Here is a 576,716-nt window from a genome sequence, read left to right on the forward strand (position 1 = left end):
ACTCCTTGCTACTTATCCAGTTTTATGCTTTTCTTCCCTCCAGGTACTGTACAATTTAGGAACTTAAACCACTTAAAGTTTGTTGAGTGTACCTCTGCATTTTCTGTCTTCATATCTTTGCACTGATTGTCCCTCAGGCTTAGCAGGTTCTGCATCATTACCCCCTTAGTTTCTCTGCTTTCTTTCAAGACTCAGCTTAAATCTCACCTTCCACAAGGAATCTCTCCAGGTTCCCTCAGCTGCTAGTACTTTCATCTCTCAGATTACACATCAATGAACTCCATTTATATTTTTCATATATCTAGTTATTGGCATGTTTTCTCTCCTATTATAATGTAAGCTCTTTGAAGACAGAAAACTTTTTCTCCATCACTTAACATAGTGCCTGCTATATAGTAGTAACTTAATAAATCCTTGTATGTGGTTTGTCATCCTAAGGTATCAGTCAACTAATTATCATGAAACAATTCCAGTCACTAAGAAGAACTCACTGTGTCCTCCCAGCAAAGTCCATGTACCTCATAAAAGCACCATGTACAGATATTCAACTTTATGGGCAGCAAATCCCTATCCCATGTAGTCTCCTCATGCATATGGGGAAATTACATCAAACAAATAAGAGTTTCCAATTATTTACCCTACTATATAAGGAAGAAGAACTAACACATATTATCCCAATGCACATTTTATTTTACAGCTAATACTGAAATGTGTTAAAATAAACCCAGAAGTGAAATACAGTTTTCAAATATTATTTATTTAAGATTCTTTTATTGGGTCCTCAGATTCTTCAGAGAAGAAGAAATGTAAAGTGATGAGGTTGGATTAGATGAACACTAAGTCCTCTGTGTCACCATGGGTTATTTCCTTACCTCTCCACTGCCAAGAGTCTCAGTATCTTTGTATGCAAAATGAAGATATGGGACTGATTGTGTGTATGTGTGTGCGTGTGTGTGTGTGTATGCGTGCAGAAAAATTAGAGATATCAAAAGAAATTTTCCTACAAAAAAAGGACATGTCAAAAGACAAAAATGGTAGGGATTTAACAGCAGCAGAAAAGATTAAGAAGAGGTGACAAGAATCCACAAAAAAACTATACAAGAAAAACCTCAATATCACTAAATATTACTAACCAGAATATGTGGTTGCTGATCTACAGCCAGTTAAATGGGCCTTAGGTAGCATTGTTAGCAATGTTAGTGGAAGTGATGGAATACCAGTTAAGCAATTTAAAATTCTAAGAGGCAACTCTGTGGTATATTCGATATTTCAGCAAATTTGGAAAACTCAACAGTGTTCCCTGGATTGAAAAAAGACCAGTTTATATCCTAATCCTAAAGAAGGACAAAGCCAAAGAATGTTCAAATTATTGAACAACTGCACTCAATTCACAAACTATTGAAGTTATGCTTAAAATTCTGTAAGCCTGGCTCCAGCAATATGTAAACCAAAAATTCCTAGAAGAGCTGGTTTTGAAAGAGGCAGAAGAACTAGAGATTCCATTGAGACATTGCTAACATTCACTGAATTACGAAGAAAGCAATGGCATTCCAGAAGAAAACATTTTCTGCTTTATTGCCTATCCTAAAGTCTTTGATTGTATGGATTACAGCAAAATATAGCAAATCCTTAAAGAGATGGGATTACCAGATCATTTTACCGTTCTCCTGAGGAACCTGTATATGGACCAAGAAGCAACAGTTACAACCAGATGTGGAAAAATTGATTTGTTTGAGATGGGAAAAGGAGTATGACAAAGTTGCATATTCTCACCTTATTTATTTAACCTATATGCAGAGTATATCATGTGAAATTCCTAATCAATGAATCAAAAACCAGAATTAAGATTAGTATGAGAAATATCGACAGTCTCAGATATGCAAATGATACCACTCTGGGAGCAAAAAAGTGATGAAGATGAAATAGGAAAGCTAAAAGCTTCTTTGAAATTTAACATTAAAACAAAAACAAATTAAAAAAAGAATTCTAGCATCTTGGCATCTGGTCTCATCACTACCTGGAAAATAGAGGGAGAAGAAATGGAAACAGTATGAGATTTCATATTCCTAAGGTAAAAGATCATTGCAGATGATGACTGCATGACTGCAAATCATGACTGATGAAAGATGCTTGCTCCTTAAAAGGAAAGCTATGACAAATCTGCATAGCATACTAAAAAGCAGATATATCACCTTTCAAACAAAGGTCCATAGAGTCAAAGCCATGGTTTTTCCAAAAGCAATATATGGCTGTGAGAATTGAGATCTGTTGATCTCAATTCTCAAAGTTGAGTGTCACAGAACTGACACTTCATTGTTAGTTTTGCTAGAGAAGATTTTTGAGAGTCTTTTGGACAGCAAGCTCAAATCAATCAATACTTAAAGAAATTAATTCAGACTATTCACTGTAAGACTAAATACTGAAGCTGAAGCTTAAATACTTCAGCCACATAACGAGAAGATGGGACTCATTGGAAAAAATCTCTCATGTTGGGAAGCCCATATGTTCCTCCTGTAGAGACTGTGGCATGCGCAGCATGCATTGTACATCCCTCGCACTTGTCTGCTGTGGTGGCTTCTGTTACTTTACAAGGCTGCGGACTGTCAGTTCTCCATCTTCTGCATCTCTTTCCCTTCCCCACAGCATACACCCTAGCCTGGAAACTCACCTCACCTCCTTATTGCCTCACATTCTATCTCTGCTGCCTCAGCCCAGTGCTGGAAGTGTGCATTGCTAATGTGAGTTTAGGTTGAACATCATTACTGGTCTGATTTTGCCATAACTTGGCGGGCCATATAAACATCCTCAGTGGGCCACATCTGGCCCACGGGCCGTAGTTTGAGGACCCCTGCTATATATCTTGTATATACCTATTGCTATGTGTGTCAGCCCTTCTTATAAAATGTGAGGGCATATGATGCCTTATTTAATAAAGATCATGAAACCAATATAAAACCATGCATACACTTTGACACAGAAATACCTAGGCTAGGTCTATATTCCCAAAGAGATAAAAAATAAAAAAGAAATTAGTTAGAACATCAATAAACTCAGTTGTCTAGTAGAAGTTAAAGAGGATGGAGCTGGACCCAGATGTTATGTTCATTCAAATCAAAAGACATTTATCCTTGAGAAAAGAAGACTTGGACTGGGGGTGGGAGAAGGGAAGTAATAGCTGTCTTTAAGTATTTGAAGAACTATCACGTGGAAGAAAATATAGTCTTACTCTTCATGGTCCTAGGGAGCAGAATTGGAATCAATGGGCAGAAATATTAAATTTTGGGTTTAATAAGGAAATACTTCATAATAATTAGAGCTATCCAAAAGCAGGATCATTTTCTATAGGAGGCAATGAATTCTCTCTTACTGAGGGCTTTCAAGTAGGTGCTGCATAACCACTTGTTGGGATGTTGTAGAGAGAATTCTTGGTCAGATACTGTTTAGAGCAGATATTTCTTGAGGTCCATGACACCTTGGAAGTTCTACCACTTAGTGATTCTTACTTGGCTATCATTAACACAGGGGTCATTCTACTACTCCTCTATTCTCGTTCTTTGGATATGGCAAATTCTTGAGAAGAGTCTATGATTATCTTGAGCTTCTTTTTGACCACTTATCCTAAGGGATCCATGTGATTCATGGTCTGCTAAAGTGCAGAGAATTCCAACATGAAGTAAGACAACCTGAAAGTAAAACTCTTCTTGGATTTGTCCTACAGCCTTCTCTGAAGAGCCAATGGAGAGTAACCTCCATACCCTGAATTTCAATTCTAATTCCTCTGCATATTTTTATATCTAGATGAGTTGGAAGGAAGAAAATTAGGCTAGACATTATGAAAGTTATCAATGGGCAATTCAGGCTTTCAACATTTTCTTTCACTCATTGAGCCGGCTGTTTCACTTGGGACTAACTTCAGTTGTTTCTGTGATTCTGAAGGAATTCAGTAGTTGTCCTCAACCTTTAAAGTTCCCTGCCCTGGAACAAAGCTTCAATTGCAATGGTTTAGTGATAGCTCTAGTAAAAACTAAGTGGAGTTGGAGGTAATTTGCAATGGCATATCTTTAAGAAATTTCAGAAAATTGAAAGTAACAGTGGAACTAGTATATCACCTATCAGCTTATATATAATGAAGCACAGAGATTGGGGAAAGCATATGCAGAGAGTCTGGGGGGGAAAGGGCTGCAATATCAGGCCCATGGTAAAGGCACAAGACTATTTTTTTTTCTCTTTCATTACTGGGGAATTGGAGGTTAAAAGAAGAAAAAGAAAGGTCACCTTCTGGAAGATGGTTTCGATTATTCCTCTAGCTCAGTCTGTGAAATACAATTGGTGCTGGTTCCAGCAGTGTTATACATGCACGAAATCTAAATTTTACATAACTGTGAAAATAAATTAGGACCTTCTCACGGTAATGTTCTCTGAACTATAAATCTCCTAAGCAGTTACAAGTTCCATCTAAACAACTCAGCATTAAAATTTGTTCAAGAAGAGTATCTGAACTATAGCAAGCAAGCATAGGCATGATCACAGTTGAAATAAACAAGCAGATAAGAGAGAAAGAAAGAAAAGTAGAGAGGGAGGGGAAAAGGGAGAAACAGAAAGATAGATAGGCAGAAAGGGAGAGACAAAAACAGAGAGAGTCAAAGACAGACAGAGATACAAAGATATAGAAAGAGAAAGAGACAGGGAAAGAGATACAGAGAAACAAAGGCAGAGACAGAAAGAGAGAGAAAGAGAGACAGACTGATAGACATACACAGAGAGACATGAATAAAGACACAGAGAGACACAGATAGAGACAGAGAAAAACAGACAGAGAAAGAGGAAAGCCAGACATATACAGACATATAAAAATGCAGAGAAATGCACCAGGGATGGGGAGAAGGAAGGGAGAAGAATAGAAGAAATTATCATAAGTACAATGAGGGGTCTCTAGAGACCTAGAAGTCAAGATGGACATAGTCCAAGCAAAAGATTTATAACAAGAATTTAGTGAAATAAAAAGTTAGGATTTGCTATTGTTATAACCAGGCCCCTTATAAATTTATAAGTGAAAAATGGTTGTACCATTTTCTGGGTGACCTCGGTGCCTCTACTCTCAAAGGGTATTTGTCATTCGCATCAACATTATTTTCATTGTTATCACTATCAACATATTCTGTATTGAATGCTACATGCCTTCAGTATTGTAGGATTGAGAGAATATAACTTTCCTATATTTAGTCATATAAAAAAATGCTCTTAAAATCACAACTGATTAGAGAAATGCAAATTAAAACAACTCTGAGGTACTGCCTCACACCTATTAGAGTGGCTAATATGACAAAAAAGGGAAATGTTAGATGTTGGAGGAGATGTGGGAAAACTAGAACACTAATGCAATCTTGTTGGACTTGTGAACTGATCCAATCATTTTGAAGAGTAATTTGGAACTATGCCCAAAGGACTATAAAACTGTGCATATCCTTTAATCCAGCAATACCACTGCTAGATCTATATCCTACAAAAAAGAGAAAATGACCTATCTGTAAAAAAATATTTATAACAGCTTTTATAGTGACAAAGAACTGTAAATTGAGGGAATGTTTAATTGGGGAATATTTAAACAAGCTGTGGTATATAATTGTAATGAAATATTATTGTTCTGTGAGAAATGACAAGCAGGATAATTTCAGAAAAAAAACCCTGAATTGATGCATAGTGAAGTGAATATAACAAGGAGAACATTGTACTATGTAACAGCAATATTATTCGATAAAGAACTGTGAATAGCTTAGCTATTCTCAGCAATACAATGATCTAAAACAATCCCAAAGGACTGATAAAGCATACTATCTGTCTCCAGAGGAAGATATGATACTGATTGAATACAGCTTGAAGCATGTTTTTTTCCTACTTCATTTTTCTTTTATTCATCTTCTTGTACAGAATGCCTAATATGGAAATATCATACATAATTGTACATGTCTAATGTATATCTGATAATTTACCATCTCAAGGAGGAGGGAGAGAAGGAGAAAGGTATAGAATTGGAGCTCAAAACTTTAAATAAAAATTTTTAAAATTACACAAAAAAGAAAATTTAATTTTCAAATTATTATTAAATAAATATAATGAAGAAAACAGACAACCTTGGTTCTGACCATCATTTAACTTAATGATAAAATTATCTAAAGTCTATCATCAATAATTATGATATTTGTTAAATGATTCTAGTAATGTCTGGATACCTGAAAGGGATCAAAGATCTATAGCTGGAGGGCACTTTAAATCTAACAACATTTTTTAAATTCATAGTTGAAGCATAGGGAAGTTCAATGACTTGCTTAGAATCACATAGGAAGTGAGCATCAGCTGTAGGATTTGAACCCATTTCTTATTCTAAAGAGAATTCCTTCTCCCCTTTACTATGCTAGTTGTTGTGAAGATCAAATATAATTATATATAACTATATATATATATTTATACACATATAGTTTTTTATATATATATGTGTGTGTGTGTGTGTGTGTGTGTGTGTAGATCTAAAACTATATGTATATAAGTAACTTCAAAACTACAAGGGATAGAGAGCTGGACCAGAAATCAGGAAGGCTCATCTTCCTAAATTCAAATCTGGCTTCTGACACTTACAAATTGCTTGCCTCAGTTTCTTCACCTATAAAATGATCTGGAAAAGGAAATGGCAAACCACTCCAACATTTTTGCCAAAAAAACCCCCCAAAAACAACCCAAGTGGGGTCAGGATGAGTCAGGCATAACTAAAAATGACCAAATACCAACAATAAAACTAGAAAACTATAAAATACTAACATGTAATTGAAAGCAATTATTCTGTCTGTCTCTCCCCACAATTTTCACTTCTTGTCCTGGAGGTAGTGATTTCTTTTTTTTTGGTCAGCATTATTATGACAAGACTGAAGTTGCTGGGCAGAAAGGGTCAGTATTCTTTAGTCCCCTCAGTAGATGGCAGGACTATGTTTCTGCAGGCTAAGTATTATAGTAGTTCAACTCATAAAGTCTGTGGTAGGGCAGTAGCATTGGGAATAGAAAAGAGAACTCCTCTGAAAGACATTTGAGAGGGCAACTTGATGGATTTTTAACAAAAGAAGGATCAAATATGTATATGTCTATTGTGTATGTATACACACATATATTTTTTTTCTTCTTTTGTTATAATAATTATTTTATAGTCTATTAAAAAGCAGCTGTACTGAAGTAGTAGTATCTAGAGAGCTGCTTTCAGAATATAAAAAAACCGGGGATCAAGTCTCACTTCTGACACATGCGGGACATTTTTCAAGTCACTTATTTAATGCCCTAGATAGCCACAGACTGTAAGGTGGACCTGCTTTTATAGTGGAAGTTTCCTCCATTGGAATTTTTTATCCCAATAAAATTGCATTCAATTGATAAGGATGAAAAATCTGATTAAAAATAAGTATACAACACCTTCTCCTAATGAGAAAGCTCTGTCAATTCCACCTTCCCAACATGTCTCACAAATCCCTTTCTCTATAATCCACTATGAACCTTCCATAGACTTTCATTATGTAGATTATTAGTGCAATAGCCTTCTAATAGGTTTTCCTACCTCCATCTGTCTTTGCTACTATGATATGACTGTTAACAAATCACTTAAACTCTCTGTTTTAAGTTTCCTCATCTGTATAATGGGGTTAATGATATCTGTGATATATGCCTCACAAAATTGTTTATGAAGTTTGAATGAAATGAAATTTATACACACACACACACACACACACAACAGGGCATTTCTTTGTGCATTCTCAGATCACAAAACATGGAGACACCCACATTTGAAATTTTTGGGACCTGCTTCTGGGAGAATATATTTTGTGTTCCTCTACCATGATAGTGGTGGAAACCTTTGCATTGGCCATGTTCTATGATTCTAAAACTGCCAGAGAAAGACAGTCTTTCTCTCTCTCTCCACTTACATCTAGACAGAGTAAATTTCTTGTTTTCTTCTAAGATGAACACCATGAAATGATCTAGGTGGGAGGAAGAGCCCCAGGAAACAGGGATAAATTGTGTTCTCATTACTTTTGTGTGTTCTTTTCAGTTTTATGAACATCTATCATCATGATCTTAAGGCAATGTTTAATGTTGTAGTCCTGTAGATTATATAAATGTGTGTATATAAACATGTGTGTGAATATATGTAGGGTATAATTTGGAAGTGCTACTAATTCCTAACTAGTAAGAGAACCTTCTCATTAATAAAAACTGCATGAAGTCATGCAAAGAAAACAAAGGCTAGAAGTCCCAAGGGCACACACACACACACCATCTGTGATCTAGGGTTGCTGCGGAAAAGAGGTCATAAGGTATCTTGCCTCCAATATCTTCTATATTGTGATAATAAGAAATAAAGATGGTGGCTTTAGCAGGGGCAGGAGGAACTCTAACACATAGAGTTCCTGATATGCACTGGGGGCTCTTAAAGTTGTAATAATAACAGTTGTGTATATGATGTTCATCTAGAAAACTGGGAACTAAAAGACATAATATAAAAGGGGCTTTCTTGTGAGTAGCTATCCTATTTACAAACAAGAGAAAAGAGAGACTAGAATGTTGCCTCCATTAGAGCCCCTAACTCCATTAATGCTCCTGTTATTGCCCCTATTATTGAGAGTTCCCCCTACTTTGGGGATGGGAACTGAACCTATGTTGAAGTAAGAAGAGAAATGACATTGTTCTCTTGCTACTAACCTAAGATGTGAATCCCTTTTCTGTTCTTTACATGTTTTATAATTGGTCTGCTCTTTGTTCAAATATTTATTGGAACCTTGTTACTTGAATCAGTCAGGAGTAGAATATCTCTAAAAATAAAGTTAAAAACGAAGAGCTAAATTTAGATATTTTTAGGGTTTCTTTGAGCAGAGCCAAAGTGTATTAGAAGGAAATCTTCAAATTAAACTAATTTATCCAAAACTGAAGAGGTGTTTGGCCCCTTCAACTGACATATTGATTATAGGTGCTATCTTAAGACAGCTCCTGGTCTTTGTTAGAAGATATAATTAGGATACTGTTACATAACAAGTAGAAACAGAATTATAAAATAATTTGAGTAGGATAGCATGTTGGCTATTTGTTTTTTAAAATGTTTCATATTGCATCCTTTGCGTAACCACTGGTTCATGGGATATTTTAAGTTGCTTTGCTTGAACACACTCCTTAAATTCATGTACTGTGACTAATCCAGACATAGCACCTATCAAATCCTTTTCATTAAGAAAAGATTAGGTGGAGAATCAGAAAATTTCCCCTGACACTTTGATGTACAATTTATGCCTTAATTAAAAGTAAACACTCCTGCTTTGGGGGTGCATGTTAACTGGCTAAGAAGGGAGGGTGAATATGCTAATGTAAAGTGGGTATAAGCAAAAAGTAAAGAACATAAGTTTAAGGTATGTGAATTTTAGATAGCATGAAGTGAGACTAAGAATTATCAGAATTCCTCTACTAACCTGTAATCCAAAAATCCTGTATTCACCCATTGTATAAGGTCCAGAAAAGACAAATAAAAAAATTAAACCGTTATAATCTATAAAATATGAATTTTGTCTCTGAGAAGTAAATGATTTTCTAGAAGTTAAATAGGTAACTGGGGCTGAGCTTTGATAACTTAAATTTTTATTTTTATTACATTCTATCACCACAGGTAAATGAATTAATCTTTCTATGAATCCATTTATATCTATATAATATCTATTATATCTATATAATATCTATCTATTATAATAATATCTATTTCATAAGAGTGTTCAGAAGTTTAATTAAATTAAAGCTTTGAACTTATCAGATGAAAGTTGTTATAGAAATGCAAAGTACTGATTGGAGTAATTTCCCCCTTCCCAGTATGACAAAATGATTGACTCTTTCTTTTATTTTAATTGGAAAAGTGACTAATTGTCTAATGAAGACGTTATTCCTGATATATTGGAACATGGGCCAAGTGTCCAAAGTCTATTGCAATGGATGTAATACAACATACACTTCTCTCTAACAATTAAATATAACAAGCATTTATTAAGTGCCTACTATCTACCAGTTATTACTTGTATTTTGTCAAAACCAAAATAACCCTTATGTTCAAAAAAAGAAATAATTGGATCTACAGAATCAGAGAACCTCATGGTGGGGAGGGATCTAATCTTAGTGGTCATCTAATTCAGTGTTAAACTGAGCATCATCTTCTAGACTTTGTTGTGGGAGTTCACATTATGTAGAAATCATTACCTCTACAAGGTATTGAGATGCCAAATTAGGATATACTTCATTCAGATCTGGTGACTTAATCTGATCCAAAGCAAATAGGGACATTTTGTGTGTGTGTGTGTGTGTGTGTGTGTGTGTGTGTGTGTGTGTGTGTGTGCGCGCGGCCCGCATGTGCGTTTCTGTCTCATTTTCTTTCTTTGTCTCTCTGTCTTTCTGTTTCTCTGTGTCTGTGTCTGTCTGTCTGTCTATCTAATATTTCTGTTCTTTCTTATCCAACGATCATTTCACTTAGAATATAAAATAGAAGCAAATAAGAGGAAGATAGTTTCATCATTTGTCCTTCATTTTGTTTTTATCTCACCCACTGTAAACAATAGTATTATTCTTTTTTCCCTCCTCTTTCCCTCCAAATAACTAAACAACAACTATAGTGTTTATTTGTCCTTAAGTTTCTTTGCCAGACTTGGATCCTTGTGAGTTTTAGCATTCCTGATACTATTCTTTGTTTTTCATTGTTGTTCATCCTTTCTTTTCTTTTCTTTTCTTTTTTATTTTGGATGTATATGTATATGTATATGTGTATATATCTATATCTATATCTATATCTATATCTATATCTATATCTATCTATCTATCTATATATATATATACATACACACACACACACACACACACATATATATATATATATATATATATATATATATATATATACACCTTTTCATTTACAAGGTATATATATGAGTAATTTTTCAGCTTTGACAATTGCAAAACATTTTGTTCTGATTTTTCACCTCCTTTCCCCCACCCCTTCTCTCAGATGGCAGGTTAACATATTAAATATGTTAAAGTATAAGTTAAATACAATATACATATACATGTCCAAACAATTATTTTGCTGTACAAAAAGAATTGGACTTTGAAATAGTGTACAATTAGCCTGTGAAGGAAATAAAAAATGCAAGCAGACAAAAACAGAGTGATTGGAAATGCTATGTAGTGGTTCACACTCATTTCCCAGAGTTTTTTTGCTGGGTATAGCTGGTTCTATTCATTTTTGAACAAATGGAACTGATTTGGATCATCTCATTTTTGAAGAAAGCCATGTCCATCAGAATTGATCATCATATGGTATTATTGTTGAAGTATATAATGATCTCCTGATCCTGCTCACTTTATTCATAATCAGTTCATGTAAGTCTCTCCAGGCCTTTCTGAAATCATCCTGCTGGTCATTTCTTATAGAAGAATAATATTCAATAGCATTTACATACCACAATTTATTCAACCATTCTCCAATTGATGAGCAGACACTCAGTTTTCAGTTTCTGGCTACTACAAAAAGAGGGCTGCCACAAACATTCTTGCACATACAGGTCCTTTTCCTTTCTTTAAGGATATAAAGCCTTTGGGATATAAGCCCAGTAGTAACACTGCTGGATCAAAGGGTATGAACAGTTTAATAATTTTTGAGCATAGTTCCAAATCGCTCTCCAGAATGTTGGATGTATTCACAATCCCACCAACAATGTATCAGTGTGCCAGTTTTCCCACATCCACACCAACATTCAACATTATCTTTTCCTATCATCCTAGCCAATCTGACAGGTGTGTAGTGGCATCTCAGAGTTGTCTTAAATTGCATTTCTCTGATTTATAATGAATTGGAGCATCTTTTCATATGGCTAGAAATAGAAACTATTTCTGTTTCTGAAAAATATCTGTTCATATACTTTGACCATTTATCAATTGGAGAATGGCTTGATTTCTTATAAATTAGAGTCAGTTCTCTATATATTTTGGAAATGAGGCCTTAATCAAAACCTTTGACTGTAAAAATGTTTTCCTTCTAATTTTGTCTGCATTAATTTTGTTTGTACTAAAACTTTTCAATTTGTTATAATCAAATTTCTATTTTGTGATAAATAATGATCTCTAGTTCTTCTTTGGTCACAAATTCCTTCCTCCTCCACAGGTCTGAGAGGTAAACTATCCTATGTTCCTCTAATTTATTTATAATCTCATTCTTTTTGCCTAGATCATGAGCCCATTTTGATCTTATCTTGGTGTATGGTGTTGAGTGTGGGTCAATCTTTAAATGTGAATCAATTAAATGATCTAATAAAATGAGAAAGTAATGAATTAGATGAAAAAGAATCCTAGAATTTGTTAAACCTAAAAAAGCCAAGTTACACCTAAAATATAATTGAGGGACCAAAATTTATTTTGCAAGTGATAATCAAAAAATGGAGCAGAAATTACAATTATACTATTAGCAAAGTAAAAGTAAACATCCACAACACAAAAATTAAGATAAGCAAGGATGTACATGAGGGCAAAAGAAGCCATAGCAGGAAAAAAACCTTCAACATCAGTATAAAATTATATGCTACAAATAGAATAGCATTTAAAGTTAAAAAGGAAAAATTCACTGAATTACAAGAAGACATACAATAGCAGTAAAGTTTAATGTCTGTTCTTAATGAAAAGCTCCATTAGAAATACAAGTTTTAAAAAGAATAATAAAAAATTGGATAAATCATTAGAAAAACAAATACTAGGGGATTTATGGTATATGCTAAGTTGGATTGCTAAAATATACATATTTCTTATGAAATAAAACTTTTACAAAAATTGTTTATGTATTGAAGCAGAAAGTACAAAAAAGTATAAAAGAAGAAATAATAAATATCCTTTATAGACCATAAAACAATAAAAATAATTATGTATTCAGGGAGCACAAACAGATGGTACATACTTAAATGGGGACTTAATCAAATTGTAATTTCATTAAGTGATTCGAATAAAAAAATCATAAAATAATAATTAATGGAAGAAAATGATAATGACAAAATAATGTACCAAGGTTTCTGAAATGCAGCTAAAACAGAGGAAAACTATACCTCTAAAAACATACATTGACAAGATTGAAGAAAAATGGATTGGTGATCTCAGATTGCTTAAGGTGACAGGAAAAGATAATGACAATTATTGGAGAGGATGTGGGAAAACTGAGACACTGATACGTTGTTGGTAGAACTGTGAAGGATCCAGCCATTCCAGAGAGCAATTTGGAACTCTGTTAAAAAAAATGTCAAACTATGCATAAATACCCTTTGATCTAGCAGTGTTTCTTCTGGATCTATATCCCAAAGAGATTTTAAAGGAGAGAAAAGGACCGACATGTGCAAAAATGTTTGTGGCAGCCCTTTTTATAAAGGCAAGAAACTGGAAACTAAGTGGATACCCATCAGTTGGAGGATGGCTGAATAAGTTATGGTATATAAATGTTATGGAATATTACTGTTCTACAAGAAATGATCAGCAGGATGATTTCAGAGAGCTCTGGGGAGACTTACATGAAGTGATGCTAAGTGAAATCAGTAGAACCAGGAGATACATGGCAACAACAAGATTATTCAAGGATCAATACTGATGGGTGTGACTCTTTCCAACCATGAGATGATTGAAGCCAGTTTCAATGATCTTGTAATGAATAGAGCCATCTACACCCAAAGAAAGGGATGAGGGAACTGAGTGTGGATCATAACATAACATCCTCACTTTTTGTTGTTGTTAGTTTGCACTTTGTTTTCTTATTCATTTTCTTTCCTTTGTGATCTGTTCTTTTTTGTACAGAAAGATAATTGGACAAATATGTTTACATATATTGGATTTAACATATATTTTAACATGTATAACATATACTGAATTACTTCCCATCTAGGGGAGGGGGGGAAGAGGGGAAAATTTGGAACACAAGGTTATGCAAGGATCAATGTTGAAAAATTATCCACTCATATGCTTTGAAAATAAAAAGCTTTAATAACAAAAAATATATTAGTTAGCTGAATATATATTTTTAAAATATAAAACCAACAAATTAAAAAAATTAGGAGAGAAACAGATGAATTGGACATCAAAAGAACCATAGAAATTATAAAATGAAAAGCTTATTCTTTGCGAAGATTAATAATATTGATAAACTTTTAGTCAAAGTGATAAACAAAATCAATCCAGCAATAACAAATGAACAAAGTAAAATTACAACAAAACCAAAAGTTAAAAAATATTACCAGACCTATTATGTATAGTTTAATGCTAATAAAACTGAGGCCACAAAAGTAAAGGAAGATTTTCAAATATATAAAACGTCAGAATAATAAAAGATCAAATATAAATTTTTGAATCTAATCTAAGAAAAAGAAATAAAATTAGCTGTAATGGAACTATGACAGGGATAGAAGGGAACTGATTCTGATGAATTAGTTTCACAAAATTCAATCAAATTCATAAAGAAAATTAGTAACAATATTTTTATAAGTTATTCTCAATAATTGAGAAAGAATGCTTCCTACCAATATATTTTTATGAGGAAATTTTCTGATATTTAAACCAGAGAAGGATAAAGCTCAAAAGGAGCATTACAATCTTATATAATTAGTGAATATCAATACAAAATTTTTAATCATGTTCTGTTAGTCTACAATAATACATCTAAGAAATCCATTATATAGAAAATCACGAATTTCTATGTCTCCATTACAAATTCTCTCTCCATCTTTTGGAGACAGTGGAAGTTAGATATCAGAGATCAAATCTTCCTCCTTCACCATTTAAGTAGAACACCCAGGGAATTTATATGAAATTCAAAAGCTGCTGTACAAACAAAACTAGTTTATCTAGGATAAGAAAATAATTTTAAAAGTAAAAATTCTTTACCAAATTTAAACTAGGATTTGGCATTTAAGAAACTTTTTTTTCCCCTAGATTGTCAAAATAGTTTTTGGGGAATCTGATTGGTATAGCACACAATAAATAGATTAGTTTAGATAGTATTGTCACCTTTATTATATTTACTTGACCTATCTAAGAGCACTTAATATTTTTTTTCAATTAGTTAGATATGACTTTATTTGTGTGGAAAGGTTTTTGTAGTTTTGCTCATGTAGTTCCTGACTTTCCCTTGTCAGATAGATTCCCAAATATTTTATGCTATTGATAGTTACTTTAAATGGAATTTCTCTTTGTAACTCTAACTATTGGATTTGTTAGTGATATGTAAGAATGCTGATGACTTATGTAGATTTATTTTGTATCCTTCAACTTTGCTAAAGGTATGGGTTATTTCTAATAGCTTTTTAGTGGAATCTCTGGGTTTCTCTAAGTATACCATCATATCATCAGCAAAGAATGATAATCTGGTTTCCTCATTACCTACTCTAATTCCTTTAATCTCTTTCTCAACTCTTATTGCTGAAGCTAGCATTTCTAATACAATATTGAATAGTAATAGTGATAGTGGGCAATCTTGTTTCACTCCTGATCTTATTGGGAAAGGTTCCAGTTTATGCCCATTACATATGATGGTTACTGATGGTTTTAAATAGATGCTACTGATTATTTTATTTTATTTTATTTTATCTTAATAGTTTTTATTTACCAGATATATGCATGGGTAATTTTACAACATTGACAATTGTCAAACCTTTTGTTCTAATTTTTCCCCTCCTTCCCCCCCAGATGGCAGGTTAACCAATACATGTTAAATATGTTAGAGTATAAATTAAATACAATATATGTATACATGTCCAAACAGTTGTTTTGCTGTACAAAAAGAATCAGACTTTGAAATAGTGTACAATTAGTCTGTGAAGGAAATCCAAAATGCAGGCAGACAAAATTAGAGGGATTGGGAATTCTATGTAGTGGTTCATAATCATCTCCTAGAGTTCTTTTGCTGGGTGTAGCTGGTTCAGTTCATTACTGCTCTATTGGAACTGATTTGGTTCATCTCATTGTTGAAAATGGCCACATCCATCAGAATTGATCATCATATAGTATTGTTGTTGAAGTATGCAAAGATGTCCTGGTCCTGCTCATTTCATTCAGCATCGGTTCATGTAAGTCTTTCCAGGCCTTTCTGAAATCATCCAGCTGGTCATTTTTTACAGAAGAATAATATTCCATAATATTCATATACCACAATTTATTCAGCCAATCTCCAAATGATGGACATCCACATGGTTTCCAGTTTCTGGCCACCACAAAGAGGGCTGCCACAAACATTCTTGCACATACAGGTCCCTTTCCATTATTTAAGATCTCTTTGGGATACAAGCCCAATAGCAATACTGCTGGGTCAAAGGGTATGCACAGTTTGATAACTTTTTGAGCATAGATCCAAATTGCTCTTCAGAATATCTGGATGTATTCACAATTCCACCAACAATGTATCAGTGTCCCTGTTTTTCCACATCCCCTCCAACATTCTGCATATCCTTTCCCTGTCATTCTAGCCAATCTGACAGATGTGTAGTGTACTACCGATGATTTTAAGGAGAAGTCATTTATTCCTATACTCTCAAGTGTTTTTTTAATTGTACAACTAACAAGAGGAGATAGGTATGAGTTATGCTCATAATTTCACATCACAAGGTCCAGATGAACTATATCTCAGAGTACTCAAAGAAATTATTGATATTATTGCTGAACTGTTATTGATAATCTTATAAAGATAGATTCCTAAAATATAGATTAATTGCCTTAATTCCATTTGTTAGCTTAAAAAAAAAAAAGAAAAGAAAAGAAAGAAAAAACAAAAACACCCCTCTTGTCCTTCCAAAATAAAGCAACAACAAAGGGAAAAAAAAAAAAAACCCTATTCTTAATTATTGTGAGCATTTACAAAAAGAAAGTGGTATTTGACTTTTGGGAGGCAGGAGGGGTGTTACCCAAATCTCCCTCTTTTGCCCAGGCTAGAGGTTCAGTGGCCCTTAATCCTATGGCAATATGGAAGCTTCTACCTAATTTGTTTCCAATGTGGGCCAATTTTACCCATTGTTTTTAGTCATCTTTGTCCTACTCTCTTCCTTGTGTTTAAGGGATTAACCATTAGCTGAGATTATAGATTTAGGCCATATCTCACAGCTCAAAAGCCATGAAAGCTTCCATGGATTAATCAAGAACAACTAATGTTAAATTTGATTTATTTTTTTAGAAAAATGTGTAAAAATATCATAAGATTGTATCACATGTGATTTCCATGTGAGAAGTGAAGAAAAAGGAATCACATAAGAGAGACTGGATCAGAAAAGGAGCCAGATAAGTTAACTAACAAAAAATGAAAGATCACAGACAGACAACTGAAAGCTGACCTGTTAACCCTAGGATATAAAAAAAAAAAAAATTATGAGAGGAAGAACTTAAGCATTTTAGGAGGATCTTCTATGAATGACTTGTGGAAATACCTAAAGAAAGTTGGTAAGTATTTTGGGGAATTGTGAAAAGAATATTCCTTTAATTGGTAAGATCAATGCTACAGATGGATGGCATTGTAGTTAGAGTACTTTTTCTGGACTTAGAAAACCTGAGGTCAAACCTTCACTTAGGCATTTATTAGCTGTGTGATTCTGAGTAAGTCACTTAACTCCCATCTACCTTGGTTTCTTAATCTATGAAATGAAGATAATAATGTACTTTCTAGTATTGTTGAAAAGATAAAATGAGATAACATTTGAAAGTTATAAGCACATATTAAAGCATTTATAAATGCTTATCATAATTATTATTATCTTAGGATCATAGCTTTAGAACTAGAAGAGTACCTAGATATATCTATCTAGTCCAACCTCCTAATTTTTTTAAATAAAAACAAAACAAAAAAAAAACAAAAACAAAAAACAAAAACAAAAACAAACAAACAAAAAAACAACAGCAGTTCCATTAAGGAATAGACTGGTAGTTAGTTCATAGTAAGATTATCTCAGATTATTAACTAAATATTTTATATGACTTAACATGGTACTATCATTGACAGACTGGAAAACTAAAAGCCATTATTAAGTAGCACTTAATTAAAAGTGATTCATAGAGTCATAGATTTAGGGAGGGACCTTAGAGGCTATCTAGTCTAACCCTTTCAGTTTGAAAGTGACAAAAATCAGAGTTAGAAAGCAATGATCTGCCATTAATTGATTAATATTGTTGTTATTGTTTGCTTTTATACTTTGAAGCAGATCAAAAGTGATGTCTTGAGTTTAAGTGAAGCAAAGTTGGCAAAGTGGTCAGCCTCACTCCTCAAGTCATTGAAGATGTTCTAATTTGCCATTGCAAAAAATATCAGAGAAGAGAAAACCTTCAAAGTTTTCTATAAGAACAGAAAACAATTACTATTACTATTTACTTATTCCAAATTATCAAACTCTAAACAAGGAACTACTCTGGCTTTCATTGAATGGCCAATTGATTAATATTATCTTAGAGGGTGATATCTAGTGAAATCACCCAGGTACTTGCCCTCATCCTGTGGTGTTAATCCTATTCATCAATACTTTATATGAAGTAATAGAAGTCATCCTTTTGAAATTCATGCTTAACAAGCTGGGGGAGATGTCTAAGCCACTGGATAAAAGAATTGGAATCCCAGAAAATTCTGACATACTGGTATAAGACATAGAATGACTGAATTGGGAATTCAGTTTGGAAATAGTCCTCAAGGATTTAAGTTTTGGCTGAATGACAATTCTTTCTTTGGCAAATTTTTGGGCAAATGGTCATTCAACCTTTGTCTACAAAGACCTATCATAAGGGGCACTCATTACCTGCTGTAGCAATCCACTCCATTTTTCCCTTTAATGGATAGTACACTTTTACTCCGATGGAAGTTGAACACTGCATTTTATCAATTTATAACTGTCCCTGGTTTGGTCCTTTACAGGTAAGCAGAAGAGTCTTTTTTTGTCTTATGCATGTGCATGGCAAATGTCAAAAATGTAAACATAGATTTCACCTCCCCTCTAAATCTTCTTTTTTCTGGGATAAATATTCCCAGTTCCAGCACCAAGCAGTAGATTTGGAGGAATCCATTGTTCTTTTAGATAATTTATTAAACATTTCCTGTGCATCATGCCCTGAGTACACAAAAGCAAATAACAAAACAATTACTGCTTAAAAGAAAATAACATTTTAAGGAGGAAGACAAGAAGCACATATAATTATATAAGTATAAAAGGGATGTTCATTGAGACTGAACTATGCAGGAAAGATGCCAACCTGATTGGGAAGAGGTAATACCTTCACGTTGAAGTTTTCTAGAGTGAAGATCTGAGTTTAAATCTTGCTTTAGACACTTAATAGCTGTCTCACTTAAATAAAGTCTGTCTTAGTTTCTTTAGCTGTGAAATAGGGCTATTAATAGCATGTGTCTCACAGAGTCATTGTGTGTATCAAATTAGATACTATTTGTACAGTGCAAACATGATTGAGACATAGTAGGTGTAAAATAAAAGCTTCATCCTCTAAGTCCTTATATGAATGAAATAACAGACTAAATTCTAATTCCAATTTCATGCAGACTAAGTATAAAAAGAACAAAATTAATACAAAGTAAAAATAAATATAATGTAGTTAAATATAAAATGATAACAATCATGTTTAAGTACCAAGCTTAGAGAAGGATGCTAGAGTTAAGGAGATTAGAAAAGAATTTGTATAGAAGCTAATACTTGAGCTTTAGTATGAAAGAATAGAGGCATGCATTCCAGGAATGGAGATGACAAATGAAATGCCATGCATGAGAAAAAGAAGAGAAGGCCAATTGGTGGAATCACAGAGCAAAGGAAGGGGGAATAATGCACGAGTCTAGAAAAAAAAAAACAACTCAGTTCTTAGTTGTGAAGGGCTTTAAAAACTAAACAAAGTTGTTCATTTGATTCTAAAGGAAATAGAAAATCACTGATTATTGTTGAGTAGGGGAGTGATGCAAGTTTGCACTTAAGGAAAACCATTTATCAGCATGAAGGATGAAGTGAAATAGTAACAGACTTGAGGAAAGGGGGGAAAGGGAGGCTTTTGCAATAATGTAAGTAAGAGGCAATGAGATCAGAATATAGATGCTAGCTGCATGAGTAGAGAGAAAATACTAGTTTTGAGAGATGTAGAAATAGAAAAAAACAACAACAAACAAACAAGATTTGATGATTGACTGGATTTGTGAGGTGAGGGAAAGTAAGAAGTTGAAAAAAGTGCCAAAGTTATGAACTTGGAAGACTGAAAAGATGTTAGTGTCTCTGGCAGAAATAGGCTGGTTGCTTAACCTTTGGGAGCCACAGGCTTCTTCATCTATAAGATGAATATATTACCAAACTTACAGAGATATGAGGAACAAATGAGAAATGTATTTAACTGCTATGGAAACTCTCAACTCTATGTACCTATCAATAGCTTATAGAAAAATCAATTAAAAATCAAAATCCATATTGTAACATTTTATTTTAATAGATTCAGCCCATCATTCTAGACTAGAGGTTATGAATTTTTTGTGTGTATATACATATATATCCATCTATGTTTATATTTCAGTATATTATTTTTATTTTTAATCCAGTGTATTCTAAATTCATTATTCTGAAAAGAGATCCAGAGGCTTCACCAAAACTCCTTTTCTAAATTGTTGCAGTTTGATAATTCTATTAAAATGTCATAAACTCATATCATGGAAGTAAGGCATGATGATATGGTGAATATGAAACTATGTTGAGTATAAAGAACTGAAATCAAGTCCCACTCCTGACGCATAATGACTGTTGCCTTAGAAAAATTACTTTATTTCTAAATTCTTCATTTAACACTTAGAATATAAATTGCAGAGCAATGTATTGGTAGAGGGAGGCTTTTCACTGGGAGTCACTTGTACCAAGGAAATAGGTTTAGTAAAATATTATATTTAAACACACTCACACAATACATATATACACATATGTATATTTCTACATACAATATATGTACATGTATATAACACATATGCATGTGTATGTATGCATATACAGAGAAACAGACACATATATGTTATATAATCATAAGTGAGATTTTACTTATAATCTCACCTTTGACTTTTTGACTGCCACTTTGTAGAGTCAGGTTTTTTGGCAAAGTCTAAAACAGAGTATAAATCTTCTGAGGTTCAGTCTGCCATGCAGGGTCACTTGAATAGATCCACATTGCTAGTGAGATGAGACTTTACGACTCCTGCTAGCTTTGAGGGTGTCACTTACAGAAAAGACAAATGTGCAACATCAGCAGGAATTGAATATTTTATGTAGCATGATTTAAGAACAGAGGATCCAAATAAAAATGGAAGCAGCATTTGGATAAAGAAGATAACCTTCTGGCACGTTGCCTTTTGTTTGGCATTCTTCTTTTTATGATATGGCATTTCTGTGATATTGAGGGAAAACAGAGCTGATATGGGTCCAGAACTAGAGGAAATAGTTCAGTACATCTAATTTAATCAGAATAAATGCTTTTGTCTTGCAGTATTTCAAAGTTGATGCCTTCTTTACTCAACTGTATCCCATTTACTTTAAGCCATTAAATGACTCTTGCAAGAAGAATTTTTTTATTGGACTGAAACAATTGTATGGGCAAAACCCTGCAGGACCCATTGAGGAAACTCAGATGACTTACTGAGGACTGCAACAGATGTTGCTGAATTTTAGTGAAATGCTGATTTTATATCATGCATTTTTCTCCCTCTGAGGAGAAATATAAGGAAGCCCATATTACCTATTACACATTTGGAACAGAAGGGCTAAAGAGCTTAGTGGTAAAATAATAATGAAAACTAATGTTTACATAGTGTTTAAGGTATACAAAGTACTTTGGAATATATTATCTCATTTGATTTTCACAGTCATCCTATGAGAAAGGTGCTATTTAGATATTTATTTAAATGGACAATGACTAATCTAAGATCACAAATAAGTGTCTCAGAAAATAGAGAATTAAACTCTTGAGCCTTTTTGTATTGTAGGTGGGAGAAGAATTCCTTCTTGAGAGACTGTCTGATGACCTCTGCTCCTCTGCACTCAGGGATGTTTTTAGTAATAGGCTAAAGAAACAGTGAGATCAAAAGATATTAATAAAGTGCTAATCAGGGTACTTGACACATAGTAGGTACTATATGATTGCTTATTCCCTTTGCTTTCCTCCTGAAATGTAAACTAATAATGTAGATATTTATTAAGGGTATCTACCAATCCATGGTCAGGGATTCAGTTGATGGTGACAGGGACAAGTTACAGATCAGGAAGATTTCCTAAATGGCATGGTGCTTTGTGCAGGGGTATTGTTCTGTTTGGCAAAAATTTATATGAAGTAAAATTCTTATATTGTCCTAGATAGAATAATTGCTATTTTAATTGGGATAACACATTCTCATAAACACAATCACATTTCACTCAAGGTTACAAATTATTTTCTAAAGCACTTTAGGTTTAAGTTCTCAAGCACTTGGAGTCCTCCAATGAATGGCATTTCATCCCCAACCTTTTTGGGTTTTGCATTGTCTGTCAAGACTATAATACAAGCCCTTTTCATTTCTGCTTCTTGGAAGCTAAAGCTTCCTTAAAGGTTCAATTGAAGTGTTGTGTTCTTTAAAAGACTTCGCTTAATTCTCCCAGTTGATAGGATACTGCTCTTTGGAGGAACTATGCATTTTTTTCATTTTTTATATGCATATTTTCTCCTCCTTTCTCTTTCCCTAACTCTAGACTGTAAGTTCCTCAAGGACTCAAATTGTTTAATTTTTGTTTTTGCATCCTGAGCATTTAGCACAATGGTTGACTCACAGTAGACTCTTAATAAATGATGTTAAATTAAACTGAACTGATTCACAACAATAAGCAAAGAATCACAGTAGTTATCCAGCTAATGGTTGATATACAGGATAGGATGATAAGTGATTGCTAGCATATAATGTCTTGTGAAAAAGATAGAAAAGATAATAGCAACATAACAAATACCTTCTTGCTTCTGACTGGGGAAAAAAACATTCCACCTTCTCTACCCCCAGGCATTCTTGTTTTGTGGCTTTAAAAGGAAACAAAGCTGGGGAACTAAGACAAGAATTTATGGTAACATTAATTCAAAATACTTATCTCCTGACCAACTATGATAAATGTATGTCTTCCCAGCAATGCACTGATCTAAAACAATTGCAATAGACTTGTGATGGGAAATGTCACCCACATTCAAAAAGAACTATGGAGACTGAATGCAGATTGAAGCATACTATTTTCAGTCTTTTTTTTTTTTTTTCTTTCTTTCTTGTGGTTTTCCCCTTTTGTTCTGATTTTTCTTTCACAGCATGACTAATATTGATAAGGTTTAGATTTAGGAAACCAAAGTGAGATTAGGGTTTCTGGTGGTCAGAGAGTTAAGTGACAAGGTCTAGTGGCAGGTTTGGAGTTCAGGGAATCAAATGAAGAGTTTTGGCTCTTCTGCAACCCCTTGGGACTCAGCGCAAGAATAAGGAGTTTTGGGGACTCCTGGCTGCCCGAGATTCACTGTACAAGAATTTACAGACCTGAAAACCTAGATTGATAAAAGAGGTTTATTGTGGGGATTGGAAGTAAGGTTAGAAATCCTGACAGAAGCATAATGTCTGACTAGGGAAATAGGTGAGGGTAAAGAGAGAGTGACACTGGAAAGAATATTCTAGTGGACAGAGGCTCCTTGGCATCCCAAGCATGGCATAGCTGGCATGTTTGGAACCATTACAAAGAAAAGGTTTGGGTTTCACTCTTTTATATTGAATGTCTTAGTGGGGGCTGGGACAGGCAAGTTGCCTATAATCTGGGGGTTGCTCTTGATAGGTCTAAGTACAGCTTGAGTTGAATTGAATGGAAGATCTACTTTTGAATAGGGCTGGAATTCTCTAGCTCAAGACTCAAGCAACCCCACCTAGGTAAATCACTTTAATCTGATTCCCTGGGGCAGTCTCTCACAGAGATTTTCTCCTTCAAGGATTTTTAGAAAATTGGGGTCCCCTCTTCAATATGGAAATATCTTCAAAAAGATTGCATGTATATACTCTGTATCAGATTATTTGCTGGCTTGGGGAAGGGGAAAGTAAAGGAGAAAGGGAGGAAAAAAAATAGGAATTTGAAATCTTATAGAAATGCATATTGAAAACTATCTTTACTTGCAATAAGAAAAAAAAGTACTATTAAGCAAAAAATAAAAACAACAATACCCCCCAAAATACTGATTCCTATTATTGTGTTCAAACAGATAGAATTGATGATGTAAGCATAAACATAATCTAATAATCACCTGCTTGACCCTGCTTTTTCATCTCTATCTGATCCAACTTAAATTTAAAAAAAAAACAAATATCTAATTCAAAGTAAATTTCTTGAGTGCAAGGGGAATGAGAGTACTCATAAGATTGTGTAAAAATCTGTAGAAGAATTGCACATGTTTAACATATTGGATTACTTGTTGTCTAAGGGAGGATGATGTAATAGGACTTTGTGTTCCCCTGATCTTGGGGGGGGGGGGGCGTTTGGTCTGAGTTGGAAAAACCCTGAATCTCAACCCCTCCCAGCCTCTGGGAGCATCCCTACCCTCCTACTGGTTCCTATGGGAAACTCCCACCTTCAACAATCACTACTTTTATCAATTTGTAAGTTAGAATCTCAAATCACTCCCTGGTTCCAAGCCATAAAAGGCTAAATAAATTCAAAACTCTGTATTCCAATCTTTGCTATCTTCCTAATCAGGAATTAGCCCACTGAGAGAGCTTCTCAGTGAAAATAAACCTATTTTTGCTAAACCTCACTTGGAGACTGGGACTGCGAATTCTTTCATAAAACCTGACACACAGGCCTGGGGACCCCCCTCCATGTCAGGGTATTGCATGTCTCAACAAGGAAGTGGGAGGAAAAGAAATAGAAAAAAAATGAAACACAAGATTTTGCAAGGGTGAATGTTGAAAACTATCTCTGCATATATTCTGAAAATAAAAAAAAAGCTAAAAAAAAAAGAAGAGAAGAAATTTTTAAAAAGGTAAAAGAAAATACTCCATCAGGGTTCAACAAAGCTTTCATTGGACTAGAAGAACTTCAAAATCAACCAGAGGCAAGCTCTGGGGAGGGACTGAACTCCAAGGAAGAATTTCAACGCAACTCAAACTTGTTTTTACTGTAATAAACATCCTTCTTCCCTTTGGGGATTCATTAGAGGAGAGCTTCACTGTATTTCTTACAACCACAAGAAATTGTATCATTCCTCCAGTGTAACATAAGCAATGTGAGTTGAGCCTAGTGAAATGATGGTTCAAACGTGGAGTTTCATTTATGGAGGTTTTATGTTATCATTAATCAGTCCCTGACAGAGGTTGATGTAACATAAAGACTAGGGAGCATTTTGGGAAGTAATTAGTCAATATATGTAGGTGAGGGCAATGGTGTTTTGTTGCTTCTGTCGTCTTTATTGGGGAATAAGTCTGTTTTCTACACATATAATCCAGATGTTTGGTTTCAATCATTGTATTCTTCCAAACTAAAAGTCATATACAAGAACATTTCAGTTACCACACCCATAAATGCAGAGCAAGTATGCCAATTTCATCAATATTTTTCTTTTAATATTTTTCATAAACCATAATAGTCAGTTATTAAGCATATTCCAGGGACTGTATTAACTACTAGGCATATAATGAAAGTTTTTAAAAACATTCACAAGGAACTTAAAATCAAATGGAGGAGAAAACATGCAAAAATGAAATATGTACCCAAAAAATACAGTCTGGAGACAATCTCAGATGTAAGGTAGTAATATTAAGGGGAAAAGAGAATGACTTCTTATAAAAGGTTAGATTTTAAGTGAGTCTTGACATAATGCAGGAGATAAAGACTAGAAAGGAGAAAATTCCAGGTATTTGGAATGGCAAGTCAGGAAATGCAAGTCAGGGAATGAAGCATCTCATGCAATAACAATAAGGAGGTCAGTATCACTGAATTATAGATGTTGAAATTAGTATAAGACATTGGAAAAGTAAGAAGTAGCCAGGGCATGGGGACTTTAAATACTATGCAGAGCACTTTATATTTGATTTGATTTTTCATTTGATTTGAGGTGAAAGGGAGCCATTGAAGTTTACTTGAATGAAGTGATGACATGATCAGACCTGGGATTTAAGAAAATCTCTTTGGTATCTGAGTGAAAGATCTGCTTCAGTAAGGAGAGACTTGAGATAGGAAGACCAATTAGAAGACTTACAATAGTCCTGATGAAGTGCAAATGATGAGGTGAATGGTAGTGAAGAGGTGTGAGAATTGGCGTGAGGAATCCCTTCTGGTCAAAGAATTCTCTAAAGAATTTGCAAACCCAAAATCTTTATGGCAAAAGGGATCAGAGTTGTCTTTTATTAGTTTGGGCTTCCATTCAAAATTGAATAAGATTCCCTCAATTGTTGACAATGCCCCAGGCTTAGATCTCTAATTGAAAAGAGATTACTTATATTGGGAATTTTCAGCTACTGGGAGTGGTTCTAGACTAATCTTCAACTCAACAGAGGGTGCAATCATATCTCTGGCCAGATCTCCAATTTAAAATCTTAAGATTCCACTTAACTGGGCTCCTTGAGGGGTGGGCGTCTTTCAGAGGAGAGGTTTACCCCCCATCATTTTCCCCCCCCAGTTAAGAGATCCTGTCCTGAGTTAAGAAAAGCCTGTACCACAGTGGTGACAGGCCTGGGAGAGAACTTTTGGTGGCAGTATTATAAAAAAGGATATTAAAGATATTATCCTAAGTAGAAATTGATAAGGTTTAGATTTAGGGAACCAAAATGATATTAGGGTTTCTGGTAGTCAGGGAGTTAAATGATATGGTCTAGTGGCAGGTCCTGGATTCAGGGAACCAAAGGAAGAGGTTTGGCTCCCCTGTACCCCCTTGGGATTCGGCACAAGGGTAGGGAGTTCTGGGGACTCCATTCTGGTGGCACAGAGGTTCTCTGTGAAGGAATTTACAGACCCGAAAACCTAGACTGATAAAAGAGGTTTATTATGGGGATTGGGAAATTAGGTTAAAAAGCCTGATAGAGAGGAATAAAGTCTTGTTAGGAAAATAGGTGAGAATAAACAGAGAATGGCACTGGAAAAGAATATTCCAGTGGACAGATCTATGGAAAATGATGTTTTCCACTCAGAATGCAGTTCTCAGTGGACAGAAGATTCTTGCAGAAAAGGAAGCTGCCAAGGTCCAGCTACAAAGACTTTAGTTGATGGAAGCTTATTATATTGGGTGACTTAGTGGGGGTTTGGGAGAGTTGGCTCAGACCTAGTGGGAGCTGGGAGAGCCTGGATCTCCTATTGGAATTCAAAGGGATGCTTTTTGATCAGGATTTGTAATTGAATCAAAGGCTCTGGCAAGGTAGAAAGCTATCTTGTCTGGGGAGGATATGCCTCAGCCAGGAGGGGCTGGGAATATGAAAGGAAGCACAGATCAATAGGAAATAGTTTCTTAAAGGGACCACAACCCGCTTCAGAAATCATATACCCTCACAATAGATTATATATGAAGGAAGCAATAAGAGAAAAAATAAGAAGAGGAGAGGGGAATTGGGGAGAAAAATAATGAGTAGATATTGGGCATTTTAAGATATCTATAGAATATACAGTTCTATATATCCAAGACACCACTGGAGATCTGAGACAAAATCAGAAGAGAGTTTAGGACTGGATAAGTAGATCTCTGAGAACTGTTTGTATAGAGATGATAACTGAATCGATGGGTACTGATCAGATATCCAAATGAAATAAAATAAATGAAAAGAAGCAGGCCTGGAAGAGAACTTTTGGGAACATCCAAGATTAATGAGGGCATCTGTAATGCTGGAGAAACTGAAAAAGAATAGAAATTAGAGAAAAACTTAGTATTTCATTTGAAAGGGAGAGATTTGCTGAGACTAAATGGATCCATGGTTTGGTCCCAGGGCTGAAAGAGACTATCATTTCCAAGATCCTTTTATAGAGTAACTAGAACAGTGACATAATGGGGGAGGTACCTGAGATGGGGATGATCTAATGGGGGGGAGGCACCTAGGATCACATAATGATGGGAGGTACCAGAGAGGCTCCTGATATTCTAATGATGTCTAAAATGGATAGACCTTTATCCCATCAAACATTAAGAAGGAATGATTATATAAAATATAAGACCTTTATCCCATCAAACATTAAGAAGGAATGATTATATAAGATATAAAACCTTTATCCTATCAAACATTAAGAGGGAATGGTTATAATCTGAGGCAGAGTAACAATTAGAGAAACTGGGTCAGGACATTAAAAGGGAACTATGGCACAACACCTCAAGGAAGATCCAGAAAAGCAGAATAAAAAGGAATTATAAGACTAGTAGGAGAAGAAGCAAATGAGAAGAGTATCATGAAAATGTAGAGAGAAGAATGTATGAGGTAATCAGTAATATAGGTTCTCAATGAGAATTTGTTTTAAGAAGTTAGAGAAAATTCATAAAACTTAAGAAGTCAATGGAAAGAGGACATTCATGGAGGGGAAGGCAGCCTACATAAAAATTTTTGAACAAATCCTTTTTTGAGAGAGATTGAAAGTTGTGAGAGTAGTAGAAAAGGAGGAAACGAAAAATAAAGGGGAATAGTGAATGGGAGAGAGCTTTGTAATTATAAAGGAGTTGAAGGATTGAATTGTGGAGGAGAAATTTGAGAGGAAAAAAAAGTTGAAGATTTGAAATTGAGGACACAAAATGTTTGTGGCAGCCCTTTTTGTAGTAGCTAGAAATTGGAAAATGAATGGATGCCCATCAATTGGAGAATGGTTGAGTAAATTATGGTATATGAATGTTATGGAATATTATTGTTCTGTAAGAAATGACCAGCAGGGTGAATACAGAGAGACTTGGAGAGACTTACATGAACTGATGCTGAGTGAAATGAGCAGAACCAGGAAATCATTATACACTTCAACAACAATACTATATGAGGATGTATTCTGATGGAAGTGGATATCTTCAACAAAGAGAAGATCTAACCCAGATCCAATTGATCAATGATGGACAGAAACAACTACACCCAGAGAAGGAACACTGGGAAATGAGTGTAAACTGTTTACAATTTTGTTTTTCTTCCCAGGTTATTTTTACCTTCTGAATCCAATTCTTCCTTTACAACAACAACAACAACAAAAAAATATTCAGTTCTGCACACATATATTGTATATAGAATATACTATAACATATTTAATATGCATGGGAATGCCTGTCATCTAGAGGAAGGGGTAGAGGGAAGGAGGGGAAAATTCGGAACAGAAGGGAGTCCAAGGGATAATGTTGTAAATAATTACCCATGCATATGTACTGTCAAAAAAAAAAAAGTTATAATTATAAAATTAATTAAAAAAAAAAAAAAGAAAGAAATTGAGAACACAGCTCCCATTGAAGAAAAAGAAGGGATTGAAGTAAAGGACCTGAGGGAGAAAAGCAAAAAGAATAAATAGTAGTTAAAATGAAGAAGGAATAATTGGTGAAAAGAAGAGAAGAGGGAAGGAAGCATTAGGAGCATTGTTTGGTAAAACAATGTATGAGAATAGTGAATGAAAGGAATGAAGCTGGGAGTGTTTCAAGAAGTTAATTCCTTTTATTCACTAATCTCATTGCTTTTTCAATTCTACTTCTCCTCTTTACAACTAACTCTTTTAGGGTGTTAAATATTTTTCAGGATTTAGCCTGCCAACTAAGGGCTTGACCCAATCTCATTCTTCCTTTCCACTGGGTAATTGTGAGTTCCATTGAGGAACTTATCTTTCATATGCTCTCCACTCTATTTCGTAGTTACCATTTCCATTGTCTATTGTAACCCTTCATTTTGTCTGTAATCTAATCCCCTAAATAAATCTACCTTTTGCCAAAGGGAATGAATGGCTACTGTGAAATTTCACATGACCGAACTCCAACTTTTGGTGCCTGCCATCATTTGGTGACAAACCCCACATCATAAATCATACCAATTATTATATTATTTTGATGTAAATTGTGTCCCCTTTGGGGGGAAGGATGTTCCTGACTCTCAAATCCTGGGAGGCACACACCTTTCCCAGATAACTCCCATCTAAGTAATCTCATTCAGATGGAAATCTCATTCTGGGGCACAGTCAACATCCTCTATTGAGTGGCTGAAACTTCTCCCCAGCTCCTGGGCAAGACTGACCTGATATAAGGAGGGATTTGTTAACCACCTTTGCTAATTCCTAATCAGGAAGGCCTGCTAAATTGTTTTTTTCTCAGTGTAAACCCATTTTAGCTAAAATGTCCTTCTGAACTTAGCCCATTGATAAAGGTATTTTTCTTCTCAGTGCAAACCCATCTTGACAATAGTCCTAACAGGACTTTGCCTGCTAAGAAAGATGTCTTCTTAGTGTACTGCTTTCTAGTGAAAATAAACCCATTCTTTGCCACAAACCTCGTGCCTGTGTTTATTGGGATTTGTGGATTCTTTCACCAAACCTGCACAACTGGCCAAGGGGATCCTATTGCTGTTAAGGGATTTCTTACCCTCAATTCTTGCACCTCATCAATTTGATCTTCACAATATCCCTGGGAGGTAGGTATTATTATTAGTTTAGGATACTGAGGCTAAAACTTGCCAAGGGTCAAATAGCTAGCAAGTGTGTGAGGCTGGATTTTGAGAATTTCTGACCTCTAGGCCCAGCACTTTATGCACTGCCCCATTTAGCTACCTCTATTTGCAGGCTACCACTATAGTTCTCCTAGAAAATTCCCAGGAAGAAAGATAAGTATCTAGAATCTTACTTGTATTAATTACTAATAGCTGGGTGAATTTTAAAGAGATGTTCATGAAATGTACAGAGTCTATATTTTTGTCACAGTCAAGAGAATGCTATATATACTCAAATATTAGGCTGGTTTATTTCCCACCAAAAAACATAAAGGGGCCTGAGGAATTACTCAGGAATCCTCTTACTGGATTATCTGAAAGACTGAAAAACAACTTTGAATGAAAAACCAAAACCAGACCAACCATATTTAATATGAAAACAAGAACATTAGGTACCAAAGAGAAAGCTTGATATATCAGGAGGTTGGGAAGTGGGGGGAAAATAGATCATCCACAGGAGAAAAAAAAAAAACAAAAAACCAAAACAGCAACATTTGGTTTTATCAACTAAATAATATCGGATTCTTTTATGAAAAGACACTCAAGAGGTACTAATTGCTGTTCTTCTGGCTTTTTCTAAACCACTGATATAAGTATTAATAATAAATGATTCTTTTAATTTTTCTCTATTTATCTTGTATGTAGCTTGCTTAGTTCGCATGTTGTTCTCCATTAAACTGTAAGTTTCTAGAGTGCAGGATCAGCCTTTTGTCTCCTTTTGGATACTGAGCCCTGAGCACAGTGTCAGGCACATAATAGGCAATTAATGAATATTTATTGAATAAAATTAATAACAATAATAGCTGACATTTACAAAGTGCTCACTATGAACTTTACAATTATCAATTATAAATTATGTCATCATAACACAATTCTCTGAGGTAATGCTATTATTATCCCCATTTTACAGATGAAGAAACTGAGGCAGGTGGAAGTTGAGTGACTTGACAGGAGTCACACAGCTTTCATTGTATGAATCCAGATTTGAACTCAGGTTTTCCTGATTCCAAGGCTAGTCCAGTGTTACCAGGTGCATCTAGGATAAATGCATAGATAACATTTGTTGTTCAATTGTCCAGTACTTTATTTCATTATCCCCTTTGATATTATCTTAATAATGGTATTGGAATTGCTTGTCATTCCTTCTCCAGCTCATTTATAGATAAGGAAACTGAGGCAAACAGGGTTAAGTAACCAACCAACCAATCAATCAACTAACTGACTTCTTGCCTAGGATGACATTGTTAATATATTTCTGAGGTCAGAATGGAACTCAGGAAATCTTCCTGACTCAAGGCCTAGTACTTTATGTACTATGGGGTCACCTAGCAGCCCAATAAATAGCATACTTATTTAGTTTGCAGATGAAACAAAGTTGGGAAAGATCATAATCTCTGGAGAACAGAGCCAATATTCAAAAAACATCTTGACAGGCTAAACTATTCTTGGTAAACAAGTAATATTTGACTTTAGGGAAATTACTTAAACTTTCTCAGCTTTAGATCTATCTTTTATAAGATGAAGACATTGGAACATATTTGCTTTTTTGTGATAGCAAAGAACTGGATTCAAAATAAATATGCATCATTTGTGGATTGGCAAAATAAATTATTTGATGCTGTTCTATAATAGATATTACTAGGCTTTAAGAAATGATGAATATTAGCAATACAAAGAAGACTGAAAAAACTAATATGAACTGCTACAAAGGAAAAGTAAGCAAAGCCAAGAAAACAATGTTTAAAATCATTTAAATGGAAACAAAAATGATCTTATATTTGTCAGGCCAGATATAATTTTCTGTAAGTTATAAGTACTTTTGGAATATTTATTCAAGTAGTTTAATAATTATCGTGTGTTTTTTTTTTCTCATTTTTCTCCTGAAAGTTGGCAGAGATAAGACAAACCTATAGAGTTAAATAGATATCTAAATAACTAAAACATACGAATAATATTTTGAATCTCATAAAAAAGAACAGTGACTAATCCAACTATAAATGGTAAATCATTGCTGTTTCAAATGTTGATTCCCTATTCTTTCTTCTCTTTCAGTAATTGATAGAAAAAAAGACAATGATAATGAGGATTGGAGGTGGGCTATAGATGGGTAAGAATGGAGAATCCAGAGCTCTAGCAATGGAATACCCAGTCAGTAATAGAGACTGTTTCTTTAATTGAACCTTTGTCTAACTGTAGCATGTACAAATCACATTTATAGGTAATTGCAGGAAGGCAAATTTCATTTCAGGTAGTTACTAAGTGTGTGATTTTAGGTCTCTACATTTTACTTCTGACATCTTATAAAATGAAGTGTTCAATTCAATAGTCTTTAAGGTAACTTCCACCTTTAAACCTATTATTTATGATTTAGAGAAACAGCAGACAATTTGAATGTAATTTTAAGTCAGAAAGAAAAAAAAAAGAATGTGAGAGAAGGAATTATGTATGAGAAATGTTTAGCTTTTTTTTCTTTTCAGAATGGGTTTGGAGAAAAGTAATAATAAGGAAGGAGGGATACTAGGAAGCCATGCATTATTTTTGTTGTTATTATTGAGTTTAAGTCATTTCTGACTCTTTGTGACTCCATTTGAGGTTTTCATGGTAGAGATAATTGGGGTGATATACCATTTCCTTCTTCAGCTCATTTTACCAATGAGGAAACCGAGATAATCAGGATTAAATTGCTTGTTTCAAGTCACAAAGTTACTAAGTGTCTCAGGCTGTATTTGTACTCAGTTCTTCCTGACTCTAGGTGTATCTACTGTGCCTCCTAACTACCCTTTACAAAACCATATAAGCAACTCTTCCCCTCCTGAATGGCATAGAATGTATTATAAAGAGGCTAACATTCCCTTGGAGTAAATTGAATGCGGTTTTGTTTTCTTAAAAGTTTGCTATTCAGAAATTTTACTTTTATAAAAGATGAACAATTCTTTCTCAAAGTAGAATAATAAGATCACAAGTTGGCCTATTTCTTTAAAGATTTCCAGAACACACTGTAGAAAGTTGTTGGATTGTCACTTGTTCTCTCAACTTTTCACCTATAGAACATGTTGGTTTATCATTTTACCTGATATAGTAGTTTACATAACATCAAACTCTTTGGAGAATTCTAATCCTAGTTCTTATGATATCAAAATTACCTTAGTTAAGCCATTGAAATGTTTTATCTCCCAACTTGCTTATTTGCAAAAAATGAAGCTTAATAAGAACTGATCAATATATATCAAAACTCCAAATGACTAATTTGCTAATGACAAACTCCATCTTACTTAATCTTCAAAGTAGACTCAACTTGATGTTAGAACATATTTGAAGCATTTCTCCCATAGCAGAATCTGTCAGAGTTTACTTTCTGGTTGCATAAGCTTTGAGAAATCGAGGTCATATCCACACCATGATGAGATGTCCAAGCAGGAGGATAAAATAAGGAAATAGATATGAAAGTTCTCTGAAGATCATAAAGCACTATCAAAACATAAGGTATCTAAATAGAGTCATATGTAGTTAAAAAAATACTTGTAACAGTAATAGAATAAAGGCACCACAAAGGATATATTTAGGTCAAAAAGGGGAGAATCACTCTGTGAGAATGAGAACAACAAAACAAAAAAATGCTATATGATACATTGGTATGCTTGAGATGAAAAAGGGGGTTGAGAAAGTCTATCAGCTTTCTGAAAAATCTCTCTTTGGAGATTTTAGGATAAAAAAGATTTTCAAATAGAAGATGCAAGGTTTCTAATTTGCATCATTGGAGGTAATACTCATGGATGAGATCATGGCTTACTAAAAGTATCAAAGAAATTCTTAACCACATGCCAAATATAAGAAAGTATCCTTGGCACAAGAAATTGTGGCCTCCATTTTCAATTTTTGTTCAGTCATGTCTGATTCTTCATGACCCTATGAACTATAATGTCCATAGGGTTTTCTTTACAAATTCTAGAGAGGTTTGTCATTTTCTTCTCCAGTGGATCAAGGAAACAGAGACTAATGCCTTGTCCAAGCTCATTCAAGTATTTGAGGGGGATTTGAATTCAGATTTTCCTAACTCCTGACTCCAGGCCCAGCATTCTATTCAGATGTCCCTTTTCAGTACATGTACCATATTTCAAAATCAACTGCTAATGAAGGTTAATGAAGAGTTCTCTTTAAAAGAAACTGTTTATTTGCATTTGTTATTTGGATTTCAAAATAGAATGAGAGCCTGGAGGAATATTTTAAAAAAAAAACACAATTTTTAAAAATTTAAAAAACAAAAATTACCATCCCATGCTGGAAGCAGCCACAATTTAATAGTAACCATTGCAGCTCAGTCTATAATAATTTCTGGAGATTTTTTTTTTTAAATAGAAACAAAACCAAATCACTTTTTATTTATTTTCTTCTTCTGGAGATTGTATATGTCAAATGTAATCACATCTAAGATAAAGAAGCATTCTAGGAATCTTTGTTGCTTGTGGGTCTATATAGCAGCTAATTTCAGAAGTTTGGAGTTAAATTTGATGGGGCACATCCCATCTGCTCAGCACCAGTCAGTGTTTAATGGTGCTGCCAAAGACTAACACAGAATTTCAAAAGACTACTTCTGAAATCCAGCTAGATGGAGGCCAGACTTCATATTGATAAGTCGAGGTCAATCTATTCTATAGAAAACAGAATCCTGCTGTCTCTTTTATATCATCACTAGTTCTATTCTAAATACTGAGAACCTCTAGAAGGGCCCCTTTTCAGAGAACTATTAAAGGGAGAAAATTCTTATTTCTAGAAGTTACATCATCGAAGAAGGGCTAAAACTATTAAATCTGTCCTTTTTTTCTCTGTTGAAGCAAGCTGATATTCTAGGAGATTACTGGGCAGAGTACAGGAGTGTTACTGGGAGGGATGAGGTGATCTTGGGATGAACTGATAGTCATAGACAGAAATAGAAAGATAAATTTATTGTATAGATTAGATGAGCATTTATTTAGAGGGTATATGGTATAGAGATGGATTGCTGGATTTGAAGTCAGAAAATATGGGTTAAAAACCTAACAGTAGCTTTTACTTGTTTATCCTTAGGCAAGTCACTTAATTTTACTGTCTCAATTTCTTCATATGTAATAGAGGGAAGCTAATACCCATGGTGCATACCTTAAAAAAAATGTGAGTTTTAAATGACAGTATATTTTTAGAACTCCTTACAAATCTTAAGGTATGCTATAAATGACAGTCATTATTGTTATTCTTTGAATGGCCTTCCCATTTGCCCAATATCATTCCCAATATCATTTGAAAGTTGTTAAGGTGGCCTTGAAAGCCTATATATATATACATATATATATATGTATATATATATATATCATGTGATGAATGATTTGGAGTTGGAGACTTGATTTCACATTACTATTATTTAGGTTGGTTTAAAAAACTCCAGTCTTAAAGACATAGGACTTTTGTTTTCATTAATGGAATTTAAATTTGTAAAATCTATGATATATGATATTTTAATTTCTAGAAATGTGTAATGATATGCATTGTTTTGAATACACACTGAATATTTGCTATAAATAAGATAGCATTACCATTTTGGATGATATTGATCCACCCTTTACATTATGTGGGTAATTATCTCCTTAAAATGGCAATGAATACCTCTGACCATCTTCTAGCATCAAAGCATGGAAACCAAGAACATACCAAGTTGGATGTATTTTATATATTTGTCAGGATATACACTCACACATATAATATCTTTGTATACATAATATAAATATAATGTGCATATGCATATATAATGCATACATATGTATACATATATACATTCTCTTTATATATATGTATATACACATATTTATATGTACATGTATGTATGTAAATATTAGTCTAAAGGAGAAGAGTCCAGCCAAATGATTTCTTCTTCTTCATTATCATAATTATCAGCACACTTTTTCCAATTTGTTTATTTCTTTGTCTAATTTTTGATTTGAGATAGTTGCCTCTGGGAACTTCAAAGTTAAGTGTCTTGGATTGATGACACAGGTAACAAGTATCAAAAGCTGGACTGGAATGGAAGTACTTTCTGACTCAAAGATCAGCTGCCTAGCCTTTTTGCCAGATACTCTTTTTTTTTTTCCCCTGAGAATTCTCTTATGCTGATCTCTAATTCTCTAATGCAAATCTAGTCTATCCCTGATTAGTTCCAAAATGATTACAACATTTATGATTTAATAAACAAGATTTAGGGTAGGTGTTCTTAACTGGGGGTGAGACTGGGTTTTGTATGTGAATTTATTTTTATTTTTAAATTATTATTTTGATTACTCTACTTCAACAAAATTCTCTCACTTTATAATTCTACATATTTTATGCTTTTAAAACATTAGTCTATGAAGGAGGTCATTATCCTTACCAAAATTCCAAAGGGCTCCATCTTACACACTTACACATACATCCACACATACCCCCACTCCCCATATAGTTTGAGGTTAAGAATTGTTTGTCTAGAATATTGTCTAAGATACAGAGAAGTTGAATTACTTCCTCAGTTAGTATAAGAGGTGGAAATTGACTCTAGTGTCCTTTATTCCAAGTTTACCCTAACAGCCATCATTCCATACTTTCTCTAAATTTGGACAGGAGGGAATTAATGGAATTAGGGCAGCAAATGATTAATTGTAGGAATTCAGTGAAACAACTGACTTCATCTTGTGATTCAATTCTGCTTCTAGCGCAATTTTTGTTCTATTCAATTATAGGTATAGTTCAACTTATATCTTATGAAAAGAAAACCTTTTTGTATTCTTTAAATGTAGTCCTTTATGGCTAGCAAGTTAGATCATCTCTACCTGCTGCTTAGAGACCTCAACCAAGACTCAGGTTATGCTGGCCAGAAATTTAGTTCCAAAAACTAATCCAAAGAATTTTCTCATAATTGTGTACCTCAAGCAATTTATATGTCTTATTTATAACTGGAATCATCTTGACAAGTCAGTTATTATTTCCATGTTTCCTTAAATGTTAGTAGATACTTAGCAAGGGGGAAACATCTCTTTTTCCGAATTCAGGGAATGACACTTGTTGCTCTCTCTTTCCCAAGTTGGAAAGTCCTTAATCATTCATCCAAATATAAATCAGATCACCAAATCTTGTATTGTTTCTTTTTAATTAATTTGTCTTCTCTGATTGATTTTTTTACTCCTGATCTTATTGGGAATGGTTCCAGTTTATCCCCATTACATATGATGCTTACTGATGGTTTTAAATAGATGCTACTGATTATTTTAATGAAAAGTCCATTTATTCCTATACTCTCAAGTGTTTTTAATACGAATGCATGTTGGATTTTATCAAATGCTTTTTCTGAATCTATTGAGATGATCATATGATTTTTGTTAATTTGGTTATTGATATGGTCAATTATGCTAATAGTTTTCCTAATATTGAACCAGACCTGCATTCCTGGTATAAATCCTACTTGGTCATGGTATATTATCCTGAGGATGATTTTCTGTAATCTTTTTGCTAATATTTTATTTAAGATTTTAGCATCAATATTCATTAGGGAGATTGGTCTTTAATTTTCTTTTTCTGTTTTCAACCTACTTGATTTAGGTATCAGTACCATGTCTGTGTCATAAAAGGAATGTGGTAGGAGTCCTTCATTCCCTATTTTTTCAAATAGTTTATATAACATTGGAGTTAATTGTTCTTTAAATGTTTGGTAGAATTCACATGTAAATTCATCTGGTCCTGGGAATTTTTTCTTAGGGAGTTGATTAATAGCTTGTTCTATTTCTTTTTCTTAAATGGGCCTATATTTTTGAAGGTAGTCATCTGATTGATTTTTTTAAAAATATAAAAGTCTGTCTCCTCCTATATTTAAGATACTGCCCTAAACTGAGGAAGAGTCCTGGTCCTAATTTGATAGGCAATTGTCATGCATTGCTTAGTAAACTGATAGGGTCAGAAATTCAAATCTTTATTTCTTTAATAATTTCATCTTTCAGCCATCACAAGCAGTGATTTTATCTGGTGCTTAAGATTTGGATCTGATTGTGCTTGCCAAAATGGAGACCATATTAATTCAGGACATCTCATTTTGTTGAGTCCCAAAATTATTTTGAGTAGCTATTGATCATAACAAATAATTACCTACTATATTTCAATTGAATATAGACAAGAGTTACAAAAAGCTTTCATATCACAAATTTAGCTTCATTGTGAATAGAACTTACTGAGCTAAATGCCATTTAGTGACTTCAGGTTTCTATGGAAAGAATATCCCCAGCTATAAACAGTTAGCAATTAATACATTTTATCATTCTGTCTCATCATACTTTTATTTGACTATTATATAGAATTGAGAAATAGCCAGAATTTCAAGAGACTCCCCTCTGTGGTTCTTCTCATAGTCTGCTTAACTGGCTACAATGGAGAAGATGAAATAAATTCAGTCTATGGTAGTGTTACTAAAACATGTATTAGGAATACTAGAAGGATAATTAACTAGGAGGATGAATCAAATACAACTTTAGCAATTGCTTGAATATCGCTTACAGATGTATTGACTTCAAAAATATCTAGATCATAAGCAGACATGTTGAAATTCTCTTTGCCATGGTGGGTCTCTCTTGAGTGACAGATTTGAATTTGCCATGAATAACATTCACAGTAGTGTTCTTGCAAGGACAATTTAATATTTCTGTTTTACATGGAGGACAGGGAAACTTTATTTTAAAACTTATCTTTCAAGTGTGCAAAATGATGGGATCTTACTAGGCAGCTAGGTACTGAAGTAGATACAAGTTAGGACTTGGAATTGGGAAAATGAGTTCAAATACTGACTCTTATATTTATTGACTATGTGACCCTGAGAAAGCTGCTTAAACTCATTGTTTCTTTATCAGAAAAAAAATGGGGATAATAAATAGTATCTCCCTCACAGAGTGTGTATAAGTTTTAAATAAGTTAGCACATATAAAGTGTTTTTCAAAAATGTAAAGCAATATATGAATGGTACCTATTACTATTATTATTAATAGTAAGAGTCAAACTTACCTTTATCAAAGTGCAGGAACATAAAAAGCCATCAAACTAACATTTTTAAGTTGTAAAAGAATCTTCTGCTTAAATCATATATTTCCATTTTAATAAACTTATTTTGCATGTTGAGTGGTTACTCATGACTTTCAGGAATGTAGAGTTTTTTCTTAATAGGAAAGGAAGAATAAAAATTGGAACTCTGATTTTCATTGATCAAACGAAGTCTTGTAAGAGTTGATTGCCTATAGAGGGTGTCTTTTCTTTAGCTTATAGGTTTGGAGAGTTATCCATAGCACTGAGATGTTATACTATTTGCTCAAAGTCATCAAGACACTACTTGACAGATGAGGACCTTGAACCCAAATACTTCCAACTACCAGGCCAGATTTCTATTACTGCCTTTGGGAAAAGGAACTAGAAAGACATTGCCATCTTTTCCCTTTCTTCTAAAAACAAACATGGATTCATCATTAAGAATGTTATTGTTATTATAATTAAGAGAAATTGGATACAATTTGATTAAATAAACAGATTGACTTTTATGAATAGGTATGAACTTTGGTATAAAACATCTTGGGTTATTAAAATTTTTTTTTTTTTACCATTTTTATATTACTTCTATGTAATTATTATTTTATTTCCATTTTGGTCTACATGTTGGGAATACATTGCAAGATGAAAATCTATTTCACAGATATCTTTTGTGTGAACTAATAACTCATCAAACACAAAATAGTCATTTTACCACTGGTCTATTTTTGCTTGAGAGGCATGTTAGAATTGGAGGGAAGAAGACATAGATTTTAATCATTACTTTTTGTTCTAAGTCATTATAAATGTGACCTTGGACAAAATGTGACTTTTGTGAATCTCAGTTTCCTTAAAGGAACAAAAATTATTGTACTTATATCACAAGGTTATTACAAACTCCAAAACCAAGCCTACATTTAAAATGTTTTGCACACTTTGAAATATTATATAAGTGGCAAGATAAGACAGGAAACCAGCTTGTGGAGTTCAATATTACCTCTGATACATATTGACTGTATAACCTTAAGCAAATTATTTAACCTTCTGATATTCTGGGATATTCTCTAAGACTGTAAGTTGCAAAGAAGGTATCGATGTAAATTGATAAAAGAGCTTTCCTTATCCAGGAGTCTTTTATACAAATATGTCAAATGTTCAAGCTTGCATTGCTCACAACACCCTTGAGAGCTAGAAATATAATTGGGAAATATTTAATAAACAAAAATGTAACAGGACATAAATAATGTTGACATGTGGTTTTCTAAGTTAATATGTAGTCCACAGGGGTCTAGTAATCCCCAATTCTATTTAAAACTGATACCTCTGTCCTATAGTGGTGAAATGATAGGTCTATCCAAGAGGAATATAGGTTGTTTTTTAAAATTATCACTTATTAAATAGTGATTGCTATTGTCACTTGGCTAAATAGCACATTATGACATAGATATTTTTCCAATTAAGTAGCTAATTTAATATCAACGGGGACATAAGTGAAGAGAGAATTAAAAGGAATCATGGTAGGCTAGGAGTCACCTGGTGAGTGGATCAAGTCCTGAACTTGGAATCAGGAAGACTGATACTAGCTAGCTGACCATGTGCAAGTCACATCATATCTCTCAGCTATAAAATGGGGATAATATACAGATTTATTGTGAAGATTAAATGAAGTAACTTACCTCTTCTTCTAAACATGTATGTAAAGTGTTTAACAAACTTTAAAATGTTATATAAATTAGGTATTGCTAAATATCCATTTCTATCAGCTCAACTTTCAGAAATGTTATGTCATTTTCTATAGTTTATTATCCTGGATAAAGGCTTGAGACTACCAGGTTTTTGAGTAAGTTGCATTTTATCTCAGGTATTAACATGACAATCACTGATTAATAAAAAACTGAATTTCTTTTTGTGCTTAATACAAATCACACAAAAGTTCATGTTGTCTTACTTACTGTAATAATGAAGAAATCTTAAATTGAGATACTAAGTTCTTTAAGAACTGTGCACTTGGCAAATAAACTGTAATCATCTTGGGGTTAAATGTACCACATGATAGTAATTGTAGAAAAGGAAATGAATAATCATGTATCTAATTGAAGCCACCCACTTAGAAAACTATTGTTTAAGAATTTAATGGAGCTTTCTTCTTTCCTGATACAAAGGTTTACTATTCCAAGTTATGTATATCTGATGAATTTTTTTTTTAATTGGGCTAATATAAATGCCTTGGTTGTTTGAATCTTCCAGGATTTTTCAAGTTTTACTACCAGAATTATCCAAACTATTAGAATAAATCTTTGAAATGATTTAAAAATCATTGATTTTCTCTTGTGTAAATGGAAAAGATAGTTTTCAAGTGCAAGTAATCAGAGTTGTCCCAAATTGAAAATTATAGACTCTTTTTTTACTGAAATTTATGTTTACCCTCATGTAAGTATGGATATAATCTTCATTGAGGAATGAAAAATGAGTTGAATACAAGCAAAAAGATTTACATCTATAATTTTCTAGGTCAAAATGTCATAAATGATTGTTTTGCTGATGAAGTTTGATAAGTTGTTACCTTTAAAAAATTAACATTTATATTTTTTAAACTTTGCATGATTCACTATTTGTTAGTATAAATATGACCTTATATTTGCCATTAGCAATATATGTCAGTTTTCCAAAACTGTATTTTTGAAAATGGCTGATTGTTATAAGGAGGTATGGTAGCTATCTTAAAGTATGTATGGGGCTTATTACCCAGAAAGAAGATTAGATTTTTTTTCTTCTTGATTCCAAAAGACAGAATTAGTAATGATATGTAGTTCAAAGATTTTCACAATTACATCTGTCACATACTGGAATAAAAGATTGCCTTTAAAAGTAGCGACTTTCCCCAAAAGGTAGATTTTCCAGTAAAGGTTAAATGACCATTTATCATATGTTATAGAAGAGATTCTTGGTCAGATATGAATTGGGTAAAATGGACCCAAAGAGCCCTGGAAATTTCAAATTTCTATGATTCTATGGTCTTTGAAATTATAGAATTTTAGTTAAAATTTAGTTATTCTGTTTACATTAATTGCAAGTTTTGAGTTTTAGCACAGGAAAATAGCACTGAAGTTGTGGTTTTTTGTTTGTTTGTTTGTTTTCCTTCTCTTGAGAGGGGTAAATTCTCTTAGCAAAGACAATGGGTTATATATAAGATATGCAGATGATTCTATACTCCTCTACTCATTCTTTATTAGACTGGATAGATTCTTCCGACAACTACAATGAATAATATGCAATAGATTTTGTATCAAACCAACTGTACTGGACTACTTTTGATATTTAGTTGCCAATGATCCATTATACATAGGGAGGTAAAATTCCAACTTTGAGATTATTTTTTTCCCTCTGTATATATTTCTCTAATAGATTGTAAGCTCTTTGAGGCTAGGGGTATTTTTTCATTTTTGCTTTTGAATCTCTTGGACAGTGACTAGCATGTGTTACATAATTAGGTGATACTTCTTGAATCCATTTGAATTGAAATGAATTAATGAGAAGCTGCTTTTCCCATTATCTTTTAAAGATTTACAGTGCTTACAGAAAAGGCCCAAAATGAGAGCATTATCCCTTCTTGATTCCTTTCAAGTCCATCCCATAGTCATCACTGAAATTCGACTTCAATGTATTTTATAAAAAATAGTACTTAGTTTACTTTCACAGAAGTGAAGAGATACAATTGCACAATGGTGGTTACAATGGTAGAAATACATATTGCCAGTAAAATGTTAGCAAGAGGTTTAAAAATGTACTTTACAGCACCGCATCAGAGAATTAGGTAACAGCAAAATGATGGATATTAGTTTTCCCAAGTAAACCAGATCCTTGAATTTTTTTTTTTTTTATCTTTTAAGAAATAAATGGGAGGGAAAAGTACTCTTTTTGCTTCCAATTACTACCAAAATATTTCCTGATGTGGAGCAACAAATTGACAGATTAAAAAAAGGACAGAAGTAAAAAAAGACATTCATGCACTTAAGCCACCATTAGTCTCTGACTCAAATATAAGGCAGATCATTAATCTTTTGGAAACCTTGACTTTAGTCACTCAAACTCTCTTTAGTGCTTTTCACACAAGGTCATGATTCGCCTTGCAGATCCAATAATTAAGATGCATTTCCAATGGGTCATCTTAGGACAGTCTCGGGTGTTTTTGTGACACACTCTAATAGTATAAAATGCTTTTTGGCAAATGATGAAAAAAAAACACATACTACAGAAAAAAAATATGAGATGCTTTAGAGTTTATCACAAATGACACTAAGATAATTGAAAAATTAAAAAATAAATAAAAAATAAAGCAACACTTATGTGTCATCCTCCGTTTTAATGATGTGGAAAAGGGTGACATTGAACAGGACCTGATGTCCGTTGTTCCAGGCATACAGAGCTCTATCTCTTGCATTGTAGTCAAGCATGGATATGTGAAAATATTGGTTATGGAACGGGATGTCTGTGTACTCATATGTGGAGGTTTTGGTAGAATAAGAATAATAAACCTTGGCTCCAGTTAAATGAGAGTTGGTGACATATAGGGTCCCACAGATCATGAAAGATTCTCCAGCACTCCTCTTGGGATAGCCAGTACTCCAGCTCTTCATCACCTCCAAGGTATCTTGATTAAGCTGGCTGATGACAATGTTGCCTGCATTCTGATTGGTTGCGTATACTGCCCATAGTCCAATCTCATCAGCCATCAAATCGATGTCAGAGAAACCACCCCATGTGTAAGGGTAAACATTATGAAAGCCAGCATATTCCAGGCTCCTCTGAGCCAAGACTCTTCCTGTGTCAAAACTGTACTTGATGATGATATTACTCTGATACTTGTTAAAATAGAGGGAGCCATTATAGACCACATGGTTAGTCCCTGCCCATTTGAAAGGGAGGTTATATGTCCTTGATTCAGCTCCACTGACAAAGTCTGCAATTGATTTATATTCACGAACAATCTTATTATTAGTGTAACTATCCATGTACCAAACCTGGAGGGAATAAAAAAAAAAATCAGCTCAACTTATTTGCATTCTTATTAAAGAATCTAAAACCATGCAAACTAGCAGATATCAATACAGATATGTATATATATATATATATATATATATGTATATATATATATATATATATGAAAATTTTGAAAGCAAAATTATTTTCATGCTTTGATCTGTTATTTTATCTCCCCTCCCCACCCCAAGCTCCCCCATCAAAGTCAGGAAGTATCTTGATTTTTGTGTATCCTTGCTATCTAGGCAGTAACTGCTTAATAAAATTTGTTGAAATAATTCAATTTAAATATTATGTCATAAGAAGTATCTAAGAGATAGTGAAGCTCAGTAGATAGTCTGCATTGGCATCAGAAAGACCTGGATTCAAATCTTCTCATAATTCATGTTGGCTATGATCTTGGGTAAGGCATATGACTTTCAGTTCTCTAAGAAACAATCAATAATCTGCAATGGTATAGAGCTTAGTTTCCTTCATTCTTAACCCAATAAAATTACAATTCTTGACTCTCTTCCTAAAAACACAATTAAAAGAAAGATCTAAAGCATTTATAGACAATTTAGTTCTCCTTATATTGGGGAAAGAGACAAGTGTTGGGAAGGGAAACAAATACTTATTAAATTTCCTGTGTCAAGTACTGTGCAAACTGTTTTCAAGGAAAATTACCTTAAATGATTTATATTTTATTCTATCTCCCCAACTGGAGAAAGAATCTATATTTTTACAGAAATGTCTTAAGATTTCATAGTCTAGGGTCTATTTTTCTAAGTATCTTGTTTGGATTATGATTATATTGAATCATCACTTTAATACTAACTTTAGAATTCATAGGATGAATTTATTATGAGAAAATTACCCACAATGAATTCTTTGTTTCCTTTTACAGCAATACCTGAACCACCTTAGGTCAGGTGCCCAAAGGGCCAAATTATACTGAATTTGAAAATTCATATAGCATTTTCCCAAAGTTCTATTGTAGTAGTTTGCCCCAATTCATGAAAACATCAGAGGGAAGACAAGAAGATTTTAAATACTGCTGAATTTAATACCTTGAACATTTTCCCTGGGATCCTCTCATAGCTTTAGAGCTATAAGCTACCTCATAGGTAAGCTAGTGCATCCCTCTCATTTTATAGGGGAGAAAACAGAGATCTATTGATCTTAAAATACTTAATCAAGATCATTCAGATAGTGGGTGGCACAACCAGTATTTATACCCAGATGCTTGATTCTACATTTGCCACACTTCTCATTGTATCCCTTTTTCCTTTTTCTCACTTGCTGAGTTTTCTGTCTTCTGCTTTCCTGTCATTCCCTCACTGCAAGAATGCATAGAAGTTTCTAGCATTTAATAAGAAATATATTGCTGGAAAAGAGCTGAGAAGTCATCCTTATCAACCCCATTATTTCAAAGATAGAGAAATTGAGGTCCCAAGTGACTTGCCAAAAGCAAGTGCAGAACCTGGCTTTGAAGCTAGATCCTGACTCTACTTTATTTTCTACATCATGGAAATATTTTCTTCAATGAATACATTTTAAAATATAAATATAAAAAAATCTATATAACTTCAATGAACTATTTCCTATGATTTTTCATGAAAATAAGATGAATGAAGATTATGATTGATGGGATTGAAATATTTTAGTGAGGAATAATGTATCACAGTGATTTTGATATACTCTTTTTCAGTGGCTTAATTAAGCAAAATACGCAAAAATATAAGCAATATATAGCCCAGATGAAAGTTTATATCTTTCTAAAGAAAACTTCAAAGAAAGGCAAAGATATTTGGGGCAACAACATACTCGATTATTTTTTTCTGATGCTAAAGGATCTGTCATCCAAGCTCCAAATCGAGTTCCAGATGTCTTGACTGTAATAGGACCTGTGATTTTCATCAACTTGCCACATGCTGAAATGAGAAAAAAAAAAAAAAGTAAATTCCATGGATATGGAACAGTTCATACTTACATACAGACTAGGAAAAAATGAAAAATGTCCAGATATAATCATGAGTTTATCATAGAGATATTATATATGACAAAACACATGGAGCTTTCAGATGAGGAGTTTACATTTTACCATTTTGGTCCTTGGACATTTATATTTTCTTTGCTCAAGGAGTTATAGTTGACTTTAGACTGAGAAGACTTGAAAGTAATTTATTATACTTTCTGAGTAAATAAAAGAGACAGCTCAGCAGCTGTTCTCTTCTGATGTGTTTGATTCAAAAAGTATTCTTCAATAGTGAGCATCTTTCCTATTCCTTACCATTCCATTAACCACTGATCATTACTACAAAAGGTCATGACCGCGATTTTCAGTTAGAAAATATGTGTTTCCTCAGAAAGGCATCCTTGAAATACAATTCCATGCAAATTCCCTTCAACAGTACTTGAAATAGGCATTAGGTTTTTGTAATACAAAGACGTCTAAACAGAATAGTACAGAATAAGCAAGAAAACTCTCAAAGTTCAAGACTTCTGACTTTATAGAGTGCATCACAGTGTATTGGATTGCCAGAAGATGCTGAAAGGTAAAAATGTAATGACTTGGCTGGAACCATATACTGCCATCCAGGAAGAAATTCAAGGAAAAAGACCCTCCTTAAAAATATTGAAGTCTAAGAAAAAGGAAAGAAAACAAAAGAGAAATCTAAAATATTTATTGTCAGACTAAAGAAATGATTTTAATAAAACCTGTAGTGAATATATTTATTCAGTGGTATGTGGCAGTAAATGTTGACTTTTCAAAACTGTCCAAAGATTGCCCACAACTCAGGCAATTTAAGATGTGCCATTTCTCTTTTATTCTCCTGTACCATCTTATCTGCATCTGGCCTTTTTATTTCTTGTTTTCCACTCCTTTCACCAAATAATGCTTCTTTCTTCTTCATTACTATAGCAAGAAGCTTATATATTTATCACAACTTGAGAAGTGAAATGATCAGATTCTAAAAACAAAGGAGGGGCAGTGGATAGAGCACCAGCTCTGAAGTCAGGAGAATCTGAGTTCAAATCTGTTCTCAGACACTTAACACATCCTAGCTGTGTGACCCTGGGCAAGTCAATTGCCTCAGCAAAAAACAAAAACAAACAAAAAACAAAACAAAACAAACAAACAAACAAAAAAAAAAAAAAACAAAGGAGGGGGGAATTACTTTACTTAGCATGATATTATATATCATGCTGTGCATTTCTCAAGCATTCTTTTCCCAAAAGGTAGAGTCTGGAGTTGTTAATTCTTCAGTCTTATGTAAAAGCATTATATCTTTCCTGATTCACACACATGTACACATAAACATGTAGAGTAGGAATAAAGGACAACATTTAGATATAATTATGAGTTTTCCATGAAATAAATGAAACATTAATATGAGGAGTTCAATGTGTAATGCTTTGGGCCTTAAGCATTTATATTTCATTTGCTCAAGGGGTTACAAAGTTCACTTTGGGTTGGTGTAAATTTTACTCTCATTGTTTTGCCGAAAGAATCAATTTCTTACTGGGAGAATCTTAAGTTGTGTGATGTAGAAATGTTATGTTTTTTGACACATTACTTTTGTCACAGTTGATGAATTTGGTCTTTTCTAGTAACTCAAAATAACTGAAGTTCTAAAAGAGTACTTATTATTCTAATGAAATAACTACTTATATTGGCATCTTTTAAAAATCATTTTTTTCTAGTTTCCTTGAATCTGATATACCAATTTAGAGATTCTATAAAATCTGACCATTTCTTCCTCAGAACATTCCTAAGACTGTATTTTTCTTATCATTTATTGTAAACACTGCTGAGACTTCTTGGCAGATCACTGCTGGGTAGGCCTAGCAAGCTTGAAATAGCTGTTTACTCACAGCACAAGTTGATTGTCTAAATTGTTAACTATAGCTGCCAATTCTGAAAAATACCTAAAAATCCTACTGATTTTTTATGTTTATAAAACTGGTTGATACTTGCTTGACTCATCTCACTGTGTTCAATTCCCCATAACATACACACACACATACACACACAACACTGTAGTGATGAATCACCTCCATATAAGTTAATACTGTTCTGCATTCCAGTTTCACTCAGATTTTCCTCCCTGTGACAAAAACTTGATTTCTTGACAAAGATCTGGCTCCATAGCAATAGGTTAAATCACTTTATGACCATTAAAAGACACTATATAGGGCCAAATTTTTATGCCTATAATTTAAAATTTTTCTTTTGGAAGTATTTATGTACATATTTAATCTGTGTGAGAAAGCATATGTTCTGTATTTTTTATCCTTTTTGGATGTCTTGGCACTATACATTTTATATAATAGCTAATATGTTGAAATGAGTTGAAGTAAGTATTGATTATTGAGTTTATTAATAATGATAATAATAGCTGGCATTTATATAGTCTTTTAAGGTTTGCAAGGTGCTTCATGTACATTATCTTTTATGTAGCTCTACAATAACCCTTTGGATTAGGTGCTATTATTATTTTTAAAATTAAAAGCCTTTCTCTCTCTCTGTCTCTCTGTCTCTCTCCCTTTTTACATGTTTTTCCTGAAAGTTTTGTACACATAATTTCCTTGTAATTTTTAATAGATAAAATATAAATATTAAAATGGGATTCTAAAAAGCTGCCAATGATTCACTCATACTTATTCAATGGATATAGGAATTTCCTTCAGATGTGCTGTACAGAAAGTACTTATTTCTTTTTTAACTAATGAGCCAGAAGTCTGCAGCTTTTGCATTTGTTCTGTTCTATATAAATAGTCCAGGCTACCTACAATTCTTCAGGATCCATATCTTAAATAGAGACAGAGCCTAGAGCCAAGTCTAGAGCTAAAGACAGAATATCTTCAGTCATTGCTGTTTTGAAGGCTATTGGGATATGAGAATCAGGTTAGATTGCAAAATCTGTCCCTGGGCCTGTATCCAAAGCTCTTATAGCATGGTAGACAGAAACTATTGACATAGCTTTCAAGGTCCCTGGATTATCTCCTTATCATAATAAAATTAGCATAATATTTCTGTTAAGAATTCTATAAATAATTACTTTACACGGAGAATAATTTACTGGCCATAGGGACGTTCTTGATAAGGGAACTCTTTCTTGCAATGAAACCAGATACCTTCTTTGCAACTTAAAGAGTTGGCCAGAGTACTAAGCAATTAAATTGTTTTTTCTCAGGGCCACATCTCTAACCTGTGACATACTTGAACTCTAGTTTTCCTTTCTCTGAAGCTGCTCTGTTATTCCCATGCAACTCTACTTTTCATGATGGCCATTTAACAAATGCTTATCCAAAATGAAGTTTAAAGGAATGATGGTTAGATCCAAGAAGCAGAGCTCTAGCTCCGGCAATCTGTAGTTATTGCTGACTTTGTTACCCTATTTGGGATTTTCTTATAAAGATACTGGAGTGATTATTATTTTCTTTTTAAGCTCATTTTACAGATAAGAAAGCTGTGACAAATAGGGTTAACTGATATGTCTAAGTTTACACAACTGGTATGTGTCTGAGGATAGATTTGAATTCAGGAAGAAGAGTTTTCCCTAACTCCAGGTGTAGCACTATATCTACTGTGCCACCTTGTTGCTCTTCAAGCTTGATTACTTCTGTTTTTTCTGTTTTCCCTTCAGTTTCCTTATAAAAGTTCTTTTAGAAAAAATTTAATTCTATCTTCCCATCTTATGCACATTCATTGAAAGAACTTGGGAGACTAAAATTAGAGAAGAAAGGACTCAGAATAGAAGAATATATTTGTGTTAAAATATTTAAGGGTATTCTCATGAAAGAAAGAAAACTTATTTTGATTGGCCAGAAGGCAGACTAATAGAACTAATGGATAAAAGCCTCACAGTGACTGTTTCTGATTCTGTATGTATGTATGCATGAACTTTCCAAGAGTAAACATTGTTCTAAAATGCAAAGTGCTGTCTTAAAGGTAGTGACATCTCTCTAAGGAGAGGTCTACTAGCAGAGATTCTTAAATGTAATTTTAAAAAAAGGTCTACTATAATTTTTAGTTTTAGGATCAGCCAAGAAAACCAGTTATATGTTACTTTTCTTTCTTTTTTATGTATAATTTTTCTAAATTACTTTAAAATATTTACAGAATCACAGAATCTTGAAGTTGTAAGAGAAACTAGAGGAAATATAGTTCCAATGTGTCCAAGAATAATCTCCTCTACAATATTCTCAAAAAGTGGCCATTCCATTTCCAACTGAATAAGTTCAATAAATAGGAAATCATTACCTTCACTGGTAGCTCATGCTAATTTTGGGCTGTACTTACTGTCTGGAAATTTTCTAAATATTGAGATAAAGCTTAAATTTTTCTTTTTGACATTTCTATCCATCATTGCTAATTCTGTCTTCTGGAGTCATGCAGAATAAGCCTAATCTCAGTTTTATAGGTGTTGTTGTTTAGAAGGTGTTGAAAACAATTATCATGCCCCTCTCCAAATATTATCTTCTTCAAGTTATAATCTCTAGTTAATTCATATAAATATCATGTGACAGTATATCCTATTCACTTACTGTCTTGGGTAACTTAAGCATATGTTCATATTGTTATTATCACCATTATCATCATTATTTATTATCCTAATCATGTGTTGAGTGCTTTTTCATTTTCAGACACTACTGGAAACCATAGATCCAGAGAAGCCAAATTTATTTTTTCATCATATCATATCATATGACATATGAAGCATTTATTTTAAAACAAAACCAAGGCTAAGTGTCCAGTGAATGATTCAGGGTTGAGGGTCAGAGGATCTGACATCATATAAAAGAACCACTATGTACTCGAGACTTTGATAATATTTGATTCAGAGGTGGAAAGGGTCTTTGAGATTACCTAATTTAGTGTTCACTTTACACATGAAGAAATTGAGATATAAGAAACTTAGCTAACTCTATACAGGTTATAAATAGTAGAGCCAGGCTTTAGGCCTGAATTCTCTGATTTACATCCAGAGGTATTTCCATTGTACCTTAATTGTAAAGTCCCGGAATAAAGAGCAGAATAAGATTCTCACATTTTAAAGATTTTTTTGCAAAACAAAAACTTTTGCCTTACATTTATGGCTAAAAGAGGAACTCATTTTCCTTCTTTAATTTGAGGATTTTCTAAATTTTCTTTCTTTTACAATATTGGCTAACTGATCTTTTGCTTCATTCTTTGATTCTTATATTTCTTCTTCCTCCTGAGACTTTGAGGAATTCTTGATTAGAATGGCTTGACTCTATCTAGTATCAGGTAACTTGGCAAGACCTATCAGAGCCCCATAGTAGGGAAGAAGGAATAGATCCCATAAAAATAGAATAGATAGAAAGCTTGTATTTCCAAACTTCTTTAGGTTTAAAAAATATTTGTGCAGTTTTGGACATTTATTACATATTGCTTTGCTGACTCAGAAATGACAATAAATGTTTTATTTGAAAATAAGATTATTGTTTGTCTTATTCACAAGAATAAGGTCATTACCATATATAACATTTAGGTCATTTACTATATTTGATTACTGGCTACAAATAGAAATGACAGGATTACAAATCATTCCACTAAGCATAAGCCTTTTTAATTTCTAATAATTCTGTAATTACTAATTATTACTTATATTCCTATCAAATATTGACTCTCACGAACCTCTATGTAAATGGAAATATTTGGGGATTCACTAGATGGCACCAAACCATTGCCCTAGCACAGTACTGTGACTTGCAAGTTATTGGAGAGATTTTTAAAAAGTGAAGTAGAAAGCTTTAAGAGTCACAAATTTTAAACACACACACACACACACACACACACACACACACACACACACACACACACACACACACACACTTACATATCAGAAGGGGAACCAGAACCAAAAACCTTAATTATTGTGTTTTAACTAAAGTTTGGGAAAAAAACAACATGTAATTATAGTGTTTGTTTGAAAAAAAATCTTATACTGTTGAATTAATCATAATTCTTCTATTAAGCTCAGCCCATCTATAGCAGTAAGCTGGCCACTTAAAGAATCACAGTGACAATATAGTTAGAGTTCAAAAGAACTCTGTGTTTTAAAGGTTAGGGAAATGAGTCATACACAGTTTAAAGAATGAATCCAAGATCACACAAGTAGAAAGAGATAGAGGTAGGAATTAAATCTAGGTTTCTGTCTCCAAATCTGTCATTCTGCATATTCCATTATGATGCCTTCTTATGTTCTCTTTTTAGGGCCAATAGGTAATATTGCTAAAGTATTTATTTTGTGTTTTCCCAAAAAATCTTTAATTTAATAACAAAAATGAACATGAATGGTTATGTTTTTACCTGAATGTCATCCATAAGCATGCTCATCACAATGAACATGTTAAGTACACAATACAAATATCATATTTCTTTCAAATGAGGAAACTGAAGTTGAGAACAATTCAGTGACATAGCTACTAAGCATGGGATCTGGGATTTGAACCCTTACTTCAAGTGTAGTACAACTCCCACTCATCTACAGTGAATCTCAATAAAAATCAATAAAATTCTGGCTTTTAAATTTACAACCAGGGTGATTTTGGCCAAGTGGAGTGAATTGTTCCATCTCCCCATCTCTACCTATTGGCCTCCTTGAATTCCTTTAAGTTCTTTCTAAAATCTCTCTTCTACAGGAAATCTTTCCCAAACACTCTTAATTCCAATTTCTTTTCTCTCAATTATTTTCTATTTATTATGTTTATAGCTTGTTTGTATGTTTGCTTTTGTGTTGTCTTCTCCATTAGATGGTGATATCCTTGAGGGTATCAACTGAGCTTTTCTTTTTCACAAATATCCTTAGTGCTTACCAGGGTACCTGGTACACAATAGGTACTAAATAAATGTTTATTGATTGACAATAATATGGTTCTAACAATATTAAACTCTCTGATGACTCTTGGTTATACAGTACAAATTATGGGTGAAACAGATGATGCGTAGAAACCCGCTTGTATTTTTTTATACATCCAACTTTGTGTTTCTGGGAGATTCCTAACAGTATACAGTATTCCAGCTGGCATCTACCAAGTTAATTGGGTCTCATTTGGTTATCTGCCCAGTGAGAGGTAAAATAGGTTATAAAATGGGACCATGAATATAGCATGGAACAAAAGTTAACATCTCTATGTATTTAAACAGGGTCATTCTCTCATTCCTGGAGGTATATATTTAGTTTCTTACATTGTTATCTATACTCTCCACATTGTAATGTTTTCTCTTTTGTCAGGGAAGGGATTCATTTGGTTAGTGGTTATTGGGAAGATACTTTCCAACTCTAGTCTCTTGGGACATGCACAGCTGTTTTCTGAAATTATACAAGAACATATTTATATTTGACTATGTTTTGCATCCTATAGGTATGTTCTATACTTAGAGGGTGTTCTGTACATGCTTAAAATTGACATACAGAGTAAGTCATATGAAGAGAAATATTTGAATAGTTCTACTTCTTTTTATAAAGCAGACTTGAATCAAATGCTAATGGACTCTATTAACCTAATGACTATATAATTATACAATATAAAGATCCAACTGAAACACTGTCCCAAGAAAAAAAAAAATTAAATTATTACCTTTTACATTTAAAACCCTTCACAATGTAAATCACATCTACCTTTCTGATGTATTTTATAGTGCTCCCCTTCACATACTTTGTATTCCAGTCACATTGGCCTTCTGATGACTGAATAGATTGACTTTATGAGTAATCATCAAGCTTTTGCAAAGGCTAGGCTCTGAATTTAGAAACTACTCTCTTTTTGCCTTCATCTCTTAAAATCCTTAATTTTCTTCAAAGTTTAGTTGAGGTATTACTGAGATCCTTCTGATTTTCCTCAGTTGCTAGTATTCTTTTATTACTTTTATTATATTTTCTATTTGTGTACTTTTTATATTGCCAAAAAAAATTGTTGGTGACATGTTGAGTAAGAAATACTTGGATGGCCTGAACCTTTACAGTATTAGCACAACACAAATAATGACTTCAGCATGCTTTATGATAACTTTATCGGGGATATGGAAAAAGAATTACAGAGGATAGAGGATTCATCATGGATGAATTATAATCATTATCAAAGAAAACATTTACATCATTGGAACCACAGCATCATATATAAGAAGTCTAGAGGTTAAAATGACTTTAGAAGCAACTGAATCTTTTGATTGATGAAGAAACTGAGGATCATAGATGTTAAATGGTTTGGCATCCTTAATCCAGAGTTGGAAAGTCTGTCAGCTACTGGAGCTCCAGTTTAAAGTTTTGGAAACTGAGAAAGAGGGAGATTTACTGACTTTTTCAGTGTTTGCACAGATATTAATGTTAAAAGTGAGATTTGACTCTAGTTCTGTGGATCCAAGAACTCTTAACTGTATTCAAATACCTATCTATTTAGTATTTGAGTACTACATTCTCTATTCTCTCCATAAGGAAGAATCAAAGCTTCATAAAGGCAAGGATCATTTCATTTTTTTTCTTTATGTCCCCAGTACCTGGCAGAATGCTTGCCACCCAATGGATGCTTAATCAGTAGTTGAATTATTGAACTGAAGAGCCTCAATTCCAATAATAATCAAAACAGCTTGGAATTAATTGGTGACTATATAGGCTATCCCTTTCATATCTAAATACCAAATGCACCTACTAAATACCAGAGCACAGGCATGGGAGTAGAACTACATTCTCTTGAGCCCATGATGCTGAGAGGGGTGCCAGATGAATAAACAAATAAAAAAGATGCAGGATTTCCAGCCCTATAAGGCTAGAGTATTCCAAAATAAAATGTTAGAATTCAGTCCTATACTCACACTAAAATGTGAGACTCCCACTCTAACATCACACTAACTCTCACATAGCTCCTTCTAAAATTCAGGATCTTTCTAGGTTAGAGCATTCTATTGTCTGCCACACTGTTTTAGGAGAGTCCATCTGTCCATAACAGATGCCTAGACTGTAAATAGTGGGAGGGGCTGTGGGCTAGAATTTATGATATAAATCCAGGAAACAAACAATGAACTCATTCCCAGAACCTGGAGCCTTACATTGGTGACAACAAATCCATGGGAGGCAAAAAGAGGTTCTAATAAGGTAAGCCAACAAGGACAAAGCCAATAAGGACCAAAAAGCTGCACTAGTATTATCTGAAAATATAACCAGATATCTTAGCCTGTAATAATTTTATGATAATATCCACAACATTGGATAGGGACTTGTTCACACTAGGCATTCCATGTAATTTTCTAAAAATTTGTTTATTTGAACTGAGTCTTCCCTTTCCCTCTTAGTTTGATGCCAGTTACATTGGAACAAAAACAAAAAGATCCAAACTAGGTGGTAGGCATAGGTCATCTCAGGACATTTTCCTGTGCTTCAAAAGGGAAGATGATTTAAATCTGTTTAGCTAGCATTGAAAGGTAGAATTGAGAACAAAAGCCAGATGTTACAAAGAGGCAGATTTTAAGATTTTATCATAATGTAAAGATAAACTCCCTAATGATTAGATCTAAAATTAATTAAAATAAAGTTCTTTATCACTGAAGATCTTCAAATTGAGATTGAATGAACTTATTCTTGATTTTATAGAATGGGATTGCTATTCAGTCAACTAGAAAACTTTTGAGGCTCTTTCTGATCCTTAAGTGGATTTTTTCTTTTTAAAAACTTGAATCTGTGATCTTATTGGTGTAGAAAAACCATGGTGAGGAGTCTCCCTGTACCAATGAAGATTGGTACTGGATTTTCAATTTCTAGCCTTAGAGAGAGATACTGAGTAATTAATAGATATCCATAAATGGAGATGGAACAAAAACTAACATCTCTATGTGTTTGAACAGGGACAGTCTCCCATTCCTGGAAGGCATATAATTAGTTTCTTCCACTGTTATCTATACTCTGAATATTGCAGTGTTTCTCTTTTTGCAAAAAAGGTATTTATTTATTTGTTTGGAGGTTAATGCAAAGATGCATTCCAAATCTAGTTTTTTGGGACATGCACCTATTTCATATAGCCATATGTCAGAAGCAGGACAGAGGGGAAACAACACTCATCCTAGAGACAGAGAATTTGGCTTCAAATCTTATCACTGACCCCCCAATACTTATGGGATTTTTAGGTAAGTGCTTTAATATTTCTGCGTCTATTTCCTCATTTGTAAAATGTGGGGATTGTAATAAATATCCTTAAAGGTTCTTTCTATCTACATATACTAACTCAAGTCTTCTCATGTGTGAGCTGACATGATGATTCTTAAATTTTTCTTTATTCTGACCAAAGATAGCATAACCTATGAAATAACCCAAACTATTCTTATTATGAAAGCAGAATATAACAAGGAATTATTTAATTTAAATAAAAGTGACAGACACAGCATTCTCATGTTTTCTCCAACCACATCATTTCTAGTGAAAATGAAGTGAACTCATATTTACATACCTATATGTACATAAACATATCTACATACACATATATGTATGCAAATGATACATAAATGTGGCAACTGCTCCCTTATCTCTGTAAACAACAATTATGAAAATGAATCCACATAGGCTTTCCCTTCAGAATGATGACTACTAATGAATTGGATGACTTTTTGCTTTTAGTTTAGGGTTTCTTTTTATATTTTTAATTTCAGTGATGTTATTTTTCATGATTTATAAAGGAAATAATGTTTTTCAATGGCTTTGATAGAATGTGTTATTCTTTGATTTCTATAGTAGAGGTCAGCATAAAGTAGAGCATTCAGATTTCATTCCATTGTTGAGAAAGAGTAAAATATATGTAACATCTCAGATGATTCTGCAATTGTCTCTTTCTATGGTAACACTACATTTTATTTACAAGACAATTTGCCTGGATCTTTATCAGTGAGGTGTTATGGATGCTTCCTTGGATTTGGAATCAGGAATATCTGGGTTTGAAATTTCTTCAGACATTTACTAGTTGTACGACCCTGGGAAAACCATGTTTTTCTCCTATGTCTAATACCCTCATCATCAAAATAAAGTTATCAGACTTGATGAAATCTTGATGAGAAGACAAAGATCTAAATTTGTCCTCTTATTACTACAAACTACAAATTTGTTAAAGTTGAAATAATTCATATATATATATATATATATATACATAAAATTTACCTGAAACACTGCCATCTAAGTCTTAAGAGGAATATTTCTATACAGATTTAAGCAAGGGCATTACAAAAAATCCACATCTAGTAGGGTAAAAGGTGTCTAGTTCATGTTTATTAGGATCAGTAGAAGGGACTGGGGAAAAGAAGATTCATAGAGAACATGACAACTATCATAAAATGTTTTAAGTTTTGCAATATGGAAAAATAATTAGTCATATTTTGCTTAACTGAGGAGGTAATAGAGTGCTGGATCTAGTCAAGAAGACTCATCTTTTTGAGTCTAAATCTGGCCTCAGGCATTCCATAGCTTTGTTATGCAGAAAAAAATCACTTAATCTGTTTCCAATTTTCTCATCTGTAAAATGACCTGGATAAGGGAATGGTAATTCAATTCCAGTATCTTTGCTAAGCCAATCCTGATAGGGTAGGAAGAGTTAACATTACTGAAAATAGCTGAAAACAACAACAAAAAAAGGGAAGAATGAAATAGGAGGAAGTTGCAAAGAGGCAAATTTTGAGGGCAGATTTGAAATTAGGTTTTCCTGACTCCAGACCCAGTATTTTATCAATTGGGCCATGTATTTTTTCCAAACTTTTACTACTTTCTTTTCCTCACTCCCTTTTCTAACACATAATCTTACTCTACTCAAGGGAAACATTTTTCTGAAGTTAATGAGGAACCAAGTGCTCCCTGGAGTATCTTCTATGTGCAAGCATTGTTTTTTTCTTAACAACATAGAGTTAGTTCCTGAAAGAGCTTCACCTTCCTTCCCATTTCAGTTCATGGCCAATTGCTCATTTTATATCTATGTTGTAGTCATGAATCCCAGGAGGACCTAAGTAAAATCACCAACTCATAAAGTTTATGAAGTAGTAGATATAGATACCAACAAAATTCAAGCCATATCCTACAATAGAAGAGAGCAATGATTTTGCAGTCAACTCATGGACAAACAGTATAAATTCTATCTATGAATCAGGAATATTGTCTTTGGCTTTTATCTGCCAAAAGACAGATTTTGGCAAATGGATTTTAACCACTGACACCGTCATTCTGGAGAATACTGAATAACTTTGGTGGAGTTTTGCCCACTGCTATTTTCCAGAAAGTTCTAGGATATTGTCTTTGATTCTCCACATGGTATTTTTCCCACTATTTTAGTAACCTTATAGCCAATGGGTCATTGGTCATTTCTATGATATTCTTTTTCATTTACAAGGCTATTAGAGAACAGTAGTAACAGTTTCTGCTTTATTTGTGGAATCATTAAACGAGTCCTGGCACTAACATTTTCAATCTGTGTGATTACTTATCTGAATCTTGGTTTTCTCTTTGGTAAAGGAGTATATAGAATAATAGAATCTGAGGGGTAATAGATTTCAAAAACCACCTAGGCCAATCCCTTCATTTTATAAATTAGGACAGTAGGATTCAGGGAGGATAGATGATTTGCAAAATCATAGTAATATATATATATATATATATATATATATATATGATTTTAATTCAGACCTCTGAGTCAATGCTCTTTTTCCTGTGTAAGTTGATATTTTCACTCTTTACTTCCCAGAGAACTGTGAAGAAAACATTTTCTAAAGCTTAAATCATTGCATACATTTATTATAGCTATATTATTAAAGATATTTAGAGATGGAAGAGACTTTAAAGATTATATAATGGAAGCATGGATCTTCACCTTATTCTGTATTTAGTTGTATTTCTGCTCTTATGATTTTCATCTTACTAAAATGGTACCCAGTTTCCCAGGAAGTCAGTCATTTTTAAATCCAATATCTTTTAGTACTACTGAAAGAACCTCCCCTTATACTAGCTAATGAGACAAATATTAGATGCATCTTTGTGGAGTATAATGATTGCAATGGTTATTGAATCTAATCTTGTGTCTTTTTTTGTTTCTCCCAAATATATTTATCAAGATATTTATCAAGACATGATAAATCATCTTGTCAAGGTCAATCAATCCGTATGTATCAAAGACAATATTTGAACTCAAGACTTTCTCACACAGAGGTTGGATTTCTATCCACTCTTCCAGAATGACTCTCATGATGCATTTGAGAACTAATAATGGTACATCATTGTTATTAAAAGTAAAACCAAACCATTTGCTTTTGAAAATATATTCAAATCAAAAGGACTTCTGAAATAGCTGGTTAGTACAGTGGATAGAGAACTTACCTTGAAGCAGGAGGTCTAGAATTCAAATCAGACCTCAGACAAGTAAGAGCTTTATGATCATGGGCAAGACATTTAACCCTGACTTCCTCAAAGAAAAAAGTCAAAGGATTTTTTTCCCAATCATATAGACCCTGCATGTGATGAGTAAATAATTTTATCATCTCAAATATGAGATTAAAAAGGCTTGCGTGGGAACAGCTAAATGGATAGAACACCATCTCTGAAGTCAGCAGGACCTGAGTTCAAATCTGATCTCAGACACTTAACATTTCCTGGCTATCTGACTTTGGGCAAGTCACTTAACCCCAATTGCCTTCAACAGCAACAACAACAACAAAAATGATTGTTTGGCTTCTAAGAACAGCCATCTTGGATATAACAAAAGCAAAAGATTAGTTTTTAGTAAAGATAAATATACAACTCAGAAAAGTAAATAAAATAATTTAACTTACTTAGTTTCTTCATGCAGTCTCGAAGTCTGGTTTCTAAGCTGAGTACTCTCTGATGCAGTTCCTCATAGTCATAGGCCCCAATTTCTTCCTGAATTCCTGTGAGGACTGCAGACAGATTCCTAATTTCCTCTTTGAACTGGGTGATTAACTTGGCATCCGTTTTGTACTGTTCCAGGACTGGGATCAAGGGCAAGAGCTCATCCATCTTTTCTTTCAACTCCTGTGAAAAGCAGCCAATTGTTCCTGAGAGCAGTTTAAAACATACAGCTAAATCCCTTTAATATGATACTTAAGGGTGATTATTGGAATGGCTTCAGAATTTCTTATTGATTTTAAATAGAAATTGGTATTTAGGGAAAAATGCAAGTGACCCCCAGTATTATGCGCCATCAATCCAATTATCCCAGTATGTCAGTATAAGAAGCCTCTATTTTGTTTTTTTAAATAAGGTAAAATAAAAGTTTCTTGAAAATAAACTAATCTTTAGCATGAATAGAAAAAATGTGGTGGTACAAATTAAGGGTTTATGTATTAGTTCCAAATGTTTCTAATGTTTTTGTGTTCATGCTTTATTAAATGAAGGCTGTGAGAAAACATAGTGAAGTAGCTAAAGGGTGGGCTTTGAAACAGGAAGACCAGGATTGATGGTTTGCTTCTATCAATGACTAGGTATGTAACACTGGTCAAGTCATTGAACTGATTAGTACCCCCAGGAAGCATTTTAAGTTGTGTTTGTGTGTGTGTGTGTGTGTGTGTGTGTGTGTGCACGTGCACTTTGTGTCTTAGAAAAACATTTCTATACTAGGTATTTCTCACACTGATGAAATCATAGGTGGGCTAAACATTACTCATTCTTTTTTTAAAAAGGCAAAACACCTACAACAAAAACCCAAACCAAAGTTCTTTCATTTTCATTCTTGTTTTTCTTTGAATTTATGATTTGGGAAGACTTTTGGCATAAAGTATTCCTAAATGCAAAAAATGTTTCTTCCCCTCCCAACACACGTACACATATGTGCTGTCAAACTGTGTTATTAATGTATGTGTTCAGATAATAAACATTTAATATCAGGTTAAGTGAAATGTCAGCAGTAAAGAATGAAGTCTGCCACAAACACATTAAAAAAAAAAAATACAATACTTCCCAAGGGGAGAAAACATGGCTTGGTGCATAGAGGGCCTCCTATATAGAGGGCCTTAGGGTGAGGAAGACCTTAGTTCAAATAATATTTTTTGATAGAATTAATTGTGTGATCACAGGCAAATCACTTAACAGCAAATTAGGCAATTTTATAAAGATTATAAATTACAGTCTAATTCCTCCCCCCCCAAAAAAATATAGTTATTCCTTTCTCCAGATTGCTCCTTATTTTCTTACAAAATCTTACCCCACTCTGGGGAAGTTTTATGAAATTATTGAACACCCACATTCTTCCTGGATTATCCCCTGTGCAAAAGCAGTTATTATTGTTTGTATTATTATTAACAATTTAAAAGTAGTTCCTAAAGCCATTTCACCATCTTTTTCATTTTAATGCTTGAATTTTTCAGTGTATTTTTCTGTTACAGATAAGAATTCTAGGAGGGCTTAAATTTTACAAGTCATGTCTTATTAATCATGACTAGAGCCTAATGAAGATGTCAACAAAATCTAACAGAAGAGAGAAATGGTTCTATAGTCAACTTGTGACTCAGTGCTTGTAGAATGCTACACATTATGCCTTTATTCTAAGAACATCTCTTTTACTCATTGGATCTGAAGTACTGACATCCTCATTCCCCAAGGGACTCAGAATGCTTTTTTAGAGCATTTGGAAGGGAGATAGGGAAGGAGTGAATGAGAGAGACAGAGAGAGACAGAGACAGAGAGATACAGTGAAACACCCACAGAGGGGGAAAGAAAAGGGGAGAGGGAGAGAGAAAAAAAGAGAGAACAAAAGAAAAAGGAAGGAAGAAAAAAATGATGAAAAGGAAGGAAAAAATGGAAAAAAGACAAAGGAAAGAAACAAAGAAAGAATTGGTTTTTGTACTCATTTGGATTACTTGGAATAAATTTCCCCCATTACCATGGAGAATTGAGAATTGAATGCATTTAAAATGACTGCTTGCCCATGTGAGATAAATTAACTTTCAGAACACTTGTTTACTACTATGTCTAATGAATATTATTTTAGCCAACTGAGCACTCTGTACTTTAAAAATGTTGATTTGCCTTCCTATATCAAGATACTTTTTTGGTGAAAAAACTTCACTCCCTTTGCCATATTGCAAAGGTCAGTCCCAATGAATTCTCTCAACAAGTATTTATTATGGGTTGTCTTTGTGTCAGGTAATTTATTATACTCTGGAAGTACAAAGTTAATTATAAATTAGTCACTGCTCTTAAAATGCTTATATTTTACTGGGGAGAGGGGTTGAAGAGATGAACATGTAAATGATTAAGTGCATACAAAGTATGTACAGTAAATTGAAAGGTATCTTTTTTGGGAGGAGATAGGAGTAGTGACAGCAAAGAACTGTTTATAAGAAGGATCTAGAAAGACCTCATATAAGAGCACATACTTGAGCTGAACATTGAAGGAAGTTTAGGTTTCTAAAAGGTGTAGATGTGACAGCATTGTGTGTGAAACAGCCTGTGCAAAAATGTGGTGGTGAACCTTAGAAATGTATTTTGGACAGCATTTAGAAGGCCAGCCTTTATGGCAGATTGACTGTGTGATATGAAAATAGTGAGAAATCACTCCAGGAAAATAGTTAGAAACCATATTATGAAAGATTTAAAATTTAAAACAGAGGTATTTGTATTTTTATCATGGATAAAATGGGGAACTTCACAATACCCATAATTTTTCAATGGCGTTTCTGGAGAAAGAAAAGCAGAGTAAGTCTTTGCTTTCATGAAACTCCATCTTTTTCACCCTAACTTTCAAAAAGTGGGTGATTGTCAGTTTTCATACAATCTAACAATTTCAACTCAGTTTTACGTTTAACGCAGAACGATATCATTTGGGGCAACAAATCCCCATTTTTATGATCAATTGAGAATAATCCATAGGTGCCATCAGAATGCATATTGTACAGCTGGCTAATTTAAGCAGTAGAAAATTGCATTTTTAAATTACATTTAGAAACTGTTATTACGATAAATGCACTAGAATAGCAGGGGATCCCAGGCTGTCCTGATTTATGGACTGATGTTTCTTGTGGGAAAATTTCCACTTACTGTATAGGCTTGGAAATTCTTGAATTTAGGGCATGTGTGCAAAATGCGAGGAAGGAAGGAGTCTGCATTATGAGTGAGATTTCTCAAAAAATCAGAGTTAAAAGGCCTGAAATGCAGAGCTAGCCTCATTTGGAAATATATTTATCCGTTAGAGCATCATGTCATTCCTAAAGGATAGCAAGATTGCTCATTATGATTTTAATGAAAATACTTCTGTTAGTATCATTCAGTCCACATTATAAGCACTACTAAGAAGATAGTATTTACTTGTAATGTGAAAATGACCAAACTCTAAAGAAGGTAGGAACCTGGAAATGATATGTCACAGTTTCAACAATTCTGTTTCTTTCTGAAAGAAAGCAGGATATTTGTATTATTTTGACCTTTTAAATATTCCATTATTTGATTGTTATCAATCCATTTTCCAGCTTTGGGAACTTCTCTGAGATTTCAATGAGAATAAAATAGAATATTAAAAAGGTTGAAGTAAAACAACACAGAGCTGGGCTTAATGACTTATGCTGGACTTTTCCTTCCTGAAATTTTGCTATTCTGATGACAGGTGTTATATGAATGATTAATCTATAATTGTGTAGCAGAAACCCTCCTGCCTAAAAATAATGACTACTTGAATGGGCAAGGGTATAATTTTTCAGTTTTAAGTTTAGGAGCACAAATCCCATTAGTCTTTTTCATGAGTTAAAAGTAGTGTGCAAGATATTGTCCACATCAGCTGATTGGGGAAATAAATTTATTTTGCTTCAAAAGTACTTTTAAAAGCAATGTTTTTTCCCTTCATCATTTAACCAGGATATACAGGGACATGCTGATAAATGTTTAATAACCAATTCTCAAAAAAACCCTGTACCCACAATATGCTTTAAAGTTTTAATTGCATTACTAACATTTTCTTCATCATTTTCTTATCTGGATAATCAATACAATACTAAATCAAGCATTAATTTTTATAACTTTTCTCAAGTATTCACATTTAAAATTTCCACCATAAGAATATCCCCAGGAAGACGATTCATTGGTTAGAATATTGAGCCTGGAATCAGGAAGTCCTGAGTTCAAATCTGATCTCACACACTTACGATGTGAAACTGGGCAAGTCACTTACCCTCTATTAACCTTAATCCACTGGAGAAGGAAATGACAAACCATTTCAGTATCTTTGCTTAGAAAACCCCATCTGTAGCCACAAAGAGTGAGATCCAATTGAACAACAACAAATGTTCACTTAAAATTTGACAATTGATTCTCATAAGCTAATTCAAACTTGCTGTAACACATTTGAAGGGATAACCTGTCTTTTTCTTCAAATACATCACAAGAGTCAGGATGACAAATTGAACAGAAAATTCCCCTTGGAGCCAAGGAAGACCTTGTTTAAGGGCCTGTTTGTAACACAAAAGAGCTGTGTGATCCTAGGGAAATCAATCAGCCCATCATTTCTCCAGGAAGTTATGGAGTATCATAGAATTGGAGCTTTGAAAAGGAATTTAGTGCTTATCTGCTTTAACCCAAACTTGAAAGATTCTTCCTCTCTAAAATATCAAATAAGTGGTCATCTAGCATCTGCTTTATAACTCCCAGGATGGGGATATTTCTGCTGATTGAGGGAGCCCATGGCATTTTTGAACAGATTGAATTAGTAGAATGATATTTTGAAATGGAGTCTACATTAACCCCTTTTCAACTTCAACCCATTTTTCCTGCTCCTATTTTTGAGAGTCCAGCAGAATTCATTCTAATCTTTCCTCTGCATCACAACCTTTCAAATGCTTGGAGGTAGTTAGCATGTTCTCTTTGACGCTTCTTTTCTTTGGCCTTAGTGTCTCTAGTTTCTTCACTCATTCTTTATATGATATAATCTCAAGGCCCTTTGTAATCCTGGTTATTACTCTCTGGACAATTGAGACTTATCAATATCCTCTTTACACCATCTTTTCTAGAACTGAACACAGTACTCCAGATGAAGAATGATGAAGGTGGAACACAATGGAACCTCCCTATTCCTGGAAGACTTAATACAGTCTCAAAGCACATTAAATGGGTTTTTTTGATTATTGTTTGTTTTAGTTTTAGTTTTTTTTTTCTTTTTGGTTGTTGTTGCTACATTTGTTTTTAAACATGTACAGATCTGTATTGTTAGAGCTCCTTGTAACTTTTATTCTGCAACATTCTTTCATTTCAACACTAATCATATTTGACAAAGTATGTGACACATAGTAAAGACTTTTTTTATAATAATAAAGTGACAGATCATGCTTAGAGATCTAGAGTTGGAAGGACCTTAGGAGTCTATCAATTTAACAATAAGTGGAGAGTTAGAATTGAATTCATTTATCCACTGTCACACAGAGAGTGTCAAGATTTGAACTTAGATACTGGGTCTTCAGTCCCACTTTTCACTGCATTGCACTTCTATGCTCAAATAAGACGAAACCAAAAAGGAGGCATTTTTCCAAATTTATAATTTTATCAGACGGTGAAACTCCTATCACAGAAACACATTCCACAAATAAAGATTCCTGACACTGAAACTAATTGCCATAGATATGAATGCTGGGACTTATCAAGAGATTAATTGAGTTGCCCATATTCTATGTCAGGATATCTATCTCGCAGACAGGATTTGAACCCATATTATTATAGTATTAGCCACTGAAAACATTCAAAGTACATAGATTACCTCATGTGTCCAAAAGATGATTTGCTTTACTTTTTTTAGGGGATCCTATTCTATATTTTGGAATGAGAGAAAGTTTTGCATAGTAGAAAGTATCAGTCAGTGAGGTCAAGTGAACGGTATTCAAGTGACAACCATGCCATTCACCAATTATCTGACCTTGGATAAATTTGTTAAACAGTCTCTCATGATCTCTGTAAACAAGGGCACTCTCAAGGGTTTCTCTGAAGAACATGAAGACTGCCAGCATGAAGTGCCTTGGCAAAGAAGGAACCATGAATTATGAAGAAAGCAGAATTGCAGTAGCTCTAAAGAAAAGGGAAAGATAAAAATTTAAACATCTGCATTTCTAAGGTTCATGTGAACAATCTATGCCCCAACTGGGGCACAGCATTCTCAACTCATATTGGTCTAAATGGTCACATTTAGACACATTGTGACTTAACTCCAATAGAGTAATGTCGTTTTGGTTCTTTTTAAGAATGACAGAAAACAATCAACCAACCAACCAACCAAACAGCTATACTCTCTATTGTTCTTTTATCTCATTTATAAAATGAGAGGATTATGATAGGTGATCTTTATAGTTTCAGCTTCTATGATTTTCTATGATATGGAAACTTTAGATTTATAAAGTTGGTTTTATTATATCAACGTGCCACCAAATCAGTCAGTCAGTAATCAGAAGTGCCTACTATGTGCTGGCCATTGTGTCAGACAAAGTACTGAAATGGAAGGCCATCTGGGAATAAAAGTTGCTTCAGACCTTTGTTTTGAGATATTGCATGACATTAGATTAGTGCCTGGTCCTGCAGTCAGAAACACCTAGTTCAAAATTGTTTCTGATAACACTGTTTGCATGATTAGAGGGAAATTCTAGATGTCTCAGTGCCACAGCCTGGTCTCAATGACTGAAAGCTCCACGAGTTGCCAATCTCTTTTAGTGGGGGAAGTTTCCACAATGGGTTTTCCCCACACAAGGAATCACAGATTCCAATTTTAAAATATATGGGATACACTGGTGTTAGCTGGAATTATCTTGGGAGACTGTTAAATGTTCTGTGTGAGTATTTAAACCTTAGATGTTGGCAAACACTACACATCAGCACTTGATTTATTATTTTGTTGAATGTCTAGACTTGAGAAAGTGAAGAACAAAGTGTTAATGATATAGATAAGAGCGGGTTGTGTATAATTTTCCCCCTATAGAAACTGTTGTTTGATATTTATGAGCATTCTACTAAATCTTAGTGAAAATGAAATTTAGTTAATTATTGTATTTGACTATTCTATATGTATATGATCACTGCTTATTTGTGGATCAAAATGATGCTTTCAGCATCAATATCATTCTCCCAGAGTGAAATTTTTTTCTTGTGTTTGTTAGCTTTTAAATCATTTTAAAGGTATTCAAAGAATGACAGAGAAACTAATAGAATGTACATAATGTTCTAATGTTCTCTCACTTTCTTATTTCTCTTTGTCGCTATCTTTTTCTCTTTCATTTTCTCTTTGCTCTATCATCCTTTCCTTCAGGGTCTCATTTTATCCTTCTCTTTTTGCTGCTGCTTTCTCTGTCTCTTTGTTTCTGCCTCAGAATTTTTAGACAGTGTTTGGGATTCATTTTAGAAACAGATGTAATTCTTTGTTGTGTGTATGACTATGTGTTTTATTTAGCATTGAGAATTAACACTGAAAACCACATTCTCAATTTATAGAGGAAATTTTCAATAGATATGTTTTTCACTGAACCAGAAATTTCCCAGAAAAATCTGTTTGCTAACCCTGTGACTCATAAATATCTTTGTTGTTCAGAAAGTTATCTGCATTCTTAGTCCAGTTACACAACTCCTGTTCATGTGTAGGCAGATCAGTAGAAGGGATTGGCAAAAAGAAGATTTAGGGGGAACATGGAAGCTACCATGAAATACTTGTAAAATTGTCATAAAAAATGCTTCATCTGGAAACAGAATTGAGGACCACACTGGGAAGAGGAAAACTGACTGAATCTCTGAAACATCCCTTCTCCCACCACAAAATGATGAGGGACATATTTTTCCTGTTATTTTGAAAGGATATTTTCTGGGAAATTAAGATGTTGGAAAGCATTCCTTAAATCTTTTTGATCCATAAAGGAAGTGAGGCAACACCAAGTTCTTCAACAGGAAGCTTCTGTCAAAATGATTTCAAAAGCCAATGAGGGAGAGGAGGCTGCTTCAAGTGGAATTGCAACATTCTGACACCCCAGAATAATATTTGCACTAAAGGCTTCATTCTGGTAGAATATAATACCAGAGGCCTCACAATGTAACAGCAAGATATCAGTCTTGGGAGTGGGCTTCATTGAAAGGTAAGTTACCCTTCAAGGAGAAGATCGATCAACAGTGTGTGCTATTACCACTTCACAAATGATTTAAAATGCAGTGCTATGAAAAGATTTAATCAATTTCTATTGGCATGGTTGTCTGGGTTTTTTTTCCCTTTATGATTGACTAAAATGCCTCATTTAAAGGAGAAATGTTTTATTCTTGGGAAGTATTGTCAGTGGACAAAGGATTGTACTTTTTTTTTTCTATGAATGGAAAACAAACAAACAACAATGAAAAAAAAATCAAAAAAACAACCATCTACCAAAAATAACAGTTGTTCTTTAGTTATGGTAATGCTCAAAATGACAGTTCCTTAATTTAAAAAAATACATTTTCAAAGACTCCTTAATGGTTCTAATGAGATGTTCCAAGATGTTCTGGTGACTGCTTTCCTTTTATATATCTTAATAAATAACAGCTATTACTGAGGCTGTTTTCTTCTGTCACATTTTTGCTTTGAAATTGGCATATGGAATCAAGGGACATGTTTTATATTCCCAACTTTGCTATTATCTTGTTCCATGATTTTAGCCAGTTCATGTAATCCATCTAAGCCTTGATCCTTTTTTTGTAGAATTGGTTTAGTGGATTTTATATAAATATATCTATAACTATACATGCATACTGCTATTGTTATTTATTCATTTTTTTTTTGTTTTTGGTTAGACTCAGAGGAGAAAACAAATAATTCTAGTGTTATCTCCTCATATCAAAATGAATTCAATCTACAAAATCTTTAAAGAATAGTTATCTATCATCTGCTTAATGACTTCTGAGATAAAATCATGATTTACCAAGGAAACTCACTCAATTTTTGGACCATTTATAATTGCGAGTATGTTTTTCTTATATTGAGTCAAATATATGTCTATGCAATTTGACCCATTGAACTCTGCCCCCTAGTAGTAAATAGAACAGTGAAAGAGTTTAATTCTCTCTACTACATGGCAGCTGGTCAGATATTTAAAGAATGTTTGTTTTTTTTTCAGACTAAATATTCCCTGATCCCTTAAGCTATTCTCATATGGCAAAATGGTCTTCATAACATCTAGATGTTCTTTTTCTAACATGCCCTCACTTATCTTTGCTAAAGCAAAGTCAGCAGAACTGGACATAATAAAAATATGTACACCCCACATTTTAAGATAAAAAATTTTTAAAAATATTTTTTATTTTAACTTATAGACTGATTTTATGTAATGTCTAAGGCTGTTTTGAATATAATATATATATATATATATACATATATTATATATATATATATAAATTACATATATATACATATATGTGTGTGTATGTGTGTGTGTGTGTACACATGTACATATGTAGACAGATGGAGAAAGACAAAGAAAAATATTGGGGCAGATGCACCTGAAAACTGATTGGAACTGAACCAACACCAACAACAGAAATTTTGCAGACCCATATGGTCATAAAAGTTATTGAGATGGAACTCCAGAATTCTGAATGTTAATTTTTGGTGACACAATCATGATTTTTCTCTTATTTTGTGTTTTATGTGTTATATTTTGTTCCTCTTATGTTTTGTAGTGGTATGAAAAATTGCAAGACTTTTTTTCACTCTTATCCTTAGAAGTCACTGACTATATTTAGTACTCAGATTCTTTTCATGGTATTCTCTTGCAATATTATACATGAAGGCCAGCAAACAACTTTAAACTTCCTTCAAAGAAGCTCAATTGTGACCACTAAACCATTAGAAACTTGGACATCAGTATCTGATGATATTGGCATTTGCTCATGTTATTATTATAATAAACTTAATTGCCAATTTTAATATTTTATATCCAATACACCAGGAATAAAAGACCTCAGGTGGCATAGGAAGTTTGTTGAAGCAACACTAGGGATACTTAGTTTAAAAAAAATATATATATATATATATATATATATATATATATATATATATATATATATATATATTGTCCTATTGAAATATTGGAAAATTAGTACGGTTATTTTTTAAAGTGGATTCCAGAGAGAATAGTGAGGATGAAGATATTGAGAGGAAAGATCATTATGGAAAAACTCTAAATTATGAAAAAGAAAAATGCAGATATACTTCTTACTGACCATAAAACAGATGAATGATTTAGAGATGTCATACAGAGCTGAGGGGAAAAAAATGTCCTCTGGATCACTGATCTAATTGAACTCTAAATCTAACTGAACATCTAAAGATGATCTAATTGAACTCTCCCATAACCAAAAACTCTGAATTGATTCACAATCTATAGAGTTGCAAAATTTGGAGAGTAATCGTGGAGAAACATTCTGTTTTTACCTAGACTGTTCCGAAGATTTTAATTCCATTTATAATGGCTTATCTCTGTGAACCAGTATTCTCAGACTTTTCTCAATCAAATTCCAAAGTATAAACAAATCAGAAACTAAACTTGATAATTTAGCATCACTTTCAAACACTGAACTGAAAATAAATTATTAGTCAATAAGACAATTAGGAAGTGCAGTGAGAAGAGTGATGGGCCTGGAGTCAAGAAGACCTAAATTCAAATCCTGACTCTGATATTTACTAGCTAAGTGAACTTGAACAAATCATTTATCCTCTGTTTATCTCATTTTCTTATAAAATGGGAGAATAATAGCACCTACTGGATAGGTTTACTTTGAAAGTCAAATGAGGTAATTTTATAAAACACATAGAATAATGCCTGCCACATACTGGGTACTATATTTAAATACTAACTGTTCATTATTCAATAAGGAAAAGAATCAAATATCTCACTAATTTAGTAGACATTCTCTTGACATTTAATCAACTTATAATACTAGAAAATGTTGTTGTATAGTGAATAAATTTTTCATTATGAAAGATAATCTATTTTGTTTCTGTTCATATTCATAGTAAAATCTAGAATTAATTTCTCTTCATTTTGAATATAGGGCATAAAGATTGAAAGCCTTCAGTAAGTTTAACTTTTAAGTTAAGGAGTACATGGAATTAAAAAATCTAGGAACCTTTTTTCCACAACCACCTTATAGTTTAATTCAATTTAATTTAATAATAAATCTCTGCTATGAGAAGACTTCTCCAAACAATTATTCATAGTGGTGAGACATCCAATGATATTACACATTATTGCAGACTTTTTTCAGTAGTTGTGTAGTTATAATGATTTTTTCCTCTTTTTCTTTTTGTCTTCAAAAATTTTTATATGGATTGGCTCTATGGGAGAAGACATACTGGGGGAAAGAAACGAGTTGTGCAAATTTAGAGATATCTCCATTCCAAATGTTCATATAGATTATTTGTACTTTATCTCTGGTGTAGTCTTTCAAGTTGATTGATATGATTCATAGATACATTATATCTTGACCTTGACATAGTAACATTTTGATCCACTTTAAGCAAAAGGGACATTAACCAACTAATTGGAAAAAACTATGATAGTGTAAAAACGTAAGCAGTAAAAACTTATTTAAAAAGACAAAAATAAATATTACCTATGAGCAAGGTAGTATGCTAGGTTCTTTGGCCACAAAGAGGAAAAATAATACTATCCTTCATCTTATAGTCTATGAGGGGAAAGCAAATATCTCTTCAAAGAAGAATGATGTGAGGTAGAATGTGGTAATGGAAAAACTTTAGATACAAGTAAAATGTTATAAGAAGTGAGAGCAACAGAGACAGACACAAACTCAGAATCACAGAGACAAAGATAGTGAGATAGTGAGACAAAAAGACAGAGACACACAGAGAGATTCAGAGAGAGAGTGACATGGAGAGAGGCAGAGAGAAAAACAAGAGAGAGGGGGCAGACAGAGAAAAAGAGAGACAGATCAAGAGAGAAGGAGAGAAAGAGAAACAGAGAGAGTGAAAGAGAGAGAGACAGAGAATGAAAGAGAGAGAGACAGACAGAGACAGAGAGAGAGATAGAGAGACACACACACACACACACAGAGAGAGAGAGAGAGAGAGAGAGAGAGAGAGAGAGAGAGAGAGAGAGAGAGAGAGAGAGAGAGAGAGAGAGAGAGAGAAGATAACTTCTAGGGGATATAGGAAAGTTTATTTTTAAAAGTGGCAAATGAATTTGAACATTGAAGAAAGAAGATTTCAACAGAGGGTTGAGTAGGGATTACATGTGGGATAAAATCTGAGAATAGTCAGTGGTCCTGTTCAATTGACAGGAAGAGAAATGGTATGAAATAAAGGTAGCCTTTACTAATACAGACTACCATTAGACTTATGGAAATTAGTCAGCATTGGGCCATAGGGTTTTTAATTTTATCCCAAAGTGATTCAGGAGCCAAAAAAGGCTTACTCAAAGAGTAAGGGAGGGAAATGATTCAGTTAGAAAAAAGTTATGTGAAGAAGTTTTGGAAGGGGGAGAGATTGGAGGTAAAGAGACCAATTAGAGACCAGTAGAATTTAGGTAAAAGTTAAAGGAAGCTTGGTCTAAGACATTGGTGCATCAATAGAAAGGAAGAGATAGATGGGTAAGGTAAGAAGATATGAGCTAGGACTATGGGCACAGTGAGAGAAAAAGAAAAGTCAAAGATGCCTCTGGGCTTAAGAACTTAGGTCTTTGACAGGGAGGTGGTACCATATGCAGAAATAGAAAAGCTGGCAGTTAGTGAGAAAAAGAAAAAAAATAGCATTCGAGTTATCATCACATATATTCAAATAAATTTAAAGCATGACATACTCTCTACATTTCCATAATGGTTCTATTAATAGAGAATCTTCCCCACCATTTTACAACTAATGGTCACTCAGTGTTTAAGTGGAAATTTTCTCAAATGTGTCTTTAACATTGTATGAGCACTTATTTCTAGTGGAGATATAAGCAGTGAATACATCATGGTACAATGCTTTGCCCCCACTTGTTTTCCCAAAGACTACATGTAAAACCTACTTGAAAATGCTTTGTCATTAATGTCTTCCGGTCATCTTCAATCTGCCGAAACTTGACCTTCAGTCCTTTCATTTGGGTTTCCATTTTTAAAACATATTGGAAATCCCTCTGAGTTCGTAAGTTTAAGACTTCAATGGACTGGGACATATTCTGAACCTGGTGAGAGAAGAAAATTGGCTATAGAAATATTGTTCACTAAAATACACTTTGAAATTACTAAATTTTATAATTACACTCATTCTAAACTTGTTAGCAATGATTTCCTGTGATAAAAGTTAATATCAATGGCTACAAAAGACAGGTTAATGAATAATAACTTCACATTATAAATATTTAGAAAGTCCAGTCATAGAAAAATCACATATAGGTAAGAATTTATAAAAAGTTTTAGGGATTAGCTCCAACATCCCAAATAAGCCTTCAGTCAATCAAAATGGTAAATAAATTGGTTAACTCACTGAACCTGTCAAACTTGGTACTAAATTGAGAGACATCAAATCATACTTTGCTGTAATTTAGTGTTTTAAAGTTTAGAAACTTTATTTTTCTTTTATTTTTATATTACATATTATGCTTGGAAAATAAGGTTATGTCACAATTCTCTTTTATTGTCCTGACTCAGTTTCTCTAATTATCCTGACCCAGTTTTGATTCAGTTTCTCTGCTTCTCAAAGCTCAGTTCTGCAAAACCTCTCCTCCCTCTTTATCAGAATATTTGATAAGGATAAAAGATCTTATGTTTTAGAATATCAAAATGCCTCTCCCCATCCCAAGCTATTGGAATGTTACAGTCTTATCAAGATGCCTCTTCCCATCTCTGAGGTTCCCTCCCCCCATCTCCAGAGGCTCCCCCAACCCTGTAAAAGTCCCATTCCTGCTTTCAGCACCCTGACTCCGCCTCTGCCTCAAACTACTCCCTGAGTCTGTCATGTGTGTATAGGTCATTGAGAACTCATATTGTTTGCTGGATTCTTGGAGATGACAGTCTCGTTCAGCCCTGGGACCAAACCATAGATTCATTTGGTCCCAGTAAATCTCTCCCCTTAAATAAGTTATTAAATACTCTCTAATCTTTATCTTGCCTCAGTTTCTCTGGCATTACAATACTAAAGCATCTTAATAGAAAGAAATACGGTTGCTTAAGAGTGTGGGTGGTATTTAGGCATTCAATTAAGTTGAAACCCATTTTAAGCAATATATTCAATCCATGACACTCAAAGAGGGAAGAATGAATTGTCTAGAGGTTAAATGTGATGTTTGATAGTGAAACACAATAGTCTATTAAACTGACCAGCTTAACCAAATAGTATGATTGGACATTGCTTTAAAAATTAGTAAATGTAATCTGTTCATTAGAGACATTGAAAAATGTATTCCAAGCAAATATTAAACCTCTATAGGAAACTAAGACTTACCACATTGAGTGCAAAGAATCATTTGAGGGCTGTGGCATAGACATAAAAATTATGAGCAGGAAAGGCTTATATCATGACTATGACATGTGATCTTTGTGGCAAAGAGACAAATAGCACATACTAGGCACATGGATAACAAAATTAGTGGGATTTAGGCAGAAGGGTCCTGAGTACTGCTAATACATCCTTTCCTAGCTTCTTCCTTAGCCCCTTGTCAATCAGCTATATAGTCCACAAACACATATATCTTCTTCAAATACTTGAAAATGAGATCCTGATGTAGTTAAGCCCTATTATGTAGTTTTGTTACAAAAAACTGATAATGAAAAATTAACTTCTTTTAAAGAGGAATGTTTTTCCTTGTTAATATTAAATAATTGACTTTTCTTCATGGTTCTATATTGTTTCTTCATTTGACATGATGGCCATAGTAAAAATTATTTGTTTTTCTTTAGTAAAAGGCAAATTTGAGAGATAGTTTGGTATAGTGGATAGATGACTGACCTGAGTCAAGAACTGTGTTCAAGGTCCTATCTCTCATATGGACTGTACTATCTTGGGCAAATCACTTATGCCCTTAGTACCTCCAGGATAATTATTTAAGACAAGGAAATGAAAGGTCTAGACCTTTCATTTCCCCCCACCAAAGCAAAATCACAGAAACAAATTTGAAAGTATGTTAACAGTACTGGGATAAATGTTATAATTTATAAATTTCCCCTAAATTTTGGTTATGATTAGTTATTAATATTTCTTTAAGAAAGATTCAATGACATATTCTCTGAAGTCTGAAGTAGTCTGATTCATCTTATGAATAGTCATGTTCTTAATAATGATGCCATTTGGCTTTCCTGATAATTTCAGAAAATAACTGATTTTCATTGTACTTCATTAGAAAACAAAACCAAAGGCAGAATTGCTCTGAAAGAATTTTACTATCAGTAATGTACATTCAAGTGTAGTTAGTAAGGACTATATGTTAGCAAATAAGCAGAGATAGAATTGCTAATTCAAAACACTTTGGGTTCCATTTTGCTTTTGCTATTAGTCATGACTGGATCTGATTCATGTGTGGAAATTAACAGACTAGTGACCATTAATAAAAGTATAAAGGAATTCACTCGAATCTCAACAAAATCAATTTTAAGCTAGAATAGTTATAGATATTTGTTTAGTTTGGGGATAGTTTATGATGATCATTTGCTCATTATGGTTATCTCATATAAAAATATATTTCTTAAACCTGTCCATGTGATAACTTTCCATTTACTTCATTATGTTCAGAACTTTTAGACTAAGCTGGCATACTTATTCGTTTTTATTTTTGGATAAATTATTTTCATTTCACAATAAATTCAACCCTGTCTCTTTGCCTAGATAATACAAATTTAAATTTCCTAAATTTAAACTCACACCCTTTTAGATTAACTCTGTCATCCATAAATGGTAAAATATGGAAGACACTTGGTTTCCTAAATGCTTTACAGAAACTATAAGTATTTGACTTTTCTGGGAGAATATTTTGAGATTCCTGTAAAATGAGGTGGTGGGAAGAGATGGCCTGTCTGGGTGTTACTTTTTGTGAAATTTTGCCACTAGAGCACTTTTATTATCGCTTCAGATCCAATTTATGATGCTTTGATTTTACGGATTAGTCTCTGCTCTGCTACCATATGTGGGAACAGCTAGAATATTATTAAAATGTCAGATTAAAATCTATCTTATGACTAAAATTGAACTTGTTGAATAAAAAGTCAAATTCTTGGTTATCTCTTATCTTCATGACCTCATATGACTATTTTGCTCTGATGACATCAGAGAATAACACTTCTTCTTAGGATCAGAAACATATTAAGAACTGTATCTTTTTTCAATTTACCATTAGATAATTATAGTATTTATTATTCTAGTGGCCAAAGCTGAGGTTGTTATAAGCAATATATTCCTGAACATCTTTCTTTTTATTTTTGAAAACAGCAGTTAAATACTTTTTTCTTGAATAATATCTTGGATATTCAAAAGAATCACATATTCTTAGACCTAGACAGAACTTTGGAGTTCACCACCTTAACCTATACCTGAATGGGAATCTCTTCTACAGCTTCTACAAGGAAAGAATCATTTAACCTGTGCCTGAAGATCTTCAGTAACAAGGAACACCTCACTTTACAAATCAGCTCATTCCACTAAATCTATTCTATTTTTTTAAGGAAGTTTTTCCTTACAAAGAGATAAAATATCTTTCTGCATTTTCCATGTATCTCTTCTATTTATGCCTTAAGGACCCAAAAGAAACAAATCTAACCCTTCTTACAAATAGCAATTCTTTAAATACTGGAAGACAGCTATCAAGTACTCTCCCTCTCCCCAAGGCTTTTCTTTATTTAAACTAAACAGTCCTAGTTCTGTCAATCAATCTTTATCTTCAAATATCCTCACTTTAGTGGTGACCTTCTATATGGACTCCAGATTGTCAAAATGTAGCATCTGAAGATGAACACAAGCAACTTAATGCAATCTAATCAGAACAGAATACCTCAAAAAACGATGCCCCTCATCCCAGATGCTATATTTTTCTTAATACACCCTAAAGATCATTTTACATATCTTTTTGGCTGTCATGTTATATGCTTCATAAATTATTCCTATAAATCCAAATGTAATTAAGGAATCTGTGACAATTAGAATATACAATATTTGCCATCATTAACAGTTATTTATTATTATGCTCTCATAATTAAAATTTGTTTTCTTCTATCTATTGAGATGGCAGTATTTGAAATCAAACCATAATCAGCAGATTTTTTTTTTTTCACCCAGGATTAACCAACCAAAATGACATCCTTTACTCAGTTAGGAATAGATAAGAATCCCGGGATATAATTTGGGAGGGAAGATGCTGAGGTAGAGACCCTGAGGATATTTCTAGGTAAGTCACAATGGGGAGGTGAGTAGGAAGGAGGGGCATGGTGAATATACTATAATATGGCAGAAAAAGTTGCTAAAGGAGAGTACAGACACCAAGGAAAGAAAATGGGCCCTGAAGCTTTCTCTTTTAGCTAATTCTTCTTTGCACTTATATGCTTAATTCTGTTGTTTTTGCATTGCAGAAAGATTGTGAGTCCCCTCTAAATTCCAAGATTCTCCCAGAGGCAAAATCCCAGTTACTTTTCTTAGTTATATCTCTCTATGAGGGTTTAATAGTGCTGCCCTCTTGTGCAACTTGGGCAAAACTGAAACTCAATTCCAAAGTATGACAGTGAAAGGAATGACTTTGTCCAAAGTTAGCTATGCTGAAGAAATAAAAGAAGCAGTAAAATGATCAAAATGTCATTTTGGCAAAAAATAAAAGTTAAATTCCAGAGTGAGAAGTCTAGAAGTCTTAATAAGTGGACAAAGAAATGAACCAGCTTAGAATATATTACTATTTTGTAACTACACAATGAAAATATAGTAAGACAAAAGATCATCGATATGTGTATGCACATAAATATGTATCTATATAATATGTGTGTGTGTGTATATATACACACACACATATTAGTTCACCAATATTTTGGGTTGATTGCTACAACAAATAGTCAAAATACATCAGAATATAAGAGGACTATTTTAAAAGGAAACTCATGATTCAAGAAAGACAATATAGTGTATTGGATTTGGTCAGAGCTCTGGAGCAATACCTGGTTCAGGCCTCTCTCAGATATTTACTGAGGATATGACCTTGATCAAGTGACTTAAAGTCCTTGAACTGTAGTTGTAAATGGGGATAACAATAGCACCTTTAGTGAAAAATTGTTGGAATATGTAACTCAAGAGATAAAATTTATGAAAAGTGCTTTGCAAATTAATACTATTAAGTTCAAAATAATATGATTAATGATGATAAATATTAAACTTTTATTTTCTTTATCTTTACCTCTAAACTTATATAAAAAAATCCCTTGGCTCTTCCTTAACAAACTCTCTGTTTTCCACTACAATTTGTACCAGGAGTGCCAATTTACTCTCTTTTTGGCCAGTGCTTCACAAAATAGGTTGTCAGCTTCCTTTTTCAAGTATTTTTTTTTTTTAATTTTAAAATCTCCTTGTATATTTCTTCATAAAAATATAAGGAAGTACCCACTGTTCCTGTTCTCTAATTTTCTGAGCCATAGGAGTTTCTGATCAAGGTGATTTTTAGGAGGCATATTCCTTCCCAGTCCTGCATTCCCACTATTGGTCTAAGCTGAAGTCCAAATACCCAGCCAAGAAACTATATAAGAAAAAGGAGAAAAAGGAAAAATGAAAGATAAGAGAGGAGAAAGAAAGAAGAGGAAGAGCAAAAGAAAATAAGAGAAAAATAAGAAGGGAAATGAAGATGAATAAATGATATGATGATACTGAATGAATGATGTAGATACTGAGAGTGAAGAGGTAAAATGATGTACACATTTTCTAATGTTTGTTCAGCAGTGAGAAAAGAGAAGAAAAGAGTTATGGACTTACTATATAAGTTTTTTGAGATAACACCTATTGGGACTTTCTCCTTTATATATTGGGACTTTGGCAGAAATGGATTAATTTGTAGAATAAATGAGGTTCATCTTGGGGATTAAAAAGAAGCAATAAATGATTGTTGAATTGATTTGAAGTCAGAAACAGGAGAGATGACCCAAACACTGCTTGTGGTAGATGAGATAATAATAGTTCATGATAAGGAAAAGAAAGGGCTACTCAATTCTAATTTTGATTTTCTTTTCTCTAACAAAAATAATCATCTTTAAACTGGAAGGACTAGAACATAAAAAGTTAAGAAAGCCAGGATAATGGAGAGATTAACTCTGCATGATGATACTAAATTTATTCAATAAATGCTTATTAATGAGTGATTGAAAAAAGAAAAACTGTGCTAAGTGCTAAAATGCAAATATAAAAAGCAAAGCAACTCATTTTCAAGAAGCTTATACTATAATTGGGGGAGGCAATACTAAAATAAATTGCATTTATTATTTATTTATTATTATGAGACAAAAAATCTTGTCTCATCTTAATCTTTTGGTTTTAGGAACAGACTGAATGAGCTACTAAGATTTGAAACTCATAGAAGGAGATCAGATGGCAAAACCTAGAGTATCTTAGGAAAACTAAAGGATAGATAACTAGAAGTAGTAGATTTGTAATTCCCATCTCATCTGAATTGATACAGAATGAAGTAGGTAGAGCTAAGGAAACAATTTATACAAGGGCATAAAAATCACTACTTTGAAAGATTCAGAACAGAGATCAATGCAATATAAACCTTGATGACAGAGGATTATGCGTGAGTACATTACTCACATTCTGCCAGCAAGTGATGGATTTAAAATGCAGAACAGGATAAACATTTTTTTTTTGATATGGTCAATATGGGGATTGTTTTTGTTTCCCTAAGTATGCATATTGGTTATAAGGACTATAGGTTTACTTTATTGTTAAATTGGAGAGAGGGGAAGTAAATTCTTGTAAACATACAATATAAACATAAAAAGGAATAAAATACAAAAAATATAAACAGATAAGAAAATGCAAATGTTTATAACAATTTTGTATATGTAAATTATATGCTTCTGAATAAAAAAAACAAATATTTTTATATTTTTCATTTGAAATCTCAATGAACTTTATTAATATCAACCTACTATTTTTCTTGGGAGGCAACAGTGGATAGATTGGTAAGCCTGGAATCAAGAAGAACAGAATTTAAAGCTGGCTTAAGACACTAGCTATATGACCTTGTCACAGCAAGTCAATCTTTTTTTGCCTCAGTTTCATAATTTAAAATGCAGATAATAATAGCACTTACTTCCCTGGTTGGTTTTGAAGATCAAATGAAATAATAGTTATAAAGTGCTTAGCACAGTATCTGGCACATAGTAAGTGCTCTAGAAATGCTTTTAAAAGACTTAAAAAAAACTTTAGCATAATGCATTGTGATCTTATGGACAAGATCAAACTTCAGTAAATGTATTGGAGATAGCAGATCTTATACTACACATATCACAGGGTTAATTAAAAAGCTTAATGTGGAAATGAATTTGGGCTATTTTTGTTGAGGCATTTTGCTGGTACAGTAGATAAAGTATAAGATCTAAAGTTCAAATCCTGCCCAAGACATCTAACTATATAACCCTGGGCAAATCACAACCACTAGGCAAATCACAGACACTGTATACCTGAGTTTGCTTATCTGTAAAACGAGGATAATATTAGTATCTATCTCCCAAGAGTTGTGTTAAATAAGATAATACTTGTAAAGTTCTTTCCAAATCTCAAAGCACTATATAAATGCTAGCTAGCTCTTGTTATAATTTACCCTTCATTTAAAGAAAAAAAAAATAAAAGCAGAAGCAGTTCAATAGTAAATCACCACCCTGCCTACTATATGAGGGCATGAGTTCCTCTTAACTGGAAGTGTTCACACAGAGAGGCTGGAGAACCATCTGTTAGAGATGCTACAGAAGGAATTCCTCATTGAAGGGTGGCTTGGATGAGTCTCTCTCTTAGGTCCCTGCCAACTGTAAAATATTATGATTCTTTGATTTTTTCTGTAACTAAAATTAGTTCCATCAAACATCAGGTCAAATAAATATTAGGATAATTTTATATTCCTGATGTATGCCTTAACTCCTAGTGCCTATCAAAGTGATGGGCAAAGGAGTAATTACTAATTAGATGAAGCTGGGAGTTAGGTGGCACTATGAGTAGAGTCCAGGGCATGAAGTTGGGGAAACCTGAATTGAAATTCAACATAAGGCACTCATTAGCCATATGGCATTGGGCAAGTAAGTGAGTCAAAAATATTTATTGAGTACCTAATATATGCTCGGTGTTGTGCTGAGCACAAGGTCATCTAACTTACATCAAACTAGCTTCCTCATATGAAAAATGAAGATAATAATAGTACAGGTCTCCCAAGATTGTTGTAAAGATAAAATATATAATATTTATAAAGTACTTTGCAAACTCTAAAGCACTGTATAGTTGCTTTGTTTATGATCAGTAATGCCACTATTGCACAATTCTTAATGACCCCTATTTGGAATTTTCTTGGCAAAGATATTGGAGTGGTTTGCCATTTCCCTCTCCAGTTATTTTACAGAGGAGAAAACTGAGGCAAACAGTAAGTCATTTATCCAGGACCGTACAGCAAAGATGTGTCTAAGTTGGATTTGAATTTAGATCTTCATGATATCAGGCTCAGTACTCTATACACCATGCCATTTTGCAGCCTCATATTGATAATAGCTATTCATGAAATCCTATTGACTGACATATTGATTGATTAAGTATCCAATAAAGACCTGTTCTAATGATGTCTCAGGGAGTATAGCTATGCTCCCAGGATGATGAAGGTAAATAATGGAAGAAGTAGTAATGATCATGAATGAAAAACATCATCATACAATTTATATAAATTAAAAAACATTTTGGGAAGCCATGAATAGTTAAGAAAATAGAAACTACATAATAACACAATACTCCTGAGATAAAGATTCCTAAAAAGATGGATAATCTTATTATCTCAAGTGTTTATAAAAATATAGAGCAAGAAATGCCCTTGGAAATTATTTAGACCAATTGAACAATGAGAGTAATTTATTATATTTCAGATAGGTGATCATAGGACCTCTGCTTGAAAGCATCCAGGACCTCTCTTCTAGTTTTAGACCAAATGCCTTCCTCATGTAATGGAACGAACCGAACAACCTTCACACGTCTCCTTTTCAACCATCCCTTTAAAAAAGAATGTATTCATCATCTACTATGGCTAGACATTATGCTAGATTAAGGAAAACAAAGTTAAAAGTCAGCACCATTGTGCACCTATATCTCCATGGAAGGAAGTGTTGGAGACGTAGCAAGTGAATAACACCAAGAAATAGGAGCAGATAAAAAAATATAAATCATGAATTTTCCAAATTGAAAGATTTTGGTCAATATAGTTGACATTCTTAAAACTGAAACTTAATATATACTTCTTAATGAGATTTTAGAAGATGCCAAAGACTTCAAGAACCTTCAAGCAGATTGCTAACTTTTGCTGTACTTTAAAGATATCTCTATGCTGAATTAAAAAAAAAAAAAAAAAAAAAAAAAAAAAAAAACCTACTGAAAACTTGAAAGTTTGCAGTGCTCTCTTCTGAGATCAATAAAATGTTTTTTTTTTTGGTTGTTGTTGTTTTGTTTATTTTGATGTTCTCATCTAGCATTTCAATGTTTTGTGTCACAAAATATAACACTTTGGCACTTTCTGAACTTTTGGGACTCTTATCCTTTATGAGTTTCCATAAACCTTCAATAAAGTTGTATCATCCAAAATAATAGTCATAATAATTATCCTTGCCTTCAAAGAGCTTATATTCTATTGGGGAGAAAACAATACATATACATAAAATTAAATTTAAAGAAACATACATTAAAATGTAAAAAAAGGAATAGGAATTTCTATCCCACACCACTTTAAAAAAAAATTCTAAGAGACAAGATACTGATAATTTGATTGGGGAGAATAAAGAGAAACTTCTGCTGGGAGAAGGCCCTCAAGCTGAACTTTGAATAAACATTATGGATCTTAGAAGGTACAAGTAATGAATGGGTAATTTAGGCACTTGGGAAAGCCTGGAAAAAAAACATAGAAGCAAGAGATAGTATATACAAAGAATAGAGAATAGGATTGTTTAGATGAAACACTGAATGTCAGTGGGGAACTTAGAAATGGAGACAGATTGGGAAGGGCTCTAAAAGTCAAACGGAATAGTTGGTTTTTTATTCCAGAAGAAAGTGGGGCTCATTAGATTTTCTGGAGTAGTGAGTGAAGTGACATAGATAGATCTATTTTTAGGGAAATTCTTTTGACAAGTGTGGTAGATGGGTTGGAGAGAGAAGAGAATAGAGGCAGGAAGACTAATTAGAAAGTCCAGTAATTCAGCTGGGGATGAGGTTTTTGAAGTAGAATATTTAGTGTGAGTTCAAAGAAAAGGACCAAAGTGAGAGATATTAAAGAGGGAAAATCAATGCAATTTAGCAAGTATTTGGATAAAAAAGATAAGGGAGACAGAGAAGTCCAGAATGAATGAGGTTGTGAATCCCAGAGATTAAAAGGATATGGTGGTATCAACAGAATTAGGGATTTTAGGAAGAGAGGATGTTTTGGGGGAAAAGATAATGAATTAATGAATTCTCTTTTGTAAATGATGAATGGGATGCCACTAGCATGTCTAGTTAGGGATGAACTATTTGTAGTTGATGATAAGAGATTAGAGTTAAGCATAGATTAGGATTACATATATATATATATATATATATATATATATATATATATAACCTGAGAGTGATTGTATAGACATAATTGTTGAATATACAGGAAAAGTGATTATTGTCAAAAGGAAAATAATGTAGAGAAGAACATTTTAACACAGACATCAGGTCCTGCCAGTTCCTCTCTTCTTGTGGAAATGATTTAACTCTTCTTTATCATTCTGGTTACCTTCCCCTGAATACTTGAGCTTGTCAAGGTACATTTTCTTTGTATGTTTCTATAGCTCTCTGTCTCTCTCTCTTTCTCTGCTTTGGTATTATCCCAAGCAGTCAAAACATCTGACTAAGCAACTCAAATATTATTTAATTGCAGAGATGTTTATTCTTATTGATAGAGGTAGTTTCCTCACTTGGAGGAATACTATACTAAATAAATGAGATATGCATCCAATCATTATCAAAATGCTTAAATAGAAACTGTCCAGAAGAAAATACTCAGTGTTTGCAACAATTATATAGTTATTAAAATTTGTTTTTCTGAAAATAAAAATAAAATCAAAGAACAGAATGATTGGCTTTCAAAATAATCAACATAAAATGAATCATCTTGAAAGAGTAAAAGGTCTGCCTATAATGAAAATTGACATAAATTAGAAATTCTGGGTACATGTATGGGAACCCTCCAAATATTCAAATATGTTAATATTGTTGGTATGAAATAAAATCCTTTATAGAGGAACTATGGAAACTATCATGTAGGTGATATTGAAACAAAGGTTTATTAGATCAATCAAAACTATGACTAGAAAGTAAAGAACTATTATTTATAGCATAAATCGCACAAAAAGCTCTTAATAACACACATACATGACAAAGATGTTTCATGAAAATACGTAGTCTGAGCCAGCAGTATTGCCTACCTTGATGACAAGTATATGTTAAACTTTTCAACTCTGCTAGATATTTAAAAAAAACATATAAAATAATCTATTTTGATATATACACTCTCTATTTTTATAAGAAAACTATGATAATAGTTCTATGATAATAGAACAGAAAGAAGGCAAATATCATCCTATGATTAGAAGATATCACACATTAATAGCTTTGTTGATATCTGCTCTCCATTAAATAACCAAGTCTTAGTCTGAACTATATGAATTAGCCCAAACTTTTTATGAGCCTTTCCCCATTTCTTTTCTATAAAGCATTATTTTACCTGCATATTATTTGTTGCTTCAATTCTTGTGATATAATAAATTATTTAGGGAAGCAGCCCTGCTATAAAGAAAAAGACCTGGCTTCAAGGCCTGCCAATATACAAAGACAAGTCACTATTTTAGGGAAAATTCTTTAGATTTAGAGATGCCACTAATCTGTATTTGTGGAGTTTCTACACTAACAGGTCCCTGTACCAAAGAAGCCATATAGGTTGGGCTTCTCTGTCTTTTCCCTAATTTCAGTCCACAAAATTATTACATTTTTATAAATTCAAAAATATTTAAATTACTGCATGTAATATTTTATTACATATGAATTATTGTGCATTCATGTCTGAATGCTAATTGATTATTAATAGATAATATTAAAAATAACATTATATTTTCTCAAAATAGCGAAGTACACAAATCAGGACCTATAAATATAAAGTGGGAAAGATTTCAAAGTCGTTTAGTCCTCCCTGGTTCTGAAAGGAAGGAACTAAATCAGAAAAGTTAATTCTAGCTGCAATTTTCACATAGTAGTTGGAGGAAAAAAAATTATAATTATGGAAACATGGCTTTTCATTTCTGTAGTTACTCCTTCCATTTATATAAATGTTTGCTTTTCATGCTGTGTCATCCTTTGTGAGTTTTGTCCATGCTTTTCCATTTATCTTCTGCAGAGCATCCATCAAACATGCTTGAGACCTTCATCATATCTTGGGATGATAATTAGCCTGTTTCTTGTCATTCCCATTAAATGAGGTCACAACATACTTTTCTAGTTGTACATGTTCAAGAAAATGCTATTTACCCTATTTTTTTTCATACAAGAAATGGTAGCATGTTACAATCCTAATATGCTTACTTTTTCATTGTCCTTCAGATTATTTAATAAATTTGATTTTTCCAAGGTCATGGTGTTTTATGATTTGAAGCCATAAAGCATCATCAGGAGAATACTTACACTAAAGTGATGGAGATGGGATTGTATAGCAATTAGCATTAAGAAATCATTGAAATTATTGCACAGTTCCCCATGTGCAATTGAACACAATTGTTTCTTCCTACTGGATTTGTAGCCCAGCTCATTATCCATCTGTAAAGCTTGTCTAAGACATACATATTGATGGGCCAACTTGATGAGCTGCCTTCCCAACTGCCTGTCATAGAATGAAAAATATACATTTTTCATTTTCTCTGTGGCATTATAATACTGTTGATATTGTTTGTTGAGATTTAACTCTCAATTTTCAAGGGTAAAGGAATTATTAAATGTGTAACAAAATAACCATAATTACTAAAATGTACTGCATTAGAGGAACAAAAACCAATAAACAAATCAGAAAGGATGCTATTCAATATGCAAGCTTTACCCTAGCATAGTTCATCAGATATTGAGGATAGAATAAGGTATATCTGGATACAAATCTTATTTCTGATATTTGCTAAATATATGTGACTCTTGGCAAATCATATAACCACTATCAACCTCAATTTCCTTAACCAGAAACCAGAAACAATATTAATGCCTACCTCCCAGAATTGTTGTAAAGACAAATAATACAGTATTTTTAAAGTGCTTAATGAAGTGCCTGGCACCCCACAGCAGACACTTAATTAGTGCTTGTTTTCTTCCTTCTTATTTTTCCTTCCTTCCTCCCTCATCTTCTTTCTTAATTCTTTCTTTTTCTCCTTCCTTTTTTTTTATTTCCTCCCTCCATCCCTTCCCCATTCCTTCCTTTTCTTCCTTCTTTCCTATACCTCAGATATCTTCCTAGGACTTATCTACCTGTATGGACATGGATAAATCACAACTCCTCTAAAAGTTAATTTCCTCATCTGTAAAATGAGGAGATTGGGCTAGACAGTCCTTAAGGTCATTTCTAATTCTAATTTTGCATCCTATGACCTACTAAGTAAAGGATGTGCTGTATTTTATTGGAAGAACTTTTTATAGTGGACATTTCCCCATGCTGATGAAATTACAGAACTTTCTCAAAATTTTGTCATCAAAATAATAACCCCAAAGTCTCCTACTTATCAAAAACATGACAAAAATTAAAGGAGGAATTTAGCTGGAATGGCCAATAATTTAAACAAAGTAGTGGAAATTAGCATGTCTAGGGGTTTGAGACTAATAATTGAGGTTGAGTTCAAAGTGGACAGAATAATGGGCTCCAGGTGTTGATTGAAGAGGATACAATATTAGAGTGGATATGCAATAGAACTGACCCAGAAAGGTATAACTCATGTTCTTTATATAGAAAAAGAAATAAAATTGATTATTCTATTAGAAGAGTAAAATAAAAAAGGAATATGGAGGAATATCAAAGTTTACCCACTTAACACTGGGATGATTCTGAAGATTCTTGATGCAGCTGGATATTTAATACATTCTAGAATAATCTGAAAATGATCCTCCTGATAATTTGCTACATCATCAGTGATGGGGGCTGTAGCCCCTTTAAGATTCCTTTTCTGATCTCCAACTTCTTTTGGGACTGACCTTTGATTCACAAATGCTGGTCAAAACCACCCTTTTGTATTCCAAGGGGAGAGATCCATATCTGAGCTAATTTGGGCTGTACCCAACCCTCATTCTAATGATCTGCTCAGGTTTCCCAACCCCCACCTGGTGGGTTCTGGCCCTCGAGGAATCATCCTGGAACTCTACCCTATGCCCCTTCAAGCAAATAAAGGAGCCAAGCTGGAATCATCTCTTGGCAGAGAGTTGAAACATGCAAGCAACATGCTTTGCATCACAGACTCTCTACCGCTTTTTGGTATATTTCTTCCTCTATCTAATGCCTTTTACTAACCAGACTTTAATCTGACTTCCAAACCCTACAATAAATCTCTTTTCATCAATCTAGGTTTTCGGGCCTATAAATTCTTTTACAGGGGACTCTTGCCGCCACTGGACCTCATTTAACTTTGTATCCTTGCACCGAATCCAAAGAGGTTGCAGGGGAGCTCCATTTGACTCCCTGTACCCCAAAACTTGCCACTAGATCTTAATTAATCATAATTAAATTTATTTAGGTGTCCCTTATCTTGACCTCATCATTTGGTTATACCTCATCAACCAGAAGAATTCTATATCCCAAATTGCTAATTTTAAAGGTTTTTTTTTTTTTTTTTTTTTTTTTTTTGCCAATTGAAGCTATACTGTTGTAATGAGATTCTATTGGATTTGTTGAGTAATAAAAACAAAAGTACAACTATACTAAAAGCTGACATTTGTATAGGGTTTAAGTTTTGTAAAACACAAATAAGCAACTTTAACTGCTTTGTAAGCATTTACCAAGTTATTTTCTATGTCAATTCTTTTCAAACTCTTTTAAAAGTTTTGTAGATTTAAAAAGCTTGGGATCCCAATTTCTTTCATAGATGTATAAGGATGAAAGCTGGAAATGTCTGTAGAGGCTATCTAATCCAAAACATTTTATACATAAGAAAACCGAATCTCAACAGACTTAGCTGACTTGACCAATGTCACAAAATAGAATATATCAAAGTTAAATTATGAAATCATATCTTCTGCCTCTAGATGCAATGCTATTTTAATGACATTGCCTTGCTCCTCATGGGATATGATATGCTGTATGCAAGACCTCAGAAGGAAGAGAGTGGCCCCCACACTACAGACAATTTGGTGTCATTTTTCAGAGAATAGGAGGGTTTTTGAATGTTGCAGTATCTAGGAGTAGGAAGGCTGTAGGGGTGTTCTTCAGCCATTAAAGAAGGCTATTATTTTGCAAATGATGCTAAAGGCAATGATAATTCAGTGTGGCAGTGCTATGCAGGTGAGGAGAAAATGTATTGATTAGTTAGTTACAGGAAGAGTCAATGTTGAGAGAGAGAGTGAGTGGGAGAGAAGTGATTTAGTTATACAGAGGACTGGTCTTCATTATCTTTTTTTGTTGGGCGCTGGAATAATGGATATTGATATTGGCTGGATCTTGTTTTGTTGAGATGATAAAGCAGGGCTATGAGATCCAGTTCTAGAATTGCCTTTTGGACAAAATCAACTGAAATTGTTACTGCTTTATTCTTTAGAGCAGGATATCACCATCTCCAACACTGGATATTTGCAACTTGAACAATCTAATGCTAAACAAATTTGGACATTGTCTACTGATAATAGAAGAAGTACAAGGTTATAGTATATTTTAGCACCAAGGTCTTTCATCTCCCACTCCCTTCTTCCACCAAACTTTGAAGGTTTCTTTTGGTACTCCAAAGTTCTGGAGGATATAATTTTGAAACTAGTAGACTAGATTATGGACAGCAATTTGACCCAGACATGTTATTGTCCCTAGATTCAAATGTGAATAATTTACCAGAGCATTTATCCTTGAATAATGTTGAGGAGAATATTTTTTTTCTATTGCCATGTGAAAAACTAGGCATAGATTTATATTGTGTAACTATACAATACAGTACAGAAATGAGCCCACATGGTAGAACTAGAGGCAATACACACACACACACACACACACACACACACACACACACACACACACACACACACAAGAGTTTTGGGATTAGTTGAAATGTCAAAACAAGAATACTTGTGTTCAAACTCTAGCATTGCTCAGAGCAAGGCATTTAACCTCTCTGACACTTTTTTCCCCTCAGGAGATAGGATTAGAGCATTTTATGATTCTACTCTCCTGCCTTTATGAATTCCTAGGAAGAAAAATTTTAACAAGTATAAGTACTAATTAAAAATAGATTTTTTACAAGTATCAATCATCCTACCATGGCCAATATTAAAAAAACGGTATGACTATCTGTTGATGAAATTATAGAGGTTATTCTTCTTGTAGAGTAGGTAGGACGCAATGACCTTTATAGTATTTTCCAATTTGATGATCCTTATAGGTGCAGCTAGATGAAATATTAGATTGAGTATTGAATTGGAGTAAGGAAAATGAGTTGAAATACTCCCCCAAACACTCACTGATGTTGTTATTCAGTCCTTTTCAGTCTTATCCAACCATTTCTTTCTCCAACTCATTTTACAGATGAAGAGACTGAGGTTTTCAAAAGGATTAAGAGACTTGTCTGAGGCCAGATTCTATCCTCTGTACCACCTAGTTTCCCCACACTTATTAACTCTATTTGGATAGGTCACTTGACTTCTTTGTACCTCAGTTCCTCTTTAAAATGTGGAAAATTAAGATATATAATTCCCAATGCTGTTGTAAGGCTCAAATGAGATGATTATGTAGATGATTTCATCCACATATATAAATATATATGTGTATATATATAGTATATGTAATCTCTTTGCAAATCTAAAATTATATGTAAATGTTAGCTATTATTTTCCTAAATGTTATATATCCATATAAATATTTTTAAAAATTCAAATAAAAATGACTTCAGTTGTAACTTTACTGGAAAAATTTCTATTTCTTAACAAAAGAACAGGAAAATTATTATATTTTCATTTAGTAGGAAAAGAAAAAAAAAATAAAATGTTCTGAACTCGACTTTTAGGATTCGAGGATTTAAGGTGTTTGTAGATATTACTTTGCTTCTTCCACTCCTAAAATTTCAGAGTTCAGGATAGTCATGGTGACACTGGGCTGTCTGGATCAGTTAAGTCATGTGATGCTATTTGACTTCTTGCCAGACTCTCAATGAAGATCATGTCCTCCAAGGTCACAGAGTATATATCTTCTTTGAGAAACTTTACTCATCCCTTTTCTTTGATCACCTACAGTTCTACTGTACCCAAAGCCTATGGCAGTATAAACTGTTAAAAGGGAAAACATGTTTAGCCCAAGTTCTTGTCTTTATAACTGAGGGAATATTTCACTTTTTTTTCCCCCTAGCACAAATAGCCTTTTATAAGATTTTTTTTTTAATCTGTAAAGAGAAATAAATCACAGGTTCAAGGGAGGTTTGACATCTAATTGTTTTGGTTCTGATTTAAGCAAATTAGAAGAAGAGAAAAACTATTGACTGAAACTGAAGAGTCCTAATGTTCAAAAGAATGACTTAGAGGAAGATGGTAAATACTTGGAATTATTCATTATCTTCCAATAGCTTGCACACTGAAGGCCATAATTTTATCTCCCTTGCCGGGCTGTTAATATGAATCAAAAGAATGAGCTCAAGGGACCTACTATGATCAGAGGAGGAGAATGAATTCCCGGTGTTAAGTCAGACTTGCAGCTCACTACCCTCCCCTCCTTTTCTTCTTTTTAAGGAACAACTGCTTAAATATTAAGACAAAAGGTTGAAAAAAATCATTCTCATTAAGGAAAAGAATTCAGAGATTGAGAGAAAGGAAAAAAAATTGATGTGATTACTTTCCTGGAACACTGAAAAGCATTTTAATTTAATTTTTTTTTTTAAAGAAATAGGCTGCTCTGTTTGGGAGGGTGATAGAAACTTAGTAGTAAATGTTAACAGAAAACCAACTTTTCTCTTTCATCTTGGACAAAAGAGTCTCAGTTGTGTGGGAGGTACAGAGGATCATCCAGAGCTATTATTAGTCACTCTGGCAAGAATCTTTAAGTGACATCTATTTTTTTTTAAATATATAATTTAATACTATATTTTATTTTTATATCTAATATGACCTGCCCCTGTTGACTCAGAGAGTAATTGGTTGTTACAAAAATTAAAAAAAAAGAAAAAAAATCAGCAAAATTAACCAAGCACAACAGTAAATATAACATTTCATAGCCATAGTTCTCCCTTAGAAAAAATAGTCTATTTTAGCTCTTTCTTAGAGTTTGGCTTACTCATAAAATGATTTTTTAAGAAACATTTTTAAATGAGGAAGGAGGATGAAAGATCTTATCTGGAGAAACTTCTAAACTCTGGATATAAAAACAGGCTAAAAAAAACATTGGGAAAAAAAAAGGAAAAACCTTTGGAAAGAAAAATTCCTTGTAGTGTATAATAGAAAGTCTAGTTCATCCAAGCTCTTTTTGGGAAGCTCCAGAGTAGTGAGGAGATCAAGCAAGGTCTAGAAAATCATCAGCTAGAGTGAAGTCACTAGGAGAAAGAAGTTTAACTAGGTAGCATTCTACTTTTATTCACTCATCTAAGTAACTTGTTTCCTCCTCACTCCCTATCCTCTCTCTTTGTAGACCTAGATGTACCATTTAACTTGTAATTGCCTCAGAGTACTCTCTAAGACTTCAAGATCATAAGTTGCTGAGAAGGTATTGATATAAATCGGTGAGAAAGTTCTTCTCAAGAAGCTCCTGACACTGAGAAATTACAAGTCTAGTTAAAAACAAACAAGTATATACATTCTCACATACACGTGTATGCACAATTTAGGGAGAGAAGAAAAGAGAAGAGAGGAGAGGATAGAAAAGAGAAAAGAGGAAAGGGGAGGGGATAAGACCAAGGAAAGGGGAGGGGAGAGGAGGGAAGAAGAAGAAAGAGAAAAGGGAAGGAGAAGGGAATGGAGGGGAAGGTAGGGGAAGAGAGAGAAGAAGAAAGAAGAGGGGAGGGAAGGGGAGGGGTGGAGAGAACTAGAAAAGAAAAGAAAGGAGAGAAGTGGAGAAAGGAGAAGCAAGAAAGAGAGGGAAAGGGTAAAAAAGAGGGAAAGGAAGAGGGAAATGGAAAAAGAACTTGATTGTTTCCATTGGTTGAAGGCCTTCACCCTTTTTGGCACCACTAAGTAACAGTTTTGTTTGTTTCATTCAAGTTAAAGATTCAAATATACCTACCTTTTCTAAGAGTTGTCGAAGCTGCCTGCTTTTTGCATCCCGAGAACATAGATTTTGTTCTGGTGCAACCACTGTACAAATGCATCGTCCATCAGGATCTTGGGCTGAGCTATAAACTTGCCACCCTTCTTTTGGGCTAATTTGAGTCTGAGAAAACCAAAGACAAACACAAGAAACATACCACTCAGTTGATATGATAAAGAAAAGACAAAGGTTCTAAAGAATAATCAAAAACTAAATTGTCATTCTTTATATCAGGCAGGATTGTTGCAATAAGAGCCCAAAAAGATTTAAGATCCCAACAGATTGGATTTTTCCTTTTGGACTTAGACTTGCCACTCAACATGATGTAAACTGTTTCCTGATTTCAGAGAATTCCCTCTGTTTTTTTCTTTTGGTTTTTTTTTTTGTTTGTTTGTTTTCTTTTTTTTTTTTTTTTTTTAACCACATCTTTGACAAGTTTCAGAATTTTGCTAAAGCAAACACACACATCATCAATACTTTTACACAAGGTATTATGTTGGCCAAGGCTTTTAAGTGTATCAATTAATAGTAATGATTTCTGAGTGGGGTAAATATATAAAATCTTCTACAATCCTTAATTTTTTGCCAAAAATCTCACAGTTTCAATATGTTTTGTTTTGTTTTGATTTTCCTTCTTTAGCTAGCTAGACAGCACCAGCTGAGTATATAGAATCACCTGGGATTTTGTTATATCAGTGAAATCACAGATCAATTTCCTATTATTTTTTTTGTTTGTTTTTCTACTATCTTCATTTAACGAATTAATGTTTTCTCCTCCTCTTTCTAGGGAACTAACCCTTATTACAAAGAGTTAAAAAAAGAGGGAAGGTAGTGATCAAAATTTATAAACACATCACTCTCTCCAGGGCCAGATGGATTCATGTCAATTTTACTAAATATTTTAAAAACAATTTACAATAGTAAACTATTTGGAAAAATAAGTAAAGGAGTCCTGCCAAATTCCTTCTTTGATACAAATATGGCACTGATACATAAACTAGGCAGAAGCAAAACAGAGGAAGAAAATTACAGACAAATCTCGTTAATGAATATTAAAATATTAGCAAAGAGATTACAGCAACTTAACAGCAAAATAATACACTATGACTAAATGGGATTTATACTAGTAATTCAGGGCTTTTTCAATATTGACCATGTCAATAACAAAACCAACAGAAATCGTATAATAATCTCAGGAGATGCAGAAAAAGCTTTTGACAAAATACAGCACCCATTCCTATTAAAAACACTAGAGAGCATAGGAATGAAGGGAGCTTTCCTTAAAATAATAAGCAATATCTATTTAAAACCTATAGTAAGCATTATTTGGAATAGAGAAAAGCTGTACATATTTCTAATAACATCAGGGGTAAAACAAGGATGCACATTATAAGTACTATTATTCAATATTGTACTAGAAATGTTGGCTTTAGGAATAAGAAAAGAAAAAAAAATAAAAGAATTAGAATAGGCAATGAGGGAATTAAACTATCACTCTTTGCAGATGATATACTTAGAGAATCCTAGACAATCATCCAAAAACATACTAGAAACAATTCACAGATTTCGCAAAGTTGCAGAATATAAAATAAATCCAGACAAATCATTGGTATTTCTATGTACTGCTGACAAAGCCAATCAGCAAGAGATAGAAAGAGAAATCCCAATTAAAATTACAGTAGGTAAAATAAAATACTTGGGGGAGGTTCTACCTGCCAAGATAAACCCAAGAACTATATGAATACTATTACAAAACACTTCTCACACAAATAAAATCAGATCTAAACAACTGGAAAATATGAATTCTTCATGGCTAGGTTGAGCTAATATAATAAATATAATAAATAATAAAATATAATAAATAATAAAAATGACAATTCTGCCTAAGTTGGTTTACTTGTTCAGTACAATATCAGTCAAACTACCAAAATAGTATTTTATACAACTAGAAAAATAATTACAAAATTCATCTGGAAGAACAAAAAAAGATCAAAAATATCAAAGGGAATTAATGAAAAAAATACAAGGGATGGTGGCTTAGCAGCACCAAATCTAACACTATATGATAAAGCAGCAGTAATCAAAACCATTTGGTACTGGCTAAGAAATAAAGTGGTAAATCAGTGGAATAGATTATAGACATATGACACAATAATCAAGGACTATAGCAATGTATTATTTAAAAAAAAAAAAACTCTAGCCTTTAGAATAAGAGCTTATTATTTCAAAAACTGTTGGGAAAACTGGAAAATAATATGTCAATAGACTTACATCTCACATCCCACAATAAAATAAGTTCAAAATTAGTACATGATTTGGGCATAAAGGATGATACCATAAACAAATTAGGAAAGCAAGGGATAAGATCTTTGGAGAAAAGAGGAATTTATGACCAAAGAAGAGCTAGAGATTGTTATGAAAGGCAAAATGGACAACTTTGATTACATTAAGTCAAAAACAAGTTTTTGCACAAAAAAACCCAACAGAAATAAGATTGAAAGGGAAGTATGAAGCTGAGAAAAATTTTTACAGCCAGTGTTTTTCATAAAGGTCTTCCTGCTCTCAATCAGCTTATATAATAAAAAGAGAAAAAACAAAAACAAAAAACATGTGTATATATAAGTACAAATAAAATATATACAGAAAATGAATACTAAATAATTTGAGAAAAGAGGCCACAAGAAGACAGGGGATCAGGAAAAACTTCATGGAAAAAAGAAACATTTCAATAAATCTCTGAAGGATACAAGTTGTTATAAGAGGAGAAAGGAAAGAGGAATAGAATCCTAGGCATGGTATCTACAAGGGTCTATACACTTAAACTAGACAATTTGTGGGGAGTGCAATGGTTTTTCCATTCTTGAACCATGCACAATGGGTTATAAATCTGTGCATACCCTTTGACACAGTGCCATTACTGGATCTGTATCCCAAGGAAATAAAAGAGGGAAAAGGACCACATATGGAAAAATGTTTGTAGCAGCTCTTTTTGTGGTAGCAAAAAATTGGAAAATTAATAGATGCCTATCATTTGGGGAATGGCTGAACAAATTGTGCTTTATGAAGGTAATTGAATATTATTGTTCCACAAAAAATGAACAAAATGATTTTACAAAGGCTTGGAAAGGTTTACATGAACTGATGCTGAATGAGACAAGCAGAACCAGGAATACGTTGTACACAATAACAGTAAGAATGTGTGATAATCAACTATGAAAGACTTGGTTCTCCATAGTTCAGTGAGCTAAAACAATCTCAATAGACTTTGGACAGAAAATGCCATCTGCATCCAGAAAAAGAACTAAAATAACTAAGAACTAAGGAGACTGAACATAAATCAAACCATACAATATTCACTTTTTTCTGTTTTTTTTTTGTTGTTGTTGTTGTTGTTGTTGTTGTTGTTGTTGTTGTTTTTAATCTCAGCCATGGTTTTTCTCTTTTGCTCTTATTTATCCCTACTAACATAATTTGTTAAAAATAATTAAACAAACAAAAAGAACATTTTAAAAACACATCCATCTTGTCTGATTGTATATTTGATTTTTTGCTTAGATACTTTCAGTAACTCCCCAACAAAAACAAAATAAAACCCAAATTCCTTGTTCTTTTGTCCATATCACCTTCACAGCTTAGTTCTACGTAATTCCCCACTTCTCTTACTTTCTACTAACTCCATAAAGAATCCATTGTTTTAAACACAAAATTAGTACACTCATTGTTTCTATGTGTGTCACCCTCTCTGGATGATATTTCTTGCTCTTAAAATGTCCTCCTAACCTTTAGCTAACATCCTTTCCTCATTTTGAATTTTAATTTTTTTTGAAGATTCAGCCAAAATCCCTCCTGTCCCAGGACCCCCAGCCCTCAAAATCTCTAATATTTATGGACCACCACTTATTTGGACCTTGTATTAACTTGTATTAAACCATTTAATTAATATGCATTAAGTGTCTACCATGGGCCAAAGCACTGGTCCATAGAGCAGATGATGAAATGAAAAAGTAAACCAGTTCCTGCTCTCAATCAGCTTATATAATAAAAAGAGAAAAAACATGTGTGTATATATATATATGTGTATATATATATATAAAGTACAAATAAAATATATACCGAAAATGAATACTAAATAGTTTGAGAAAAGAGGCCACGAGAAGACGGGGGATCAAGGAAAACGTCATGGAATAGAAAACATTTAAATAAAAACCTGAAGGATACAAGTTGTTATAAGAGGAGAAAGGAAAGAGGAATCGAATCCTAGGCATGGTATCTTAAAAGGAGATGGAATATTGTATCCAAGGGTCTATACATTTAGACTAGAAAATTTGTGGGGAGTGCAATGTAAAAGAAAATACTGATCTTTTTATATAAGTGGTTAATCTTCCACAATATAGTTTTAAGTCCCTTAAGGATAGGTGCCTAGCTTACAGCTTTTTGTTTCTGGCACACATAATCCTATTCCTTATGTATGATTAAGGAATAAGATTGTCATTTTTCTTCAGCATCATGGATAGGTACCTTGTTGAATTGAATTTGTTCATTTGATGATGATGCTGACATTCTGATGATAGATATCCTAATGTAGAATGTGAACACTCATTTTATTCAGCATGTAGTCACTTTTATATATTGGCTTCCCTAGGGTTCTAGTAAGCATGGATTTTGTTTTTCTCTGCTTCTGGACTCACAGGTAAACTAAAACAATCTTCATTTCTTCCTGAACTTAAATATAAAATGATTATTTATGTTACAAATTCTTTAAGAGTAAAAATATAATGCTTTCATAGTCTATAAAATCCATAACAGTGCTACTTTTATGACAACTTTTTGATGCTGATATGTGTATGAGGGAAGATGGAAATTTTTTCCTGGAGTCTTTTAGTTTTTTCTTGGTGAGATATGTAGGGTAAAGGTAGTAATGGTGGAAATTTATTTACCTGCAATAATATCTATATAATTTTAAACATCAACATTTTTTCACTCCAAATCAAAATGAAACAAATTTAAAACAAACAACAACCTTATGCAATCATCTGTGTATTTCAAGTACATAAAAAACAGCATCCAGAAGACATTTCACTTTTCATTTTGATACTTTGGTTCCTTGCAGACATAGCCATTGCTTCTATGCTTTTTTCATGTAGTCCTAACATACATAGTAATTTGTATATAATAGATGGATGAATGATAAAATGAACATAATGTGGAAATACCTCAAGCTTAAAAAATACATTGGCTTTTGCATTTGCTGGATTTCTGTCCTTTTGCCTCTTAGAGGAGAACTCATTTAAATGATTTGAATATACTGTAAGTTATGTACTAATGTTGGCTAGCTATTATAAAGATATATAAAGGTTATATCTCTGTTTTCATAAATTTTAATGAATTACATTTGTCATATGAGTCAATTTGAGGAAATAGAAAGATCAATAGCCAGAAAGCCTGGTTCCAAATTCTAGTTCTACCATTTCTAGCTTTGTGATTTTGGTTTTAAAAAATTCATCATAACTTTAGAAAATAGAATTTAAATTATCTAGTTCTTACCAGGATTGTAACAGATTATATGATAAATTTATTTCTTTATTATTTACTTACTGGGCATATATAATAACTTTGTAGTCACCATATACATGTCAAATCTTATACTAAATATACTAATGTGATGCCTGTTTGAACTAAATAAACCATATATGGACATTGGCCTGAGGTTATAGAATTACAGAATCATTGTTGGAAAGGAACTTCAGAGGTCATTTAATCTATCTCTTACTGAAAAAATGAATCATCTCCTCAACATCACCGACAAATGTTTATTAACCTCCACCTTAATCTCCAATATTAGAGAATAAACCATCTTTCAAAGTTGCTCATCCATTTTTTTTAATTGTTGATAGTTCTAATTATTAAGAGATATTCACTTATATTTAGTCAATAATTTTCTCTCTTTACCCCACACTGATCCTAGTTTTTGCTTTCTGGGATGAAGCAAAACAGATCTAATATCTCACATAAATTAAGTCAAAAATCATGTCCATAAATGCTTATCAAGCACATGTTTTTTGCCAGGCATTGTGCTAAGCACAATATATGATACCATACGTTACGATATTACTTTTTGTTCTAGTTTTATCTAAAAACTGTAATATGCAAACTGTTCTCCATAGTGTCAATCAAAGGACAGGAGCCAGAAATTGTTAAAAAGACTTTTTCTTATTTTCCATTTATGGAATCAGTAACAGAATATCCAGAAACACATAATTTAATTATCACACAGATTGCAATAATAATGTAAATGATAATGCTATAGATTGATATGGTACAAATAAATACATATATATTTGTATATATATATACATATATAAACATGTAAACACACGCAAAAATAACCATTTTTTCTGACAAAAAAAGCAAAATTTTATAATTCTTTCCCAGCTTGTTTTGCATGATCAGTCTTCTATTGTTTAATTTAAAGAGAAAAGGATATGAAAAAAGTCACACTATAGGCATAAAACTGGGTTTACAGTATAGTTTTTTTTTGTTTTTTTTGTTTTTTTATAGGCAATTGGGGTTAAGTGACTTGCCCAAGGTCACACAGCCAGGAAGTGTTAAGTATCTGAGACCAGATTTGAACTCAGGTTGTCCTGACTTCAGGGCTGGTGCTCTATCCACTGCGCCACCTGGCTGCTCCTACAGTGCAGTTTTAATGAGGTAATTGAAAAAAAAAACTCAATAGAAATACTTTTATTTCTGTAAATGCATATTAATATAATCTGTTGAGGCAAACAAGAATAATTTTCCTTGAATGCAAAAACATATTTTAAGAGCTTACAATGTACCAGGTATGGTGTACTTTTGGTTACAGACAGAAAACAGACAGATAGTGTCCTTAAGGAGCTTAAATTGTAATAGCAAAAGATAGTATATATAGGGAAGAGTGTCTTGGAAAAGTATAATCTGGAGAATGCAGGGATAGGAAGTCAATGTCTAGGGCATTCAAATGATAATCACTTTCTAGAAACGGTACCATTGATTTCTTTATTGCTTCAAGAGAAAGGGAAAACATGGATCGTGTGACAGAAAGCAGATGTCCAGGTTATCCAAAAGGCTGACTGGAATGGCTATGAGAGTGTAGCATTATCTGGAGCTTATGGCAGCTACTAGATAGACTAGGTTAAATAGACTAGCACATAATCAATCAAAGTAGTTGGGTCCTAGGAAGGGATCTTCAAACATGAATGAGGATAGGAGAATGAATTTTGGGGGTCCAAAGGTTTGTTATAGAGGGAATTCATTCATGGAGGGTAAAGAAGAATAGCAACTGCAAATACATGAAAATATGGTCTAAGCATATGGCTAGATGCCTAGTAGGAATATGAGGGTGTAGGTATAGTTTCCTATGATTAGATACAATATCTAAAAACCCTCAGAAACAATGAACAGTTGTTTGAATATATTTCCTTTGTGAGGAATGGATAAGAATCTCCTAATTATAAATATATAGGTTAGTCTACTTGGCAACCATGAATTCCAATGATCACTTGCCAAGTTTTACATCCTTTAGAACATCCCGTGTTATCCCAAGGGAAAGTGGTAGTTCCTCTCAAGACTGAGGAATGTGGAAATGATAAACAATGTTCATGTTCATTAATCATTCTTTCAAATGTCTGCTGAAGAAAGTAATGACTTCATTGGTTCTCCTAAATATCCAACTGTAAAAGTAATTAGTGAAACAGTGGCCCTGCTTTTAGTTAGCTGAATGATTTAAACCAGGTGCCTGCAAATTATGGTCCCCCCTGTAGTTGTTTGCCAATCTCTATTCTAGACCAGACTATCAAAAGAAACCCTTTCTACTGAGGAGGGGGGGGGAACTAAGAGAAACAAAAGTGTAGGAAAGAAAATATCTGATAGTGCTCTGATTTAGTGAAAGGGACATGCATGACTAGGAGCCACCAATAAATAATGTTACTCTTATGACTACATGTAGTCTCCTTTTTTACTTACACTGAAAAGGGGAGAATTAAATGAAATCCTGACAAGATTCCAGCTTTAAAGACTCATCCCATGGCCTTTGAAGAACCAGTAAAATTCTAAGCTCAGCTCAGTTTATCTGATGTCAACAAAACTAGAAACAAGGCCTGTAGGGTCCCTTTTAGGAGGGAGGGAAAGACCTGTAACTTTCTTAGGCATTCTTCAAGTGCTTGAGAACTTTTATTATCTGTGGATGATGAAATATAATAGTAGTTTCTATTCTTAGGAGGAGCTGGGCACATTATCTTCACATATATTTAATCTTTGTTACTGCTGATGCTGCTCCCCTCAAACCTTATGTGTTAATTAGAAGAACCAATGAACAATTCAATAGTTTTTAATATTAAGAAACTCATAAAATATTTAAATGGGTTCTAAGCAGAATTAAAATGATATTTTCAACAACTGAATTTTGGGCTTGGATTCTTTGCTTGCAGCTTAATTATAAAACTATACTACTCAATTCTTAGATTTAGGTGCCTCAAAGTAACTTAGAGGATTAATTGACAGTGGACCTGAAGCCCCCCAAAGGGTGGCATAGGTGAACTCAAGTCAATTCAAGATGACTGCACCAAGTAAAGAAATCAGAAATGTGTTCAATATACATTCATCAGGAAATATACATAAACATTGTTGGTGTTATGAGCTTTGCTATTTTGAGCGGTGTTATCATACAAATCATCGGGGGTATCCACAACAAATCATTCAATCCTTTAGGAAAATTCAGATTTATACTTCTTTCAAAAAAATCATATTAATATTTTAGTGAGTATTTTCCTGTGCTTCTTAATTCTGAGATTTTTTTTTCTTCCTAGCTTACATTTCTCATTTTAGCATATCAGTATGCTTTTTAGTCTGGATATTTTGTAGTCTGAAAAATCTGACAATTGTAACTTTGAAAATCTGAGAAATTAAAAAATATTAATAATACTTTTAAGTTTTAAAATCAATAATAATCTTAACTTTAAAAATAGTTTTAAGTTTAAAAAAGTTTTACAAAGAACAGTACATGGATTTCATATGATCCTCACAACTGTGTAAGTGTGACATAATGGATATCATTTTATTTCTTTTACAGATGACAAAACTGACACCAAGAGAAATAAAGTGACCAACCAATTATCATTCATCTAGGAAGTCACTAAGGCAGGATTTGAAGTTTGTTCTTCTTGACTTGAAGTCTAATAAACAAAAATAAATTTATTTTACAGAAATTCATTCACAAAGAAAAATAAAAGAACAGTCTAAGATATAGATTCCATTCTGAGGTTCTTCCCTCTAAGTAACATAGACTATGACTCCTTTTTCTTCTTGTGTAACTAGATGGTGCAATGGATAGAGCACTTGACTGGTAATCAGTTAGCCTTATCTCCCAAAGTTCACATATGGTCCTCAGACAGTTTCCAGATGCAAGTCATTTAACCTTGTTTGCCTCTCTTACTTATTTATAAAATGAGCTAAAGAAGGAAATAGCAAAGCACTCCAGTGTCTTTGCCAAGAAAACTCCAAAATGGGGTCATGAAGAATGAGACATGATTGAAAAGACTGAACAATGGTAATCTTGTCCTTGTCCTACATGAGATGTTTACACCTGTCTTGTGTAAACTTGTGTACACTCCTGCCCAGTGATGCTGAAAGTACACATGACTATAAGTGGGTATTTCCTTATTCATTTCCAGGTTACCCTATTCATGGGAACCCAAGGACTGATGCCCTTATATAAGTGGTGCCAAGTTCAAAAATAAATGGAGGCCACTACTTCATACAAAAGGATTCTGAAGGATACTCTTTTGGCTTAGTTTTAAAATATATTTATCTAGGTTTTATTATATTTTAATAAATTTTATTCAATATTTCCCAATGATATTTTATTCCATTTTGGCCTGGGACTATGGGCCACATAGCATTCATGTGTTTTGAGTGTTTTTGGCTGCGTTTTTGACACTTCTGCCTTACATCAACTTTATCTGGGCCATGGCCTATCCAAGATTGGTCATTAGCAGAGAATAAATAACTACTGGCTCCTCATTCATTATCACCACTCAAGTAGCCAGGAGGAGACTGAACTTTCCTCATTGTTATTCTTATTCATGTTAACTTGATTAAGGTAGAATTTGCTCTAAGAGAAAATAATGAGAAAGTGTGTGAGCATCAGAGCATATACTAGCCTTGGAATCTGCCAGGATTTAGCATCATATTTTGTCTTTGTTCTTTATAACATGTATGATTACTAAGTCATATGTTAGCTTTAGTTTTCTGATCTGGAACACCTAGATATATGTAACAACTGATTTACCCAGCGGTGAGGATCAATGAGATGATGATCTGTAACTCTTAAAATAAATACTGCTTATCTGTCAGTCAAGATGTTTTGCTACTTAACACTTTGTCTTCTGTTGTTTTTAGACCACTTCAACATCAATGAGAATGTGGACATTTATCATACACTTTAATAAAAATAATTCACATTTGTCTGGTCCCTTGTGCTTTACAAACACCAAAAAAAGATATATTTCCTTTTGTCCTCAAAACAGTTTTGAGGGAAATGAAATGTATACTTCTGGCTGTGAGACCTTAAACAAGACATAACCTCTGTTGGTCTGTAATCAGTAATGTGAAGCAGTTCTCTGGGTAGTATAATGGAAAGAACATGGCTCTGAAAACAGAGGACCTGGCAGAGTCAGGAGCAGCATTCCCCTGATGACTATTACTCATGTGACCTTGGGCAAAACAACTCTTCTCTCTGCACAAAGGTCTTCTTATCTGTACAATGAGCAGATCAGCTTGACAGCTTTCCAGATCCATTCCATCCCTGGATGTTTGAACCTCTGACTAAATGATGTCTAGTTTGCCTTCCAACTCCTTATAATTAATAACAATTCAAATTTACCTCACATTTTGCACAAACTTCTGTATTCAGAGTATCTTGGTTCAAATATCATTTTTGATCCTTATTACCTATTTGACCTTAGTAACTCACCTGTCCTTTCTGGGGCTCAGTTTCTTGATTTATAAATAGAAGGGATGGCAACCCAGTTTCCTTCCTGTTGTATATGATGGAGCCTTCCTGAATTCTATCATTCCAGGGCTGTTTATATTATACTAACACTGGCTCTTGTATTCTTCTCTAAAAAAATACTCAGTAGTGGAGAGAAATACACCCACCATATGTGCAAATAAAAATTAAGGGATATTCCCCATTAACATTCATTGCTTCTATCTTCACAGGATTTTTCTAATAATTTGAAAAACAAAAGAGTTTCACTATACATGACAAAAATGGTAAAGATATGCCTGGTGATGTTGGATTTGAGGACAATTAATGGAAGAAATGAGAGAGAGGGAGGTTTTCTTAGGTTGGTTCCTGGCCACCCTCAACTATTTCCTAACTGGGAAAGTTGCTAAATTCATTAGCATAGAATTGTTTTGAAGTGAAAAGGGGTGAAATTTATTAAAAAGGGCAAAATAAATAGAGTTTGCTATTAGGTTTCTCTGCAGACTCTCCTCTCCACAGTGGTATAGCCAGCTTCCTGAAAACAGCTGGCTTCTGCTGAATGTTTGCTCTCTTTTTAATTGCTCTTTGCCGGTTCTTTCCCTGTGAGGAGAGCCCAGCGTGGGAGCTGGCACTGAGGCCCCGCCTCGAGAGGAAGTTACTCTGCCTTCTGCATGATCACAGACCAGAGCTAGAAGGCATAGGAACTGAAGGGTAGCTGCTGAGTCCTCCCTTCTAACTAACCTCTCTCCCCCCCAACATAGATAGAATGCTGATGTACAGAGTATATAGATGGAAAGATGAATACTTAGAGCCCAATGGAAGGAAAAACTGGCAAACTTTTCAAGATTCTGAGAAAATTAAGAGATGGAGAGAGAGAGAGAGAAAGAGAAGAGAGAGAGGGAGAGGAGGAAAAGAGATTGAGAGAAGGTAAAAAGAAGAGGAAGGGGAGAAAGAGGGAGGAAGAAGGCAGAGAGAGAAGAGAAGGAGAAAGAGAAGCTCAGAGAATGAGAAAAAGGGAGGGAGGGAGAAAAAGGAGAGAGGGAGAGAAAGAATGAAGACAGAAGGAGAGAAGTGAAACAAAGGGAGGGGAGGGAGACTGAGAGAGAGAAGTACCAAGGGAAACTGACGATTGAGAGAAGGGGGGAAGAAGGGAGAGAGGAAGAGAAAGAAGAGAAAATAAAGGAGGCAGGAAGAGAGTTTGAGAGAGCAGGAAAGGAGGAAGGAGGGAAAGTGGGGGAGGGAGAGAGACACACACACAGAGACATAATAGAGAGAGACAGAGGGAGATACACAGAGGGAGATACACAGAAGAGGGAAACACACAGAGATGAAGAGACAGTGACACCACAAAGAGACACAGAGAGACAGAGAGAGAGAGAGAAACAAGAGACATAGCAAGATAGACACACAAAGAGACCTATAGAGAAAGACACAGAGAGAGAACATTTACCTTAAAAGATTTTACATTCTACTGGAAGTTTACACTGTTGCTTGGAAATTCCATCACCACAGAGATTCATCCCTCTTTTATAAGGCAGTTATCAGAAGATATTGCATATTAAATTGTTTTCAGTCAATTCATGTCAGCTGAATGACTATAGGCTTAAAAAGCAAAGCATTATTTCAAAATTCTCAAATTCTCAATTTACAGATGGCCACACGGAGGCACTGAAAGGTGAAGTAACTTGCCCAACATTCCATAGGTCTCAGAACTGGGATTTGAACTGGGGTCTTCTGACTCCTATTCTAGCATATTTTATACAACACAAATCTGTTTTTTATGTGATGTAGAAATTTGTTTGGGGAGAAATAGGGTTTAAAAAGAAAGGAAGAAACAAAGGAACAAATATATATTGCACAGAGCACTACAGGAGGAGCACAGATGATGAGTAAGTAGACTTTAGCACAAGATCATTTGACTCCTGCCTAAGAGGAAAAGCGGGAGGAAACAGTGTTCATGAAGAGACTATGAAAGACAAACTCTCTAACTTGCAATTTTAGATAGGGCAACATGGTACCGTGAAGAGAATACTAACTCTGTCAGGAAATTTGTGTTCTGCAATTAACTAGTTAGCTGTGGGGTCTGAGGTAAGATAATTCATTTGAAGTCTCCATTTTCTGGTTTCCAAATTGAAGGAAACAGATTTCTCAACTTCTCACCCGTCTCTAGCACCCTGATTTCATGATTAGAATTATAAAATGAATTCCTAAATCCTTTCACCATATAACTCCAAAGATATTTTCTGGCTTGGCCAAAATAATTCAACTTCATAGATGACTTGTTTTCATAAGTGGTATATAACAGAATACTTTTCCAATATGGCATCCCACCCTGACTCTAACTACTATACAATATGCCATACTTAAATGACTTCAGAATCAAATGTCCTAGTTCTAAATCATCACCAATCTTTTCTTATTTTCTATTTTTCTTATATATAGCTTCCTTGTACAGAATTGCATACTTGTCTAGATTGTGAGCTCCTTGAAGACAAGGGACTGTCTTATGCCTTTCTTATATTTTTAGCGCATAGCATAGTGCCTGACCCATAGGAGGTACTTAATAAACTTATTGACTAACTGACTGCCTGAATCTCACCCCTAACCATACATGCTGAAAAATCAATTATGCTTCCTGGCTCTCAGTTTTTTTTTTCCATGTGAAAATGAGGAGGTTGGGCTATACTTTATGTAAAGTACCATTCACTACTCAATCTATGGATCTATAATTCATATGTTATTGCTGTTTTATGGTTAGAAGGACTGTCATAATTCAAAATTACAGAAATAATACATTGCTTCTTATCTTTCAATCTAAAAGTGAACTAATGAAAATGAGAAAGAGAGAGAGAGAAAGAGATAGAGATAGAGAGAGAGAGAGAGAGAGAGAGAGAGAGAGAGAGAGAGAGAGAGAGAGAGAGAGAGAGAGAAACAATTCCATGGTACTTACAAAAATCCTGAGATTCTAATCAACTAATGACAGTTAAACATTTTAGAAATTCACTTTTTCTCCTTCCTTTGTAGTTTAAATTTTTATCCTATCTTTTCTATCCCATAATTAGTCTCCCCCAAAACATCCAAGCAAAATTAATACACACATATGTACGTACACATTTACCCCCCAAACTTAGCTTTCAGTTTAAAACAGTAGGAAAAATATATGGATCATTTAAATATTTACTACATTATAGACAGCTTGTTAGAATAAGCTGATGCAGTTTTAATTAATCTTAAGATTTAGTGCTTTGGGAAGGGAATCTGGTTTGATAAGTTTTAAATTTTCTTGTCTTGATTTTAAAATTGTAGTTACCTATGATTTAGATCTCTAGTCATTTGGGTCCAAAAACTGTTTCAGTTCTAGCCCTCCTTACTTCACACATCTTTTATGGAGGTAAAACTAGCTCTGTTTACCCTAAGTGACTTGAATGAGAAAATTAAAAGCCCAACGTCCACTAGATATTCAGATTGTACGTCAAACACCAGGGGAATCTGACATATTATGCAATTAGTTTGGTCTGACTACACTCAATTTGTTAATTAAATATTGATTGATAAATTTATCATCATTAAGAGCTGCCATTAAATTTTGGAAACTATAGATCACTTTTTGTTTAATATTTAACTTTTTCTGACAAACTAGAATGCCAGAATGGGAACAAAATTCAGAAAGCTTTCACTGCTTTTTTAGCCTTCATTCAATAAATGGTCAATTGTCTATCCAAAATTTTTGTGTTTATGTGGTTGAGCAATGGGGATGGAGGAAGACTCTCTAAGTGATCTTGTTTAAATAAGCTATGATTTTCATTTTTCTTCTCTGATTTACAGTGAAGTTAACTGAATATTAAAGCATGTTGTCAGTTTTTCCAGGAATACTGAAAGTATTTAAAAAAAAACACTTTCCCTTTCATTTTAGGTGAATGGAAACAAGATTATAGATGTAAAGGTATTTTTAAAGAGTCAAACATTCAAAGAAGATCTCCTAAAAATTGAATAAGATCTCATTTGTATTATTATTGAGTCTGCTTAAAGATCTTAAAGACAGGCTAAAAATTGTTCAGGTTTTTTATATTTTATATTTATGGTTATTACTGTTATTATTATTATTTACCATGAGGTTGATTAGCTTGAGATCTTTGCAAAGGAATTCAAACATTACCTCTTGTGAAGGAACTTGCTGCAAATGAAAAAAAACTACATAAAGCAGGAGGCTGAAAAAAAAGTCTTAAACTATTATACTACATCTCATACTCAAAGAAAAGAACATATATTTTAATAGTTTGATTTTTGATTAAACATATAGTTTGAAGAAAAAAAATGAAGTTAAACAATACCAAATACTATTTCTTTAAAAAAAGCAAAAAAAAAAAATCCTAACTTCTAATCAATATTGTTAAAGTTTTTCACTTTTAAGAATTTAATGAGTCTAGTTTAATATTATCTTTTACAATAAAAGAGCCATTTATGTGTGTGTAAGTATAAAACTATATACAAAGTGGTCACGGAAAAAAAAAATGCATGAATAGAGTTACAATCCAGAAATTACCAGCTAGAAAGCAGATCTACAAATAGAGAACCTCAATCTTTGTGGTTTACCACAAATAGCAAGAGTTGAACAACCAGAAACCCCCTGAGATCATTAAACGCGGCCGAGTTACTTACTAGAGTGTCTGGTGTGGAAAGCCTGGTAGTGTTCAGTCCCACTAAAGATGGGAGAGTTTGGGACATCCAGTTTGAGATCATGGCCATGGTGCTGAGGACAGCCCCCAGCTTCAGCAGTGGAGGACTCATGGCTGTGGAGCTAATGAGTTTTCATAGTGACTGATTATGATCCTGGTGCGGGGCTGGCAGTGAGAGGCGTGACTGCAGCACACCACATCTCTAGAATGAAAACAGATCCACTTCCCCAGATCTAATCACCCGGGAAAGCACGCCCCCTCACCCCCCGAGTAGAGTAGACCGCTCCCTCCCTTGCCTAAGAAATTTGGCTTGACCACCAAAGCACTCCTAATATAGATTGGTAATTATCAACACTTGGGTGGAGGGAGGAGAAAAAATATTTCCCAAGCTGCACTATCTAGTAAGTTACCACCAACAGAGTATGTCCACACTGGGGTTATGTGAATATAATCAGCTGCTCTTTACCCTTAAAAAAAAAAAGTCCACATTTATGGAAGACCGCCAAAGTGCACATTTCATGCAGCAAACTTAATATCTACATTTTGTCTTTGGGGACATAACAAACAGCTTTTAGGCAGAGCAGGAAAACAAAAGCTGGAAAAAATGTTTAGGGTAGATGGATGTAAGATATTATTTGGCTATAGAAAGATAGTTTTGTATGCTAATCGAAACTTCCTATAGTTTTGAGTCTTTTAAAAAATTCAATAGGCAAAGATTATAGAATAAAAGTCAATTCTGCCTGGTTAATTGTTCTAGTTATGTAAATTGTTTAGTTCTGAAATGCTAACAAAAATAATAGCTATGTATGCAACAGCTCAAGAGAATGGTGACTCCTGTTTAAACATATATGGTCCTTGGAAAAGATGTCCTAAATTGTTTAATTTATGTAGTGTCAGCAGAATTTATGACATCTAGAGTCAAATTCAATCAATCAAGTTCCAAGCATTTATTAAGCATCTACTATATGCAAGTCACTGGGGTAAGACAGAAATGAAACTCTTTCCCCTTTAAGGACCAATCTTGTAGTCTATGGAAGGAGATAGTATATATGTTTATAAGTATACACCAAGTATATACAAAGTAAATTTGTGGTAATTTTTTGAGGGGGGTCACTAGCAGCTGAATGAAGATGGGGAAATATTTTTTAAATAGGAGAAAGTATGTGGGTTACCCTTTGGAGAAAAATGGGGATTTAAGAGTCAGAGATGAATAATAAATTCCTATAAGATAATAAAGTAATTAGCTTGGTTCTGGATACACTTTGTCATTACTGTTCAGTTGTTTTGGTCACATTCAACTCTTCAAACCCTTTTTGGGGTTTTCTTGGCAAAGTTAGTAGTTTGCCATTTCTTTCTCTAGCTCATTTACAAATGAGGAAACTGAGGTCAACTAAGTAAATTGTCCAGGGTAGTGTCTGAGGACACATTTGAACTCAGGTCTTCCTAACCAGCCTGAGCACTCACTCTATCCATTGTCACTTAATTGCCCCTTTGGCATATAATAGACCCTACATAACTACTTATTCCTTTCTTCCTTCCAAGTATGAAGAAAAATGTGTGCAAATACTAAAGATGTAAAAAATGAAGTGCCATGTATAAAGAAAATCAAGAAAAGCACTTTGGCTGGACCAAAGTATGCATAAAGGAGATTAATATATAACATGATTAGAAAGATAGGGTGGGGTCAATTTGTAAATGACTTAAAATGCCAAAAGAAGAGTTTATATTTGATTCTAGAGCTAATAGGGAGTTACTGAAGTTTATAGAGAAGCAGCATGATAGATCCCTGGATTTGGAGTCTCTGTGTCCAGAAACAAGTGAGTTCCTGGCTCAGATATTCACTTTGTGATTTGGGGCAAACTTCTTGACATCTAGAAACCTGTTTACTCATCAATAAAATAAAGACATTGGACTTCACTGAGGATCTCAAATATGTCTCCCAAGTCTAAATTTCTATTATCTATTTCATAGGATTCCATTTATAAGAGTCTAAATTTACAACTAAAAGGGGCCTTAGAGATTATGTAGTCCATCACCTCTCATTTTACAGATAAAGAAATAGAGACCCAAAGAAATTGTTATCTATCCAAAATCACACAGGTAATTGGACAACTAGTTGTTACATGGATAGAGTCTGGAGTCAGGAAGACTTTTCTTTCTGAGTTCAAATCTGACCTCAGACACTGACTCCAGACAAACCACTTAAACTAGTTTGCCTCAGTTTCTTCATCTGTAAAATGAGCTGGAGAAGGAAATGGCAAACCACTCCAGTATCTCTGCCAAGAAAATCCCAAATGGGATCACAAAGAGTTAGACAAGACTGAAAATGACTGAACAACAATAACGCACAAGTAATATATGAGAACCAGGAACCCAATTCATGTTTCTGACTTTAAAAATCTAACACTTTTTCTATCATACTGCATTGTTCTTTCATGTATTAGAATAATTAGTATACAATCATTTTACAACAATGTTGCAAAAAATCTTCATGAAAATATTTCCCTTTACCTAAAACTTGGGTCCCAAATAAAAGCAGTTCTATTCCATTTCCCTTCGGTACAATATGCATATTTTTAAATAAGAATTCAAACGGAGTACAAGGCATGTATTAATGATATTCATATGGAAAGAAAACTGGTTACACGAAGATAGAATATTGTTTTAGTCCCAAAGGAATGTGAAGAAGTTGTTTGTTTTAGGAGTTTGCTGCCAAAGACATAGATTTTTCTTAAGCATCTCTGGCAGGAGATATGGACAGAAATCTTTGATGAAATTGAAAGAGATACATATTTATAGACAAGTAGGTGCCACTGACTTTTGCAAACAGAATTAAGCTAGGGTGACTACTGAAATACTTTTAAATCCTCTCCACTTTTATTCAGAATCTAGGGTACATCAAACAAAAATCTCCAAAACCACATCAAACTAAATTCAATTGTTCATGTTTTTTTTTTTTTTTATTTTAAGCAAAGATGGAAAGAAAGCCAGTTATTAATCCTTTCCTTCCACTCCACAATTCAAGCAACAAACTCAGTAAAGATTAGTAAGTCCTCTAGATCTTTAAACAAGTAACAATACTTTCTTAGAGCTAAATAGTTTTTCATTTGTGTCCCAGTATAAATCAAAGTGAGTTCAGAGTCTGAGTGATTAAAGATTACACTTGAAACTCTACCTGACAATAAAGGGGACATTTTTTGAAAGTTTAATTTCTAAAATGGCAAATGACTACACAAAGTAATTACTGCATAATTTAGGATGCAACAAGGCAGATAGCAATTACACTTATTAATGAACTATCAGTCCGAAAAAGAATAGCTTCTTCAGAAGGATATAAAATTGAATGTCAGGGGAAAATAGCAATATCATTAGCAATGATAAAAACAACAAAAACAGCAATAATAAGCAAGAGCTTAGTGAAATGTCATCAAATTTCACTGAGTTGTCAGTGACACCAAAGCAAACTAAAAAGCCAATGACCCTAATCTCTGAATGACACTGATTATGTACAACACAGTAACTGGAATGCAGGTTTACAACATCCAAATGATCATCTATATAGTCAAAATTTATAATACTTTCCAGTCCTCTGCTTTAGTAAGTGGACAGATTAGAAACTCTCCTCAATTTAGACTGTGTAGATAAGATACACAGTTAGTTCAGTACCATACCACTTTATAATTACCAAATATTTTGTTTGGGACTTAAATCAATTTCTCCCCTTTATTTAGCTACTTCTATATCCATATAAATATATAAATATATAAATATATATACACACATATATATATATATATATATATATATATATATATATATATAATTTCTTTTCCATAAAAACTCAAGGCCTAGAGAGAACAATAAACTGCTACACCTAATAACATGGTAGACCTTTTCCTAAAACTTAAATTGTACCAGACTTGTATTCTCTTTTTTAGAGTCTCCACCCAGATCAATAGACATACAACCTATTATACAATGCATTATTGCTCTTAAACTGCTAAAATATATTGATTAATATATTTCCTCATTAGATTTTTTAGAGTAGTCTTCTTTTATTACCACAATTTTTTTTTTTAATGGAACTCTCCAATAAATAATTAACAAGTAAATAAAATTGATTGGGAGGGATTAATAGATAAATATGCATAATATTGGCATGTCAAAGGAATTCTCTTTCTCCTGAATTTGTCACACAACAGAGCTGCGCAATTTTATGTTACAATAAATATTTTACAATAATTTTCTGTGTATGTGTGTGCATGTATGTTTATACCGGAGGGCTTGAAGAAAATTAACTTTTGCAATCCTGAAGCCTAGATTATAAAATGTAATGAAGGAATCTGATACATAGAAGATTCATTTGAAAGATTGGCAAAAGACTATATACCTAATGTTATAGAGGAGACTCTGTAGGTTGGACTGTATAACCTCTGAGTTTGCTTACAACTCTAATATGTTATATGTTTATATAACATAAAAACACTCATTGTTCAAAATGGAACTTAAGGTGGCAGAGTGATAGTATTTCCATAATCAGAGAGTGAGGGTTATACCCTGTTCTGCTGCACAGCAGGATCCATGCAGGAAATTCAAATTCTTAGGTGATTTTTCTATTATTCTCTAATGACTATTACTACATATCCAAAATAAATTAAAAAGGACTCAGAAAACTAGTAAGATGAGAACTGTACTAAAAAATGGAATTAGGATTTGTTAGGATGGATGATAGTCTTGAACTGGATTGAACAATGAACCATTTATTGACAAAAAGTGATTGACTCAAGGTGCATAATAAGGCATCTATATTTTTATATGGCCAATGGGAAAATTAATTATATTTGCATATTTTACAATGGTTTTTAAAATCATTTTTCAGTAGTCAAGGGAGATTGGCAGGAGGGAACAAACCAAATGCTTGCCAATTTAAAAAGTGTACATGAGATCTTTCATAAGAATAACTATGTGTATATCTCTAACAAAACATGGAATAATATAAACATGGGTATGAGGAAAGAGGAACAACAAATGTAAGAAAAATATGACTCAGAGCCATAAAACAAAAGCTAAAGTATTATGGAGAACACAAAAAATTTACACCTGCAGATCAGGAAAAATTTGAACAAAATATGAGATAATAGAAATAGGAAACATAAGAATATGCAAAAGGATGAAATAAACTATCTTAATATACAGGTATCTAATGGTTACTAGTATTGAAATAATTTCTGAATAAACTGTGTATACTTGAAAATAGACTTGTGAAAGTAAAGATAAAAAAATAACACCAAGGTAAAAAAAATAAAATGAGAAGATATAGTCTATATTGAATACAACTCAAACTAGACTTCTTTAAGGAATTTATTAATCTTGAAAATGTGAAATAGATAAAAAGAATATACATTAATTTATTACTATTTCCTAAGGAAGTTTATCTAATCTAAGGCAATTCCCACAATAAGAAATAAGAAAAGTTTAAAAAACATGTTAAACGGGAAGAAATAACACACAAAAACCCCCCTTAATTTTTGACAAAAGAAACTAATACCCCTATGGTAGCTAATGGAAATAAAAGGTTAGAAAATAAATTCAGTTGTGAAATCTTATGAAAAAAGGGAGTAGATATGATTTCATAGAACAATGAGAAATAGAAAAGAATAAAAACAAGTTTATGGAAAGTGGTAATACATAGTTATACATGTATTGAGAGCAAATTTCATGAAAAGATAAGGGAATAGGCAGATCTTAGAGAATTATTGACAAAATTGACATACAATTGAATGGATAGTCCATAGAAAGTGTCATGCCATTGTACTTGTTTGTTGACTACAAAAACAAATGATTTAATTTGATAGAATAAGTCACAAGCCTAAAATATATCCTCCAATAGTGCTCCTCCTCAATATAGTAAGAATATAAAAGATTTCTTGATAAATTCAAAAACAGAAATTACTTTGTTCAATGATCCTCTGATTATTAGTGTCATGCTGTTATGACAGATTTGTGTTAAATAAAATCATTTGCTTATGCCCTGTAAGATACCCCTGTTTGAAAATAGCACCATGCTGATGGCATCAAGCCCTAAAATTTTGTAGTCTCTAAATAATATCCATAATCATTTATGAGAGTATAGGCATTTAATAACAGCTAATATTCATATAATGCTTTAAGATTTGAAAATAACTTTACAGACACCATCTCATTTAATGCTTACAACCACCCTGTGAGGTAGGAATTATTATCCCCATTTTACAATAAGGACAGATATGTTTTTAAACATTACATCTTTCCCCATGTCTACCACTATACTATATATTTCTCACACACTTACTTGATCCATTTATAAATTTTTTTCCTTATGTTTGAGGCAGTTGTGGACAGTTACTAGCTGTGTGACCCTAGATAATATTTTCCAGACCCAGTTTTCTTATTTGTAAAATGAGTGAGAAGTGAATATGTTATTGTTTGCATGTAAACTTTTTTGGGGAAGAAGAGATGGAAAAAGACAAATAGAGACAGAGTTAAGCACCTTCATATACCAGAATTGGACAATTATTAAAATTTCAACTCCCTGTTGTCTTTTTTAAGTGCTTGAAGATCATTAGGACCTCAAATGAGTATTCTGGCTAAGCCTTCTTGGGAAAAAGTTAACCATTTAGTTCAATTCATCAAATATTATTAAAATCTCCTATTGCATATAGAACATTGCTAGACATGGGAAAAGATAGAATGTTTAGAAAACATATTTGCCACTAAAAAGGCTAATATGACTACCATTTAAATACTCCTGCTATACCTAAAGAATCTGTGATTTCACGCAATCAACAATGTAAAAAAAGCTATATACAGGAGACATTGAAAATAGGTTTCAAATATAAAATATTCCATTTGGCATTTACAGCCTTTTATAATCTTTCTCCAGATTCACTTTTTAGATTTATTTCACATTCTTCTTTTCATGAATATTACAAACAGTTCAGCCAAATTTGCTCACTTGATCCTTCACACAGAACTTTTTATGTCCTTTCTCAATGCCTTTGTGTTGGCTAAATCCTCTGCTTGAAATTCCCTCCCTCCCTCCCTAATTCTGTCTTTTAGAATTGCTACTCTTCTTCAAAATTCACCCTAAATGTCACCTCTTATATTCATCTTTCCTGATGACCACAAGTTACTAATAACTCCTCCATTTGTTTTCTTTCACATATACACTTACTCTCTCCTTCCCTTTCTTCCTCCCTTCCTCTTCTTATACCTCCCTCCTTCTCTTTCCCTAATATTTATAAACATCATATATATACTTTATATTATATATAAACATAGTATAACATATGTGCAATATAGTATAGAAACTGTATTGTGTATATAACATATAATTTATATATTATATATGTGTATGTGTATATATATATATATAATGTATACTTTCTCTTTTTCTCCTATAGAATATAAATTATTTGAGGGAATTTTTTTCAAAGCATGAGTGCTTAATAAGTGTTTGCTATTTGGTTGAGTGATTGAAGGGAATGACAAATGAAAGTACCTGGCTGGAGTAAGACTACTAATATGCAAACTTATTGCACCTATTTATGTTGGCAACCAGGAAGGTGCTGTTCAATGAGCCTTGAATTTAACCCTTCTCAGGTTTTTAACTTTACAGAGGAAAGAAGTGTCCCTAATGTAAAAGAACAAAGTTATAATGAAAAGAAATAGGACAGTACATTAAAGGAAGGATTTTTGTACTCTTTATCTCTGCTTTTTGCTAAAAAACTGATTGATGCTCTTAAGGCCTCAGAGGACTCTCCCAGAGCAGCTGTTACTCCATTTCAAAGTAATAGAGAAAGTAGCAAGGGAAGAGAATTATATAGGGAAATAATTTTCTTGGTTTTTCAAGTGATATTGGAAACTGGGAAACATAGAAATAAACATAGTATCCTGACTATTGTTTGGATGAAGAAGGGGCAGCATAATGGACTGGGAGTCACAATGAACTGGGAATGGGGAATAGTTTCTGGATCCTGCTCTGTCATTACTTGAATGGTATAAGGCATGCCTGCCATACATCCACTTTGAGCTTCATCCTATATATGGAGATTTAACCATCTGTAAAGTCTGTTTCAACTTTAAAATTATCTTTATTTGTTTTCTATATTCATAGTAGAAACAAAATGAGGCAGTATTAAAGTTAGAAATGTGAGGAAGAATTCAATGAGAAATTGTACCAGACATCCTCTTTTGGAGGGGAAGAAGAGGATTCCAGATTCTACCTTCGCTCTGGCTAGAGGCTCCAGAAGCCTCCCAAGAAATCTGCTCACAGAGAAAAAGATTTACAGAAAAGAGACCTCCTCCAAGAGAAGCATTATAATTGAGAGACAACAGAAAATAACAACATTATATAGTGTTTTATTTTGCTAGTATTTTAATCCCTAATGGACTACAAATTTTAGGGGGGAAGTACCCACTCATAGTTTTATACTCCCCACTAGCTAGTTCACAATATGCAATTAATGCATATTTTAATTGAATTTATGGTTTATGAGGAAACATCATGACTTTCACCAAGGAGAAAATAAAAGATAACATTTATGCATCTCACATTTTTACCACATCTCTTCCTCTCCATGTTTTTTATAAAATTTTTATATTGCCTTCAATAATCTCTTACACTTATATATAATACTTGAAAGCTTGGATAGCTTTTTACACATTATTACATTTGGCATTTACACATCAAATGCAATGGGGAGGTGCCATTATTGTCCCATATTTTCAGGTGAGAAAAATGATGGTATGGCAAAATGAGGGTCACACAGCAAGTAGTTTAGGATTGGAACTCAGGTCTTCCTTGCTCTAATCTATATTCTTACCTCATATGATTTCACATGCAGGTATTTCATTATGGAATCTAATTCATTTGTTTCTGAAGATAAAGTGGGTGAGAGATCTTTAATTATTTCCTTTATGTTTGAATGGCTCCCAGATTTTCCACCTAGGATACTGGTCCCAAATGTATCTTCTGGGTTTTTCTTTGACCCAAGTATTATTACAAATTTCAGTCTGCAGTCCATCTTGATGCTGCCTAAAGACCTTATTAAGCCCAATACTTCCCATATTCAAATTAGGTTCCTATTATTGCTGTAACTAATTTTAATAATGGGAGTAGGTAAGAAGAAGAGGTAGAGATCATCACCTGAGGTTATATGAAAGGGAGGGGAAAGAGACATAAATAGAGGAGAAGAAGAAAGATCTGCTTTCATTTTCTGATCTCCAACTGTTGGTGTCCAATGTCAGGAAATCATAGAGTTGGTAGCTTTTCTCACTCTGGGCTCCTGTGGAGAACTTGCTCCACAGTGATGAGGTTCCCTGCAGCTTTGCTAGGGTCCAATTATGTCCTTGGTATTGATGCTAAAGATTTTTTTAAAAAATATTTAGTCAAAATAGCATTTAAATTTTCCCTGGGAAGTATGTCTCTTATGGATAGTTCTTAGGATGGAGGGCTAAGTTGTGTCCAGCTATGAAATCAGTTACAATTTCCTCATGCTGATATTCAAAGTTCTGTTCTAAAAATTTCAGTCCAAACTATCTGTGCTTATTTCCCATTATCAAACTATAAATCCTCTGGTCACAATTTAGATACTGCCTCCTCAATGAAGCTTTCCACTCCTACTCAGTGCATAGCATTCTATATACTTTCTTTCTCTGTTACTCATTAAGAGTTTACTATCAGTCAGAGACTGTGTTAAGCACAGGTGATTAAAAAACAAAAATAAAAATAAATAGTCCTTGATCCCAAAGAACTCTAACTCTAACGGGGAAAACAACATGCAGTTAATAACTATGTAAAATATGACATATACTGGATATGTTGGAGATAATCATAGAAGGAAGACTTTAGCATTCAAGGGGCTAAGGAAAGTATTCCTATAGAAGATGATATGTTGTCTATAATTTGAAGGAATCCAGGAAAGCCATGAGTCAAAGAATAAATGACAGAGAATTCTGGGCATGGGACACAGCCAACACAAATGAAAAAAATAAAAACAGTGGAAGATGGTGTGTCTTATTTAGGAAAAGCAAGGTGGCCAGTGTATGTGGGGAAGAAAACGATGTAAAAAGATTGGAAAGGTCCAAAGGGACCATGTTATGGGCAGCTTTAACATCGAAAATATTTTGTATTTCATTCTGTCAATAAGGAGCAGTTTGAATTTAATAAGAGAAGACATGGCCAGTCTTATTTTTTAAAAAGATCACTTAGTCAGTTGAGTGGAGGATGGACTGGTGTAGGGAGAAAAATGAGATGAGAAGATACAACAAAAATTACCTGCACAAGGATAGCTGAATTTTTCAGTGGAGAGAAGGGACTATATACAGGAGATGCTATCAAGTTAGAATCAATAGGCAATGGAAACTTATTTGATATATATGTGAGAAAAAATAGAGAACTGAGGATTGTACCTAGGTTTTGATCCTATGTGATTTTGCTTATGTATAATTTTTAAAATACATTAATAATTCAATATAATAATAACAAAATTTTTCTGCTTCTCTATTGTTCTTCTAAACTTCTTTTTCTCTTTTCTTTTTGTTTAACATTTCATTAATAATTTCTCTTCTTATAATCTTTGTATTACTATAACTATCTACCAAGTCTCCTCTCTACCCTTTCCCCCCTAAAAGAATTTCTCACTTGAAAAAGAAGAAACATATTAAAAACAACCAAAAAATTAATATATTGGCAGTATGTGTATATGTATATATATATATATATATATATATATATATATATATATAATTTTTTTTGCATTTTCAGCCCATCAGTTCTCTGCTGAGAGATAGGAAGCATGCTTCATATCAGCCTTTAGTTATTGCATCTGTAAGAGTTTTAAAACATTTTAAAGATTTAAAAAAAATTTACATATCTTTTATTTTATCAAACAGTCCCGCTATCAACTCATATCTATGAAAAATATTGCCTTCACTTTTCTTCTAAATTATTACTAATGTAACATTTCATATTTGGGTCAAATGTTGATTTGGAACTTGTAGTGATATATACTATAAAGATACTGTTCTTGGAACTTATAGTGGTATATACTTTAAGATAATGTTCTAAACTTAATTTCTGACAACTACTTTCTAGGCCTCTCTGATGTTTATGAATAGTGAATTCTTAATTCAATAATTGGTATCCTTTAATTTTTTTCAAAAAAATTTCAAACATTATATTAATATGTTTGTTTTATGTTGGTTCTTATTTAATGTCTTTAATTTCAATACTATTTAAAATATTTGTGTTATTTATTATTAATTTAATATTTTTTCATTAATCACCCTTTTTGTTGTTTAATCAGGATTAATTCATTTTGGCAATTGTTAAATTTGTAACTTATTTCATATTTGGGTATCTTGAAGTCCATTTTATTGCTATTTTTTCCATTTTTTCTTGAAGTTAGTGATTTTTTTTTCTCGAGGTAAATTTTAAATGCATAAATGAATAAAGAATCTCTTACATGACTTTTTTACATGTTAAGAACAATATTGAGTGTTGGGGAAACAAATACAGGCAAAAGAGACAGTCCTTATACTAAGAGAACTAACAATGGGGAAGGGTAAGACATAAAACATAAATGAAAAGTCAGAATATAAGAGGAGATGAAATCAGAAGGAATGAGGTCTCCATGAGGACAAAGCTCATGACAAAAAGGTGAAAAGGTCTGGACAGTGAGGAGTAGGGAGAACAGTGAATAATATTATTTTGATTCATTTAAGTAACCATCTCTTGTTACTTTCTAAGAGATAATTTGGATTATATAGTCAGAATTTCATATTTTGGGAAACATTTTTACATTAAAATGTTTTCTTTAAATTTTTCATAGTTATTCTTAATTTTTTTGAATTCTAGGTTCTCTCCCTTATCCCCACACAAAAATTAAGAAACCACATATGAAGTTATGCAAAACATTTCCATGAAAGTCCAAGTGAAGGACAAAAAAACCATCAATCAATCTCCCAACCTAATGAAAATAAGTTCAAGAAAATAAGTTAGAGAGAAAGAGAGAGAGAGAGAGAGAGAGAGAGAAGAGAGAGAGAGAGAGAGAGAGAGAGAGAGAAAGAGAAGAGAGAGAGAGAGAAGAGAGAGAGAGAGAAAGAGAGAGAGAGAGAGAGAGAGAGAGAGAGAGAGAGAGAGAGAGAGAGAGAGAGAGAGAGAGAGAGAGAGAATGTTTTAATCTATATTCAGACTCAATAAGTTCTTTCTCTGGGTATGGATAGGAATTTTCATCAAAAATCCTACAGAGTAAGTGTGAATGGTTATACAATTAAAAACAGCAAAGTCGTTTACAACTGGTCCTCCCAGAACATTGCTATGACTTTGTATATAGTACATTTCACTTTGCTTAAGTTCACAGAGTACTCTCCAGGTGTATTTTTCTCCTCTGAGGGCATCCTGCTCATCATTTCCCAATCAGCAATAATATCTTAGGAAACTTATTGTTAGTACAACAAAAATGTTGGGGCAGTCAAGCTATGGGAGCGTGAAGGCAGCTACTCCTAGTCATGTAGTTTGATGAAGAAGGTATCTATCATTTCTCTTATTCTAAGTGTACCTGTAGGTGATACATTAAAGAATTAAAAAAAATATTGCTCCTCTCAGTGATACTAGGATTATAGATTTAGAATCTTAGATGTCACTGAGTCCAAAAGTCCTCATTTTAAAAATGAAAAAACTGAGACCTTAAGATTTTATTTTGTCCAGAGTCATAGAGCTGATAAGTGGAATGGGTGTTGAAACCAAGATCTTTCTAAGTATTTCCTGTTCAAAATGTGACCAATCATGAGAGGAGAAAAAAGGGAGGATGGCCAAGTGGAGGAAGGATATTCCTGGCTGAGTTTCTCTTTGGCCTGTGATTGTGTTTCCTCATGCTGTGAGTAGTTAGCTATTAGGTCTTTTGGGTCAAAAGTTAGGAATAAAGAATTCTCAGAGAACCTGGCCATGATGATCATGCATCATTAGTTCAGGAAAATCAGCCTTTTTTCCACCACCTTCTAAGCCTTTTTCCTTTCCTTAGTTCATGTTTGGGTCACTCATAGTTCAATGTCTTTCCCTTTTAAGTTTCAGTATTTTAGCTCCTATTCATATCTTTTCTGAATTTTTCAAAATCTGTTTCCCTAAGATCTGGAGAGTGATATCCTTACAACTTCAATTGTTAGGGAAAGGTATGGAATATTATTTATAAGGCTTTTCAGCACAGTGCTCTTGTCTGATTAATGAAAGTTATCATACACTTGAAAATGTTATCCCATCCTTAAGTGATTACAAGTCTGATGAGAAAAAAAAATTAACCATCAGTGTTATTTGTTAAAGTCAGATTGATGTACAGTGCATGAGAATTTTGTAGCTACTCAGTCATGATGACATATATTTGAATACAGAGATAAAGGTGGATTTTTCTGATGTGCACAAATAAGATTACAAAATGCATTGTGTTTTTAGAACCCAGAAAAGATGTCTTAGTCAGAAGTCTCTCACAAGTGAATCATAACCCACAAATAAATGTTACCATCTTATATGATGTATTCCAAGTCCTTTTCTGATAGCATCTTTCCTTTTCCATGACATTCCTGTGATTGTTGATAAACTTCTCAGTGAGTAGATAAATATAAATGACACTGATGCTCACACATTGATGTATAGCCATCACTACACACACACACACACACACACACACACACACAAGACATACACACACAACCTCCCTTATTCTTGGTTTATATGACATTAGGAACATTCAACAAGTTAAATGTATTCTATGGTTAATGACCTTCAAATATTCTAAGTTTGTATTTTTCTTCTACTGTAGATTGTTGTCCCATTAAGATTGATCTTCATGATCAAAATGGGTCCATGATTTAGGCATAAAGAGGGAGATAATAAATAGATTAGAGGAACAGAGGATAATCTACCTCTCAGACTTGTGGAGGAGGAAGGAATTTATGACCAGAGGAGAACTAGAGATCATTATTGATCACAAAATAGAAGATTTTGATTACATCAAACTAAAAAGTTTCTGTACAAATAATACTAATGCAAACAAGATTAGAAGGGAAGTAACAAATTGGGAAAATATTTTTAAAAACAAAGGTTCTGACAAAGGTCTCATTTCCAAAATATATAGAGAACTGACCCTAATTTATAAGAAACCGAACCATTCTCCAATTGATAAATGGTCAAAGGATATGAACAGACAATTCTCAGAGGAAGAAATTGAAACTATATCCACTCACATGAAAGAGTGTTCCAAATCACTACTGATCAGAGAAATGCAAATTAAGACCACTCTGAGATACCACTACACACCTGTCAGATTGGCTAAGATGACAGGAACAAATAATGACAAATGTTGGAGGGGATGTGGGGAAATTGGGACACTAATACATTGCTGGTGGAGTTGTGAAAGAATCCAGCCATTCTGGAGAGCAATCTGGAATTATGCCCAAAAAGTTATCAAACTGTGCATACCCTTTGACCCAGCAGCGCTACTACTGGGATTATATCCCAAAGAAATACTAAAGAGCGGAAAGAGACATATATGTGCCAAAATGTTTGTGGCAGCTCTTTTTGTTGTAGCTAGAAACTGGAAGATGAATGGATGTCCATCAGTTGGAGAATGGTTGGGTAAATTGTGGTATATGAAGGTTATGGAATATTATTGCTCGGTAAGAAATGACCAGCAGGAGGAATATAGAGAGGCCTGGAGAGACTTAAATCAACTGATGCTGAGTGAAATGAGCAGAACCAGAAGATCACTGTACACTTCAACAACAATACTGTATGAGGATGTATTCTGATGGAAGTGGAAATCTTCAACATAAAGAAGATCCAACTCACTTCCAGTTGATCAATGATGGACAGAGGTAGCTACACCCAGAGAAGAAACACTGGGAGGGGAATGAAAATTGTTAGCACTAATATCTGTCTGCCCAGGTTGCATGTACCTTCGGATTCTAATGTTTATTGTGCAACAAGAAAATGATATTCACACACATGTATTGTATCTAGACTATATTGTAACACATGTAAAATGTATGGTATTGCCTGTCGTCGGGGGGAGGGAATAGAGGGAGGGGGGGGTAATTTGGAAAAATGAATACAAGGGATAATATTATAAAATATATATATATATATATATATAATAAAAAAAAATTAAAAAAAAAAAAAGATTGATCTTCATGGAGAACTATCTTTTCCCTTTCCCTGTATTCCTAGCATGGCACACAGTAAGTACTTAATAAATTCTTACTACCTATGTATACTTGGACATCACATTGACTATAGAATTGAAAATTACTTCTTTTCACCAGATCTGGTATTTGCATATGTATTCCCTGAATGACTTTCTAAGATTGCATGTAAGAAAGAACATGTCTATACCAGCCACAGCCTTGTTCTTAATTTGCTCTCAACTCTTTCTGTGAAAGGAAACAATGTAGGGGCATAGATAAGTTTCAGCAATCAAACCATCAAACTTCCAAGAATAATCATATCCACCTTGATGTGCTAGATAAAACAAAGAGGATTGGTGAAAAAGGAAGGGTAGGAGGGAGAAAGAGGAAAGGGAGAGGGAAAAAGGGAGAAGGAAGAGAGAGAGAGAGAGAGAGAGAGAGAGAGAGAGAGAGAGAGAGAGAGAGAGAGAGAGAGAGAGAGAGAGAGAGAGAGAGAGAGAGAGAGGGAGAGAGAGAGCCAGAAACAGAGATGGAAACAAAGACAGCATAGAGAAAGAGATAGGCAAACTAGGAGGCAGAGAAAAAGGCAGAAACAGGAAACAAAGCTGCTCTAGCTCCCTCCCCCAACCCCTCCCCCAAGTCTGTGCAATTTATCTCAAATCCTTTTGATTAACAGTAATTGGAAGTGTATGCTATTCTAGACACTATACAAAAAACTAGGGTAAAATATAAAATCATAATAGTCAATACTTTCAAGAAGCTTACATTCTTCCACGGAAAATAATATGTGCACTGATAAGTTACAAAAAAACATACAGAGGAAATATTAAGTAATTTGGGAAGAAGCATAGACTACCAATCATCAGTGAGATCCAGAAAAGCCTCTTGTAGGGGACAGAATTTGTCTTATTCTTTTAGAGGAATCTGATTATCCTTTGTGGCAGAGATGAAGGTGGTTAGCATAAGAGAGAGTCTGTACAAATACACAGACAAAACAGATGGACTGGCATGTAAGGGAAAGAATAATTAACCCAAATTGATTGGTACTTATGGGGAAACTTAGGTCATTCTGGAAGAAAAAGTTTGAGCCAGGTTGTACAGTCAGCCAACAGGTATTTAATAAGCACTCACTAAATGCTGGATCTGAAATCAGGAAAACCTGCATTCAAATTTAGCTTCAAAAAATTGCTAACTGCATGATCTTGGACAAGTTATTTAACCTTTGTTTATCTTAATTGCATCATCCATAAAATAGGTATAATAATAGCACATAGCTCCCAAGGACATTGTGAAAATCAAATAAGATCTTTTTATACCACATTGCAAATCTAAAAGTGCTATGTAGTTATTATTATGATTATATTCTAGTCTGTGTTAAAGAACTTGTATTTTATTTCCGAGGAAATGGGGAGCTACTGAAATTTCTTGAACTGGGGAATGACACAGTCATATTTTTGCTTTAGGTATATCAATTTGACAGCTTTGTGAAGTATGGATTGGAGAGAGGGGGAAAGGTTGATGTAAAACAGCCAATTAGTAAGCTGCTGTAATAGTCTAGATTTGAGGTCATGCTGACTTTAACTAGGGTAGTGGCTGTGAGAGTATAGAGAAGTAAATGGATATAATATTACTGTCAAATTAGCACAATGAACATCTATATAGATTGTATAAATTTAACTCTGCTTTTTTGCTGAGGTTATTGTTCCATATCCAATGGTGGCTATTCCTTTCTTACAAAGATTTGTTTTTTAATAAACATTCTCTAGTATTTTTTCAATATTACATTATACATGTACATAAATCTATACCCATACCCATATAGGCTAGTTACAATTAATAGAAATGAGGTTAGAATGGAAAAATAACTATAAGAAAACTTTACATATTTTTTATTATTTTAATCTTTATTGGTGAGAGGACATTGTATAATTTATCATACATTCAAATGCAGAAAATATATTCCATAGTAACCATAGTAGATTGAGTTCTAGCACTCAAGTGCACATTGATTCTTGCACATCCTTTGTATATCTTAGAGTTGTCTTTTTTTTTTTTTGAGTGTAAGAAAGAGTATAATTTTGCTTCCTATTATTATAATCCTCCTAATATACCTAACATTCTGATGGACTAATCTTTTTATTAGGAGACATTACTTGCTGCTTTTAGTTGCCATTGAGTTTAGTTCAATGAAAGAGTGCTCTTACCATTGGCATGAGTTTGTGCTACAATTTCCTCATTTACAAAAGTGTAGAATTGCACTAAATAATCCCAGGAGTCACTACCAGCTATAAATAAATGATTCTACCCAGGATGCTAATGTAAGCTAAGAGTTAACAAGTTCATCTAATTTCAAGATTTAATTTCAGAGGATCCTAATAAACCTTCCTAAAGTCATTCATACTTAGAATGATCTACATATCTCTTAAGTATAATAGGCATTTTTGAAAGAAAGGGAGAGGAGAAGGGAAAGGGAGAGACACACAAAAACAGAGAAAGTCAGAGATAGAGAAACAAACATAGAGAAAGAAAAGAGGAAGAAGGTGAATGAAGATGATGAGGATAATGAGGAAGACTAGAAAGGAAAGAGGAGAAAGAGGAAGAAGCAGAGGATAAAGAAGAAAAAAGTAAGGAATAAATAAAAATGGAAAATAAGCAAAGGAAGTAAGAAGAATGGAAAAAAAGAAGAAAGAATCAGAAAGACAGAAATAAGGAAGAAGAAAGAAACAAGGAAGGAAGGGGGGGAAAAGGAAGGAAAGTAGGAAGAAAAATAAATGCTTTTCGTTGTGACTTTACTTCATATGTCATTTGTTGTTTTATAATGTTCCTATTATTTATGAATGACTTTGTTGAAAAGAGTCAATTCAATGATCACCACTATATTCAACAAAGCTGGTTACATTTCAGCTTCCATGCAAAAGGAGAAACAGCAATCATATTTCATCAACCATCAACATTTATCAATATTTATAATAATAATAACTTTATTCCTATACTGAAAATATTGTCAAATAAAACAAAATGCCTCTGATTTCCAGAAAGCTAATTTTAAGAAATATTAAGTATGTAATAAATTAAAATGAAGATAACAAAATTAGTTCTACTTATAAAAAACTATTGTTGGAAGTAGAAAGCTCTGATACTTTCCTAACTTTATCAAATGAATCAATGATTTAGGTGAAATATATTTTGATGTGTAAGAATTAATGATAAAAGGGAAACTGTTTATTCAAATGGGTCTATTCTATAAATTTTCTGTCAAAAGAAAAGACTTGCATTAAGCTTTTTAAACCATAATTTAAATATGAAATCAATAGGTATTACAAGAGAGAAAATGTGCAATGACATAGATTTAGGTTATAGATTAGTACCTTTTGAAATGCTTTGCTTTGGCTTCGTAAAAATCATATATAGTTGGTTAAATGTCATAGTATGTTAGGAATGCAATTTGCATTATAAAATATGGTAAATATTCATTAAATATAGTTGCTATAACAAACTTCAAAAAATGAAATGCACTTAATAGTATTTAACTTAAAATCCATACATTATATAAATAAAAATTCTTCCATTCAGATTATTCATATGTATGTACCCTATGTAACCATTATTACAGGTTCAATAGTAACAGATAATTATCACTTAGACTTTATTCTAGTTTTAAAGTTATTTTCAATAATGATCTCAACTGAACACTTGAATGTTAGTGACTGCACTTGCTTCATTTATTTTTCTTCTTGACTTAAAGACCTCACTAAAGACCACGTATATGCATTTCATAGGAGAGCAGGGTTATTATATTTTAATAAGTTTAAAGGATAATGTAAAATCAACTCACTTTGTCCTGATGGAGCTAATGACTTGGACATCTGAATCTATAGGGAGTCAGGGAGCCAGGGGAAGGACATGAGGAGGAAGCATATGAATTATATTAACTTGTAATATTCTCTCAGGTTTGAATATAAGACATTTAGTTCAACTTTAGATTTTTGGATCCAAGAAATTAAATTATGTTGCTTAATAGAGTATTTTGAATATGTCCAGTATATACTGAAGCATATTTTATGAAGATGACATAAAAAAGGCCAAAAATCTTCCTTGGACATAAAAATAAACAAAACACTACTTTAGTTTTGCCATGTGAATATTAGTGCTAGAAGGACTGGAATTAAAGCATATTTTGAAAGATCAGGCAAACTAAATTTTTAATCTGATTCCATCAGGCATTTTTGCAAAGGAAGTGAATAAAGGGATCTATTGAACACTATAGACAGCCTCACCAAATACTCCTGAGTTCATATTAAACATTATCTGTTTTGATAGAGTGCCAATTTGAATATGATTATTCATTATTAATTAAGTCATTGATTCTTCTTTAAAACTGATTTGGATTGATCAGTCAACAGTGAAATCCAGATCAGTCAATTGTGGATTGCTAATCTCTAGTATCTCTTCCCTGATTGTTGCTGGCATTTCAAATAGCAAAATGAAGTTGGGAGAATTTTACCCTCCCAACATGTTTCCCTCTGATCCCCAATATTTTTTTTTTTGAGGCTGGGGTTAAGTGACTTGCCCAGGGTCACACAGCTAGGAAGTTTTAAGTGTCTGACACCAGATTTGAACTCTGATCCTCCTGAATTCAAGGCTGGTGCTCTATCCACTGTGCCACCTAACTGCCCCATCCCCAATCATTTTTTATTGCTGTTTCAATATAGTTGAATTTTTAAAATACTCAAGTTAATCATGCAGACATTAAGGAGAGATTGATTAACCAAGGGTATGAAAGAAGCAGATTTGTTTGAATCACAACTCAGTATCTTATTAGTTGTGTAATTCTGGGCAAATCACTTACCATCTTTGAGCCTAAGACAGAGATAGTGATACCAATAATAATTCCCTCGTACTATATTATAATAAGATTCAAAGGAATTAATGTACATAAAGTGCTTTAGAAACCTTAAAGTAATATATAAAAGCCAGTTATTAGCAGTGCTGTTATGACTTCCACATAACTCCATTTTAAATGCTAGTGAGAGTTGCTGAGGGCTTCGGGAAATCACAATATGCAAATATGCAACCCATGCTTCAAATGACCCTCTGCAATCATCTATCATTACCTAATTATGAGCAATCATCCCTCCTTTAATAATCATTCAGCACTAAACCCTTTTTTCGCCCAGGGGATTCTGAGTCTTCAAGGAAAAATCACAGTAACTCCTCTAGACAAATCACTGGTGACCCATGACTAAAGATATTTGTTTTCTTAGCTATTACTGTCAGTGATCAATATGAAACTATCTGCCCTTAGGTGATTTGTGGCCACCACAAACATCACTCTACGTTTATTGGCTTCCTGACTTTAACATCCTGTGATGGACTAGATTATATAACTACATAAATACTTACTGAGCACACAGTACCTTTAACCTATCAGGAAACCACTTGTGAGGTAAGCTCAATAATCTTGAACACACACAAAAAATTTGGAAATGGGGAAAAATAGGTGTGTGTATGTATGTGTGTAAGATGATTTGAAATATAATATATAATTCTTACTTTAAAATTCTTTAAACTTCCCTAGCCCTCTTAATAAGAACCTATTTAGTTTAATTTTAAACATAATTTTCCTCATATTTCCTCAGAGAAAAAAAGTTCATCATATTTTATGGACTTATATTTGATAGTTTATAAACTAAATCCTCCTGAAGCCAATATTATAAACACAATAGATAACACCTCTCTGTTTTTTTATTAAAAATAGCAAAATAAAAAGTCTCTATGTGGGAGACTGTTGAAGGTAAGCACATTGACAAGAAGTGACAACTGAATGAATGAACACATGTACTGTGTGTGTGTAATCTGCATGGCATATAGTAGGAAGAGGGCTATCCTTAAAGTTTAGAATACCTGGGTTTACAACCTATATTTGAAAAATATTAATTTGAGTGTGGAAAATAATTTAATTTCTCTTTAACTCTTCATGTCTAAGTTATGACTAATATTCAAGCTTATAATCAGGGATATCATTTATGCCATATTTGTCCACTTGATTAAATTTATGCAAGTGTACAAGGGTCAGTTTTCTTCCCACCTTTCAAAAAAACCTGCCAAAACAACTTTGCTGCAATGAAGTCTTAAGAATCTGTAATTCTATGCACTGTGCTTAATATATATATTCACATATATATATATATATATATGTATATATATATATACATACATACATAAAATATTCTAACTACAAATCCCAACAAACTTTCCAAGTGAACTAATATTTCTATAGAATGAATATGTACATAAATACTTAACTATATTCATAAACTGAAGAGCTTATCTCCCTCATGTTAGAATCCATTTTAAGGTCTCATGAAAACTGGAAAGCTTTGACTCTGCCAAGCCTGAGCATAAACCACTGTTGTCTGACAATAAGCTTAGTTAAATAGAGAGACATCTGAGTGGCCATAGGATCCTGGATTTGTCTGCCATAGCAACTTTTGAAGACCATTAATTAAGTCCTAGAAGGCGTTCAATCTGTATGTATGAAAAGTATATCTACCAAATGTTAAAATATTGAGAATAAGGCCTCAGGGTATTGACGCTATCCTGTAAGAGCAGAAGTTCTTATTTGAGTCATAGATTCCTTAGTAATTTGATGAAAACTATAAACTCAGAATATTTTTAAATGTATAAAATAAAATACAGTTTCAAAATAAATGAATTATATTGAAAAAACATTTATCAAGAGTTTTTAACCAAGTTCATAGTCCCAGTTTAAGAACACTTGCATAGGAGAAATTATGGGAGGACTTAGACAAAGGTTCCAGACAATAAGAAATTCATTGAGGTACATTGTTGGATGAAGTACCTGCATGAAAAAAATCATTATTAAATTGAAGTATGTAAAAAAGGTTCCTCACTGGATCCAAACTTGAAGTCAAATCATGTCATCTACTTCAGCTAGTCTGTGAAAATCCCATATCATCTCTATATAACAAAATAGGATATTAATGGAGAGACATTTTTAATCTCTATCTGTAGTATCATATAGCCAACAAAAGAGAATGCTGTGGTTTAGATTTAGGCAAAGGAAAGATTACATAGCTGAAGGAAAAAAGAAAACAACTTGAATAAAGACATTTCTTTGACCTCAAGAAGCAAAAACACTTATTTCATTTCATCCTGTTAGGAAAGAAATAAAGCCTAAAGTATACTTGGGAAAATCTATACAAATTTCCAACTTTGGTATGTAGTGTCAGATGGTCCTGATTACCATAGTAGAATGTCTTTGTAAATTTATCTCAAAAAATAGTATATTCTAACTTTAAAAGCTACATGCATGCCTTCCCAAAGCATGACAAATAAATGTGAATATTAAAAATGTAGAAGTATATATAAAGAGTCATATTTTCCTTTCCTTTTCTTTTCCATATTATTTCCCATGATAGAAAAAACAGTTTGAACTAATGTATTATGTTTGTCATAAATAATCATCAGGCACAATAAGTACTTTGCTTCTAAATGTTAAGTTTTTTGAATACTTGTGGAGACAGCATCATTTAAAAAGAGACCTCTGTAAGTTGACTCAGTAAATTCAATTGGACTGGGTGATGCTAAGATGTTCTTCCTGTAGTCAGAACAGACATGAAGACCAGGTAAGCCAAAAGGTTTATCTATTATAAAAAAAAATTATAAAAAGAGTTCTTACTTGTGGAGTCCATCTCTCTCCCCAAGAAGAGCTGCACTCCTGCCATTTTCTCAGTTGTAATAGATAAAAATCTGCTTGAAGAAAGTACTATTCTCTCTTTGAACAGTACAATTTTTAAAAATGGTAAATTAAGCTTATTTTCACTCTTCTTTGTATGGCAAGTGTCAGCATGAGCTGTTCATCCCTGCTTCCCCTAAAAGCCTTCCATATTCTAATTTAACCTTAATCTAGTCATAACCACAGTTCTCAGTGTACGATAATGATGAATTATAATTATTCTGTGAAAAAAGCTCAACCTGGCATATCCCAATTAGTCAGCATGAGGCAAGGAGGTTATTTTTGTTTAAAACCCTTGCCTTTATTTTCAGGAAGGAAGGATCTATTAATTTCAAGACCACAAGAGCTTTATTCTATCCCCACTATTTTTGCTTGAAATCACTCAAACTATTAAATGTGTCTCTTGGTCTATAATCTTGATGGACACAATGCTGAAAATACATATGTTACCAAGTTAATGAGCACAGCAGTGATATTCAGAGTGATTTTTTTGAGAGAACACATTTTAATGACTCCAGAGCCATAAAATTCAGGCAGCTGGGTGGCCATATGGGTTAGGTAATAGCAGAGATCTTAAAAGTCTAATGTCATATGAATAGGTATGCTACTAAGAATATACAAACTTCTGAATATAAGTAGACACCCCACAATTTTTGGGCCCTGTTCCCTGTAATGTTGCAGTATTATTTATGACTATATATTTTCTATTGTGAATAAATTAGTTTCAAGGCTTTGTGGAATATAGCCAATTTATAGACCGTAGAAGGATTACTTCTTAAATAATAATAAATATGATTGTGTTTGTGTGTGTGTGTTTGTATATGTTGCCATCAGGGGTTAGGGTAGACTAAACTTCTGTGATCCTTATTTTTCACTGGTTTGTACTATCTTGAAGCTTTGACTGACTTCTCTGTGTCCCAGAAAACTCATTACTGGTTTAACTTCATTGTCCTGTAATAGCTCTTTAGTCTTGGGCCCATATCTTATTATAATCTCCTACTTCTCTATGAGCTTCAAATATCCATTTAAGGGGAGAGTCCAGCTCAGATATCTTCTCATTTCTCATCTGTTTGTACTATCTTGGAACTCTGTTAATTGATTTTGCCACTATACTTCCTCTTTGAGTACCTTCCCCAGCCACCAATTCCATCTAATACTTTACCTCCTTTTCAGCTTCTTTTTGTATATTGAATAATTTGTATATTGTACCTTTGTATATTGAAGGCAGAGACTATCTTTTTCACACTTACATCCCAATTTTTAGCTTATTGACCAAGATATATTTAGTTTAGTGCCTGGGATATAGCAACATTTAATAATTGTTGTTGATTTATTGATTTAATTATTTTATAATTATAAAATTTTTGACAGTATATATGCATGAGTAATTTTTTTATAACATTATCCCTTGTATTCATTTTCCAAATTATCTCCTCTCTCCCTCTACTCCCTCCCCTAGATGACAGGCAATCCCATACATTTTACATGTGTTACAGTATGACTTAGATACAATATATGTGTGTAAATCTAATTTTCTTGTTGCACTTTAAGTATTAGATTCCGAAGGTAACCTGGGTAGATAAATAGTAGTGCTAACAATTTACATTCGCTTCCCAGTGTTACTTCTCTGGGTGTAGTTATTTCTGACCATCATTGATCAACTGGAAGTGAGTTGGATCTTCTTTATATTGAAGATATCCACTTCCATCAGAATACATCTTCATACAGCATTGAAGTGTACAGCGATCTTCTGGTTCTACTCATTTCACTCAGCATCAGTTGATGTAAGTCTTTCCAAACCTCTCTGTATTCGTCATGCTGGTCATTTCTTAAAGAGCAATAATATTCCATAACCATCATATTCCATAATTTACCCAACCATTCTCTAATTGATGGACATCCATTCATCTTACAGTTTCTAGACACTACAAAAAGAGCTGCCACAAACATTTTGGCAATACAGGTCCCTTTCCCCTCTTTAGTATTTCTTTGGGATATAAGCCCAATAGCAGCAATGCTGGGTCAAAGGGTATGTACAGTTTGATAACTTTTTGGGCATAATTCCAAATTGCTCTCCAGAATGGCTGGATTCTTTCACAACTCCACCAACAATGCATTAGTGTCCCAGTTTTCCCACATCCCCTCCAACATTCATCATTATTTGTTCCTATCATCTTAGCCAATCTGACAGGTGTGTAGTGGTATCTCAGAGTTGTCTTAATTTGCATTTCTCTGATCAGTAGTGATTTGGAATGTTGGTGATTTATATATCTAACATTAGAATTGCTACTTAGACCAAAATGAGGATAATGAAACTACCTTTTTCCCCAATAAGGAACCCTTCTGTTCTAGATCCATATATATCTTTCACATTAAAGTTAGCTTTGTTTCTACAGAGAGAAGAAGGATCATTTAAAAAAAAATATTTCAGGTTACCATATTTGCTCCCCACTCCCATCAATTGCTTCCAACAATTATTAAATTAAATTTTAGGTTTGGGGTCTCTCTACAAAAAAGTAGTTAAATGTATGATGTATAATTAATATACACACAAAAAATACTAAACACAGAGCATTCACTTTCAAAATATGCTTTGGTAGTATTTAAAACAGTATTTAGTGTCATAACATCATTTTTATAGCATTTGTATAATGCCTACTATGTGCCACTGTAGAAAGTATTTAAAAAATTTTTTTTTTCTCATAAGGTCATTGGGAAGTAGGTACTAACTTCATCTCTATCTTATAGACGATGAATGAGACAAACAATAAGCTAAAAGATTTATCCAGGATTATGAACTAATAATTGAGATTGGATTTTAATTCAGGTATTCTTGACTCCAGGCCAAGGACTCTAACTACTGTACCAACTAGCTTCTGAGAAGAAAACTAATATTTTGAAGTCCCACAGCACTTATGTTTGATTATTAAACAGTGGCCAGTATGTAAAACAAACTTTAAAAATTATTACTCACTGTTTACAAACTATTTTTCTTGCAACTCCATAAAAACCTAGTATCAGTACAAATTTCACAATCTCAATTTTAGATGTGAAGAAATGGAAGCTCAAAGAAATCTAGGTTATGTGGATATCTACTGTCAACCAACCAATCCACAAACCTTTATAAGTACTTGATGTGTGTCAGACAGTAGGTATACAAATATTAATGAGTTACCTCTTGAAGTCATATTACTAGTAAGTAGGAGTGATGGGATTTGAACCTAGACCTATAATTCTAATCCAAGGATTTATTCTTCTTTACAATCCTGAATCTCCTTTTATGTGGAATTATGGGATTCATCTCTTCTTAGTAGTGAGTTTAGTACTTTAGATGGAGAATGGAAGAAGGGGATCAGTAGTCTCATTCTTCCTCTGCCACATTTTATTTTGCATTATTTTCTGTGAGCAAATAGAAAATACTTTAATTACCTCCTCCCTTTTAAATAAGTCTCTCTTACTTTCCTATTTTCCACCTATTCTCAGTTCTCCAAATTTATCCATTTCAAAACATAAAAGAAAGAAAGAATAATGTTTATATGCCCCCCCCCAACTCAGCCCTGTCCGTCCTTTGGCAACATGTAGTCAGGTTATACTCCACCATTTCGTTGTTTAAGTACCCAAGCATTTGATACTCAAAACACTTTCTTTTCACATAGTACCAGTTGAGCACAAACTTGCTCCTCTCTCTTATTTCTCTATCTTCTGGTATGTTAAAAAAAAAAAAACAAATAAGCAAAAATTTCTTAAAATGGTAAACTACTGAAAATAACAAAGCTCTGAAATAATGAAAAAACAATAGAAATTATGAAAGTAAATCATAATGAAATTGTGTAGGTATTTTGTGAACTTCTACCCTGCACAGCAAGATTGTTAATGATGAATGGCAAACTGGAAATTTCCCAAGCCTTTTATCTATTTATATTCATGTTCAAAAGGATTAATTCTTAGAGGCAAATGTGTCTTTTCACATACAGAGATACAGCTTGTAATAATTATAAAGCTCTTTATATTTTGTAATACAGACACTCACAAACACACATATCAGACTAACCCAGAGAAAAATTAGGAAGAGCAATTCCATAGTCCTACATGACTACTTTTCAAGTTGTACTTTCTTCTCTAATAATACAGATGAATTCTATTTTCCAACATGTCATGTTCAACATCAGAAGCCTAGAATAGGATATGCTAATATTTGATATAATGGTCCAAACCTTAAGTATTCACAACATGCAAACATCTATGCCTAGATGCATGTATTATAGAGAAGAAAAACTCAATCAGAAGATACAATTTTGAGTTTTAGCATAGATAATCCCTAGCTGAATTGCTGTGATCAATTAATTTTATTTTGGGGGAACCTTGGTTTTATTTCAACTATAAAATATTTGGAGCACCGACATCTTATATTATTGTGAAAAGGATCCTTAGTCAACTTTGATGTTTATAAATAGGAAACATTTAAAATATTAAGGGAAAATCTACCTTCTTTCTTTGATGGATCTGTGATGTGGACTACCATTAATTTTACAATCAATATATTACATAACAGGCATATATTAAGCATTTACTATGTTATAGACTCTGGAACTCATCCATGCCACTAGTTCTATGTAAATCTTTCACAAAAAAGTGATGAAGTTGAACTAGATAGCCACTAAGGACCCATAGAGCTCTAAATCTGTAAAGCTATTATTCAATTTATTTAGGGAGGAAGATGAAGAAGATATAAAATAGAGTTTCTATATGTATGTCATATCATTCCAGTCTTCTTTGTACACGTGTAGTGAGTTATTCCTTTTTTTAATTTGCTGTTTGGTATTATGATACAGTGAAAAGTTTGAAATTGGAGAAATGGGTTCAAGGAGGAGACTCACCTCATTCTTTATGATGACATAAAAAGCTAACTGAAACAATTAGAAAACAGAGTCTATTTTAAAGAAATCCCCTAAGAGCAATTTTCAAGAGAATATATGTTTTAAAATTCACATATTACAATTATATTTCATTAATTCTTAATAATAGCTTAAAATTTATGTTGTCTTAATATCATAATGCATTTACATATATCATTTATTCCTTGAAAACCACCCTATTAGTGAAGTAGTATTATAAATACTGTTACCCTTATCTTAGAAATAAGAAAAATGAGATTTGTTCTCATTTTATAGATGAGTTTCAGCAAGCAAATTAGAGAGGTTAATTGATTTGGTCAAAGCCATACAGATAGTAAAGATGAAAGATGGAAGAGCAATGAGGAAGAGAATGAGGTGATCCTTCTAAACTATTCTTCCCAGTATAAAGTATTGATGAGAATAAAGAACGAATGTATTCCTTGACTCTGTGGAAAGTAAATAATGAACCTTGGAAAACAAATATTTGGTAATACAGAGAATCATTTATGAAGTCCAAGGAGAAATTTTTTCTGAGTTCTAAATAGACTTTGATAGCAATTATTTAGAAAATTGAAAAGTTATTAGTGTCATTTACTATATGATAATTGGACCATAGAGAACAAAAAAAAAAAAAAGGATTAAAGAGAAAATGAATATCTGCTGAACATGAGAAAATCAGCTGAGATAGGAGTTGATTTGAGTAGCTACACTAATAAATGAAGATCTAGATTCAGAAGTAGAAGGAAACTGTGAGATCTTTGTATAATACCATTTTATAGATATTGAAATCAAGAGTCAACCAGGTTAAGTTGTTTGACTAAATCGAAAAGGATTTGAAGTGGTAGAACTTATATTTAAAACCAAACATCCTGATTTTAAGTCTATTATCTTTCTATAATATGCTGCTGTAGGATCATGGGCTATGGAGAATGGTAGATATGTTGGTAATGAGATGATCTCAACCTGCTATGAGCAATGGGGCAAAGGAGAAAGTGAAAGGGAGCAACATTGAAGAATGGGGGGCCAATAAATAACTTCTGAGAGTGCCAAGAGGGGAAAGTGTCTAGATAAAAGCAATGAAGCATGTTTAATGGAAGACAAAAGGTGGTGAGAATTTGAGAGAACAAATCCTTACCACTCCATACTAAAATCACACCCAAAGCAAAACTGCAGGTCATTGAGACTGGCAGATATCTGGACATAGGCTTTTTTATGTTTTATGGATTCAGATGCAAGTTATCCCTGTTTATAATAACTTATAAATATGACTTTTAAAATTTCTCAATCTGTGATTGCTAGCAAGCTATAATTGCTATCAGCAGAATGTCCAATAAGGATTTTCTAGCTTTGGAAAGAATTTGGATGATGCTAAACACCTGGGAATTATCTCTAATATTGTAGAGTTCTTTAAAGTGCATCTATACTATTTACAATGGGAAGGTTCCTCTGACACAAATGCATAACAATTTATTGTGCTGTTCACAGTGAATTTTATTGAATATTGGACTGAGTTGTAGCGAGCTGTCGTCTCCAGAAGCTGCCGGATTGCTCTCTGGGAAGAGATCTGCTGTGTCTACTCAAATCTTTCAGACAGATTCTTCTTCCTGTAGCGAACCGTTGTCTCCAGGCAGTTGCTGTTAACTCTTGTCCTTAGAAGTGACTTCCCTTCCTGCAGAGAGCCCCGTCAAGCCTGATGCAATGCAGAGTCTTTTTCTTGAATCCTGGCTCTGAATCTCCTCCAGCTCTTATCCTTCTCCAGGCCGATCTGCTTTCCAGGCCCACTGTTCTCTCTTTTATTCTCCCAGAGAATGGGCGTGGGATAATGCAAGGGCTTCTGGGAAGAACCACCTCAGCCAATGAGCCTGCTCCTTCCATCAAGTCAACCTGAGTTCTCACCTTGTAATTGTCCAACCTGAATTCTCACCTTGTAACTATCCAGACAACCTCAGTTCTCACCTAGTAATCCTAACATCTTCCCCTTTCTTTTGATTTAGAACATAGGACAGTCATGATCTTGAAACATAAATCCATCAATATGGGAAGTATTACACATAATTACATAAATTACATAAGCACATAGTAACATAGTAACATAATACATGCTAGAAGTATATGACAAATAACATAATCAAATAATCATAAATTGAAAATTTATAAATGTCCATAAGTCCATTGTCCATTAGTCTCATCTTGTGTGAGGAAGTCCAATGATTCCTGCTGGTTTTTAAAGTTCTTTAACAGTCTTCTTATTATCCATGCTCTTTCAGTGTCAGATGTTTCTTAGATCTTCTCCTTTATTTTGAGGTCTTTCTCTTTTTCTGTCTCTCTCTGATGGACAAGGCGAATATGACTCGTTGGCACCCATCTGATTCCTTCTCCTGCTGAAGAAATACAAGCAAACCCTCTCCCCCAGGCAGTTAACCTATCTGGTCCCTTCCATTCACCACTTTCTGGATCTCTCCACATCACCTGGCGATTATCTAAGGACAGTGGAGATGCTCTCACTGGACACTGCCCTTCTGGTGGGTTATAAAACCTGTCTGCTGGAGCCAGTGCATCTTTGTCAAAAATTAGAAAATTAATGGTATAGAGAACTAAATTTAGAAGTTCCCTAGGGCTACCTGTGGCTCCCCCTTTCTTTTGTTTTTGGAGGAGTGTCTTAATATCTCTGTTTCTTCTCTCTACTATTGCCTGCCCTTGAGGATTAAAGGGTATGCCCGTGGTATGTAAAATCTTATACTGTGCACAAAAGTGTGTAAAATGTTTGGACGTATATGCAGGTCCATTGTCTGTTTTTATTGATTGTGGCACACCCATAATTGCAAAAGCTTGTATAAGGAATTCAGTGACCACTCGGGCTGTCTCTTTTGCTGCTGGCATTGCAAATGTGAATCCTGAAAAGGTGTCTACCATGACATGAATAAAAGATAGACGACCAAAAGATTTATAATGGGTCACATCCATTTGCCAGATTTCATTGGGTCTCAAACCACGAGGATTCTTCCCTGGAGGGAGTGTAGGAGCATGGAAAGGAAGACAAGCTGTACAGCTTTTTACTATGCTCCTAGCTTCCTCTCTTGTGATTCCAAATTGTAAACGTAAAGCTCGAGCAGCCTGATGATATTTAGAATGAGATTCTTGTGCTTCCTGAAATAAAGGACTACTGGCTAACATGGTTAGAAGGCTATCTGCCTTTGAATTTCCATCAAAAATGGGACCTGGAAGTCCACTATGTGAGTGGACATGCAAGATATAAATCTTGCCTGGATGTTTTCTCACTTGCTCTTGAAGTTCCTTAAAGAGCTGATAAATATTGGAGGCTGCAAATTTTATTTGGGCTGTGGCAATTCTTTGTACTACACCTACTGAATAGGCTGAATCAGTAATTATATTTACGTCTCCTGGGTAATAAGTGAGAGCTAGCATGATAGCAAATAATTCATTCTGTTGAGTGGATTGAAAAGGAGTCCTGATTACTCTCTTTATGGTTAAATCATGAGAGTATATGGCACAAATATTTTCTTTGGAGGCATCTGTAAAGATTGTTGGTCCTTTAAGAGGAACCTTAGAAACCTTTTCTTCAAAAATCCATCGCCAATTATGTAGTAGCCGGGTAATCTTTAATGGAGATCCATGTGCAAAATTTGGAGCGGTGGCCAATAAAATTTGCCATTCTGGGATGGTCTCACAGCATACATTAATTTGTGCATTAGTATAGAATGTGTATATTTTTTCAGGACTTATTCCAGATAATTGTGGAATCCGGAGTGGCGGAGACGGGCGCCGCGAGGCATCCAGTGCGGTAACGCGACCGATCCCGGAGAAGCCGGCGGGAGCCCCGGGGAAGCAAAGGCCTGCAGAAAGGAGATGGGACTGTTGAGTGTGAGAAATAGAAAAGCCAGTTTGCTTAGGTCTCCGAGTGTAGAAGAGAGTATAGTAATGCTCAGTGAGTTGGAAAGGTAGGTTGAGATCTGGTTGTGAAGGACTTTAAAAGGTAGAGAAAATAGTCCATGGGAGTTGGTTGAGTAGGATAATTATGCAGTCAGGTGCAAAGGTCTGGTCTAGCTCCTCTTGTCAGGATAAGCAAAAGTCCTTGCCCCACGTTGGGCGCCAATTGTAGTGAGCTGTCGTCTCCAGAAGCTGCCGGATCGCTCTCTGGGAAGAGATCTGCTGTGTCTACTCAAATCTTTCAGACAGATTCTTCTTCCTGTAGCGAACCGTTGTCTCCAGGCAGTTGCTGTTAACTCTTGTCCTTAGAAGTGACTTCCCTTCCTGCAGAGAGCCCCGTCAAGCCTGATGCAATGCAGAGTCTTTTTCTTGAATCCTGGCTCTGAATCTCCTCCAGCTCTTATCCTTCTCCAGGCCGATCTGCTTTCCAGGCCCACTGTTCTCTCTTTTATTCTCCCAGAGAATGGGCGTGGGATAATGCAAGGGCTTCTGGGAAGAACCACCTCAGCCAATGAGCCTGCTCCTTCCATCAAGTCAACCTGAGTTCTCACCTTGTAATTGTCCAACCTGAATTCTCACCTTGTCACTATCCAGACAACCTCAGTTCTCACCTAGTAATCCTAACACTGAGTTACCAAGGGAGTTCATAAAATCTCTTTTCTAGATGATCTTTAAAATTTGAATGGAATGGTTATAGTGGCCTTTTTTGAAGGCAGGAAAGTAGACCAGATTCTCTTTAGATCAATTATAAATTTCATAAGTGTAATCAGTCAGAAAAACTTTGATTGAATCTCACCTCACAGTTATATTGGATTTTCTTGGGAAAGTCTTAACCTCACTCTTATCTTTAGTTTCCTCTTCTATAAAATGGGAAATAATAATAATAGCAAGCATTTCACAAGACTGAACTTTAAATAAAACAATTCATGAAAAAACTACTTTGAAAGCTTTGAGTGTTATGAATGTTGGCTACTTAGTATCATTTAATCTTCCAACTAACAGATGAGACTTCTTATTGTATGGCTTTTAAGAGTTAAAGCAACACAGATCTATGCTGGGCCCTCATTTTTCTTCTTTTTGAATTGTATCCTTTGGTGATATCATGTACTATGATGAGTTCAATTATATGTGATTTAGCCATATGATTATTAGATCTTTGTATCTAGTTTTCATTTCACCACAAACTCTGGTCCTTCTTTTGCACAGCACACTGAACATTAGCAATCCTGGCTGCTTTTCCTGTGGTTGCTGCTGACAATCTCTTAATAAAATTCCAATTCATTTCAACAAACATTTATTCAACATTTATGGAGTTGCTAGTGGGTGGAAAAGGGAACACAAAAATCTACTTCAAAGCCTGACCTAAAAAAGAGCAAAGAAATGAAGAGGCATATGGGACTGCCCCCTACTCCCATCTGCCATGCTAATTTTTCAAATAAGCAGCACAAGTTGGTGATTTTCAAGTCTAGTTCAAGTAACTCAAAGACATTCTACAAAATAGTTAGAGTAAAAGTAAGATCACAATGACTTATTTCCCCAAACACCCTACTTTTAAATTTTCTCCTGACCAATAAAAAATCATTAAACAATGTTATATCCTGTCTTTAAAAGTCCATAATAAAATGCATTTGAAAAACAGTTTTTTGGCAATAGCAATAATGTCAATAACGTCAGACATTGAACTGTTAAGTATCACAATGTAACTATATATATTCAGAAGGTTGGTATCTTCAAATAAAAACATTTAAAACATGCAATATCTTTCTTTATTTATACTTTTGGAACTTAATAATGAATATGTTTAGAAACTATTCAAATAAAACTCAGTTAAACAAAGACAGGAAGGTCTTGAATTACTTCCATCTAGGCCTGAGGGGAGCTGATGGTCAATATGTTGGTAGTGGCATGAATAGCCTATGTTCCCTCCTATCTTTCCCCAAGAAGATCTTATGCTGTCTTACTTGTCCTTTGGCATTTATGGAAACAGTCAGCATTTTCTTCACAGGAAATCATGAATAGGAGAGATAATCTGGAAGTAGTCTGGAATTTACTTTCACTTCTAGGCCCCTCTGAAATATCTAATACAAAGTTCATGATTTTGGATTATAACTCAAGATAGAGATGAAGACTGCAATAGCTTTGGTTGTCATCTGCATGAAAATTATAATTGAACCTACACAAGCTGATAAGCTGAGAGAATATAGAGAAATAAAAGAAGGTCCAGGACAAATTGATGGGGTACAACCACATTTAGGGAGTGTTATACAAATGAAGAGCCAGCAAAGGAGACTAAGAAATGGTCAGATAGGAAAGAGAAGAAAGAATTGAGAGAGTAGTATGAAAATTTAAAGAGAGGAACAGAATATCTAAAATGACAGCAGTCAAAGGCATAAATTGTTTCTGAGAAGTCAAGAGTAAGGCCTCCTAAGAAAAACACACAGATTGAGTACTGAAAAGATGACTGCTAATGTTGAAATAGAAGTTTCAATTGTACATTTCTGTTGCATCTGATTAAAATTCAGATTATAAATGATTGCAAAAGAAATGAGGAGAGAAAATAAAGACAATAGGTAAAAAAAAAAAGAATGATCTAGGATAATGGATGGGACATGGAAATTTTTTGTTTTGTTTTATTTTTTAGTATGGCAGAGACTTGAACACATTTGAGGGCAACTAGGAAAAACAATTTATAGAAAAGGATTATTAAAGTGAAAAGACTGAAGATTCATCTGCTGGTAAAGAAGGGAGAGTTGAGGTCTAATGGGTTTGTCTTTGGCAATGAAAATTAATGATTCATTAGCAGAAAGTTGAGGAAAGGAAGAAAAATTAGGTGATAATGTCAAAAGGTGTTGAGATGAAGAGAAGAAAAATAGGTGCTTACCATGAATTGCTTTAATGATCATAGTTCAATAAAAGCAAGGGCTTCAACTGACAGGGTGGGTATGATGAAAGTGGAAGTGAGGAGGGAAAATTTAGAAGAGTCTTTATTCTAAGTGGGGTGAGGAATAAATTAGGGAGAGTAAAAAGAATGCTTTGCTTTAGTTGAAGGTCCAGTTATGATTAGATTTAATATACGTTTGTGGTAAATCTCCTAAGTTTGGTTAATGAGACATTACAACTTTATTCAATTACACATGAATAGGAAAGAAGAAGTGAATAATTCAATTTTGGGATTTGGGGAGATATTAGTAAACATAGGATAAAGGAGCAATAATTAAAAATGAAAGGCAATGTAGAATTAATATGAAGGTGCAAAGAATAGCATTTAATGAGGGATAAATGGATTAGACTTCATGATGAGTGATAAAATTGGGTTTAATAAAGGGGAATCTAGGGATAACTAGGGAGAAATTATGTAATCTATTCTGATCAATCAAGGAAATGATATGGGAGTCTACAGAAATTTGGCACCTACCAAATGAATATCTAACAATAAATAAACTGGTGGTTATAATTAGACATCAAAAGTGTGCTATTTTTTCATGAAGTAAAATATTTCAAATCCCAATACAACAAATTTAGATTTCCAAATATTCTTTTAAATATTCCTTGAGACTTAAAGAAACTAACTGGAATAGGAACATTATCAGAGAAAGAATTGGTGCTCACAATCACTTAGGAAAAAAACATTGATTCATAGATACTGAAAAGAACATTTTGAAGAGGTACTTCACATAAAAAACTAAAAATCTCTTTTATTGAATAGACTGAAAAACTTTCAAAATTCAGAGACAAAGCAGAAGAAAAAAATCCCATGGGAACAAAATAAGGTACAGAATATCCTCATGATCCTGCCTTCTAATAGAGGTGTCCCAAAGTTATTTTTAATGAACCTAGACAAAATAAGCTTATATTCCCATATTTTTATTCAGTTACAAAGAGCAGTTATTTTTTTTTCTGACTGTGAAATGGTTGAAATAATATTAAGCATATGTATAAATATGACTACCTGCCATCTAAGGGAGTGGGTGGAGGAAGGTCTTGCAAGGTCAATGTTAAAAAATTATCCATGTACATGTTTTGTAAATAAAAAGCTATAATAGTTAAAAAAAGAACATTAAGTATAAAGGAATAATAGAAAGAACTTATCCCAGAACAAATTCCATGAAATAAGATGGAAATTATTATTGTAATAACAACTTTAGTAAAAATATTCATATTTTGAATTGGGTTTTACAAGCACTTGATGTATATTTCTTCATTTGAACCTAACCACATATCCATAAAGATTGATACTTTTAAATATTATTATCTTTGTTTTACAGATAAGGAAAATGAAATTTAATACAATTAAGTGATTATGATGTTAGGTAGTCTTTAATCAAAAGATTGGCCCCAAAAGCAGAATTTGAAAGTAGCTTTTTGGGGGATTTGTCTTCCAGGACCAACATTTATCCATAACAATAGGTAAACCAAGTAAAAATAAATTAATGCAATTATGGCTGAATTTTAAAATTGATGACACCTTTTACATTGAAAGATAAGGCAGTTAAGTGATTCAGCCATCATTCAAATAATTGCTGATTTTAAAATCCCTATTTTGGGACTCAGAAAAAATCAACAAGGAGAAATATCATATATTTGGAAAGAAGTTCTTCAAGCTTACAGTGAACCTCCAATGGTTTGCCTATTGTAGCTTTTCCATTATGTAAATATCTTCGCTACATACAATAGGCAAATGTGGTGCTTCATTTAAATAAGTGTCACAAATTTGATTTTACCTGAATAAGAAAATGATTTAATCTTTATTTGAAAAATAATTTGCACAAAATTGAGGAAACTATTCCATTAATGTCTATTATGCTTCTTCTTTAAACACTCTTCCTCTGGCAAGTATTATTCCAGTCTTAATTTATTTACTGGTATTTGAGAATAAAGAATTTCAAACATAACACAATATGGCTATAAATATTTAAAAGTATGATAAATCAAAAAGAATTTTATATTTTTATTTTATTTTTCACTTTGGTTAGAAATGAGAACTTGAATCAAGGCTTTTAGGACCAAATTTCATAGTTTCTAACAATTTATTTCATATCAAGACCCTTTTGCCTGGCTATATTCAGAGACACCTAAATCTTTGGAAAGTAGAGTAGATCACAGAGATGCCTTGTGAATGAGATTGGTCTATAAAATGCATTTCCCTTAATTCTCTCCTTTTCTGAATTTCCTTATTCCTTATTGTTTTTTTGCTGTTTCTGCTTATGAAACATCCCTTGTATATACCACTTTCTGATATCATCACTATTATTGTTCAGTCCCTCATGACCTCACATCTAAGCTACTTCTTCTTCAATAGCTTTCTGGTTGCTCTCTTTGCCTCACTTAATTCATCCTCCATATAGCTACTAAATTTATCTTCCTGAAATGGAAGTCTGATGAAATAATCCTAACTCCACATTCAATAAACTCCAGTGGCTCCTTTCATTCTAGGTTTGATTGTGACATTCTCTGTTTGGTTTGAAAAGCCTTCCATTACATAACATAGCCCCTTCCTGATTCTCCAGGCTTTTTTAAAAACTGATTTACATATATTTTTTGGTTGAGCAGCACTATTTTAAATAGTCCCTAATCCCCAATGTGCTTACTCGGCACCTTTTCTCTCACCAACTTCAACTCCCTGGCATGGCCTCACAACCTGATTCATGTGTGCTCAAATTTTACTCAACTATTTTGTAGCTGCTGCTGCAATATACAGACAACACAACCTGTCCCTACATTCATGCCACATTTTTGTAGTAACAAGCAGCAGAATTCAGCTCTGCCCATTCACGTGGCAGTGGATAGGAAAGTGAAAATATGCTTTTCTTAAATGATAATATACTACAACAGTTCTTATTCACTGACCTAAAGAACACAGGAACTGGATCAGAATGTCAGATTCACTAGGACATTACACCAAGTCTGAATTTCTTCCTTTTTAGAAGTCTCTTGGGGCAGGGACTGAGGTAGATGAAAAGTGAATTTCTCAATTTGAAGGACAGTTTTGGAACTAGCCCTTAGGGCATCTGCTATCAAGGCAGAAAGAACCAGAAATGATTGAAATTACCGAAGATCTCAGGAGGAAAAAATACTTAGTTAAAAACCCTTATGCACAAATGGATATATTAATAGGGAAGACATTAATAACAAAAGGGAACATGACCACCAAGACATGTAAATGAGTCTGAAATTTATTAAAAAATATTGTAAAAGAAATTAAAATACCATCTGATGAAATGGAAGACCTTGTAGATTTTCCAGGAGATTTATAGCACAATATCCCCAAATGGTTCAAGAGAGAAATTAGAATCATAAAAGCATATTTTATGGCCCACACAGCAGAAGTAATTGAAAGACTAGAGAGTTCAAGCCATGATGGCAAGTCTCTCCAAAGAATAGCAACTGACTGAGAATACAAATATAATGGAAGTGGAAGAAAATCTGGAAGAAGAGAAACAATACAATAATGTTAAAAGATTACACTCTCTAGATCAATTCTGATGGATGTGGTTCTCAGCAATGAGATGATTCAAGCCAATTTCAATAGATATGTTATGGAGAGAACCATCTATATACAGAAAGAGGACTGAATGTGGATCATAATCTATTTTTTTCACCTTTTTGTTGTGTGCTTGCTTTTCACTTTTCCTCATATTTCTTTTATAATTTGATTTTTCTTGTGCAGCATGATGAATATGGAAATATATAATATATATACATATATATGTATAAATAATTTTATATGTTTAACATAGATTGGAGTACTTGTCTGGGGGGGTTGGGGAAGGGAGGGAGAAAAATTGGAGACACAAGGTTTTGCAAGGGTGAATGTTGAAAACTATCTTTTCATGTATTTTAAAAATAAAAATTATTTAAAAAATTGAATGTTCTGCCATTTGGCTCATAAAAAATTAAAATCTCTGTACAAGCAAAATAAAATGATATTATAGATAGGAATATAGAGACAATTTATAAGTGTATCAAAAGAGAACAACTAAAGAATCTAAATATCATTAAGCAAGAAATAATACAAGAAAACTGTTTAGAACTTTTAAATCCATGAAACAGATTATCAATTTAAATAATTCACAAATTGCTTCATGTAAAACAAAACAAGAAAACAAGTTTTGTACTGCAAAATACCAGATATATGTTATTTAAATTTACAATCTCCAATGATAACAAATTTTGCAGATAGGAAGAAAGAAATTTAAAGAAAACAAAGAATATACTATATCAATCAGAAACTGTAGAATAGAAAGAATGGAAGTGTTACAAAGAGCCAGAGAAACTGAACAGGATAGAGATTAGAGAGTATTTAATAGTTTATTAAATGGAGAGATACACTTGAACCAAATGGATCCATGGTTTGGTCCCAGAACTGAATGAGACTATCATCTACTAGAATCCAGCAAACAATGAGAGTTCTCAATGACATATATACACATGGCTCAGATACAGGGGACAGACTGAGGCAGGGGAGGAGTCAGGGTGCTGAGACTGGGAACCGGACTCTAACAATCAGTTTCTGACAAGTTGAGGGGAGGCATGGGGGATGGTACAACCTAAGGAAGGAGGAACCCAGGAGATGGGGAGAGGCATCTTGATAAGATAGTATCTGACATTCTTCTAGCTTGGGATGGGGAGAGGCATTCTGATATTCTAAAACATAAGATCTTTTATCCTTATCAATTATTTTGATAAAGAGGGAGGGGAGGTTTTGTAGGACAGAGTTTTAGAAGCAGGGAAGCTGAATCAGGACTGGGTCAAGATAATTATGGAAACTGAGAATTGTGGCATAACAGTTTGAAGTGATATTCCTTACAAATGATCATAATAATCAATGAAAAAACATAGATATTTAAAAGAAATTTGAAGAATTTAAAAAAGGGAAAAAAAAAACAACTAAAAATGGGCGGATTAATTGCCTTGTTCCAGATAAAAAAGCACAAGAGAAATAAATATAAAAAAAACAGTAATTATGGAAGGAACAATTATAAAAATAAATTACTCCAGAATAGAAAAGAAAGGAAAATGGAAAGAAAAAGATACTTATGAGGTCAATAACAAAGACAAGAGCAAAATCAACATCAACTTATCAATGAAAATACCTTTAGGAAATTTCTTTCCCGAAGTGCACTAAGAACAAGAGTGAAAACAGAAGATAAAATGAAGCATTGGATGAGAAACAAGTTTGAAATAGCATAGACCAAACCTCACAATGTCTTACTTTTAGGTGAATCTTTTTTATGGTACTAAATTTCAGAATGAGAGGGTACACAAAAGCAGAGAGAAGAGAAAAAGTAAGCAATGAAGAAGTTAATCTTGTAGTCTCTCAAAAAGAAGATAAGATTCCAAAGTTATTTTTTGAAATAGGAGGTAAGTATTCTAAATTCAGAGAGGGTCTCATTGAACAATACTCTAATGATGGGGAGAGAGAGATTTTTATAATAGGAGATAAGTACCTTTTAGTAAATATTATCAAAAAGGATTTGGTGTTTCATGAGATCATTGACTTTGAAAAATTATACCTTCATGTAAAGCATTTTGCCTCAGGAAAAAAAAAAAAAAGATTAATAGTTTGTTGGTTAGCTGATACTCAAACCCAGAAGGATGGGAGGGCATAGTTCTGGAAAGGATTTTTCATGTTAAATGGAGAAAAATGATCATAGAAAAGGAAGAGGTTGACAATGAACCATATAATCAAGGATCCATGACAATTTATAACATGGGATGCTATGTCTCTCCCTCACAGGAAATTCCATTTCTAAGAACCAGGAACAGCAGAATAAGATCTGTAATTGTTTAGAAGATAGATGTACCATACAATCTTTAATTTCTAGAGAAATACAAACACTAGAGGAGAAAGATATAAGAATTAGGACTGTGAATAAAGAAAGAAGAAAATAATGATAAAAATGAGAGAAACAAATTTGATACTTAAATGATATAAAAATAAAGAGAAGATAAAATTAGATAATTGGATAAAATGAATAGAGAAAAAAAATCAGTAAGCTAAATAAACTCCAAACTTAGATAAGAAGGTTGACAAGCAAGAAAAAAAGTACCTTTTCAGTGAAGGGAAAAGATGCAATAGGGAGAGGAAGTGTTTTAAAGTAGATTAAGCAAAAATAACTTAAAAATTCAAACTATTGTCTTTGTAGATAAAGATTAACCAAAAAGAATTTTAATTTTGAGGAAAATGTAACAGAGACAATTTTAGATTTCTAATAATTATAAATGAAATTGGACTAAATAATAAAAAAAATGAAAGTGATAAGAAAACAAAATCCCCCAAATTGCTACATATGTATTTCTTAAAATTACCTAGAAACCAAAGATACATATAAAAATAGAAAGCTATCACAAAATTTAATATTTATCAAAAATTCCGTGCAGGTAATTTTTTTTTTTAAATGAAGTCGCAATTATATTGTCAGAAAAAAAAAAAAAACAAAGCAAAAATTATAGCATGAATAAATGAAACTATGTTATTCTGAAAGAGGGTATTAAAAAACAAATAAGTATCAAAATTAAACTATCATGCTCCAAATACTTTAGTAGCTAAACTTGTAAAGGAAAAAAATAGGCCTAAGTCCAATAATAATAAAATTTAATATTCCTCTTACTTTTTGACAAAACTAATAAGGATAAAAAAAGGAAAATGTAATATCAAGTTATGAAAATTAAGAGTTAAAAGATGTTTAACATTTTCTAAATGGGATTACTAAAAATATATATGTATTTTTCAGTACTAAATAGAAATTAACCACATATTAGGGAAAAGAGATACTGCAAATCTAAGAGACAGTAATCACAGCCACACTGTATATAGATCATAATGTAATAAAAAATTGAGGATCAGCTCAGGAAGCATAAAGAAAAAGCACAGATATAAAAGGAGGCAAAAATGAAATCGTAAATAATGCCTGGTTCAAAGAACAAATCATGAAAACAGATAATAAGTACATGAAAGTTACATTAATGAAAAAACATAACAAAGTTTCTATGTTCAGCTAATAATTAGATTCCTAAGTACACAAATTTATAAAATACAAAAAGAGAAGGTCATGTCATATGAATATTCATGTATTAAAATAGAAAGACATCTTAAAAGGCAGCAATCATAAATACACTGTTCACGGACCACAATACAATAAAAAATAACAATCAGTTCAGGGAGCAGTAACAAAAAGCATAGATACAAAAAGAGACAAAATTGAAATCCTAAAAATATTACTGGTTCAAAGATTAAATCATAAAAACAATAATTATGTAAAATTATATGAAAAAACATAACAAAGTTTCTGGGGCCCAGATAATAATTATATTTCTAAGAACACAAATCTTTAAATCACAAAAAGATACTATTATATTATGCATATTCACTTATTAAAATAGAAAGACAAAATAACTGCAGTCTTAATAAGCACAGAAAAAAGAGATATTGGAAATGAGAGGAGAAATAAAGAGGAAGTCAAATAGACAATAAACAAAATTAAAAGTTGGTAAGTTGAAAATGCTAACAAAATTGATAAAAATATAGCCTACCTAATTAAAAAAAGAAAAAGCCAAAAATATAAAAGCAAATGAACAAAGTAAAACATAAAAACCAAAGTTAGAAGAAATACCCCAAAAAATATATTGTGTATAATTCATATGTTAGAAAATTTGGGGTATCATCCAATGTCAGAAAATGAAATAAAACTTAGCTACAAAAGGAGCTACAGAGTTAGAGAAAAAAATAAAACTACTATCTCTAATGGATTCCTAAAAGAATTCTATCATCCTTTTAAGGAATAATTAATGTCAAGACTATACAAGTTATTATCAAAAATTTTGAGAAAGAAAACATTTTTATCACAATCCTTTTAGTGAGATAAATATAGTTTTAACATTAATACCAGAGAAGGCAAGCAAAATACTATATAGTTCAATATTATTAATGAATAGCAATTCAAAAACACTTTCAATCCTATAAAACAGACTATAGCAATTAAATAAAAACAAACAAACAAGCATTCATTCTAACCACATTGAATTTAGACCAAGAATTCAAGGATTGTTCATCACTAGAAAAACAAATTAACATAATTATTCTAATTAAAACCCAAAACATCCCAAATAACATGATTCTACCTATATAGTTATCTTTTAAATATCTACAGAAAAATCTGTGGACAAGGTACAGAACTCATTTATGCTGAAAATCTTATAAACTATAGATATAAAGGCTCTTCTGTGAAGTTGTCTAAAATAAAAAATAAGCTTTGTATGCAATGGGAATAGACTAGAAGTCTTCCCATGAAATAGAAGAACAAAACAAGAACACCAACTCTTCGGCTATTACTTGAGATAGTTCCAGAAACGCTAATGATATCAATTAGACAATTAAATGTCAAACATTTAATAATGGCTAAAAGATAGAAAAATAGATCACTATAACAACCTAGGTAAGGTAGAATCAGAAACAATGGAACTTCATATCCCAATGTTCAATAAACACCAAAACATAAATTATTTAGCAAAAACAACAACAACAACAACAACAACAACAACAACAACAAAAACCTACTACTTGCAAAATCTTCTTGGAGAACTAAAAAACAGTGTAAAAATATTACTAAGACCAGCTACTCATATTCTACCACACACTGGAATTAGATATATTGTTTTTATAACAAAGATCAGATGATCAAAATTTAGGAGAACCTGTTACATTTTTTTCCTTACAGATCTGGGTAGAAGAGGTAGAAACTATTCTAAAAAACAAACACTGGTTATTTTGTGGGCATAGTAACAAGATGCTTCTACACAGACAAATTTAGTAATTTTAGTTCTAAGAAAGGAAGTAGTTAAATGAGGGGTAAAGCTCAATTTCAAATTTCTTAGATAAGAATTTAATATTCATGTATATAATAAATACTCCACACATATATGATCCAAAGTAATTTGCCAAAAATAAATATTTAAAGAATGTGAACAAAAAGTACTCAAAAGAATAATTATAAACTATCAATAATCACATGAATAAATGTTCCAGTAATGAGAGAAATGCAATTCAGAATTCATCTGATATCTTACTTCACAAACAACAAATTAAGAAATAAAAAATGCTATAAATTGTCAGTGTTAGAAGACTTATGGGAAGATAAGACATATTAATACATGGATGAAGAATATATGAATCATTTTAGAAAACAATTTGGGATTATGAAGATAAAGTGATCATATCCATATCTTTTATCAGAGAGATTCCACTATTAGGTACAACCTCAAGGAAGTCATTGAGAAGTAGAAAGCTTTTATATAAACTGAAATCTCTACCATAGAACTTTTTGTGGTAGCAAAGAACTGGAATCAAAGTCATCAAGAGGTAAATTACCAAACAAATGCAGTTAGGGATTACTGTGCTGTTTTCCCTAAATAGAATGTAAGTTTCTTGGGAGCAGAGTATCTCACTTTTTAAATATGTATCCCTATTGCTTAGCACAATATAATATTTTAAGAAATGAATTTTTAATGCTAAGGGAAGTGAGAAGAACCAAAAAAAAAAAACCCAAAAAAAACCACACATTGTACATAGCAAGAAGAAGTGTATGTGATGATCAACTATGAAGGACCTTTCAATAAAGAGTTGATTCAGGCCAATTCCAATAGAAAGACTTGTGATGGAGAAATCCATCCGCATGCAGAGAGAGTACTATGGGGATTTAATGTGAATCACAACATAGTATTTTCACCTTTTGCTGTTGTTATTGTTGTTTGCTTATTTGTTTTCCTTTCGTTTTCCTTCTTGATCTGATTATTCTTGTGCACCATAAAAAATGTGGAAATATGTTTAGGAGAATTGAACATGTTTAACCAATATTGGATTATTTGCTGTCTCTGGGAGGGGGAAGGTGGAGAAGGAAGGAGAAAATATGGAACATAAGGCTTTGCAAGTATGAATGTTGGAAAGTATCTTTGCATATATTTTGAAAAATAAAAAGATATAAAAATAAATGTTTTTTTAAAATTCATTCATTCATTCATTCATTGCACCATGAAATTAAATGCTATAATTTTATCCCTTCTTTTCAAATGATGACATATACTGTGGTATTCCCATAGTAAAACCTAATAAAATTTAAATGTAATTGTATGGAATCATATGTATTTTTATATATTTGAGAGGCATATTTTAAATTCTGTGGGGAAAGAATTTAATGAATGAAAAGCAGGACAGGAAAGTTTCCATGAACTGATGCCAAATGAAGTAAACAGAGTCAGGTAAATTACATATATAATGAATATATTAATATAAATGGAAAGAATTATAAGAAAGAAATAATTTAATGTCAATATTGCAAAATTAAAAATGATTCCAAATAAAAAAAATTCTCAAGGAAATTTACAAAATGTAAAAAATAAAAGATATCAAGAAAATTTATTCTTAATAATCTATATTTTTCATGGAATTTAGATATCTTTTGGGGGACAAGTATGACTTATTAGAAATAGGTAAACTTATTTGAAATACATTAAATAACTCCTGATTTTCTCCATAGAATATTTCCTAAAATTTTAATGTACAGACTAATAAGCAAGTTTCCAGCATTATGACTGATAACCTTTTAACTGTCAATTTTTAAATGATATGATTTGAAGGGACTAAACACCCAAGTTGAATCCTGTTATCTGCACATTTGTTTCAGTGTATGTAAACCATCACTCTTCTGGCAAGGGCTGATTAACCTGAATCTCTGTGTTGACTACATTAATTAAAATATTGACAAAAATATATTTTTTTTATTTTAATGGCTAAACAAGAAATGGTGTGCCCCTGAATTTGAGTTATGTTTATTTTCATTTTGTTGATACTTGAAATTGAATCTGATTTATCCACAATTGACAACTCTCTAAGAAATTCTAATAACATTAAGTACAACCTGGAAGTGCGTGTCTACCATTCCTGGATGTTGACCTACCTCATTGACACAGATTTCTGATGTAAAATGAATCAATAGAAATTTGAGAAACTTCCAGGTAAGGAACCAACATCAACTTGTAATGTTTCAAATAGCATAATTAGCTCAATTTTGTTTTTACTTTTTAGTTGCATTTAGTGAAGTTAAATTTGAGCTGTAACCTCATAATTTGATTTTTTTCCAACTTGTATTTTTAAATTATTTTTTTTAGGTTTCATTGTTTTATTCATTCATTGTTTTATTTCCATGTAAAATCATGTTGGGACATGAAAAATTAAAACGCAAAGGAAAAAGGATGAAAAAAAGAAGAAAAATAACATTCAAAATAGTATGTGCTGGTCCACATTCAATATCCATAGTTCTCTCTCTGGATGCAGATGGCATTTTCCATCCCAAAGTTTATTGGAATTGCCTTGGATCATTGAACTGCTGAAATGAACCAAGTCTGTCATAGTTGATAATCACATGTGTTATTGTTATGTACAATGTTTTCCTGGTTTTGAAGTTTCAGCATCAGTTCATGTAAATCTTTTCAGGCATTTATAAAATCAATCTGTTCATCATTCTTTTATAGAACTACAATATTCCATTACTTTCATATATGATAATTTATTCAGCCATTCCCAAATTGATGGATATCCACTCATTTTCCAGTTCTTTGCCACCACAAAAAAAAAAAAAAAAAAAAAAAAAAAAAGCTGATACAAATATTTTTGCCCATTTGGGTCCTTTCCCCTCTTTGATGATTACTTTGGGCTATAGATCCATGACACTGTTGGATTAAAAGATATGAATAGTTTTATAGCCTGTTGGGCATAGGATACCCTAATTTTAGGTAAGAACTTTACTCCTCCTCCCCGCTATTATCCAACCACAAAATAATCCTTCACTCCTTATCTATTTGTCTCCCAATATCCTCTACCAATGAGAAACAATGAGTGTCATAATAGCTGTTCATTTGATTTATTTTTATTATTTATGAAGCACAAGCCTATGGAACTACATTGATAGGAGATGATGATGGTAATGGTTTGGCAGAAGGCACATGGAAAGTTAATAAAATCAGTTCTGGCTTGTTCTCTGTGTGTGTATTCTTTTGCATTTTGGTCAGTGATATGGTTTAGGTTTTCTCCCATATTCTTCTTCAAGAGTCAAGACCCAAGTTCAGACTCAAAATCCTCTGGTATTATTTTAGGTGTGTGATCATCTTAGTTTTCTGAGCCTCCACTTTCTCACTCCATAAAATGAGGATAATAATGCCATCTGCCTAGCATGCTTATTGTGAAGTTCAAATGAGGTTTTACACACACATACAGACACACACACACACACACATTTGTTAAAAAAATTAAAAGCAAAACAATTCACCAATCTTTAGACACATGTATGATATATGTTTGTGCTTTATTATTATTTCCCTACACATTAAAAAGTTATGGGCCTTTATTTTGACTATTACCAGTCTAGATTTGTAAGCTCTCTCTACCATTATTTGCACATGATTAATTACCTCCCCTGATGGGTGAATCATAGCTTTCTAGCCTTATTTCAGTTGCTTCCTTAAGGCCTTTTCACTTGACACAAATGAAAGGGAAGTTATCCTTTAAAGCTAATGCCTAAGGTGAATTCTGAGCATCTATTTCCATGTAACTTAAACTCCATAGTATTTCAATCTCTTTTGCCTAAAGGACTATGTTTGTTCTTTGTTAGAGGTGTGATAGCTCTGTCCAAGATTTAATGGAATATTTTGTATGTTAAAGTACTAAGAATATGATTCTAAAATCCATTCTTTATATTACTATTAATGGCTGAAAAAAATCACAATTTTTTATGATAAAAATGAGCTGGCATCATTAATAGTACTGGGAACCAAAATGGGTAGGGTACAGGGGAAAGAATATTGGACTTGGAGGTAGGATTTTTGGCTTCTGGCATTCAGAACTTGGGATCAGTTGTGTTCTCAGGTTTTCAGTTTATCTATAAAAAAGAGGGATTTCACTGAATGATATCTATCTAAGGTTCTATCCAGCTTTAACATGTTCCGTATCTTGATTTTTTTTCTCTGAGTTGATATTATAAAGCAAGAGTTTAGATTTCCAGAATATTGCTATTGTTTTTCCTATAATTGTTATATTGGTCCAGAATCACAGTATATGGGCAATCAGAGAGGGGTTACTGATGGGAATAACCACAGAGGTACATTGTTTTATTAAATTTTATAATGTTGGCTTTTACCCATTCACTTAGTTTTAACCTAAAAGATCATACCAAGTTTCTCCTTAGCCATATTTCTAAGTAAGGAAAGAAACTTGTAGGAGTTCATGAATCATACTGACTGTCTAGAATCTGGGCTTAGCAAAGAGCAGTCGATAGCAACAGAGAGGCATTTTGTTTTCAACAAGACCATCTGTTTGTTCTGTACTCACACCTAAATATTTAACTCCCCCTTTTATCCTTTTCTCAAAAAAGCAGGAACTACTTAGCTATTTCTTCACTGGTCAATGTTAAAGGACAGACTGAATTACTCTGCAAAATTAATTATCTGAGTCATATGTAAATCACTAATCAACAAACATTTGGTGCTTACTAGTGCAAGGATAGATACTGGAGAGGCAAAGTCAACATTGAAAAGAGTTTCTGCTTTTAAAGAATTTAGATTCTATTGGAAGAGATACAAAGTTATATAAGACAAATGTTAGGTCCTTTTTTTGGAAGAAAGTAGCTGGGAGTAGACAATGTTAAGAGAAGGAAAGAAGGGAACAAGCAATTATTAAACAGCTATTATATAAGATAAATATTATCTTATCTGATTCGCACATCAGCCTTGGAAGACAGATGCTATTGTTATCCCCTTTCTTCATAGGAAAAAACTGAAGCAAATAGGTCACATAACTAGAAAGCATCTGGAACTAAATTTGAACTCAAGTCTTCTTGAGTCCAAGATCATTGCTCTATCTCCTGTATCAGCTAGTTACCTCCATCTATTCTAGAGGGTTAAGGCCAGAACTATGAGGTGACATTTAAGTCAATGGAAATTTGAATGGAAACTAAGAATTCTAAAAGTTGAAGGTGAAGAAGGAATGCATTACAGATATGAAAGACCGTTGATATAAAAAGAAAGACAATCCCTCTTTTATAAAATAGCTCTATTGCAATAACTTCTTACTTGCTCTTCCTATCCTAAGATCCTTCTCACGCCAACATGTCCTCTATTCAGCTTCCAAGGTATTTTTCCTATATTAACTCTTTCAGCATCCTATTACCTATGGGATCAAATATAATCTCTTGCTGGTATTTGGTCCTCTTTGGAAACTTTCTACTTTCCTTATACATTACTCTCCTCTAGGCATTCTATGGTTCCACCACAGTAGCTTAATAAGTCACTTGCATAAATCAGTGAACCTCCCTCCCAGTTTCTTCTGTAAAATTTAGAAGTTGGACTAGAATTAAAAAAACAACTACAACAACAACTTTAGTTATATACGATTTTATAAATCATCTAGGACAAACCCTTAATTTTACAAATGAGAAAGTTAAAGTAAGGAAGATTGAATTCCAGATCACAAAAGTATATGTAACAATAGGTAAGAATTTACCCTAGGTGGTCTGATTCTATATCGAGTGCTGCACTATATTGCAATGCCTCAATTACCTTTAAAGGCCCTTTCCTCCAATTGAAGGTAAGGTTCTTCAAGTCAAGATCATTTTGTCTTTGTATACCCAGTAGAAAATATTTACATATATGTGCATGGGATCCCATCTCTAAAATGATAATCCAGGGACAGCTAAGTGGTGCAGTGGATAGAACACTAGCCCTGAAGTCCTGAGTTCAAATTTGGTCTCAGACACTTAACCCCAATTGCCTCAGCAAAAAAAAAAAAAAAAAAAAAAAAAAAAAAAAAAAAAAAAAAAAAAATTATAATCCATTGAAATTATTTACTCATTCTTTTTTTTTTTTTTTTTTTTTTTTTTTAGGCTGGGGTTAAGTGACTTGCCCAAGGTCACACAGCTCGGAAGTGTTAAGTGTCTGAGATCAAATTTGAACTTGGGTCCTCCTGAATTCAAGGCTGGTGCTCTATCCACTGCACCACCTAGCTGTCCCTATTTACTCAAATTCTAGCTAAATAGTTTTCAAAAAATGTCCTGTGGAACTTACAAACTATTGGCTTTTACTACCACCATAATTTCAACTCCTTTTGAAATTAAAATAACTATCATGAATCATAAAGAAAAAAGTAAAAATGGTCCTCCTGAATGTCAATTTTTTTTATAAACCTTTATTTTGTATCAGGTTTTAAATTTATTTTAAATAAAAAAATAAATAATTTTATTTCTATTAAAATTTTATTTTCACTCATTCCTATCTTTTCCCTTTTATATTATAATCATTACCATTACACTAAAGGGGAAAAAAAAGCAAACAAAAATAAAACATATAAAAATAGGGAGAATATATCAGCAAACAGAAATCTCCACAATTTCCAGGTTAAAAGGTTGTTGTTGTTGTTGTTGTTGTTGTTGTTGTTGTTGTTGTTGTTGTTGTTTTAAGTCTCTTTTGTACTCAAGTCCATCAACTCTGTCAGGATAGAGGTGACATGTATCATCCATACAAAAGAAGCATTTCTGGTCATTGCATTGTCAAAGTTCTTAAGTCTTGGGAAATTATCTCTTTGATGATATTGCACAAATTGTTATCCTGATTTTGCATACTCATTCTATATCAGTTCATAAGTCTTTCCAGATTTCTCTGGAGTCATTTAAAAAAAGTTATAGACAATAGCATTTAAGTGTTCCACCTCAATGCCTGGTTCTTTACACCTACACATACACACATATGTGTATATATAGACATAAGTACTTATATACACATATACATATATTTACATATAGATCTTTTTTCCTTTTTAATATCCTTGGGATTATAGGCAGACCTATTAGTGATATTTCTGAGTCAAAGGATTTGTACTACTTAGTGACTTTTTGATAATATTTCCATTTTTTTCATAAAAAGGATGAATCAATTCATAACTCCATCAACTGTGCAACACTGTGCCCATTTTCTTGCAGTTTCTATTGTGATTCAGTCATTTCATTTGTGTCTCACTTTTTGTGACCCCATTAGAGTTTTATTTTTGGCAAAGATACTAGAGTGATTTGCCATTTCTTTCTCCAGCTCATTTTACAGATAAGGAAACTGAGACAAACAGGATTAAATGAATTGCTCAGGGATGCACAGATAATAAGCATCTGAAGACTGATTTGAACTCAGGGCCTCCAGAGTCCAGGACCACCTGAGTCCAGGACCACTGTTCTAGCCATTGTACTATCACACTGCCCTAAAAGTTATACATTTTACAACATTTGTAATTTTTCTTTTTAAAAAAAATTGCCAATCAAATATTTTTTTACAATCAGAATTACTTTAAGTTGCTTCCCCCCCTAATTATTAGCATTTTGGAACATTTATATTTTGCACATGGCTATTTATGGCTTGTACTTTTCCCTTGAGAATTGTCTGCTCAAATTCTTTGCCCACTTTTAAATTGGGAGATGGCTTTTATTCTTATAAAATTCAATCTATTTCATACACACACACACACACACACACACACATATCTTGAAAATTAGATCCTAATCAGAAAAAAATGTTGGAATAGTTATCAATTTTAAGTGTCATCTTATCTTGCCTGACCCTAATTATGAAACAAAATTCTATATTCTCCCTCCCTATGCAGAAATACCTACATTACCTGGATCTTTTTCCCAGCTTCAATTTTTTGCCTTCTTTTCTGGGTTTGGCATAAGGAAGGTCACTATAGCCACACTATTCCTACAGGCAAAATGGTATTTTTTCTGCAACATGGTTAATGGGACTAAGAGCCTATTTTTCCTGGGTTTCATTTTAACTACCAATTTAAATGTTCCTCTTTACAAAGAATATTACACCATGAGTAAAAAAAGATTTGAGGATTGTTGTCCTAGTTGCTCCATAATTATTCACTATCCTTTTCGTGTTTCATCAATTTTCATGTGGAGTTTTTATATTTTACTTAGGCCAAAATCACACTGTGTTGCACAATGTAAAAATTATACAGGCTATTGGCTTTATGCTTCAGATAAACTCCATAATCACTAATTTTACCTTAGGAAAGCCCCACATGCTGTTCAGATATTATAGAGAGATAATAGATTCATATGGCCACATTTGAAATGGGCAGACACACAAAGGAGCTTATATTGAATAGGCACGGTTAGTTTTTAAAATTTAGCATTTGCCTTTCATATTGTTTTATATTGCAATTATTTCCTCCAGTGTACTGGTCCTTTGCTTGCTCAAAGCACTCAACTTGCCTTAAAAGGCTCAGCTAACAGTAGAACCCTACTCCTTATTAGCCATCTCATTAATTCTGGTGAAAGCCTGGGAGCAATGCTAATCATGGGAATGTTTGCAGTTCCTTTCTGCCTGTTTGCCCATGCTCAAGAATGAAATAAATCATTTGAGTCAGAAGTCTGGAGTCCATGACTGATAATAAAGGAATTTTCAATTTATCTATCTATCTATCTATCTATCTATCTATCTATCTATCTATCTCTATCTATCTATCTCTATCTATCTATCTATCTATCTATCTATATATCTATATATATATATCTATATCTATATCTATATCTATCTATATATATATAGATAGATAGATATAGATATAGATATAGATATATATATATATATATAGATATATAGGCTATTTCCAAAAGAGGTGAAAATACAAGAAAAATGGCTATCTCCATAGTAGTGTTTGCACCAGTCCACTTCTCACCACTCTTTTATCTAATACCCTAATTTAAACCCTGTTAGCATTTCACCAAGATTATTACCATTGTCCTCTGTTTGGATTCCTTTCCTCAAAGTTTTCTCTCCCTAATACATCCTTCACCTAATTGCCAAAATTATTTCCTAAAACATAGGTCTGATTATGTCACTCACCTGAGTTTTAGGGGTTCCTTATTACTTCTAAAATATACATTGTTGAAGGCAGCAAGATGGTACAGAAGGTAGTATGCATCAAAAAGACTGAATCTTGAGAGGTCCAGTCTGGTTTCAGTCACTTATTAGAAGTGTCACATACTCTTGTTTCACTCAGTTTCCTCAAATGTAAAATGAACAGTAAAAGGAAATTTCAAACTTCTCCAGGATCTTTGCTAAGAAAATTCAAAATGGGATCACAAAGACTCAGACATGAGTGAATCTACTCAATAACAGCATGTGTTGTTAACCTGGTTGGAGGCAGAAGGGAGAAAGGGGAAGTTTTATTGAACATAATTTTATTTAATATATTTTAATAATTGTGGTTCAGTATAATTGATTTTCCTCCAGATTGCCAAATATTTTTTAAATCAGCACATACACATACATACACAGATTAAGAACCCTTGCTCTAGAATCATAAACTCCTTGGTTTGGCATATAAATTCTTTTACAATTTGGCTATAATCTTTGCCTCCAGGATTATGTTTCATTTTTCCTTTTCATGTATTTCTTAGTCCAGCCAAAGTGGTTTTCTTGCTCACAGCTGGCATTCTATCTTCCAGAGTATGGTTCATTCCTGAAATGTACTCTTTCCTCATCTCTGCCTCCAATCCCTAGTTTTCTAAAAAAAGTTCACTCAGATGCCATCTTCTACCTTAGATCTTTCCTAATTCTTGTACCTTTTAGTGGCTAATCTCCTTATGTTTTATATGTTATACATGATTGTTCACATATAAATATACATGCTGTATATGTTGTCTTTTCCCATAGAAAGTAAGTTTTAGCATAGAATTTCTTTCTTTTTTTTTTTTTTTTTTTTTTGCTATCCCTAGCAACTACCATCATATTGGAGAACTTCCAGGGGGTAGAGTCAAGATGACAGAATAAAGCCAGGAAACTGTTTGAACTCTCTGTTTCCCTAAAATTAGAATAGGGCAAATGGAAGCTAATGACTCTGTGAGACAGAAAGAATCAGGCAAGCAAACTAAAAGAAAAAATGAAAAAAGGGAAGAAAATGCAAAATACATCATTTGAGAAACAACCAACTTGGAAAATAAATCCCAGAAGAGACAATTTAAAAATTATTGACCTACATGAAGGCTGTGACCAACAAAAGAGCCTGTATAGCATTCTATAAGAGATCATTAAGGAAAAGTGCCCCAAAATTCTAGAAACAGAGGAGAAAATACTCATTGAAAGAATCCATCAATCATCTTTGGAAAGAGATCCCATAACGAAAATCCCAAGGAACTTTGTTGTGAAACTCCAAAACTACAATTTCAAAGGAAAAATACTGCAAGCTGCCAGACAAAAACAATTAAATATTAAGGAGCAACAGTTAGAATTACCCAGGATCTGGGTGCTTCTACAATAAAGGATTTGTGTGCCTAAAATATCATACTTTGGAAGGCAAAGATCCTAGGGTTACAACCAAGAATTAGCTACCTAGAGAGATACAGCATCATCTGTCATCTGTCAAGGGATGAGATAGAGCTTCAATGAAGTAAGAGACTTTCAACCATTTCTATTGAAAAAAAAAAAACAGAACTAAACAGGAAAGTTAATCTACATAGGACTCAAAAGAACCATAGAAAGGTAAACAGGGGAAATATCTATATATCTATATCTTTATCTATCTATCATCTAAAAGTTAAACTGTTTACATCCCTATATAGGAAAACACTATCTGTAACTCTTCCAAACTATATCTGACACTAGGACAGACAAGGGGGAGCAGCACAGGGACTGAGGGTGTGGATGTGAATGGACTCTGATATGATGACATCAAGGGGTGGGAAAAGATCTGCAATGGAAAAAAAAGAGTAAAGGGAAGATATATTGGGACAATTAGTTCACATGAAGAGGTGCAGAAGACCTATTACATCAGAGGGAGAGAAAGGAGTGGGGTAAACATTGTTTGAAGCTTGATCTCATCAGCCTTGGTTTTAAGAAGCAATAATTTATTCATTTAGTTGGGTATAGAAATATATCTAATCCTACAAAAAAAAGTAGGACAAGAAAGAGAAAAAGAAAGGGCAGAAAATAAGAGAGGGCTGAAACACTAGGGACAAAAGTAAAAAAAGGGAGGAAGGGTTGATAGAATACAAGGTAGTGGGTGGAGTGGGTAAATAAAATACCATTAAGGACAGGGTGGAAAGAAAGAACAAAAGTATATAAATGGGAGAAAATAGGATGGAAGGAAATACAGACCTGGTAATCATAACTGTTAATGTGAATTGGATGAACTCTCCCATAAAATGGAAGTGAATAGCAGAGTGGATTAAAAAATAGAATCCTACCATATGTTGCTTTTAGGAAACACATTTGACACAAAGAGACACATACAGTGTAAAGTAAAAGGCTGGAACAGAATGTATTATGCTTCAGTTGAAGTAAAAAAAAAAAACACAGGCATTGCAATTTCAAATCTCAGATAAAGAAAAAGTAAAATTGATCTTATTAAAAGAGAACAAGAGGGAAAGTACACTTTGATAAAGGGTATCATAAATAATGAAGTAATAACACTAATAAATGTGTATGCACCATTTGGTAGAGCAGGCAATTCCTAGAGAAGATTTTTAAGCCAGTTACAGTAAGAAATAGACAGCAAAGCTACTCTACTGGGGGACCTCAACCTTTCCCTATCAGAATCAGACAAATCTAACTACAAAATAAACAATAAAGAAATTAGGGAGGTTGATAGGATCCTACAAAAGCCAGATATGATAGACCTCTGGAGAAAATTGAATAGGGACAGAAAGGATTACACCTTTTTCTTGCCAGGCCATGGCACCTATACGAGGTTGACCATGTATTTGGGTATAAAAACCTCACAATCAAACACAGAAATGCAGATGCAGCAAATGCTTCCTTTTCAGACCACAATGCAATAAAAATTATATTCAATAAAGGAACAGGGAAAGATAAATTAAAAACCAATTGGAAATTAATTAATCTAATTGTAAAAAATGAACAGGTCAAACAACAAATCACTGAAACAATACATAATTTTATCCAAGAAAATGACAGTAATGAGACAACATACCAAAACCTATGGGATACAATCAAAACAGTTCTTAAGGGAAATTTTATATCTCTAAATAGCTACATATATAAGAGAAAGAGGAGATCAAGGAATTAAGCATGCAACTAAAAAAAGAAAAATAACAAATTAAAAACACCCAATTGAATACTAAATTAGAAATAATGAAACTCAAAGGAGAGCTTAATACATAATTAATTTAAACACCAACACATTTAATTTAAATAAATAATTAATTCAATTATTATTTAATAATAAAGTGATAACAATTAATAAAATAAAAAGATAATAGAATAGAATAAAATAGAAAAACATTGAGCTAATAAAAAATCAGAGTTGGAATTATGACAAAAAACTGACAAAATAGATAAACATTTGGTTAATTTGATAAGAAAAAGGAATGAAAACAAATCACTAGCAACAAAAATAAAAGAGAGGAACTTACTAACAGTTAAGAAGAAATTAAAGTAATAATTAGGAGATATTTTGCCCAACTCTATGACAGCAAATCTGACAATCTAACTGAAGTGGATGCATACTTACAAAATTATAAACTGCTAAGGTTAACAAAAGAATAAATAAAATACTTAAATTGTCCAATTTTTAAAAAAGAAATTGAACAAGTCATCAATGAACTCCCTAAGAAAAAAAATTTCCAGCACCAGATGGATTCACAAGTGAATTCTAAATTTAAAGAATAGAGAAACAAAATTGCAGACCAAACTCCCTAATGATTATTGATGCAAAAAATTAAATAAAATATTAGCAAAGAAATTACAGCAATGTATTAGCAGAATAATACACTATGACTAAGTGAGATTTATACCAGGAATGCAGGGCTGGTTCAGTATCAGAAAAAAACTGTTATCATAATTGACTATAATCATAATAATAGCAAAACCAACAGATATCATATGATAATCTCAATATCTAAAGAAAAGGCTTTTGACAAAATACAATTTTCATTCCTATTAAAAACACAAAAGGGCATAGAGATAAAGGGAACTTTCTTTAAAATAATAAGCAGTATCTATCTAAAACCTACAGCAAGAATTATTTCTAATGGAGAGACACCTTCCCAATAAGATCAGAGGTGAAACATGGATGTCTATTATCACCACTATTATTTCACATTGTGTTTAAAATGTTGTTGGTTTTAGCAATAAGAAAATAAAAAAGAAATTAAATTAATTAGAATAGGCAATAAGGAAATAAAATTATCACTCTTTGCAGGATATGATGATATAATTATAGAAAATCCTAGAAAATCATCCAAAAATTTATTGGAAACAATTCACAGCTTTTGCAAAATTGCAGGATATAAAATGAACCACACAAATCATCAGCATTTCTCTAAATTATTGCCAAAGTCCATTAGCAAAAGATAAGAAGAGAAATTTCATTTAAAATTACTATAGCCAAAATAAAATATTTGGGTCTATCTGCTAAAACAAACCCAAGAACTATATGTACACAATTACAAAATACTTCTCACACAAATAAAATCAAATATTGACAATTAGAAAAATATAAATTGTTCATGACAAGGTTGAACTAATATAATAAAAATGTCCATTCTGTCTAAATTGGTCTACTTGTTCAGTGCCATACCCATCAAACTACTAAAACATTATTTTATAGAACTAAAAAAATAACAAAATTCATCTGGAAGAACCAAAAGTCAAGAATATTAAGGAAATTAATGAAAAATTCAAAGTATGGTGGCTTAGCAGTACCCAAACTAAAACTACATTATAAAGCAGCAGTCATCAAAATCATTTGCTAGTGGCTAGATACTCACAGTGGAATAGATTAGATATTCACAATACAATAATCAAGGCTTATCTAGTATTTGATATAGCAATCTCTTATTTGATAAACCCCAAACTCTAGCTTCTGGAATAAGAACCCACTATTTGACAAAAGTTGTCCATCAATTAGGGCATGGCTGAACAAACTGTGGTATATGAAGGTAATGAAATATAATTGTTCTATAAAAATATGAACAAGCTGATTATAGAAAGACCTGGAAAGATTTACATGAACAGATACTGAGTGAAAAAAGCAAAATCAGAAAAATCTTTTATACAATAACAATGATCAACTATGAAAAACTTGGTTCTTCTCAGTGGTTCAGTGCTCCAAAGCAATTCCAGTAGACTTTGGATAGAAAATGCCAACTGCATTCAGAAAAAGAACTAAGAAAAAGAACTTTTTTCCTCCTTGCATGATTCCTAATGCAATGTATATTTAAATGGTAATAAACTTACTAGGGAAAAAAAGCTACTATTATATTGGACACTAAGACCTGTTTTACTAAGTGTTTGTTAATTGATCCATGGATTGGTTTTCTTGCTCTGCTGCTTCTATAGCAGAATTCTTTGAATTACAGATCACAGTAGGATTAGTAGCATCCATCCCCAGAAGCATTCCTGGCAGACAGTTACCTGATGGATGGCTATATTGCTATAAAGGACCCCAGGACCCCATTGCACACTCCTTTACCAGCAGTAATCACATTAAAAGAAACAGGTTTTCTGAATCAACAGTAACTTGAAAAAATAAATAATTAGCATTGAGATAAAAATGAGCTTTTGAATTTTATATTTTAAAAATATCATTCTAAAGTCTTCTATTAAAAAGAAATAGACTTTGAAGGAAAGCATGTGCTCTATATACTTTTTCAGGATCTTTACCATAAATACCAGGTAGCAAAATGAAAACTATATTTTCATAAAATTTTCTTAATTTTTCTTTCCCCTATTTAAAAATAGTCTCCAAGGCTACTGATTTGAGATGTACAAGATCATGGACAGCACATATTTGTTTAAAATGTCAAATAATATAAATCGCCTGAAAAGAATGAAGGGGTTTATGTGGTTTGTGTTGGTTGTTTTTTTTTTTTTTTGTTTTGTTTTGTTTTTGATTGCTACCTAATCCTTCATTTTAAACATCAATTAGTTACTCTGAAGACAAGAGTTTTTTCAGGAAAGTAACAAACAGCAGGAACTAGATAATTCTTGAGGGACACAAAGTCTATTCCTGACCAAATATTAGTTTCTTTCAAATCTCAGAATCCATAGGATAAGAAAAGAATTATCTACATGCATGTTGTTATTTTTTGAGTTGCTTCACTTATGTCTGACTCTTTATGATTCCATTTGGAATTTTCTTGGCAAACATATTGAAGTAATTTGCCATTCCTTTTCTAGATTATTTTAGAGATGAGAAAGTTAAGGTAAACAGGGCTGAGTATTTGCCCATGGTCACACAATAAGTGTCTGAAATTGAATTTGAACTCATGGAGCTGAGTTTTCCTGATTCTAAGCCAAGTACTCTACTTGCATTATTTTTCTTCTTTCTGTTTCTTGGTAAGGAAGAGAGTTTGATGATTTGGTGGAAGAAGTTACTGGCTTTGGAGTCTTGCCTTTTATAGGCTTGAGTTTTGCCTTTTATAATCATGTTAGTTGTATTATAGTGCACATCCAATGACCTGAACCTCAATTTTCTAATATATAAAATGTGAGTGACAATGTTATCCATCAAAGTGAATTGTTGAAAGAAACATTTATAATAAATCTCAAAACATAATGCAAATATAATCATGGATTGAGGAAGAGATTTTACTAATATAGAGAACAATTGATAGAAGAGATCCCTTCGGTTAATATAGGGCAGGACTTCATCTTTAAAAAGCTAGCTAGAGAAGAGCTGTTTTCTGCCCTTGGTGGCATGCCAGGTCCACAACACTCCTCAGTGCACCTGAACTAGATTAAATATAGTTAGGAAATACTTAACAAAATAAACAAAAATATTGATTAATAACAAATAAAAATAAATTTGTTCCATACATAGCTTGAATCATTGCCCTAGTTATTCTAATTACCCACTGATCTTTTCATGTTTAGACCATTTTAATAAGGAGTTTTCATCTTTTATTTAGGCCAAAATCATAGTGTATTTTGTAGGTAATATTAATGTTATTTTCTAAGTCAATATATTGCCTATATGACTTCTAATAAATGGTTCAGAAGATATCATTTCCATTTGAGTTGACCTATCCCAAACTCCACTCCAACTTAGAGCACAGAGAGCTTAACTAACTTGCCCAGAATCATTGAGATTTGTGTGAGAGGAATCAGTCAGTGAACAAGCATTTGTCATATACTTATGCGCCCAACATTGCCCTACATATTGGGAATTAAAAAAAGGCAAAAACACAGTATTTGACCTATACCAGGATAGATTACATGGATGCAACTTTGCATATTAAAATAAAGATGATCAAAATGGAAGGCAATCTCTGAGGGAAGGCAGTAACATGGAAGGAACTAGGAAAATCCTTTTGTAGGGAGTGGGATTTGAGCTCTCTAAATAAGCTAGGGAATCTAGGAAATATTAGAAAGAAGGTATCACATTGAAGATATGGTGAGCAGCCAGTGAAAAGGCACATTATATAGGATCTTGTGTAAGAAACACTAAATAGGATGATAATGCTAGATTGCTGAGTACAAAGCTGGTACAAAAATGTAAAAAATGAGAAAGGTGGAAAGAGGCTAAGTTGTCAAGAACTCTTAAAGGGAAACAGAAGATTTTATATTTCATCCTAATAATCAGGAGGCTTTGAGGTTTTATAGTGTAAGAGGAGGGTACCATGATAAAATTTATGCTTTGGGAAGATCACTTAGCAGCTGAGTAGAGGATGCCAACTTCAATTCTAACCCCAACCTAAGAATACCAACCAGAAGGCTATTGAAGTAGTGCCAGCATGAGATGATGGTGAAGACTTGGATCTGGATCCAAGTTTTGGAGACATGAATGTAAAGGAGGCATATTTAAATACACATTTTTTTTTTAGCTTCAAGGCTATCTCTCTATATACTATCCTATGCTGATATCCGAATGTTCAAGAGATGATATGTTGGTAAATACTGAGTTTATAGTAATAAAAACTAACAAAATCTTTTGTTGTAGTATTCAAATTAATGCTTATAATTTTGAAATTTCTATGGATAGCATCAGAAAATAATATTTCATTTGTTCCTATTTCTTTTTAGAGACAATGTGATATAATAATATATTGATGCTTAAAAGAGGAATATCTGAGTTCCAGTCCTGCATCTAGTACTTACAGGATGAATCACCATGTACAAGCTCTAAAATCCCTCTGAGTTTCAGTTTTGTCATTTGTAAAATGGTGTTATAATAATACCCTTAATCCTTATCATACAAATGTCATTATAAAGTTCAAATGTTTAGAAACTTGTAGAATTTATAACATGTTAGGTGGTTTTTGTTTATTCTCTATAAAGCTCTATACTTACTTTTCCTAAAGAGTAGATTAGATTGTCTGGATCTCAGAGTCTAGGAAAGGTTGTTTGTTAGGATTCTTACAGATGTTATGGGTCAGAACTTGAGACAAGGCCTTGTCTCAAGTTCTGGCCCATAACATCTGCAAGAATCCTAACAGTTGTTGGGCTATGTAGTTCATAGTGCTGAACGTGGAGTCAGAAATATCTTAGTGCTTATTATATCCTAGGCGATCAATTTAACTTAATCAAGCTTTAGTTTCTTCATTTGTAAAATGAGGATAATAATGGCAACTATAAGATATGCAAAGTATTTGGCAAGCTCTGAAATGCTAGTGGTGATGATGATGATGATGATGATGATGATAAATCATGAGCTGTAAAATGAGGAACTCGTAAAACAAATTTATGATGCTATCCATAGACTCTACAAGATTATAAAATGATGATTTCTAAGATGTCTTCTCATTCAAAATTTATGATTACATGTTTTTTGACCCTATGAAATAAATTAATACAATCAATCCCTTATTGTACAGACTCAATTTCAGTCCATTCTACACTTAAGGACAGTGATACTGCTGCTGCTGCTGCTAATTTTTATTTATTACTTAGTTTTCTTTTTCTTCTCTTTTTTTATTTAGCACTTTATCATTTTCAAATGCTTTTCCCATTTTTCCACTTGATGTTTAACAAGGTACCCATAAAGTAGATAAGACAAGTTTCTCTCATTTTGGCCAAGAACATAGTTATTTAGTAACTGAATCATTCTGGTCCCATGTTTATGTGCCTTAAACTCAGTCAAATTCTTAGGATAGGAACCATGATCCTCTGCTTAACTTTCTCCCTATTGTAGCCTAGACCTTTCTCAAAAGTCAAGGAAGTTGTTACAAGAATTTGATTGACCCAAACAGTAAAGCCTATATGTTGTGGCTGCTGGTCCCCTGAGGGTGTTAAAAAAAGATCATTCTAAATGGAGTCAGTTCATTTCAAACTAAGCATATGAACCATGGCCCTAAAAATGACGACAGTTTGACTTACAGACCAGATGAGTTCTATATGAAGACAAGGGTAAGTTGCCTTTATTGGAAGGAAAGGTATTTTTTAAAATATTCCTTTCATGTTATGGTTCAGTAAACATTCTTTATTTAGTTGCTTATATGTTACATGAGTATTTCATTTTCTTCCAATCTCAAATTTAAATTATCAAATTGAGTTATGTCAGGCCTGGCCTATTAAACTTTCCAAAAAACTAGAAAATTTATGTTTTTTGGTAACATAAATTACAATATACATCCAAATATTTCTGTTTATTTTAGTTTCACTGTTACTTTGTTCCTGTGGAATCTATGAGTTCATGATGAATAATCATGACAATTTTATTCTTAAGATTGTAAGACAAGTGCAAATAATATTAAAAAAACAAATAAACTTCATTTTTGCAAAAAGAATTCTGCTTTCTTTGACCTCATAAATATGTTATCTGGAGTTGAGAATCATAGAGTAATATTCCTGAAGATATTGGCAAAGCAATTCTTGAGAGTTTTCTCCTCCAATAATTTTTAAAATCCTGGATGGCTGCTCTTAATATTGAACCACATGTGAAAAACAGGCATAGGGAAAGGGAGTATCTCTGCTTGCTTCCAAGTCAGGTAAAGAAGGAGTGAGTAACCAGGGAAATCATTCCCATTCAACAATCTTTCATAGTGAAAGTATGGGCAGATGACCAAAGTAGAGCCTTTTTCTGATCCTATGGAATGAGATTTATACCTTCTATAGTTGCAAGGGAATTTAAGAAGTCTTGCTTTGTCATTCAGATTTCAAATGATTATAAGAGTATAATATTCCTAAAGGTTTTGTTTTTCACATAGTAAAATTAGATCAAACCTCTGGTGGATTATGTCTAATAGATAAAGCTGAGACAATATGTAGTTGAAATCTCCCAAAAAATGGTCATATGCCAGAGAAGAACTCACTATTTGCAGGAAAAATGACAACTTTTAAGATTATGATTAGGCAGCAAAACTTTCAAGATGATTTAAAAAACAACAACAACAACAAAACACTTCTGTTTCTATGGCAACTTTCCAGCATATTCTTTATGAGAGAAATCAGGTTAATAATGGCTATGTCCAACAGGTTCTCAATATTTGACAGAAGGAACATAGTATGTGTATGTAAACCAAATTCATTTATTATTCCTTCCATCGTTGCCTCTAGCTCTCCTTTTCTATCTCTTCTCTGTTTTCTTGCCTTTTACCTTTTTTCTCTTGTTAGTCTAAAACAGAATAAAAACCCCCACCTTTATTGATATATTTTATTTTTATATCATCTTTATTTCTGAATATATTGCCTCATTCCCTCCAGCCACTTCAACTCTGAAGAAAAAAGAATGAGAGAGGAGAATGAAACAATTCAGCAAAACAAACCAACACATCAAGCAGCCATGCCTGAAAATATTCTATACCCATAGTCCTCCATCTCTGTAAAGAAGGGACCCTCATTCTTTTTTTTTTTTCAAAAGAAAAAAGAGTAATAGAATTTTAGGTGATAGAAAAAACCTCAAAAGCCATCAAGTATTATCCATAATTTAAAAGAATAAGTAACCATAATATATGTTATAAAGGACCATTTAGTATTTGTGTGAAGACTGTCTGGAAAAGGGATGAATTCACTGCTACTTATGGCAGCCCCCTTTTTTTTTTTTTTTTTTTTTTTTTGAATGCTTTCAATTATACTGATTCATTTCCTTATAACAAGAGAAAACTTTGGTTGTTTTGTTCTTGGTTCTGCCCTGTAGGGCCAAACAAAACAAACTTAATCCCTCTTCCACAAGATTACCCTTCATTATTTGGCCATTATTATTTTATGCCTCTCCTTGCTTCCCTTTCCCATTTTCCCCTTAGTCTTCTCTAAACTAAATCCACTTCTTTATTTTTTTTTTTGTATTTTATATTATGCTTTTTATTATAGATAATAAAAGTTGTCAGTGATATAAATTATATAAGATACATGTTTCCCAAAATATGATTTATACCTAGCAGAGCACCAATACTATGAAATAGACACTAGATTTAGAACTTATCTCCACTCTCCTTCCATCTCCATATACATTTTTATAAGTTTTTTTTCTGATTTTAGCCCCCTTTTATTTAAAGTGTTTTCCTTTTTTTTAATTTAATAGTTTTTATTTACCAGATATATGCATGGGTAATTTTACAACACTGACAATTGTCAAACCCCTCCTTCCCCCCTTCCCCAGATGGCAGGTTGACTAATACATGTTCAATATGTTAAAGTATAAATTAAATACAATATATGTATACATGTCCAAGCAGTTGTTTTGCTGTACAAAAAGAATCGGACTTTGAAATAGTGTACAATTAGCCTGTGAAGGAAATCCAAAATGCAAGGGGACAAAATTAGAGGGACTGGGAATTCTATGTAGTGGTTCATAGTCGTCTCCCAGAATTCTTTTGCTGGCTGTAACTGGTTCAGTTCATTATTGCTCTATTGGAACTGTAAATCCACTTCTTTCAATAGATTCTTGTGTATTATAGACTACTATTTTGGTAACCCTCCCACTTACCATTGTCCTTCTAGTGTTGCCCAGAACTGAACATAGTAGTTCACAGGTGGTTTAAGGAATAGGTAGAATATAAAGTGCAAATAATCTAAGTGTACCTGTGAAGAACTTAGCTCACTAAATAATTTTTAAAAGATACACATATTTGAATTACATGAAAAGAAAGTATTTTGAACAACTTTTTTTATACTTGTGATTTTAGACCTGGTCCCAAAGGATATATAAATTATTTAATGCTCAAGGATTTAAAAATTCACATATTGAATATTTTCCCATTGTTTCTGTGGTGTATTTTTTTCCCATAAAGAGGATAGCTTTTATATGGCTAGTATTTTTTTAAAATAGATAATAATGGCTTGGGACTAACTGATCTTTGACCAATAGAAGTAGACTTTGGAATTATACTGTGCATTTCTAAAGTTCTCCATGACTAAGATCTTAAAATCTAAAGATGTTAGAAACAAAACAGTCATTTGACATTTTCAAGATGTATTACTGTTGTAAAAGGACACTTTAAGAAATGTAAGAGCTCTTAGCACTCCATTTGGACAAATGAATGTCAATGCAATGCTTCTTGGAACATATACAGCCTATAAAGAAAGCAATTCAGTTTTTTATATTTTGAAAATATCAAGAATTAAGGAAACACATTTGAATTTTGCCCTTTATAGTACTCCCACTTTCTTCTACTATGGCCATTGGGATGATTAAGCTATAATTTTAAGGATGCTTATTTGACCTAGAGTGACCTTTCTTTCTTTTGCCATACACCTTGTAGAGGTTCTTTGTTGGAATTTATACTTTCTTGTCATGTTCAAATTTATCCGGTGAATGTCTCAATATTCTGCAGCAACATTATAGATCACAGATTTGGAGGCAGAAGTTTTTTTTTTTTTTTTTTTTTTAATAGGGCATAAAGTAATCCCCTCTTATTTTATAGTTATCTGTAAAATATATCTTTATAGAAACTGACACTTGAGTCTTTAAATAACTTACCCAAAGTCACACAAGTAGACAACAGAAAATTGATACTTATCCAAGTTCTTTGACTCAGAAGACAGTGAGAGGAATTTTGTAAATTACTAAAAACTCTTTGATCTAAAAATGACAGCTGCTTTTCAAATCCCCTGATAAGATCATCATAAAGATCTAGAAACTCTAGATTATTTACTCTTAAATTAAAAGATGAAAGACAAATATCCCTTAAAACTAAGCCCTTCAATAATTCCACAGTTATGATTTTGGGTCAGTTTTGGCATTTGCTTTCCTATTTCAGATTTTAGTACAACAATGAGATGGTAGGTGATCTGAAAATTTCCTGTTCTAAAAAATTCGGCACCATGTGGCCACCCCTAAAGCTCTACACAATACATGACTAATTTTGTACCTGAGAAAACAATAGAAAACTGTGCTTCTTATTTAATGGCAAGGCATTCTTGGATAGATAATAGATGGTTCATATGTTTGTCTGTACCACTTAGCTTTGCATGCCTAAGGCAAACGCTCACTTGCCTAATTTTTATCACAGCCCTCCTCAATCAAAATTTTATTTTGAAATGAACTGCTTTCATTTAGAAATGAAATGATATAAAATTTAAGCAAACATGTTTTAAAATGTTGAAAATTAGAAACAATTAAGTAATAAGTGTTTATTAAAATCTATAGTGTGCTACCCCTCCTGGAGCACTGCCTTGTTACAGCAGAGGGGTTTGCATATCTCAATGAAATTCAGTTATGTCATGTAGGGTTACCCAAAAAGGATAGGTCACAGTGGAGAGTTCTAACAAAAGGTGATCTACTAGAGAAAGAAATGGCAAACAACTCCAGTGTCTTTGCCAAAAAAACTCCATATATTCTTTAGTTCAACGATGACTGTAGACATTGAGTATAGTCAAGACACTAAAAGATGTTTGCTCCTTGTAAGGAAAGCTATGGCAAATCTGGACAGCGTATTAAAAAGCTATCATTTTGCTGACAAAGGTCCATATAGTCAAAAATATGTTTTTTTTCAGTAGTAATTGAGGGTGTAAGAGTTTGACCATAAGGAAAGCTGAGCACTGCAAAATTGATAGTTTCAAATTGTGATACTAGAGAAGACTTTTGAGAATCCCTTAGAGATCAAGGAGATCAAAATAGTCAATATTTAAAGAAATTATTTTAACTATTCTTTGGAAGGACAAATACTGAAGCTGAAGATTAAATACTTTGGACATATAATGAGAATACAAGACATTAGAAAAAATGATGTTGCAAAAGATTGAAGACTAAAGGAAAAGGGAACAACAAAAAATGAGATGGATAGATGGTGTCATAGAAGCAATGAACATGAGCTTGGGCAGACTTTGAGAGATGACAGAGAATCAAAGGGCCTGGCATATTTTGGTTCATGAAATCACAAAGAGATGGGCACAACTAAATAACTGAATAATAGACAGAAATTATATCCTGGACATTAAACCAAGAACTGGGACTACAAAGATAAAAATAAAATAGTCAATACTCTCTAAGAGTTTACATTCTATCCATAATGTTGTAGAATAGTAACTAAAGGATCAAGAATATCCCACTGGTCACATGATAGACAAGTCATTTAACGTTTCTGTCTTAAGTAACCTTAAGTACCTTTAAGTTCATTGATTATATATGGAGTGCTGATCTGCCTAATTTGAAAGATTTTTTCAAAATACATTTTTCACACTTATTAAATAACATATCTAGACCAAAAGAACAATTAAATATCCAGATATTTTTAAAAGTTGGTTTAAAATGATGAATCCTTGAGTAAATATAAAAAAATAATGGGAACTAATGTCTTAATAATATGGTTATTTTAAAAATTATATATTCAGTAGATTTCAGGATATTTCTCTATGAATAGATGATAACCTCTAGAATTATTATTAAATGAATCTGTTTTTAGTCAATGACTGTAATACAACCAGCTCTTAGCTACTCAGTTATTCAAACCTAGTTTGAGGAATTTTGATGCCAGATGATTTTTTTAAAATACTATGAAACTTTTTTTCATTTAAAAAAATATGACTATTGGAAAGTATTATAAAAATTAACCATTTAATTGTTCATTAATGCACAACTATGGGAGGGTGACCAGGATATTGGAACAATTTTATAGCTTTTCATTTACAAGGCACATTTTTCACAGTATTCCTGTGAGGTAGCTTGTATAGGTCTCATCCTATTCATTTTACAAATGATTTGCTCAGTGTCACACAGAGCAGAGACTCAAACCTGGCTCTTGTGATTCCACTTTTTTATATCTGTATAATCCTCCAAAGGTGCAAATTAACCCCTCACTAATCTTGATGGTTGAAAAAACATTGATCACCCAGTAGCCAAACTGATTAAGAGACTCCTCAAACGTAGCTGACTTGATTCTGGAACAATAGACATAACAGTCCATCAGTAGACCTATGCATATATAGCCTTACTGGTTTGATAGGACCTACCAGAATTTGTACTTTACTGGCATAAGATTAGATGATTCAGATTAATACTATGCCATAATGAAGTATTGGAGGACTTCAAAAATGCCCTCCTCTTAATCTCCTCTATCTTTGCATTATACATTCTAGGATTTCATTTTTGTTTTAATTAATGATATTCTTTTTTTAGTGACTCAGAGCTTCCTATAACTTTGCTACTTTTTTATGTTCAGATAGAATGGTTAAAAAATAACTATGATATTTAATATTCCTTATCAACTGAATTTTAAAAAGCTTCTTATTTCTTCCTATGTACTTGCCTTGTGATTTGAGCAAGCTGTCTCTAATGGAGATTTAGGTATGGCCTCATGATTAGAATAGATTTCTCTAATAGGTGGTTATATGAGTCATGTATCATTCTTTCTCACTCATAATGCTTTCAAAACATTAAAACAATACATTTGAAAAACAAATAAACATAATGAACACTATTTTACTGAGAGGCAGATGGAGAAGGAGCTTTGAAATTAAGAAATATGGGACTTCCGGCCAAGATGGCGGCGTGGAGGCAGACAGCTGCTTGAGCTCCTCGTTTTCTCTCAGAACTTACTTCATGACAAGCCTCTGACTTAATGCTTGACCCAGAAAGAAATCCACAAATTATCACCAAGAGAAGACATCCTTGAAAGTCGCCAGAAAAGGTCTGTGTTTGTTCGGGGGAGGGTCAATCAGACTGGGCGCAGACTGAGGGCAGACAGCCAGAGCAAGACAGGCAGCACACACAGCTCAGACCGGAGGGGGAGGGGTGTGATCTCTGTCGTTTTTGTGAAAGGGCTTTTGCCCCAGTGTGGATGCTCCGTCTTGGCAGCAAGCCAGGAGCGGTGGAGAGGGTGTAAACACTGGAGGTGAAGATTAAAACCCCAGAAAGCCAGCGTCTCTCAGAGCCCGGCCACCCCCAACCCCCACCTGGACTGACTCGGTGCGTTCTCGGAGCCTCAGAGCGCAGACTCAGTACAGTCATTGCTGTTCTGTTAGTGGCTCTCTGCTGCCCTACCCCCAGTCTGTAGAGGAAGCCCATTAATACCATCCAGCCCTATCCCCCGCAAAACAGACCAATTGTTTCTCTTGTCAGTTTGTTTTCTTTGATTCCTACTCTGACAAAATGAACAAAAAATTCAAAAGGGCTCTAACCATTGACAGCTTCTGTGTGGAGAGGGAGCAGACTTCAAATGCTGAAGAGACTAGGAACAGAATGTCCCCAGATGTATCCCCTGGGAGGGATATAAGCTGCTCCTCAATACAAAAGAACCTCATAGAGGAAATCAAAAAGGCTCTCACAAGAGAGCTGGAAGAGAAATGGGAAAAGGAAAGGGAAGCTTGGCAAGAGAGCCTGGAGAAGTCATCCCATGCATTCAAAGACAGAATGGATAAAGAAATCAAATCATTGAGAAACAAGATTAGTGAGCTGGAAAAGGTAAACAACTCCAAGGAAAACAGGATTAGAGAGCTGGAAAAAGAAATCAGCTCTCTAAAAAATACAATGGAAAAAAATTCCATAGAAGATAAAAACTCAATTGGACAATTACAAAGAGATATAAAAAAAGTGAGTGAAGAAAATACATCATTGAAAATTAGACTGGAACAAGTAGAAATGAATGACTCAAGGAGAAACCAAGAGGGAGTCAAGCAAAACCAGAGAAATGAGACAATTGAAAAGACTGTCAAGTACCTTACCAGAAAGACAACAGACCTGGAAAACAGATCCAGGAGAGACAATTTGAGAATAATCGGACTCCCTGAAAAATGGGAGGAAAAAAAGAGCTTGGACACCATTTTCGAGGAAATTATCAAAGAGAACTGCCCAGACGTTTTGGAAACAGAGGGTAAAATAGACATTGAGAAAATTCATCGATCACCTACTGAAAGGGACCCTAAAATCAAAACGCCAAGAAATATAGTGGCCAAGTTCAAGAACCATCAGACAAAGGAAAAGATATTGGAAGCTGCTAGAAAAAAACAATTCAGATATGGAGGATCCACAATAAGGATAACACAGGATCTAGCAGCGTCCACATTAAAAGAACGCAGGGCCTGGAACATGATATTCCGAAAGGCTAAGGAACTTGGTATGCAGCCAAGAGTGACTTACCCAGCAAGAATGAGCATCATTTTCCAGGGAAGAAGATGGACATTTAACGAAATAAATGAATTCCATCTATTTTTGATGAAAAAGCCAGACCTACATAAAAGGTTTGATCTTCAAATACAGAACTCAAGAGACTTCTAAAAAAGGTAAAAAGAAATCTTGAGAACTATACTTCTGTCAAAAAAATATGTAAAGAACATATGTACAATTTGTCTTAGAAACTAGAGGTGGAAAGGAGATTATATCATAAAAAAGTATAAAGTGGTGGTACTACATCTCATGAAGAGGCAAAGGTAACCTATTATATCTGAGAGAAAGAAAGGAGGGAGATGAACATAGCGTGTATCAATAGACATATTCGATTTATGGTGAAACTTCTTCCACTTCATTGAAAAGTGAAAGGGAAGGAGTAAGCTAAGGGGAAGGGAATACAGTAATTTCGAGGAAAAGGGATAAAATAAGGGGAGGATCTTTAAGGTGGGGGAGGGATCCTAAAAAGGGAGGGCTGTGAAAAGCAAGTGGTGTTTACCAGTTTAATACTGGATAGGAGGGTAAAAGGGAAGGAAAGGGGAAAAGCATAAGCAGGGGTTAATAGGATGGCAAGCAATATAGAATTAGTCCTTCTAACCATAAATGTGAATGGGGCAAACTGCCTCATAAAGAGGAAGCAGTTAGCAGACTGGATTAAAAGTCAGAATCCTACTATATGTTGTTTACAGGAAACACACCTGAAACAGGATGAGACATTCAAACTAAAAGTAAAAGGGTGGAGCAGAATCTATTATGCTTCAGGCAAAACCAAAAAAGCAGGAGTAGCCATCCTCATCTCAGATCAAGCAAAAACAAAAATTGATCTAATTAAAAGAGATAAGGAAGGGCATTATATCCTGCTAAAGGGAAGCATCAATAGTGAAGCCGTATCAATATTAAACATGTATGCACCAAGTGGTGCAGCATCTAAATTCTTAAAAGAGAAATTAAGAGAGCTGCAAGAGGAAATAGATAGCAAAACTATAATAGCGGGAGATCTCAACCTTGCACTATCAGAATTAGATAAATCAAACCACAAAATAAATAAGAAAGAAGTCAAAGAGGTAAATAGAATACTAGAAAAGTTTGATATGATAGATCTTTGGCGAAAGCTAAATGGAGACAGAAAGGAATATACTTTCTTCTCAGCAGTTCATGGAACCTATACAAAAATTGATCATATACTAGGGCATAAAAACCTCAAAATCAAATGCAGTAAGGCAGAAATAGTAAATGCATCCTTTTCAGACCATAATGCAATCAAAATAACATTTAATAAAAAGCCAGGGGAAAACAGACCAAAAAATAATTGGAAACTAAATAATCTTATACTAAAGAATGATTGGGTAAAACAGCAAATCATAGACATAATTAATAACTTCACCCAAGAAAATGACAATAATGAGACATCATACCAAAATGTGTGGGATACAGCCAAAGCAGTAATTAGGGGAAGTTTTATATCTCTACAGGCCTACTTGCATAAAATAGAGAAAGAGAGGGCCAACGAATTGGGTTTACAACTAAAATTGCTAGAAAAGGAACAAATTAAAAACCCCCAGACAAACACAAAACTTGAAATTCAAAAAATAAAAGGTGAGATTAATAAAATTGAAAGTAAAAAAACTATTGAATTAATTAATAAAACTAAGAGTTGGTTTTATGAAAAAACCAACAAAATAGACAAACCCTTAGTAAACCTGATTAAAAAAAGGAAAGAGAAAAAGCAAATTGATAGTCTTGAAAATGAAAAGGGTGAACTCACCACTAATGAAGAGGAAATTAGAACAATAGTTAGGAGCTACTTTGCTCAACTTTATGCCGATAAATTTGATAACTTAAATGAAATGGAAGAATACCTTCAAAAATATAGCTTGCCCAGATTAACAGAGGAAGAAGTAAGTAGTCTAAATAGTCCCATCTCAGAAAAAGAAATAGACCAAGCTATTAACCAACTTCCTAAGAAAAAGTCCCCAGGACCAGATGGATTTACAGGTGAATTCTACCAAACATTTAAAGAACAACTAACTCCAATGCTATGTAAACTATTTGAAAAAATAGGGATTGAAGGAGTCCTACCAAATTCCTTCTATGACACAGACATGGTACTGATACTTAAACCAGGTAGATCGAAAACTGAGAAAGAAAACTATAGACCAATTTCCTTAATGAATATTGATGCTAAAATCTTAAATAAGATATTAGCAAATAGACTTCAGAAAATCATCCCCAGAATAATACACTATGACCAAGTGGGATTTATACCAGGAATGCAGGGCTGGTTTAATATTAGGAAAACTATTAGTATAATTGACCATATTAATAATCAAATTAATAAAAACCATATGATCATCTCAATAGATGCAGAAAAGGCATTTGATAAAATCCAACATCCATTCCTACTAAAAACGCTTGAGAGTATAGGAATAAATGGACTATTCCTTAAAATAATAAGGAGCATATATTTAAAACCTTCAGTAAACATCATATGTAATGGTGATAAACTAGAACCTTTCCCTGTTAGATCAGGAGTGAAACAAGGTTGCCCACTATCACCATTACTATTCAATATAGTACTAGAAACTCTAGCCTTGGCAATAAGAGCCGAGAAAGAGATCCAAGGAATTAGAGTAGGAAATGAAGAAATCAAATTGTCACTTTTCGCAGATGACATGATGGTATACTTAGAGAACCCCAAAGACTCTGCTAAAAAGCTATTAGAAATAATTCAGAATTTTAGCAAAGTCGCAGGATACAAAATAAATCCACATAAATCCTCAGGATTTTTATACATTACCAACACAATCCAACAGCAAGAGATACAAAGAGAAATTCCATTCAAAATAACAGTCGATAGTATCAAATATTTGGGAATATATCTACCAAAGGAGAGTCAGGAATTATATGAGCAAAATTACAAAACACTTGCCACAAAAATAAAGTCAGATTTAAATAATTGGAAAGACATTCAATGTTCTTGGATAGGCCGAGCGAATATAATAAAGATGACAATACTCCCCAAACTAATCTATTTATTTAGTGCTATACCAATCAGACTCCCAAGAAACTATTTTAATGACCTAGAAAAAATAACAACAAAATTCATATGGAAGAATAAAAGGTCGAGAATTGCAAGGGAACTAATGAAAAAAAAGTCAGAGGAAGGTGGTCTAAGTGTACCTGATTTAAAGCTATATTATAAAGCAACAGTCACCAAAACCATTTGGTATTGGCTAAGAAATAGACTAGTTGATCAGTGGCATAGGTTAGGTTCACAGGACAAGATAGTGAATAAAAATAGCAATCTAATCTTTGACAAACCCAAAGATCCCAAATTTTGGGATAAAAATTCATTATTTGACAAAAACTGCTGGGAAAACTGGAAATTAGTATGGCAGAAACTAGGCATGGACCCACATTTAACACCACATACTAAGATTAGATCAAAATGGGTCCAAGATTTAGGCATAAAGAACGAAATCATAAATAAATTGGAGGAACATGGGATGGTTCACCTCTCAGACTTGTGGAGGAGGAAGGAGTTTGTGTCCAAGGGAGAACTAGAGACCATTATTGATCACAAAATAGAACATTTTGATTACACCAAATTAAAAAGTTTCTGCACAAACAAAACTAATGCAAACAAGATTAGAAGGGAAGTAACAAATTGGGAAAAAATTTTTACAGTTAAAGGTTCTGATAAAGGCCTCATCTCCAAAATATACAGAGAATTGACTTTAATCTATAAGAAATCAAGCCATTCTCCAATTGATAAATGGTCAAAGGATATGAACAGACAATTTTCAGATGATGAAATTAAAACTATTTCCACTCATATGAAAGAGTGTTCCAAATCACTATTGATCAGAGAAATGCAAATTAAGACAACTCTGAGGTATCATTACACACCTGTCAGATTGGCTAAGATGACAGGAACAAATAACGATGAATGTTGGAGGGGCTGTGGGAAAACTGGGACACTGATGCATTGTTGGTGGAGTTGTGAAAGAATCCAACCATTCTGGAGAGCAATCTGGAATTATGCCCAAAAAGTTATCAAAATGTGCATACCCTTTGACCCAGCCATACTACTACTGGGCTTATACCCCAAGGAACTACTAGAGAAGGGAAAGGGTCCTGTATGTGCCAAAATGTTTGTGGCAGCCCTTTTCATAGTGGCTAGAAGCTGGAAGATGAATGGATGTCCATCAATTGGAGAATGGTTGGGTAAACTATGGTATATGAATGTTATGGAATATTATTGTTCTATAAGAAATGACCAACAGGAGAAATATAGAGAGGCTTGGAGAGACTTACATCAACTGATGCTGAGTGAAACGAGCAGAACCAGAAGATCATTATACACTTCAACAATGATACTGTACGAGGATGTATGCTGATGGAAGTGGATTTCTTCAACATAGAGAAGAGCTAATCCAATTCCAATTGATTAATGATGGAAAGAACCAGCTACATCCAGAAAAGGAACAATGGGAAATGAATGTAAACTGTTATTTTTACCTTCTGAATCCAATTCTTCCTGTGCAACAAAAAAATCGGTTCTACACACATATATTGTATCTAAATTATACTGTAATATATTTAACATATATAAGACTGCTTGCCATCTGGGGGAGGGGTTTGGGGGAGGAAGGGAAAAAATCTGAATAGAAGTAAGTGCAAGGGATAATGTTATTAAAAAATTACCCATGCATATGTATTGTCAAAAAATGTTATAATTATAAAATAAAATAAAAAATAAATTAAAAAAAAAAAAAAAAAAAAAAAAGAAATTAAGAAATATGGGTTCAAATCCCTTTGAAATATAGTGTTTATATAACTCTAGGCAAATTACTTAAACTTTCAAGACTCTGGGGAATTCTTTAAGATTAAAAATTGCAGAAACATTGCCTACATTTGGTAAAAAGTATTTCCTTATCTAAGAACCCCTATACTAATTAAATAATAAATCTAGTCATATCTTCTATTTAAATCATTAATAAAATATAAAAACAAGATAAAAAATTAAACTCAACTATAGCTTGATACTTAATTTTCTAATTCTTAATAGTTGTTGATCACTGGTTTATTTATTTTTTATTTTTTTCTTCATGCAAAAAATTTTAGATCTTAGATATTTCCTAGTCAAGTACTCTCATTTTATAGAGGAAGTGGAAACTAAATCCTAGAGAGAAAAGAGTATCTACAAAGGTCATGTGATTAGTTAAATGTAGAGTTGGGTCTAGTATAATCCTCTCCCCACTATCTAATACTGCCTCTGATATACAATACCTTTTTTGGAATTAAAATACACTGTTATAAGCATTCCTTTCATTTGGATATACCTATCATTGGTATCAATGGTATACCTTTTGGCAAGACTGAAGGTGGCTGATATGTAAATTGATATTGTAAATTGTCTGGATCTGACTAGATATCAGTGGTTCAAGTGAGGCACACTGATCAACAGTCAGAGGAACACATGTCCAAGGGAAGTGTTTCAGAACAGAAAGGGTAAAGTCTTTCTAATATATTGTTTCAGGTATAAAAAATCAGCTACAGGATGGTAGAAGAAGATAGGGGAGCAGTTTAAAATCAGAGGTCTTGTCTCTTATGACATATTTGATTGTGGACAGGTTGCTTAAGTTCTGTGTACCCCATTTTCATCCATGAAACAAAAGGTTGAACTAAATGATCTCTAAAGTATAAATTCCTTTAAGTTCAAAATCCGCAATCCTAAATTTTATATGCTATTTGCTAAATCATTGTTTTGACATTATTCTCCCTCACTACCCTCAACTTAATTACAATCCAAATTCTTTAGATACTTGCTACTATGAAGAGTTGAGAATATCTGTCCATTTCCCCCCAGTTACCGCCCTTTTCCTACTCCTCCTCCTTCTCCCTCCCCCCATTTAATTGCCTCCATTAGTCAGAAATCTATGAATTCAAGAATTGTATTCCCTTTCATTTCAACAAAAAAGCAGCATTTTAAAGATTTCTATCTTTATAATATCAATTCTTGGTTATTGAAGAAAGAGGATTTTTAGGGACATTGTTCCCATTTGACTTGGGCTTAATTCTTATTAGGTAATTATAGCTGTTCATACTCTTTCATATCATATCATCATATGATTGTAGAGGAACCTATTGAAACTCATGAAAAAATAAATGGAATAAGTTAAAAGTAATTATTCTAGAATGATTGAATATGGGAGAGGAATTACTCATAGAAAAATAAAGTAATAACTTCAAACCTTATCATGTTGAATAAAAGGAAATAGTTTTGATAGTGTTTCAGAAACAAATGAAAAATTCCTATAAAAAAAGATAGATCTTTCATTGTTCATGTGAGAAAATACTGGTGTGAATTAGATATCTGTAAATATGTTGCAATTGTGTCCTGGCTATAATTATAACAAATACTATTAGAATAATCTTTTCCTTAACTTATTCCCACAGTTATTTCCCACAGAATAATAACAATCAGCTGCATTATAAATAAACTCATCACCCTTTTAGACTACAGACCAAAATTATCTTCCTTAGTTATTTATCTCTTCATATGTTTTTTTCCCATTTGAATTTAAATTTTTTAGAACAAGAATCGTTGCTCTTTTGGTTTTGTATATCCAATTGTTAATACAGTGGATGGCATATAACAAATGCTTAATAAATTCATTTGTTCTTTTCTTAACTTTTCATGACATTAGGAGAGTTTTTTTTTTTTACTTTTTCTTTTTTTGTGAGATAATCAGGGTGAAGAATCATCCAGTGTCTGAGGCCAGATTAGAATTCAATTCTGACTCCAGATCAAGTACTCTATCCACTATGCAACCTAGTTCCTCCTAAGATGATTGTTTCTTTAATGAGTGGAACTTAAACTGGAAATAGTTCCAATTGTTTTCATAAATGGCCAAGATTAAAAAGTTTTCATTCAATAAAGTTATGAAAAAAAAATGGTTCTTAGAAATGCATATCAGTACTTAAGTATAACTTCAATACAAGAAAAAATTCTTTCTAAGGAAAGCAAAAATTGATGGAAAATAGAAAAATGGAAAAAATTTTTTCTTACAGCAATTTTTTACATTACCAAAACAAACAATGATCCAGCTGTTTATTCCCCATGCATGATTCTACTTTCCATGTCTATGTGTTTGCAATGATTTTCCCCTTTACCTGGTATATATTCTTTCCTTACTCTTACCTACTTAGCTGGCATAGCAGATAGAGTATTAGGAATCAGAAATACCTAGCCTAAAGAATTTATTAGATATATTACCCTGGGCAAAATGTTTAACTTCTTCCTGCTCAGTTGTAAAATAGGGATAATTTTAATACCTTCTAATAGGGTCATAAGGATCAAATAGTATAGAATTTGTAAAGTATTGGGTACCTAGTAAGCTATTCCTTACCTTCCTCTTTGCTTCTTTGATTTAACATTCCTAGGTTCTAAAACAATGACTTGCCTAGAATAAACATTTAAAAAACTTTTTGATGGTTTTATTACTATTACAAATAATGGAGTAATTTTTCCTCAAGTCTTATTAATAGGGAATCTGAGTCTTTGCCACAGTTGTGTATATCCCTCAATCTACATGCCACAATTTTTATTGCACTTTCATGAGTTTTGTACCTACCTTCTGTTCCAAAGTTATCTGAAGTCATTATTTATTAGCATTTTTAAAAACAGTTTTGGATCCCTAGTTTTCTGCCTGGACTACTGATGGCCCTCAATCCCTCAAAGCTAGGTGGTACAGAATTATATTTATCAATCCCTTAAAGGTGCAGAAAGCTTCGTATTCAAAAGATTAATGGAAAGCAAATAAAGCTTCCTAGAATTCTGAAGATATTAAAATCTTATTCAAAGCCACAGTTGACTAAAGAATATTGTTTCTTACATATTCAATAATGGACAGAGACCAAACATAACATAATCCTCCCTATCTAGGTTCAAAAAAGGAAATAATTTGCTGTGCTTATATTATATTGTCCCAAATGTTGTGTTTTTTTAAGTAGCTCAGATGTATTTTTTTCTTGGGAGAATCTACATTTTTCTCTGAAAGGGGTCTCCTGTAGATATAAGGAAATGGTAGAGTAAATTTGTCAGTGGGGAGTGATAATAAAGCTAACAAGCATTTTCCAGAGTGTAAATAAACCCTGGAAAATGGCTATGATTGCATCCTGAGTGGAGGAGGCAGTGGTATTGTAAAAATTGCCATCAACCACCTTTTGCTTTTGATTAGCCATTAATACTAGTCATCACAACAGGATGAAAGGTACTTAGGTAGAGTTATGTCTGGAGAGCCTTCACAAGTGGACATCAGAGATAGCTTTTGGCAATTATCTCAAACTTACCTTGGAGGTTTATGAATAATTCAGAAGTTAGAATGATCTACATCAAATTCAGGGCAAAGGAGCTGAAAAGTCATGCAGACAACTGGGAGAAATCTGTTTTTGTCAAATTAACTTTTTATGGACTTCCTATCCCTTCACTGTCTAAGTATATTGCCATAACAATGGAGAAAATAAAAGGAGAGGGATTCTCCAACCTCACTTCTAACTTTCATGGAAAAGAGATAAAAGTGGGGCAGAGAGAAAAATATTCATTCATGTCCCAGGAAAGGTTGTTGGCTCTTTGAATGTGAAGTTAGCTCAAAAAAAGCTTTTAACATCAGATTTCTTTGTAAAGATGATGTTATGAGTAAAAGTCTTTGAGTGATTGGTTCAGTTAATTTGAAAAAAAAAAAAAATCCTGTATCATCACTATGGAGCACTAGGTAACATAAAGAGTACCAGGCCAGGAGTCAGGAAATCATCTCCCTGACTTCAAAGCTGGCCTCAAACACTTACTAGTTACATGTAAATCATTTAATTTTTTGCCTCAGTTTCTTCATTTGGAAAATGAGCTGGAGAAGGAAATGGTGAGCCACTCCAGTACCTCTGCCAAGAAAACCCCAAATGGGACTACAGATTTGGAAATGACTTTAAACAACCAAACAACCAAAATTATCAAGCAAATATTAGAAAGGTTGGTGGTATACTGGGTGGATCATCCTTAGAAAACTTTTCAAATTGTGGGTCATGCTCCTGTAACTTAATGTGGGGTTGTGAAATATTTGGCAACAATAAAAAGTTCCTGATTGCATATCAAAAATTAAACCAAGATTTAATTCTTTATGTAAAAATATACAAGTACATTCATCTCATTAGTATGTAAATTTGCTTTCATCTTTAATATATGGTAAAATTATATGTATACCAATGAATTTTTAAAAAATAAATTTCTTTATGGTTACTATCAGTAAATATTTACTTTGTATATTTTGATACACCCAGCATCAAGTAAAATTTTCTTGGGAAAAAATGGGGTCGAGTGGAAAAAGTTTAAGAAGCCCTGCCCTATAGCAAACTTTTGGGGCTATAAAGAGTAAACAAGGATAGATAGGCCAAGTTAGGTAACAATGTGCACCATGGAATGTAATATTCACATCAATCATATCACTTACTCAGTAATATAGAGAAAAACTGTAAAAGAAATAAATTAGAAAATACATGGGGGTAAGTTTGATTCAAAACCTATTAAATTATAGAAAAATGATATTATATCACATAAGATCATTGTACAAGAATTAGGCTGATGCATCATTTATTCTGACTACTTCATTTTACAATTGCATAATCCAGAGAGGTTAAGCAATTTGTCTAAAGTCACACAGGCAGGTTTTATTGACAATAAAACACAGGTCTTTTGACACTAAATCCTGTGCTCTTTGTGTGCACCATGATGTTTTGATGCAGGATAGTGTGAGAGTCATAGTTCATAGTTAAAAGAATTCAAAGAGATTATCTCATAACCACAAAAGAATTTATTTATGTCATAGCTGATGGACTAATGTTTTAATTAAAGCTTTTAATTTTCAAAATATATACGTGGATAATTTTCAATATTCACCCTTACAAAATCTTATGTTCTGATTTTTCCCTCTCTTCCCCCTATCCCTTTCTCTAGATGGCAAGTGATCCAAAATGTAAATCATGGGCAATTCTTATACATATATATATATGTATATATATATATATATATATACATATATATGTATATATATATATATATCCACAAATATAATGCTGCACAAGAAAAATCATATCCAAAAGGAAAAAAAAACTGAGAAATAAAACAAAAAGCAAGCAAACCACAATAAAAAAAGTAAAAATACTATGTTGTGGTCCACATTCAGTTCCCATGTAGGTGTAGATGGCTTTCTTCATAATAAGACCATTGGAACTGTGAACTACTCTTTAAAAGAATCTAGCAATTGGAGAAAATTTGGAAGCATTTTTATATACTGAAATCTGGGGTTCAGGTAGCAGGCTAACAGTCTAGATGGAGAGAGGAAGGTGGAGATAAGGGAGGAGCCAAGATGTCTTTTCATCCAGGTAAAGAGATAGGATGTCTTTTTAGCAAGGTATTATCAATCAGACAAGATGGGTCTTTCAGGGGAGCAATAGATAAGAGATTTTATTGATCCACATTCCTCAGCTAGATCTGCAGTTTGAGTAGACCCTGTTATCTTCCCCCACAGTGTTTTGGACAAAGGAAATTCTGGAAACAAGGCTTAGGATAAGTATATATATATATATATATATATATATATATATATATATATATATATATATATATATATATATCACTTTGTTTTTTTTTTTTTTTTAAACAGTCATTTGGTAATTATTCTCTTATTTTATGTACAAATGTTCTTTAATTCTAAATAGACCACAACTTCCTTGAGGAAAAGAATTCTTTTTCTAATTTTCTTTGGAACTCTTTCTCATACATAATTGATGCCCACTGAATATCTCTGGGCATGTTCTTTTGTTTTATTTGTTTGTTACTTTCCAGGCAAGAATTTCCCTCTCTTTTGACACCATTCCCTGTAATATGTTGCTTCCCCTATTAAAAATACTCTTCTTGAGCACAGGAATTAAGTGCTTAATAAGCATTTTTCATACATTCATTTTTTAGAATCTCTAAATACAACTTTAAATATTTCACTTCAAGTTAAGATTTGTGATTTTTCCATTGGGTATATTCCTCTACCTAGGGAAATACTACTAATACCATTCACATATCCCTAACCCTCAAATTTAGATCACTGCTACCATTTTTTTCCACCTGTGCTTCTGAATCCCTGTGGAGATAATTATGCATCCAGGTCCATGGAGTCCAATAAAAAATTCATTTTATCTGATCCCAACTGAACCCTTACTACTGCATACCAAACCTTTTATTTTTTTTCATTATTACTCCCTACTATGCTCCCATAGCAGCTATTCCAAAACTTCACTTCTCTCTTAAATGTAGAATTATGCTAAAATCACCTTGCACTGGTTCAAGAGAGATGATTGTTAAATTTTCAGTGTGAAAATGTTTTCAGTGTGAAACTGGAAAGCCTATTTCACTAGAAACCAAGTCATGATTTATTTTTTTATTAATTATCTGGGCTTAACAGAATGATTGACATAATGTTAATAATGAAAATTAAACTTAAAATGATTTATATATGCAACATACTCTTTATAAATATGTATGTGCATTTGCTTATATATTTATGTATGCATATGTATATGTAAATATGTATATATAGAGATAGATACATATATGCATATAATAGAAAGTGTTTATATATTGTTTTAATCAATGTTTTTCAAATACTATATCATTTGATCTTCAAAACAATCTTCTTCTCCCTATTTTATAGGTGAGGACAATGAGGGAGACAAATGGTAAGAGTCTTGTTCAGAGTCACACAGATAATAAGTTGTATTTTATCTTAGGGCTTCTTGAGTTCTAAGTTCAGCTCTTTCTGTGTGTGTGTATTTAAATATGCCTGAATGTATCTCCATCTGGAGCAACTTTCCCAATGACTTCCCAATAGATATTTAGTAAATTTTTATTGAATTGAATTGGAGTTCATGGCCAGACTTGTGGCTGTGGTAGTTTGCAGGTATTATAAGATAAAACTGCTCTAGTACTGGGAGTGTCAATAATGGGGGAATGAACCAAGACAGCAAACCTGAGGGAGCAGACTGGACTGGATATCAGAATATAAGTGAGTCAGCTAAGATGCAGAATCAATAAACAAATATTATTCTAGCACTTACTATATACCAAACATTGTATTAGGGCTGTGATAAAACAAGCAAACTAACCACTGCACAAAACCAGTCTCTTCTTTTAAGAAGTAAACATTCTATCATATTCACATAGGGGACAATGGAAGAATAAGGGTGCAGTCAGTCAGTAATGCATGAGAAAAAAAAAGGCATATAGCCACGTAATAGCATGTACTTCTCCATAGCTCTTCTGGCACTAATTTGGGAAGTGCTGATTATGTTTCCTTCTATTCCTTACATCAAAAAGGTTATATAGACTTCTGGAAGCAAGGGATTGAAATCCTTCCAATTTTTTGGATACATTTCCTGGCTGTGTGATGACTCTAGGGAAGTCATTTAATCTCTTTAAATTTCAGTTTCCATGACTGTAAAAAGGCATAGTAATACTGTATTACATTATCTGCTTTAAAGAATTGTTTAAAATACTTTTTTAAACTTTAAGATGCTATTGACATTTGGATTTTTTCTCTTTTCTTTCAATGTGAAAGTCCTTTAATGAGTTGCCACATTTGCTTCCATTCCATTCTCCTCATTACCTTTTTGAAATCTTTCAATCTGACTTCTGCCCTTGCAATTTGACTGAAATTACACTTTTGAAGGTCCCTAATTACCTTCTTACCAAATCTAATTGCTTTTCCCACAGTTCTTATTTTCTTTGATATCTCTAGGACATATGGAACTGTTGAATTCCTTAATACTAGGTTCCTTTGGCTTCCAACATGCTGCACTTATCTATCTCTCTACCTATTCCTTCTCTATCATTTGTTTGTATGTCATCTCCCTCATTTTTTTTAAACCTCAGCCCTTCTCCCTTTCTTTCCCTGTCTTAAAGTTTTACCTCATCTACTCTATTTGAAGTAATATTAATAGAGTTCTAGATCTTAATCCAGGCTATAGTTTTGTATGTATATATATATATATATATATATATATATATATATATATATATATATATATATATATATATATTTTTTTTTTTTTTTTGCTTTTGCTTTTATCCCCATTATACATGACTCATTTTTAAAATGTCTATGAATTAAAGGGGAAAAGATGTTAAACAATTTCTAAAGTTATTTGCGACTTCCAGATTCTATAGTTCCAGGTCCGACAGCTCATTGAAAGTGGAGATTCAGATTTCCAAATACCATTTTTATTATGTCTCACCTATCAGCTTTCTATTCTAATATGGTTGGCCTATTTACTGTCCCCTACACATGATGTTTATTTCTGTTTACATTATTTTGCTTACTCTTTTCCTCCACACCAACCCCAACTTGTGTTCTATTCCCCTTTTGCTTATTCAGCTATTGTTTTCATTCTACATTATCCATTTGAAGTACCTCTTCTTTCATGAGATTTATCATTTGTTCCTGCACATTAGTTTCTTCCTTCTTTGTATTCAACTAATTTATTTTTATTTGTATCTTTGCCCATTTTTCAAGATCCCCCTGAAATATAACTTTTTTCATGAAATTTTCCCAGGTATTCTTGCCTACATTTATTCCTCCCTTTTGGACTTCAATTTCCTCTGTCACTCCATGAATTGTAACTTTTGATGAAGGCTTGAGCCCAAATCCATTTAGAAAACTTCTGAAATAATTGACAAAATTCTAGCATTGTTAATGACAAGTAAAACAGATATCTCTTCACATCTGTGGCATATTTCCATGGAGTAAGAATAATTCTCTCATCAATAGCAATGGCAGCTTGCAGATGGACATTACATGGTCCTTGTTAATGACACTTTAGACTCTTGACAGATGAAATGGAAATCTGTCTTACTCAGTGGGAAATCTGACATCCATTCATTTTCACTGGTTCTCAAACAATTTCTTGCTCAGCACTAGGTGCTATGTTTCTCCACTGTTAGTGTGAAAGATTTTCAATGGACATTCACTGGGTAATTTTGGACTTTGTAGAAATTTTCTTTGATTATTAATATTTGAAATTTGGCAATTGCTTTATTGAATCAAATTATATTATTAAAATTTGTGATAGTTCATATATACATATGTATACATATATGTACACATTCACATATGAACTCAGATGTTCCTGACTCCAAATTCAGCATTCTTATCTTCTGTTTTACTTCTCTGCCTTAGTATTGGTTCTAAACAATAACAAGATTTCTTTCTAGAGCTATAGTTGCTGTTGTTGTAAGTAAGGATCATTATTTAATACCTCTTATCAATGCTTCCACTGTATTTTGTATGCATCAGGCAACTAACCACAATTCTTGTCCAATATGCTTTTCAATTCTAGATATGTGACATATAACTCCCTATCCTCATTTTGGTCAAATGTAATTATCATACATATTTACATATACATACACACAGAGAGAAGGAGAGAAAGAGAGAATAGTGAATATTTTAAAAAGCTAGGGATAGTTTTATGTTCAATTGCAGACTTAATGAGAAATATAAGGAAGCTGAATGCAAAGGATAGAAAGAAACAGGAAATATGATATATGTTTGGAAATTTCTGTGTAACCCTGCAAAACACACATTAACATGTCAATATGTCTAATCATTATGTTTGACCAAAATTTGGGTAGGGAATTATTTGTCATATATCTAGAACTGAAAAGCATTTTGGACAACAATGGTTGTTACTTGCTTGATAAGTATGAGATACAGTGAAAGCATGAATAAGAGGCATGAAATAATGGTTCTTAGTTATAACAGTAGCACAAATAGTGCTAGAGGAAAATCTTGTTATTGTTTAGAATCAATATTAAGGCAGATAAGTAAAACAGAAAATAAGAATGTTGGATTTGGAGTTCAAATCTGAGTTCAAAATCTGAGTTCAAATTCTGTCACTGACATTTAGTTGTGGGAATCTGAACAAGTCACTTACTTTCTCTCAACCTCAGTTTCCTCATTTAGAAAATTGAGACAAAAATAGCACCTACAAAAATAAAATGGGATAACATGTATATTCTCTGGAATTCTTTCAATTGTGTCTGACACTTCATGATGTCATTTGGGTTTTTCATTGAGCACAAATTCTGAAGTGGTTTGCTGTTTCCTTCTCCAGCTCATTTTACAGATGAATAAACTGAGGTAAACAGGGTTAAGTGATTTTTCCAGAAATATAAAACAGCAAGTAAGTGTCCAAGGACTGATTTGAACTCAGGAACATGAGTCTTCCTGATTCCAGAACTGAAGCCACTGAGTTTCTTAGCTATCCCCAATATATAAAGTACTTTATAAAACATAATGATCTATATTTTGCTATTATTAATCTTACTAGAGAAGGTAATGCAAGCCATAATTAATTAATACCTGATCAGGGATATGTTCAGATCCATAAAAGGCAAAACAAAAGCATAAAAAGGTAGGTTTCTATTTAGGCCCATGGACAGATTTGGTAGCCCAAATGGGTCATAACAATGTTTGTATTCCTTCTCAAAGAACAGACAGATATAAAGGTTGAACTATTGCCCTTAAAGGATGGAGGAGAGTGGAAGAAGTGCCATAAAATTAGAGATGGAAAAATGTTGAACAATTTTAAGGAAAAAAGAGATAATGTCTGCAAACTAAAATTTGGTGTTTGATTTTAATTTCTAGCAAAATTCTATTATGTATCATTAAAATGGTTATTAGTGACATCTAGCAAAGTGAGAAATTATCAAAAGGAGTTAGCATGGATATAAAAAAAACAGATCATGTTAAATTAACTTCATGAGCTGTTGAACTGGTAGATCAGAGGAGTATGATAAATATAAATTTTATCAACATATCTGTCAATGTCCTCATGTTACATATTTGTGATGGATTAGAAAATAAAAGAACGTGAAAATTTCTACATACAAATAAACAAGAAAAAATAAATAAGAAAACATCCACTTATGACATGGATTATTTTTGTTAAATATATATTAAATTTATTGTGGTAATGCTAATATCATCTTGTGTATTTTGTCTGCTTTCTGAACTTTCTTCCATTTTCTTGTGTGCATTTTAAAAATGTTTCATTAATAGTCTTTTAAAACTTAAATCACTATAAATGTTCCTTCTTAAATAATAAAAAAACATTTTCTCTTTTAATAAATAAATATAGTCCTCACAAAACAAATTGTGTTGTATTGATTGATCATTCTTATTGTGTACCTCTCTTTCATTGACTTTCTTCCAGAAGACAGAATGCACTATTTATCATACGTTTTTTGAAATTGTTATTGGTCATTATATTTATCAGAATTCATAAATTATATAATTTTATTTTAACAATGTGACAGTTATTGGGTAAATAGTTTCTGTTCATTTTCTGTTCATTTTACTCTGCAACAATTGATACCCATTTTTTCAGAATCTCTTATTTCTTAAGATACAATGATATTCCATGATATCTACAGTGTATTATTTATTCCACCATTGTCTAAATAGTGGCAAGTAACTTTGTTTCTATTACTTTACTATAATAACAAGAAGTAACACTATATTTTTGTATATATGAGTCATTTTATTCTTTCTATAACTTATCTAAGGGATAAAGAAACCATTAGTAGTATAATAGAGTAAGAGGCATGCACAGTTCATTGATTTTTGGGTGAAATGGTATGGTTCCAACCTATTTTAAGAATGGTTGACCCAATTTATAGTTCTATTAATAACATATAAATGGTGAATGTCCATAGAACCTCCAATATTTGCTATTTCCTATAAAATATTTGTCAATTTAAGGGATAAGAGACAGAATCTCAATCATTTTAGTATGTATATCTCTTCTTATTAATGATCTGTACCCTTTTTCATATCATTATTGAATTTCTACCCGTGAGAACTGTTTCTATTTTAAAAAATAGAATCTCTAGCATTCTTCAAATAAATAATTATATCATCTGCACCATTAAGTAAACATAATATTTTGGATATGGTCTGACCAAAGCATTATTTTCTTTCTCATTCTCATTCTAGGCAGTATGGCTCCCAATGCCTTCTAAGAGACTAAGATTCCATCCATTTTTCTTTTATTTTTCCTCTTTTTCTGGAGGAGAGGGAAATATAATATTTACTAATACTGTGTTTTTATTCCACTAAATCTGTGATTTTATTCAGACAAAGTAATATCTAGCCATTCTTCTATTTTCTACTTATGAAGCTGATTTATGAGCCTGTGTTAGATTTTATATTTATCCTTAATGAATTTCCTCTTCTTAGATTCATCACAATTTTCTATTACGTCTTACTAGTTTTGGCCCAGTGTTCATAGGTTTATAGACAGATCATGAGGATATTTTTTTCTAAAACTTCAAGTCCAACTGCCTTATTTTATAGAGGAGGCAGTGGCCCAAAGAGTTTAACAGACTTATTCAAGGTCAGACTAGACATTAGGCAATGACTTTTTTTTCCCCTCATTGGAACAATTGTCCAATGTATTATTTTTAGATTTTCATTCTTTTTTCTTCTGCACTGGCTTTTCCATAAGACTTTTGCCTTCCTTATCCCATTTTGAAGTCTGATCTTTGTGTTCTTGAGATATAGAGTACATATCAGACTATGTCTACCATATATTCCATTTTCTATTATAAAATGACTTAGAGGGATCTCTTTGTCCTCGATGATTCCCTCATTTTTATTTCAGCAACAAGTTTTTCCTTGTTGGTCAGAACCAGGTGCAGTATAGCTTTTTTTCTACTGTTTGAAGGATTAAATTAATTAAGCCAAGTCAAGCTGCTCTGCTTTTGGCAAAGGGTAAGCTCTGGAAGATGTCCAGTTAATTGAAGTTCTCATATTTACTATGTAATATCTTTATGCCAAGTTTGTGATGTTACCTTAAATCTCATCAATTTCTGGCTTCTATACTGGTGCTCTATAGTTTGCTCCCCTGATGTTATTTGTGTTTTTTTCCTTCTTTTGCTCATCTCCACTTAAATGTTCTTTTTCATGGTTTATTATTTCATTGATTTTTTTCACATTAAATATATTGTCTTGATATAGGATGATATCCATTTTGAAAAAAAAAATAAAAAATCCATATTCCAATCTTTATTCCCATCTCAAGTCTCAATATTATCTCTGATGTCAAATTTATTTGTTTTCATAGTTTAAAAGTAGTAGGACCAGGATTGAAACCCTAGTTCTCTGGTTCTTGAACTTTCCACAATATTGCCTCTTAATTCAAAGACTTTGTTTTTATTTTTTGTGAAGACTGAGTTTTACCATTCATTGTTTTTATTCTTTTATTTATTTTTAGTTTATATTTTTGTTACTGTTGCCCTTACCAATATTGTCTTAGATAATGAAGTCCATCCTGGGGAGGAACTACATTTGAATAATTCTCTTTGTGTAGCCAGAAAAATTGGCACTACATAAGTTAGCTTCTCAAAAATTCTTTTTGATGATGATGTTTATAGCAACTGCTGTGGATAGAAAACTATCTATAAAATCTTCACATGACAAAAGGGCTAAAAACTGGACTTTTAAAAACTGTATTTTTAAACAGTACAGCAATAGAATAATTGTTGTTTTAAAAAAGTGAATTAACAGAGATGTTTCAACAGCTTTATCCTGGAATCTCAATGAGTAAGTAGGTTTTTTGATGGAATGTCTTTTCATTGTAAGATGTTCATTTATTGTAGTTAGTATAGATATTTGTCTTTTTGGTTTTAAAATATCAAAAGGGAAAACAACTCAATGTATGACACTCATCCCATAAAAGTAATATTTTATGAATCTAGTTATTATTTCATATGTAGCTGCCTTGGACAGATTGACATACTAAATCTAGTCGATGATTTAAAAGGGAACTCAGTAGGAAATCTATGAACAAAATGGGAATAGATAACTGGAGGCTCCAAAGGCATAAATCATATAATTTAAAATGAACTGGGCTATCCTTAGTAAGCTACAAAATATAAGCAAGAAAATATGGGAGCTGTATGTATGTGTGTTTTTGTCATCAACATTTATAGATGCAATTCTCCATATTGGTGGTATACACATAAAGTAGAGGAATAAATATAAGACACTAGCCTTCTACTTTACAGCTATAAGTATAAACTCTAATTCAAAAATTGAGGTAAAAGAATATGGTGGAGCAAGGGATTAACTTGGACTCAAACATATGGTTTCAGATTATACTACTGTCAATTATTTTCCTTTTGACATATGGCAAATAACTTAATCTCATTGCTTTGGTTTCCTTATATGTAAAAAGAAGATATTAGTAGCAATTACATTATAGGATTGTTATAATATATGTAAAGTTCTTTGAAAACATTAAAGCACTATTAAAATATTTCTTATATAAACTTTTATTGCTATTGTTATTATTACTATTATTCTATCAACAGCAACATCATTATAATCTTTATTTATTAGGAATCAGTTTCCTTACCCATAAATTAAAGGGTTAGGCCTCATGACCTCATTTTATATAAGAGGAATATAATCCCAGAAATATTAAATTATTTGTTCAGGTACACTCAAGTTGGTAACTATTTGTGACAGGAATAGAATCCAGCTTTTCTTGACTCCAACTACTGTTCCATTCTGTACTCTGAGGCTTATCAGAATTATAAGTGAAATGTAGGATTTTATTATAGAAATAAAGGTACATAAATCTCCTGAAACTCATTCTTTGTTAAAACTTTGTACCAAATGACTCTGTGCTTCTTATTTCCCATCTGCAATATCAAGAGGAGAATGCAGTGAAATTCTATTTTCAATGAAATTAAAAATACCCCCAGGGGCGGAGCCAAGATGGCGGAGAGGAAACACACTACTCAGTGAACATCCTCACTCCCTCACAACCAATTAGATAAATTAAGTCTCAAAATTAGCTCAGGACTGATAGATACCACAAGGACTGGAAGCACGACTTACCAGCTGAAGAGAATCTGGAGTTTCAACAGGAAAGGTCAGTTCTCAGGGGAGGAATAAGAAAGACCAGCACAGACGGTGGGGTAGGGGCACACTGCGCCCATTGCGCTGGGAGGGGCTCTGGGATCAGAGAAGCCACTGAGGTAAAGGAATCTGGCACAGGCTGTTAGCTCTTCTCTGCTAATTATTTAGCAGTTCAGAAGAGAAAGCCAAAATATTTTAAAACTCAGATTAGATTCCCCCCCCACACACACCCTGGGGGTGACTCCGCAGAGACTCGGCACCAGGGGGTGTGGCCTCAGCTACCTCCTGAGAATAGTTAAGAGACTGACAAGTGGGTGGATACGGCCCAAGGCAACACACACTGCCTAGCTTAGCTGGAGGGAGTGGAACTCAGCTCCAGGAAGTCCCAGAGAAGCGGAACCTTTGAACTAGGGACCGCGGTTTCTGGCAGACACTTCCAGTTTGAGCGCAGGGGCTTCTTACGTCACCTGCTGCAGACATCCACTCCCCACCCGGACACATAGGCTGAGCTTCTTGCTGTCTTCACTATTCTACGCCCTCAAAGCACAGCAGTGCTAATCACCTCTGAGGCGCTTCCAGGGAGGGGGTGGGGAACTCTCTCCCAGAGCTCTCTCTTAGCGTGGGCGCAGGGGCCGCTGCATCCATCCGGTCTGGGAGGAAGCTGGTAAAGAAGTAAATAATTTCCTACCCCAGGGACAGACCCCAAAACATTTTTTAAGTATGAGCAAAAAAGCTAGAAAAACTATAGATTCCTTCTATACAGAGAAAGAGCGGGTACCCAACCCCGAGGAAGTTAACAGCAAAGATTCAGAAGATAACAACCTAAAGGGGAACGATTCCTGCCCCCCATCACATAACTCTCTCCTAGAAGAAGCTCTTAAGAAATTGAGGGAGATCGAAGAAAAATGGGGCAAGGAAAGGGAAGTTATGATAGAGAATAACAACGTCCTGAAATTGGAGTTGGAAAAAATAAAGAATTCACAGGAGATGCAGGGAAACAAAATTAGTGAATTAGAAAAGGTTAAAAAAACACAGGAAAGTAGGATTTCTGAATTGGAAAAGATAAAAAAGTCTCAAGAAAATAGAATTTCTGAATTGGAAAAAGAAAATAATTCTCAAAAAAAAAAAATTAGGGAAATGGAAAAAAATTCAATAGAGCAAAATAATTCATTTAAAAACGAAATTGGGCATTTACAAAAAGAACTAAAAACTGTGAAAGAAGAAAATAACTCCTTAAAAGTCAGGATGGAACAAATAGAAATGAATGATTCACAGAGAACCCAAGAATCAGTCAAACAAAACAAAAAAAATGAGAAGCTGGAGAACAACGTCAAATACTTACTGGGAAAATCTATAGACCTGGAAAATAGATCTAGGAGAGATAATCTGCGGATTATTGGACTTCCAGAAAACTATGACCAAAAAAAGAGCCTAGATTCTATTTTACAGGAAATTATCAAAGAGAACTGTCCAGAGATAATAGAAACAGAAGGGAAAGTAGATGTGGAAAGAATTCATCGAACTCCTTCTGAAATAGACCCTAAAAAAAGAACACCACGGAATATTGTGGCTAAGCTGCAGAATTACCACACAAAGGAGAAAATCCTGCAAGCAGCTAGAAAAAAACAATTTAAATACCAAGGTGCCACAATAAGGGTCACCCAAGATCTGGCTGCCTCCACATTAAAAGATAGAAGGGCCTGGAACCTGATATTCCGTAAGGCAAAAGATCAAGGACTGCAACCAAGAATGAACTACCCAGCTAAGTTTAGCATCTTTTTCCACGGAAGAAGATGGTCATTCAATGAAACAGAGGAATTCTATATGTTTCTAAGAAAAAAACCAGACTTAAACAAAAAATTTGATCTACATCCACAAGACTGAAGAGAAACAGAAAAAGGTACACAGAACCCTTGAGAACTGTAACTCTGTTGTGGGTATATAAAAAATACTCAAGGATAATTTGATTTTACTGATATAAAAGAAAAAAAGGGGGGTGTAGTAAAGGGAAGGAGGTCGGTTCAGAAAAAGGGGAAGGAGTGATAAAAAGAGGGAAACTACATCCCAGGAAGAGACATAGAAAATACACCATATCTGAGGGAACTTAGTGAGGGGGAGAATCATTGTGTGAATCTTACTCTCATCAGAAGAGGCTCAAAGAGTAAATAATTAACATATTTGTTTTTCAGAGAATTTTCTCTCACCTCATTAAAAGGGGGGAGAGGAAAAGGGAAAAGGAAAAGGGGAATAAGTGAAGGGACTTGGAGGGAGGGGGGAGGGATCCTAAAAAAAAAAAAAAAAAAAAAAAAAAAGAGGGAGGGAGGGTTGCGCGTCACAAGGGGGGTCTGTAAATTAAATATCGGGGAGGGGGATCAGGGGGGTCAAGGGAAAAAAGCATAATCTGGGGATAATACGATGGCAGGAAATACAGAATTAGTAATTTTAACTGTAAATGTAAATGGGATGAACGATCCCATCAAACGGAGACGGATAGTAGATTGGATCAAAAAGCAGAACCCTACAATATGTTGCCTACAGGAAACACACTTAAAGCAGGGAGATACATACAGAGTAAAGGTAAAAGGTTGGAACAGAGCCTATTATGCTTCAGGTAAAGCCAAAAAAGCAGGGGTAGCTATCCTTATCTCAGATCAAGCAAAAGCAGAAGTAGATCTCGTTAAAAAAGATAAGGAAGGAAACTATATCCTGCTGAAAGGTAGCATAAATAATGAAGCCATATCAATACTAAACATATATGCACCAAGTGGTATAGCATCTAACTTTCTAAAGGAAAAGTTAAGAGAACTGCAAGAAGAAATAGACAGTAAAACTATAATAGTGGGAGATCTCAACCTTGCACTCTCAGATTTAGACAAATCAAACCACAAAACAAACAAGAAAGAAATTAAAAAAGTAAATAGAACATTAGAAAAACTAGGTATGATAGACCTTTGGAGAAAACTGAATGGCAATAGGAAGGAATATACTTTCTTCTCAGCAGTTCATGGATCCTATACAAAAATTGACCATATACTAGGACATAAAGATCTCAAAATTAAATGTAGGAAGGCAGAAATAATAAATGCCTTCTTCTCAGATCACAATGCAATAAAAGCTACATTCAGTAAAAAGTTAGGGGTAAATAGACCAAAAAGTAATTGGAAACTAAATAATCTCATCTTAAAGAATGACTGGGTGAAAGAGCAAATTATAGAAACAATTAACAATTTCACCCAAGATAATGATAATGATGAGACATCATATCAAAATCTTTGGGATGCAGCTAAAGCGGTAATAAGGGGAAATTTTATATCTTTAGAGGCTTATTTGAAGAAAATTGAGAAAGAGAAGATTAACGAATTGGGCTTACAACTTAAAAGGCTAGAAAAAGACCAAATTATAAACCCCCAACCAAAAATTAAACTCGAAATACAAAAATTAAAAGGAGAAATCAATAAAATTGAAAGTAAAAAAACTATTGAATTAATAAATAAAACCAAGAGTTGGTTTTATGAAAAAGCCAATAAAATAGATAAACCTTTGGTAAATTTGATCAAAAAAAAGAAAGAGGAAAATCAAATTGATAGTCTTACAAATGAAAAGGGGGATCTTTCCACCAATGAAGAGGAAATTAGAGAAATAATAAGGAGTTACTTTGCCCAACTTTATGCCAATAAATTTGATAACTTAAGTGAAATGGATGACTTCCTCCAAAAATATAGGCTCCCTAGATTAACAGAGGAGGAGATAAATTGCTTAAATAGTCCCATTTCAGAAAAAGAAATAGAACAAGCTATTAATCAACTCCCCAGGAAAAAATCCCCAGGGCCAGATGGATTCACATGTGAATTCTACCAAACATTTAAAGAACAATTAGCCCCAATGTTATATAAATTATTTGAAAAAATAGGGGATGAAGGAGTCCTACCAAATTCCTTTTATGACACAGACATGGTACTGATACCTAAACCTGGTAGATCGAAAACTGAGAAAGAAAATTATAGACCAATCTCCTTAATGAATATTGATGCTAAAATCTTAAATAAGATATTAGCAAAAAGACTTCAGAAAATCATCTCCAAGATAATACACTATGATCAAGTAGGATTTATTCCAGGAATGCAGGGCTGGTTTAATATTAGGAAAACTATTAATATAATTGACCATATTAATAATCAAATTAATAAGAACCATATGATCATCTCAATAGATGCAGAAAAAGCATTTGACAAAATCCAACATCCATTCCTACTAAAAACTCTTGAGAGTATAGGAATAAATGGATTATTCCTTAGAATAATCAGGAGTATATATTTAAGACCGTCAGTAAGCATAATATGCAATAGAAATAAACTGCAACCTTTCCCAGTAAGATCAGGAGTGAAACAAGGTTGCCCACTATCACCATTACTATTCAATATAGTACTAGAAACGCTAGCCTCGGCAATAAGAGCCGAGAAAGAGATTCAAGGAATTAGAGTAGGAAATGAGGAAATTAAACTATCACTTTTTGCAGATGACATGATGGTATACTTAGAGAACCCCAAAGACTCTGCTAAAAAGCTACTAGAAATAATTCAAAATTTCAGCAAAGTGGCAGGATACAAAATAAATCCACATAAATCCTCAGCATTTTTATATATCACTAACAAAATGCAACAGCAAGAGATACAAAGAGAAATTCCATTCCAAACAAATGTTGAGAGTATAAAATATTTGGGAATCCATCTACCAAAGAAAAGTCAGGAATTATATGAAAAAAATTACAAAACACTTGCCACAAAAATAAAATCAGATTTAAATAATTGGAAAGACATTCAGTGCTCTTGGATAGGCCGAGCGAATATAATAAAGATGACAATACTCCCCAAACTAATCTATTTATTTAGTGCTATACCAATCAGACTCCCAAGAAACTATTTTAATGACCTAGAAAAAATAACAACAAAATTCATATGGAAGAATAAAAGGTCAAGAATTGCAAGGGAACTAATGAAAAAAAACTCAGAGGAAGGTGGTCTAAGTGTACCTGATCTAAAGCTATATTATATAGCAGCAGTCACCAAAACCATTTGGTATTGGCTAAGAAATAGACCGGTAGATCAGTGGAACAGATTAGATACAAAGGACAAAAAAGGGTACATCTATAGCAATCTAATCTTTGACAAACCCAAAGATTCCAACATTAGGGATAAAAATTCATTATTCGGAAAAAACTGTTGGGAAAACTGGAAATTAGTATGGCAGAAATTAGATATGGATCCACACTTAACACCATATACCAAGATAAGATCAAAATGGGTCCATGATTTAGGCATAAAGAGGGAGATAATAAATAGATTAGAGGAACAGAGGATAATCTACCTCTCAGACTTGTGGAGGAGGAAGGAATTTATGACCAGAGGAGAACTAGAGATCATTATTGATCACAAAATAGAAGATTTTGATTACATCAAACTAAAAAGTTTCTGTACAAATAATACTAATGCAAACAAGATTAGAAGGGAAGTAACAAATTGGGAAAATATTTTTAAAAACAAAGGTTCTGACAAAGGTCTCATTTCCAAAATATATAGAGAACTGACCATAATTTATAAGAAACCGAACCATTCTCCAATTGATAAATGGTCAAAGGATATGAACAGACAATTCTCAGAGGAAGAAATTGAAACTATATCCACTCACATGAAAGAGTGTTCCAAATCACTACTGATCAGAGAAATGCAAATTAAGACCACTCTGAGATACCACTACACACCTGTCAGATTGGCTAAGATGACAGGAACAAATAATGACAAATGTTGGAGGGGATGTGGGGAAATTGGGACACTAATACATTGCTGGTGGAGTTGTGAAAGAATCCAGCCATTCTGGAGAGCAATCTGGAATTATGCCCAAAAAGTTATCAAACTGTGCATACCCTTTGACCCAGCAGCGCTACTACTGGGATTATATCCCAAAGAAATACTAAAGAGCGGAAAGAGACATATATGTGCCAAAATGTTTGTGGCAGCTCTTTTTGTTGTAGCTAGAAACTGGAAGATGAATGGATGTCCATCAGTTGGAGAATGGTTGGGTAAATTGTGGTATATGAAAGTTATGGAATATTATTGCTCAGTAAGAAATGACCAGCAGGAGGAATACAGAGAGGGTTGGAGAGACTTAAATCAACTGATGCTGAGTGAAATGAGCAGAACCAGAAGATCACTGTACACTTCAACAACAATACTGTATGAGGATGTATTCTGATGGAAGTGGAAATCTTCAACATAAAGAAGATCCAACTCACTTCCAGTTGATCAATGATGGACAGAGGTAGATACACCCAGAGAAGAAACACTGGGAGGGGAATGTAAATTGTTAGCACTAATATCTGTCTGCCCAGGTTGCATGTACCTTCGGATTCTAATGTTTATTGTGCAACAAGAAAATGATATTCACACACATGTATTGTACTTAGACTATATTGTAACACATGTAAAATGTATGGTATTGCCTGTCGTCGGGGGGAGGGAATAAAGGGAGGGGGGGTAATTTGGAAAAATGAATAATAAAAAAAAAAAAAAAAAAAAAGAAATTAAAAATACCCTAACCCCTGTTTTGTCTCTCTGATCACTTGCTTTTATTTTTCTTTCTTTTTTTTGTTTATGGAGGCAACTGGGGTAAAGTGATTTGTCTAGAGTCATACAGCTAGCAAATATTTGAGGCTGTATTTAAGGATTTAGGTCCTCCTGACTTCAGGACCAATGCTCTGTAACATCTGACCACCATAATTAAGCCCTTTTTAAAATGCTCTTTTAAGATATATTATAAATTTAAAGAATCTGAAAATGTTTTGTTCAAAAAGAGAAAAAGATATGATCACCTGAAGGAAAGTGAGAACCAGGAGATAAGCAATGAGCAGAAAAGCAGGTTTTCTTTTTGTGGAGATATTCCTGAATGGACCAATAACATCAATACTTTTGGTTCAGAGTTGTGTTATCCTAAGCTCATGCTCTTTTCTCCCTCTTGTACCAGGCTTACTGTCAGGCTCCAATAAGTAATTATTAAATCAATGGAAGAACATGATTTAGATTTATATGTAAACTGCAATATATTTTTATTTATGTATTTGTTTTAATATTTCAATGTTTACGGTTTTAATAATAATAACCTATTATGTAACTAGCTAAATTTAAAATATAAAATTGTTATTATTTTGTCTAGTTGTTTGAACTATGTGATGTGTTTCAGTATGAGAGAATATAGCTTCTTATAGAGAAAAAGCATCAAATAGGGGATCACAGTGAAAATGATAAGCTGAATATACTTTTCCTTAATATAGCACCATGAGAAAATTAACATGTTATCACATAGTTGTGATCTGAGAAACTAGAAATGCCAGGTTGAGAGCAGATTGAAGAGAATAAAACAACTCAGCAAGTGAGTGGGAATAGATATGCTATATGTGAGAGAGGATAGTTATTTTATGCTATATTGATGTGACTAGATCACATTTTTGCCATGCTTTGAAAATTGGTATTATATTTTGGGAGTGGTGGTCTTACAATCAACTTATTTATATTTGGGGGATATGAATATTTTTTAATCTGCTATAGCCATCAGCACACACTGTTATAAGAGATGGAAAATGGTAGAAAGGGCTGTGGATTTCAATCAGAGAATTTGTTTGTGAGGCCTTGTTTTGATGCTTACTAGTTATATGCCAAGTCAATTAAGCTCTTATTTTCAGTTTCCTCATATATAAAGTCTTCCTGATAGTATTCAGTATATCTTCCTCACAGGAAGAGTAAAGACCTGATTAAGTTTTAAAGATATAAATATATATAATATACACACACGTATACACATATGAATACACATACATACACACATGCATATATATGTGTAGGTGTGTAGGTATATATATATATATATATATATATATATATATATATATATATATATATATACACCTATTTTTGTACACATATATACGTGTGTGCATTTTAATATAGTTTATATTTATACACAAGTATGCGTGTGCATCTTGAACCCTATCCACATATCTGTTATCTCAAAAATCACTATCTCTCCTTTCATAATGTCTGAAATTCCACTAATAAAAAATTAATTCCTTTGAGTTTATCTCATTTTTTTTTTTTGTATCTCATTCAATCACTTTCTATTCAATGGAATGTAATCTCTTTGAGACTGGAGACTGTTCAGATTTTTAGTCTTTGTTTTCCTAGTGCCTGCCTGGTACATAATAGCCTTAATAATTGGTTATTGAATTGAAGTTCCTTAAAAAAAAAGTGAATATGCTTAGAATAGAAAACACTTAATATTCATTAATGAACACTGGAATCTGAATTAATTGAAAGGTAACTGATACTAAAATGAAATTAGTAGAGGAAAAATAGGGTATGGAGAGTGGGGAGGATAACACTGACAAAGGCAATTTTAGGTTACTTCATAATTATGTCCAGGGCTGGTTCTATAAGCACCCACGAGGGATCAGAAATTCAGAAATTTCAAAGCAGTAGGCTCTACTAAAAATGGCCAGCCTCCTTTCTTTTCTTGACCTAGAATGCTAATTTGAAGACTAATTAGCAGAAAGACCTTCTGATTTGAAAAGTCTTCAGAGTGTTTCAGCAGCAAGATGATTTCTAAAGTAGGACTCTATCCCAAGATTTCTAACTTTACATAGTATATAAAAATAATTATACATCTGGCTTAGTCATGATTGCACTGCATTCCCCCACATTAAAGTCTATGGATTATGTAACTGATGCTATTGATTCTCCACATTAGACACTCTAAATGAAAGGTTAAAAAGGAGCTTGGATCAGCAAATTTTGAGGGTTACTAATTTGGCTTTGGATAATTTGGAAGTTTAAGCTTTTTTAATAAAAAAAAAATAGGCAAGTCATTTCATAAAGTAGATTCCCATTTCGAGAGAAGAGTATATTTATTGCAACCAATACAGGGGGGAAAAGGGGAAGTTAAAATTTGTCTCCAAAAATAAGAACAGAGTATGTGTCACATGATTTTTAGAAAATACATGAAAAATCTCACTACAGGTGGATTTAGGCTGGGGACTAAATTCAATGCAGACCAGCTCTTTCTCTGTAATATATAGTCTTGAGAGTGTTGCCTAGGAACATAGAGAGACTCAATAATTTGATCAGGATTAAACACTCAATATGTATTGGAGACATGATTTGAATGCAGTCTTACTGATTCTGAGGCATGGTTCTAACAATGACATAATACCTCTTTGAATTGAAAAATAAGATTGGTAAAAAAAAAAAAAAAAAAAAAAAAAGACGATATTCCCAACTCCCTCCAAATCCAAAATTCTTTGGCTTCTGTTTTTTTTTTTTTTTTTTTTTTTTTTTCATTAACTTCCCCCACCTTCAGTATTTCCATTTGAGATCTTCCAGGAAAGAACAAGCTTTTCAAATTTACATTTGGATGTGAAAAGAGTAAAATTTGGAGGATTAGAGATTAAAGGCCAACATTTTATTTCAGTGTGATCCACATAAACATTCAATATAATACTCACCAATTTGTGAAAAGGACTTATGCTCTTCATTCACAAAACATAACAGAGAGCAGTAGCAGCAATCACTACTAGCATTCTTTTAATGGAAGGAATCAGGAATCAGGTAAAGAGAGAAATAAGATGCTGACAATGCTACAATTAGTGTGGGATAATTATTGCATTGTCCCAAGAAATAGCAGTATTTCTTTCTTATGTTAATTCTTCAGCCTATTGATCCCAAGAAACAAATAAGACTACCTGGCCTCAGATTATCACTCACCTGTGAACAGTCATTATAATGCTACTGCCATAGGGCTTAACTTCATCCCATATCATTTCTCACTTTCTATCTCACCTCCTTTAATTATATTACAAGTCTAGGGATGGGACATCATACATGGTTTGTGCCATCAGAGTGGAAACAGGACTCTCTGGAACAGACTATCCTTCTCTCACTGCCCTACATCTCACAAGTGGCTTAAATGGAAGCCAACTGTAGGGAAATTAAGGGATTCTGACACTTGCTTGTGCTCCTGATCATCTGTCATTGTCTCAATCCTCCCCAGCAGCTGTCAGATTTGACCTTGAGCTCTTCTTTTCTTCCTGCAGTGTTGTGTCCAGGGGTCTTTCTCTTCACCATGTTTTGTGCCCAAATATTTGAGTTTTCTCCTCAGCACTTTCCACCCTTCTCCAACTCCAAATAAACTTTTTTCAGGTACCAGAATTACAGATTTGACTGACTGTTGATATTGTTTCATGGCCACAGAACATTATTGCATGTCACCTATGTGTCTTGACAAAAGGTGAAAACTTTAAAGTTTCTGCATTCAATTTATGACTAAATCTGGATAAATTGAAATACATATAAAGAGAGTTTCACAAAAGATAAATATTTTTAGATGAATTTTGTGAGGGGCCAAGGAGAAAGAAATTGGAATCCAGAAGATCTGTAGTTCATCCCTATAAAGCTGATTAGCTAGGAGTCCCTGGACATGTATTTTGAATGATCTGAGCCTCAGTTTCATTACCTGCAGTTGGAAATAATAATACTTATGGGTTAAGATTCCTTTCTAATTCCCAACCCCCATGGGAGATATCCGGGCTCTCATAGCCCCCATTGGATCTGAGCTAACTTGAGCTGTCCCGTCCCAGCCCCCAATTCTGATGATCTGCTCAGGTTTCCCAACCTCCACTCCAAGCACAAACAATTCCTTATCTAAAAACCCATTGAATTCTATTCAAATTCTAACCCTGGCTGAAACCCAGCCAGGAGCCAACCTGGGACTCCACCCACAAGCCTTTTCTGATAAAAAGGAAACCCTGGAGTCCCCTCTTTGTAGGAGTCCCAAATATGACATCCTTGCACAAGCCATGTCAGGGGTTTCTATCCACTGGTGCCCGCCCTGGCCCTGATGTCTTTCTACCTTCTAACCTTACTTCCAAACCCCACAATAAACCTCTTTTATTAATCTAGGTCTTCGGGTTTGTAAATTCCTTTACAAAGAACTCTTGTGCTGCTACTAAACCTCATTTAACTTTGTATCCTTGCACCAAATCCATAGGGGTTGCAGGAAAGCTCTATTTCACTCCCTGTACCCCAAACCTGCCACTAAACCTCAATTAAACCTAATTTCATTTAGATACTCCTTATCTAATTCTCACCAATACTAATACTATAATATATCAATAATATATAATATGATATATAATAATAATAATATGTCACAGGGTAGTTTTGAGGATCAGATGAAATAATACATTTGAAATGCTTTACCTACTTCAATGTATTGTGGAAATATAAGCAGTGATGAGCATAAAAACAGTGTTGATAATAATTTCTAATTGAAATAATTGAAGAATACATACAATGCCCTCAAAATTATTTAGGAAGAGGAAAAGAACATGGAAAAGCATCCCTCTTTTGTGAACAATTAAATTAAAATCCTATAGGTTCAGAGAACATCAATTAGTCTTTTTGTTTTTGTTGCTGTTCAGTATCCTCAAATAAGTCAATACTATTCAACCTTTTGAAATGTTGATAATGGATTGACTGTTTCATTAGCATGAATCCACAGGGATAGAACTATCAAAAAAGAGTAATAATAGAATAAATTATTTATATAAATAATTTATCATATCAATAAAGAAAGAGTCTATATTTTAGAGGCAAATGATTCAGACTACTTTGGAGTATATCTCAAACAGTGATTAATTTGGGAAAATAAAAATAACAATTGATATTTATAGAATATTTTAAAGATTTGCAAAAGACTTTATGTATATTATATAGTTTGGTCTTCCCAATAACTAAGATATGCATACTGCTGTTGTTATTATATTTTTTTTCTTTAGAAAAGTGAAGTTCAGAGAGATTAAATAAATTACTTGCAGTGATATAGCTGATAAATATCAGAGAAAGATTTTGAATACAAGGCTTCTTCACTTTAGGTGCAGAACTCTATTTTACTATTCTATGGAATCTTTCCTATACAATGGACTCTTCATATCAATTAATCAATTTATCCATCAGTCATTATTTATTAAGAAGCCATCATTTGCCAAACACATTGCTAGGTATTGTACTAGTAATACAAAACAAGAAAATGCAACATTTCCTGCCCTTAAAAATATGTAGCTGAGGACAATATATACATGGAAGTATATAATAATAAACAAATCAAATTTTGTGTGGAGGAGCTAAGACTTAAAAACATTGGAAAAAATAAATAAGCAAACCTCCTGTTGTCTGTGGACTTTGAAGTGAAGTTTGAATTGAACCAGGAATTCTAAATTTTAAATAAAATAAATACATGGAAAAATAGACAGAGAGAGAGAGAGAGAGAGAGAGAGAGAGAGAGAGAGAGAGAGAGAGACAATTGATAAAGGAATATTTTCTAGACATGGTCAGCTCAAGTAGGTTAATTGTCTAGAACACAAAGTGAATGAAGAGGGAATAATGTATAAGACTGAAAAAGTAGATTGGAGCCAGGTTGTGAAGTGAGCTTTCAAACAAAAGAATTTATATTCTTCTAATAGTGAGTCATTGAAACTTACTGAGCAGATGAGGAGGTGGTCAGACCCACTTTTCAGAAATGTCATTATAACAGTTGTGTATAAAATGGATTGGAGAGGTTATGGCAACATTTCTCATTATGAGGTTCTGAAATGGGATCTTTGGAAAGTGGACAAAAGAGGAGAAACGAGAGACATTATGGAGGAAGAATCAAGAAAACAACTAATAAAAACAATGATAACAATTACACATTGTAATAATTTCATAAAATAATGATAGATCAGAAAAATAATTATTCACATTTGAAGAGTGTTTCTACATACAAGCCTTTACCTTCTTATTCTGTTTCCCTATTTCTAATTTTCTACAGTACAATGAGAATAATGATTCCTATCTTGCCTCCCTCACAATGTTCTTGATAGGATCAGATGAAACAATGTAAAGGAGAACATTCTTTGAAAAGTTTTTTTTTTTTTAATCTAATGAAAGAAAAGTTATAATTAATAGAATTATACAATTAATAAAATTATACAAAGTCTTTTCTTTCAAAAGGTTGAATACTGAAAGTATCAATATGCCAGCTTTAAAGTTCAATTAAAAACATTTATTTAGTGCTTATTATATTCTAAGAATTATGGAAAGTCCCGAGTATAAAAAGGGAAAAGCAAAGCTGCCCTCAGGAGTTGTACATGTTAATATGAGATGTAGATAAAAATGTATATAAATATCAAAATATATGATATATACAGAGTGAATGGAAGATAAGCTTAAAAGTTTCTATGGTGGTCTAGTTGTTAGTATTCAACATTCTCACCACTATCTGGATTTGATTCCTGGTAGGGAAAGATATTTGATGTAATTAGATAGCACAGTGGATAAGAGTGCCTGAACTAGAGTTCAAATTCAGCTTCAGATATTTACTGTTTGGACAAGCCACTTAACCATGTTTATCATCTGTAAAATGAGTCAGTGAAGGAAATGGCAAATGACTCCAGTATCTTTGTCAAGAAAACCTCAAATGAAGTGATAAAGAATCAAATATGACCAAAAAGATTGAACAACAAAACTTAAGGGGAAAGCCACTAGTAGCTGAAGGAACTAGTATAGGTCTCCTACAGAAGGTAATTCTTGAGAAAGTAGAAGTCTACTGAAAGTTGATAAGCAACTGTTAAGGCATGGAGAAAGATTGTACAAAGTATGAAAATGGGAAGTGAAATATTGTATATGAGTAACAGGTTACTACAAGTAGATTACAGAATTTGTGGTGGTATGATAGGTAAGGAACCTGGAGATGTAGAAAGGGGCTAGATGCTAAACAGCTAAATGTAAACAAGGTGTTTACATTTCATCATTGGTGTAATAGGAAGTCCCCAAACTTTAGAACAAAAAGGCTTTGGGGAAGATAGGTGATACTACTATTGAGCATGAGAATTCAAACTCAGGTTTTCTGATTCAAAATTATTGTGACAATAGCTTGCTCACTGTCATGCTATGGAATATCTTTCAAGCCTAGTGAAAAACAAAACAAACAAATAAATAAAGAAGAAATAATAAATAAATAAATACACTAAGTAGAATTTGAACAATTAAGAAAACTGAGTAAGGTCAAACTTAAATGAAATAATTATCTTCCAGCTATAAAAATTCTATGATCCCTAAGAAAATCCCATGATCTCAAGAGCTAGACTGCTTTCATGTATCTTGGTTGTCCATCTTATAGAACTGAGGACTATTTTACTTTGGGATACAGCCAGAAGGCTGTTTCTAGATGTTTGCCAAGTCATTAGGAGATTTCTATCCTGATAATAGATCATTGTAATGTCCTTGGTAAACTCTACATGATTATAATAAATTAGCAGCAGATTCATTTGATCCATTAAAAATCATGATGATTATTAACACTACTATTAGTAATAACTTATCTTTCATTGGGCAGATTAAAAAAAACCAAACAAACGTTTTTTTCAAAGAATGCTCTCCTTTACATTGTTTCATTTGATCCTATCAAGAACATTGAGGAAGGCAAGACAGGGATAATTATTCTCATGGTACAAGAGAGGAAGAGAAATAGGGAAATAGAATCATAAAGTAAAGTATATGAGCACACAGTATTATGATTTCTAGATTAATGTTTTTTTGTGTTTTTTCCCCCCCTGGGAAGGTGGGGGAAAATGGATGAAAGAACTTGTCAGACTAATTCTGAGGCAGTAGTGATGTGTTGTTTATGTCAGCAATTACACTGAGTTGTTATAAATTTATCACATTTAAAATTAGACTATTTAAATTAAATTACATTGGCAGATAATTTATGCTATCATTAAATGAACACTTGATTTGAATCTAGAAGAGTTAAATTTAAATAGATTTTCATTGCCTGTGTGACCTTAGGTAAGCCACCCCTCTATAAGACCTAGTTTCTTTATTTTAAAAATGGAAACAATAATAACTATAAGGAGATGCAACCTGATTTGGAGCAAAGCAGAAGTTCTTAATCTTGTATGTATGTTGTATGGGAAAGAAAGAGATGGACTCCTTTTGGTAAGGATAGTTTGGAACTGATAGATTCCTCAAAATAATGTTTTTATTTTTATTTTTTTTATTTTTCCAATAATCCAATTATATGTAAAGATAATTTTTGAAATTCATTTTTAAATAAGATTTTTCAGTTCTATTTTTCTCTCTTCCTACATTTTTTTCCTCTCCCAAGACAATATGTAATCTTGTATAAAGTATACATAGGCAATCATGTTAAAAATATTTCCACCAGAATAGTTCTTTTAAATTAAAAAAAAAAAAAAAGAAAAACTATAGAGTAAACCAAGTATTATCAAAATGCATTGATTGTGTATACAATGCACATATATACATCTTATAGGAAAGAGGGTTGACTTTGCAGTCAGGAAGATCTGAATTTAGGTTTGGTGAATTACTTTCTTAAATGCTAAAACTGAAATTAATAAACCACAGCCTTATGAAAAATAATTTTCTGGGAGGAATAACTACAGACCACAAAATAAACTTAACTACTTTCCAAGATTAACAAAAGCATTAGTTCATAGTATCTCAGTATCTATCATATATCCATGTTTATCTGCCTATCCCTTTATTGAGAGTGAATCTAGTTACATATAATTAGTGATCCAGTTAGGCTTACAGTTTCTCTTCTGGATCTATGGATTCCTAAATAAAATGCTGTAAACCTTAAGATACATATATCTAAATGTACATAGAAAAATGTATTATATATAAATATATGTATATATATATGTGTGTGTATGTGTGTGTGTATGTGTAAATAAATACATATGTTTGTATGTAAACTGTCTCTGTTACTGACTTCCTCAGAATTTGTAAGAGAACTTCTGATACCAGTAGTAACACTTAAGTACAATATTTGGAAAATCTGTTTGATATTGTTGTAGTTGTTTTTTGCCAGATATATACATATATATATATATATATATATATATATATATGTGAGTGTGTGTGTGTGTGTGTGTGTGTGTGTATATGTGTGTATGTGTGTGTGTATAATCACAGAATAAGTTAATAAGAAGTAAAGTAGAAAGTATTCATTTTTCCCCTTTGTGCTCCTGGAACCCAGCACAGTACTTTGCAGATTTCCTCCCTGTGTGGAATTCTGCATGGAAACTATTTTCACCAAAGTCCATCATGAACTCATTTCTAACTTATAATCTTAGAGAAATGTCTGAGGAACCAAGAAGTTAAATTATCTCTTGCTCATGGTCAAAATATTACCATGTCTTAGAGGCAGGTCTTGAATTCAGGTTATCTTGCCTCCAAGTGTGGACATCTTTTTATCACCCCACCCCATCACATGATTACTTTTCACAATGTCAGTGCTGAAACTGGTAGAATTTAATAAATATTTGTTACATAATAAATGATATTTCTATGCAAAAATATGTAGGACATTTAACTTAATGAGGCATCAAACAGGAAAAAAAAATGTTCAGTATGTTTGACTCCTTGTTAAAAAATAATTCTCTAACCAATTTTGTATGATGTTATTAATTTGTTTTGAATCTAGTGATGCACTGCTCTATTATCTGAGCTAATGGAAGAGCAAAATTGGTGGGCCTGATACTGCTTCATGGGTCATATTAACACTGTAAGCCTAACACTTTTTGAAGACTACTGACTAGCATGTAAAATCACTTGCCCATTTGCTAGCCTTTCATGCTAAAGATTTGACCCAAGAGAGATTGGTTTTATTCTCTGAATATAAAACATAAAAATTCACTCTTCTCAACATTTTGTTATGCAGGATAGGGTTTTGGGGAGGATGGGAGGGATAAAAAATATTATTTTTTAAATAAATTAATAATATTATACATTTTTACAACAATATTGAATACAGTCAGTGCTATGCCATACATATACCAATTATTATGACTATATCTTTGGAAGCATTATCATTTAAATGATAGCACCTTGTGGTTTTCAGGGAAAAAAATAGAAACAATAGAATGCTTTATACAGCAAAAGCTGAGAAATAATGTGTATGGCTACAAAAGGACATAAATAGGAACTATTTGCCTTCTTTCCCACATTGAGAAATTACAATAGCAACCTCCTGAGTCAGGAAAGGTCACATAAATTATAATTTCTCACAAATGTCTCTAACTTAGGCTGATAAATTCATATATATTTTAGAGAGAACTTTAAAACATATCAAATATTCTAATTTTTCTCTTTCCTTACCACTGGCCTATATATGCAGCATTATTCCTGTATGCATCTGTTCCAGTGATAAATTTTTTGTTAACCTTTTCCATATCATGGTATCATTATTTTTATTTTAAAGATGATGATGAACCTGGATGTTTACACAAATGGTCATCCTTGAGAGTTACAGTTCCAAGTTCTTAGCTTAGTCTCTCAAAGAAATCAATTGTGATAGAAACAAGATAAAATATTTATGGCATATAAATAAAAACTACATTGCAAGCATAAATTCTTGACATTATTATTTAAAACAAACAAAGTATATTGAATCTTTCAAGGACAACATATCAATTTGTAATTTGGAAGCTATTTCAAAGCTATTGATATTGTCCAATAAGTGGATTCATATAAGATAGCCTGGCTTTTTTAATTAATAAAATTAAGCTTAACTTGCAAGTAGCAAATTGATTGGGGGTAAAACCTGGAGGCAGGCCTGTTTAAGAAAGGACAAAACCATGATCAAAATTCCTGGCATCTTTATATCTTAAAGGCCTCATGGTATCAAAGTGAAGAGTAAATTATACCTGAAGTCAAAGAGACTTGGGTTCAAATCTCAAATCAATACTTTCTATCCCTGATCTTGAGTAAGTTACATAATCTTTCTGTGCCTTGGTTTCCTCATTTTTAAAATGAGATGATTAGAATATTATAATTCTCCTGGATTTTTCTCTGAGTGAAATTTTAAATCACTAAATCTTAGTATTGAGAGGGACTTTAGAATTTAGAAGCCACTTGGTTAAACTTCCTACTCTGTTCATAAATCTCTATAATATCACTGAGAAGCAGTCATGTAGGTACCTCTTGGAGTAGGAGGTTTAATGATATTATAAATTTCTTGAAAGCAAGAATTGTGTCATTCCTTCCAATTTGTATGCCCAGCACCTTGCACAGTGCCAGGCACAAAGCTTGCTGATTGATGGTGATTTCACTAATTAATAAGATATCCTGTGCTATTAATATTGGAGAGCTGAAATTGTTAGCAAGTTGTTCCTTTTATTGAACTAAAATGTGGTGTCCCCTATAAGTCATATCTGTAGGTCTTCATTCTTCCTTATGAAGCCACTTGGAATATTTCATTTCTTTCACATAATAGAAATTCAAATGTTAGACATTTCCACATGTGAAATTATTCTGGAGTTACATCTGGGATAGACTAAAATAATTCTCTAAATAACTAAATAGACCCCTCATTTTATAAGGAACACCAACATGCAGTACTTAACAAAATGGTTGGCACATACTAGTTGCTTAATAAATAACTATTGACTAAATTCCCAAAGGACAAATTATATCATAAATCATAAAGTAATAACATTTATATTGTGAAGGGAATTTAATGAACAATTCTCAAAATGTGTTCCAGGGTGTCCTGGGAATCTCTATGATACTTTTGGTCCAGGAAGTCAAAACTATTTTCATGCTAATATTAAAATATTTTAATTAGAATATGGTAAATATCAAGAGATAACTTTTAATGTGACAATTAAGCCACGTAAAGCTTTCGAGTGGATCTTAAAACTTTTAAAAATAATACAACTATAATAAAAAACATAGAGGAACTGAGACCAAAAAGTTTGAGAACTGGTGATCAAATGCAATCCCTTTATTTTATACATGAGGAAACTGAGACTTGTCTAAGTGAAATGATTTTCCCAAGGTCACAAAGACAATGACAGCAATAACAAGAAATTCCTACTTATCAGCTTTCTAAAGTTTTCAAAACATTCACATTTATCTCATTCAACAGTAAAACTAGAATTAAGTCTTTGTCCTTTAACTCCAAATTTGGTGATTTTTCTCCTTTATTTTAGTGTAGATCATATAATTAGTGCATGGGCAACATACATTGATCACATCTTTGATTTTTTCCTTTTCTGAAGCCTTCCTTTCTTTGGGCTAATTATATCCATTTTCAAAATAAACAAGCCATTTGGAATTGAGAAGTCAACCCACAGTTTGTAACAGACAGAATAAGAGGCATAACCATCAATATTTTTGAATCTCAATAATGTTGAATGGCCAAGCAAATTATCCAGTGTGGATAGATTTATATACTTTACAATGCCATTTCCCCAAACCAAAGGTAATATGTGATACATAAAAATGTCACCTGGTCCAGAGATTAGAAAAGAGTTAAAGAGAAGGAAAAATATAGTTGGGGAAGAATAGCTTGGGAAGAGAAAACATCACTCAGTTGAGCAGACACCTTTGCTAAAGCATGAATCTACATTTCATCAGAAATTGGGATGTGTTGAAACAGTGCACCAGTCATACATAATTGATATACTGAGGAGTAAAGGACATAATAGAAAACATCTGATAAAAAATAAAATACTAGAATGTAAGGCTTTGGGGAAAGGGAGAAAAATCAACAAACAATGAAAGAGAAACAAGCTGGCATGCATCTGCATGCAAAGACATTCCTATGACCATATGAAGTAAAATAAATGAACACTTGATCACAATTTCAACTACTGATCTAGAATATAAAGCTCTTGGCAAAAATAATTAGTAAACCATGGACATATTTTGCATAACAATGAAGAGATTAGGAACAGGTAGAAGAATTTTACTTGCTTAGGGAAATCAACATTGAAAAAGTGACAAATTAATGAATTGCTTGCAATGTTCTGAAACCCTCTGATTATAGGTATTAGAGATCCAGAATATATTTCTAATGTATAAACCAAGTGCATTTTTTATCAGTGTAATTAATGTCAAGATAGAAATAATGCTGATATATGGGAAGACACTTTTAATGATCAAATAAGGAAATAAGAGTTAGGGGAGGTGGATTCTTTGAAACCTTACCTAAGTTGCTGATGTCTTAACCTCCACTATTGAAATAGCTGCTAAATTGTCACTTTACTTCAAATCTCTCCTCTCTCCAATCCATCTTCCACAGAATTGCAAATGATCCTCCAAAGAACAGATCTAGCTATATTACTTTACTACTTATCATATTCCAGAAGCTTCTTATAACCCCTCTGGTCAGATATAAACTTCTCTGTTTGATATTTAAAATTCTTCATATACTGACTCCAACTACCTTTTAAGTATTATTTTCCATTTATTCTCCTTTATGCACATTTAAACTTCTCTTGCCATTGCTGATATACAATCTTTTAACTACTCTCTTGGACTCTTTGCAAAGACTTTGCCTTATACCTGTACTACATCCTTGCCTTCCTTCTGCCTCTTATAATTTCTATCCCAGTTGATAGTGACCCCCCTGACAGTTTGCTTTGTATTTATTTTTTATAAACTTATGTGTATTATTTCTGCCAAAAGAATATTAGCTCTTTGAGGTCATATCGTGCTTAATTTTTTTTGTATCCCCAACCACCAGTATAGTATCTGATGCTTAATAAATATGAATTGATTTTTGATAATATTTTATATTTCCAAAAACATGCAAAGATAGTTTTCAACATTCACCTTTGCAAAACCTTGTGTTCCAAATTTTTTTTTTCCTTCTCTCTCCCCTCTCCCCTTCTCAAGACAGCAACTAATCTGATACAGGTTAAATATGTGCAATTCTTCTAAAATGTATTTCCATATTCATCATGCTATACAAGAAAAATCAAGTCCAAAAGGGAAAAATGAGAAAAAAAAAACATGAAAATGCTGTGCTTCAATCTATATTCTGTCACCATAATTATCTCTCTGGAAGCATATGTCACTTTCCATTCCAGGTCTTATTGGAATTGCCTTGAACTACCTCATTGTTAAAAAGAGTCAAGTCAGGGGCAGCTAGGTGGTGCAGTGGATAGAGCACCAGCTTTGAATTCAGGAGGACCTGAGTTCAAATCTGCTCTTAGACACCACTTCCTAGCTGTATGACCCTGAGCAAGTCACTTAATCCCAGCCTCAAAAAAAAAAAAAAAAAAAGTCAAGTCCATGCAGTTAATCATCACATAATCTTTTTCATATCTTCTTGTAAACAATGTTCACTTGGGTCTGCTTACTTCACTCAGTATCTGTTCATGCAGACTCTTTCCAGACATTTTTGAAATCAGCCTACTAAACATAATAATATTCTATTACCTTCAGATATCATAATTTATTCAGCCATTCCCCAACTGTTAGGCATCCACTTAATTTCGGTCCTTACCATTATAAAAAGGATTGCTACAAACTAATATACACTGATTGATTGGTTGATTAATAGCCATGAAAACTGGGATTGATAATAATAATAACTAACATTTATATAGTGTTTATTATGTGCCAGACACTATGCTAAACCCTTTATAACTATTATATCATTTGATTCCCGCAACAATCTTAGGAGGTAGATGCTATTATTATCCCCATTTTAAAAATGAATATATTAAAACAAAAGGAAGTGTGTTAATCAAAACTTTAAGATTAGTGTCACACAGCTAGTAGGTGTCTGATGATATTTGAACATACATCTTCCCAAGGCCCAGTTCTCTATCCACTATACCTCTCAGCTGCCCCAAGGACAAATAGAAAGATGGATAATAATAGGTAATTTCAAAGTATGTAAGGTGTTTTTCTACACAGTACTATGAGTTAGGTAGGGCAAATAACCTCAAATGGTAAGGGCATTGAGACTCAGAGGGTTAAAGCAATTTTCTCAGGCCAAAATGAGAATTGGCAACAACTAAGATTATATTATTCTGTTCAGGTTCTTATCCCATTTTTATGTCATGAATGCTTTGGATAATCTAAGAAAGCCTATGGAAACTTTCTTAGAATAATATTTTAAATAATTGAAAGAGATGTTAAATTTCAGTTATTGAATAATGAAAATAAAATGCATTTTTCTCCATGCAAAGTTCAAGAGTCCCCTAAAATCTATCCATCAACCCCTTTAAGGAATGAAACAACATATGCAGATATATACATTATGCTTAGAGGTAGTGTTGTATCATTAGCTATGTTTTTCCTTCCTGGAAAGGGGCAAAAATGTTTGTATTAGGGCCTTTCCTATGTTAAAGGACCCTGTTATAGTAAGCCAGCTTACTTTTAGGTTGGGGATAAAATAATGATGATTGAGTTCAGGTGGTCCATTTCTCTAATGTTTTATAGAATATTTGTTGGACAAAAGCAAAATTACAAGTGTGGCCATAATAGCTCAGAGTCCCCAGTTAGGAAAACTACTAACATTCACATAAAGATTTGTTGTTGTTTTTTTGGGTTTTTTTTTTTTGTTTGTTTGTTTGTTTGTTTTTACTTAATGAAAATCTTTGTGTATCTTCAGCTAATTTGTTTCTTTATATTTGAAGAAAATTCAGTATTCAGGAGACATATGGGTAAATGGATCAAAGTACATTAAAATTTCTGTTACTGAACAAAGGAGCAGAAGAAGTTGAGGAAAGAGCAGACTATTTTTAGAACTTTCCCCAGTTCTCAAAAAGGTATACTTGAAGAGTATAAACCTTGAAGAGGTTTATACTGTTCCCCAGTATAAACATTATCTTGAGTCCACATTTTCTGCAAGATGCTTGCCGGAATTCAATGGCCCATTTTGATCTTTATTCTCTGCTACAATTCAACTCTCCTTGCAGTTTCTACTTTCACTTATGCTGCCAATTCTTTTCATTTCAACTTATTAAAACTTAGGTGAAGTTGAAGATACCATCTTTTTGCTCCTTCTTTTACTCTGCTCTCCTGTAGGCTATGCCTAGCTATTCTTAAATATCCCATGCATTACTCAAATGCCTCTCCTGGCTCGGCATTATCACAATCCAAATCACTCTAATAGTGAGAAAATATTTTCCCTATAAACAAAAAATTCTAGGATCCAAGTTAGTTTCTCATCCTAGTGTTGCATATAAAAAATAAAAGGCTTTTTTTTTTTTTTTTTTTTTTTTAAAAGAAAGGCATTAGAAACTAGAGGAGTAAGAGAAGGCTACTTTTAGACTTGAGGCTTAAAGCTAGGAATTCTCAATCAGAAGTGAAGAGAGAGGTATTAAGCAGAATGTTATATAAAAGGAAAAAAATAGTTAAGTTTGACTAGAATTTTCCAAAGAAAGAAGTTTCTGGAGGCAAAAAGAAACCTCTGGAGCTTAAGGAGGATGTATGTGAAATGGTCAAAACAGTCCTTTAGGAAAATCACCTTGGCAACTGTGTGGAGGTAGAATTGGAGTAGGAAATGATGATGCATTGAGAATAAAAAAGAGACCACTACAAAAATTCAGGTAAGAGGCCATGAAGTTATAACTAGGCAGATTACTGTGAAATTAGAGAAAGAGAATGTATGTGGAAACTGTTATGTAAGTGGAATTGACAAGATTTAGTGACTAGTTGGTTATAGGAATTGATATGGAATGCAGCTGAAAATAAGTGAGGTTTGGGGCAGCTAGGTGGCTCAGTGAATAGAGCATCATCCCTGAAGACAGGAGGACCTGAGTTCAAATCTAAACCTCACACACATAACACTTCCTAGTTGTGGGATCAAAGTATTGCCTCAGCAATAACAAAAAAGAAAAAAAAAATAAGTGAGGTTCAAATCCTAGTTGACTGGAAGATACTTTGAAGAGAAACAAGAATATTTGGAATAAAGAAGGGTGTCTTTAGAGGGGGAAGATAATCCTGAAATGCCTGTGACATCACATGAAAGATCTAATATATAGTGGTGATATGGTACTGGGCATCAGAAGAGATACTCTCTCTCTTCACACACACACACACACACACACACACACACACATATATATATATATATATATATATATATATATATATAAAATCCTATTGCAAATAATACATTTGAATCCAATGCTGTTAATATCTGTGGAAAAGAATAGAAAAATTGCTGGTAGATTAGATATGATCAAAATCTATCCCAATTTTCAAAAAGAAGATGAAAATGAATCACAAAACCCATAACTGGTAAGTATGATATCAAATTAAAGCAAAATTCTGTTAACATTAAATAGAAAGTTTAGGATTATTTAAAAAGAAAGGAGTGATCCCTGAGAGTTAAACTATTCATTCCATTTTTTAAAAAAGCCATCCCAAATTATTCTTTCTCTGTGTGTGTCTTTGTGTGCCTCTCTGCCTCTTCCTCTGTCTTTCTCTGTGTCTGCCTCTCTCGGTGTGTCCCTCTCTCTGTGTGTGTCTGTATCTCTCTCATTTCTGATTCTGGTAGTTAAATGAAATGTAGACATAATATATGTGGATTTTAGCCAATGGTATGAGAGTATGTCATGATATCTTTGTAGATAATATGGAGAATGCAGACAAGATGTTAACATAGGTACATATATTCATAACTATATATTAGTAACAAAAAATGCTGCTAATACATGGATGTGAACCTCAGAAAAACTACAAATGTAGCACTCTCTGTCCTTATTCTGTTATTCAAAGTTGATTTTATCAGCAATTTGGATGACTTGTTTATACAAAATTAGGTATGTCAGAAAACACAGAGGGATAACTAATATTTATTATGACTATAAGTTTACAAAGTAGTATTGTAGGAATGTAACAGCAATCAATAAAAAATGGTTAAGCACCTAGTATGTGGCAGACATTGTGGTAAATGCCAGGAATACAAAGAGGAAAAAGATTCCTGCTCTTAAGAAGCTCACTTACTAAAGGGGAAAAAAAGTGTACACACAAGTTAATTACAAAATAAATAAGAAATAATTGACAGAAGGAAGGCACTAGAATTATGAGGGATTGGTAAAATCTTTCAATAGAAGTTAAAATTTCAGCTTCCAAATGAAGGAAGCCAAAGAAGCCAGAAATATCTAAACTATAAAGTTTCACAAAACATTAACTTGTGCAAGACTTCTGGACCATATATGTCAAGTTGATAACAAGCAGATAGAGGCACACATGGATAGCATTTTGCTCAACAACATTGTCAAAGCATTCCATATCTGTGAAAAGGGAATGATTTAGAAGATGGAGTATCTTGTTTTTGGAAAAGCCAGGAGTCATTAGATCAAAGAACAGGAGGATTGGAGGTGAAAGATGCAGTACAATACCATAAATGTTGATTGTGGTAAGTTAAGAAGGACTTAGAGGAAGCATAGCATTTTGGATAAAGGAACATTAAAATCAGGTATATTTGGGCCTCTACTCCCACTTTTTTCTTAACACATACTGGCTATATATGAGACTTGACATTTCATAACTCACCTAATCCCTTAGTGTTCCAAGCAACTGGTTAAAACTATCAGTTAAAGCAGATGTCCATATTCATTAGTAGAGGGAGTTTTCTATGTCAATAAAATGACATATCCTCTCCAAAAATAACAAACAAATAAACAAAATGCCATACTATGGCTATCATCTGTCTTCACTTATGATCAACCTGATAAATGTTAGCTTTTGGACAAGCTGGTGTTTTGTGATAGTTTATAGTTTAAATGCATGGGGAAATTATGTATACTACACATGCTTTGATGGATGCTTTGTTTTCATTTTGGAACAATTGAATTTAAATATGAATGAAAAGTTCAAGACCTATTCCCTGTTGAAACTATTTCATTGTGACCAGCAATTATAGAGAAATTCCTGCTGTGATTTGACTGCATTCCATTAAACAAATTAGGATAAGAAAACATCTCTTTCACCATATGGAGGTACCGGTTATTACTTAGCCACATTACTGTCTCCCAGTACAGCTTCTCTGGGTAGAATGTAAGCAGAAGGAATATATTAGAATTGAAGTTTGTGCAGAAAGAATGCTAATGGCTGATTTTTCCCTCAGAGAAATAAAATGACAGAAAATGAGAAATATTCCTGAAAAGTCAGTCAAATCCTTAACTTGCTGGAATCCAGCCAGGGAGAAGAGAGGGAAAAATAAAAACAAATGATAGAAGGGACTAAATACAGGCAGGAAGCAAAAGGAATAGAAGAGAAAAAAAAAAAAAAAAGACAAAGGCTTAGTCTATTGAAGCCTGGAGAGATTTGCCTGGAGAGGTGGACAGTGGAAAAGTATCTTGCAGTTTATAATCCTACTCCTATTATCCTCTAAACTGCTGTGTGACCTTTTGGTAGGAGGCACTCTTTGGTCTTTGTGTAATTGTGTTCCTGCTGCCTACACTATTAATTTGTGTGTCAAGAAGAAAGATTTGAATTCATAATGGAATAAAAGAGAGCCAGGAAAACAATCTACACAATGACTATGACAATGTAAATGACAAGATCAATAAAACAAAGCCTACTCTGTGAAATGGCAGTGACCAAAGATAAAAAACTGCATTTCTCTACTTTTAATGGTGAAAGAAGGGACTATGGGGGCACAATATTAAAATATGCTGGCAGAAATAATTGTTGGGATTTTTGGTTTTGCTTAACTCTTTGTTCTCTATTACTTGTTGTTTGTTCATAATAATGATAGTGGTGGTAGAGGTAGAGGTGTGTGTTTGGGAACAGGGGAAGGATTATACCTGAAAAATTACTACTATAATGGAAAAGTATCAATAATACTTTTATAATCTTAAATTAAAATTAGTAAAAAATTCTTTTCCTTCTTGTCTTCACTTATAGGGTTTTAAAACTGAATTTATCTAACACATTTAAAACTGGTAATGTTCTCAGATAATTTACATGCACTTAAATAATTTAGGGAGTCTTATATGGCCTGAACTTGGTGAATATGTTTGGCATTTATGATGGGATTTGATCCTTTAAAGAATAAATATGTTATTTCCAATCTAGATGGGGAGAATAGGAGGTCCAGGATTGAGAAGAGAAAAGACAAGGAGCAGGGTCCTATTAAATAGCTCCACAAAACCTCAAGGACAGCTTCCATTTCCTGATTTGGTAGAAAATTTACTCTCAAAATTTGGAACACTATCATAAAGAGATTTTTGGCAATGTGATGAATGTAATAGAAATTTAAAAAAAAATTTGATATCCCAACATCTTTTCCCTAGTGTATAATATTGAACATAACCAAAAAGAAGACAAACTTATAGTATTTCAGTATATCTAAGAAATTAAAGCAAGTTAAATGACCAGCTGTGTAAATAAGACTTTAACAAAGGTCAAATGAAATAATCCAGAGCTAAAATTGAATCATGCTGGTTTTTTATGTAGTCACTAAGCAACTTATAGACAAGAATTACATCTCTAGGTTTATTTTTTTTTAGCAATTCCAGCAATTCCATATAAATTACTATTTTCTTAGATTAATAAAAGGAGAAACAATAAACATAAAAAGGTAATTTTTTGTCTTTTTATCTTAAATTTAAGGAATGCCAACTCCTCCAAGTTATTTATACTAGAAGATAAAATTTTTACTATTTAGCAGAATGACTCAGTCTTACAGATTTGAATCATTATAACTTTTCTAATACTCTCATGTTTTAGAATTGTTTTCAACTGCCATTTTGGTATTTAAATCCTTTTCACTTACTTGTCAGATTTGTTTTCACAAAAGAAAACAAATATGACTACTAACTTAAAAACATCCAATCATTGTTTTTCAATAGAAAAAGGCAAAACTGCATGTTATTTAATATGGAAAAGTCAATTTCTGGTCCCTCTACCTTCCTCAATGCTCATCCATTAAGAGAATATTAAAAAGAGTTTCAAAGAGCATTTTATGGCAGCATTTAGCTTTCCTATCAAATATGGAGCATCTTAAATATTAAATATAATATTTTTAGTGAGATAGACAATGCCTTCAATGTTGGCTGAAATGGAGGGGAAAAATGAAAACAAACAAACTCATTTAAAATCATTCTAGGAATTGTCTTTTGGCAGGATAACAAGCCTTCAAGTGAAATAAAGGTCATTTTGTTTTCTTTTCCATGCAAATTATCAGTCCTGCTTGAGAATGTTGGAGTCACCATTCCTCCTGATTTCAGACAGGCAGAAATTCTGGTCCCTCTTTCTCTGTTTTTTCTGCAACTGCTTTCTTATTTTCATAACAGGATTTGAATAGATGTGTGTCTAATAGAACTTCCCAGAAAAGCCCTTTGTAGACAATCCCACAGCATACTTTCTGCCTTTTCCATCCAATATGTGAGATCTAAAAAGAAAAAGACTGGTGTTCTGCTAGACTCAGAGCCAATCTCCATATCTGAGCCATTATCAGATTGATTACTGTAACAAGGGGATTGAGCTGCAGAGACACTTCAGGTGCTACTTTGAGCATTAGAACTGTGGTGTTTGATTTCTTTTGCGATTTGTTGATCTGGTTGCTCTTTATTCTGCTTCCAGAAAAAAGTTTTCACTTTCTTTGGATTTAATGTGGTCTTTTGACTAGGTCCAGGCCTTGCATCTACCATATGATTTCAACTTTCTTTTTTATTTTATTTTAATTTTTGATCCTGCCACTAGTTTTTCCCATCTTTTCAACAGAAGCACACAGATATTACAGATGCTTCCTGAATGAGTCTCATGAAACCCAAAGCAATTCTGGAAATCCTTCTCACAGCATTTACTTTCAGTGAAACAAGAACAGGAAGACTTAGCTGTGCAAATACAGCATCCCTCTATACTTCTATAAATTTTTGGTTTATGGAAAGCAAACATTTTGTCTTCTTGGCAGTAACCTTCCTAGAGCAACCCTCCATGGTAGTAATGAGCAATGCCCTACAACCAACTGGGCTCATAACTTCCTAGGCTTGTTCCTCCTGGACTTTGAAATTCTTTTTAAACTAAAAATCCACATACAATTTTCATCTAATCTTATATATAAAGGTTTTACTTTGACCAAATATTATCTGTGAGATTTGCTGGTGTGGATATGTGTTGAATTCCTCTCCAAATAAGTGACTTATGTTTGGATCCCAGCTCAGACACTTTCTGGTTGTATAACCAGGGAAAAGTCATTTGATATTTCTAAATGTAATTGCCAACTGAGGTAATTTCTGCTTTTATCTTGATACTTTCATTGCCCCCTTAATTTTCATAATTTAGGTATCTAAAAAGCCAGGAAATGCTAGGCTATACATGTTTTGGTCTCCCTATCACTCCCTATCAGCTATCATTTTATATGTGTATTATTCCAAGGAGCTGTCTTTAGGTGGTGCTATTTAATGCAAAACAATGAGGTTAAGAGTTGGTTGAAATATAGTCTCATCTCCATTTTGTACATGAAATAATTGAAGCATAGAAAAAGCCTGCTTCATAGACTCTGTAGACGTATGTGTGTGTATGTAGATGTTTGTGTGTATATGTATAGAGTAAATTCTAGTTTCAAGATTAATGAGCAAAATTCACAGGCTAAAATTTATTACATATGATGAAGAAAATAAGAACAGTTATCAGGATAACTCAAACCCCTTAGTTAATATGACCTAGTTTCTCTTTGATTTTACTCCCTATTGTTATGGGTATTTTGTTAATAGGATTAAGGGGGAAAAAAGACTACAGCACATAATAAAGGAATATTGTTGTGGTTTGTCTTGCTAACTTGAGATTTTTCTCTTTAAATACATTATGTCTGTATTGCCAGTGTGACAAGCCTCTGGGTAGATATTAAGTGGCAAAATTGTTGTGTGTGTATGTATGAATGCATATGTTTGTGTGTATTTATGGTTCACTGTGACATTGATTTATATTTCTTTATGTTGCTAATATATGGTACAGTACCTGAAGTAGGAGCTTAATATATGTTTATTGACAGTCTATAAGCCTGTCCAACATTAACTTCTGCTAGGGAAATGTTGTTGGGATATCAAATGAGTTTGTTTTTTGTTTATAATTCAAATTTTCCAAACATTAAGATATTAAGCATAAAATAAATGCTGTTCTTCAGTTCTAAAATGATTCCAAGTAAAACATTTATGTTTGAATATATTGTGCATTCATCACACTGCCAAAAACCTCTTTATGAGAATGTTCCAAATTTTAGGGGTAGATCTGTTTGATCTAGTAGAAACTGATTTTATCTTTACCTTTATCTATAATCTCTTTGCCTTTAGTCCTATTAATGAAGCCTGGTTACTTGATCTGAAATCATCACAAATTTGAACATCTAAGATACTTTGGAGTATCAAAAATATTCCACCTTCATTGATAACCATGTTATTAGTGTGTAGTCAAATGGAGAGAATACTAGAAACTTGCTTACCCTCCCTATATCTCTGACTCACTAGCAATATGACTCTGCACTATTCATTAAATGTTCTATGGTCTTAGTTTCCTTAAAATAAACAAAGAACAAGATGTGGTTTTGGAAGCAGGTTTGAACAAATGTTTCAACTCAAGAGGACAAAATCAAGACTTCAAAAGCTGCAGTTTTAGCTATTGAAATTCTTATAATGTTGACTTTGGTTTAAATTATGAATTCTGATGTACCCTATTAGCATTATCAGTGGAAATGTACTGTAGCTATAAGCTTATTTTAAGGAACAGAGAGCAAATCAGATTTTTTTTCCCCCCTTTCTAAAAGTGAAAAGCATGAAGCAAAAATCGGTTTTGGAGCAGTTGAGTGGGCATTAACAAAAGAACTGAGGAATCAAAAAGTGGCTTACAGCTAAAGTTAATATAAGCAATGTCAGTTATGTCTACTCAAAACATCATTACTGAACTTAAAGGATTTACTGCAACTGGCTTGGACCACCTTTTATATGATGCAATATTGAAAATTTATGCATAGATGATTTGTCTTTTCCATTAGGTATCATTAGTTACACTTATAATCTTGTAAAACTTTTTGGTAATAAATAAAGTTTTTGATCAAATAAGTTAATGTATGTAAAATGTTTTATAAATTCAAAGTGCTATATAAATAATAATAGACATTTATGTGGCCCTTTGCAAGCACTTTATGTATATTTTCTCATTTGAGTCTCACATTCTGTGAAGTATGAACCATAGATTTTATCGTTGAATAAACGGAAACAAAAATTATTACACTGTTTTCCAGGAACCATGCTAGGTATTGAGGATAAATAAGAAAGGTAATACAGCCCCTGCCCTTAAGGAACTTGCATTATCTAGAGATGCAACTTATATTCTGGGAATATTCTCAAAGATCTTTCATACTAATAGGGGAAACTAGACATCTTAGCATTGGTCAAGGAAAGGAATTTTAATCTTAGGAGACAGAGTGAGTGGAGCCACAGGATGATGGCTTTTCACATTATTTGTAGGAATATTGCTAATTGTGTTCTGAATACTGCTCTCAGAGTAAAAAAGATGGAAAAGCAGGTTGAAGTTGGCATAAAAACTGGGGCAGATGGTGAAATTCCAGGGGGAATATTTGGTTGGGATATAAAGTATAGTCCAATTCTAGGCTATTGTAGACACAGAGTAAGTTAAGGGAGTTTGTACTTAGCAATTATTAAGAGTTTACACTCAGGGCCAAGTTCCAAAGCCCATTCCAAAACTAAGTGCAAATTCAGGTTTGTTCATTTGTTTTAGTCTTTTCAGATTCTTCATGACCCTACTTGGGGTTTCAAGGACAATGGAGTGGTATATGATTCCCTTCTCCAGCTTATTTTACAGATGAAAATACTGAGGCAAACACATTTAAGTGTCTAGGGTCACACAGCTAGTAAGTATCTGAGGCTAGATCTTCCTAATTCCAATGTGGGTGCTCTATCTATATCTATTCTTGTCAGTCATAAAGAGTGCTGTTGTGGTTAGTGGGATAGAGTGAATTTTCTTCAGCAGGGCAAATAGCAACATAGCCAGGGTAGATGACTAGATGGAATATATTATTTTTATTATAATTCCCTCAGTTGTTTGTGACCTTTCACAAGGAATTTCTTTGTGTATGTTTAGTGTTAAAAAAAAAAAAAAGTACCTGCAGGTGTACCCAAAATAGAAAGTAAGCTCTGTTGAGGTCAGAGACTATTTTATTTCTGTCTTTACTTCTGTGCAAGTCTTCAATGACATGCACAATAATTAATATATAGGAGCCACTTAAAATGCTTGCTGGATAAATGAATCTCCACTTTACACATGGCAAAACTAAAGATAAGACAAATTTAGCAATTTAATTTCTCATGAATCTTAGCTAGTAAGCAAGAAGCTGAATTCAGGTCTCTCTGACTTCAAGTCTGCCACCCTATTCATTATTCTCTCACTTTCTCTCACTACTATCCATTCTTATCACTTGATATCCTGTGTCCAGAGTTCAGTAACTAGAGATTAAACCCATTGGAAACTGATCTCATTCCTATTTAATCTCTAAGGAGGCTGGTGAGCAGAGAGTTAGGTGGCATGTGAATTTTCATAAGTGATATAATTGGGATGCTATAAATTTAATCCCAGCAGCTTCAGAAAAGGCTATATCTTTTAATAACTATGGGCAATGTGGTTCAACAGTCCATAGTTTCTTCTTTCTTCCCATATTAAAGACAGGATGATAAGCATATCAATTGATGTGTCCTAGAACTTACCAATGATTTTGCAGAATCATAGACCTCTAATGGAGCCCAGAGGCTACCTAGTTCAAACTCCTCATTTTTCAGTTGGAAAGATAAAACTTAAGAAGCTTAAGTGACTTGACCAGAATCCCCCAGGTACTAGGGATCAAAAGGCAAGATTTCAATGCAGGTGCTCTGGCTCCAAAACAGAAACTCTTTCCCTATATACTGTATCACTGTTTTCTAGATCCTACTCTTAAAATCCCTAGCTTTAACAATCTGATCTTGGGACCCAAGATTGACATTTGATTCCTGTGGATCACTAAATATTAATTAAGATCATCACAGAATGTTACAGCTGGAAGGGAACATGAAGTGTGCACAGAAGGATTTATAATTATTTGCAAATTTAATATTTTTTACTAGCAGCCTTTTCCCAATTATAGTAGAACATGACTTTTAGGACCAACTTTTTTTTGAAGTTTTCTACCAGAAAATTTCCAGGAGTTCTAGGAAAAGTAATTAAAACTTATATGGCACTTTATCATCAAGGTAGATAAGTGATGTAGTGATTATAATCCCATGTCTGTGGTCAGGCAGAACTGAATTCAAATATCACTTTAGACATGGTCTGTGTGACTTCTTGGGCAAGTCATTTAATTACTATCTATCTCAATTTCCTCAATTATAAAATGGAGACAAATATAGGACCTACACCCCCAGAAAATTGTGACAATCCACTGCGATAATATTTGTAAAGGATTTAGTCCTAGACATGGCACATAGAAGTTGTTATGTAAATGTTGGCTACTATTTTTTGCTGATATAATGTTTGCTATTATCTTTTGAACTTCACAGCAAATATCATGATGAGGTAGGTAATGCAATTATTTTTCATCCCCATTTTAAAGATGAAGAAATTAAATTTCAGAATAGTTGTGACTTGCCTATGGTCACATAGTAATTATTAGAATCAAGATCTGAAGTGAAATCTCTCATCAAAGATTTCCAATACAACATTCAATCCACAATAACATGTTATTACTTTGTGCACTTAAGATTCAGTTTATTCTCAACATTTTTGGGCTATTGTGTAGATACTACTAAAGTAATGTTAATATATACAATTTCAAGAGGCACTTTTTAGTGCATTGTCAATTTCCTTTTTTAAAAAAAATATGACTTTTAATGTCGAATTTAATACTAAAATTGTCTTCATAAAAGTTTTTGAAAAAAGAATAAAATCAGTTTATGTCTATTGATAGATAAATGCCATTGAATTCACTAGAATTGAGAAGTAAAAGAATGCTGCAATTAGTCTGAAACAATCTTGCATCTTAACAAAGTCTTTCCCCTTTAAATATAATTTGGCATGTTTATTTTTTTTTAAAGACCAAAGTGAAAATTATGGACTTAGCTAAGTCTATATTTTAAAATTTTAAGGTTAAGCCAAGAAAAAAAGGGAAAAAGGCCATATTGTAAGGTGATTTTGGCTTACTTCTTAACCAAACCTTGAATGGATCAGAGGAAAACAAAACAAAAATTATCAACTTTTCTCTTATGTGCCAATTTTGCAACTGACCTTCACAAATAACTTTTAAAAAGTGTTGCCTGGAACCTACCCCTTGACCATTTTACATGTGTGAAAACTGATATTCAGAGAGATTAATTGACTTGTTTATGCTCACAGCTACTAAAAATAAAAAGGATTCAAATCCAGGGCTTATTGATTCCTAGTTAATCGACTACAGCTTTCCTTCTCACTTATACAAATAACACCCCAACGAAAGTGGATTCAGATTTGAAGCATGATATTTCCCTTTGCAAAATGTCAGACTCTGGATCATACTCAAAGATGTCACATGCTTTCCTGTTATGATATATGGGCCTGAACTCATTAGTGATGGATTCCTAGTGGTAGTACAGGTAAAACTTCTTAACTAAGCAAACGTTCCATCATCCTGGCACTGTAAAATGTCATCTGCACTCCCTGAGTAATCCTTTCTTTTCTTTGCTACATTTGGATGATTCAGAAAGGCATTAGAATAATGCCATACCCTTCAAAAACTAATGGTCAAACAGAGAAACACCTTGGGAACCCCAGCTTTTGTGTTCAGCAGAGCTTTCTTTCTGCCCTCATTATTTACTGGACTTTCTGCCAAATGTGCTAATTGAAGTGCAGTCCCATTCATTTGCAATGCAGAATCATAAAAGGGTTCAGTCTCTGCTGTAAGACTTACTCTTCACCAGTCCTTCATCTCTCTTACTGGTCCTTATCTTTGAGGTTTCAAAAGTTGGGCAACTTGCCATGCAGTGACAGCATGAAAGTTAATGGAGCTCTAATTCAGGTAATTCCCATGAATTAAAAATAACTTTGGAAAGCACTGCAATTTCATTCAACACAATCAAATGCAGAATTTACAAGAAAGCATTTTCCACTTTCAAATATTTTGGGACTTTTAAGCACCATAAAAAGAATGACAAGAGAAGAAAAAATGGTTTCTTTGGTTATTACCAAGAAATAAAATTTCTGATTAATATTTTATTGTTTAGATCTATTAGTTCATTTTCCTCTATATTATATAATTTGCAAATGAAGATACACAGATGACAATTTTTAACCATGAAATATACTCAATTATCAGTTCAAATACCAACAATATCAATGAATGCAATGAGCAAAATGAATGAACAACTCATGGGAAAGTAAAGTACCGCACTCACAAGTTCTTAATTTACTTTAAAAATAAGCTTTGAGAGGCAGCTAGATGGCACAGTGGATAGAGCACTGGTCTTAAGTCAGGAGGACCTGAGTTTAATTCTGGTCTCAGACACTTAGTACTTCCTAGCTATGTGACCCTGGGCAAGTCACTTAACCCCAATTGCCTCAGAAAAAAAAAAAAAAAAAAAAAAAAAAGAGGATTCTGGGAAGATAGTGGAGTAGATCAGAAAATTCCAAGTTCTGCAGTTGAGCTGTCCCCCAGAAACAAAGCAAAATTGCACCTCAGGGCAAACATAGACCAGTGAAAAAATGAGACTTGGGGCAGAACAGTGGTCCTTGTAACAACCAGAGAAGATGCAAAAAAAGATTCAGGACTCAGGTTTACACTCACTAAAAGATTGCTCCTTAGAAACAGCAAGCAGCAATTAAGAAAGCTGGGTTTAGCTGAAGCCTCAGCCAGAACCAAAAGAACTTTCACATCCAGAAGTCTTGGGGAGTCTGGGGTCTGAGTCCAGGATCCTGCTGATCAGGAACACCAGGCCCAGCTGTGCTGCAGACTCGTGGCCCTAAGTGAGAAGGAACCAGCATATCTGATAAGAGCAGAAGCAATGGGGTAGGGAGGCTGCTGGCTGCTGGCACTATTAGATACTCTGTGTATCTTCATTTGCAAATTATATAATATAGAGGAAAATGAACTGATAGACCTAAACAATAAAATACTAAGGGGATTTCTTGGTTTGGGGCTTTGATGTGAAGTCAAAGGTACCATCTCTCCCACCACAGGATTAAAGTTCTCATTAAGAAAAAAACAAACAACAAAAGAACCTGGCAAAAAAGAAAGATCCTTTACTCCCCACCCAACCACACACATAAAGAAACAAAGGAAGGGGGATAGGATAAGGTAGGGTAGAGAAGGGTGTATAGATTTATGCCAGTAAGTAGATAAATAAGAATGGCGTAAAGAGAAAGGAAAACGGGAGGGGGCAATATAAGGGAGGGATCTTTGGGTGGAGGGGAGGTTAAGTAATAACATGGCAAGTTGAGAATTAGAATTGAAGTAGAAGAGCTAGAAGGAATAAGAAATAAGAGATACATACAAACACTCTAATAAGAATCAGGAGCAGAACTTATTAGGAAAAAATAGGGCTGGTAATCATTGATTTCAGAAAAAATTAAACTTCAAGATTCAGTCAAAAGAGAAATCTACATTATATATCAGCCCTATTAATATTGTTTTAGATTCACATCTACACATGTGTAAATTTATATATATATATGTGTGTGTGTGTGTGTGTGTGTGTGTGTGTGTGTGTCTATATAAAGCAGTATATATGTGGATATATATTTATGTTTATGTTTATATACACATATATATATGTATAAATGCTTAGCGCTAGTCTTCTTCAGAAGATGGGGGAATGAAAGAGGAAAAAAGAATAAAGTAGTATACAGCAGAGGACAAAAGAATAATCTACAAGCAAGCAAAGAAAAATGAACAGTCATGAATATAATCTCTTTTATTATTATACATGCTTTCTTGAAATGGTAATTTATTATCACACATAGTTTGAATCCTTACTAAAATTCTGTTGAGCACATGACTTTGTTTCATTGTTTTTATTTTCCTTTTCAGTTTATTTTTTCTATTTTTTTTCTCATTTTGTATTTAGTTTTAAATTAAAAAAGAAAAAGAAAAAATAAGCTTTACATGATTTGGGTATGGGACATAGGATCATTGAGATGGCTCAAAGCAGGGCTTCTTAAACTTTTTCTACTCACAACCCCATTTCAACTAAGAAATTTTTATATGACTGATTATAATAGGTACATAAAATAGGTATATGAATGAAATATTTGCTAATAATCATGTTATCCCCACATTCAGTTAGGCAATCCCATGTAACCCACAGTTTAAGGTTTGGCCTAAAGGAGGAGAGAAGTCATTTTGCCAATCCTACTGTGAAAAAAGAGATCTATAGTGATATTATTCTGAATGGAAATATAACATTTAAAAAAATACCCCACAATTTCTCTTTTGTTATTTGAGTTGCTAAATGTTGCTATATTTAAAATACATAATGATAACATCCTTCTTTATATCAGTTTCTTCATCCTTCAGTTACCATTTGTTTTCAAGCAGCAATTAAAAAAGCAAAACAAAAACAAGCTATTCAAGGAAGCTTTCCTACTCTGGAAGATGATTGCAACTCACATTTTTATAGCACTTTAAAGTTTTAAAAATCTTCTCTTCCCCAAAATATCTCAACTCATTTTACTATGTTTTTCTTTTCTTGACAATATCTTCTAACCCTTGCCTATAAAGTCAATCCAATTGTGTTTTTTGAGTTGAATTTAAAGAAATTTAAAAACACTCAAACTCCATATTCTTCATGTATTTTCTCCCTTAGAAACAAATCAAACATTCAACTAATTAAACTCCCAAACCATTATCTGCTATATAAATCAAGTATTTAAATAGCATACTAAAAAAATGGCTTAGTAGCATGTTTCTTTTAGAAAGAAAAATAACACTGGCGATTTCATCACACAATTGGTACTTCAATTAATGCTAATCATCTTGGAAGACAACTTAAACCTTATTTAGGGATAATAACATCCTTCTATCTTTTGTGCATTCTCTGCTAAAGCATCATGCAATTACTATACAATATATAATACTATTGACTCACCTTACTTTTTGGACCTAGTCTCTTGCTTTGGTTACTTTGACATTATTCTCTCCTGCTTTTCTTGTCTGTTTTCTCTTTTTAACTGACATTTATTGACTCATCATCTAACACCTGCCCTGTTAATGGGCATTTTTGTGTGATATAGAAGATAGGAAACAGAAATGGATTCAGGAGAAGGTAGGTTAAAATCTGCTTCAGACATTTCCTACCTGACTTTAGACATTTCACTGAGTTTCTCTAAGAGAAAGTTTAGTCATCTGTTAAATGAGAGGAGTTCTAGGTGATCTAAGATCTATTTCAATTCTAAATTTGTGATGATTCAGGTCCTAAATGCTTGTCTTTTCTCTTTCTTTCCTGTGTTTCCCTGGGACATCTTGCCAGCTCCCGTGGGTTCAAATATAATGTCAATGCAGATCATCCCCCAAAGACCCTAATCTAACCTTTTTCTTTCTCCTGAATTTTAGCCCTGCACCATCAATCATATTCCATATCCCTCCTAATGGATATACTGTACACATTTCCATTTCAACATTTCCAGAAAAGAGCTCATTATCTTCCCCAGCAAACCTACCTCTAGTACAAATTGCTTAAATTCTATGTCACCATTATCCTTCCAGTCCCTGAGTTTCACAGCCTAGGAATCATTTGTTTCAATGGCATTAGTAAGAATTTATTCTACACTTATTATGAGTAAGGCACATCCTTGACTTTTTTACTCCAGGCCTTCTACAGCCAAACCAGTCTCAAAATGTATTTATTTAGTTTCCACATTACTTCTCACATTTGCTCATTTATTTTTACACATACAGTCACTATCTAATTTCAGCTATACTTCACCTATCACTTAGGCTGTAATAACCTCCCTAATTGGTTTCTCTACCTTCCATCTCTCTCATAGCTGATTCTTCTTTACCCTACTGCCAAAATCCTTTCCATAAAGAATGACTCAAAAAATATTCACTGACTTTATTTTCCAATAGGATTTCAAAATCTCTCCCTGGTTGAGGTTGCATTTGCACTTCCAACTTGATTTTGTGCAAAAAAAAATTTATATCCCTGCTAAATTATATTTATGGTGTAAATAATGGTTGTCTGGAAGTCATAGAATTGTGTTCCAAATTCTACCAATATCACTCCCTAGCTGGGTCACCACTGTCAATTAAATCTCTCTGGACCTCAGTTTCCTTATGAGTAAAATTTGATGGTTGGACTAGATGACTTTATGTTCCTTTACATCTCTAAATCTATGCTCTTAAGTTTCTACATTTTTTCCCCTAAATGCAATATCCCATTTCCTTCCTTGAAGCTTTCACACAAGTTATCTCCTATATTTAGAATGTATTTCTCTTGCAATCTGCCTTTCAAAATGATCCCTTGCCAAGGCTCAGTTAGCTACTACCTCTCTGGAACCTTCCCTGGTTCTATCCAGTTGAGGATGCTTTCTCCTTCCTTGGTTTGTGTACTACACAAATTCTGTCCCCTCAATAGAATGTAAGACCCTCGAGGTCAGAAACTCTTTCAATTGGCATATTCCCCAGTATTTAACAGTGACATGCACAGGACTAACACTTAATAAATATTCATTGGATTGAATAGAATTAGTTAGAAGGAAGATTATATGATGCAGAAGAAAGCATTTAGTTGCTTAGGATTCATAAAGTAAAACAGATGTTCCAAAGTAGAAGCATGACCCCTCAGTTCTGGGAAACCAGTGGTAGGTCTTGTTCACTGCTTCAGGGACTCTTTTTTCATATAAAGTAATATGTCTGTAGAAGAATGGCTGCAATTTACTCTGACTTTATGCATCCCTTAGGAAGAAACTTCCCCTCTTTAAGAATGCACATCTTGATGTGCTAAAACCATGCTTATTATGCTTTTTGAATTGAGTACTAGCTCTATGCATCTTGTGAAAGCAAAATCAAAACCCATACTGCCAAAATGAGTAGACATCTTGTGGGGGACAAAAAAGGAGAAAGACTGAAGCATTATGCACCTTGATGAGTACCCTGTTCTTACTCTCCATTATGTGTTTTATTTATATTTAAAAACAGAGATAAGATCAATCTAGACCCATTTTATTTATATTTTATTAATATGTAAGGTAGCATTGAATAGATAGACTCCAAGTCTTGAAACCCAGAAAACCAGAAAGTCAGAGCTAGAAGAATGAAATGTCTGCTGGTCTATGGCTCTTCACAAAATGAAGACCCAGAAGGAGGGAGTCTTCCTACTCTTATTGATGAGAACTAAATAAGGGATACCTAAATGAAACTAGGGTTAATTGAGGTCTAGTGGTAGGTTCGGGGCACAGGGAGTCAAATAGAGCTCCTCTGCAAGCCCTTTGGATTCGGTTCAAGGATACAGAGTTAAATGAGGTCTAATAGCAGTGCAAGAGTCCTCTGTAAAGGAATTTACAGACCCAAAAACCTAGATTGATAAAAGAGGTTTATTATGGGGTTTGGAAGTAAGGTTAAAAGGTAGGAAAGCACCAGAGCTAGGGTTGGTTCTGGTGGGCAGAAATCCTTGACATGACTGGCCCAAGGATGCCATGTTTGGGATCTCTGCAAAGAATGGACTTCAGTTTAGCCCTTTATATAATAGGGGGAGCTTTGGACCATCTGAAGGGGCCCGTGGGTGGAGTCCTAGGTGGGCTTCCTGCTTGAGCTTCAGCCAGGGTTAGAATTTGTTTAGATAGGGAGGAAATTGCTTGTGTTTGGGGTGGGGCAGAGTTCCTGAGGTAGAGTCCAAGGAGATTTTAAGAGTTTTGGGTTTCCTTATACTATCACTTATATCTAGCCATATTCAAAGGAAGAATGTGGCATCAGAATTTTCTTCTCTGAGACTGCAGATACATTTGGATATTCCAGGTAGAAAAGGTCCCAATAGAAACTCCAAGATGAGAATGAAGATCTCAAAATATGGAGACAAAGTTCAGGAAGCAAAGCCAAGAAGAGGACTCTTTTTGGGGGTAGACAATATGTCATTATTGATAAACTGATTTAAACTCTTCATAACATCCATCTGTAACATAAAAATTGATAATATAAAAATTAGAAAATAGAAAAATAAGGGTACTATTTTGGGAAGAACCCTGTGAGGTAGAAAAACATAGGGGATAAAAGTTTTGGACTCAGAGTCAAGAAGACTTGCATTCAAATCTTGATCCCAAAATTTACTGTAATAATTGTCAAGTCCACTGTGACACAATAAGTACTTGCATATAAGCACTGGGAAATGAATGTGAGATAAGACAAAACAGCTGAAAAAAAAAAACAAAAACGGGGCAATGACACATAGTAAAGAAATACTTCAACTTTTCAAATTCTTAATTTATAAAATGGGAACAACAATACCTGAAATATCTATAGTAACTACTTCACAAGTTTATGATGAGGCCCATATTAGAATGGGAGAGGAAGTGAGGGAGGGAAGGAAACAGAGAAAGAAACAGAGAGACAGAGAAAGTGCTTTGTCACTTCAAAAATTATGTAAAATGAAAAAATATCCAATTATTTCAATTGTTTCTTCTCTCCCACAATTTTAAGTTTCTCCATAGTAATCTGTTCATATTTTTGGTCTGGGTAACTTTACCTAGGAACAGTAATAAAGTATTTTTATCTCTTCCCCATTCTTCTAAAGCTATTATTCCAAATTTAATCTTTCTGTCTTTAAATAGGACAGTTCTTGTCTAGGTCTTGTGTTTAAGTTAAAAAAAAAAAAAAAAAAAAAAAGAAAGAAAGAAAAAAAAAGACAAGAAAAGAAAAAGAAGTAGACCTAGAAAATATCCCAAAATAAAACATTCCATCTATTTTCTAAAGAGAAGACAGTTTCCCTAACAATTGCAGCAATGTGTGGGTCCCCTTGGGCCCACCCTCACAACTCAAATTGTCAGTATGGGTTCCCAGAGGGCAATGACCATTATTCTTTTCACAGTTCTAGGACAAATCCTTCGGGGTTGGGTTTCTTGTACTGTCTCTCATAGCCATCATTTTTCTGTGGTTCAGGGACTCACAATCCTTTAAGCTGCCTTTTGGGTCAATTTTTTCCATCTCTCTGGGTCTGTTTTTGGCCTTCATGTACCCTCTGTATGTACTGTCTGCCACTAATAGAGTCTCTCTGGGAACATGATGGAGGTTGAGAAGGTAGAGGAGGAGTAATTTTTCCTCTGGTCCACAAACAGCTAACATAAAGTGGTGGACTCAGATCTGATTCCAGCCTCAAACATTTATAAGCTTCAAATCCAGCTTCAGAAATGTACTATTATTTTGACTATCTAGCACGTCACTTAATTTCTGTCTGACTCATTTTTTTTAGCTGTAAAGAAGATCATTATAGCACCTACCTCCCAGGATCATTGTGATGATCAAATAATATAATATTTGTAAAGCACTTAGCATAGTACCTGACATTTAGTAGATGCTTAATAAAAGCTTATCCCTTTCCTTTCTCCTTGCTATCCTCTTGTACAATCAAAAAAAGTTTGCCTTTTCAAGATACTGTATCTCACTGATCCCAGCCTAGAATTCTCTTCCACTTGAATGTTTCAAGTTCAGCTAAGGCAATTGATGAAATTCCACAATTATTTAAAACCCTTGTGGTTGCAGCTTGCTTGTTTGGTTGGCCAATCACACCATTCTCTTCTTAATCCAAATAAAAGATTTCACACCTTGTAAAATCAAAGTCTATAAATTACTTTGTTGACACTTTTTTAACCATGTCAGCTTATTTTTCAATTAAAATTTATTTTTTCTCATCTTTCTACTCTTTTTCTTAATTTAAAAGTAAATAAAAGGGCAGGTAGGTGGTGCAGTGGAAAGACCACCAGCCCTGAATTCTCGAATCTAATTCCTAGCAGTACATAAATGCACATCTAATTTTTCTACTTAAATCAATTTCTTTTCTGCTAGGAAGTGGATAGGACTGTATACATGAAATCTATAGTTATTTACTTGTGATTATATTAATGGGGGCTGGGTGTGAAATCTCAAATATACAAATGTCAAAATGCATTGGACTGAATTCAAAGAGAATCTGTTTCATTTCTCTGAAGTCTTCCTTTGAAGATGGATAATGTTGTAGAGAGCATTTTAGTACATTTGGAAGCTAGAATAAATGGCCAGTACTGCTCAGAAATTATCAAGGAATTACATATATGTATATATCTCAAGGAACTATATACTTGGATCACAAAATTATTTATGCTATAAAATAGTTGTATTTTTAATTAAAAATTCTATAGCATTAATAATTTTGACTCAAGGTTTGCAGAAACTACCCAAAGTCTATTTTAGTTGCATTTTTTAAATTAATAAGCATATTTTTCTCTTGCCCAGGTTCCTCTAAACATGCTTGGGGAAAATGACAATAACCTTGTAATAAAATACATTGAGAAACAAAACAAGTTTTCATATTAGCCATGTTTTAGTTTTGACATATTTAGTCTATCACCTCTCTGTCAGAAGAAATTTATAGTTATTTTGATAAAGTTTTTGATAGAGTTATTAACTAGACTCTTATGGCTATGGAATATATATTATCCAAATCAGCCAAGGACGATCTTCCTGAGGCACAGTGGTGTGTTGCACTGGATACTAATGCTGTCAGTTAATCTCTGTCTCATTTTTTCTTCTCTTAAATGAAAATGTTGGATCCTTTTAGCCCTTAAGATTCTATTTCAAAAAATTATTTTTCAGTTTTAACTATTTTGAACCCTCACTTGATCCTTTAATTCAATTAGCAATTGTCCTACACACACACACACACACACACACACACACACACACACACACACATGTTTTTAACCAGTTTTTAACTTTAGCATCCCACCAAATTTTTATTTTTTTTTTTTTTTTACTACACTAAATCATACCCAATGGCCTTTTCTCAATCCCCATTTCCTTGACCTCTTTGCAGTACTGACACTATTGTTCACTCTCCTTTTCTCAGTAAGTTTTGGAACACCACTTTTTGGGATCCACTCTTGTATCTTATGTTTCTGACCACTTCTCCTCTTTTTTGCTAGCTCATCTACTAAATTACAATTCTAACCATAGGTGTTCCTTAGTATTCTGTCTTGACTCCTGCTCTCTTCTTTTTTACCTTTTTTCTACTTGGTGACCTCATCAGTTCCTGTGGATTTAATTACTACTTCTAAGCTAATGATTTTCAAATTTACCTAACTCAAACTCTGCTAATTTCTAATAGGTCTAATAGACATATTAGACATATCATTAAAATATGGAGATATATTAAACTGTTCAAAAGGGAATTTATTATTATTATTCTTAACCCTTCCCTCCCTTTTTATTGTAAAGGGAAACATTCTTCTTGGCTCTCAAGCTTGGGACCTAAGTGTCATCCTGGATTTCTCACTATTTCTAACCCTACTATTTTCAATCTGTTCCCAAGATCTATCAATTTTATCTTTGCCACATCTCTTGTATATACCCCCTTCTCTCCTCTGATACCATTGCCACTCATTTTTACAAGTCACCAATGTGTCTGCCTGCCTAGTCTTTCCCCATAGAAGTCCATTTTCCATTTAGCCACTAACAGGATTTTTCTAAAGAGCACACCTGATCATATTACGATTCTATTGAATCCTTCTACTGCAACATTTTCCCTGCTTTCCTCTCCCTCCTCCATTTTGTATACTAACCTCCTTGACATACCAACTAAAATCCATCCTTCTACTGCAACATTTTCCCTGCTTTTCTTAATTCTAGTGCTTCTTCCCTGTTAATTGTCTTATTTCGCATGTAAATAGTTTGTTTTGGGTATATTTCTTTGCCTGTTGTGTCCCTCTTTAGATTGTAAGGGGCAGGGACTATCTGATATTTCTTTTTGTATTTTCAGCACTAAATACAGTGATTGGAACATAGTAGGTGTTTAATAAATGCTTATCGATTATCACTGACATTTTCATTATTGTTTAGTCAATTTTGGTTGCATTGTATTTCTTTGTGACACCTTTTTAGTCTTGAAGACACTGGAGTAATTTGACATTTCCTTCTCTATCTCATCTTATAAATAAGGAACTGAGGCAACCATATCTAAAATATTTAAAACCATATTTGACCTTTATTTTCAAATGAAAGATTTTCCATTTGACTTAGTGGTGTGAAAATATATTAAAAACAAAAATAAATCTCTGCACTTTAGCTTCACTAGAAATATTAGTCAATTTTTTTTATTTGCTCTAAAAAGTTAATTTCAAAATTCAAAATTCAAAATCCTTAGAAAGGAGGACAAAAAGGCTTTTCTTATGGCATTGGATTAAGAAAGATAACCAAATGTATATGTAATTGGCAGAATTGACTCCCTACAGCAAATAATTGACGCCTTGACCTATACTTCTTCACTAATAAGTAAGGAATATGATTGGGGATGAATGAGTGTGGGCCTTTTGTTTCCTCCAGTAATTAGGGGAATAATGTAAGGAATTTGATTACTCAATTATTCTTGACTATTAACCTAAACTACATTTTAAGATATCTTTTCTTTGTTTAAGATCTTTATAAATGTTAAATCTAAAAGCATGTCAGAGATGGAAAACTATGGTTGCCTGAACATCTCTCTTGCCAAGCTAGAAATGGTTTCAATAGAGTTTAATGTTAAATAAAATAAAATAAAATAATATCTGGAAGATTGGCACTTAAATATACTGAAGTCCCTCCCTCTGCCTTCTTCTACCTCCTTCTTACTCCCTCTTGCCCCTTTTTCATTTCTTTCTTCTCTCTCTGTATATGTGTGTATGTGTGTATACGTACATATATTCATACACATAGATATACATGTGTGATATATATGTATATTCACACACATATATATGTATGCATATATATGTATATATGTATATATATATATATATATATATATATATATATATATATATATATATATATATATATATGAGACATAGATTTAAATATATATTTCCCCTTTGACAGTGGGAACCTTTTAGAAAAAAGGCTCTTTTGCTAGGTCTGTTCATGAGTAAAATAGTTTATATTTAAGGAACATTCTTCATTGTTCTTCAAGAATAAACTAAAGGATTCCAGAGAGGTTTCCCTAAAGAGCTTGCTCCTCTTAAAAATTCAGGAATGAAATAGCAATTTAGATTAAGTGCATTTAGGTTAATGTTGTTCAGCTGTAGGTCATTACATTCCACTGAAATTCAGTTCAACCTCAGGAAAGCAGAGAGCAGAAAAGCCCAGCTCAAATTGGAGTTGTAGAAGAAAAAAGTTTGGAAAATCAAGACCAATACAGTCAACTCTTGATTATCTTCACATCTGGTGGAAAGCCATGGTGGATTATCTGGCCTAAAGCATTTCTACTTGGCACTAGCACACATTATATAGTTTTATTTACAATAGATTTACCTCCTTAATTATGTTTTGCTTAGACTAATATTGAAATGAGTTTACATTCTCTGTTTGAATCCACATGGGGGGAGAGTTTAAGATGGGGAGAAGAATTCAAAGGAAATAGTTGAGGGTAGACTGTGCATCAGAGAGAATCTGGCCAGAAACTTTTCAACTTTCTGTAGATAACACAAAAAGCTGAGACTCAGAATGGGGACCTAGGGGAAAAACAAAACAAAACAAAACAAAACAAACAAACAAAAAACAATAGTTGCCTACAGTTGAGGCCAGCTTTGAACTTGGGACTTCTTGACTCTCAACACTGTGCCACTTAGGTGCCTACCTTTTTTTATATAGTGGGTAAAAAAGAAATAACTGAAGCACACTTGGTTGGGAATTCTTGTTATTTTTCTAGTTCATATAGCAATCAGTGTAAAATCATAATAATGCCCAAATGTGCATCATGAAAATGACTCAACTGGACACATTGTCCAGATCTATGTTCACTTTCTGATCCTGATAAAAGGACTAAGAATTCTCTTACAATTCATAAAACCATAGATTAGGACATGAAAGAAATTTTAGAAGCCATTGAGTATAAACTGCTTGTTTCATAGATGAGGAGAAAACCAAAGTTCAGAAGGTTAAGTGATATATCTGGAAACATACAACCAGTAGCATCTGAGAAAGCATTTGAACCCAAGTTTTCCTGATTCCAAAACTAGTTCCCTATCCACTATGTTATACTATATTGCCTTCTTTAAATGCCATAATGCCCAGGAAGATCTAAGTTTTCCTTAACCTCTTTTCACACATTAAAATAAATAAAAAAATAAATAAATAAATAAATAAATAAATAAATAAAAGCTTTTTTAACCTCCATGGAGCCTTCTGATGCTATTCTTTCCTTTCTACTAGTTTTTGTTTTTTTTCTTTTTTCCTCCTGGAACTGCTCTCTCCTGTTTTTCGACCTGTTTTTTGATCGTGTCTTAACATTTTCTGGATCATAATTCATTTCTCCATCAGTGGGAGTCTTCCAGGATTGTATGAGACCCCCTGAATCCCTGTATTTCCCTGCATTGGTGTTTTCTTTGATTTCCATGGATTCACTTATTACTTTTTCCAGGTATTTCCCAAATAAATATAGCTAACAATTTGTATGGCATCTAAAAATGTGCAGTCACTTCACATATATTAGCTTTTTTCTCATGACAACTTTCTGAAATTAGTTCTACCATTATCCCCAATTTACAGAGAAGAAAATTGAGGCTGAGGCATGTTAAGTTATTTATTCAAATTGAAATATAGTTCAGTCTTCCTTTGTATATAGTAGATGATTGATAATATTTTGTTGTTGATTTTGGTATATATTTTATAGATTCAAAAACACATTTCTGGATACCTCATTTTGAGAGGTACACATGGATACATTTGAACACAGACTTAGACATAGTGCAGTGATGTGTCTGAGAGTATTTGAATTATAGGATCCCTGAATCCAACTCCATCATCTATAGTACAACTATATCATGTAAAATTTGTACCTAATCTCTCATCTGAGTTATGTCCTGCCTTAAATAATGAATGGAAAGCAACTGGACATCCTATCTGTCCCTTAAAATCAACTTGTCCAAGATTCAACTCATCAACTCATTAACTCTACACCTTCCCCATATTTTATCTTCCCTATAATTTGTTTCTCTTAAAAATACTCTTTCAAGTCTCTCAGGTTCACAACTTCAAAATAATCTTTGGCTTTTCTCTTCTTCATCTTTTATTTGTAACAAATTGCTAATTCAATAAATTCTACTACCATAGTAATTTTAATTTTTTTTTACTCTTCCTTTGCATTTCCAGAATCCTAATTAAGGCCATTATAATTATGTTATATTATAAATATAATTAATAGATAACATATATAAATAAAATATAATTATAAATAATAGTTAGAATTTATATAGTGCTTTGAGGTTTGTAAATATCTTTGCAGATATTACATAAAATTGTTACAATTATTATATTACAAATAGAACTGTACAAATATAATCTCATTTTATCTGCATTATAACCCTGCAAAGTAGGTATTATTATCTCCAATTTACAGATAGGAAACTGAGGTAAAAAGAGATTAATTTATTTGTCCAGGGTCACACAGCTAGTGTGATGTGGGATTCAAATTCAGGATTTGCTGCCTCCAAGTCCAATGCTCTATCAAAGTAATACCATTCCAGTTTGCAATTAAACTCTTTGTCTCCAGTTTTAGTCTCCTCAATCTACATAAAACTAGCCTCAATAAGGATAGGCACTGGACATATGGCTTCACTGATGTGAAGAACTCCTTACTGAAGAAACTCTACCAGTGCAGGTCACCACTCTGAAACACATATAAGAGAATTGCCTAGACTAGAGTCTAGCTTCTTAAACTGTGGTTCACAACCATTTATAGAATTGAATTGAGAGTTGAAAAATTATGATTTGCTATCAGTAAATGTTTTATTTGTTTACCTATTTTATATAATTGAATTGAGAGTTGAAAAATTATGATTTACTATCAGTAAATGTTTTATTTGTTTACCTATTTTATATACCTATATACTTCTCAGGCAAAAAGAGGTAGTGAGTGGGAAAAGTCTAGAAAGGCCTAAGATATTAAGTGAATTATTTAGGATCACACGAAAGTTTATGTCAGAAGCAAACCTTAGATCTAGGTCTTCCCAATTTCCTTTCTGAAATGTTGTCTCATGCCAAATGATTATTCCTAAAAACAGAGGTGGTTGTCATTTTTTGCTCAAAAACCTTCTCTATTTCCCCATAACTGGAATAAAATGCAGCTTATTTAGCTTAGATTTTGAGACTACACAGATTCCCAAATTCTTTTCTTAGCATTATTTAATACTATTCTTACATGCATTCTCTATTTTCTAGCATAACTTGACTATTCTACATTCTGCAAATATTCTACTAAATGGGTGGGCACATTATTCTTTTGATATTAGTTGATTGTATTGTTGATTGACTCTGGCTACAAGATAATACGTGCAGAGAAATACATACTCAATAGTAACTAAGAATAGAAAATATATCAAAGATTGTATCAGTCTTGTGCATGATAGACACTTGATAAATTTTTGAGGTCAATTTTTATGAATATTTCAAACAGATTTAAGAACATTTCTGGGTGGCTCATTTTAAGATGTGGGCATGGATGAATTGGAGTACAACACAAATTGAGTGACTAGAATATAATGAAAGAATATTGTCTCATATAAAATCCAGTTTAAAAAATTTAGGGTACAAAGGAAATCCTATAGGACTGTTATGTGGAAGACAGTAAGTTTCGTACTATGTGGCATTCTTAAGAGGTTAAATAGGGCCATAGTGGAACTTAGCAGGAGGAAGGGTTTTGTGCAATATAAGGAAAAAAATAAAGATTAAAGCTCTTCAACAGTGAAATAGACTTTCTCAAAAAGTAGCAAGCTCAAGATTAAGTATTTAAGAAGGGAATGAATGATCACTTGTCAAAGATATTTTGGAAAGGATTTCTTAATCAGGTGGGAAGCTGGATTAGATAACTGTTTGGATCATTTCCACATTTAAGATTCTCTAATAAAGAGTTTGGATCATAGTCAATAGCTCTTCTCTTATATAATTTCCTTCAAAGACTCCATTCCTGAGCTTGCCACAAAACATCAGCATGGTTTCACCATCTAAAAGAAATCCAGGTTATCTAATAGGAATCAAGCAGGAGATGATAAAATACTTGCCTTTTCTTTTTGTTTTGGCTGTTTATAGCAGATCGGGGAGGGAGCAGATGGGAGGTTAGAGTAGGAAGGATTTGCTGGTAGGAATCATAAGAATTTGGGTATAGGGGTACATACATATGGTTTCTTTTCTGCCAGTCGATGAATGGGATGCTTCATGGATAAATGTGGAAGAAGCCAATGCAAGTTTTATGCTTGATAAAGAATGTTTATAAGGTGGTGTGTGTGTGTGTGTGTGTGTGTGTGTGTGTGTGTGTGTGTGTGTGTGTATGTGGTTCATGCATAAAATGGGATTTCCTTAATTTGAGAAGTTCTTTGGTTAATTCAAGAATTATTCTGATGCCTAGCATAGCATTTAGCACATTGTGCCTTTCTGTTACTGTTTTATGGTTAAAACTTGGAATTTCATTGGTGTTAAGAACTCACAGTGAGGAAATTCTTCCCAAAGTGATTAGTCACTTAGTCTGAGGAAATTGCCTGGGAACCTTCAAGGTTGTGTGTGTTGCCTATTATCACACTGGCATTATAGATGCCCAGGTTCTTCTTATTCCTAAGCTAGATTTTTTTTTCTCCATCATACCATAATGTCTCAATCCTGGCATAAAATGAGCACTAAAAAGTGCTTGTTATTTAAATGAACTAATGCCTGAATCTCAAGATTTCTTCTTGGAAGCATCAGTATTTAAAAGACTTTAAAAATTGCTTGTTTTTTACTGTTCTTTAAAATACATCAGAATTTAATTCTCATCTGTTCATGGTGTAGATACTAAAAGACAACTATTAACTAAGAAGTAACTCCAGGAGTTAAATTTAAAAAGCCTTGTGAAAGAGTAAGGTTACAACAAAGGTTTTTACTCACAGAAGACATAAACAAAAAATAGGTCAAAGCTGGATAAGATTTGATGACACTAAAGCACAAACTTAGTTCAAGGAAAGTCATAGAAATCAAAATTGACCCACTTTCCTAAAGCAGTCCAAGCAAGCTCTCATCATGCCAGATAATTAGGCTATGTCTTTTTTGGCTTGGGAAAGACCAAATATCTCAGTAAATTATTACTTGCTTTAAGGGATGTTGGAAGTCTAAAGACCAAAGAAGCAGAAGCTATATTTAAGAATGGAATATAAGGTTGAACTAGATAGCATATGATATTGCTTCTATCTCTAAACTGTAATCATCCACACTAACTTTTTTGCTAGTCCATTTATGGAATGTGTTCCTATCTTACCTCTATCTACCTCTTAGAATCTTTATATCCTTTAAAGTTAATCTAGTTGAAATTTCTTAGTGCCTTCCTTCTTAAACAATACAAAACAAAAAATCTTATATTCATTTTTGTATATATGTACATATATATATACAAATACATATACATATATACAAATACATATACATATATATACAAATACATATATACATATACATTTAAATGATTTATATATATATATATATAAATCTTTTAAATTTTGCAAATGTTCTCTCTTGGTAGGATATGAAATCCTTGAGGATTGTCTCCCCCTAGAAATATCAATTTAAAAAATTATATATAAAATATTTAAACATTCATTTAAAATTTTTTAAGTTCCATATTTCTCCTATTCTCCCCTTCATCTTAATATAAACAATTTGACATAGCTTATCCATATGAACTCATGCAAAATATATTTTTATATTAGACATCTTGCAAAAGAAACAAAAAGTAAAAAAAAAGAGAAGGAAAAAATTAAAAGTATATCTTAATCTGCATTAAGACTCTATCAATTCTTTCTCTGAAGGTAGAATTTTTCTTCATAAATCCTTAGGAATTGTCTTGGACCATTTTATTGATCAAAACAGTTAAGTCATTCATAATTGATTATATAATATTTTTACTGTGTTCAATTTTTCCTGGTTCTGCTCCTTTCACTTTGAAGCAATTTATAAAAGCCTTCCTGGGTTTTTCTGAAACCATCCTGCTTATCATTTCTTATAGCATAGTAGTATTCCATCAAATTCATATATCATAACTTGTTCAGCATTTCCCAAATTGATGAACATTCACTCAATTTCCAAATTTTTGCCACATCAAAAAGAACCACTACAAATACTTTTGTACAAATAGGACCTTTTTCTTTTTCTTTGATGTCTTTGGAATACAGACTTAATAGTGGTATTTCTGGATCAAAGGGAATGCACAGTTTTATAGCCCTTTGGGCATAGTTACTAATTGCTCTCCAGAATGGCTAAACCAGTATATAAGTTTACCAATAATGTATTTGTGTTTCAATTTTCCCATATCCCCTCCAGCATTTGTAATTATCCTTTCTATCATATTAGTCAATCTGACAAATGTGAGGTAGTAGCTCAGAGATGTTTTAATTTGTATAACTATTCTCAATAGTCCTTTAGAGTATTTTTCCTCTATGACTAAAGGTAGATTTATTTTTTTTCTTTTGAAAACTGATTGTTGATATCCTTTGACCATTTATCAATTAGGGAATGAATCATGTTGTTGTAAATTTGATTCAGTCCCTATACACTGAGAAATGTAATATTTAACAGAGAAATTTGCTGCAAATCCTCCCCTCTTCTTCCCTGTTCTTCCTGTTTTCCTCCTAACTTTGTCTGCATTGGTTTTGTTACTGAAGAGATCTTTTAATTTAATGTAATCAAAATTATCTGTTTTGCATCCTGTAATGCTCTCTTTCTTGTTTAATTAATAAGTTCTTCTTTTATTCATAGATCTGACATGTAAAATTTTTTCTTCCTTAATTTTGCTTATGATATCATCTTTTATGTCTATATCATGTGTTCATTTTTACCTTATCTTGGTATATGATATGAGATGTTTATCTATCCCTACTTTCGGCCAAATTGCTTTCCAGTTTTCCTTGGAGTTTTATATCAAATAATCAGTTCATATCTCAAGAGTTAGGGTTTCTGTGTTTATCAAACAGTAGATTATTATGGTCAATTACCACTATATATTGTATACTAAATCTATTTCATTTATCCCCAACTCTATTTCTTAGCCAGTACTAGATTATTTTGATGGTCATTACTTTATGATGTAGTTTGAGATGTAGTATTTGTAAGGTTAACTTCCTTGACAAAATTGATATTCTTGATATTTTTTTCCTTTCAGTTGTAATTTTTCATAATTTTTCTAGCTTTTGAAATTGATTTTGATAGTATCAGTGTTTCACACTGAATTAAACTAATATAGGTAGAAAATATTTTTATCTTATTGGCTCTTCCTACCCAATAAACAATAATGCTTTCATAATTGTTTAGGTTTGTATTTGTGTGAAAAGTGTTTTGCAGTTGTGTTCATCTCCTGAATTTATAAAGGTAGATATATCACCAACTATTTTATATTGTCTACAGTTATTTTAGATGGAAATTCCCTTTTTATCTCTTGCTACTGGACTTTGTTGGTTGCTGATGATTTATGTGGATTTATTTTACATCCTGCAATTTGCTGAAGTTTGTTCGTTATTTTCCAGGTTTCTTTAAGTATGCCATCTGATCATCTCCAAAGAGTGTAAATTCTTTTTTTTTTTTCCCCTGAGACAATTGGGATTAATTGACTTGCAAATTCTAAATGTGACATGAGTGTTAAAAGGGGAAGGAGAAAGAATTGTTTAGATTTGCAAAACAGATTATTGCTCAACAGCTTCATTTTCCAGAAGCCTCATGTTTATAGGAAAGTTATATTTTTATAGCATCAACTCCTGCTTGATGGAGGTGAAAATAATTTGAGGATAATTTTAACATATTTTTTCCACATGTTAAGGTATTAATCTTTTGTGGATTTCTCTCCCTACCCACAAACCCACTCAATTAAGTACTGTTATTGAGTTATGTCAGGCTTTTTATGATTTCATTTGGGTTTTCTTGACAAAGATGCTGGAGCATTTGCCATTTCCTTCTCCAAATCACTTTATAGGTCAGTAAACTAAAGAAAACAGGGTTAATAATTTGCTCAAGAAGATATAGCTAGTAAGTGCCCAAACCCAGATTTGAACTCAGGTAGATTAATGTTCCTGATTCTCAACCCAAATTTCTATCTACTGTCTCCAAGCTATCCTTTCAATTCAGTAGTCATTAACAAATCATCTGCTATATTCAAAGCACAAAGAGAATGTGTAATAAAGTCATAGATTTAGAGCTGTAAGCAACCTTGGAGGCCATGTAGTTCACTGATGTGAATGTACAGATGAGAAAATTGGCCTGGAAGGTTGTGACTTATGAAAATCCCCAAAGGCACTCAGTATCAGATGCAGACTTTGAATCTATATTCCCTGGTTCCAGTGACTATTTATTTTCCTATTTTACCACATTGAGTCAATGATAGAGGGAGTGCTGGATTAGAAGTCCAGAAGAGATGGTTTCAAATCCAGCCTCCCACTTTTATGCACTAGATCATTTAATCTCCTTGTGCCTCAAGCACAAGAATTTAACTACAAAGTCATGACTTGGGATTTGAATGTGTAGAGAAAGTTCTTTTCACTGAGACAGGTGGGCAAAGTTCTATTTTAAGCACTACAGAAACAAAGACAAAGCTTTAGGCAGATAGTATTTGCCCTTGATGAACTTGGTTTCTTTTGAATTTTTATCAAGAATCTTTTCTTCCTCTTAAAGAATATTTCCTTAGCTTTGATTGTAGATTTCTAAATATAATCTTTTTTAATATAAAGTATATCTCCACTAATATTTTTGTTAAAGAACAATATTATCAAGATACTTAGTCTGCAAAAGCAATCTTTTTTTGATCATTATCTATAGGAGAAACATAATGGGAAGAACATTAGACTAGCATAATAGCACACTTAAGTTCAAACACTAGCTCTGCCATTAGCTATCTTTTCATATGAGTTTAAAAGAGGCAATTACTCTCTGTAGACCTTCCTAATATATTAATGGAAAAAGTTGTCCTTGAACAGGCATTTTTCATCAGGGGTCCACAGACCTCTTCATAGAAAGAATTCAATTCAAGAAACATTTATTAAACATCTGATGCATTCTAGGCATTATGGGAGGCTATGTAAATTCAAAGACAAAAGGAAATGGTGCATAAGAAGCTTTCATTTTATTGTATACAAAGGGAAAATAATTTGCCTTAGGTTTAAGGGAATTGGAAGTGGGAGATATGACTGACCATAAATAAGAGATTGGAAGATGTTTCATGGAGGAGGTGACAACTAACCCCAGCTGGAAAAAGAAGTGAGGATGCTGAAGGGCAGAGTTGAAGAATGAGTGAATTCCAGACTTAGTGAATAATTGGAGAAATGTACAGAGGTGAGAGATGGAATGTAAAGTCTGGGACAATTAGAGGTCCATTTTAGCTGGAAAGCAGAGCATATATAGGGGAGCAAGAGGAAATAAATCTGGAAAGGTAGGTTAGAACAAGATGAAGAAGAGCCTTGGATGTCAGTCTTGTGAGTTTATATTTAACCTCAAAGGGAATTTTTTTTTAAACAGGGCAGTAACATGATTAAACTTATGCTCAAGAATATATATGTATGTGTATATATATATATATATATATATATATATTCATATATTGTATTTAACATATACTTTAACATATTTAACATGAATGGACTTCCTGCCATCTAGAGGAGGGGGTGAAGGGAAGGAGGGGAAAAGTTGGAACAGAAGTTTTTGCAAGGGTCAATGTTGAAAAATACCCATGCATATGTTTTGTCAATAAAAAGCTATTTAAAACAAAAAAGTATTATTTTAGCAGTCATTTGTAGGATGGATTGGAAAGAGGGGACAAAATAGAAGATATCAGGCCAATTCAGAGGCAACTCTATATATTAGTGACTCATTAAATATTTGCTGAAATGATTCTTCAATTTGAGTAAGACCTTCATGTTTCTTAGGACAGATAATCTGTTTTTATTGCTGCATAAATATGTTTTATAAATGCTTCCTTCCCCTCACTTATCCTGTTCTCACCTAAGACTAAGTTTTCCTATTCTGCTCCAAATTTACTTTCTCTTTATTATCATTCAACTGTTCTCCTGATTACTTCAAACTCTAACTCTGGGGTCAGAAATTTCTGAATTATATTTTGTCAAGAGATCCAAGAAAATGTACTTCTGGCATCTTCCAGATGAGGAGGAAGATGCTTATGATTGAGAGCCAATTCCTGTCAGTGTGGAAGAGAAATAATAGCAGTTTGTCAACTCTTAAAGTGAGGACATTGGGGCAATCATGAGGTAGTAGAAGTTGGGAGGTTTATCAACCTTTGTAGGGGAGAACAGATAATATTATGCTAATCCTTTTTTCACTAGTTCTTTTCTTTAAATTGGAGCTCTGCTTTACATAAGTCATTTCCTGATGTATCCAAACCCCCAGAGAATCCTGTGTTATAATTAATCAATAGTCAAGCATTAGTTAAGTATCTATTGTGTGTCAAATACTATTCTGGGAACTTGTGAATATAAAAACAAATAATAAAAAGTTCTTTTCCTCATGAGACAATATTTAGCAACTAATTTGATATATGGAGAGAGAAAAAATAAGAAGTTGAGGATGAATTAATTTGTGAACTGTACTCAATTAAATAATGATAATGATAATAACTGGTATAATATTTTTAGGTTTGCAAAGCGCTTTACTTTCATTTTTTTATAATAATCTTCTGAAGTAGATGATACTGTTATATTTATTTAAAGATGCAAAGACCACTGAAAAAAATTAGAAGGGACATGTTTAAAATGGCATATAAGCTGAACTTGAAGAGAAGAGATTCCAAGAGGTGAAGATAAAGAGATGGAATATTTTAGGCCTAAAGGACAGCCTGTGCAAATTTTTGGAATGAGGAGGTGCTTTAGCTAAAGTTACTATGCTAAAATTCTAAGGGTCTTCACCATTCTGATTGAATTCCTCTGGACATTTTCCAGTTTTTAAATGATCTTCCTAAATATTGTTACCTGGAATGAAAATAATATCCCAGATTGAAGCAGACCAAGCAGAATCCAATAATAATCATATTTCTATTTGTAATCACTCTTGTCTCCCTTAATGCAATGTAAGTTATATTAACATTTTTTCCTCCCCACCCCTATCTTTCTTTTCCTCTTTTCCTCTTTCCCTCCTTCTTTCCTTTCCCTCTTTTCTTTCCTTCCTTCCTTCCTTCCTTCCTTCCTTCCTTCCTTCCTTCCTTCCTTCCTTCCTTCCTTCCTTCCTTCCTTCCTTCCTTCCTTCCTTCCTTCCTTCCTTCCTTCCATCCTTCCTTCCTTTCCTGCTGGATTTGGATCCAAGAAAAACTGGGGACATATTTTCTTCAGACCCATACTAGTCCTATGACTCTGGAAAAGTCACTTAAGCATTCTACATCTGTAAAATGACAGTATTGAACTGGATCACCTTCTATTAAAATCCTGTAATATGTCAGTTTTGGCTCATTGATGTTTGTGATCCACTAAAGACTTCAGAAATAAAGTTTAATAAATGTACCTATGCCTGGTTTATTTACATAGCTGCAAATCCTTGTTACCTTTTCAGAGGCAGTGAAGCTTTGTAAACTGCAAAGCCTATGCAAATATAAGGTAAAATTGACCTTTTACTTACATTTGATTTAAAATATAAAGTATAAGTTGCTATTAAAATTCATTTCTGACCTCAGTTTTATGATCAGACTTAAGAATGTGCCTGTAACCTCTCTCTCATATGCATTTGAAATGGCTTTTTTTGTTCTCTGACTTTTCTTTTTCTCCATGGTTGTGTTTTCATTAGCATGCTGAAAACTAACTCCATTTTAAAACCTTTCTATGTGATAGTTGTCTAGATACTTTTGAATACTTACTGTAAACAGTGAAGGTATTTGTTATCCATTTCAAGCCTTCTTTCATCAGGAATCTGTATTAAGGATTTCTATTTAAGTTACATGAAAAAAAAAAAAAATTCTGGTCCAGAAATCAGAATCCAAATCTCTAATGCCTTAGGTTTTAAATTGCAATTCACATTCTAATCTAACCCCCACTATAAACTGACAAAGAAAGTTCTGAAAAATATAGGTATCGAGATATATCAGATTTGTGCAAGATAATGAATAAATTTTGAGGAATGATTCCATTTACATGAAATGCATACTAAACATCATTTTTATACTTAAAGATAACTATAGAGAAGTTAGATGCTTATGTGTGTGTGTGTGTGTGTGTGTGTGTGTGTGTGTGTGTGTGAGTGTGTGTGTGTTTATGTGACAGAAAGAAACAGAGAAAGTGGGAGGATGGAGAGACAGAGACAGAATTAGAAAAAAATTTAAAAGACTTTAATAATCTATATTATAGCTCAAATTTATATATAATTTCAAAATTTATTCAAATCTTTCAATGCCTCAAATGCCTTATTGTGGTATAGAAGTAATTCTGGGTCCCTAAAGACTATCACAAGGTATAATAACCTCTGATAGATTCCACCAAACTGCATAGACCTCAGTATAGTTCAGTGACAGACTGCCTTTTCAAATCTTGATATTCTTTGGAAAAATATGCAACTAGCTGATGAATATTATTGGCTCCATCAATTCATAAATTTATTTTTTATGGTACAAAAGGGGTCATGACTTTTGTCAGTAGAGATATTACTCATAGCAACCAAATAATAGCATTATTGAATCATAGAGTTAAAGGCAGAATGAACTTTAGAAGTGATTGAGTCCAATCTCTTGTCAGATAAAGAAAATTAAGTCACAGATTTACTAAATTACCATTTAAGGTCATATAGTTAACAAATAGAATTGCTAAGATTTGAATTAATCTCATTCAGTGCCAAATCTAGTTCTTGTTCCATAGCAGCACATATCCTTGCAGTTGTTATGTATCTGAAGTTTTTCAGAACACTTTCTTCCCAACAATTCTGGAAGATGAGTATTGTAAGTATTGGAACAGTTATTTTTCAGATAAAGATAAATAGATGTGATTTGTTCAAGTACACATATGTAGTAAATTATGGAACTAATAATAGAACCCAGATTTTTGTTTATGTCTTGGGCAGTAATCATTTCACCACACTACTTCTAGTACAGTGAGATATTTAGCCAATTTGTTTCTCATAAAGCCACTTTTAAAATATAAAGCATACTATTTTCTTAGCCTCACTCATAATATTCCAGGTGTTACATTAAGTCCTAATAATAAATGGGTTACATTGAGTCCTAATAATGAATCATTTATGATTAATTTGAATTACTCATAGAAATGATCTACTATATCCATAAGTAGTTCAGAATGCTATAGCTTCTTAGGTTCTAGCTTTTCACCAGCACTTAGTCATCCTCATAAGCTATTTATCTTGAATGAGGTTAAAAGAAAAAAAAAAAAAAGAGTCATCCCAAACATTTCTCAGTTTACAGACAGAGAGAGGACTGTGGGAACTGTGGTTCACGACATAGCATTTACACTCTATGTTGTTGTTTGCTTGTATTTTATTTTGCTTCTCTATATCTCTCTCTCTCTGTGTCTCTCTCTGTCTCTCTGTTTCTTTCCCTCACTAGTTTGATTTGATTTTTCTTGTGCAACATGAAATTGTATTGGATTTAACAGATATTTCTACCATGTTTAACATACATTGAACTACTTGCTATCTAGGGGAAGGCATGGGGGAAGAGGAGAAAATTGGAACACAAGATTATGCAAGGGCTAATGTTGAAGAATTGTCCATGCATATGTTTTGAAAAATAAAAAGCTTTAATAAAGAAAAAACAATAAAAGAAAAAAATGTCATTTCCTTAACAAACACGTTCTATTCTTGATAGATTTTGAAACATTGTACACCTATAAAGCTTTCCTTTTAAATAGCAAATTGCAGGACATTCACTCTTCCTAAGTAAAGGCAAATTCTAACTATGAATCAGCAAAACTGTAGGATGTCATTTTTTTAGCCTCAAATTGTAGTTTTCCCCTCACTTAAACAGATTTGGAGGCGTGGTAGTTGGGATATATTTGCTTTTTCTAACATAAATAGTTGCCAAGCTTTGCCAATTCCATCCCTGCAATTTCCCCTGAATTTGTTCTGTCTTCTCTATTCCCACTCTCACTATGCTAATTCAATACCTCATAGATTCTCTTACCAATCCAGCCATTATACCACTTTCAAGCTACACAGTCCCTAAACTCTGCTACTTAGGTGATCTTCTGATCTTGAGCTTGTTATTTTGTCTCTCAAACATTTTCTCATTTATAAAATGAAGGGGTTAGACGAGATGGCCTTTGAGGTTCCATCCAGTTAATTAGGATCCTGTAGTGGCAGTGTTGTTGAGTTGGGTCTGACTCTTCATGACCCTGTTTGGGATTTTCTTGTGAGAGAATTAAGAGATTGATAACATAAAGTGGTTTATTGTGGGAATTAAAGTGAACCATACTGATTCTCTCATGTGACTCAATTCTGGAGCTTACTCAGTTTCCTTTCTAACCAATTGTGCATTTAGTCCATATTTTGTCTTGTGAGAAAACTTTATTTAATTTTGGGAATTGGGAGAAATTTTATTGTATTCTTTGAACCTAGTGCTGGTTGGCTGGGAAACTGGACGACATCTCCCTACTGTTTAGAGATCCCCAACTAAAGATCTAGGTTACCAGAAATCCAGTCAGAGCTAAAGAATGATGCAAGGAGCTTTCCTACAATCACACATGTCAAAGAACCCAAATGTTTTATCTGAAAAGTGGCTATACTAATCAATCAGTTACTGTTTCTATTTTCCCTTGTAGAAGTAGGATACCTCCTTTTCTGAAATCAGGGATTCTACTGTTTGCTCTCCCCCTTCCAATTTAGAAAGTCTCTAATCTCTCATCCAATTAGAAACCAGATTGTCTAATCTTGTATTGTTTCCTTTTAATTAATTGGTCTTAATTGTTTTTAATGTATAAATGTCTATCTTCCTCATCCAATTAAAAACCAGATTACCTAATCTTGTATTGTTTTCCTTTAATTGGCCTTAAGTAATTGCTTTTAGTGTACAAAAATCTGTCTTCCTGTGTATTTGGGGTCCAGTCCTAACATGAGGAAGGAACCTGGTCTTGATTTGTTAGACAATTGGCATGCATTACTTGAGAAATCAATATGCTTGGAATATCGAACCTTTGTTTTACTTAGTCATTAATCTTTAATTGACATACTTGGGAAAGATACTAGAAAGATTTGCCACTTCCTTCTCCAGTTCATTTTATAGACAAAGAACTGAAGCAAATTGTGTTAAAGGACTTGCCCATGGTCACATAGCTAATTTCTGGGGCCAAATTTGAACACATGAAGTTGATTCTTCCTGATTCCAGACCTAGCACTCTATGCATTATGGTACCACTTAGCAGCCTCTGATCCTTTGGTTAATCTCTTATATGAAAAGATTTGGTAATTTCACAACTCTCCTCTAAATGTCTGATGATTCCCTGTCACCTAGCAAGGGAAGTACAAGATCCTGTGCTTGAGTGTGATCTGATGGTAGCCTAATTTTCTAATTTTCTATGATCTGATGGTAGCCTAAGTTTCTAATTTTATATTATATCATTGGACATAAAACATTTCAACAAAATATTACTATTCTCCAGATAAAGCAGGTCTGGCATATTCCTATCACTGTAACTTTGTTCATATCATTCCCTATGTTTACAATGTCTTTTTTACTTTCCCCGAAGACGCTTATATTTTATAGAGGGAACAATTGCATTTATAATATATGTATATGTATATATGTATGCAATATGTATTATTCCTTTAGATTGACTTTATGTATAATATACACATAATAAATGTATAAGTCTATAATATATACATATATAATATATATAGCCAAACTAAAGATATATATGTATCTAATAAATAAATAGATAAATAAATATATATAAATATACTTGCTTGATATATTATTTTATACACACATATATATAAAGTCAATCTAAGATAATTTTAGGAGGAACTAGTAGCTGGAGGATTAGGAAAGCTCCTTTTAATAGTTGGCATCTGAACTGATATATTATGAAGGCTGGAAAGTTTAAGAGATGAAAGAGAAGAGATGCATTTAGGAACTGCCCATTCAGAGGTACAGCATTGAGATATGCAAATAAATGAGTAATCTCAACAGTCATTTTCACTGGAACAGAATATAGTAATTGGAAAAATGAAAATAATATTGGAAGAGTAGACAAACCAATTTGTGATATTTAGAAGATGCTTAAGTGAATCTCATCTGGAATGTCTTGAAATGCAAAAATTAAGTAGGATTAGTCTATTTGCTGGATGCCCACTTCTAATCCCAGCTACTGAGGAGTCCCATATCTCCTGAGCTGTGGGAGTTTGAGCTGCAATGGGATTAGTAGATTGGGTGCCTGCACTAAATTCTACAAATTGGTGAACCCCCTGGAGAGTAAGGCCACTGGATTGCCTAAGGAGGTGTGAACTAGGCAAGGTCAGAAAGAGCAAGTCAAAGCTCCAATCCTTCAGAAGTGGGATCCCACTTCAAGCCTGAAAAATATGGAAGAATCAGATAGTTGTAGAGAGATAATTTCCCAAAATGCTCTACTCAGGTATCTCAAAACTGGATTGTAGTCATCAGCTATTACCAGCATCAAATATCTAATGCATGTGACTTACTTTGTCTTTTAAGGGAAGGAGAGAAGAAAATATTATTTGCATAATATTGTTAGCATTGGGCTCAATGTCATGAGAGTTTTATCTTTTCTATTTCAAGGAGACCTCAAGTACATGTCCTTATTCTTGGTATTGTTCATCTTTGAGAATATTTATATCAACCAAATTCTTTCTGAGAATCTTGCATTCTGTAATTAGACCATTCCTCTTGTGATAAAAGCCTTAGGCTGATAAACTGCTTTAGTCAATTGTATGTGACCATGTCACACATTCCTGCTTTTAAGTCTTTGTAAATATAATGTGGCTTTAGGTGGTCTGATTGCATTGTCCCTCTTAGGGTTTACTTAAAGCTTTTTTAAAAGAGCTATTATCATTGTGCCTGATTTCAGAGAGGAAATCTACCAGCTTCTGATCATATAGCACAAATAGGTAGAAATAAAATAGTGGGAAGGCTCCCAAATTACTATTTGTCTGAGAGGGAGAAGGACAAAGATTGTATTATTGCTGGGATAGCTTATGACCATTATCTCAGAATTTCCCACACTTGCATAATAGATTTGCATTTTACTTGTTTTGGGCATTGTTGAAACATGAAAGATATTTAAAGAACACTGAGAATGACTGCACATGAAATCTGTGCTATCAAAATGCCAGAGAAAATTAACATCAGAAGCAAACTAGATTAAGTAATACTGCAGGGATAGGATGAAAGCTATAGAGAAAACCCTGAATAGTATTTCAAAAAGAAAGAAGGAAGGAAGGAAGAAGGGAAAGAAGGATGAAAAGAAGGGAACTAAAGAGGGAGAAAGGGAGAAAAGAAGACAAAATTCAATGAGGAATTAACAGGTGGGGGAAAATCATTAAAAAGTCTAATTTAAAACTAACAAAATCTAATTTTTAATAACATTTAGTACAACCATATGTTTAAATGAGGAAGGAAAAAAAAAGGTGAGAGAAACTATTTCGCTCTAGAATGGCTATATATCAGAAAAGTTAAAAAATGCAATAGGCTTTTTTTTTTAATCTTTCTTCAAAAACAGTTTTTTTTTTTTTTAAACAAGGCTAGATTTATATAAACCAAAGCTTTCTGAAAGAAGAGACTGAATAATTAGGAAGTGAAAGGATAACACTGTGGATTCTTAAAAGGTTAAGAGCCATTAAAATTGACAAATCACCAGTTCCGATAATCATATATCAAAGAATGCATGGAAGTGAGAATGGAAATTAGAGAAACTTTAGCCAATACTTTCCTCATAAGTGTCCTAAGTATGCTTAATTCTGGAAAAATCCCAGAGAATAAGAAGAATGTTAACATAATCTTGGCATTTAAGTGACAAACTAAGCATTGTATGAGAGTGAAGGCAGGAAGGTACTCAACAACAAAGAGATTAAGAAAACGATTTATGTGACCAGATGAATGAACAGGATAGAATGAACAGCCTGTATTGGCAGTTGTGTGGATTAGGTGACCTTTTCTTCCACAAATTTCTGTGAGTCTTGTGAGCCAAATTGATTTTATTGAAACACTGAAACTTTTAAGTGTGATTTCTCATATGGGCAGGAAAAGAGGAATTCATATAGGATCTTGCTGTTTTTTTTCCTTCCAGTTTATAAGATTATATGTTTCAGAGGATGAAGAAACTTTAGAGATTAATGAATGCAATTCTCTTAAATCCAGGTAGGAACATAGAACAGTTAAGGGAATTGCCTAGGATCATATAGCTTGTATCTGAAATGGGATGTGAACAGAAGCCTTCCTGACTTCAAGTCTGGTTCTCTGTCCATTATGACACCTAATTGCCTCTAAAAACTGAGATCTAGTAACTAGGAAGTTTAAGTAACTATTCAGAGTCACACAATTTTTGAGAACTTGAGACAGAATTCTAATGCAGATCTTCTTCATTCCAATTCTAACCCTCTATGTACTATTCTATGCTGTGTCTTGTAATCCTTGTCAATTCTTTTGTCTAAGGTGATACCTGGACTTGTGGAGCTACTATCATTTTCTGGTTTTCTTCTTAGATTCAGTTCCTAATGTTCCTTCATCTTACTTTGCATTATCTTCTGTTTCTCCAGACTCAGAATTTGGATTTGGTCAGACTGGATGGTATGAGCAAGTCCTGTTTGATTTCAGATATGGTGGCTAAGATTAGGTCCCATCCTTTGTAGGATTTCCTAAATTGTAGCTCAGGCTCCTCATAAACCAATACATACTTTGGTCTTGGCCCTAAGTTGGCCCTTTTCCCTTCTTCTCTCACTATCCCAAACCTGGAGTTGGCTTCATTCCTTGCTGGGATCCTGACAATTCCAGCCATATGTTGTTTTTAAAGCTGGTACCAGGTGTTCTGCAAAAGTCCAAGTACATTGCCTCTCAGATACTGCCCTGGCTCATTCTCCTGCTGTGGCTCCTTCTGTGGCTAGAATATGGCTTATTTGGGTGCTGGCCTGGCCTTGTCTCTTGCTGTGCTTTGAGAGGTACTATATGAATGATGCTTGGACATGGTCTGGCCTTGTTTCCTGTTCTAGGTCTATGCTATTTTCTCTGTTTGCAAAAGCTTTTTTCAGCTCAGATTTTTTGTGTGGTTTCTGGAAGTCTTTGTGCATGTTCCTGGACTGAAAGGAAAAGCTTAGGACTTTTTTTTTTCTTTTTGAATTCATTCATCATGGTTCCCCCTATACATTTTTAGAATTTTATTGGGGATATTTATGGGGAATATTGGCTCCCTTGTGTCTAAATTTGCTTCCCACACTTCCAAGAATGACATATAACATTAATTATTTTGTTAATGATGCTGCCATATGACAATCAACTCTGATTGGCTAACTAGGAATAAGAGAATGGATATATACCAATGAACTCTGATTATTTCATTAAAAATTAATAATAACTCTTTTTTTTAAATGTATTTTAAAAATACATGCAAAGATGGTTTTCAACGTTCACCCATGCAAAACCTTGTGTTCCAAATTTTTCTCTCTTCCTTCCCCCACCACCTCCCTAGATAGCAAGTAATCTATATTAAGCATATACAGTTTATATATATATATATATATATATATATCCATATTTATCATGCTGAACGAGAAAAATCAGATCAAAAAGGAAAAAAAAGAGAAAGAAACCCAAAGCAAGCAAACCACAACAAAAAAGGTGAAAAAAATCTTGCTGTTGCTATCTACAATTTTCTTCTTGTTCTGCTCATTTCACTTAGTGTCAGTTCATGTAAATCTCTCCAAGCCTTTCTGAAATCATGGAGGACTCAAGTTCTGTACCTTTAATGATATTTTATTTGTCTGAACAGCAAATGCTGAAGCAGCATCCTTCCTTTCCTTCTTCCGTCCCTCCCTCCCTTTTTCCCTTCCTCCCTCCCTTCTTTCCTTCCTTCCTTCCTTCCTTCCTCCCTTCCTCCCTTCCTCCCTTCCTTCCTCCCTCCTTCCCTCCCTCCCTCCCTCTCTTCCTCCCTCCTTCCTTTCCTCCCTTCCTCCCTCCCTCCCTCCCTTCCTTCCTTTCTTCCTTCCTTCCTTCCTTCCTTCCTTCCTTCCTTCCTTCCTTCCTTCCTTCCTTCCTTCCTTCCTTCCTTCCTTCCTTCCTTCCTTCCTTCCTCAACCCTTCTTGGTTCATGGATAGATCTACTCAATAGCAGAGTTCACTCTAAGTTATAAAAACCATCCAGATAATCATCCCTCCACAATGTACTTCATAAACAGTCATCCAATATTCACTTGATTATTTATGTTGAGAAGACATTTGAGTACCTCCTCAAATAGTCCATCAGTGGAGGAAGAATGATTTGGAGTCCAAGAGTCTAGATTTTACAATAGACACTCTTATTTGTCTCTTGTGTGACCTTATGTCTCAGTTTATTCATTTGTAAAATAAAATATTTGTGACATTGAAAAGGTTTATTAATTTCTAGATAATTAATTATTTTGTTAATAATGGCAGCATTTTAGTTAAAAAAAAAAAAAAAAAAAAAGGTCAGTGGCTCTTGAATGCCAAAGACCTTCACGGTAGTGATTCAACATTTACATGCCCTTGGAAAAGTGGATGTACCAGAGAATGGCAATCAGCTCTGGTTAATAAGTAATAAAATGAATGTCATAATGTGGGGCTAGACCTATTCTAATGAACTTTGATTATATAATTTATTTCTAAATTATCTCTAGCCTTGGGTAATCTAATCAAAGAATTTGTCCTTACCCAAACCTGAGTAGAGTCCAGTGGGCTTTTCCACTTTCCTTGTAATGTTGAGTATAGATTGGCGATTATTGAAAAGAAGGTTAATTTAATCTTTTGAGACTGAGTTTTGAAATGAGTAATTTAGAAAAAGAAGGAACTTTGGATCTCCCCATATTATTGGTTATTAATAATCATTTCTCCAAAATTTATATGCAATGACCAATTCTATAATCCCAAGAAGAAGAATAAGGGAAAAGCAAGAAAAGTATCTACTGTGTTCCAGGTATTGTACTAAGTGCTTTATAAAAATTATCTCATTGGAATCTAGAAATCCTTAGCCTCAGATCTGACAATCTCTCCACTGTATCTTAATGAATCTCTTGATCCATGTAACATTTTGTAGGAATGCAACATATTAATAGAACCCAGAAATCCTGATGTAAGATTCTCTAGGAATATGACATATCCATGGAAGAGAGGACATTTTGGAGAAACGGCTGTCTCTGAATATCTACTATACTTAATAAATATTTTTTTTTTGTTCAGACCTATGATTTCATACATATAGAGATATACATAAAAAAATCCCCATTACAAATGCAGATGAGCAACTTATAATATGAAATCATTGCCAGGAACAATAAGAAGCTATCTCAGTGGTGAGATCAACTCTATACCATAATGCAATTTATACCACATCAATCAAATATTATGGAAATAAATGTAACTTTGCATTCAATATTACGTATGAAAGTATTGCTAATATTAACCAGTCAAAAAGCACTTAGGGGACACAATGACTGGCCTGAGGGGTGGAAGGTAGATAGCAAGACTTATATTCAAGAAGTTCTGAATTTGAATCCTGCCTTAGAAATTTCTTATATGATCCTTAGCAAGTTACCTTAAACCTTTATTTCCTCAATTGCAAAACAAAACCAAAATAAAACAAACAAAAAAGCACCTACTTCATAACTGCAAGGCTCAAATGAATTATTTGTAAAGTGCTTTACAAACTTTAAAATGCCATATAGTTTTTAGCTGCCAAGTGGCACTATAGTCCATACAACTCTGGGACCAGAATCAGTAAAGAGCTTCCAGAGTTCATATCTGGTCTTTATACACTTACTAGCTGTGTGACTCTTAGCAAATCACTTAACCCTATTACCTCATTTTCCTTATCTGTAAAATGATCTAGGATAGGAAATGGTAAACCCAGTATTTTTGTCAAGAAATCCTCAAATGAGGTCATTAGGAGTTGGATACAACTTCAGAAGCCACTGAATAACAATAGTAACAATAAATATTTGGTATTATTAATTGACTACTATATTTCAAAGCACAGTGCTAGTTATTAAGCATTATTAGCCACTGTGCTTTTTTAATAGAAATCTTATTCATGTCTCATGGAACATCAGGATTTTTTGGAAGATGGTTTGAAAAGTGTTGAGTTAAGGACATATGTCAGCATTTTAGAAAGTAGTAGGGATGGCAAGGGGGATGTGGCTGATATAAATTGTGTTTTATATATACACACTAATACATACATACATACACACATGTGTCCAAGATGCTGAAACATCTCAGACTGCTCCCTGTACCCAACTCCATGTTATGCGATCATACAGTATGGAGGACACCATGTCTGAAGAGTGGATTAAAACACCCCAAGATAAAAATTCCAAGGTTCAATACAAGCATTTCTTTGAAGAGAACACCTTTTGAAATATCTTTGGGTTTAAGCTAAAACAGTCAGGGGAAATAAAATGTGAAAATCCATAAAAATTCTTATTCTAATGACAACTTGCCCTGCCATAATGCTAGAAAGTACGATGTAATAAAAGATATTAATATTGTTATTATGATTTACTATCACACAGTGTTTTTACATTAGATGAGATAGAGATTTACTGGAGACTCTGAGGGGATGCCATGCTTTAGTAAAAAAGCAAATTCCCTTAATGGGCTGCTTGGTAAAGGAGCCAATATATTTTCATGACTGAAGGATAAAAGAGTAATATAGAAAGTAAGTTAAAAAAAAACTTCATAAAAGGTAACAATTTTAAAGTTTTCATATACATGTATATGTATGTGTATGTATGTTTATGTCACATGTACATATATGTATGTCTATATTTTAATAAACATATATACATATATTTTATGTAAAGATATATATATATATATATATACATATGTATATCTATATAATAAATGTTCTTTATATTTCCATCTATATCTCTACATATATTTTTTCTGACTAGTGTATCTGTCTGTTCTCCCTTGGTCAACTAGTTCATCACCACCATATCAGCATATCTCTAAATTAGGACTTACAAGGTAAATCAAAGGAAATAGTCTGCTACAATCAAGAACAAATTACATTTCTTAAGTAGTTATATCTAAATAAAAGAATGTGCCACATTTGTATTATATTTGTAAAAAGCTTTTCCAGAATGAAAATTGTACTAATCCCTTGAATTTCAGTGCTCCCCAAAAATTTGCTTGCATTTATTTTGTATTGATTTTGTATGTATTTATGACTATGTCTATCTATATTTCTACACCTTTTATCTTTATCTACTATATCACGGTCTGTCTCTATCACTCTTTCTGTATTTCTTTCTAACTCTCTGTCTCTGCCTGTTTGTCTCTCACTTTCTATCTCTTTCTTTCCATTCTTCCCTCTCTGTGTCTTTCTGTAAAATTTGTCTCCCCTGTCTAGACAGCAAAGAACTTGATTCAATGACTATGTTAATTTTGTCTCTGTGTCCCCAATGTCTTGAACAATACTCATCACATTTTAGAAACTTAATAAGTGCTCTTGAACACTACATTATAGTTGTAGTTGACTCTGGGTTCTCAAAGGTTATTCCAGTAGTTGTTCAAATTTCTCCAGGCCAGATTGAGATCTTTTAGTATAGAAACAATTGGAAGGACTAGTCTAGCTTTGTCCAGAATTGGAAGTTATTTTTTTTAATAATTTTTATTTATCAGATATATGCATGGGTAATTTTACAGCATTGACAGTTGTCAAACCTTTTGTTCTAATTTTTCCCCTCCTTCCCTCCCCACCCAGATGGCAGGTTGACCAATACATGTTAAATACTTTGAAGTATAAATTAAATACAATATATGTACACTAGAATAGAAAGGTTTTAAACAAAGGTTATATAAACACTTTTTAGTTTCTAATAGGGGCTGGACTACACAAAATTCTGAGATTCTGTGAAGTAACTCATCAGTGGACACTTGGTTAGCAGATGATGCTTTAAAAGATTAATTACAATAAGATAGCTTTAAGAAAAAAAGTTTGTACACCTCTCAGATTGGCTAGGATGACAGGAAAAGTTAATACTGAATGTTGGAGGAGATGTGGAAAAACTGGGACACTGATACATTGTTGGTGGAATTGTGAATATGTCCAGCCATTTTGGAGAGCGATTTGGAACTATGCTCAAAAAGTTATCAAACAGTGCATACTCTTTGATCCAGTAGTATTACTACTGGGCTTATATCCCAAAGAGATCTTAAAGAAGTGAAAGAGATCTGTATGTGCCAAAATGTTTGTGGCAATCCTTTTTGTAGTGGCTAGAAACTGGAAACTGAGTGGATGCCCATCAATTGGAAAATGGCTGAATAAACTGTAGTATATGAATGTTATGGAATATTATTTTCTGTAAGAAATAACCAACAGGATGATTTCAGAAAGGCCTGGAGTGACTTCCATGAACTGATGCTGAGTGAAATGAGCAGGACCAGGAGATCATTATATACTTCAACAACAATACTGTATGAAGATGTATTTTGATGGACGAGGCCCTCTCCAACAATGAGATGAGCCAAAAACAGTTCCAATAGAGCAGTAATGAACTGAACTAGCTACACCCAGTGAAAGAACTCCGGGAGTTGACTATGAACCACTACATAGAATTCCCAATCCTTATATTTTTGTGTGCCTACATTTTTGACTTCCTTCACAGGCTAATTGTACACTGTTTCAAAGTCTGATTCTTTTTATACAGCAAAATAACTGTTTGGACATGTATACATATATTGTATTTCACTTATACCTTCACATATTTAACATGTATGCATTGGTTAACCTGCCATCTGGAGGAAGGAGGGGAAAAGTTGAAACAAAAGGTTTTGCAATTGTGAATGCTGAAAAATTACCCATGCCTATATCTTGTAAATGAAAATAAAAAAAAAAATAATGAAAAAAAGTTTGTATTATAATGGCTCAGAAAATGAGGAGAAAGTTTTATCTTTTAGTTCCGACAATCTGGTCCTTTCTGAAAATATTGAAATATCTATGAACAGAAGAAATATAAAATGCAGTTAAGGAACCATGAGATTCTAGCTCCTTTGAAGGGAATTTCTTTGAAAGTTTAAAATTTGTAAATTAAGTCGATGAAAACTCAAATGAAAAATGGAAAATTTCATAAAATGAAAGACACAATGACAGAGACATTGGAGTGTAAGCTCCCAGAGGCAAGTTCTATTTTCATTTGTAGTTATAGTTTTAGCATTAGTTGTTGTTTGTCCTTCTAGAAGAAGACCATGACATCAGGGAGATGATGCCATGACATGCAAATGGATTTAAATGAGAAAGCTGTTCAATGTCACTTGCCTTACTTTCTCTTTCAGAGCCATCTGGTATAGATGTCCAGATATAGATCAGGACAGCTTGAGATGTCCCTGGATGCTCTGAGAGACCTTGGCCTTTTTAACCTAAAGTTTTCAACAGAGCTCAGTTTGACTAAGGCCACAGCCATTCAGTGATAAAAGGTAAGTAGTAATTGAGGCAAAGAATGGCCTCTTTCACCTAATCAAAAACAAACAAACAAACAATATATATATATATATATATATATATATATATATATATATATATATATATATAAATCTGGGTAGGAAAGACCTTCAGACTTTCTAACTAAAACAGAAATGATTGTTGTTTACATTCACTCTGAGTTAATCAGGACCTAAACCATAATCACTTTGGGGTTGGCCTGGGACCAATTGTTGGCCTATCAGTGAGAGTTAGAGTGGTTTTGGTTTAAGTCATAGTCCTTAAAAAAAGAAATCTAGCCTGCAAACCCCAAGATATATTGGGAAGGTTCAGCAATTCAAACAGCCCTTGTACCTCTACTCAGTAAACTCCAGTAGCTACCTGTTGCCCCTAGAAGTTTTATTTCACAATCATTAACCTTCATAACCTAGCTTCCTTCTATTGTTCTTACACTTTACTCTCCAAGATATATTCTTTAGTACAGTGATAATCACCTCCTGGCTATTCTGCAAGTAAGACACTCCATCTTTTGCCTCCTGGAATTTTCTAAGACTGTTCTCTATGCCAGGAATTCTTCCTCTGCTTCAACTCCTAATCTCCCATTGTTCTTTTAAATGCCTGTTAAAATCCCACTTTCTCCAAATCCTCTTAATTCTTTGCCTTTTCTCTGTTAATTATTTTCTATTTGTCCCATACATATCTTTATATGTATATATATTTTTTTAATTTAAAAATTACTTTATGGAATAAAAACATTTCAGTAACATAGTATAATAGTATAATAAAATTTTTAAAATGATTACAGATAAAACTGATGAGGTCCTGGATTATTAGGTGGTGTTGGCAGAGAAAACCAGAAGTATTAATAAGATTACTCCCTAAGCAAGGAAGTAAGCAAGGAAGGATGGGGATCTGCTTAACCTTTCAAACCTCACCCACTGTGGTAGTCTTGGGTAATCCCACTTTACTGCATCTAATCAGATGTTAAACCCCTGAGGTTAAGTTTCCCCCATAAATCTGCCCATGGACTATGTATGCTATCTTTGCTGATTCCCTATCTGCATTAACCTAGGTGTTCTATCTAGTAGTGTCTTTTTCCTTATAGCCAACTCTTCCAGGCTGCTAAACTCTATGGACTTAGCTTGCCAATCAATGGCATCTTTTTGTCTCATTGAGCACTTTTTTTTTCCTGGTTAATTGTGAGTTCCACTGAGGAACTAGTCTTTTCCATTGTTAATTGTGAAAAATGCCTTCCTTTGCTAACTATATGCTTTCTCACATCTATTTCATATTTATCACTCATTCATCAATTCTTTATCCAGATGCAGTTAGCATCTTCTCTCATATGTCTTTTGTAGTTATACTTTTTCTTATAGACTATAAATTCTATGTGTATATGTTTTCTTACATGTTGTTTCTCTCCCCATCCCCTCCATACATTTAAAAATTCTTGAGGACAGGGGTTTTCATTTATGTCTTTTTATTTTTTTTTTGTATTTGAATTTTTATATCCATAGAATTTAGAATAGTGCCTGGTACTTAAAAAAAAATTTTTTTTTGATGAATTGACTTATTACAGCATTTAGAACCCAATAGATGCTTATTGACTGATAAGTAAGAGAAAAGAAATTCTGAAATATGTTTCATCAGATATTTATTGAGCTTCTTTTTTATTCTATATATTGTAATGAGCAGTATAGGGACATACAACACATGTGACAACTTCCCTGGTCTTAAGGATTTTGTGACCTAATAAGGTATGATTAGATAGGTACAGAGATTAATATGACAAAATAGAATATAGGTGTAGGTAAGGGATAATCTCTTCCTTTCAAATAGGCATTTGTAGCAGCATGTAGTCAAATAATAAAAAATGATCAGAAAACTTGGAGACTGAAATTTGGTTAGTAAAAAGGTGCTTTAATTCTGTGCTCTACAATCTGTAACTTTGCTCAAAGGCTTCTAAAACTGCATACCTTTTAATCCAGAAATGTCATTGCTAGGTCTATATTCCAAAGACATCCAAAAAAGGCAAAGAGGTCTCTTTGAACAAAAATATTTATAGCCACTCTTTTATGGTGGCTAAGAATTGGAAATCAAAGAGATGCCCACCAGTTTTAGAATGGCTAAACAAGCTGTGGTATATGAATATAATGGAATATCATTGTGCTATAAGAAATGAAAAGCAAGATGATTTCAGAAAAAACCTAGAAAAATCTTCCATGAATTGATGCACAGTGAAATAAACAGAATCAGGAGACTGTTGCACATAATAATAGCAATATTGTTCAATGGAGGATTGTAAATGATTTAGCTATTCTCAGTAATATGGTAATCCAAAACAATTCCAAAGGATTAATGATAAAGCATACTATTCACCTCCAGAGAAAGAATTGATATTGATTCAATACAGACTAAAGCATGCTATTTTTTTTTCATTTTCTTTTATTTTAAAAAAAATGAGTCATCTTGTATAAAATGATTTATATGTAAAGGTTTTATATAATTGCATATGCATAACCTATATCTCCTTGTTCATCTCTGGGATAGTGAGGGGAAATAAAAATAAAATTTTGAACTAAAAACTTTAAATTAAAATGTTAAAAGTTGAAAAAAAATCTGTCCTTCAGTAGTGATGGTGATGATATCTTCTAAATAGCCCAGAGGATTGCAGTAGACAGTATCTATTTTAGGGGGAGGACAGCAATTGTTTAAAGGCCACTGGAGGACTACAGGAAAATATAGACAATGTAATTAGAATTTACCCAATGTTCTAATCTATTGTGGCAAAGTGTATCTTCCTTTTATCTCAAGTCTTCATGTATTTGTGCATGGAATGCAGAGTATTCTATCTCAGCTTCTTAGAATTCTTTTCTTCCTACCAAGCTCAGTTCAGATGTTTCCTCTTCTATGAAATCTTTTCTGATTTTCCCTCTCTTAAATTCCTAAATTCATAGATGGAGAGTAAAACGTGTCCTCAGAAATCATATAGTTTAAGTCTCTGGCTTTATGGATGAGGAACTTGATTCTGGGAAGGCTGATTTACCCATTGGGAAAAGAGCTTTCAGAATCAGTGTCAGAGGTGAGAATTGAACCTATATTCTCTGGCTGAAGAAATAATATTCTATTCACTGCTCCACCTTGCTATCCATCTTCTTAAATTATATTGAAATACATGCCTGTGTATGTTATTATTTATCTGACATGTTTTTATTAGCTATTTCTGTGTCAGACACTGGTGATACAAAACAAAAATGGTTCCTGGTCTCAATGAGATTATATTATGCTTGAATACAAATATTTTCCATTCTCAGAAATTAATTCCCCAAACTGTAAATATAGAATCTATAAAGAAAAGTATTGCTTTGTTATATTGTCTTTTTACAAGGCAATCAAAGTAAAATGACTTGCCTACCAACACTCACATATATATTGTCTAGTATCTGAGGTCAGATTTGAACTCTGATTCTCCCGACTCCAGGAGCAATATTTTAGTCACCTATTTGCCCTATTTTTGATGGAAATTCAAAGGCACATAGGCAGTACTCCTTTATTTCAGGAAGCCCAAGAATCTCATTCGAAATATCATCAGGCTGCTTGAGCTTTATGTTTACAATTTGGAATAACAAGAGAGGAAGTTAGGAGCACAGTAAAAAGCTGTATAGCTTGCCTTCCTTTCCACACTCCTACGCTACCTCTAGAGAAGAACCCTCGTGGTTTGAGGCCCAATGAAATCTGGCAAATGGATGTGACCCACTATAAATCTTTTGGTTGTCTGTCTTTTATCCACGTTGTGGTAGATACCTTTTCAGGATTCACTTTTGCAATGCCAACAGCAAAAGAGACAGCCCAAGTGGTCACTGAATTCCTTATCCAAGCATTTGCAATTATGGGTGTACCACAAGAAATAAAAACAGATAATTGACCTGCATATACTTCTAAGCATTTTGCACACTTTTGTGCACAGTATAAGATTTTACACACCACTGGCATACCTTTTAATCCTCAAGGTCAGGCAATAGTAGAGAGAAGAAACAGAGACATTAAGACACTCCTCCAAAAACAAAAGAAAGGGGGAGCCATGGGTAACCCTAGAGAACTTCTAAATTTAGTTCTCTATACCATTAATTTTTTTTTTAATTTTTGACAAAGATGCACTGACTCCAGCAGACAGGTTTTATAACCCACCAGAAGGGCAGTGTCCAGTATGAGCAACTCCACTATCTTTAGATAATCGTCAAGTGATGTGGAAAAACCCAGAAAGTGGTGAATAGAAGGGACCATATAGGTTAACTGCTTGGAGGAGAGGGTTTGCTTGTATTTCTTCAGATGGACAAGGAATCAGATGGGTGCCAATGAGTTGTATTCCCCTTGTCTATCAGAAAGAGACAGAAAAAGAGAAAAACCTCAAAACAAAGAGAAGATTTAAGAAACATCTGACACTGAAAGAGCATGGCTGATAATGAATGGGATGAGGTGAGATCTTTCAAGACAGTTGTGAAAATCAAGTAAGGCTTCATCTACTTCAGTGTTTGAGTAGGCCTGAAGGACTCTGAAGATCAAGTTCAAGGGCATAACTGAGTCCCCCCTCCCATGATATCATTTTCTCCCTATTTCAGCAAAATATGGGCAACTATGTACTTATTGGTCAAGTTCAATTTCATGGATAGATCTCGTGTTTAGAATGTAAGAGTCAATGAGAATGAGAGTCAATGGTTGGAGGAGGTATTATGCATTAGGGATTAAACGTGCTATCCTGCCCACAGGAGGCGCTCTTCTATTGTCTGCTTGAAGGGTGGTACACCCTTCTTCTCGAGAATGTAAAATAAACTTTGCTTTACTCTAGAGATCTCTCCAGCTTTTTTTTATTAAATGGTGACCCCTCACCATTTTTGTACCACACAATAAGGAGACTGTTAAAGAACTTTAAAACAAGTAGGAATCATTGGATTCCCTAACACAAGATGAGACTATTGCAGTACTTCAAAACTTGCAGGAATTATTAGATTCCTGGCACATAAATTAATGAACAATTGATTCATTTTGGACTATTTCTAGGACTTATGAATATGTTTCTCATGTGTTATCTTACTATGTGGTTATGTAATTTATGTAATTATGTGTAATAGCTCCCATATTGATGGATATGTATGGGTATATACATATCCATCAATATGGGAGCTATTACACATAATTACATATGGGCCAGAACTTGAGATAAGATAATTTGCTTAGTTCACACCTTTAAAGGAGTTTATATCTTTAAAGGAATTTATACCTTTAAAGTAGTTAACACCTTTAAAGGAGCTTGCTCATTAGTTCTGTAAGGAGTACCCACAAGCCCATTCTCTGGGAGGATATAAGGAGCCAACATTGAGTAGAGGAGTCAGTCTGGATTGGATCAAGGAGAAGATTTCCCAGGAGAACTTTAGGGAAGCTCGAGGAGATTCAGAGAGCCAGTATTCAGTGGATTCCCAAGTCCAGCAGATTTACAAGTCTAAAGGAAAAGCCTGCTCATGGACTTCTGAGAGCTTCACATCTAGGATTGAATTCTGGGAAACCCACAATCCCACACTCTTGGAGGCAGAGTCTGATTCATTCCCACATCTACCTTAGTGCTGTCTGGAGACTTTGGATTCAGGGGGAGCTAGAGACTGAAGCTGGCTGGAGACATTCTGACAGGAAAAGATTCAAGACTTTGAAGGACACAATATAGGATCTGGACTTTAACTCCCTGCTGCATTTTGGGTATTACTGGTGCTGGAACTAAAAACTAAGGCTGCCCCTCCAGAAGCTCCCCAAGAGATCTGCCCCCAGAGAATGAAGACAATCTAGAGAAAACAAAACACTACATTATATATATAACTGATTAATGGCTTATAAGATCATAAATAAAGAAATTTTAGGGCTATTAAAGCATATGGAGTCCAACTCCTTTATTTTAGCTGATTAGGAAACTGAGGCACAGACAATTAATTAGTGTTTAAAAAAGAATTTAAACTTAGGTTTTCCTGACTACAAGATTGATGGTCCCTCCAATCACTGTGTTGTTTTCTCATTCTTCCCCACCTTCCAATTCCCTAAGATCAAGAAGTTACAGGAAACTCTGCATTGATAGAGGAAGTTTTCTTTTTATGGGTTTTCTATGTTAATGAAACTCCATTTCTAGCTAAAAAACAAAACAAAACAAAAAACAGCTATAAATCCCCCTCAGAACCTAGGACAATACCTGATACATAATAGGCATTTAGTAAATACATGTTTCTTTTCAAATTCCCTGACTGAATAGTCACCAAACTATTATTAGGTTGATGGGACAGTGATTTGTAAGGTAAAAGTAAAATTAGGAAAAGGATAAGATTGAAAGTATTAAGAAAGTATTAGAAGATGAACTGTCAGATAGTGAAAAGCTTTGGTAGGAAGGCAAAGAACAAAGCAATATTTCTGGGAGAATTAGCTATTAAATTATCCACATTTATTGCAGAAGGGCTTGGCAGTGCTATTGCTGGTAAAAGAGTGTCAGAGGTATCATTATGAAACTCCTATTAGGAGGGGTTATTGTGTAAGATTAGCTACCCAAATCTTTGAGTACACCATACCATCTGGAGAGGGTAAAGAAGCCAAGTAGGTCTTGCCCCTGGGGGAGTCTAGAGAACTTTATTTCTCAATTAACAAATTATAAAGAAAGCTTTCTTGAAAATGTTCCTCAGAGCCTTCAAATCTAGCTGACTCAATAGTGTAACAACTTTATTTTGGCTATGGGGTCACATCCATGATATTTGAGGGTTCTGATTGTTCTTGCACATAAGGATTTGCTACTTCCTTATTTCTAGCTATTCTTTTTCATGCATTGTATTTTATTTTTCTCTATGTGTTATGACTGCATTAGTACTCTGGATATCTTAGAATCAGCTGGAGTCAGGATAAGCAAAAGTATTTATTCTTGGTCTTTTGGGGTCACTGTCAGGGGATTAGATATAGGAATCTCCACTCATCCTTTCTCTCTCTCTCTCTCCACCACCAAAGAATGATCCTGCTTGTCTTACTCCACCCTCTGATCTCTCTCACATTTCTCTGTCCACACCCACAGATCCAGCCAGCACAGAATAATTGAGCAGGATCATCCTCCAAGCACATGTTAATAGAATATTGTCCAATTGGTAATTAGCCTCAAGTGCTTGGTTATCTTCCTTAAGTGCATCTGCTCAGTTCTAGCCCTTTACATCTATGGATATGGCACCACATTTTAGCCAGTTCAGATCTTTCTCTTTCTTCATTTATTAACTCATATCCTAGGTCTTTATGAAATTTCCCATGATCAATTTCAATTTTTCTTCTTAAATTACTTTTTCTTGTTACAACTAACCACAAAGAAGCAGAGTATGATAGGTTACACTTCTTTTCATTTTTTGCTTGGGCAATAATTGGGGTTAACTGACTTGCCCAAGGTCACATAGCTAGGAAGTATTGAATGTCTGAGGTTGGATTTGAACTTGGGTCCTCCTGGTACTCTATCCATTGTAGCACCATGCTCCCTCATAATGTACAATTCTAATATTTGCTACCAGGAAGCTTAAGGAAGATAGATTGCCTGAGCTCAGGAGTTCCAGTTCTAATGGGCTAAGCTATTTGGCAATCCATTCTGTCTGGCATCGATATGGTAAGTCATTGGGATGGAGGTAATGGGAGATACCAGGAAGCCTAAAAATGGGCAAACTGGTGCTGATCAGAAATCGGCAAAGCCAAAACTCTCACATTCTTCAGTAATGGGAATTAAGTTCTTGACTTGCCTCTGTACTTCCAATCTTTATAAGAAGGGGAGATCTAGTGCCTAAATAAATAAAAACAAATGGATGGATGGACAAATGAATGAATAAATAACCAGAAAGGTGATTCATACTCATATCCCTATTTCAAAGATCTATTATTTCCCCCAGTGTTTGGAAGAAGAACTTGCTATCTGACAAAAACTGCTGGGAAAACTGGAAAACAGTATGGCAGAAACTAGGTATAGACCAACATCTTACACTGTATATATCAAGATAAGATCAAAATGGGTACCAGATATTTTAGCAGCTTTTAAAAATTTTTGCTTATTTTTTTTAATTTTTAAACTTCATAATATTTCCCCAATTACATTCAAAACATTTTATTTTACATTTGTTTTTAAATATATTGGGTTCTAGGTTCTTTCCCTTATCCCAATCTACAATTAAGAAACCACAATGAAGTTATGCAAAACATTTCCATGAAAATTAAGTTGTGAAAGAAAATATACATCTCCCACCCTATTGAAAATAATAATTCTCAAGAAAGATTAAGTTAAAAAGAAAGAGAGACTGGTTCAATCTTATTCAGAATCAATCATTTTCTTCTCTGGATATGGATAGGATTTTTCATTTTAAGTCCTTTAGAGTCATAATGGATGATTGTATTTCTGAGAATAGCAAAGTCATTTATAGCTAGTAAACATTGCTATTACTTTGTAAATAGTAAATTTTACTTTGACTTCATAGAGGACAATCCAGATTTTTTTTTTTTCCTGAGAGGCTCCTGCTCATCATTGCCTATAGAACACTAATATTATATTACAAACATTTACCACAACTTATGGAACTATTCCTCAATTGATGGGGATCCCCTTAGTTTCCAATATTTTTCCCTGAGAAGAGAGCAGCTATGAATATTTTTTTTTACATATAGGTCATTTTCCTTTTTTTCTGAATTCCTTTTGGTATTCATGCCTAGTAGTGGTATTGTTAAGTCAAAGGATATGCATGAATTTATGGTCCTTTGGACACAGATCATATTTTTTGATCATATATTGATTGGAGTATGGCTCTTTTTTTTTTTTTTTTATAAATTCAATTCTATTCCCTCTATGTTTGAGAAATGAGACCTTATCAAAAAAATGCATCAAAAATCTTTTTTTATAAATGTATTTCTCCCCATTTATTCTTTTTCTCCTTTTACCCTGTCCCTCCTCAAAAGTGTTTTGGTACTGACAACATCCTCTCCCAATATGTCCTCCCTTTTATGCTCTCCTTCCCATATTCCACTCCACTTCTGGTTTCCTTCAGTGTAAGACAGATTTCTATAACGAATACATGATTTAAACACAAAGAGTGATACCATAAATAAATTGGGCTAGCAAAGAATAATGTGCTTGTCACATTTATGGAGAAGATAAGAATTTAAGACTAAATAAGAGATAGGAAGTATTATAGTCTCTCTCTCTCTCTCTCTCTCTCTCTCTCTCTCTCTCTCTCTCTCTCTCTCTCTCTCTCTCTCTATATATATATATATATATATATATACACAACATTTATACTCATTATAGTGATAATGCTCCCCTGATCACTGGGCAATTTTTGGTTATTTGGCTTTTGGTTTCATGGTTATTGAACTCTACTATAAGATTTAAACTATTTCCTATTTAATATTCCCTATTTTAAAAAAATACATTCAAAATCAGTGTTTTGGGACTTGGAATTCATTTTCTCCCAAAAGAAATATTACCAGAACTTAGGTTCCCAGAATAGACCAAAATGGACAATTTTGAATATATTAAATTTAAAAGGTTTTGGACAAACAAAAGCCATGTAACCAAGATTAGAAGGAAAGTAAAAAGCTGAAAAACAATTTTACAGCAAGCATCGCTAAGTAAGGCTGCATTTTTCAAATATATAGAGAACTAATTCAAGTTTATAAGAATATTTCATTCACCAATTGATAATAGTAAAAGAATATGAACAGGTAGTTTTCAAATGAAGAAATTAAAGTTATCATATAAATTAAAATTAAAGAAAATTGAAAGAAATTAAAGCTAATCCATATAAAATGCTCTAAATCATTGTTGATTGGAGAAATGCAAATTAACACAACTCTGAAGTAATCCCTTACACATCATATTGGCTAATAGGACAAAAATGAAAATAATCAATGTTTAAGGAGATATAGGCAAATTAAGGCACTAATGCACTATTGGTGGAATTGTAAACTTATCCAACCACTTTATAAAGTAATATGAACCTAAGCCCAAAGGGCTACAAATCTAATCATACCACTAGTAGATCTTTATCACAATGAAATTTATAAAAAGACGAAGACAGGATCTTTTCATACAAAAATCTTCATAGCAGTTGTTTTTGTAGTGGCAAAGAACTGAAAACTGAGGAGATACCCATTAATTGGGAAATGGCTGAATAAATAGTGGTATATGATTGCAATGTACTTTAAGAAATTATGAGTTGATAGATTTCAGAATAAACCTGGAAAGGTTGAAAATGAATTGATGCAAAGCAAAGTGAGCATAACTAGGAGAACATTGCATAGAGTAACACTGAAAGAATGATCAACTGTGAACAATTAGCTATTCTTAGCAATGTAATCATCTCAGGTTTAGATAGGCTGAACTACAAACCCACACATTTCTGCCTCTCCACTTTTTAATATCTCCTTTTCCCATGCAGTACTATATTCTTTATAAATGTGCTGAATTGAGTTGAACTCCAATTTGTCATTTTAAAATTATTTTTCAGTCAGGTACAATTCTCCATGAGCCCACTCAGGTTTTCTTGGCAGACATACTGGAGTGGTTTTCTAATTTTTTTCAACTTATTTTGTAGATGAAGAACTGAGGCTCACATAGCGAGTAACTGTCAGAAGTCAGATTTGAACTTAGAAAGATGTTTTCCTGATTCCATATCTAGCACTCTATCCACTATGCTTTCTAGCTGCCCATTTTGTCATTAATCTGGCTTAAAGATTTATACAACTGCTCATATTTATTGTTTAAAATATAAGCAAATGCCTCTATTTTTGGGAAATCAGACTCTCTAGGCTGCAAAGCCTCAACAACCTGCAGGTTATCTTAATAAAGGTCACTAATCTAATATTGAGAGAGTTCCAGGGGACCCCTTCAATCTTTTGTACTTTGCAACTTGCAGGAAATCTTCAGGCCAATTTTTCCATCTCATTCAATTGGCACTAATTCCACAGTGCTGCAGTTCCAACATCTTAAGCAGTCTGTCACCTTGCTTTGTCACTCTGTGTGTGACCTCTGATGTTTGCTATACTGAAGAAGGAAAATGTATAAGGAAGATTTCAATACTTGAAAGGTTCTATGAGTTTTCATTCTACTTATTATAAACTTATATACATTAATAGTTATAATGCTCCCCTGATCACTGGGAAATTTCTCTTGTATGGTTATTGGACTCTACTATAAGATTTCAATGTATAAGATGTCTTGTATTCCCTATTTAAAAAAAAAATACATTTAAAATCAATGGTTTGGGACTTGGAATTCATTTTCTCACAGAAGAAATATTACCAGAGCTTAGGTTCCCAGAATAAACCAATTCTATTTAAAGCATAATGGTCCTGAACTACATACAATACAGATAAAATTTTCCCAAGTTTTGAATCCTGGTGACCAGGAGAGATAAAGAGAATTTATTTTACATTTTCTGAAGGTAGCACAAAGTTTGGTTTTACCAAACCTGCCCCTTTATTCTTGATTATAACCAGTGATAATCAAAAAAAAAAAATCAAATAAACTTGATGTCCTCTAGGCATTAACCTTTACATGTAAAAAATTAATTTATTTTCTTTCCTCCCTTCTTTCTTACTCCATTACTGTTGAGGGGATCATAGTATTCCTAGTCATACAGGCTTACAACATAAATGTCATTCTCAACTTTTAATTCTTTTACTCATTGCTCCATATCTAATCAATTGCCAAATCATGTTGTTTTTACCTTCAAAACAGATCTCATATGTTTTCAACTTTTCTTCCCTGTCAATGCCATTATAGAGATCCAGGTCCTTATCATTTCATAGCCAAGCTATTGCAGAAGCCTATTTTGTGCTTTTCCCTGCCTCCAGGCCATCATCCACAAAGGTATTAAATAGATCTTTCCAAAGAACATCCTCCAATCTCCTTCAAAACACTCCAAATCAACTCTAATAACAAACATAAAAAAACATCTGCTTAGCTTTTGAAGTCCTTCATAATCTGCCTCTTTTCAACCTTTCCAGTCTTCTTATACTTTATTTTCTCTACCCTCCCACATATATACTCTGTGATCCAGTGAAACTGACCTCCTTGCTATTTTTGGAAAATAACACCTGACTCTAAGCATTTTTACTGTCTGTCCCTCATGCCTGGAACTTTTTTTTTTTTTTTTTTTTTTTTTTTTTTTTTTTACCTCCTGTGTTTTTACTTCCTGGTTTCTTTGTCTTCCTTAAAGTATCAGCTAAGTTGCCATATTTTTCCAGAAGTCTTTCTCCTTAATCCTGGGGACTTCCTCTTAAAATTATCTACAATTTATCTTCTGTGTATGTGTGTGTGTGTGTGTGTGTGTGTGTGTGTGTGTGCGCGCATGCATATATAATATATACATATATATACATACAAATATACATACATACATACATACATATATATTGGTACATATTTGTTTCTCACCTATTAGACTTAATTCCTTGTGATAAGAGAACTTTTTTGGCTTTTTTTGCATTCCTAGCATGCAGCCCAATATCTAGCACCGATTAGGTGTTTAATAGATGCTTGATAATTTGATAAGCAATAGACGTTTATTAAGCACTTCTTATGTGCTAGTGTTTGAAGTTTCAATGAAAAAGACATTACAGTCTCTACCCTCAAAGACTTTATATTCTAAATGCAAGAGACAATGTATTTAAGTCAGGCAATATAAAATAAATAAAAGTAGGGGAAAAAAAAAAAAGATTTTCTTAGCACATGGGGCCCTAGGAAAGGCTTTCTGAAGATGCTATGTTTTAATATGCAATTGGAGAAAAAAATAAGATATATTAAAAAAAAACTGAATCTTAAAAGAAACTAGGGATGCTAAGAGTTAAACACTGGGAGACAAAAAAATTTCACACATGCAATGTCAAATTTCTGCCTTAAGAAGTATGCCAAACTTTGCTTTATGAACCTATTCTGCCTTACTCATAAAGATATAGGATTATTGGTTTCTGACCTGTGGTTTCATTATAGAGACCTCTTTATCAGCCCTTTGCTGGAAGTGTCCAGATAGAATAAGCCAAATCCACTCACTCTCTATCTCTGCAAACCCTCTTCTTTTCTTTCTCTCTGCCATAGAAGCTTTAGAAGCTTTGCTGATTTCCTACACAGCTGATAAAACTTCAGATTTAGAATGCCTTGCTTTCCTTATTTGTTGAGGGATAAAACATAGTGGAGAGAAGTAAACAAATTGAATATTTGCACAGACTAACTCCTTTGGTTCTATTTTTTCCCCTTTCTATTATAAACTTCAAAAATAATCAACTAAGATGAGCCACCATTAGATTTATTTTTATTTTTGTAATTGAACTCTAGCTCTGAGTAAAGCTACTCATGTTCACAGAGCTTATCCTTCTTTACCTCTTTAGTATTAGCTTGCTTCACTTTGGGATTTATTTTCCCAAGATTAGCAGAGTAGCTGTGAGAAGTGAGAAGACCTGCAGAGGTAAAGAAAGCAAATGATGCTGTTTTAGAAGCTGTTGAACTATCACTTTTCACCTGACTAAGAGGGCATTGATCTTGGGACTTTAAATAGAAGGAAAAACCCTACACCAGAAGTTTTTAACAGGCATGTAACCTACTGCAAGTCTTTTGAGTCAGACAAGAACTGTATTAAAATGTAACTGGGAAATTTTTAAAAAAATAAGCAAAAATGCTTATTGAACATAGACAATCTCAATATATGATTTTCTGAGTTTGCATGTGGCTATAAGAATCCTTATCTACTGTTTAATGGCCCTGGTGTCTATTTGAATTTGATATCACTATTCTTACTCTAGCAATAACAATAATGCATGTTTCTATACTACTGTAATTAATGGAGTGTGTTTTCTTGACAACAGGTATGGAATAATTATTTCAAATAGTATACTCCCCATTTCACAGATGAAGAAGCTGAGTAAACATTGATTTATATACTTTTCTACTTATTTGTTTCTCTGTGACTTTAGCCTCAGGAACTCCAGCTATGATGGAAACTCACTTCATTTATATAGATACTCAGTTTTAAAAGTTGTGCTGGCATGATATAAAAAAGTATCTAGTCTATGGGCATACAGACAATATTTGTTAGAGGCAATTCTTGAATTCAGATCCTCTTGACTATGTACAGGCTTTCCATCATGCCTTCATGCTACCTCCTTACAAGATCAAACAACCAGATTTGTCATATGACTGAGAATTGTTTTTTGACTTCAAGTGTATTTTTCTTCCTATAACTTCATCATGTCCTTCCATAGCATCAGTGAATGACATAACATTCCTTTGGACTAATTTGGAATAGCAATGAGGAGAAGAAACCAAAAAAATGGTGTGGAAGAGGAGAATGCAGAAAAGCAGGATCTGTGTTGGTGACATGCTTCCCTTTCTTGTAGCAACATTCTGAGGAATCCACTGGGAGGCTTACCTACTTAGAGAGTCACGAAGCAGACAGTCTTATATGGTTTCTCTGCCCACCCCAGACCGTTGGCATCTCCTCTGTGATGGCTGGTCTTGGTACCTTTCCCTCAGCCCCTATATATAACTAAATAAGATGGCTCTTTATCTCTTTAGGGCCCATTTGAGAGCAACCCATATATTATACCCAAAGTTATCACTAGAATTTGGTCCTAAGTATTTGAATCATTATCACAACCCTATACTATCATCCCTACCTAATTGGTTAGAATTACAGGGAAATAGGGGAGAAAGGTAATGTTGGCAAAGTTAAATGTTTCTCTTTTTGTCTATATATAAATGCATGTATATCTATATATTTATACATATAATTTCCATAAGAAAGCATGGTGCAGTGTGAAGAGCTCCTGATTTGTAATTAGGTAACCTGGTATTCAATCCTGGCTCTGTTCTCTCTCTCTCTCTCTCTCTCTCTCTCTCTCTCTCTCTCTCTCTCTCTCTTCATATATATATATATATATATATATATATATATATATATATATATATATACACACACAAATATATATACATGTATATATATATATATACACACACACACATATATATGTATGTATACATATTCCATGTCTGAAAGTGAAGTTGTTGGCCTTGAGCTATAAGATCTCTTTTAGCTTGAAATCCAAGATTGTAAGTAAAGGCATAGGAACTTATTATTACAGCTCAACAAAATTATATCTTATTGCATTCTCTCCTCCATAAATCCCTCAGTGGCAATAAACTATGTCTTTTCCCATTCAAGGTTGCCCATGTTCTGGGCAAGGAATCATGTTCTGACTCATTCCATGGCCTCAATCTCCTATAATGATGTTCTCATGGTTTATTTCTGGCCCTCCTTCTTCCCCCATCTTAACTTCCATTTCTATATTTCACAAAGTAGAAATGATTTCAGAGAATCTGCCTAGACCTAGTGACCTTTATACCTGACTTCATCCTTTACCTCTGAGTACTTTAGGGTTTATTGCAAATTAGGAAACATGGCGACTTGCTGTCCATTTTTCTTTATTCTGGTCAAGTCAGTTAATGAATTCAAATTGAATTCTTAATTTGCAAGAGCCAGGCAATACAAAATTCTCTCTGTCTCTCTCTCTGCCTCACTATTTCTCTGCCTCTCTCTGTCTCTGTGTCTCTCTGTCCCTCCTTCCTCCCTACCCTGTTCCTCCTTCCCTCCCTCCCTTTTTATTTCCTTCCTTCCTTCCTTCCTTCCTTCCTTCCTTCCTTCCTTCCTTCCTTCCTTCCTTCCTTCCTTCCTTCCTTCCTTCCTTCATAAATCACAGAATCTCAGAAGTAGAAGGACAATCTAATGTAATGTGTACTTAAATTAACTATCCCCTTAACACAAATCAGAAAAGTAGTTATCTGGCTTTTTCCAGAAAATCTACATCAAAGAGATACTAAAGCTTCCTAGGGTATCCCATTTCTTGGTATAGCTCACATTATGAAAGACTTTTTTGTTATATCAAACCTACATTTTTTTCCCTGCATATTACTTCTGTGTACCTAGTTCTGTTCTCAGGGGCCAAGGAGACTTAATCTAATCTTCATCAGTATAGCAGCCCTTCAAGTACTTATCATAGACTTTTGAATCTTCTCCAACCAGCCATTACTAGTTCTTTAAAGTGATACTCACATGCAGAACATGGCCCTTCATCCATGTTGCCCTCTTCTAGATCAGGGTTTCTTAATTTTTTTTCCACTTGTGACAACTTTTCATCTGAGAAATTTTTGTGTGACCCCTGAGAGGTAGATATATTAAATAGGTATAGAAACCAAACATTTATTGCTAATAAATCATAATTTGAATATTCCCACATTTTGTTATGAGATTCCACATTGGATTACAAACCCCAGTTTAAAAAGCTGGGCTGAAGATTCTTTCCAACTTATCAATTTCCTTTCTAAAATGTCACATCTAGATCTGAACCCAGTAATCTAGATGTAGTCCAAATAGGTCAAAGTATAACAGGTCTCTGACTTTTCCATTTCTAGACTCTCTATCTTTCTTAGTGCAGCTCAAAATCAAATTCATTTTGTTGGCTTCCATGCCATATTGTTGATTCATTTCAGGTAAAGTTTTTTTTGTTTTGTTTTGTTTTGTTTTTGGTATCCATCCATTTACACAATCATTCAATCATCCATTAAATAATCGTTTACTTGGTATGTAATTCATGCAAGGAATCATGTTAGAATCTATGGAAGTCACCAATTAACAGAGTCTTAGCCCTTAATAAATTTATACTATAGCAGATTGTTTTTGTAACCTGGCATTTTAAGCTTCCTGAAGCATTTAGATAGCAAGGGGGTAGGGGTGGGGAGGGAAGGGGAAAGAAAAAAATAAATTTTTGAATTTGGTTTCATTTATATGTCTGAAAGTGAATGTAGTTCATTTTACTTCAGACTTTACATTTTGATTCCAAGTCTTGCTCTTTCCAACTAATGTAATAAGCTTGCTTTGGAATATATGATTATTCTATCTTCTGGAATTTTTGTCCCACCTGAGAACTGCCCTAAGATACCAGGAAAAGACATTTAAATTTTAATTTATAATGGTGTATGTACCTCTGTAAATACTGAATAAACAAACACATTTACATGTTAGTAACCATGGGCTAAAGACATAAACTATCATATTGTCCTTGGAGGTAAATAAACACTCTGGCATACATACAACCTTTGTTTCTTTGTGTGTAATGATCTGCTTTTTCTAATGGTTTGTGCTTTTATAAGCTTTCGTATTTACTTTTAAATATGCTTATGTTTTATATATTTTCTACATCACATATCATGAATATAAAGTCAAAAATTGGAGATTTGTTTCAATTTCTTCATTCTATTAATGAAAAAATTGAGGCCTAGAATATCAAGACCTGCTAAAGATCACAAAGGGAGCAAAGAGAAAGCTAAATCCCAGTTTTCTGTACTTAAATCCCATAACTTATCTTTTACTCTTTCCTATTTTTTTTTTCAATGGTTTTATTTAATTGTTGAGGGATGGATTCATTTGCGTATTCCAGACAAAGAGTGGCTAGGTGCATTTACTTCATTGGTAAATACCTTGAACTTTAGTTCAATAGGCAAGAGTTCAAATCTTAGATCTACCAGTTAATTGGGAGATCCAACCCAGAATTTAGAGAAGAAATTCTGAGTTAAAGTCCTTGCATAGCAAGATACTAGACTTTGGCTAATCACATTCCTTTCTTTCTATTTTATTACCTGTAACATAAGAGGATTAGACTAATTGATCTCTAAAGTTCTTTCTAATTCTAAGACAATGAATTCATTCCAAATGGACAAGTTAGTTTAACCATCCTGAGCTTCTTTTTTCTCAACTGTAATAAGACCTGTTCTTGTGAATCTCAAATGAGATCATTTATAGATCTTTACAAAAATAAAAAGCACTTCTACAAATGCCAGCTATTTTGATTATCATTAATGATTACACTAGGAGGAGGGAGTAGTGTTGCCTATCTGCTTCACAGTATTATTGTAAAGATCAAATGAGATGTAAAATGATTCCATGCCTTCTTAAAGACTCTATGCATTCTGCAACTTAATTCTGGTACTAATTCCAACATGAATCTTTTCATTGTGGCTCATGTCTGGAAATGACTATGTAAACATTATGTATTTATTTCCTGTTGTTTTCCTCCAGTTTCAGGATAATTCCTTGACAAGTGAGTCTATTTAGTTTTGGTCACAGTATCTAGAGTGACTACTTTAGTGCTGGAAGGCAAATTTACATTTGATTCAAAGAAAACAGAATAGATGATAGTTTTGTATTAACGAGGATAGAAATCCATTAGAAAAGTTGAATGAATTATTTTAGTGAAGTTAAGTAGAAGAATGAAAAAATAATATTATCATGGGAGGATACTGTAGCTATTCAGGCTGAAGAAAGAATGAAGAATACAAGAAATAGATGACAAGTCTGATATATAGTAAAGATAGTTCATCTATGCAAGAATGTGCTTCCATTTTCTCTTTCTGCCTTAATGATACATATTAAACTTTATTATACAGAAAACAGAAATTTACTATTATTCTGGACCCATTTCTGATGAAAAAGAGAAACTGGTTGCTGGAGCATAAATGATGAGAAATTTGGGAGGACAGTTCTCAACAGTAAGATAGCTAAATAAATAACTTAGCACCTAGAGTGCTAGTCTTAGAGTCAGGAAGAACTTAGTGCAAATCTTGCCTCAGATACTTACTGCCTGTGTAGCTCCTTTCATTTAACCTCTTGATCTTAGTTTCATCTGTAAAAATAGGGATGATATAAAGCATCTTTTTTATGGAATTGTTCTAAGGGTAAAATAAAATGTGTAAAACACTTTGCAATCTTCCAAGCACTGGTAGTTATTAATAAATCAATTAATTATTATTAATAGTTATCAGCATCATCATTATAAAAGAAAATTAGGTACAATATAACAAATAGCCTAAATATTGAGAGAATTCAATTAAAATATAGGTTAATAACACGGCCAAAAATTCTACAAAAGAAAAGCAGTCCAAGAAGGATAGCAATTTTGGAAGGCTAAACTTTTGAAAATACAAATGCAAATGAAATTGGTGAGAAAGGAAAGGGGAAATTGGCTTAAGAAAACATTGTGGATTCCTTGGAAAATCATCACTTAATTTAGATAAAAGACATATCTGCCATATATGTGTATGTGTACATGCATGCACAAACATGCATATCTTTCTCTATCTACATATATGGATATACACACAATATATACACATTATCATGTACATATAGAAGAGAAATGCACAGATAATCACATGTGTATGTGTGTATATATGAAATATGTTTTATTTATATGCACTAGCATAATAGTAATACATCTTTTGTAGAGCAAATAGTTTATATGAGTTAACTATGTTGACTACATATGAAATATTTATATATACATATTATGAAACAATTACTGAATTCAATGGACTGTGTACATACATACATATGAATGTGTGCAAACAGGCCTACATGTGAGTGTGTGTGTACATAAGAATGACCCATATGTGAAGGAATAGCTTTAGGAACACTAATACTCACAAGGAGCTGAAAATATCAATAATATTTAAGAATGATAAACTAAGCTTCTGAATCTATAACAGGGGCAAAGGGAAACCCCCTTTCTAACTAGGAGAACTGATGAAAGATGGGAAGAAAACCTTTTTTTTTTTTCCTTCTATTTTACTTTGCAATCTGAATAGACCTTGGACTGGGAAGAAAGAATAAAGATAGTAGATAAAGCTAATGCTACATAGGTATAGCTATAGCAAAGCAATTGATAATATCATTGATGCTATCTATGTGAACAGAATAAAAAGTTTTAGGAGAGATAGTAATAAAGTTAGATAGATTTGGAAGTGGTTTAATGACCCGACTCAAAGAGTAGAATCTGTGATTGATTCTTATTCTGAAAAGTCATTAGTAGATCGATATCAATCTGGACAGAGATCTTTATTGGAGTGTTTCAAGGATGTGTCTTTAGTGATACACAATTTGACATTTTTTTTGTCAATGGTCGGAAAGAAGACAAAATTGAATTATGTATTTATATTCATTGCACAGTTCATTGCATTCAGTAGTTGTTTCATAATATGTATACATAAATATCTCATATATAGGAGATACAGTTCATGAAGGAAGGAAGACTGTAAGGGTATTATTGAAATGTTTGAAGTGTTTTCAGGGAGAATACTAATTAGATTTGTTCCTCCTGACCACAGGGGAATCAATTGGTAGATACTGCAGTAAGGCAAATTTAGATTGGATATTAAAAAAAACAAAAAAAAAAAAAAAAAATCTTGCAGTCCAAAAAGGGAATGGATTAACTCTGAAGAGGGTTTTGTAAACTGTTTTCACTTGTGAAATTTTTATGCAACCCTGGGTATACTGGTATATATAATAGGTATACAAATCAAACATTTACTAATAATAAACAATAATGTTGCAAACCCCACATTCAGTTACATGACTCCATACTGGGTTGTAACCAACAGTTTTAGAAGCTTTGTCTTAGGAAATAGGATCCCTAAGGTCCCTAAGGGAATGTTACATGAGCTTGTCAAAGATACTGTAAAAGAGTTTTATGTTTGTGTAAGGAATACCCAGATCACTGCTCTCCTTGATATTTGAATTGTTTTTGTCTGTAGCTTGCAGTATTTTTTCTTTGAGATTGTAGTTCTGGAGTTATGTAACAACATTACTTACAGTTTTCCTTGTGGGATCTTTCTAAAGGTGATTGATGGATTCTTTCAATGAGTATTTCCCCCTCTTTTTCTAAAATATTGAGGCCATTTTCTTTAATGACATATTGTAGAATACTATTCAGGTTCTTTTTGATCATGGCCTTTGAGTAGGCCAACAATTTTTAAATTGTCTCTTCTGGATCTATTTTCCAAGGTCAGCTGTTTTTTTTTTTTTTTTTTTTTTTTTTTTGTTTTTGTTTTTGTTTTGTTTTGTTTTGTTTTGTTTTTTTTTTTTTCAGGGAGGTATTTCACTTTTTCCTTTCATTTTTTTCATTCTTTTTAGTTTGTTTGACTGATTCTTGCTGTTTCAGAGAGTCATTATCTTCTTTCTATTTGCTGTGTTCTAGTTTTTAATGTGTAATTTTCTTCAGTTAGTTTTTGTATCTATTTTATCCATTTTATTAATTATACTTTTTAAGAAGTTGTTTTCTTCAATTTTTTTCCTTCCTTTTCCAAGCATTTCAATCTTTCATGCATACCTCTTATTTATTTTCTTTTTTTTTTTCCTTCTATCTCTCTTATTTGCATTTTAAAGTCTTTTATCAGTACTTCTTTGAAAAGCCAATTTATATTACTACTCTACTGAGCCAGGATTGAAGGCCTTAGTTGTTGATTTACTGTGATTAAGACCCCTCACTGGCTTTCCTAGAGTCTCTTTGAATTGGCCTGAGCAACACTTTTCATCCCACCTTTCCTGAAGTTTTTCCAATTTATTTTGAGCTGGAGAATGGTTTCATTCTTCCATCAGAGTCTATTCAGAGACTTGGTTTTATGTGTTTTTTGAGGGAAACTTGGAGGGTTCAAGCAGCTTCCTGAATTTATTCTGGAATCTTGGTTCCACCCTCAGAATGCCTAGGTGACCATGAAGCAGACTCCATTTGTGAGGTGAGAGGATTTTGCTATTTTCTATTATTCTGCTTCAAGTTTTTTCTTGATATGAATTACTATTATTAAACAAGGCTTGGGAGTTCTGGCTAATCCTACTGACAGCTGTTGTCATTTAATTACTATATTATTGCATTTATGTCTTAACTGCTATCAGTTGATTTCCTCATCAACAAACTCTACCCTGCAACAAGACTAATCTTTTAAAAGTACCAATTTGAACATCTTCACTTCTATCACTTCATTTCTTATTCAATAACTTTCAACACGTCCCCATTACCTACAGAATTATATCTTGTAATTGAGGATATCTACATTTTTTTTTTTTTTATATTCCCCACTAGTCCTCTACATAAATCAACTGCTTGCATCAAATTGGCCTTAGAATTTGGCTAGAATACATAGCAGTCATTCTAATTTTCACATCTTTTCTTGTACCATTTTTCTTTTCCTAGAATGTCACTTAGAACCTTTAATCCATTTCAGAAATTGAAGTTCTACCCTTTTCTTTGAAGCCTGGCATAAGTTCTACTTTATGAACATCTTCTTCAACTCCTGGAGCCCTGAGTGAAAGATCCTTCCTCTGAATTCCTGAAGTATTGTTTCTCTATGATGTCAAAGTTAAATATAAATAAAAATAATTAAATCACACATAAAACAGCAAGATGACGCATGAAGACCCAAGTTTAATCTTTGGAACTTACTCAGGCACTGTGACCTTTAGCAAATCCTTCAATCCAGTTTGTCTCAGTTTCCCATCTGTAATGGCAAGCCATACTGATGAGGCAACTGGGACCCAAATAATTGAGATCTAGTGGCAGGATTCGGGGTATAGGGAGTCACATGGAGCTCCCCTGCAACCCCTTAGAATTTGGCGCAAGGATACAAAGTTAAATCAGGTCTAGTGGCAGTGAGAGTCCCTGTAAATGAATTTATAGGCCCGAAAACCTAGATTAATAAAAAAGGTTTCTTGCAAGGTTTGGAAGCAAGGCCAAGGTCTGGTTAGTAAAGGCATTAGATAGAGGAAGATACACACCAACAGCAGCAGCGGGGACAGAAGATTTCTGATGCAAAGCAACTTGGCTGGCATCTTTCAACTCTCTGACCAAAGATGATTCTAGCTTTGCTGTTTTTATCTGCTTGAAGAAGCCATATGGGCAGAGCTCAGGTTGATTCCTGGAAGGCCAGATTTTTTAGTGGGCTTTTCAGATAAGGAAGAAACTATTTTGGGGAAACCTGAGCAGATAGTTGGGGGTTGGGTACAGGCCCAAAGTGGCTCAGATACTGATCTCTCCCCTTGGGGTTTTGAGCAGATCTTGTAAATCAAAGATCAGTCCCAAAGGTAGATCAGACAAGGAATCTTAAAGGGGGCTACACCCGCATCAATACCAGTACCTTTACCATGAAAATCACAAATGGATCATGAAGAGCTAGAAAACACTGAAATGACTGGACAAAATATCAAACCATGCATAAAGATATCTTTATGCTACAAAGTGACTTAGATTTAAACTATTCAAACCATTCTCCAGTTGATAAATGGTCAAAGGATATGAACAGACAATTCTCAGATAATGATATTGAAACTATATCCACTCATATGAAAGAGTATTCCAAATCACTACTGATCAAAGAAATGCAAATTAAGACAACTCTGAGGTACCACTACACACCTGTCAGATTGGCTAAGATGAAGGGAAAAAATAATGATGAATGTTGGAGGGGATGTGGGAAAACTGGGACAGTAATACATTGTTGGTGGAGTTGTGAAAGAATCCGGCCATTCTGGAGAGCAATTTGGAACTATGCCCAAAAAGTTATCAAACTGTACATACCTTTTGATCCAGCAGTGCTACTACTGGGCTTATATCCCAAAGAAATACTAAAGAGGGAAAAGGGACCTGTATGTGCCAAAATGTTTGTAGCAGCTCTTTTTGTAGTGTCTAGAAACTGGAAGATGAATGGATGTCCATCAAATGGAGAATGGTTGGGTAAATTAAGGTATATGAACGTTATGGAATATTATTGCTCTGTAAGAAATGACCAGCAGGATGAATTCAGAAAGGTTTGGAGAGACTTGCATGAACTGATGCTGAGTGAAATGAGCAGAACCAGAAGATCACTATACACTTCAACAACAATACTGTATGAAGAGGTATTCTGATGGAAGTGGATATCTTCAACAAAAAGAAGATCCAAATCACTTCCAGCTGATCAATGATGGACAGAAATAACTATACCCAGAGAAGGAACACTGGGAACTGAAAGTAAAATATTAGCACTACTGTCTATCTACCCAGGTTACTTATACCTTTGGAATCCAATACTTAATGTGCAACAAGAAAATGGTATTTACACACATATATTGTGTCTAGGTTATACTGTAACACATGTAAAATGTATGGGATTGCCTGTCATTTAGGGGAGGGAGTAGAGGGAGGGAGGGGAAAATTTGGAAAAATGAATACAAGGGATAATGTTATAAAAAAATTACTCGTGCATATATACTGTCAAAAAATTTATAATTATAAAATTAATTTTAAAAAGTTAAAAAAAAGAAATTAACTGACAAGAGTAAAAAAAGTAAACTAGATTTTAAACTTTGGTTTATTTTATATATATACATATATATGTACATATATGTGTGTGTATATATATATAATAAAACTATGTCCCAATTACATTTTAATCTGGTTCTGTACCTTGATCTCCTATGAAAACTCAAAGACATTGTCTAAGGAGCTAACATCTTGAAGGAGCTTCTAGTTTAAAAAAAAAAAACACACACAACTTTTTTATTTTTGATGACACATTTTTATTGAGAAAGTAAATATATGTAAATAAATATATTATTTTTATTAATTAAATTAATAATTTTATTAACATTAACTATATATATATATATATGCATATATATATATATATATATATATTTCCCTGGTTTTATTTTCTTATTCCCATATGGAATTTTCAAAGACAAAAAATATATATAGTATGATTTTCTTGGTTTGGTCCTCTCTGAGGGAGATTATCATCCATATTTAGTAAAGAACAAGGGCAAATTATTGGATATCTAGGCTGCTAACATGCCTCTTTTCCTTTCAATAATTTTTCAAGTGTATGAATAAGGATCTTATAAAACTAATCTCTTACTGCATCATTGAAGATGGTTTGCTTGTGAACAAAGGATTCCACTTAGATTCCACTTTTCCTATTTAAGCTTCATTTTTTGGCTTGATATAACTTTCATCTATGGGGAAGACTTGGTAGGAGTTGCTATTGGAGCTTATTTTATTTTTTCAGGTATGCTAGCTGGAGTTTGATAGAGATAAACAAAGTATTTTTAATTCAGAAAAATAGAATAACGATAAGGATATCTAGGATCCTAAACTTGTGAACTGTAAATGAAAGTTTTCTTTACCTCTGTCTAGGCTTGTAAGTGTAAAAAGGAGGAAAAGACTATTTTAAAGCCTACTGTATTCAAGTTTATTGGTTAAAAGAAGAGCTAATTGAATATTTATTTTCCTTCTCACAATAAAGATGTTAATGGGAGATACAGAAGAGTGGGAGATATATGATATTTTCATCTTAATATAAGATAAAAGGAATACATAATAATATGGTTAATCATCATCCATTATTATATTTGTAGACATAAATTTAGAGTTAGAACAGGTCTTAAAAATCGTTTAGTCTGATCGTTCATGTTACAAATTGAGAAACTGAGATCCATGGAAGTTATATGTCTCATTCAAGAACACTTGGATAATCAGCATTATATGTTGCTTCGTCTCACATTTATTTCTATAGAACTTTGTGCTCTATATATTGTAGTCTGTATGACAATCCTTTAAAGTATGTAGTAAAAGTATTATAATTTTCATTTTGTGGATGAGGAAACATATAGAGCAGGTATGACTTTTTCAGAATTATAGTTAATATCAGAACTGGATTGCAAATCTAAGTCTTCTAAAACTAAGGAAAATAATGAGAATTGGACTTAACACACACACATGGTTTCAACCATATTTGCTTATAGAATGTTATTTTGGTATTAAATCTCTATTTCATTGTTTCTAAAATGGAGATAATTGTTACTTATATAACATACTTCTTATGTTATAAAGGAAGTACACTGTAAAGCTTAATTCTTTCTGGAACTAACATGGGCTTAACCAGGGCTTCACCCTGGCTGCCAATATCTGAGATATTTATATTTCCTTTCTTTCTGTCCTGTAAAGAGTCATTTATCCAATTTGCTTCATTTCCTTGCCATTATTCTGTGGCCATTAGATTTCTCACCAGGGATCTTCTTTCCACCAGGACATTACTGCCCATGTTGTACCTTGTGGCATGAGTACTCAAACCCAGGGAGAATTAGTAGAGGATCAGATTTCTTGCTTTTTCTTCCCCTCACCCCATAATAGACTATTTGAGTATTAAAGTCTATTTCTTCTTCCTTTCCTAGTATTCTGCAGAAAGTAAATACTTAGCTTAAGGATTTTTGACTATTGCAGTTCTTCTTGCTATTCATCTCTTAAGACTTCTGTTCCTTTCCATCTGCAATGCTATTTGATTCTCTTTTATATTCTTTACCCAATCTCCCTTCTTGAATGCAGGCATTATCTATTTCCCCCCCCCCCCCCAAATATCTAACTTAGCACAGTGCTTGGCACATAGTAAATACTTAATAAAATTTCCTTATTCACAAGTAGGTATGTTTTTATGATTGTGATAATAATTGCCATGGGTCCCATCAAATAAATAATCTATTTTTTCTTCCTCATAAAATCTCTACTCAGTCCTGTCATCAATTGAGCAGTTCTATCACAGAATTGGCATCTTGAATTCACCATTTTAATTAGAATCTTGTGGCTAATGTGGCTTCTCTGTAGTTGTTACTCACTAAGTTTTATGATTTCCAAATTCCTGCCTCAGTCCCCATGATTTAGAATCACTTTCTGCCTAGACAAAAAGAAAAAAAGAAACAAAAAAACCTTTCCCTGTAACCTTTCCTAATTTTTTTTTTCTTTTGAGGGGGCAGCCAGGTAATGCAGTGGAGGACCTGAGTTCAAATGTGGTCTCAGCCACTTAATACTTCCTAGCTGTGTAACCCTGGGCAAGTCACTTAACCCCAATTACAGGGGTGGGGTGGGAGGGAGGAGAATCTTTTTTTTTTTTCCTTTTTCCAACTGAGCCTTGACTTTTCCTTTTCTCCTTTTTCCCTTTTTCCCTTTTTCTCTAGTCTCTTTAACTTTCATTGTGTTCTTGTGTTCCCTAGAACCTTTTATTGAAGGAAAGAAAGGAGAAACAAAGAAAAGAAAAACAGTTAAAGCTTGTAATATATTAAATTATCAAGCAAAGTAAATTCAGTTTCAGAAAAAACTTGAAAGTTTGTATGAACTAATGCAAAGTGAAATTAAAAAGAACCTAGAGAATAATTTATCACATACCAACATTGTGAAAAGAAATAGCTTTGAAAGACTTAAGAATTGCACTTTATTTTTAATATTTTCCTTTATTTTAACTCTCTTCTTTTAATAATCCTCTCTCTGACATCCCTTGACACATAGGTGGATGAAAAGCAGTTAACATACTGCTTGTTCCCTATTAGTACTTTTAAGTTCTTCCTCTCCCATTACCATTTAGCAATGCTTTCTCCTTTAAAGTTTACTCCATTCCATTCAGATGCCTGTTGCTATCATCTGTGGATCTCTAGGTTATTCCCTTTCTCCCCAATAAGTTTAATACCTGAATCAGTCTTCCTCCCCTACTGCTTTGGCCTCTCAGTTACTCAGATACTTAACTTTCATGGCCTCTACCTCTATGTTACCTCAATCATGCACAAGAATGGTCATAATTTAGTTACTCTTGCCTCTTTTAATTAAATTTGTTCTGGGTTTTGTAAATCCTAATTAATCCTATCTTAAAAAAGATATGAATGTTTTATATATATATATATATATATATATATATAACATATATTTCCTCTCAATCTTTTATGCTACCTTAAAGACAGAATTGTGTATTTCTGTTAATTTTTGAGAAAGAATATTAAAATATATGAGAAACAGTGTTATTTAATGAATAAATCATTAGACTTGAAACTATGAAGGCTTGGATTTAAATTCTGCTCAAACACTTAGTGACTGTGACTCTGGGCAAAAGGACTTTTTGATCTCTCAGTATTCAAATATATAAAATAAAAGTATTAGATCTGATGACTTTCAGTATTCTTCTAGGCAATTTGATGGCAAAACAGACAGAGATCTAAGTATGGGTTCAGAAAGAGCTACTTTCAAATCTAGACTAAGACATTTGCATTTGTGACCCTGAACAAGTCATTTAACCTCCTTTACATCACTTTATTGATTTGTAATATGATCTGGATATGGAAATGGCAAATTATTCTGGTACTTTTGCCAAGAAAACTTCAACTGGGGTCACAAAGAGTTAGACACAATTAAAAACGACTGACCAATAGATCTTTTCCAGTTTTAAAATTATGATATATGTTCTCTATATCTATGTTCTCTTCTACCCCAGCACTAATGACCTTAGTTTCTCCCTGGATAAACTTCAGTCACTCTGCTATAAAAATGGACATTTTGTCTAGAGTCACAGAGTTGGGGAAATCAGTGTCAATACTGGAGAAACTGTATGAATAGTGGGTTCTTTTGCAGTAAACCTCATTAATTCCAAGAACATTCATTTGGAATTTGTAATCATTTGGATAAGGAATGAGCAGAAGTTTTCTTTTATTCCTTGATTTAGAGTTCAAATTAACAGTAATATAAACAGGATTGCAGAATAATGTTTAAAATACTTGAGAGAATAAACTTTTTCAAAGCCCTTTAGAAAAATCCATTTGCATGCAAGCAATTGATATGGTAATTGCAAATCTATCTTATCTCTTCATTAAAATAGGTCCCCTATGGACCTCTTCTTGTGAATAGTTTAAATAAATGGTTTTTAAAGCCAAGTTTGAGTTACTATATCTATTTTTTGAATCAACATTTCAATATATATTTATATATTGTATGTATGTTTATATGTATATATATATATATGTATATACACATTCATATGTGTATATTATATGCACATATATGCATATATGTATATGTAACCCACTCTTTCATTAATTCATACTGGATTCTCCCCAATGAGTGAATGAATACATGAATATATTTTTAAAAATTTAAGTGCAGCTGTGTGCCATGTATTATGCTGACTATTACAAATATAATCCTCAAAGCCAACAAGACAACCCTGGTCCTTAAGAAGTTATAACTTAACAGCTATAAAAGAAAATTGTCATCAAGGAGGAGTGGCTTCAACAAGGAGTCACAGTAACTGGTAATGATGATATGAAAATACTTGTTGCATTATTATTCTCATGTCTAAAATTAGGAGGAGGACAGGGCAGAGGAGGAAAGGATATCTGCTTTGTAGCACAACATGGAATGGTCTTGCATGATGGACTTGAGACACATCAAAATAAGCCTAGTAATCAGAGTCTAGGTCTTTGGGGTGAGACATTCAGTTCTTTTTGGAAGTGGAAGTTGGAATGCAAGCAGAATGGCATGCAATCAATTGAAATCATTTCCCTTCATTTTCAATAGTCACCCTCTTAGAAGCAAATAACTTCTGAATCAGAAGGGACCTCAAATATTATATAATTTAACCTGTATATAAAATAGGATTCCTTCTCTTTAGGCCATCAAGTATCTAGTCCAAGTCCTCTAAACTCCCAACATCCCTTTCCTTAACACCCCTATTCCCCAATGTTATTCAGGAAGAAATTCGGATCATCAAGGATAAAATCAAGGTCAGATTCATATTTGACTTCTGATCCTAAATCCAGCTCTCCTTTCAGTGTACCTCATTATCAATCAATTCAGTTAAAAAGCATTAGATATCTATAATTAGTCAGATCATCTTCTGATAGCAAGCTTATCTTCCCTTGAAAATGAATAAAATTTTTCTATGCATTGTTTCTACTTCTGGAGCCAAAGGAACAAGCCTAATCATTCTTCCTGGGTAATGTTACGCCATAGTTCTCTTTTATTGCCCTGACTCAGGTTCCCTAATTATCCTGATTCAGTCCCATCTTGGTTTCCCTGCTTCACAGTCCTGCAAAACCTCCCCTCCCTCTTTATCAGAATGCTTGATAAGGATAAATGATCTTATGTTTTAGAATATCAGAATGCCTTTCTCCCACCCAAGCTATCAGAATGTCAGATACAGTCTTCTCAAGATGCCTCTCCCCATGACAGGGGTGACTCCCCCTGTTATGTCATCCCATCTCTAGTGATCCACCCTGTCAGAGTCCAGATCCCCCTCTCAGTACCCTGACTCTGCCCCTGCCTCAGTCTACCCTCTGCATCTGAGCCACACACACACACACACACACACACACACACACACACACACACACACATATATATATATATGTATATATATATGTCATTGAGAACTCTGCTGGATTCTTGGAGACTATAGTCTCATTCAGCTGGGTCCAGGATATAGATGACTAGATGGTGATAGATACAGATGACAAAAGAGCTAACTATAGATGGCCAAAGCACTGGATTTGGCATCAGAGGACTTGGATTTGAAACTTACCACACTAATATTTGGTTATAAGATCATAAACCTAATGGAAGAGACTTTGGAGAATTTGAACTCCCTTATTCCACAGATGAGGAAAATGGGGCAAAAAGAGGTTAAATTACTTACAGAGGGTCAAACTACCAGAACAAAAGTAGGTAGGTGCTGCAATAGATAGAACTCAGACATTGGAGTCTGGGCCAGTCACTTACTCTCTGTTTGCCTCAGTTTCCTCATCTTTTAACTAGAGATAACAATAGTACTTATCTCCCAGGGTCATTATGATAATCAACTGAATTAACATCTTAAAACACTAAATAAATGCTATTTTTGTTAAGTAATACTAGTTTTTATCTGAGTTTTTATTAAATCTAGGTCTTCCCCATTCCAAGACCAATGTCCTAAACACTAAAACAGGATATCTTTCATATTCTGGGCAATCATTTTATATCTTAGGCAAGTCACCTAATTTTATTTGGCCTGTTTCCTCATCTGTAAAATGAAAAGAATTGGACTAGAAGATCTCTAAAGTCTCATTCAGGATCTCAGTGCTTTGACCCTCCCTACATCAGAAAAGACTGTTCCTCTAAGGCTTTACTATAAATGTCCTCTTCACAGTGAGAGGGAGTTTTATAATTTTGATTATGGAAGAAAAAAAAAAAAAAGATAAATTCTAGGGGAAGAAAACCACAACAACCATCCAAATTAAAATTTTAAGGAATATATGAAGCCTATCATTGAGTCTCTCTAGAAGATACAACTTGCCAAAGCAAACCCCAAATTACAAACAGCAGCAATAGCAACATTAACAATGACATCTTTTTCTGCATATCAAATTTGTTATCCTTCCAAAGAATTATGAGGATGCCAAAGACCCTTAAAATTCAAGTGTGGGAATTCAAGTCCTTATAACTCCAGCCAATTTTTACCAAAGCTAATCTCTCTTACCTCTATGCACTGTCTTTTGATTTCACAGCACAGAACACCAGCCATATCCAAGTGCTTGCTCTAAGATGATTGTGTTTGCTTACCCAGTGCATATGGTTTTCCAGGAAAACCAAAATCAATGAAAGAAGCTTAGTATATTCTACTGAGTATAATCCCCTTGATTTACTTTCATCTCAAAGCTTCCTTTCCTTTATGTTCCATATGCTTTTTTTTGTTGTTGTTGTTGTTCTCCAGGCATGTGGACTAATATTTACTTTCTTCGGTTAAAGATTGTGTTAGAATAAATATAGGAGTATCACAAAAGATGCACAGCTAGATGATCCAATAGATAGACTGATAGGCCTAAAGTCAGGGTGACTTGAGTTTAAATTCAGCCTCAGACACTCACTAGTTGTGAGGCTTTTCAAGTCACTTTTCAAGCTAATTTATCCTGCATCTGCCTCAGTTGCCTCAAGTGTAAATGAAGATTATAAGAGCATCTACTTCTCAGGGGATTTTGAAGATCAAATGAAATAGTAGACAAAGTTCATAGCATAGTGCCTGATATAACAGGTGGTTAGTAAATGATTAGTCCCTTTATAGATTTAGTTGGATAGTACTACTGAGGTTATCTCCTCCAACCTTATCATTTTACAAATGAGCAATTGAATCCTAGATAGGTTAAGTTAATTGTCCAATATCCTGACTGGTAAATAGTTGAATTGGATTGACAAACTAGATGTTAGAATTGCAAATCCAGAAATGTTTCTATTCTCAGATTTCTCTTCACTTATTCTGATCATATTTGTTCTTCTTTCCTTTGTGCTTCTCTTCTGCCTTGGTCTTTTATAGAAGAAAGAAAGAATCAAGTAAGTGAGAGAGACTGAGGCAAGATGAATTGCCAATTGATTTCGAAGTTATTATTACAACCTAAGAAAAGGAAAACAATCTCCTGAGAAGGCTATAAAATTCAACTGTTTTTTCCTGCTTTCCCCCCATGAATTCATTGCTTCCAGATTGTTCAGGCTATGAATAGTTTAGTCTTAGTCTTGATGCTCTTAGTTTATGAGAAAGGGAACCAAACTGCTGGGGGCAGAATATTTCTGAATCAAATGGGGGGGGGGGGAGAGGCAAGAATAACCAATTTCTTGAATATATACCAGGAAAGACTATGATGGCAGCAAATAGGGAGAGGCAGAAAGCATAAAGGTAGTAGGTATGGAAATGGGGTCATGGAGGGAGATAGAGAGTATAGGGAAGAGAGACACCTATGTAACCACAAATGAGAGTTGGGATCCCATAGGCAGCATAAATTCATAGCACCTGGAGAAATGCTAGAGAATAAGGGGATCTTGTTTTATAGATTTTGGTGGAGGGACATACAAACTCTTATCCATGTCACCTTAGGGTTGTTAGTTAACAAAAGCACATTATCTCAAAGTTATAAGTAGTACCTTATGGTTCCTTTATTACCTTAAGGGTTGTTGGTGTTCCTTTGATCTTAATCTACATCTGGAGCTTATCTGGAGTTTACAGACCATAGACAGTAAGATCAAGGAATCCTTGCAATAATGCCCAGTTAGTTTCCCCTAATTTAACACATATATTTAAAATGTGACCTTAGTTAAATTACGAGACAATTCAGAACTATTATTTTCCCTTGATTTATGGGACAATTTGTAAGTTATTTTTAGGTGCCCCTTTGTATTCTTACTTTCTACAATTATTACTACTTATAAACTTACTATATTAGAAGGGGGAAGATGGACAAGGGGACCAGAACAAGATACGCATTTGACACATAAGAGAATGGATATAAGAAAGGAAAGAGGAGAGAGAAGAACATAAGAGAAAGGGATGAAATGTGACAAAGATATTTTAGTGTGATTTTTCTTCCTTTGATACCTGAAGTGAAATTAAATCCTTCAAAAGGAATGTTCCACATTCTTATTTAGATTCTATTTCCCCATCTATTTCCCCCATTTCCTTCTTCATGAACTCAGTTGCCTATTAGATCAAATATAAGTGGCTATGAAAAATATTAAAAAAAAAAAAGAACAATTCCATGATTATGTGAATATTCTAATATTAAGACATTAAAAATTTGGCCTCTTTTAGAAAACAAAATGTGTATCAGAGTTAACCATATTTTTAAAAATCCATCTATAACATCAGAAAGTAAGTTATCCAGATTTCTTTTGAAGATCTCCAAAGTCATCTTTCTAAGGTTGCCTATTCCACAATTGTAGGAAAATTCTTCCCAATATTAAGCTTACATTTGCCTTTTTGTATCTCCTACTTGTTACTCATTGGTTTGCTTCTAAGAGGCATGATAAACACAGTCTTTTTTATATACCACCTCTTCCAATTTTTGAAAACTATTATATCCTCATAAAGTTTTATCTTTTCAAATCTAAACATTCTCAGTTCTTTCAATCTATTCTTCTTTGACTTGAACTCTATGCCCTTAATTATATTTGTTGCCTTCTGTTTGAAATAGCATATTTCTTTGTCTAATACTTAGAGAAATATTCTAGTTGTCTGAGCATGGTAGAATGATAATTTGGCTATTATTTTTTTATACATTTAGAAACTATGCCTCTCTTTATGTATCCTTCCAATCATACTGCTAGCTCTGATAGAACATACAATCTAATAGTCTCTAGCCCCAGATCCCTTAGAAAAACTGCTACCTACCCTACATTGAATTGTAAATTTTACTTTTTTAAATTTAAACATAAGACTTTACATTATTTCTACTTCAAATCAATCCAGTGTTCTACTCTATGATGATAGTTTTGAACCCTGACATCTACTATAATAACTATCCCCATTTGGTTTTTAAGTACTTATATTTCCAAATTAACTTTAAAATTGCATGAAAGAGAAGAATGTTAACACTAGTAGGAAAAGAGTATTGTATTTCTTTAAACTCTAGAAAAAAGATCTTATTCATTAATAATAATTGACTGAAAATTATTATGAAGATGACTATCATTTCCTCATTTACAGCATGACTAAAATGACAGATTAATATAAATCAACATTCTTTTAATAGAATAGAATGAGGTCAGGAAACCCATAAGATCAAATTTAGAATCATAGAATTAGAAGGAACTTTAGACATCACTAAATTGAATTCTATCATTTTAAAGATATAGAAAATAAGAGAAATCAAAAGATTATCCAATGACATTATGGTCACTTAGAACCCAGGTCTGTAAATTCCACTTCGGTACTCTGTCCATTCTACCAGAAATATACAACTTCTGTAGTTAGTGAATATTGGAACTTCATATACTGAAAGAATACTAAACTGCACACATCACTTATTAGTTATACTAGCTGGCATGAGACAATATCATCACAATTTCAATCAGTGCTTGGAGGGTAGGACAGAGATCATGTAGTCCAGCTTCTTTACTTTACAATGAGGAAATTGAGGGATAGAGGTGCTATGTTAATTGGCTGAACTCACAAAAATAATAAGTATAAAAACTAAAATTTAAATATAATTCCCTTGACTTCAAATGCAATAGTTTTCCTATTGTGCTATGTTGCTTCCTATAATCAAAGAATCTCACTAATGGAATACAAATATATCTTCAGTGCAAATTGAGTATAAAAATAACTAAATGTCATATGGCAAAATCAAAGGAAATAGCATCTTCTAAGTTGCTATATTAATCATAACTATACAAATAAAAGTTATTGTTTTATATTTTGATTTTTTTGAAAATTCAACTTAAATAATTCCTGATTTCCCTCATTTCATTTTTTAAGAAGTTAAATACTTGTTTTTTTATATACACTGATGTAAAGATGTACGCATCTGGTAATATGTGTTCATATTTTAAAGGTTCAATGAATTGATGGTTCTATAGAAAATTACATAGAGATTATATAAAGGTTGTTCTTTTCAAAATTTCACATTGAATGCTAGGATGTCTTTGCATAGATTAGGAGCAGTGGTAGGAATTTTCAGAAATTTCAGAAAAGTATGACTTTTTTATATATAAAAACAAAGAAAGAAAGAAATGAAGGAATGGAAATATTGAAGCTTGATTATAATACAAAACAGATATTTTCAGAAAAATCATACAAGTTGGCTAAAACACTATGATACATTTGTAAGAACAAATTTAAAAATATTCATTTCAAAAAAATCTCATAAGATAATAGTAATTTAAGGAGTTACAGTAGTATGAAAATGGTACAAATTTGCAAATTTTATATGAATTATGTAAAAGCAAAGAAACAAAAAAACATCTGGAAGAATAAAACAGCACAATGACAATTATTTGTCCTTAGCATTAAATGTGACTTAAATAGAGAATAGACTTATAGATATTTGATTATTTTGGTCTCTGTCCTTGAAGTGAAGAAGAGCTTATTTTTAAAATATGAGAGTATGTAACAATGGGAGTATAAATAGGATACAGATGGATGAATCTGATTATTGTTCTTTCTGTTAATGAACTTGAAGTGATACAATATGATATCTGTGAAGTGCTATCAGCTTCCACATGCAGACAAATCTTTTGTGGCAAGTTCCAATTATGTTAATCTGCTCACATCTATGCTGTATTTTTTGAAACCAGATCTGTTATTGGTGGAGTTCATTCCCAGTGAGGAAACTTCCATATCAATGTAGACACACACTTGTTCTGTAAGTTTTAGACTTCTTTGACCAGGAAAATGGGATAGGAAGACCGCAAAGGAAATTGAATTGGCTGGAGTAATAAAGCCATTATGTGTCAAGAATAGGATTTGAAATCATGTTTTTATGATATGATTCTGGCTTTTTATTCACCACACAACACTGCCTTTTTATATTTAAGTCCAGTTATTTTCTTCCCAATGCCTCAATATCTACTTGCTTTTCTGTCAGATCAAATACTTTTCCACCAGGTTATATCTTGCTTTGATTAACAGAGACATTATGAAGTTATAATGCCAACAAAGAATAGCATAAGTAAATTATTAATCTATTCCATTCACTTGCTCTCTTAGTCCCAAATCTGCACTACCCATTTTACAGTATTACTTTGCAATAACTTGTTCTTCTGCACGAGTTTCACTATTCTCTAATTCACACTTCTACAATTCATCCCATTCATCCCTGGAGTGCTTTTAGAGAGCAAGACAGTCAGAGCAGAGTCATTTTATGCTCAGTCTTTTGTCTAATACTCAACTTGTTTAAAGACTAGAATATGTCATGAGCACTATATAAATAATAAATAATACATGTATTAAAATGCCTTTAGCAGATCTTGAATCAGAAAATAGTTCTGCATGTTTTATGCTACACTGATATACATTGATAATCAGGTATAGTACTACTCAAAAAAGACAGATACTAGAAATATTTCCACTTTGAGGGTCTACTCACAGATAACCTTATTTCTTAATCACTAACAGTACTCTGTAACATTCTAGAGGTGGTGGCATCTTTCATAAGTAACGATCCAGTAAATGATATTTTGGTGTCAGTAAATCAACATTTCTAATCCTAATATTCCATTTGTATGAATATTGCTGCCTAGAATCTGCTCCTCTGCTAATGAGAGTCAAGGTATCAAGAAATAGACTTCTTAAATACTTTCTTGTAAGTGATATTCATCTATCTATTTTACCTATTTAATTTATCAACTATTAAATATAGCCATTTATATGTAATAGAGGATGAATTGATTTATAGAGTTCATTGTATGGACTGTGCATCCAAAGTTGCCTTGGAAGTTTCTCGAAATGTCAGGAATATGGTGACTCAGCCAGTGCACAATTTGGAAATGAAAATTTCCAGGCTTCTTCTTGTGGCAAGTAATCTTTCTCCCACTTGTTTCTGAAAATGGTATGAAAGAGCCCTAATAAGATTGAAAGTTAGAAGAGAAGATAATAACTATTAAATCTTCAATTTTTCCTACTCAGGATACAATAAGATCACCTCTTTATATCAAAGCACAGAACCTTTTAAGCACTGAGCCATCACTACTTGGTTAGATCCAGACAGGAAATTTGTCATTGTTACAAGTCTCAACAATTGAATAGCCATATCTTGAAGTAATTGAAATTTCCAGACCTCTAGGTACATAATCCCTGGGATGAAATTTATAACTTAATTCAACTACTACTAAATTTACAAGTATACATATAATATATAATGGTGCACAATAGGCTTAAGGATTGGACTTGAAATTTGATTAATATAAGGAAACCCCAATTGAGGATGCTTCCTCTATTAAAGCATAATGACATCTTCTTTGTATCTTACTATCTTAGAAATCTGTGTAAGTCTCAAAGAAGTTAAAAATCTGTTTCTTAAGTCATAAAGCCAATTAGTGTCAGAAATGGAACCTGAGTCCTTGTCTTCCTGGTTCCAATATAAGTTCGCTATCTACATATCACACAGTTTTTTATACAGAAAGCAAACATATAATGCATTTTCTTTTGAAACTGTGATTTAATTTGTTTTGAGAACTTCTAAACCAATGCATGTTGGAAAAATATGCTATAAATAACTTTATAGCTGACAGTCTCTCTTTGGAGGCATCTGGGTTTTCCAAGGTTAGTTCCTGTGTTATTTCCCATTTTTGTAGATTTAACAATTTTCTTACTGACATTCTTTCCCTATGAGCATTGAAATTACAGAACTTAATTATGAGAATTTTTTGTAATGCCTACTCTATGTGAATAGAGTTTGGGAGAAATACATTATATGAGTGGAGATTGCTCCTTTCTCCTATATTTGCTTTTAATTTTCAAAATCCTTTGTCTGACACTTCTGTGCACATTTAATAATTTAATTAGGTCACATTTAGAGCCTAGACTGCCTTTATTTCCATTATAGTATTCTAATAAGACATCCAGCACATTCCAGATGATTCTGGCAGATTTTTTTAAGGCATTTTCCTCAATTTATTGTACCACCTGAAATAGGGAAGTAAAGATAATATGCCAGTTTATCAAATGGAACAAAGAGATTAAATAGAAAGGATTAAATAGAAGTGTAATAAGCATGAAATTCCTTAAATTTATTGCCAATAAAAAGATGAGTCAGGATAAAATGTTCATGCTTTGAAGATGATACTAACTTTCCAACACAGTAGCATGAGGCATAACTACACAGACTATTCAATTTTGTGGCTTGATAATTATAAAATTCTGGCTCCTAGTCAAAAGTGTGTGTGTGTGTGTGTGTGTGTGTGTGTGTGTGTGTGTGTGTGTGTGTGTGCATGTGTATTTGTTTATTGATCAGCTATTTCAAAATGTATAATCTTATGTAAGTCACAAATTACATAATCTGTCAAGGTGTTCCATATCTCTAAAAAAAAGTCTGAAAAAAAATCAATCTATTTTCATTGGCTCCTCCATTCTATCTTATGAGGGCAAGGACAAAACTTCATGATTCCCCCAAAACATTTAATATAATTTCTCTTAGACTGAGTTCTTTGGAGCTTCCTGATTTGAAGTGAACTTATAAGATTGAATGAAGTCTTTCCTTTTATTTGCTCTTAATTTATCCACACTTTAAATATTGAATGAGAGCAGAAAGAATAAGAGGAAAGACTGGTATCTAAATCTGTAAACAAATATTTATTAGGTACCTACTATGTGTCAAGCACTGTGGTAGGAGGCATACAAAGACAAAAGTTAGAGACAAGTGCATTTTATTGTGAGAGACAACATTTCTACATTTAGACATGTGAGGAAAAATACAAGATCATTTTGGGAAGGTAGTAACAATAGTGATGACTTTCTAATGGAATCAGAAAAGATTTCATGGAAGAGGTCTCTTTTGAGTTGAGTTTTAAAAGAAGCTGGAAATTTTATGAAACATAAGAAAAGTTGAAGGACATTTATGGCATGGGGATCCACCTTTGCAAAGTTATAATGAAAAAAAGATGGTATATATTATGTGAGAATATAAAGAAGGTAAGATGGGTTTGACCTGCATGACCAAAGGAGAATAATATCTAATGTTCTAATGATCTGCAAAGTATCAACCTTGCCTCTTTGTTTTTGAAGCAAAAATATTTCCAGGGAAATAAATGATAGATTTTTACTGAAAATGTAAGATTATTTTTGGCAGGTGACTGAAATACAAACAATTTCCTTCCAATGATTAATTTCAGCTGCTGACCCATTTTCACAAAAATAAGTATGACAATCATTTGTCCTAGCATACTGTTTTTTCATAATCTGTTTGGTCATCTTCATGGCCTGGAGTTAAGCAGAAAGGGAGGAGGGAGTAAACACATGGTTTGCCCAGGTGGACTTGTCTTAGAATGGACAGCTTCAGCAAAAAATCATCTAAATGCAGCCAATTTGGGGTGAAGGACTTTATGGAGGACAAGGAGAAAAAGGAGGGAAAGTAAGAAATGGAGGGGGAATAATGAAAAAAAAATAAAAACTGAAAAGTAAAGCTACAAAGCAAAGGCTAAATTTACAATGGATTATGGAGTATGGGAAAATCTTATTTGTGCTGAGTGGCTTTCTGCCCTGGACCTCTTTTAGATTAAATAACTTTGCTAATATACCTTTCTTCTCCTTCCTCTCTGTCCTCTCTATCCCAACTATGAATTATTCTCTTCCTTTCCTCACTCCTTTTCTTTTATCTTCCTTTCTCTCTCTAATTTTGTCTTCTAATTTTTCTTTCCTTTTCCCTTCTCACCATCCTATTCATTCCCCATTTCTTATCTCATATTCCCTCTTCTCCTCTTTTTCCATCATTTTCCCTCAGTTTTAAGGAGGAATTAAAATAGCTGTCAAAGTTGTCCATATTGAATAACCACACAAAGCTGATGCTTTCCTAAGCAGATGCTACTGCAATTCTCCCAAGTGACAATTTCTTTGTTTAAATGTCCATATGATCTCTTTTATAACCATATTTCCCTGCAACAGTTTGTCCATGAAACTGGCCACATGTCTCTCCTGCTCTACCTCCTGTGCTACATGGATTAAGTTGTACCTATTTTAAAAACAAGAATGTGGTAAATTTGAAAATGATTTTTAGGATCCATGCCATTAACAATATAGCATGTACCTTCCTAGCCCAAAATGTTAAAGAATTACAGCATTTCAATAATTCAATGGTATTTGATTTCATGGGTATTCCTATCATCAAAACAGTTAAGAAACCCTTTGCACCTTAGATTGTGCTTGTTCATTGATTTGGGTTAAAAAATTATCACAACTGGGGCAGGTAGGTGTAGCAGTGGATAGTGCACCAGCCCTGAAGTGTGAAGTCCAGGTTAGCTCCCTGGAGGCCTCAGAATCAGCCGGAGTCAAGATAAGCAAAAGTCCTTGGTCTTTAGGGGGAGAAGAGAAAGGAAGGACAAAACTGCCACAAGGTCTCCACCAACCTTTCTTCTCCTCATCTTCCTCCAAAGTGACTTGTCTCACTTCAAACTCTAATCCCTCCTATAATTATCTATATACACCAAAAGAGGGAGCCAGCATGGAATAGTGAGAAGGGCCATTTTTCCAAGCATATGCTAATAGAGTTATAGTCCATTAGGTAATTAAACTTAAGTGCTCGGTTGTCTGCTTCTAGTGCACCTATACAGAGTTTCAGCCCTTTACATTGAAGTCAGGAGGACCTGAGTTCAAATCGGGTCTCAGATGCTTAACATTTCCTAGCAGTGTGACTCTGGGCAAGTCACTTAACCCCAATTACTTCAGCAAAAAAATAAAATAAAATAAAATAAAATCTATCTATCTATCTATCTATCTATCTATCTATCTATCTACCACAATAGCTTTGATGAATTTAACTAGGGTAACTCTCTGACAACAGACATGCAGTCTTTTGCTATTTCCCTACTCAAAGTCTATTTGACTCATATGTCCTTCAACAACACCAGGTTCCCTTTTGAATGTTGAATTTATTAGAAGTCTACCTCCCTAGTTATATTTGCTAGTCCTTCAATTATTACTTTATCTCCCATATTAAATGAGAATGTTGACTTCTATTTGCATTACAGTAAAATAGATTCAAATGTGTCCTCTTTATAGATGGAGGAGACAGTTGAGAGGGAGGAAAAGAGGGAAAGAAAGAAGGAAGGCAAGAAGGGAGGAAAGAAGGGAAAGAGAGAAGGGTTGGACATCCTTGATGCAACACTGATTTATCTCTTTGTATGATGTCAAAGAAGTACCTTCACCGTTCCTAAGATTCTGTCAAGTACTAGTTTCAGTTATCATCGGGCATTAAAAATGGTCTTATACTGTAACAAGAAAGAACACAATGTTGTGTCCTTCCTAGTTTGAAACTAATGCAGTACAGAAGCCTTCTGAGGTTTCTGTAGTTTAGTTCTCTCTTTCCTCATTTTCCCTTCTTTGCAGACAATAAATCAGAAGGTTGTTCTGTTTGGTAGCAATATCAGAGGCCAAGGCAGGATTAGGACAGGTATCATTTAGTGACAGATTTTTCAGTCTCATGTTTCATGTATGTAGCTTTGGAATTACTGTGAAGGATAATATTCTTGATTTATTGAAGTCATTTAAAAATAAATATATAACTTTGTACTAAGCTAAAACTTTATCCAAAAGTTCATGTGCTTGCTGATTGTCATGAATTCTTCCTTTCTCTTGATGAAAAAATAGTTGCCTAATTCATTTGACTTTAGTCTGGCAAGCACCCACTAACAATTTGAAAAAATGTCTTGCAATAAAAAATGTTGAACTTTAACTCTACTCAATGTTAGGTTAACTTAAAGCAAATATATATATATATATATATATATATATATATATATATATATATATATATATATATATATCCCCAATCCTAATCATATTATGTATAAACAAAGTCTTAGAATAAAAATTTCACCATGCATGCTCCCCACATAAAGATTTACCAAATGTTTCCTTTCTCATTCAAACCTTTTGCATTTTGACAAAATTCTACTAACTCACACCAAAATTTGATATACTTGCTGTTTTATCTGACTAGTATGCTCCCCCAAATGGAAATCTTCCCAGTAAATCTATGTAACCTTTCTTTCTTTTTTTTTTTTTTTTTTTTTTAGTTTGAGGTAGGTAAATGGCACAATGGAGAGAGAGGAAAGTTTGGAGTAGGGAAGACTTGAATTAAATTCTTGCTCAGTTACTTATTACTTGTGTGCCTCTGGGCTATATATCTCAGTTTCTTCATCTCTAAAATGAGCTAGAGAAAGAAATGAAAAATCCTTCCAATGTTTTTGCCAAGAAAACCCAAAATAGGATCATGAAAGGTTCCACATGACTTGAAATGACTGAACAACAACAACAACAAAAATCTCAGTATCTGCTATGAACTATTATGGCTGTTTGATTTACAATGAAAATTAAAATAGGAGAAAAATGGATATAAATCAGTATATTAAAGATACATATAGAGTAGAATAAAAATAGAAAAACAAGTCATTTGGTTACTAGTCAGTTACTCAAATTTGTAGATCTGATTAGTCATAGTAAGACAACATAGTAAGACTATTTTGATCCCAACATAGAGACATTATTTTGGTCCTCTTCAAATACAAAGGACAAAACCAAGCAAACTATATATAGAAATAACAGCACCATTATGGATGCTGGAACACAATGCTAGACATAAAGTTGAACATTATTAATTGTATACTTTTCTTAAAAGAGCTCTTGATAAAGGGTGAGGATATAAAACATAAGAGCATGATATATCTTAGGGAAAAGAAAAAAATGAAAGTTGGGGGAAGTTACCAGTTAAAAAAAGCCTATTTCCTTAGAACTCAGGGAGATTATGATGATAATGATACTATAACAAAAGTTTCAAGTTGATATCAAAGAAGCTTAGTATCTCAAGTTGAGCTGTTCTCCATTCAAATCTTGCCTCTCCCATTTATTTTCTATGTGATCTTGGAAAAGTCACTTAAGATCCTTGTACTGCACTTTTCTAATTAACAAAATGAAGGAGCTGACTTGAATAACTTCTTTGATCGATGGGCTATATTGTCTAGTTTATATAGAAAAAAGAATCCCCTTTATAAAATATTCCCAGGGGAAAATATCTATCTTGCTTATGAATCTCTAGTGAAAGGAACTCACAATTTCCCAACACAAATGATAGAAATATATAGTCTGTTAAAATTTGTCAAAATAACCATGTGGTTATCAAATACTCACTTCCTTTTTTCATAAGGATCAAACTTTTTCTTCTTCTTCTTTTTTTTTTTTTTTTTTTTTTTTTTTTTTGACTAGACCCTTTGCCTTCATGTTTAACTTTCTTTCTCTGGCAAAGGGATAAACAAATGTCTGTTACAACTAGAAAGAGAGAAAACTGCCAGAGCTCATAAAGAATCATACTAAAAACACAGCAATAATGAAATCCATGCTATTATTATCCCTCTTAGAATCCCAGAGAAACAGTTGTTACATTTATTTATACCTAGGATTATTGTTTTCATTTTTAGGTTGGGGGAGGTAAAAGAGGGAAAGAAAATATAAAGGTACTGTGGGGAAACTTTTCATACAAGGCAAAGGCAATGTGTTAATAGAGACCCTCTAGCCAATATAATTAATATGGAAAAAAGAAAGAATCAGTTCTGGAATCAGAGGACCAGTTTAAATTTGTCCTCTGACACTTACTATCTGTGTGAATATAATCAGGTAACTTAACTTTTCTGGACTTCAGTCTCATAATCTATAGAAAGATGAAGACTGCATGGTTCCCAAAGTCCCTTCTTGCCTAGTGCTATGATTCTGTGATCAGGGAACTTTTCCTAAATGTTGTCATTATTCCTACTTTCTGTTTCTTATTGACTGAATTAAGTAATTTCAGGGATTTTGCAAGGCTATTATAGGCTAACATACAACTGCAAGGTAACAATGGGAGACAAATATTTAAATTAGATTTAATTAAGACTGACATTGCTTTCAGAGTGTTTATGACAACCATTTTTTAAAATCAACTTTTAGGATAGGAAAGTGAGCTCTCATCAAAATAAGTATCTTTTGAAGCTTCCCTTAGGGTTTCAGTATCTTTGCTTATTATCTTTAGCCATGTAATATCCTAGATCCCAGTCCATATGATACAAGGTTAAGTGAAGAAATAGAGATCTGAAAATTATTGAAATTCTTGAATTGTGTTTCTAAGTCAAATGTCTCTCTTAGGCTAATGATTCTAATTGGGAGATCTGATTATGACAGGAAGAAAAATTAGATACATATGGAAACTATTACAGCTATCATTGTTATGTTTCATGTCTGTTGGAAGGTCCACATTTTATGGTGATTGATTTCTTACATATCAAGATAATGACCAATAGAAGAGTTACATCTCCACAAGATTATTCTCTATTATGTAATACATGCATAACTGCATTAAAGATCAAAAAACCTTCAATAGCTATTTCTTAATGTCAACAATTTTTAACTCTTCTCCTTCAAATTCAAAAATCTGAGACTAGATCCAAATTTCCTTTTCCCACCTGTATGCCAGTGTTTATCTCTTGCTTTGTTCATAGATCAAACTTGCCAAACAGTGCAATGTGAGGTTCTCATTCTCAATGGTGATTATTTTGTTAGTGATCAAATGATGGGCCTGCCTAAAATAAGCCTTGTGAGAAGTTCAGTCTCTCTGTACTATCAAGGTCATTACTGAATATCAAGATTTCAGTTAAGAAGCACAGAGATGCCATCTAGCAGTAACTCTTAGGAACTTCAAAGTTTGCTATATATGACACTGGAGCAAGTAACTGATTTCCTGTAAGCTCTTTAGATTTTTAGCTTATGTTACTTGAGTGTGGTTTGGCATTTTGCCCATAAAGCTGACACTCCATTAGGAATGAAACTAAACTGAAGTCTGTTATGAGTGGCCAAGGGTAATGGTGAGAGGGGGTTGATTGAACTAATGTGTTTTCCAAATAGAAATAGAAACTGGTAATTAGGCTGTAATTAAGATAGCATAGATTTTAATAATTTTAGTAGTAGAGGAATTGATGATCTGTCAGAAAAAATCCAAATAATTAATTAGTGGTGAGCTGTCTTCTTTCACTTAAGGACAGTAGTTGTGCCAATATTCTGACATGCTAAGGAACAACAACAAAAAAAGTGTATCTATGCTGAAAATGAATTCATCTACATGATGAATTATCTTTGGACATAAAATCCTTGGCATTTCTTTAAATTCTAAATTCCACTTCAGATTTTCAAGTAACATATCTTACCATGAGATGGCGATACTTAAACACTTTATAAAATATAATATAACCAAGGTGATCTTACAATCACATAAGAGTTATCATAAAAGCAAATATTGATGACCCTGTGTAAATAAATATGGTCAATTTGTTATGAAACAATTGTGCATTGCCACCAGCTTTGGTTTTAATAAAATCATAGTAAGAAATCAGTAAGTTCTATAAACATGGAATTGGAAATTATATACCTCTTTTGCCTTATCTTTCCAAATTTATGAACTCTATGTATAGATTTGTTTCCATGATTCACCATCATGTTGGGTATGTGGATATATTTAAACATGTGTGTATATGCATGCGTGTGAGTATGTAAACTAGATTGCTTATAGATGAGTAAAGTTTGAGCACTCCAATTTAAAACATGATTGTTCATTTATGGTCAATTTTCAATATAACTGAAGGTAAAAAAGAAAATCAGAATTGTGTTTCAGATTTATATTCCAACCTTTGTTCATCGAGGATCATCATTTTACCTCCATGTTTAAAAAGGAGCCTTTCTGAGTATCACACTCAGCAGTTAATCTTAGTTACCATTTATAACTGTATTTTAATTTCAGACAGCAAAATTTCCCCAGAAGAGAGAATTTGTCATCCAAGTTTTTAAATCAAAGAGCAAAAGACAAACTTGGCTAGCTATATTCAGTGTACAACCTGATCTGTTATTACTTTGAGGGCCAATAGTGATTTTTGTGTTTAGTTCATGCACTAATATATTTTGGATTTAAAATAAGATTTTATGAGCAAAACAAGATTAATACTGCTTTGCCTCTTCTCAAAAATCTTACTTTGAGTTTTCTATTTTTTATATATTAAAATTGAGTGGAATGAAGATTTTTGTATTAAGATGTCATTATGTTATCAAACAAAATGCTAGTATACTCTGTCCTCTTCAAAGAGTTTTGCAGTTTTCAAAAAGTTATATGAACTATCTAAAAAGTTAACATATGCCTTTATCCCTTTATGAATCTCTCAGGTTTGAATTCCCAAATAATTGAGTCATGAAAGTTTATTAACAATGAATGAGTTCAGGGATAACACACTAATTAAAGATACATTATTTGTTTGATAGTTTGTGTATTTGTCTGACTTTGAATTATATTCATACTGATTAATTGATATTTTGATTATGATAGTAATAATATATGAACATAATGCTTCTGAGTTTGTAAAGTAGCTTGAATTCAGATCAAAATTAGTTGGAACTAAATTCTCCATGTTTTTCATGAGAAGGAAATTTTCTTTATAATATCTGTAAATTTTTAGCATGTAGTTTTTATTAATGACTGCTATACTTACCTTAACTTTTAAAATACTTCATTTTTCAAATGATTTAAAATACATTTTGCTTGCAATTTGAATTGGATTTATTGCTATGGATATTTCTATAGAAAATTTCAAGCTTCATATCTAATGATATTGTTTTAAAAGTTTTTTTTTGTTTTCAACATAACTTTAAGAAATGTAGATAAACTATTACAATGTATTAGCAGAAATTTTGAATTATTAACTTTTATATAAATAAAAAAGTTGTGTGTATTAGCAAAACAAGTTCAATATGTTTTCCTACTGGGAAAACTTACTTTATAAAATGTAAACTTTATGCAAACACTGTATAATATGAAAACTACATCATTAAAATCAATAAGATGATATTCACAAATGCTAAGTACAATGTTTAAGGAATGACAATAGTTAAAATGGGGAATTGTGTGTTTCCATTAACCTGAAATAATTCTGGAAAGTGTACACAAATGATCACTAGCAAGTATGATACTTATTTCAAGTTTGTACTGTATTTTCAATTGACATATTACCTCCTAAAGTGTAGAATTGTGTTGGGCAAAGTCCCAGTTTTGCTGATTTTTCAATGGAAGATTAATTTATTCATACTTTACAGATATAAGAAGACAACGCTGTTGATTTTTGAATTTAACATAAGGCCCACTATAATATGTTGGCCCTTCTAATCCAGCTGATTTGTCTTGAGACAAAGAACAAATAAAGAAGCAAAGATACTTAGTTAATAAATGGTATCTTTAGATATACCTTCCTTGACATCTTTCTAGTTACTCATGATAATCACTTTTAGAATACTAAATCTCTCAGGATATCTGACTTTTCTCATGACTTGCCACATTCATTAGTGGAGATATTTCTTTATGCTTTCTGCCTTTTTTTTTTTTTTTTCTAGAGTACCCCTATATTTTCGATAGCTTAGACTGAGCATTTTTTTCAGAGTTCAAGATCCATAATCATCATTCTTCTCTGTCATAGTTTATCTTACTATTCCTTAACACTAGAAATCAGAACTTCTTCAACCTCTCCACATCTCACCTTCACCCCCCCACATGACTTTTTTTTTGTTTATTTGTTTGTTTTTTTGTTTTTTGTTTTTGTAGCGGAAAACAACAAACAAGCAACAAACAAGAAAATATCTTCTTTCACCAAACCAGCTCTAGGCAATGACAGAGAGTTCAACCGTATTACTCTGCCTCTTGTATTACAAGCAGGATCCCAAATGTTTTGGACACAAACTGCAGCAAGTCTGTGCTGGGAGTGTTATTGACCAGGCTCAGCTGGAAATATGCTTCTCCACTTTAAACAAAGGGGTAAGCAGTCCTAGTATCTTCTAATGCATTTTTGCAACTAATATTATTATAATTGCAAACTCCACTGTTGTCTATCAAACCACAGAAAAGCACACAAAGCCTTTGGCCAGGGGAAAAAAAAAAAAAAAAAAAAAAAAAAAAAAGCTAAATTCCCCAGAGATCCGCAATGCCCACTACACGGAAATACACAATATTCACTCCCCTTCCTTTTCTACCCTTTTCTCCCAAACTGAGTCTACCTTGCAGTACTATTCCTTGAGTGGGTAAACTTGCCATTTCTCATGCAGTAAAGGTAAGATGAGTAAGAGATGATAGCTTGAGGTACTGTCCTTCAAGCTTAAAAAAACCCAAAAAACCAAAACAAAACAACACTGTGCATTTATATAAAATAAGATAAAATAATATTCATACCTTGGAAGGATCCAGTCCAGCCAGCAAAGAAAGCAGCAGAAGGTTGAGGAGGTTGGATGGTGCCTGCATTCTGCTCTGGGTTTCTTTGCCTCTTTACTATCTTTTATTCAGCTACTCCACTTTCACTGCAGGGACCCTTCTCCTGTCAGTTGCACTTTCTGCCTGCCAGCTAGAATCTGAGTGGAAGGAGCAGCAGCAGTAGCTGTGGCAGAAACAACACCAGCAGGAACCGGGCAGCAGCAGCAGTTACAGCAGCAGCAGCAGCAGCAGCAGCAGCAACACCAGCAGCAGCAGCCGCCCTGGGGGGTGATCATTCCGCAGGCATCCTCAGAGCTGGGAGTCCAGGAGCTCAGCCGAGTGGGCAAGGCTGCAGCAGGCGCTGCCCGTGGTACTGAAGCTCTTCCACACCACTGCTCTTTTCCTTCACAGCTACCCAGCTAGTCCACTGAAAAAGTTTTGACCCAAGGGGGAGTAAAAGAAAAAGAGACAGACAGAGAGATTTGAGCAAAAGAGAGGATTAGGGGGAGAGGGAGAAAGAGAGAGAAAGAGATGAGTAGTAACTGCTGGGAGAGGTGTGGAAACCTGGGCAACGGATGTGACATCAGCAGAGCTCCTGGGGGCTTGAGGAGATGTTTTGCAGGGAATTTGTTAACCAAACAAGGACAATCTCAACTCTTTCCTGATTCATTTCAGCACTTACCGAAAACGGGAGCAGTTAAATTAACTAGTCAGCTAGATTTTATGAAAGAAATAAGTAAGCAATGGAGGTGCCTAGTGTCATTAATAGAGAACTCACTAAGGCATTCAGTTTCTTAAAGTTTTCACTGAGATCAATGTTTATTGACTTTATATGCAGGATACATATTGTACCTGCTTATGGAAATATGTTCATATATGTTTACATATAATGTACTGTTACACTTATTCAAAAATTATTAGCATTTGACCATTTCCATATAGACCCTTAGGCCAACTAGATTAATGAAAGTTTAAGTACGGAATATGTATTTAATTCATGATGTTAGGACTATAGCTTCCATAAGAGTTTAACTTTTGTTTATGCCCCAGGAAGAATTAAATAATGTAAGGTTATTTAAATTGGAAAAGTTACAATTTCTGAATCTCTATTTTTTTTTTTTTTTTTTTTTTTTTTAGATACAAAGGTAAAAGCAAAGTGTTTAGGTACACATTGCCAAAAAAAGTAAATGATAAGTAATCTGTAACTCACCTGAAATCCAACATTTCTTCTTTTTGAAGTTTGGAATGAGAAAATTGTGTGCTGTCAATTGAAAATTGGATTGGGTCAATGATGCAAAATCCCTCAATACTATCCCAATGATTATTAAAATGTTCTTTCATTGAGAAAGTAAGAAGGGCATTTACTCGTCTAGTTAATCATCCAGAAGTGAAATTGACTAAGAATAAATTTGCCTAGAGTTGAAATCATATCCTTTCCTCCAGAGACAATATCAAAATTAAGATAAATAGTATAAGAGATAAAAAAACTAATCACACATACTGTGCTTCCCTACTGTTCTTCATATTCATTATTACATTAATCCATATTATTCAAATTAAAATAAAGGATATCATCACAAATTATATTTTCTAAAGTTTTCCTGTCTTGGTTGTACATATTCTGTTCTTGACTCTGATTCATTTCCAAGTACTCTTTTCTTCTATAAAATATAATTGACAGGAAGAAAAAGAATTTCAAAGGTTCCTGAATGAAAGTATGGCTCATGTACACAAAAGCATATGGCTTGAATGAGGATCAACTAAAATTACCAATGTCTTGATAACAATCTTGCTATGCATACCATACTTTCTTCTCAGCGGAAAGAGAAATGGAGTTGTTTCCACCAAGGAAAAAGATAATAAAATTCTAACAGCAAATTTGATATTCCTTTGGGGTATTTTTCAAGAACACATTAAAAGCTTATACTTCTCATTTCATTTTATTTTATTTTCCTCAACTTTGTCTTAAAATAGTTAATTTTGATGTAAAATTAATATCTTTGATATAAAGTTAATCATCATAAGGTTGTTTAAAATAAACAATTGAATGAATACATTCAGCTTTCATTTTTGCTTTTCTACTATTTTCTTTGGGATTCTGTGTATTGTTAAATGTGCTTCATTTATCTCAAATAAAAGTCTGCAATTAATGCATAGGATAGAAATATTGCACAGGATAGAGAAAGTTAAATTCACAGTCCCAAAAAATTTTAAATAGCTACGTAAATGCATATGGTATGCATGAAAAAGTAGGAGACTTCTTTCTTCATAAATTATTTTTAATTAATTAACTATTGTGGTCTCCACTTTGACACCTGGTTACTGGAATAGAGAATGTGTTCTCATATAAGTCAGCAAAGGAAATTTAAATGAGAACCATCTAGATTTCAAACACCTAGTTTCTTCAATTGTCAGAACTTCAAGTTCAACAGATGTTCTTTTATCAATCAGAATGATTCTTCCACTAAGAAAAACAAACAATAAACCTCTTCTGGCCTCACACTTGCCTGAGTATATAAACATCTGGAGCAATGTAAGAGGCAAATTTATTGCTGCTATTTCTTTTACCTTCTTTTCTCATGGAATTGGAAGACTATTCATTATTGATAGCAATCCATACACACATCTTACCAAATATTACTAGGAAAAAAATCTGATCAGAAAAGGTGATACCACTTAGAAATAGCAAGTAATATATGGCAGTTACTAAGTAAATGAAAATATGATCTTAGCATGTTTACAAAATATTTATCATAACTAAAACTTAAACAGTTGGTCAAACCAATTAAATTGAATGACACATCAAAAAATAATTTAATATTTCAGAAAAATGAGCTAAGCTAACCCAAAATTCATGACCACCAAAAATAGAATTTGCCTGGAGCATCCTCTTTGCTGTCACTTTAATATTAGTTTAATTTTCCCTAGACAGTAAAGTTCAAGAACAAATACCTATGAATGTGTTTATACTGTGGGCTGAATAGTGCCCTTTATAGACTTAGAAATCTATAATCCATATACCAGTCTTTAGGAGAAGACATTGTTCTATCTACTGAATGACATACATGGATCTCTCTTTTTTTATTAAATAAATAATTTATTTATTTTGTTTTCCCCTCAATTATATTCAAAACAATTTTTTACATGTTTTTTGAGATTTTTGAGTTCTAGATTATCTCCCTTATCCCCACCCACAAGAAACTACATATGAAGTTATGTAAAATATTTCCATAAAAGTCAAGTTATGAAAGAAAACATAAATATTCCACCATAATGAAAATAAAAAATTTCAAGAAAAATTAAGTCAAAAATAGAGAGAAAGAAAAAAATTGAGAATACTTCAATCTGTATTTAGCCTTAATCAGTAACTTCTTTGGGTATGGATAGGAATTTTCATCATGAATCCTTTAGGGTAGTTGTGGATGATTGTACTATTGAGAATAATAAAGTTATTTACAGCTGGTCATCCCAGAATGTTGCTATTATTTTGTATACAGTGTATTTTACTTTGTTCATGGAGGACTTTCCACGTTTGTTTTCCCCTGAGAGCATCCTGCTCATCATCTCCTAGAGAGCAATAATATTCCATCAGAGAAACTTTGAATTTTTTTTTTTACAATTACATTGCAAATTGTATTTTCCCCATTTATTCTTTCTCTCATTTCATCCTGTGCCTCCTCAAAAATGTTTTGCTACTGACCATTCCCTCCCTCAATCTACCTTCTCTTTTATCATCCATTCCCTTTCCCATATCCCATTCTCATATCACATCCTGCAGAGTAAGATGGATTTCTATACCTCTATTGAGAATGTATAGTATTTCCTATTTGAGCTAATTCTGATAAGAGTAAGGTTCACTCATTCTCCCTCTCCTATCCCTCCTCCTCTCCATTGTGAAAGCTTTATCTTGCCTATCTTTTATAGCAGATAATTTGCAACATTCCACTTTTCCCTTTTTTCTTTCTCTCAGTACACTGCTCTCTCATTCCTTAATTACATCATTAAAAAAATCATCCCTTCATATTCAATTCACACCCACACCCTCCATTGATATATACTTCAACTGCCATAATAATGAGAAAGTTCTAATGAGCTACAGGTATTATCCTCTCATACAGAATGTAAAGAGATAAACTTTATGAAATCCCTTATGATTTCACTGTCCTGATTATCCCTTTATGTTTCTCCAGAGTCCTGTATTTGAAAATCAAATTTTCCATTCAGCTCTGGTCTTCTCATCACAAATGCTTGAAAATCCTGGGTTTCATTGAATATTCTTCTCTGAAGGATTATACTCAGTTTTGCTGGTTAGATGATTCTTGGTTATAATCCTAGCTCCATTGCTCTCCAAAATATCATATTTCAAGCTCTCTGGTCCTTTAATATAGAAGCTGCTAAATCTTGTGTTATTCTGACTATGGCTCCACTATACTTGAATTGTTTCTTTCTAGATGCTTGCTATTTTCTTGCTTACCTAGAAGTTCTAGAATTAGGCTATAATATTCCTGAGAGTTTTTATTTTGGGATCTTTTTCATGAGGTGATCAGTGAATTTTTTTTCAATTTCTATTTTACTCTTTAGCTCTAGAATATCAGGACTGTTTTCCTTGAGAATTTCTTGAAAGATGATGTCCAGTCTACTTTTTTGATCATGACTTTCAGGTAGACCAATAACTTTTAAAATTATCTTTTCTGCCTCAATTATTTTTCCAATGATCTATTTCACATTTTCTCTAGTTTTTCATTTTTTTTTTTTGGTTTTGTTTTATTGTATCTTGATTTCTCACAACTATTTTCCTCAGGGAAGTTTTGTACCTCCTTTCCCAATTAGCCAGTTTTGCATTTTAAGGCATTCTTCTCCTCATTAACTTTTTGTACTTCCTTTTGTATCTCTCTCAATTCTTTCCCTAATTTTTCCTCTATCTTTCTTACTTGATTTTCAAAGTCCCGTTTGAGCTCTTCCATGGTCCAAGCCCAATTCTTATTTTTCTTGAAGGCTTTGGATATAGGAACTTTGACTTTATTATCATCTTTTGAGTGTATATTTTGATCATCTTTGTTATCATAATAACTTCCAATGGTAAGAAACTTTGTTTGTTTTCTGCTCATTTCCCTTATTACTCTGCTTTTAACTTTTTGTTAAAGTAAGGTTCTATTTCCAGGTTGAAGGGTGCATGGTCCAAAACTTTTAGGGATATTGTACAGCTATTTTCAGAAATCCTCCTAGGAATCTGATCACAAAAGCACTTTTTTTCTGCCTTTTCTGCTTTTAGGTGTGTCCCCAACCCACTGTAGTGTAAGATATAGTATATTGACAGGGGTTGGGGTTCCACTAATCAGAATTGTACTCAGACTTCACACCAGACTTCAACCTCATTGCTCCAGATCCTCTATACTTACCTTTTGAGTCCTCCCTGGTGTTCCTGGGCTTAGAGGTCCAGAAACTTCCAGCACTGCTGCTGTTTCAAAGGTGATGCTGGGGTCAGGCTAGAGCTGGGACTGCACTGAATTGTGCACTGGGTTCCTAAACTGATTCCACAGACCTTTTCTGCTGCCCTTCCAGCTTCTGTTTGAAGTCTCTGGGCTGAGAGGTCTGGAAGCCACCAGTACTGACTCTGATTCAGAGGTTGGGTATGGGCCTAGGCTGGGTCCTGGGTCCCAGGCTACATGCTGGACTCCCACATCATGTCACAGACCTTTCCTATTGATCTTTTAAATTATCCTTGGAAAATGTTTTATCCCATTTTTGGAGTGTTCTGATGCTCTCTAATTTATCTAGAGTCATTATTTAAAGGAATTCGGAACAATTTGGGGGAGAAGTTGGGCAAGTTCCTGCTTTTACTCCACCATCTTGGATCTTCCTCATATATGGATATTTCATTAGTTACATGGCCACATTTATGAGGGTAATGCTTCTACTTTGGAACATCACAAGCTTTTCCTGTATTCTTACACTTCTGCATCTTTATTTTTCTTAATTCTGGTCCATAAATTTTCTGTAGAGGATTTACCAAGTGTTCTAGAGACTTTTCTTTTGCCATATTAATATCTTGTGAATACAAATTAAGAACTACCTGAAAGTCTATTTATTTGTTATAATTCACTTTTCAAACATATTCAGACTACTTCCTTTCCATTCACATGCGATTCTTTTTATATCACTTTTGCTAAACAATTAATTATTGTCAGTATGTTTTATCCTGCTTATGTATCTGTCAGTTTTATTTTGGTTCACATGCAATTTTAATTTGCATATAGTTATATTGGTCTGTGGCTTTATTAATAAAACCACTAAAATATTAGACTTTTTGTAGGAGAATTCAATTCAGGATCAGGAAAAGCATTGCAGTTGAGTTTATGCTTTTTTCCTTCTTTTGCATACTAACCCTAGCTTATTCCTCATCTTCAGTGTCTAGCAAAGAAAAAGAATGTCTTTTAAATTTAATTTTGTATGAAACTATCTTCATTGCCACATGATTCATTGAGAAATTGAGAGATGTTAAAGTGTCACTGTTGATTGGTTACAAGATAGAATTTGACTTGCTAGAGCAAAAGACAGTTTCCCTCAAACTAGATATATCCCGTGAATGTTAATATCATTAAAAAATTTCCTTAAAAGATTCAACAACAATTTGGCAAAATTATTACTTTGCTCAAGAATCCTGAGTATCAATAGTAAGTAAAGCATAAAACAGGAAGACATGCATCAAAGGTTTGATATAAAGAAATAGAGTATATTCAATGCAAAGTGCAGGGAGAAGAATAATACCCTATCAATGCTAAAGTCTGACATATTTCTGATGATATTAAATTCTATGAAATTTACATCAGTCTTCAGAACACTACATGGCATCAAATTAATAAAATCTGTTGCCATTAAGAAAATTTATAAGAGCAGTTCATGAGAGAGAAAAAAGTGGGTAAATAATATCTTTCTGTATATTACTGTGTACTATTCTTAGATCATATCCAATGAACTCCAAGTGTCCTATTGAAGAAAATATTCATGATATGTAGGCATGAGGATCCTTAACATTTTACATGATACTAACTTGTTTTATTTATTTAGATAATCATATTTTAACATTTTTATTTTACCTTATTACATGTCAAGACAATTTTTAGCATTCACTTTTACAAAACTTTGTTTCATTTTTTTTCTCCTCTCTCTTCTTTCCCTTCTTCTAAGAATGATGGGAAATTTTACATAGGTAATATGTGTGCTATCATGTAAAATGTGTTTTCATATTAGTCACAGTTGTGAAAGAAAATAAAACATCAAAAAGAAAATAATATAGAAAAAGGAATAAAATAAGTGAAAAAAGTGTGCCTTAGTCTGCATTCAAAAATCCATTTCTTTATCTAAATATCAACAGTATTTTCCATCATGAGTTGTACTTGTCTTAGGTCACTGTATCATTGAGAAAAGTTGAGTCATCTATTGTTGATCATCACACAATGTTACTAATACTATGTACAATATTTTCCTAGTTCTGGTCATTTCACTTTGCATCAGTTCAAATATGCTTTTCCAGATCTAAAATCTAATTGTTCATTTCTTATTGCACATGAGTATTCTGTTACATTCATATATGAGCTTGTTCAGCCCTTCCCCAGCTGATTGACATCCCCTCAATTTTTCAATATTTTTTCTACCATGAAAAGGGCTACTATAAATATTTTTGCACAGGTAGGTACTTTTCCCTCTTTTTATGATCTCTTTGGGATACAGGTCTAGTAATGGCATTCCTTGATCTTTGGGGTAGTTTCAAATGGCTCTCCAGAATGGTTGCTCCAGTTTCCAACTCCACCAACAGTCAGTGGATGTCTGGATTTTCTCATATCCTCTCCAATGTTTATCATTTTCCTATTTTTGTTACATTTGCCAATCTGACAGCTATTAGGTAGTAGCTTAGAATTGTTTTAATTTATAGTTCTCTATTCAAAATAATTTAAAACACTTCTTCATATGACTATAGATAGCTTTAATTTCTTCATCTGAAAACTTCTGGTTCATAACCATGGACCATTTATCAACTGGAGAATGGCTTTTATTCTTTAAATGTAATTCAGTTCTCTATATATTTAGGAAATGAGGCCTTTATTACAGATTCTTGCTCTAAAGTTTGTTTCTCAGCTTTCTGCTTTCCTTCTAATCTTGGATGCATAGATTTTGTTTGTAAAAAAAAAAAGCTTTTTATGTTAATATAATCAAAATGATCTACTTTGCATTTTCTACTGCTTTTTTCTTTTTTTTTTTGATCATGAATTCATAACTTATTTAACATCTCTCTTAAGAATTTGAATGGTATACCATTTGATGCATATTCATTTTTATTGATATTATTTCACTTTTTTTAGTAAGATGTAGCATTCCCATTTTTAGCAAAATGTAGTTTCCTTCTTTATTTTTTAAAATTAGATATATTTTTGCTTTTACTTTGTCTGACAACAGGATTTCTACCCTATTTTAAAAATTGTACTTCAGCTTCAGCTGAATAACAGATTTTTATCCAGCCCCTAAACTTATATCTCTCTGTCTCAAGTATGTTTCCTGTAAATAACACATTGTAGTATTCTAGTGTTTGTTCCTCTCTGCTATCTACTTCTATTTTATGGGACAATTCATGCAATTATCATTCATAGATATGATTATTCATTGTGTTTTTCTCTCCATTTCATTTTTCCATCTGTTTCCTTTCACCCTTTTTCTCCTCAAGAGCACTTTACTTCTGTCTACTATGAGATGATCACATTTTGGTTTTTTGTTTTTTTTTTTAATTTTATTATTTTATTTTTTTAATTTAAAATTTTTTTTAATTTTATAATTATAAATTTGTTTGACAGTATATATGCATGAGTAATTTTTTTATATAAGGGTTAGGGTTAGGGTTAGGGTTAGGGTTAGGGTTAAATTTTTCCAAATTTTCCCCTCCCTCCCTCCACTCCCTCCCCTAGATGATAGGCAATCCCATACATTTTACATGTGGTACACATGTAACCTAGATACAATATATGTGTGTGTAAATCCAATTTTCTTGTTGCACCTTAAGTATTAGATTCTGAAGGTATAAGTAACCTGGGTAGATAGACAGTAATACTAACAATTTACATTCACTTCCCAATGTTCCTTCTCTGGGTGTAGTTGTTTCTGTCCAGATGATCACATTTCGAAAAAATTTTCCATTTTCCTTAATTCCCATTTATACAACTTTGACTTGAAATCACAATATATCAAGTTACTACAAGTAAAAAATATTTTGGAGAATTTTGTCAACTTCTCAGATTTTCTTTATTAATTATTTCTAATGCTTTATTTGTATTCATTAGTCAAAATCTTTATTTACATTCTCCAACTGTCCTGTTCCCCAAGAGCAATTGAGGACATAAAAAAAAAAACTTATTATAAATCTAATCAATGAAAGGAAATTTGGAAAACAAAATTCCCTAATTCTTCATCTTTTCATTAATATATTCATAATTCTTCCTTATGAATCATTTTAAAATTCTGATTTTTCATTATACTGATGAGAATTCAATTTTTGTTTTTGATGGTAATGTTGTGTCATTTTTCAGTTGTGTCCATCTTAATGTATCCCATTTGGGTTTTTCTTGGAAAAGATACTGGATTGGATTGTCATTGCCTTCTCCAGCTCATTTTACAGATGAGGAACTGAAGCAAATAGGATTAAGAGGTTTTCCTAGGGCCACACAATTAGTGTCTGAGGTTGGGGTTAAATTCAGTTTTTTCCAGTCCCATCACTCTAACTAATATACCGCCTAGCTACCAAAGAGTTTATTTTGTTTATAATTAATCCTTCTCGAAATCTATTCTTTCGTAATCTTCATCCCTATCTCCCCATTTCCCTATTTCCTTCTTGAGTGAAATATAGTTTTCTTTTTTCATTTTTTCTTAAAGCTTTTTATTTACAAAACATATGCACAGATAATTTTTCAACATTGATCTTCCAAAGCCTTGGATTCCAAATTATCCCCTCTTTCCCCCACACCCTCTTCTGGATGGCAGGTTGTTCAATATATGTTCAATATGTTAAAATATATGTAAAATCCCATATATGTATAGATATGTATACAGTTATCTTGATGCACAAAAAAAATTGGATCAAAAAGGGGAAAAAAACTGGGAAAGAAAACAAAATGCAAGCAAACAACAATAGAAAAAGGGAGGATGCAATGTTGTGGTCCACACTCAGCTCCCACAGTCATCTCTTTGGGTATAGATAGCTCTCTTTATCACTAAACAAGTGGAATTGGTTTGAATCATCTCATTGTTGAAGAGAGCCACATCAATCAGAGTTGATCATTGTATAGTCTTGTTGCAGTGTATAATGATCTCCTGGTTATGCTCATTTCAATTAGCATCAGTTCATGTAAATCTCTCCAAGCCTCTTTGAAATCATCCTGCTGGTCGTTTCTTACATACATATACCATAATTTATTCAGCCTCTCTCAAATTGATGGACATTCATTCAGTTTCCAGTTATTTGCACTACAAAAAGGGCTTCCCACAAACATTGCTGCAAATGTGGGTCTCTTTTCTTCCTTTAAGATCTCTTTGGGATGTAATCCCAATAGAAACACTTTTGGGTCAAGGGGCATGCACAGTTTGATAACATTTTGAGCTTAGTTCCAAATTGTTCTTCAGAATTGTTGGATCTGTTCACAGTTTCCACAAACAATGTATCAGTGTCCCAGTTTTCCCACATCTCCTCTAACAATTGTCGTTATCTTTTCCTGTCATCTTAGCCAATCTGAGAGGTATGTGGTGGTATCTCAGAATGGTCCTAATTTGCTTTTCTCTGATCAATAGTGATTTGGAGCATCTTTTCATATGACTATAAATAGTTTCAGTTTCTACATCTGAAAATTGTCTGTTCATATCCTTTGGAGAATGGCTTGATTTCTTATAAATTTGAGACAATTCTCTACATATTTTAGAAAGAGACCTTTATCAGAATCTTTGAAAGTAAAAGTGTTTTCCCAGTTTATTACTTCCCTTCTAATCTTGTCTGTGTTAGTATTATTTGTACAAATACTTTTTATCTTAATATAATCAAAATTATCTATTTTGTGATCAATAATGATCTCTAGTTCTTCTTTGGTAACAAATTCCTTCCTCCCCCACAGATCTGAGAAGTAAGGTACCCTATGTTCTTCTAATTTGTTTATAATATCATTCTTTATGTTTAGATCATGAACCCATTTCAACCTTATCTTGGTATATGGTGTTTGGTCTATGCCTATTTTCTGCCATACCTGTTTGCAATTTTCCTAGCAGTTTTTGTCAAATAGTGAATTCTTATCCCAAAAGCTGGTATCTTTGGGTTTGTCAAATACTATATTGCTATAGTCATTGACTTTTTTGTTCTATGAACCTAACTTATTCCATTGATCAACTCGTCTATTTCTTAGCCAGTACCAAATGGTTTTGATGACTACTGCTTTAGAATATAGTTTTTGATCTGGAGCAGCTAGGCTACCTTTATTTGCATTTCTCTTCATTAATTCCTTTGAAATTCTTGACCTTTTGTTCTTCCAGATGAATTTTGTTGTTATTTTTTCTAGTTCTGTATTGTCATCTTTATTATATTCATTTGACCTATCCAGGAGCACTTGATATTTTTCCAATTCTTTAGATCTGACTTTATTGGCATGGATAGTGTTTTGTAGTTGTTCTCATATAGGTCTTGATTTTCCCTTGGCAGATTCCCAAATATTTTATACTATTGACAATTATTTTAAATGGAATTTCTCTTTATATCTCTTGCTGTTGGGTTTTGTTAGTGATATATAAAAGTGCTGATGATGTATGTGGATTTCTTTTGTTTAATGTCTGGGCTAGCTCTCTGGAGGGCCTCAGGATCAAAGTCCTTGGTCTTTTGAAGGAGAAATGAAGGAGGCAGGCAAGCTGCCATGTGGCTTGTTAAAGGTGGGTCTTGGACTATGGAGTCTGGAGCCTGAAGCCTTCCCTGCTGAGTAAGCTGCGACAGAGAGACTCTGTTTCTCTCTCTCAGCCTTCCATTCCTTCTCTATGATTACCTCAGCATGACACATTCAGCAGGTGCCAATGCTGAGGAGAGCCACCCCATCACCATACCATCTAAGTATATTTTTATAGAACCATTATCTCACATTGAATAGGTACTTAGCCTTAAGTATTCTGCTGTCTTAGCTTCAAGTATGCCTTTTCAGGGAGTTCAAGTCCTCTGCAATCATTCCAGCTCTCTATAATTTGTATCCTGAATTTTTGCTAAAGTTATGGATTACTTCTAATAGTTTTTTAGTTGATTCTCTAGGGTTCTTTAAGTATACTATCATATAATCTGCAAAGAGTGATAATTTAGTCTACATATTACCAATTCTAATTCCTTCCATCTCTTTTTCTTCTCTTATTTCCAAAAACTATTATTTCTAATACAATATTGAATAATAAAGGTGATAGTGGGCAACCTTGTTTCATTTCTGATCTTATTGGGAATCGTTCCAGTTTATCCCCAAAATATGCTGATCGTTTTAAATAGACGCTACTGACATTTTTAAGGAAAAAATTAATAGGAATGCGTGATGGATTTTATCAAATGCTTTTCCTGCATCTATTGAGATAATCATATGGTTTTTGTTAATTTGGTTATTGATATAGTTGATTATGCTAATAGTTTTCCTAATTTTGAACCAGTCCTGCACTCCTGATATAAATCCTACTTGGTCATGATGTATTATCATGGGGATGATTTTTTGTAATCTCTTTGCTAATATTTTATTTAAAAGTTTTGCATCAATTTTCATTAGGGAGATTGGTCTATAATTTTATTTCTCTGCTTTTTTCCTAAAGCTAGTTTAGGCATCAGTACCATGTCTGTGTCATAAAATGAATTTGGTAGGAGTTCTTCATTCCCTATTTTATATAATATTGGAGTTAATTGTTCTTTAAATGTTTGGTAGAATTCACATATAAATACATCTGATCCTGGGGATTTTTCTTAGGGAGTTAATTAATAGCTTGTTCTATATCTTTTTTTTTAAATGAGTTTTTAAATGAATTTTTTTTGTTCTATTGATTTTTTTTTCCATTTCACAAATTCTGTTTTTAAGGAGTTATTTCCTTTTTCTGTTTTACAAATTCTGTTTTCTGGGAGTTGTTTAGTGTTTCCATTTTATCAAAGCTATCTTTTAATAAATTATATGTCTTTTCCAAATCCTCTTGCAAAGTTTCCATTTCCTTTCCCCATTTTTTCCTACTTTTCTTTTAGATCCTTTTAATTTTTTTCTAGGAGAGCCTTGTGTGATGGGGACCAGGACCTTTTGGAACTTCATCTGAAGACAATCTACTTTTAGTTTCCTCAGGGTTTGAAATCTGTTCTCTTTCACCATAAAAACTATTTATGGTCAGAGCTCTTTTTGCTATTTTACTCGTTTTTAAAATAAAAGTTAAGGTCAACTTTTTAGGCAGGGGAGGTTTTCCAGGCTTCTTCTATGAGCAACAGTGACTTACTCTACAAGTGGTGGCAAGCGCTATACTGAGTTAGTGCTGACTCACTCCCAGTGCTGGGTGGGTGTAGCAAGATCCTATGAGATTCTGGCATTTTGGGATTCACTATTTATTTTTTGTGTTTATGTTGGGTATTTTATAACCTCTCTGTTGGTCTACTGACTTGCAACCAGGGCAGAGTAGCCAACACTGCCATAGATTCCTTTCCTTATATTCTCCACTGGGCTGAATCCACACTACCTCCATTCTGTGCTGTCTATTCTGGCATTTGTGCTCACACTGCTTGCACTTGGCCTGCCTCCCTCTGTGCCCAGTTGAAACAGACCTTTTCTGGCCATCTTTGAAATTATCTTCTGCTGGTAATTGTTGCAGTTTCAATATTCATTGATTCTGCCAGTCCAGAACTAATTCAGAGGCTGGATTTGCTAATTAGTCTGAGAGTTGTAGGATAAGGTCAGAAAGAAATGTGTGTCCTCTCTGCCATCTTGACTCTGCCCCCTGAAATGTAGGTATGTGTGTGCATGTGTGTGTATCTTTCCTTTTTTGATTAATTTAGATGCAAATCATGTTCAAATATGAACCACCTTCTCTCACCTCTTCTTCGTTTGTATAGAAGTCTTCTTGTTCACCCTCATTGTGAGATATTTTCCCCTAATCTTCCTTCACTCACTTAGCATATTTCCCTTCTCTCTTTTTTTTTTAATATCATCAAAGTATAACATGACTATTCCCAGGCTTTATTAAATTGGGCTCCCTTTATGGACTTTGATGATGGCTGTCTTTTAATGGGATATACATTGTCTCCCATATTTAAATATAAGAAGCTTATCCTTCTTTGGTCCCTTATCATTGCTCATCCATTTTAACTTTTTAAAAATATTTCTCTACATTACTTTGTTCCTATTTTCTATAAAGCACTTGTCTTTTCACCAGAATTGTTTGGAATTCCCATATTTTATTAAAAGTACATATTTCTGCAAGTAATCTATTTTGCTGGATACCTTATACTTGGCTGTGAATTCATAATATTTATCTTCTGGAATGTCATGTTTCAAGTTCTCTAATTCTTTACAATGCTGACTGTGAAGTCATGTGTGATTCTGACTGTGGCTCCACAGTATGTTTTTTTTTGGCTGCTTGCAGAATTTTTTCTTTGATTTGAAAGCTCTGGATTTCAGTTATAATTTTCCTGGCAGTTTAATTTTGGGATTTTTTCCCAGAGGTGATCAGTAGATGTTTTCTATTTCTACCTTGTCTCATGGTTTTATGAGAGAGGAAATGGAGACATGGACTACAGATTAAAAAGTTTTTGTTTGTTTGTTTGTTTGTCTTGTCTTGTTTTGTTTTGTTTTTGTTTTTTTCTAGATACCTAACAAAGAAAGGGAAAAAAAATATGTAAGATGATAGAGTGAATTATAGTAGGGGAAAATAAGGTTCTGTTTAATATTTATTTTTAAGGATGATGGAGATCTTGATGTATTTGTGGACAGAATGAAAAGAGCTAAATGACAGGAGAGGTAGAGATTGAGGATCAAAGGACAGAAGTGATTGTGGAAAAAAAAAGTCTACCAGAAGAGATGTAAATACATGGAATCAAGGTCAAAATAAGGGGAAATAATTTTGATGAGGAGAATAATTTCTTCATTAAATACTGGAATTAAAGGAGAAAATGGAGATGATATAAATAAAGGGAGAGTAGAAGATTGTGATAATGATTTCTTTTTCTTTATTTAAAAAGACATAACATTCTGCTTAGAAATGAGGTGGTGGAGTTCAGGAAATTTTAGGAAAGGAAAGAAGGTTCTAAATAATCTGGTGAATGTAATGTAAATGTAATTGAGAAAAATAAAAGGATTTCCTTGCATCAGTGAAAGGCCAGTTAAAGTTAAAAAATAAGAACTTGTGGAGGCAGCCAGGTGGTTCAGTGGATAGAGCACCAGCCATGAAGTCAGGAGGCAGGAGGAAATGGGTTCAAATCTGGCCTCACACATTTAACACTTTCTAGCTGTGTGACCCTGGGCAAGTCACTTAACCCCAATTGCCTCAGGGGAAAAAAAGTCTAATATATGCAGTAAGCACAATTGTATGATTAGCTCCACTAACACTGGCAGTATTTATAAAAAAGCATATAGTGGAAATAATCAAAGATGAAGTAAACCACAGTTAAAATTAGATAATATTCTCTCAACCCTAGTGATTCTGAATGTCTGTAGGTGATCATTCAAACCCCATTCTCCTCACTGATTCCTTATTTCATTTTAACAATGTCACCCCTACCTAGTCCTTCCATTGTATTCTCTGGAATACCTGTTCCATAGGCAACAAATTCATTTTCATTTTAAATTTCCTTTTCCATATTTTGGCTTTTACTGAGACCCTCTCCAATGATGCCATTTTCCTATGTTTCATTTTTAGCACTTTGATTCATTCCCCCAACTTATTAAGGTGAGGAGTGAGACTACTTCTTCCCCATTGCTACTTCCAGGTGCTACCTCTACCATAACTAATATGTTCCTATGGTCATAACTTCCAATTTTACTTTCATGAAATCCACATTGGCAATTTAGTTAAAATCCTAATAGTTATTATTTTTAGTGGAATTTCTTCCTCTTCCTTTTCCAATGATTTAAGTACCTGATTCAACATTTTTCTCTCATCCTTATATCTTGCCTTCATTCAAAAGCACTCAGTGTACATATTGATAGTGTTTCAAATATCCTAACTGCTTATTTCAACTAACTCATTCCCAATGACCCACCTTACTTCAGCCATACACAATCATACAACACACCATTTTCATTTTTATGAACACTGAAATACCATTATCTGATCACAATTTATTAACATTCCACCTTTCTTTCTGCATTACAATACCAAATGCTGTCTTCATCCATGTCTTTACCTCTAATACCTCAATTGATCAGTACTTTTCCAGATCATTAATGCTGTAGAAGGCACACTTTCTTCCTTTCTCCATTTTACTCTTTTGTGAACTAGTTTAACTCTACTATCCTCTACTTTTGAGTAATGTATTCCCTTATTATATTGCCAATAATGCCTTCCAAGTCTCAAGTATCTTTGGATAACTCCCACCACTGTGTTTGCTTTTTATACATGTACTGCTGAATAAATGTGAAAAACACCATACAAATTTGCTCACTGGGCCAACTATAAGTTACATGATCTCAAATGGGACTTCACTATTATGAGTGAATCCTTTTATACATTACTAATTAATTTATTATTCCACTCACTAGAGCCACCCATCCAAACTTTTTCATCCATCTCAAACATCCTATGGTTCCTCTTCTACCCAATCTCTTAGTTGACAACCTGACTTCATATTTTAATAAAGGATTAATGCCATTTCTTTAGAGATATATCTTCTCTCTATCTCCTTATTGCAAATTCCCCATATGTTTTCTAACACCATCATCTTCTTTACTTTTTTCTCATGCAATAAAACAGCCATTCTCCTTGCCAAGATAAAATCCTTCTATATACACAACCAATCCTACTGTATGCTATTTATTCCAGCAGATTTCCCCCTCTATCATTCCTTATTCTTTCACTTATATTAAATTGCCCTGTATACTCGTTGCTACAAATATTCCACATATCTCTCACCTTCAAAAAAGGAAAATACAAAAAAACAAAAATAAACAAAATATATGTTCTTTCTATCCACACTATTATTGCCTCATATCTTGATGAGGTTTAGAATTGGGGTACCTAAATGAACTTAGGTTTAATTGAGATCTAGTGGTAGGTTTGAGGTACAGGGAGTCAAATAGAGCTCCCCTGCAAACCCTTTGGATTTGGCGCAAGATACAGAGTTAGATGAGGTCTAGTAGCGGCACAAGAGTCCCCTGTATAAGAATATACAGACCCAAAAACCTAGATTGAGAAAAAAGGTTTATTATGAGGTTTGGAAGTAGAGTCTAGTTAGTAAAGTTGAAGGTAGAGATAAAAGGGCACAGGAAGCAGGGTTCCAGTGGGCAGAGATCCTGGGCTTGCCAGGCATAAGGCTGCCATGTTTGGGACCTCTGCAAAGAGAGGGCTCTAGCTTGGCTCTTTTATAATGAGAGATTTAGCTAAAAGGAGCTGTGGGTGAAGTCCCAGGTTGGCTCCTGGCTGTTAGAATTTGAATTGAATTCAATGGGTTTTAGGCTGAGGCAGATAACAAAGATGAATCTGTTTGTGCTTAGGGTGGAGTCCCCTCCCTGAGGCAGAGTCCAAGGAGGTTTTCTCCTTTAAGGATTTTTTTCAGACTTTTGGGGTTTCCTCATCATTCTCCCCTCAAGCAGTTAAAACTTAAATTCATTTAAAGGAAAAAGACTTGGGACAGTGTCCCTTATTGAGACAGAGTTGAAGAAGATTTCTCCTTGAAGGATTTTCAGAGTTCTGGGGTCCCCTCTTCATTCCCCCCTCAAGCAGTCATCTTGAAATTCATGTGGGAAAAGGGGTGATGATCTCCACTTAACTGCATTGAGCTGGCAAGGGTCATAGAAATTTGGAGGGTTCATGCCAGGAGGTGAAGTGTGAGGTGTGGGGGATGGCAGCAGGGTATCAAAGAGGTACTTGTCCCAGTCAATCGTCCCATGTTCTCCAAGCTGAAGGGCAGTTGAGAATCCAAAGTTTGAAGCCTAGGGAAAACATATCTAGGGAGCAGATTAAAAGTGGGGTGTCATCCAGGGTGGAGATGGTGACATTCAGGAATGGGGAAATGCATCAGGTCCCTTCTGTGGGCTGCTTGTAGAATGCTGATGGCCCATCTAACTATCAAAGAGAAGTAGGAGAAAGTGCTGGGAGAAAAAATTTATTTGTCTATGGTCCAAGAAAGCTAATTTCTCCGGGGGTTGGGTTTAAAGGGTGTGTTAAAAGTCAGGGAAGCCAGGAGGTCTTGGTATCTAGTAGATTTAATATACCACTGCTCTTTTGTGAGGAGGGTCTAGATATGGGCATATCCCCACTTGTTAGGGCTGCAGATCAAGATAAGAATGCAGTTTAAGCTCTTAGAAATCTCTTAACTGTCTGTGTTGCTTTTTAAAATAATAGAGGGTTGGTTCCTCAATCTTACTAGAAAAATAAGTACAAATCCTGAACCTTCCTTCCTACTATCCCCACTCTTTATGGGTACAGGTGGAAGGGGTCAGAGAGAGTGGCAAGTATCAGGGTGCCTACCGAGCTTACTGGTCACTGAGGTGTTCACTGTGGTGGTAAGAAGGCAGGTCCTCCTGCTCAAATTCAGGACAGAGATTGGGGTCTTCTAAGGCCTAAGTCTGGAAGAGATTTACATTAAAAGGACACCTCTGCTTCTGAGTGTCTGGAAGCAGAATTTGCCCTGAGAAAAGAGTTGAGAATCTTAGGTTAGATGTAAAGAAAAACCAACAGGTGTTAGCAGCAGTTTTAGCCTTGGACTCCTGAAAAAAGTTGAGGAGGTGGGTGGGTTCCAGGTCTCATCATGTTGAGTTTTTAGCTTTGAAAGAGACAAGTGTTCAGAGTGTATTTCACTAGCTGCTTTTTGCCTGAGGGCAGAAGTGTTAAAATGCAAAGGAAGCTCCTTTCAATGTGGATGGAGGGAGATGGGATCCCTTTCAGCTAATCTATTCAGTATACAAATTGTGAGGTCAAGGCATTTTTCAAGCCAAGTGTGTCTCTGCCTTAAGAGATGGCAACAGCACCCCAATTCTATAGCTTTTTATTCTCTTTGGGTGTCCCCAAGAGAGAGAGAGATGACAAAAACTTTAATTTTTGTCAAGTTCACAGGAGTTTTTTGCCACAGACATCTCTTATGGGAAATTCTCTGCTGAGTGTAGAAGCTTCAGACAGCATCAGCCAAGTCCCAGGAGGCTAAGTGTCTCACCTTGCTATAGAAAGGGTGGAGTGGTGGCTTAAAAAAAAAAAAAAAAAAAAAAAAAAAAAAAAAAAAAAAAACCTTGTGAACAGTAAATGAGGAAGACTGAAATAGGCAGAAGAAGGAGTACTGAGAGCTGGAATGAGCCTCTGGAAAGGGATGACATAATCAGGGGTAGGCACCCTAGACCTAGGAGAGGCATCTTGATAAGATGACATTCTGATAGCTTGGGATGGGGAGAAACATTCTAATATTCTAAAACATAAGATCTTTTACCCTTATCAAATATTCTGATAAAGAGGGAGGGGAGGTTTTGCAAAACTGAGAAGTAGGGAAACCGAGGCAGGACTGAGTCAGGATAATTAGGGAAACTGAGTCAGGACAATAAAGCAAATAAACCAGACTAAAACTAGAAAAATGCAAGGACTTGTGGCAAGGACCAGTTTCTCCCTGATAACCCCAGAATTATTAGCATCAAACAGCATTCCTCATTTAGGGAGACACAGAGGCCTCCCTGTTCAGGTCCTCTGCAGTTGGGGAGCATCTCAGCCAGAGATGCACAGTTTGAAGTCTGTGGTCATTTGTGCATTAAATTCAGCCTCTGCTGAGTAGCAGTGCTCAAGGCAGTCCTGTTGATCTAAGAGGGGCACCCCACATCTGTTAAGGGCTCCAAAAGAGGGAAAAAGTGGGGCCTGGACTAGTTACACCTGCCCCCTCTCTTTGGAACAGGAGCTGCCAGTAAGAGACATATTTCTGAGCAAATTATGCAGTTAAACCAAGACAGGACACCCCAAACTATTATCCTGATATCAAAATGCTGAAATAGTAATTAAGGAACTGGGCTAACAGGAGGGGAGAAACAGATCAGAGAGATTTCCAGTCCCAAGACAGGTGTCTGATTTCTGGTTGTTTCTAAAGAATAATCCCAAAAACTGAATAAGGAATTTCAAAGTGAAACATAACCCTGCAAATCATAGTCCAGTAAATTTTAAGCAAAGAGTAAAATAATTTCCAATTCAATCTGAACTAATGAAATAGGGAGTAGGGCAGAAGTGCCTAAGAAAAATACATCAGTTTCTCAATTTCCTGATTAATTTCAGTTTCCTTCCTCCCTTTTTTCACAGAAAAGAAATTATCAGATTATCATTCCACATATAAATCCCAAGAGTGAATCAAAATTCATATACATATCAGACTAGTAAATTTTATAAACTCCCTCAACCAATAGTTAAAAGTTTCCCTCATACAGCAATAGTTTAAGTTTTCCTCAAAAATACAGTAATAGTTAAACAGTTTTAACAAATCTTAAAAATAAACCAATTAACTTAAAGGTGAGCCTATATCTTGAAATCTTTTGCCAAAGCCAAGCCTCTGTGGAAAGAGGCTGGAATCCACTTAGTGGGTGTGGGGGAATTCCACATGGCCCCCTTCTACCCACTCAATTTCCCAAAGGGTGGGGGAAGGGAAGGCAGCTAATCTTCACCCCAGGTTAACTAGGTGCTAGCAGAAAACAGTGGGTGATTGAAGACAAAAGATCCTACCCCACCCAGCCTTTAGTGGGTTGGGTGTGAGGGTGTTGAAGCTTTTAGAAAAGTCAGACCCTAATTGTAGACACGTGACCCCTTTCAAGGAAGTTAACAGAAATTCATCCCAACAAGTTCTGAAGATCTTACATTTAAAGACAACCAAATCTAGCCTGCAAAGGCAACAGTAAAATTATTTAGATGCAGTGATACAGTTAAAATGTTAAGAATAATTCAGCCACTTTCCCACTCCCAATGTCAGTCTAAAGAGCAGTGATATTCTAAAGTGGTTAAGGAGTTTTCAAAAAGGGTTCAATCTTTCATTCTAATTTCTCATTTCCTGATGCAGTCAGGAATTGAGAAGAGAAAAGAAAGAAAGAAGCTATCTTTACCCTCTTAACAATGTAATCTGCCTTGATTCAGAATTTTATTCCCCAGCCATCATTCCAAAGGTCTATCTTGAAGCTGCAACCTGGCCAGGGTTGGAGTTTAGAAAAGAAAATTTTAATTGTTGGCAGGGGCATAGAATGCTAATCCAGAAAAAAAAATAGGAGAGTGTGCTAAGAGCAAAAGGTCTTAGGACTGAAAAAATTAGGAGTGAAAAAGTTCCCATCTATAAGGTTAGGTAGGAAAGTGAGAGAGCAAGAGAGACGTAGCCAGGGGTTTCAGGAGATAGCCAGCCATATCTCTCCATAAGCAGGTAAGGAAAAGTTTAAGTAAATGCCCTGAGACCAGGAAAAAAAAAAAAACAAGAGTAGTTTGAAATTCACTGTCTTGGTAGACAGCTCCATGAGCATGCAAAAGCCTAATGTTGAGGCTTCTACAGTTAAAAGGCTGTGATGGGAGGCATTGCTCTAAGACAGGATGACCAAATCAAGGAAACTGAATACTGTTTTAAAATGTATGGGACAAGCTTGCTTTCTGAGGGCTGGAAGCTAAGGCTCTTAAGAGCCAGAAAAAGGGTCTAGGAGGAACGTGGCCCTCTTGTCCAGATTGCCAGCAAAGTTCTGTTTTAAGAGTTAATGAAAACTTTTCCAGACATTTGAGAAGATTAAGATTGAGTCGCCAATCTCCCCACTGTACAGTACCCCAATAAGGGGACAGAATGGGAGCATTTAAATGGTAGGTTGCCAAGCCATATGGGAGAGGTCTGAGATGGGGGAGAAAGAGATGTCATCTTACCCAGTGCGTCCTGAATGGAGAGGACTCATGAAGAAACTTGAGGGCAGGGTAGGTTGTCCAAGTCCCCCAAATCTTGCTGGGAGAGCAAGACCTGAAGGAGAGACCACTTACCCCTGTCCAGGGAGTAGCAGCCAGGTAGAGACATATCCCCAATTGAGTGACCTTTCTCCTTATGGCTACAGCCTGACCATTACAGACTTCATTGTATTTAACTGTAGAATGGGAGAAGGGCCCAAACTCAGCTCCTCTTAAGTTTCTCTGGTTATCTCCCCAGAACAAATCAAAGACAGTGCTGGCCTGGGACCCTCAAGATGGGAGGGGTCCCCATAATGGTCATGTGTCTCCTTGGTCTGGGAGCAGTGTTAAAAAGACATTTCCTCTCGTGTCTGGGAGTTCCTGCAGGAGAGTAGAGTTTTCTGGTGAGAGAAAAAAAGGATTAGAAATGCCTCGAGATGCAAAAGAAGGACTTTTGTCTCTGGAGGGAGTTTCCTCAAGCCAAGCATCTGCTAAGGCAGGATTTTAGAGCCTTTGGATTTGGCACAAGATACAGAGTTAGATGAGGTCTAGTAGAGGCACAAGAGTCCCCTGTATAAGAATTTACAGACCCAAAAACCTAGATTGAGAAAAGAGGTTTATTATGAGGTTTGGAAGTAGAGTCTAGTTAGTAAAGTTGAAGGTAGAGATAAAAAAGCACAGAAACCAGGGTTCCAGTGGGCAGAGATTCTGGGCATGCCAGGCATAAGGCTGCCATGTTTGGGACCTCGGCAAAGAGAGGGCTCTAGCTTGGCTCTTTTATAATGAGAGATTTAGCTAAAAGGAGCTGTGGGTGGAGTCCCAGATTGGCTCCTGGCTGGTTTCAGACAGTGTTAGAATTTGAATTGAATTCAATGGGTTTCAGGACTGAGCCAGATAACAAAGATGAATCTGTTTGTACTTAGGGTGGAGTCCCCTCCCTGAGGCAGAGTCCAAGGAGGTTTTCTCTTTTAAGGATTTTTTCAGAGTTTTGGGGTTTCCTAGTCAATCTCATCTTCCTTTTGCAGACAAATTATTTGACAAAATCATCCATAATAGTTTATATCCTTTGCTCTTGCTCTTTTTTTAACTTTCTAGAATCTGGCTTCCAAACTCATCATTCAACAATAAATGTGTACTCTAAAGTTGTCACTTCCAGTCCTCTATATTTTTCAATTACCAATCTTCTTTAATTCTCCAAAGCCTTTTACACTATTGACTATCTGTAATGTTTGGGCTAGCTTTCTGGAGGACCTTGGGATTAGCCAGAGTCTTTGGTTTTTAGGTGGAGAAGTGAAGGAGGCAGGAATGCTGCTACCTGGTTGATCAAAGATGGAGTCTGGAATCTGGACTCTGGAGCCTGAAGTCTTCTCTTTCTGAGAGCCCTGTGGCCAAGAGAGCTTTCTGTCCCTTCCCCAGCCCTTAAGCACCATGCTGTGATTCAAGTATACCTTTTCAGAGTTCTGGTCCCCTAAAATTATCTTATTCTTGATACTTTTTTTCTCTAGGTTTTAGGGACACTATCTTTTGGTTGTCCCTTTTACTTTTTTGACCACTTCTTCTTAGCCATTTTTGGTGGATTTTTTTCAGGTTATATCAGCTTCACTTAAGTTATACTTACTGAATGTTTCTCAGGAATCTCTTCTTTTCTTTTCTTCCCTCCATATGATTTCACTTGAAAATTTCATCAATTTCCATGCATTGCTAATTGTCAAAACCCAGAATTCCCAGAAGAAAGAAAGAGAAAAACAACTTAGTAAAAAGAAGTACAAACAAATGAAGAAAATAACACTTAAAAAAGAATTGGCCTAATATTAAAGAGGCACAAAATTTCTGTGAATAAAAGAACTCCTTTGAAAGAAAGAATAGCCAAATGGACAAAGAACTATAAAAGAGCAATGAAGAAAATAATTATTTATTTATTTATGGGCAAGTAGAAATTTATGCCTATGAGACATCAAGAAACAATAAAACATATTCAAAAGAAAGTATGAACTCTCTTAAAAAACAATTGACATAAAAATAGATTTAGTAGGGATAACAAGAATTATTGTACTATCTGAAATCCCTAATCAATAAAAGATCCTAGACACTGTATTTTGAAAACAACAAGGAAAACCATCCAATATATTGGATCTAGGGTGCACTGATAATTTCCTGAAAATGATCTCAAAACTGAAAATTTTTAGGAGTAGTATAGCCAAATTCCAGAGCTCCCAGGTCAAGGAAAAATACTGTAGTATGACAAAAATAAGCAACTCAAATACTAAGGAATCACAGTCAAGCTCACCCAAGATTTAGCAGTGAACACCTTAAAAACATCTTAGGGCTTAAGATATCTTTTGGATGACAAAGGAGTATTGAAACCAAGAATCACCTATCCAGCAAAACTGAGTACAATGCTTCTATTTTTCTAATGAATTTTAAATGAAATACTGGATTTCTATTGAAAATCTAGGGCAGAATAGAAAATTTTACTTTTAAACACAAGAAATAAGAAAAGTATAAAAAAGTAAACATCAATTTCCATAAGGAATTCAATGAAGTTAAACTATTTACTTTTCAGTATGGGAAGACGATATATCTAATTCCTAAGAACTTTATTATTAGGACAGTTAATAGGGCACAGGTGTGAGTCAAATATATTGGGAAGATCTAAAAAGATCTAAAAAAAATGAAGGGCTGAGAAAGAGAGAGATGCACTGAAAGAAGGGAGAAGGGAAGAATGGGGGAAATGATTTTCCATAAAAGAGATACACAAGGAATACTTTTTAGAGTAGATATAAAATGGGAGATTGCATAATGCTTGAGTCCCATACTCACTGGAACTGGTTTGAAGAGAAAGAAAAGTAATTAAAATAAAATAATATAATGTGAATATAATATATTCAGATGGGTTTAGACTTAGATTACTCAGCAAGTGTAATGTTCTCTTCTAAAATATAATGTTCTCTGGGAGCAGGTTTTTTGGGAAGCTACTAGAGGCAGCCTTAGTTTCAGGTCAGTTCAATCACCCCAAATGCAGCCAGGAGTTAAAGTCCAGATCCTTTATTTTCTCCTTCAAAGTCTTGTCTCTTTTCTTGGGGCCCAGTTAGCTTTCTTAGAGGCCTATCTCTCTCCTTGGTTCTGAGAGCTCTCTCTAAATGCCTCCAGCCAGCACAAAGTTGGAATGAATCTTGATTCCTCCTCCCAGAGAGTGGGCTTGTGGGTTTCTGACTTGTGAATCTCCTGGAAGTCCAGTGAACTCTAATAAGTACTAAGTACATAATCACTTAGCAAATTGTTTCAAGTTCTGGCCATAACAAGTAAGGAAATAGGAGGATAAGGGAATGGTGGAGTGATAAAAGGAAGAATTGATTAAAGGAGACATTGGTCAGAAGCAAAAAAGACTTTTGATGAGGGACAAGATGAGGAGAGAGACAAAGAAGGAGGAGAGGGGGAGAGAAAGGAGAGAGAGAGAGAGAGAGAGAGAGAGAGAGAGAGAGAGAAGGAAAAACAAGAAAATAAGGGAAAATATATAATTAATATTATAATTGTGAATATGAATGAGTTAAGCTGATCTATGAAATGGAAGAAAATAGCAGAATAAATTAGAAAATAAAATCTAAAAGTATGTTATTTAAAACACATACTTGAAACAGAATATATATATATATATATACACAGACAGTTAAAATTAAAAATGGAATACAATCTATTATGCCACAGCTAAAGTAAAAAAGGCAGAGGTAGTAATCATAATCTCAGATAAAACAAAAGCAAATGTAAACTTTAATTAAGAGCTAATCAGGGAAATTACATTTTGAGAAAAGGTACTATAGATAATAGGCATCTGGATGATATGTAAATAGAGTGCCAGATCTGGAATTAGGTAAACATGATTTCATATATGGCCTCAACTTGGCTCTTTTCAACAAGGAGGTGATTTAAACCAATTCCAATGGACATGTGATGGAGAGAACTATCTGCATCCAGAGAGAGGGCTATGAGAACTAAATATAAATCACAACAATGTATTTTCATGTTTTTTGTTGTTACCTGTTTGCTTTTTTCTTCCTAATTTATTTTTTCTTTTTCATATGGTTTTATTGTGCAGCATGATAATAGTTGAAATATTTTTTAGAAGACTTGCACATGTTTGATGTACATTGGATTACTCTGTGTCTAGATGAGGGAGTGGGGGAAAAGGAAGGAGAAAAATTTGAAACACAAGGTTTTGCAAGAATAAATGTTTGAAACTATCTTTGCATGTACTTGAAAATAAAGAAAACTATGATTAAAAGATAAAAAATAAATTTTTCACCTTATATAACTAAAACAAATTGGCCTCAGACATTTAATAGCTATATGACCACGCAAAACCATTTAAACTTTTTTTTTGCCTCAGTTTCCTCATTTATAAAATGTGTTAGAGAAGAAAATGATAAGCCACTCTAGTATTTTTGCCAAAAATTAAAAAAAAAATTAGGTCACAAAGAGTTATATGCAACTAATTACTGAACAATAACAATAACAATACTATAGGCAATGAAGTTTTATAGCAGTTTCTTTGATAAAGGTCTCTTCTATCGAATATATAGAAAACTAAAGCAAATTTATAAAAAGGACCTTTCCCACATTGATAAATTGTCAATATATATTAATAGACAGTTTTAGAAGTCAAAACTACCTATAGCCATATATAAAATCGAACACTGATAATTAAAGAGAAACTTAAACAACTCTGTATGTCATATTTATAAGAAATGATAAATTCTGGAGAGTAGGAAAAATTAATATATTAATGAATTGTTGATGTAGCAGTGTAGTGCTCCAAACCCAATGCTGGGGAACAATTTGGAAATGCTGAACTCCATTCACCTTTCACTTATAGTTTTGGAAAGTTTTCTTAAACACTCTCAGATTAGGTCTCATGCCAGGGTCACACATAGAGGTCCAAGGCAGGATTTGAAATGAGACTTTCCTGACTTCAAGATCAGACCTTAAAACAAGACATTACAAATACTGTGTGCTGGAACATAGAAAATACCCAAAACCATGTTTTTGGGGCTTTTTGAAACTTAAAATAGCTTGATCCAAAAAGCATTTGCTATAAGTTCTTGAAAATAGCTTATGCTTGGTAATTTTCATCACCATTCAGATTGAGAAATTAGTTACAACTTGATATTTAAGTTCTTACTTAAAAATACAGACAAGTCAACTCAGTTTTGGGAGGCTTATCTCTTGTTTTTGCATGGTTTGGTTGTTCTTTGATTGAGATGTTGAAATGTATTATGGAATAGATATTCATAAGGATGCCCAGTGGGGGGCAGAGCCTAACAGCTCCAGGACCATATTTATTTCTAGCTAACTTCTGGCTGATCTTTCTATAAAGGCAAAAAATTCTGTGTGCCAAAGGAAATGTGGTAACAGCTAAAGACTTTGAATAGCTCATTTGCAGCTTCAAAAACTTCAGAGATTATGGCAACACCCCTAAGGTGTCTGTGAGCCTTAATCATTGTCAGTCTGAGTTTGTAGAGGGTAGCTGCTTTGTTTCATTTCTCAGGAGCATCTTCCTGTGAATCTAGCACTGTTATTTCATTAGAAAACAAAATCCTTCAATTTAGGGGGCATCATCTTCCCCCAAACTCTCACTAAAGCACGAGGGAGCCTGTTTGCAAAGTACATTGCTCCTATCACCCAAGTCAACATATAGGTTACAGGGAATCCTTCTGGTATAGTTAGCAGGGTTTATTTACACTCTTACAATTGGATCATTTAGATTTTAGGATTCTAAAGCAAGGATTTATTACCTACAGTGCTGACATTTTAAATCCTGGATCCTCAGAGAAAAAAAATTAAAAAAAAAAATCAAGACATCTTTTCCTTTTGTTAATAGTCTAAAGACTATTGGGAATATATTCTTTCCCCTGATATGGGTTTTTACATTTTTTTTAAAAGAAAACCAGTGGTTTCAATGAAATAGAGATTCATTATCAAGTTTCCTTTATCAAGGTCATCACCCACTCTGCAATTTATTGATTTATAGTAGTACCAAGGTCATTGAAAATTCAATTGACTTGCTTAGGGTGACACAACCATTACTTGTTAGGTTTAGGATTTATACATGAATTAGTATCTTCTGGAACCAACACTATTTTCTTTCTTTCTTTCTTTCTTTCTTTCTTTCTTTCTTTCTTTCTTTCTTTCTTTCTTTCTTTCTTTCTTTCTTTCTTTCTTTCTTTCTTTCTTTCTTTCTTTCTTTCTTTCTTTCTTTCTTTCTTTCTTTCTTTCTTTCTTTCTTTCTTTCTTCCCTCCCTCCCTCCCTCCCTCCCTCCCTCCTTCCTTCCTTCCTTCCTTTCTTTTCTTTTCTTTGTTTCTTTGTTTCTTTGTTTCTTTGTTTCTTTGTTTCTTTGTTTCTTTGTTTCTTTGTTTCTTTCTTTCTTTCTTTCTTTCTTTCTTTCTTTCTTTCTTTCTTTCTTTCTTTCTTTCTTTCTTTCTTTCTTTCTTTCTTTCTTTCTTTCTTTCTTTCCTTCCTTCCTTCCTTCCTTCCTTCCTTCCTTCCTTCCTTCCTTCCTTTCTTTTTTTTGGGGGATCAAGTGACTTGCCCAGGGTAACACAGAGCTAATTCTACTTTCTATCTACTACTCCCCACTGATTTTCTTTTTTAGATGAACATACTAGAACACTACTCTTCACTATTATTAAGGTTTACAAAACAATTTCCTCACAGAAACTTTTGTGTGGGAAGTGCATAGCATTATCATATCAACACATTAATTTATCCATTTTATGGATAAGAGAGTAAGATTGTTATCTTTCAGCAACTATTTCCAAGTTCAAAAAGCTAACAAGTATTATATCAAGGGTTATCTCTAATCTATCATTTACCTCACTTGTAGAAAGATATCTTTGACTTTTTTATACCTTCTTTTTATGTAGGGACAAATCACACAGTTATTTATGAGGCATGTGATATCTTTGAATTCATATCTTCAAAACTATGAGAGGGAGGTAGTATAGTTCTGTGGAGTACATTGGATTTGGAGTCAAAGGCTTTGGTTTGACTTCTTACACTAAGTGAGATTTTGGGCAAGTCAGTTAATTATTCTTAACCTCAGTTTCTTCAAGGATTAGTCTAAATCTCCTATAAAGTCATTTTCATTCCTAAAATTACATTATTATACTTCTATGCACAAGGTCCCATTCTGATTTTATTATGTGATCTTGGAAAACTGACTTCTTCTCTTAGATGTCTTAGCTTTTCAATAAAATGGGTGGCTTGAATTAAATGATTTGAATATCTTTTTCAGACAAATTCTTATTTTTAATTATATTTTTAATAAAAGTTTTTTATTTACAAAACATATGCATGGGTAACTTTTCAACAATGACTTTTGCTAAGCCTCCTGTTCCTAATCATCCTCTTCCCCCCCAACCCATCCCCTAGCTGTCAAGTAGTCCAATGCATGTCAAATATGTTAAAATATATGTTAAATCCAATATACGTATACATATTAATACAGTTATCTTTCTGCACAAGAAAAATTGGATCAAGAAGGAAAAAAAACACCAAGAAAGAAACAAAATTCAAGCACATAACAACAGAAAGAGTGAGAATGCTATGTTGTGGCCAATATTCAGTTCCTACTGTCCTCTCTGAATGTAGATGACTCTCTTCTTCACTGAATATTAAGAACTAGTTTGAATCATTTCACCTTTGAAGAGAACCATGTCCATCACAACTGATCTTCATATAATCTTGTTGTTGCCATATATAATGATATCCTGGTTCTGCTCATTTCACTCAGCATTAGTTCCAGGCCTCTCTGAATTCATCCTGCTGGTCGTTTCTTATAGAGCAATAGTATTCCATAACATTCATATACCATAATTTATTTAGCCATTCTCCAATTGATGGGCATCCACTCAGTTTCTATTTTCTTGCCACTACAAAAAGGACTGCCACAAACATTTTTGCACATGTGGATCCCTTTCCTTCTTTAAGATATCTTTGGGATATAATTCCAGTAGAAACACTGCTGGGTAAAACGGTATGCACAGTTTGTTAACTTTTTGAGCATAGTTCCAAACTATTCTTCAGAATGGTTGGCATTCACAACTACCCCAACAATGTATCAGTGTACCAGTTTTTCCACATCTCTTCCATCATTATTTTTTCCTATCATCTTAGCAAATCTGAGAGGTGTGTGTAGTAGTAGCTCAGAGTTGTCTTAATTTGCATTTCTCTGATCAATAGTGATTTGGAGCAGTTTTTCATATGACTACAAATAGTTTCAGTTTCTTCATATGAAAATAGACATATTCTATAATATGTAACATTTAATGCTTTGAGATCTAAAAAATGCTTTAGAAACAATCTCATTTAATCATACCAATAATAATTCTACTGATGTGTTCTACATTATTTATAGTAATGTAATATTTGTGGTATTCCTGTAAGTATTATTATATTACAAGTGAGCAAAACTGAGGCTCAGAGAAGATAAACACTATCTGTAATCAAGCAACTATATATTCAATGTAGCATTTGAACTTAGGTTTCTACCTCTATCTAAGGAGTGGACCCTTTCCTTTACAATATGGCACATTAAATTACTCATAAAATCTGAGGGGAGGTGTGGAGCCAAGATGGTGAAGTTAAGGCAGGGTCTTGCCTGAGATCTTTAACAAACCTTTAATACCAAATTACTAAATACTTTTTTTAAAAATTAATTTTATAATTATAACATTTTTTGACAGAACATATGCATAGGTAATTTTTTTACAACATTATCCCTTGTACTCCCTTCTGTTCTGAATTTTTCCACTCCTTCCCTCCACCCCCTCCCCTAGATGACAGGCATTCCCATACATATTAAATATGTTATAGTGTATGTTAAATACAATATATATGTGCAGAACCAAATTTTGTTGTTGTTGTTGTTGTTGCAAAGGAAGAATTGTATTCGGAAGGTAAAAATAACCTGTGGAGAAAAAGAAAAAATGCTAACAGTTTACACTCATTTCCTATCATTGAGCATTGGAATTGGATTAGCTCTTCTCTATGTTGAAGATATCCACTTCCATCAGAATACATCCTCATATAGTATTGTTGTTGAAGTGTATAATGATCTCCTAGTTCTGCTCATTTCACTCAGCACCAGTTGATGTCTCTCCAAGCTTCTCTGTATTCCTCCTGTTGCACATTTCTTACAGAACAATGATATTCCATAACATTGATATACCATAATTTACCCAACCATTCTCCAATTGATGGACATCCATTCATTTTCCAGCTTCTAGTCACTACAAAAGGGCTGCCACAAACATTTTAGCACATACAGGTCCCTTTCCCTTCTTTAGTATTTCCTTGGGATATAAGCCCAGTAGTAGCACTGCTGGATCAAAGGATATGCACAGTTTGATAACTTTTCCCCTGGCTTTTTGGTGAATGTAATTCTCATTGCATCATGATCTGAAAAGGATGCCTTTACTATTTCTGCCTTACTGCATTTGATTTTGAGGTTTTTATATCCTAATATATGTCAATTTTTGTATAGGTTCCATTAACTGCTGAGAAGAAAGTGTACTCCTGAGAAGAAAGTGTACTTTTTTCTGTCTCCATTTAGTTTTCTCCAAAGATCTATCATATATAACTTTTCTAGTATTCTATTTACCTCTTTGACTTCTTTTTTTATTTATTTTATGGTTTGATTTATCTAATTCTGAGAGTGCAAGGTTAAGATCTCCCACTATTATAGTTTTGCTGTCTATTTCTTCTTGCAGCTCTCTTAATTTCTCTTTTAAGAATTTAGATGCTACACCATTTGGTGCATATATGATTAATATTGATAGTGCTTCATTATCTATGCTACCCTTTAGCAATATATAGAGCCCTTCCTTATCTCTTTTAATTAGATCAATTTTTGCTTTTGCTTGATCTGAGATGAGGATGGCTAACCCTGCTTTTTTGGCTTCACCTGAAGCATAGTAGATTCTGCTCCAGTCTTTTACCTTTATTCTTTATGTATCACCCTGCTTCAGGTGTGTTTCCTGTAAAGAACATATTATAAGATTCTGGCTTTTAATCCAGTCTGCTAACTGCTTCCTTTATATGGTGATGTTTACCCCATTCACTTTTATGGTTAAAATGGCCAATTCTGTATTACTTGACATCTTGTTAACTCCTGCTTATGCTTTTCTCCTTTCCTTCCCCCTCACTCCCCTCCCCAGTATTAAACTTGTGAGTCCCACTTGCTTCTCACTGCCCTCCCTTTTTAGTATCCCTTCCCCATCTTAAAGTTCCCCTATTTTACCCCTTTTCCTCACAATTTCTGTATTCCCTTCTGCTTAGCTTACTCCTTCCATTTTCACTTTTCCCTTCTTACTTTTCAATGAAGTAGAAGGTGTTTCACCATAAATCGGATATGTCTATATTTTTTTCTCTTTAAGGCAATTCTGATGAGAATATGATATACATTATGTTCATTCCCTCTCCATTCTTTCTCTCAGATATAATAGGTTACCTTTGTTTCTTTGTGAGATGTACTACCCCCAGTTTACCTTTTTCTGGTACACTTTCCTTTCCACTTCTAGTTTTTAGAACAAGTTCTTTATATAGCTTTATAGCAGAAATACAGTTCCCAAGATTTCTTTTTACCTTTTCAGGAATCTCTTGATATCTATATTTGGAGATCAAACTTTTTGTTTAGATCTAGTTTTTTTCATCAAAAATAGATGAAATTCACTTATTTCATTGAATGTCCATCTTCTTTACTGGAAGAAAATGCACATTTTGGCTGGATAAGTTATTTTTGGCTGCATACCAAGTTTTTAAGTTTTTGGAATATCAGATTCCAGGCCCTTTGATCCTTTAATGTGGATTCTGCTAGATGCTGAGTAATTTTTATTGTGGCTCCTCTATATTTTAATTGATTTTTTTTCTAGCAGCTTGTAATATTTGTGCTTTGGTTTTATGGTTCTTGAATTAGGCCACTATATTTCTTGGAATTTTGATTTTACGGTCCTTTTCAGTAGGTGATTGATGAATTCTTTCAATGTCTATTTTACCCTCTGTGTCTATAAAATCTGGGCAGTTCTCTTTGATAATTTCCTGGAAAATAATGTCCAGGCTCTTTTTTTTCATCATATTTTCCATCTCAGATAGTCTCTTCTAGATATATTTTCCAGGTCTGTTGTTTTCCCAAGAAGGTATTTGACATTTTTTTTCTTTCATTATTTCATTTTTTTGGTTTTGCTTGACTGATTCTTGGTGTCTCCTGTAGTCATTCAATTCTATTTGTTCAATTCTGATTTTCAATGAAGTATTTTCTTTACTCACTTTTTAAATATCTTTTTCTAATTTCCCAATTGAATTTTTAAGGGAGTTGTTTTGTTCTATGGAATTTTTTTCTATTTTGCCAATTTTATTTTTTTAAAGAGCTTTTTCTTTTTCCAACTCACTAATTCTGTTTTTTCAAATATTTGATTTCTTTATCCACTTATCTTTAAATGAGTGGGATGACTTATCCAGAATCTCTTGCCAAGCTTCCTTTTCCTTTTTCTGTTTTTCTTCTAGCTCTCTTGTGAGAGCCTTTTTGATTTCTTCTATGAGAGTTTTGTGTGTTGAAGAGCAGATTATATCCCCCTTTGGGGATTCATCTGGAGATAGTCTGTTTTTAATCTCCTCAGCATTTAAAGTCTGCTGTCTGTCCATACAGAAGCTATCAATTGTTAGAGTCCTTTTTAATTTTTTGCTTATTTTGTCAGAGAAGAATCAAAGAAAACAAACTAACAAGAAAAATAAATGATCTGCTTTTTTTGGGGGGGTGTGGATGGTGTTACTGGGCTTCATCTACAGATTGCGGGGTGCATGAGCAAGGCACTAGCAGGACAGCAATGGGTTTGCTGTGTCTGGGCTCTCATATTCTGAGGCTCTAAGAGCCTGCTGAATCATTCTGGGTGGGGGTGGCCAGGTCCTGAAAGACCCTAGCTTTTTGGGGTTATACTCTTTACCTCCTGTGTTTACAGCTTCTCTGCTGATCCTAGCTTGCTTCCAACATTGTGGTAAAGGTCTTTCTGAAGAAACAGCAGTGATTATACCCCTCCCCTTTCCAGTGTGCTCAGTGTGAGCTGCCTGCCACCTCTTGCTGCCTGCTTTCGGCCTACGTGTGATATAGCTGTCCCTGCCCCTGGACAAAAACAGACCTTTTCTGGCAAATTTCAAGGATGTCTTCTGTTGGTAATTATTTGTGGGTTTTTTCCAATCAAGCACTAATTCCAATGCTTGTCATGAAATAAATTCTTAGAGCAAAGACAGATATTAAATAGGTATGTGTGTCTTCTCTGCCATTTTGGCCAGAAGTCCCCATTATCTTTATTTTTTCTTATGTATTTATTATTAGCATGCTTTTTTTTTTAAAGTAAAGGCATGCAGTGGATAGAGTACCAGCCCTGAAGTCAAGGGCACTTAAGTTCACATCTGACCTTAGACACTTGATACTTCCTAGGTAGGTGACCCTAGGCAAGTCGTTTATCCCTAGTTGCTTTAGCAACAAAAAATAAAAATAAAAAAGTAAAGGTAGAAGGATGTTAGTCCTAGTGACTTTCTTTTGGAATGGTCTCCTATTTATCCTAAATTCATTTATTTGTACATTTTTTCTTTACATGTTATTTCCCCCATTTAATTGCAGATACTTCTTTTCCTTTTCTTTGGATTTCTAGAATTTAGCACTGCATAAGTATAATAAATTTTTAACAAATTTTTACTGATTTTACTCTTTATATATGACTGTATGTTTGTGATAATGTTACATTATATTTACACTTATGAAATTCTTTAATTCAGTGAAGGTTTATTTGAAAGAATACTGAACTTTGAGTCCTGTATTTGCTTGTGTGAACTTTGCACAAATACCTCAATCCTTAAGGATCCTTAGTTTTCTCATATATGAAGTAGAAGTTGGATCATGTATTTTCTAAAGTCCTTTCCAACTTTAAAATTTGATTATAGGTCATAAATAACTTTAAAACCAGAAATCCATCAGTAGCAGAATCACTTGCTATTCTTCATTCTTTTCTTTTTTTCAATTTCATCTATTTATTGGCATGGGTTTAATCATCATTGACTGAACAGAAACAGTCATTTCTGTGGGTAGTTAGCTCACCTGGAAAGACTGTAGAGATTGCGGGCCAAGTCAAAAGACTTTTTTTATGTTATTTTTCTTCAGTTCTATCAGCAAAGGCTTAAAGCCTATGACTGGCCAGTCTTTTGCCCAAGTCTTGCAGAACATGAGTGAATCAGTTCACTTTTACCAACAATACTTAGGGGAAAGGGGGAGTGCAGAACTTTGAATAAATAAACCACTGAAATACCAACACCATTTTCTCTATGAAAAAGCACACCAATATTAGAAATTTAGAATACTATAAAGTATAAACAGAGCCCATATGGCTTTTCTTAATTAAAAATCAACTATGACCATTGAAGAAGAAATTTAGTTTATATAATCTGTTTATTTTAAATTGTCATCACTCTTTCTCTTTCCTTTTCTCTATGTGCCAGTCTTCTCTTTTATTTTCCCTACCGGTATTACTCCTACTGCTCCATTCTCTATTAATTTTATTCTTCATACTATGCTGTCTTAAAATTGGCATAGTACATAATAACATGGGTTCTTCAAAGCAAAGGCATTCTATAAATGTAAAATTAAATAATCATCCTTGAATTATTATTCTTTCCTTTCTATTTTCAAAAACATGTATGAATAGTTTTTCAGCATTGACTCTTACAAAATCTTGTGTTCCAATTTTTCTTCTCCTTCCCCACACTCCCTCCTTTAGATAACAAATAATCCAATATATGTTAAACATGGTAAAAGTATTTGTTAAATTCTATATGTATATATATATATATATATGCATACATATATATGTATATATAGATATAATTATCTTGCTGTGGGAGAAAAATCACATCAAAAAGGAAAAAAATGTTATTTTTTTTATAAGAAACAATCACAGGATGATTTCAGTGAGGCCTGGACAGACTAAATGAACTGATGCTAAGTGAAGTGAGTAGATTCAGGAGATCATTATACACAGAAACAACAAGATTATACAATGATCGAGTCTGATGGACGGGGCTCTTTTCAACAATGAAATGATTCAGGCCAGTTTCAATGATGTTTTGATGAAGAGAACCATCTATTCCCAAAGAAAACTGTGGGAACTGAGTATGGAACACAACATAGAATTTTCACTCTTTTGTTGTTGTTTGCTTTAATCCTGTCTGTAATCTGCTTCCATTTTTTTGGGAGAGTTCATCCCATTCACATTCAAGATAAAATAACTAACTCTGTAGTAATTTCTTGCCATCTTATTTACTCCCAGTTATTCTCTTCTCTCACTTTTCCCCTTTTCCCTCTTCCCCAGTATTTTGTCACTGATCACTCCCTCCCTTACCCAGTCCTCCTCTTTTGCAGCCACTCCCCCATTCTTATACCTTTCCCCTCCTGATTTCACCTGATGATGTTAGCTTGTATCTGTTTTAGACATATATGAACAAACATGGACAGATTGTAATTCTCACTTGAATGTAAGTTTTTTATAAGGCAGGGGTTATTTAATCTTTTGTCATTTAATCTTTAGCAATTTGCACAATGCCTAAAGCATAGTAGCACTTAATAATGACAGGATGAGAACATATAAATGGGGAGTGATTCATAATCTTATTGAAAGGAGAGTACCCACATTAGTGAAATAACACTTATTGAAGTATGACGGTATGCACGTGTATCTCTAGCTATCTTTTGTAGACAGGAAACAATAGATATTGAAATAAACACAGTATATTTTAATAAAAAAATGCTATGCAATTCTTACTTTTTAGAGTGATTCTTGAAAATGTCAAATATTTAATGCCAAATGTTTTAGACAGTGGCATTTAAAATGTAGATAACTCCCAATAAATATTTAATCAGAATATTTTATTTTAAATTGTTTTTAAACTTCACAGGCATGTCACATTTACTTAACAAATTCCTTATGCTCAAATTATATTTACTTCACTCTCATAAATATTTTTTTGCATGGCTTATTAAAGAAAAGTTAAAAAAAAAGCTAGAGAGATAACTGTATTTCCCCATTTGAATGCAATGTATCAGGCATTATTAGAAAAAAAAAATCCCTAAATCACTGTGGGGAGGGCTTAGGACTGTGACTTCCACTGCTTGACAAATGGCAATTCTTTCCTGGTAGGAGATAATTTTAAGTATCGTTCCTTTGTATAGAGCTTATGTGAAAAATGGACAAAGGAGGGTGCCTATTGAGAGAATGCCACTAACCCACTAATACCATTATGTACAGCAGATTATTAAGAATTAAATTATATGCTAATTTGATTTTTAAATGAAGATAAGGTGCCAGAATGAGGTTACAGGTCCTCAAAGGACAAGAGATTTGGACTGTAACACCAGCATATTTCCGAAACCATTTTCTTTCGAGAATATTCAAGGATAGAGTTTCACTAAGTTTGGGAGCTTTCATGACTCCTAATGATGAAAAGTTAATTTTTCCCTCTCTGCACCCCATCCCCCTATATACAAAGCAATATGTATATATTATTGTAGTGAGTGAACCTGTTTCAGGCCAATTTTCTGGTAGTTTGGGCCAAATTTTGGAACAAAGTGAAAGATTCAGGTCATTCAGCAGTTAATAAAAGACATTAAGTAACAGAAAAGAAAAGAAACAATAATGATTCAGCACTTAGCTTAATACTTATCTCCATATAGCAAGGAATCTGTTCACTGGGAGATTCCTTTGACTTTGGGACAACTGAAAAATCTGAGGAAACCAGAATATAGGTAAGTGATTTTTTTTATTCCCTGAAGTGAAAAGGAAACCACATCATGATGACTTAAGGCCATCAGGAAAATTGATCCTTAGTTCCTTGAGACAGTAAAGTATTGGGACATCTTTGGATATTTATAATACAAGCAAAGAATCTAATACAACTTATATCTATTTATGGGAATGGAAGAAGCCAAACTGGAGTTTTCAGGAATAACTCAGCATATCACAAATGTAAAAACATAACATTCCTTAACATACCTGAAATCATCCAAAGATTGATTGCATTTTCACTGTTTATTAGGCTACTTTTTCATGGAGACATTTCTCAAAAGTAGGAAAAATATTATAGATGGTCATTTGTTCTGTTCTACTAATACCTAGGCTCTCATACACCAATTCCATTGAGTTTCTTATAAATATGTGATCTAGAAGCTACAAATCTCCATATTAAGTTAATATAAGCTTCATATTTAATGTCTGCTTGTGTCATTTCTTATAAATTATAACCATACATGAATCATATACAGATGTTAGAGGCAGCTAGGTTGAGCAGTGAAGACAAGAAGGTCTGAGTTTAAATCCAATTTCAGACACTTATTATTTGTATAACACTAGGATGATCACTTTATCTCTGCTTGCCTCAGTTTCCTTATCTACAAAATAGACATGACAAAATTTATTATTTCTATTGTCATTGTGATGAGCATCTGAGATAAAGAACTTGCCATTTGTTTGTATGATCAACTACATCTGAAGGCTACCCCATTTTCCTAGGCATAGACGAATCTTATCACCTAAGTATTCTTCTCCCCTTCCCTTAACTCTTAATCTACCTCCATATAAAAATGTCTATTAAATTAGGTAGCATTTGCCAGGGGAAGTCTTAATGATGTAATATCAGGCCAATCACAAGGAAAAGCCAGTTAGATTTAAAAGGCCTGTTGGCCAAAATCCAGTTCTGTACACACACACACACACACACACACACACACACACACACACACACACACATGTTGTATTTAGGATATATTATACCATATTTAATATGTATGGGAATGCCTGCCATCTAGGGGATGGGGTGAAGGGAAGGAGGGTAAAATTCGGAACAGAAGGGAGTACAAGGGATAATGTTGTAAAAAAAAATTACCTATGCATAAGTACTGTCAAAAATGTTATAATTATAAAATTAATTTTAAAAAAAAGACCTTGTTGGCCCTTATTCTGGGTTTTAGCATAAATGCACATAGACCAATGACAAGCTCTTTATTATCACATCATGTGACCCTGTTAGTAAAAGACATCTTGCTTGGGAATTGTCTTTGTTTGTCTTTTTGTTAAATTTAACTCATGATATTTGGACATCTGTTTCATTGAAGTTTCCCTTTTATGTAGGGGGAAAACATTTATCCTGAATTATTTTGATTCTTTGTTATTTTTTCTGTAATTGTTTTATTGTTTTTGGATCTTGATGTTAACTTATTTTTTTTTATTTAAGTTTTAACTTTAAGTTCTCAACTCCATTAAAGTCATAGTTATTAAATCTTGCATGATTTTGGTGCCACAATTCTTTCTTGCTGTTTGAAGTACCTTTGTATTATGTTTCATTTTGTCTGGAAACACTAGGTTTTGACAATGACAGTCCTAAGAACTTATTTTCTGGAGATGATCAAAGAATTCTATATAGTTTTTTAATGTGATCTAAGTTATTGGGATAAGGAGTTATCATATTTGAAAAAAAATTCAGAAAATTATATAGATAAATGTAAGATATTAGATTGAGACCAATACCTCGAACATCATACAAAGGGAGACATAGATATAAAAGTTCACATCCTAATCGAATTAGAGAAATGTGGGTGGAAATCTTTTCATTTCTATGAATAGGAGATGTTATGGGCCATAATTCTGAACTTGAAACAAGGATGCTTACAAAGTACTAACTAGACTTCTGGCCAAGATGGCTGAGGGCCCACACATCTATTTAATCTCTGTCTTTGCTCTCAGCATGTATTTCATGACAAGCCTCAGAATTAGTTCTTGACTGGAAAAAAAAATAATTATCAACAGAAGACATCTTGAAATTTACCAGAAAATGTCTGTTTTTGCTCAGGGGTGGGGATGACTAGATAGCAGGCAGGCTGAAGTTAAGCAGTGAGAGCAGGGCAGGCAGTGAGAGTGTGGCAGGCAGCTCACAGTGTGCAGATCAGAGGGAGGAGGGGTGCTATCACTGCTGTTTCTGTGGAAAGACCTTTACCACAGTGTGGATATTCTGTCTTGGCAGCAAGCCAGGATAAGCAGAGAAGCTGTAAACACAGGAGGTAAACACTATAATCCCCAAAAGCTAGCATCTCTCAGGACTTGGCCACCCCCACCTGAAATGTCTCAGCTTGGTCTTAGAGCCTCAGAGTCTCAGAGTGCAGATAAAGCGCAGCCATTGCTGTCCTGCTAGTGTCTCACTGTTGTCCCCCGCAATCTGTAGAGGAAGCTCAATAACACCATCCAGCGCCCCCTCCCCCCAAAAAAAGAAGACTACACTTGTTTTTCTTATTAGTTTTCTTTCTTTGATTCTTCTCTGACAAAATGAGCAAAAAAGCAAAAAGGACTCTAAAAATTGATAGATTCTATATGGATAGAACTTTAAACCCTGAGGAGATTAAAAACAGACTATCTCCAGATGAATCCCCAAAGGGAGATATAATCTGCTCCTCATACATAAAAATCTCATAGAAGAAATCAAAAAGGCTTTCACAAGAGAACTAGAAGCAAAATGGGAAAAGGAAAGGGAAGCTTGGTAAGAGAGTCTGGATAAGTTATCCCACTCATTTAAAGATGTGTGGATAAAGAAATCAAATACTTGAAAAACAGAATTAAGGAGTTGGAAAAAGAAAATAGCTCTCTAAAAAATAAACTTGGTGAAATGGGAAAAAAATCCATAGAACAAACAACACGCTTAAAAACTCCATTGGACAATTAGAAAAAGATATAAAAATACAGAGAGGCTTGGAGAGACTTACATAAATTGATGCTGAGTGAAAAGAACAGAACCAGAAGATCGCTGTACACTTCAATGCTGTATGAAGAGGTATTCTGATGGAAGTGGATATCTTCAATATAAAGAAGATCCAACTCACTTCCAGTTGATCAATGATGGACAGAAATAACTACACCCAGGGAAGGAACACTGGGAAGTGAATGTAAATTGTTAGCACTACTGTCTATCTACCCAGGTTACTTATACCTTCAGAATCTAATACTTAATGTGCAACAAGAAAATGGTATTTACACACATATATTGTATCTAGGTTATATTGTAACACATGTAAAATGTATGGGATTACCTGTCATCGGGGGGGAGGGAGTGGAGGGAGACAGGGGATAATTTGGAAAAATGAATTAAAAAAAAAAGAAAAAAAAAAAGAAAAAGATATAAAAAAGTGAGTAAAGAAAATACTTCATTGAAAATCAGAATTGAACAAATAGAATTGAATGACTACAGGAGACACCAAGAATCAGTCAAGCAAAACCAGAAAAATGAAACAATGGAAAAAAAAATTGTCAAATACCTTCTTGGGAAAAGAACAGCCCTGGAAAATAAATCCAGCAGAGACAATCTGAGAATTATTGGACTCCGTGAAAAATATGATGAAAAAAAGAGCCTGGACACTATTTTCCAGGAAATTATCAAAGAGAACTGTCCAGATATTTTAGAAACAGAAGGTAAAATAGACATTGAAATAATTCATTGATCACCTACTGCAAGCGATCCTAAAATCAAAACACCAAGAAATATAGTGGCTAAATTCCAGAACCACCAGATGAAGGAAAAAATACTGCAAGCTGCTAGAAAAATTCAATTCAAATATGGAGGAGCCACAATAAGGATTACTCAGTATCTAGCTGTGTCTACATTAAAGCGATCAAAGGGCCTGGAATCTGATATTTCAAAAGGCTAAGGAACTTGGTATGCAGCCAAAAATAACTTGCCTAGCAAAAATGAGCATCTTTTTCCAGGGAAGAAGATTGACATTCAATGAAATAAGTGAATTTCATCAATTCTTGATGAAAAAACTAGATCTAAATAAAAAGTTTGATCTTCAAATACAGAACTCAAGAGATTTCTAAAAAGGTAAAAAGAAATCTTGAGAACTATATTTCTGCCATAAAGATATATAAAGAACACATGTATAATTTGTTCTAGAAATTAGAAGTGGAAAGGAAATTGTACCAGAAAAAGGATAAAGTGATGTACTACATCTCATGAAGAGGCAAAGTTAATTTATTATATCTGACAAAAAGAATGGGGGGGGGGATGAACATAGTATGTATCATATTCTCATTAGTATTGTCTTAAAGAGAAAAATATAGACATAATAGACTTATGGTGAAATTCCTTCCACTTCATTGAAAAGTGGGAGAAGAAAAATGAAAAGGGAAGGAGTAAGCTAAGCAGAAGGGAATACAGAAATTGTGAGGAAAAGGGGTAAAATGGGGCAAGAAGTCTAAGGGGGAGAAGAGATACTAAAAAGGAGGTCTGTGAGAAGTAAGTGGTGCTTACAAGTTTAATACTGGGGAGGAAGGTGAGGGGGAAGGAAAGGAGAAAAATATAAGCAGGGATTAACAAGATGGCAAGTAATACAGAATTAGTAATTTTAAATATTAAGGTGAATGGGCTAAAGTCCCCTATAAAGAGCAAGTGGTTAGCAGACTGGATTAAAAGTCAGAATCCTACAATATGTTGTTTACAGGAAACACACCTGAAGCAGGGTGATATATACAGAATAAAGGTAAAAGGTTGGAGCAGAATCTACTATGCTTCAGGTGAAGCCAAAAAAGCAGGGAGAGCCATCTTCATCTCAGATCAAGAAATAGCAAAAATTGATCTAAATAAAAGAGATAAGGAAGGACACTATGTCTTGCTAAAGGGTAGCATAGATAATGAAGCAATATCAATATTAAACATATATGCGCCAAGTGGTGTAGCATTAAATTCTTAAAAGAGAAATTAAGAGAGGTGCAAGAAGAAATAGCAAAACAATAATAGTGAGAAGTTTCAACCTTGCAGTTTCATAAATACATAAATCAAACCACAAAATAAATAAGAAAGAAGTCAAGGAGGTAAATAGAATACTAGAAAAGTTGGATATGATAGATCTTTGGAGAAAAATAGATGGAGACAGAAAGGAGTACACATTCTTATCAGCAGTTAATGGAACCTATACAAAAATTGACCATATATTAGGACATAAAAACCTCAAACTGAAATGCAGTAAGGCAGAAATAGTAAATGCATCCTTTACCTTCGATAAAAAGCCAGGGGAAAACAGACCAAAAATAATTGGAAACTAAATAATCTCATATAAAAATGATTGGGTGAAAGAGCAAATCATAGACATAATTAATAACTTCACCCAATAAAATGACAACAATGAGATGTCATTCCAAAATGTGTGGGATGCAGCCAAACAGTAATAAGGGGAAATTTTATGTCTCTAGAAGCTTATTTGCATAAAATAGAGAAAGAGAAATTCAATGAATTGGGCTTGCAACTAAAAACGCTAGAAAACAAACATATTAAAAAAAAACCCAAACACTAAACTTGAAATTCTAAAAATAAAAGGAGAGATTAATAAAATTGAAAGTTAAAAATAAAACCAACAAAAAACTATTGAATTAATTAATAAAACTAAGAGTTGGCTCTATGGGAAAAAATACACAAACAAATAGCAGAATTCAATACTATCAAAGAGGAAATTAGAGCAATAATTAGGAGTTATTTTACCCAACTTTATGGATTTAAATTCTATAACTTAAATGAAATGGAAGGATACCTTCAAAAATATAGCTTGCTCAGATTAACAGAGGAAGAACAAAATTGGTTAAACAGTCCCATCTTAGAAAAAGAAATAGATCAAGCTATTAACCAACTCCCTAAGGAAAAAAAATCCCCAGGACCAGATGGATTTACATGTGAATTTTACCAAACATTTAAAGAACAATTAAATCCAATGTTATATCTAAAAAAATAGGGATTCAAGAAGTCCTACCAAATTCTTTTGGACACAAATATGGTACTGATACCTAAACCAGGAAGTTTGAAAACAGAGAAAGAAAATTATAGACGAATCTCATTAATGAATATTGATGCTAAAATCTAAAATAAAATATTAGCCAAAAGATGACAGAAAACCATCCCCAGAATAATACACTATAACCAAGTAGGATTTTTACCAGGAATGCAGGGCTCATTCAATATTAGGAAAACTATTAGCATAATTGACTATATCAATAATCAAATTAACAAAAAGCATAGGATAATCTCAATAGATGCAGAAAAAGCATTTGATAAAATCCAACATCCATTCCTAATAAAATCACTTGAGAGTATAGGAATAAATGCACTTTTCCTTAAAATAGTCAAGAGCATATATTTAAAATCGTCAGTAAGCATCATATGTAATGGGGATAAATTGGAACCTTTCCCAGTAACATCAGAAGTGCAACAAGGTTGCCCACTATCACCATTATTATTTTTTTTCTTTTTTCTTTTTTATTAATTTTTATAATTATAACATTTTCTATGACAGTACATATGCATAGGTAATTATTATTTTTATTTTTTACATTATTCCTTGTACTCCCTTCTGTTCTGAATTTTTCCCCTCCTCTCCACCCCCTCTCCTAGATGGCAGGCATTCCCATACATATTAAATATTTTATAGCATATCCTAGGTACAATATATATGTGCAGAACCGAATTTTGTTGTTGTTATTGTAAAGGAAGAATTGTATTCAGAAGGTAAAAATAATCTGGGAAGAAAAACAAAACAAAACAAAAAATCAATGCTCACAGTTTACACTTATTTCCCAGTGTTCCTTTTCTGGATGTAGCTGATTCTGTCCATCACTGATCAATTGGAATTGGATTAGCTCTTCTCTATGTTGAAGATATCCACTTCCATCAGAATACATCCTCATACAGTATCATTGTTGAAGTGTATAATGATCTTCTAGTTGTGCTTGTTTCACTCAGCATCAGTTGATGTAAGTCTCTCCAAGCCTCTCTGTATTCCTCTTGTTGGTCACTTCTTACAGAACAATAATATTCCATAACATTCATATACCATAATTTACCCAACCATTCTCCAATTGATGGACATCCATTCATTTTCCAGTTTCTAGCCACTATGAAAAGGGCTGCCACAAACATTTTGCCACATACAGGTCCCTTTCCCTTTTTAAGTATTTCCTTGGGATACAAGCCCAGTAGTATCACTGCTGGGTCAAAGGGTATGCACATTTTGATAACTTTTGGGGCATAATTCCAGATTGCTGTCTAGAATGGTTGGATTCTTTCACAACTCCACCAACAATGCATCAGTGTCCCAGTTTTCCCACAGCCCCTCCAACATTCATCGTTATTTGTTCCTATCATCTTAGCCAATCTGACAAGTGTGTAATGATATGTCAGAGTTGTCTTAATTTGCATTTATCTGATCAATAGTGATTTGGAACACTCTTTCATATGAGTGGAAATAGTTTCAATTTCATCATCTGAGAATTGTCTGTTCATATCCTTTGACCATTTATCAATTGGAGAATGGCTTGATTTCTTATAAATTAAAGTCAATTCTCTGTATATTTTGGAGATGAAGCCTTTATCAAAACCTTTAACTGTAAAAACATTTTCCCAATTTGTTACTTCCCTCCTAATCTTGTTTGCATTAGTTTTGTTTGTGCAGAAACTTTTTAATTTGGTGTAATCAAAATTTTCTATTTTATGATCAATAATGGCCTTTAGTTCTCCCTTGGACACAAACTCCATCCTCCACAAGTCTGAGAGGTAGACCATCCCATGTTCCTCCAATTTATTTATGATTTTGTTCTTTATGCCTAAATCTTGGACCCATTTTGATCTTATCTTAGTATGTGGTGTTAAATGTGGGTCCATGCCTAGTTTCTGCCATACTAATTTCCAGTTTTCCCAGCAGTTTTTGTCAAATAATGAATTCTTATCCCAAAAGTTGGGATCTTTGGGTTTGTCAAACACTAGATTGCTATAGTTATTCATTATTTTGTCTTGTGAACCTAACATATGCCACTGATCAACTAGTCTATTTTTTAGCCAATACCAAATGGTTTTGGTGACTGCTGCTTTATAATATAGTTTTAGATCAGGTACAGCTAGACCACCTTCATTTAATTTTTTTTTTTCATCACTTCCCTTGAAATTCTCAACCTTTTGTTGTTCCATGTGAATTCTGTTATTTTTTTCTAGGTCATTAAAATAGTTTCTTGGGAATCTGATTGGTATAGCACTAAATAAATAGATTATTTTAGGGAGTATTGTCATCTTAATTATATTCGCTGGGACTATCCAAGAGCACTGAATGTCTTTCCAATTATTTAAATCTGATTTTAGTTTTGTGGCAAGTGTTTCATAATTTTGCTCATATAATTCCTGACTTTCCTTTGGTAGATATATTCACAAATATTTTATACTATCGACCGTTATTTTGAATGGAATTTCTCTTTGTGTCACTTGCTGTTGGATTGTGTTGGTAATGTATAAAAATGCTGAGCATTTATGTGGATTTATTTTGTATCCTGCAACTTTGCTAAAGTTCTGAATTATTTCTAATAGGTTTTTAGCAGAGTCTTTGGGGTTTTCTAAGTATGCCATCATGTCATCTGCAAAGAGTGATAGTTTGATTTCCTCATTTCCTACTCTAATTCCTTGATTCTCTTTCTCGGCTCTTATTGCCGAGGCTAGTGTTTCTAGTACTATATTAAATAGTAATGGTGATAGTGGGCAACCTTGTTTCACTCCTGATCTTACTGCAAAAGGTTCCAGTTTATTTCTATTGCATATTATGCTTACTGACAGTCTTAAATATATGCTCCTGATTATTCTAAGGAATAGTCCATTTATTCCTATACTCTCAAGTGTTTTTAGTAGGAATGGATGTTGAATTTTATCAAATGCTTTTTCTGTATCTATTGAGATGATCATATGGTTTTTATTAATTTGATTATTAATATGGTCAATTATACTAGTAGTTTTCCTAATATTAAACCAGCCCTGAATTCCTGGTATAAATCCTACTTGATCATAGTGCATTATCCTGGGGATGATTTTCTAAAGTCTTTTTGCTATTATCTTATTTAAGATTTTAGCATCAATATTCATTAAGGAAATTGGTCTATAGTTTTCTTTCTGTTTTCAATTTACCTGATTTAGGTATCAGTACCATGTCTATGTCATGAAAGGAAATTGGTAGATCGTCCCCCTCCCCCCCTCTGGTCTGAGCTGTGTGAGCTGTCTGTCCCGCTCTGGTTTGCCTGCTCTCAATCTGTTCCCAGTCTGTTTGACCCTCCCCCGAGCAAACACAGACCTTCTCTGGCGAATTTCAAGGATGTCTTCTGTTAGTGATTATTTTTGGGTTTCTTTTCCAGTCAAGCATTAACTCCAAGGCTTGTCATGAAGCAAGTCCTGAGAGAAAACAGGGAGCTCAAGCAGCTGTCTGCCTCCATGCCGCCCTCTTGTCTGGAAGTCCCACCATTATTATTCAACATTGTATTAGAAATACTAGCCTGGCTAGTGATCATCTTCTTCGAGAAAGAGAATAAAGGAATTAGAGTAGGTAATGGGGAAACCAAATTATCACTCTTTGCAGATGATATGATGGTGTACTTAGAGAACACCAGAGATTCTACTACAAAGCTATTAGAAATAATTTACAACTTTAGCAAAGTTGCAGGATAAAAATGAATCCATATAAATCCTCACATTTTTATACATAAATCTAATAAATCTAATAACAAGAGATACAAAGAGAAATTCCATTTAAAATCATGATTGGTAGTAAAAAAATATTTGGGAGTCTATCTACCAAAGGAAAGTCAGGAATTATATGAACAAAATTACACAACACTTGCCACAAAAATAAAGTCAGATTAAATAATTGGAAAAACATTAAGTGTTCTTGAATAGGCCGAGCAAATATAATAAAGATGACAATGCCCCCTAAACTAATCTATTTATTTAGTGCTATACCAATCGGACTCCCAAGAAACTATATTGTAAAAAATAACATATCAGTAAAACACTTTTAAGAAAAGTATGAAAAAATATAATCTAAGGGCTTTAAGGGACCATGAAAATCATCTAGTTCAAATATTCACTTTTGAATTCCATTACATTTACATTTTACAGAGCAATGTAGTCCAGTACAAACTGAGCTAAATATGTAGTCAGAGGGTGAAATCAATCTGTGATGCTTTTCACCAATGGGATCATGAGCAAGATGAGATATAAGCTGAAGTCTCTTCTGGATCTGCATGTGTGATCTTATGATTTTATAGATGAAGAAACTGAGATCCAAAAAGTTTAAATGACTTGCTTACACATTGGGTAACTCATCAAGATAGAAATAGAGTTTACTCCCAGACAACAGATTTTACTAAAGAGTCACATGTGTGATTTATTCCTCGATAGGGAGACATAAATGCTGTTTCCAAATAATGCCTAATTCAGTAAAAAACATGTAAAATACATTTTTCTTCATCTGTAAAATGGGGATAATCCATTTACATCACAGGATCATTATGATGATCAAATTAAATAACATTAAATACTTTGCAAACCTTGAGGTATTATATAATTGTAGAATCATAAGGTAATTGGCTTTCCACTGTATCTTTCTAATAATTTAGAGCCAGAAGGAACCTTTAAACATTGTTTTTGGAACTGAAACATCTCTGACATGTCTAATTGGCTGTATTTTTTATGAAGTCAACTTTTTCCAAGGAAAAATAAGACATTTCTAGGATTTTAGTGAGGGAGAGGGGAAATGTTAAATGAATTCAGAGCTATTTGTAGAACTTCACATATTTCTAGTTCCCACAAAACTGAAATTACTTGCAAGGGAAAAGAAATGTTACAGTACTAAAAAAGGTTAACCCAAATCTTCAGGGATCATGAAATCATTTTGCTTCAAACCTTAATTTTTCAGTTAAGGAAAATGAAAGCTACAAAAGATCAAATGATTTGCTCAAGTACAGACAGGTAGTGACAGAGTAGAGCCAGGAACTGGGCCCAGGTTTTGTCTCCAAATTTAGTTCTTCTTTCAATAAATTAATATTTGTGTCTCTTGTCTGCTACTTGTTTGATTATAATGCTCTTAAACAACTGTACTCACTGATATTATGAGGATGTGACAACATATAGAAAGAAAGGAGGTAGGAAATTAGTTTCATCCCTCAAAAATATAAAACAAATTCCAATATTTAAAAATATGCAAAAATGGACTGCCTTGGGATTACTTAATTCCACAGTGTTGCTGTTCTTCAATTCATCATTCAATCAGCAATGGTTTATTGTGTGCCTATTATGTGTCTATCCTAGGCACATAATAAATGAAACTATTTTTCTACTGTGTGTGTACATATATGCATGTATTTTATCATTAAAATATACATATATATATATATATACATAATGTATGCATTCCATGTCATTTATATTGCCCATGTGCATATATAAGTATATATTGATTCAATTAAAATATGAATTTTTTATCATTTTGATCATTAAATGATATAAAATCAAATACTATACATATTCAGAAGTGATATGTAAATGTAAAAGCATACCATAATTGTTTTTCCACAATGCCTTTTTAACAGTTAAAGATGAGACAGACCTTTTCAACATTGTCTTTGGAATTGAAACATCTCTGTTTTATATAAAACAGGCCAAACTTTCCATTAGAAAAATATCCCAATGCTTGAATTGAATGGCTGGGTGAAAGAGCAAATTATAGAAACAATTAATAATTTCACCCAAGATAATGACAATGATGAGACATCATACCAAAATCTGTGGGATGCAGCTAAAGCAGTAATAAGGGGAAATTTTATATTTTTAGAGGCTTATTTGAAGAAAATAGAGAAAGAGAAGATTAACGAATTGGGCTTGCAACTTAAAAGGCTAGAAAAAGACCAAATTATAAACCCCCAACCAAATATTAAACTTGAAATACAAAAATTAAAAGGAGAAATCAATAATATTGAAAGTAAAAAACTATTGAATTAATAAATAAAACCAAGAGTTGGTTTTATAAAAAAGCCAATAAAATAGATAAACCTTTGGTAAATTTGATCAGAAAAAAGAAAGAGGAAAATCAAATTGTTAGTCTTACAAATGAAAAGGGGGATCTTTCCACCAATGAAGAGGAAATTAGAGAAATAATAAGGAGTTACTTTGCCCAACTTTATGCCAATAAATTTGATAACTTAAGTGAAATGGATGACTTCCTCCAAAAATATAGGCTCCCTAGATTAACAGAGGAGGAGATAAATTGCTTAAATAGTCCAATTTCAGAAAAAGAAATAGAACAAGCTATTAATTAACTCCCCAGGAAAAAATCCCCAGGGCCAGATGAATTTACATGTGAATTCTACCAAACATTTAAAGAACAATTAGCCCCAATGTTATATAAATTATTTGAAAAAATAGGGGACGAAGGAGTCCTACCAAACTCCTTTTATGACACAGACATGGTACTGATACCTAAACCAGGTAGATCGAAAACTGAGAAAGAAAATTATAGACCAATCTCCTTAATGAATATTGATGCTAAAATCTTAAATAAGATATTAGCAAAAAGACTTCAGAAAATCATCTCCAGGATAATACACTATGATCAAGTAGGATTTATTCCAGGAATGCAGGGCTGGTTTAATATTAGGAAAACTATTAATATAATTGACCATATTAATAATCAAATTAATAAAAACCATATGATCATCTCAATAGATGCAGAAAAAGCATTTGACAAAATCCAACATCCATTCCTACTAAAAACTCTTGAGAGTATAGGAATAAATGGACTATTCCTTAGAATAATCAGGAGCATATAATTAAGACCGTCAGTAAGCATAATATGCAATAGAAATAAACTGGAACCTTTTGCAGTAAGATCAGGAGTGAAACAAGGTTGCCCACTACCACCATTACTATTCAATATAGTACTAGAAACGCTAGCCTTGGCAATAAGAGCCGAGAAAGAGATTCAAGGAATTAGAGTAGGAAATGAGGAAATCAAACTATCACTCTTTGCAGATGACATGATGGTATACTTAGAGAACCCCAAAGACTTTGCTAAAAAGCTACTAGAAATAATTCAAAATTTCAGCAAAGTGGCGGGATACAAAATAAATCCACATAAATCCTCAGCATTTTTATATATCACTAGCAAAATGCAACAGCAAGAGATACAAAGAGAAATTCCATTCCAAACAAATGTTGAGAGTATAAAGTATTTGGGAATCCATCTACCAAAGAATAGTCAGGATTTATATGAGAAAAATTACAAAACACTTGCCACAAAAATAAAATCAGATTTAAATAATTGGAAAGACATTCAGTGCTCTTGGATAGGCTGAGCGAATATAATAAAGATGACAATACTCTCCAAACTAATCTATATATTTAGTGCTATACCAATCAGACTCCCAAGAAACTATTTCAATGACCTAGAAAAAATAACAACAAAATTCATATGGAAGAATAAAAGGTCAAGAATTGCAAGGGAACTAATGAAAAAAAAGTCAGAGGAAGGTGGTCTAAGTGTACCTGATCTAAAGCTATATTATATAGCAGCACTCACCAAAACCATTTGGTATTGGCTAAGAAATAGACTGGTAGATCAGTGGAACAGATTAGATACAAAGGACAAAAAAGGGTACAACTATAGCAATGTAATCTTTGACAAACCCAAAGATACCAACATTAGGGATAAAAATTCATTATTTGGAAAAAACTGTTGGGAAAACTGGAAATTAGTATGGCAGAAATTAGATATGGACCCACACTTAACACCATATACCAAGATAAGATCAAAATGGGTTCATGATTTAGGCATAAAGAATGAGATAATAAATAGATTAGAAAAACAGAAAATAGTCTACCTCTCAGACCTGTGGAGGAGGAAGGAATTTGTGACCAGAGGAGAACTAGAGATCATTATTGATCACAAAATAGAAGATTTTGATTACATCAAACTTAAAAGTTTCTGTACAAATAATACTAATGCAAACAAGATTAGAAGGGAAGTAACAAATTGGGAAAATATTTTTAAAAACAAAGGTGCTGACAAAGGTCTCATTCCCAAAATATATAGAGAACTGACCCTAATTTATAAGAAACCGAACCATTCTCCAATTGATAAATGGTCAAAGGATATGAACAGACAATTCTCAGATGAAGAAATTGAAACTATATTCACTCACATGAAAGAGAGTTCCAAATCACTGCTGATCAGAGAAATGCAAATTAAGAAAACTCTGAGATACCACTACACACCTGTCAGATTGGCTAAGATGACAGGAACAAATAATGATGAATGTTGGAGGGGCTGTGGGAAAACTGGGACACTGATGCATTGTTGGTGGAGTTGCGAAAGAATCCAGCCATTCTGTAGAGCAATTTGGAACTATGCCCGAAAAGCTATCAAACTGTGCATACCCTTTGACCCAGCAGTGCTACTACTGGGCTTATATCCCAAAGAAATACTAAAGAGCGGAAAGAGACATATATGTGCCAAAATGTTTGTGGCAGCTCTTTTTGTTGTAGCTAGATACTGGAAGATGAATGGATGTCCATCAGTTGGAGAATGGTTGGGTAAATTATGGTATATGAAGGTTATGGAATATTATTGCTCTGTAAGAAATGACCAGCAGGAGGAATACAGAGAGGCCTGGAGAGACTTAAATCAACTGATGCTGAGTGAAATGAGCAGAACCAGAAGATCACTATACACTTCAACAACAATACTGTATGAGGATGTATTCTGATGGAAGTGGAAATCTTCAAGATAAAGAAAAGCCAACTCACTTCCAGTTGATCAATGATGGACAGAGGTAGCTACACCCAGAGAAGAAATACTGGGAAGTGAATGTAAATTGTTAGCACTAATATCTGTCTGCCCAGGTTACATGCACCTTCGGAATCTAATGCTTATTGTGCAACAAGAAAATGATATTCACACACATGTATTGTATCTAGGTTATATTGTAACACATGTAAAATGTATGGGATTGCCTGTCATCGGGGGGAGGGAATAGAGGGAGGGGGGGGATAATTTGGAAAAATGAATACAAGTGATAATACTATAAATATATATATATATGTATATATATATATATATATATACATATATGTGTATATATATATATATATATATATATATATATATATAAAATAAAAAAACATAAATTAAAAAAAAAAAGAAAAAGAAAAAGAAGAGACTATAATGGTCATAAACTTTATTTTCCAGATGAGGAAACAGTTTAAAAAAAGCAATGGATTTTTATAGGGTCAAAACACAAACAAAATTTGAGTCAGGATTCAAACTCACTTCTTACTAAGTCCAATGATCTATCTAATTGACCTCATTGTTCTCCTGAAGTACCAGTTAAAATGAATAAATGAAATTATAGTTTACTTATCAAATACAATTGCATGAATTCCTTTAACTCTGATCAACAGTATGGAATTGTGAGAGTGACTCAGGGATGGATTTTGGCAAAAGATGAATAACAAAGAAAGGGAAGGAAAAGAGATTCAATGTTAGAGGACAGTATAAAACTGAACTACTAGGGGCAAGTTGGGAAAGGGTTAATTGGGAATTTAGTAGGGATTAGTAGAGAGATTAAGCTTTTCAATGAGGTTTAACTGGAGAAAGTCAGAGAGACTGACTGAATAATCAATGATTTTGAAGTCTAAAAGAATATCAGAATTCTTCATTAAAGAAGTAGATTATATATTGATAATGGGAAGATTTTGGGGTGTGATGTGACCCTGTATTGTTCTTTAAGCACAATTTTGTTGATCATTTAAGGAGAAGTGGAAGATGGAATTCTTGGCCAGCTGTATCTAAATTACTTCTGGGTTATTTCCACTTCTAATTGCGTAGTTTGGGCTCCAGTGGTATGACACCTGGTATCCTGAAAGGATTATAATGGGATCCTAATTCTAAACACATAGACAAAAATATCTGAAGTAGAATTGTCAAATGAGTACATAGGTAAATAGAAATTACAATAAATAAGGTATAGTATAAACTTTTTAGCATGAACTAATTTGGGTTACACACTAATTTGGGTTACACATTACTCAGAATAAAAGTAGTATACCACATTTAATAGCTTTTTAAAAGTCAAATTTTGGTTCCTTTACCTGAAAGTGTTCCACTATAGCCTTGCTTTTATGACAAATGCTTTGAAGGCTCTAGAAAGCTACCCCACCCCTCATATAAGTCCCTTATTAATTCTATTTTGTTTAGTGAAGATTCATAGGAAACCATCTGGCACATAAGGATCACCCAGAAGGTTATTGGACCCCAGATGCCATATGTAATTTTATGGCCACAATATTACTAATCCAGTTCCATGGGCACACAGATTAGGCATGCTCTGGGGGCCACTTTGCTTCTCAAATCTGGTAGGATTCTCCACTTGTAGACAAATGGTTTAGTTAAGTGCTACCCAAGTTATTCTATTGAAGGAAGAACTAAGCCAATCAGAGATAAATTTGTGAGATTACTATTCAGAGATCAAAATTTCTTTCTTTCTTCATTTCATTACTCAGCTTCACTTTAGGAGCCTAAAGTGAATTTTCCTTCAAACTCCACATGTTATCCGACTCCCCAAGAAATTTTGTTTTCATCATTAAACTGCTTAAGTCATTTATTATTTAGCATGGATTTTCCTGTGGGGTTTGCTGTGAAGATTTATCTCCTAAGATAGATGAAATCAGAAAAAAAAAATCTACTCTTGAAAGATATCATGGAAACAATGGTCAGATGAGGGAAGTATAAAAGTAAACAAAAACAAAAGGAAGGGAGATTTCCTTGTACTAATATAAAGATGTATGTCAATCAAATCAAAACTAAACAGGAAGATCAAAATACATTTCCCTTCTTCTAGGATTTTGTCAGCACTTAAATCATTCCATTACCCCACTAACATTTGCTACCTCTTGACTACACTGACCCATCAAGATATATCTTGATTAGATCTTTGAATTATTCAAATCTTTTTTCAATTCCAACAATCCTGAATTAGATAACTTTACAAGCACTTAGAATCATGGAATCAGGAAACTGGAAGATTACCAGTTTCACTTGCAAAAAAGGAGAATACTCCTACCAATACAGATCAACAACAGTTCAGCAAGCTTTATTGCTGTAGAGTTGGATCAAGTGTGTCAAGCAAGAAGAGATGTCTTCTTGATTGTGAGTTTGCCTCTTTACTCACTACTCTGCATTTTTATTGAAGCTTAAGATCAGGTTAGCTTTTTGGCTATTAAATCATGATTGTATTATTATTGAAGTTTATTAAAACTCCCACATCATTTTAGATGAAATTCTGACTCTCCTGCTCCATGTTGTGTTTTTAAAATTTCTTTCTCTTTTAAGTATTAAAGCTTTAAACTTATCCCTATTAAAACCCATCTCATCATTGGATTCAGGTCATGGAAGAGCTCAAAAGGGATTCTGATAATAAAGAAAGGTAGAAGGAAAATTAGAAAAATAATTGAGAGTGGTACAAAAAGAAATACAAAAAAAGAAAATGCCTTAAAAGGCAAAAATGGTCAATTGGGAAAGAAGATTCCAAAACACACTGAGGAAAATAATTGTTTTAAAAATAGAATTGAGCAACTAGAAGCTAATAATTTTATAAAAATCAAGATACAAGTATAACCAACAAAATGAAAATAAAATAGAAAAAATTAAAATATCTCACTGGAAAAACAACTGATCCAAAGGAGATAATTTAAAAATTATTGGTCTATCTGAAAGTCATGATGAAAAAGAGAGCCTGGGCATCATCTTTCAAGAAATTAAAAAGGAAAACTGTCTTGATATTCTAGAACCAGAGGGTAAAATAGAAATTGAAAGAATCTATCCGTCATTTCCTGAAAGAGATCCTAAAATGGAAATTCCCAGGAATATTATAGCCAAATTCTGGAACTTCCATGTCAAGGAGAAAATACCACAAGCATCCAAAAAGAAACAATTCAAATATAATGGAACCACAGTCACGATAACTTAAGGGTTAGCAGTTTCTACATTAAAGGTTCACAGGACTTGGAATATATATTCAGAGAGCTGGAGTGAGGATTACAATTCAGAATTTACCTACCCAGAAAAACAATCTAATCCTTCAGAGGAAAAGGTTCAATGAAATAAAGCATTTTCAAGTTTTAATGATGAGAAAATCAGAGCTGAATAGAAAATTAGATTTTTTTAAAATGCAGGACTCTGGAGAAGCATAAGGAGATAATCAGGAAAGTGAGATCACTTAAGATTTACCTGTTCACATGATTACATGGGAGCATGATACATGTATATCTTTAGAACTTTCTCATTATTATGGCAGAAGAAGTATATATAGACAGAGGTCACTGGTATGAGTTGAATATGAAGGAATAATATATTTTTAAATGATTCAATTAAACGGTGAGAGAAGAATGTATTGGGAGAAAGCGAAAAAGTGGAATGGTGCATATTATCTGCCATGAAAAAGAAGCAAGAATAATCTTTTACAGTGAAGGGAAAGAGAGGGAGGAGAAGTTGAATATATGAACCTTACTTTCAGCAGAATTGGCTCAAAGAAAAATAACATAAATATTCAATATGAATATTACCTTACATAAAAAAAAAAATTAGGGGGAGGGGTTTAAGGGAAGGGAGGGACATGGTGATAAAAAAGTGGGTATGTATGGGGAGGGAATGGTCAATACCAGAACACTTTTGAGGAGGGCTAGGATGAAAAGAGAGATAGAATATATGAGGGAAATACAATTAGCGATAATAAATATTAGAATAATTTTGAAGCAAGTTTTTCTGATAAGTTTGATATTTATCAAACATAGAAGGAACAAATTTATTTAAAAAAAAAAAGATCCATGCCTCCAATTGATAAATGATCAAAAGATATGATATGTGCCCAAAGGGCTATAAATTCATTCATATCCTTTCATCTAATAACATCACTATTAAGTATGAATATCAAAAGAAATTTTAAAAAAAGAAAATTATCTATATATACAAAAATATTCATAGCAGCTTTCTTCTCAGGGAAAAAATGGAAATTGAGGGGATTCCCATTTATTAAGGAATCACTTCATAAATTGTGGTATGTGTTTGTAATGAGATATTGCTCTATGAAAAATGATGAACCAGATGAACTCAGAAAATAATAATAAAAAAAAAAACCCTGGAAAGTCCTCTATTAACTCAAAGTGAAATGTATTGTATACGAAATGATAGCAATGTTCTGGTATGACTAGCTGTAAATGACTTTGCTATTCTCAATAGTGCAATAATCCACGACTACACTAAAGGACTTATGATGAAAAATCCTATTTATACCCAAAGAAGGAACTGATTGCGTCTGATTAAAAACTGAAGTGTACTCTGTCTCTCTGTCTCCCAGTTGCTTTGTCTCTCTGTTTCCCTATCTATGTCTCTGTCTCTGTCTGTTTATCTGTCTCTCTCATTTTTCTCTGTCTCTCTCAAGTTATTTTTTCTTGAGAGTTTTATTTTCTTTAGGGTGAGAGATGTATATTTTCTTTCCCAGATTGACTTTTGTGGAATTGTTTTGCATAACTTCACAAGTTTTTTTTTTGTTTTTTTTTTGTTTTTGTTTTTTTTTTTTTTTGTTTTGTTTTGTTTTGTTTTGTTTTGTTTTGTTTTGTTTTTAATGTGGTTAGGGATAAAGGAGAGAACCTAAAACTTAAAAAATTTAGAAACACATGGGAAAATCATTATGAATGTAACTGGGGAAATATTAAATAAATGAGTAACAATACCTAAAATTGCCAACTCTCTTCCCAACATCTCATCTTCAATTCAATGTTTGTCACTGTCAAGATTTTTTTTTTAATCATCACACTGCTATTTAGCATACAAGGTGTTTTTCTGTGCTTCCCCTACTCCACCTAAATTTCTGTCAATTATAAATATAGTAATAATGCTGCCAGCTATCCATTATCCAAATCATTTATAAAATTGTCTTGACAGCATAGGAATAACCCCAGACCTTTGAAGAATTCAACTGGAGATCTCCTTCCCAGTTGATATCTAATCACCAATGAGCATCCTTTGCTTTGAACAAATTGTTTCTTAATTAATTTGATTATATTATCATCTACTACTATATATCTCCACATTTGCCATAACAGTGGCGTAAGGGATTGTTCAAAATTTTTATTTAATAACTTTATTTATAGGTTTATTTTTATCTAACAACCCTGTTAAATGACCAGAGATCAATTTGCCAAGAAGTCATATTAGCTACTTGCTATTTCCCTGACTTCTCTGGTTGTTTGTGAACAACATAATTAACAAACTTTACATATTTATCAGGAGTTGAACACTTAAAGGCGAATAAGACAACTCAGTGATATCCTATTGAAGCTAGTGTTAGGAAATCTGTCATTCACATCTTTCTCTAGACTCTAGAGAAAACTAATCAGTTTCACATGGGCAAGTCACTTTTACCCTCTAAAGCTCACTAACTTCAAATACCCTCCCTCAGTAACTTCAAAGATTTATTTGAAGGATCCAATGACATAAAATGTCAAGCACTTTGCATATCCTAACACATGATACCAATGTTAGCTAGTATCAGCTGTTTCTTAAACTAGGGAAACATTTGAATTTCTCTGATCCAATCTTCGACTGTTATTCAGAAATCATTGGCATTGATCAGTAAACTCACTCATCAGTTCTTTCAGTAATATAATCTATTTGCACCTTAGTTTTCTTATTTGTAAATAAAAAATTGTATTGGATAAACTCTAAAAAGGCCCCTTTTTGTTCTATATCTGTTATATAAGTTATTGTTTTGTAGGTGCCTTGAACTCAGTATAAATTGCTATCCACTCCCCACTCATTTCAATTAGCTATTAGTGATTTTAATTCTTTCCTTTATAGTCCAAAGTTTTCCTCAGAAGAACAGAAAACAGAAGCATTATAAGTTAAACAGATCTGTTTTCTTAGAATCAATGCTCAAATTAATGTAAAAATCAAATATTAAAGTCTATGGAAGTTTAGGAATTTTTGCTACAGTAGAAGCAATGCAGGAGAAAAGATACCCACAATGATTTTAGCCGTGTGTTGGGAAATCAGGGCAAATATTACCAATTCTTGCCCACATTCTTTAGGGATACCATGAAACTATTTCTCTGATAACATTTTCTGTCTCTCCATTTTTTACAAATATGTCAAAACAATCTTTCTAAAACACAGATTTAACTATTTCACTCCTTTAGTCACTAAATTCCAATGTTTCCCTATTACCTTCAGGATCAAATTTGAAATCGTCTGTTTGGCTTTGAAAACCCTTTAAAATCTGTTTCCTTTCTACTTTTTCAGTCTTTTATACTTTATTCATAACCCCATACTCTATAACTCATAGGCAACAAGTTCTCTTTCTGAGCATTCAACATTTTGTCTCCCAATGCTATCTTCACTATTCATCTCCCATGCCTAGGATGCTTTGAGTTTATATCCTGCCTTTTCCAACTTTCTTCAAAATTTGACTCAAATTCTATTTTCCCATTGCATTTAAAAGGAATGCTAACTCCTATTTATCCTGCCTATATTTGTGTGTACATACTTATGTATAGATTGTCCTCCTTCCCCTCCATATTCCTACTTTTCTTTTGTTCCTAATACTTAACAATGCTCCTGACACATAGTAAGGGCTTAATAATGCTTTTTGATTTAATAGTTATCTATCAAAAATTGCTCATTTTATAGATGAGGAAAATGAGTTTCAGAAGAATTAGAGGAGTTAGTGAATTAATTTTAAGAAGGAAGAAAGCTTGTTTGTAATAATATTGAGCCTAGATTTGTCTCATTGCAACTTCCATTCATTATTGCTACTTAAACAATTGAGTACAGATAGAAATTACTCTCCCACTGATAACTCTTCAAGTACTTGAAAAAAAACCATTATATCCTCCCTTATCTCTTTCTTCTAACTTCCATGGTTCCACCAATCAATTTTCCATAAACTGACTTGGAAACCCTTTATCATCCTCTATATGTTTACCTGCTTAGACATCTTTCCTCAAATATGCTACCAAGAATTGAAAGCAAATCTAATGATATGATTTTACCAAGAGAGGCTACAATGGCACTATTAGTTTTATTAAGACAATATAGTATATTGGATTTGGTGCTAGAGTGAAATCAGGAAGTCTGAAGTCCACATATTACCATGTGATCATGGACAACTTACTTAACTCACTGCCTCACTTTCCTCAACTGTAATATTAAAAGTTTAGACTAAATGTCCTCATAGGCCTCTCATAGTTCTGGATCTATATTGTTGTTGTTTTTGTTTGTTTATTTGTTTTTGGAAATGGCATCTCCTTCTCTTCCCAAAATGTTTTGAAATTTTTTAATTACTATTATAGACATGATAGATTTTGAGTCTGTAGTCCATGACAGTTCTAAAATCTTTTTCAAACAAAATGCCAGCTAAACATAACTATGTCATCTTATACATATAACGTTAATTGTTTAAACATTTCAAATAAGAAAGCTATTTTAAATTTATGTATATTAAATATCACCCACTTAGTTTTGTGTGTGTGTGTGTGTGTGTGTGTGTGTGTGTGTGTGTGTGTGTACAATCCAGGAATTGTTATTGAGTATGTTATTTCTTTTTTTCTATCTTGATGTCTTCTATTTTTATCAATGTCACAGATAAAAATGGTAAATACTACATGTTTGATGGACTCCACTGGAGGTCGCGTTCCAAGTCGACATAGAGCCATTAATATCTATTCTTTACATCCAGACTCTCAACTGCTTTTTAGTTCAATTAACTTTACTGTAAACTAGATAACAATTCCATAAGCTATTTAGTGAAACAATTTCTAGGTCCAAGTTAGGATTTATTGTTTCTTTTTGTGTCATTGAGAAATTAGTTTCTAAATATATGCAAGATGTTAGGTATGTACAAATACTTAGTTTCTGCCATACTAGTTTCCAATTTTCCTAGCAGTTTTTGTCAAATAGTGAGTTCTAATTATAAAGCTGAAGATTTTGGGTTTGTCAAACACTAAATTATTAGTTATTGACTTTTTTTTTTAGGACAAAATTGTCCTATGAATCTAATCTATTCTACTGATCAACTATTTTGTTTCTTAGACAATACTAAATGGTTTTGATGACCACTGGTTTGTAATGTAGCTTTAGTTCTGGCACTCCTTCATTGGCATTTTTTGTCATCAATTCCATTGAAATCCATATCCCTTTGCTCTTCTAGATGAACGTTGTTATTTTTTCTTAATATGTAAAATAATTTCTTGGGAGTTTGATTGGTATGGCACTAAATAAGTAGATTAATTCAGGTAGTATTGTCATTTTTATTATATTCCCTTGGCCTAATTATGAGCACTTGATGCTTTTTCCAATTGATCAAATATGACTTTATTTGTATGGAAAGTGTTTTGTATTTGTTTTCATATAGTTCTGGACTTTGCCTTAGCATATAGACTCACAAATATTTTACATTATCAACAGTTATTTTAAATGGAATTTCTCTTTATATGTCTTGCTGCTGGACTGTGTTGGTAATATATAAAATGCTGATGATTTATGTGAATTTATTTTGTATCCTGTAACTTTACTAATGTTGTGAAATATTTCAAATAGCTTTTTAGTAGAATCCCTGGGGTTCTCTAAGTATACCATCATATCATCTGCAAAGAGTGATAATTTAGTTTTTGCATTACCTACACTAATTCTTTTAATTGCTTTTTCTTCTCTTTTTAATCAAATCTAACATTTTTTTCCCCTGAGGCTGGGGTTAAGTGACTTGCCCAGGGTCACACAGCTAGGAAGTATTAAGTGTCTGAGACCAGATTTGAACTCTGGTCCTCCTGAATTCAAGGCTGGTGCTCTATCCACTGCACAACCTAGTTGCCCCCAAAGCTAACATTTCTAGTAAAATATTGCATAGTAATGATAATAGTGGGCAACCTTGTTTCACTGCTGATATTATTAGGAATGGTTCTATTTTGTCCCTGTTACATATGATGTTTCCTGATGGTTTTAAATAGATGTTACTGAGCATTTTAAAGAAAGGTCCATTTATTTCTATACTCTCTATTGTTTTTAATAGGAATAGATGTTGGATTTTATTAAATACTTTTTGTATCTATTAATATAGTCATATGAATTTTATTAGTTTGGTTATTGATATAGTCAATTATGATAATAGTTTTCCTAATTTTTATTATAACTTTTTATTGACAAAAGATATGCATGGATAACTTTTTAACATTGACCCTTGCAAATACTTCTGATCCAACTTTTCCTCTCCTGTCCACCCCCTCGCCTAGGTGGCAGGCAGTCCCATACATGTTAAACATGTTAAAGTATATGCTAAATACTATATATGTATACATATTTAAACAGTTATCTTGTTGTCCAAGAAAAATCAAATTTAGAAAGAAGGTAAAAATAACATGTAAAGAAAAACAAAAATGCAAGCACACAACAACATAAAGGGTGCAAATGCTATGTTGTAGCACACACTCATTTTCTAGTGTTCTTTTGCTGGGTGTAGTGGGTTCTATTCATCACTGTTCAATTGGAACTGAATTGGATCCTCTCATTGCTGAAGAAAGCCACTTCCATTAGAATTGTTCCTCATATAATATTGTTGTTGAAGTGAATAATGATCTCCTAGATCTGCTCAATTCACTTAACATCTGTTCATGTAAGTCTCTCCAAGGCTCTCTGTATTCATCCTGCTGGTCATTTCTTACAGAACAACAATATTCCATAATAATCATATGCCACAATTTGCTCAGCTATTCTCCAATTGATGAGCATCCATTCAATTCCAGTTTCTGGCCACTATGAAAAGGGCTGCCACAAACATTTTTGCATATACATGTTCCTTTCCCTTCTCTTTCTCTTTGGAATATAAGCCCAGTAGTAGCACTTCTGGATCAAATGGTATGCTCAGTTTGATAACTTTTTGAGTATAGTTCCAAATTGTTCTCCAGAATGATTGGATCTGTTCACAACTCTACCAACAATGCATCAGTGTCACAGTTTTTTCACATCCCCTGCAACATTCATCATTATCTTTTCCTGTCATCTTAGCCAATCTGACAGGTGGGTAGTAGAAATTCAGAGTTCTCTTAATTTGCATTTCTCTGCTCAATGATGATTTGAAATAATTTTTCCTATGAGTAGAAATAATTTCAATTTCATCATCTGAAAATTGTTCATATCCTTTGATCATTTATCAATTGGAGAATGGCTTGATTTCTTATAAATGAGAATTCTCTATATATTTTGGAAATGAGGCCTTTATAGGAGTCTTTAACTATAAAGATGTTTTCCCTGTTTATTACTTCCCTTCTAATCTTGTTTGCATTAGTTTTGTTTGTACAAAAGCTTTTTAACTTGATATAATCCAAATTTTCTATTTTGTGATCAACAATGATCTCTAGTTCTTCTTTAGTCACAAATTTCTTCCTCCTCCACAGGTTTGAGAGGTAAACTATCCTATGACCTTCCAATTTATTTATAATCTCATTATTTATACCTAGGTCATGAGCATATCTTGATCTTATTTTGGCGTATAGTATTAAGTGTGGGTCAGTGCCTAGTTTCTGCCATACTAATTTCCAATTTTCCCAGCAGTTTTTATCAAATACTGAATTCCTATCCCAAAAGTTAGGGTCTTTTGGTTTGTCAAACACTAGATTGCTATAGTTATTGACTATTTTTTCTGATCAACTAATCTATTTCTTATCTAAAACCAAATGGTTTTGGTGACTGCTGCTTTATAATATAGTATTAGATCAGGGACAGCTAGGCCACCTTCATTTGATTTTTTTTTTCATTAGTTCCCTTGAAATTTTTGACCTTTTGTTCTTCCAGATGAATTTTGTTGTTATTTTTTTCTAGATCATTAAAATAGTTTCTTGGGAGTCTGATAAATAAATAAATTAGTTTAGGGAGTATAGTCATCTTTATTATATTTGCTCCACCTATCCAAGACAAGTTAATATTTTCCAATTGTTTAAATCTCACTTTATTTGTGTGGAAAGTGTTTTGTAGTTTTGCTCATATAGTTCCTGACTTTCCTTTGGCATATATATTCCCAAATATTTTATACTATTAATAGGTATGTTAAATGGAATTTCTCTTTGTATAGCTTGCTATTGCATATTGTTAGTGATGTATAAAAATGCTGAGGATTTTTGTGGATTTATTTTGTATCCTGCAACTTTGCTAAAGGTGTGGATTATTTTAATTAGCTTTTAATAGAATCTTTGGGATTGTCTAGGCATACCATCATATCATCTGCAAAGAGTGACAATTTCGTTTTCTCATTACTAACTCTAATTCCTTTAATTTCTTTTTCATCTCTTATGGCCAAAACTAGCATTTCTAATGCAATATTGAATCACAAGGGGGATAGTAGGCAACCTTGTTTCACTCCTGATTTTATTGAGAATGGTTCCACTTTATTACCATTACATATGATGCTTACTGATGGTTTTATATAGTTGACTGTTTTGAGGAAAAGTCCATTTATTTCTATACTCTCTAGTGTTTTTAATAGGAATGGGTGTTGGATATATGGAATGCTTTTTATACATGTATTTGTAATGTGCTGTTGTCTCCAGAAGCTGCCGATCGCTCTCTGGGAAGAGATCTGCTGTGTCAACTCAAATCTCTCAGACTGATTCTTCCTCCTGTAGAGAGGCGACTTCCCTTCCTGCAGAGAGCAGCCTCAAGTCTGGTCTAGAGCAGAGACTCACTTTTCCTCCAGAGCTGCCCTCTTTTATCCTCCCAGAGAATGGGTGTGGGATAATGTAAGGGCTTCTGGGAAGAATTACTTCAACCAAAGAACTTGCTCCTCCTAAGCATGCAAGCTCTTTCCCAGAAATTCACAAGTAAAACTCCCAGTCATGGCCAGAACTAGAGAATTGTCAAATACTGACTTAGCACTTAATAAGAACCTAATATCTCATTATCTCATTAGCACTTAGTAAGAACCTAACATGTATTGAGATGATTATATGTTTTTTTCATTAATTTGGTTATTGATATAGTCAATTATGTTAATTGTTTTCCTAATATTGAACCAGCTCTGCATTCCTGGTATATATCCTACTTGGTCATGGTGTATTATCCTGGGGATGATTTTCTATAATCTTTTTGCTAATATTTTATTTAAGATTTTTTCATCAATGTTTATTAAGGAGATTGGTCTATAATTTTCTTTCTCTGTTTTCAACCTATCTGGTTTATGTAGCAGTACCATATTTGTCTCATAAAAGTAACTTGGTAGGACTCTTTCAATCCCTATTTTTTCAAATAGTTTATATATCATTGGAGTTAATTGTTCTTTAAATGTTTGGTAGAATTCACATGTAAATTCATCTGGTCCTGGGGATTTTTTCTTAGGGAGTTGATTAATAGCTTGTTCTATTTCTTTTTCTAAAATGGGACTATTTAACCAATTTACTTCTTCCTCTGTTAATCTGGGCAATCTATATTTTTGAAGGTATCCATCCATTTCATTAAAGTTATTAAATTTATTGGCATTAAGGTGGGCAAAGTACCACCTAAGTATTGCTCTAATTTTTTCTTCATTAGTGGCAAGTTCTCCATTTTTATTTTTAAGATTAACAATTTGATTTTCCTCTTTCATTTTTCTAATCAAATTTACCAAACATTTATCTCTTTTAGCAGATAAAACTATCTTAGTTTTATTTATTAATTCAATAGGTTTTTTTTTTAACTTTCAATTTTATTAATCTCTCCTTTTATTTTTAGATTTTCAAGTTTAGTTTTTGATTGGGGGTTTTTAATTTGCTCTTTTTGCAGCTTTTTTAGTTGCAAACCTAATTCATTTATTTTATCTTTCTCTATTTTATGCAAGTAGGGCGCTAGAGATATTAAAATGTCTCTTTATTATTGCTTTGGCTGCATCCCACATATTTAGGTAAATCATGTAATTATTGTCATACTCTGAGATGAAATTATTAATTGTGTTTATGATTTGCTGTTTCACCCAATCATTCTTTAGGATGAGATTATTTAGTTTCCAATTACTTTTTGGTCTATTTTCCCTGGCTTTTTATTGAATGTCATTTTTATTGCTTTGTGATCTGAAAAGGTTGCATTTACTATTTCTGCCTTTCTGAATTTGAATTTGAAATCTTTATGTCATAATATATGGTCAATTTTTGTATAGGTTCCATGAACTGCTGAGAAGAAAGTACACTCCTTTCTGTCTCTATTTAGTTTTCTCCAAAGTTCTATCATACCTAATTTTCCTAATGTTCTATTTACCTCTTTAACTTCTTTCTTATTTATTTTGTGTGTTTTTTTTAATCTAGTTCTGAGAGTGCTAGATTGAGATCTCCCATTATCATAGTTTTGTTGTCTATTTCTTCTTGCAGCTCTCTTAACTTCTCCTTTAGGAATTTAGCTGCTTACATCCAAAAAAGGAACACTGGGAAATGAGTATAAACTGTGAGCATTTTTTTGTTTGTTTGTTTTGTTTGTTTTTCTTTCCAGATTATTTTTACCTTCCGAATACAATTCTTCCTTTGCAATAACAACAACAACAAAATTCAGTTCTGCACATATATATTTGTACCTAGGATATACTATAAGATATTTAATATGTATGGGAATGCCTGCCATCTAGGGGAGGGGGTGAACGGAAGGAGGGGAAAAATTCAGAACAGAAGGGAATACAAGGGATAATGTTGTAAAAAAAAATACCTATGCATATGTACTGTCAAAAAAATGTCATAATTATAAAAATTAATAAAAAAAAAGGAATTTAGCTGCTTTACCATTTGGTGTATATATATATATATATATATATATATATATATATATATATATATATATATATATATTAGTATTGATATTGCTTCATTATCTATGCTACCCTTTAGCAAAATATACTGGCCTTCCTATCTCTTTTAATTAAATCAATTTTTGCTTTTGCTTGATCTGAGATCAGGATGCTTACCCTTGCTTTTTTGACTTCACCTGAAGCATAGTAGGTTCTGCTTCAGCCTTTTACCTTTACTTTGTATGTATTTCCCTGCTTTAAGAGTGTTTCCTGCAAACAAAATAGTGTAGGATTCTGGCTTTTAATCCAGCCTGCTATCCATCTCTGCTTTATGGAGGAGTTTACTCCATTTACAATTATGGTTAAAATTACTAATTATGTATTTCCTGCTATCTTGTAAAGCCCATATTATGCTTTTCTCTTACCTTTACTTCTTACCCCCTCCCCAGTATTAAACTTATGAGCACCACTTGCCTCATGCAGCTTTCCCTCTTTAGGGTCTCTTCCCTTTTTCTTAAACCTTTCCCTTAAAGTTTCTGTATCCCCTTTTATTTAGCCTACTCCTTCCCTTTTTGCCACTTTTCAATGAGGTGGGAGAGGTTTCTCTGTAAACTGAATATATCTAATATTTTCTCTTTGAGCCAATTCTGGTGACAGTAAGATTCACACTATGTTTATCTCCCTCCCTTCTTTCCCTAAGATATAATAGATTTCCTTTGTCTCTTTGTAATATATGGCATCTGACCTTTTCCCTTTTTCTGTAAAAATTTCCTTTCCAGCTCTAGATCCTTTTCATATTATAAAAGTAAAATCAAATTATACATGTACTTTTTATGTATACTCCTAACAGAAATAAGTTCTCAAGAGTTCTTTTTACTTTTTGATGATTGGCTTGAGTCCTATATTTGGGGGAAATAAATATAATTGTCAGAAATAAATATAATTCACCTATTCCATTGAATGTCCATCTTTTTCCCTGGAAGAAAATGTTCAATTATTCTTGGCTGCATACGAAGTTCTTTTGCCTTTTGGAATATCAGATTCCAGGCTCTTTGATCCTTTAATGTGGATGCTGCTAGATCCTGAGTAATCCTTATTGTGAGTCCTCTATATTTAATTTTTTTTAGTTGCTTGTAATATTTTTTCCTTGGTTTGATAGTTATGGAATTTAGCCACAATATTTATTGGAGTTTTGATTTTGGGATCTGTTTCAGTAAGTGATAGATGAGTTCTTTCAATGTCTATTTTACCTTCTGTTTCTACAACATCTGGGCAGTTCTCTTTGATGATTTCCTGAAAAATAGTGTCTAGGCTCTTTTTTCATCATGATTTTCAGGGAGTCCAATAACCCTTAGATTATCTCTCCTAGATCTATTTTCCAGGTATCTTGTTTTCCCAAGTAGGTATTTAACTTTTTTTCTATTTTTAATTTTTTAAAATTTTGCTTGACTGATTCTTGATGTCTCTTTGAGTCACTTATTTCCCTTTGCTCAATTCTGATTTTTAATGAATTATTTTCATTTATTTTTGTATTTCTTTTTGTAATTATCCAATGGACTTTTAAAATGAGTTGTTTTCTTCTATGGAATTTTTTTTTCCATTTTGCTAATTTTATTTTTAAGGTGTTATTTTCTTTTTCCAATTCATTAATTCTATTTTTCAGGGAGTTGATTTCTTTTTCCACTCTATCTTTTAATGAGTTACAGGTCTTATCCAGACCCTCTTGCAAACTTCCCTTTCCTTTCCCCATTTTTCTTCTAGCTCTCTTTTAAGAGACTTTTAAATTTCTTCTGTGAGAGCCTTATGTGGTGGGGAGCAGATCATAACTTCCTTTGGGTTTTCATGTGGATACAAACTGTTTTTTTGTCTCTTCCAGGTTTGAAATCTGCTCTCTTTCAGTATAGAAGCTATCTTTAGTTAGAGCCCATTTTGCCTTTTTCCTCATTTTAACAAAAAAAAATGCTGCAGTCTGGTTTTGGGGCAATGTGGGGTTACCAAGCTTCCTCAATAGAAAGTAGCAGTGAAGCAGCAGTGGGACAACAATGGCTGTGCTGAGATCAACCTCTGTTCTGATCCCCCAGCATGTGTGGTGGGATCAGTGGTTGATCTGAGATGGTGCTGAGTCCCTCCCAGTTCTGGGTGGGTGTGGCCAAGTCTGGAGAGGCTCCAGTGTTGGGGTTATAGTCTTTACCCTTTGTGTTTATACTTTCTCTGCTGATATATTGGCTTGATGCCAGGGCAGAGTAGCCCTACACTATGGTAAAGTTCTCCCAGCAAATTTTCAGCTCGTGAAGACCCCCCCACCCCTCTGCAATGGTCTGCTCAGTGTGAGCTGTTTTCCATGGTCTCACTGCTTACCTGCCTGAGTCTGAGTCTGACCTAGCCCCGTTCCATCCTTGTGTGAGTAAAAACAGGCCTTTTTAGGTGAATTTCCAATATTATCTTCTGTTGGTAATGTGTTATACTCCATTTGGGGGTTTTGACAGTCAAGCACTAATTCTGAGGCTGAGTTTTGTAAAAACAAAATTAGTTTGAGCTCAGAAAGATGCATGTGTCCCCTCTGCCATCTTGGCTCCAGCTAGTTTTCCTAATTTTGAACCATCCCAGCATTCCTGGTATAAATCCTATTTGGTCATAGTGTATTGTCCTGGTGATGGCTATCTGTAATCCCTTTTTGCATATTTTATTTAAAATTTTTTCATCAATATTCATTAGGGAAATTGATATATAATTTTCTTTCTCTATTTTGACCCAAACTGTTTAGGTATTAGCACCATATCTGTGTCATAAAAGGAATTTGGTAGGACTCCTTAGTTTTCTAATTTTTACAAATAGTTTGCATAGTATTACAATTAATTGTTCTTTAAATAATTGGTAGAGTTCACATGAAAATCTATCTGGCCCTGGAGATTTTTTTTTATGGAGTTGATTAATAGCCTTTTCTATTTCTTTTTCTAAAATGGGACTATTTATGTAATTTATTTCCTTCTCTGTTAATCTGGGCAATGCATATATTTATAGTTATTCATTTGTTTCACATAGGTTATCAAATTTATTGACATATAGTAGGGCAAAATAACTCCTTATTATTGCACTAATTTCCTCTTCATAGGTGGAAAGTTCTCCCTTTTCATTTTTGAGAATAAGAATTTGATTTTCTTCTTTTTTTCTAATCAAATTCAGTAAAGGTTTATTTATATTTGTTGGATTTTCATAAAACCAACTCAGTTTTATTTATTCAATTTTTTTTACTTTTAATTTTATTAATCTTCCCTTTTATTTTCAGAATTTCAAATTTGTTATTTAATCAGGGGCTTTAAATTTGTTCTTTTTCTACCTTTTTTATTTGCAAGCCCAATTCATTGATCTTCTCTTTTTTATGCATTTAAGCATCTAGAGATAAAACATTTCCCCTAATAATTACTTTGATACATACCACAGAGTCTTGTGAGATGGGGACCAATACACATCACCCTTTGGGGCTCCATTTGGAGATGATCTGCTTTTAGTGTCATCTGAGTTTGACATCTGTTCTCTTTCTCCATAAAACTATGGATGGCCAGAGTTAATTTAGCTCTTTTGGTCATTTTTTATAAGGTTGATGTCTTCTTTTAGGGCAAAGGGAAGATTTTCCAAGCTTGTAGAGTACAGGCAACAGTAGTTGCACTGGGTCGGTGCAGACTAACTTCCAACTTCTGGTGCTTGGCCAGGTCCTGATATTGTGGGATTTAGGGGGTCACTATTTGTCTTTTGCATTTATGTTAGATGTCTTACAGCTAATCTGTTGATCTGCTGGCTTGCAATGAGGACAAAGTATTGAGCACTTTTATAGATTCCTTCTGGTAGATTTTCTGGTGCACAGATCCCACACCAACCTGGGTCTCTGCACTGCCTGGGCTCAGGGGGTAAGCCTGAACTCAGCTGCCTGTGCTTGGCCCATATTTCTCCATGCCCAATTGAAACAGACCTTTTCTGTAGATCTTCCAAACTATCATCTGCTAGAAATACTTCAAATATCTGTGGGTTCTGTCACTCCAAAACCAATCAAAGGCTTAATTTGATGGATGTGGGGAAAGCTCATAGAAAGACGCATATCCTCTCTGCCATCATGATTCTGACGCTTTATACATATATCTAAATTCAGATGTCTGAAGGGGATTTTGTGCACGTATTCCAATCTCTTCTGAAAACTTTTAGTTTTTTCCTTACAATTATTTTGGAGGGATTCATAATTTTATTATTTAAACTTTCTACTCTTTGCTGGTCTGACTTACCTTATAGAATTTGTTTAGGGAATCCTCTGAGGCTTTTAAAATAATTACTCTCTAATATGGATTATTTTTTATCAGACTAGTATCTACTTTTTGCTCTTATTCTATTGAATAGTTTAGGAAAGAATAGAAGATTCCTCCCAACATTTCTATAATTGTCTTCCCTGCAAACAAAATTGGTTTCTCCATCTTTTGAAAGAAAAATTACCACTGATGCAATTTTAGAAATTATCATATGTTTATCTTTTGATTTAGCTTTCACCATTAAAGAATTCTAGCTAATTGATATCTGTCATTGGTGTTATATTATGCCTTTCTGATAGGCTTGTGATCTGTTTCCTGGGCTCCCTTTCTATTTCCTCTGTCTATCCATTGTTTATAGCCATCCCATGCAAATTTTTTTTTTTAAATTCCAGAAGAGTTACTGATCTATAACAATAAAAATGGATTTAATTGTATTATCTCCCTACACTGATGAATTGATAGGTTAAAGCCTCCTAGTTTAGGAGAATATGAAAAGTTCTACAAGAGAGATACAAGCAATATAATATGTGGTTGCCAACCAGGAACAAAAAGGGAAAAAAAAATTGAAACATCAGTAAGATATTGGTCAATGGGGTGTTTGATGATTTGTTCTATTATCTTTCCAGGGATCAAAGTTACACTGACTCTCATTTATCATCAGTACATTTGCTATGATAACTGCAATTTCTCTTTATTGACCATTCATGGTATAACTACAAAGGAAGCAATTAACACTTCACTTTGTATCTTATTGCCAATCTTGGTTTATTATAGCAAACTGGTTCTCACTGATAAGTTTTTCATGTGCTCTGTTGCTAATGAATACCTAATCTGAAAACATCAGCCAAATTGACATGCTACCTAGATTTCCTCTTAGTATTTCAATTATGTTAAATTTTGAATACTGATGCCAAATCAACACTGTAAGAGGCATGGACCAACATTGTCTCAGAAATCAATTTACACTAGCAGATAAAATTTGTAAAAAATATATCTTAAGAACAAATATTTAATGGTACCTTTAATTGACTTTGCACATAATATTTATTGTTTGCTAAAGGAGAAGTGTATTTTTTATTTCCTGAATGTATGTACTTGGTTCTTCTAATTGCCATCTTCACAACCATATGAATGGCTAATCTTCCTAATCCTTTTGTAGCTAGCTATTTGTATTACAATTGTATCACCAAATTAACAGTCCATTTAATGATAGTTTCAGTTTAATCTTAAGAAGCACTTGTAATTTCTTTGAAGGAAAACAACTTAATGCTTTTATGTCAAACAAACAAACAAAAAGTTCATTAGTGATATACAGTTCTTTGTCTTTTTGTTTCTTTGTCTTCTTTGTGGGACTCCTTTTTCTTTAAGAAATTGTGCCACTTAGCATCTTTCTAAATCCACTTCTTTTTTTCTTTTAATATAAGTGGAGTAGAAAGCAAGATGACTGCCATTCTTTGTAAAAGTCAACTTTCTGTAACACAAATTAAGTGTTATTAATTGCTTTGTATTGATGAGGAAATTAGGAATAAAGACTCCAAGAAGTAAAAATTATTACCTCCTCCCCCCCCCAAAAAAAAAACAACCCAGTAATCTTTGTAGCCAATTTAGAAATGATACAATCTTATTTATTTAAAGATGGCCCTAAGCTTTGGAAGAGAAAAAAATAATTTATATGAGCCTACAGTGTTTTTTTTTTTTTAATTTCTTTCCTATTCATCATTTCTGTTTCTTAGCCAAAAGGGAAATGAAAAGAAATAAGAAAAAAGGAACATATGTGAAAGAATAATAAGAAGCAAAAGTTAAAGAAGGAAGAGAAAATAAGAAATCAAAGTAGGAAAGGACAAATGCAAAAGGGAACAAATTTTTCTTTGTCTATTAGAGGTAATATGGACAGTAAACTTGCTTGTGAATAGAATTGTTAGTTTGCTGACTGATAGTCTTCATCCTCTCAACATTGTTATTCTGGCAGATTATTTTCTTCAGAGCAGGGTATCATTGCTTTATGAAAGTTGTCAACAAAGTTGTTAATAGTAGTGACCATGTACCTAGAAGCTATAAAATAGGAACTCAAATTGTCTTTTAAATAAGCAAATCCTCTAACTTGCTGAAACCACACTAGTTGACTTATTGAAATATATGCAAAAATATTTATGCCTGGATATTGCAAATGTCTCAATCTATGAAGTCTTTTAAATGAAATAGCCTCATGATGCATCATATAATTTTAGATTTGCTAAGGGCTTCACTCTTTTTTTTTTTTTTCCCCTGAGGCTGGGGTTAAGTGACTTGCCCAGGGTCACACAGCTAGCAAGTGTTAAGTGTCTGAGACCAGATTTGAACTTGGGCCCTCCTGAATTCAGGGCTGGTGCTCTATCCACCGCACCACCTAGCTGCCCCAAGAGCTTCACTCTTTACCTAGCCCAAAAAGAGTCACTAGTAAATTGTATTCTAAAAGTAGATATCTAAAATACCAAAGAAGTCTAAGAGAATTTTCACATTTCAATCATAATGTCCTTTAAAATGGTATCCAATCAGTACATTTTAACTCCAAACTTGCTTTTAGATGAAGTATTATGATTTTTTTTTTTGGTGTCTGCTATGTTAGCCAATGGACAACTAAGTAGTGCTGTGGATACAGCAATGAGCTTGGAAACAGGAAGGCTTATTTTCATGAGCTCAAATCTGACTTCAGTCACTGTGTGAATCTAGAAAATTCCTATAATCCATTTATCCTAGTTTCTTTTCAGAAGAAAGAAATGATAAACCACTAAACTTTTCCAAGAAAGCCCTAAGTGGATACATGAAGAGTCAAAGGGGAAGTGAGATCAGTGAGTGGAGTAGGAGGAGGAGATTGATTCATTCTCTTGGTGGTGGAGAAGAAGAAGAAGAAGAAGAGGAACCTTAGAAAACTTTTCTTCAAAAATCCATCACCAATTATGTAGTAGCTGGGTTATCTTTAATGGAGACATATGTGCAAAATTTGGAGCTGTGGCCAATAAAATTTGCCATTCTGGGATGGTCTCACAGCATACATTAATTTGTGCATTAGTATAGAATGGGTATATTTTTTCAGGACTTAATCCAGATAATTGTATTACTCTCTTAATAGCCTTTAATAAAATTCTAGCCACAAGCACTGGGTAAGGAGTAAGGCTTTGTTCTGGTTGTGCTGGGAGGTTCACCCACTCAATCTCACTGTCTCCTTGATGAAGGACTGCTATGGGTGCCTCTTTGTAGCAAAAACTGATATTTCCAGGGTTTTTGAGTGACTCTTTCAACCACATTGGATAAAGCCAGTTCAACTTCTCTCAAAGCCTCTTGTGCTTCTTTTGTAAGCTGGCGTGATGAATTTAAAGCACTGTCTCCCTTTAAAATGTCACATAGAGGTTGCAGTTGATTGGTAGTTAGGCCTAACACTGGACGCATTCATTGGATATCTCCTATTAATTTTTGGAAACCATTTAAGGTGTTCAACTTCTCTGTTCTGAAAGAAAGCTTTTGTACTATGAATGTCTTAGGATATACGTCATATCCTAAATATTGAAAAGGAGCATGTCTTTGAATTTTTTCTGTAGCTATATGCAGTTTGTAATACTTTAGTGTTTCTATGGTCTTTTATAGACATGCTTCTAACATTTGTTCCTCAGGTGCACATTCCAAAATATCATCCATATAATGTAACAATATTACTTTTGGAAATGTTTTTCTTATTGGAGCAAGAGCAGCAGCAACATACATTTGGCACATAGTAGGGCTGTTTTTCATTCCTTGTGGCAAAACTGTCCATTCATATATTTTATAAGGCTCAGCCAAATTAACGCTAGGCACTGAAAAAACAAATATTTTCACATCCTCCTTATCTAGAGGGATAGAATAGAAATAATCTTTAATGTCTATAACCCATAGAGGTCATTCTCTTGGCAACTGAGTAGGAGATGGAAGTCCAGGCTGAAGAGTTCCCATAGTTTCCATCTGTTCATTTACTCTTCTTCGATCAATTAACACCCTCCATTTTCCAGATTTCTTTTTCACTACAAATACTGGGGAATTCCAAGGACTTAGATAAGTCCTTGGTCAAGTTGTTCGTTCACTATGTCTAATAAGGCCTGAATTTTATCACTTCTTAAGGACCACTATTCTATCCACACTGATGAATCAGTCTTCCACTGAATAGGAACCGGTGGAAGTGCAGGTAGGCCTTCAACAGCAGCCCTGCCTAAAAAGCAGAAGTGCTTATTTGTAATCCTATCTGCTGTAAAATGTCTCTTCCCCACAATGGGGATTTTTTTCAACCACAAAAGGGTAAAAATTCCTGTTTCATCTTCAAATATCCATCTCAAAGGCCTAGCACTAACTTCTGCTGCTATTGATCCTCCTACCCCAGACATGCAGATGTCTGCCTTAAACTTTGGCCAGTGACTAGGCCAGTTGGCACCTCTAATGAATGTACGATCTGCACCTGTGTCTACCAATCCTTCAAATGGTATTCCATTTATATAGATAGTAAGCATAGGTTGGTCAGCTGTCACAGCTGCTGTCCAATATATTCCTGGATTTTGTTCATTGGAGTCAGAATCTGGGCAACTATCACAGGTTGCTTATTAGGGGTACGTAACAATAAGCCTGATACTACTACCTCTCCTGGTTGATAACCACACTTTGTCTACCTGTGTTAGTGACTGGGATATTAGCTACACGTTCTCCAGTTTCCCACATCAGTGTATTGATGGACACAGTTTTGTAGGCACTCTCAGCAGGTGAAATGGTCAAGCCTACTGTCCTGGAGGCAAAGGATCCATAGGCTAACAGGAACAGATTTCACTTCTCCAGGGAGTATCTCAGTAGTCTCTACTATACACAACTCTATTTTTCCTAATTTCAATCTTTTTCTTCCATCTGATTGCCTTTTGGCTGATTGATCATGTCTTAAAATTCTCTGGATGTAATCTCGGCTGCCATCATGCCACACGTGGGGGGCTGAAGCTGGGCCCCGCCTCTCATTTCCCTGGGTCAATGTACATTTGGAGGCCGAGTGGAGACCCTTGTGACATTTTGGACATGGAGTTTTAGATCTTCTCTCACCCTGTCTTCTCACTGTATCTCCATATCTACACTGCGCTCTTAGCTGTCCAATTTTTCCACAATGGAAACATCGACGAATTTCTCTAGAAGTCCCTTGCCAGGAGGGACGTAAATATAATTACTGATTCAGCCTATTCAGTAGGTGTAGTACAAAGAATTGCCACAGCCCAAATAAAATTTGCAGCCTCTAATATTTATCAGCTCTTTAAGGAACTTCAAGAGCAAGTGAGAAAACATCCAGGCAAGATTTATATCTTGCATGTCCACTCACATAGTGAACTTCCAGGTCCTATTTTTTTTTTTTTTACTTTTTTTTTTTTAATAATTTTTTATTATATATTTTTTATAATATTATCCCTTGTATTCATTTTTCCAAATTATCCCCCCCTCCCTCTACTCCCTCCCCCCAATGACAGTCAATCCCATACATTTTAGATGGGTTACAATATAACCTAGATACAATATATGTGTGTAAATACCATTTTCTTGTTGCACAATAAGCATTAGATTCCAAAGGTACATGTAACCTGGGCAGACAGATATTAGTGCTAACAATTTACATTCACTTCCCAGTGTTTCTTCTCTGGGTGTAGCTACCTCTGTCCATCATTGATCAACTGGAAGTGAGTTGGCTCTTCTTTATGTTGAAGATTTCCACTTCCATCAGAATACATCCTCATACAGTATTATTGTTGTAGTGTACAGTGATTTTCTAGTTCTGCTCATTTCACTCAGCATCAGTTGGTGTAAGTCTCTCCAAGCCTCTCTGTATTCCTCCTGCTGGTCATTTCTTACAGAGCAATAATATTCCTTAACCTTCATATACCATAATTTACCCAACCATTCTCCAATTGATGGACATCCATTCATCTTCCAGTTTCTAGCTACAACAAAAAGAGTTGCCACAAACATTTTGGCACATATATGTCTCTTTCCGCTCTTTAGTATTTCTTTGGGATACAATCCCAATAACAGCAATGCTGGGTCAAAGGGTATGCACAGTTTGACAACTTTTTGGACATAGTTCCATATTGCTCTCCAGAATGGCTGGATTCTTTCACAACTCCACCAGCAATGTATTAGTGTCCCAGTTTTCCCACATCCTCTCCAACATTCATCATTATTTGTTCCTGTCATCTTAGCCAATCTGACAGGTGTGTAGTGGTATCTCAGAGTTGTCTTAATTTGCATTTCTCTAATCAGTAGTGATTTGGAACACTCTTTCATGTGAGTGGATATAGTTTCAATTTCTTCATCTGAGAATTGTCTGTTCATATCCTTTGACCATTTATCAATTGGAAAATGGTTTGGTTTCTTATAAATTAGGGTCAGTTCTATATATATTTTGGAAATGAGACCTTTGTCAGAACCTTTGCTTTTAAAAAGATTTTCCCAGTTTGTTACTTCCCTTCTAATCTTGTTTGCATTAATATTATTTGTACAGAAACTTTTTAGGTTGATGTAATCGAAATCTGCTATTTTGTGATCAATAATGATCTCTAGTTCTCCTCTGGTCATAAATTCCTTCCTCCTCTACAGGTCTGAGAGGTAGACTATCCTCTGTTCCTCTAATCTATTTATTATCTCATTCTTTATGCCTAAATCATGGACCCATTTGATCTTATCTTGGTATATGGTGTTAAGTGTGGATCCATATCTAATTTCTGCCATATTAATTTCCAGTTTTCCCAACAGTTTTTTCCAAATAATGAATTTTTATCCCTAATGTTGGTATCTTTGGGTTTGTCAAAGATTAGATTGCTATAGATGTACCCTTTTTTGTCCTTTGTATCTAATCTGTTCCACTAATCTACCGGTCTATTTCTTGGCCAATACCAAATGGTTTTGGTGACTGCTGCTATATAATATAGCTTTAGATCAGGAACACTTAGACCACCTTCCTCTGACTTTTTTTTCATTAGTTCCCTTGCAATTCTCGACCTTTTATTCTTCCATATGAATTTTGTTGTTATTTTTTCTAAGTCATTGAAATAGTTTCTTGGGAGTCTGATTGGTATAGCATTAAATAAATAGATTAATTTGGGGAGTATTGTCATCTTTATTATATTCGCTCGGCCTATCCAAGAGCACTGAATGTCTTTCCAATTATTTAAATCTGACTTTATTTTTTGGGCAAGTGTTTTGTAATTTTTCTCATATAAATCCTGACTATTCTTTGGTAGATGGATTCCCAAATACTTTATACTCTCAACATTTGTTTGGAATGGAATTTCTCTTTGTATCTCTTGCTGTTAAATTTTGTTAGTGATATATAAAAATGCTGAGGATTTATGTGGATTTATTTTGTATCCTGCCACTTTGCTGAAATTTTGAATTATTTCTAGTAGCTTTTTAGCAGAGTCTTTGGGGTTCTCTAAGTACACCATCATGTCATCTATAAAGAGTGATATTTGATTTCCTCATTTCCTACTCTAATTCCTTGAATCTCTTTCTCAGCTCTTATTGCCGAGGCTAGCGTTTCTAGTACTATATTGAATAGTAATGGTGATAGTGGGCAACCTTGTTTCACTCCTGATCTTACTGGGAAAGGTTGTAGTTTATTTCTATTGCATATTATGCTTACTGACGGTCTTAAATATATGCTCCTGATTATTCTAAGGAATAGTCCATTTATTCCTATACTCTCAAGAGTTTTTAGTAGGAATGGATGTTGGATTTTGTCAAATGCTTTTTCTGCATTTATTGAGATGATCATATGGTTTTTCTTAATTTGATTATTAATATGGTCAATTATATTAATAGTTTTCCTAATATTAAACCAGCCCTGCATTCCTGGAATAAATCCTACTTGATCATAGTGTATTATCTTGGAGATAATTTTCTGAAGTCTTTTTGCTAATATCTTATTTAAGATTTTAGCATCAATATTCATTAAGGAGATTGGTCTATAATTTTCTTTCTCAGTTTTCGATCTACCAGGTTCAGGTATCAGTACCATGTCTGTGTCATAAAAGGAGTTTGGTAGGACTCCTTCGTCCCCTATTTTTTCAAATAATTTATATAACATTGGGGCTAATTGTTCTTTAAATGTTTGGTAGAATTCACATGTGAATCCATCTGGCCCTGGGGATTTTTTCCTGGGGAGTTGATTAATAGCTTGTTCTATTTCTTTTTCTGAAATGGGACTATTTAAGCAATTTATCTCCTCCTCTGTTAATCTAGGGAGCCTATATTTTTGGAGGAAGTCATCCATTTCACTTAAGTTATCAAATTTATTGGCATAAAGTTGGGCAAAGTAACTCCTTATTATTTCTCTAATTTCCTCTTCATTGGTGGAAAGATCCCCCTTTTCATTTTTAAGACTAACAATTTGATTTTCCTCTTTCTTTTTTTTGATCAAATTTACCAAAGTTTTATCTATTTTATTGGCTTTTTCATAAAACCAACTCTTGGTTTTATTTATTAATTCAATAGTTTTTTTACTTTCAATATTATTGATTTCTCCTTTTAATTTTTGTATTTCAAGTTTAATATTTGGTTGGGGGTTTATAATTTGGTCTTTTTCTAGCCTTTTAAGTTGAAAGCCCAATTCGTTAATCTTCTCTTTCTCTATTTTCTTCAAATAAGCCTCTAAAGATATAAAATTTCCCCTTATTACTGCTTTAGCTGCATCCAACAGATTTTGGTATGATGTCTCATCATTGTCATTATCTTGGGTGAAATTATTAATTGTTTCTATAATTTGCTCTTTCACCCAGTCATTCTTTAAGATGAGATTATTCAGTTTCCAATTACTTTTTGGTCTATTTATCCCTAACTTTTTACTGAATGTAGCTTTTATTGCATTGTGGTCTGAGAAGAAGGCATTCATTATTTTTGCCTTCCTACATTTAATTTTGAGATCTTTATGTCCTAATATATGGTCTATTTTTGTATAGGATCCATGAACTGCTGAGAAGAAAGTATATTCCTTTCTATTGCCATTCAGTTTTCTCCAACGGTCTATCATACCTAGTTTTTCTAATGTTCTATTTACTTTTTTAATTTCTTTCTTGTTTGTTTTGTGGTTTGAGTTGTCTAAATCTGAGAGTGCAAGGTTGAGATCTCCCACTATTATAGTTTTACTGTTTATTTCTTCTTGCAACTCTCTTAACTTTTCATTTAGAAAGTTAGATGCTATACCACTTGGTGCATATATGTTTAGTATCGATATGGCTTCATTATTTATGCTACCTTTCAGCAGTATATAGTTTCCTTCCTTATCTCTTTTAACTAGATCAACTTCTGCTTTTGCTTGATCTGAGATAAGGATAGCTACCCTGGCTTTTTTGGCTTTACCTGAACTATAATAGATTCTGCTCCAACCTTTTACCTTTACTCTGTATGTATCTCCCTGCTTTCAGTGTGTTTCCTGCAGACAACATATTGTAGGGTTCTGATTTTTGATACAATCTGCTATCCGTCTCCGTTTGATGGGATCGTTCATCCCATTCACATTTACAGTTAAAATTACTAATTCTGTATTTCCTGCCATCATATTATCCCCAGATTATGCTTTTTCCCTTGACCCCCCTGATTCCCCTCCCTGATATTTAATTTACAGACCCCCCTTGTGACGCGCAACCCTCCCTTTTTTTAGTATCCCCCCCTCCCTCCAAGTCCCTTCACTTATTCTCCTTTTCCTTTTCCCTTTTCCTCTCCCCCCTTTTAATGAGGTGAGAGAAAATTTTCTGAAAAACAAATATGTTAATTATTTACTCTTTGAGCCTCTCCTGATGAGAGTAAGATTTAGACAATGATTCTCCCCCTCACTAAATTCCCTCAGATATGGTGTATTTTCTATGCCTCTTCCTGGGATGTAGTTTCCCTCTTTTTATCATTCCTTCCCCTTTTTCTGAAACGACCTCCTTCCCTTTACTACACCCCCCTTTTTTTCTTTTATATCAGTAAAATCAAATTATCCCTGAGTACTTTTTATATACCCACAACAGAGTTACAGTTCTCAAGGGTTCTGTGTACCTTTTTCTGTTTCTCTTCAGTCTTGTGGATGTAGATCAAAATTTTTGTTTAAGTCTGGTTTTTTCTTAGAAACATATAGAATTCCTCTATTTCATTGAATGACCATCTTCTTCCATGGAAAAAGATGCTAAACTTACCTGGTAGTTCATTCTTGGTTGCAGTCCTTGATCTTTTGCCTTACAAAATATCAGGTTCCAGGCCCTTCTATCTTTTAATGTGGAGGCAGCCAGATCTTGAGTGACCCTTATTGTGGCACCTTGGTATTTAAATTGTTTTTTCTAGCTGCTTGTAAGATTTTCTCCTTTGTGTGGTAATTCTGCAGCTTAGCCACAATATTGCGTGGTGTTCTTTTTTTAGGGTCTATTTCAGAAGGAATTCGATGAATTCTTTCCACATCTACTTTCCCTTCTGTTTCTATTATCTCTGGACAGTTCTCTTTGATAATTTCCTGTAAAATAGAATCTAGGCTCTTTTTTTGGTCATAGTTTTCTGGAAGTCAAATGATCCACAGATTATTTCTCCTAGATCTATTTTCCAGGTCTATAGATTTTCCCAGTAAGTATTTGACGTTGTTCTCCAGCTTCTCATTTTTTTTTTTTTTGTTTTGTTTGACTGATTCTTGGGTTCTCTGTGAATCATTCATTTCTATTTGTTCCATCCTGACTTTTAAGGAGTTATTTTCTTCTTTCACAGTTTTTAGTTCTTTTTGTAAATGTCCAATTTCGTTTTTAAATGAATTATTTTGCTCTATTGAATTTTTTTCCATTTCCCTAATTTTTTTTTGAGAATTATTTTCTTTTTCCAATTCAGAAATTCTATTTTCTTGAGACTTTTTTATCTTTTCCAATTCAGAAATCCTACTTTCCTGTGATTTTTTAACCTTTTCTAATTCACAAATTTTGTTTCTCTGCATATCCTGTGAATTCTTTATTTTTTCCAACTCCAATTTCAGGACATTGTTATTCTCTATCATAGCTTCCCTTTCCTTTCACCATTTTTCTTCAAACTCTCTTAACTTTTTAATAGTGTCTTGTAGGAGAGAGTTATGTGATGGGGGGCGGGAATCATTCCCCTTTAGGTTGTTATCTGCTGTCTCTCTGCTGTTAACTTCCTCGGGGTTGGATACCCGCTCTTTCTCTGTGTAGAAGGAATCTATATATATATATATATTTTTTTTGCTTTTTGCTCATACTTGAAAAATCTTTTGGGGTCTGCCCCTGGGGTAGGAAATTATTTATTTACTTCTTTACCAGCTTCCTCCCAGACCAGATGGATGCAGCGGCTCTTGGGCCTGAGCTAAGAGAGAGCTCTGGGAGAGAGTTCCCCACCCCCTCCCTGGAAGTGCCTCAGAGGTGACTAGCACTGTTGTGCCTTGAGGGTGTTGTGTTCTAGTGGCTTCCCTGAGGTTTGAGATTGAACAGTAAAGAAGGCACAAAGCCCAGCCTATGCGTCCCGGTGGCGCGTGGATGTCTGCAGCAGGTGACGTGAAAAGCCCCTGCGCTCAAACTGGAAGTGTCTGCCAGAAACCGTGGTCCCTAGTTCAAAGGTTATGCTTCTCTGGGACTTCTGGAGCTGAATTCCACACTTGAGTTCCACCCCCTCCAGCTAAGCTAGGCAGTGTGTGTTTCCTTGGGCCGTATCCACCCACTTGTCAATCTCTTAACTATTTTCAGGTGGGAGCTGAGGCCACACCCCCTGGTGCCGAGATCTGCTGAGTCACCCCCAGGATCTGGGGAAAATCTAATCTATCTGAATTTTTAAGGTAGTTTAGATTTCTCTTCTGAACTGCTATATTATAAGCAGAGAAGAGCTAACAGCCTGTGCCAGATTCTTCTATCTCAGTGGCTTCTCTGATCCCAGAGCCTTTCTCAGCTCGATTGGCGCAGTATGCTAGCACCCAGCCATCTCTGCTGGCCTCTCTTCTTCCTCCCCTGGGAACTGACCTTTTCTGTTGAAACTCCAGATTCTCTTCAGCTGGTAAGTCGTGCTTCCAGTCCTTGTGGTATCTACCAGTCCAGCGCTATTTCTGAGGCTGATTTATCTAATTGGTTGTGAGGGAGTAAGGACGTTCACAGAGTTGTGTGTTTCTTCTCCTCCATCTTGGCTCCGCCCCCGGAAAAATTCTTTATTAAAAAGTCAGTTCACCACACTTATAATATATATTAGAAAAAATACCTAATTATTCATTGAAATGTTTCTTTCTTATTTATCAATTTAGAAAAAATATGTAATAGAGATTAAAAAATAGGTGCATGGTTACCACCATCACTATTATCTTCTTTGAAAGTATAAGAAAGCACTGAACACTGTCAGGAAAAAAATAAATTAATAAAAGACCAATTCACAGATTGATTGATTCACTTTCCTATTACCAATTTCTATATTTTGACATAAATTTATTTTATGAAATCATGTATGAAGGAAATATAAATACTTCATGGGCTTATGTTAATCAATAGCCCCATTACACAATACATACCATTCCTCTTATTAGGAATAATTTTTCTTAAAAACTTGCATTACCCCTATGATTTTTTTTTTTCTGAGTGTTTCTCCAAAAAAATGATGGATCAGTATGAGCTTTATTTGCTGCAGCACTGGAGAAAGAGAGAAAAGACAGAAGTTAAAAAAAGAAAAGGAATACTTTAATAGACAAAACTCCAGTTTCCAATTTCATTATTCCACCAGAACTATTTTCTCTAAAATTGCCAACAAGCTCTAAATTTCAAAATCCAATATCCTTTACTAAATCTGTGCTCCTTTTTTGACTACTGTTGATACCTCTACTCTACTTAATACTCTCTTCTGCCTACATTATTTTTGGAAGACCATTCTCTTCTGATTCTCCTCCTACCTATCAAACTATTCCTTCTCAGACTCCTTTGTTTCATCTGGATCACATCTTCTAACCATATATCATTCACTTCTTGTTACCTCTACATTATTTCACTTGATGAGCTCCTCAGTTTCATGGATATAATCTGCATCTCCATGCTAATTTTCTCAAATTTATCCAGTTCTATTCCTTTTGTTTACCTCTAATTTACTATTGTTGGGACCCTGGATATCTTAGAATCAGCCGGAGTCATTATAATCAAAAATCTTTATTGAAAATCTACCAGTAAAGGCTGGAACTAGAGAATTGTTAAGTACTGACTTAGCACTTAGTAAGAACCTAATATCTCATTATCTCATTAGAACCTAACATCTCCCCCTTTCTTTTGATTTAGAACATAGGGTAGTCATGACCTTGAAACATAAATCCATCAATATGGAAGGCATTACACATAATTACATAGATTACATAAACACATAGTAACATAATACATGCTAGAAGTATGTAAAAAATAACATGATCAAATAATAATAAATTGAAAATTTATAAATGTACATAAGTCCATTGTCCATTAGTCTCATTTTGTGTTAGGAAATCCAATGATTCCTGCTGGTTTTAAAGTTCTTTAACAGTCTTCTTATTAGCCATGCTCTTTCAGTAACAGATGTTTCTTAGATTTTCTCCTTTATTTTGAGGTCTTTCTCTTTTTCTGTCTCTCTCCGATGGACAAGGCAAATACGACTCGTTGGCACCCATCTGATTCCTTCTCCATCTGAAGAAATACAAGCAAACCATCTCCTCCAAGCAGTTAACCTATCTGATCTCTTCCATTCAGCACTTTCTGGGTCTCTCCACATCACCTGGTAATTATCTAAGGACAGTGGACTTACTCGCACTGGACACTGCCCTTCTGGTGAGTTATAAAACCTGTCTGCTGGAGCCAGTGCATCTTTGTCAAAAATTAGAAAATTAATGGTATAGAGAACTAAATTTAGAAGTTCTATAGGGTTACCTGTGGGTGCCCCTTTCTTTTGTTTTTGGAGGAGTGTCTTACTGTCTCTGTTTCTTCTCTCAACTATTGTCTGACTTTGCAGATTAAAAGGTATTCCAGTAGTGTATAAAATCTTATACTGCACACAGAAGTGTGCAAAATGTTTGGAACTATATGCAGGTCCATTATCTGTTTTTATTTCTTGTGGCACACCCATAATTGCAAACGCTTGGATAAGGAATTCAGTGACCACTCGGGCTGTCTCTTTTGCTGTTGGCACTGCAAAAGTGAATCCTGAAAAGGTATCTACTACCATGTGGATGAAAGACAGATGACCAAAAGATTTATAATGGGTCACATCCATTTGCCACATTTCATTGGGTCTCAAACCACGAGGATTCTTCCCTGGAGAGAGTGAAGGAGCATGGAAAGGAAGACAAGCTGGATAGCTTTTTATTATGCTCCTAACTTCCTCTCTTGTTATTCCAAATTGTAAATGTAAAGCTTGAGCAGCCTGATGATATTTAGAATGAGATTTGATGTTTAGAATGAGATTCTTGTGCTTCCTGAAATAAAGGAGTACTGGCTAACATGGTTAGAAGGCTATCTGCCTTTGAATTTCCATCAAAAATAGGACCTGGGAGGGGTGGAGCCAAGATGGCGGAGAAGAAACACACAACTCTGTAAACGTCCTTACTCCCTCACAACCAATTAGATAAATCAGCCTCAGAAATAGCGCTGGACTGGTAGATACCACAAGGACTGGAAGCACGACTTACCAGCTGAAGAGAATCTGGAGTTTCAACAGAAAAGGTCAGTTCCCAGGGGAGGAAGAAGAGAGGCCAGCACAGATGGCTGGGTGCTAGCATGCTGCGCTGATTGCACTGGGAAGGGCTCTGGGATCAGAGAAGCCACTGAGATAAAGGAATCTGGCACAGGCTGTTAGCTCTTCTCTGCTTATAATATAGCAGTTCCGAAGGGAAATCTAAACACTTTAAAAATTCAGATAGATTAGATTTTCCCCAGATCCTGGGGGTGACTCAGCAGATCTCGGCACCAGGGGGTGTGGCCTCAGCCCCCACCTAAGACTAGTTAAGAGATTGACAAGTGGGTGGATACGGCCCAAGGAAACACACACTGCCTAGCTTAGCTGGAGGGGGTGGAACTCAGGTGTGGAACTCAGCCCCGGAAGTCCCAGAGAAGCATAACCTTTGAACTAGGGGGCACAGTTTCTGGCAGACACTTCCAGTTTGAGCGCAGGGGCTTTTCACCTCACCTGCTGCAGACATCCACGCCCCACCAGGAAGGTTAGGCTGGGCTTTGTGCCTTCTTTACTTCAATCTCAAAAGTCAGGGAAGCCACTAGAACACAATGCCCTCAAGGCACAGCAGTGCTAGTCACCTCTAAGGCACTTCCAGGGAGGGGGTGGGGAACTCTCTCCCAGAGCTCTATCTTAGCTCAGGCCCAAGAGCCACTGCATCCATCTGGTCTGGGAGGAAGCTGGTAAAGAAGTAAATAAATAATTTCCTCAAGAAAATAGAATTTCTGAATTGGAAAAAGAAAATAATTCTCAAAAAAAAAATTAGGGAAATGGAAAAAAATTCAATAGAGCAAAATAATTCATTTAAAAACAACATTGGGCACCACGGAATATAGTGGCTAAGCTGCAGAATTACCACACAAAGGAGAAAATCCTGCAAGCAGCTAGAAAAAAACAATTTAAATACCAAGGTGCCACAATAAGGGTCACTCAAGATCTGGCTTCCTCCACATTAAAAGATAGAAGGGCCTGGAACCTGATATTCCATAAGGCAAAAGATCAAGGACTGCAGCCAAGAATGAACTACCCAGCTAAGTTTAGCATCTTTTTCCTTGGAAGAAGATGGTCATTCAATGAAATAGAGGAATTCTATATGTTTCTAAGAAAAAAACCAGACTTAAACAAAAAATTTGATCTACATCCACAAGACTGAAGAGAAACAGAAAAAGGTACACAGAACCCTTGAGAACTGTAACTCTGTTGTGGGTATATAAAAAGCACTCAAGGATAATTTGATTTTACTGATATAAAAGAAAAAAAGGGGGGTGTAGTAAAGGGAAGGAGGTCGTTTCAGAAAAAGGGGAAGGAATGATAAAAAGAGGGAAACTACATCCCAGGAAGAGGCATAAAAATACACCATATCTGAGGGAATTTAGTGAGGGGGAGAATCATTGTCTAAATCTTACTCTCATCAGGAGAGGCTCAAAGAGTAAATAATTAACATATTTGTTTTTCAGAGAATTTTCTCTCACCTCATTAAAAGGGGGGAGAGGAAAAGGGAAAAGGAAAAGGAGAATAAGTGAAGGGACTTGGAGGGAGGGGGGAGGGATACTAAAAAAAGGGAGGGTTGCACATCAAAAAGGGGGTCTGTAAATTAAATATCAGGGAGGGGAATCAGGGGGGTCAAGGGAAAAAGCATAATCTGGGGATAATATGATGGCAGGAAATACAGAATTAGTAATTTTAACTGTAAATGTGAATGGGATGAACGATCCCATCAAACGGAGACGGATAGCAGATTGGATCAAAAATCAGAACCCTACAATATGTTGTCTGCAGGAAACACACTTAAAGCAGGGAGATACATATAGAGTAAAGGTAAAAGGTTGGAACAGAGCCTATTATGCTTCAGGTAAAGCCAAAAAAGCAGGGCTAGCTATCCTTATCTCAGATCAAGCAAAAGCAGAAGTTGATCTAGTTAAAAGAGATAAAGAAGGAAACTATATCCTGCTGAAAGGTAGCATAAATAATGAAGCCTATATCAATACTAAACATATATGCACCAAGTGGTATAGCATCTAACTTTCTAAAGGAACAGTTAAGAGAATTGCAAGAAGAAATAGACAGTAAAACTATAATAGTGGGAGATCTCAACCTTGCACTCTCAGATTTGGACAACTCAAACCACAAAACAAATAAGAAAGGAATTAAAAAGTAAATAGAACATTAGAAAAACTAGGTATGATAGACCTTTGGAGAAAACTGAATGGCAGTAGAAAGGAATATACTTTCTTCTCAGCAGTTCATGGATCCTATACAAAAATAGACCATATATTAGGACATAAAGATCTCAAAATTAAATGTAGGAAGGCAGAAATAATAAATGCCTTCTTCTCAGATCACAATGCAATAAAAGCTACATTCAGTAAAAAGTTAGGGGTAAATAGACCAAAAAGTAATTGGAAAATGAACAATCTCTACTTAAAGAATGACTGGGTGAAAAAGCAAATTATAGAAACAATAAATAATTTCACCCAAGATAATGACAATGATGAGACATCATACCAAAATCTCTGGGATGCAGCTGAAGTAGTAATAAGGGGAAATTTTATATCTTTAGAGGCTTATTTGAAGAAAATAGAGAAAGAGAAGATTAACGAATTGGGCTTTCAACTTAAAAGGCTAGAAAAAACCAAATTATAAACCCCCAACCAAATATTAAACTTGAAATACAAAAATTAAAAGGAGAAATCAATAATATTGAAAGTAAAAAAAACTATTGAATTAATAAATAAAACCAAGAGTTGGTTTTATGAAAAAGCCAATAAAATAGATAAACCTTTGGTAAATTTGATCAGAAAAAAGAAAGAGGAAAATCAAATTGTTAGTCTTACAAATGGAAAGGGGGATCTTTCCACCAATGAAGAGGAAATTAGAGAAATAATATGGAGTTACTTTGCCCAACTTTATGCCAATAAATTTGATAACTTAAGTGAAATGGATAACTTCCTCCAAAAATATAGGCTCCTTAGATTAACACAGGAGGAAATAAATTGCTTAAATAGTCCCATTTCAGAAAAAGAAATAGAACAAGCTATTAATCAAATCCCCAGGAAAAAATCCCCAGGACCAGATGGATTCACATGTGAATTCTACCAAACATTTTAAGAACAATTAGCCCCAATGTTATATAAATTGTTTGAAAAAATAGGGGATGAAGGAGTCCTACCAAACTCCTTTTTTGACACAGACATGGTACGGATACCTAAACCTGGTAGATCGAAAACTAAGAAAGAAAATTATAGACCAATTTCCTTAATGAATATTGATGCTAAAATCTTAAATAAGATATTAGCAAAAAGACTTCGGAAAATCATTTCCAGGATAATACACTATGATCAAGTAGGATTTATTCCAGGAATGCTGGGCTGGTTTAATATTAGGAAAACTATTAATATAATTGACCATATTAATAATCAAATTAATAAGAACCATATGATCATCTCAATAAATGCAGAAAAAGCATTTGACAAAATCCAACATCCATTCCTACTAAAAACTCTTGAGAGTATAGGAATAAATGGACTATTCCTTAGAATAATCAGGAGCATATATTTAAGACCGTCAGTAAGCATAATATGGAATAGAAATAAACTACAACCTTTCCCAGTAAGATCAGGAGTGAAACAAGGTTGCTCACTATCATCATTACTATTCAATATAGTACTAGAAACGCTAGCCTCAGCAATAAGAGCCGAGAAAGAGATTCAAGGAATTAGAGTAGGAAATTAGGAAATCAAACTATCACTCTTTGCAGATGACATGATGGTATACTTAGAGAACCCCAAAGACTCTGCTAAAAAGCTACTAGAAATAATTCAAAATTTCAGCAAAGTGGCAGGATACAAAATAAATCCACATAAATCCTCAGCATTTTTATATATCACTAACAAAATTTAACAGCAAGAGATACAAAGAGAAATTCCATTCCAAACAAATGTTGAGAGTATAAAGTATTTGGGAATCCATCTACCAAAGAATAGTCAGGATTTATATGAGAAAAATTACAAAACACTTGCCACAAAAATAAAGTCAGATTTAAATAATTGGAAAGACATTCAGTGCTCTTGGATAGGCTGAGCGAATATAATAAAGATGACAATACACTCCAAACTAATCTATTTATTTAGTGCTATACCAATTAGACTCCCAAGAAACTATTTCAATGACCTTGAAAAAATATCAACAAAATTCATATAGAAGAATAAAAGGTCGAGAATTGCAAGGGAACTAATGAAAAAAAACTCAGAAGAAGGTGGTCTAAGTGTACCTGATCTAAAGCTATATTATATAGCAGCAGTCACCAAAACCATTTGGTATTGGCCAAGAAATAGAACGGTAGATTAGTGGAACAGATTAGATACAAAGGACAAAAAAGGGTACATCTATAGCAATCTAATCTTTGACAAACCCAAAGATACCAACATTAGGGATAAAAATTCATTATTTGGAAAAAACTGTTGGGAAAACTGGAAATTAATATGACAGAAATTAGATATGGATCCACACTTAACACTATATACCAAGATAAGATCAAAACGGGTACATGATTTAGGCATAAAGAATGAAATCATAAACAGATTAGAAAAACAGAGGATAGTCTACCTCTCAGACCTGTGGAGGAGGAAGAAATTTATGACCAGAGGAGAACTAGAGATCATTATTGATCACAAAATAGAAGATTTTGATTACATCAAACTAAAAAGTTTCTGTACAAATAATACTAATGCAAACAAGTTTAGAAGGAAAGTAACAAACTGGGAAAATATTTTTAAAAGCAATGGTTCTGACAAAGGTCTCATTTCCAAAATATATAGAGAACTGACCCTAATTTATAAGAAACCGAACCATTCTCCAATTGATAAATGGTCAAAGGATATGAACAGACAATTCTCAGATGAAGAAATTGAAACTATATCCACTCACATGAAAGAGTGTTCCAAATCACTACTGATCAGAGAAATGCAAATTAAGACAACTCTGAGATACCACTACACACCTTTCAGATTGGCTAAGATGACAGGAACAAATAATGATGAATGTTGGAGGGGATGTGGGAATACTGGGACACTAATACATTGCTGGTGGAGTTGTGAAAGAATCCAGCCATTCTGGAGAGCAATTTGGAACTTTGCCCAAAAAGTTGTCAAACTGTGCATACCCTTTGACCCAGCATTGCTGTTATTGGGATTATATTCCAAAGAAATACTAAAGAGCGGAAAGGGAACTGTATGTGCCAAAATGTTTGTGGCAGCTCTTTTTGTTGTAGCTAGAAACTGGAAGATGAATGGATGTCCATCAGTTGGAGAATGATTGGATAAATTATGGTATATGAAGGTTAAGGAATATTATTGCTCTGTAAGAAATGACCAGCAGGAAGAATACAGAGAGGCCTGGAGAGACTTACATCAACTGATGCTGAGTGAAATGAGCAGAACCATAAGATCACTGTGCACTTCAACAACAATACTGTATGAGGATATATTCTCATGGTAGTGGAAATCTTCAACATAAAGAAGAGCCAACTCACTTCCAGTTGATCAATGATGGACAGAGGTAGCTACACCCAGAGAAGAAACACTGGGAAGTGAATGTAAATTGTTAGCACTAATATCTGTCTGCCCAGGTTACATGTACCTTTGGAATCTAATGCTTATTGTGGAACAAGAAAATTGCATTTACACACATGTATTGTATCTAGGTTATATTGTAACACATCTAAAATGTATGGGATTGCCTGTCATTGGGGGGAGGGAGTAGAGGGATGGGGGGATAATTTGGAAAAATGAATACAAGGGATAATATTATAAAAATATATATAATAAAAAATTATAAAAAAAGAAATTTTCCTTATTAAAGGAAAAGTAAATATATATTGATGTATCAAAAGTGAAAAAAAACAGAACTACAAAGTTTTCAACTTTTATATATCTATTTAAATCATGTAATATATTAAAAATGTAAATATAGTGCATGGGTATAATTAGAAAGATAAAATTGATGTCATGAGATTAGATTTGAAGTTAGAGGTCATAGCACAGAGTACTAGCTTTGCCACATTCTCTCTGTGTAGTCTTAGACTAGTCACAACTTCTCAGCCTCTTTTCTCTTATGTAGAATGGGAATTAGAATAATTACATTATATTTATTTATTTATTTATTTATTTATTTTTATATGTTATAATAATATGTTATATTACATGTTGTAATAATATATAATACAGGGTATTATAATATATAATATAATAAAATATATATGATAAGCATATATATAAAATTATAATAAATAAATCACATTTTTCTTTTTTAATACACATGAGCCCCCTTGACTCTAGTTTTTTTTTTTTTTTTTTTTTTTTTTTTTTATTATATATATATATATATTTTATAATATTATCCCTTGTATTCATTTTTCCAAATTACCCCCCCCTCCCTCTATTCCCTCCCCCCGACGACAGGGCAATACCATACATTTTACATGTGTTACAATATAGTCTAAGTACAATACATGTGTGTGAATATCATTTTCTTGTTGCACAATAAACATTAGAATCCGAAGGTACATGCAACCTGGGCAGACAGATTGTAGTGTTAACAATTTACATTCCCCTCTCAGTGTTTCTTCTCTGGGTGTATCTACCTCTGTTCATCATTGATCAACTGGAAGTGAGTTGGATCTTCTTTATGTTGAAGATTTCCACTTCCATCAGAATACATCCTCATACAGTATTGTTGTTGAAGTGTACAGTGATCTTCTGGTTCTGCTCATTTCACTCAGCATCAGTTGATTTAAGTCTCTCCAGGCCTCTCTGTATTCCTCCTGCTGGTCATTTCTTACCGAGCAATAATATTCCATAACTTTCATATACCACAATTTACCCAACCATTCTCCAATTGATGGACATCCATTCATCTTCCAGTTTCTAGCTACAACAAAAAGAGCTGCCACAAACATTTTGGCACATACAGGTCCCTTTCCGCTCTTTAGTATTTCTTTGGAATATAATCCCAATAACAGCAATGCTGGGTCAAAGGGTATGCACAGTTTGACAACTTTTTGGGCAAAGTTCCAAATTGCTCTCCAGAATGGCTGGATTCTTTCACAACTCCACCAGCAATGTATTAGTGTCCCAATTTCCCCACATCCCCTCCAACATTTGTCATTATTTGTTCCTGTCATCTTAGCCAATCTGACAGGTGTGTAGTGGTATCTCAGAGTGGTCTTAATTTGCATTTCTCTGATCAGTAGTGATTTGGAACACTCTTTCATGTGAGTGGATATAGTTTCAATTTCTTCCTCTGAGAATTGTCTGTTCATATCCTTTGACCATTTATCAATTGGAGAATGGTTCGGTTTCTTATAAATTATGGTCAGTTCTCTATATATTTTGGAAATGAGACCTTTGTCAGAACCTTTGTTTTTAAAAATATTTTCCCAATTTGTTACTTCCCTTCTAATCTTGTTTGCATTAGTATTATTTGTACAGAAACTTTTTAGTTTGATGTAATCAAAATCTTCTATTTTGTGATCAATAATGATCTCTAGTTCTCCTCTGGTCATAAATTCCTTCCTCCTCCACAAGTCTGAGAGGTAGATTATCCTCTGTTCCTCTAATCTATTTATTATCTCCCTCTTTATGCCTAAATCATGGACCCATTTTGATCTTATCTTGGTATATGGTGTTAAGTGTGGATCCATATCTAATTTCTGCCATACTAATTTCCAGTTTTCCCAACAGTTTTTTCCGAATAATGAATTTTTATCCCTAATGTTGGAATCTTTGGGTTTGTCAAAGATTAGATTGCTATAGATGTACCCTTTTTTGTCCTTTGTATCTAATCTGTTCCACTGATCTACCGGTCTATTTCTTAGCCAATACCAAATGGTTTTGGTGACTGCTGCTATATAATATAGCTTTAGATCAGGTACACTTAGACCACCTTCCTCTGACTTTTTTTTCATTAGTTCCCTTGCAATTCTTGACCTTTTATTCTTCCATATGAATTTTGTTGTTATTTTTTCTAGGTCATTAAAATAGTTTCTTGGTAGTCTGATTGGTATAGCACTAAATAAATAGATTAGTTTGGGGAGTATTGTCATCTTTATTATATTCGCTCGGCCTATCCAAGAGCACTGAATGTCTTTCCAATTATTTAAATCTGATTTTATTTTTGTGGCAAGTGTTTTGTAATTTTTTTCATATAATTCCTGACTTTTCTTTGGTAGATGGATTCCCAAATATTTTATACTCTCAACATTTGTTTGGAATGGAATTTCTCTTTGTATCTCTTGCTGTTGCATTTTGTTAGTGATATATAAAAATGCTGAGGATTTATGTGGATTTATTTTGTATCCTGCCACTTTGCTGAAATTTTGAATTATTTCTAGTAGCTTTTTAGCAGAGTCTTTGGGGTTCTCTAAGTATACCATCATGTCATCTGCAAAAAGTGATAGTTTAATTTCCTCATTTCCTACTCTAATTCCTTGAATCTCTTTCTCGGCTCTTATTGCCGAGGCTAGCATTTCTAGTACTATATTGAATAGTAATGGTGGTAGTGGGCAACCTTGTTTCACTCCTGATCTTACTGGGAAAGGTTGCAGTTTATTTCTATTGCATATTATGCTTACTGACGGTCTTAAATATATACTCCTGATTATTCTAAGGAATAATCCATTTATTCCTATACTCTCAAGAGTTTTTAGTAGGAATGGATGTTGGATTTTGTCAAATGCTTTTTCTGCATCTATTGAGATGATCATATGGTTCTTATTAATTTGATTATTAATATGGTCAATTATATTAATAGTTTTCCTAATATTAAACCAGCCCAGCATTCCTGGAATAAATCCTACTTGATCATAGTGTATTATCTTGGAGATGATTTTCTGAAGTCTTTTTGCTAATATCTTATTTAAGATTTTAGCATCAATATTCATTAAGGAGATTGGTCTATAATTTTCTTTCTCAGTTTTCGATCTACCTGGTTTAGGTGTCAGTACCATGTCTGTGTCATAAAAGGAATTTGGTAGGACTCCTTCATCCCCTATTTTTTCAAATAATTTATATAACATTGGGGCTAATTGTTCTTTAAATGTTTGGTAGAATTCACATGTGAATCCATCTGGCCCTGGGGATTTTTTCCTGGGGAGTTGATTAATAGCTTGTTCTATTTCTTTTTCTGAAATGGGACTATTTAAGCAGTTTATCTCCTCCTCTGTTAATCTAGGGAGCCTATATTTTTGGAGGAAGTCATCCATTTCACTTAAGTTATCAAATTTATTGGCATAAAGTTGGGCAAAGTAACTCCTTATTATTTCTCTAATTTCCTCTTCATTGGTGGAAAGATCCCCCTTTTCATTTGTAAGACTATCAATTTGATTTTCCTCTTTCTTTTTTTTGATCAAATTTACCAAAGGTTTATCTATTTTATTGGCTTTTTCATAAAACCAACTCTTGGTTTTATTTATTAATTCAATAGTTTTTTTACTTTCAATTTTATTGATTTCTCCTTTTAATTTTTGTATTTCGAGTTTAATTTTTGGTTGGGGGTTTATAATTTGGTCTTTTTCTAGCCTTTTAAGTTGTAAGCCCAATTCGTTAATCTTCTCTTTCTCAATTTTCTTCAAATAAGCCTCTAAAGATATAAAATTTCCCCTTATTACCGCTTTAGCTGCATCCCACAGATTTTGATATGATGTCTCATCATTATCATTATCTTGGGTGAAATTGTTAATTGTTTCTATAATTTGCTCTTTCACCCAGTCATTCTTTAAGATGAGATTATTCAGTTTCCAATTACTTTTGGGTCTATTTACCCCTAACTTTTTACTGAATGTAGCTTTTATTGCATTGTGATCTGAGAAGAAGGCATTTATTATTTCTGCCTTCCTACATTTAATTTTGAGATCTTTATGTCCTAGTATATGGTCAATTTTTGTATAGGATCCATGAACTGCTGAGAAGAAAGTATATTCCTTCCTATTGCCATTCAGTTTTCTCCAAAGGTCTATCATACCTAGTTTTTCTAATGTTCTATTTACTTTTTTAATTTTTTTCTTGTTTGTTTTGTGGTTTGATTTGTCTAAATCTGAGAGTGCAAGGTTGAGATCTCCCACTATTATAGTTTTACTGTCTATTTCTTCTTGCAGTTCTCTTAACTTTTCCTTTAGAAAGTTAGATGCTATACCACTTGGTGCATATATGTTTAGTATTGATATGGCTTCATTATTTATGCTACCTTTCAGCAGGATATAGTTTCCTTCCTTATCTTTTTTAACGAGATCTAGTTCTGCTTTTGCTTGATCTGAGATAAGGATAGCTACCCCTGCTTTTTTGGCTTTACCTGAAGCATAATAGGCTCTGTTCCAACCTTTTACCTTTACTCTGTATGTATCTCCCTGCTTTAAGTGTGTTTCCTGTAGGCAACATATTGTAGGGTTCTGCTTTTTGATCCAATCTACTATCCGTCTCCGTTTGATGGGATCGTTCATCCCATTTACATTTACAGTTAAAATTACTAATTCTGTATTTCCTGCCATCGTATTATCCCCAGATTATGCTTTTTTCCCTTGACCCCCCTGATCCCCCTCCCCGATATTTAATTTACAGACCCCCCTTGTGACGCGCATTTTTTTTTTTTTTTTTAGGATCCCTCCCCCCTCCCTCCAAGTCCCTTCACTTATTCTCCTTTTCCTTTTCCCTTTTCCTCTCCCCCCTTTTAATGAGGCGAGAGAAAATTCTCTGAAAAACAAATATGTTAATTATTTACTCTTTGAGCCTCTTCTGATGAGAGTAAGATTCACACAATGATTCTCCCCCTCACTAAGTTCCCTCATATATGGTGTATTTTCTATGTCTCTTCCTGGGATGTAGTTTCCCTCTTTTTATCACTCCTTCCCTTTACTACACCCCCCTTTTTTTCTTTTATATCAGTAAAATCAAATTATCCTTGAGTATTTTTTATATACCCACAACAGAGTTACAGTTCTCAAGGGTTCTGTGTACCTTTTTCTGTTTCTCTTCAGTCTTGTGGATGTAGATCAAATTTTTTGTTTAAGTCTGGTTTTTTTCTTAGAAACATATAGAATTCCTCTGTTTCATTGAATGACCATCTTCTTCCATGGAAAAAGATGCTAAACTTAGCTGGGTAGTTCATTCTTGGTTGCAGTCCTTGATCTTTTGCCTTACGGAATATCAGGTTCCAGGCCCTTCTATCTTTTAATGTGGAGGCAGCCAGATCTTGGGTGACCCTTATTGTGGCACCTTGGTATTTAAATTGTTTTTTTCTAGCTGCTTGCAGGATTTTCTCCTTTGTGTGGTAATTCTGCAGCTTAGCCACAATATTCCGTGGTGTTCTTTTTTTAGGGTCTATTTCAGAAGGAGTTCGATGAATTCTTTCCACATCTACTTTCCCTTCTGTTTCTATTATCTCTGGACAGTTCTCTTTGATAATTTCCTGTAAAATAGAATCTAGGCTCTTTTTTTGGTCATAGTTTTCTGGAAGTCCAATAATCCGCAGATTATCTCTCCTAGATCTATTTTCCAGGTCTATAGATTTTCCCAGTAAGTATTTGACGTTGTTCTCCAGCTTCTCATTTTTTTTGTTTTGTTTGACTGATTCTTGGGTTCTCTGTGAATCATTCATTTCTATTTGTTCCATCCTGACTTTTAAGGAGTTATTTTCTTCTTTCACAGTTTTTAGTTCTTTTTGTAAATGCCCAATTTCGTTTTTAAATGAATTATTTTGCTCTATTGAATTTTTTTCCATTTCCCTAATTTTTTTTTTGAGAATTATTTTCTTTTTCCAATTCAGAAATTCTATTTTCTTGAGACTTTTTTATCTTTTCCAATTCAGAAATCCTACTTTCTTGTGTTTTTTTAACCTTTTCTAATTCACTAATTTTGTTTCCCTGCATCTCCTGTGAATTCTTTATTTTTTCCAACTCCAATTTCAGGACGTTGTTATTTTCTATCATAACTTCCCTTTCTTTTCCCCATTTTTCTTCGATCTCCCTCAATTTTTTAAGAGCTTCTTCTAGGAGAGAGTTATGTGATGGGGGGCAGGAATCGTTCCCCTTTAGGTTGTTATCTTCTGAATCTTTGCTGTTAACTTCCTCAGGGTTGGATACCTGCTCTTTCTCTGTATAGAAGGAATCTATAGTTTTTCTAGCTTTTTTGCTCATACTTAAAAAATGTTTTGGGGTCTGTCCCTGGGGTAGGAAATTATTTACTTCTTTACCAGCTTCCTCCCAGACCGGATGGATGCAGTGGCTCCTGCGCCTTAGCTAAGATAGAGCTCTGGGAGAGAGTTCCCCACCCCCTCCCTGGAGGTGTCTCAGAGGTGATTAGCACTACTGTGCTTCGAGGGTGTAGAATAGTGAAGACTGCAGGAAGCCCAGCCTATGTGTCTGGGTGGGGAGTGAATGTCTGCAGCAGGTGACGTGAGAAGCCCCTGCGCTCAAACTGGAAGTGTCTGCCAGAAACCAGGGTCCCTAGTTCAAAGGTTCCGCTTCTCTGGGACTTCCTGGAGCTGAGTTCCACTCCCTCCAGCTAAGCTAGGCAGTGTGTTTTGCCTTGGGCCGTATCCACCCACTTGTCAGTCTCTTAACTATTCTCAGGAGGTAGCTGTGGCCACACCCCCTGGTGCCGAGTCCACTGAGTCACCCCCAGGATCGGGGAAAATCTAATCTGAGTTTTAAAATATTTTGGCTTTCTCTTCTGGACTGCTAAATAATTAGCAGAGAAGAGCTAACAGCCTGTGCCAGATTCCTTTACCTCAGTGGCTTCTCTGATCCCAGAGCCCTTCCCAGCGCAATGGGCGCAGTGTGCCCCTACCCCACCGTCTGTGCTGGTCTTTCTTATTCCTCCCCTGAGAACTGACCTTTCCTGTTGAAACTCCAGATTCTCTTCAGCTGGTAAGTCGTGCTTCCAGTCCTTGTGGTATCTATCAGTCCTGAGCTAATTTTGAGACTTAATTTATCTAATTGGTTGTGAGGGAGTGAGGACGTTCACTGAGTCGTGTGTTTCTTCTCCGCCATCTTGGCTCCGCCCCCCAATTACATTATATTTAATGGCACAGTCGTCTTTTTTAAATTTAGGAACTTATAATGTTAGCCATGCATTGAAATTAGTAACATTTTAATTCAGGATATTATACACACACACACATACACACATACATACACACGTGTATATATGTGTATGTGTGTGTGTGTGTATTTATAAAGATAGATATATTTATATTTATATACACACAGATTTATTGGATGGGAGATGAATATATTTCTTGAAATGAGGTCACAAAGAATATCTAAATCTGTCCTGTCTGGGTTTTTTTTCATTGAAGAAATCCAAATGCCTCAAAGTTTCTTCTTCTCCAGACCCTTAAGAGTAATTTGTTTCTTTGTTTTGCTGAAGATGCTACTTTTTACCTGTATTTCAATGGAACGTCACATAGGAATTAATAGTCCTCATCACTGCTTCCAAGGCATTAACCATTTTGGTGTTCGCTTTGTATTACTTTCAGAGCTCACTCACATAAAACAATGGTTTCTTGATTCCAAAGTAAGCAAAAATTATGCTTCTCTCTTTATTTCTGACTCTTTAAAAAAAAATTCCCTTCTATATAGATGGAATCTATATCCACCCATCTAATATGTTAATGAATGTTCTTTGCCTAAACTTTTCATATTGCACAATTTCAGGATATAAATTCAAAAATTAGAAAGCACCTTACAAGTTATGAACTTTCATTTTTTCATTGTCCAGATGAAGTAATAGAGTGAATTGATTAATTAACTTGTTGAGAACCAGAAGCCAGATATTAGCAGAAATGGGCTAATATCTCATTTTATTGACTTACAAATAATAATCATTATGTTATATAATTAAAGATCCCAGGTTTCAATATGAATAATGTTTTCTGCTCTTAAGAGAGGAAGCATATATGAAATTGTAAGGATTCTTTAAATAGGCCGGCACAGCACAACAGGAGGTTTGAGTGGCCCAGAAGTAATTTTCTGTGGCTAGGGACTGCCCCATGGCTGGGATCCCAGTCATATTGAGATAGCTTCATAATGGGAAATGGCTCCCTCTCTGATTGGCTGTGTGTGTGACCTCACAGATCCTTTTTAAGCCCACTGCAAGCAGGAGGTCGATCTCTTTACCCTGGAGTAGCTGAGGACAGTGCATGGATAGCCAAGAGATGTAAGGAGCTTGTTAGTGAACACATGGGTCTTTTGCAGACCACATGTTTACTCAGGAATTAACAAGTCAGGGCATTATGTGAACAAGTATAATAAAGGCTTTAAGTTTGCACATGGCTGTACTTGAGTGCACTATCATTTATTAAACTATGATTTAAGAAATCATAGCCAGAGATCTCAGCACTGCAAAGATCAGTGGCCAGAGGTTCTCTGATGCCCTGGGAATTAGGAAAGACTGGCAATGTGAAAAATTGAGTATAACTAGAGATTTTACAAATGAAGTGATTGCTCAGAGTTAAGTAATAAACAATATTTTACATAAAATTATATTAACTATATAATATAAATATTATTATATATAAATATTAGCTATCATTATTAATAATTAGTTGATTTAGGAAACAGCAAAACTCAGAGGGAAGAAAGTTTAATTAAAACAGTTGATTCTAAAGAAAGATAAGATTCTAAAACTAGAGAAAGTGTTAATGGTGAGTTTGGAGAGTGGAGGGTTTTTTCAAGAAAATATCAATTAAAAAAACTAATCATGGGGACCATGTATTGTCATTAAAGGGAATATGAAAGAAAAAATCTAATCAGGAAAGAATATATAATAGAATAAAAGTATGTGAAAACAGACTTCCTATCATTATTATATAAATTGATTAAACAATCAAATCAAAGAAAAATAGATTGAATGATCAATGTTCTATAACCTGTGGTTTATAAGAAACATACATAAAACAGAGATTCACATAGAATGAAAAGTAGAGGATATATCAAAAACTATTATGGTTCAGGAGAACAAAAAACAATAATACTATCAAAAAGTGAAACATAAAAGTTCACAATATAAACTGAACTAGGCAATGAAATTACATTGTTTAAAGAAATCATAGACAGAAATTATCAATAATAAAACTACATTTTCTAATGCCATCTAGATTTCTAAAGGACATATTAACTGAAGTTCAAAAAGATAAAGTACAAGACAATAATAATAAAATAAATTTATGTTCTCTCATGATTAGAAAAATATAACAAAAAAGCAAATGAAATATGGAAGAAAAAGAAATTATTGGAGAAATTAAAGCTTGAAAAGTGTAACAAAACTGCTTAATGGAGACTATGTGTATTGCTTAGCACTGCACTACTATAAAAGTTAAATATATATTTAGGGAAAAATGAAGAGAACAGGCATTTGTATATAGCTCCTACTATGTTCCAGATATTGTTCTAAGCCTTTGACATATCTGATTTCAGTTTAACCTAATAATAGCCTTCCAAGGGATGTGATTTTAATCCCATTTTATAGTTGGAGAAACTCGAGGCAAACAAGTCACTTTTCCACACTCACACAGTTATTAAATTTTTGAGACAAAATTTGAACTCAGATCTTCCATAGTTCAGGTTTAGTATTGTTTCCACTGAACTACTATGTTTTCTTTAGGCATAGATGTTTCAATTCATGTAAAAGGGCAGAATATTAAACACATTTTTGTAGGCTAAAAAGCAATTAAGGCAGTAATTAAATAACCCATCACAAATAAAAAACAAAAACCTCAGGAAATATAATAGTGAATTCTTAAAAATGAATAGATCATACAACAAATCATAGTGATAATTAAAAATGACTTTCAAGATAATGATAATAATGGGGCAATGTATCAACATTTCTGGGAAGCAGCTAATGCAATACTCAGAGAAAACATTACCTATATGATATTTTACATTGACAAAATAAAAAGGAAAAGGTTATTCAATTTAACATGCATTAAACCCCAAAATAAATAAAAAGCAGGACACATCCAAAATTATAAAAATAGATATTTGTTAAACAAAGTACAAAGTGATTCTTTGAAACGATTTACATGATTAATAAACATTTATCCAAGCTTATTCAAGAGTAAAGGAATGAAATTCAAATTTATCAACTATATTAAAAAAATAAAGTGAAATCACCTCAAAATCAAAAGTAATAAAAGCAATCATCAAAATCTTTTGTGAAGAGATTTAAACAGTCAAGGCTAACCACACAAAATAAAAGACAATTCTCTCAAACCATCAGAATATCTAATTCTGAATATCTAATTTCTGAAAAAGAAAGAGAATAATTTTAAGGTAACTAAACTGGACCTAATGTATCTCAACTCTTCAAGGACAGCCAGTCCTGATGATTTTTTTCCTATATCCTGCACTTACTTTTACCTAGCATATAATAGATATTTAATGAATGGTTATTGATTGATTGAGAGGAAAATAAAAGAACAAAAACTGTTCTTAAATATAGTGAAATATAGCTATAAAGAGATTGTTGGTAAAGTAAAAAGGAGAAAAAAACAGACACTCAAACATTTCCAGGCAGTTCATTACTGAGAGACATGTAGGCATGTGGGTCTCCAGCCCTTCAGTTTCATACACAACTATATGTGGTGGCTTAGTCATAAGCTGGATTCCTAGAATTCTGGATCATTTATGTATTTTTTTAATATCTGACTGATGTTGCCAATCAGACTTCCATGAATCAAGTAGAAAAGAAACCTTAGGGATAATAAGCAAGCAATCCTTTCAAGATTACATAACTATCCTTACTGATTACAAGGACATTAGAAAGTCTTGCATACCACTTATTGCATACTACCTATTATCAGGAATTTTGCACACATTGCCTAACTTAAAGTGGCTAAACTAGATTTTGAGTATATAGGACCTTCATAGCATACAGGTGGGCTAATCAATGACTACAAACCTGAAAGTCATTTCTGTCACCTAGTACCTAGAAATAGGTCAATCCTCACAAAAGTGTTTGAATAAAATATTATAACAAACAAAATATTTCTAATACCTTACCCAAGAAAAGGAGAATTGTAGACAACTCTCATTAATTACTATCAATTCAAAATAGCTAATAAAATCCCTTGGAACAAATCTACATCAATAAATTATTTATTATGATCAATTTATATTATTTCTATCACCCAAAGTTAATTCAACACTAGTAAACAATCCACATAATTAACATTTCAAAATAAAATAATTATTTCAAAATATGTAGAAAAATGTTTTGGTAAATTAAAAGAAAAAAAATTCAGAAGGCAGGAGATGCAGTTATAAAGCTTGAGTACAATCAGATAAAACAACAAAGATGTTAATATCAGGAGAGGTCAGAGAATTGTGATCAACTAGAAGAGCCTGAATATCTTTGAATAAGTATTTGAAAACAAAGAAAAATGAATCAATACCTGAAGAGACAGAGGACCTTATGAATACCTAAGTAATCAGAATGTTCCAAAGTGGCTTACAAGTAAAATAAGAATGTTGAAAAAATTGTGTACATCAGAAATAGTTTGTAAATAAAAAAAAAATCAATTTATGGTGGCCAACTTCCCTGAAGAAAAAAAATGATAATAATATATTAAGACTACAAATACACAGAAATAAAGAAGAACCTAGGAGAAAAAAAAGAAAAACCCACAATAGAAATTGAAAAGAAAAACATGATCTCAAAACAAGTCAGAGACAGATGTGTAGATACAATTTAAGGAATGTAACCTTAAGGAATGTAACATCATAAAGAAAAAAAAATAATTAAAAAAAAAAAACACTGGCTATAACTTCTGAACACATGAAATGATGTGTCAGTCAAAAATCCATAGATTCCCCCCAGGAGAAAAAAACCAAAAAACAAACAAAAAAAATAAAATAAAAATAAAAACAAAAGCCTTTCTTATGAAGCATCCCAGTGTGGCATTTTTTGCACACCTTAGCTTAATAATCAATAAAAACTATATTTTCTTAAATATATATATATATGTGTGTGTGTGTGTGTATGCATATGTACATATACTTTTCTCCCAATTGCATGTAAAAACAATTTTTAACAATTTTTAAACTTTAGGGTTTCAAATACTATTTCTTCCTCTTCTCATCAAGACAGTAGGCAAGCAGACATAAAAAGATATATTTTCAAAAAAAGAAAGACATTTGAAGTGTTATTGCTACAAAAACTAGATCTAAGCAGATTATTTGATTTGTAAACATCCTCTACAATAGAAGTACAAGAAAGTTAGAATAATTCTATAACCAGGGTAAGAACAAATCATGAAAGAACTATCCTAAAGATAGAAAGAACTAAAAAGGGGGGGGGCACACCTAAGGGCTTAAAATTCAAAACCAAATAGAAGCAGAAAAACCTTAAATTGTTGCTTTTTACCTCTATAAATACACAAGATGACAAGAGTTAAAGCAGTAGAAGCAGTATTTTTTTTCTTTTTTCTTTTCAAAACATATGCATAGATAATTTTCAGCCTAATGCTTGCAAAATCTAGTTCTCCAATTTTTTCTCCTTCCCTTCCCCCTCTCCTTTATATGTTAAGAAATTCAATATATGTTAAGCATGTGCAATTCTTTTATACATATTTCTACAATTATCATGTTACACAAGAAAAATCAGATCAAAAAAGGAAAAAAAATGAGAAAGAAAACAAAATGCAAGCAAAAACCACCAAAAAAGCGAAAATACTATGTTGTGATCCATATTCAGTCCCCACAATTCTCTCTCTAGGTACAGATGGCTCTCTTCATTACAAGACCATTAAAACTAGCCTGAATCATCTTACTGTTGAAAAGATCAAAATTGATCATTGTATAATCTTGTTGTTTATGTGTACAGTTTTCTCCTGGTTCTACTCACTTCACTTAGTATCGGTTCATGTAAGTCTTTGTAGAACTTTCTGAAAAAAAATTTTGGTGATAATTTTTATAAAACAAAAATATTCCATAACATTCATGTGTCACAACTTATTTAGTCACTCTCCAACTGATGGATATCCATACAGTTTTCAATTCCTTGGCACTACAAAAAGGGCTGCTGTAAAAATTTTTGCACATGTGAGTCCTTTTCCTTTTTTTATGATTTCTTTGGGATACAGACCCAGAAGACATACTGCTGGATCAAAAGGTATGTACAGTTTGATAACCTTTTGGGCATAGTTCCAAATTCCTCTTCAGAATGGTTGGATCACTTCACAATTCCACAAACAATGTATGAATGTTCCAATTTTCCCACACCTCCTCCAACATCTACCATTACCTTTTCCTGTCATCTTAGTCAATCTGAGAGGTGTATAGTGATACCTCATGATTGTCATAATTTGCATTTCTCTGATCAATGGTGATTTAGATAATTTTTTCATATGACTAAAAATGATTTTAATTTCTTCATCTGAAAATTGTCTGTTCATATCCTTTGTTAATTTATCAATTGAATGATGGCTTGTATTCTTATAAATTTGAGTCAGTTCTCTATTTTATAAATGAGGCTTTATCAGAACGCTTGGATGTAAGATCCCCTCCCCCAGTTTATTATTTGTCTTCTAAATTTATCTGCATTGATTTTGTTTCTACAAAAACTTTTTAACTGAATATAATCAAAATTATCCATTTTGCATTCCATAATGCACTCTAGTTCTTTGGCCATGAATTGCTAGAAGCAATATTTTAATGGGACAACTGATGGTGAAAGAATAAACTTAAAACTCAGTGAACTATGATCAGACTTAAAACACAGTAAACTATGATGACAGTAGCCACCTAGAGTTGAAATGATGCTAAAGAGGATGAAGTTTAGTATAATGATGTTGATGGGCCTATAATGAAAATAAGAGCAAGCATAAAAATGTAAAGGGGAAGAAAAGAGAAGGAATTACATTATGTACTTTAACAAAAGTCATGTAAACAATGAAAGGAAAATAACTCCTGTAATTTCTCATGAGGAAGAGGATCTAGAGGGTGTTGTAACAGAGGAGCCACTTGCCAGTGGCTGGGGGAGGTCCAACTCAGATTTGTAGAATGGATTTCTTCATGTGAGAGGATGATGATATCTTAGCAAGTGGACTTAGATAACAGCTAATGCATAAACTTACTGACCATACTGTGGGGGAAAAATAATAGTGTTTCCATAAAAAAGGGGAATTGTTAAGGACCATGCCTAGATGAAGGGGCAGTTTAATTCTCTAAGATCCTCCGCAGCTGTGAATCATAACACTTGAAGGAGTTGAAAAACAGCCTTTGCTAATGCAAATGTTTCTTATGGATTGTGAATGAAATAAATTGGAGGCAAGAGGGAAGAGGAGGGAGATCAGATAAAGCAACTGCCTCTCAGTGGAGAGGTCAGAGAATGCAATTGCCTCTCAGTCTCCTTGTATCTATAGGATATAGTATTCTACAGGTCAGAGTAAGACCTCCAGCATCCACTGGCAGGTGGCTCCCGTATCCCAACAATAGGGGAGCAAGTGAGGTACAAAGGGATCTCTAGAAGTAAGGGGAAAGACAGAAGAAAATCTTAAAAATCTTATGGCTCTTACATGGGAGTCATACTGAAGAGTATTCTAATGATGTGACACATTATATAACAATAGATAGAAAACTTATAATTGGCAAAATCTGCAGGAATTTGATATTTAGAATGACCCCTACCTTTAAAATTGTGTTTTGAATCCATGTAAAGCATCCTACTTTAGTAGAAGAATCAGAATTCTTATAAGCAACTCACAACCATTAGTGAGGGACAGCATGGATACAAACAGGAGATTTCATGACAAATGGAGGGGAAATGACTATGGAGAGAGAAGAGATGAAGGGCACAATGAGGAACAAAATTTAGAAAATTCATACCATGGGATAATCTACCATAACTGTCTATCTCCTCCAGATATTACTTTTAAGAATGAAGCAAAACAACAACAAAATAATAGAATCAGGAAAAAATATATACAACATGGTAACAGAAAATATTTCAAATAGAGTACTCAAAATATATCTTATGAGCTTTAGCTCTTTGAAGACTATATGGAATAATAAGGGGAAAGGGGCGAGAGCAATGAATCAAAAATGAAATCCATAAGGAAAGTAACAAAAAAGAGGAGATAAAGAAATTATTTTTAGAAAAGAACTCAAAAAATTAGAGGAGTAGAATACATATTTTATTTAATTGCCTAACTAAGAGGAAATGAATTTGATAACTAGATATAAGAAATAAAAAAGGAAATTATTAACTTTAGTAAAGCCATAAATTTAGGAAAAGAGATGACAAATGGATGGGGGAGTATTTGAGGGTGGATTTTGTCAGTTTTGCTTTGTAAGGGAAAAATGAGTCACTGGTTCTGATTTTAGCCACTAAGAGTGCTGAAGCACCCAGTGGGTGTTGACAAACCCAGCAGGATCATGAAAAGGAGAAGTATAGAAAGCAGCACGAGTTGAATGAGAAAAAATAAAACAAGTAGGAACAGACAGCTGAAAGGATGTCTTCAGCTGCTTTTGGAATTTCTGGTTATCTGTAGAACTGGATTCTATTTAATACCCCTTTAGAATCATCTTCAATTTGAGAAGTGATATCTCAGAGAAATATATGGTTGGTCACTGTTATGCTCCTTTCAACAAACAGAGAAATTGATATGGAAAGAGCCTTAGATTTTGCTTTGCTGTTAGTAAAGGGTTGATTGGGCATTGCAACATTTTTTGTTTGTTCGTTTGTTCGGTTTTTTTTTTGTTTGTTTTGTTTTGTTTTTTTTTTAGTTAAGAGATGGCTGTAACTATTTGCATAACCCAGAGATCTAATTTGAGGAGTTTTGCAATTCTGTAACTTAAGTAACTACTTGTAAGTGTAACAACATATCACTACTCCAACATATTTTAAAGAATGATTGTGAGCTAAAATTAGTCTTTCATCACTTCAAAATTAGAAGAGTAGCTGTTTTACCCAATAGTATTATAGTGACAAGCAGAAGGGAAGTAGTTATCAGAGAATCACTTTGGTGTAATAGAAATAGTTCATAAAGAGACCAAGAACATTAAAACATAGAGTTCAGAACTATGACTTTTCGCCAAGTGCAAAAATCCTATTTACTCATGCCACTCCTTTCTAGATTTTTATAAAGTTATGCTCATTCCCCCTAACAGATACACTATATGAATTTTTAGGAAAGATATGTAAACTGTTATATATTATTTTTTTCACTTGGTTTATATTAGGCAACTCTTATGGATCATTTTTGCTGTTGTCTTATTAGTAAATACATATTTTATGTTCAAGAGTTAATGATGTGATATTAGGATTAATTTTGTAAGAATACTCTTGCAGATTAAGTTACTATTAGAGGAACTCTTGCTTCCACAGAAGAATAAAAGCTAGGAATCTGGTGTTTTGAATTGTATCCTTGTAGCAGTAATCTTTTTTCTGGAAAGTTGAGAGACAAGGCAGTTTAGAGTGATGATACAATATAGAGAATGAATGGTCATGACCCATGAAAGAGGCTGTATTTGGAGATAAATGTAGAGGGTACACAATACAGGTGTTATATGCACACACACACTCACTCACACACACACAGACACACACACATATGTGTGTATCTATCTATCTATCTATCTATCTATCTATCTATCTATCTATCTGGCATGGAACAACGAATGTAAGTTTTTCCTCAGAGCATCAAAGACTGGGTTCCATCCTTAATTCTTAAATGAATTTATAGCAGAGTCTTGGGCAGGTCATTTACACTCTCAGTGCTCTTGGCATGTATTTAAGAGGGTACTGCATTGCTTTAGGAGAGGGAGTTTCCCGAGTGAGAGTTCTCTACATCAGTGTCCCAATATCTGTATCTATATATTTACATATCTATGCATAGGGTTCACCAGAGGACATGAACAAATATGGAAACATAAAACACTCAAGTATTCCATTAAATTCATCAGACTTCTCTGAAGTGGTAAAAAGATTTTGTGGGATTGTTGGAATAAAATGTACTTCATTTACTTTACCTTTACAATTGTTTGAAAAATTCACTGCAATACCTTAGAGGTTGAACAGATCAAATGGTCTCCTTTTTAAAAGAATGGGCATATGCTCAATAATTCTAGTCTCTGATCTGAATTCAGAAAAAAAAAACCCAAAAGATAAGAAACTACATCCAGGAATTAGAGGTCCAGGTAAGTAAGTAAATATAGTATTCTTATTTGATCCTGAGGGATGGAAAATGCAGTGGTTAAATCCCTTTGACTCTCTATAGCCTATAAGTAAAATGGAGAGAAAGAAAATTGGCAAAGGGAAAATTGCATTTCACAGTAGTGATGGAGGAAATGGCTCTTTTGATGAGTCCATCCTCCAAAGTTTTAATCAACCAAGAGACTATCTCAAACCATCTTTGAAGCCAAATCAGCAAAAGATCAATGTTTAAGCACCCTATAATATCATAAATTTGATTAAAGGGAACTCATCAAAATGATCAGGGGGAGGGGACTTCTGAAAAAGAGATAGATAGACAGAGACAGGGGAAGAACAGGGACATAGATAAATAAAGAAAAGATAGAGGCAGAAAGACCAAAAGACAGAAACAAATAGACAGAGGGAGAGAGGCAAAGAACTACAGATGAGACAGAAATATAAAAACAGAGAGACCCAGGCAGACACAGAAACAGAGTATGTGTCACTTTTGGCAGCCTTTAACATAGAGGAGAATTTGAATATTTTAAAGTGGGTTCTGAAAATTTGGAAAACTATTTCTGCTGGTAAATTTTTCTGCAAAGAAGAAATTTATATCTGCAGACAGTTGATTGTGGTTTTACAAGAAAGATTCCCAGAGCAAGGGCCACCTCATATGTACTCTTATTAAAATGCAAAAACCTTGCTGTGTTGTTAAGGTCCAATTTTCAGATGGGCTTTTGCCTTGAGGATCCCTTCAGAAGTGAAGAAAAACATGTATTAAATTGTCATCATACTCTTGGAAAACACTTTCCAACTTTTTGGATATATTGGTATTTATCCAAGGATAACTTCATTCTGAATAACATAATTTGTGAAATTTTACTGAATCCTCATCCCTAAGGTAGCTTGACTGGAATAGAACTGTTATATTGGAAGTGTTTATAGAATTAAGGTACTACCTATTTTTTCAGGTGGAAACCTTTTGGTCATTTTTTTGAGCATATCATTTTTTAAATTAATTTTTATAATTATAACATTTTTTTTCACAGTACATATGCATAGATATTTTTTTACAACCTTATCACTTGTACTCCCTTCTTTTCCAATTTTTTCCCCTCCTTCCCTCCACCCCAGCCCCTAGATGGCAGGCATTCCCATACATATTAAATATGTTATAGTATATTCTAGGTAAAATATATATGTGCATAACCGAATTTTGTTGTTGTTATTGTTACAAAGGAAGAATTGTGTTCAGAAGGTAAAAATAATCTGGGAAAACAAAACAGAAAAACAAAAAAATGCTCACAGTTTACACTCATCTCCCAGTGTTCCTCTTCTAGAAGTAGCTGATTCTGTCCATCATTGATCAATTGGAATTGGATTAGCTCTTCTCTATGTTAAAGATATCCACTTTCATCAGAATACATCCTCATACAGTATCATTGTTGAAGTGTATAATGATCTCCTAGTTGTGCTTGTTTCACTCAGCATCAGTTGATGTAAGTCTCTCCAAGCCTCTCTGTATTCCTCCTGTTGGTCATTTCTTACAGAACAATAATATTCCATAACATCCATATACCATAATTTACCGAACCATTCTCCAATTGATGAACATCCATTCATCTTCCAGCTTCTAGCCACTACAAAAAGGGCTGCCACAAACATTTTGCCACATACAGGTCCCTTTCCCTTGTTAAGTATTTCCTTAGGATACAAGCCCAGTAGTAGCACTGCTAGGTTAAAGGGTATGCACATTTTGATAACTTTTGGGGCATAATTCCAGATTGCTCTCCAGAATGGTTGTATTCTTTCACAACTCCACCAAAAATTCATCAGTGTCCCAGTTTACCCACAGCCCCTCCAACATTCATCGTTATTTGTTCCTGTCATCTTAGCCAATCTGACAGGTGTGTAATGATATCTAAGAGTTGTCTTAATTTGCATTTCTCTGATCAATAGTGATTTGGAACACTCTTTCATATGAGTGGAAATAGTTTTAATTTCATCATCTGGAAATTGTCTGTTCATATTCTTGGACTATTTCTCAATTGGAGAATGGCTTGATTTCTTATAAATTAAAGTCAATTCTCTGTATATTTTGGAGATGAGGCCTTTATCAGAACTTTTAACTGTAAAAATGTTTTCCCAATTTGTTACTTCCCTCCTAATCTTGTTTGCATTAGTTTTGTTTCTGCAGAAACTTTTTAATTTGGCGTAATCAAAATTTTCTATTTTGTGATCAATAATGGTCTCTAGTTCTCCCTTGGACACAAACTCCTTCCTCCTCCACAAGTCTGAGAGGCAGACTATCCCATGTTCCTCAAATTTATTTATGATTTCATTCTTTATGCCTAAATCTTGGACCCATTTTGATCTTATCTTAGTATGTGTTGTTAAATGTGGGTCCATACCTAGTCTCTGCCATACTAATTTCCAGTTTTCCCAGCAGTTTTTGTCAAATAATGAATTTTTATCCCAAAAGTTGCGATCTTTGGGTTTGTCAAACACTAGATTGCTATAGTTATTCATTATTTTGTCTTGTGAACCTAACCTATTCCACTGATCAACTAGTCTATTTCTTAACCAATACCAAATGGTTTTGGTGACAGTTGCTTTATAATATAGTTCTAAATCAGGGACAGATAGACCACCTTCATTTAATTTTTTTCATTAATTCCCTTGAAATTTTCGACCTTTTGTTCTTCCATATGAATTCTGTTGTTATTTTTTTCTAGGTAATTAAAATAGTTTCTTGGAAGTCTGATTGGTATAGCACTAAATAAATAGATTATTTTAGGGAGTATTGTCGTCTTAATTATATTTGCTGGGCCTATGCAAGAGCACTGAATGTCTTTCCAATTATTTAAATCTCACTTTGTTTTCATGCCAAGTGTTTTGTAATTTTGCTCATATAACTCCTGACTTTCCTTTGGTAAATATATTCCCAAATATTTTATACTATTGACCGTTATTTTGAATGGAATTTCTTTTTGTATCTTTGGGTGTTGGATTTTGTTAGTGATGTATAAAAATCCTGAGGATTTATGTGGATTTATTTTGTATCCTGCAAATTTGCTAAAATTCTGAATTATTTCTAATAGCTTTTTAGCAGAGTCTTTGGGGTTCTCTAAGTATACCATCATGTCATCTTCAAAGAGTGATAGTTTGATTTCCTCATTTCCTACTCTAATTCTTTGAATCTCTTTCTTGGCTCTTATTGCTGAGGCTAGCGTTTCTAGTACTATATTGAATAGTAATGGTGATAATGGGCAACTTTGTTTCACTCCTGATTTTACAGGGAAAGGTTCTAGTTTATCACCATTACATATGATGTTTACTGATGGTTTTAAATATATGCTTGTTATTATTTTAAGGAATAGTCCATTTATTCCTATACTCTCAAGCGTTTTTAGTAGGAGTGGATGTTAGATTTTATCAAATGTTTTTTTCTTCATTTATTGAGATGATCATATGGTTTTTATTAATTTGATTATTAATATGGTAAATTATACCAATAGTTTTCCTAATATTAAACCAGCCCTACATTCCTGCTATAAATCCCACTTGGTCATAGTGTATTATCCTGGGGATGATTTTCTGAAGTCTTTTTGCTAATATCTTATTTAAGATTTTAGCATCAATATTCATTAAGGAAATTGGTTTATAGTTTTCTTTCTCAGTTTTCAATCTACCTTGTTTAGGTATCAGTACCATGTCTGTGTCATAAAAGGAATTTGGTAGGACTCCTTCATTCCCTATTTTTTCAAATAGTTTATATAGCATTGGAGTTAGTTGTTCTTTAAATGTTTGGTAGAATTCACATGTAAATCCATCTGGTCCTGGGGATTTTGTCTTAGGGAGTTGGTTAATAGCTTGTTCTATTTCTTTTTCTGAGATGGGACTATTTAGACTACTGACTTCTTCCTCTGTTAATCTGAGCAAGCTATATTTTTGACGGTATTCTTCCATTTCATTTAAGTTATCGAATTTATTGGCATAAAGTTGAGTAAGTAACTCCTAACTATTGTTCTAATTTCCTCTTCATTAGTGGTGAGTTCTCCGTTTTCATTTTCAAGACTAATAATTTGCTTTTTCTCTTTCCTTTTTTTAATCAGGTTTACTAAGGGTTGGTCTATTTTGTTGTTTTTTTCATAGAACCAACTCTTAGTTTTATTAATTAATTCAATAGTTTTTTTTTACTTTCAATTTTATTACTCTCACATTTTATTTTTTGAATTTCAAGTTTAGTGTTTGGGGGTTTTTAATTTGTTACTTTTCTAGCAATTTTAGTTATAAGCCTAATTTATTGGCCCTCTCTTTCTCTATTTTATGCAAGTAGGCCTGTAGAGATATAAAACTTCCCCTTCTTACTGCTTTGGCTGTATCACACCTTTTGGTATAATGTCTCATTATTGTCATTTTCTTGGGTGAAGTTATTAATTATGTCTATGATTTGCTGTTTTACACAATCATTCTTTAATATAAGATTATTTAATTTCCAATTATTTTTTTGTCCATTTTCCCCTGGCTTTTTATTAAATGTAATTTTGATTGCATTGTGGTCTGAAAAGGATGCATTTACTCTTTCTGCCTTACTGCATTTGATTTAGAGGTTTTTATGCCCTAGTATATGATCAGTTTTTGTATAGGTTCCATGAACTGCTGAGAAGAAAATATACTCCTTTCTATCTCCATTTAGCTTTTGTCAAATATCTATCATATCAAACTTTTTTGTATTCCATTTAACTCTTTGACTTCTTTCTTATTTATTTTGTGGTTTGATTTATCTAAGTCTGAAAGTGCAAGATTGAGATCTCCCACTATTATAGTTTTACTGTCTATTTATTCTTGCAGTTCTCTTAATTTATCTTTTAAAAATTTAGATGCTGCACCACTTGGTGCGTGTATGTTTAATATTGATACTGCTTCATTATTGATGCTACCCATTTGCAGGATATAATGCCCTTCCTTATCTCTTTTATTTAGATCAATTTTTTGTTTTTGCTTGATCTCAGATGAGGATGGCTACCCATGCTTTTTTGGCTTTGCCTGAAGCATAGTAGATTCTGCTCCACCCTTTTACTTTTAGTTTGAATGTCTCACCCTGTTTCAGGTGTGTTTCCTGTAAACAACATATAGTAGGATTCTGACTTTTAATCCAGTCTGCTAACTGCTTTCTCTTTATGAGGGCGTCTACCCCATTCACATTTATGGTTAGAATGACTAATTCTATATTGCTTGCCATCCTTTTAACCCCTGCTTATGCTTTTCTCCTTTCCTTCCCTCTTACCCCCCTACCTAGTATTAAACTTGTGAACACCACTTGCTTTTCACAGCCCTCCCTTTTTAGTATCCCTCCCCAATTTTAAAGTTCCTCCCCTTATTTTACCCCTTTTCCTCACAATTTCTGTATTCCCTTCCCCTTAGCTTATTCCTTCCCTCTCACTTTTCAATGAAATGGAAGAAGTTTCACCATAAATTGAATATGTCTATTGATACACACTATGTTCATCTCCCTCCTTTCTTTCTCTCAGATATAATAGGTTACCTTTGCTCTTCATGAGATGTAGTACCACCACTTTACACTGTTTTATGATATAATTTCCTTTCCACCTCTAGTTTCTAAGACAAATTGTACATATGTTCTTTACATATTTTTTATGGCAGAAGTATAGTTCTCAAGATTTCTTTTTACCTTTTTAGAAATCTCTTGAGTTCTGTATTTGAAGATCAAACATTTTATGTAGGTCTGGTTTTTTCATCAAGAATAGATGGAATTCATTTATTTCATTAAATGTCCATCTTCTTCCCTGGAAAATGATGCTCATTTTTGTTGGGTAAGTTATTCTTGGCTGCATACCAAGTTCTTTAGCCTTTCAGAATATCATGTTCCAGGCCCTTCGTTCTTTTAATGTGGATGCTGCTAGATCATTGGTTATCCTTATTGTGGCTCCTCCATATCTGAATTGCTTTTTTCTAGCAGCTTCCAGTATTTTTTCCTTTGTCTGATGGTTCTTGAACTTGGCCACTATTTTTTTTGGCGTTTTGATTTTAGGGTCCCTTTCAGTAAGTTATTCATGAATTTTTTCAATGTCTATTTTACCCTCTGTTTCCAAAATGTCTGGGCAATTCTCTTTGATAATTTCCTTGAAAATAGTTTCCAAGCTCTTTTTTTCCTCACATTTTTCAGGGAGTCTGATTATTCTCAAATTGTATCTCCTGGATCTGTATTCCAGGTCTGTTGTCTTTCTAATAAGGTACTTGACATTCTTTTCAATTGTTTCATTTCTCTGGTTTTGCTTGACTACTTCATGGTTTCTCCTTGAGTCATTCATTTCTACTTGTTCAAGTCTAATTTTCAATGATGTATTTTCTTCATTCACTTTTTTTATATCTTTTTGTAATTGTCCAATTGTGTTTTTAAGTGAGTTTTTTTCTTCTATGGAATTTTTTTCCACTTTATCCATTTTATTTTTTAAAGAGCTGTTTTCTTTATCCAGCTCACTAATCCTGTTTTCCTTGGAGTTGTTTACCTTTTCCAATTCACTATTTTTTTTTCTCAATGATTTTATCTCTTTATCCCCTCTGGATAATTTCTCCAGGCTCTCTTGCCAGGCTTCCCTTTCCTATTCCCATTTCTCTTCTAGCTCTCTTGTGAGAGTCTTTTTGATTGCCTCTATGAGATTCTTTTGTATTGAAGAGCAGATCATATCCCCCTTAGGGAATTCCTCTGGGGACAGTCTGTTTTTAGTCTCCTCAGTATTTGAAGTCTGCTCTCTCTCCATACAGAAGCTGTCAATGGTTAGAGTCATTTTGAATTTTTTGTTCATTTTGTCAGAGCGGGAATCTTAGAAAACAAATTGAAAAGAGAAACAATTGGTCTGTTTTGGGGGGGATGCATCTGGATGGTATTAATGGGCTTCCTCTACAGACTGGGGGGAGGGCAGCAGTGAGCCACTAACAGGACAGTGATGGCTGTACTATGTCTGCGCTCTGAGGCTCTGAGAACGAGCTGAGTCACTCCAGGTGGGGGTTGGGGGTAACTAAGTTCCAAGAGATGTTAGCTTTCTGGGGTTTTATTCTTCACCTCCTGTGTTTACACCCTCTCTGCTGATCCTGGGTTGCTGCCAAGACGGAATATCCACTCTGGGGTAAAAGTCTTTTTACAGAAAAGGCAGAGATCGTCCCCCTCCTCCCTCTGGTCTGAGCTGTGTATAGACCCAATTAATAATTTCACCCAAGAAATGACAATAATGAAATGACATTCAGAAAAATCTGTTGGATGCAGCCAACGCAGTAATAAGGGGAAATTTTATATCTCTAGATGCTTATTTGCATAAAATAGAGAAAGAGAGGATCAGTGAATTGGGCATGCAACTAAGAAAGCTAAAAAAGAGAGCAAATTAAAAGAAAAAGAAATAGAACAAGCTATTAATCAACTCCCTAAGAAAAAATCCCCAGGACCAGATAGATTTACATGTGAATTCTACCAAACATTTTAAGAACAATTAACTCCAATAATATATAAACTATTTGAAAAAATAGGGAATGAAGGACTCCTACAAAATTCTATTTATGATACAGTCATGGTTTTGATACCTAAACCAAGTAAGTTGAAAACAAAGAAAGATAATTATAGACCAATCTTCCTAATCAATATTGATGCAAAAGTCTTAAATAAAATATTAGCAAAGAGATTACAGAAAATCATCCCCTAGATAATACAACATGACCAAGTAGGATTTATATCAGGAATGCAGGGCTGGGTAAATATTAGGAGCACTATTAGTATCACTGACTATTTTGGTTATTTATTTATCATAACCAAATTAACAAAAAACATATTATTATCTCAGTACATGCAGAAAAAGCATTTGATAAAATCCAACACCCATTCTTATTTTAAAAAATACTAGAGGGTATAGAAATAAATGGAATTCTCCTTAAAGTAACCAGTAGATGTATTTAAACCATTAGGCAAGCATCACATGTAATGGGGATAAACTGGAACCATTCCCAATAAAATCAGGAATGAAACAAGGTTGCCCACTATGACCATTACAATTCAATATTGTGTTAGAAAAGCTAGCTTCGACAATAAGAGATTAAAAACGAGATTAAAGGAATTAGAAGAAGTAATGAGGAAACCAAATTATCACCCTTTGCAGATGATATAGTATACTTAGAGATCCCAAGAGATTCTACTAAAAAGCTATTCGAAATAATGCACACCTTTGCAAAGTTGCAGAATACAAAATAAATCCACATAAATCAACAACATTTTAATATACTACTAACAAAATCCAACAGTGACAGATAAAAAGAGAAACTCTATTTAAAATAACCTTTGATAGTATAAAATATTTAGGAATCTATCTGCCAACGGGAAGTCAGGAATTATATGAGCAAAACTAGAAAACACTTTCCACACAAATAAGGTCAGATCTAAACTATTGGAAAAATATTAAATGCTCTTGGATAAGTCAAGTGAATATAATAAAGATGGCAATACTACCTAAACTAATCTATTTATTTAGTGCTGTACCTATCAAACTCCCAAGAAACTGCTTTACTTACCTAGAAAAAATAACCACAAAATTCATCTGGAAGAATAAAAGGTCAAGAGCTCAAGGGAACTAATGAAAAAAAAAATGAAATGAAAGTGGTCTAGTTATGCCAGATCTAAAACTATATTTTAAAGCAGCGGTCATCAAAACCATTTGGTACTGGCTAAGATATAGACTAGTTGATCAGTGGAATATATTAGGTTCACAGCACAAAATAGTGAATAACTATAGTAATCTAGTGTTTGAAAAACCCAAAGTTCCTAGCTTTGGGGATAAGAATTCACCATTTGACAAAAACTACTGGGAAAATGGAAGCAAGTGTGGCAGAAACTAGATATTGACCCATACTTAACACAGTATACCAAGATAAGGTCAAAATGGGTTCATGATCTAGGCATATTGTAAATAAATTAGAAGAACATAGGATAGTTTACCTCTTAAGCCTCTAGAAGAGGAAGGAATGTGTGACTAAAGAATTACTAGAGATCATTATTGATCACAAAATAAATAATTTTGATTATATTAAGTTAAAAACGTTTTGTACAAACAAAACTGATACAGACAAGATTAGAAGTGAAGCAATAAACCAGGAAAACATTTTTACGTTCAAAGATTCTGATAAAGGCCTCATTTCCAAAACACATAGAGAATTAACTCAAATTTATAAGAAACCAAGCCATTCTCCAATTGATAAATGGTCAAAGGATATGATTAGACAATTCTCCAATGAAGACATTGAAACTATTTCTAATCATATAAAACGGTTCTCCAAATCACTATTGATGAGAGAAATGCAAATTAAGACAACTCTAAGATACATACCTCTAAGATTATGATGACAGGAAAAAATAATGACTAATGTTGGAAAGAATTGGGAAAACTGGTACACTGATACATTGCTGGTGGAACTGTGAATGAATCTAACCATTCTGGAGAGCAATTTGTAACTATGCTCAAAAAGTTATTAAACTGTGCATAACCTTTGACCCAGCAATGTTACTACAAGGCTGGTATTTCAAAGAGAACTTAAATGAGGGAAAGGGATCCACATGTGCAAAAATGTTTGTGGCAGCCCCTTTCATAGTGGTTAGAAACTGGAGTGAATGGATGCCCATCAATTGTGAATAAATTATGGCATATAAATGATATGGAATATTATTATTCTGTAAGAAATGACCAATAGGAAGATTTCAGAAAGGCCTGGAGAAACTTACATGAACTGATGCTAAGTGAAATAAGCAGAACCAGGTGATCATCATACACAGCAACAACAAGACTATACAATGATCAATTCTGATGAATGTGGCTTTCTTCAACAATGAATTGATTCAAACTAGTTGCAATTGTCCAGTAATGAAGAGAGCCATCTACACCCAGATAGAGGACTATAGGAACTGAGCATGGAACACAACATACCATTGTCACTCTTTCTATTATTGTTTCTTTGCATTTTTTTCCTTTTCAGGTTATTTTTTCTTTCTAGGTCCAATTTTTCTTGTGCAGCAAGATAATTGTATAAATATGTATACATATATTGGATTTAACGTATTTAACATATATTGGACTATCTGCCATCTAGGGGAAGGGATGGAAAGAAGGAAGGGAAAATTTGGAATAGAAGATTTTGCAAGAGTCAATGTTGAAAAAATTACCCATGCTATGTTTTATAAATAAAATATATAATAATAAATATATGAAATATAAACATTGTCTTTTATGAATCTTTATATAAGGCAACTGAGTAATAACATATTCAAGATCTTAATTTCAATTCATTGGAATCAGTGCAGAGATGTTATAGATAAAGATAGGGTTTGTCCTTAAGTGTCAGTCAATTAATTTTACCAATCTTGTGTATGTCCTGAGTCACATCAGAATTTTTCTGAGTTTCCATTTGTCAATCACTCATAGTCCCAGTGCCCAATCTTCACAATCAGTTTTTTAATAACACACAGAACCTTTTTAAACCTTTTTTTATTTTTTAAAAATATTTTAAACCTACAACATCCCCCTCATATGTGAACCTTTCTATATAAAACACAGAGGTTTGCATAAGAAGCTGAATCTCCACTTCATATTGCCTACTTTTTAAAAATAATACATTTTTTCATGTTACTTTCCAAACTAACTTGCTTGTCTATCCTTCTTTCTATTTTCTCCTATCCATTTTTAAAAAGAAAATTTCAATTTTATAATGGAAAGGAACATGGGAGGGTGAGCAATGGGCATAGCTCAAGCCTTACTTTCATTAGTATTGGCTTAAAAATGGAATAATATACAAAATCAGGTGAATATATTAAAAAAAACTTTATTACCCAACATGGAAGCAGGAGTTGAGGACATTACATAAAGGTAGGTATGGGGACTGATGAATGACACAAAAGAAGAAAGATCACGGAAGTTTGTAGACAAGCAAGACACTGAGGAGAAAGGAAAAGGCAAATGGAAAAAGGAACAACAAGAGGAATAATAAGATGGAGGGAAATAATACATCATTAATAATCATAACTGTCAATGTGAATGGCATGAATTGTCCTATTAAAAAGCAGAATTCTACAATATGTTGTTTCTAAGAAACACAAAAAGCAGAGAAACATAAGGGAAAAGAAAATGGCTGGAGCAGGATTTATTCTGTTTCACCTAAAAGAAAAATCAGAATTAATTGAAAAAGATAAGGAAGGAAACTACATCTTATTAAGGGCACTGTAGAAAATGAAGCAATATCAATACTAAATATTTATGAATCAAGTAATATAGGATCCACATTCTTAGAAAAGTTAAGTAAGTTACAGAAAGAAATAGAGAGCAAAACTATACTATTTGGAGATCTTAAATGTTCCCTCTCAGAACTCAATAGAACTAACCAAAACATCACAAGAAAAAACAAGGAGATAAACAGAATATTATTAGAATATTATTATTATTAGAAAAGTTAAATGTTACAAGCTTTTTAGAAACCGGAAAGAGAACAGAAAGGAACATTCTTTTTTATTAGAAGCACATGGCCCCTAAATAAAAAATAGACTATGTGGTAGAACACTAAGAACTTTATAATAAAATGTATAAAAGCAGAAACATTATATGTGTGGGTAATATTGAAAAAATATATGTATATATGCATGTATATAATACATATACATGCATATATACATATATTTTTTTCAATATTACTGTGGTAGAGTTTCATAGATTTTAAAAACAGTCCCTCTCTAAAGGATCTTACATATTAAATCAAAACAAGAAAAAAAAATCAATTGGACACAACTGGCTTTCTCATTTATATTTTCACTTTTAATTCAACAAGAAGAGTTTTAAAAACAAATTTTCAGTTGCTTCTTTGAACTCAACGAAGACAAGAAACTTCAGCTGCAGAATATTTTATTGAAAGTAAAATCTCAATCTAAAGTATAAAACCATAAAGCTCAATAATAAAGCCAAGAGGCAAGTCAGAAAAACAAAAATATGTTTAGCTTTGAATATTAACAATATTGAATTATTATTTAATTTTGAGCGTTCTGTTTTTTTTTAATATCTCTGTGTCACATTCCATTTTAAAAGTTTTAGTGACTACATGAAAATAAAATTGGCTTTATGATAAAATAAATTTCATATATTGAATAAAATCTTATTAAGATTGTCATTTAAGGTCCTCCAACATTTTGGTTGACATCTAGCTTTCCAGGTATGTTTCCCTCTTCTTCAGTTCATGTACTCAATATTCCAAATAAAACTAAATATTAACCTCATAGTGGTACAATGGGAAAAACATTGATTTTAGCATCAGAGAATCAAAAATATGAGTGCTAAAATGAAATCACAATCTAGCCTAAGTCATGCCTAGAAAATGCCTAACTACAGAAACTTATAAAAGTGGTTTGTTTGAAAAAATGTAAGGAGTGAGGAACCAAGTTACCTTTCCAGGCAGCTCATTTCACTTTTGTTCCAGTTATAAGGAAATTTCTTCCTTCTACATCTGTCTTTCTCTGCAACTACCACCCACATCTACTAATTCTGTCTTCCATATCTAGGCAAAACAAATCCAATTTCTACATGATTACCCTTAAAATACTTGTGAACAGATATTTTACCTCCCCTTCAGTCCCAAAGTTAGAGGATATAGTTTCAAATCCCAGTACTTCCACTTAACACTTTGGGAAGAATATTGAGATGTTAGAGGAAATCAATAAATTTCAAGATTTCCAGATTTCTCCCACAGATAGAACTAATTTATGTCTTTAGGAGAACATATACTGGTAAAACACAAGTCAACACAAGTCAAAGATGACTTGGGGCAGAATTGGGATCCTTCTGGGACAACCCAAGACCCCTAAAAAAGACTTCAGACTTAGTATTAACCAGTATGAAGTGCAAACACTTACAAGCCAGTTCTGCAGAAACTCCAAGTGGAGAAGCCTGAGGGTAAATGGGTTTGATTGAAGGCTTAGCAGGAACCACAGAGACTTTCACCTCCCCATAGAGTAAGGAGTCAGCCGGTGTTCTAGAAAGACTGAGTAAACCTTGGCTAATTAGGAAGCTCAAGCCCAGCTGTGCTGCAGAGTCCGGGCTCAGGGTTAGAAAGAACCAGCACACTGGGTGAGTGCAGAAGCAGTGAGATAGGGACACTGCTGGCTGTAGGAACTTGCAGTAGGGGGGAGTTCTTGGTTTGGGGTTTCAGGATAGAGACCTGAAGTGAAGTTAGAGATATCATCAATTAGAGGTGCTTACACTAATACTTCTCATTTAAAAAATTAACTAGCAAATAAGAAAGACTCCAAATATAGAAACATTATGGGAACAGGAAAAACTGGAGTTTATCTTCAGAGAAGGACAGTGAAGTAAAAAATGCTTCTTCTACCCTAAAGAGTAATGTTAAATGTTTCCCTCTTCAGATAAAATTTATAGAAGAATTAAAAAAGGAATTTAAAATTCAGGTAAGAGAGATTGAGGAAAAACTAAAAAAACAAACAAATAAATAAATAACATCCAAGAGAAACAAAACAATTATGAAAAAAAAGTTATCCAAATAAAAAAGGAGTTACAATCTTAAAGACAAAATAATTCTTTGAAAATTAAAATTTCACAAGAGGAAACCAGTGCAGCTAATAAGAGACTAAGAAACAGCAAAAGTAAATATAAAGAATGAAAAAATAGAACATAATGTAAAATATTTGAAAAAAGATCTGGAGAACATATCAAGAGAAAAAATGAGAATAATTGGAGTACCTGAAAGCTGTAACAAAACAAACAAACAAACAAACCCTTGACACAATAATGCAAGAAATCATCCAAGAAAATTTTCTTTTTGGTGGTACAACAGGAGGGGAAAGTACAAATAGAAAAAAAAAATTGCTTTGATCGCCACCTCAAAGAGATTTTTTTTTTTTTTTAGTAAAAGAAAAACATCTAGGAATATTATTACCTTCTGAATCCAATTATCCCTGTGCAACAAGAGAACTGTTCTGTTCTGCACACATATATAGTATCTAGGATATACTACAATATATTTACCATGTATAAGACTGTTTGCCATCTAGAGGAGTTGGCAGAGGGAGGGAAAGGAAAAGTCGGAACAGAAATGAGTGCAAGAGATAATGTTGTTATGAAAGGTATAACACCCTCAAATCCTTATAGATAAAGAAATAAGGGGGAAGATGGAAGATGATCATAGGATAAGGTGGAGTATAAAGTGAAGTGTAGATTTATGACATTGGGACAAAGTGTATGATTAATGGACAAGAGTAAAAGAGGAGAGGAAGAAAACATCTGGGTTCAGAATGGTGTTTTGATTAATTGGAGTTGAATAAGGTGTGTAGATCAAAAGGAATGGAATAAAAGGGGAAGCATATGGTGGGAGAAAAAGATAGGAAGGGATCCATGAATGCCTGGAAGTTAAGTATTAGCAAGGCAAATGAAGGAGCAGAATTAAAGAATTAGAATTATCAAGGATGGGAAATAGATATACAGATATACAATAAATATAAAAGAATCAGGATTATAATTTATTAGAAAAAGTAAGGCTACTAATCAATCAAGAAGGAAGTCTCCATTATGTCAGCCATTTTATTGTTTTAGATGCATGTTTTCATATAGGCAAAAGCATATGCATATGTATCTGTATATATATGGGTAAGTATGCATGTAGTTCTATGTGTATATAGACATATAGGTGTATGGGTCTGTGGATTGGTTTGAATATACATAAATAAATATGTATATATATATATGTATATATATATATATATATATATATATATATATATATATATATATATATATATATATATATATATATATATATATATATATATACACCCACCCACAGACCTACCCACACATATACATATAAATATGTATTATTTTATATATATATATATATACATATATATATATTTAAAATGTGTGTATATGTAAAAATATATTTGTGCTTAACTGTAGCCTTCTTGAGGGAAGTTGGAGGAGAGGAGAAAAGGGAAAAAAAAGAATAAGGTAAAAATAAGGTAAAAATTGCTCAACAGAGAAAAAAAAAACAACCTACAGGGAATCAAAGAAAAGATGGATACTCAAATATAATTTCTTCTGTTATTATATATGGTTTATTGAAATGGATATTTATTGTTGCATATTTTAAATCATCCGCTGGGCACAAGAAAATGTTCTTTTTTGTTTTGTTTAATTTTCCTTTTCTGCCTTTTTTTTTCTATTCTTTTTTTTAATTTTATTTTTAGTTCAATAAAGTTTTTTAAACAAAATTTTAAAAAAGACTTTGGGCAAATCATTTCCAATAATTTACATTTAAGCTCTTAATTTTAAAAAGGATTGGTTGCATTAATAGTTCTTCCAGTTCTGAATTATATGATTCAATCCTATATATTATCTTCTCCTCTGTCCTTTGTACAGTATTCATTCCTTCCTCCATGCCTGAAATTAACTCTTGCCTCTGGAAGTTGTCTTTCTTCAAGGTCCAATTCAAATACATCATAATACTTTCATCCTGAAAGTAATGTGTTCTTCCTCAAATTATATTATTTTGCTTGTCCTTGACCTCTCTTTTGGTTTACTTTCTACCTACTATAAATATTTTCTTCCACAGTAACATACATATCCTTCCCTTATTCTAGAGTGAACTCTGGACATAGTAAGCTAATATTTAGCTCAGTTTTTACATGATACCCAAAGTTCACCTGAAAACATAGAATTAATGTCAGAAAACTCAACTATAACTGGACTGGTTGCTGAAGATCATTCCGGAATAAAAAGTAAAATCCCTGCAGGCTACATTTTTACTTACAAAATCACGAAGCATTATTGTGATTTTATTTTGATTTATCTTTTTTAAATATTACCAAATTATATTTTTAAATATTTCTCAAAGAAGGCTATTAGTTTGCCACCCCTACTTTAAAGTTTCAATCCTTGTTCTTTATAACGTTTATACTGAACTGGATGTAAAACTTGGAATATGGTGTTCCCAAAGCCTTCTATCTTGTAAGTTAATCATTTTGAACTCTCCAAGTCTTTCACTTAAATTAGAAAATAAAGGCAGAGGAAAAGAACCAGCACTCTTTTCATTGTTACAATTCTGACTATAGAGGGGAAATGTATAAGGCCTCTACCATTACAAAATTGTCTTTCACTGGAGACCATTATTGTGGATCAAGATAAAAGAGGGAAGTAAAAAAAAAAAAAATGGGCCAAAGCTAATTGTGACTTTTTGAAGATATTCCCAGTTCTAGCAACAAAAAGCTGACATTTATAATGAAGTTCACAGACTGGAACCTAAAGAAATTATAAAATATCTACTCCTGCTCCATTATCAGTTTGTGTTATATTTTATCATGGCTCCCCAAAAAACACATACCTAAGCTTCCTCCACTTCTGTATCAGAGATGTTTTTCGTATGTCATTCCTGTTATATGCGTAATCTATTCCATTGATCAATCTCTATGTTTCTTAACTAGTTCCAATTTGCTTTGATTATTTTTAGTTGTAGAATACTTTTGTGTCTGGTGCTGTTGGCATCCCTTCCTTCCCAACTGTTTTTTTTTAGTTATTATTTTCCTTGAGGTTATTTACTTTTTGCTTCTCCCAATTAATTTTATTATTATTTGTTTTCTAAATTTAGGAAATAACTTTTGGTAATTCATTTGGAATAGACTTGTGTAAATCTATTAATTCAGTAAGTATTTTAACTTTTTTTATATAGAAAGGGACTTCCCATGAGAAAGTATTAAATCTATATTTATTTTTTTTCTTTTTCTTTTTTTTTTCTTTTTTCTTTGTTATAATTGTTTATTTAATTTTTATTTAATTTTATAATTATAACTTTTTTTTGATAGTACATATGCATGGGTAATTTTATACAACATTATCCCTTGCACTTACTTCTGTTCAGATTTTTTCCCTTCCTCCTCCAACCCCCCCCCCCCAGATGGCAGGCAGTCTTATACATGTTAAATATATTACAATATATTCTAGATACAATATACAGTATATACTCATTTCCCAGTGTTCCTTTTCTGGATGTAGCTGATTCTGTCCATCATTGATCAATTGGAATTGGATTAGCTCTTCTCTATGTTGAAGATATCCACTTCCATCAGAATACATCCTTGTACATTATCATTTTTGAAGTGTATAATGATCTCCTAGTTCTACTCATTTTTACTCAGCATCAGTTGATGTAAGTCTCTCCAAGCCTCTCTGTATTCATCCTGCTGTCATTTCTTACAGAACAATAATATTCCATAACATTCATATACCATAATTTACCCAACCATTCTCCAATTGATGGACATCCATTCATCTTCCAGCTACTAGCCACTATGAAAAGGGCTGCCACAAACATTTTGGTACATACAGGTCCCTTTCCCTTCTTTAGTAGTTCCTTGGGATATAAGCCCAGTAGTAATATGGCTGGGTCAAAGGGTATGCACATTTTGATAACTTTTGGGGCATAATTCCAGATTGCTCTCCAGAATGGTTGGATTCTTTCATAACTCCACCAACAATGCATCAGTGTCCCAGTTTTCCCACAGCCCCTCCAACATTCATCGTTATTTGTTCCTGTCATCTTAGCCAATCTGACAGGTATGTAATGATATCTCAGAGTTGTCTTAATTTGAATTTCTTTGATCAATAATGATTTGGAACACTCTTTCATATGAGTGGAAATAGTTTTTTTAATTTCATCATTTGAAAATTGTCTGTTCATATCCTTTGACCACTTATCAATTGGAGAATGGCTTGATTTCTTATAAATTAAAGTCAATTCTCTGTATATTTTGGAGATGAGGCCTATATCAGAACCTTTAACTGTAAAAATGTTTTCCCAATTTGTTCCTTCCCTTCTAATCTTATTTGCATTAGTTTTGTTTGTGCAGAAACTTTTTAATTTGTTCTATTTTGTGATCAATAATGGTCTCTAGTTCTCCCTTGGACACAAACTCCTTCCTCCTCCACAAGTCTGAGAAGTAAACCATCCCATGTTCCTCAAATTTATTTATGATTTCATTCTTTATGCCCAAATCTTGGACCCATTTTGATCTAATCTTAGTATGTGGTGTTAAATGTGGGTCCATGCCTAGTTTCTGCCATATTAATTTCCAGTTTTCCCAGCAGTTTTTGTCAAATAATGAATTTTTATCCCAAAAGTTGGGATCTTTGGGTTTGTCAAACACTAGATTGCTATTTTTATTCACTATCTTGCCCTGTGAACCTAACCTATGCCACTGATCAACTGGTCTATTTCTTAGCCAAGACCAAATGATTTTGGTAACTGTTGCTTTATAATACAGTTCTAGATCAGGTACAGCTAGACCACCTTCATTTCATTTTTTTTTTTCATTACTTCTCTTGAAATTGTCGATCTTTTGTTCTTCCATATGAATTCTGTTGTTATTTTTTCTAAGTTATTAAAATAGTTTCTTGGGAGTCTGATTGGTATAGCACTAAATAAATAGATTAGTTTGGGGAGTATTGTCATCTTAATTATATTCGCTTGGCCTATCCAAGAGCACTGAATGTCTTTCCAATTATTTAAATCTGACTTTATTTTTGTGGCAAGTGTTTTGTAATTTTGCTCATATAATTCCTGACTCTCCTTTGGTAGATATATTCCCAAATATTTTATAATATCGACCATTATTTTGAATGGGATTTCTCTTTGTATCTCTTGCTGTTGGATTGTGTTGGTAATGTATAAAAATGCTGAGGATTTATGTGGATTTATTTTGTATCCTGCAACTTTGCTAAAATTCTGAATTATTTCTAATAGCTTTTTAGCAGAGTCTTTGGGGTTCTCTAAGTATACCATCATATCATCTGTGAAAAGTGACAATTTGATTTCCTCATTTCCTACTCTAATTCCTTGAATCTCGTTCTCGGCTCTTATTGCCGAGACTAGAGTTTCTAGTACTATATTGAAAAGTAATGGTGATAGTGGGCAACCTTGTTTCACTCCTGATCTTATAGGGAAAAGTTCTAGTTTATCACCATTACATATGATGTTTACTGAAGGTTTTAAATATATGCTCCTTATTATTAAATCTATATTTATTTTTAAGGATATTATCATGTGAAAAGGCCAAGGGAGAAGGATAGAAGCCTAGAAATACCAGATTTCAAAGTGCAATACAGAATAGTCATCATAATAATTAGGTATTTATTAAGAAAGTGAAAACTTTATCAGTGGAATAAAATACATAATCAATAGATATAGAGGTAAATAAATATAGTAGTCTAGTTTTTAATAAACCTAAGGTACTAGTAAGAATTCACAATAAAAAACCTACTCAGAGGGGGCAGAGGCAAGATGGCGGAGAAGATACATGCAAATCTGTAAGCTCCCTTCTTCCCTCATTACCAATTAGTTAAATCAGTCTCAAAAAAAATGCTGGACTGATTGAAACCACAAGGGTTGGAAGCACAACATACCAGATGAAGAGAATCTGGAGTTTCAACAGAAAAGGTCAGTTCCAAGGGCAGGAAGAAAAAAGGCCAGCACAGACAGTTAGGTGCTAGGACACTGTGCCGATGAGGCTGGGGAAAACTCTGGGATCAAAGAAGCCACTGAGATAGAGGACTCTGGCATAGGCTGTTAGCTCTACTCTGCTTATAAAACAACATTCCAGAAGAGAAATCAAGCCACTTTAAAATATAAAGCCAGATACTAGAACGACCCCAATCCGGAAGTGACCTAACAGATTTCGGCATGGCTGTGCAGCCGCTTTCTACTGTCCAGGCTTCACTTTGGGGTATTAAGAGCCTGAACAACAGGGATACAACCTGAGGTAACATCTAATCCACATAGTGCCGGGCTTGACTGGAGGCTATGGACCTCAGCTGCAGAAGTTCCAGAGAAGCAGAACCTTTGAAATAGGGACCACGTTTTCCGGGCAGACACTTTCAGTTTGAGCACAGGGGCTTTTCACTTCAGCTGCTGATATCCACACCCCACGAGACTCATTGGCTGGGCTTTGTGTTGCCTTTACTGTTCAGGCTTAAACCTCAGGGAAGTCGCTAGGACACACAGCGGGGTCCTTCACTGGGCAACCCTCACATCGCAGTTGTACTAATCACCTCTGAGGCACTTCCAGGGAGGGGGAGGGGAACTCTCTCCCAGAGCTACCTCTTAGCTCAGACATAGGAGCCGCTGCATCCATCCAGTCTGGGAGGAAGCTGGTAAATAAGTAAATAAATAAACTTCTTACCCCAAGGACAGACCCCAAAAGATTTTAGCCATGAGTAAATAGCTAAAGAGAACCACTGATTCCTTCTACAAAGAGAAAGAGCGGGTATCCAACCCCGAGGAAGTTAATAGCATAGAGTCAGCAGATAACAGCCTAAAAGGGAACAATACCTGACCCCCATCACATAACTCTCTCCTAGAAGAGACTATTAAAAAATTAAGAGAGTTTGAAGAAAAATGGGGAAAGGAAAGAGAAGCTATGATAGAGAATAACAATGTTCTGAAATTGGAGTTGGAAAAAATAAAGAATTCACAGGAGATGCAGGGAAACAAAATTTGTGAATTAGAAAAGGTTAAAAAATCACAGGAAAGTAGTATTTCTGAAATGGAAAAGATAAAAACGTCTCAAGAAAGTAGAATTTCTGAATTGGAAAAAGAAAATAACTCTCTAAAAAAATTAGGGAAATGGAAAAAAATTCAATAGAGCAAAATAATTCATTTAAAAACTCAATTGGGCATATACAAAAAGAACTAAATAATGTGAATGAAGAAAATAACTCATTAAAAATCAGGACTGAACAAATAGAAATGAATGATTCATTGAGAACCCAAGAATCAGTCAAACAAAACAGAACAAACAAACAAAAAAAAAAAAAAAGAAAGAAAAGAAAAGCTGGAGAATAACGTCAAAGACTTACAGGGAAAATCTATAGAGCTGGAAAATAGATCTAGAAGAGATAATCTGAGGATCATTGGACTTCCTGAAAATATGACCAAAAAAAAAAGCCTAGATTCTATTTTACAGGAAATCATCAAAGAGAACTGTGAAAAGATAATACAAACAGAAGGGAAAATAGGAGTTGAAAAAATTCATCTAACTCCTTCAGAAAAATACCCTAAGAAAAGAACAACACAGAATATTGTGGCTAAGATGCAGAATTACCACGTAAAGGAGAAAATCTTGCAAGCAGCTAGAAAAAAAAACAATTTAAATACCAAGGTGTCACAATAAGAGTCACTCAAGATCTGGCTGCCTCCACATTAAAAGATTGAAGGGCCTGGAACCTGATATTCTGAAAGGCAAAAGATCAAGGATTGCAACCAAGAATGAACTACCCAGCTAAGTTTAGCATTTTCTTCCATGGAAGAAGATGGTCATTCAATGAAACAGAGGAATTCCATTTGTTTCTAAGAAAAAAAAAAACAGACTTAAACAAAAAATTTGATCTACATCCACAAGACTGAAGAGAAACAGAAAAAGGTAAAAAGAACTCTTGAGAACTGTATCTCTGTTGTGGATATGTAGAAAGTCTGCATGGATAATTTGATTTTATTGATATAAAAAAGGGGGGAGTAGTAAAGGGAAGGGGGTATTAGCAGAAAAAGGTGAAGGAGTGATTAAAAAGAGGGAAACTAGTTCCTAGAAAGAGACATAGAAAATATACCACATCTGAGGGAATTTAGAGAGGGGGTGAAACATTGTGTGAATCTTACTCTCTTCAGGGTAGGTTCAAAGAGTAAATAATTGACATATTTGTTTTTCAGAGAATTCTCTCTCAGCTCATTAAAAGGGGCGAGAGGAAAAGGAAAAAGGAAAAGGGGAATAAGGGAAGGGTAGAAGAAAAGGGAAAGGATTTGGAAGGAGGGGGAGGGATACTAAATAGGGAGGGTTGTGAGTCACAAGTGGCGTCTATAAATTAAATATTGGGGAAGGGGGTTCAGGGGGTTCAAGTGAAAAAAGCATAATCTGGGGATAATATGATGGCAGGAAATACAGAATTAATCATTTTAACTGTAAATGTAAATGGGATGAACTCTCCCATCAAACGGAGATGGATAGCAGACTGGATCAAAAGTCAGAACCCTACAATATGTAGTTTACAGGAAACACACTTAAAGCAGGGTGAAACATACAGAGTAAAGGTAAAACATTGGAGCAAAATCTATTATGCTTCAGGTAAAGCCAAAAAAGCAGGGGTAGCTGTCCTTACCTCAGAACAAGCAAAAGCAGAATTTGATCTAATTGAAAGACATGAGGAAGGAAACTATATCCTGCTAAAAGGTAGCATAAACAATGAAGCCATATCAATATTAAACATATATGCACGAAGTGGTATAGCATCTAACTTTCTAAAGGAAAAGTTAAGAGAATTGCAAGAAGAAATAGACAGTAAAACTATAATAGTGGGAGATCTCAACCTTGCACTCTCAGATTTAGACAAATCAAACCACAAAACAAATAAGAAAGAAATTAAAAATAAATAGAACATTAGAAAAACTAGGTATGATAGACCTTTGGAGAAAACTGAATGGTTATAGAAAGGAGTATAGTTTCTTCTCAGCATTTCATGGAACCTACACAAAAATTGACCCTATATTAGGACATAAAGATCTCAAAATTAAATGTAGGAAGGCAGAAATAATAAATGCCTTCTTCTCAGATCACAATAGAATAAAAACTACATTCAATAAGAAGTTAGGGGTAAATAGACCAAAAAGTAATTGGAAATCTCATCTTAAAGAATGACTGGGTGAAATAGCAAATTATAGAAAAAATTAATAATTTCACCCAAAATAATGACAATGATGAGACATCATACCAAAATCTATGGGATGCAGCTAAAGCAGTAATAAGGGGAAATTTTATATCTTTAGAGGCTTATTTGAACAAAATAGAGAAAGAGAAGATTAACGAATTGGGCCTGCAACTTAAAAACCTAGAAAAAGACCAAATTAAAACCCCCCAACCAAAAATCAACTTAGAAATAGAAAAAATTAAAGGGAGAAATCAATAATATTGAAAGCAAGAAAAACTATTGAATTAATAAATAAAAGCAAGAGTTGATTTTATGAAAAAGCCAATAAAATAGATAAACCTTTGGTAAATCTGATCAGAAAAAGGAAAGAGGAAAATCAAATTGTTAGTGTTACAAATGAAAAGGGGTATCTCTCCACCAATGAAGAGGGAATTAGAGAAATAATAATGAATTACTTTGCCCAACTTTATGCCAATAAATTTGATAACTTAAGTGAAATGGATGACTTCCTCCAAAAATATAAGCTTCCTAGATTAACAGAGGAGGAGACACATTGCTTAAATAGTCCCATTTTAGAAAAAGAAATAGAACAAGCTATTAATCAACTCCCCAGGAAAAAATCCCCAGGACCAGATGGATTTACATGTGAATTCTATCAAACATTTAAAGAACAATTAGCACCATTGTTATATAACCTATGTGAAAAAATAGGGGATGAAGGAGTCCTACCAAACTCCTTTTATAACACAGACATGGTACTGATACTTAAACCAGGTAGATAGAAAACTGAGAAAGAAAACTATAGACCAATTTCCTTAATGAATATTGATGCTAAAATCTTAAATAAGATATTAGCAAAAAGAATTCAAAAAATCATCCACAGGATAATACACTATGATCAAGTAGGATTTATACCAGCAATGCAAGGCTGGTTTAATATTAGGAAAACTATTAGTATAATTGACCATATTAATAATCAAATTAATAAAAACCATATGATCATCCCAATAGATGCAGAAAAAGCATTTGAAAAAATCCAACCTCCATTCCTACTAAAAATGCTTGAGAGTATAGGAATAAATGGACTATGCCTTAGAATAATTAGGACCATATATTTACGACTGTCAGTAACCATAATATGTAATAGAAATAAACAGGAACCTTTTGCAGTAAGATCAGGAGTGAAACAAGGTTGCCCACTATCACCATTACTATTCAATATAGTACTAGAAACACTAGCCTTGGCAATAAGAGCCGAGAAAAAGATTCAAGGAATTAGAGTAGGAAATGAGGAAATGAAACTATCACTCTTTGCAGATGACATGATGGTATACTTAGAGAACCCCAAACACACTGCTAAAAAGCTATTAGAAATAATTCAGAATTTTAGCAAACTTGCAGTATACAAAATAAATCCACATAAATCCTCAGCATTTTTATATATCACCAACAATATGCAACAGCAAGAGATACAAAGGGAAATTCCATTCCAAATAAATGTTGAGAGTATAAAATACTTGGGAATCCATCTACCAAAGAATAGTCAGGAATTATATGAGAAAAATTATGAAACACTTGCCACAAAAATAAAGTCAGATTTAAATAATTGGAAAGATATTCAGTGCTATTGGATAGGCCGAGCAAATATAATAAAGATGATAATACTCCCCAAACTAATCTATTTAATTAGTGTTATACCAATCAGACTCCCAAGAAACTATTTTAATGACCTAGAAAAAATAACAACAACATTCATATGGAAGAATAAAAGGTCGAGAATTGCAAGGGAACTAATAAAAAAAAAGTCAGAGGAAGGTGGTCTAAGTGTACCTGATCTAAAGCTATATTATATAGCAGCAGTCACCAAAACCATTTGGTATTGGCTAAGGTACTGGGACCGGTTGATCATTGGAACAGATTAGATACAAAGGACAAAAAAATGGTACATCTATAGCAATCTAGTCTTTGACAAACCCAAAGATACCAACATTAGGGATAAAAATTCATTATTTGGAAAAAAAAACTGTTGGGAAAACTGGAAATTAGTATGGCAGTAATTAGATATGGATCCACACTTAACACCATATACCAAGATAAGATCAAAATGTGTCCATGACTTAGGCATAAAGAATGAGATAATAAATAGATTAGAGGAACAGAGGATAGTCTACCTCTCAGACCTGTGGAGGAGGAAGGAATTTAGGACCAGAGGAGAACTAGAGATCATTATTGATCACAAAATTGAAGATTTTGATTATATCAAACTAAAAAGTTTCTGTACAAACAATACTAATGCAAACAAGATTAGAAGGGAAGTGACAAACTGGGAAAATATTTTTAAAGTTAAAGGTTCTGACAAAGGTCTCATTTCCAAAATATATAGAGAACTGACCCTAATTTATAAGAAATCAAACCATTCTCCAATTGATAAATGGTCAAAGGATATGAACAGACAATTCTCAGATGATGAAATTGAAACTATATCCACTTATATTAAAGAGTGTTCCAAATCATTACTGATCAGAAAAATACAAATTAAGACAACTCTGAGATACCACTACACACCTGTCAGATTGGCTATGATGACAGGAACAAATAATGATGAATGTTGGAGGGGATGTGGGAAAACTGGGACACTGATACATTGTTGGTGGGGTTATGAAAGAATCTAGCCATTCTGGAGAGCAATTTGGAACTATGCCCAAAAAGTTATCAACCTGTGCATACCCTTTGACCCAGCCATACTACTACTGGGCTTATATCCCAAAGAAATACTAAAGAAGGGAAAGGGACTTGTATGTGCCAAAATGTTTGTGGTAGCTCTTTCTGTAGTGGCTAGAAACTGGAAGATGAATAGATGTCCATCAATTGGAGAATGGTTGGGTAAATTATGGCATATGAATGTTATGGAATATTATTGTTCTGTAAGAAATGACCAACAGGAGAAATACAGAGAGGCTTGGAGAGACTTACATCTACTGATGCTGAGTGAAATGAATAGAACCAGAAGAGCGCTGTACACATCAATGCTGTATGAAGATGTATTCTGATGGAAATGGATGTCTTCAACATAAAGAAGATCCAACTCATTTCCAGTTGATCAATGATGGACAGAAACAACTACACCCAGAGAAAGAACACTGGGAAGTGAATGTAAATTGTTAGCACTACTGTCTATATACCCATATTACTTATACCTTCGGAATCTAATACTTAATGTGCAACAAGAAAATGGGATTTACATGCATATATTGTATCTAGGTTATATTGTAGCACATGTAAAATGTATGGGATTGCCTGTCATCAAGGGGAGGGAATAGAGGGAGGGAGGGGATAATTTGGAAAAATGAATACAAGGGATAATCTTATAAAAAATTACTCATGCATATATACTGTCAAAAAAATTCTAAATAAAATAAAAAAAAAGAAAATTAACTGAAAGAATTCAAGTAAACTATTTTATAGTCTTTAAATGTTATGTGATTTACTCTTGTTTGCTAAAAATGGTGTGGACTAGAGAATAGAGTACTCATTTCAGAATCAGGAAATCCTAGATATAAGTCTTGTTTCAGCCTAAAGGATTAGACATAACTTCCTTTAACATGTCATTTTCTTAGTGATTCTGACAACTTCACAAACTTTAACTTGTATATTAGAAGTTTCTCAATGGGGATGCAAGTTTGTACCATATAAATAGTAAGCTTTACGAAGTCAGGAACTGTCATTTCCCTTCCTTTGTTTTTCCAGTACTTAGTATAGTTCCTAGAACATAAAAGGTACTTAATAAATATTTATTTCCTGATCTCTGTTTCTTTCTTTCTCCCTATCCAATCATATGTATGTACATTTACATTTACACATAGTTACATACTTATGAAACAGTAGTTAATGCTTAATACATGCAAAACATTGAACCAACTGCTGAGGTTAGAAACAGAAAATGTAAATATATGTGGATATATGGATATTATATATATATATATATATATATGTGTGTGTGTGTGTATAATAAATATATACATATATAAATAAACATATTTCTAATATCAAGTAAAAAGGAAAAAATCCCACTACTAATTATATTTGTTCTACATCTTTCTAACTAAGAAACTGCATATTTTACTGATACCAGCAGTTGGGGGAACTCAGTATTATTGTAAACTTTTAGTTCAATGTTATTCAAGCTGTCTTTCGTGATACAGTACATGAAATCAGATTTATTACTTATTCATATTAGCCCTCAGCATGGTTAGGTTGAAACTATCAAAAATGACATAAGGAATAGTCATGATTTGAAAAAGACCAAAGTAGAAGGAAATTCATTTTTGCATAGATTGGTAAGAGGTATGGAGGTCACATTGCAATTTAGAAATATTTGTGAATCACATTTTTTTCATGAATTCTTCCTTATGCTGAAAATCTCTAATGTGTTTTTTTAGTTATTGATAACTGGATAACTCAAGTCTATTGACAATTTTGTTGTGTATTCTTGGAAAGCTGGAGAAGTCAGTATGGGATCATTTGTGATTATTTCCTAAATATGCTTGCATTAGATATTTTTAACTTGACAGCTTTTCATGAATGATCTTTATAATGTTTAATGAACAATAGACAAACTCAATTTGGTTTTCAATGGACATACATCTACTGATATGGAAATAGAAGGAATACTTTGTATTGCTCAATGTAACCAAGAGATAATATTGGATGATACCTACAATTTATACTTTGTAATGAATTTGAACTCTTTTTTCATTTGGCCTTTTATAGTACAAAAAATAATCACACATGTTTTTAGAAGGTTTGAAAGAGAAAATCAAGGGAAATAGTTAATTTGTTTATTGCTGGTAGCAAGAGAGAATGATTTGTAGTAAAGCAAATTGGTTGAGTCATTGAAATGCTAATCTCAAACACTTTCTAGACTGACTCACTTTTTATCTATGTTTTCATGTATTATTGTCTTTAAATTTCAATGGTTGTTTCTGTCTCTCTAGTAATAATCAATGTTGGCACTCAATTTCCTGATAGCCTCTGCATATATTGTTAAGGCATCCTGGTCACCTAAGGGAATAAAAAAGACTCATATACATGGAATGAGGACACTTAACGAAACATGCTATCTAGACTATAATTGTTTGGTCCTAATGTTCCCCATCTATTCTTCCATGCTCGTTCAGACACAGATCACTGAATCTTTTTCTGTCGACCTTTGTAATATCTTGTCAATATTATCACTAGTAAAAAAAGTTTTTTTTTGCAATCTTTCCTTCCTGACTGTACTTTCCCCCCCTTTCTAATCATGTTTTTATTTATTTTGTTTGTTAATCACAATCATTTTCCTTTTCATCTCCTCTCACAGAGTCATTCCATTTAACACATATTTTAATACAAGAATTTAAAAAACAGCATAACTGATAGCACATCAAAAATCTTAACATAAGTGCAGTATATAATATGTGTAGGCTTCCTCATCTTTGTAAAGGAGTCAGTTGGCAGGGTTTTTTCTTTCTTTCTTTCCTTCATCTTTCTTTTTTTTTCTTATTTTTTCTTTCTTTCTTTCTTTCTTTCTTTCTTTCTTTCTTTCTTTCTTTCTTTCTTTCTTTCTTTCTTTCTTTCTTTTTTTTTTCTTTTTGGTTGGTTGTTTTCTTTTATTTAATATTTTTATTTTCCCCCATTACATGTAAAACATTTTTTACATTTGTTTTTAAAATGTTAAGTTTAAGGTTTTCTTATTTTTTGATAGTAAGTTTATTTTTTATAATACTGTTTTATGAATTATGTTGGGAGAGAAAATTCAGAGCAAAAAAGAAAAGCCATGGGAGAGATTAAAAAAAACAAACAGAAAAATGAAATGAGCATAACATGTGCTGATTTATATTCCAGTTCCTTAGTTCTTTTTCTGGATGCAGGTGGCATTTTCTGTCCAAAGTCTATTGAGATTGCTTTGGATCATTGAACTACGGAGAAGAATGAAGCTTTTCATAGTTGATCTTTGCACATTCTTGCTATTATTGTGTGCAATGTATTCCTGGATCTGCTTGTTTCATTTAGCTTCAGTTCATGTAAATCTTTCCAGGCCTTCCTATAATCAGTTTGTTCATCATTTTTTAAAGAATAATAATATTTTATTGCCTTCCACAGCTTGTTAAGCCAATTGATGGTCATCCATTCCTTTTCCAGTTCTTTGCTACTACAAAAGAACTGATACAAACATTTTCGCATATGTGGGTCCTTTTCCTTCCTTTATAATTTCCTTGAGATACAGACCCAATATGGCCACTGCTGAGTCCAAGTGTATGCACAGTTTATAAAAACTTGGCATAGTTCCATATTGCTCTCCAGAGTGGTTAGATCATTTCACAACTCCACTAACGATGCATGAGTGTTGTAATTTTCCCATATCCTTTCCAACATTCATCATTATATTTTTCTGTCACCTGAGCCAATCAGATATGTGTGAAGTGGTACCTCAGAGTTGTTTAAATTTGCATTTCTTTGAGGTTTAGAGCATTTTCCCCCTTATAACTGCTGTTATATAAATAGTTTTAATTTCATAATCTGAAAATTATGTGTTGATATCCTTGGACCCTTTATCAATTCAGGAATGTCTATTATAAATTTGACATGATCTTTATATATTTTCGAAATGAGACCTTTATCAGAAATACTGTCTGTAAAGTAATTTTTTTAACAGCTAAACAATTCCCTTTTAATCTTGTTTCTGTTGGTTTTGTTTGTGGAAAAAAACAAAAACTATTAGTTTACTATAATCAAAATTGTTCGTTTTGCCTTTTGTAATGCTTTCTAGTTTTTCTTTGATCATAAATTCCTCCCTTCTCCAAAAATTTAATAGGTAAGTTATCCCTTATTCTCCTAATTTGTTTATAATATCATCTTTTATGATGAAATAATGTACCTATTTTGACCTGATTTTGGTATAGAGTGTAAGATGTACCTCTATGCTAAGTTTCTAACATATGATTTTCCAGTTTACCCAGCAATTTTTGTCAAATAGTGAGTTCTTAATACAGGAGCTGGAGTTTTGGGGTTTATCAAATACTCCATTGCTATAAGTCTTGAATATTATGTCATGTGCATCTAATCTATTCTACTGATCCACCACTCTATTTCTTAGCCAGTACCAAATATTTTGATGACTGCTGCTTTATAATATAGCATTAGGTTTAGTACTGTTAAGCCATCATTCTTTGCATTTTTGCATTAATTTCCTTAATATTCTTGATCTTTTGTTTTTCCAGATGAGTCTTGATATTATTTTTTCTAGTTCTATAGAATAATGCTTTGGCAGTTTGATTTGTATGGCACTGAACAAGTAGAGTATTTAGGCAGAATTATCATTTTTATTATATTAGCTCGGCTTAATCACGAACAGTTGATATTTTCCAATTGTTTAGATCTAATTTTATTTGTGTGAGAAGTGTTCTGTAATTGTGTTCATATATTTCTTGGGTTTGTCTTGGTAGGTAAAACCCCAAGTATTTTATTCTGTGTACAGCAATTTTAAATGGATTTTTTTCTATCTCTTACTGATGGGCTTTGTGTGCTGATGATTTCTGTGAGTTTATTTTGCGTCTTACGACTTTGCTAAAGCTGTGAATTATTTCCAGTAGATTTTTGGATTAATTTTTAGGATTATCTACATATATCATCATATCATCTGCAAATATGATAATTTTATTTCCTTACTGCCTATTCTAATTCCTTTAATTTCTTTTTCTTCTCTTATTGCTAAAGCCAACATTTCTAATACAATGTTGAATAATAGTGATAACAATAGGCATCCTTGTTTCACCCTGGTTGTTTTTGAAATTTTTTCCAGCTTTCCTCTACTGTTTTTAAATAGGAATGGGTGCTATATTTTGTCAAATGCTTTTTCTGGGGTCAGAGGCAGAGCCAAGATGGTGGAGACAACACACATTTCTCTCTGACCTTCTTTACTACCCTCACAATAACTACAAAATCTAGCCTCTAAATTAGCTCTGAACAGGAAGAATCCACAAATATTGAGAGTGCAACAAATTATCAGCAGAAGATAATTTCAAATACTGCCAAAAAAAGTTTTGTTTCAATTGGAAATGGGAAGGAGGCAGCCAGAGCAACCAGTACAAACACCGGTATAGATAGCTCAGTGTCCTGGGGGAGAGAATTTGTGGGAGGAAACAGACAAGAAAAAATCTGTTTCAATCAGAAATGGAAGAGAGGCAGTGAAACACAAACAGCTGACTGCAAATTCCAGTGCTGACAGAGCACAGCCCAAGGCAGAACAGTCTCAGTGTAGTGGTATGACTTCTGTGGGGCAGAGAGTTTGCTGGAGGAAGCCGACCAGAAAAGGTCTGCTTCACTAGGAAGTAGGAGAGAGACAGCAAGGCTCAGGCAGCTGACCACAAATGCCAGCATAGACAGCACAGTCTGGGAGCAGTGCAGTCTCAGGTTACCTGAGCAGACCTTGTACAAACACCAGGTCAGGCAGCACAGAGTCCCATCCCAGGGCATTGTTAACAACTCCACATGGCAGAGCCAGCACCAGGAGGGAATCAACATTAACCCATCTCAGCTGTTGTTGCTTACAAAACCTTTCCTACCCTAAAGGCAGAACTTAACTTAATTTTTAAAAAAATAAGTTAAAAAAGTAAAGAGAACTATAACAGTTGACAGCTTTTATGGCAAAAGGGAAGAACAGATTTCAAACCCTGGGGAGATTAAAGGCAGATTATCTCCAGATGAAGCTCAAAGGGGGTGAAATAACCTGGTCCCCATTGCACCACGCTTGCTTAGAAGAACTTAGAAAGGATCTTAAAAGAGTGCTAGAGAAAAAGAAAGTGAAAAGGAAATGAAAGCCTTGCAAAAGAGTCTGGAAAAGGCAACACAAAATAGACATAGTGAAATGGAAAAAGCATATAACCCATTAAAATATAGATTTGATAAACTGGAAAAAGAAAACAACTCCAAGAAAAACAGAATTTGTGAAACAGAAAAAGAAAATAAGTTATTAAAAAAACAAAATTTGTGAAATGGAAAAATAAAATAACTTCCTAAAAACAGAATTTGTGAAATGGAAAAAAAATTCCAAAGACCAAAAGAAGTCATTCTGTTTTTTTTTTTTTTCTGTTATAAGTATACATAAAGAGTACATATACAATTGATTTACTGTTATAATATAAAAAAGGATCTAGAGGTGGAAACGAAATTGAATAAGAAAAAGGGAAAAGTAGAGGTAAAAAGAGGGAAACTGCATTTCACGAAGAGGCAAAGGAAACCTATTATATTTGAGGAAAAGAATGGAGAGGGATGATCATAGTGTGAATTTTACTCTCATCAGAAGTGGCTCAAAGAGAAACTTCTCCCACCTCATTGAAAAGTTGGAAGAGAAAAGCAAAAAGAGAAGGAGAAGGATAAATAGAAGGGAATATATAAATTGAAGGGGAAAGGTTTAAGGAAAGGGGAGGGACTCTAAGGGGGGGATCCTAAAGAGGGAGGGCTTCATGAAGGAAGTGGTTTAATCCTGGGAAAGAGGTTAAGGGGAAAGAGAAAGAAAAAAACATAATCTGGGGTTAACAAGATGGCAAGAAATACAGAATTAGTATGTGAATGGGGTAAACCTCCCATAAAGCAGAGGTGGATAGCAGATTGGATTAAAAGCTAGAATCCTACAATAAGTTGTTTCCAGGAAACAATTGGAAGCAGGGCGATACATACAGAGTAAAGATTGGAGCAGAATCTACTATGCTTCAGGTGAAGTTAAAAAAAAAAAATAGCAGGGGTAGCCATCTTGACCTCAAATTAAGCAAAAGCAAAAATTGATCTAATTAAAAGAGATAAGGAAGAGCACTGTTTCTTGCTAAAGGGCAGCATATATAATGAAACAATATCAATACTAAATATATATGCACCAAATAGTATAGCATCTAAATTCCTAAAGGAGAAGTTGAGAGCACAGCAAGCCAGATGGATTTACATGTGAATTCTACCAAACATTTAAAGAACAACTAACTCCAATGCTATATAAACTATTTGAAAAAATAGGGATTGAAGGAGTCCTACCAAATTCCTTTTATGACACAGATATGGTATTGATACCTAAACCAGATAGATCGAAAACTGAGAAAGAAAACTATAGACCAATTTCCTTAATGAATATTGATGCTAAAATCTTAAATAAGATATTAGCAAATAGACTTCAGAAAATCATCCCCAGGATAATACATTATGACCAAGTGGGATTTATACCAGGAATGAAGGGCTGGTTTAATATTAGGAAAACTATTAGTATAATTGAGCATATTAATAATCAAATTAATAAAAACCATATGATCATCTCAATAGATGTAGAAAAAGCATTTGATAAAATCCAACATCCATTCCTACTAAAAATGCTTCAGAGTATAGGAATAAATGGACTATTCCTTAAAATAATAAGGAGCATATATTTAAAACCTTCAGTAAACATCATATGTAATGGAGATAAACTACAACCTTTCCCAGTAAGATCAGGAGTGAAACAAGGTTGCCCACTATCACCATTACTTTTTAATATAGTACTAGAAACTCTAGCCTCAGCAATAAGAGCCGAGAAAGAGATTCAAGGAATTAGAGTAGGAAATGAGGAAATCAAATTATCACTTTTCGCAGATGACATGATGGCATATTTAGAGAACCCCAAAGACTCTGCTAAAAAGCTATTAGAAATAATTCAGAATTTTAGCAAAGTCGCAGGATACAAAATAAATCCACATAAATCCTCAGCATTTTTATACATTACCAACACAATCCAACAGCAAGAGATACAAAGAGAAATCCCATTCAAAATAACGGTCGATAGTATAAAATATTTGGGAATATATCTACCAAAGGAGAGTCAGGAATTATATGAGCAAAATTACAAAACACTTGCCACAAAAATAAAGTCAGATTTAAATAATTGAAAAGACATTCAGTGCTCTTGGATAGGCCGAGCGAATATAATTAAGATGACAATACTCCCTAAACTAATCTATTTATTTAGTGCTATAACAATCAGACTCCCAAGAAACTATTTTAATAACCTAGAAAAAATAACAACAGAATTCATATGGAACAACAAAAGGTCGAGAATTTCAAGGGAAGTAATGAAAAAAAAATTAAGTGAAGGTGGTCTAAGTGTACCTGATTTAAAGCTATATTATAAAGCAACAGTCACCAAAACCATTTGGTATTGGCTAAGAAATAGACTAGTTGATCAGTGGCATAGGTTAGGTTCACAGGGCAAGATAGTGAATAAAAATAGCAATCTAGTGTTTGACAAACCAAAAGATCCCAAATTTTGGGATAAGAATTCATTATTTGACAAAAACTGCTGGGAAAACTGGAAATTAATATGGCAGAAACTAGGCTTGGACCCACATTTAACACCACATACTAAGATTAGATCAAAATGGGTCCAAAATTTAGGCATAAAGAATGAAATCATAAATAAATTGGAGGAACAGGGGATGGCTTACCTCTCACACTTGTGGAGGAGGAAGGAGTTTGTGTCCAAGGGAGAACTAGAGACCATTATTGATCACAAAATAGAAAATTTTGATTACACCAAATAAAAAAGTTTCTGCACAAACAAAACTAATGCAAACAAGATTAGAAGGGAAGTAACAAATTGGAAAAACATTTTTACAGTTAAAGGTTCTGATAAAGGCCTCATCTCCAAAATATACAGAGAATTGACTTTAATTTATAAGAAATCAAGCCATTCTCCAATTGATAAATGGTCAAAGGATATGAATAGACAATTTTCAGATGATGAAATTAAAACTATTTCCACTCATATGAAAGAGTGTTCCAAATCACTATTGATCAGAGAAATGCAAATTAAGACAACTCTGAGATATCACTAAACACCTGTCAGATTGGCTAAGATGACAAGAACAAATAACGATGAATGTTGGAGGGGCTGTGGGAAAACTGGGACACTGATGCATTGTTGGTGGAGTTGTGAAAGAATCCAACCATTCTGGAGAGCAATCTGGAATTATGCCCCAAAAGTTATCAAAATGTGCATACCCTTTGACCCAGCCATACTATTACTGGGCTTATATCCCAAGGAAATACTAAAGAAGGGAAAGGGACCTGTATGTACCAAAATGTTTGTGGCAGCCCTTTTCATAGTGGCTAGAAGCTGGAAGATGAATGGATGTCCATCAATTGGAGAATGGTTGGGTAAATTATGGTATATGAATGTTATGGAAAATTATTGTTCTGTAAGAAATGACCAACAGGAGAAATACAGAGAGGCTTGGAGAGACTTACATCAACTGATGCTAAGTGAAACGAGCAGAAACAGAAGATCATTATACACTTCAACAATGATACTGTACGAGGATGTATTCTGATGGAAGTGGATATCTTCAACATAGAGAAGAGCTAATCCAATTCCAATTGATTAATGATGGACAGAATCAGCTACATCCAGAAAAGGAACACTGGGAAATGAGTGTAAACTGTTATTTTTACCTTCTGAATCCAATTCTTCCTGTGCAACAAGAAATTTGGTTCTACACACATATATTTATCTAGAATATATTGTAATATTTTTAACATGTATAAGACTGCCTGCCATCTGGGGGAGGGGGTTAGGGGAAGAAGGAAAAAAATCTGAACAGAAGTAAGTGCAAGGGATAATGTTATAAAAATTACCCATGCATATGTACTGTCAAAAAAAGTTATAATTATAAAATAAAATAAAAATTAAATTTAAAAAAAAAGAGCACAGCAAGAAGAAATAGATAGTAAATCTATAATAGTGGTAGATCTCAACTTTGCACTATCAGAACTAAATAAATCAAACCACAAAGTAAATAAAAAAAAAGTTAATGAGGTAAACAGAACACTAGAAAATTTAGGTATGATAGATCTCTGGAGAAAATTAATGAAGACAGAAAGGAGCAAACTTTCTTCTCAGGAATGCATGGAGCCCATACAAGAAATGACCATATATTAGGACAAAAAGACTTCAAATTTAAATGAATAAAGGAAGAAGTAGTAAATGAATCCTTTTCAAATCACATTGCATTAAAAACTACATTCAATAAAATGCCAGGGGAAAATAGACTAAAAAGTAAATGGAAACTAAATAATCTCATCCTTAAGAATGAATGGGTGAAACAGCAAATCATCAATACAATTAATAATTTCACTCAAGAGAATGACAATAATGAAATGACATACCAAAATGTGTGGGATGCAGTGAGAATTGGAAAAAGAAAATAATTCTCAAAAAAAAAATTAGGGAAATGGAAAAAAATTCAAGAGAGCAAAATAATTCATTTAAAAACGAAATTGGGCATTTACAAAAAGAACTAAAAACTGTGAAAGAAGAAAATAACTCCTTAAAAGTCAGGATGGAACAAATAGAAATGAATGATTCACAGAGAACCCAAGAATCAGTCAAACAAAACAAAAAAAAAAATGAGAATTTGGAGAACAACGTCAAATACTTACTGGGAAAATCAATAGACCTGGAAAATAGATCTAGGAGAGATAATCTGCGGATCATTGGACTTCCCAAAAACTATGATCAAAAAAAGAGCTTAGATTCTATTTTACAGGAAATTATCAAAGAGAACTGTCCAGAGATAATAGAAACAGAGGGGAAAGCAGATGTTGAAAGAATTCATCTAACTCTTTCTGAAATAGACCCTAAAAAAAGAACACCACGCAATATTGTGGCTAAGCTGCAGAATTACCACACAAAGGAGAAAATCCTGCAAGCAGCTAGAAAAAAAAAAACAATTTAAATACCACAATAAGGGTCACACAAGATCTGGCTGCCTCCACATTAAAAGATAGAAGGGCCTGGAAACTGATATTCCAAAAGGCAAAAGATCAAGGATTGCAACCAAGAATAAACTACCCAGCTAAGTTTAGAATCTTTTTCCATGGAAGAAGATGGTCATTCAATGAAATAGAGGAAGTCCATATGTTTCTAAGAAAAAAACCAGACTTAAACAAAAAATGTGATCTACATCCACAAGACTGAAGAGAAACAGAAAAAGGTACGCAGAACCCTTGAGAACTGTAACTCTGTTGTGAGTATATAGAAAGTACGCATGGATAATTTGATTTTACTGATATAAAAGAAAAAAAAAGAATGGGGTGTAGTAAAGGGAAGGGGGTAGTATCAGAAAAAGGGGAGGGTGTGATAAAAAGAGGGAAACTACATCCCAGGAAGAGACATAGAAAATACACCATATCTGAGGGAATTTAATGAGGGAGAAAATCATTGTCTAAATCTTACTCTCATCAGGAGAGGCTCAAAGAGTAAATAATTGTTATATTTGTTTTTCAGAGAATTCTCTCTCACCTCATTAAAAGGGGGGAGAGGAAAAGGTAAAAGGAAAAGGAGAATAAGAAAAGGGACGTGGAGGGAGGGGGGAGGGATACTAAAAAAAAAGGGAGGGCTGTGCATCACAAGGGGAGTCTATAAATTAAATATTGGGGAAGGGGTTCAGGGGGGTCAAGGGAAAAAGCATAATCTGGGAATAATATGATGGCAGGAAATGCAGAATTAGTAATTTTAACTGTAAATGTGAATGGGATGAACGCTCCCATCAAATAGAGACGGATAGCAGATTGGATCAAAAATCAGAACCCTACAATATGTTGTCTGCAGGAAACACACTTAAAGCAGGGAGATACATATAGAGTAAAGGTAAAAGGTTGGAGCAGAATGTATTGTGCTTCAGGTAAAGCCAAAAATAGCAGGGGTAGCTATCCTTATCTCAGATCAAGCAAAAGCAGAAGTTGATCTAATTAAAAGAGATAAGGAAGGAAACTATATCCTGCTGAAAGGTAGCATAAATAATGAAGCCATATTGATACTAAACATATATGCACCAAGTGGTATAGCATCTAACTTTCTAAAGGAAAAGTTAAGAGAGTTGCAAGAAGAAATAGACAGTAAAACTATAATAGTGGGAGATCTCAACCTTGCACTCTCAGATTTAGACAAATCAAACCACAAAACAAACAAGAAAGAAATTAAAAAAGTAAATAGAACATTAGAAAAACTAGGTATGATAGACCTTTGGAGAAAACTGAATGGCAATAGAAAGGAATATACTTTCTTCTCAGCAGTTCATGGATCCTGTACAAAAATTGACCCTATATTAGGACATAAAGATCTCAGAATTAAATGTAGGAAGGCAGAAATAATAAATGCCTTCTTCTCAGATCACAATGCAATAAAAGCTACATTCAGTAAAAAGTTAGGGATAAATAGACCAAAAAGTAATTGGAAACTGAATAATCTCATTTTAAAGAATGACTGGGTGAAAGAGCAAATTATAGAAACAATTAATAATTTCACCCAAGATAATGACAATGATGAGACATCATATCAAAATCCGTGGGATGCAGCTAAAGCAGTGATAAGGGGAAATTGTATATCTTTAGAGGCTTATTTGAACAAAATACAGAAAGAGAAGATTAACGAATTGGGCTTGCAACTTAAAAGGCTAGAAAAAGACGAAATTAAAAACCCCCAACCAAAAATTAAACTTGAAATACAAAAATTAAAAGGAGAAATCAATAATATTGAAAGTAAAAAAAAAAAAAAAAACTATTGAATTAATAAATAAAACCAAGGGTTGGTTTTATGAAAAAGCCAATAAAATAGATAAACCTTTTGGTAAATCTGATCAGAAAAAAGAAAGAGGAAAATCAAATTGTTAGTCTTACAAATGAAAAGGGGGATCTTTCCACCAATGAAGAGGAAATTAGAGAAATAATAAGGAGTTACTTTGCCCAACTTTATGCCAATAAATTTGATAACTTAAGTGAAATGGATGACTTCCTCCAAAAATATAGGCTTCCTAGATTAACAGAGGGGGAAATAAATTGCTTTAATAGTTCCATTTCAGAAAAAGAAATAGAACAAGCTATTAATCAACTCCCCAGGAAAAAATCCCCTGGACCAGATGGATTTACATGTGAATTCTACCAAACATTTAAAGAACAATTAGCCCCAATGCTATATAAACTATTTGAAAAAATAGGGAATGAAGGAGTCCTACCAAACTCCTTTTATGACACAGACATGGTACTGATAACTAAACCAGGTCGATTGAAAACTGAGAAAGAAAATTATAGACCAATTTCCTTAATGAATATTGATGCTAAAATCTTAAATAAGATATTAGCAAAAAGACTTCAGAAAATCATCCCCAGGATAAAACACTATGATCAAGTAGGATTCATACCAGGAATGCAGGGCTGGTTTAATATTAGGAAAATTATTAGTATAATTGACCATATTAATAATCAAATTAAGAAAAACGATATGATCATCTCAATAGATGCAGAAAAAGCATTTGACAAAATCCAACATCCATTCCTACTAAAAACTCTTGAGAGTATAGGAATAAATGGATTATTCCTTAGAATAATCAGGAGCATATATTTAAGACCTTCAGTAAGCATAATATGCAATGGAAATAAACTGCAACCTTTCCCAGTAAGATCAGGAGTGAAACAAGTTTGCCCACTATCACCATTACTATTCAATATAGTACTAGAAATGCTAGCCTCGGCAATAAGAGCCGAGAAAGAGAATCAAGGAATTAGAGTAGGAAATGAGGAAATCAAACTATCACTCTTTGCAGATGACATGATGGTATATTTAGAGAACCCCAAAGACTCTGCTAAAAAGCTATTAGAAATAATTCAGAATTTTAGCAAAGTGGCAGGATACAAAATAAATCCACATAAATCCTCAGCATTCTTATATATCACCAACAAAATGCAACAGCAAGAGATACAAAGAGAAATTCCATTCCAAACAAATGTTGAGAGTATAAAGTATTTGGGAATCCATCTACCAAAGAATAGTCAGGAATTATATGAGAAAAATTACAAAACACTTGCCACAAAAATAAAGTCAGATTTAAATAATTGGAAAGACATTCAGTGCTCTTGGATAGGCCGAGCGAATATAATAAAGATCACAATACTCCCCAAACTAATCTATTTATTTAGTGCTATACCAATCAGACTCCCAAGAAACTATTTTAATGACCTAGAAAAAATAACAACAAAATTCATATGGAAGAATAAAAGGTCGAGAATTGCAAGGGAACTAATGAAAAAAAAAGTCAGAGGAAGGTGGTCTAAGTGTACCTGATCTAAAGCTATATTATATAGCAGCAGTCACCAAAACCATTTAGTATTGGCTAAGAAATAGAACGCTAGATCAGTGGAACAGATTAGATACAAAGGACAAAAAAGGGTACATCTATAGCAATCTAATCTTTGACAAACCCAAAGATACCAACATTAGGGACAAAAATTCATTATTCGGAAGAAACTGTTGGGAAAACTGGAAATTAGTATGGCAGAAATTAGATATGGACCCACACTTAACACCATATACCAAGATAAGATCAAAATGGGTCCATGATTTAAGCATAAAGAATGAGATCATAAATAGATTAGAGGAACAGAGAATAGTCTACCTCTCAGACTTGTGGAGGAGGAAGGAATTTATGACCAGAGGAGAATTAGAGATCATTATTGATCACAAAATAGAAGAGTTTGATTACATCAAACTAAAAAGTTTCTGTACAAACAATACTAACACAAACAAGATTATAAGGGAAGTAACAAACTGAGAAAATATTTTTAAAAGTAAAGGTTCTGACAAAGGTCTCATTTCTAAAATATATAGAGAACTGACCCTGATTTATAGGAAACCAAACCATTCTCCAATTGATAAATGGTCAAGGGATATGAACAGACAATTCTCAGATGATGAAATTGAAACTATTTCCACTCATATGAAAGAGTGTTCCAAATCACTACTGATCAGAGAAATGCAAATTAAGACAACTCTGAGATACCACTACACACCTGTCAGATTGGCTAAAATGACAGGAATAAATAATGATGAATGTTGGAGGGGATGTGGGAAAACTGGGACACTGATACATTGTTGGTGGAGTTGTGAAATAATCCAACCATTCTTGAGAGTAATCTGGAATTATGCCCAAAAAGTTATCAAAATGTGCATACCCTTTGACCCAGCCATACTACTACTGGGCTTATATTCCAAGGAAATACTAAAGAGTAGAAAGGGACCTGTATGTGCCAGAATGTTTGTGGCAGCTCTTTTTGTTGTAGCTAGAAACTGGAATTTGAATGAATGTCCATCAATTGGAGAATGGTTGGGTAAATTGTGGTATATGAAGGTTATGGAATATTATTGCTCTGTAAGAAATGACCAGCAGGAGGAATACAGAGAGGCTTGGAGAGACTTAAATCAACTGTTGCTGAGTGAAATGAGCAGAACCAGAAGATCACTATACACTTCAACAACAATACTGTATGAGGATGTATTCAGATGGAAGTGGAAATATTCAACATAAAGAAGATCCAACTCACTTCCAGTTGATCAATGATGGACAAAAATAACTATACCCAGAGAAGGAACACTGGGAAGTGAATGTAAATTGTTAGCACTACTGTCTATCTACCCAGGTTACTTATACCTTCGGAAGCTAATAATTAATGTGCAACAAGAAAAAGGTATTTACACACATATATTGTATCTAGGTTATATTGTAACACATGTAAAATGTATGGGATTACCTGCCATCGGGGGGAGGGAGTGGAGGAAGGGAGGGGATAATTTGGAAAAATGAATTAAAAAAATCAAATTAAAAATAATGACCATCTTTAATAGATGCAGGAAAAGCATTTGATAGAATCCAACACCCATTCCTATTAAAAACCTTTTAAGAGTATAGGAATAAATTAATTTTTGCTTAAAATAGTCAGTAGCATCTATCTAAAACCATCAGTAAGCAATATATGTAATGGTGATAAACTGGAACCATTCCCAATAAAATCAGGAGTGAAACAAGGTTGCCCACTATCACCATTACTATTCAATACTGTGTTAGAAATGCTAGCTTCACCAATAGGTAATGAGGAAACCAAATTATCACTCTTTGCAGATGATATAATGGTATACTTAGAGAACATCAGAGATTCTACTAAAAAGCTATTAGAAATAATCCACAAGTTTAGCCAGGTTGCAGGATACAAAATAAGATCACATAAATCATCGGCATTTCTATACATCACTAACAAAATCCAACAGCAATAGATACAAAGAGAAATTTCATTTAAAATAAATGCTGAAAGTATAAAATATTTGGGAATCTATCTGCTAAAAGAAAGTCAGAAACTATTTGAACAAAACTACAAAATACTTTCCACAAAAATAAAGTCAGGTCTAACCAACTGGAAAAATATTAAGTGCTCTTAGATAGGTGCAACGAATATAATAAAATGACAATACTCCCTAAACTTATCTATTTATTTAGTGCTATACCAGTTGGACTCCCAAGAAACTATTTTAATGACCTAGAAAAAATAACAACAAAATTTAACTCGAAGAACAAAAGATCAAGAATTTCTAGGGAAGTCGTGAAAAAAAAATCCAATAAAGGTGGCCTAGCTGTACCAGATCTAAAACTATATTATAAAGCAGTGGTTACCAAAACCATTTGGTATTGGCTAAGAAATAGACAATTTGATCAGTGGAACAGGTTAGGTTCACAGGACAAAACAGTGAATAACTATAGCAATCTAATGTTTGGCAAACCCAAAGATCCCAACTTTTGGGATAACAATGCAGTATTTGATGGGAATTTGATGGGAAAATTGGAAATTAGTATGGCAGAAACTAGGCATTGACTCACACTTAACATTGTACGACAGTTTATCTCTCAGACCTGTGGAGGAGGAAGGAATTTGTGACCAGAGAAGAAATAGAGCTAATTATTGATCATAAAATAGAAAATTTTGATTATAGCAATTAAAAAAAACTTTTCTAGAAACAAAACTAATGCAGACAAGATTAGAAGGGAAGTAATGAATTGGGAAAACATATTTATAGTTAAAAGTTCTGATAAAGGCCTCATTTCCAAAATATATAGAGAATTGACTCAAATTTATAAGAAACCAAGCCATTCTCCAATTGATAAATATTCAAAGGATATGAACAGACAATTTTCAGATGATGAAATTGATATTATTTCCATCCGTATGAATAGGTGTTCTAAATCATTATTGATTAGAGAAATGCAAAGTAAGACTACTGTGAGATACCACTACCCACCTATCAGATTGGCTAAGATGACAGGAAAAGATTGTGACATATTTTGGGGGGGTATGTGTGTAATTGGGACACTGATGCATTGTTGGTGGAGTTGTGAAAGAATCCAACCATTCTGGAGAGTGATCTGGAATTATGCTCCGAAAGTTATCAAACTGTGCATACCCTTTGATCCAGCAATGCTATTACTGGGCTTATATCCCAAAGACATATTAAAGAATGGAAAGGGATCTGTATGTGCAAAAATGTTTGTGGTAGCCCTTTTTTATTGGTTAGAAATTGGAAATTGAATAGATGCCTATCAATTGGAGAATGGTTGGGTTAATTTTGGCATATGAATGTTATGGAATATTATTGTTCTGTAAGAAATGACCAGCAAGAGATAGGCTTGAAAAGACTTACATGAACTGATGGTAAGTGAAATGAGCAGAACCAGGAGATCATTATACACTTCAAAATTATACTATATGAGAATCAATTCTGATTGAAGTGGCTATCTTTAACAATGAGAGGATCCAGATTAGTTCCAATTGATCAGTAATGAACAGAACTAGCTACACTCATTTGCAGAACACTGGGAAATGAGTGTGGACTACAATGTAGTTTTACACTCTTTCTGTTATTGTTTGCTTCCCTTTTTCCTTTTCTTCCCAGGTTATTTTTACTTTCTTTCTAAATCTGATTTTTCTTGTGTAGCAAGACAACTCTATAAATATGTATACATATATTATATTTAATATATATTTTAACATGTTTAACATGTATGGCACTGCCTGCCATTTAGGGGAAGTGGTGGAGGGAAGGAGGAGAAAAGTTGGAACAGAAATTTTTGCAGAGGCCAATGTTAAAAATTATCTATACATATGTTTTGTCAACAAAAAGCTATAATTAAAAAAAAAGATGAAAAGAAAAGCTTTTTCTTCATCTATTGACATTATCATATGCTTTCTGTTGGTTTTATTATTGATATAGTCGATTGTGGTAATATTTTTTCCTGTTATTGAACCAGAACATTCCTGCATTCCTGACATAAACCCCATTTGGTCATAGTGTATTATTAATTTGTGAAACCATCAGGTACTGGAGATTTTTTCTTATGGAGTTCATTAGTGACTGGTTCAATTTCATTTTCTAAAATGGGTAATAGTTAAGTATTGTATTTCCTCTCCTGTTTACTTGGGCAATTTATATTTTTGTAAATATTTATTGATTTCAGTTAGATTGTCAAATTTGCCATTGAATTGGGCAAAACAACTCCTGCTTTAATTTTTTTTTCCATTGGTGATAAGTTCACCTTTTTCATTTTTGATGCTGGTGATTTGGGGTTTTGTCTTTCCTTTTATCTAATCTAATTAGCCAATGGTTTCTCTATTTTGTTAGTTTTCATAAAACCAACTCTGTTTTGTTTACTTTTCTTTATTTCTATTGGATTAATCTCTTTCATTTTCAAAATTTCTAATTTATTATTTAATTTCGGCTTTTTAATTTATTCTTTTACTACCTTTTTTAGTTGCATGCCTAATTCATTAATATCCTCTTTCTCTCTTTTATTTATGATGCTATATAATGAAATAAAAATTCCCCTAAGAACTGCTTTCACTGCATCCCATAGGTTTTGGTATATTGTCTCATTATTGTCATTTTCTTGGGTGAAATTATGGATTGTTTCTGTGTTTTTTTGGTTTTTTGGTTTTGTTTGTTTGTTTTGTTTTGTTTGTTTGACTCTCTCATTCCTTACAATTAGATTTTTTAAATTTCCAATTAGTTTTTTGTCTATCTTTTCCTGATCTTTTATTGAATATAATTTTTGTTTCATTGTCATCTGAAAAGGAAGCATTTACTATTCTGCCTTTTTGCAATTGATTGTGATGTTTTTATGCCATAATACATTTTACATATACTGCAAAGAAAAAGGCGTATTTCTTTCTGTTCCTATTCAGTTTTCTCTAGAAGTCTATCACATTTAGGTTTTCTATGATTTCATTAACCTCCCTAGTTTCTTTCTTATTTATTTTTTGCTTAGATTTGTCTGATTCTAAGAGGGAAAGGTTGAGGGCCCCCACTAGAATAGTTTTGCTGCCTATTTCTTCCTGTGACTGACTTAAAATCTTCTCTGGGAATTTTCCTGCTTTACCAGTTGGTGCATACAAATTTCATATTGTTATTTCTTCATTATGTATGATGCCCTTTATCAAGATGTACTTTCCCTCTTTATCTCTTTTAATAAAATCTGTTTGTACTTTTGCTTTACTGAGATCAGAATTGTTACCCCTGCTTTTTTTTTTAACTTCAGCTGAAGCATAATAAATTTTGTTCCAGCCTTTTACTTTTAATCTGTATATATCTCTTTGTCAAATGTGTTTCTTGTAAACAACATATTGTAGGATTCTGTTTTATTTTTTATCCACTCTATTCTCTATTATTTGTTTCTGTTTTATGGGAGAATCCATCCCATTCACATTAGCTGTTATAATTAGTAGCTCTTTATTTTTTTTCCATTCTATTTTCTCCCTTGTATATATTTTTGTTGTCTCTTTTCTCCCTTTTTTTAGTCTTGTGTGGTTTTCCATCACCCTTCATTTTCTCTTAGTAGATTTTTTAAAGCTTTTTATTTACAAAGTATATGAATGGATTATTTTTCCCACATTGATCCCTGAATAACCTTTTGTTACAAATTTTCCTCTCCTTCCCCACACAATAGTGTTCCATAGCATTCATATACCATAAATTATTCATCTATTCTCCAACTGATGGGCATCCACTCAGTTTCCAGTTTCTTACCAGTACAAAGAGAGTTGCCACAGATATTTTTGCACATATGGGTCCCTTTCCCTCCTCTAAGCTCTCTTTGGGATATAATCCCAGTAGAAACACTGCTGGATCGAAGGGTATGCACAGTTTGATAACTTTTTGAGGATAGCTTCAAACTGCTTTCCAAAATGCTTGGATCTGTTCATAGTACCACCAACAATGTATCAATGTCCCAGTTTTCCCATATCCCAGTTTTCCCATATCCCATCTAATATTTGTCATCATGGTTTCCTGTTATCTTAGCCAATCTGACAAATGTGTATTGGTATCTCAGAGTTGTCTTAATTTGCATTTCTTTTATCAATAGTTATTTGGAGCACCTTTTCATGTGGCTACAAATAGTTTCAATTTCATCATCTGAAAATTGTCTGTTCATCTCCTTTGACCATTTATCACTTGGAGAATGGCTTTAATTATTATAAATTTAAGTCAATTCTCTATATATTTTAGAAATGAGGCAAAGATCCTTTGGATGTAAAAATGTTTCTCAGTTTATTGCTCTCCTTCTAATCTTGTCTGCATTAGTTTTGTTTGTACAAAAACTTTTTTTAACTTAATATAATCAAAATGATCTATTTTATGATCAATAATGGTCTATAGCTTTTTTTTATCATAAATTCCCTCCTCCTCCACAAATATGATTAAGTTATTCCATCTTAAAGTCAACACTGATGAGTTCAAGCTTCAGACAATGCTCATGCTGAGTCTCACTGGGTAATTTATTTTTGGTTATAACCTCAGGTCCTTTACCTTTTGGCATTTGGTATTCCAGGACCACTTACCCTTTTTTTGTAGAAGGTGCCAGATCCTGGGTAATCCTGGTTGTTGCAACTTGATATTAGAACTGTTTTTGTCTGGCAGTTTGCAGTATTTTTTCCTTGAGATTATAATTTTGGAGTTTTGCAACAATGTTCCTTGGGGTTTTCCTTGTGGGATCTCTTTCCAAAGTTCACTGATAGATTCTTTCAATGAATATTTTCACCTCTGTTTCTAGAATATTGGGGTTGCTTTACTTAATGACTTCTTGTTAAATGCTATTCAGGCTCTTTTTTTGGTTATGATCTTCAAAAAAGACAATCATTTTTAAATTATCTCTTCTGGATTTATTTTTCAGGTTGGCTGTTTGTCCAATGCAGTTTTTCACATTTTCTTTAATTTTTTTCATTCTTTGTAGTTTGTTTGATTTACACTTGCTGTCTCATAAAATCATTTGCTTTCATTCGCCCTGTTCTAGACTTTAATATGTGATTTTCTTTAATTATATATCTCTTTTACCATTTGGTTTATTCTACTGTTTAAGTAGTTGTTTTCTTCAGAAAAATGTTCCCTTCCTTTTCCAAACTGTTGGGCCTCTCATGCATACCTCTACTTTCTTTTTCTCATTTTTCTTTCTTTTTTACCTTTTGAAAATTTTTTTGAGCATTTCCAAGAAGCAACTTTGAGTTTCAGACCAATTTATCTCACTCTATGTGATTTCATTTGTAGCCATTCTGTCCTTGTCTCAGTTTGATCTGCCACTTACCATAGTAGCTTTCTATGATCGAGTTTTTTTTTTTTCCCCTGTTTCTTTCTCATTTTTTTCCTTTTCTTTTGGTATTTCCTCTTTTTATTTTTAAGATGGAACTGCTTCTGGAGTAAACAGGGCATTTTCCCAAGCTCCCTGTGTAACTCTGAGTCTTGGCTTTGAGATCAAGGGCCTCTTGTGTTTGCAGGGGATAGCTTTGCCTGCTCTTTCCTGGAAATAGTCTGGTTTCCCAGAGTTTGCTTTCTGAGCTCAGACTGGAAGCTGCCCCATTGATTTGCTCCTCTACAAAGTCAGGACTGAGAATCATAGATGTTAATTTGCTATGATTAAGACTCTCTTACTGGCTTTTCCAGAGTTTATTTGACCTGGTGGAACACCCTTTTCACCTCAATGAGAGTGACCTTTCTTGAAGTTTTTCCCAGTTTATCTTGAGCTGAAGAATGATTTTATTTTGTCATACTCTGCTCAGGGCTTGGTTTCATGTGGTTTTTGAGGGAACCTAGGAGAAGTAGAACAGCTTCCTGACTTTATTTCACCATCAGTTATTCTCTTTTGTATTTTTTCCTAACTCTGCTTATAACTGCATCAGTTAATATAGATATTTCTATGCTTCTCTGTAATTATGACATATATCATTTGATAGTATAATAATATTCCATTAAATCCATGTAATATCATTTTAAACAGTTCCTAATAGAAATATATCTACTTTCTTTGCAGTATTTTCCCTTCATTCTTCCTTTCTCAATGGAGTTCTCTATTTATAAGATTGTATTTCTTTCTTTTTTTTTTTTAAGAGTTCTATGTTCTTTTTTCTATTATAACTTTTAATTGACAGAGCATATGCTTGGGTAATTTTTTACAACATTATCGCTTGCACTCATTTTTGTTCCGACTTTTCCCTTCCCTCCCTCCACTCTCTCCCCTAGAGAACAAGCAGTATAAGATTGTATTTCTAAACAATATTCTATTCTACATTCTCCCAGCCTTTCTCAGACAAAATCCAAGTTCATTTGATCTCAAATCCTTTCTATTCCATCTCCAAGCTTGTATTGTTATAGTATATTAATCAGAGAAATACTATATTCTTCATGAGAAGGAAAGGAATAGTACATTTCATGAAATAGCATGAGGAAGGGAGGGCCAGAAGTTTCTACTGATAAAAATTCTGAAATTCATGACAGGACTGGTTTGTTACATATCAAATTCAATTCCATCACAGCTATTGGTGATCAAGCTGCAAATACTTTGCATTATGTGTGAGTTTTTAAATCAAGAACACTTTCTTGACAGCAGTGTAAAATTATCTATAATACAGCTAAAAGTCTTCTAGGTGACCTTGAAGCCAATAGTATTGGCTTCAAGTATGAAGTAGCCAGAACTATTGGCTACTTCAACTATGGTATTTTTAGATGTAAAAATTAAATCAAACTCACTAATTGTTCATTCCTTGATGAACTGGCAATGTAATAGCTGAGAAATATGATTTACTGCTCATATAATCTCTGGTTCTGCTGCTTAGATTGGCTGAGTTTCTTTACTAACATTCTTGAAAACAAGTAGGTTCTTTTCATTGTTTCTTTCAGCTACTCTTCTTAGTCTCTATGGTAGGTGACACAATGGATAGACAATTGCGTTTGGAATAAAGAAGTCTAACCTTCATAAATTTAAATCTAAACTCAGACACATATTAGTTATATGGCCCTGGGCAAGTAATGTAACCCTGTTTGTCTTAAATGCATTGGAGAAGAATATGACAAACCATTCCAATATCTTTACCAAGAAACTCAAAAAATAGGATCATGAACAGACAGACATGATTGTAATGACTGAACAACAACAAAAGGTTGCTGATTATAGCAATGGTTACCCAGACTCTGCTGAGGTCCTGTATACTTGCTCTCTCTTTTTTGATTTTGTTACACTTTAATCTCTATAAGTAACAATTATCCTATTCCCAAGGAGAAAGTTTTGCAATTGTATTTATTTAAGCCTTGAGTTTACCTTTGTAGATTTACTCTTAAATGTTTTATGGATTTAATAGTTGTTTTTAATGGGATTCCTCTTACTTTGGCCTGGGTTTTGTTATTACTATACAGAAATGCTATTGATTTACATTGCAAGGGAGGGAGTGCAGTGTAAAAATATTATTAAGATAGTCTGTTTTTCAAGTCACTTATTGTTGATAGTAGATGCTTCACACGTTCTAGTATTTTCTCTTTTAACTTTACCATTATAATTCTCACATTACCTCTGTGTTGATGGACACCTAAAGAAATATGAGAATAATTTGACGTTTTGCATTATAGCATGTCAAGAGTTCTCTTTTATAATGCAAGCATTTCAAAAAGATGTGTCGTATTGCACATTGTATTAAGTGAAATATTATATTTTGGTTCTATGCATAGCCACAGGCTGCCAGAAAAGAAAAGCATTATGGCTAAAATGAAATAAATTCTAAACAATATGCACTATCACATATATATATATATATATACTATATATATATATAGTGATCAGGCTATCTTTTTTCCCTTCTAGGTCAATAAAAGATTGTAGCTCCTTGTTCAGTGCTCTTCATAGAAATATTTTACCAGGAGGCGGAGCCAAGATAGTGGAGAAGCTAGATGGAACTTTCTAAGCTCTCTAATTTCCTTTCTACCAAGTATTTAATTCAATTTCAAAAACAGCACTTGACTGGTAAAACCCACAAATATTGGAAATACAAAAACTTACCAATAGAAGAGAATCTAGAATATTGCCAGAAAAGGTATGACCTGAGGTGGTGGGAGCAGACCAGCACAGAGCAGGGAGAGAAATGGGAGTGAGGCAGCATCTGTGGTTGAAAGATTTACACAGAGCTTTCTGCTGTAGCCTGACTGCTTTGCTTTGGTAGCGAAGTAGGGGACCAGCAGAGAAGTTGGAGCCTGGGGTAGTGGGTATGCTGAGGGATGCCAAAGCCTGAGAGGCTCTGGCTGCGCCCACCCAGGACGGGAAGTGATTTAGCACAGACCATAACACAGATCTTCCTGGCATTTGGCAGTGAGGGGCTCATGGTGGGGGGCAGTCACACACAATAGGGGCACAACCCAGGGCAGCCTCTCATCTGTATAGTGAGGGGCTTGGCCAGGGCTAGTGGAATTTCCCCAGCCCGACTGCACTCCCCAGGCAGGGACACTTTTGGTGTGGTGAGGGACAGGATGATCTCAAATACTCAAAGTGGGCATTTGTTGGGGGGCAGTGATACCTTTGCTCCTTAACCTCTAGCCACAAGGAGATCACTAATCCTCACAGTGGGGCTCCTGGCAGGGCACTTACACAGCCCTTGGGCCATACCCAAGCCTTATCACTTCTGAGTGGAGCTCTTCCCAGAGCCTTTTCACAGCTTGGCCATTCCTTGCAGCCCATTGAGAGGGCAAATGCTGCCCATAAACCCATCCTCGCTCTGCAGAGGAAGCTGGTAATCTCCTTGCCCTAAGGGAAGACTCTGAAGGCTTAAAAAAAATGAACAAAAATATGAAGAAAATGACTGAAAGCTTCTATGCAGAAAAAAGATGGCTTCCAAACCTGAGGAGGCTAATAGCAGACAGCCTCCAGACAATACCCCAAATAACTCTCTCTTAGAAGAAACTATTAAAAATCTGAAGAGAGAATCAGAAGAAAAATGGGGAAAGGAAAGAGAAGCTGTGCTAGAGAATAACAACTTCCTGAAATGTGAATTGGAAAAGTTAAAGAATTCATAGGAAGTGCAGGGAAACAACATTAAGGAGTTGGAAAAGACAAAGAAATCACAGGAAAGTAGGATCTCTGAATTGGAAAAGATAAAGAATTCCCAAGAAAGTAGGATTTGTGAAATGGAAGAAGAAAATAAGTCACTAAAAAAAGAAATTTAGTGAAATAGAAAAATATTACACAGAGCAAAACAACCCATTTAAAAACTCAATTGGACACATACAAAAAGAAGTAAAAAGAAAAGCTAATGAAGAAAATAACTCATTAAAAATCAGAACTGAACAAATAGAAATGAATGATTCACTGAGACACCAAGAATCAATCAAGCAAAGCCAAAAAAATGAAAATCTGGAGAAAAATGTCAGCTATCTACTTGCCAAAATGACAGACCTGGAAAATAGATCTAGGAGAGACAATCTGAGGATTATTTTTCTTCCCCAAAATTATGATGAACAAAAGAGCCTAGATACTATTTTACAGGAAATTATCAAAGAAAATTGCCCAGAGATAATAGAACCAGAAGGTAAAATAGACATTAAAAGAATTAATTGACCACCTTCTGAAAAAGAGCCTAATAAAAGACTCCACGCAACATTGTGGCCAAATTTCAGAACTATCAGACTAAGGAAAAATATTACAAGCAGCCAGGAAAAAATTCAAATACCAAGGTGTCACAATAAGGGTCACTGAAGATCTGGCTGCCTCTACATTAAAGGATCGAAGGGCCTGGAATCTGATATTCCGAAAGTCAAAAGAACTTGGAATGCAGCCAAGAATTAACTAATCAGCTCAATTAAGCATTTTCTTCCATGGAAGAAGATGGACATTTAATAAAACAGGTAAATTCCATATGTTTCTAAGGAAAAAAAAAACAGATCTAAAGAAAAAAATCTGATCTCCAGTTGCAAAACTCAAGAGAAGCAGAAAAAGGTAATATGAACTCTACACCTGTATTTCTATTGTGGAATTACATTAAGACTACATGTATAATTTGATTTTAAAGATATAACCAAAAAAAAGGGGAAGTAGAAATTGAAAAGGGATAGTGTAAGAAAAAGGTGAAAGAGGAGATAAAAAGAGGGAAACTACATCCCACAAATAGGCAAATAAACCTATCATATCTGAGGGAAATTAGAGAGGGGGAGGAACATTGTGTGAACCTTACTCTCATCAGAATTGGCTCAAAGAGAAAATAATTAACATATTAGTTTTACAGAAAATTCTTTCTCACCTCATTAAAAAGAAAGAAAGTAAAAGGGAAAAGGGAAAGGGAATAAGAAACGGAAAGGAATTTAAAGGGAATAGGGAGGGATATTAAAGAGGGAGGTCTATGTGATGCAAGTGGAGCTCATAAGTTTAATATTGGGGAAGGGGTTGGGGGGTCAAAGGAAAAAAGCATTATCAGGGGATAGGATGGTGGCAAAAATACAGAATTAGTAATTTTAACTGTAAATGTGAATGGGATGAACTCTCCCATTAAGCAGAGACAAATAGCAGACTGGATCAAAAGTCAGAACCATACAATATGTTGTTGACAGGAAACACATTTAAAGCAGGGAGATATGTATAGAGTAAAAGTAAAAGGCTGGAGCAGAATTTATTATGCTTCAGGTGAAGTCAACAAAGCAGGGGTAGCCATCCTTATCTAACATCAAGCAAAAGCAAAAAATGATCTAATCAAAAGAGATAAGGAAGGAAACTATATTTTGCTAAAGGGTAGCATAGACAATGAAGCAATATAAATACTAAACATATATGCACCAAGTAGTATAGCATCTAACTTCCTAAAGGAGAAGTTAAGAGACTTGCAAGAAGAAATAGACAGCAAAACTATAATAGTGGGAGATCTCAACATTGCACTCTCAAAATTTGATAACTCAAACCACAAAACAAATAAGAAAGAAATTAAAGAGGTAAATCGAATATTAGGAAAATTAGGTATGATAGATCTTTGGAGAAAACTGAATTGTGACAGAAAGGAGTATACTTTCTTCTCAGGTTCCATGAACCTATACAAAAATTGACCTTATATTCGTACATAAAGATCTCAAAATTAAATGCAGGAAGGCAGAAATAGTAAAGGCTTTCTTTTATATCATGATGCAATAAAAACTACATTCAACAACAAGTTAGGCATAAACAAATCAAAAAATAATTGGAAACTAAATAATCTCATTTTAAAGAATGATTGAGTATAACAGCAAATTATAGACACAATTAATAATTTCACTCAAGATAATGACAATGTAATGTGCTGTCATCTCCAGAAACTGCCGATCGCTCTCTGGGAGGAGATCTGCTGTATCAACTCAAATCTCTCAGACACATTCTTCTTCCTGTAGAGAGCCCTTGTCCCCAGACAGTTGCCGCCAACTCTGGTCCAGAGTAGTGACTTCTTCTTCCTCCAGAGAGCCACCTCAAGTCTGGCCCAGACAAGAGACTCTCTCTTCTCCAGAGAGCTGCTCTAACTCTGACCTAGAACAGAGATTCTTCTTTATCTCTCAAGTACTGCCCGCTTTTATCCTCCCAGAGAATGGGCATGGGATAATGCCAGGGCTTCTGGAAAAAATTACTTCAACCAATGACCTTGTTCCATCTAAGCATGCAAGCTCCTCTCCAGGAGTTCACAAGTAAAACTCCCAGTAAAGGCGGGAACTAGAGAATTGTTAAGTACCAACTTAGCAGTTAGTAAGAACCTGATATCTCATTATCTCATTAGCACTTAGTAAGAACCTAACAGACAATGATGAGACATCATACCAAAATTTATGTGATGCAGCTAAAGCAGTAATAAGGGGAAATTTTATATCTTTGGAGGCTTAGTTAAAGAAAATAGAGAAAGAGAAGATCAATGAATTGGGCTTGCAACTTAAAAAGCTAGAAGAAAACCAAATTAAAAACCCCCAATCAAATACTAAACTTGAAATTCTAAAATTAAAAGGAGAAATTAATAAGATTGAAAGTAAAAATACTATTGAACTAACAAATAAAACCAAGAGTTGGTTTTATGAAAAAAAAATAAAATAGATAAACCTTTGGTAAATCTGATTAGAAAAAGGAGAGAGGAAAATCAAATTGTTTGTCTTCAAAATGAAAATGGAGAATTGTCCACCAATGAGGAAGAAATTAGAGAAATAATGAGTTACTTTGCCCAGCTTTATGCCAATAAATTTGATAACCTAAGTGAAATAGAGCACTACCTACAAAAATATAGGCTTCCCAGATTAACAGAGGAGGAAGTAAATTGCTTAAATAGTCCCATTTCAGAAAAAGAAATAGAACAAGCTATTAATCAACTTCCTAAGAAAAAAAATCTCCAGGACCAGATGGCTTCACTGGTGATTTCTACCAAACATTCAAAGAACAATTAGCTCCAGTGTTATATAAACTATTTGAAAAAATATGAACTGAAGGAGTCCTACCAAATTCCTTTTATGACACTGATACTGGTATTGATACCCAAACCAGACAGGTTGAAAATGGAGAAAGAAAACTATAGAACAATCTCCCTAATGAATATTGATGCTAAAATTTTAAATAAGATATTAGCAAAAAGACTCCAGAAAATCATCCCCAGGATAATACATCATGATCAAATAGGATTTATACAAGGAATGCAGGGCTGATTCAATATTAGGAAAATTAATTGGCCATATTAATAATCAAATTACCAAAAATCTTATCATCTCAATAGATGCAGAAAAAGCATTTGATAAAATCCAACATGCATATCTATTAAAAACACTTGAGTGTTAGGATTACTAAGTGAGAACTGAGGTTGTCTGGATGGTGACAAGGTGAGAATTCAGGTTTTCTGGACAATTACAAGGTGAGAACTCAGGTTGACTTGATAGAGGGGGCAAGCTCATTGGCTGGGGTGGTTCTTCCCAGAAGCCCTTGCATTATCCCACGCCCATTCTCTGGGAGGATAAAAAGAGACAGCACTGGGCGCAGAGAGCAGATCGGCCTGGAGAAGGATAAGAGCTGGAGGAGATTCAGAGCCAGGATTCAAAGGAGAAGACTCTGAATTGCATCAGGCTTGACGGGGCTTTCTGAAGGAAGGGAAGTCACTTCTAAGGACAAGAGTTAACAGCAACTGCCTGGAGACAACGGTTCGTTACAGGAAGAAGAATCTGTCTGAGAGATTTGAGTAGACACAGCAGATCTCTTCCCAGAGAGCAATCCAGCAGCTTCTAGAGACGACAGCTCACTACAATTTGGCGTCCACACGTGGGGCAAGGACTTTTGCTTATCCTGACAAGAGGAGCTAGACCAGACCTTCGCAATTTGGCGCCCGAAAAGGGACAGATACGGTCCTGATTCCAGTGGAAAAGCCTCCCATCCAGATCTCAGTCTCTCTGACCCAGAACCGTGAGTAAGGAGGAAACTTTGTTAAAGATTAAGTGAGTGTGCTAATAGATAAATAAGGAACTTGTTAAGGACTAAAACAGGAATCTCTTATAGCTGAAATGGGGCAAACACCTTCTGTTCAAGGAAAATGTTTAGAGAGCATCATCAAGGTTATGAAAAGCCAAGGATTGATTATAATTTTAGAGGAGATTACTGAACTTTTAAGAACTGTGAAGGTTATATGTCCTTCTTTTTCTCTGGAAGAAGAATTGGATCCAGATGAATGGGAATTAGTAGGAAAGCAATTAGGTGAACACTACAATTCCAGGCCAAACTCAATTTCCAAAGATACAATTCATATATACAATGTAATCCAAATGGCTTTAAAAAATGTTATTCTAAAGGAAGAGATGAAGGAGCAAAATGGGGAGGTGTCAACTAAACTAGGTGAAAAGGATGAATCAGATAACAATGAAGTTAAGTACAATTCTGAGCAACAGCAACAGGAGCACCTCCCATCTCCTCCCTCAATTAACCCTTCATGGGTGGAGCAAGAAGGAGGAGAGGAAGAGGCAGAAACACAAACAGAATTGTCTGTGAAGCAGCCTAAGCCTATGACAAGATTAGAAAAAGCATTGGTTAAAGCTAAGAGAGAAGGACAGGATATAAGTGATTTTATACATGCATATCCTGTGATTGAAAATATTGATTCTGTAGGTCATAAAATGAGAAGATATGCACCTTTAGATTTGAATAAAATTAAGGATTTAAAAAAAGGTTGTACCCTTTATGGGACTACATCAGCTTATGTCAAAATGTTACAAGATGGTTTGTCTTATGAAGTCCTAACCCCGAATGATTGGAAATCCATAGCAAGGATATGCCTGGAACCTGGAGAAAATTTATTATGGCTTTCGGAATTTCATGAATTATGTAAAATTCAAGTCAGATGCAATTTGGAAATAGGAGTTAACACACAATTCACTTTTGAGCACTTGGCTGGTGAAGGTCGGTATGGAGAGAATTCGGAACAGATTAATTATACCATGACAATATATGAACAAATTGCTAAGGCTGCAATAAAAGCTTGGGGTGTCCTTCCTGGACAGAAAGATCGTGGAGAGGCTTTCACTAAAATACAGCAAGGTCCCAATGAACCTTTTGCAGATTTTGTGGGACGTTTGCAAACTTATGTCAAAAGAACTATTGGAGAAAATTCAGCTACAGAAATAATGACCAGACATCTGGCTAAGGAAAATGCCAACGAGATTTGCAAAAGAATTATATGGGGATTAGACAAAGATGCTCCTTTAGAGGAGATCATAAGACGCTGTGCTACAGTGGGAACAAATGCTTTTTACACCCGGACAATGATGAATGTGGAAAGGCAGGGTCCCTCCTGGCAAGGGACTTCTAGAGAAACTCGGCGATGTTTTCAATGTGGAAAAATTGGACATCTAAGAGCTCAGTGTAGGTATGGAGATACAGTGAGAAGACAGGGTGAGAGAAGACCTAAAACCCCATGTCCAAAGTGCAACAGAGGACTCCATTGGGCATCAGAGTGTAGAATAATTCAGGGAAATGGGATGAGGGGCCCAGGTCCAGGGCCCCAGGCAAAAAGACTTGGGGCATGATGGCAGCTGATGTTACACCCAAAGAACCTTTAGAAGGCCAGGACTCTGATTTAATCAATCAGCAGAGAAGCAATCACATGGCAGAAAGGGATTACCTGATAAGTGAGTCAAAAGGCAATCAGATTGCAAAAATGGATTACACTTGGGGAGAATACAGGCCTTTTAAACCAACAGGGCTGTGTCCAGTGCAAACAATTCCAATGTAATTGCCAGACGATGAGAAGAGATTTAGAAAGTGGTAAATAGAAGGTAATTAGATAGGTTAACTGCCTGGGAGAGAGGGTTTGCTTGTATTTCTTCAGCAGGAAAAGGAATCAGATGGGTGCCAACGAGTCATATTCGCCTTGTCCATCAGAGAGAGACAGAAAAAGAGAAAGACCTCAAAATAAAGGAGAAGATCTAAGAAACATTTGACACTGAAAGAGCATGGATAATAAGAAGACTGTTAAAGAACTTTAAAACCAGCAGGAATCATTGGACTTCCTCACACAAGATGAGACTAATGGACAATGGACTTATGGACATTTATAAATTTTCAATTTATGATTATGTTATATACTTCTAGCATGTGTTATGTTACTATGTTACTATATGCTTATGTAATTATCTGTAATACTTCCCATGTTTCAAGGTCATTTATGTAATTATCTGTAATACTTCCCATATTGATGGATTTATGTTTCAAGGTCATGACTGTCCTATGTTCTAAATCAAAAGAAAGGGGGAGATGTTAGGATTACTAAGTGAGAACTGAGGTTGTCTGGATGGTGACAAGGTGAGAATTCAGGTTTTCTGGACAATTACAAGGTGAGAACTCAGGTTGACTTGATAGAGGGGGCAAGCTCATTGGCTGGGGTGGTTCTTCCCAGAAGCCCTTGCATTATCCCACGCCCATTCTCTGGGAGGATAAAAAGAGACAGCACTGGGCGCAGAGAGCAGATCGGCCTGGAGAAGGATAAGAGCTGGAGGAGATTCAGAGCCAGGATTCAAAGGAGAAGACTCTGAATTGCATCAGGCTTGACGGGGCTTTCTGCAGGAAGGGAAGTCACTTCTAAGGACAAGAGTTAACAGCAACTGCCTGGAGACAACGGTTCGTTACAGGAAGAAGAATCTGTCTGAGAGATTTGAGTAGACACAGCAGATCTCTTCCCAGAGAGCGATCCAGCAGCTTCTAGAGACGACAGCTCACTACACTTGAGAGTATAGATATAAATGTACTTTTCCTTAAAATAATCAGTAGCATTTATTTAAAACCATCAATAAGCATCATATGTAATGGGGAAAGATTGCAACCATTCTCATTAAGATCAGGGGTGAAACAAGGTTGGCCACTATCACCATTACTATTCAATATTGTATAAGAAATGCTAGCTTTGGCAATAAGAGTGGATAAATTGATTAAGGGAATTAGAATAGGTAATGAGGAAACCAAATTATCACTCTTTGCTGATGATATGATGGTATATGTAGAGAACCCCAAATATTCAACTAAAAAGCTATTAGAAATTATCTACACCTTTAGCAAAGTTGCAGGATACAAAATAAATCCACATAAATCATCAGCATTCTTCTATGTCACTAACAAAATCCAAGAGTTAGAGCTACAGAGAGAAATTCCATTTAAAGTAACTACTGATAGTATAAAATACTTAGGAATTTATCTGCCAAGGGAAAATCAGAAACTATGTGAACAAAACTACAAAACACTTTCCACACAAATTAAGTCTGATCTAACCAATTGGAAAAATATTAAATACTCTTGGATAGGGTGAGCAAATATAATAAAGATTACAATACTTCCTAAACAAATCTATTTATTTAGTGCTATACCAATCAGATTCTCAAAAAACTCTTTTAATGACCTAGAAAAATAACAACTGAGTTCATATGGAAAAACAAAAAGGTCAAAAATTTCAAGGGAATTAATGAAAAAAAAAATCAAATGAAGGTGGCCTTGCTGTTCCAGATCTAAAATTATATTATAAAGCAGCGATCGCCAAAATCATTTGGTATTGGTTAAGAAATAGACTAGTTGATTAGTGGAATAGGTTAGGTCCAAAGGACAAAATAATCAATAACTCTAATAACCTAATGTTTGACAAACCCAAGGACCACAGCCTTTGGGATAAGAACTCAATGTTTGACAAAAATTGTTGGGAAATTTGGAAATTAATATGGTAGAAATTAGGCATTGATCCAGACTTAACACCATATGCCAATATCAGGTCAAAATGAATTCATGATTTAAGAATAAAAAATGATATTATAAATAAATTAGAGGAACATAGGATAGTTTACCTCTCAGACCTGTGGAAGAGGAATGAATTTATGTCCAAAGAAGAATTAGAGATCTTTATTGATTACAAAGTAGAATACTTTGAGTATATCAAATTAAAAAGTTTTTGTACAAACAAAATCAACGCAGATAAGATTAGAAGGGAAACAATAAATTGGGAAAACATTTTTACAGTCAAAGGTTCAGATAAAGGCCTCATTTCCAAAATATATAGAGAATTAACTCTAATATATAAGAAATCAAGCCAATCTCCAATTGATAAATGGTCAAAGGATATGAACAGACAATTCTCAGATAAAGAAATTGAAACTATTTCTAGTCATATGAAAAGATGCTCCAAATCATTATTTATCAGAGAAATGCAAATTAAGACAACTCTGAGATACCATTACACACCTGTCAGATTGGCTAGAATTACAGGGAAAGGTAATGCAGGATGTTGGAGGGGATGTGGGAAAATAGGTACACTGATACATTGTTGGTGGAATATATCCAGCCATTCTGGAGAGCAATTTGGAACTATGCTTGAAAAGTTATCAAACTGTGCATACCCTTTGACTCAGAAGTGTTACTATTGAGTTTGTGTCCCAAAGAGATTTTAAAGAAGGGAAAAGGACCTGTATGTGAAAGAATGTTTGTGCAGCCCTTTTTGTGGTGGCCAGAAACTGGAAACTACGTGGATGTCCATCAATTGGAGATTGGCTGAATAACTTGTGGTATATGAATGGTATGGAATATTATTGTTCTGTAAGAAATGACCAATAGGATGATTTCAGAAAGTCCTGGAGAGACTTACATGAGCTGATGCTGAGTGAAATGAGCAGGACCAGGAGATCATTATATACTTCAACAACAATATTGTATGATGATCAATTCTGATGGACATCCCCAACAGTGAGATGAACCAAATCAGTTCCAATACAGCAGTAATGAACTGAACCAGCTACACCCAGCAAAAGAACTCTGGGAGATTACTATTAACCATTACATAGAATTTCCAATCCCTCTAATTTTATTTGTCTGCATTTTGGATGTCCTTCACAAGCTAAATGTACACTATTTCAAAGTCAAATTATTTTGTGTCTGCTCTCCTTAAAATATTTTCCTTGATTTTGCTTTGAGATCATCATGTCCCAAAATGTCTCTCTTCCCTTTTATTCCCAGAGTCCTTTTTTAAAGATTTTTGGATTAACAAAACAATATATTAAAAATTGCTAGATTATCAATTAAATCCCTCCTTAGATTTGTTTTCCATATAGTAGTCTCCTGACTCTTGAAAGAAGGAAAGAAGGTACATTTCAAATTACTCTAAGGTTTGGTAATTATGATTTTCCAGTCTTTCAGTTTTAGATGTAATGTTGTTTCCATTTGTATTGCTATCCTCTTTATGTATATATTTTTTCTAGATCAGCTTACTTCAATTTCATTAGTATAGAAGACTTCTCATGCTTCTCTGTATTAGTTATAAGCATTGCTCTTTAAGCATGGCAAGATTTAATTACATTCATGAACTCTTGTTTAGCCAATTTGATTAATAGATATCCACTATGTTACCATTTCCTTGATACTGTAAAAATGTTGGTATAAATATTTTGCTATGTATTTGATCTTTTCTTAATCATTGACTTCCTTAGAATATATGCCTAAAATACAATCAAATTAATCTTAATCAAAGAGTATGGGCATTGTATTAATTTTCTTTGTATACTTTCAAGTTGTTGTTTAGAATTGTTAGGTCCATGTTGGTTTTCTATTTTATTAATTTATTAATCTATTTATTTATTTATTTATTTATTTATTTATTTATTTATTTATCACATTTCTTGTTCTATTAAGTCTCACTTGCACTATAAGTGTTGGAGACTGAAAAGGATAATTATTATTCTTGGTACTGAAAGTGTCACTTTGAGTGAGTTCAATTTCTCCCTTTCTCTTCTGAGTGTCCACTGAATAACATTCATTAGCCATCCAGATATAATTGGCTTTTATTAAAGTTATTAACTAAATAGGTATAGCTACAACTGTCATTACAAATCATCTTTCCCCAATACTAGTGCAAATTCACCCATAATTATATAAGTAGTTCACTGAACTGAAACAAATTATAAAGCATATTCATAGATAATAAGCATGCACATAGATAACTTGTGTATCAATGGTAAAATTAGCAACTTCTGGCCTGGGTCTTTTTTTTTTTTTTTTTTTTTCTTCATGGAGTTCACATAAATTTTCTCTTAAGTATACCTATGCTGGGATCCAAATCTGATGCCTTTGTAAAGTCCGTAGTCAGCATTTCTCTCTACTTTGCAAAAGCATATTCTTTAAAGAAGCCCTTGTTCTTGGCAACTTCCATTGAATGGTACCATGATAGTGGCTGCTGCTATAACTTCCATTCATCTCTGACTTCTAATGAGATCTCTGAAGGCATCTATAAATTGCTGGATTTTGCCCTTGTGAAAATTCTATCATAAAATATTAATTTTCCTAAGATAAGGTAAAAAATAAGCATAGTGACAGAGAGAAATGGCTCAGGGGTCATAGTTGTTATAACTAACTGGGACATAAAGCTTTCTACATGGATACATTTTCTTTCTCCAATACACTATAAGCTTTTGGAAAAAAAAAAACGAACAGCTTTATTTTGATCTCTGTCCCTATTTCTATACTTCTTACCATATAATAGGGGTTTAATAAGTGATTGTTGAATGAAGTAATATTTATATCAAGGCAGAATTATATGCTTTTGAGTGCTCTCCTAATGTCAGGCTTATTAATATTTCTTAACATTTGATATATTGAACAAAGTACATATGGAATTGCGACCTATAGCTAAAGTGCCCGTATTACTATTACAGTATTATTCTTATAAACATTCTTTAATTTTTTTTTTATCATGACCTTAGCAAATACCAGGAAAATCAAGATATTTAACTATAAAACAGAAAAGAAATTGAGAATTACACATGAAATCACAAATCTCTATTATATAGCTTACTTTTTTTGGAGTTTTAGATAAATTTGAAATGTAACTTTCAAAGATGTTCTACTTGTTTGTGACTCATTTTAACTTTGCTTCTGTTCTCTTCCATGCATTAAAATAATCTTCATTGACCTTGTTTTATTCCATTTTTTTGGGTAAGCTTATTTCTATACTTTCACTTTCTCTCAACTCCCTCTGCTATATTGAAAAAAGATGGATAAAATATGCATACTTCAACAAAACAAATCCCCATACTTTTTCTTCATGAAAATTTAAATCTCATTTTATAATTTGATCCAATCATCTCTCTTTCAGTGGGTTGAAGAACATGTTTTATCTTTATTTCTCTCAAGCAGGGGGTGGTCATTATATTGATGAAAGTTCTTATGTCATTTAATCCTTAAATTAATTCTTTCAACAACATTTATTAAGCACTTACTATGTGCCAACACTATAAATCACTGGTGATAAAAGTACCCCTCCCCCCAAAAAATTAGTCTCCATCTACAAGGAACTTCCATTATATTGAGTGGGGAGGGAGTTGACCGTATGAACAATATTAGTAATGATATGACTATATCAATAATGATAATTAATTTAAAAAGTAAATTCAGGCGTATTTATGGAAAACCAACAACTTGGGGAATGTGAATCCATATCAATAGATAGCACTTAATCTGATTTTTTTTCTTTATTCTGAAATTGATCACACACACAGCAGGACAGGAAATAAGAATTCTTTGTGAAATTGAATATCTATTTCAAACTCTTTGCTTAAAAAAGTATATAATTCTATTCATTACTTTCAAAAGTATTCTCCTTTCTGAACATCTTAGTTTTTTCTTTAGCAGAATTTTTGGGGGTTCAGTATTGACAACAATCTACTTCCTTCCCTCATTTAAGAAAAGACTTTTTGAAAAGTAATACATGACTATCGTCAAGAAAAATTAATTCCCATAGTCAAGTAACAAAAATTCCTTTTTTAAGCCTTTTATCTCTTCTTAGTTACAGGATGTGTAACATGCATTATTCTAAGTTTTGGGGGGATGTGGTTGCATATTACATTGACTAGATGTCTTGTCTTTCCAAAATTTTAAATGTTATTGTCTTTTAGAAATTTTTTTTTCCCCTGGGGGAGGGGGTGGAGCCAAGATGGCGAAAAGGACACACACTTCATTCTAAGCTCCCCTACTACCCTGACTACAGATGACCAAATTTAGCCTCTGAAATAGTGCTTAATTGGTAGAATCCACAAATACTGGAAGTACAACAAATTATCAGTTGAAGATAATCTGGAAGATCACCAGAGAAGTTTTGTTCTGATTGTGTGGGAGGAGGCCAGCATAGGCAGGGAGGCAGAACACAGAGGCTAGCCCACACTGAGTGGATCACTGGGGTGGGGGGGTCTCTACAGGTAAAGAATTTGCAGGAAGTACTCTACCATAGGTTGGCTTCTCTGCTTTGGTTGCAAAACAGTAGATCAGCAGATAAGTTACACAAACACTAAAGGTAGAATGTACTCTAAAACCCCAAAGTTTTAACAGAACCTGGACACACCTACCCAGCACCAGAACTCAGCATGGACCACAGAACAGTTTGCAGAGCCGCATTCTGCAGCATGGGACTTTGCCCGTGCAATCACACTTCTGCACACTGGGGCTCTTCCCAGAGCAGTGGCACTTCCACAGCTCTGCTGCTCTTTGTAGCCCATTCACAGGACAACTACTGTCCATCTATCCTTGTTCTGTAGAGAAAGCTGGTAACCTTCATGCTCTGAAGGCAAACCTGAAGGGCTTTTAAAAAGTAAGTAAAAAACCCAAGCAAACTCTAATGATAGAGAGAGCTTCTATACAGAAAGACTGCAAGTTTCCAACCCTGAGGAGACTAAAAGCACACAGTCCCCAGACAAAACCCCAAAGGGAGATATAACCTGGTCTCCTTAACCCAAGTCTCACTCAGAAGACATTATAAAAGGTCTTAAAAGAAAGCTAGAAGAAAAATGGGTTAAGGAAAGAAAAGCTCTGCAAAAGAGTATGGAAAAGGCATATAACTCATCAAAAGAAAAATTTGATAAAGTGGAAAAAGAAAACACCTTCCTAAAATGTGAATTGGAAAAAGTAAAGAACTCCCAGGGAAACATAATTTGTGAATTGGAAAAGATAAAGAACTCCCAAGAAAGCAGGATTTATGAATTGGAAAAAAGAAAATAACTCAATAAAAATTAGTGAAATGGAAAAAGAATCCATTAAGCAAAACAACTCATTTAAAAACGCAATTGGGGGGGCAGAGCCAAGATGGCGGAGAAGATACATGCGATTCTTTAAGCTCCTTTCTTCCCTCACTACCAACTAGATAAAATCAGCCTCAGAAATGGTGCTGGACTGATAGAATCCACAAGGACTGGAAGCACGACTTACCAGCTGAAGAGAATCTGGAGTTTCAACAGGAAAGGTCAGTTCTCAGGGGAGGAAGAAGAAAGGCCAGCACAGACCGCTGGGTGCTGACATACTGCGCCTATCGCGCTGGGGAGGGCTCTGGGATCAGAGAAGCCACTGAGATAAAAGAATCTGGCACAGGCTGTTACCTCTTCTCTGCTTATAGAACAGCAGTTCAGAGGAGAAATCAAAGCCACTTTAAAAATTTAAAGCCAGAGACTAGACCTTCCTCTATCCTGGGGGTGACTCAGCACATCTCGGCACTGTGGGTGTGGCCGACTTAGGCCGTCCTAGCTTTCACCTATGAGTAGTTAAGAGATTGAGAAGTGGGAGGATAAGGCTCAAGGAAACACACACTGCCTTGCTTGGCTGGAGGCTGTGGAACTCAGCCCCGGGAAGTCATAGAGAAGTGGAAACTTTGAACTAGGGACTGCGGTTTCTGGCAGACATTTCCAGTCTGTGCACAGGGGCTTTTCACATCACATGCTGCTGACATCCACGCCCCACGGGAGGCATAGGCTGGGCTTTGTGTTGCCTTTACTGTTCAATCTCAAACTTCAGGGAAGCCGCTAGGCCAAATAGTGCTGCCCTCAAAGCACAGCAGTGCTAATCACCTATAAGGCACTTCCAGGGAGGGGGTGAGGAACTCTCTCCCAGAGCTCTCTCTTAGCTCAGGCGCTGCATCCATCCCATCTGGGAGGAAATTTGTAAAGCAATAAATAAATAATTTCCTGTATCTCTGTTGTGGGTGTATAGAGAGTAATCATGGATAATTTGATCTTATTGATATAAAAGAAAAAAAGGGGGGTATAGTAAAGGGAAGGGGGTAGTATCAGAAAAAGGGGAGGGAGTGATAAAAAGAGGGAAACTACATCCCAGGAAGAGGCATAGAAAATACAACATATCTGAGGGAATTTAGAGAGGGGGAGAAACATTGTGTGAAACTTACTCTCATCAGGATCGGCTCAAAGAGTTAATAATTGACATATCTGTGTCTCAGAGAATTCTCTCTCACCTCATTAAAAGGGGGGAGGGGAAAGGGAAAAGGAAAAGGAGAATAAGGGAAGGGACTTGGAGGGAGGGGGGAGGGATACTAAAAAAAAAGAGAGGGCTGTGTGTCACAAGTGGGGTATATAAATTAAATATCATGGAAGAGGTTCAGGGGGGTCAAGGGAAAAAGCATAATCTGGGGATAATATGATGGCAGGAAATGCAGAATTAGTAATTTGAACTGAAATGTGAATGGGATGAATGCTCCCATCAAATGGAGACGGATAGCAGACTGGATCAAAAATCAGAACCCTACAATATGTTGTTTACAGGAAACACACTTAAAGCAGGGAGATAAATACAGAGTAAAGGTAAAAGTTTGGAGCAGAATCTATTATGCTTCAGATAAAGCCAAAAAAGCAGGGGTAGCTATCCTTATCTCAGATCAAGCAAAAGCAGAAGTTGATCTAGTTAAAAGAGATAAGGAAGGAAACTATATCCTGCCACAAAAATAAAGTCAGATTTAAATAATTGGAAAGACATTCAGTGCTCTTGGATAGGCCGAGCGAAATAATAAAGATGACAATACTCCCCAAACTAATCTATCTATTTAGTGCTATACCAATCAGACTCCCAAGAAACTATTTTAATGACCTAGAAAAAATAACAACAAAATTCATATGGAAGAATAAAAGGTCGAAAATTGCAAGGGAACTAATGAAAAAAAAAAGTCAGAGGAAGGTGGTCTAAGTGTACCTGATCTAAAGCTATATTATATAGCAGCAGTCACCAAAACCATTTGGTATTGGCTAAAAAATAGACCGGTAGATCAGTGGAACAGATTAGATACAAAGGACAAAAAAGGGTACATCTATAGCAATCTAATCTTTGACAAACCACAAAGATACCAACATTAGGGATAAAAATTCATTATTTGGAAAAAAAAAACTGTTGGGAAAACTGGAAATTATTATGGCAGAAATTAGATATGGATCCACACTTAACACCATATACCAAGATAAGATCAAAATGGGTCCCTGACTTAGGCATAAAGAGGGAGATAATAAATAGATTAGAGGAACAGAGGATAGTCTACCTCTCAGACCTGTGGAGGAGGAAGGAATTTATGACCAGAGAACTAGAGATCATTATTCATCACAAAATAGAAGATTTTGACTACATCAAACTAAAAAGTTTCTGTACAAACAATATTAATGCAAACAAGATTAGAAGGGAAGTAACAAATTGAGAAAATATTTTGAAAGTTAAAGGTTCTGACAAAGGTCTCATTTCCAAAATATATAGCGAATTTACCCTAATTTATGCATTTTCCAATTGATAAATGGTCAAAGGATATGAACAGACAATTCTCATGAAATTGAAACTCTATCCACTCATATGAAAGAGTGTTCCAAATCTTGGCATAATCTGGGGATAGTGTGATGGCAGGAAATACAAAATTAGTAATTTTATATGTAAATGTAAAGGGATGAACTCTCCCATTAAACAGAGGAGGATAGCAGACTGGATCAAAAGTCAGAACCCTACAATATATTGTTTACAAGAAACACATTTAAAGCAGGGAGATGCATATAGAGTAAAGGTAAAAGGCTAGAGCAGAATCTATTATTTTTCAGGTGAATTCAAGAAAGCAATGGTAGCCATCCTTATCTAACATCAAGCAAAACCAAAAATTAATGTAATTAAAAAAGGTAAGGAAGGAAACTATATCCTGCTAAAGGGTAGCATAGATAATGAAGCAATATCAATACTAAACATATATGCACCAAGTGGTATAGCATCTAACTTCCTAAAGGAGAAGTTAAGAGCGTTGCAAGAAGAAATAGACAGCAAAACTATAACAGTGGGAGATCTCAACTTTGCACACTCAGAATTAGATAACTCAAACCAAAAACAAATAAGAAAGAAATTAAAGAAGTAAATAAAATATTAGAAAAATTAGGTATGATAGATCTTTGGAGAAAACTGAATGGTGATAGAAAGAAGTATACTTTCTTCTCAGCAGTTCATGGAAGTTATACAAAAATTGACTATATATTAGGACATAAAGATCTCAAAATTAAATGCAAGAAGGCAGAAATAGTAAATGCTTTCTTTTCAGATCACAATGAAATAAAAACTACATTCAATTAAAAAGTTAAGAGAAAATAGACCAAAAAGTAATTGGAAGTTAAATAATCTCATCTTAAAGAATGATTAGGTGAAAAAGCAAATTATAGATACAATTAATAATTTCACTCAAGATAATGACAATGATGAGGCATCATACCAAAATTTATGGGATGCAGCTAAAGTGGTAATAAGGAGAAATTTTATATCTTTAGAGGTTTACTTGAATAAAATAGAGAAAGAGAAGGTCAATGAATTGGGCTTGAAACTTAAAAAGCTAGAAAAAGACCAAATTAAAAACCCCCAATCAAATACTAAAGCTGAAATTCTAAAATTAAAAGGAGAAATTAATATGATTGAAAGAAAAAAAAAAAAAAACAAAACTATTACATTAATAAATAAAACGAAGAGTTAGTTGGTTTTATGAAAAAAAGCCAATAAAATAGATAAACCTTTGGTAAATCTGATCAGAAAAAGGAAAGAGGAAAAGCAAATTGTTAGTCTTAAAAATCAAAATGGGGAACTTTTCACCAAAGAAGAGGAAATTAGAGCAATAATACAGAGTTACTTTGCCCAAATTTATGCCAATAAATTTGATAACCCAAATGAAATGGAAGACTACCTCCAAAAATATAAACTTCCCAGATTAACAGAAGAGGAAGCAAATTGCTTATGTAGTCCCGTTTCAGAAAAAGAAATAGAAGAAGCTATTAATAAATTCCCCAGGAAAAAATCCCCAGGACAAGATGGATTTACATGTGAATTGTACCAAACATTTAAAGAACCATTAGCCCCAATGTTATATAAATCATTTGAAAAAATAGGTGATGAAGGAGTCCTACCAAATTCCTTTTATGACACAGACATGGTACTGATACCTAAACAAGGTAGGTTGAAAACTGAGAAAGAAAGCTATAAACCAATCTCCTTAATGAATATTGATGCTAAAATCTTAAATAAGATGTTAGCAAAAAGACTTCAGAAAATCATCCCCAGGATAATACACTATGATCAAGTAAGATTTATACAAGGAATATAGGGCTGGTTTAATCTTCGGAAAACTATTAGTATAATTGCACTTATTAATAATCAAATTAACAAAAACTATATGATCATCATAATAAATGCAGGAAAAGCATTTGATAAAATCCGACATCCATTCCTACTAAAAACTCTGGAGAATAAAGGAACAAATGGACTATTCCTTAAAATAGTCAGGAGTATATATTTAAAACTGTCGGGGGGGCGGAGCCAAGATGGCAGAGAAGATACATACGATTCTTTAAGCTCCTTTCTTCCCTCACTACCAACTAGATACAATCAGCCTCAGATATAGCCCTGGACTGATAGAATCCACAAGGATTGGAAGCATGACTTACTAGCTGAAGAGAATCTGGAGTTTCAACAGGAAAGGTCAGTTCCCAGGGGAGGAAGAAGAAAGGCCAGCACAGACCGCTGGGTGCTGACACGCCTTGCCTATCGAGCTGGGGAGGGCTCTGGGATCAGAGAAGCCACTGAGATAAAAGAATCTGGCACAGGCTGTTAGCTCTTCTTTGCTTATAAAACAGCAGTTCAGAAGAGAAATTAAACCACTTTAAAATTTTTAAACCAGATAATAGAACCACCCCAATCTGAAAGTGACTCAGCAGATCTCAGCACTGTGGGTGTGGCCGACTTAGGCTGACCTAGCTTTCACCTGTGAGTAGTTAAGAGATTGAGAAGTGGGCGGATACAGCCAAAGTAAACACAAACTGCCTTGCTTGGCTGGAGCCTGTGGAACTCAGCCCCAGGAAGTCATAGAGAAGCGGAACCTTTGAACTAGGGACTGCGGTTTCTGGCAGACACTTCCAGTTTGTGCACAGGGGCTTTTCACATCACCTGCTGCTGACATCCACGCCCCACGGGAGGCATAGGCTGGGCTTTGTGTTGCATTTACTATTCAATATCAAACTTCAGGGAAGCCGCTAGGACAAATAGTGCTGCCCTCAAAACACAGCAGTGCTGATCACCTGTAAGGTACTTCCAGGGAGGGGGTGGGGAACTCTCTACCATAGCTCTCTCTTAGCTCAGGCACAGGGGCCGCTGCATCCATCCCATCTGGGAGGAAATTTGTAAAGAAATAAATAAATAAATTCCTACCCCAGTGAGAGACCCCAAAAGACTTTTTAAGTATGAGCAAAAAGCAAAAAAAAAAAAAAAAAAAAAAAAAAAACAACACATTGACTCATTCTACACAGAGAAAGAGTGGGTATCCAACCCCGAGGAAGTTAACAGCAGAGAGTCAGCAGATAACAGCCTAAAGGGGAATGATACCTGCCCCCCATCACATAACTCTCTCCTAGAAGAATCTATTAAAAAATTAAGAGAGTTTGAAGAAAAATGGGGAAAGGAAAGAGAAGCTATGAAATTGGAGTTGGAAAAAAGAAAGAATTCACAGGAGATTCAGGGAAACAAAATTTGTGAATTAGAAAAGGTTAAAAAATCAAAGGAAAATAGGATTTCTGAATTGGAGAAGACAAAAAAGACTCAAGAAAATAGGATTTCTGAATAGGAAAAAGAAAATAATTCTCTAAAAAAATAGGGAAATAGAAAAAAAATCAATGGAGCAAAATAATTCATTTTAAAACAAAATTGAATATTTACAAGAAGAACTAAAAACTGTGAATGAAGAAAATAACTCCTTAAAATTCAGGATTGAACAAATAGAAATGAATGATTTATTGAGAACCCAAGAATCAGTCAAACAAAACAAAAAAAAAAATGCAAAGCTGGAGAATAGCGTCAAATACTTATTGGTAAAATCTATAGACCTGGAAAATAGATCTAGGAGAGATAATCTGCGGATCATTGGACTTCCCGAAAACTATGACCAAAAAAAGAGCCTAGATTCTATTTTACAGGAAATTATCAAAGAGAACTGTCCAGAGATAATAGAAACAGAGGGGAAAGTAGATGTTGAAAGAATTCATCTAACTCTTTCTGAAATAGATCCTAAAAAAAGAACACCACGCAATATTGTGGCTAAGCTGCAGAATTACCACACAAAGGAGAAAATCTTGCAAGCAGCTAGAAAAAAACAATTTAAATACCAAGGTGCCACAATAAGGGTCACACAAGATCTGGCTGCCTCCACATTAAAAGATAGAAGGGCCTGGAACCTGATATTCCAAAAGGCAAAAGATCAAGGATTGCAACCAAGAATAAACTACCCAGCTAAGTTTAGCATCTTTTTCCATGGAAGAAGATGGTCATTCAATGAAATAGAGGAAGTCCATATGTTTCTAAGAAAAAAACCAGACTTAAACAAAAAATTTGATCTACATCCACAAGACTGAAGAGAAACAGAAAAAGGTACACAGAACCCTTGAGAACTGTAACTATGTTGTGGGTATATAGAAAGTACGCATGGATAATTTGATTTTACTGATATAAAAGAAAAAAAAGGAGGGGGTGTAGTAAAGGGAAGGGGGTAGTATCAGAAAAAGGGGAGGGTGTGATAAAAAGAGGGAAACTACATCCCAGTAAGAGGCATAGAAAATACACCATATCTGAGGGAATTTAGAGAGGGGGAGAATCATTGTGTAACTCTTACTCTCATCAGAAGAGGCTCAAAAAGTAAATAATTGTCATATTTGTTTTTCAGAGAATTCTCTCTCACCTCATTAAAAGGGGGGAGAGGAAAAGGGAAAAGGAAAAGGAGAATAAGGGAAGGGACTTGGAGGGAGGGGGGAGGGATACTTAAAAAAAGGGAGGGCTGTGCGTCACAAGGGAAATATTGGGGAAGGGGTTCAGGGGGGTCAAGGGAAAAAGCATAATCTGGGGATAATATGATGGCCGGAAATGCAGAATTAGTAATTTTAAATGTAAATGTGAATGGGATGAATGCTCCCATCAAATGGAGACAGAAGACTGGATCAAAAATCAGAACCTTACAATATGTTTTTTACAGGAAACACACTTAAAGCAGGGAGATACATACAGAGTAAAGATAAAAGGTTGGAACAGAGCCTATTATGCTTCAGGTAAAGCAAAAAAAGCAGGGGTAGCTATCCTTATTTCATATCAAGCAAAAGCAGTTGATCTAGTTAAAAGAGATAAGGAAGGAAACTATATCCTGCTAAAAGGTAGCATAAATAATGAAGCCATATAAATACTAAACATATATGCACCAAGGGGTATAGCAACTAACATTTTAAAGGACAAATTAAGAGAATTGCAAGAATAAATAGACAGTAAAACTATAATAGTGGAAGATCTCAACCTTGCACTCTCAGATTTAGACAAATCAAAGCCCAAAACAAATAAGAAAGAAATTTAAAAAGTAAATAGAACATTAGAAAAACTAGGTATGATAGACCTGTGGAGAAAACTGAATGGCAATAGAAAGGAATATACTTTCTTCTCAGCAGTTCATGGATCCTATACAAAAATAGACCCTATATTAGGACATAAAGATCTCAAAATTAAAAGTAGGAAGGCAGAAATAATAAATGCCTTCTTCTCAGATCACAATGCAATAAAAGCTACATTCAGTAAGAAGTTAGGGGTAAATAGAACAAAAAGTAATTGGAAACTGAATAATCTCATCTTAAAGAATGACTGGGTGAAAGAGCAAATTATAGAAACAATTAATAATTTCACCCAAGATAATGACAATGATGAGACATCATACCAAAATCTGTGGGATACAGCTAAAGCAGTAATAAGAGGAAATTTTATATCTTGAGAGGCTTATTTGAAGAAAATAGAGAAAGAGAAGATTAAAGAATTGGGCCTGCAACTTAAAAAGCTAGATAAAGACCAAATTAAAAACCCCCATCCAGAAATTAAACTGGAAATACAAAAATTAAAAGGAGAAATCAATAATATTGAAAGTAAAAAAAAAAAAAACTATTGAATTAATAAATAAAACCAAGAGTTGTTTTTTTGAAAAAGCTAATAAAATAGATAAAACTTTGGTAAATCTGATCAGAAAAAAGAAAGAGGAAAATCAAATTGTTAGTCTTAAAAATGAAATGGGGTATCTCTCCACCAATAAAGAGGGAATTAGAGAAATAATAAGGAATTACTTTGCCCAACTTTCTGCCAATAAATTTGATAATTTAAGTGAAATGAATGAGTTCCTCCAAAAATATAGGCTTCCTAGATTACCAGAGGAGGAAATAAATTGCTTAAATAGTTCCATTTCAGAAAAAGAAATAGAACAAGCTATTAATCAACTCCCCAGGAAAAAATCCCCACACCCAGATGAATTTACATGTGAATTCTATCAAACATTTAAAGAACAATTAGCACCATTGTTGTATAACCTATGTGAAAAAATAGGGGATGAAGGAGTCCTACCAAACTCCTTTTATGACACAGACATGGTACTGATACCTCAACCAGGTCGATCAAAAACTGAGAAACAAAATTATAGACCAATTTCCTTAATGAATATTTATGCTAAAATCTTAAATAAGATATTAGCAAAAAGACTTCAGAAAATCATTCTCAGGATAATACACTATGATCAAGTAGGATTCATACCAGGAATGCAGGGCTGGTTTAATATTAGGAAAACTATTAGTATAATTGACCATATTAATAATCAAATCAATAAAAACCATATGATCATCTCAATAGATGCAGAAAAAGCATTTGACAAAATCCAACATCCATTCCTACTAAAAACTCTTGAGAGTATAGGAATAAGTGGACTATTCCTTAGAATAATCAGGAGCATATAATTAAGACCGTCAGTAAGCATAATATGCAATAGAAATAAACTGGAACCTTTTGCAGTAAGATCAGGAGTGAAACAAGGTTGCCCACTACCACCATTACTATTCAATATAGTACTAGAAACGCTAGCCTTGGCAATTAGAGTCAAGAAAGAGATTAAAGGAATTAGCATTGGTAATGAGGAAACCAAAGTATCACTCTTTGCACATGATATGATGATATACTTTGAGAATCCCAGAGATTCTATGAAAAAGCTATCAAAAATAATTCACAACTTTACCAAAGTTGCAGGATACAAAACAATTCCATGTAAATCCTCAGGATTTTTATACATCACCAACACAATCCAATAGTAAGACATACAAAGAGAAATTTTATTAAAAATATCTGTTGATAATATAAAATATTTGGAAATCTATATACCAAAGGAAAGTCAGGAATTATATTAGCAAAATTACAGCATACTTGCCACAAAAATAAAATCAGATTTAAATAATTGCAAAGATATTAAGTGCTCTTGGATAGGCCGAGCGAATACAATAAAGATGACCATACCCCCTAAACTAATCTATTTATTTAGTGCTATACCAATCAGACGCCCAAGAAATTATGTTAATGACCTTGAAAAAATAACAACAAAATTCATATGGAAGAACAAATCGTCGAAAATTTCAAGGGAATTAATGAAAAAAAAATATTTAAATGAAGATGGCCTAGCTGTACTTGATAAAAAACTATACTATAAAGCAGCAGTCACCAAAACCATTTGCTATTGGCTAAGAAATAGACTAGTTGGAACTGTGGAATAGGTTAGGTTCACAGGACAAAATAGTGAACAACTATAGCAATCTAGTGTTTGGCAAACCCAAAGATCCCAAACTTTGGGTGAAGAATTCATTATTTGACAAAAACTGCTGGGAAAACTAGAAATTAGTATGGCAGAAATTAGGCATGGACCCCACATTCCAAGATAAGATCAAAATCGTCCATGATTTAGGCATAAAGACCGAGATCATAAATAAATTGGAGGAACATAGGATAGTTTACCTCTCAGAGTTGTGGAGGAGAAAGGAATTTGTGACCAAAAGAGAACTAGACATCATTATTGATCACAAAATGTAAAATTTTGATTGCACCAAATTGAAAAGCTTTTATACAAACAAAATAATGCAAACAAGATTAGAAGGGAAGTAACAAACTAGGAATATAATTTTATAGTTAAAGGTTCTGATAAAGGCCTCATTTCCAAAATATATAGAGAACTGACTCTAATTTATATCAAATCAAGCCATTCTCCAATTGATAATGGTCAAAGGATATGAACAGATAATTTTCAGATGATGAAATTGAAACTATTTCCACTCATATGAAAGAGTGTTCCAAATCACTGGTGATCAGAGAAATGCAAATTAAGACAACTTTTAGATACTGCTACACCTGTCAGATTGGCTAAGATGACAGGAAAAGATAATGATCAATGTTGGAAGGGATGTGGAAAAACTGGAACACTGATACATTATTGGTGGAGTTGTGAAAGAATCCAAACATTCTGGAGAGCAATCTGGAATTATGCCCCAGAAGTTATCAAACTTTGATCCAGCAGCACTACTACTGGGCTTATATACCAAAGAAATACAAAAGAATGGACAGGGACCTATATGTGCCAAATGTTTGTGCCAGCCCTTTTTGAAGTGGCTAGAAACTGGAAAATGAATATATGCTTATCAATTGGAGAATGCTTGGGTAAATTAAGATCTATGAATGTTATGGAATACAATTGTTTTGTAAGAAATGACCAGCAGGACTGAGGACTTCCGGCCAAGATGGCGGTATGGAGGCAGACAGCTGCTTGAGCTCTGCATTTTCTCTCAGGACTTACTTCATGACAAGCCTCGGAATTAATGCTTGACCAGAAAAGAAACCCACAAATAACCACCAACAGAAGACATCCTTGAAATTCATCAGAGAAGTTCTGTATTTGCTGGGGGAGGGAAAGAACAGATTGGGAGCAGATTGATGGCAGGCAGCGAGAGAGAGACAGGCAGCTCACTCAGCTTAGACCAGAGCGGGGAGGGGAGCGATCTCTTCCATTTCTGAGAAAAGACTTTTACCCCAGTGCGGATGTTCTGTCTTGGCAGCAAGCCAGGAGCAGTGGAGAGGGTGTAAACACCAGAGGTGAAGAATAAAACCCCAAAAAACTAGCTCTTGGTATCTGGCCACTCCCACCCCCACCTGGGGTGACTCAGTGCATTCTTACAGCCTCAGAGTGCAGACACAGTGCAGCCATCGATGTCCTGTTAGTGCCTTGCTGCTGTCTCCTGCACTCTGTAGAGGAAGCCTGGTAACATCATCCAGCTCTAATTCCCCCCAAAACAGACCAATTGTTTCTCTTGTCAATTTGTTTTCTTCAATTCCCGCTCTGACAAAATGAACAGAAAATTTAAAAGGGTTGTAACCATTGACAGCTTCTATATGGAGAGTGAGCAGACTTCAAACACTGAGGAGACTAAAAGCAGATTATCTCCAGAGGAATCCCCTAAGGGGGATATGCTCTTTTCCTCAATACATAAGACTCTCATAGAGGAAATCAAAAAGGCTCTCACAAGAGAGCTAGAAGAGAAATGGAAAAAGGAAATGGAAGCTTGGCAAGAGAGTCTGGAGAAGTCATTGCATGCATTTAAATACAGTGTATAAAGAAATCAAATCATTGAAAAAAAAATTAGTGAATTGGAAAAGATAAACAACTCCAAGGAAAACAGGATTAGTGAGCTGGAAAAAGAAAACAGCTCTCTAAAAAGTAAAATGGATGAAATGGAAAAAAAAGTCCATAGGGGAAAAAAAAAACTCACTTAAAAACTCAATTGGACAATTACAAAAAGATCTAAAAAAGTGAGTGAAAAAAATACATCATTGAATATTAGACTCGTACAAGTAGAAATGAATGACTTAAGGAGAAACCAAAAAGTAGTCAAGTAAAACCAGAAAAACAAAAAATTTGGAAAGAATGTGAAGTACCTTACTAGAAAGACAACAGACCTGGAAAACAGATCCAGGAGAGACAATTTGAGAATAATCAGACTCCCTGAAAAATGTGAGGGAAAAAAGAGCCTGGACACTATTTTTCAGGAAATTATCAAAGAGAACTGCCCAGATGCTTTGAAAACAGAGGGTAAAATAGACACTGAAAAAATTCATCAATCACCTACTGACAGGGAGCCTAAAATCAAAACGCCAAGAAATATAGTGGCCAAGTTCAAGAACCATCTGACAAAGGAAAAAATATTGGAAGCTGCTAGAAAAGCAATTCAGATATGGAGGAGCCACAATAAGGACAATCCAGGATATATCAGCATCCACATTAAAAGAACGAAGGGCCTGGAATATGATATTCCAAAAGGCTAAGGAACTTGGTATGCAGCCAAGAATCACTTACCCGGCAAAAATAAGCATTTTTTTTTCAGGGAAGAAGATGGAGATTTAACAAAATAAATGAATTCCATCTAGTCTTGATGAAAAAAAAATCTATACAAAATGTTTGATCTTCAAATAAAGAACTCAAGAGATTTCTAAAAAGGTAAAAAGAAGTCTTGAAAACTATATTTCTGCCATAAAGATATCTAAAGAACACATGTATGATTTTTCCTAGAAACTAGTGTTGGAAAGGAAACTATATCATAAAAAAGGGTAAAGTGGTGGTACTACATCTCATGAAGAGGCAAAGGTAACCTATTAAATCTGAGAGAAAAAAAGGAGGTAGATCAACATAGTGTGTATCAATAGACATATTCAATTTATGGTGAAACTTCTTCCTCTTCATTGAAAAGTGAGAGGGAATGAGTAAGCTAAGGGGAAAGGAATACAGAAATTGTGAGAAAAAGGGGTAAAATAGGAAGAGGAACTATAAAGTGGGGGAGGGATACTAAAAGGGAGGGCTGTGAAAAGCAAGTAGTGTTCACAAGTTTAATACTAGGTAAAGGGGTAAGAGGGAAGGAAAGGAGAAAAGCACAAGCAGGGGTTAACAGGATGGCAAGCAATATAGAATTACTCATTCTAACCATAAATGTGAATGGGGTAAACTCCCTCATAAAGAGCAAGCAGTTAGCACACTGGATTAAAAGTCAGAATCCTACTATATGTTGTTTACAGGAAACACACTTTTAACAGGGTGATACATTCAAACTAAAAGTAAAAGGGTAGAGCAGAATCTACTGTGCTTCAGGTAAAGCCAAAAAAGCAGGGGTAGCCATCCTCATCTCAGATCAAGCAAAAACAAAAATTGATCTAATTAAAAGATATAAGGAAGGGCATTATATCCTGCTAAAGGGTAGCATAGATAATGAAGGAGTATCAATATTAAATATATACGCACCAAGTGGTGCAGCATCTAAACTCTTAAAAGAGAAATTAAGAGAGCTGCAAAAAGAAATGTACAGCAAAACTATAATAGTGGGAGATCTCAACCTTGCACTCTCAGAAATAGATAAATAAAACCACAAAATAAATAAGAAAGAAGTCAAAGAGGTAAATAGAATATTAGAAATGTTTGATATGATAGATTTTTGGTGATAGCTAAATTGAGACAGAAAGGAGTACACTTTATTCTCAGAAGTTCATTGAACCAAAAATTCATCATATACTAGGACATAAAAACCTGAAAATCAAATGCAGTAAGGCAGAAATAGTAAATGCATCCTTTTCAGACCACAATGCAATGAAAATTACATTTAATAAAAAGCCAGAGGAAAATAGACCAAAAAATTATTGGAAACTAAATAATCTTATACTAAAGAATGATTGGGTAAAACAGCAAATCATAGACATAATTAATAATTTCATCGAAGAAAATTACAATAAGACATCATACCAAAGTGTGTGGGATACAGCCAAGGCAGTAATATGGGGAAATGTTATATATCTAGAGACCTACTTGCATAAAATAGAGAAAGAGAGGGTCAACGAATTGGGCTTACAACTAAAATTGCTAGAAAAGAAATGAATTAAAAACCCCCAGACAAACATGAAACTTGAAATTCTAAAAATAAATGGTGAGATTAATAAAATTGAAAGTAAAAAATCTATTGAATTAATTAATAAAACTAAGAGTTGGTTCTATGAAAAAAAACAACAAAATAGACAAACCTTTAGTAAACCTGATTAAAAAAAGGAAAGAGAAAAAGCAAATTATTATTCTTGAAAATGAAAAGGGAGAACTCACCACTAATAAATAGGAAATTAGAACAATAGTTGGAGCTACTTTGCTCACCTTTATGCCAATAAATTCGATAACCTAAATGAAATGGAAGAATACCTTCAAAAATATAGCTTGCCCAGATTAACAGAGAAAGAAGTAAATAGTCTAACTAGTCCCATTTCAGAAAAAGAAATAGAACAAGGTATTAACTAACTCCCTAATAAAAAATCCCCAAGAACAGATGGATTTACATGTGAATTCTACCAAAATTTTAAAGAACAACTAACTCCAATGCTATATAAATTTTTGTCTTTTTTTTTTAATTTTTATTTTATTTTATAATTATAACATTTTTTTGACAGTACATATGCATGGGTAATTTTTTATAACATTATCCCTTGCACTTACTTCTATTCAGATTTTTTCCCTTCCTCCCCCAACCCCCTCCCCCAGATGGCAAGCAGTCCTATATATGTTAAATATATTACAGTATATTCTAGATACAATATATGTGTGTAGAACCGAATTTTTTGTTGCACAGGAAGAATTGGATTCAGAAGGTAAAAATAACAGTTTACATTCATTTCCCAGTGTTCCTTTTCTGGATGTAGCTGGTTCTGTCCATCATTAATCAATTGGAATTGGATTAGCTCTTCTCTATGTTGAAGAAATCCACTTCCATCATCATACATCCTCGTACAGTATCATTGTTGAAGTGTATAATGATCTTCTGGTTCTGCTCGTTTGACTCAGCATCAGTTGATGTAAGTCTCTCCAAGCCTCTCTGTATTTCTCCTGTTGGTCATTTCTTATAGAACAATAATATTCCATAACATTCATGTACCATAGTTTACCCAACCATTCTCCAATTGATGGACATCCATTCATCTTCCAGCTTCTAGCCACTATGAAAAGGGCTGCCACAAACATTTTGGCACATACAGGTCCCTTTCCCTTCTTTAGTAGTTCCTTGGGGTATAAGCCCAGTAGTAGTATGGCTGGGTCAAAGGGTATGCACATTTTGATAACTTTTTGGGCATAATTCCAGATTGCTCTCCAGAATGGTTGGATTCTTTCACAACTCCACCAACAATGCATCAGTGTCCCAGTTTTCCCACAGCCCCTCCAACATTCATCGTTATTTGTTCCTGTCATCTTAGCCAATCTGACAGGTGTGTAATGATACCTCAGAGTTGTCTTAATTTGCATTTCTCTGATCAATAGTGATTTGGAACACTCTTTCATATGAGTGGAAATAGTTTTAATTTCATCATCTGAAAATTGTCTGTTCATATCCTTTGACCATTTATCAATTGGAGAATGGCTTGATTTCTTATAAATTAAAGTCAATTCTCTGTATATTTTGGAGATGAGGCCTTTATCAGAACCTTTAACTGTAAAAATGTTTTCCCAATATGTTACTTCCCTTATAATCTTGTTTGCATTAGTTTTGTTTGTGCAGAAACTTTTTAATTTGGTGTAATCAAAATGTTCTATTTTGTGATCAATAATGGTCTCTAGTTCTCCCTTGGACACAAACTCCTTCCTCCTCCTGAGGTCTGAGAGGTAAACCATCCCATGTTCCTCCAATTTATTTATGATTTCGTTCTTTATGCCTAAACCTTAGACCCATTTTGATCTAATCTTAGTATGTGGTGTTAAATGTGGGTCCATTCCTAGTTTCTGCCATACTAATTTCCAGTTTTCCCAGCAGTTTTTGTCAAATAATGAATTCTTATCCCAACATTTGGGATCTTTGGGTTTGTCAAAGATTAGATTGCTATTTTTATTCACTATTTTGCCCTGTGAACCTAACCTATGCCACTGATCAACTAGTCTATTTCTTAGCCAATACCAAATGGTTTTGGTGACTTTTGCTTTATAATATAGCTTTAAATCAGGTACACTTTGACCACCTTCCTCTGACTTTTTTTTCATTAGTTCCCTTGCAATTCTCGACCTTTTATTCTTCCATATGAATTTTGTTGTTACTTTTTCTAGGTCATTAAAATAGTTTCTTGGGAGTCTGATTGCTATAGCACTAAATAAATAGATTAGTTTGGGGAGTATTGTCATCTTTATTATATTCGCTCGGCCTATCCAAGAACACTGAATGTCTTTCCAATTATTTAAATCTGACTTTATTTTTGTGGCAAGTGTTTTGTAATTTTTCTCATATAATTCCTGACTCTCCTTTGGTAGATATATTCCCAAATATTTTATACTATCGACTGTTATTTTGAATGGAATTTCTCTTTGTATCTCTTGCTGTTGGATTGTGTTGGTAATGTATAAAAATGCTGAGGATTTATGTGGATTTATTTTGTATCCTGCGACTTTGCTAAAATTCTGAATTATTTCTAATAGCTTTTTAGCAGAGTCTTTGGGGTTCTCTAAGTATACCATCATGTCATCTGCGAAAAGTGACAATTTGATTTCTTCATTTCCTACTCTAATTCCTTGGATCTCTTTCTCGGCTCTTATTGCCAAGGCTAAAGTTTCTAGTACTATATTGAATAGTAATGGTGATAGTGGGCAACCTTGTTTCACTCCTGATCTTACAGGGAAAGGTTCTAGTTTATCAGCATTACATATGATGTTTACTGAAGGTTTTAAATATATGATCATTATTATTTTAAGGAATAGTCCATTTATTCCTATACTCTCAAGCGTTTTTAGTAGGAATGGATGTTGGATTTTATCAAATGCCTTTTCTGCATCTATTGAGATGATCATATGGTTTCTATTAATTTGATTATTAATATGGTCGATTATACTAATAGTTTTCCTAATATTAAACCAGCCCTGCATTCCTGGTATAAATCCCACTTGGTCATAGTGTATTATCCTGAGGATGATTTTCTGAAGTCTATTTGCTAATATCTTATTTAAGATTTTAGCATCAATATTCATTAAGGAAATTGGTCTATAGTTTTCTTTCTCAGTTTTCGATCTACCTGGTTTAGGTATCAGTACCATGTCTGTGTCATAGAAGGAATTTGGTAGGACTCCTTCAATCCCTATTTTTTCAAATAGTTTACATAGCATTGGAGTTAGTTGTTCTTTAAATGTTTGGTAGAATTCACCTGTAAATCCATCTGGTCCTGGGGACTTTTTCTTAGGAAGTTGGTTAATAGCTTGGTCTATTTCTTTTTCTGAGATGGGACTATTTAGACTACTTACTTCTTCTTCTGTTAATGTGGGCAAGCTATATTTTTGAAGGTATTCTTCCATTTCATTTAAGTTATCGAATTTATCGGCATAAAGTTGAGCAAAGTAGCTCCTAACTATTGTTCTAATTTCCTCTTCATTAGTGGTGAGTTCACCCTTTTCATTTTCAAGATTATCAATTTGCTTTTTCTCTTTCCTTTTTTTAATCAGGTTTACTAAGGGTTTGTCTATTTTGTTGATTTTTTCATAAAACCAACTCTTAGTTTTATTAATTAATTCAATAGTTTTTTTACTTTCAATTTTATTAATCTCACCTTTTATTTTTTGAATTTCAAGTTTTATGTTTGTCTGGGGGTTTTTAATTTGTTCCTTTTCTAGCAATTTTAGTTGTAAGCCCAATTCGTTGGCCCTCTCTTTCTCTATTTTATGCAAGTAGGCCTGTAGAGATATAAAACTTCCCCTTATTACTGCTTTGGCTGTATCCCACACATTTTGGTATGATGTCTCATTATTGTCATTTTCTTGGGTGAAGTTATTAATTATGTCTATGATTTGCTGTTTTACCCAATCATTGTTTAGTATAAGATTATTTAGTTTCCAATTATTTTTTGGTCTCTTTTCCCCTGGCTTTTTATTAAATGTTATTTTGATTGCATTATGGTCTGAAAAGGATGCATTTACTATTTCTGCCTTACTGCATTTGATTTTGAGGTTTTTATGCCCTAGTATATGATCAATTTTTGTATAGGTTCCATGAACTGCTGAGAAGAAAGTATATTCCATTCTGTCTCCATTTAGCTTTCGCCAAAGATCTATCATATCAAACTTTTCTAGTATTCTATTTACCTCTTTGACTTCTTTCTTATTTATTTTATGGTTTGATTTATCTAATTCTGAGAGTGCAAGGTTGAGATCTCCCACTATTATAGTTTTGCTATTTATTTCCTCTTGCAGCTCTCTTAATTTCTCTTTAAAGAATTTAGATGCTGCACCACTTGGTGCATACATGTTTAATATTGATACTGCTTCATTATCTATGCTACCCTTTAGCAGGATATAATGTCCTTCCTTATCTCTTTTAATTAGATCAATTTTTGTTTTTGCTTGATCTGAGATGAGGATGGCTACTCCTGCTTTTTTGGTTTTGCCTGAAGCATAATAGATTCTGCTCCACCCTTTTACTTTTAGTTTGAATGTCTCACCCTGTTTCAGGTGTGTTTCCTGTAAACAACATATAGTAGGATTCTGACTTTTAATCCAGTCTGCTAACTGCTTCCTCTTTATGAGGCAGTTTGCCCCATTCACATTTATGGTTAGAAGGACTAATTCTATATTGCTTGCCATCCTATTAACTCCTGCTTATGCTTTTCCCCTGTTCTTCCCTCTTACCCTCCTATCCAGTATTAAACTGGTGAACACCACTTGGTTTTCACAGCCCTCCCTTTTTAGGATCCCTCCCCCACCTTAAAGATCCTCCCCTTATTTTACCCCTTTTCCTCGAAATTACTGTATTCCCTTCCCCTTAGCTTACTCCTTCCCTTTCACTTTTCAATGAAGTGGAAGAAGTTTCACCATAAATCGAATATGTCTATTGATACATGCTATGTTCATCTCCCTCCTTTCTTTCTGTCAGATATAATAGGTTACCTTTGCCTTTTCATGAGATATAGTACCACCACTTTACACTTTTTTATGATATAATCTCCTTTCCACCTCTAGTTTCTAAGACAAATTGTACATATGTTCTTTACATATTTTTTTGACAGAAGTATAGTTCTTAAGATTTCTTTTTACGGTTTTAGAAATCTCTTGAGTTCTGTATTTGAAGATCAAACCTTTTATGTAGGTCTGGTTTTTTCATCAAAAATAGATGGAATTCATTTATTTTGTTAAATGTCCATCTTCTTCCCTGGAAAACGATGCTCATTCTTGCTGGGTAAGTTATTCTTGGCTGCATACCAAGTTCCTTAGCCTTTTGGAATATCATGTTCCAGGCCCTTTGTTCTTTTAATGTGGACGCTGCTAGATCCTGGGTTATCCTTATTGTGGATCCTCCATATCTGAATTGTTTTTTTCTAGCAGCTTCCAATATCTTTTCCTTTGTCTGATGGTTCTTGAACTTGGCCACTATATTTCTTGGCGATTTGATTTTAGGGTCTCTTTCAGTAGGTGATCGATGAATTTTCTCAATGTCTATTTTACCCTCTGTTTCCAAAACGTCTGGGCAGTTCTCTTTGAAAATTTCCTCGAAAGTGGTGTCCAAGCTCTTTTTTTCCTCCCATTTTTCAGGGAGTCCGATTATTCTCAAATTGTCTCTCCTGGATCTGTTTTCCACGTCTGTTGTCTTTCTGGTAAGGTACTTGACAGTCTTTTCAATTGTTTCATTTCTCTGGTTTTGCTTGACTCCCTCTTGGTTTCTCCTTGAGTCATTCATTTCTACTTGTTCCAGTCTAATTTTCAATGATGTATTTTCTTCACTCATTTTTTTTTTTTTTATATCTCTTTGTAATTGTCCAATTGAGTTTTTATCTTCTATGGAATTTTTTTCCATTTTATCCATTTTATTTTTTAGAGAGCTGATTTTTTTTTCCAGCTCACTAATCCTGTTTTCCTTTGAGTTGTTTACCTTTTCCAGCTCACTAATCCTGTTTTCCTTGGAGTTGTTTACCTTTTCCAGCTCACTAATCTTGTTTCTCAATGATTTGATTTCTTTATCCATTCTGTCTTTGAATGCATGGGATGACTTCTCCAGACTCTCTTGCCAAGCTTCCCTTTCCTTTTCCCATTTCTCTTACAGCTCTCTTGTGAGAGCCTTTCTGATTTCCTCTATGAGGTTCTTTTGTATTGAGGAGCAGCTTATATCCCTCCCAGGGGATACATCTGGGGACAGTCTGTTCCTAGTCTCCTCAGCATTTGAAGTCTGCTCCCTCTCCACACAGAAGCTGTCAATGGTTAGAGCCCTTTTGAATTTTTTGTTCATTTTGTCAGAGTAGGAATCAAAGAAAACAAACTGACAAGAAAAACAATTGGTCTGTTTTGGGGGGGATGGGGCTGGATGGTATTAATGGGCTTCCTCTACAGACTGGGGGTAGGGCAGCAGAGAGCCACTAACAGAACAGCAATGACTGTACTGAGTCTGTGCTCTGAGGCTCCGAGAACACACCGAGTCAGTCCAGGTGGGGGTTGGGGGTGGCCGGGCTCTGAGAGACGCCGCTCCTGGCTTGCTGCCAAGACGGAGCATCCACACTGGGGCAAAAGCCCTTTCACAGAAACGGCAGAGATCACACCCCTCCCCCTCCTGTCTGAGCTGTGTTAGCTGCCTGTCTTGCTCTGGCTGTCTGCCCTCAGTCTGCGCCCAGTCTGATTGACCCTCCCCCGAGCAAACACAGACCTTTTCTGAAGACTTTCAAGGATGTCTTCTCTTGGTGATCATCTGTGGATTTCTTTCTGGGTCAAGCATTAAGTCAGAGGCTTGTCATGAAGTAAGTTCTGAGAGAAAACAAGGAGCTCAAGCAGCTGTCTGCCTCTTCGCCGCCATCTTGGCTGGAAGTCCTATATAAATTTTTGAAAAAAATAGGGATTGACAGAGTCCTACCAAATTCCTTTTATGACAAAGACATGGTACTGATACCAAAACAAGGTAGGCTGAATACAGAGAAAGAAAATTATAGACCATTGATATTGATGCTAAAATCTTAAATAAAATAATATCAAAAAGACTACAGAAAATCATCCCCAGGATAATACACTATGACCAAGTGGGATTTATACTAGCAATGCAGGGCTGGTTCAATATTAGGAAAATTGTTAGCCTAATTGACTATATCAATAACCAAATTAGCAAAAACTATATGATCATCTCAATAGATGCAGAAAAAGCATTTGATATAAATGAAGTATTCCTTAAAATAATGAGCACAGTAAACATCATATGTAAATGCAATAAACTGGAACCTTTCCCAGTAATATCAGGAGTGATACAAGGTTGCCCACTATCACCATTACTATTCAATATTGTACTAGAAATGTACTTGGATATAAGAGCCAAGAAAGAGATTCAAAGAATTAGAGTAGGAAATGAGGAAATCAAACTGTCACTCTTTGCAGATGACATGATGGTATACTTAGAGAACCCAAAGACTCTGCTAAAAAGCTATTAGAAATAATTCAGAACTGTAGCAAAGTTTCAGGTTACAAAATAAATCCACATAAATCCTCAGCATTTTTATAAATTACTAATACAATCCAACAGCATTTGATACAAAGAGAAATTCCATTCAAAATAACGGTCGATGGTATAAAATATTTGGGAATATAACTACCAAAGGAAAGTCAGGAATTATATGAGCAAAATTACAAAACACTTACCACAAAAATAAAGTTAGATTTAAATGATTAGAAACCCATTAAGTGCTCTTCGATAGGCTTAGCCAATATAATTAAGATGACAATACTCCCTAAACAAATCTATTTATTTAGTGCTATACCAATCAGACTCCCCCAAGAAACTATTTTAATGATCTAGAAAAAATAATAAAATTCATATGGAAGAACTAAAGATCGATAATTTCAAGGGAAGTAATGGAAAAAAAATCAAATGAAAGTAGCCTAGCTGTACCTGATCTAGAACTATATTATAAAGCAGCAGTCACCAAAACCATTTAGTGTTGGCTAAGAAATAGACTAGTTAATCAATGGAATAGGTTAGGTTCACAGGGCAAGATATTGAATAAAAATAGCAATCTAGTGTTTTACAAACCCAAAGATCCCAACTTTGGGATAAGAATTCATTATTTGACAAAAAGTGCTGGGAAAACTGGAAATTAGTATGGCAGAGACTAGGCATGGACCCAAATTTTACACAACATATTAAGATAAGATCAAAATGGGTCCCAGATTTAGGCATAAAGAACGAGATCATAAATAAATTAGAGGAACATTGGATAGTTTGCCTCTCAGACTTGTGGAGGAGGAAGGAATTTGTGTCCAAAGGAGAAGTAGAGATTGTTATTGATCACAAAATAGAAAATTTTGATTACGTCAAATTAAAAAGCTTTTGTACAAACAAAACTAATGCAAACAAGATTAGAAGGGAAGTAACAAATTGGGAAAACATTTTTACAGTTAAAGGTTCTGATAAAGGGCTCATCTACAAAATATACAGAAAACTGATTTTAATTCATAAGAAATCAAGCCATTCTCCAATTGATAAATGGTCAAAGGATATGAATAGACAATTTTCAGATGATGGAATTGAAACTATTTCCATTAATATGAAAGAGTGTTCCAAATCACTATTGATCAGAGAAATGCAAATTAAGACAACTCTGAGATATCACTACACACCTGTCAGATTGGCTAAGATGACAGGAAAAAATAATGATGAATGTTGGAGGGGCTGTGGGAAAACTGGAACACTGATGCATTGTTGGTGGAGTTGTGAAAGAATCCAATCATTCTGGAGAGCAATCTGGAATTATGCCCAAAAGTTACCAAACTGTGCATACCCTTTGATCTAGCAGTGATACTACTGGGCTTGTACCCCAAGGAAATACTTTAAAAGGGAAAGGGACCTTTATGTGCCAAAATATTTGTGGCAGCCCTTTTTGTAGTGGCGAGAAATTGGAAAATGAACGGATGCCCATCAATTGGAGAATGGTTGGGTAAATTATGTTATGGAATATTATTGTTCTGTAAGAAATGACCAACAGGATGAAAACAGAGAGGCTTGGAGCGACTTACATCAACTGATGCTAAGTGAAACGAGAAAAACCAGACGATCATTATACACTTCAACAATGATACTGTATGAGGATGTATTCTGATGGAAGTAGATATCTTTAACATAGAGAAAAGTTAATCCAATTCCAATTGATCAATGATGGACAGAATCAGCTACTCTCAGAAAAGCAACACTGGGAAATGAGTGTAAAATTTTAGCATTTTTTGTTTTTCTCCCCAGATTATTTTTTCCTTCTGAATCCAATTTTTCCTTTGCAATAACAACAACAAAATTCGCTTCTACACATATATATTGTTCCTAGGTTATACTCTAACATATTTAATATATAGGCGAATGCCTGCCATCTAGGGGAGGGGGTGGAGGGCAGGAGAGGGAAAATTTGGAAGAGAAGGGAGTTCAAGGATAATGTTGTAAAAAATTACCTAGGCATATGTACTGTCAAAAATGTTATAATTATAAAATTAATAAAAAATGTTTAAAAAAAAGAAAAAGAAATCACCAGCAGGATGAATACAGAGAGGTTTGGTGAGACCTACATGAACTGATGCTGAGTAAAATGAGCAGAAACAGGAGATCATTATACACTTCAACAACAATACTATATGAGAATGTATTCTGATGGAAGTGGATATCTTCAACAAAGAGAAAATCTAATTCAGTTCCAATTGATCAATGATGGACAAAATCACCTACACTCAGGAAGGAACCTTTTGAAATGAGTGTAAACTGCTTGCATTTTTTTTTTTATTCACAGGTTATTTTTACCTTCTGAATCCAATTCTCCCGGTGCAACAAGAAATTCATTTCTGCATGCATATATTTTTATGTAGGATATACTATAACATATTTGACATGAATGGGCCTGCCTGCCATCTAGGGTAGGGAGTGGAGGGAAGGAGGGGAAAATTCTGAACACAAATGAGTGCAAGGAATAATGTTGTAAAAATTACTTATGCATATGTAATGTCAAAAAAGTTATAATTATAAAAGTAATTTTAAAAAATAAAAAAAAATGAGAAAGGAGAACTTTCCACCAATGAAGGGTAAATTAGAGCAATAATTAGGAGTGACTTTGATCAACTTTATTCTAATAAATTTGATAATCTAAGTGAAATGGATGACTACTTTAAAAAATATAGGCTGCCCAGATTAACAGAGGAGGAAGTAAATGGCTAAAATAGTCCCATTTTAGAAAAAGAAGGAGAACAAGCTCTTAATCAACTCCCTAAGACAAAATGCCCACGACCAGATGGATTTACAGGTGAAATATACTAAACATTTAAAGAACAATTAACTCCAATGTTATATAAAGTATTTGAAAAAATAGGGAATGAAGGACTCCTACCAAATTCATTTTATGACACAGACATGGTATTGATACCTAAACCAGGTAGGTTGAAAACAGAGAAAAAAATATATTCCCTAATGAATATTGATGTACAAATCTTAAATAAAATATTAGCAAAAAGATTACAGAAAATCATTCCCAGGATAAAATGCCATGACCAAGTAGGATTTATACCAGGAATGTAGGGTTCGTTCAATATTAGAAAGACTATTAACATAATTGGTTATATCTATAACCATTTAACAAAAAACATATGATCCTCTCGATGCAGAAAAAGAATTTGCTAAAATCCAACATTCCTATTAGAAACACTTGAGAGTATAGGAATCAATAGAGTTTTCATTAAAATAGTCAGTAGCATCTATTTAAAACCATCAGTAATGGACCCACACTTAAAACCACAACTAAGATAAGATCAAAATGGGTCCAAGATTTAGGCATAAAGAACGAAATCATAAATAAATTTGAGGAACAGGGGATGGTTTACCTCTCAGACTTGTGGAGGAGGAAGGAGTTTGTGTCCAAGGGAGAACTAGAGACCATTATTGATCACAAAATAGAACATTTTGATTACACCAAATTAAAAAGTTTCTGCACAAACAAAACTAATGCAAACAAGATTAGAAGGGAAGTAACAAATTGGGAAAACATTTTTACAGTTAAAGGTTCTGATAAAGGCCTCATCTCCAAAATATACAGAGAATTGACTTTAATTTATAAGAAATCAAGCCATTCTCTAATTGATAAATGGTCAAAGGATATGAACAGACAATTTTCAGATGATGAAATTAAAACTATTTCCATTCATAGGAAAGAGTGTTCCAAATCACTATTGATCAGAGAACTGCAAATTAAGACAACTCTGAGATATCACTACACACCTGTCAGATTGGCTAAGATGTCAGGAACAAATAACGATGAATGTTGGAGGGGCTGTGGGAAAACTGGGATACTGATGCATTGTTGGTGGAGTTGTGAAAGAATCCAACCATTCTGGAGAGCAATCTGGAATTATGCCCCAAAAGTTATCAAAATGTGCATTCCCTTTGACCCAGCCATACTACTACTGGGCTTATATCCCAAAGAAATACTAAAGAAGGGAAAGGGACCTGTATATGCCAAAATGTTTGTGGCAGCCCTTTTCATAGTGGCTAGAAGCTGGAAAATGAATGGATGTCCATCAATTGGAGAATGGTTGGGTAAATTATGGTATATGAATGTTATGGAATGTTATTCTATAAGCAATGACCAACAGGAGGAATACAGAGAGGCTTGGAGAGACTTACATTGACTGATGCTGAGTGAAACGAGCAGAACCAAAAGATCATTATACACTTCAACAACTATACTGTATGAGGTTGTATTCTGATGGAAGTGGATATCTTCAACATAGAGAAGAGCTAATCCAATTCCAATTGGTCAATGATGGACAGAATCAGCTATATCCAGAAAAGGAACACTGGGAAATGAGTGTGAACTGTTAATTTTACTTTCTGAATCCAATTTTTCTTGTGCAACAAGAGAACTGTACAGATCTGTACACATATATTTTATCTAGGAAATACTTTAACATGTTTAACTACCTGCCATCTAGGGGAGGGGGTGGAGGGAGGGATGGGAAAAGTTGTAACAGAAGTGAGTGTAAGGAACAATGGTGTAAAAATTACCCATGATTTTGTTCTGTCAATAAAATGCTATAATAAAAAAAAATTAAAAATAAAAATAAAACCATCAGTAAGCATCATATGTAATGGGGTTAAACTGGAACCATTCCCAATAAAATAAGGAGTGAAAGCAAGTTTGCCCATTATCACCATTACTATTCAATATTGTATATGAAATGCTAGCTTTGGCAATAAAAGTTGAGAAAGAGATTAAAGAGTTAGTGTAGGAAATAAGGAAACCGTATTATCACTTTTTGCTGATGCCAAGATAATATACTTAGAGAACCCCAGAGATTCTACTAAAAAGCTATTAGATATAATCCACACTTTTAGCAAAGTTGCAGGATACAAAAGAAACCCACATTCTTATATATCGCTAACAAAATCCATCATTTAGAGTTTCAAAGAGAAATGCCATTTAAAGTAACTACCAGTCATATAAAATATTTGGGAATCTATCTGCCAATGGAAAGTCAGGACCTATATGAACAAAATTATAAAACACTTTCCACACAAATTAAGTCAGATGTAACCAACTGGAAAAAATATTAAGTTCTCTTGGATAGATCAAGTGAATATAATAAAGATGGCAATACTACCTAAACTAATCTATTTATTTAGTGCTATACTAATCAGACTCCTAAAAAAGTATTTCAATGATCTAGAAAAAATAACAACAAAATTCATCTGGAAGAACAAAAGGTCAAGGGAACTAATGAAAAAAAAATCCAATGAAGGTGGCTTAGCTGTACCAGATCTAAAACTATATTATAAAGCAATAGTCACCAATACCATTTGATATTGGTTAAGAAATAGACTAGTTGATGAGTGGAACATGTTAGGGTCATAGAACAAAATAGTCAATAACTATATCAATTTAGTGTTTGATAAACCCAAAGACTCCAGCTTTTGAGACAATAATTCACTATATGACAAAACCTGCTGGGAAAATTGTAAATTAGTATGGCAGAAACTAGACATTGGCCCACACTTAACACCGTATACAAAGGTAAGGGCAAAATGGGTTCATGATCTAGGCATAAAGAATGAGATTATAAATAAATTAGAAGAACATGGGATAGTTTACCTATCAGATGTATGGAAGAAGAAGGAATTTGTGACCAAAGGAGAACTAGAGATCGTTATTGATAAATAGAAAATTTTGATTATATCAAATTAAAAAGGTTTTGTACAAACAAAACTAATGCAGACAAGTTTAGAAGAGAAACAATAAAATGGGAAATATTTTTACAGTCAAAGGTTCTGATAAAGGCCTCATTTCCATTGACTCTAATTTATAAGAAATCAAGCCATTCTCCAGTTCATAAATGGTCAAAGATATGACCAGTGATTTTCAGAAACAGAATATGAAAAGATTCTCCAATTCAGTATTAATGAGAGAAATACAAATTAAGACAACTCTGAGATATCCCTACACACCTCTCAAATTGGCTAGGATGACAGGAAAAGATAATGACGAATGTTGCAGGGGATGTGGGAAAATTGAGACACTGATACATTGTTGGTGGAATTCTGAATATATTGAGCTACTCTGGAGAGTGATTTGGAAATGTGCTCAAAAAAATTATCAAACCATGCATACTCTTTGATCTAGCAGTGTTACTACTGGGCTTATATCCCAAAGAGATCTTAAAAAAGAGATAGGGACCTGTATGTGCAAAAATATTTGTGGCCGCCCTTTTTGTAGTGGCTAGAAACTGGCAATTAAATGGGTGCCCATCAATTGGAGAATGGCTGAATAATATGTGGTATATTAATATAATGGAATATTATTGTTCTGTAAGAAATGATCAGCAGGATGATTTCAGAAAAGGCCTGGAGAGACTTACATGAACTAAGGCTGAGTGAAAGGAACAGGACCAGGAGATCATTATATACTTCAAGAACAATACTATATCATGATCAATTTTGATGGACATGCTCTCTTCAACAAGGAGATGAACCAAATTAGTTCTATTTGTTCTATAATGAAGAGAAGCAGCTACACCCAGCAAAATGAATGTGAACTACAAAAATAGCATTTCTACTCACTCTGTTTTTGTTCTCCTGCAGTTTTGATTTACTATATTTATATATTATATATTTATATATATGATATATTTATTTTTTACTATATTTATATTTTTACTTTAATGTATTTTACATGTATTGGTCTACCTGCCATCTGAGGGAGGAGGTGGGGGGAAGGCAGGGTAAAGTTGTAACAGAAGGTTTTGCAAGGGTCAATGTTGACAAATTACCCATTCATATATCTTGTAAATAAAAAGCTATAATAAAAAAAGAAAATAGTTCTTCTAGTTCTAATATGATTCTTCTTATATTAACCAGATTCTATAACACTGAGGCAGAGAAGTGAGATTTGATCCAGCTATCCAAATCTAGAGTTCAGCTATATAGAAATAATAGTTAAATATTCACAGAAAATGATGAGATAATCAAATAGGAGAGATTATAGGGGGAGAAGGGAAGAAAATTCAGAATACAATTTATATCTACACATATTCATAGGAGGAGCAAATAGATGATGAATCAGAAAGAATCTTTGGGGGAAAATCCTACAAGGAAAAAAAAATGTTAATGGTTGAAAATTAGTGAGAGGAGAATAAGTAGAAGCAATGAGTACATACAGTTTTATAAGAATATTAGCTAGAAAATATACATGGGTCGGAGGATGATAGAATGAATAGTAAAGTCAAATGCAAATCAAGGGTTTTTGGTGCAGGAAGAGATTTGAGCATGTTTTAGATAGGGATGACAACACTAAAAAGCAAGGAGAAATTGGAAATTTGTACACACATATATTTATATCCACACGCATATATTCTGATATATGTTGGCAGAGAGAGAAAAGAGAGAGAAGAGAGAGAGAGAGAGAGAGAGAGAGAGAGAGAGAGAGAGAGAGAGAGAGAGAGAGAGAGAGAGAGAGAGAGAGGAAGGAGAAGAAGAAGAAGAAGAAGAAGAAGAAGAAGAAGAAGAAGAAGAAGAAGAAGAAGAAGAAGAAGAAGAAGAAGAAGAAGAAGAAGAAGAAGAAGAAGGAAGAGGAGGAGGAGGAGGAGGAGGAGGAGGAGGAGGAGGAGAAGGAGAGCTTTATATATTTATTTTTAATTTTACATATCTTGAAAGGCTAAATAGAATCTTAATGCACCAAGCAATATTTTATTCTTTTATACCTGTATAAGGAGCCACATGTACAGTACAATTGGACTATAAATATACAATTGGATTATATAAAACTTTAATTTTAGTAGCAAGAGAGTTTGAGATATTGTTGAATTAATTTTTATTCTGAAAAAAATTAATAATGCACCATCAATTATTATAGATCATTATATTTTCTAAGACTTTTATGCCTTTGTCAGGGGCAGACAATATTTGTGCAGTTCTAGAGTGATGTATTTGAGGAGCTGTGTCTATTAACAATGTGGAGTGTGGCCTCATTTGCGTGGGAACAATTTAACATAATAAAGAGGCAGAATGATTCTTTTTAATTTTTAAAAAACTAGAGAAATGTAAAAAACAAACAAACAAACAAACAAACAAAAAAAACAGTTTCAGTATCACCAAATGGACATTATATAGTTGGAAACTTAAAAGGAGATTGCTGGGCACCTAAACTAATTCATACATAAATGCTATATGACAAAAGAGAATAAAACTAAGAAGATAAGAAATAATGTAAACGTTTCTAAACTGAGGTATGGTTGAAAAGAAAATTGATTTGATGGGAATAATTTGATGAGTTGTGCCATTTTAATCCAAAGGTGAACTAATGACAATCAAGAGGCTTCCCTTTAAGATTCTAAAGAAAGTGACAGAGAAGAGCAAAAGGAAATACGAAAAATAGCAGTCAAAAAGGGAATTGAAGATGATTGAAAAAATAGCTAGAGATGAAAAGTTATATATTTGATACTCTTAAGATGAAGAAACTCTGCTCAAAGAACCTTTCAATTAAGTGTTACTTGGATTGTTAACAATGAAATATAGTGACTAGAATTGCTTTTCAGCACTACCTAGAGTTAGGGAAAAAAATGGAATATACATACATACATATTTTCATACTACATACATTACATACATACATATTTCTATATGTATACATATACAGACATATATATATATATATACATATGCATGCATACACACATATACATCTATGTGTGTATATTTGTGTTGTGTGATTTGAGAAAAAAAGGGGACTGTGCAAATATTGTGTATTACCCAACAAAGTTTAAAGATCAAACTGAAAATTTTTTGTGATTGATTCTTATTGAAAATCACAATATATTAATGAGCAAATAAGTGTATGAAATGTTCTTTAAAGCCCAGAAATAGCCAGTTGTGACTATTGGCTGATTTAAAGAGAATTACTATTTGCATTAATGCTAATACTTCCTAAATGTCTTTTTATAGGTATTAATATATCCTGATACCCTTATATAATAAGTAAAGCAACACTGAACACGTGGGACCACATAAACAACTTGCTATTATATGTGAATGACTCTTTGCCCCTTGATATCACACTGCTTTAACTACAACTCATGTTGTCACCATGTCCTGACTTCTCAGGAATGTAGAGAGTCCTTAGGGAAAATGAAGAGCCAGACCAAACATTGTCAGCAGGTTCCCTCTGGACTGAAGGATCTTATACCTCACCCAGAGTTTTCCCACTATCTCTGACCATCTACAAGTAAGTAGATATATTTAAAATCTAAAAGTATCATTATTTTGAATGGTTTGCTTTACAGATAGGATATACAATGGATAAGGGCTCAAAAGATAGAATGATAATATGTGGGTGTGAAGTATATTACCCTTTAACCACTCTACTCTGAAAAGATTTAATGCAACTATCAGAAGAATGTCCCTCATTGGGAACAAGCTACTTTAGAGAACTTGTAGGAGCAATCTAAATCCAGAGAACAGGAGTCATCCTTAGATATTTAGTTGAGAGATATGAATCCAAATGTGATATTGAGATTCCATTGAAATCTCTAAATTTCCTACTCTAAGCCATTTAAAGGATTACATTTGGAGGTCATTGGAACAGACCAATGCATGTATACCTAAATATGTTTTATTTTAAACCTAACATAATATCTTATGTTTGTTGTTAATATTCAGTGAATTTCCTTCAGCAAATTAATATTAGATTTTCAAGTAATATTTGCCAAATTATATGTCAAAGCATTTATTTTACATTTTTTGTTTTAAGTTCCAATCCCTATCCCTCCTTCTTTCCTTCCCCTACTCCCTCCCTGAGATGGTAAACAATCTGATATAGATTTTACATATTCAAACATGTAAAGCATTTCCATATTAATCATTTTGTATAAACAAAAAAAAGAATAAAAGGAAAAGAAAAAAAGTGAAATAGTAAGTTTCAATCTATATTCAGATAATATCAGTTATTTCTCTATATACAGCATGTTTTCATGAGTTCTTTGTGATTTCCTTGGATCATTGTTATGCTGAGAATAGCTAAGTTATTGACAGTTCTTCTTCATACAATATTGCTACTTATTTCAATATTGTCTTTGTTCTGCTCATTTTGTTTTGCATAAATTTATGTAAGTCTATTCATTTTTTTTTCTGAATATATCCTGCTTGTCATTTTTCATAGCACAATATTATTTCATACCAAAACTTTTATAATGAGCATATCCTCAATTTGGTCTGAAATACTATTCTGATTAAGTCATGCCATTTATAAAATTTAAAGTTACTTATAAATTTATTTTTATTTAAAATAATATTTAAATATTTTAAGAGGTTACAGGATTCTTTATATACTTGTGTCATAAAAGTGATTTCTTTCCTCTTTATGAAAATAAGGAAATTAAGATTGAGAGAAATGAAGTAACATAAGATCATAGCATAATTCTCCTTACTTTTTTATTTTTACTTGAATTGTTTCTCTCCAGAGGGGCAATTAAAAAGTCTCCTTAGATTTTTAGAGGATAATTCTGAGGTGCTAGGATTTAATGATTGCCCACACAAATGTCCCTACCATTGATTATCAGATAAACTAAATTACTTTTTAGAAAACACACTTAAAGATAAGGTGTAGCAAGAACAGATATTACAAAAACAATATCCACTCCACAAACTAGGGGTTCATTTGTCTTTCCTACATTTATAGTCTTTGGACAGAGTTGTCTCAAACTAAGGATAAAGGACTTGTATAAATGGAGTAATTTATACCTCTTTGATACTAGGAACCCCTTTCTCCGTTGTAATGTAACTTTCTGCTGATACCCAAGAATATAATCCATATCTAGCACTTCTCACTACCACAAAAAGTAATTGTCCTTGGAGATGCTATCATGATTATTTAATTCCATATCTATTTGCAAGAACTTCCAATCATTGACCATGACATTCTGGCCTCAAGTTAGTTGTCTCTAGTTAGTTATGGAAGTGGGGAAAGGAAAGAAAAGCTTTTTATTCCCTTACTTAATTCCTTCATGGATTCCTTCATGCCTGGTTAGAACACTGGAGGGATTGGCTGCAAAAAAGTTTATTGTTTGTATATGCAGGCCAAAGTTATATCTGTTTGTTTCAGCCAATAATAAGATATTCTGTAAAGGCACATTCTTTGCATATACAAGGATGAAAACAATTTTTCTCAGATTAGTTAAGTACTTGTTCTAAATAGTTTGTTTTGATTGATTAAATTAAGTTCTAGCTGTCTTGATTTAAATGGGGCATGAATAGAATCCTACAATTGCCACAGGGTTATAGATTTAGAATTATAAAGGATTTTGTACCATTGTGTATTTCAATCCTCTCTTCTTAAAGATGCCCAAACTGAGGTCTGTAATGTTCTTGTTTGGTTTTCTGGAGGTCTTTGATGCAGCCTTCCTTTCAGCTGATTAATCACCACAAGAATAACCAGGTGTTACAGTTAAAATCCTTTAATATCGCCTTCACAATCTAGTTTCCTTGCCTGGGGCTCTGGCTAGCTTTTTAGAGGCCTTCCAGACTGACCTTGGTCTCAGTGGGGGAAGTGGACAGGCTAGCCACCACGAGGCTGATGAAGATGGAATGACTATGTCTCTGGGTCCCCTTGTCTTCTGTGGCTCTGTCTCTGACTCTCTTGGTCCCTCAGGAAAGCCACCAGGAGCCTGACCGAAGATGTCTCTTAGTCCCTTCCAAGTCTGTGTATGGCCTTTTTGAGTCTTCTAAGTCTGTCTTTGGCTCTGACAGGCCTTGGTCTCAGTGGGGGAAGTGCAGGAGGCCAGGCCAGCCATGGCGCTATGATATGAAGTGAATGAATCTGGCTCTGAGTCTGAGTCCCAGCTTATATGCTCTACACTGAGTATACTCCAATCATTATATCACTAGGAAACCATTATTTGTTGTAAGATTAAATCAATCATACTCAATTTAGAGAACTATTAAGCACCCTGCTAAACTAGATAACCATTGTCTTTATCAATTCCACTGACTTAAGACCTTGTAAAAATCCTTGTTTTGCAATTCTGGCCCTTAACAGAGGCTTATAGAGGATTTCCCTGGAGTCACAAATGTAGCTATTTGGATTTGTTTCCTCAGAACCTAAGTCCATTGTCTTTCTTATTATAACATGCTGCCTTTTTAATCAGTCATGTAGTAAGTGAATGAATGAATATGTATCATTCAAATCTAGAACCCAGCTTGTAATCAAGTTCTAGCATTCTATGGTGTATGTCATGGTGTTTATCCAATCCAAAGTTGGGAATTTTGAATAGAAAAAAAAAAACCAACAAAGCACTATAAATCATAAACTAATACATTTTAAACTGTACTTTTCTACAAAATCACAGGTTGGTATAGTTGGACATTTTCCCATTATTTCTTTCTTTCTATTATTAGAGAATAAGTCAATGTGGGGTTAAAGTTCCCTTAGAGATCAATGCGAACTATATGTCTCAATGACTTTCATGAAGAAACACAGACTGTACAACCTCCAGAGACCCATTTTTCAAGCAATGAGATTCCTTCCTTCTCACCTTTCTGCCAAGACAATAAATTGAAGCTGTTGGCTTCTACTTCAGTTTTTCACTATTTCAAGATGATTTTTCATCAAGGTGTCATTTTTTATTAAAGGGTAACAACTGTGTGTAGAAGTATATAACAAGGGGCAATCCTGTTGAAATGACTTGGCTCTATACTAGACTTCAGTTAAGATCTGAATCATGGTGCAATGGTAGTTAAAAGAGTATGGACAGCAGTGTCAACAGCTTGACCAAAGAAAAGTCATTAAATCTTTGTGGGTTTCATTTCCATTATCTTTATGATGAAGATAATAATAGCTCTGTTGAAACCATGTAGGGCAACTATAGACAAGTGATTTGCAAATGGTTTAACCTTCTAAGTTATCACACAAGTAAAGATTATGACTATACAGAAATTTAAAACTGTAAATGTGATGCTCTGTTGTTGCTAATTTGTTCCCTATTTAGTAGTTTCATGCTTCAGTTTCTTCAGCTTTCTTTTTTTTTTATTAATTTTATAATTATAACATTTTTGACAGTACATATGCATGGGTAATTTTTAACAATATTATCTCTTGCAATCCCTTTTGTTCTGAATTTTCCCCTCCTTTCCTCCACCCCCACCCCTAGATGGCAGGCATTCTCATAATGTTAAATATGCTATAGTATATCCTAGATACAATATATTTGTGCAGAATTGATTTTTTTTTTTTTTTTTTTGTTGCACAGGAAGAATTGGATTCAGAAGGTAAAAATAACCTGGTTAAAAAAAACAAACAAAAATGCAAACAATTTACACTCATTTCCCAGTGTTCATTCTCTAGGTGTAGCTGATTCTGTCCATCATTGATTAATTGGATTTGAATTAGATCTTCTCTTAGGTTGGGTAAACTATGGTATATGAATGTTATGGAATATTATTGTTCTGTAAGAAATGACCAGCAGGATGAATACAGAGAGGCTTGGAGAGACTTACATGAACTGACGCAGGGTGAAATAAATGAGCAGAACCAGGAGATCATTATACACTTCAGCAACAATACTGTATGAGGATGTTTTCTGATGGAAGTGGATATCTTCATCAAAGAGAAGATCTAATTTCAGTTCTATAAATTCTAATTCTATAAAATAATGTTTTGGCAACACTGAATAAGTAGAATATTTTATGTAGAATTGTCATTTTTATTATATTAGATCAGCCTAGCCATGAACAACTGTTATTTTTCTAGTTGTTTATATCTGATTTTATTTATATGAGAAATGTTTTGTAATTGTATTTATATAGTTCTGGGGTTTGTCTTGGCAGGTAGATCTCCCAAGTATTTTATTTTGACTACTGAAAATTTAAGTGGAATTAAGTTACAATCATATGTAAAATAATTCTGAGAGTAACAAAAGAATTCTTAATTAGAAAATATCTTTAACTATAGCATTTTCTGGATAACTTTTCTCCAGAACTTGTCATTGGGATGACAGTACACACAGAGACAAATACAAATAAGTATTAGAATACTAGCTATTTCTTATCGTCTGTGTACCTATGTTAATTTATCTCCAGAGTTAACCTAGATTAATTTACAGAGGTTATCCAAAAGGAAATCATTTTGTTTTACTATCTTTTGAAATTTCTCTTTGTTTTAGATCTAGCAAATGTTATCTCCTCAATGATTCCTTTTCTGATCATATCAGCTTAAAGTAGTCTTTCTCTGACAGATATTTCTATGGGAATTATGTCTCTCTATATAACTTTTATTAGATGCTAGCTTAAATCATATCTATGAGTATCTTTCTCTTTCCTCCTAACACCACAGGTTTGTGTACAAATTATAGTTAGAAACTATTTATAATCCTCATATATTCAATGCAGAACATATGTGCTAGCTAAATGCTTGTTGAAATCACTTGTGCTAAGGATGCCTAAGAACATGTGGATTATTGAATATCTTAATTCTAATTTCCAGTCTGGGATATCCCTGTCCTTATTAAACAATGTGTCTACTTCCTCCTCCTTCAAATAATAAATAAATCAAGAAAGTAAATATTTCATTAATGTCTTTAGCCTCCTTGAAATAGGTGGGGAGCAAGTTATTATAAATACTCATAGATTGTTTTGATCTATTGGTCAATGTAATATTGGCAACATAGGCTCATAATGGAATCTCAGAACTCTTCTTACCAGACAGAATCTTTAACTAAGCCATTTCCAGTATATTTTTAGATAATTTAGTTAAGAAACATCAATAGAAACTATTTTCAGTGTAAGTCCCTGCTACTTTAGTAGAATCTTTTAGCGAATAACAAAGTTTCCGATTCCATTGAAGTGGTGAATGGGAAAGGCAATATAATTTAATGCTTTAAACTTTTACATTATATGTAAATATATTTTATCTATATTTCTACCTACCTGTTAATAACAAAATTAAAATGTAAAGAATCACAATAACTAATATCTCCATACTGCATAACTTTCTTATAAGTGTTATAGAACTAAAAGTTTTCATAAACAACATTTCATAAATCACAGATTCATAACTGAATTTAGAGACCATATATTTCTCTTATTTATATTAAAATGAAATAGGGACCAAAGATTTTATTTTTTTCTCATTGCCTATATACTAAATGACTAACTCCAAAGCTACTGCTAAGAAGGTTAAGGCTTATAGAGATCTCATCTTTGGCATTGGCACTAAAAAGAAACCATCTTTTACTTATCTTTTGAAAATAATTTTTGTTACCTATATAAGTTTTGTTTCAGTTGTTTATTTCTTCTGAAAGAATATTAATGTTGCCAAGTTCCTATAAATCAGTGGTACAAAGCCTCATTTCCCCTTCCTACTTTCAGTTATCCTTATCTTAGTTTTTTTTTAGATTGTTGCCACTGAAACTTCATCATCTGTATCCTGATGAGTAAAATAGAGACATCCTTTCTTTTTTCTATTGCTCATCTCACAAGACTATTTTAAAGAAGGGTTTTAAAAACTTTAAGGAACTATACATGTACACTCTACTGCATTAATGATGACAATAAAATCCTAGAAATTTCCAAGAGCAGTACAATAAAAAAGTAATAAATAAATTTTGTCAATAACATTATTTAAAAAACATGGAAAGTATATAATACATTTCATATATATATATATATATATATATATATATATATATATATATATATATATATACATAACAATAAAAGCTTGAACTCTGAAAAAATTCAAAATTACTTTAGCTTTTACTTTCTTCTTCTATAGTAATATTCTTCATAATATTGTCATTTCATTTTATTTTATTTTATCTTTAATAATAATCTTTCAACTGCTTAAAATCTTCTGGGTTTCATTGGTTTTAGTATAAAGTATATCAATATATAGGGTTAGGAAGTTGCATGAATTGCTACGACATCAGCCTTTTGATAATGAACATTTCTAAATTTAGTTAAGCTGGACACTAGAAAACTAGCATGAAGTCTTTCCCTTGGTTTATTCCTAGAGGCATTACATTTTAGATTTGAAAAGAAACTGAATGATTTAGCCCAACCCATAACTGAACCACAACAAAAAGTCTTCTATTTAATTTATAATTCACATACTCATATGTGACTATTTGTCCACCAGTAGAATATAATCTCCTTGAGAATATTTTTTTTTCATTTTTTAATCTCCAGTATCTAGTACAGTACCTGGCATATATCAGGAAGTTAATAAATATGTATTAATTGATAACTGACAACTGGTTATTCTAATTTTTCCTGTAGACTACTAGAGATGAGGTAGAATCATTTTCCTACTGAGGTAGAGTATTTTAATTTGGTGTTGGTGGTATAATTGTAAGAGAGAATTTCTGTAATCAAGCTTAAATTTGACTGTTTGCAATTTGTGACCATTGGACTTAATAATTCTTTCTGTAATCAAGGAGAACAAATTGAATCCCCTACACAATTCTCTAAATACTTGAAGTCACTGATCATTTCACCCATAAGTCTCCTTTTGTTCAAGATAAACATTTTTATTTCTCATGTTTGGTAGAACCTGCTGAAGCTTGCATAGTACTCAAAAAGTAAAATAATTTACATGCCACAATTCAATTGAAATACATTGAATACAATTCAATTAGCATTTATTGCTCTATGTATAATACTGTGTGCTCTGTTTGCAAGGTGGCATTTTAAATGCTGAGGATACAGGGGAAAATATTAAGCCATCGCTCCTCTGAACAACCTTGATTTGTTTCTGAGAAGTCATGTAGACTCAGAAGAGAATTTAATAACAAAATCCTACTATAACAATATTGCATGATTATATGCAATGTACATGGCTTTCCCATGTAAGATAAGATTCTTATTAGTATAAGTTACATAGTATTGTTAAGTCCCTGATTTCCTGAAACAGTGCTTTTATCCCCTATTATGTTCTTGTAGAATCAATTAAAGATGCTATGTACAACATGCCTTTATTCCATATTCCTTTGTTTGGGGACATCCATTTCCCTAGTCCAACTATAAAAAGGCACAGAGAAATGAATGTCATTGGTGGCTCTGGAAATAAAGCTTTTGTAATATACTTCAATTCTCCATTATCCTGCCCAGTAGATCACTATTCTTTCTATCATTCCAATCATGTCTCACTAGACTGAGATAAACTATTCTGACACCATTTGTGAAAGGTCAGTAATTCAAGTATTAAAAAGAAAAATACAGATAGATTCTTTTTCTTTCATTTCAATTCAAACTCCCTCATGTCCCTTAGTTGTAACTAAAATGTGCAGAACAAACAGATGGCATTTTAATTTGAGAGATATTGAAAATGGAGGGAAAATAAAATAGTTTTGTTCTGAAATCTCAGATAAAAAATGTCTGTAGAGATACTTCCTCCAAATAGCAATCAGCTCTATCTTGGCACCCTTCAGAGTTGGGTCCAGTAGCACTTGATGACAATTTGAAACCTACTTTCCACACCAGGTTCTCTGATGATTGCAATTCGTTTGAATAGTCTTTTCTGCACATGTTCTAAATAGTAACAGGTATACAGAGGAAAACAATTTTTGTGCTGTCACATCCCTGCAATCAAATGCCAGTTGCTTCTTTAGGGTTCTTGTCTGCTCAACAAAAGCCTAAATGAATTATAGTTTTAAACACCCATCAAGGTGGGCATTTTCTTTATCACAATTCCTAGTCTGACTTGCTTGGATCAAAATATGTCAATGCAACATAAAATCAAATGTCATGTGACTATTTAAAGATACTATAGAATTATTAGAGAATTTTCTATCTTTTGTGATCTTGAAAAATACAAATCTGTGAAAAAAATTTGTAGTTTCCTTGTACATTGAAACAATAATTGAAAGAGAACCAAGTTTATAGTTACGAGATGTTAAATCTCCTAGCTTTGGCAATTACTGAGTATGTAGTTCACTTAACCTTTCTGGTTTGAGTTTTCTCATTACCTCAAAGGGTCATTTAAATGAATATGCTTTGCAAACTTTAGGGGAAGAGAAATCATAAACTTTAACTTTTGTTCATATACATATATATATATATTTGTGATTTTCTGAGCAAAGGGAATTCTTTTTGTAAAAACTCCCTTCCCAAACATCAAGACATGGGTCTTCCTAACTCCAAATTCAGCATTTTGTCTAAAATTTCAAATGTACTCTATTATTTATTTATTCATTCATCTAACATAATCAGTACCTTCTTTGTACCAGACTCTGTTCTATGTGATTTGGATATAAGGAAAATTAAGCAATTCTTTTCTCTGAAGGCAGTTACTGTCTCTGAAGGTAATTATTTGATGTAAAAATATTATGAATGTATTAAATATACTTATCTATAATGTAATTGATAAAATATTTTAAAATTTATTACAAGGCTAAAGTGTAATAGATATATGATATATTTTGGGGAAGAAAATACATTAGGAACTAGGAAAGTCAGAAAATCAAGTAAGAATGTCATTGAGTTTCCTTGAAGGAAGCTAGGCATTACAATTCTAGACAAAGGGAAAAAGTGTACAAAGACATGGAGAAGGAAGGCAAAATGCCATATGCAGGGAAGAACAAGTATATCTATCTATTTTACTGGTATACCAGATTTGTGCATGATAGTAATAAATACTAAACTTGGGAAGTGGAGTTATTTAAATGCCAAACAGAACAATTTATATTTTATTCTAGACCCAGTAGGGAGTCACTAGAGCTTTTTGAGTAGGATATTGATATGCTAATTTGGGGAACTAGAAATTGAGTGGATGTTTCTCAGTTGGGGAATGGCTGAATAAGTTATGATATATAAATATAATGGAATATTATTGTTTGATAAAATATTTATTATTTATTTTTATTATATTCTATGAGATCATAATTAAATCAGGTACTGCAGATCTTGCATTTGAATTCAAATAACATGAAATTCCAATAATTATTTTATATATTCAGGGCATTTGGCAAGAAAATTTGCTATGATGTCAGGATGTTCAGATTATTCTAATAACAATTGATGATTTAAATTTGTCCTACTACAATTAACAAACACAAGATAATAATGAAAATTCCAATAATTAGGAAGTTTTTAGTTACATAAAATTGTGAGTGTTTTCTTCAGTTTTTTCCCATTTCCCCCTTGTTATTCTGATTATAGACAAGTAAAACAAGTCTTGACCACCTTCCATATGAAAGATCTTGAAAAAAAACTAATATTTTTTATATTTTATCCCTAAATCTTTACAGGTTAGGAATCTCCATATCTGTGAGAGTGGAAGATCAAGTTGAAAGGTCACTAACATTTTCCTTCCCACTTAGAAAATAGAAATGCAGGGTATTTATGGTGAAGAATGCTCTATCATTTGTTGAATGAATAAATACAACATCTCTAATGGATAGAATTCAATATTGTGAGTTTTAACAACTATGCCACCCCTAGAGATTTTTTAAGAAAACCTCATATGTCACACGGCTTATTCCAGATAAGTAAGGTGTGCCTAATCTTGATAAAATAGACATAGAATTTGTGCTGAAAGATATTTTTCCTTCTCTAGAAATTGTTTACTTCTACTCTTCAGTGATATTGAAGAGCTATTCATTTATATAATATGAGTCAAATGAAACTGTCGTGCCCAAATAACCATTTATGATAATGCCTCTATCTTCCCGAGCGGGTGAGTAGAATAACAGCAGGCATTCGCATTTGGCTAATGGGCTAATATAACAGGAAAATATAATAACAAATATTGGAGGGGGTGAGGGAAAACTAGAACACTAATTCATTGCTGATGGAGTTGCAAACTGATCCAACCATTCTGGTGAGCAGTTTAAAACTGTGTCCAAAGAGCTATCAAACTGCATATTCTTTGATCCAGCAGACTGTGTCTATATCCCAAAGATGTCATAAAAATGAAAAAGAGTTTGTATGTGCAAAAATGTTTGTAGTAGTCTTTTTGTAGTGTCAAAGAACTGAAAACTGAGTGCATATGTGTCAGAATAATAATGGTTTATAAGAAATAAAAAGTACACAGTGGGGGAAGGGTGTAGCCTAGATGGCAGAGAGAACACATGCTTCTTTCTGAGCTTTCCTGCTACCCTCATACTAATTATGAAATCGAGCCTCTGAATTAGTGCTAAATTGACAGAATCCACAAATATTGGGAGTGCAGCAAATTACCAGCAGAAGATAATTTCAAAGATTGCCAGAAAAGGTCTGTTTTGATCAGACACAGGCAGAGAGGCAGACATGAAGGCCAGCACACATTGGGCAGATCAGGGTGCAGATCACAACTGTTAAAAAATGAGTAAAAAGTCAAAGTGAACTTTTAACTATAGACATCTTCTTATATAGATAAAGAGAACAGATTTCAAACCCCAAGGAGACTAAGAGCATATTGTCTCTATATGAAACCTCAAAGGAGGATATGATCTGGTCCCTACCACACAAGGCTCTCCTAGATATTTTTTTAAATCTTAAAAGAGAGCTGGAAGAAAAATTGGGAAAGGAAAGGAAAACTCTGCAAGAGAGTTTGCAAGGCATATACCTTATTAAAAGAAAGATTTGATGAAGTGGAAAAAGAAAACAATTCCTTGAAATGTGAAATGGAAAAGGTAAAGATCTTTCAGTAAAACAGAATTGGCAAATTGGAAAAAGAAAATAACTCCTTAAAAATTTTGTGAAATGGAAAAAAAAAATTGAGAGACCAAAACAACTCATTTAAAAACTCAACTGAACAAATACAAAAATAAATAAAAAAGTAAATGAAGAAAATAATTCATTAAAAATCAGAACTGAACAAATGGAAGTCAATGACTCGATGACATTAAGAATCAGTCAAGCAAAACAAAACAAAAAAAATTAAAAATAGAAGGAAATGTTAACTACCTACTTGGGAAAACAACAGAACTAGAACACAGATCTAGGAGAGATAATCTAAGGATTATGGGAGTCCCTGAAAATCATGATGAAAAAAAGAGTCTAGACACTATTTTTGAGGATATCATCAAAGATAACTGCTCAATTGTCATTGAATCAGAAGGTAAAATGGCCATTGAAAGAATTCATCGAATGCCTCAAGAGACCCCAAAATTAAAACTCCAAGGAATGCTGCTAAATTTCAGAGCTATCACACCAAGGAAAATATTATAAGCAGCCAGAAAAAAAATAAATATACAGAGGAGCCAGAATAAGGGTTATTCAGGATCTAGCAGCTTCCACATTAAAGGACTGAAGGACCTGGAATCTGATATTCCAAAAGGTGAAGAACATGGAATGCAGCCAAGAATAAACTACCCAGTTAAACTGAGCATTTTCTTCCAGGCAAGAAAATGGGCATTCAATGAATGAGGTGAATTCTATTTATTTTTGATGAAAAAAGTAAAGCTAAACAAAAAAATTTGACCTCCAAATATAGGACTCAAGGGAAGCATAAAAGGCAAAAAGAACTCTTGAGAACTGTATTTCTGTCATGGGTATATATATATAGAGAGTAAATGTATAATTTGATTTTACTGTTATAAGATAAAAAGTAGCTAGAGATAGAAATGAGATTGTACCAAAAAAAAAAAAAAAAGGTAAAAAGAGGGAAATTATAACCCATAAAGAAGGAAAGAAAACCTGTTGTATATGGGAAAAAGAAAGGAGGGGATGGACATTGTGTGAATCTTACTCTCATCAGAATTGGCTCAAAGAGAAAATAATAGACATATTTGGTTTACAGTGAAATTTCTCTCACCTCATTGAAAAGTGGGAGGGGAAAAGTGAAAAGGGAAGTGGTAGACTAAGGGAATACAGAAATAGTAAGGGAAAGGTAAAAGACAGTGGGAAAGATTCTAAGAGGCAGGAACTCCAAAGGGGAAGGGTTGCTTGAGGCCAGTGGTACCCATAAATTAAATACTGGGGAAGGAAATAAGGAAGAAAGGAAAGGAAAAAAAAAAAAAATATATATATATATATATATATATATTATGGACATAATAAGATGGAAGGAAATAGAGAATTAGTAGTTTTAAGTAAATGTGAATGGGATGAACTCTTCCATAGAGCAGAGGTGGATAGCAGACTGGGTTAAAAGTCAGAATCCTACAATATGCTGTTCACAGGAAACACATTTGAAGCAGGGCTGGTTCAATATTAGGAAAACTATTAGCATAATTGACTATATCAATAACCACATTAACAAAAGCCATATGATCATCTCAATAGATGTAGAAAAAGCATCTGAAAAAATCCAACAGTATAAGAATAAATGAATTTTTCCTTAAAATAGTCAGTAGCATCTATTCAAAAGCATCAGTAAGCATCATATGTAATGGGGATAAACTAGAAATATTCCCAATAAGTTAAAGAGTGAAACAAGATTGCCCACTATCACCATTACTATTCAATATTGTATTAGAAATGCTAGATTTGGCATTAAGAGAGGAAAAAGAGATTAAAGTAATTAAAGGATGCATTTGCAGATGATATGATAGTATACCTAGAGAACCTCAGAGATTCTACTAAAAAGCTATTAGAAATAATCCACAACATTAGTAAAGTTGCAGGATACAAAATAAATCCACATAAATCCTCAGCATTTTTCTACATCACTAACAACATTCAACAGCAAGTCATACAAAGAAAAATTTAAAATAACTGTTGATAGTATAAAATATTTGGGAATTTATCTGTCAAGGGAAAGTCATGCAATATATAAGCAAAATTACAAAACACTTTTCACACAAATAAATTCAGATCTAAACAATTGGAAAATTATTAAGTGCTCTTGGATAGGCCGAACAAATATAATAAAGATGACAATACTACCTAAACTAATTTATTTATTTAGTGCTATACCAATCAAATTCTAAAGAAACTATTTTGCTGACTTAGAAAAAATAACAACAAAATTCATCTGGAAGAACAAAACATAAAGAATTTCAAGGGAACTAATGGGAAAAAAAAATCAAATGAAAGTGGCCTCACTGTACCAGATCTAAAACTATATTATAAAGCAGCAGTTACCAAAATCATTTGGTATTAGCTAAGAAATACACTAGTTGATCAGTGAAATAGTTAGGTTCACAGGACAAAATAGTGAATAACTATAGCAATCTAGTTTTTGACAAACCCAGAGACCACAGCGTTTGGGATAATAATTTACTATTTGACAAAAACTGCTGGAAAAATTGGAAACTAGTATGGCAGAAATTAGGTATTGATCTACACTTAACACCATACACCAAGATAAGGTCAAAATGAGTTTATGATCTAGATATCACCTCTCAAACCTGTGGAGGAGGAAGTAATTTGTGACCAAAGAAGGACTAGAGATCATTACTGATTATAAAATAGAAAATTTTATTTTATTAAGTTAAAACGTTTTTGTACAAACAAAACTCATGCAGACAAGAGTAGAAGGGAAGCAATAACCTGGGATAACATTTTCACAGTCAAAGGTTCTGATAAAGGCCTCCTTTCCAAATTATATAGAAAATAGACTCTAATTTACAAGCAATCAAGCCATTCTCCAATTGATAAATGGTCAAAGGATATGAACAGACAATTTTTAGATGAAGAAATTGAAACTATTTCCAGTCATATGAAAAGGCATTCCCAATCATTATTGATCAGAAAAATGCAAATTAAGACAACTCTGAGCAGCCACTACACACCTCTCATATTGGCTAAGATGACATGAAAAAATAATGAGGAATGTTCGAGGGGATGTGGAAAAACTAGGAAACTGATACATTGTTTGTGGAATGCTGAATGAATCCAATCATTTTGGAGAGCGATTTGGAACGATGCTTAAAAACTTATCAAACTGTGCATATGCCCTTTGATCCAGCAATGTTACTACTGGACTTATATCCCAAATAATTCTTTTTTTTAATTTTATAATTATAACATTTTTTGACAGTACATGTGCATAGGTAATTTTTTTTTAACAACATTATCCCTTGTACTCCCTTCTGTTCCGAATTTTTCCCCTCCTTCTCTCCAGCCCTTCCCTTAGATGGCAGGCATTCCCTTATATCCTAGGTACAATATATATATGTGCAGAACCAAATTTTGTTGTTGTTGTTGTTGTTGAAAAGGAAGAATTGTATTCAGAAGGTAAAAATAACCTGGGCAGAAAAACAAAAAAACAAACAAGCAAAAAAATGCTCACAGTTTACACTCATTTCCCAGTGTTCCTTTTCTGGAAGTAGCTGATTCTGTCCATCATTGATCAATTGGAATTGGATTAGCTCTTCTCTATGTTGAAGATAATCACTTCATCAGAATACATACTCATACAGTATCATTGTTGAAGTGTATAATGATCTCCTGGTTCTGCTCATTTCACTCAGCATCAGTTCATGCAAGTGTCTCCAAGCCTCTCTGTATTCCTCCTGTTGGTCATTTCTTACAGAACAATAATATTCTATAGCATTCATATACCATAAGTTACCAACCATTCTCCAACTGATGGACATCCATTCATTTTCCAGTTTCTAGCCACTACAAAAAGGGCTGCCACAAACATTTTGGCACATACAGTCCCTTTCCCTTCTTTAATATTTCCTTTGACTGCTGAGCCAAAGGGTATGCACATATTGATAACTTTTGGACATAATACCAGATTGCTCTCCAGAATGGTTGGATTCTTTCACAACTCCACCAACAATGCATCGGTGTCCCAGATTTCTCACAACTACTCCAACATTCATCGTTATTTGTTCCTGTCATCTTAGCCAATCTGACAGGTGTATAGTGGTATCTCAGAATTGTCTTAATTTGCATTTCTCTGATGAATAGTGATTTGGAACACTCTTTCATATAAGTAGAAATAGTTTTAATTTCATCATCTGGAAATTGTCTATTCATATCCTTTGACCATTTATCAATTGGAGAATGGCTTGATTTCTTATAAAGTCAATTCTCTGTATATTTTGGAGATGAGGCCGTTATCAGAACCTTTAACTGTAAAAATGTTTTCCCAATCTGTTACTTCCCTTCTAAACTTGTTTGCATTAGTTTTATTACAAAAGTTTTTAAGTTTATGTAATCAAAATTTTCTATTTTGTGATCAATAATGATCTCTAGTTCTCCTTTGGAAACAAATTCCTTCCTCCTACACAAGTCTGAGAGGTAAACTATCCAATGTTCCTCTAATTTATTTATAATCTCATTCTTTATGCCTAAATCTTGGACCCTTTTTGATCTTATCTTAGTATGTGATGTTAAATGTGGAGCCATTCTTAGTTTCTGCCATACTAAATTCCAGCTTTCCCAGCAGTTTTTGTCAAATAATGAATTCTTATCCCACAAGTTGTGATCTTTGGGTTTGTCAAGCACTATATTGCTATTTTTATTCACTATCTTGCCCTGTGAACCTAACCTATGCCACTGATCAACTAGTCTATTTCTTAGCCAATACCAAATTGTTTTGGTGACTGTTGCTTTATAATATAGATCTAGATAGGTACAGCTAGACCAGCTTCATTTAATTTTTTTTCATTACTTCCCGTGAAATTCTTGACCTTTTGTTGTTCTATATGAATTCTGTTGTTATTTTTTCTAGGTCATTAAAATAGTTTCTTGGGAGTCTGATTGGTATAGCACAAAATAAATAGATTAGTTTAGGGAGTACTGTCATCTTAATTATATCCGCTCGGCCTATCCAAGAGCACTCAATGTCTTTCCAATTATTTAAATCTGACTTTATTTTTGTGGCAAGTGTTTCATAATTTTACTCATATAATTCCTGACTTTCCTTTGGTTGATATATTTACAAATATTTTATATTTGCAACAGTTATTTTGAATGGAATTTATCTTTGTATCTCTTGCTGTTGGATTGTGTTGGTAATGTATAAAAATGCTGAGTATTTATGTGAAATTATTTTGTATCTTGCAACTTTGCTAAAGTTCTGAATTATTTCTAATAGCTTTTTAGCAGAGTCTTTGGGGTTCTTTAAGCATACCATCATGCCATCTGCAAAGAGTGATAGCTTGATTTCCTCATTTCCTACTCTAATTCCTTCAATCTCTTTTTAGATTCTTATAGCCGAGGCTACAGTTTCTAGTACTATATTGAATAGTAATGGGGATAGTGGGCAACCTTGTTTCAATCCTGATCTTACAGGGAAAGGTTCCAGTTTATCGCCATTACATATGATGTTTACTGTCAGTTTTAAATATATGCTCCTTATTATTTTAAGGAATGGTCCATTTATTCCTATGCTCTCAAGCATTTTTAGTAGGAATGGATGTTGGATTTTATCAAATGCTTTTTCTGCATCTATTGAGATGATCATATAGTTTTTGCTAATTTGATTATTAATATGGTCAATTATACTAATAGTTTTCCTAATATTAAACCAGCCCTACATTCCTGGTATAAATCCTGCTTGATCATAGTGTATTATCCTGGGGATGATTTTCTGAAGTCTTTTTGCTAATATCTTATTTAAGATTTTAGCATCAATATTCATTAAGGAGATTGATCTATAGTTTTCTTTCTCCGTTTTCAATCTGCCTGGTTTAGGTATCAGTACCACGTCTGTGTCATAAAAGGAATTTGGTAGAACTCCTTCAATGTCTGTTTTTTCAAATAATTTACATAGCATTGGAGTTAATTGTTCTTTAAATGTTTGGTAGAAGTCACATGTAAATCCATCTGTTCTTGGGGATTTTTTCTCAGGGAGTTGGTTAATAGCTTGTTCTATTTCTTTTTCTGAAATGGAACTATTTAGACTACTTACTTCTTCCTCTGTTAAACTGGGCAAGCTATATTTTTTAAGATATTTTTCCATTTCATTTAAGTTATCGAATTTATTGGCTTAAAGTTGAGCAAAGTAGCTCCTAATTATTGTTCTAATTTCCTCTTCATTAGTGGTGAGTTCTCCCTTTCCATTTTCAAGACTAACAATTTGCTTTTTCTCTTTCCTTTTTTAAATCAGATTTACTAAGAGTTTGTCTATTTTGTTGGTTTTTTCATAGAACAAACTCTTAGTTTTATTAATTAATTCAATAGTTTTTTTACTTTCAATTTTATTAATCTCACCTTTTATTTTTAGAATTTCAAGATTTGTATTTGCCTGGGGGATTTTAATTTGTTCCTTTTCTAGCATTTTTAGTTGTAAGTCCAATTCGTTGACCCTCTCTTTCTCTATTTTATGCAAATTGGCCTCTAGAGATATAAAACTATCTCTTATTACTGCTTTGGCTGTATCCCACACATTTTGGTATGATGTCTTATTATTGTCATTTTCTTGGATGAAGTTATTAATTATATCTATGATTTGCTGTTTTACCCAATCATTCTTTAGTATAAGATTATTTAGTTTCCAATAATTTTTTGGTCTATTTTCCTCTAGTTTTTCTTTAAATGTAATTTTCATTGCATTGTAGTCTGCAAAGGATGCATTTACTATTTCTGCCTTACTGCATTTGATTTTGTTGTTTTTATGTCCTAGTATATGATCAATTTTTGTATAGGTTCAATGAACTTCTGAGAATAAAGTGTACTCCTTTCTGTCTCAATTTAGCTATCACCAAACATCTATCATATCAAACATTTCTAATATTCTATTTACCTCTTTGACTTCTTTCTTATTTATTTTGTAGTCTACTTCTGAGAGTGCAAGTTTGAGATCTCCCACTATTATAGTTTTGCTGTCTATTTATTTCTTTTTGCATTTCTTTTTGTATTTCTTTTTGTATTTTTTTTTTCTTTTTGCAGCTCCCTTAATTTCTCTTTTAAGAGTTTAGATGCTGTATATGTGCCAAAATGTTTGTGGCAGCTCTTTTTGTTGTTGCTAGAAACTGGAAGATGAATGGATGTCCATCAGTTGGAGAATGGTTGGGTAAATTGTGGTATATGAAGGTTATGGAATATTATTGCTCGGTAAGAAATGACCAGCAGGAGGAATATAGAGAGGCCTGGAGAGACTTGAATCAACTGATGCTGAGTGAAATGAGCAGAACCAGAAGATCACTGTACACTTCAACAACAATACTGTATGAGGATGTATTCTGATGGAGGTGGAAATCTTCAACATAGGGAAGATCCAACTCACTTCCAGTTGATCAATGATGGACAGAGGTAGCTACGCCCAGAGAGGAAACACTGGGAGGGGAATGAAAATTGTTAGCACTAATATCTGTCTGCCCAGGTTGCATGTACCTTCGGATTCTAATGTTTATTGTGCAACAAGAAAATGATATTCGCACACATGTGTTGTGCCTAGACTATATTGTAGCACATGTAAAATGTATGGTATTGCCTGTCGTCGGGGGGAGGGAATAGAGGGAAGGGGGTAATTTGGAAAAATGAATACAAGGGATAATATTATAAAATATATATATATATAATAATAAATAAAAAAAAAGAGTTTAGATGCTGGACCACTTGGTGCATATATTTTTAATATTGATACTGCTTCATTATCTATGCCACCCTTTAGCAGGATATCTTCCTTATCTCTTTTAATTAGATCTTTTGGTTTTTGCTTGATCTGAGATGAGGTTGGCTACCCCTGCTTTTTTGGCTTTACCTGAAGCATAGTAGATTCTGCTCCATCCTTTTACTTTTAGTTTGAATGTATCACTCTGTTTCAGTTGTGTTTCCTGTAAACAACATATAGTAGGATTCTGACTTTTAATCCAGTGTGCTAACTGCTTGCTCTTTATGAGGGAGTTTACCCCATTCACATTTATGGTTAGAATGAGTAATTCTATATTGCTTGCCATCCTGTTAACCCCTGCTTATTCTTTTCTCCTTTCCTTCCCTCTTATCTCTCTCCTCTGTATTAAACTTGTGAGTACCATTTGTTTTTTACAGCCCTCCCTTTTTAGTATTCCTCCCCTACCTTAAAGTTCCTCCCCCTATTTTAAACCTTTTTCTCACAATTTCTGTATTCCCTTCCCCTTAGCTTACTCTTTCCCTCCCACTTTTCAATAAAGTGGAAGAAGTTTCACCACAAATCGAATATTGATACACACTATGTTGATCTACCTCATTTTTTTCTCTCAGATATAATAGGTAACCTTTGCCTCTTCATGAGATGTAGTACCACCACTTTACCCTTTTTTATGATATAATTTCCTTTCCATCTCTAGTATCTAGGACAAATTATACATGTGTTATACATAAAGATATGTGTTTACATATCTTTATGGCAGAAATATAGTTCTCAAGATTTCTTTTTACCTTTTTAGAAATCTCTTGAGCTCTGTATTTGAAGATCAAACATATGTATAGATTCCCCATAGGATAAATGGGTACAAGCTTAATAGTTTTCAGAAGAAGAATTTTAAGCACTAATAAATACACTGTTTCTTCAAACCTATAATAATAAGGCAAATATAAATGAACTCAATACAACCAATATTTAACAAAAAAAGATAAAAATATGGGGCTAATCAATGTTGATGGATTTGCAGAAAAATAGTTACAATAATACATTATTAGTAGAAATATGAATTATTCTAACTACCCTAGAAAGAAATTTGGAATTATGCCAACAAAGAAACTAAAATTATCTTCACAATCTCCATAGATAATAGCACCTTAAATTTTGTAAGCTCTCTATATAATTTAGCAGTAGAACTTAGTGGGTATTTTTTATGATTACTATGGTTGATTAGCAATTAATAGATTATTTCTGGTGTAGTGTTAGTTGCTTCAACTCAATGACCAGAGTTGTGTAATTCTCTCAAGTTAATTACAGAAATTCTTTCCAAAAAAGTCTTCCATTCCCTTTATACTACCTTGTGATTATATTCTGGATCTCTTATATCTATTTAACTGAGTAGGGAGAAGCATCAATTTCCTGTCACAAATGTATTCCAAAGATTTTTTCACCATACTTTATATGATTTTATAAAACTAATTCTCCCCCCAAAAAGAACACTTTTGAGAACTGTGTGGCCCAAGATATTTATTTATTTATTTAAAATCAAGTGTCTTTGGGCAGAATTATACCCAAAAAGAAACTGAAGAGATAAGAAACTTGAATGCTTATGATTTATTTCAGCAGTTTTCAAGTTTTATTTCAGGTAATAGAATGCCCCCCAAACAACAGGTACCTAAGTCATTTTGTCACACATAAAGCATATGAAAATAAATCAGTCAATCTTGTAAACAAAATAAAAATAAAAACAAAAACAAAAACAAAACTTAATTCATTTAGGGAACATTAATAAAAATACAATTTAACTGCAAATTCATTTAATCAGAATTTGACCACTGAGAAAAATATTAGTATTTTTTTTGTATTATTTGTCAGATTTTCCTGAGAAAACTCAGAAAAAAATCATCCATTTTAATGTTGAATAAAAACAGAGGTAAGGGAATCATAAGCAAGGTCACATTGTATAGGTGTCAAACAATGTCAGATGTCTGAATTAATACCTTCTATGTTTGGAGGTAATCTGTGTGCCAAAATATGTAATGCTATATATCTCTGGCTTTATATTTCACAGTTGATGTGAAATGTGCTGCAAACCATAGTAATTCTGAATAGAAGGTGTTGTGCTCTTAAATCACATAAAATTGTCATTGTCTGTCCTGGCTAATATTTTTTTCACTCTCTAAACATTATCAGCTTGAAAACAAGAAAATTATCTTTTGACACATTTCTATTGCTCTTTCAAATTAAACATGGTTTATATTGTGGCTCATAATTTCTCTCTATTCTGGAATAATGCCTTAGGTAATTTAATTGAAACTAATGTCATGTGAAAAAAAAAATCATTGAATGAAGCTTCTTCCAGAACTGTAATTAAATGGATTCTCTGAATAGAATATATTAAGTGCAAAGAAAATTAAAATCAGTACAATATGGTAGATACAGGACAAAATGCAAATTGTCCTCTCAACAAGATAAAAATCCCTATCTTTTTGTTAGAAGTAATCTGCATATATACATACATACATACATACATACATACATATATATATATATATACACACACGTGCACACACACACATATATATATGTGTATATATATATATATATATATATATATATATATATGTATATATGTATGCATGCATGTATACATTTTTCTGGTAACATTCTTGAAGCATTGTGAAATACCTTTGATAGCACAGTTAGCTTTGGTCAACTCATGCACAGTGGGGAAGAGGTAGAGAAGGCAGTGAATTAGGGAAAGTACTTTAGCCAACTAGTAAATTGCTGAGTAGCTTGAGTAGGTGGAACTATAATTTATGTTACCTAAAGTGGACCTTCATGTAGGAAAGTATAGAATAACAGAATTTTTAAATCATGAAGTTCTTGGGAGGCCATTTTATCTAATCCTACAGAATTCACATATTATATTTTCAGTTAAATTCAGCACATCAGGCACACATAAGTTCAAGGAATTGTGCTAGGCATGGGGGATACAGACACAAATTTTTATTATCCATTGAAGTACTTTGAAAATTTGTTCATTAATGATGTCCTGAGCTAGTCCATTCCATATTTGATTACCTGTAATTTTATCCTTGTGGTTAACTAAAACTGAAACCTTTGCCAACATTGGATTTGCTTTCATTCATATTGTCCAATTCCATGTTCTTGATGGAATTTGATAATCCTTGTTTCCTATGCCCACTTAAGTCTGTTTTGACAATTGTTGTCCATCTTCATTTCTACTTACATAATGTTGAATGGAGCTGGAGAAAATTGAAAATTGAAAATTGAGGATGGAGGTGGATGAGGTTAATTCCATTTATATATTATCTTCAAAGTGTCAGGAATCATGATAAGCTTTTTACAATTATTTCATATGTTCTTTATAATAACCCTGGAAAGGTAAATGACATTATTTCCATTTTATATTTTATATTTAATATCTTTATTTATGTTATCGTTGCTTGCTATATTTATTTATTTTTCTTGTATTTTTGTTTTCTGACTTGTTTATAAAGCAAATTATTTGTTCAGGTTTGGCTTTATTGATAGGAATGTGTTAAATAATTCTTTGTATTGAATGAACATTTTTAAAATTAATGCTTAGGTTGGGTTTTCATGATATGTCATTTTGGAGTGCATTTGGATCTCTTTTGCTTTTCAGAACACATTAATCTACTATCTATAGTTTCTAGTGGATACAAAGTAATCTGTTTTAGACAAATTTTTTTCTTTTTGCTATTTTAAAAGTCTCTTCTAGATGCTTAAAAAGATTTCTATTTAATTTAATTTCTATTATAATATATATTTATATATAGCATTATATTATTATTAATTATATTTATATATATTTATCCTTATATACATAAATTTCCTTGGGATACATATTCAGTACTGGCACTGCTGAGTCAAAGGGTATGCACAATTTTATAGCCTTTTGGATATAGTTATTATATCATGCAATATGCTCAGCCAAGATTTGGCCTTGAATCATTTTCAATCATGAACTTTGCCCATATACATGTGCTGTTGAGCAAAGGTGAAAAAAATCCATTGGCCCCATGCAATTCACTGAAGAAGGCACTCAGTCTCTCAGATCTGGTCATTTTCTCTAATTATTCCCTGTTCCTAGCATGTCCTCCCTTTTCTTTGACTATGGATATCCCTGATAGGTCTGAGAGGTAAACTATCCTAGGTACTTCTAATGTATATATAACCTCATTCTTTATGCCTAGGTCATGAACCAATTTTGACCTTATCTTTTATATGGTGTTAAGTGTGGGTCAATGCCTAGTTTCTGCCATACTAATTTCCAATTTTCCCAGCAGTTCTTATCCCAAAAGATGGGGTCTCTGGGTTTGTCAGACACTAGATTATTAAAGTTATTAATTATTTTGTTCAGTGAACCTAACATATTCCACTGATCAACTAGTCTATTTTTTAGCCAATACCAAATGATTTTGGTGACCACTGCTTTATAATAGTTTTAGGTCAGGTACAGCTAGGCCACCTTCATTTTTTTTTTTTTTTTCATTTGTTCCCTTGAAAGTCATGACCTTTTGTTCTTCCAGATGAATTTTGTTATTTTTTTCTAGGTCACTAAAATCGTTTTTTTTGGGAGTCTGATTGGTATAGCACTAAATAAGTAGATTAGTTTAGGTAGTATTGTCATCTTTATTATATTTGCTCAGCCTATCCAAGAGCACTTAATATTTTTTCCAATTGGTTAGAACTGACTTTATTTTTGTGGAAAGTGTTTTGTAAGTTTTGCTTATACAGTTCTTGACTTTTCCTTTGCAGATAGATTCCCAAATATTTTATATTATCAGTATTTACGTTAAATGGAATTTTTCTTTGTATCTCTAAATATTAGATTTTTTAGTGTTATATATGAATGTTGATGATTTATGTAGATTTATTTTGTATCCTGAAACTTTGCTAAAGGAGTGCAGTATTTTTAATAGCTTTTTAGTAGAATCTCTGAGGTTCTCTAAGTATACCATCATATCATCTGCAAAGGGTAATAATTTGGTTTCCTCATTACCTACACTAATTCCTGTAATCTTGTTCTCAATTCTTATTGCCAAAATTAGTGTTTCTAATACAATATTGAAAAGTAATGGTGATAGTGGGAAACCTTGATTCACTCCTGATTTTAGTAGGAATGGTTCCAGTTTATCCCCATTACATATGATGCTTTCTGATGGTTTTTAAAATGTTAATGTGTAAATTCTTGTTTTATTGTTTTTTTGGAATAAATTGTTTTATTATTTTTATTTTTTTTTCATTATAACTTTTTATTTACAGGATATATATGCTTGGGTAATTTTTCAGTATTGACAGTTGCAAAACCTTTTGTTCCAATTTTTCTTTCCTTCTACCTACCCTCACCCCCAGATGGCAGGTAGACCAATACATCTTAAATATGTTAAAGTATATGTTAAATACAATATATGTATACATGTCCTTATAGTTATTTCACTGCACAAGAAGAATCCGACTTTGAAATAATGCACAATTAATTTGTGAAGGAAATAAAAAATGCAGGCAGACAAAAATAGAGTGATTCAAAATTCTATGTAGTGCCTCACACTCATTTCTCAGAGTTCTTTCGCTAGGTGTAGCTGGTTCTATTTGTTACTGCACTATTGGAACTGATTCGTTTCATCTCATTGTTGAAGAGGACCACGTCCATTAGAATTGATCATCATATAGTATTGTTCTTGAAGTATACAATGATCTCCTGGTCCTGCTCATTTCATTCAACATTAATTCATGTAAGTCTCTCCAGGCCTTTCTGAAATCATGCTGCTGGTCATTTCTTACAGAACAATAATATTCCATAACATTCATATACCACAATTTTTCAGCCATTCTTCAATTAATGGGCATCCACTCTGTTTCAGTTTCCAGACACTACAATTAGGACTGCCACAAACATTTTTGCATATATAGGTCCCTTTCCTTTCTTTAAGATCTCTTTGGGATATAAGCCCAGAAGTAATACTGCTGGATCAAAGGGTATGCACAGTTTGATAACTTGTTGAGCTTAGTTCCAAATCACTCTCCAGAATGGCTGGATGTATTTACAATTCCACCATCAATGTATCAATGTCCCAGTTTTCCCAATGCCCTTCAACATTCTGCATTATTTTTTCCTATCTTTCTAGCCAATCTGACAGGTGTGTAGTGATATCTCAGAGTTGTCTTAATTTTCATTTCTCTGATAAATAATGACTTGGAGCACTTTTTCATATGGCTAGAAATATTTTCAATTTCTTCATCTTTGAATTGTCTGTTCATATCCTTTGGCCATTTATCAATTGGAGAATGACTTGATTTCTTATAGAATCAATTCTCTATATATTTTGGAAATGAGGCCTTTATCAGAACCTTTCTTTATAAAATGTTTCCCAAGTTATTGCTTCACCTCTAATCTTGGCTGCATTAGTTTTGTTTGTACAAAAATTTTTTAATTTAATAAAATCAAAATTTTCTATTTTGTGATCAATAATGATCTCTAGTTTTTCTTTCATCATAAATTCCTTCTTCCTCCACAGGTCTGAGAGGTAACCTATTATATATTCTTCTAATGTATTTATAACCCATTCTTTATGCCTAGGTCATGAACCTTTTGACCTTATCGCGTTGTATGGTTTTAAGTGTGGGTCAATGCCTAGTTTCTGCCATACTAATTTCCAATTTTCTCAATAGTTTTTGTCAAGCAATGTGTTCTTATCCCTAAAGCTGGGGTCTTTGGTTTTGTCAAACACTTGATTATTAAAGTTATTATTTTTTCCTTTGAACCTAACCTATTCCACGAATCAACTAGTCTATTTCTTAGTCAATAGCAAATGGTTTTGGTAACCACTGCTTTATAATATAGTTTAAATATAGTATAGCTAAGCCACCTTCATTTGATTTTTTTTTTCATTAGTTCTCTTGAAATTCTTGACATTTTGTTTTTTCACATGAAATTTGTTGCTATGTTTTCTAGGTCATTAAAATAGATTTTTTTGGGAGTCTGATTGGTATAGCAATAAATAAATAGATTAGTTTAAGTAGTACTGTCATTTTTATTATATTAGCTTGCCCTATCCAAGAATATTTAACATTTTCCCAATTGATTACATCTGACTTAATTTGTGTGGAAAGTGTTTTGTATTTTTGTTCATATTGTTCCTTATTTTCCCTTGGCATATAGATTCCCAAATATTTTATACTATTGGGATTTACTTTAAATGGAATATCTCTTTGTAACTCTAACTGTTCATTTTGTTAGTGATATATAAAAATGCTGATGACTTATGTGGGTTTATTTTGCATCTTGCAACTTTGCTAAAGGTGTGGATTATTTCTAGTAGCTTTTTAGTAGAATCTCTAAAGTTGTCTAAGTATACCATCATATTATCAGCAAAGAGTGATAATTTGGTTTCCTCATTATCTACTCTAATTCCTTAACTCTCTTTCTCAACTCTTATTGGCAAAGCTAGTATTTCTAATACAATATTCAATAGTAATGGTGATAGTGGGCAACCTTGTTGTACTCCTGATCTTACTGGAAATGGTTCCAGTTCATCCCCATTACATATGATACTTACTGATGGTTTTAAATAGATTCTACTGATTATTTTAAGGAAAAGTCAATTTATTCCTATACTTTTAAGTTTTTTTTTTAAACAGGAATGGATGTTAGACTTTTTCAAATAATTTTTCTGAATCTATTGAGATGATCATATGTTTTTTGTTAATTTGGTTATTGGTATGGTCAATTATACTAATAGTTTTCCTAATATTGAATCAGTCCTGCATTCCTGGTATTAATTCTACTTGGTCATGGTGTATTATCCTGGGGATGATTTTTTTGTCATCTTTTTGCTAATATTATATTTAATATTTTAGCATAAATATTCATTAGGGAGATTGGTGTATAATTTTCTTTCTCTCTTTTCAACCTAGCTAGTTTAGGTATCAGTACCATGTTTGTGTCATAAAAAGAATTTGGTAGGACTCGCTTATTCACTATTTTTTCAAATAGTTTATCTAGCATGGGGTAATTATCCTTTAAATGTTTGTTAGAATTCACATGTGAATCCATCTGGTCCTGGGCATTTTTTCTTAGGGAGTTAATTAATAGCTTGTTCTATTTCTTTTTCTGAAATGGGACTATTTAAGCAATTTATTTCCTCCTTTGTTCATTTTTGGAGGTAGTCATCCATTTCTCTTAGGTTATCAATATTTTTGGCATAATGTTGGGGAAAGCAACTCTTTATTATTACTCTAATTTCCTCTTCCTTGGTGGACTGTTCTCCCTTATCATTTTTAAGCCTAAAATTTTGATTTTTTTTTTACTTTTTCTAATCACATTTACCAAAGTTTTATCTATTTTATTGTTTTTCATAAAATCAACTCTTAGTTTTATTTATTAATGTAATAGTTTTTTTTTTACTTTCAATATTTTTAATTTCTCCTTTTAATTTTAGAATTTCAAGTTTAGTATTTAATTGGGGGTTTTAAATTTGCTCTTTTTCTAGCTTTTAGGTTGCAAGCCCAATTCATTGATCTTCTCTTTCTCTATTTTATTCAAGTAAGCCTCTAAAGATATAAAATTTTCCCTTATTAGCACTTTGGTTGCATCTCACAGATTTTGATATGTCTCATCATTGTCATTTTTTGGGTAAAATTATTAATTGTGTCTATAATTTGCTGTTTCACCCAATCATTCTTTAAGATGAGATTATTTAGCTTCCAATTACTTTTTGGTCTACTTACCCCTAACTGTTTGTTGAATGTAGATTTTATTGCATCATGATCTAAAAAGAATGCATTTACCATTTCTGCCTTCCTGAATTTAATTTTGAGGTCTTTATGTCCTAATAAATTGTAAAGTTCTATTGTCTCCAGAGACTGCCTATTGCTCTCTGGGAGGAGATCTGCTGTGTCAACTCAAATCTCTTGGACAGATTCTTCTTCCTGTAGAGAGCCCTTGTCTCCAGACAGTTGCCACCAACTCTGGTCCAGAGTAGTGACTTCTTCTTCCTCTAGAGAGCCGCCTCAAGTCTGGCCCAGACAAGAGACTCTCCATCTCTCAAATGCCCTCCTCTTTTATCCTCCCAGAGAAAGGGCGTGGGATAATGCAAGGGTTTCTGCGAAAAATTACTTCAACCAATGAACTTACTCCTCCTAAGCATGCAAGCTCCTCCCCAGGAGTTCGGAGGAGTTAAACTCCCAGTAAAGGTCAGAACTAGAGAATTTTTAAGTATTGACTTAGCACTTAGAAAGAACCTAATATCTCATTATTTCATTAGCACTTAGTAAGAACCTAACAATAAATGGTCAATTTGTTTATAGGTTCCATCAGCTGCTGAGAAGAAAGTGTACTCCTTTCTGTCTTCATTCAGTTTTCTCCAAAGTTCTATCATATCTAATTTTTCTAATATTCTATTTATCTCCTTAATTTCTTTCTTATTTGTTTTGTGATTTCATTTATCTAATTCTGAAAGTGCAAGGTTGAGATCTTCCACTATTATAGTTTTGCTATCTATTTCTTCTTGCAACTCTCTTAACTTCTCCCTTAGGAAGTTAGATGCTATACCACTTGGTGCATATATGTTTAGTATTTATATTGCTTCATTGTCTACACTACCCTTTGGAAGATATAGTTTCTTTCCTTATCTCTTTTAATTAGATCAATTTTTGCTTTTGCTTGATCTGAGATATGGATGGCTGCCTGTGCTTTTTTTACTTCACCTGAAGCATAATAGATTCTGCTCCAACCTTTTACCTTTACTCTGTATGTATCGCCCTACTTTAAATGCGTTTCCTGTAAACAACAAACTGTAGAGTTCTGGCTTTTGATCCAGTCTGCTCTCTGCCTCCATTTTATGGGAGAGTTCATTCCATTCACATTTATGGTTAAAATGACTAATTCTGTATTTCCTGCCATCTTATTATCTGCAGATTATGCTTTTCTTTTTCTTACCCCTCTTCACCCCTCTTCCTTTGTATTTAACTTAGGGGCACCACTTGCCTCAAGCAGCTCTCTCTGTTTAGAATTCCTCTTACCCCCTTTAATCCCTTCTGCTTTCTTATGACTTTCTCTTATTATTCTTTTCCTTTTACCTTTTTATCTCCCAATTTTTAATGAGGTGAGAGAAGTTTCTCTGTAAACCAAATATGTCAATTATTTTCTCTCCAAGCCAAATCTGATGAAAGTAAGATTGAGACAATGTTCCTCTTCTTCCCTTAATTCCCTCAGAAATGATAGGTTTCCTTTGCCTTTTTGTAGTGTAATTTTGCTCTTTTTATATCCCCTTTTCCCTTTTTCTGATATAATCCCCTTTCTAATTCTACTTCCCTTTTTTATATGATAATAGTAAAATCAGGTTATACACATTCTCTTTATATATGCATGTAACAGAAATACAATTCTCAAGAGTGTTTTTTAACTTTTATGCTTCCCTTGAGTCCTCTATTTGACTTCAAAATTTTTGTTTAGCTCTGGTTTTTTCATTAAGAATAAATGGGAATAAATTCATTAAGTAAAACAGGAATTCACTTGTTTCATTAAATGTCCATTTTCTTCTCTGAAAGAAAATTGCTGGGTAGTTTATTCTTGGCTGTATTCCAAGTTCTTTTGCCATACAGAATATCATATTCCAGACCATTCAATAATTTAATGTGAAGCTGCTAAGTCCTGAGTGATTGTAGCTTATTGTGGCTCCTCGGTGTTTGAATTGATTTTTTTCTGGATGCTTGTAATATTTTTTCCTCAGTCTGATAGCTCTGAAATTTAATCACAATATTCCTTGGAGTTTTTATTCTGGGGTCTCTTTCAGAAGGTGTTCAATGAATTCTTTCAATGCCTACTTTACCTTCTGATTCTAGTACATCTGGGTAGTTCTCTTTGAAGATTTCCTGCAAAATAATGTCTAGGTTCTTTTTAGGTTCTTTTTATCATCATAATTTTCAGGAAGTCCAATAATCCTTAGATTATCTTGCCTAGAGCTAATTTCCAGGTCTGTTGTTTTTCCAAGTAGATATTTAAATTTTTTTTGTATTTTTAAAAATTTTTTGGTTTTGCTTGACTGATTCTTGATGTTTCAATGAATTGTTAATTTCTATTTGTTCAGTTCTGATTTTTAATGAGTTATTTACTTCATTAGCTTTTTTAAACTTTTTTGTATATGTCAAATTGAGTTTTTAAATGAGTTATTTTGCTCTATGGATTTTTTTCCATTTCACTAATTTTTTTTTTATTGAGTTTTTTTTTTTTCAATTCACAAACCCTATTTTCTTTGGAATTCTTTATCTTTTCCAATTCACAAATTATGTTTCCCTGGGAGTTCTTTACCTTTTCCATCTTACAACTTCAGGAAGTTGTTTATTTTTTTCCACTTTATCCAATCTTTCTTTTAATGAGTTACATACCTTTTCTATACTCTCTTGCAATCTTCTCTTTCCTTTCCACATTTTTCTTCTAGCTCTCTTTTAAGGTATTTTTTAATAATTTCTTCTAGGAGAGCCTTGGGTGGTGGGGACCAGATTATATCCCCCTTTTGGGTTTTGTTTGGAGATTGACTACTATCTGTCTCCTCAGATTTGGAAATTTGCTCTCTTTCTTTATAAAGTTATCTATATTTAGAGTTTTCTTGGCTTTTTTACTAATTTTTTAAGAACTATTAGGTTCTGCCTTCAGGGCAAGGAGGTTCTCAGCCTCCTCTACAGAACAGAATAGATGGAGAGTAGATGTTCTGTGAACAGGCTGCAAAGAGCTGCCACACTGCTGCAGAAGTTTTACTGCTCTGGGTAGATCCCCACTGTGCAGAACAGCAGCTGCCCTGGGATGAGTAGCTGAGTGGTTGAGCAGTGGAAGTGCCACTGCTCTGGGAAGAGCCCTGTGCTGTGGACACTGTGGTTATATTGAGTCACTCTTGGTGCAGGGTGGGTGTGGCCATATCTTGTTAAAACTCTGGGTTTTTGAGGTACACTTTACCTTTGGCATTCATGTAACTTCCCTGCTGATCTACTGTTTTGTAGCCAAAACAGAGCAGACAACCTGTGGTTGAGTCTTCCCTGCAAATTCTCCACCTACAGAGACTGTCCCACCCCCGGTCTACTCAGTGTGGGCTAGCCTCCCTATTCTGCCTCCCTGCCTCTGCTTGTCTCCTTCCGCACAATCAACACAGACCTTTTCTGGTGATTTTCCAAGTTTTCTTCAGCTGGTAATTTGTTTTATTCCTAATATTTGTAGATTTTACCATTTAAGCACTATTTCTGAGGCTGAATTTGGTAATTGGTAAGTAAAGGTAGAAGGGAGCTTAGAATGAAATGTGTGTCCTCTCCACCATCTTGGCTCCACACACTTGCACTTTTTTTTTCTCTCCTATACTCGATTCTTATTTTGGAGTGGTTTAAAATGTCATAAAGGTTGAAGAAAATGTCGGAATCCATGATATTTATGGTGCTACCATTTAAATTATTATATAGACCTGTCATTAGATGAGGTCCAATATTTGAATATTTCAGTTATGAATCCTAAAATACCAGCATCACTACTTAGATAAATAAGGGATTAGATAATTCAAGTTCAAAAATTCTAGAAGAAATCTATATCTTCATTCCAAAAGCACCAGGCTTCTAAATTGTATTTATTAGAGAGTATTTATTTATGTACACAGTTACATTATTTATTTCTTTTTTATTATTTGAATAGAGACATAAAATTCCTTCCTTGTTGGCAGAGGCACCGTTGATGTTTTAAGAATTATATACATTGATCAAGGTAATAATGTGCTTTAAAATGTCTCCTTAAAAGTTCATCATCTTAAATATCTATTGTCTTTTAAGTTAAAGGATTTTCAGGATATAATATCTGTTTTTTTTTCTTTCTAATTTCCTGAAGTTTCAAAACTTTGTGCCTGAGTAAAATAGATAGCAATTACCTTTAAAATTGTACCAAACATTGGGGCATAATTCAAAACTACTGTATAATTTAATGGGAGATATTGATTCAGAGAAGTTTCTAAATTCCCATGGAACTTTATCTAGTTGAGGACTTTGTAGCACATTTAGTAAAGAAATGCATGTTTTTATCATCACATATATATATATATATAGATATAGATATAGATATAGATATAGATATAGATATAGATATATATAGATATATATAGATATATAGATATATATATAGATATAGTTTCATGATAACCATTCTATATATTTAAATTTAAATACATATCAATTAATATTATACTGATCAGGAAATATCCACTTGGGAATAATTGATTCTATTATGTTTTTGAATCAAAAGCTTCAGTAAATAAAACTAATTTTCTAATGTTATGGGTGAGTAAATATTGAGCAGGACTGTACACCAGTGGCTAGAAAGAAATGCATGCACTTTGAGCCCTAGAAGTCTGAGTTCACATAAAATTTCATCTATAAGTGAAATGAATTAGAGAATTTTAATCTGGATTTTTATAATCTAGAGGATATTAATGCAAGCTTTTTCAGGTATTAAATAGGTCAGTATTGAAATAAAAAGCTATTTAGGAACCTAGGTGGAAAATAATGATTACTTCCAATGTGTTTGTGTCTCATTAGTAATATTGATTTTCCTCATCAGTGACTACTTTTAATAAAGCATTACCCTATAATTGTGCCTAAAACTTTTGTTTAGTTCTTGTTCTAAATCACTATAGACATTAAAGAAAAAAAGAAACAAAAAAAAAAATTAGCACAATTGAATCTGAAATCAAGAGACTAACCTTTCATATTTGACTTTGTCATTTACTGTCTTTGTTATTCAATGTAAAGGTACATGGTACAATTGATACAGCACTGTATCTGGAGTAAAGAAGAACTAATTTTAAATGTGGCTTCAGGTTAGCTATGTGATCCTAGAAAAGTCACTTAGCTGTATTCACCTCAATTTCCCCATCTATAAAATTAAATGGAAAAGGAAAAAACAAACCAGTTCAGTATCTTTGCCATGAAAACCCCAAGTGGGGTCATGGAAAATCAGACAGAATTGTAAAGAAAGAAAAAAAAAAACTACTTTTTGAGAGATTTTGGATTTTCTTCAATTTCTATGTTATCTTCTGGTTCTAAAATATTGGGGACATTTTCCTTGAAAATTTCTTGAAACATGAAATCTAAGCTCTTTTTTAAAAAGTTTTTCAATGATAACTTATTATTTTCAAGATATATATGCCAAGACAGTTTACAGCATTCATCTTTGCAAAACACTGTGTTCTAAATTTTTCTCCCTCCCTTTTCCCCACTCCTCTCCTCAATACAGCTAGGAATCCAATATGCTTTAAACATGTATATTTCCAGATTTATTGTTCTAAGCTCTTTCTTTCACATTTTCATCTAATGTCTTAATTTTTAAATTATATTTCCGTGATCAATTTCCCATGTCAATTATATTCTCAAAGAGATATTTCATATTTTCCCTTTCATTTAATTTTTCATTGTTTCTTGGTGCCTTTATGAATCATTAGCTTCTATTTGCCCAATTCTAATTATTAAAAAGTTATATTCTTCAGTGAATTTTGTATCTCTTCCTCATTTGTCCAATTCTAATTTAGATGTTATTTTAGTTACTCTTTTCTAATTGCCTTTTAATAATTTTCTTATTTGCTTTAATTTTTAACATCCTTTTATTGTACCAATATTTACTGAATTTACAAAACATTTTAGCTTTTTTAGAAATTTTTCTTATGCTTTTTCCTCTGTTCACATTTTTTTTCCTTTGAGACTATTTTCAGGTGTTTTGACTTTATTGTTTTCTTCTGAATTTGTGACTTAATTTTCCCTGTCACCAAATTAAACTTTTTTGTGGTCAGGATCTTTGTTGTGTTTGTTGTCTACTCATTTCTACCACATTTATTTTTCAAAAATTTGGAACTTTATATTTATTTGAGCTCTGATCCTGGCTTAGTGCTGAAAAGTACTTCTTCGAAATTCAGACTTTTTGCAACTGCCATTATAAGAGCTAGTTGTATTGGTTATCTTGAATTTTTCAGTACCTCATGATGGTCAGATTTTAGATTTGTAGCCCCAGCTCTTCTAGTCTGCAATCTAGTTCTTACTCATGGAGGATCCTTCATTCTTTGGATCACAATTGCTATTGTTCCTCAGGGATTTTTCCCCTTTAAGACCAGAAACAATACTGTTCCTCACAATCAGTTAGTTCAGAAATTACACTGTTTTTCACAGCTTTCACCCTCTTAACCAAAAATAATCCTCCCTGCACTTGAATTACAATCCAGAAGCAGGAATAGGTTATTATATTACCAAATAGCATCTGGTCCTGTTTCAAGTGCAAGCATAAGGCATCTGAAAATTCTATGATCAGTTTCCAGCTCATCTTACCATCTCTGGCTTGAGAAATATCAAAACTGCTCTGTCACCACTTTCTAATCTTACCACTGGTGTTTCTTTAATGTGAGTACCTAGTTGGCCCCTTTCTCTGTGTCATAGATCTTTTACAATCTCCTGTGTTTTCCTGGATAGAAGAATATTTGACTGTGAACATTTGTTTATTTTGTAACTCCATAATTGGGCTTGAAGTATTATTTTAAAGTTTTTTGGTAGGGAATTCTAAGAAGTTAGGTGAGCACTTTCATTCTTCTGATATCTTGGTTCTGTCACTAGAAATATACACTATCATAGAAAAATTAATTAAGTAAACCATGAATAAGCTCACAAAGAAAAAAATAAACATTGGATCACATGGAATCACAAGTGAATTTTATAAAATATTTAAAGAAAAAGTATTTTGATGCTATATAAATTATTTGGAAAAATACAGTTCTACTAAATTCCTTTTATGGTTCAAATATGATACTGAAAACTAAATTCCAATGACCAAAAACAAACAAAAAATTAAACTATAGACCAATGTGCCTAATGATTATTGATACAAATTTTTTATTATAGTTTTTTATTTATGAGATATATGTATGGGGAATTTTTCAGTAGGGGATGATTTTCTGTAGTATTTTTGCTAATATTTTATTTAAGATTTTAGCATCAATATTCATTAGGGAGATTGGTCTATAATTTTCTTTCTCTGTTTTCAGCCTACCTGATTTAGGTATCAGTGCCATGTCTATGACATAAAAGGAATTTGGTAGGACTCCTTCAATCCCTATTTTTTCAAATAGTTTATATAGCATTGGAGTAAGTTGTTCTTTAAATGTTTGGTAGAATTCACATGTAAATCCATCTGGTCCTGGGGATTTTTTTTCTTAGGGAGGTGGTTAATAGCTTGTTCTATTTCTTTTTCTGAAATAAGACTATTTAGACTATTTACTTCTTCCTCTGTTTATCTGGGCAAGCTGTATTTTTGAGGGTATTCTTCCATTTCATTTATGCTATCAAATTTATTGGCATAAAGTTGAGCAAAGTAGCTCCTAATTATTGTTCTAATTTCCTTTTCATTAGTGGTGAGTTCTCCCTTTTCATTTTTGAGACTAACAATTTGCTTTTCCCCTTTTCTTTTTTTAATCAGCTTTAGTAAGGGTTTGTCTATTTTGTTGGTTTTTTCATAGAACCAACTCTTAGTTTTATTAATTAATTCAATAGTTTTTTTTTAACTTTCAACTAATTTTACCTTTTATTTTTATAATTTCAAGTTTCATGTTTGTCTAGGGGTTTTTAATTTGTTTCTTTTCTAGCATTTTTAGTTGTAAGTCCAATTCGTTGACCTTCTCTTTCTCTATTTTATGCAAGTAGGCCTCTAGAGATATAAAACTTCCCCTTATTATTGCTTTGGCTGTATCCCACACTTTTTGGTATGATGTCTCATTATTGTCATTTTCTTGGGTGAAGTTATTAATTATGCCAACGATTTGCTGTTTCACACAATCATTCTTTAGTATGAGATTGCTTACTTTCCAATTATTTTTTTGGTCTATTTTTCCATGGCTTTTTATTGAATGTAATTTTCATTGCATTGTGGTCTGAAAAGGATGCATTTACTATTTCTGCCTTACTGCATTTGATTTTGAGGTTTTTATGTCCTAGTATATGATCAATTTTTGTATAGGTTCCATGAACTGCTGAGAAGAAAGTGTACTCCTTTCTGTCTCCATTTAGCTTTCTCCAAAGATCTATCATATCAAATTTTTCTAGCATTCTATTTATCTCTTTGACTTCTTTCTTATTTATTTTGTGGTTTGAGTTATCTAATTCTGAGAGTGCAAGTTTGAGATCTCCCACTATTATAGTTTTGCTGTCTATTTATTTCTTTTTGCATTTCTTTTTGTATTTCTTTTTGTATTTTTTTTTTCTTTTTGCAGCTCCCTTAATTTCTCTTTTAAGAATTTAGATGCTGTACCACTTGGTGCGTATATGTTTAATATTGATACTGCTTCATTATCTATGCTACCCTTTAGTAAGATATAATGCCCTTCCTTTTTCTCTTTTAATTAGATCAATTTTTGTTTCTACTTGATCTGAGATGAGGATGGCTACTCCTGCTTTTTTGGCTTCACCTGAAGCATAGTAGACTCTGCTCCACCCTTTTACTTTTAGTTTGAATGTATCACCCTGTTTCAGGTGTGTTTCCTGTAAACAGCATATAGTAGGATTCTGACTTTTAATCCAGTTTGCTAACTCCTTCCTCTTTAAGGGGGAGTTTACCCCATTCACATTTATGGTTAGAATGACTAATTCTATATTGCTTGCCATCCTGTTAACCCCTGCTTATGCTTTTCTCCTTTCCTTCCCTCTTACCCCCCTCCCCTGTATTAAACTTGTGAGTACCATTTGTTTTTTACAGCCCTCCCTTTTTAGTATGCCTCCCCTACCTTAAAGTTCCTCCCTCTATTTTACACCTTTTCCTCACAATTTCTGTATTCCCTTCCCCTTAGCTTACTCCTTCACTCCCACTTTTCAATAAAGTGGAAGAAGTTTCACCATAAATTGAATATGTTTATTGATACACACTATGTTCATCTCCTTCCTTTCTTTCTCTCAGATATAATAGGTTACCTTTGCCTCTTCATGAGATGTAGTACCACCACTTTACCCTTTTTTATGATATAATTTCCTTTCCACTCTAGTGTCTAGGATAAATTATGCATGTGTTCTTTACATATCTTTATGGCAGAAATATAGTTCTCAAGATTTATTTTTTACCTTTTTAGAAATCTCTTGAGTTCTATATTTGAAGATCAAACATTTTGTGTAGATCTGGTTTTTTCATCAATAATAGATGGAGTTCATGTATTTCATTAAATGTCCATTTACTTCCCTGGAAAATGATGCTCATTTTTGCTGGGTAAGTTATTCTTGGCTGCATACCAAGTTCCTTAGCCTTTTGGAATATCATGTTCCAGGCCCTTCATTCCTTTAATGTGGATGCTGCTAGATCCTAGGTTATTCTTTTTGTGGCTCCTCCATATCTGAATTGCTTTTGTCTAGCACCTTCCAATATTTTTTTCTTTGTCTGATGGTTCTTGAATTTAGCCACTATATTTCTTGGCGTTTTGATTTTAGGGTCCCTTTCAGTAGGTAATTGATGAATTTTTTCAATGTCTATTTTACCCTCTGTTTCCAAAATGTCTGGGCAGTTCTCTTTGATAATTTCCTGGAAAATAGTGTCCAGGCTCTTTTTTCCCTTACATTTTTCAGGGAGTCTGATTATTTTCAAATTGTTTCTCCTGGATTTGCTTTCCAGGTCTTTTGTCTTTCCAATAAGGTACTTGATATTCTTTTCAATTGTTTTGTTTTTCTGATTTTGCTTGACTACTTCTTGGTTTCTCCTTGAGTCATTCATTTCTACTTGTTCGAGTCTAATTTTCAATGATGTATTTTCTTCCCTCACTTTTTTATTTCTTTTTGTAATTGTCCAATTGAGTTTTTATCTTCTGCAGAATTTTTTTCCATTTCATAAATTTTATTTTTTAGAGAGCTGTTTTCTTTTTCCAACTCACTAATTTTATTTCTCAATGATTTGATCTCTTTATCCACTTTGGATGACTTCTCCAGACTCTGTTGCCAAGCTTCCCTTTCTTTTTCCCATTTGTCTTCTAGCTCTCATGTGAGAGCCTTTTTGATTTCCTCTTTTTGAGTTTTGTGTATTGAGGAGCAGCTCATATCCCCCTTAGGGGATTCCTCTGGAGACAGTCTGCTTTTAGTCTCCTTAGGGTTTGAAGTCTCCTCTCTATCCATACAGAAACTGTCAATGGTTAGAGCCCTTTTAAATGTTTTGTTCATTTTGTCAAAGCAGGAATTGAAGAAAACAATTAGACAAGAGAAACAATTGGTCTGTTTCTGGCCGGGGGGAAGGGGCTGGATGGTGTTACTGGGCTTCCTCTACAGACTGTGGGAGACAGCAGTGAAGCACTAACAGGGCATTAATGGCTGCACTGTGTCTGCTCTCAAAGGCTCTACAAAAACAGTGAGTCACTCTGGGTGGGGGTGGGCCTAGCCAGTCCCGGAGAGACTCTAGCTTTCTGGGGTTTTATTCTTTTTTTTTTTTTTTTTTTTAATTTTTTATTTTATTTTATAATTATAACATTTTTTGACAGTACATATGCATGGGTAATTTTTTACAACATTATCCCTTGCACTTACTTCTATTCAGATTTTTTCCCTTCCTCCCCCAACCCCCTCCCCCAGATGGCAAGCAGTCTTATATATGTTAAATATATTACAGTATAATTTAGATACAATATATGTGTGTAGAACCGAATTTTTTGTTGCACAGGAAGAATTGGATTCAGAAGGTAAAAATAACAGTTTACATTCATTTCCCAGTGTTCCTTTTCTGGATGTAGCTGGTTCTGTCCATCATTAATCAATTGGAATTGGATTAGCTCTTCTCTATGTTGAAGAAATCCACTTCCATCAGCATACATCCTCGTACAGTATCATTGTTGAAGTGTATAATGATCTTCTGGTTCTGCTCGTTTCACTCAGCATCAGTTGATGTAAGTCTCTCCAAGCCTCTCTGTATTTCTCCTGTTGGTCATTTCTTATAGAACAATAATATTCCATAACATTCATATACCATAGTTTACCCAACCATTCTCCAATTGATGGACATCCATTCATCTTCCAGCTTCTAGCCACTATGAAAAGGGCTGCCACAAACATTTTGGCACATACAGGACCCTTTCCCTTCTCTAGTAGTTCCTTGGGGTATAAGCCCAGTAGTAGTATGGCTGGGTCAAAGGGTATGCACATTTTGATAACTTTTTGGGCATAATTCCAGATTGCTCTCCAGAATGGTTGGATTCTATCACAACTCCACCAACAATGCATCAGTGTCCCAGTTTTCCCACAGCCCCTCCAACATTCATCGTTATTTGTTCCTGTCATCTTAGCCAATCTGACAGGTGTGTAATGATACCTCAGAGTTGTCTTAATTTGCATTTCTCTGATCAATAGTGATTTGGAACACTCTTTCATATGAGTGGAAATAGTTTTAATTTCATCATCTGAAAATTGTCTGTTCATATCCTTTGACCATTTATCAATTGGAGAATGGCTTGATTTCTTATAAATTAAAGTCAATTCTCTGTATATTTTGGAGATGAGGCCTTTATCAGAACCTTTAACTGTAAAAATGTTTTCCCAATTTGTTACTTCCCTTCTAATCTTGTTTGCATTAGTTTTGTTTGTGCAGAAACTTTTTAATTTGGCGTAATCAAAATTTTCTATTTTGTGATCAATAATGGTCTCTAGTTCTCCCTTGGACACAAACTCCTTCCTCCTCCACAAGTCTGAGAGGTAAACCATCCCATGTTCCTCCAATTTATTTATGATTTCGTTCTTTATGCCTAAATCTTGGACCCATTTTGATCTAATCTTAGTATGTGGTGTTAAATGTGGGTCCATGCCTAGTTTCTGCCATACTAATTTCCAGTTTTCCCAGCAGTTTTTGTCAAATAATGAATTCTTATCCCAAAATTTGGGATCTTTGGGTTTGTCAAAGATTAGATTGCTATTTTTATTCACTATCTTGTCCTGTGAACCTAACCTATGCCACTGATCAACTAGTCTATTTCTTAGCCAATACCAAATGGTTTTGGTGACTGTTGCTTTATAATATAGCTTTAAATCAGGTACACTTAGACCACCTTCCTCTGACTTTTTTTTCATTAGTTCCCTTGCAATTCTCGACCTTTTATTCTTCCATATGAATTTTGTTGTTATTTTTTCTAGGTCATTAAAATAGTTTCTTGGGAGTCTGATTGGTATAGCACTAAATAAATAGATTAGTTTGGGGAGTATTGTCATCTTTATTATATTCGCTTGGCCTATCCAAGAACATTGAATGTCTTTCCAATTATTTAAATCTGACTTTATTTTTGTGGCAAGTGTTTTGCAATTTTGCTCATATAATTCCTGACTCTCCTTTGGTAGATATATTCCCAAATATTTGATACTATCGACTGTTATTTTGAATGGAATTACTCTTTGTATCTCTTGCTGTTGGATTGTGTTGGTAATGTATAAAAATCCTGAGGATTTATGTGGATTTATTTTGTATCCTGCGACTTTGCTAAAATTCTGAATTATTTCTAATAGCTTTTTAGCAGAGTCTTTGGGGTTCTCTAAGTATACCATCATGTCATCTGCGAAAAGTGACAATTTGATTTCTTCATTTCCTACTCTAATTCCTTGGATCTCTTTCTCGGCTCTTATTGCCAAGGCTAGAGTTTCTAGTACTATATTGAATAGTAATGGTGATAGTGGGCAACCTTGCTTCACTCCTGATCTTACAGGGAAAGGTTCTAGTTTATCACCATTACATATGATGTTTACTGAAGGTTTTAAATATATGCTCCTTATTATTTTAAGGAATAGTCCATTTATTCCTATACTCTCAAGCGTTTTTAGTAGGAATGGATGTTGGATTTTATCAAATGCCTTTTCTGCATCTATTGAGATGATCATATGGTTTTTATTAATTTGATTATTAATATGGTCAATTATACTAATAGTTTTCCTAATATTAAACCAGCCCTGCATTCCTGGTATAAATCCCACTTGGTCATAGTGTATTATCCTGGGGATGATTTTCTGAAGTCTATTTGCTAATATCTTATTTAATATTTTAGCATCAATATTCATTAAGGAAATTGGTCTATAGTTTTCTTTCTCAGTTTTCGATCTACCTGGTTTAGGTATCAGTACCATGTCTGTGTCATAGAAGGAATTTGGTAGGACTCCTTCAATCCCTATTTTTTCAGATAGTTTACATAGCATTGGAGTTAGTTGTTCTTTAAATGTTTGGTAGAATTTACCTGTAAATCCATCTGGTCCTGGGGACTTTTTCTTAGGAAGTTGGTTAATAGCTTGGTCTATTTCTTTTTCTGAGATGGGACTATTTAGACTACTTACTTCTTCCTCTGTTAATCTGGGCAAACTATATTTTTGAAGGTATTCTTCCATTTCATTTAAGTTATCGAATTTATCGGCATAAAGTTGGGCAAAGTAGCTCCTAACTATTGTTCTAATTTCCTCTTCATTAGTGGTGAGTTCACCCTTTTCATTTTCAAGACTATCAATTTGCTTTTTCTCTTTCCTTTTTTTAATCAGGTTTACTAAGGGTTTGTCTATTTTGTTGGTTTTTTCATAAAACCAACTCTTAGTTTTATTAATTAATTCAATAGTTTTTTTACTTTCAATTTTATTAATCTCACCTTTTATTTTTTGAATTTCAAGTTTTGTGTTTGTCTGGGGGTTTTTAATTTGTTCCTTTTCTAGCAATTTTAGTTGTAAACCCAATTCGTTGGCCCTCTCTTTCTCTATTTTATGCAAGTAGGCCTGTAGAGATATAAAACTTCCCCTAATTACTGCTTTGGCTGTATCCCACACATTTTGGTATGATGTCTCATTATTGTCATTTTCTTGGGTGAAGTTATTAATTATGTCTATGATTTGCTGTTTTACCCAATCATTCTTTAGTATAAGATTATTTAGTTTCCAATTATTTTTTGGTCTATTTTCCCCTGGCTTTTTATTAAATGTTATTTTGATTGCATTATGGTCTGAAAAGGATGCATTTACTATTTCTGCCTTACTGCATTTGATTTTGAGGTTTTTATGCCCTAGTATATGATCAATTTTTGTATAGGTTCCATGAACTGCTGAGAAGAAAGTATATTCCTTTCTGTCTCCATTTAGCTTTCGCCAAAGATCTATCATATCAAACTTTTCTAGTATTCTATTTACTTCTTTGACTTCTTTCTTATTTATTTTGTGGTTTGATTTATCTAATTCTGATAGTGCAAGGTTGAGATCTCCCGCTATTATAGTTTTGCTATCTATTTCCTCTTGCAGCTCTCTTAATTTCTCTTTTAAGAATTTAGATGCTGCACCACTTGGTGCATACATGTTTAATATTGATACAGCTTCATTATTGATGCTGCCCTTTAGCAGGATATAATGCCCTTCCTTATCTCTTTTAATTAGATCAATTTTTGTTTTTGCTTGATCTGAGATGAGGATGGCTACTCCTGCTTTTTTGGTTTTGCCTGAAGCATAATAGATTCTGCTCCACCCTTTTACTTTTAGTTTGAATGTCTCACCCTGTTTCAGGTGTGTTTCCTGTAAACAACATATAGTAGGATTCTGACTTTTAATCCAGTCTGCTAACTGCTTCCTCTTTATGAGGCAGTTTGCCCCATTCACATTTATGGTTAGAAGGACTAATTCTATATTGCTTGCCATTCTATTAACCCCTGCTTATGCTTTTCCCCTTTCCTTCCCTTTTACCCTCCTATCCAGTATTAAACTGGTAAACACCACTTGCTTTTCACAGCCCTCCCTTTTTAGGATCCCTCCCCCACCTTAAAGATCCTCCCCTTATTTTACCCCTTTTCCTCGAAATTACTGTATTCCCTTCCCCTTAGCTTACTCCTTCCCTTTCACTTTTCAATGAAGTGGAAGAAGTTTCACCATAAATCGAATATGTCTATTGATACACGCTATGTTCATCTCCCTCCTTTCTTTCTCTCAGATATAATAGGTTACCTTTGCCTCTTCATGAGATGTAGTACCACTACTTTATACTTTTTTATGATATAATCTCCTTTCCACCTCTAGTTTCTAAGACAAATTGTACATATGTTCTTTACATATTTTTTTGACATAAGTATAGTTCTCAAGATTTCTTTTTACCTTTTTTAGAAGTCTCTTGAGTTCTGTATTTGAAGATCAAACCTTTTATGTAGGTCTGGTTTTTTCATCAAAAATAGATGGAATTCATTTATTTCGTTAAATGTCCATCTTCTTCCCTGGAAAACGATGCTCATTCTTGCTGGGTAAGTTATTCTTGGCTGCATACCAAGTTCCTTAGCCTTTCGGAATATCATGTTCCAGGCCCTGCGTTCTTTTAATGTGGACGCTGCTAGATCCTGTGTTATCCTTATTGTGGATCCTCCATATCTGAATTGTTTTTTTCTAGCAGCTTCCAATATCTTTTCCTTTGTCTGATGGTTCTTGAACTTGGCCACTATATTTCTTGGCGTTTTGATTTTAGGGTCCCTTTCAGTAGGTGATCGATGAATTTTCTCAATGTCTATTTTACCCTCTGTTTCCAAAACGTCTGGGCAGTTCTCTTTGATAATTTCCTCGAAAATGGTGTCCAAGCTCTTTTTTTCCTCCCATTTTTCAGGGAGTCCGATTATTCTCAAATTGTCTCTCCTGGATCTGTTTTCCAGGTCTATTGTCTTTCTGGTAAGGTACTTGACAGTCTTTTCAATTGTTTCATTTCTCTGGTTTTGCTTGACTCCCTCTTGGTTTTTCCTTGAGTCATTCATTTCTACTTGTTCCAGTCTAATTTTCAATGATGTATTTTCTTCACTCACTTTTTTTATATCTCTTTGTAATTGTCCAATTGAGTTTTTGTCTTCTATGGAATTTTTTTCCATTTTATCCATTTTATTTTTTAGAGAGCTGATTTCTTTTTCCAGCTCTCTAATCCTGTTTTCCTTGGAGTTGTTTACCTTTTCCAGCTCACTAATCCTGTTTTCCTTGGAGTTGTTTACCTTTTCCAGCTCACTAATCTTGTTTCTCAATGATTTGATTTCTTTATCCATTCTGTCTTTGAATGCATGGGATGACTTCTCCAGGCTCTCTTGCCAAGCTTCCCTTTCCTTTTCCCATTTCTCTTCCAGCTCTCTTGTGAGAGCCTTTTTGATTTCCTCTATGAGGTTCTTTTGTATTGAGGAGCAGCTTATATCCCTCCCAGGGGATACATCTGGGGACAGTCTGTTCCTAGTCTCCTCAGCATTTGAAGTCTGCTCCCTCTCCACACAGAAGCTGTCAATGGTTAGAGCCCTTTTGAATTTTTTGTTCATTTTGTCAGAGCAGGAATCAAAGAAAACTAACTGACAAGAGAAACAATTGGTCTGTTTTGGGGAGGATGGGGCTGGATGTTATTAATGGGCTTCCTCTACAGACTGGGGGTAGGGCAGCAGAGAGCCACTAACAGAACAGCAATGACTGTACTGAGTCTGTGCTCTGAGGCTCTGAGAACGCACCGAGTCAGTCCAGGTGGGGGTTGAGGGTGGCCGGGTTCTGAGAGACGCTGGCTTTCTGGGGTTTTAATCTTCACCTCAGGTGTTTACACTCTCTCTGCTGCTCCTGGCTTGCTGCCAAGACGGAGCATCCACACTGGGGCAAAAGCCCTTTCACAGAAACGGCAGAGATCACACCCCTCCCCCTCTGGTCTGAGCTGTGTGAGCTGCCTCTCTTGCTCTGGCTGTCTGCCCTCAGTCTGCGCCCAGTCTGATTGACCCTCCCCCGAGCAAACACAGACCTTTTCTGGTGACTTTCAAGGATGTCTTCTCTTGGTGATCATCTGTGGATTTCTTTCTGGGTCAAGCATTAAGTCAGAGGCTTATCATGAAGTAAGTTCTGAGAGAAAACGAGGAGCTCAAGCAGCTGTCTGCCTCCACGCCGCCATCTTGGCCGGAAGTCCGGGGTTTTATTCTTTACCTCCAGTGTTTACACCTTCTCTGCTGCTCCTGGCTTGCTGCCTAGATGGAATATCCACACTGGGTTAAAGGTTGTTTCCCAGAAATGGAAGAGATCGCACCCCTCCCCCCTTGGGTCTGAGCTGTGTGAGCTGTCTGCCTTGCTCTCACTCCTGTCCTCAGCCTGTCCCTAGTCTGTTTGTCCCCTCCCCTGAGCAAACACAAACCTTTACTGGTGCATTTCAAGGATATCTTCTGTTGGTAATTATTTCTGTTTTTTTTTTTTTTTTTTAAATTTTTTTTTAATTTTTTTTTTTTTTTTTTGTTTGTTTCTGGTCAAGCATTAATTCCGAGACTTTGTCATGAAATAAATTCTGAGAGAAAACGCTGAGCTCAAGCTGCTGTGTGCCTCCTTGCCACCATCTTGTCTTGGAAGTTCCCTCTAACAACATATTAACATAATATCATGTAATCCCATATAAAGTGCAAGCCTTTTTCAGATGATTTCTAGATAAAAAGGAGTCTATTTCCAGTCAACCAATGGAACAGATTAGGTAAAAAGGACAAAAAAGTGTACAACTATAGCAATCTAGTGTTTGACAAACACAAAGATAAAAACATTTGCGATAAAAATTCATTATTTGAAAAAAAAAACTGTTGGGAAAACTGGAAATTAGTATCGCAGAAATTAGATATGGATCCACACTTAATACCATATACCAATATAAGATCAAAATGGGTCCATGATTTAGGCATAAAGAATAAGACCATAAATAGATTAGAGGAACAGAGGATAATCTACCTCTCAGACCTGTGGAGGAGGAAGGAATTTATGACCAGAGAAGAACTAGAGATCATTATCAATCACAAAATAGAAGATTTTGATTACATCAAACTAAAAAAATTCTGTACAAACAATACTAATGCAAACAAGATTAGAAGGGAAGTAACAAATTGGAAAATATTTTTACACTTAAAGGTTCTGATAAAGGTCTCCTTTCCAAAATCTATAGAGAACTGACCCTAATTTATAAGAAATCAAACCATTCTCCAATTCATAAATGGTCAAAGCATATGAACAATTTTCAGATGATGAAATTGAAACTCTTTCCACTCATATGAAAGAGTGTTCCAAATCACTACTGATCAGAGAAATGCAAATTAAGATAACTCTGAGATACCACTCCACACCTGTCAGATTGGCTAAGATGTCAGGAACAAATAATGATGAATGTTGGAGGGGATGTGGGAAAACTGGGACACTGATACATTGTTGGTGGAGTTGTGAAAGAATCCAGCCATTCTGGAGAGCAATTTGGAACTATGCCCAAAAAGTTATCAAACTTTGCATACCCTTTGACCTAGCATTGATATTATTGGGCTTATATCCCAAAGAAATACTAAAGAGGGGAATGGGACCTTTATGTGCCAAAATGTTTGTGGCAGCTCTTTTTGTAGTGGCTAGAAACTGGAAGATGAATGGATGTCCATCAATTGGAGAATGGTTGGGTAAATTATGGTATATGAAGGTTGCTCTGTAAGCAATGACCAGCAGGATGAATACAGAGAGGTTTGGAAATACTTACATCAACTGATGCTGAGTGAAATGAATAGAAGCAAAAGGTACACTTCCATGTTATATGAAGATGTATTCTGATGGAAGAGGATATCTTCCACATAAAGAAGATCCAACTGACTTCCAGTTGATCAATGATGGTCAGAAATAACTACACCCAGAGGAGGAACACTGGGAATTGAATATACATTGTTGGCACTACTGTCTTTCTATCCAGGTTACTTATACCTTATGAATCCAATTCTTAAAGTGTAACAAGAAAATTAGATTTACACACATATATTGTATCTAGGTTATACTGTAACACATGTAATATGTATGGGATTGCCTGTCATCTAGGGGAGGGAGTAGAGGGAGGGAGGGGAAAATTTGGAAATACAAGGGATAATGTTATAAAAAATTACTCATGCATATATACTGTCAAAAATTATAATTATAAAATTAATAAAAAAAGAAAAGGAGTCTATTTTCTACTTTCTTGAGATGAAGAGCCAAGTTGTTCAATCATAGAATACATTTCTATCCTCAAATCAGCTGTATTCTTCCCTTTTTCTTGGCTTCAAATAGTGCCTTTTACAATCTAGATATAGGAGGGGGTGATTGCTGGGTGTAGGGTCATGCTGGAGATATCACTGCCATCCCACTCCTCCTCCCTTCATCCAGGAAAGTGAAGTTGATAGGGGAGGGTAAAGAGTCTGCTCTGGTGTAGGTGGAGTTGAAGCTGTGCTGAAAATGAGAATCACATTCTTTAAGTTCCTCATGTCCTTGGGTGATATTTCCATTACCCTCTCCAGTTTCTTCCACTTTTTCCTTACACTTCCTCATCTGGTTGTTCTAAAAACTGTTCTTTTTTCTATAACTTGAGGGATTCTTTAAGGCCTATTTTATTAAGTTGTACATATAGAATGTTTCCTTGGAAATTGAATCAGGACCATTATCATTGTAATATTCACATAGTTGATCACCTACTAGTTTCCAATTATCTTCCTCTATTTTTTCTTCCTTGAAGAACCAAGGGGATGTGCATTCTAATGTATCCACGAGTCCATCAATGTGCTCCCAAGTTAAAATAAAACCCTGTCTCTTTATCAGTCTGAGTATGCTTCCTGAAGATCTCCCTTGGTGTGGGGTTGGGGTTGGGGATGGGGGAGAATATTTTCCTAATATCTGCCCCATTTCAGCTAGAAAGTGAGAATTACTAGTTTAGCTTTTAACAAAGTAAGTTCCCTGTCTATTAAAATACTTAGCCTATTTCTGGTCCGTAGTTCATTTTGGTTGCCAAAATGTAAAGTCTAGGCTAGTTCCCTGTAGGCCTCAGGAATAGCTGGAATTAGGATAAATAAAAGTCCTTGGGTTTTAGGGGGAGAAGCAACCAAACTTCCAGGAGTTTTGCCAAAGATCTCTTCTCAATTCTAGAGTCTAGAATTTCCACCTTCTTTTCCTCATCCTGCCACCAAGTGAGTTCTGGCAGTCTCTTACCCCACCCTCTAATCCTTTATACCAAACATTGAACCACTACCAATGGTGAGAAGAGCTATCTTTTCAAACATATGCTAATAGAGTCATTGTATTATTTCAAATAGGTAATTAGCTTTAAGAGCTCCATTGTCTCATGCAAATACAGCTATTCAAAGTTTCAGCCCTTTACATGTATCAGGCCTTGGATGAGCTTGAAAGGAATTTTGAAAATCAAGTAAGAGAGCTAGAGCAAAAAAACTAAGAAGAGAATGAAAATGATGCAAAAACAAATACAAAAATCTAATAAATAAAGAGAAGAATTCCTTAAGAACAAATTGTCCAAATGGGAAAGAAGGTACAAAATCTCACTGAGGAAATAATTTCTTAAAAATTAGATTTGAGCAAAAGAAAGCTAATAACTTTATGAGAAATCAAGGTACAATAAAACAAAACCAAACAAATAAAAAAGAATGAAAAATAGAAAACAATGTGAAAACAACCCCCCCCAAAAAAATGACCTGGAAAATTGATCCAGGAGATGCAATTTAAAAATTATTGGTCTATCTGAAAGCCATAATCAAAAAAGATCCTAGATATCATCTTTTGAAAAATTATCAAGAAATACTATCTTGATACTTTAGAACCAGAGAGCAAAATAGAAATTGAAAGAAGTAATTTAAATATAGTGGACCCACAGTCAGAATTATACAAGACTTAACAGCTTCTCCATTAAAGTAGAAGAGAGCTTGGAATATGATATTCCACAAAGTGAGGAGATAGAATTATAATCAGGAATTACCTATTCAGCAAAACTGATTTTCAGGGGAAAAGGTGAATATTTAATGAAATACAGAACTTATCAAGCATTTGTGATGAAAAAACTTTCAAATATAGGTCTCAAGAGAAGTATAAGGGGGAGGGAATAATCAACTAATGGAAATTATAAGTCTCTTCACAAGATTAATGTGTTTATATTCCTACATGGGAGGATGACATTTATAACTCATACTTTTTCATTATGAGGGCAGTTAGAAGTAGGATATATAGACAGATGACAGATTTTAATTGAATATGATAGCATAATGCCAAAAAATAAAATTAAGGATTGAGAGAGGAAGGTATGGGAGAAAGGGAAAAAGATAGGTGAAATGGTATATATTATCTTCCATAAAAGAGGCAAGAAAAAACTTTTACAGTGAAGGGGAATAGGAGAAGAGAGAGATTAAGTTAACTTTACTATCATCAGAACTGGCTCAAAGAGAAATAACATGCATATTCAATAAGGGTATAGAAATCTATCTTACCCTGCAGGAAAATAGGATATAAGAAGGGGAAGAGTGACAGAAGGGAGGGCATCTTGGGGGAGAGGTAGTCAGAAGCAAATCAGTTTCTAAGAAGGAAAGGATGAAAGGAGGAAGAGAATATAATAAGCAAAGGGAAATGCAATTAGCAATAGTAATTATGAAAATAATTTGAAATAAGTTTCTCAGATAAAGATGTCATTTCTCAAATATAGAAGATTTATAAAATATAAGAGATCAAAATATATGAAGAGTTTTCAGATGAACCAAGTTATTTTAGCCATGTAAAAAATAAATCACTATTCATTGGAGAAGTACAAATTAAAATATTTTTAAAGTTCTAATTCAAACCTATTAGGTTGGTTAATGGGCAAGAAAAGGAAAATGACAAATGTTAGAGGAACTGTGGGGAAAATAAGACATTAATGCATTGTTGGTGGAATTGCAAAATGATTCAACCATTCTGCAGAGCAATTTGGAGCTATACCCAAAGGATTATAAAGTCATGTATATACTTTTACCTTACAATACTACTACTAGACATATGTCCCAAAATATTTTTTAATAAAGAAAAAAAAACATCTATATGTACAAAAGTATTTATAATAGTTCTTTTCTCAAAGCAAAGAACTGTAAAGTGAGTGTCTGTCCATCAGTTAGGGAATGGTTGAATAAACAGTGGCAAGTGACTTTGATGTTGAGAAGAATAATCTCAGAAAAACCTGGAAAGTTCTACATGAGCTCATGCAAAATGAAATGTTCTGTCCAAAACTAATAGCAATGTTGTGGGATGATCTCCTCTGCATGATTTTGCTATTCTTAGTAGTAGAATGATCTAAGACAACTCTGAAGAACTTAAGATGAAAAATGCTATTTCTCCCCAGAGAAAGAACTGATTGTGCCTGAATAGGGAATGAAGTATGCTTTTTTAAAATAGATTTTTTATTTCCCCACCAAAATATACAAAGCACTCATCTTTTTAATACTCTGTGTTCCAAATTTTCCTTCTTTCCACTCCTCTTTCCCAGCCCTTAGACAGCAAGCAATCCAATATGTGTTAAACATATGCAATTTTAAGCATATTTCCATATTTTGCATGTTGTGCAAGGAAAATTAGATCAAAGGGAAAAAAAAACATAGAAAGAAAAAAAAAACAAGCAAACTACAATAACAATAAAAGGTGAAAATACTGTACTTTGATACATATGCAGTTTTTATAGTTTTCCTTCTGGATTCAGATGACTCATCCATTAGAACTCTATTGCAATGAAGCATATTTTAAACATTATTTTCCTTGAGTGTTTTTGGTGAGGTGGGGAGATATTTGTTTTCTTTAACAACATGAATTTTTTGGAAATGTTTTGCAAAACTTCAAAATGTGCTGTTCTCAGTGGGGAGAAGGATTAGGAGAAGGAACAAGGGACAGATAATAGAACTCAAAAATTTAACAAATGTTTAAAAAACTATTTTACATGTAAGTGGGGAAAATAAAATATTAAATAAATGAGAAAAATAAAAAAGACATAAGGAACTGGAGGGATTATGTTCTTTTATGCATGGAATTTACTGAAAATTGCATAATAACTGTGAAACTTATTGAAGCAATAAGTGTTTGAGAATGTTGGCTTTGAGAAGGCTGAAAAGGAAAAACTTCCAAGGTGGTTCTGGAATTGCCATCATAAACTGTAAAATGATGATGTCTATATTAACTCAATATTGCAGTTGTCGTAAGCCCTAAGATTTGTCATGCACCTATGACAAATAAGGATGCTTGCCTAGTATTAGAAAACTTCAAAAAACTAGAATGGGAAAATAGGCATTAGGGTAACTATGGAAGTTGAAAGGAATTTATTCTTAGCCAATGACAGTTTGAGTCAAATATTGACATTTTCCAAAAGTCATAAGAGATAGGCAAGGTAAAGTGCTGGATCTTGAGTCAGAAAAATAGGAGTTGGAATCTTCCCGTTAACTTTAACTAGCTAGCTCTAAGAAGTATAAGTAACTTGAATAAGTAAATGTGACTATACAATGCACCAAAGTTTCCCATTTTTGTTACTTTGTAATGTTCACCTTCTTTTCTTATCCTGAAATGTTCCTTTCCCCCAGTTTAACTTGCCTTACTTTTGTACATAGTATGTTGTAGGTTCAAATACATTATATTTGTGTTCTTTTATTTTCATAGAATATTATATGTTGTTTAGTTCTATTTCACTTCCTATTATAAACCAAACTACATGAAACAGTGACTAAATATTATTTTTATTTATATTTCCAACATTACCTATTAAACATCAGGTACTTAATATTTATTACATTTAGTTAAGCTGAATGGAATTTTGCCTCCTGCATTGTTTAGTACTTCTTTTTCTATAAAGACTGTGGCTTTGTCTTTTTCATACCTAGTTACTTCATATGATCCCTGACACAGTGCTTAATGAATGCTTGGTAATTGCAATGAATATTATAATGGAATAAATTTAGATAGATACAATAATAGTAGATAGTCAAAATATGCAATAGCAATGGACTGCTGTATTCTATCATAAAACAGCAAAAAACAAGTATTGGTCTTGAGAATATGCCACCAAAAACCTCAGTTTGACAGTTTTTCAGTATGTCTTCACTCTATTGTGCACCCAAGCCTTCCTGCTGTGTCTAGCTTTTAACAGATGATTGATATCTTATGGCACAATGCTTCATTACAAGTAGCTTACATTTGAATGAAAATGGAAAAAAAATGTATCTTTGATAATCTTCCTCTGGCACATCAGTTAGGTTTTTGCCAACATTTCTTGGTGTCACTTTTAACCAAATCCAAAGAAAAAGGAATCTCTATAAAACAAAACAAAATTTAAAAAAAATCTTGTGAATGATTCATTATTTTTACTCTTTTTTCTTTCAGTTAATATTGAAAGTCAAAACTATTTTATCACCAAAATGACTCTGATACAGTTTGAAATGGACATATATGGAACTATAGTAAAACTTCAATAAGGTATTCAAAGTCTGGTACTTTGAAAATGCATGATGTTGAAGGAGGTTGACTTTTATGATTTTTCTTCAAGTAGAAACACTCTGATGTTACATTCTGTTATATTCAAATAAATGAATCATTTTTTCAGAACCAAAGAAAACCTAAAATTGAAAGGTGCTTCAGGAGAAAATGCACAAAGAAGATATTGCTTGTTATAGATTTCCTTTGCTCAAGCAG

At 33.6% G+C, this 576,716-nt stretch overlaps 1 protein-coding gene and 1 pseudogene across 4 annotated transcripts; both read right to left on the minus strand.

Moving 5' to 3' along the window:
• Nucleotides 1–43,451: 43,451 nt before the first annotated feature.
• OLFM3 (olfactomedin 3) lies at nt 43,452–319,917 on the minus strand. Of its 4 annotated transcripts, none has more exons than XM_074262821.1 (7): nt 109,135–109,365; nt 108,632–108,649; nt 93,429–93,575; nt 73,824–73,979; nt 60,639–60,858; nt 46,646–46,752; nt 43,452–44,820 (listed from the first exon to the last, which is right to left on the minus strand). In XM_074262821.1, the coding sequence occupies exons 1-7, from the start codon at nt 109,261–109,263 to the stop codon at nt 44,143–44,145; spliced, it is 1,455 nt and encodes a 484-aa protein (XP_074118922.1). In that variant the 5' UTR covers nt 109,264–109,365; the 3' UTR covers nt 43,452–44,142. The 4 variants fall into 4 exon arrangements, with proteins under 4 accessions (XP_074118922.1, XP_074118920.1, XP_074118924.1 ...); XM_074262819.1 differs by having other exon boundaries at nt 108,584–108,649; XM_074262823.1 differs by lacking the exons at nt 108,632–108,649; nt 109,135–109,365 and adding an exon at nt 319,612–319,917.
• LOC141541408 (SIN3-HDAC complex-associated factor pseudogene) lies at nt 227,296–230,448 on the minus strand (annotated as a pseudogene).
• Nucleotides 319,918–576,716: the final 256,799 nt, after the last annotated feature.

This window comes from Sminthopsis crassicaudata, chromosome 4, assembly GCF_048593235.1.
Source record: "Sminthopsis crassicaudata isolate SCR6 chromosome 4, ASM4859323v1, whole genome shotgun sequence".
NCBI classification, from domain to species: Eukaryota; Metazoa; Chordata; class Mammalia; order Dasyuromorphia; family Dasyuridae; genus Sminthopsis; species Sminthopsis crassicaudata.

What these genes read in the sequence shown, in the direction of transcription:
- OLFM3 (XM_074262819.1), bottom strand. Translation starts at nt 109,263, where the DNA reads ATGAGTCCTCCACTGCTGAAGCTGGGGGCTGTCCTCAGCACCATGGCC. An exon ending in TTTCCACACCAGACACTCTA is followed by an intron (nt 108,650 to 109,134) that starts GTAAGTAACTCG and finishes TTTCATTTGCAG; the next exon opens with CAAGTTCCTTCACAAGAGGT. An exon ending in TAATGACAAAGCATTTTCAA is followed by an intron (nt 60,859 to 73,823) that starts GTAGGTTTTACA and finishes TGCTTTTCACAG; the next exon opens with GAGTTGAAAGAAAAGATGGA.